At 45.2% G+C, this 483869-nt stretch overlaps 9 protein-coding genes and 2 non-coding genes across 14 annotated transcripts; 7 read left to right on the plus strand and 4 right to left on the minus strand.

Moving 5' to 3' along the window:
* Nucleotides 1-8202: 8202 nt before the first annotated feature.
* LOC119649727 (troponin C) lies at nucleotides 8203-54738 on the plus strand. 2 transcript variants are annotated; one of them, XM_038052008.1, is made up of 6 exons: nucleotides 8203-8433; nucleotides 29334-29405; nucleotides 29481-29511; nucleotides 53816-53959; nucleotides 54027-54278; nucleotides 54540-54738. In XM_038052008.1, exons 1-6 carry the CDS (start codon nucleotides 8422-8424, stop codon nucleotides 54566-54568), a joined length of 540 nt encoding a protein of 179 aa, XP_037907936.1. In that variant the 5' UTR covers nucleotides 8203-8421; the 3' UTR covers nucleotides 54569-54738. The 2 variants fall into 2 exon arrangements, with proteins under 2 accessions (XP_037907936.1, XP_037907937.1); XM_038052009.1 differs by lacking the exon at nucleotides 29334-29405 and having other exon boundaries at nucleotides 8207-8433.
* A 9922-nt stretch (nucleotides 54739-64660) lies between these two features.
* On the minus strand, nucleotides 64661-77838 carry LOC119649409 (mitochondrial sodium/calcium exchanger protein-like). Its single transcript, XM_038051545.1, has 11 exons — nucleotides 77677-77838; nucleotides 77393-77613; nucleotides 76936-77261; nucleotides 76800-76874; nucleotides 76695-76739; nucleotides 76365-76591; nucleotides 65920-66052; nucleotides 65750-65868; nucleotides 65329-65563; nucleotides 65176-65243; nucleotides 64661-64965 (listed from the first exon to the last, which is right to left on the minus strand). Exons 1-11 carry the CDS (start codon nucleotides 77761-77763, stop codon nucleotides 64741-64743), a joined length of 1761 nt encoding a protein of 586 aa, XP_037907473.1. The 5' UTR covers nucleotides 77764-77838; the 3' UTR covers nucleotides 64661-64740.
* Nucleotides 77839-85193: 7355 nt separating this feature from the next.
* On the minus strand, nucleotides 85194-105574 carry LOC119649545 (mitochondrial sodium/calcium exchanger protein-like). Of its 2 annotated transcripts, none has more exons than XM_038051737.1 (10): nucleotides 105449-105574; nucleotides 105180-105397; nucleotides 97351-97676; nucleotides 97164-97292; nucleotides 91419-91642; nucleotides 91100-91232; nucleotides 90943-91046; nucleotides 90652-90886; nucleotides 85540-85607; nucleotides 85194-85437 (listed from the first exon to the last, which is right to left on the minus strand). In XM_038051737.1, the coding sequence occupies exons 1-10, from the start codon at nucleotides 105533-105535 to the stop codon at nucleotides 85210-85212; spliced, it is 1752 nt and encodes a 583-aa protein (XP_037907665.1). In that variant the 5' UTR covers nucleotides 105536-105574; the 3' UTR covers nucleotides 85194-85209. The 2 variants fall into 2 exon arrangements, with proteins under 2 accessions (XP_037907665.1, XP_037907664.1); XM_038051736.1 differs by having other exon boundaries at nucleotides 91100-91235.
* Nucleotides 105575-121865: 16291 nt separating this feature from the next.
* Nucleotides 121866-130023, plus strand: LOC119648622 (mitochondrial sodium/calcium exchanger protein-like). Its single transcript, XM_038050392.1, has 11 exons — nucleotides 121866-121994; nucleotides 122056-122279; nucleotides 122353-122678; nucleotides 122739-122813; nucleotides 122885-122929; nucleotides 123364-123587; nucleotides 128891-129023; nucleotides 129086-129204; nucleotides 129312-129546; nucleotides 129661-129728; nucleotides 129799-130023. The coding sequence occupies exons 1-11, from the start codon at nucleotides 121893-121895 to the stop codon at nucleotides 130021-130023; spliced, it is 1776 nt and encodes a 591-aa protein (XP_037906320.1). The 5' UTR covers nucleotides 121866-121892.
* A 5348-nt stretch (nucleotides 130024-135371) lies between these two features.
* On the plus strand, nucleotides 135372-151197 carry LOC119649374 (mitochondrial sodium/calcium exchanger protein-like). Its single transcript, XM_038051490.1, has 11 exons — nucleotides 135372-135535; nucleotides 135594-135817; nucleotides 135897-136222; nucleotides 136286-136360; nucleotides 136419-136463; nucleotides 142943-143166; nucleotides 149692-149827; nucleotides 149886-150004; nucleotides 150091-150325; nucleotides 150695-150762; nucleotides 150885-151197. Exons 1-11 carry the CDS (start codon nucleotides 135434-135436, stop codon nucleotides 151107-151109), a joined length of 1779 nt encoding a protein of 592 aa, XP_037907418.1. The 5' UTR covers nucleotides 135372-135433; the 3' UTR covers nucleotides 151110-151197.
* Nucleotides 151198-162208: 11011 nt separating this feature from the next.
* Nucleotides 162209-181167, plus strand: LOC119647707 (mitochondrial sodium/calcium exchanger protein-like). The gene is made up of 9 exons (XM_038048794.1): nucleotides 162209-162362; nucleotides 162415-162632; nucleotides 162768-163168; nucleotides 170430-170659; nucleotides 170720-170953; nucleotides 171035-171188; nucleotides 171253-171333; nucleotides 171435-171502; nucleotides 180908-181167. Exons 1-9 carry the CDS (start codon nucleotides 162276-162278, stop codon nucleotides 181139-181141), a joined length of 1707 nt encoding a protein of 568 aa, XP_037904722.1. The 5' UTR covers nucleotides 162209-162275; the 3' UTR covers nucleotides 181142-181167.
* Nucleotides 181168-181201: 34 nt separating this feature from the next.
* LOC119647706 (restin homolog) lies at nucleotides 181202-435055 on the minus strand. Of its 2 annotated transcripts, XM_038048791.1 has the most exons (11): nucleotides 434540-435055; nucleotides 378350-378399; nucleotides 288097-288133; nucleotides 211341-213348; nucleotides 211095-211278; nucleotides 199866-200097; nucleotides 199531-199798; nucleotides 199261-199464; nucleotides 198988-199159; nucleotides 190626-190856; nucleotides 181202-182564 (listed from the first exon to the last, which is right to left on the minus strand). In XM_038048791.1, the coding sequence occupies exons 4-11, from the start codon at nucleotides 213302-213304 to the stop codon at nucleotides 182196-182198; spliced, it is 3624 nt and encodes a 1207-aa protein (XP_037904719.1). In that variant the 5' UTR covers nucleotides 213305-213348; nucleotides 288097-288133; nucleotides 378350-378399; nucleotides 434540-435055; the 3' UTR covers nucleotides 181202-182195. The 2 variants fall into 2 exon arrangements, with proteins under 2 accessions (XP_037904719.1, XP_037904721.1); XM_038048793.1 differs by lacking the exons at nucleotides 181202-182564; nucleotides 190626-190856 and adding an exon at nucleotides 198599-198911 and having other exon boundaries at nucleotides 434540-435052.
* A 7459-nt stretch (nucleotides 435056-442514) lies between these two features.
* LOC119648876 (E3 ubiquitin-protein ligase Bre1) lies at nucleotides 442515-453761 on the plus strand. The gene is made up of 7 exons (XM_038050767.1): nucleotides 442515-442651; nucleotides 443000-443373; nucleotides 443434-444143; nucleotides 451356-451787; nucleotides 451852-452002; nucleotides 452069-452279; nucleotides 452344-453761. Exons 2-7 carry the CDS (start codon nucleotides 443028-443030, stop codon nucleotides 453428-453430), a joined length of 2937 nt encoding a protein of 978 aa, XP_037906695.1. The 5' UTR covers nucleotides 442515-442651; nucleotides 443000-443027; the 3' UTR covers nucleotides 453431-453761.
* Nucleotides 453762-453876: 115 nt separating this feature from the next.
* Nucleotides 453877-468907, plus strand: LOC119648877 (tektin-1). Its single transcript, XM_038050768.1, has 3 exons — nucleotides 453877-454222; nucleotides 454286-454801; nucleotides 468241-468907. Exons 1-3 carry the CDS (start codon nucleotides 454056-454058, stop codon nucleotides 468818-468820), a joined length of 1263 nt encoding a protein of 420 aa, XP_037906696.1. The 5' UTR covers nucleotides 453877-454055; the 3' UTR covers nucleotides 468821-468907.
* LOC119650510 lies at nucleotides 463529-463635 on the minus strand. Its single transcript, XR_005249324.1, has one exon. It is a non-coding gene; the product is annotated as a U6 spliceosomal RNA (small nuclear RNA).
* On the plus strand, nucleotides 463996-464067 carry Trnam-cau. The gene has a single exon. It is a non-coding gene; the product is annotated as a tRNA-Met (tRNA).
* Nucleotides 468908-483869: the final 14962 nt, after the last annotated feature.

Consider the following 483869-nt stretch of genomic DNA (forward strand, 5'->3'; position numbering starts at 1 on the left):
GCCATAGACTATATGAACTGGAAATAAAAATAAATTTCATGAATGATTGACTTCTTAATATACTAAATATATTCCAACGGAAAAAAGCGCGTCAATATTGAGTATTCTACCCTCGAACAATGAAGAGGTGGTACTCAGTGGCCAAAGTTGGAAAATACCGGGTCCAGGACATTCTCAAAGCCGTAATTACCACGTTCCACGTAACCAACAAAAACGATAGAAGACTAGTAGAATTCGAATTGGCCTCTCTGGCCAAAAAAGAATGGTCTCCACCAGGTAATAATTCGGTGAGAAGGGTAGAAGCAGGACTACAATCCAAACCTATTTTGAAGCAAATTTATCATCATCGTCAACGGCGCAACAACCGGTATCCGCTCTAGGCCTGCCTTGATAAGGAACTCCAGACATCCCGGTTTTGCGCCGAGGTCCACCAATTCGATATCCCTAAAAGCTGTCTGGCGTCCATCGCCATCGCTCCATCTTAGGCAGGGTCTGCCCCGTCTTGTTTTTCTACCATAAATATTGCCCTTATAGACTTTCCGAGCTGGATCATCCTCATCCATACGGATTAAGTGATCCACCCACCGTAACCTATTGAGCCGGATTTTATCCACAACCGGACGGTCATGGTATCGCTCATAGATTTCGTCATTGTGTAGGCTACGGAATCGTCCATCCTCATGTAGGTGGCCAAAAATTCTTCGGAGAATTCTTCTCTCGAACGTGGCGAAGAGTTCGCAATTTTTCTTGCAGTTTGTACGTCTCGGGTGGTTCTTCCCATGATGTCGATATCGTCAGCATAGGCCAGTAGTTGGGTGGACTTAAAGAGGATCGTGCCTCTTGCATTTACCTCAGCATCACGGATCACTTTCTCGAGGGCCAGGTTAAAGAAGACGTCTTGTCCTTGTCGTAGACCGCTGTTGATGTCGAATGGTCTTGAGAGTGATCCTGCTGCTTTTATCTGGCCTCGCACATTGGTCAGGGTCAGCCTAGTCAGTCTTATTAATTTCGTCGGGATACCGAATTCTCTCATGGCCGTGTACAGTTTTACCCTGGCCCTCTTTGTCTCGGCAGGGTGAACATCGAGGTGTATAAGGCTCCATTCTGCTGACTTGTTGGTAAAACTTCCGCGCCTGGTGCGGTTGCTCACTGTACTTTTCTAGTTCATAGACTTGTTGGTTCTCCCAGGCTTCCTTTTTCCGTCTGTGAAGTCGCTTCTTCGCTCGACGGAATTCGTGATAAGTCTCTGCGCGAGCCCGCGTTCTTTGAGAATGCAACATTACTCGGTAGGCGGCATTCTTCCGTTCCATTGCTAGCTTACATTCATCGTCAAACCAGCCGTTCCGACTCCTTTTGCGGCCGGGGCCAAGTATGTTTGTGGCCGTATCAATGATAATGTTCTTCAGGTGGTTATGAAGATCATTTGTTGATGCTTTATCTCCAGGTCCTCTGTTGACTGCGGTTATTGCGACATCCATTTCCCTCTTATAGGTGTCGCGGAGGGTTGTGTTGTGGATGGCTTCAGTGTTAACTCTTACCTGATTGTCAGAGAGGATTCTGGGTGGTGTTGTTATTCGAGCTCGGAACACCATACCAACGAGATTGTGATCCAAGTCTATATTGGCCCCCCGAATGTTCTGACATTCATCAAGGCTGAGATGTGGCAGCGTTCAATCAACACGTTGTTAATTTGGTTGAAAGTGGTCCCGTCTGGAGAGACCCACGTATGTTTGTGGACCGCTTTCCGGGCAAACCAACAACCATTTCGTGACCCTGCTAATTGAATAATCCGCAGTCCGTTATTATTTGTATTTTCGTGTAAGCTATGGGAGCCAACGTATCGCCTGAATACGGGCTCCTTCCCTACTTGGCTGTTAAAATCCCCAAGTATGATTTTGATATCATATCTGGGAGAGCCTTCGAGGGTTCATTCTACTGCCTCGTAGAAGATATCCTTCTCCGACTCTGCAGTCTCCTCTGTAGGGGCGTTCAACATTTAGGTTTCACGCCTTTTTATCCCAACAAACAAGTGCTCCTAAGATTCAATTTTCCTTTCCCACCTTGTAGAGTATAGTTTCCCCATCCTTTCCTAATTATATACCACGAAAGCGGAGCCGTTCTGGTGAGTGTGTTGCGTTTTGTTTCAAAAGGGTAAGGTATAAACCTTACTAGGGAAACCTCTCAGATGTCGGTGGAGATATATCCAGGCCCTGTAGAGTGTCTTGCCCTGACCTTCGTTTTGTATGGTGTTTTGAGACTTCTCTTCGTCTCGTAAGGGAGCGTCTGGGATGTGGGCATTCTCATCCCGTTCACTGGTTCCATACAAAGAAGAGTATATTCTCGCGTAATGACCAGCTGGAAATAAAAAATGACAATGCGAAAAGGATTGAAAAATGTCTCCCCAAAGAAAGCTTCTGACTAAAATTAAATTTCGATGCCACTGTGGCGGCAAATCGGAGCAAGAACCATCGACTTGACTTGTGGCGACTCGGGGTGGCTGGAGGTGCTGTTTACCACGGCCGAAAAAGTCTGCTACAGGTACGCGCGCCCCGTGGTCGCGGAAGTGGCTAGAGATACACATCGAGAGGTCAAAAATCTCGAGTCGATGGGACGATACTGCCGGACCCGGTCTCCAAGCTTACGGCAACTGAAAGTACTTTACGTTCAGGACGTATATCTCGATGGCAGTCACGGTCGAGCTTCCCGAAAAAGGCGTTCTGTTAGTCACACGCCGGGACCACTGTGAATTCGGAGCTCATGCGACTTAATGTACCACAGGAATCAGTTTCAATACTACAAAAAGCTAGGCTCTCTGGGTGCCACGGCTACCAGAAGCGCAGTACCACGTCGTCTTATAATTTTTGACCCTCTGAGCGGTCGTTGTTTTCTGGTCGACACGGGCGCGGAGGTATTGGTTCCCCCCGTACTCCGTCCAAACACGCTAATCCCGTAAAACTTGCGACTGGCTGCCGCGAACCCCTCTCCCATCAGCACTTACGGCTAAAGGCTGGTGAATGTGAGTCTCGGATTGCGTCGAACGTTTTCGTGGCGATTCATTTTGCCGGCATTAGGACTCCCATTTTAGGCACATACTTCCGGTGTCACTATCGACTGTTGGTGGACCTTCGAAACAAAGCCATAATAAACCGTGCAACGTCTTTAAAGTCGTCAGGAAAAAAATCCACCTACACAAAAGCAGGTGAAACGATATGATCACCCCTGACGGAATTCAACCAGACCCAGACAAGGTTGAAGAGACCAAAAACTTTCTCTTGCCAACGACGGTGAAGGATCTGCGAAGGTTATTGGGCATGTTGCCCAAGGCCAATCATCACCAAACGATTCTCTTCGCTTGCCTGTCTGGGCCCAAAATGAAAGACTCCCGCGAGGGTGCATGGTCTACTGAGGACGTCTAGGTATTTGAAACTGTCAAACAACAGCTTGTTGATGGGGATCCGTGCGGGGGGGAAGCCATGAGGAATTTAGGTACAATACCTGTAGCTGACAATATCATGAGAACTACAACCACCCGCTCGTAGTTCTGCTTGTTCTCCACGTATTTTCGTTCAATGTTGCTACTATGGAGAATAGCAATATCAATAATATACGCGGAGCGACCCGTCTTGTCAACTAACAGTATTTCAGGTTTGTTTTGTGGAATTTGCCGGTCCCAATACATGCTGTAAGCAGAACTATCAAGTACTGATTGCAGTTCCTACTGGTAAACCGGGCACGTTCCCGTGATCCGCACATGCTTGTATGCAAGGTTTAGATGGATCACCTTACATACATCATTATGCCTGGTGGTGTGTTGCACTGGTGCCATAGCAGTGCAACCAGAAATGGGAACCACACATTCTGCACTGGTTATTCTCCACCCGCTCTTTGATGATGAGCTTTTTATAAGCTCGGATGAAGAAGTCTGTCTCGCTTGGTTGTGGAGGTCACCAACGCTATGTCCAGCATGCGGCTCGTGATGCCCTTTGCGGATGGGAGTATCGTGCGAAGGCAGCGGAAGAAAACAAGCGAGCTTAAACTGGAAAATAAGAAAAAATAACTGCTGGACTGTGCGCATGGATCAATCGATGCTTCGTCTGGCTCAGATATTCGTGAGGCACGGCGTTTGTGGTTCCCACCCTCACTTCGCATACTCAGACTGTGAAAATAGAGGATGACCCTTGTGTTATCGGTAGTTTCGAAGCGCTATAATTCTATAGATCATAAACAATAAATCCAACCTCAAAGAAACAGTGTTAAAAATGAAAAAAATTGAAATAGAATTAAATAAACTTGAAAATGATAAAGAAAAGAAACTGAAATAAAGACAAAAACGCATCAAATCTATTGCTGGAATTGAGAAGACAACCCCGATGATCATAACTAGCATGAGAGAAGCTTTCGAAGAAAGCTGTCCACTTAAGATGCCAAAGAATGGTAAAACACCATGGTGGAACTCGAATTTGGCAAAACAGAGGAGAACGACAAGGATGCTCCTCAATCGTGCTATGAAGTGTGATTCAGGCGCGAGCTGGAATCGCTATAAAGAGGCACAGAAGCCTCTAAAGAAGAGCACAAGATCGGCTAAACGATCATCATGGAGACGCCTTTACGAAGAGACTAACTCTCTTGAGGCAACCTCAAAGCCGAAGCAGATTCTGGTCAAAGAACGTAGCCAGAAACTGGGTTATTTACGTTTACAGAACGGGAGGCACACAGAAAGCGATGAAGAAACGGCAAACCATTTACTTGAAGTGCACTTCCCAGGCAACATCCAAAATCTAATCTCGGGGCCAACATGTACATACAGCCCTCAACCGAGTGACTGGAATCTGGCATGCAAAGTAGTATCACTGGAACGAGTAAAATGGACATTTAACTCCTGTCATAGATACAAGTCTGCAGGTCTGGATCATTCCTGCGCTACTAATTGAGGGAATGGATGGGCATGGATGGGTCTACACATTCGGAATGTGTATCGTGCATGCCTAGCACACGCTTATATTTCAATTAACTTGCGTGATGTGAAGGTGATATTTATTCCCAAACCAGGGAAACCTACCTACAGAGACGCAAAAAGCATCCGACCGATCAGTCTAACGTTCTTTCTACTGATAGGACTAGAAAAACTAGTAGATCGGTTCATAAGGGATACACACAATCTTAAGTGGTCACTTCACTATAGGCAACATACCTACCAGAGAGGCAAATCCATGGAGACTGCAATCCATGGACTCACGGCAAAAATTGAAAAGGCGTTGTCCGAAAAAGAATACGCCTTAGGCGCATTCGTGGACATCGAAGGTGCCTTCAATTATACCTCATTCGCGGCAATTTGTGATGCAGCAAGACAGCACCCTCCACATGCTAGAGTGGAGAAAAATCCACTTATTATTCGGCCAGAAGTCTATTGAGGCAGGATATTATAGGGGTTGCCCACAGGATGAGGTTCTCTATGGATAGCTTCCTCCTCCTAGTAATGGATAGCCTTTTGTGGCTCCTGAAAGACAAAAGAATCTTCGCGCAAGCATTAGCGGGCGATCTAGCCGTAATAATTACCGGCAAGTTTGCAGACACAGTATGTGACCGCTTGAATGCAACCCTGCATAAAATCCACAGTTGATGCCTCCGCAATGGACTCACGGTGAACTCTAGGAAGACGGGACTAGTTATGTTTGCTATGAACGTGAGGTGGGGCAGCGATACACTACCCACCTTAGCAGGGGCGGAAATCCAGCTAGCACAAACAGTCAAATATTTAGGAGTACATTTCGACTCCAAGTTATCGCACCATATCCAGGAACAATATCAGAAATTCAGCAGATTGCTCTGATGCTATAGGAATGCGATTTGTAAGACCTGGAGACTTTCACCAAAACGGTGCATCGTCTGGTGGCCTAGACTGAACTTTGCTAACAACAGGAAGCTGGTGATGCACATTTAGAGGCTCGGTTATCTTAGTATGGACAGTACTACGTCGACAGCGACACTTGAAGCTATCCTAAATCTACCCCCATTCACTTGAAGGTGAAACGGAAAGCAGCCAATGACGCAGATAGACTTGATACCGTTGAAACGTAGAAAGGTGGCCAATCATCTGGTCATGTGTCTATCTGGAAATTCCTTGAAAAACATCCGGTAGCTCTGATGCCAGCCGATCATATGGTTTCCAGATTCGACTTTGAAAAAATATACACTGTCGTAATCACCGAAAGAGAAGAATGGTCGACAAATAGCCATGAGTCTCTTCAGATTACAAACTTAATAATCTTCACCGACGGGTCAGTTATGAAATACGGATCGAGCGCAGGGGTGTTGTCGGGGAATCCAATTGTGGAACTGGTCCGACTCCTCGGAAAAATGACGACCATATTCCAGGCGAATATGTATGCCATTTCATTGGCAGCTGAAGAATGTCTGCGACAAAAATGGAGGGGTCGCACCATTCGAACATGTTCTGAGAGTCGGATAGCATTGTCAGCACTAAACAGCAGCGACATATCACGCCAGTTGGTGTGGAGTTGTCATCAGGTACTGCTGAAACTTGGCCGGCTGAACGAAAGATTCCGCATGTGAGTGCCGAGGCACTCAAAGATCGCTGAAAGACTGGCTCGCCGAGGGTCTGAATCCACAATGGTGGGCCCAGAACCAGTTTTTGGTATCGGCCTATCCACTGTCAAGTCTACCCTGAAGGAGAAATTTGAACTCTTGCTGGCAGGCAAAAAGAACCGGGGTCACCAGAGCGCATTTTTGTTGTCCCTTATGCAGTGGGACATAAGTGCTCAGAGCTGCGGCTCCCCCGAACTATATATAATCAAGGAAAAAATTGGATGAAAAACGTTGGGGATGAGAACCAAGTTTTTCGAGTTTCAAATGGAAGCATGGTTGCGTATCCTTTTGACACTCGGGTTGGCAAAATTTTATTCAATTTTTTTTTCCAAATTAGTCAATCTCCTGTCCGTCAAACCTGAACGTTTATCCGATATTTGGGGATGTTGTTTTCAATTAGAAAAATCATTTCAGAATATTTTACAATAATTGATATTGGATAGAATCTCATCTTCGTAATTTTATTCCTTTTTTTCTGATCTCGGTTTTTTAATTTCTTTTTGTTTAATACAAAATAAAGAAAATACATTTTCTTAGTCAACAAAAGCCAGAACAAGAAAAACTTTTTCAAAAAGATTTCAAATAAAATCCGAGAAAATGATGCATACTCATGAGGTTTTTCAACTTATCTTTTACAACCCCCAAGAAAACATCTATGTTGTGATATTTTTCTGTCAACTTTCATTGGTTTTTCAATTTCACATGGAAATCACATTTCAACGTACGGAAATTTGTTACAATTTTTTATATATACATATATATATATTCCAGTTTTAAACTTTTTCCTCGAAAACAACTAAGAAAATCCATTGAATGTTAAATATAGTCACAAGAAGTACTAAATTCGATAGAGGAAAATGTGCTAAATGAATCTCACTGCGAAGATATGAGGCGAAATCAGCTATACTCATAACATAGAGAAGATTTTTCCATTTTCCTTCACTTGAATTTCCCACTTTGTGAGTCCAGATTGCCGTTTTGATCGTGGGAGCTTGTGTATTTGTTTGGCTCCATTAAAAATTAAATGTACGATTTTGTTGGATGTATGGGTGAAAGATACGAGTATCTTAACTCACAGGAAATTTGATGAATTCCTGAGTGAAAGGATGAAGCAGAAATAGATTGAATTACGGTTATAATAGCTTGTGTTCTAGCTATTTCAAAGTTTCGATGCAGAGGAGACTGACATCTAAATGCATTCCAGGAATGTGCATATGTTTAACAATTTAGATACTTTGAGCTTCGAGACTCTCTAATCTTCCATTTAATTCTGAATCACCCCAAGTAGGAACTAGCCTAAAGGATTTTTTTTGTATCTATTTGGGTCCCTTTTGGTTGTATGCAACAAGAGTGAACTTGAAAGAACGGGCTTTAAGCCTAAAGGATCTTTAGATTCAATCCAAAGATGCAAGTTGACATGAAGATTTCCCAAAATTCAAACCGCACTTTTCCAACTGGGAATGTTTATGTTTCCAAATTGCCACTGTTAACGTCCAAACATACCAAATACCCACACATACAAGCCTATATATTTCGAAAAAAAATCGTTTTCCCCAAGATCAAAAAATTTTCATTTTGATCGCGACTATAATTCCATTGCGCTTTGAATTTTCAAAATTTTTGGATTCAGTTGAGAAGCGATCGTGGTGTGTTCGGTTGGTGATCTACGACCAACTCGTGATAGCTTTGCTGGTGGTGTTGACTTCCAACTCTTCTAAGGATTCGTTCCGGGCCCGGAAATTAAATCGTCCGTTCCTAATATCTTATACTCGCGTATTCGCTAAGGAATTTTTTTTTAAATAAAAATATCCAAAAATGAGTTCAGTTGTAAGTATCTTATTATAATTGTCCAAAAAATTGGCGTCCGTTCTTTATCTGTTCGAACTGAAAGTGTGTATTAACAATGTGTCCTGCTGTTGTACAAGTGATCGTGGTTGCTTTGGAAAGCAGAACGTCCGTTGAAAGGATGCGGATATGCTGGACAATTGAATGATGTGCTGGAAATGCTTTATTGTTGCAAATTGTGACTTTTGGATGTGACTTTGAATTTGGTGATCTATCAAGTGCTTTCATTCATTAACTACTGAACATACATCGATGGGTAAAAACTTGGGATCCATTGGAGAAAAACACTCTGCCTCCTTCCAAGGATTATATATCTCTCATCCCCTATCTCGACCACTTAAATTTATGCCTAACTTCGGAATGCCATCATTAGCATGGAAATCATCATTAGACTAACAAAAATTTATTGAAGTTTTACAAATGCGGACACAACCAACACAATCATTAAAGATACCTCAAAATATCTCATTTTTGAGATAATCTGAAGCTTATCCCTGAAGAAACAGGTCACTTAACTTATTTTTTTGGTTTTGAGAGAATTGAGAAAATTGACAGTAGACATTCAATAAAATTATATCTAACAGCATAAAATATAGTCAAAGATATAAGATATAAGACACTTTTCGTCCTTATTACAATTACTAACCTTCACTACTCATGGACTAAGAAAAGAAATCGAAAAAAAATAAAAAAAAATACAAGCAAAAGATATATACCTAATAATATCTGAATATATACATATAATTCTAGATTATCTTTTTCTCTCCAACCATAAAGTGGTATTTAAATAAAACAGTGGGCGTAAATGCTTTGAAGAAGATTAAAATTTTCGGGAGCAGATATGTCACAAATCTCCCCATTTATTTTATGAGACAGTGACTAGATATTTACTATGAACAAAAAATAGATACTAAATGCTAAAATAATATAATTTTACCCAGTATTTTAATATAAAATGCGATATAGCTGTATTTTATAGATAGAAATTGAAAGAGATACTTTCGAGTTCAACAAAAGTGCAGGCAAAGTAATTCATACAATGTGCTACTATATACAAGGGGTGAAAGCGCTAAGTATCTGCAAACCAACTACTGCTATCAGCTTAAGATACACCAAAACGTAATCAGAGGAGGCCAGCAATGCAAGAGTATTTGAGCCTTTAGAGACAAATACGTCTCGAGAAACTCAAAAATTCTATCTCATCATGGATAACAGTGTACCGATAATGGTATAAGGCTAGCCAAACTTCAGGGAAAAACTAGAAACACTAGTGGATTCGGCAACTCTATTGAACTGCGCTGTCTTTCTAGGTCGACCTACAAGTCGGCCAGCCAGGGGTAGTGGGTTCCACTGAATAGCGTAACCCACAATCGGTGTTCAATCTTTCCCTACCGTAATTGAAATTTTCAGATACCTCAATATCGTATTGAGGTCGATCAGTTCATTCTTTCCAACGAATTTGTTGTTTTCTGACATACGCAATCAAACCAATAAAGACAGGTCCCAAATGTTACTCACCATAGAGGGTAGGTTAGGGGTAGGGTTTTCCTCATCATTTCGCATCAAGTGACCCGCTAATTCCAACCCGTTAAGCCTAATTTCACAGCTGGCTACCGAGTTACGATCGGTATTAAATTTCTCTTTGTTAGATATGCATCGATACCATCTACTCTCACATAAGAGACCAATCATTTCTTGAAGGATTTTCCTCCCTAATGCGATTAATTTTGTATGCCATGACCCAAGTTTTAGAAGGATGCAAGCTCATAGTCTTGAACAATGACACTTTGATTCCACAGCGGCTGACAGACAGAGAGATAGAGAATGAGAGAGAAAAAGAACCATCGTCCTTGCCTAATGTCGGACCTATACACTGCAACTTCCGCCTTCTAGTCAACACATCCGCAGATGTCAACTGAATCATTTCAAAAGTGGCCTATTTTAGGTATTTTTCTGGTCTCTTCTAGCAACTTGGACCGACTTAATTTCACCAATGCGACAACGTACTCGTTTGTTCGCAGACAATGCTCATAGACAACACAGAATTAGAAGTGTTTATTGTCGACATCCAGAAAAGAAGTCACTGACTTTAAGACGATTCATATCAAGCTCAAATTTTTCAACTTATGGCTAGTGAACTGCCACGCAAGGAATATATCGTATATACGACGATTGTACAGTATCCCTGAAGGAACTTCTGATTTACTGCCTTCAAATGACATGAAACTAGTCCCAAAGAATGTTAATGGGGAAGCCGGGCGAAATGAGGTTCATCGAGAAGGAACTGGAAGGCAGAGGTTCTATGAAACCAAGGCAACGTCTTATTAATTTCCGACGGTTAGCTCTAGATGCCGATCGCCGCCTTCTACAATTGGTTTTGACACCATCCTGGAAAATTTCTACATCAAACCTGGCCAGATGCACTAACACCATCACATCAATGGGAACTAATACCAATGATGATGTACAGAACGCAACTGAGATCCTGAGCCACCCACCGGAATTTATATTTCTTGTCCCACAAAACCTCAAGGCTTACCTAGGCAGTTCCATCTCCTGTGTACAGTCTTCTAACAATTAGTCATATGGCCTACAAAATTTTAGAATGTCATCTAACTTTAGCAACTTCAGCGTTTCTTCGGACAATGGATAATGCGAAACACTATCTTGGAGTATGCCTAGAGCACTGCCCTCCTCACGGAATATGTAGATATTCTTCGCAGATTTACCCAGTTTCTCTAAGTGGTAATTTAGCCTACAGTGGCCTTTAGGTACACCAATTTCAAACCTAAGGCTTTTTTGGCTAGGTTTAAACCACCAAGCAAAAGATTTGGTTTGTATGCTCCTATTATGTTAGTAACCTGGATTCTTCAATTTCCAGTAAGCTCGCCCTTGTCCTTCATTCATCCTGAGTGTTATGGTCGTAAAACTTTTCTCAATTCCGCGTACGGAACTAGCCCATAAAACGAGGTTTCTGCCTCTGCCTCCTTTGATAGTTCATTGACTATTTTATTGCTCTCTATTCCAATATGGCCCAGAATCCAAAGTATACAGAAGTTATAGTGTTGCTCAAACCAGTTGAATAACCTGAAAAATGCATTGTCATACCAGTTTAATTTGAGTGGCTTGATGACCGCATATTGCCACTTTCTTTAGTTCCTTTGGAAGGTGAAGTAAACTTACCCATTGGCTTGAATATAATATGATATTTTTCTCATGGATACGAAGCTCCACACCTACTTCCCCTTTTTTTTTTTTTTTGTGCGTACACGGAGGTGGAAAATCTTAGAAAGACACGTCCGCCGCCCGAACGTCGGAACTACAGCGGGCGCGTGTGGGATTCACACCCACTAAAAACCACCCCTCGTCTCTCCAGCCCCAGCCCCGCGGGGCCACCATTGAGGTATTACTTCGCGGGGTAGGTTTGCTCTTAGGCACTCATCCTTCTCCTATTTGCAGCTTTCCTCCTTCTTTGTTCCTTCAGCAACTCCTCCTGCATTTGGATGATTGCGGAGCCAACCTCAAGCCACTTCTCCTCGGACTCCAGCATCTCAGTAACCAAGCTCTCCGGGGTCCCGCTCCTGCCCAGCACCTGGTTTAAGCTCCTTCTCTCCATCGCAAATCGTGGGCAGTGAAACATCACATGCTCTGGATCCTCCGGTATGCCATCGCATCTGGGACAGTTCGGAAAATCATCCAACCCAAAGCGGTGCAGATACTGCCTGTAGCAACCACCGTGTCCCGTGAGGAACTGGGTAATGTGGTAGTTGGTCTCCCCATGTTTTCGCTCAAGCCACACCCTAATGTTGGGAATGAGCCTGTGCGTCCACCGACCTTTCGCAGACTCGTCCCATCTGCGTTGCCAGAGATCAAGCGACTCTGACCTTGCCGCATTTCTACGCTGTGCATGCCCCTCCATATGTCTTGCATTGTACAGGACACTCATTTCTTTGGCCAGAATGTCAACCGGGATCATGCCTGCCACCACCAATACTGCCTCATCTGATGTGGCTCTAAAGCACTGCAAACCCTCAAAGCCATCCGCCGGTAAACCGAGTTCACCTGTTTCCATCTCTGAGAGTTTACAAGCGCCTCTGCCCACACAGGCGACGAGTAGAGCAGGATGGAGCGCACCACTCCGGTTGGGACCAACCTCCGGCAATGTTTCGGCCCACCAATATTTGGCAACATTTTTGCAAGTGCCGTGGTGGCACTGGCTGCCTTTTGGCATGCATACTCTAAATGTTCCCTAAAACTCAATTTGGTGTCAATTATTACCCCCAGGTATTTGATAGCCCGCTTTGATACGACCGTATGTCCACCGACCTCCACTTTTACAGTGTTATTTTTCCTGCGTTTCGTTATTAAGACCGCTTCCGTTTTCGCGTCCGCCAAGGTCAGCCCGGCCTTTTCTAGCCAGGACTTTACCGCTCTCACTGTTTCTGTTGCGTAAACCTCCACATCTTCTGGGTGTTTTGCTGCAACAACCACAGCTAGGTCATCAGCAAAGCCGACAATCGTAGTCCCCTCTGGGACGAGAAGAGCAAGCACCCCATTATACATGATATTCCACAACAGGGGACCAAGTACCGATTCCTGTGGTATCCCGGCTGTGACAATGTACTCTTTGGGGCCCTCATCCGTCCTGTACCAGAGAGTCCTCTCTGAGAGGTAGTTTTCCACCAAATTCGCTAAGTATCCGGGGACACCTATGTCAGCCAACGCCCCTTTAATTCTATTCCAGTTGGCCGAGTTGAATGCGTTTTTGACATCCAACGCCACCACGGCACAGCAGTCGCCAGAAATCAGTGCACCTTTTGCCAGGTTTACGACCGTGCCAATTGCGTCCACCGTAGAGTAGGCGCGTCGGAAACCAAACTGGCGTTCCGACAAACCATTGCTGGCTTCGACGATGGGCAGGAGTCTGTTGTAGATGACTCTCCTCCATCATCTTCCCCATTGTATCCAACAGGCAGATAGGACGGTACGACGCTGGGTTTCCAGGTGGCTTGCCAGGCTTCGGAAGCAACACCAACTTTTGCTTTTTCCACTGGGCAGGGAATATTCCTTCTTTTATGCACGCCTCGAAGGTGTTGGCGAAAAAGTCGGGCCTAGTCTTCACTGCCAGTTTCAAAGCTCGGTTGGGGATGCCATCCAACCCTGGGGCCTTGTTGTCACCGAACCTACCACATATTTCTAGCAGCTCCTCCACAGCTACGGGCCGTATTATGCCGTCATTTAGCTGGACAAAAATTTGCCTTCCCCTATTTTCGTGGTGAGGGAACAGAGTGGTAACAATCTGTTTCAGGAGCCGCGGACAGGTCACCTGGGGTGATTTCCGCAGCCTTTTCATCACCACTCTGGAAGCCTCGCCCCAAGGGTTTATGTCGGCATGGTCGCACAGCTGTTTGAAGCAGTTCTTTTTGCTCCTCCGAATGGCTTCCTTTAGGCGGCCACGCAATTGCTTGTGTGCTTGTGTGGTTTTCCCCTGAGCCTCTGGCAAAGCCTCCTTGCCCGAAAACATGCGGCTCGCAAACTTGCGATTTCATTGTTCCACCAGTAGTTGGGTTGCCTACTGGGGAGCAATCGCCTTCTGGTCATAGTAGCATCGCATGCTTCCGTCACCCATCGAGTGATCTGGGTGGCTTTCTCTCCAGCCAAACCATTCAGGGATATGTCGGATTTGAGCAGCGCGGAAAACGTGTCCCCCTCGAAAGCTTTCACTGTCCAGCCAAGCATACCACCCGGCATTTTGCGAAAACTCTTTTTCGAGCTCGATCCACCCTTGATCTCTATGCAGATTGCCTGGTGGTCGCTGTGAGTATAGTCCTCACTGACATGCCAAGCGATTCTACTGGCTAAAGTGGCACTCACGTATATCAGGTCCACTATAGACCCCAGGCCCCTTCCCCGGAAAGTGTACGAAGACCAACATTCGCCAGTACCACGTCCAGCTCCGCGAATGCTTCGAGGAGAACACGTCCCCTGACATTAGTTACGCGGCTGCCCCATTCAACAGCCCACGCATTGAAATCGCCTCCTATTATGATCGGCCAACGTCCTCTTGCATCCAAAACAAGAGCAGCAAGCATCCGTTCATACTCGACGAGTGTAGCGCTGGGTGGAGCATAGCAGCTGTAGATGTGGATGCCCTTCACCTTCGCTCTGATGAAGCCCTCCTCCGGGTGCTCCATTATTTCCTGGAAGGCTTGTTCTCCACAAGTCCGCAGCGCTGCTTGGCCCGTTTGGTCTTTGACCCAAACGCTACCACCGCGGTTTCGGTATGGTTCACTTAGTATGGCCACATCGATGTTTTTCTCGCGGATGGTTTGCGCGAGTAGATCCTGCGCCGCCTCGTAGTGGTTGAGGTTGATTTGTATCAACCTCATCTGCGATTTGTGCTAAGGGCTCTCCTGTATTCCGGGCACCTGCTGCTGCCCGCAATGTGCCGATGGTCCACACCCTCCTTTTCTTTGCACAGTAGACAATTTGAGTCAGCTTCGCAGTCCTTGCTGATGTGGCCTTCCACTCCGCATCTTCTGCATTGCTTTGACCTGTCGTTTGGGTTAGTGCATGACTTCGCAATGTGACCAAAGCCAAGGCATCTAAAGCACCGTTTTAACACCACCTGTTCCCTAAGGCGACACATAACCCAGCCTATTCCCGCTCTCCCTGCTGCTAACAGTTTGAGTGCGTTCTCCACTGGTAAGCTGATGATGGCGGTTTGTGTTCCCCCATAGGCTTTCCTTAGCGTTTTCACCACTGACTCTTGTATTCCGGCAAGATCGAACTGTTTCTCCAAAGCTTCGCGAACCTCCTCCTTCGTCGTGATTTCATCTATATCTTTGCAGATTATAGTGATCTCCGGCCTGCTAGCTCTTATGTCGGCTTCCTGCCCTAAAGTCTTCCCGATTTGGCTTAAGAATTTGTCCGCGGTTATATCCTTGGATTTCTTAAGTTCCAACATAACATCTCCTTTCTGCGACCGTCTAATACGGCTGACGTTGTCTCCCAAATTGATGAGTTCGGGGTCTGCCTTAACTTTCCTGAGAATGTCGGCGTATGACCCTTCGCCTCGTTTGGAAATGAAAATCACCTCCGGTCTAATCTTCCTCCGATAATTTCTTTTCCGCGATTCTACCTTCCTCCAAGCTTCCGCATCCGCCTTTGTAGGTTCGATCCCATTTCTCAATATTTTCACTGGCAGCTTCAGACGTACTTTTCATGAACTCCGCCTTTTTGGGAGTTGAGTCCTTTTTTCTTTTCGAAGTTTGCTGGCCTGTTGAGTCATTCAGCTTCTCGCGCAGCCTCTTTCCCGGTTTCTCCCCTTTTGTGTTTTGAACTGGCGTTACTTGAGTTGCCTGGTTCACTTTTCCAATCGGCGACTTCCCTACTCGTTCATCCTGGGCCTTGCCGTACGTCAAACTGATGCCTCTTATCATGGCCCTTATATTTTGGTGAATGTTCCTGCGCTCCTTTATAAACTCACACAGCTTCATGATCTTTTTACCGAGGGCAGTAAAGGCAGCTCCAGACTGATCATTGCCCAAAACATCGCTCGGGTGAATCGGCGTCAGTGATTCTTCCTCATCGAAGACTCCCGCTATACGCTTCCCACTGGGGGTAGCGATCGTGGGGGCTTGTGCCCGTGTGGGAGGAGATCTGCGAAAAATCGAGCTCCTTCTGAACGGATCCATCACTGGAGCTAATTCAAGTTCCTCCCGTACGCTTGTAACATTAGATGCCACAGTAGCCAAGGTTCCCACTACTGAGGCACTCCGGTCGTTGGATATCGACGGCCGGGAGCCCGCTTGCTCACTCCCAGAAACCGCCGGCACTGGGTTTCCGAAGCTCTGCACCGTAACTTCATTCTTCTTCTGCTCCTCCATGTTTGGTTTTATTTCTGGGTATCCTTCCCATAGCCAATTTTTATCCACGGGTGGGCGTTTACTTCCCACCTAGCCGGCCTGCGCATAAACTTGCCCATACACGCGCATCTCCGGATGCGTGCATGTGCATGGCCATGACACATTCGCCGAGCATTCCCTTATCCGCACGAAGGGACGCGCCTGATGGGAGATTTGGCAACTCCACACAGGCTTCCCCTGCTGAGAGATATACAATAATCCCCTGTTGAGAGATATACAAGATTAGCCACCTGTTAGTGAGGATAAAGTTTTGATACCAAACTGAATAACTTAGCTTTAGGTTCGAATCACAGTCGTCATGGATGCCTGCGTTTATCTACACGTGATAAGCACGTAGTGAACTGCCATGCAAGGAATGTGTCCAAATAGGACGCTTATACAGTATCCCGAAAGGAATTTCCGAATTACTGCCCTCAAATAACATGAAATTAGTTCAAAGGGATGCCAATGATGAAGCTGGACGAAATAAGGTTAATCAAGGAGGAACTGGAAGGCATAGCTTCTCTGAAACCACCAAGGAAGCGTCCTATTGATTTCTCTCATTAAAGACTGTGTGGATGCCCTATATTCCACAGAATAGCAATAGGTCACGTAGAAAAAAAATGCAAGCGCAGCAATGACATGATTTTAAATCCTACTTGACAGACGGTACCTTGAAAAAATGTTGCACGAAGATAATGGGCGAAGATATCCCCAATGATATCAGAAAAAAGATAAAAGGAGTATTTTAAAAGGTTACTCAATGCAGCGACCGCCTAACAAAACCCAGCTTCGACGTACATGAAATTAGAGGATAGGGATACATCAGCCGAACCTCCTTCAATTGAAGAGGTTAAAGGACTTCTTTGCATGAAAAAACTTAATAAAGCCTTGGGAATAGATAGTATTTCAGCTGAGCTATTGTAAGATAGAGGAAATTGCCTTGGTTATCTCTTTAAAGATCTACATGAACGAACTTTAAAGATCTGCATGAATGGAAAATGCAACCAAGGCTTCGCAGTCACAATAAGGGATCTTTGTCTATAATTCATCATCATCAACGGCGCAACAACCGGTATCCGGTCTAGGCCTGCCTTAATAAGGAACTCCAGACATCCCGGTTTTGCGCTGAGGTCCACCAATTCGATATCCCTAAAAGCTGTCTGGCGTCCTGGCCCACGCCATCGCTCCATCTTAGGCAGGGTCTGCCTCGTCTTCTTTTTCTACCATAGATATTGCCCTTATAGACTTTCCGGGTGGGATCATCCTCATCCATACGGATTAAGTGACCCGCCCACCGTAACCTATTGAGCCAATTTTTATCCACAACCGGACGGTCATGGTATCGCTCATAGATTTCGTCATTGTGTAGGCTACGGAATCGTCCATCCTCATGTAGGGGGTCAAAAATTCTTCTTGTCTATAATTGCAAACCCAATTAATCTGTTAGGTGCAGGTCATGGTTGACGAAGTGTTACCAGGACCTATCGTTGTATGCATATCTTTCTTCAAAATAACAGTGATAGCTATGGAATTCCCATCCTAATTCGCAATGATTATCATCAATAATTCGACGATCGGTGTCATACCTAGACATACCGCAGGCGTAAGTTCCCAATGCTTCAATTTCAAGCGAAGGTCCTCCTGTTTGCTACTCCTAACAAATTTTTGACTTTCCGGCATATACCATTACTCTACTGAAGCTAAGGCCTGGTACATCTTCCTCTACCATAGGTACTATTGATCCTGATTTTATCAGCGGTTTTGCAGGGTCAATATCACTCATAGATTTCATTATTATACAGGGTGCGGCATAGACCCCATAGAAAAAAATCACAAGGGGACAGATCGGGAGAGCGTGCCGGCCATTCCAAATCGCCTCTAATTGAGATAAGGCGCTCTGGAAAGTGTTCCCTCAAAACAGCCATCGATGCTCTTGAAGTGTGTGCTGTTGCACCGTCTTGTTGGAACCAAGTGTTTCCCAAATCCAAATTTTCCAGCCGTGGAAAACAAAAATTCTGTAGCATGTTTACATACCGGTCCGAATTCACTGTCACTCATTTCCTCAAAAAACCAGGGACCAATAATTCCAGCTGAGGAAATTGCACACCACACTGTGACTTTGGGTGAATGCAAAGGCTTTTGATACAATTCTCGAGGGTTGGTGTCATTCCAGTAGCTCATGCTTTGCTTGTTAACTGACCCACACAAATGAAAATGGGCTTCATCGCTAAAAAAAAACAATAGCACCCTCGTCACGTTCTGAAAGTTCCTGCACTATCGCCATTATATAGGGATGAAAATGAAGATCATCACGAAGAATTCTCACAGAATGATCGGATAGTCCAAGGGCAGATGCGTGTTTGCGCGCAGAACGCCGTGGCGATCGCAACATTGACGCTCTCACTGCTTCAATGTTCTCAGGTGATCTAACGGGCCGAGGGACTCCAGTTCTTCCTTTTGTTGCACTTCCAGTTTGTCTGAATGTAGTGACCCATGTAACAATTGATTTGCGGTCTGGGACGGGAGCCAACGGGGCTAAATTAAAGCGATTCCGAAATGCACGCTGTGTTACAATAACCGAACATCCGCTTGAAAAGTAAACCTCAACGGCAAAGGCACGCTCCTCACTATTCCAACACATGATGGCGACTGAACCGTGTCGGGACAAAACTTTACAGTATCCCCTCTTGAACGAGACCACTAGCGCTCCGCTATGACATCAACTAACTGAGTGGCGCGCATTTTAAAAAAGGAAGTTATGCTGCCGCACCCTGTACAAGGGGTGAAAGCGCTGAGTATCTACAAACCAACTACTGCTATCAGCTTAAGATACACCAAAACGTAATCAGAGAAGACCAGCAATGCAAGACTATTTGAGCTTTTAGAGTCGAATATGTATCGAGAAATACAAAAATTCGATCACATTATGGATAACAGTGCACCGATAATGGTATAAGGGTAGTCGAATTTCAGGGAAAAACTAGAAACACTAGTGAAACATCTATGAATTCGGCAACTCTATTCAACTGCGCTGTCTTTCTAGGTCGACATAGCCGTCGGCCAGCCAGGGGTAGTGGTGGATCCTATTGAATGCCATAACCAACAACCGGTATTCAATCTTCGCCTACGTAATCGAAACTTTCAGACACCTCAATATCGTGCCGAGGTTGACCAGTTCATTCTTTCCAACGAATTTCTTTCGTTGTTTTCTGACATACGCAAACAATCCAATAAAGAGAGGTCCTAAACGCTCCTCACCATAGAGGGTGAGTTAAGGGTTGGGTTTTCCTCGTCAGGCCGCATCAAGTGACCCGCTAACTCCAGTCCTTTGGGCACAATTTCATAGTTGACTACATAATTACGATACAGCTGAAATTTTTCTTTGTTATATGTACATCGATACCGTCTACTCGCACACTGGAGACCAACCAAATAACCAACTAACATGAAAGATTCTCCTCTCGAATGCGGTAAAAATTCCTAATTTTGTATGCCATGACCAAAGTTTCACAAATAAGCAAGATCCTAGTCTTAAATAGTTACACTTTAATTCCGTAGGGAGACAGTTTTAGCGGAAGGGGTTGACAGACTAAGAGATGAAGAAAGAGAGGGAGAACCATCGCCCTTGCCAAATGTCTGAACTATCCACTGCGGCTTCCGTCTGCTAGTCAATACATCCACGGATATCAGCTGAACCGTTTGAAGAGAAATAATGAAAGGTGGCGCATGCTGGCCATTTTTCTGTTCTCTGCTAACAACTTGATTTAAACCGACTTAATTTCAACGATGCAAGAGCGACGACATACTCGTATGTTCGCAGGCAGTTAATGGAATGAGGTTGTCCGAGGAGAAACTGCCTCTATGAAACCACCAAGGAAGCATCTTATTGATTTCCGAATTCCTGCATGCTCGGCTCTGAAAGGAAAATTTTGGTGTGTCTAGCTGCGTTCAAGCTATGCCACCTGTCATTGTAGGAAGCTTGTTTACAGTTTTTAACCACAGCCTTAGCCAATGCTATTGATACTCCAATTGCTGGTTCCGGTCCCGGCATCGAGGGGATTGAACCTTCTTTTGTGAAAGCATCAGGGATTTAATTTCCCTCTACACCACAGTGACCAGGTACCTAGAGTAGTTCCACCGTATTGAATCTAGAAACAGAGTTCAATCGGTTTCTACATTCCTGAATGATGTTTGAATTGATCAAAGTACTACGCAACACCCTCAACGCAGTTTGACTGTCGCCACAGATTGCGATGTATGATGTATGAGGGTCTGAAAATTGGAAGGCATTGCAAAAACTAGATTTAGTTCTCCCAATCACTTTTCCAATGCTCTGTGCCCCCCTTGACTATTGCTTTCCCATAGATCTAATCGCATTAGTCTATGAGCTGATCTCACACCAGTGCTCTAAATAAACAAATCCAAGAGCAGCAAATTGAGTAATGCATTCAGAGCTGCGCCGGATGTCACACTGTAGCAAAGATGATCATCATCTCGCCATAATGAAGAGTGATTTTGAATCACGCATTAACGCAACCTGGATGAAATGGGGTTCCACAACTGCTGTTCTTTGTGATCGACGTATCAACGAACGTCTCAAATCTAAAATTTAACACGATGTCGTCCGTCCTGTCGACCTCTATGGTTCTGAGTGTTGGCCGGTAATGGAGACAAAGATGTTGCGTTGGACTAGTGGCGTGACACGGTTTGATCACATCCGAAATGAGAATATTCGCGATCGTTCTGGGGATGCACCGATGGCGGAAAAACTGCGAGAAAGGCGTCTTCGATTACACGATCACGTAATACGTGCTAACGAGAATTCCCTTCCCAAGACTGGTCTGAACATTGAAGTCGATGGTAAACGACCAAAAGGTCGGCCAAAACAACGGTTGTTTGATGCGCTGGATGGGGATTTAAAAACCTTGCGATTGCACCCAGATCAGGCATTTGATAAAACAAAATAGCGATTGTGAACGCGACAAAGATTGAAGAAAAAAGATTCGTCATTTGCGATCGATATGGTGGCGCACCCAATGTACAGAAGTTATATGATCAAATAAGCTGCGTGAACTAACTTATTAGGGTGGGCATGAGGAACGAAGTGACCCAAAGTGGATAAAGAACAATAACTTAATACGCTTAATGATTCGAGAACCTTACAACTCAACCCAGATCAAACTTACGACCAAGAAAATTGGGAAATCCAATCTAAAAGAAGCAACTCTGTTAACAAACACAACAAGGACTAAAAAATAATCACTCGGAATTGTATCACCTTATCTCAATGAGGCTTCAATTTGTTTATCTATTGACCAAACCATTCAACAAATAGATAGAAACTCCATTTACATAAGATCATTCCAAAGGATTGTCATCCCTCTGCATTCCTCCTTAATCTTTGTGATTGCATTTTGTAACATTGCGGACAAATAGATTTGTTGGCTAAGACAATTTCTGCCGAGTTAATCGATTAAACCTAGGAATTGAAGATAACAATAGTTTGAGCAGTTCGCACAATCGACTTCAAAGTTCGTTATTCAGCCTTCTGTCCTTGGCTTATTTCAAGATTTTCAAAGTCTCAAAGCCTTTAGTTTCCTGGCGTCCCTAACTGCCTTCAGCACAACTATGTTATTTCCAGAAAAATGGTAGCCATCCTCACGGATGTCACTGTCGACTTTATCACGGTTTCTTCCTTACCTCTTGTTTGAGTTCCAAGCTATGTAAGATATAGCAGGAATGAACAATATATCTGGTAGATCAGGTAAAATAGATAATAACTACTCTCCTTTTGGCATCCAGTATTTGGTTCTATTCGTACAGTGTGGTTAGACTCTGAATCCGTTCAATTTAACTTTTCTGTCCATGAAGCTAAGGTCTCGATTGTTACATTATTTTATAAATAGAAGCGAGAGAATTCCGCAAATCACGGGGTGGTATGGTGCTATTGTGTGCGCAAGCAATGTGTTCCAACTTTGATCTTCATGGACGTGCACTTTCTGCGCTTGGTAATAAGGGCTACTTCCGTCTTATGTTCTGCGAGTCGTAGACGAGCATTCTACTAGGATTTCATTTCATAGACTGCTTCATTTGCTATAAGCTCGACTTCTCCAAGGAGGCATGCAACAACCATCACACCAATGTCGCCCGCGAAATCAAACCACAAGAGTGGCACTAGAACGGACCTTTGTGGGACTCCGTATGTCGTTTGATATAATTGCATTCCTTCATCTGATTCACAGAAGCTTATCAACTAAGAAGTCGGCAACGATACGTATCAGGTACTTCGCCACACCTAAGTTGATTAGTGACTGAAGTATCTTACTCCATCTAGTGGGATTGAAGGCGTTCTTCACATCGAGTGTGATCACTGCATAACATTTGTCCTCGTCAGATGCAGTCTTAGCTATGTTAGTCACCAGGACAATTGCATCCGCTGTAGACGTCCCCTTTCGAAAACCGAACTGTCTCTATGAGAAATCGTCGCCCTTTTCAGTAATTGAAAGTAACCTGTAATAGATTATTAGTTGGAATAGTTTGCCAGTACTATTTGAAAGGCATATGAGAATATAGGAAGAAGCTTCATCCAAAGGTTCGTTTGTCTTGGGGACTAGCTTCAATTTCTGTTTCTTCCATTGCGTAGTAAATGCTCCTTCTTTAAGGCATGTGGTGCGCCTCGCCAAATATATTTGACGCTATTTTCACTGCTGCCTTGAGAGCTTTATTGACGATGCTATCCAAGCCCGGTGCTTTAGCTTCGGGGACCTCCTTTTCACTTACCATGGGAATTTCGACGTCTATCTCGACAGTGGGAAGGTTAGTGGTACTCACATTCTGTGGGAAAAAATCCGTTACTATTCCATTAAGCAGAGTAGGGCAAGAAATTGGTGGGGAGTGTTTGCCTTCGACTTTTGATACTATTGTCTTATAGTGGCCACCCCAGGGGCCCGTGTCAGCTTCCTCACATAGTCGCTTAAAATGTTCACTCTTACTTTTTATTATGGCCACATGTAATTTCTTCCGCGCCTTCTGCCCGTCTGTCTGTCTCTTTGTCCGTCTGTCTGTCCGTCAGCCACACGCATTTGACGAAAAGGTGAGAACTGTGAGCTACACTACTCTACGTCGAATTTTAGGGGGGGGGGGGGGGGGGGGTTTCCCATATATTCAAAAGGCGGATGTATATTTTTTTCCACCACATGTAGTCATGTAGGGAATCAAATGAACGGTCTCAGTTTGTACTTTCCGAAGCCGGTCTTAGTTTTGACATCTGATAGAAAGGTGGGCAGTGCGAGAGGTCGAAAGTGATCATTTCTTTCACAGACCCATTCTCAGCAACTACCCAACCGAAAAATCTGAAAAAGATCAAGAAGCTGCCACTGAAATCTACCTAGGCTCCGAAATACGTTTATATTACTTATTTTATATTTATATTACTATAATATATATAATTATATAATATAAAATATAAAATATAATAATATAATTACTATAATATATATAATTACTATAATATATATAATTTATTTACTATAATTTTTAGTAATAGACTACAAAACCTCCCTTGAGCTCAACCTAGAATCTGCAGAGCACCAAAATGGCGCACCACAGCGCTAATTGGGCTCCCCGATGTTTGAGACAGTGTCTTATCTCGAAAAGCAAGTGGACTAGGGTTTAATATTCGGATTTTCACAACAGAAGTGTATCCTTGCAGAAACAGGCCTAACAAGAGGAAAAGGGAAGGTGATTTATCCCGATCTCTGAGTTTTTGTGAAAGCATAGATAGAAAAATGGTGGGCTAGCAACCTGCAAATTTTGAAGGTTTATCGCTACCAAAACATGGCTGACCTCACGGCGACAACCTTTGGCTATCAAAAATGGAAGATGATTGGTTTCTGGAATGTGCACACGCTCCTCGATAACTATAGCGAGAGCCCTTAGAATGCCTGTTTTCTCCAGCTGAGCGGGAACTCCAACGATATGAGCTGAACATTCTCGGCTTAAGCAAAGTAATTATGGGAATCTGACGAATACTCCTCTCCCTTTCGCCACAATAATGGCAATGGGCCTATGTACTCTAGAAAGCCAAGTGGTAGCAGACACGAATCCAGAGTCGGGTTGTTTCTGACGGTCAACGCAAGACAGCCTCTCTTGACTTTGGAGCCGGTTTCTGACAGAATTCCAGCTGCAATGGAGATGTCCGATATAGTGGGGAAGGAGCAGTTAAACGAAGTTGAGGTGAGGTTTCCTACAGGTAATGTTGTGATCGTGTTGAATGATCTGAATGTCAAGGTGGGTTCTGACAACACCTTACGCAGACATGTGATGGGGAAACATGGTCTTGGCGACCGTAACGATAATGGTAGGAGGTTGTTGAATTTCTGCTAGTTCTATCACCGTACGCAACGTAGTATAGAACCTATTATAAAATCAGTTTGGTTTCAACTGACCGACACTGTACGGACAATCAGATCAACCACTTTATGATCAGTAGTAGATTTAGGACTTGTCTGCTGTTGGCTTGCTTGACACTATCTCAAACGAAGAACTTGGTTGCTGCTCAAACTTGGCACCCGTACACAATGTGATCGGAAGATGGAAGTGGCAGTGCATAAGTCACACATTAAAAGGGAGCGACAATTGCATTGTTGGCTTGGCTCCCAAAATGGCCGACAGTGAGTTGCCCCAAGAGCACTTATCGCAGAGCAGTAAAGGAGGAGTGCGGGTGTCTCGGGAAGTCGTAGGGAGAATTGAAGGGCATTTCAGGTAACCGTGAACGGTGACGCGTGGGTATGATTGAAGCGCTGTACCCCACCGAGGGATAAATGGCAACCATGTGGATAGGAGAAGTTCCACTTCGAGCCCAGATTTCCTTTCTTCGACACTGGTCATCTTTTTATAAATTCAAAGTAAATAAAATCTCAAACGAACCAAAAAGGCATAAGAAGTTTAGTTTCATAAGTAAATGATATTGTTCTGTCACTGAATTATTTCGAACCATCTAATTTACAGTTAACATTGAAATTGAGTAAGAAATGCAAATATTTATTCAGCAACTTGAAATGAACACTTTCTAATTTTTTAGAGGATATCGTCGCACATAGAGATATTTTGCCGATCTAGCCGGGCAAAATTATTTATTCAGTTTATATTATTTATTATAACTCCTTGATTGATTTTATGTTGAAACTGTTTTTCAATGAACAGGAAAGATGCGGACAAGACGGGGTACTCGGTCTTTTAAGTACTTCTAATCGGATAATCACTTTATAAACAGCTTTGCTATGTTACATTAAAATTTGGTTAAAGAAATTGAATATCATAAAACTATTGTCTAGAAAAGTCACGTTTTAAATGGAATATTTTTAAACAATCTATACCGAGCCAATCAATTGAATTTAATAACGAGTATTAAAACCTTAGGTGGTTACGTGTGTATGCCGCCGCGGTTTGGAACAGAAGAGACCGACTTATTTCCATGCGATCCTTACTGTCCCAAACAACGGCATTTTTCCACCGCTAATTCTCCACTCCCCCGGTGCGTTCAGAAAATGAGTGAGTGGAGAGTTCCGCGCCATCTACCCGTCCGCATCCGCAACATTCGAAATAAATTTCGAATGCTGCAGATCCTGCCGCGCCACATCACTCCGCCCCCAGACGAAACCTAGAGGGTTTCGGCGACGGATCCCTGAACTTCGTTCGCCGTTAATCCACAAAGCGGACACGACGCTGCTTCGGGGCGCACACGGGTTTCAGCCTGGACAAAGAGACCGCCTTTTTGTGACCACCGATCTCGACCTGGAAGAAATGTTCTCCCCTCTCGAGAACGCGGTACGGGCCCTCATATGGAGGCTGCAGCGGCTTCCGGACGGCATCCGTCCTGATCAGCACGTGCGTGCATGTGTCCAGTTCCTTGGGCGAACAAGCAGGTATGGACGAGTGCCGAGTGGGTGGTGGCGCTTTGATGCGTCGGAGATTGTCCCTCAGCAGACGCACCAACCCCGACTCCGTGAGACCCGATCTCTTGTCGAAGACCGGATCGCTTGGGAGTCTTGGGTTCTCCCCGTATACCAGCTCCGCGGGGCTGGCAGCAAATTCCTCTCGGCGGGTTGTACGAAGGCCGAGTAGGACGAGAGGCAAGACTTGAGTCCAGGACGGGTCGTCGCGTGCCATAAAGGCGGCTTTCAGTGTTCGGTGCCAACGTTCCAGCATCCCATTGGATTGCGGGTGGTATGCCGTAGTCCGCTGGCGTTTAAAACCCAGGAGTTTGCCTAACTCCGAGAAAAGAGTGGACTCAAATTGCATTCCCTGGTCAGTGATGACCACTGCAGGGACGCCAAAGCGAGGTATCCACTCTCGGCAGAGGGCTTCGGCACAAGATTGCGCCGTAATGTCTTTCAGAGGTATTGCCTCAGGCCACCGCGTGAACCTGTCGATGATTGTGAGGCAATACTTGTAACCGTGCGAGTCTCGCAAAGGCCCTATTATGTCGAGGTGTATGGTGTGGAAACGCTTGGTAGTGCGGGGGAATGAGCCCACTTCTTTCCTTACATGCCTGGAGACTTTACACTTCTGGCATGCGATGCACTCTCCGGCCCAGGAATTGATATCCTTGTTCATGGAGGGCCAGAAGTATTTGCCGGTGACTAGCCGGTTTGTTGTCCTGATGCCGGGATGCGCCAAGTCGTGAACTGCGTGGAACACTTCCTTGCGAAATGTGGCCGGAATGTATGGCCGAGGTCCCTTTTCCGAGTCTTCGCAGCAGAGCGAGAGGTTTGAGCCGAAGATTGGCAACTCCCGAAATTTGTATTTGGGGTTGGACTTGAGGCTCTGAAGTGCTGCGTCATCCTCCTGCGCCTTGGCAATAGCTGAGAAAATGAGTGAGTGGAGAGTTCCGCGCCATCTACCCGTCCGCATCCGCAACATTCGAAATAAATTTCGAATGCTGCAGATCCTGCCGCACCACAATATTTTGACAAAGTAGGTTTATATTTAAATTAAACCAAAAAGACACTTGCTTGTATGCTTATCGTTAAGTTGCATCAGCTTCTCATATGTACCATATCATCATGCTTTTACTGCTACATATTAGTGCTTGGCAATCAAGCTTATCTATAGGCTTTTATGCAAAATAATCTCGCCTCAGGGCTACATATAGTAAAAATTCGTTTCTTGGCCCAAAAAAATCAAAAATACTTCAATTTGGCTACGTTAAATTGGTACAAGAACCAAAGCCTAAACTTTACCATAATTTGTATATAGTGTCGTTAAGTGTAAATGTATAAAAAGTTGTTGAAAATAGATCCTCTCATTAGTTGTTTTCAAAAGGACAGAATCAACTAAGAAGCTATTTAAATTAAGGCGATCAGATGTATTTTTAGATGTTTTATAAAGTAATCGGGTCAATTTTTTTTTAAACCCTTTGAGATACACAAAAAATCAAAAATAAAGATAAAAAGATAAAATACTGAACTACGGCACCTCTACGCAGTACAAAATCGAGTTAAAAGACTTCTTTAAAAAGTGTGTGAATCCTAAACGAACATTCCATTAACTTTCAATACCAATTCAGCAAATGTTTCTTTTTATTTTGATTCGAATGTTGAGTAAACAACATCCATCAACTTGTTGATACACTTGTAACTTGTTGAAAGTAAAAATAAAGTATCTCCACAAATTACTGTTTATTTAACTAAAAGCTCGCTACTGATTGTGGGATTTCGTGATGTATCTTTTTGAAAATATGGACCTCATGAAGTCACCATCCCTGAATAAACCAAGATAATTCGGGAATTGATTAATGTTTATTGTAGATTTCCTACAAACTTAAGTAAGATTGCTAACGTAACTCATTCCCATGCCTTAACTATTTGTGGTGGAATGCAATCCGGATACGTAGCTTTTATTAGAATCCATCATTCATCATTTATACTATTCGATTCAAAAGAAAATTTTGGACACTACTGATTTGAGGAAACTCAGGTCTCCCTTTGGAATTAAACTTGACGCCTTTCAGCAAATATTTAACAAAATCGAAGGCTCAATAATTACTTAATAAATGTGATATTTAACATTAGATTTTTCTGTGGAATTTGTTTAATAGTTTGCTGCTACGTTCATGCAATTGTTGATTACTTTTATGACAATTTAATTCGTTTCAGCTAAATATTTCGTTTTCCAATGAATTCGCTTTATCTTTTTTTTACATTTTATTAAGGTTCATATTTTGTTTGTTTCGTCTAAGCGCTGAACAATACCGTCGACCAGAAAATGTCCAGAATAGATAAATGATGACTTCGCAACTGTGGAGATTCCCGAAAGCTGAAAATATTATTTTTTTTTTAAATATTCTGCCTTTGAAAAGAATATTTAGTTTCAGAAATCTTAAGATATTTTTTTAATATTTGAGGAAATATAAGTCAGTTCTTGAAATAATAGTAAAACATTTAGGGTTAATTGAGTTCAGAATCGAATCCCTTAGCTCGAATTGGTCTATTTTCAACCGAAATCTGAATACAGTTTGATAGTTGCACTTCAAAATTACGTACAAAAACCACCAAAAAAATTGAAATTATAATTCAAAAATTTCAGGTCCTGTGTGCTTTGCAGCAACACTCCGGACTATCTGGGGTTACTATTTATTTTTATTTTCTTCACTTTTAAAACGCTTGCTATCATTATACTATTTATCTGTCGTCACTAGATTTTAATTCATATAACCAAATTCATGGCGCTCATTATCGTTTTTCTTTTTGCTGAAAACACAAACGCAAGGATTTCCCACTTTTTCTCTCAAGAACTGACCTTGTATCTCCTCTTAACACTTATTCGAGTAGCTAAGACTACATAAGATTTCAGCTTGAGCTGCGCCCTAGCTTTTTTTTTAAAAAAAAAGATTGAATCAAAAGCGTGGTATTCGATTAATGATGGGAAGTTTTTAATTAAAAAAATAATGTTTCTGTTGACATTCTTCAGAGATTTCCACAGAGCAAAGTTGCACAGCTAGGAACTACGAAATATGGAACACTTGGGTTTTTCTGTTCAGCGGTATTGTATCTATATATTGAATCTTGTTAGTGTGTCCTCAGATACAGTATTGATTTTTCATTTTCTCTTCTGCAGGATGAAGACCTAACTCCAGAACAAATTGCAGGTAAGCTTTCCATTCTAGTTAAACATAGTCATCAGTTTAGTCGGAAGCCACGCACCCCCTATATTAGGCTTTCATGTCTGTGTTTTTTTTTGGTTTATAGAGGTGGAAAGCATCGAAAGCCACAATGTGGGGCTTTAAATCACTAAAACCACCTCTCTGACCCACTATGTCCCACGAAACTATCTGGAGACATTACATCGCGAGGCGGGTTAAAGCCCTATCGGCTTACTCCTACGGTAAGCATTGTTCGCTCCCTGCTGCTTTCTCGTAAGCGCTCTAACCTTCAAAGCTCCTCTTGAATACAGTTTATGGTGCCACTAACTGCATTCCACCCTTCTTGATTCGAACATTTGCGGAAGGATCTTTTGTCAAGAGAAGTTGAAGCTGTCCCCTCTCATTGGCAACTCTCCGACATACGAAGGGTATGTGCTCCGGGTCCTCGTATTCATTTATACACTGAGGACAAAAGGGAGTATCGTCATGTCCAGAACGATGCTAATACCGGCGGCATCCAGCATGTCCAGTTAAAAATTAGGTTAAGTGATAGTGGACATCTCCATGGCTACGCCTAATCCAACGCTGGATATTTGGAATCAGCTTGTCATCCACCTTCCTTTATGAGAATTATTCCAACGCTCCTGCCACACCCTGATTGTGCGCCCTCTTTCTTCTCGTCGTCGATCTTCAGCATTATGGTCACTACGTAATTTCCAATTGTATGGTGTCCGTATCTCCTCAGCCAAAATATCAATGGGCACCATTCCCGCGACTACGAAAGCTGTTTCGTCTGATGTTGTTCGGAATGCGCTAGCGACTCAGACGATATACTGAAGATAATTATCTCCTATGCGCCCGAACATTAAGGGCTGGTGTCAAAATGGGTGTATGAACATACTCTGGCTAGCAGCAGCTTCCTCGGTGGTTTGGGTCCTCCAATATTGGGCATCATGCCAGTTAACGTAGCTAGAACTTACGTCGCTTTCTCGCGCGCATAACTCAAGTATTCCTTCAAGGTCAATCGATGATCCAGCATAATGCCAAGGTATTTGATGAAAGGCTTGGACTCTATCACATGCTACCTCACACGAAACCGTACAGCCTCAGTTTTGTGTTCCGCCAAATCCAATCTATGTGATACCATCCAATCCTTGAACAGTCTAACCGATATCTCAGATGCCCAGACAACATCCTCCAGGTGTTGGTCCACTACTACAATTGCGATATCGTCTGCATAGCCGATAAGGGTAGTTTGTCGCGGAAGTTTGATGCGTACCACATGGTCGTACATCACATTCCAGAATAGTGGACCCAACACTGAGCCTTGAGGCACTCCGCCGAGTATTAAACATTCAACAGGGCCTACACGGTGTCATAGAGGACCTTTCTATCCACGAAATAATTCCTGATGATTAGCTGAATATACGAGGGAACATTCAGCTGGTTTAAGGATCTTAATATATACTGCCATTGCGCTGAGTTACAAGCATTCCTCACTTCGAGGGTGACAATGGCACAATATTTTTTGGTACCTATCTGCCACCTTATACCTTCAATTCCTGCCTCTGCCAGATTGACTACTGCGTTGATAGCATCCACCGTTTATCGACGGGCGCGAAAACCATATTGTTGTGCGGACTTGCCTCCTGCTTCCTCTACAATTGGGAGCAGCCTGTTGCATATAACGCACTCCAGCAACTTTCCCATACTGTTTAGCAAACAAATGGTCTCCAGGTGTTTTACCATTCTTCGTTAACAGCACCAGCATTTGCCTTTGCCACTGAGTCGAGAAGGTGCCCTCTTCCAAGCAGATATTAAAAGTGGAAACGAATTATTCCGGTTTTGCTTTTATCGCCACCTTCAAAGCCACGTTCGGTATTCCGTTCAGCCCAGATGCCTTTTTAGCCCCTACCTTTTCTCAGGCAATGGTAAACTCATCCTCTCTTATACTTGGTATATCCGCTGTGGAATGTTCTCTTCGAACCGCGAACTGCTATGGGAATAGAATGGTCACTATTCTTCGAAATAAAACTGGGCACTTTATCTGCAGGTCCCTGCTTTTTTTCAACTTAGCCATTACCGGTCTATAGGCTTCAGGGATTGCCTTTCGCAGCAACCGACATTTTCCGCTTCCTGCGGCGTGGCACTTATCACCAAAGCCTACATGGATTCAGGGTCTTTCTCACAATTTCGTGCCAGGTGTCCTTTTTCGCCACAAAGCCTGCATCGGTCAGACCTATCGTGCTTGCTTGTGCAAAATCTGGCTATGTGGCCGTATTCCAGACATTTAGAACACATAGCACATATAGCACATATTTTCTTCCGAATCCTATAGACAACCCATCCGATCTTCACTTTGCCAGCTTCCAGCAACTTGTTTACCCAAGCAACTGGCAAGCTAATAATTGCCGTTTGTGTGCTACCGTACGCTTTCCGTAAATTCTTTATTACGTCGACATTGCCGTCGGGAATTTGAAATTGCGGCACCAGTTCGTATGTCCTCCTTCTTCGTTATCTCGTCAAGGTCTATAGACTTCACTGCCTTACCGTAACTTTCTCATCGAAGGATCTACCAACCAAGTTCTGGTAGTTCAGCATCTTTCGTCCTGCGTCTTCCGAAGCTCCAGTAGAGTTCTCCGTTCTTCGTTCTTCTGGTTTATGTGACATTGTCTTCCAGGCCGCTTAGCATCGGATCTCCCTTAACCTCCATTGTACTTGACACTCTCATCCAACGGAATATCCCGGATTCGTTAATGAATCGCAGGATTTCTATTGGTGGATGTGATGCTACCCATCGAAAGTGGAGAACATCGGCACTGAATTTCTGACGCCTAGTGCGCCCATAGGCGGGGCATGTCAGAATGCCTACCATACCCCTGCAAGTCCTCCCGCTTTTCAACAGGATAAACTTGGCGGTACCCATTTTCGGTTCTGACAGTAAAATTTTGGTGTGTCTAGCAGCATTTAGGCTCTGCCACCTATCATTCTGGGAAGCTTGTTCCCAGTTTCTGAAGACAGCCTTAGTCAACGCTACTGGTACTCAAATTGCTGGTTCCGGTCCCGGCATGGGGGAGATTGAACCCTCTTTTGCTAAAGCATCAGAGATTTCATTTCCGTCTACGCCACAGTGCCCAGGCACTCAGAGTAGTTCCGTCGTATTGAATGTAGAGATAGACTTCAAACGGTTTCTGCATTCCTGAACGATTTTCAAGTTGACCAAAGGCCAACTCAACGCCCTCAATGCAGCCTGGCTATCACTGCAGATTACGATGCGCCGGCCTTCAACCGCTCGTCAATCACCCAGTTTGCCGCCCTTCGGTTCTCATATTGTCCCAAGTCCCTACAGTTCTCCCTACGTTTCAGGATAACTTGATATATTCTACCAAACAGATGTATGGGGACCCGACAATCAGAAGGCATTGTAAGAACTGGATTCCGTACTCCCAGTAACTCTTCCGATGCTCTGTGCCCCCTATATCCGTTGTTTCCCCATAGATCTAATCAAAACAGTCTATGAGTTGCTCTCATTGCAGTGCTTTGAATAAATGTCTCCAGATGCTGCAAATTGAGCTACGGATATCGCGCATTGAAGTGCGGCTAGTTTGCGGTGAAAACATTTTTGTCGCACCTTTTTTGGGGGAGGGTAGGTGAATGCATTTCCGTATAGAGTGTTGCACTCCCGCTTCGGTCCGTCGTCGGACTACCAAATAACTACCTCCCCCATCGTCAGAAAGCTAGCCTGTAACCGTTTGTCACATTACGTCGGCTAGTCCCTGAATTCTCCCCCCACCCGGAGCCTTCAAATCAGGCAATTCCTTTCACCAACGGGAGGTGAAAGGAGGAAGGCAACTTAAAATTCAAGGAACCCCCTGCCATCCGGCTCCTCCATCAATCGAGCTCTATCTTCTTTGCAACGAGAAGGACCCGAACGTAATGGGCAACATGGCCTCTCCTGTCAGCGCCCCTGTTTAAATCCCATCCCACCTTACACAAAAAAAAAAAAATTGTGATAGGCGTCGTCCACAACTCCATTGCAAAACACACAATCAGGAGATCGTGCCTTTCCAATTTTGTACAGGTAAGACTGAAAACCACCATGCGCACTTAAGAACTAAGTAAGGAAGTAGTCAATCTCACCTTGCTTCCGAATTAGCGATATAGTTTGACGCTCCTTGGCAAGAAGGGCAACGGGGTCTACTCCCGCGATCCCCATCACAGCCGGATCAGAGACAGTGAGGTACGCAGACACCCGCAGATCTGCCCATTTATGTACTTTCGCGGTAACGCGGTAACTTCATCTGCATAATCGACCAGGTGTGACTATTTTGGCATTACGAGTTTAAGTAGACTATCATAGGTAGCGTTCCAGAGGTCCGGCCCTAGGATGGATCCCTGCTCCATCCTCCATCCATCCTCCATCCTCCCCTGACCCCCTAGCGATTCATAGAGCAAGGAGCGGTTCCTCAGATAGTCCCTCAATATCCGCAAGAGATAGTTCGGCACATGGAAAGTATTGTGAAATTCTGTCCACGAGCTCTTCCAGCTTCATCAGCCCGTTTTTCACCCCTTTGTTGACTTTTTCTGGAGGAACGTCGCAGATCGTATGGGCTTCACAACTGCCGAGCATTTCTTAATAAGCCTTTCCCCTTCAGCTTTCGCCAGAGTAGTCGACAGCCCTCCCACTCGGCTTATATTCGAAACCATTTGGTTAGTTTCGGCACTTTCCACTGTGCCTCTTTCCCCAACTAAAGCAATGCATGGTACTGTCTTTGTTCCCGTCTCCGTTGCAGGTACCGCATCACTTTGCGAGTCCTCGCCTCGGTCTGTGCATCCCGTTGTCTCGTCGAAACTGGTATACCCTCGGGGACAAAGCCCCTACCCCAGTTCCCTGGGGCCGTAGCTACGATTGGCTGATCTCGAAACTCACGGTTGGATCAGCGCTCGCTCGGGGCAATGCGGTCTATTAATACCGGTTCAATGCACATTACCGGGGTCCCAAAGAGGTGGGCTCCTAATACACACAACGACTACCACCTTGGTAGGGATAGGCTGACATCACCCCATCGACATTGACAAGGAATTGTAGACGGCTCCGGGAACTACCGAGAAACTTTCTCAAGGCTACCTAGGACGCAGGTATTATGCCAGGTAGGAGGTCAGAACCACTTGCTTGGGCAGCTCGGGGACGCCACTCCCCGTGTCGTAAGCGACTCGTTAAGGATCGTTAACGAATGCCACGTCGCGGCAGTTGTGCTGAATGTAATGTCGCATTACGTAGCGGGGTGGTCCCTTTAGGCCAACATTTTATGAAATATCAGCTTCGGATATCGAAACCATTCCAACTTGTTTCTAATTTAGTTTATCAATCTCTGCAAATATAACAGCAACAAATCACCCACTACCCACCTTCCAGTACGATCAAAGATAGAAAAAAATACCCCAGTTCCCACTTCATCCTACAGGAAGCCGACATTCTGCCACTCCAAAAGGCGACAAAAATAGAACTTCCACAAGCAAATGAAATCGAAAGACCTTAGAATATCGGCCCAGACTTGATGCTCCCCCGAATCATTAGAATTCACTTTTCAGAATCGCTCTCAAGAATTTTTATCGCGGGGAAATTTAAGTAATTCGATCTACAACTTTCGAAATTTCCATCTTTTTTTTTTTGGCTGGTGTATTTTTAAAAAATCTTGTTGTATTCACATGAGTAAATGATTTTGATAAATTCTTGGTTATAAAAATGATTGAATTTGCTTCTCACTTTCATCAACCGACGAGAATTGAATTGAGAAATTTGCTTCTCTGTATTTTCGGGGTTGAATGTTTATTTTGGTAAATGTTTACGTCCGAAATTAGTATGGAAACGAACAGTAAGGCGGCCTGAAAAAAAAAATGGAGGAATATTATTTTTTATGAATGTTCTTCTTTTTAATTTCCATGTAAATTTCTATTATAAAGTCTTTATGAAATTGTTTCTCTTGGTGTTTATATTGAGTTTATTTCTCTTGTATATAAGCTTCTATGCCAGGGTACAACGCACCTTTCGGCTTTATTATATAAACAATTGGAAGATGAATGCAGATTGTCGGGATTTGATTGGTGGGTGGAAATTTATAATACTCTACTGGTGATAAATCCTTGACTTTATCATTCAAAACGTATTGAGGCGTATCGGACGGGGGCATATAAAAACTCACTGAATTTGTTGAATTTCTAGCAAAACACAGTTCAATCCAAATCTAAATACTCAAAAACTCCCTCGAGCATACTATTACGTTCTTGCTTTACGTAGACTCCTATCACTGGATTGCGTAGCACTAAACAAAAACCCGTTCTACAACTTGAATAAAAGCATTTATTTTACACTAAATAAGACAATCGTACTGTACAATTAATTATAGAACACTTCCTTCAACTAGTACAACTAGTACAATTCGACGCGTTTAAGTTTACTTTTGAAACTTGACTGACTCCATGGCAAAACAACAATTTCGCAAAACAACAATTTTTTATTTTCTAGGAGTATTGATATAAACTTATAGCTAACTTAGGCACTACCTTAACAGTTAAACTTAATCTAAGGTATGACATAAAGCTTAAACTAACTTATTACTAACAAGGTTATGTGTACAAGAGCTGTTGACATTTCATTTTGGAGGAAAAGTCGAAAAAAACCTCCACTCGTTGAGCATATATAAAAACGGGATGGGACTAGAAGGGAACAGGACTGGGGTAGGATGGGAGGCGTGCGGGAGGGAGATGGGAATTAAAAGCCGGGAGGGGTGCTAATGATGGGAAGGTTTAAAAAATTGGGAGTCGGAGAAATTGCCTGTGTAGAAGACTACTCTACCTAGGGAATCGAACAGACGGTTCTGGGACTGGAGAGATAGAAGGATCTGAGGGAACAGATGAGTTCGGAGAAGGTTATCTTCAACGATCTCGATCTGCATGGCATTGGCTACAAGAGCATTGGGATGGGCTTGGCACTTGGCTAGGAAATTGAGGGCAAGACGAGCAAGGAAGGCGTCGATGCGTGGGGTTTGGCAGGATTCATAGAGGATCTGATTGGAAATGTACTTGGAGCGGTCCTCGTTCTTAAAGATGTTGGCGCAGTGGCGAAAGATCCTGCGCTCTCTGAGGCGGAGTCGCTCCATCTGGGATAGGGAGCAATCGGACCATAAAATGAAGCCGAAGATGAGGAGTGGGCGGATAAGCTGTTTATAGCAAAACAGCTTAACCTTTCTTGGAGTCGGGATGTTGTATTTAAGGATAGGATACAGGGACCGGAAGGCACCAGTTGCACGGCCTAGTGCCTTTGTTATGTGAGGTACGTGGGAGAGGCGGGAGTTCATTGTCACCCCGAGGTAGGTGACTTCTTTAACCGTGGGAATGGGCTGGTCGTGGAATGTGAGTGATAGTGATCTGGTGTCACTCCACATCTTCGGAGTCATCCTCATGTCTCCATGGAAGACGATGGTCTCACACTTGTCGGGATTTAGGGATAGTTTCCAGCCGGTGAAATAGTGGTAAAGTTCGTCTAAATAAGTATTCAGACACACTTCACCACGGGAGATGTCTTTGGTGGTTGTGTAGATGATTAGGTCATCCGCGTATTGGAGGATCTGGATGGGACACGGGTGTGGAAGTGGTTTTGGGATGTCTGCGGTGAACAGCGAGAAAAGGATTGCAGACAAGACTGAACCCTGGGGAATGCCGGCTGGGCAAGTATATGACGAGGAAAGGTGCTGCTGGATGCTCACTAAGGCTTTCCGCCCATCTAGAAAGCTAAGTATTAGCTTACAGAGGTGCGGATGGAAGTTGAGGATTTCGGAAAGCTTGCACGTGAGTCCGTATTGCCATACGGAGTCGAAAGCTTTCCTTAGGTCAAGGAGACAGGCTATGGTGGGTGTCCTCCGATGGATACCCAGGAGGATATCAGTCTTGAGGGCAAGTAGCGCGTGCTCAACCAAGTGTTTAGTTCGGTTGGCGAATTGGAATTCTGGTAATGTGTTGTTGGAAGTGCAATGCTCGTCTATGAGGGATTTGATCATCCGCTCGAAGATTTTGGTGGAGGAAGAAAGGATAGAGATAGGCCTGTAGCTATCGGGATTGAGTGGATTCAGGTGGGGAAGTGAGCGTTGAGGATACAGTGGTTGATGATCGAGGAGAGGGTGGTGGAAATATTGGGGGTGACTGACTCCATGGGGGAACTTTTGGCCCTTTTATACCCCGCGGAATATTCCAGAATGACATACAAACACTTTACCAGAAAACTACTTTATGCCCTTTGATAAGATCTCCTTCCTGGCGTTAGGGTAATCTGTTAACAATTATGCTAACTAAATGTTCGTCCTCCTATTGTACAATTTTGGTGCCTTGGCTAATTGTCATTAGCCGTCACATATTTGGTGCTCATTGGAAACGACCCGGCTATATCCCTGGCGTAGGTTTCCCTGACTTCGCGTTTGCGGTCCTTTTGCGGATCTACATTGCACGCATGCTCCTATCCAGTCGGCCACGGACTGTCGGCATCCAATCCAATCTAATAAAATCAACGCTTAATTTTCTCGACGGTTTAAGTTATACCCAGATGTCCACCGCTTGTTCTATTGTGGTATTCCTTAATGATTTATTTTCTCCCTTGGAACGATGATCAGCTTTTGTAAGGTTTCTCTAACCTAGTTTTCCCAGACACGATAAAAACGTCCATCTTCCAACTGGAGGCTCTGCCATTGAGCCCAATAACCTTTTTGGGTTGGACTTTCATTTGGAATTTCTTTCCAAATAGGCTTCTGCTAGGCTAGACCAGCATCATCTTTCTAGTCTTTTTGTATCTGCTCTTTAGTCCATTCTTCATCGGATAAAACCTTTAATAGGCGAATGTCGAAGATTCCGGCTTTTCCTTCTGCACTGTTACAGAGCTTACAACCTACATCACACGGTCTTCTTGACAATGCATCTGCGCTCCCGTGCTGCCCTCCTTCTCGATATTCAATATGAAACTCATAAGTTTCGAGTCTCTCAAACAAACGAACCAATTGGCCTTCTGGATTCTTGAACTGTAGAAGCCACCGTAAAGCCGCGTGGTCCGTCCTCAAATGAAATGGTTGTCCAGAGAGTTACTTATGGAAATGCTTCACACCGATTCAACTACTGCCAACAACTCCCGTCGCGTATCACAATAGTTCCTTTCAGGTTTCCCCAGGACTTTGCTAAAATACCTTATAACTTTTACTTGTCCTTCAATAGCCTATGGCAAACCCCCCCCCCCCCCCCCAAAATTCGTAATTGCTTGCATCAGTGTCCAACACGAATTTCCCTCCCGGAATAGCGTAGGCCAAAATCGGTTCACTGCAAAGTCTTTCTTTCAGTTGCAAAAATGATTCCTCTTGCTCCTTACCCCACGAGTATTTACGACCCTTTTCGTAAGCTCATGGAAACAGCTAGCAACATCTGCAAAGGCGGGTACAAATCGGCAATAGTACGTACACAAACCAAGAAAACTTCGCAGCTCTTGTAAGTTATTGGGTCTTGGCCAGCAGCCAGCAATTCTCTCTTCATCGGTACTTACTCCTTCTGCCGTAATTTTGTGGCCCAGATACCTCCCCTCTTTCTGGAACAGCGAACATTTCCTGACACTTAGTGTGAGCCCAACATCTTGAATTCGATGCAACACTTCCCACAAGTTCTTCAGATTGGTCGATGAAGTTTTTTCCCATAACAATAATGTCGTCCAGATGGACTAAGCATGTTTTCCACTGCAAGCTCTTCAATACATGTTCCATTCATCTTTTTCGAAAGCTGCCGGAGTGTTACATAGTCCGCAAGAGAGACATGTCATTAATACTAATTTTTCCTAAGCGTTTGGCTCCACCAATTTCCCCCAATCAATTATCATAAAGCTCGCCTGTTACGCTTCTAACCGATCCTGCAATGGTTCCTGAGCCCGGTCCCTCTGCCCTTCCTAAAGTACTGAACTAGGCCGTCTGTTATATCTTCTTAAGATTTTGTGTAAAACAAAACCTTATTGAAATCGGTTCACTGTTTGTCCGTCTGCCTTTTTTTTTATGGTTGGAAGGTGAAAAGTGTCAAAACCTACTGCTGGCTCCTGCCAAGCAGTTATGTGAGATTCTTACTCACTAAAACCACCTCCTTTTGCTTCCACTCTCCTGATGGGACTGCTATAAAGCATTGCAATGACCAGTTTGTGGCTCGTCCCATTATGGTTGGATAGGTTTTGAGAGCGAGAGCTGTTTTACTATGCAGGAGACAAATTTTGAATCGTCACTCTCTTGCATTTCACCCAACGTCATAAATAACATTTTCGAAAAGTACTAATTGAGCCCTTTCTTTTGATACCCAATATAACTATAATATATTCTGTAAAAAAATGTCCCCCCCCCCTCTCACCGTGCTTCCCTACGAATAGCTCCACTCCCTCTTCCGGGAGAAGAGGAACTAGCTGATACACAGCCTGACGAACGTCGTCCCTAGCGAACGTTCTCAACCCTTCCTGTCAAACAATACGCCCAGGGTCTGGATATACTTCAAGTACTCGCGGCATTTTCCAGTCCAAAGGACTGTGATCACTTTCTATTATGACCACCAAGTCGCCTTGAGTTACACGCTTTCCTGAGTTCTTCCACTTGTGGCATTTTTGCAAGTGACTTGAGTATTCATTTTCAAACTTGGCCCAAAAGTCTCTTTGCAGCTCTTGGATCTTTAGTCAACTTTTGGTTGCTGGTAGATCCTCAAGCATACCGTCGCCCGTCGGAGGCCACAAAAGACTTCTCTGCATTAAAAAATGGGCAGGAGATAATACCTGCAAGTCATGGCTCTTGTCCACCAATGGATACAACGGCCTAGGGTTCAATATCGCCAACCATAGAGAGTTGGAATATAAAAGTCTTCACAGGATAGATTGGATGTTGAACGGATGCGCTTGATGTATCGCTCCAGGCTTCCTACAGAGGCCTCAAATAACCCTCCAAAATGACTGGCTCTAGGAGGATTATGCTTCCATATAATGCCTTTCCAATTCATTGTTTCTTCACTTTCTAACTCCACCTGGCGACACGCTTCCCGAAGCACATTCGTACTGCCTACCAAATCGATGCCGGTGTCAGACCGACTCACGAACCTTTGGAAGGCCGGCAGAAACGCATTCCTTGTCAGGTCCATGCATAATTCTAAATGAACCGCCTTAGTGGCCATACAGAAAAAAATGGCGACATAAGAACGCTTTCATCGTCTTTAGTGTTCGCATGTTTGGTGCTTTCACCTGAAATGGTCCCCACAAATCCGTTCCGACTTCTGCTAGCCTGACACGCTCGGAAGAGAAATCTTCGGGATTATTGCCTTGACTCGTGTCCTAATGCACTTCACCCACTGCCTTGTCCATTTCTGCACTCTTTGCTGCAAAGCGGGAATGTAATATTTTTATCGTATCGGAGCCATTGTGAGTCCAATCCCACAATGCTGGTTCTTTTCGTGAGCCTGTCTAATCACCAGATCTGCTAGGTATGAGTTTGCTAAAATAATGGAGTGCTTCGTTCGGATTAAGCGTTGATAGCCAGTGATGCTTTGGTATCCTGTCTTGTTGCTCCCCGAAGAGTTGATTATCGCGCATTCTGTCCGATTCAGCTCCTGGACCGAATAGGGCCCCGCATCAGTCCTCCTCCATCGGAAACATCTTGCGATAACGTTCTTTAATAGCGACAGGCTTGACATAGTCTGCTGAAGCTATTGAGTCTGTAGTAGGCCATTTTTTCCAGTTCGGGGATCGGGACCATTGTTTGAGAAAGGTCCTCCTATAAAAACGATAGCCCATTGAAATATAGGTCATGTTCTACCAATTTCTGCGGATTGAGACTCCTAGAAGCAAAATCGGCAGGATTCAGCCTGGATTTGACATGATGAATTTCCGCGGGTGACAAATACTTGCAAATATCTGATACCCTTTTCCTTATGCGCTTATTCTTCCTGGCCTTTTGATTGGGTATCCAGCATAAGGCTACCCCGGAATCAGTATATGCCATGAATTTTGTGGGGATGTCACCGTGACTGTTGCGCATAACTTTATAGAGTTCTATCAATCTGAGGACTCTTTACTCCTCCTCCCTTCTCCGAAATTGCCGTAATACCCAATCATATGAAAGAGGCAGGCCCATGCATTTAAGGAAGCTGCTGCCAGGGAATGGTAGGAAAACCACAGAACAGAAGTCACTTCCATTAAAGGCGTTCTATTTCCCGTACCCCTATTTTTTCCAAGATATTTATTTTTTATTATATTACGGAAGTTTTTAAATAATCAAAAATTAATAAAAGGACCTCGAGAAGTACATATGTGTATCACATATGCACATATATTTATTTATTCACTCGAGGCTCGAGGCTCAGTAAGATTCTGTCCAAGGAACATAAGAGCCCATCAATTCTTAAAAAGTCGGAAGGCTCCTGGACGGAATCTTCTAGCGAAACCTTGGAGCTGCTGGTTCAAACGCACTTTCCCTCCAGCGAGGAGGACGCTGAGTCAGAACCTTGCTTGGAGGGTTTGCGGCAACCCCAGCTGTGCGAGACTATCAAACAACTTCTCCGCATACAAGTCTCCAGGCCCAGATGGCATAATGCCAGTCATGCTACAGAAGCAGCAGGAAAGCGTTGTTCCGTGGCTTGTTGAGATTTACCGGAGTCGCATCTCTTTAGGATACGTACCGCAGTCCTGGAGGCGCGCACGAGTGGTTTTCATGCTGAAAGCGGGCAGGCGCGGTCATAAGTCCGCGAAGGACTTTCGACCAATCAGCCTGACCTCTTTCGTTCTGAAGACCCTAGGACGCGTCCTGGGTATTCACTTAAGGACGATTATGGAGAGAACGCCTTTCTCTAAGTCCCAGCATGCCTACTTCAAAGGAAAATCCACTGAAACCGCCCTCCACGAGATAATTGGCACGGTTGAGCGGTCGCTACAGTATAACCAGTATACCCTTGCTGCCTTCTTGGATATGGAGGGAGCTTTTAACAACGTCAGTACCAACGCCATCAAAGAAGCCTTGACCGGTGTTGGATTGGAGGGGTATCTCACGCATTGGATTATATCCACGCTGAGTACCAGGATAACCCAGTCGGATCTGGGAGGCAACCACTTGACCAGAGCTGTGAACAGAGGCACGCCTCAGGGTGCCGCCATCTCACCGGCGCTCTGGTTAATAGTAATGGACAAAATTTTACGTACATTGGACAGCAGCGGGGTGAAGGTGGTGGCGTATGCAGACGACTTGGTGATATTAGTATCAGGGATGTCTCTGTCCATTATGAGCGACATCATGGAAGGAGCGTTGCGAAAGGTGTGCCTGTGGGCCGCAAGATGCGGACTCAGTATAAACCCAACCAAAACGCAACTGATGCTATTCACTACCTCTAATGTAAAGTATCTGGGTGTAATCCTGGATCCTAATCTAAATTGGAGCAGCGTACAGTGCCGTCAGACTACGTGAGTTCGAATGCTGGGCAGCGAAGTTCTACGGCCACAGCAACATCCTAGATAAAATACCTCGGGAAATCTGGCCATCCCCCACAGAATATGTCACACGCAAGCTGAACTTCACGAGAAACTTTGCTGTGGACCTTCCAATCAGGGCAAAGTGGAAGACCGGCGGCGTGTTGCAAGACTATGACAGGGTATTCTTTATGGACGGATCAAAGATGGCCTATGGAATCGGCGCGAGGGTTTTCTCGAATACACACGGTGTATCCAAGTCGTATGATCTCCCAGGTTTCGACAATGTCTTCCAGGCGGAAATACTGGCGATATTGGAAGTCTGTCGATGGCTGGAGCGTGATTCGAGTCCCAAGCGTAACATAGTCATTCTGACCGAGAGCCAAGCGGCCATCAAGGCCTTGTATTCAACGACGATATCTTCCCGGCTGGTGGGGCAGTGGGGCAGCATGCTCAAGATCACTCTCCTCTGGGTTAACGGGCATAGGAACATAAAGGGGAATGAGCGGGCTGACGGATTGGCCAGGCAAGGCAGTCCCTCAGCGAATACAGTCGGTGTTCCGCTGGCGGCTGTCGGGGACCGAGTCTACTCGCACTACCTAGCAGCCACGGGTCAGAAATGGCGAATGCTTACAAGCTGTGCCAAGTCAAGGAGAATTTGGTCCGCTTATAACATAGCTCGATCACGAAAGCTCCTGTGCCAGACGCGTGCAAATGCATTCAAGATTACGGCGGTCTGCACGGGACACTGGCCCATAGAGGACCATGCCGCTAGGCTCGGCATACCCTACAACTCGCATTGCCGAAGCTGCGGAGAAGGAAGGGAAACCCTCATGCACTTTCTCTGCGATTGGCAGCTCCGGCTAGAGTCAGGCTGCGGACACTGGGTAAACCATCCTTTGGGGACCTCAGAGAGATTTCTAGCTGCAGGGTTAGCGGGCTGCTTTCCTTCGTGAATGTTAAGGGGTGGCTCTGAAGATCCGAGCCGGCTCGACTCGACCTCCCTGCTCCCATAATAACAGTCACGGTCATAGGAGTTTGTCGCATCAAAACGGCGCACCAAAGCGCTAATTGGGCTCCTCGGAGCGGCCACTGATACCTACCTACCTACGCTTATTTTCATCTTGGGGGAAACGACCCGAAATGTTCTCCGTTGACCTCTCTCATTCAGAACAAAGTGAAAACATATAAATCACCAGACAATGACAAACTTTCAAAATAAATTTCTCTCAGTCACGACGCAATTGTATTCAATCAATTTTGAAGCGTCCTCCATATGCCAAAATTTCTCCTTGAAAAATATTTACAATCATGCATCTTTCGCTTATTTTCTATTTCATCCAAAATTTCACAAAAATACCAAAAATAGATTGAATTCATTTAAGGAAAAGTCAACAAACAATTCAGCGAATTGAGACCATCAACGGTTATTTCCGTCCCGCGGTTGATATTTCCTATTTTCAATTTCTACTGAAATTTTCCTGATGCCTCCGGAAAACTCTTCGTGGATAAAACATAAGCATTTGTGTACGTCCTCGAGTATGGTCTGCTGCAGAGATACATCGCAATGGTTGACACTTGGCTTGGTGAAAGATTTAATGGCTCTATTCGGTGGCTTGCCAAATCTATTTCTTCAGGGAATATTAATTGCTACAAATGAAGCTGATAAAAGAGGGCATGCAAGAAGTGGTCATTATTTGGTGAGGTGGCGCTTTCCGTTGATATATCAGTTGATGCTGTAAGAACCATTTGTCACGCCGTAGACAACTAGGCAGGTTGTTGGCCAGAGAATTTGGCGCACTTATAAGCATATTTGAAGGAAGAACCGGCTGACGAGCAACTAGATCGGGAATTCCAGATTAGAGCCACCACAAGGGTATATATACAATTTGCAGAAATCTCTCAGTTCAAAACAAGTAATTAAACCAAGTGCATAGGCACGCCTCCCCAAATGAAAGGACTCTTTGAAGTAACCCAGAGAGTCACCTAATAATTTACCTCCTGCTTTGTGCGTTACCCGTAAAACTAACAAATGAATCTAGTCTGTATCTATCTAGACACCACTGAAGTGGCTCATTTCGTCTAGTCCTGCAGCACATCTGCTGGTTACGCTGATTCATTCATCCAGATTTGGACCGGTTCCAATGGAACGTAAATCAAACGAATGTGAAAACTATAGTCTGGCAGGGCACGTGGTGATGTCGTTTGGTACGGTTTTCACACATATGTCTACGCGTGCCTAACTCTGACATGTGTCTATCATTGGAAAATGCAACTAGTTCTCGGAAATACTTGGCGTTTGGAGATCATTAGACCACTTCCTTGGTCACGGGCTGTGATCTCAGAAACGGTTGGGTGCGGTTTGTAATGTAGTCCATTAATGAAGACAGCTTACTGTTAGTTGGGCTAATGAGTAGCTACATGTCAACAAAAGAAAAAATCGGATGGTTGAAATCCTTGCATTTGAGGTAATAAATGGTATTTAATACTACCCCACTTGCGACTGAATTGAATTTGTGGGGTTGCTTTATGCATCACAAAAATAACCGCAGATGTGAACATGAATGATTCTTAAATAATAGTGACATGGCTTCAAAGGAAAGTTCAAATATTTTTCTGGGTGTGGCCAAACCAAAGTAGACTTTGAGGCTCCATTGTTTGACACTTTTTGTTAGAAGTATTCACAATAGACATTGCGAATTCGAGCTCTATTTTTAGTGACTAAAAAATTCATCAGACATTAGTGGATCTTCAACTTCGATGCCATGCATAATGTAATCCTAATCCTGTTGAAAGATGCTGCATATATACCAGCCTTAAAGAGGCTTAATTTGGTAAAGGTTAAATTTTCAACCCCATTCTCGGAGGAACTTAGGAGTTTATAGAGGGAGAGGGAGGAGATCCTTCTCTTCAACTCCAATGAAGCTAATTGACAGGGCAATCATTGAGCTTGCAGAAGAGGGCCAGATCACGTGTTGATTATCACTACTCTCCCCCTACTACCTGGATTTTTGGGCTTTCCCCTTCATGCTCACTTGCGCATCCCGCAATGATTGCCCTATCAATTAGCTTATTAACGACAAGAAAATAGCTCCTTTTCGGGGCGTCGTATCTTTTTAAGGGGTAGTGAACACTTCGGATTTTTAGGGGGGGGGGGGGGGTGCTTCTCCTCTCTTACAAAGCATCTTGATCCGCGCCTTAACCCAGGGTCGCGTTAGCAAATTAAACTTTACCATGATGTTATCAAAATACTGCCCATCTGAAGTGCCAAAACTTTTTAAGGGAGGGTCTTTACTACGATTTTTTAATAAGCTTGGAGAAAAAGGATCTCCCGTGCCTTCCTTCATATCCTTCTTCCTACATGCGGTGATGGCCTTCAAAATTAAATTCTTCTCTTTTGATATAGAAATAGCTCCATTTTGAGGCACCTTAACTCTTTAACGAGTTGACCGCCGCATTTCTTTAACGGGGTTAGAGAGTGCAGGGCTTCCTCCTCTTACGATAGCTTGAAGGCTGTGTTTCAGAGTGAAATTACGTGAAGACCCGCTGATAAGTGCCTGCTTCTAGCTTTTGTGATGGCTGCAGAAAGAGGTTAGTCTTCCTGTGTTAAGTGTCGATTGGCACGTAGACTAGTGGTAATTAAAATTTTTGGATACGCCACTGTGATTTTTTTCAGATTTTTCGGTTCGGTTCTGAGAACGAGATCTGTTACTTTTTCTGAGGGACATATTTTGAACCCTCACTCTCCTATGTTTCATTTGAGGTCAAATGTGGGAACAGTTTCGAAAAGTATTAATTGAGCCCTTTCATTTGATATCCCACATGGCCACATTCTGTGAAAAAAGTATGCACAATCTTTCGCACGTAGCCCGCCTTAAACTTAATACAAAATGGCGTCACTTGATGTATATAAAGGGGTCAACAGACCATGTGCTCCAACCAACTTTTGTGACAATTGGTCTAGCCGTTTCCGAATAAATCGGGCGATAATATGGGTTCCATTAAGCTAGATCAACCCCTGATTCCATCAAAATGGTTACTGGCTTGGCTGACGATGTAATTCACTGAAAGGTAGTACTAGCAAATATTGCGTGGTCGTGATCCCGGACGTGAGAAATGCATTCAATTCGGCCAATTGGAACCTAATACGGTAATCTCTGGCGAAGATTGGTATTTCCGCCTAACTCGCAGCTATCGTCGACAGCTATTTACAAGGACGGAGGCTCCTGTATAGCACCGATGACGGACCCCAGGAATAAGTTGTCTCTGCAGGTGCCCCATAGGGCTTCGTACTGGACCCATTGCTGTGGCTTCGCATTGGGTTCACTGCTGTGGGACATCATGTACAACGATGTTCTTAATTTCCGATTCTGGAGGAAGCCACGGTGTTTGGTTACGCCCACGATATGGTTATACACGTGCGCAGTGATCACTGTTGTTAAGGGTCCACTAGACAGTTCTGGTCTGACGCTTGCGGAGGAGAAACTGGAAGCGGTCCTCATTAGCAAGCGCCGTAAAATAAATTGTGCCCGTATTGAATGTGGGAATCATAACATCACTTCTAAGCTTGCTGGCAAATAATTGGGAGTGATGATAGACGTGAAGCATGTTTGTGACAAAGCATAATAGCGAATGTGGTAGAGCCACGGCGTGCTTCCAGAATATCGATAGGCTCTATGAAGCTTCAAGTTGTTGAATGGTATTGTAGGTCGCATTTCACGCTAAGGAACTGATTGCAGCCTACAGAAAAACAGTCTTAAGGGTGTGATACATTTGATTTGTGGAAGAAAGAAGCAACCTGGAGGAGACTCTAGGAGAGGTGCTTGTATCAGAAAATGTGGTGCGAAGAATACTAGTCCATCGGGAAGAGTGGGATGCAATAATGAGTAAAGCGCGGTTATGTACGCTGTGTTGAGACGAAAGATGACCAAGCCAAAGTGAGCTAACTCCGCCCCGTGATTTAATACCTTATGATGATTTTACGGACGTTGGGGGAATCGAAGGTGGTTTTGCCGTGTACAGGCTAGTGTTTTATGAATATTTTCACTCAGTCAAAAAAAAAGACAGTAAAAATTTTTTTAACAAGGGTAAACCTTAAAAATAGTAAATATTTCAAATACCCTTGGCCTAATGACTCTCCAATAGCTTTAATCCATCGTCGGAAAAGGCTTTGAAAGGGTTTACACCAAATGATTGCTACAGTCTATTGATTCGAAAAAAAAATTTTAGTTTGCGGAGCAGGTGAAAGTCCCTTAAAATCAGATCTAACTTATTATCAGTATTTCATCAATAAACCGTTCCACATTTCATTAAATTTAGGCATTGACAAAACACAAACCAACCGGGAGCGTTTCAGGATGGCCAAATGACCATCTGACATGGCCTAAGACAACTACAACGGTAACCTATCCCAGAAACCTAAAGTAATGGGAAAATGAACCGTGAAGTATCCCGTCGGCACGCGCTTCTTAGCCTTGTACCAGCTAAGCTTCAGTCCGCCTCAATTCATCGTTTTCGAGTGTCCATCAATACGATGCGTTGCACAAGAACCTGAAAAACAGAAAGGGATATCGCGCGAAGCTCAGACACGATGGACAACGCTGAAAATGGACAAATAAAACAATACTGACCGGAGGCGAGAGCCGGGTGCCGCGATCAAGAGATCCCTCTCGATCCCGACGGATCACATCCTCAGTCGATGCCTCCTCTGGCTCAGATTTTCAGGAAGCGCTGTCTATGGGTTCTCACACTTCCTTGTTGCTCTCGGGCTATCAAAATGGATGATGAATTATGAATTATATTAGCAAGTGCTACTGAGCAGTGAGAGTGCGTTAGAAATACAGCTCCCGATGTTCCCTTTTAGCATCAGTCCCTGAAACTGAAATATGATTCATTAATGCAGGCCAGACTTGGTATAGCTTCCTTTTTCCTTCGAACCTAATGCGAGCAGAAATATCTAAGCCACTCTCACTAACGCATTATCGTATACATAATTTGGAGAAATAAATAAATATTATATGTGCGCTTACGCCTAAGTAAAATTGATGCCGCATTCTGCTGCAACTATCCTCTGCGCCAGCTCCGCCGTACCAACGTCGTAGGTAGAGCGTGGTCCTATGAGATTCCTAACCACTAAAAATGGCCTCCGGTCTCTCTAGCCTCAGCCCCGCGAGATTACCATTTAGGTATTACTTCGCGGGGTTGGTTTGCCCTTAGGCACTCGTCCTTGTCCTTCTTTCGGCCTTCCTCCTTCTTTGTGAACCTTGGGCAGTGAAATATCACATGCCCTGGATCCTCCGGTATGCCACCGTATAGGTGAATTATCCAATCCAAAGATATTACCTGTAGCAACCATCGTGTCCCATGCGGAGCTGGGTAATGTGGTAGTTCGTCTCCTGTGTTTCCACTCAGGCCAGACGGTAATGTTGGGAATGAGTCTGTGCGTAGATTCTTCCGATCTGCGTTGCCAGAGATCATGTGACTCTGACCTTGCCGCATTGCTACATTCTGTGTATCCCGTCATACGTCTAGTAAGGCATAATACACTCATTTCCTTCGTCAGCATATCGACAGGGATTATGACCGCCACCCCCCTTAAACCGAGTTCACCTGCGTCCGTCTTCGTATCTTATGTAGGCTAGAAACCATCAACGTTGTCTGAATGGTTAATGACATAAGTAAGTGAAACATTTTTGATTGGTATTCCTCTTCACGGGTGAGGGATTTTAAGTCTTTTTATGACATTTTTATTATTTTTTTCCGACTTGCCAAAATCCCTAAGTGCTAAGCATTTAGGCTCGGATGATCCTACCTACTTAAAAACTAAAAAGGGGCGCTGCTGGTGGTGCCTGGTGGCAGGTTAGTAGGAGAATCCGCCGATAACTTCCCTCAACATCGCCAACGTATGCAGAATGGTGTACTTCTGCATGGTTTGAACCAGACTGTGCGTGAGTCCCAGGACATCAAGCGAAGCTGTGAGGGATTTAGTTACAATACTTGTAGCTCACAATATTGTGGAAACTACAACCACCCACCCAAGTCGTCAAATTTCTTTGATTTCCCGAACCGGTGGCTTCACCTTCTTCTCCACGTATTTCCGGGGATAGCAACACCACATTCTGCACTGATCGTTCTCCACCTGCTTTTTCATTATGAGCTTTTCATAATCTCGGGTGGGGGTCTAAGTAAACAGCTCCGCAGCACACATCCATCTGTTCCGCAAATGCTTACCACGTGTTCTCGGAGCATTGCCTTCAACTTCCATTCATCGATCCGTTCTTGATCCGACTTCACCCCACTCAGAGGATTGTAAGACCGATCCTTCAAGTTCACTGGAGTCAGCCTACAGTTTGCCTTACAGACAGCCGCATGCAAGGAACGGTTGGCCTGGATTCGACATTTATCTAATCCAAATTCCATTGGAATATCACGGCTGAACATGTCAACTATCCGCAACGGACTTCTAAGATGGTCGTCAGTACCAGTATATAACTGTCATCTGAGCATCAAGTGTGTCAGTTTGCACTTAGCACGTAGGCCATACTTTATTGCAAAACCATGCCCTCTAGCTTCATTCAGTAACGATGAAAAGAGGTTCAGTGCCATGCAAAACCAACGAGGACTCAAAGAATCCCCCTAGAAGATGCCCCTCCGTATATGAATAGGCTCTGAGGTATTGGCACCCTCAAATGAAGGCACTGATAAGGTGGTGGGCCACCATTCCATGACTGTCGCCAAAAACTTTATTAGGTTCGGATCAGTGCTATACAGATGTAGGACAGCGACCAGCCAGGTATGCCGGACGCAGTCGAAACCCTTGGCATAAACGATATAGCAACTAAAGAAATTTCTTTGTCCTCTAGTCGCCTGTCCTACCATACAACTACCGAGTCTTGCAACCCCTTGACCCAACTCGGCAGCCCTTCTGCTCCTCGGACGGAAGTTATTGGTCTCGAGGTGCGCATTGACCCTTCCACTAATGATAGAAGTTATGAAGTAAGCAAGTAATCGGTGTTGTGTCTGCGGGATCCTGGACCGTGTCCTTCATAGGGATAAGGTAGGTAATCCCCGCAGCGAGGAAGGGAGGATGGACCATGTATACTGGTGAATTTTTTGTACCAAAAATTCTGCACTCGATTCAGATCTGGGCTCCCCCAGTTCTTCAAACTGTTTATGGTTCGTCGAACTTCCTTTTCAGTAACATTCGCATAATTCATGCCAGGCATATTGACATATGGCGAGTGTCTTCGACGGTGATCCATGCTCAGCATGCTGGGCGGGTAACTCCCAAAGTCCACCCCAGTATTCTTTCGCATCCGTTACCGAAAACTATGCTGTCTGGGTGCTCTGTTGGGATTCGTTCAGAGATCTGAAAAAGGTTCCTCGTCGACCTAAGCGAAACCCTCAGCTGACGGTGGAGAAGAGTGTTTCGGCGAGTACTGAAACCAGTGCAGTGCCGCGTGGTGGTTTTAATGCCGCCTCTGCTCCCATCAGCTCTCGGTCACCCGTTTCCGTGGTGACCTCAAGTCTAATACGCTCCCTGATCATGGCCGGGATTGTGTCGTTGCGAGTTATAAAGCGGTACTTGTCTGCGACTCACTGCACAGTCACGTGAATCTCTGGTGCAACAAGCGGCCGTAAGGTGTTGCACCCGCCCCGCCATTATTTCGTAGTAGGAGCGGATGATGAATAGCTTCAGCTCAGTCCACTTCATTGGCTGTCTACGCAAACCTGCTGAAGTGGTCGCCATAGATTGGACCAAACAACTGCAGCAGACGGAACAATGCTCCTGGTCATCGTGGCGCCTAGACGTCGAACCGCCCCATAACTAGCGGTTTCGACGCCGTTCTGTCCATTAAGGAAGCCCGGCCCGGTGGGTTCGCTCGAATTCTCTTGTTTGTCGAATTTTCAGGCCCTGGTTTGGACCCACGCACCGGTTAAAGGGCATGAAAGTCCTGGGGGTTTAACGTGAGTACCTGCCGTGAAGGCATAATCCCACGGTCCTCTTCGGACACGGATTGATTTTGGGACCACAATCAGAGCCCCGCCATTCAAGCACAGCGGTCCTGGTTTATACTGAGTGCAGGCTCAGCATTCATACCAGTGGATGCGAGGCCTATTTAACACCTCTGCCGCAACTAAGGAGTACGGCACCCGAGTTGTACAGCGGAACTCCACGCTCGAGCTCCGAGGAGCTCTGCCCGCGATGTAGGCATAACCACAACCACCATGAAACTCCCACTAGGGGGTCAACCGCAAATAACCGGGCCGAGAACACATCCTCCAGGAATTCTCCTGGAGCATATGCTCTCAGAGGGCCATCCGAGCCACTTCAGATGAGTCCCTTGCAGACTCGGGTCTGATCGCCCTCCTCGAGTACGTGGGCGGTTAAAGGACATGTGAAATTTTGCCAAATGACACACGAGGAATCGAAGTGTTTAAAGGGCCTCCCCCTGACATCGTGAGCCTGGTTAGCAAAGTGGCCAGCAAAGAGGCAAGCAAGCCTGTTTTCACGGAACACTTCGATGGAGCTTCAGTATTTGGGGGTGAACCTTCAGAGTCAATTTCGCCAACTTTCCCTTGTTTTTAGGTTTTGGAATAGCTCTCCTCTGTTGGTGGTCTCCGCCCACTCAGGATGGTCTTTAAGAAGCAATAGAATGCTACAACCTTTGGGCCTTTTGTGTTTTTTTCCACGTATTTTGTGGTGTATCCATAATGGAGGAAAAAAATGAATCCCTGTGTTCTGAAATGAGCCCGCCCATTTGTGAATTCAGGAGTTGATAATTGATTGCACTTTGGTCTGAGATATGTTTTGTCAATGGACCACTGTAGGGAAGCACCATCATAAGAAAAATTTTAAGTACTCAGCCGGCCAGGTCCAGGGTTACACTAATGACATTGTTTTAATCTTTAGGGACAAATATGAGGATACTCTATGTGACAGAATTCACTAAGAAGCGCAGGTTTCATCACGTGAGAGACATTAGATTACATGACATGGAAGTGAAACGGCAAATATTTGAAATACACACTACAGAGCCCGTTCAATAAGTAGCCTCAACGGAGTCATGGGTGGGGGTAGAGCCCCCCCCCCCCCTTCCCACTCAGGTGCAGTTGACCAATCGCCTGCGGACATGCGTTGAGACAGGAGGTGGATTTTTGTGACACAATAGTGGAATGGTTGAAACAAAGATACAACTCACGCATGGACTTCTGTAGAGTAAGAAGCAAACACTATTTACGACTCACAGAAACTGGTATGATTGACAAAACTGGTCATTGGCATCATAAAATTCCAGCTCAAGATTCAAAAACAATTGACACAGAGCTTCAGCGCTGTCTTCAAAAAGCTCTCGAACATGTCACCCAAAATTTTGGAGGCAAATGAGTCTAGCAAATAAGAGTTTAAGGGGGGGGGATGAATCAAGTTGCAACACTGCATACTGATGGACTCTAAAGTGTTGTTACTCACAGTTGAGCTCACTGACAAAATTATCTCCTTCTAGCTTTATCTTTATCTTTTTATCTTCTATGACGTTTCTAACTCGCAACTTTCAACTTCTCCGACAGAAGTTATTAGTTTCGATATCTTGAGGTACTGACCCTTCTAGTAACAATGAACACTATGAAGTTATGGGTTGACTAGCAAGCTGCCGGTCCATAGTCTTTCAGGGAGTGAGGAAGCATGAAAATTCCTCTGGGTGTTTTGGTAGACCCCCTGATTTCTGTCCAATTTTATATCAAATTCTTTTTTCAAAACGGAGCCTTAAATGACAATACTTACCCAACCTTCATCCTTTCTCTTTTCAGTTCTACAAAAAGCATTCAACAGCTTCGACAGTCAAAAATGTGGAAGTATCTCAACAGAAATGGTTGCCGACATCCTCCGATTGATGGGACAACCCTTCGATAAGAAGATTCTTGAAGAACTGATTGAAGAAGTTGATGAAGACAGTAAGTTCACATAAAATTGATAGTGTTCCTATATCGCCAACTGTACCACTGTCTTGGCTTTCCCCAGAATCCGGACGTCTAGAATTCGGCGAATTCGTGCAGTTAGCTGCGAAATTCATAGTTGAAGAAGATGCGGAATCCATGCAAAAGGAATTACGTGAAGCATTCCGGCTTTACGATAAGCAAGGAAACGGCTATATTCCCACAACGAGTCTTCGGGAAATTCTCCGTGAATTGGACGATCAACTGACAAATGAAGAATTAGACTTTATGATTGAGGAAATCGATACAGATGGTTCAGGAACAGTTGATTTTGATGGTGAGTTGTCTAGATTTACTCGATTTTTTTTCACTATTTGATAGATACAAACAAAAATATAAAAAATAAATAATAATAATAAATAAAAAAATATAAATAAAAAAAACAAAAAAAAAATAAATAAATTAAAATTACCTTCATCGAAAAGATATAAAATTAATCGAATTTGCAAACTTTTAGATTACTTACAAGCACTTCTGATTTCCTCTATTCCTGTCCAGATAAATATTTGAAAATTATAACAATTACCTTTCTTTCCAGAATTTATGGAGATGATGACCGGAGAATAAAGTGGATTTAGAGCGAGGCTATTTTAATTTCTAATTATTTTTTTCGCACGGAACGAAGAATGCATCGTCGCATTTTACTCTCAACTCTCTCAACTCATTTCTATTATTAATCAATAATTACTTTTTAATTATAAAAAAAATAAAAGAATCTGTTTTCTAAAACCCAAAAATTGTATTTTGTTTTTGATGGAGAAGTAGTGAATTCAAGAAAGCACAGCGAGGCTAACATGATTTCTTAAAAAAGATACTATTCTACAATACACTGCTGGCTTCACATTATTATTATTCTGTTAAGGGGAAGTCTCACCGCGTCCTTGAAGAACTATTGTGCCTCTTTTACTGGTTATAGTGTACCTATTGATCATAGTATCTCAAGCAGGCCTATAACCGTTAGGAACTTTAGTATGTTCAATACTTCCAGATCTTTCAGCCTTGCATCTGGTAGTAAGTGTTCTCCCAGATGCCTCGATCTACTTTGCACAAGTGCCGGACACTGTTCCAGGACGTGTATAGAGGTTTCCTCCTACTCCTCACAAAACCTGCAGGCAGTGTCTGTAGATATCCCTAGCTTCCCTAGGTGATGGTTCAGCCGACAATGACCAGTGAGAATTCTCACTATGATTCGGAGGTTCTTTTTGGTGAGGTTTAGGCCATCCTTTGTGCGCATGAGTTATATCCCCCAATAAGCACCCTGGACTGCTTCATCCCTGGTAGGCCCGCCCAATATAGTTCCCTCAACCGTTTCTCTTGAGGTTAGTTACCACCTAACTCAATTCCTAAGCGGACACAGAGAGTACCGTGCATACTTTTTTTGCTTCGGGCGTGACGACTCCCCGTATTGCCTGGCATGCGTGATGATTCCGGAAGATGCGGAGCATGTTGTTTTTAACTGCCCGCGGTTCGCTGCACACAGAGCGAAGACGGAAATTGACGCCGAGGCACGGTTGACACCCGAAAATATCGTGGACCACATGCTAGCCTCTGAAACATCTTGGAGGGTGGTGGAAAAATTAATGAAGGTAATCCACAATCTGCTGAGGAAGGAGGAGCTTCCGACGAAAGTTACAAATAACGACAGAAGCCGCAGTTCATAACTGATCCTGCCCCGCGATGCAATATCGAAATGGCAGTCCCGCGGGATAAGCGAAGGAGAATGAGGTGGTTTTAGTGAGTAAAAGTCTCACATAACCGTATGGCAGGAGCCAGCGGCAGGTTTTGAACCTTTCCACCTTCCAACGTATGAAAAAAAAGACAGACAGACAGACAAACCGACTTGGACGAGATCGCAACGAAGGAAAAAATTTGTCAAGCCCTACGATCCCAGTTGGGAATACAGTCGGTCCAGGAGCGAGATATTCTACGGCTGCGGAAGGCATATAGCGGCACACAAACTGCGTCCATAAGTCTAACACTTGAAGCGGCCAAAAGGGCTATCACTGCCAGTAAAGTTCGGATTGGCTGGGTCGTCTGCCGACTATGAGACCAGATAACTCTGAAAAGATGCTTCTGGTGTTTGGAATTTGAGCACGTGGCGAAAAAATGTGCTAGCGTCCACGATAGGTCCGACCTGTGTCGTAAATGCGGAAATAAAGGCCACATTGCAAAAGCCTGCGAAGAAAAACCCAATTGTCTGTTCTGCAGGCAAGTAAACGACATTGACAGCGCCCATATCACAGGCAGCAGCACATGTCCGGTGTACAGGAAGGCGATCGACACTATGCGCAAATGAAGTTTCTACAGCTAAACCTGAACCATTGCCAAGCGGCTCAGGACCTGCTCTCCAAGACGATATTGGAAAGCAAAATCGACGTTGCTATTATCTTATCTGTCTAAAATCTAGACAGTTTAGTATGGGTCGCGGATAAGAGCGGAAAGGCAGCGATATGGACATGCGGAAATCGACCCATAGAAGAAACCACGAAGATCCTCGAGAATGACTTCACTAGAGCAAAAATAGGTGGAATATCTATTTACAGCTGTTATGCGGCTCCAAGCTTTACGACAGAGGTGTTCCATTCTTTGGTGGAGAAGTTAACAACAGATGCACACAACCATAGCCTTAAGATAGTGGCTGGAGATTTCAAGACATGGGCTGAAGAATGGGGCAGCCGAGAAACGAAGGCAAGAGGACGTGTATTACTCGAAGCTCTTTCTCGTTTGAATCTTGTAGTTGCTAACACTGGATGCGTGAACACTTTCCGTAAGAGAGAAATGGGGTCCGTGATAGATGTCACTTTTGTTAGCGATGTTTTAGCCAAAGATCTGCAGTGGTATGTCAGTGACGAATATACACATAGCGACCACCAAGCCACCATTTTTTAAATCAGGAGTGGTAAACGAATGAAACGGTCTCGGACGAGAGCTGAAAGGTGGGTAGCTAATCCTTTGTGCGTATAGGTTCGTATCCCCCAATAAGCACGCTGGATTGCTCCATCCCCGGTAGGCCCGCCCAGTATAGTTCCCTCAACCGCTCCTCTTCATTTCTTAAATTCTGGCCCGTGTAAAGGCGTCTCAACCCAGCATGGCCTAGAAACCATAGTATCCAGACCTTGTTGGACGAGCCGAGTGTATTCAGTCTCTCAAGGCATTCCCATACCAGTTTAGAGTTCACCTGGTTGGACCTAAGTGTCTTGATCGCTGCTTGGCTATCGGTGAGAATAGCTATGTTCTGCCACCTGTAGTTCCTTTGCAGATTAAAGGAGGCACATTTGTCTATGGCGTATATTTCTGCCTGGAATATGCTAGTGTACCTGCCCATTGGCTCAAAGTACATTTTCCTTGGACCAATGACACCGGCACCCGCTCCCTCTGCTGTGAGGGATCCGTCAGTGTACTAAGTAATCAGTTGCTGGTTTAAGCCGTATGTCGCAGCCACGCTCTCCCAGTTTGCCTTGTTACTCCAACGTGTTTCAAACTTCTTATCGAAGTGAAACCTCGTTGTCATGTTGTCCCTCGGTATCAGTAATTCGGGATACCGCCTAGAAAGGATATCAATCTTCCTTCGATTTAGGCAGTTCCCCGCCTCACTCATACTACCGCCATCCTGAATATTGCCCTCCTTGCCTGGATCTGTATCTGCAGATGGAGAGGGGTTAATCCCAGAAGGACCTCCAGGGATGCCGTTGGGCATGTCCTCATTGCCCCACTGATACACATGCAAGGCAGCCTTTGGAGCCTATGTAATTCCCTGGCTTGTGTGCTGAGTTCGGTTTTTTCTTCCCAGATTACCGCTACATAGGTAATCATTGGCCTAACTATTGTAGTATATATCCAAATTAGTATCTTCGGGCTGCAACCCCATTTTTTCCTGCTATGGATGTGCAAGTCATCAGAGCCCTCGTGGCTTTCCGACAAGTGTTTCCGACTTATGTCTTCTAGAGTAATTTTTGGTCTAGCGTGATTCCCAAATATTTGACCTCTGTTTCTCGTTTCACCTCCATATCATGTAATGTTATGGCTCTCAGGTGACCAAGTTTACGCTTCCTAGTAAATGGTTCCACCTTCCTGCACCAGGCACTAGTAATCCTTAGTCCATCTCTTTCCATATCTTTTTATTTGCCCCTACAGATTAAAACAATGTCGTCCGCGTAACCCTGGACTTGTATTCCAGTATTTGTTAACACGTCCTGGAGTTCATCCACTACCATACTCCACATCAGCGGCGATACTGTGGACAGCCTTGAGTGGTGTTCATGATAATAGAATTTGTACCTGTTTGTACCTCTATTTGTCTGCTTTCTAGCATTTTGCCCATCCAGAGTGCCAGGGTGTTTCCCACTCCTTTGCGGTTCAGGGCATCCTGTATCTCTGTGTGCGATGTGTTGTCGAATGCTCCTTCGATATCCAAAAACGCGCACAGTGCAATTTCTTTTGTTTCTATGGCATCCCGTAGTACCTCTGTCAGCTGATATAGAGCAGTTTCAGTTGACCGTCCTGCCTGGTAAGCGTGCTGACAGTGATGTAGAGGATTACCCTTTAGAACGTTAGTTCTAATATAGTTGTCTATGACCTTTTCCACCGTTTTGAGTACGAACGATGTTAGGCAGATTGGTTTGAAAGATTTAAGGTGAAAAGAATCCTTTTTACCCGCCTTCGGAATAAAGACCACTTTTGCCCGTCTCCATGCCCTTGGTATGTAACCCAGTGCTATGCTCCCCCTTACCACCCTCAAAAGAGACTCTAAGATAATTCCTAGGCATCTCTGGATAAGTGCTGGGAACATGCCATCTACCCCGGGAGATTTCAGTGGTTTAAATGTTCCCACTACCCATCTTAGCCTAGCTTCTGAGCATACCTCCTTTGCTAGTTTACAGCTCTCCTTCCTTCCCCTTCTATTCGTTGTTGACGTGTCAGGCACAATGTTATCGCCATTCACCGTGGGGTAGGACACCGGAAAATGAGTCCTGAGAAGCAGTTGTACCCTGTCTTCCTCATTCTCGGTAAATGGTTCATCTTCCTTTTTCAAGCAGACAAAGGATATTCCCCCGTCTTTGGCTACAGCCTTGTACAGCCTGGTTGCTTCTGTGATCTGTTCGATCCCTTCACAGAATTCCCTGAAGCTGTTCCGTTTCGCTTCTCTGATTACGTTGCTATACGCAGTCAGTGCATTTTTATACCTCTGCCAGTCCCCGGTTTGTTTTGCCCGGTTAAAGAGTTTTCGGGCCTCTGTTCTCATTCTGGCTAGGTTCTTGTTCCACCATGGTACATCGTTTGATGACTTGACTGTCTTAGCCGGACAGCTGGCCTCATATGCGTCAATGACGATTGTGTTGATGTTTTCCACCACCGTTTCTAATTCCAGTTCGCTCCTAATGTCACCACCGCCTTGAAGGTGGGCAATGTTGTTGCTCAAGTGCGCTACGTAGGATTACCAATCCGTTCCCCTGGGATTCCTTATTATTCTTTCTATTTCGGAGTTACCCTCAATGTCGATCTGATCTGATCTGATTATCCTGTGAACAGACATAGAGGGTTCATCCGACAACCTCCAATTCCTGACCATTCCGTTCATTAAGGTATTTCCTAAAGTTATATCTAGTACCTCCTGTCTGATGCTGGTCACAAATGTTGGAGTGTTCCCTACGTTGTATATTTCTAACTTATTGCTAAGAATAAATTCAAGAAGGTACTCACCTCTACAATTGGTGTCGCTGCTTCCCCAGACTTCGTGGTGGGCGTTGACATCGCAGCCGAGAAGAAGTGGTAACGCCCTCTTCTCGCAATACTTCGTCAGTTTTGCGACTTGTTCCGGTGGAGCCCGGATTTCGTCTCCTGGGAAGTATCCCGATGCTACAACTGCCTGTCTGCATGCTTCCTCCTTGCAGACCGCGAATCTGCCCCCGGTACACCCAGGGCTCCTGAGCCAGCACTATTCTAATGTTCTCCTTGGAACTTGCCCTTGCAATCACTGCAGATGCAACTCTCGCATGGTGGAGGTTTATCTGGGCTATCTTAGTGCTGGCCATTGGGTCCGTTATTGTTAGGAGCTCTTCTCCACTGTCGGAGTGTCCTGGCTTCACATAGATTTTTTCGATTTTTTTTTCGACTCCTAATTAACCCGGACAGAGATGCCTTTAAATCCAACATCTTTTTCTTTGTTTTCGCATCGACCATATTCTGTATAAGCCAGGATTACTGGATCTTGTAGAGCTAGACACACATCTCCAGATTCGGCATACCATTTCGAATAACCATAGATCAAGGAAGACGAGGTTGTTTCAAGAACTCAGCAACCCACATCAGTACTACAGGATACTATCCGGCAGCTAATAGCATGGTTGAGGGTTGGACGAAAGCATTGCTTTTCGTACTACTAGGCATTCGCACAGCTTGGAAGGACGACCTAGGCGCATCTGCAGCAGAAATGATGTATGGACAGCCATCACGCCTCCCAAGCGAATTTTTCGAGTCACAGTCCAAAAACGAGCAGTTAAATACGTCTAATTTCGCCAACGATAAAGACAGCTTTTCCAAATGTTGTGTGCAGTAAATGGGAGTCAACATGACAGCAGTCGAATCTTCATATTTAAAGACCTGGCAACAACAAGCCATGTCTTCATCCGTAATAATGGTCCATAGAAAATGCTCCAACATCCGTACCGGGGCCCACATCGGGTGATCAGTATAAGGGACAAGTTCTTTAAAGTTGGAGTTGATGGACGTATCATTACAGAATCCATTGACCGGCTCAACCCTGCTTATGCAATGGGCGACAGTATCGAAAAGAACCCGATCTCGGACCAACAACAGGAACCCTCCGTGTCCCACTCCCGAGAGAGACATCTGAAAAATCGATCAAGTCCCTGTTCAACAACCTGAAGTGGCAACGTCAGCGAAATCTGGCAGACGGATTAGATTTCCTGATTGTTACCAAGCAAGCCTTCAATAATTTAACAATACCAAGACCACAGATTCACAGCTAGCGTCACGACACAGCCAGTTGAACCATCTAGTTTGCCTGGGTGCTGGCGCTGGCGGAGTGTGCCTGGATGTTGGCGCAGGGTTGGTAGCCTCGTTTAGACGACAAAAGCTCTCCACTAAGATAGAAGGGCAGCATTTTTATGACTCTAGTTGCGGTTGGAGAGCCTGGGTGCATCACACATTGTGAGACGGGTGCATCAAACGCCGTTTGCCTGCATATATAGGCTGATATATACGTCGATCCATCCTTTTGCCACAGCGATTGCTTGTTGGACGGGCAAAGGGTTCTAGTTATCTGAAAAACAGAGACAATGCTAGAAACCTCGACATAAAGGAAGTTTGATGAAGTCAATATGTAGATGATCCAACCATCTTTTTGGGCCGCACTAGGAGGAGCGTGTCCATTGGTTGTGACCCTTCTGCATGCCAGACTAAACAAACTTCGACGAGACAAGGGTTTTTGATTGCCTTGTTGAGAAGTTCTGCAAAGGTAGATCGAATTTCATGCGTCCTACACCCAATAGTAAATAGAGCCACCCTTATTCAGGCGGAAACGTCATTGGTGTCGATTTTTAGCTCTTGATGATCTAGGCTCTTGGTGGTCGAGACGGGTAGAAACTCCTAACCTTCGAAATTGGCAAGTGCAATGGAGTTTAGTTTGTGCACAAGGGCGGTGGAGGCTTTAGAGGAATTGGTGAGTATTGAGTTGTAGCCAAACTGTCGGAACTGCCTAGGCAATAGGCCATGCCCAAGCTTTGCCGTTTTACTAAAGCGAAAGGGTTGTTTCCTGTGTAAATTGTGAATGATTTACCTTTGACGATCATTTTATAAGTTTTTTTTGTAGTGTGGATGGCCAGAAGTTAGAGTCGAAGGTGCAGTGCTTCTCGACGTCGGAAGGTTTTCTAAAAAAGAATGCTAACTGGCTCAACATCCCTTCAGGATATTGTTGATTAACAGTCTCGCCGATAGCATAGTTGTGTCGGTATACAGAGCCAATGGAGAATCAGGGCTGAGTTAGATGGTAGCTGATGTTTCGAAGAGAGCGACTTTGCTTGGAAGAGAGGGAGTGTCTACTTCGGGGTTTCGGGTGGTCTCCATCCATTGCCTTCGGTTGTCCAGTAAAGACGGTGTGTACCAGGCTAGTAGATGTCGTGATGCCGAGCTTTGGAATGTTTTCCTCTGGAATGGGAATCTGCTTTCTTGTAATCTAGGTTGATTTGTACAATATGAACCCTTTATGTGACAAGGAAGGGGAACTAGTTACCCTTCTTTTTTGGAAATAACAAATTGATGTAGCCTCAAGCGGCGTAATGTAGTGACGGTAGTGATGACTTCCACCCACAATTGCGCTACGGTGAACGTAGATATCGTTTATAATAGCAAAATCAACCGCTAGACTTGTCTCACCTATGGTTGGCTCTGCGACCTTTAATTGTAGCGATCCTGGGCCTGTTTTTTACCTGCTTGCGAGTGAGAGAGATGGATTAGGCCATGAAGATATGTACATACAGGTGATATGTCCTTGGTCCGAGATCAGATGGTAGCAGGTTGAAGATGATTCCTGACTACCCACACAAGGTTCCGCGGATGGATAGTCATGAACAAGTGGTCAGCAAGTGGAGGAAACCTATCGAGAGGGTATGGTGTGACCATGTACAATGAGCAGTCGAGGGCACGAGGGAGTGGAAACCATCGATCCACTGGAGGAACTGGAGCAATCTGCATAGCGGGTTAGCTTATTGCTAAAACGGACGCAGTATGCCATTAGCGCGAAGTATCCTGGCGGTGATGAAGGTCTTAAAAAAGAATTTAAGCGCGATTGTATCGATACTTTTAAGGTAGATCTGGTGGGCATCTGGTGGGTAGAAGTTTCACAATATTTGAACAAACTAAAGTAGATGCCATTTGTTATGAGGACGACTGCCGAAGGCTTTTAGGTTATTCGCGTTTCAGTGATCGCCCCTTCGGACAGTTTCCGGGAAATAGCTTTGAGGCTACCAGCAGGGTTCCTTTCGGGAGTATGTCATATACGATCGGGGGGAACTACAAGCCACCTTTGGAATATGCACAGTACCCACCGATCTAAAATAATGTCAGCAGTCACAAAAATAATTCTTCCTCTCGACAGAAATCTCCCCGGTCGTCCCAGCAGGGTCGACGTAGCGTAAACTTTGTAGGATTACAAGATGATGAGGGGGCGTCACATGTTAGCGAGCAGGGGTTGCCACAGTATTGTGACTTTTGCGCTACATGGTATCACGACCCTTCGAATTGCTTGCGCAAATACCTGGCGGAACAGAGCCATAAAAACCAGTAGAAACCGTCCTTGGGGTGATGAGACGAAGAGTGAGGCACAGGAAAGGGAATTTTCAGAAGTTGATGTAGGAATTAGAGCAAAACGGTTATTACTTGTAGAGGAAACAGGGGTGGCATGTAACTTAATAAAAACTTCAGTAGTGAGGAAAGAAGTAGTTTTTGATATAACCGAACAAATTAGGATTAGTCGATTGTTTGGGGAAGAAAGGAAAACACTTGGCAGATGTAAAGGTCGGGTGAAACTGGGTTCGGAATGGCACAATTCTGATTCTAATGTGGGTGAGAACTAGGAGTCCCTCTTATATGATGGAATTTTGGAGAGGGACTTCTTGCAGTGGCGCGCCATCATTGATTGTATTTCAGGAATTTTAGCGGTATCAAGGAAGGCTTGCGGACAGATTAATAAGCAGCGTGGAGTACGTGACTCTTCTCAGAGGACGGAGAGAGATACTGCGGAAACCGACGAGGACAAACTGTAAGAGTATTTCGGTATTTCGGTCATTGTTGGATGAAGACTGTGAAAGGTATTTTGCGTCGGTACGAAGGGGCAAAATAAGGAATGAGAACGTTCGAGTAGGCTCGAAACAGTTGCACGGTAGGAGTGCGGAAACTGTGAATGAAGATACAGGAATAACAATGGAGCCCACCCCAATACTGTCTCGCTTCCGTTACCGAAAACTGTACGGTCTGGATGCTCTGTTGGGATTCGTTGAGTGATCTGAAAAAACTCCGCTGTTTCCTCGCCGAAATTGCATTCTGGACATGTCTGGAGTGACTTTCGCCATACCGTCGTAACCGACTGCGTACAACAGCCGAGATGCAATCTCGTCATTTATTTGAGATAGAACTCTCAGAGTTGCTGGAGATGCATAGAGCCTGAGAATACCTGGTCTACGCAAAGGATCCATTTCCGAAAATTCTGTACACGCTCCTTGGAATTCGTCCCGAACCTCAGCGGAAACTTCAGCTGGACCGGGGAGAAGAGTGCTTCGGTGAGTACTGAAACTGTTGCCTGCAGTGCGGGGTGGTGTTGTTGATGCCACCGCCTCTACCCCACAACCACTCTTGGTCACCAGTTTCCGCGATGACCTCAAGTCGAACATGCTCCCTGATGATGGTCGGGATTATGTCGCTGCTACTAATAAAGCGGTGCTGGTCTGCGACTCGCTGCACGTGCGGAAAATAAAAAAAAAACCGCTTGACCTCCTTTCACAACCGGGCTTGGAACCAGCTACGACGGAGTTATTATTCATTATTATTAAGCATAAAGTAAGAATGAAACCCTACGCATCGGGGAGTCTTTTCACTATTCAAATACATTTCTGCATCTTTCATTATTGCTTCATATGTAATAAATTACAATTTTTCACTTGAATAATGTTACAACATCGATAAAGCACTACAGATTGAACATTGAATCTTCTGCATCAAGCTCTTTAGTCCATTTTAACACGAGCATCCCGATGATCTGTTCCGTAGGGGTGGATTATCTCAAACTCACCAAGTACAGCGTATACAAGAAACAATAAGTAAAAAGCCAACATATAAAGTCCAATGGTGCGCCGCGCTTGAAATTTGGAGCAAGCAATGCCAATCGCGGAAAGAAGCACAATCAGTGTCAGGAACAAGTTACATGTTGATCCCATTGATCCTTGCCGCACCTGCAAGAAGAACACAACTGAGCATACTATATTTCAAAGATTGGTAACTCCGGGGTCCTCCCGGGTCATGGGGCGAAGTAATAGACAACTTCCCCCCTTTTTTTAATACAAAGGCTCAAAGTCTATTTTTGAAGGCTTAAAGCAAGGATTTCAGGACTCTTTAAATTTTTCCCTGGATTAGGCACTTTGTAATAATATTGAATACCGTACGTAAGCTAGCTTCTCTGGACTCGTGGCACACTTGTGGATAAAGGTGAGACCAAATCCCAAAATGATTACTGTAAAAATTATTTTAAGGAAAATTTACAAAGGACATGAAGGAGGAGATGTAAATGATTGAAATGAAAGCCTTGAAAAGGATACTAATTAAAGGGCCACCGAAACATGCAGCAAAGCCCATTTTATGGTACCCTTGTTTCGCCAATGTGATGTTGGAAATGAGGTCCCCAACGCTGTTGCCCCAAGCTAGGATAGTGCACCCGAGGAACGACGGAGTCAACTTGGCTGCGATACCGACCGTATCTAGAATCATAACCACTTCGGATGCTATTATTTGTATGACAATGATGCATGCTATCATATTTGCCACTGCATAAGCCTGAAAATAGGAGACGTTTATAATCTTGCTGGTTTGGTTTACAATCAGAGAAAATATGGAATTTGTGCGACGTATCCAGAAGTGAGGTCTACCTTCTTTTTTGTCCTTGGAAGACCTGAACAATTCTTCGCAAAGAAATTCTTTATTTTCTTTGATATAAGGAACAATAAATCTTAGATTTCTTACTATATGATACCGTGGCGGTTGATCTGTCCTGGATGTGCAGAAAACCAGAATCATCAAGGGGATTGTAACTCCGGCCACAATAACGAATACTGATACTCCTTTGACGTCCTTGTTCCACACTATATTTGGCATTAGTAGAGATTATGGAATGCTTTGTTGGTTCCACTTACTCTGATTAATTATTAGCATGAATGCTGGAGTGATGAAAATTTGCAGGACATTGAGCAGCTTCGACCATCCGTGTATCTGTTTTTCGTAATCGACCACTGGCAGTGTCAACAATAGTATGGCAATTGGTGGAGCCTGGTTTGAAGAGAGAAATAACTTCATTAACAAATCATTGGAATACTATAAATGAGCACTATCCAGAGGTCAACTGATGCTATTCACCACCAAGACAAGGATACCAGAATTCCACCTACCACGGCAGAATAAACAAAGATTGGTTCTTTCCTCCAATGTAAAGTATCTGGGTGCAAAGCTAAATTGGAGATTGAACATGGAACTGACGGTTAAGAAGGCCTGTACAGCCTTCTATGCCTGCAACAGCACCTTTGCAAAGAAATGGGGTCTCTGGCTGAGGATGGTTCTCTGGATGTACACCGCTGTAGTGCGCCCGATCTTAACATACGGCTCTACTCTATGGTGGCAGGCTTTGAAGAAAAAATACAATAGGATGAAGCTTGATAGGATTAGAAAAACCGCGTGTGCAGGTGCTACTGGGGCTCTGCAGTCCTGCCTGGCAGATGCCCTCAATGCACTCCTGCATCTCCTTCCCCTAGACCTCCACATTGCAGCGTACAGTGCCGTCAGACTACGTGAGTCCGGATGCTGGGCAGCGAAGTCCTACAACCACAGTAATATTCTAGACGAAGTACCTCGAAAAATCTGGCCCACGGACTATGCCACACGCAAGCTGAACTTCACGAGAAAATTTGCTGGGGACTTTCCAACCAGGGCAAAGTGGAAGACCGGCGGTACGTTGCAAGGTTATGACACAGTACTGTTTACCGACGGATCAAAGATGACCTGCGGAGTCGGTGCGGGGGCTTTCTCGAATACACACGGTGTATCCAAGTTGTATGGTCTTCCAGGTTTCACCAGTGTATTCCAGGCGGGAGTACTGGTGATATTGGAAGTCTGTCGATGGCTGGAAGGAGATTCGAGCCCCAAGCGTAACATAGCAATTCTGACCGACAGCAAAGCGACAACATCTTCCAGGCTGGTTGGGCAGTGCAGAGACGCACTGAACCTTCTGGGCGGCACACTCAAGGTCACTCTCCTCTGGGTTCCCGGGAATAGGAACATAGAAGGGTATGAGCGGGTTCGCCTTCGGCGAATACAGTCGGTGTTCCACTGGCGACTGTCGGGGGCCGAGGCTATTCGCACTACCTACCTAGCCTAAGATGGCGAAGGCTTACGAGCTGCGGCAAGTAACAGAGAATTTGGCCCGCTTATAACATAACCCGATCATGAGAGCTCCTGTGCCAGACGCGTGCAAATGCATTCAAGATTACGGCGGTTTGCACGGGGCACTGGCCCATAGGGGACCATGCCGCTAGACTCGGCATACCCTACAATTCGCATTGCCGAAGCTGCGGAGAAAGAAGGGAAACCCTCATACACTTTCTCTGCGATTGCCCAGCTCTGGCTAGATTCAGGCTGCGGACACTAGGCAAACCATTCTTTGGAGACCTCAGAGAGATTACTAGCTGCAGGGTGGGAGGGCTGCTTTCTTCCGTGAATGCTACGGGCTGGCTCTGAAAATCCTAGCCGCCGGACTCTGTCTCCCTGCTCCCATAACAACAGTCACGGTCTTAGGACCAAAGCGCTAATTGGGCTCCTCGGAGCGGCCGCTGATACCTACCTACCTATCAAGAGGTTTTTAAATATTTATTTATTTATTTAATGAGAACAATACAGAGAAAACAAATTCCTTATTACATATCGTCCTCAGAGAGAGGAGTAGGTGAATGGCTTATTTTACCCTTAAAACTAGAGAAGGAAATAAAGTCAAAGTCAAGCTGCAGGGCGTTGTAGGACCTGGATAACCTCGGGATCAGACAGTGGAAGTAAATCTCGAGTTCCGCAAAGGGTACATTAAAAATGTCCGCACTACGTGTGTTATGAAACTAGGTGATACGGAAAGTAATATCCGAATTGGCGGAGCAGTCCATCAGACAATTGCAGAGTTTGAAAAGAGTACACATATCAAGGAAGATACAGCGTTGCTGCAGAGAGAGGAGATTGAGGAGATTGAGGATAATCAACCCGTGGAAGGTCCTTTTTGTAAAAGAGGGTCCACGTGAATTTGCGTTGTACAGCTTTAAGAGCGCGGCAGTCACGAATGCCGAAAGGGGACCAGACTACACAGCAATATTCAAGGATGTTTTTCACAAGGGAATAGAAGAGTGTCAAAGAGGGGCTGAATTGAGGTAAAGTCGGAGAGGTAACGTAGGATTAAACCAGACTTTTTGGAAGCTCTCTTGATGATGTCAACGAACTGGGAATTGAAACGAAACTTGTCGTCGAATATTACACCCAGGTCTTTGAAGGAGGTCAGTAGTGAAAGGTCACTGAAAGAATAGAAAAAGGATCTTGGGGAGGGTTTAAGCGAATAGCACATCCAGCGGCATTTGTTGACATTCACTGTTAGCTTGTTCACCGAAAACCAACGGACTAAATTATCAAGTTTGGACTGTAAGAGAGCACAGCCCAGCGGAGACGAAACAGAGGCAAATAATTTAAGTTCGTCTGCGTAAATGAAATACGGGCAAGTGACGATGGAAGCGAGGTCATTGATAAAAAACAGGAAGAATAGGGGGGCCAAGTATAGAGCCTTGGCGAATACCAGAGGAAGGAGAGAAGGAACGAGATGAGTAACCATGAAAAGAAACTTTGTAGGAAGGGTAGGAGAGATAGGAGGAAAGCCAAGAGATAATTGAGGGGGGAAGTCTAATAATGAAAGTTTAGAGAGGAGAATGTTATGGTCGACGTATGTACTTCCTGTCGTGAATTAAAGCATTTAGCAACCTAGTTGGTAAAGACCAGAAGGTTTGAAGCCGTAGATATATGTTTCACGAAACCATGCTGTTCTTTGATAATGAGGTGACCGAATTGCGCGGTCAACCCGTCGTTGACGTATCTTTCCAAGATTTTGGAGCAAGAGAAGAGAAGAGAATTGGGGCAGTACTTCACAGCAAGAGAAGGGTCTCCGCTCTTGAGGCTAGGGATGATAAGGGCCTCGCTCCAGAGAAGTACCATTCTTCTAGGATTTTGTTGTAGATTATGCACAGGGGGAGAGAAATGTATTTTCTACAGTTAAGGAGGAAGAGGTTAGGAAGCGCGTCGGGGCCAGGTCCTACATTGGGGTCAACATTACCAATGAGGAACTCAACCAAGGAAGGCGTAAGAAGAGGAATGGCCAGAGATTCGGAGCAGTCTGCAGTTATGAAAGGTGTAGAGAGTGGAGGGCACGAGGGAGAAAACACTGAAGAGAAGTAGGTACAGAGAAGGTCCCAGAATTGTTGTGGGGAGTTGGCAGTGGAGTCAGCAAAACCGATAGAAGAAGGGAGAGATTGAGTGGGATTACGATAATAGCGACTGTGGGACCAAAAAAATTTTAAATTACCACGGGTAAGGGCGGCTTCGGCGCTCAATAAGTACCTTTTACGCGCTTTTCTAACCATTGACTTCACAGTAGACCGTATAGCCTTAAAGTGACCAAGGTCGGCGTCATTCTTAGAAGCCCGAAACTTCTTCCGTAGTGTATGTTTCATGCGAACGTTAATAAGAATTTCCGTTGTGAACCAAGTTGGGTACAAACGCAGGCAGGGAGGGGTAAAAAGATACAACAGGAGAGAAGATCGGACAGGATATTGAAAAAGGTGTTTAGAGCTTAATCACACGATGAGTTGCTTAAAATATGCACCCAGACTGTCAAAATTGGCTTTGGAAGTTGAACTTAGTATATTTACGCTTGGTTTTGGGTTTTGAACGAGGAGCTCAAATTCAACCGCGGGGTGGTGAGCGTCAGTTTTGACATGCGGGGATGTGCAAGGAAATAAAAAGAGGTGGCCCTCGGGTTGGAAAGGAAGAAATCCGAAGTGAGGCCCAAGGAGTTTGTGGTGGTATTGAAATTCAGGGCAGAGCAAGTGTTCATAAAGGAAGAAAATAGAAGGGAAGAATGGGAGAGGTTTTTGGAAGGAATTGGAAGGCTAGGATGATTAGACCAGTGGAGCATGGGGAGGTTAAAATCTCCGCAAAGGAAGAAAGGGAATCTGATAGTAAGGAATTCAGACAACCTGTCAAACAATTCTTCATACAAGTGAGAAGCGCAAGCACAGAGGACATATACACAAGATACAATGAACGACCCCTCAGGGGTCGTTAGCGACTTTTAAACAGGTCGCTTACGATACGGGGTGTGACGTCCCCGAGGTGCCCGAGTAAGTAGTTCTGCCCCCTAGCTGGCAGCATACCTGCGTCCTAGGTAGTAGCCTCGAGAAAGCTTCTCGGTGAAGAGCGAACCGCGAATGACCGGTACACGTCGGGACACACTGAGAGTCTGCGGAGCCGTCGACAACTCTCTGTCGGCGTCGACGGGGTGATGTGAGCGTAGCTCTGCCAAGGTGGTAGTTGCGACGTGTATCAGGAGCCAGCCCCGTCGGGACCCTGGTCGGGAAGTGTGCATTGAACCGGTGTTAGTAGACCGCGTTGCCCCGAGCGAGCGCTGATCCGTCCGTGAATTCCGGGATCGGCTAAGCGTAGGTCAGGCCTCAGGGAACTGGGGTAGGGGCTGTGTCCCCGAGGGTATACCCGTTCTTGACTATTGCGGCCCGCTCCCTTGCACACGATGCGCTGGTACCTTTTTCATGGAGAATATTCTGAAAATTATAAAAAAAAACGACGAAACAACAGACAAGGAGGAAGAGCTGGGTGCGTTTGGGCGGAGCACAAAGATGCGTCGTTCACCGCAGCGACCAGTGAAAGAGGCAACGAGGGCTGATATACCCGATGAGACACCGGGGCGCCCAAATAAAGAGGAAGCCTCATCAAGTGGTGCGACTGACCGTGCGGGGATGGCAACTCCATTACCTTGCAGTGCCCCTGTCCTGGAAGTAAGCTCAGTGAGAAACGCTAGTCCTGAGCAGATGGATTTGGACACAAATCGAGTGGAAATGCATTCGACCGTCCTCGCTAGAGCCGAAGAGGAAAGGCTCATCCGAAAGTGCGCAGCAGTGGTGAAACGTATGCGGTCGGCAACGTTCCTTCAGAGAAACGTCAGCAAAGGCGTCAAAAACGGGCTGATGGAACTGGAGGAACTACTGGACCGCATTTCCTTTTATAGACGCACGTGGAGAGCAGCGGAAGACGATTGTAGAGCAGAAACAGTCGCACTCCCCGCTGAGAATGCTACTTGCGTCAAACGGACCGCAGATAGCCCTCTGCAAAGTGAACAGGGGAAAAAGCGGAAAGAGGACGACGTGCCTGAAGGAGACTTTATCGAAGTAGTCTCCAAGGCCCAAAAAAAGAAGGCGAAAAAGGATAAAAAGAAACAACGGACTCCGGCGCCAGAGACACGCCTGTCCAAAAACAAGGAGGCTGCCAACCCAAAGCCAGTAGCGGAAAAAACGAGGAAACGAAGAAGGACTAGACCGTCGGCTCTGCTCATTAAGCCGACGGAAGGCAAGACATTTGCGGAAGTCCTTAGTGAAATCCGCTACAGGATGAAACCCGAGGAGAACGGAACAGAGGTGTCTTCGATACGGAAAACGAGGAGTGGTGGAGTTCTCGTCGAACTGGGCCCAAAGACGACCAGCAAGAGCACGTTCTGCGAAGCGGCCAAGGGGCTATTGGGGGAGAAGGCTCTTGTTTCCAGCCTAGAACCAATGTGCTCTCTAGAAATACGGGATCTTGACTGCCTCACAGAAAAGGTCAAAGTAGAGGAGGCGCTAAAGCGTGAATGTCCAGAGGTAACCAATGCCCGGGTAGGTATTACCTCTGTAAATGCTCGAGGCCAAAAACTTGCCGTGGTGGATGTCCCCGAGCAATATGCGAGGAAACTCCTTAACAGCGGGAGAATCAAAATCGGATGGGTAGTATGCAGGGTACGAATGCGGATAGTCCCCACCAAGTGCTACAGGTGTCTGGACTATGGACACACGTCAGCAGCTTGCAAGGGTCCGGACAGGAGGACAGCATGCCGGAGATGCGGCCAAGCGGGTCATCAAGCGAAGACTTGCAAGGAAAGCGAGAGTTGTGTTCTCTGCAGGGATCCTGGCGCGTCTGGCGAAAGCGTCGCACACACTGCGGGCTCGGGACGGTGTCCAATCTTCAGGGCGGAATTGGAGAGGGCCAGGGTGCGAACGCCATGATCCGCATTTTGCCAATTAACATGCACCGGAGTGCAACCGCTCACCAGTTGCTAGCACAGTTCGCTGTGGAAGTAAATGCTGATCTAGTGCTGATTAGCGAGCAATACCGAAACAAGGACCCGTCCTCATGGTATCTCGACTTATCGGGCACCGCTGCCATCTGGGTTCGGGACGACGTTCGACTTCGTGTTCTTGCCGAAGGCCGGGGGGACGGATTTGTCTGGATCCGGTGTTTAGGGATAACGTTTTTTAGCGTTTACCTGACGCCGAATGAGGCGATTCCGGACTTTCGGCGCCGGCTTGATGCTCTGGAGGACGCCGTTTCGAGCACGGAGGGACGAATCCTGGTTGGCGGTGATTTTAATGCCAGGGCTCTTGAATGGGGCATGCCTCAATCAGACTCCAGAGGGAAACGGATTCTAGAAATGGCGGCGAGAACCGGGCTCGTAATTTTAAACACGGGATCCACGCCAACGTTTCGGCGCCCAGGTTGTGAAGGAAGCATTCCCGACATCACTTTTGCGTCGGAATCTCTGGCATCATCGGTGGACGGGTGGCGAATCCTAGAAGACTTCTCGGCAAGTGATCATCAGTACATTGCGTTCGAAGTGTTTGACGCTACTTGCCGGCGAGCACCAACACGACGTTCCCCCTGCGTGTGGAATGTCGCGAAGGTGAACATCGGAAGATTCGTCGAAGCTCTTGGAGCAGGTAGGGCCGCGCTAGGGGGCACTCCGGGGGGTGGTGGTGTCGCAGCTGACACCGTCGTAAATTCAATGATGAACCTGATAACGACGGCGTGTGAGGCTTCCATGCCCCGGAGAGGCCCCAGGCGCGACAAGCCTTCTATGTACTGGTGGACGGCGGAAATTGCCGACCTACGGAAGGAGTGTCATAAGCTCCGCCGTTTGGCCCAACGTTTGTACGCCAACGAGGAGGCATGTGCCATAAACGCACAATATAGATCAGCAAAAAGGAGACTCCGCAGCGCTATAAATAAAAGCAAAGCTCGCGGCTGCCAAAAGCTTGTTAATGAGGTGAATGATGACCCGTGGGGACTTGGCTATAAGCTTGTCACTCGGAAAATCGGGGCTCTGCGGAGGCCCTGCATATTGAGCACCGACCAGATGGACCGCATTGTGCGGGCATTGTTCCCCAGACACCCTGTACGGGTTGATGTAAACAGCACGGAAAGCGTCGTGGATTGCCCCCTTTTCACAATGGGAGAACTCGAAAAAGCGGTTCTCACTATGAAAAACAGGAAGGCGCCAGGTCCTGATGGCATCCCGGCGGAAGTTTACAAACTGGTGTTCCGCCAACGGCCAGAATTGCTGCTCGAAGCGTTCAACGCGTGCTTGAAGGAGGGCATTTTTCCTTGTCGCTGGAAAATGGCCAGACTCGCGTTGATCAGTAAGGGTAAAGGAGACGCGGAGCTCCCGTCTGCATACCGACCGCTGTGTATGCTTGACACGGCCGGAAAAGTGCTCGAGAAGCTCATCAGGAGTAGACTCGCTGAAGCGATCCGTGCTGCCGGGGACTTATCCGCAAGGCAATTCGGGTTTAGAACAGGGAAATCTACAGTGGATGCTGTTATGGAGGTCGTAGATGCGTTTAATCGAGCCGGGGCACATAGCCGCCGATCTCGACGGATAGTGCTCTTCATAACGCTTGATGTCAGAAATGCCTTCAATTCCGTAAGATGGACAGATATGCTAGGCACACTAGAGAACTCCTTTCACGTGCCAAGCTATCTCTTGCGGATATTGAGGGATTATCTGAAAGACCCCTCCCTGTTCTATGAGACGCTAGAGGGCCAGAGGAGGATGGAAATCACGTCGGGAGTAGCGCAGGGATCCATCCTAGGGCCGGACCTCTGGAACGCTTCCTACGATAGTCTGCTGAGACTCGATATGCCTGAAGAGTCGCGTCTGGTCGGTTATGCAGACGACATTGCGGCACTTGTTGCCGGACGCACTGTTGAACAGGCGCAAAGCAGACTTGGCATATTGATGCGACGGGTAAGCGGATGGATGACTGCTCGCGGTTTCAACCTTGCGCTGGAAAAAACCGAAGTAGTCATCCTGACCAGAAGGAGAATCCCGACCTTGCGTCCCATATCGATCGGCGAGTTGACTATAGAGTCAAAACCAGTGATTAAATACCTTGGTTTAATGCTCGACTCGAAGATGAGCTTCTTCGAGCAAATCAAAGCAGCAGCGGACAGGGCTGCAGCAGGAGTCGCGGCCTTGAGTCGGCTAATGGCGAATGTCGGCAGCCCTATATCAACTAGGAGACGTCTCCTCATGGGAGCAACGCAGTCCGTCCTTCTCTATGGTGCGGAGGTATGGGCTGATGCCCTTGACAAGGAGGTGCATCGTAAACGCCTCGCTCAAGTGCAGAGGCGGGGAGCTTTGCGAGTGGCGTCTGCTTATCGCACGGTCTCCGAACCGGCTGTGATGGTGATTGCGGGAGTGATCCCCGTTGCCCTCCTTGCCAAGGAGCGCAAAGCTATCTACCGCCGTAAGAGCGAAAACTTAAGAGAAGTGGTTGCCCGTGAAGAACGTCAACGCACCCTCAACGAGTGGCAACTTTCTTGGCAAAATGAGCCAAGGGGCAGGTGGACTGCGCGGCTCATCGACAAATTAGATCCGTGGTTGAACAGAAAGCACGGTGAGATTGATTACTTCCTTACCCAAGTTCTAAGTGGGCATGGATGTTTTCAGTCTTACCTGCACAGGGTTGGGAAGGCGCGATCTCCTGATTGTGTGTTCTGCAATAGAGTGGCGGATGACGCTGAACACACCTTTTTCTCTTGCGAGAGGTGGGACGGCCTCCGCCAGCAGCTTTATGCAGACACAGGGGAGCTCTCTCCAGATAACATTGTGCGAGAGATGCTGAAGAGCGCTGCCAGCTGGAATCGTATTGCGCATTATGTTCGGGCTCTTCTTACTACGAAGAAGATTGAACTCGACCGGCAGAGGGATCGGACGGTAAGGGGTTCCCTGAACTAACAACGCCCTTCCTCCCCTCCCCTCCCGTTGGTGAAGGGAATTCCCTGACTTGAAGGCTCCCAAAGCCGGGAGAGCGGGAGGGCTAGCCCGAAGTAATGTGTCAAACGGTGCCAGGCTAGTTCTCTGATGACAGGGAGGTGTTTAGTTGGTAGTCCGCCAGCGTGCTGTTGCGGGAGTCCAACACTCTGTGCGTAAACGCATTCGCCTACCCTACTCCTAAAAAAAAAAAATGAACGGGTGGAAGTTGGGCGCGGAGACACAAATACCAACACAATTCAAAGGAAAGCCAGAAGAGGAGAAGACGAATACGGCGTGGACTACATCGTTTATTTCAATTAGGACCCCACCGCCGGTGGACTTATGAGATGCATCCCGGTCCCTGCCACAGCGGAAAGTGGAGTAACCTTCAGGGAGCTCGGAGTTTAATATGACATCTCCCAGCCAGCTTTCAGAAATACAGATAGCATGGTGTCACTGAGCCAGCTCGAACAAACTGAGGGCATCCAGCCTGGTTCTTAAACCCCTAACATTTTCAAAGAACAGACGGACAGCAAACGCGGCTCCATTTAAATTGCTCGGCGAGGCAAGCGGGTTGTCCTGAAATTTATCCTCAATTTGATGCACTTGTATGGCTTGATGAACACTCCTTCAGGCTAGAAAGAAGGATTGATGACGTCAAATTCGTGATGATGAGTGACCTTGAAAGGTCGGGCTTGCTGTCTATTGTCAGTCTGACACAGGACGGAGGAGAAAGTAGCTCTTTGGGTGAGGAGGCCACATTTTACCCGGAACCACTGGCACTGGTGGATGAAGTGCCATAGTATAGAGTACCGGTGGGAAGTGGTGCTTCGTTGATGACGGAAACGATGTAAAAAGGTGGGGTGGCTGTGTTCCGATTCGTGATATGTTGGGGAGGCTACGGGCATTGTCCCGATGAAGGTGCGATGCAGGATCGGAGACTCGGCGGGCCGTAAGTTGTCGCATTTGGGCCGCTGAATCAGAGATGCGGAGCCAGTTGAAACAACCTTGATGTTGGAAGACAGTAAAGATGAAACCAGCTCAGATTGAGAAGCTTGTTTCACAGACTCCTGAGAAGACATTATATGGCGTCCACAAAATACTATCTAGATAATCCTATCTACATAGACAATAGGTCTCTAGTGCCGTGGACCAGCAGTCATCAACAGTTTTATTCCTTAAAACTAATTACCAATTTTTGCAACCCACCTTGATTATTATCAAAAACTTTCCAATTATCCCTGCTTCTTCCCATTCCTCCTTATCGATTGGATTCAATGACTCTAGAAACTGCGTGAAGAGTCTTGTGTTTGGTGTTACCCCAATGAAGTCCGCTGATTTCGTGTCATCGATGTCTAGTGATATGTGGGACTTCTTCCCAAGCAATTCCAATACTCCCTGCTCCTTCAATTCTTGCAATTCCTGTTGTAAATCGCCTGCAATGAAGAGCAATATGACTTGGTAAGATACCAGCAGAAGAGTCTTAATTTGTAGAAGATGATTGGAAGTTTTAGGATGTTGCTCGGGAAAGTTACTTACTGTCAGCCATTCCAGCTGCAACCATGTCAAGCTTCCTTTGAACATCTGAAATTAGTTCGTACTTATTATGGAACAAGTGAGCTCCGAATAGTACACATACTATACCTCTTGACATCTGCACTACTATAATTTGATCCAGGATAACTACCAGGATATATATGACGTACAGAACGATTATGACTGAAAATGAATAGATGTCAATCCTCTTTCAAACTTCGTATATAACATACGAAATCCATACATGTACTTTCATAAATATTGACAGTCCCATCGTACATTATATAGTTGATATAGACGCAAATGAAAACAATGAAGGACGCGTCCCTAATATAGGTTGGTGGGAAGATTTTGAAGGGCTGAACCACGATTATGATTCCAGATATTGCGCCTATCACGAACACTGCTGCTCCATATGCCTCAGAAATCATGAGGGTGGTTTCACCTTCCATATCCGCCAGTGATGTAAAAATGTCAGGGGACCCATTCCCGAAGGCTAGAATAGTAACCCCAGCTAGATTTTCGCTCATATGCAGTGCGTTTGAGATGACGGTTAAGGCCGGACAGAGGCTGTGGAGTTAAGTACTATTGTCAGTGGAGATTTTATGGAAAATAGCTCTGGCATCAAAAGGACATTGGCAGCTGAGTTCAGTTATGTAGTACTCAGATTAGCTTTGTTTATTGGAGGAAGAATAACTTACAACATGTCTGCTGTAGATCCTAGTATAGAAAACAAGTAGCAGGCGAATATCAGTAGAAACACCATTATTATCCAATGCGAGTACTCATTCCTTGCGCCAACTGTGCAGTAGACGAATGTGATGTAGTCGATAATATTGACATGGTCAGCGCAGCTATCAGTAGCCTTCACGAAAGCACATCTTTGCGCGTAATCCAGATCCTGAACGATTCCACAGTCGTCCTAAGAATGGTGATCTTTTCATAGTATCTTTATTTTTTATCTAATTCTTGCGTTGTACTTTACCGATTTGACGTACACAACAAATATGTCGTGTCCTTCAGCACGGGGTTGCTTTTCAATGCTGGTGTTGAAGTTCTCGTACAAGTTCATGTTGGCAGAACTGAGGGCCGAGAATGCAATTTTAGGGCTGAAACTGTTAGTGAACTATCAAAATTATTGAATTGCTTGGCAATAGATCCATCACTTCACTAGTGACAGGAGCTGTTTTGACGGTTTTGTCAAGGATGAGGTGAAAATAAAGATATACTGTAATCTTAGTTATTAAATAGGGGATTAGAAGCCTCAAACAAGGGGGGGGGGGGGGGGGGGGGGAGTCCCGAGCGGGATAACAATTTTTTTCTCAAGGTTATTGCGAAATTATATTGTAACCCTCGATTACCAGCAATTTGTTGTTTGTGGTGTTAGGCACCACAACCTCCAGCGAGCTTTCCTCTAATAAGGGTTCTGGTAAGAAGTTACCAACGGTAACCCCTGCAAGTGACCCATTTATTATTTCCGAGTTATCACAATCTCGGCAGATGCCGGATTTTACCTAATACTAGTGCCAAGCATTTAGCCTCGGACGATCCTACCTACTTAAAAACTAAAGGGGCACTGGTGGTGGTGGCCGGTGGTAGGCCAGTGGGAGAATCCGTCGAGTACTCCCCGCAACATCGAGCACGTATGCAGAATGGTGTACTTCTGCATGGTTTGAACCAGACTGTGCGAAAGTCCCAGGACATCAAGGGAAGCCGTCAGGGATTTAGGTACAATACCTGTAGCTGACAATATTATGGGAACTACAACCACCCGCTCGAGACGCCAAATTTCTTTGATTTCCCGAGCCAATCGCTCATAGTTCACCTTCTTCTCCACGTATTTCCGTTCAATGTTGCTATTATGGGGGATAGCAACATCAATAATATACGCGGAGCGACCCGTCTTGTCAACTAACAGTACGTCAGGCTTGTTGTGTGCGGTATGGCGATCAGTCAGAACTTGCCGGTCCCAATACATGCTGCAAGCAGAACTATCAAGTACTGCTTGTGGTTCATATCGGTAAACCGGACATGTTCCCGTGATCAGTCCATGCTTGTATGCAAGGTTTTGATGGATCACCCTACATACAGCATTATGCCTGTTCGTGTATTCCACCGGTGCCATAACAGTACAGCCAGAAATGATATGGCCCAACGTCTCTGACGCTGAACCACACATTCTGCACTGGTCGTTCTCCACCCGTTCTTTCATGATGAGCTTTTTATAAGCTCGGGTGGCGACTACGCCATCTTGAATGGCACACATGAACCCCTCCGTCTCAGCAAAGAGCTCCCCAGCACACAGCCATTTGTTCGACAGATGCAAATCGACAAATGGCTACCAAAGACAATTCACGTGTTTACCGTGCATTGCCTTCGACTTCCATTCATCGATCCGCTCTTGGTCCGACTACACCCCACTCAGAGGATTGAAAGATCGATCCTTCAAGTTAAGCGGAGTCAGTCCACAGTCTGCCTTACAGACAGCCGCATGCAAGGGACTCGCCTGCTCTTTGCTGTAAAAATAAGCGCGCAGCGAGTCGACTTGGCGATGATGTTATGACGCCACGTCAACCACGCCCCTACCTCCAATGTCACAAGGCAACTTCATCCGCTCCACGACAGAGTTTGGGTGATGCATTCGGAATTTGGACATAGTTGTCCGTTTCCGCCGCTGGACGTTTTCCAGATCGGTCTTCGTCCACGGCAATATTCCGAATGCATAAGCCAGTGAAGGGATAGCGAATACACTCAACGCGCTTATTTTATTCTTCCCCGAAGTACGATTTCAGCACCAGCTGTACACGTCGCAGGAATTCGGACAGCGGAGCTTCCTTCAGATCACCAACTCGAGCATGGGTTCCTTGCAGAATTCCTAGGTACTTGTAGAAGTCTGTCTCGGTCATAGCTTCAATGTGGAGGTCACCAATGCTATGTCCGGCATGCGGCTCGTGATGACCTTTGCGGATGGCTTGGATTCGACACTTGTCTAATCCAAACTCCATCCGAATATCACGGCTGAACATGTCTATTATTCGCAACAGACTTCTAAGGTGGTTGTCAGTACCAGCATACAGCTTGATGTCATCTAGGTACATCAAGTGTGTCAGTTCGCACTTAGCACGTAGGCCATACTTTATTGCAAAACCATGCCCTCTAACATCATTCAGTAGCCATGAAAGGGGGTTCAGTGCCATACAAAACCAAAGGCGACTCAACGAATCCCCCTGGAAGATGCCCTTCAGTATACGGATGGGCTCTGAGGTATTAGCACCCTCAGATGTACGCACCGATAAGGTGGTATGCCACCCTTCCATGACTGTCGCCAAAAACTTTATTAGTTTCGGATCAATGCGATACAGATGTAGGATGTCGATTTGCCAGGTATGCGGAACGCTATCAAAAGCCTTGGCATAATCGATATAGCAACTGAAGAGGTTTCTTTGGCCTCTAGTTGCTTGTCCCACAACTACCGAGTCGATAATGAGTTGCTCTTTGCAACCCCTTAACCCAACTCGGCAGCCCTTCTGCTGCTCGGACAGAATGTTGTTGGTCTCGAGGTGCGCATTGATCCTTCCACTAATAATGGACGTGATGAATTTGTAGAGGGTTGGTAAGCAAGTGATCGGTTTTGTGTCTGCGGGGTCCTGCACCGTGTCTTTCTTAGGGATAAGGTAGGTAATCCCCGCAGTGAGGAAAGGTGGAAATTCCCCCGGCCGACTCATGACCTCATTTATACTGCGTGCCAACGGACTGTGTACGCTGGTAAATTTCTTATACCAGAAATTCTGCACCTGATCCAGACCTGGGCCCCTCCAGTTCTTCGAGATGTTTATGGCTCGTCGAAATTCCTTTTCGGTAACATCCACAAAATTCATGCCAGGTGTATTAGCATGGCGGGTGCCTTCGGCGGTAATCCACTCAGCATGCTGGGCAGGTAACCCCCAAAGTCCACCCCAATACTCTTTCGCTTCCGTCACCGAGAACTGTATTGTCTGGGCGCTTTGTTGGTATTCGTTGAGAGATCTGAAAAAGCTCCGCTGGTTCCTCGCGTATGTTGCATTCTGGACACGTCTGGAATAACTTTCGCCATACCGTCGTAACCGACTGCATATGACAGAAAGTTTCTGTTTTAGTGTGTCCAGAATTTCAACTACGGGTGTCTCACAGGGGATGGCATAGTTCCGGTAAACCCTCTGCACTTTATTTCTCACCCGTCGGCTGGCACTGCCAGTGCTGATCTGATTCAGTCTAGCAATGTCCTGCCTTAGTGAGTCCCGCCGACGTTCCAGACGAATTTTCCATGGTGGATCTCTTTTGTCACTCAAACCAATAACACGAAAGCGAATCTTCTGACCGTGCAATCTGATAGCCGCAACTGCACCACTATACACAAGTGATTGTAGTTGCAACAGCGACATATCAGCACACAGTCGAGATGCAATCTCATCATTGATTTGAGATAGAATTCCCGGAGTTGCTGGAGATGCATAGAGCCTGGGAATGCCTGGTCTATGCAAAGGATCCATATCCGAGAATTCTATACACGCTCTTTGGAATTCGTCCCGCCCCACGACTAGCGGTTTCGACGCCGTGCTGTCCATTACGAGAGCCCGACCCAGTCACCAAGTCAGACGACTCCCGCCGGTTATCCGTACCGGACCTTAAATTTCTCCTTCTTCTCATTTTTGGTGGTGCATTTTATCCCTAGCTGCCAGGTGTTGAGATAGCTTCCTTAGTGAGTAATCTGCAAGACTGCAACGTTCCTGCACTTTCTTCACCTACCCCCTGAGACGCTGCGGTGGCGTACAGCCATTCAGACTGAAGCTATCCATCCCTCCTCCTTTCACAACCGGGCCTGGGACCGGCTTCGGCGGTATTATTATTATGTTAAGGGAAATTTCACTGCGTCCTTAAAGAGCTATTGTGCTCCCTTTACTGGTTATAGTGTACCAATTAAGTACAGTATAATTATTCTCCAAGCTGCCTCAACCTACTTTGCACAAGTGCGGGACACTGCCGCATGTATACAGTTTTCATTACACTCCGCACAAAACCTGCAGGCAGTGTTCGTAGGTATCCCTAGCTTCACCAGGTGGTAGTTTAGCCGGCAGTGATTAGTGAGAATGATTCGGAGGTTCTTTCTGGTGAGGTTTAAGCAGTCGTTTGTACGCATGGGTTCGTATCCCCCGATAATCACCGTGGACTGCTTGCTCCATTCCGATCCGCCCAGTATAGGTCCCTCAACTGTTCCTCTTCATTTTTTAACGTCATAGCCATAAACCCGTTTCCAATTCCATAGAAGGGTTCTGGCCCATGTAAAGGTGTCCCTGCTCCCTTCTTGGCTAGTTCGTCCGCTGCCTTATTGCCTTCCAACCCAACATGGCCCGGAACCCGTAGTATCTAGAGATTATTGAGCGGGCCAAGCATATTCAGTCTCTCACACCATTCTCATATTAGTTTAGAGTTCACCTGATTCGATCTAAGCGCCTTGAATTCCTGTAATTCCTTTGGAGATTAAAGGAGGCACATCTGTCTATGGCCTATATTTCCACCTGGAATATGCTAGTGCGCTTACCCATTGGCTCCAAGTATATTTTCCTTAGACCAATGACCCCGGCATCCAGCTGGTTACTCCAACGTCTTTCAAACTTCTTATCGAAGGGAAACCTCGTTGTCATGTCACCTCTTATTATCAATAATTCTAGCTACCGCTTAGAAAGAATATTAATCTTCCTTCGATTTAGGCAGCTCCCCGCCTCACTGATACTCCCGATCATCCTGGAGATAGTCCTCGTTGTCTGCATCTTTATGTGCAGATGTAGAACTGTTAATCCCAGAAAGAGCTGGAGGGATGTCGTTGGGCAAGTCCTCATTGCCCCACACGCAAGCCAGGCTTTGGAGTTCGTGTAACTCCCTGACTTTTGCGTTGAGTTCAGTTCATTTTTCCCAGATTATCGCGCCATAGGTAATCATTGGCCTGAATATTGCAGTGTATATCCAAAGTAGTATCTTCGGGGTGCAATCCAATTTTTGCCTGCTATGGACCTACAAGTCATCAGAGCCCTTTTAGCTTTCCGACAAATGTTTCTGACATGCGATTTCGGGTTACTATACGCAGTCAGTGCATTTTTGTACCTCTGCCAGTCCCCGGGTTGTTTTGCCCGGTTGAAGAGTTTTCGTACGTCTGTTTTCATTCTGGTCGGGTTCCTGTTCCACCAGGGTGTATCCCTTGATGACTTAACTACCTTACCCGGACAGCTAGCCTCATATGCGTCAATGACGACTGTATTGAGGTTTTCCACCACTGTTTCTAGTTCCAGTTCGCTCCTGATGTCGCCGCCCCCTTGGAGGTACACTCAGGGCTCCTGAGCCAGCACTATTCTAATGTTCTCCTTGGAACTTACCCTTGCAATTACCGCAAATGCAGCTTTCTCATAGTGGAGGTTTATCTGAGCTACCTTAGTGCTGGCCATTGCTCCGTTATTGTTTGGAGCTCTTCTTCACTGTCGGACATTGCGCTTTCCTACGCGTCACTGTCCACCTTAAGCCCTAGAAGTTCTAGGTCTCCTTCCTGATGTTTGATATATATATCTCAATCGTGCTTGTTGGTTGTTATCCTCGTAGTATACCAATGTTGACCTTGAATCTACTGCTTGACGTCCCAACTTCTCCCTTCTAAGGTGTAATCACCCGGCTCTCAGTATTTCGGAGGTGTGTCTCCGCCAGGTTAACCAGTTTGTGTGCGGTACGGGGTCCCGCTTATTTGGTTGTAGTTTTTTTTTATTTTCTTTATTTGGTCAACATTACTCCTTTAATTCCCATGAGTATGGAAGTTAGGAAGTCCGCCGGGCCATAGCCTCCCGTAGCACGGTAAGGTCGAACTTACTCACTGAACCGACCAGGTATCAGTAAGCCCCCGTTCGAATACAGTCAGTTACCCCCGACTTCAAATTATCCAGTGGGCACTGTTCGCATGACACACTTAGTTGGGGGAGGTGTTTTTCGACTCCCCAGTCTAGATCCGTAGCGTTTTGTTCATATTAGGATCACCTCATGTGTGGCTATCACCACTCACTAACGGCCTTGAAAGACAAGAGGCTTGGCCCCTGGAAGGAGTAGCAAATAGGTGGCTAAATATACTCTTAAAACTAAGGAAGGGGACAAAAGGACCCAAGCTATAGGGCGTTTTAAGACCGGCATAGTCTCGGTATCGGAGAATAAAAGTGCTACGAGAGGCGCTGCGGGATATAATTTCAAAGTTAGCAAAGTAGTCTATCAAGCAATTACAAAAACATTGGGGATGCGGGCGGTGCAAGATAATCTATATGGGAAAGGTTCTTTTTGAAAAAAGGGCCAGGGTGAATTTGCGTCGTATAGTTCCAAGAACACAACAGCCAGGGTTTCGGAACCGGGACCAGACTACAGAGCAATATTCAAGGATGTTTCTGACAAGGGAGTTGAAAAAAAGAGGGCTAGATTGAGGTAAGTAATCTCAGGAACGTTGAATAAAACCAGACAGTTTAGAAACGCGATTTATGATCTCAGCGAAGTAGGAATTGAATGGACGTCAGTAGTGAAAGGGGTTGGCCACGAAAAGAGTAAGAAACGGATGTTAGGGAGGGTTCAAGCAAATGGTACATTCAGTGGCATTTGCAAGCATTTTGTGTCAGCTTGTTAATTGAACACAAACGGACCAGAGTATCAAGGTTGGACTGCAAGAGACCGCAGTCCAGGGGACAAAACGCAGATGCAAACAATCTAAAGTCATCTATGATAGAAACAGGAATAGTAGGAGTTGAAGTATAGATCCTTGGGATACATTAGACGAAGGAGAGAAGAAACGGGATGAGCAGCAATGAGAAAAGCTCTTCAGGAACGATATGATAGTTGGAGGAAAGCAAAGAAATGACTGAGGAGGGGAAGTTGAGTAGAGAGAGTTTGGAGAGGTGAATATTATGGTTAATGGTATCAAAAACTTTAGAGAAATCGGTGTAAATAGGGTATACCTCTTGGTAAAGATCAGATGCTTTGACGCAGCGGATCGATTTTTGACAAAACCGTCCTAGTCTTTCAGAATGAGATCATCGAAGTGCATGGTCAGTCAGTCGTTGACGTATCTTTCAAGGATTTTGGAGTAAAAAGATAAGAGAGATGCAGTGGTTCACAGCTAGAGAAGGGTCTCCGCTCCTGAAGATAGGGATGCTAATGGCCTCTTTCCAAAGATGAAGAAGAATACACAGAGAGTGGGAAATGTATTGTTTACAGTAAACAGGGAAGAGGTTAGGAAACCCATCGGGACCAGGTCCGACATTGGGGTCAAGATTTGCAATGATGAACTCAACCAAGAAAGGCGTAAGAAGAGGGACGGCCAGGGACCAGTTTGTGGAAAAAACACAATTCAGACTAAACCTGTGAATACGGTTAGACAAAAAATACAATTCATGATTTTCCAATATTTATATTTCCTTACATTTAACATTACAATGTTGACTACTGAAATTTGACCGCACTGTCTTTACGAATCTATCATAATTCGTTGAGTATGATGATCTGTCCCGTAAGCGTGAATGTGTTCAAATTCAATCGATACGTTGAAAATCGTGAATAGTGCGTAGATACATATCAAATAAATCCCAAGGCTTTTTCGAATTTGACCCTTAGCAAGTAGTCCTCCGATTAATATGAACCATGCTGTACTGAACAGAAAAATATAAATATTTGACCCGATCGCTCCTCGGTTCACCTATTACGAGTTAAAATTAGTAATCACAATAAATTTATATAAAGCTTTAAAAAAACTAGTTCAATTCTCCATTATATTATTATAGTATATAACAGCACTTACTTTAGCCACTCTGTTTTCAGCAGCCATACATTTGTATACAAAGTTTACTCCAAATGCCACAGTTATGACTCCATATTTAAGATATTTGTAAGGAAAACATATAGCAAAGTATATTGAATTAGGTGCACGCTTTGAATTTTTACTATCTCCAGGTCAAGAAAACTGTATACAGGAGATTCATCAACCAGCGCGTTCTTCAAAATTGTATGGTGAAGAAAAACCATTGCGCATCTTTGACCGACGACATGGTTGTGAGCATATGGCTGCGGGTATTTAGCATTGCACAGCTGTTTATGGCTTGTCATATGGGATGGGGAAACATACACAAGAAACGATCTAGATGCCATCCACACACCAATCCATTGACCATATGGGTCACGGACCAGTTAGCTACATGGTCCCTACCCAAAAGATACATAATGGCATTCCGTGCCCCTTTGCCGTTGGATTTGCTCCTCCTGTATACAGTCTTCTTGCTTCAGTTGACGAGTTCTCCTTTTACCTTAACTCATTAACAAATCAATCTTTTTCGTGCCCCGTTCGTTCACTGGGCATAAATCTAACGGACTATCTTTAGGTGATCAATTTTCGTCCCATTTACAACAATAAGACGTAGTACCATAAAGTCAGTGACCCCAAGACAGCAGTATTCCTAGCGCAGTTATCACCAGACCCTCATTACGTAAAACGTCGTTAGTAAGCCCTAGAAGTTGTCAAACTTGTTGAGTACTCTAAAGATCTTGAAGATTGGAAGTAAATATCTATTAATTGTTAGTTTGGTCCTAGTGTTATGAAAGGCATGAATTTCAGATATTTACCCCCAATTTCCGATATTTACCAAGGTGGCGAAGCTAAATTAGAGGAGGTCCCAGAATTATGAAATGGACCATATGTCGACCTCCTCCGCTAATCGGAGGAGCAGTTATTGGATATATAGGATACGTTGGGAAGATAGTAAAGCTGAACTTTAGGCGAGAATAAACTCGACGATATTGGAGCTGAAGTCAACTACCCCAAATTGGAGGTTAATTTGCCTCAACATTCTCCACGTCATCAGATCATTTAGTTGCCGAAGTGTAATGTACTGGTCTGGTAAGTTATCAAGTGAGGACTTAGGTAAGACTGTTTGAGCTGAGCCAGTAGGCAAATAAGTTAGCATTAGAGAAATCTTTTCGGCGGTCAAATGGTAACAGGGGCTTAGTACTAACCTAATCTGGGCTAAGACCACAGTCGAACCTCCGAACCGGACACGGGGAAAAGGGATTCTCCGGAAAGTAGAGTTTTATTGGTTGCTCGGAATAGAAATTCCAATGACAAATGGAACAATAGGAAAGTCCGCATAATTTTCTCTCCGAGCCCGATTTCCCTCACTGCCCTCCTCGTCACATCAAATAACGAAAGCAAACTCCGACAGTCTCAAACATTCGAAGAATTTCATAACTCTCTGGGGAACAGATGTCTTACCGCTGAGGAGTTTATCGGTTTGGACTTATTGGGAATGCAAGCTGATCACTCCCAAAGAAAAACAGTTTGGGAACGCATTAGTCAGTCTCATCTGGACAATCTGCTTATTGGCCAGCAGAACGAGCCCGATTTACATTGGTGTTACCAAAGACATGAGGCTTGAGCTGATAGCAAGCTGGCCATGCTATGGACTATTTTCAAAAAACTCACCTGTCATTTTTAAACTGGCGCGCAACTTTAGCAAGGAATAAAAACACGAAATCAACGAACTGGTTGAATTTCCGAAAGTATATAAACGCCCATCAATATTCTCTTCAAAACCAACGAAGAAGTCGACGAGGCTCTGTTAAAATTCAAGGAATTTGTGATCGTAGCTACATAGCTCTCTACCCCACGCCTACGTACTGCCAATCTTCCAAAAATATTACCTACCTCATAGCATACTACAGCTGAGAAGACTATGGTAAGCACACAGATATTCGAACCTAAAAAAAAATTAACCAGGACAATTTGATCGGTCCATGAAGCCTTCTAGAATTGCCATCTTCATCAACTGTCCTTGTTGAAAGCTACTAAAAAGTTGAAAAGACCTGCTCAATGCGAATCACCACTTAAATCAGCAGATGTCAGTTGGGCAAGGAGCAATGCCGACGGATGCAGCAAAAAAAAACCGACGAAAGGTATTCCTCCCCAATTCACCGCAGATGGAGTCAAGACTTCGGACAAATTCTATGGTTACGCCGAAGGGAAACTTCTCATTTCGAGCCAAACAAGTTACCCGAGTCTTTAGAGAGGAAATGGACCCAAATAAAGCTCCAGAACATGACCTCATCACAGGACAAATGTTGAAGGAACCTCCGGGGATCGCAATCAACAACGTGATCCATATATTCAACACAACTCTACACCTCGCCTATTATCCAAAAGCATGGGAGTTTTCAGAAATTACAATGCTTCGTAAATGTGAGAAGGGGCTACACGCACGTTGCATCATATAGGCCCAAAAGTCTGCAACCCATCGTCTCGAGGATATTAAACAAATTAAGGCTTTCACAAATAGCATCACATCTAGCGGAAAACCAAGTGATTCCTCAGCATCAAATTGGCTTTCGAGAGAAGCATGGTCCAACCGAGCTAACTTTCTGTATCGTTTCTGGGATAAGGAGTCCACTGGAGGATAGAAATATTACTCAGGGATCTTCTTGGATGTGGCAGAAGCCTTCTGTAAAGTGTGACACGAAGGTCTGATTTTTAAAGTAAGGAAGTTACTTCCAATAAAGTTGCCCTCCAAAAGGACAAATTCAGAGGGAAATAGAAAGACTTCACGTTTCACGACTACAACATCCAAGCTAGAGTCCCTCAAGACAGTGTCCTTGGACTGAGACCCTACCTCATCTATACTTTGGATCTACCAGTTGATCCTAACCTGATAACCTCAACGTTTGCATTTAAGTATCCGCACCGATCCTCAGGTTACATGAATATTGGCTTACAAAATGGAGAATTCGCGTGATCAGAAGTGCTGCCACGTCAATTTCATCCTGAAACGACAAAACTTGCGGTAAGATCTCAATCGTTGATGTAATGATAACCTAACAGGATACGCTGAAGTAGAGGAAACATGTGGGGACAAAAGCACTGCAAATGAAGCCATAAGCAAGAACTGGAGTACAAACACCTCTATAAACTCATAGCCAATATGGATGGAACACAGCTCTGGGGTTCAGCGTGCACAGCTAATATCGAATTGCTGCAGAGAGCCCAGTCCGGGCTACCGCGGATGAACACCGATGTACTTTGGTATGCAAAAAGTGCAACATCTCTAGACACCCTAAAATTGCGAGAAGGAGGAAGGTTAGTTTCCCATCCTAGTCCATTAGCCGGGAAGCCGATGAGAATTACGTCCGTCCCTATTTCTCGCCTTTGGATTATGCAACCTATAAACATACCATCCACATCCTGCATTTGGGATTATCCTCACAAGACCTGTACTGCGGCTGGAGTCTCTCTAGTGAGTATACCTCTTTCAGCACTTTATTCATAGTGCCTAAAAGATCTACAGGACAAAAAAGGATGAATTGAGGTTTATTTGCTCCGAGTATCAATCTAAGCTTCTTCGACCCCCATAATGCAAGGATGATCTTTTTCCCAGCTTGTGCACTAGTCACCGAAAGAATCTGGCTTTGTCTTTACCGTAAGCCCGAGGACCATATTAAGTTTGCCTTTCCGCCTCTAATCTTTGTTTTCCTAACAAAATTCTCCAAGCTTCCCTTTAATTATTGCTGGTACTACTATTATCACGGAAGTTTTTTTGTGGCAGTCATGATCCCTAGCTTATCCAAAGAATAACCCTTTAGGGATTCTTAGCACAGATTGATTCAGATCAGGGCAATGTGACCTCATCAGAATCTCCCAGAGATCTACCATGAACCTACATCAAATTTCTTGGCCTATTCTGTCCTTCCAAATTAGTCCCACCTGAAAGTAGAAAGAAGAGGTTGCCTCTGTTGGCTAAAATGTTCTTGTCGTTTGGTAACAAACCACCGACGTAGGGAGAAGCGGATACCCGAAATACCGCATTTATTTTAGTAAAAAAAAATTGTAGCCAAAAGAAGGAAATCCCATCTTTTGTCAATAACAATCACATAGGGGAACGACAACAGCTGCCAATACATGCTCGCGAACTCGTCAAACTAAAACTTGAAGGAGCTTAGTACAGATATATGTCGATGTAACAGCTAGGCTGATAAGTTCGTAGACTAACACACAGATGGCGTTACTAGTATTAAAACTACATCATTTTTAGTTAACCCTAACCCTCAAAATACACGTGTACAAATTTGACAGCTGTCGGAATATAAGTTTGTGAGATAGAGCATTTTGAGTGAAGCAACTCTTATTAGTTTGAAGAAAATGGATAAAAAGGAATTTCGTGTGTTAATAAAGCGTTGCTTTTTGGGGGAAAAAAATACTGCTGAAGCCAAGACTCTGGCGAAATAAACGATTACTAGAGGTTGTTACCGATGAAAACATAAACTCCACAAAATAATTTTGGATGACGTTTCCGGATCCATCTTATTCCATTCATCTTATTCCAGCAACTTTTTTCTATTCTCAGACCTTAAAAGAATGCTCGATGGAAAGAAATCTAGCACCGATAAAAAGGTTATCGTCAAAACTGAGGCCTATTTTGAGACCAAAGACAAATCGTACTATAAAAATGGTATCGAAAAATTGTATGACCGCTATAATCGTTGTATCGCCGTCGAAGGCAACTATATTGAATAATAAAATCAAAAATGTTCTTTTCCTGTTAGCCTACCAACTTTTCAGCCCAACTGTTACCTATTATGTGCCATAAGGGTTCGAGGTCATATCGGACTCCTTGGTAATATGGCATTCATCCCCTTTTTTCTACGTCGATTGGACCAATTTGCATCGTTTTGAGCTCTTTGCGAAAGCTGATTCGACTGGTATCCGACGTCAAATTACGATATATGGTAAATCCCACTGCCACCAGTGAGATTTGAACCACGACCTTACGCTCTAACCACTCAGCTATCCGGATATAGTGGAGATGCCAACGTAAAAATGCGGTGCTGAACGACACCGCTAATTAGGGCATTTTTTACTGTTCAAAAAGGATACGGAAAATTGGACCACCAATGCAAGCAGAGAAGCCCATCTTATAATACCCTTGCCTGGCAAGTGTTAAATTTGTAAATAAATCTCCCAAGCTACTGCCCCAAGCAGAAATGGTAACAGCTAAGAACGCTGTACTTGTTTGTGATGCTATCCCCAGGGTATCCAGGATCGAATCGATGTGCTGTACCAGTACTCCAGTAATGAATACAGATGCAAGACTAGAGATAATAGCATAAAGCTGTACGTTAAATACTTTTTAATGATAAAACAAATAAAAGGACAAAACCCACCCACCGGTTGGTAAACAGGCGCAGTGTCCGTCCTGGAAGTCAAAAATATGATAACACTCAAAGGGATCCCGAAGGCCAGAGTGCATAGTAGAAGCGATGTCGTTATTTCTGGGAAAAATATGTTTGATTTTGTGACCCAAAGAATTAAAATTTATACTCACGTCCTAAAAAAAGTGCTATCAATAGCGGGGTGACAACTATTTGTATAACGTTCAACAATTTTGACCAACCGTGAACGGGAGCGTTGTAATCAACAACTGGTATCACTAATAAAAGCACAAATATCGCTGGTGCCTGCTAACATGAAACTTATTTTAGAATATCAAATCCGGGCATGTTGACATGTGATGTGCATACTAATCGCTTCCCTAGTAAGAGGAAGTTTCCAACAAGGACCAGCTAAGTCTGAGTCCATACTTAGATATTAATGTTCGACCTTTCAGAAGAGTACACTACAATCCTAAAAATTTCCAGCCTTACCTGTAGGATTTGGATCAGCTTTCCTTTCCAACCAGCTAACTTCCAGGCCTCAATAGAGATCGGATTCAAAGAATGGATGAATTGTTTAAACAAATTGGAATTTGGCGTTCCTCCTTGGAATTCAGCTGATTTGGTTATGTTGATGTCCATTACACTTCGGCTTTTGTCATAAATTTCAATCGATTTCAATTCGTTCACATTTCTTAAAATTTCTTCCAAAGAAGCTGAATCGGAAAAAAAATAAATAATGTTAAAAGTGTTAATTTATTAGGATATAGTGGCCGCAACTTTGTCACAACATTGATAACATTTTCCTTGCCTTGTCCAAGGATAAGCTGACGGTAGAATGCGTTTAATAAATACGCAATATTCCTTCGTTTTCTCCAAGGCCAAGTTTAGCGGGACCGGCTGATCGATAGACAGCTGATGAGCAGGGAGATAATTTTTGACTGTTGAACAAGAGAGTTGAGATTTTGAAATCTCTGGCAGTGGGTCTGATTGGAAGAGTTGTGCTGTTCGTTGGGTCGACAAAAGGGGGAGAAGGATTGTGACCGCAAAAAATACACACTTCGGAGTGTACGTAATATGTAAATCAGCTATCGCGATTTACACATTCTTTTTTTTTCTAAATTAAGAAGTGAACCAAATCGCGAGTTTCAACCGAGAGTAAGAGGTGAAAGATTGGTCGGATTCAACGAACATTGCCCGGGCAGATCGAAACCGCTAAATTTCTGTAAAAAAAGAAAAGATATTTATTTCAGATCACTAAGGATCAGATGGATTGTTATCCTTTTTGTGAAGTCGAGCTCTCCGATTTCGAGGGGTGTTACAATTGAAGCGGGAAACAAACTCCAAACGTGGCAATGTCAACTAGGCCTAACACGAGTGTTTTACTGTCATTTTTGAAAAGTCGTTCGTCACGCGAACGCATTCACTGTGACCCAAATAGCAAGTCCCACAAAAAAAAACACGGGGTTAAAAGTCAAAGAAAATGTCCAGCAATATATAAGAAGGTGGGAAAAACGAGAAAATGATCGAGGAAGCTATCGAAAGGAAGGAGGAGTTGGTTGGAAATCCGTCGGGATTTTAAAAGGAAGTGTACTATATTCAGTATACTTCCACTCATTTCTTCAACGCTTATCAACCGTTAACTTTTGTTTAGAGCCTGGAAATACCTGGTCTATGCAAAGGTTCCATATCCGAGAATTCTATACACACTCTTTGGAATTCGTCCCAAACTTCAGCAGAAACCTCAGCTGGACGGTGGAGAAGAGTGCTTCAGCGAGTACTGAAACTGTTGCCTACAGTGCGGCGTGGTCTTGTTGATACCGCCGCCTCCGCCCCCATCGACTCTCGACCACCAGTTCCCCCGATGATCTCAAGTGAAACAAGCTCCCTGATGATGGCCGGGATTGTGTCGCTACGAGTAATAAAGCAGTACTGGTCTGCGACTCGCTGCACAGTCACGTGCGCGACGAATTGCGGGAAACGATCGACGAATCTCTGGTGCAACAAGGGGCGGTAAGATGTTGTACCCGCCCCGCCGTTATTTCATAGTATGAGCGGATGATGAAGATGTTCATTTCCTCAGTCCACTTCATCCACTGCCTACGCGAACCTGCTGAAGTGGTCGCCACAGATTGTGGTGAAACAGCTGCAGCAGGTGGAACAATGCTCCTGGTCGTCGCGGCGCCAAGACGTCGAACCGCCCCACGACTAGCCAATCGACCCCACGACTCGCCAAACGACCCAATCACCAAGTCTGACGACTCCTGCCGATTATGCGTACCGGACCTTAAATTTCTTCTTCTTCTGATAGATGGATTTGCATTTTATACCTAACTGGCAAGTGTGGTCATAGCTTCCTCAGTGAGTAATCTGCAAGACTGTAAAGTTCCTGCAAACAGCTGAGACAGAAAAAGCAAGGATCCAGACTGTGATCGGTCGTGGAACTTCTCCCCTCGAACGCGGCACCCGGGTCCGAAAATTTACGGCTCCATGCGTGCGGCCGAGCCGTCGTTGTTTATAGTTTTCAGATTTTAGCTCGCGTTTTGGTTTATCTTCTTAGGCTTACGCGAATCCCTTTTATTGCAAGATCCGATGCGAATCCCCGCATCCTTATAGGCATGTGAATTTTGAGAATAGCTCGTGAGGGATCGAAGCCCTCAAAACCCCCCCCCCCCCCCCCCCCCCTATTCCTGAGCCTGACTAGCACAAGAGCTTGCAAGCACGTAATGACAGAGTGTTTTGATGGAACTTCAGTACTTGCCGACAGACCTTCACGGTCAACTTAGCCGATTCCTTTCCAGTTTTGGGATAGCTCTCCCCTCTAAGTCGTCTTCGGCTACTTAAGATTGTCGTTTAACCATCTCAATCCCCTTTAGTTCATAACAAAGGTACGAGGAAAGGACGGAAATACTTGGACATGGATCAAGAAAACAGGAATCGGATTTGAACAGGCGGCACCATACTTGCCTCCGAGATGCCTTTTCCTCAAGTTGTTTAGATTTCTGAGACATATAGATGGAAGGAAGCGATTGAAGGTGGATTTTGTTGAAATCGTCTGGAGCTACCAGAACACAAAGATCATTACATACCGCCTGGGCCCCTTTAATTTTTCTCTGGGAGTAGGGTAGGTAAATGCTTTCACGCACGCAGTATTGGATCCCCACAACAGTACGCTATCAGACTAGTAACTAAACACCTCCCTGTCATAAGAGAACTAGTTTGGAACCATTTAACACATTACTTCGAGCTAGCCCTCCCGTTCTTTCGGCATAAGGAGCCTTCAGGTCAGGAACTTTCCTTCACCAACTGGAGGACGGAGGAGGAAGGGAGTTGTTAGTTCAGGGAACCTCTTGTCAACCAGCCCTTCCGCCGGTCAAGCTCATTCTTCTTTGCATCAAGAAAAGCCTGAACATAATGCGTCACCCAACTACATCTACTAGCGCTCGTCAACATCTCTCAATGTTGTTTGGAGAGAGCTCCCCTGTGTCTGCATAAAACTGCTGACGAAAACCGTCCTACCTCTCACAAGAGAAAAAAACATGTTCGGCGGTTCCACCAATCCATTGCAGAAAACACATAACTAGGAGATCGTTCCATTTCAATCTTGTGCAGATAAGACTGAAAACCTCAATGTTCACTTAGAGTTTCAACTACGGATCTAAATTGCCGATGAACGAACCCATCTGATTCTTGGCCCATTTTGCCCATCGGTAAGTCCGCGTTGACATTTATCGCAAGCAACCACCCTCTTAAATCTTCGCCCTTGCAACTGTAGATTGCTTTACGTTCCTTAGCAAGGGGAGCATCCCACCCGTGATCACTATTACGGCCGGCTCTGAGACAGTGCGATAAGCAGACGCCACTTACAAAACTTCCCGTCTCTGCACTTGGGTAAGGCGGTTACAATGCATCTCCTTGCCAAAGGCTTCAGCCTATACCTCCGCGTAGTAAAACAGAACGCACTGCGTTGCCTCCATAAGAAGACGTCTCTTGGTAGATATAGGGCCCCAAATCTTCGCCATTAGCTGGCTCAAGGCCAGCGGCAGCCAGCAGCTTTTACTTGGATTAGTCACGTACATTTATCGACTAGACATCACAACCCCAGCAAGAAGTGCTCGTAAATATCATGGACCAAGGAGACGGCAAAACGAAAGCAAAGAAAGTGCCATGAGTCTGCTCTGTGACAACTAGGTCTGTAGATGCATCAGAGCTCCTTACGGGCTCCACTTGGAAAGGCACCAATGGTATGAGAAAATGAATCAGATTCTGAATTAGGATTTGCACTTCCAACACGGACGCATGTTTCTACCCTCTTTGCACCAATTCAACGCCTCTCCAAGATTTACTCGATCAAGCACCCGAAAAAAGGCAAATTCTATCTCCTCCAATCAAGGCTAGATGCATAAAATTTTGAATGAACAACTGCAAACCACTCCACCACTTCGGCTTGGTAGAAGAGAGTTACGAAACATCAAAACAGACAGCGCAATTCTCCCCATGGAGAGCTGACTGAATCCTTGGTGTATCTCACGTCGTCGAGTATCGCACGAGCAACTACATTAAAAGCTCATGACCCACGGTTAGTGGCAAAACGAATCCAAAGATACTTGTTGGGTTTTACAAGATGGAAATTTACAGATGCGTGGATGTAAAGTGGGGGAACTGTGAAACAGCCGAAGATGATACACGGAACCTACCTTTATCCTAATCGGAATGAACTTCTAACGTGTCTTCTGAATCGAAGTCTAGGAATGGTCAACACTGCAATTTGAAGGAAGAGTAAGAGACAATGCAGGCGCCTGGAAGTAAGCCTACTTTCAGAGAGACTACAACCTGCCTGGTATCGGGATTAATCTATAAGATATTCTCCGCTATCTTGCTTGGCCGGATAGCCCCATACGCTCAGAACGTCATTGGCCCATATCAAAGAGGCTTCACTCCAGGCAAATCAGCAACAGATCAGATTTTCTCTCTGCGACAAGCGATGGAAAAACTGTTGGAATATGGACAACAGTTGCACCATCTATTCATCGACTTTAAAGTCGCCTATGATAGCATAGCCAGGGTAAAACTGTACACGGCCATGAGGGAATTCGGTATCCCGTCGAAATTGATAAGACTGACTAGGGTGACCCTGACCAATGTCCGAGGCCAGATAAAAGCAGCACGATCATTCTCAAGACCATTCGACATCAACAACGGTCTACGACAAGGGGATGTGCTATCATGCGTCCTCTTTAACCTGGCCCTCAAGAAAGTGATCCGTGATGCTGAGGTAAATGCAAGAGGTACGATCCTCTTTAGGTCCACCCAACTACTGGCCTATACTGACGATATCGACATCATATGAAGAACCACCCGAGACCTACAAACTGTCTTCATTCAGATCGAGCAGGCGGCAATCAGGGCGAGATCTTGGGCTGCACATCAATGAAGGCAAAACAAAATATATGGTGGCAACGTCAGCACCGAAAACGAACCAGCCAACAACATCAAACCGCACTGGTCAAACAGGAAGAATAAGCATAGGAGAATACAACTTTGAGACCGTTGATAATTTCTCCTATCTGGGGTCGAAAATCACAACCGATAACAGCTAGGATGAGAAAATCCGCGCACGGTTGTTGTCAGCCAACAGAGCCTATTTCAGCTTACAAAGACTGTTCCGCTCGAAACGTCTCACCATAGGGTCAAAGCTCTTACTGTACAAGACTATGATCTTGCCAGTCCTCATGTATTCCTCGGAGACTTGGGTTCTTAGCAAGAAGAATTGCGAACTCTTGGCCGCGTTCGAGAGAAAAATCCTCCGAAGAATTGTTGGCTCCCTACATGAGGATGGACAATTCCGTAGCCTACATAATGACGAAATCTATGAGCGATACCATGACCGCCCGGTTGTAGATAAAATCCGGCTCAGTGGGTTACGGTGGGCGGGTCATTTAATCCGTATGGATGAGGATGATCCAGTCCGGAAAGCCTATAAGGGCAATATCTATGGTTGAAAAAGAAGACGAGGCAGACCCTGCCTAAGATGGAGCGATGGCGTAGGTCAGGACGCCAGACAGCTTTTAGGGATATCGAATTGGTGGACCTCGGCGCAAAACCGGGATGTCTGGAGTTCCTTATTAAGGCAGGGCTAGACTGGATACCGGTTGTTGCGCCGTTGATGATGATGATGATCGGAATTAATCAAATATCAATGTTGATAACTAAAAATTTCGATTAGTGGAAACATACCTCGGCTTTCATTATCGTCAGTTGTCTTAATGGATTCGATTTTTTTCGATACATCTCGAGCCAAATTCAGTAGCTGAACTTGATCAATTATTATAACTACGATATAAATAAAATAGATCAGGATAACACCTGAAAAGTTAAAGACCAATTTAAAAATTCTGCAAAACTCGTAGAACATTAGTATTACATATACTCTCCAATATATTGACTTTTTCATCCATCATTACATAATTCACGAAAGTTGTTGCGAATAACAGGAAGACAAAGTCCCTCACAAAATACGTTGAGTCCACACAAAAGGGTCGAATATAGACAATTATTGCACCAATAATGGCCACAATGAATATACAGCAGCCAAAGTTAGAAGCGAAAACGCCGGTTGTATCACCATACATGTTCCTCCATGAACCGTAAAGATCAAAGGATGCATTTCCGAAAGCTATAAGCGTTACTCCGGCCAGAGCCTCGCCCATATGCAGCAGTTTTGCAAGTGCCGCAAGTCCTGGACAAAAGCTGGAATTGTAAAACATTCATAAGTTGACAATCAGTTGTTGGACAAACTATCAAACAAAAGTTCTGTAACTCATCTCAGCACCTGATACTACTGGAGCTAGTGAGGAGAATGTTCAACCTAGAAAAACTAAAAGGACTCAAGAGAACAAAATAGGGGGGGGGGGGGGGGGGATCAGAATTAATACTAATCGCGCTCCATTGCAGGCCATAACTCCGACAGTGCTGCACAGCATAAAAGTGCGCTGGTTAACGAGAGCTAGGACAAGGCGCGCGTCTCTTACTAAAATTACACAATTACACAAGGAAGCGATCTTCCTGTGATTTTCCCAATCCTCAAGCCCCTACACATTGCTCCTAGCGACCATCATCCTGCTCTTTAGTTGGATGCTTAGATTACCCGACTCTACTTCCCTGTTGAGTGCCAGCCGGGGAAGTTTAACTTTCGTAAAGGGAATTTCGAAGGCCTAAACTAGGCCCTGGCGACAACAGCTTGCCTCCCGTCATCTGCCCACTCACTTGCGACCAAGACTCAGTACCTTCTATACCATTCTTCTATATCTATTTTCTTCCTTGCTATGGCCTTTCCTTCCCTAAGTCCCTGCGCTCTTACGGAGTCTGGTTCACCACTGATATTCAGAAAAACTCCATCAAAAACTTAACGCTAGTAAAAAAATCTTATCCTCTGAAGCCCGTCCTGTTTCCCCTGTTTTCAAAACTATGCGCACCTCGGACAAATCTCTAACACTTAAGTCCAGAAAAATATAGTGTGAAAGCCTCACTGGAGCATGGAAACGTCAAACCATTCTGGTCTCACTTGCGCAATTCCATCAACTGTCTGTCCTCTTCATTAAATTCTCTGACTCCTCAACTAGCTCCCCTCCCTTTCCTCCGCTCCTCCCTCTCCTCAGTCTATTGTCTCTCTCCTCCTTCTTCTTCTGCAGTCTAACCCGTATACCTCACTGCAACTTTGGAGCCAGTGTTAGCCCTGGCTATAATAGCCACCCTAACTTCTTTTTGATTAAAACTAGTCAGACCATTTCCTTTCCTCCTCTCATTCACAAAAGTGGTGATCGCACTGCGGAGAGCTATCAGCCTATTATATTTCGCTGTTCTGCTCCTGTTCCAAAATTACGGAAAAGTATGTCAACGATTGACTGTCTGCACGATGGGGTCAAGCAGTGCACTGCAGATAAACTGATGCGGAACATAGCTCCCTGAGGCCAACCTATCTCTCTCTAAGGATGAGTTGTCTCTCCTCTGGGACGGTCTGTGCCTTTTCAGGGGCCCAGCCTCTCGTCTACCAAGACCGTTAGTGAGTGGTGGTAGCCACACCCTGTACGAGGTGACCCTACTATTAACAAAACGCTACGGATCTAGACTGGGGAGTCGAAAAACACCTCCCCCAATCCAGGGTGTCATGCGAACCGTGCCCATTGGATGGTTTGCAGTCGGGGGTAACCGACTGTATTCGAACGGAGCCTCACTGATACCTGGTCGCCTCAGTGAGGAAGTTAGACCTTACCGTACTACGGGGGGCTATGGCACGGCGGACCTCTTAACCCCCATACTCGTGGGAATCAAATGAATACAAAACTAGAAAAGAAAACAAAAACCAAAAAAGCGGGGCCCCGTACCGCACCAAAACTGGTTAATCAGGTGGAGGCACGTCTCCGAATTACTGAGAGCCAGGTGACTACACCCAAGAAGGGAGAAATTGGGACGTCAAGCAGTGGATCCAAGGTGAGCATTGGTATACTGCGTGGACTACAGCCAACGAACACCACTGCTCAAAGAGCAGGGACCAGCAAAAGCACGTCTGGGATAAATATAACAGACGTCAGGAAGGAGACAGGTCTCAGTGGCGCCGGGGTTAAATGGTACCTGCGCTATCTGAAGGAAGGTCTGAAACCAAAAGAGGCCCTTAAGAAGGCTCAGGAAAGACCTAAGCCATCTCTACCGGACCCGAGAAAGCGGGGAGCAGCAGAGATCAGCCCGCATGAAGGGAATGCTCCCAAAAAATCCAGACCTGAACCCACGGGAGGAGAAAACCCGGGCAGGTCAGGAGTGAAGGCAGGACCCAGGAAGCCCGGCATTAGCTATGCTAGTGCGGTCAAGGGCATTCGACTGGCCATACTGCCAAAAAGGTTTCCCGAGCAAATACTCACTCGGGAGGAACAGGAATTCATTGAGGAACTTGTCGTCAAGCAGATGATCAAGGGTTGGACGTCGAAACTGGTGTTCACCGGGATACGCTTTCGACCAGGCCTTATACTCGTGGACTGCGCGACGGAAGGCACCGCAGAATGGGTTAGAACCATAATTCCTAGATTGCCACACTGGGAAGGGGTAGAACTGTCAACATGTGCTGGAGATGATATACCAGGAGCCCACATGGTGACGGTTTTTCTGCCAAAGGCCGCGGCAATAGAAACAGAAGACCTTATGAGACTCCTAATTGCTCAGAATGAAGATCTCCATACTCGACTATGGAGAGTCGTCAGAAGCAAGGTGGAGCGAAAGGGTAAACTCCTCACGATCGGGGTAGATGACCGATCCCTGGAGGCAATTAAACGTCGGAGTTGTCATATCAACTACCGATTTGACAATATAGCCGTGCATGTGCACAAGGAAAAGCCAAGGAAAGAGATCTCGGAGGAGGCATCGGGTGGAAAACTTACCGAGGTCCCTGAAGAAGTCGCGAAAGCCATAGAGGCGGAAAGAACTGGATCAAGCACGGAAATAGACCTGCTGCCCAGTGAAGAGCAGAAGCTGGACGACCTAGACCTAGGACTCCTAGGGCTCGGGGTGGACAGCGACGCACAGGAAAGCGCCATGTCGGAGGAGGAGGGTGACACTCCGACAGTGGAGAAAAGCTCCAAACAATAACGGAGCCAATGGCCAGCACTACGATAGCCCAGATATACCTCCACCATGCGAGAGCTGCATCTGCAGTGATTGCAAGGAGAACATTGGAATAGTGCTGGCTCAGGAGCCCTGGGTGTACCGGGGGCAGATTCGCGGTCTGCAAGGAGCAGACGTGCAGGTAATTTGGGACTCCTCTTGTGAAAAACCATTAGAGAGGAATTAGAGCTTGCATAATTCTCAAACGTAATTTAAAATACATATGTCTTTCAGAGTTCTTAACCGGGGACCTTGTGGCTATCCAAGTCTCAGTACCTTCTCGAATTTATTCTTAGTAATAAGTTAGAAATATACAACGTAGGGAACACTCCAACATTTGTGACCAGCACCAGACAAGAGGTGCTAGATATAACTCTAGGAAATACCCTAATGAACGGGATGGTCAGGAATTGGAGGGTGTCGGATGAACCCTCAATGTCTGATCACAGGATAATCAGATTCGACATTGAGGGTAACTCCGAAATAAAAAGAACAATAAGGAATCCCAAGAGAACGGATTGGGAATCCTACACAACGCAGCTGAGCAACAACATTGCCCACCTTCAAAGGGGCGGTGACTCAGGAGCGAATTGGAATTAGAAACGGTGGTGGAAGACCTCAACACAATCGTCATTGACGCATATGAGGCCAGCTGTCCGGCCAAGACAGTTAAGTCATCAAGGGATGTACCATGGTGGAACAGGAACCTAGCCAGAATGAGAACGGAGGTACGAAAACTCTTTAACCGAGCAAAACAAACCGGGGACTGGTGGAGGTATAAAAATGCACTGACTGCGTATAGCAACGCCATCAAGGAAGCGAAACGGAACAGCTTTAGGGAATTCTGTGAAGGGATTGAACAGATCACAGAAGCAACCAAGCTGTACAAGGTTGTAGCCAAAGACGGGGGAATATCCTCTGTCTGCTTGAAAAAGGAAAATGGGACATTCACCGAGAATGAGGAGGACAGGGTACACCTGCTTCTCAGAACTCATTTCCCGGGGTCCTACTCTTCGGCGACAGGCGACAACATTCTGCCTGACACCCCAACAACGAATAAAAGGGGAAGGAAAGAGAGCTGGAAGCTAGCAAAAGAGGTATGCTCAGAAGCTAGGCTAAGATGGGCAGTGGGAACTTCTGAACCAATGAAATCTCCCGGAGTAGATGGCATTTTCCCAGCACTTATCCAGAGAGGCCTAGGAATTATCTTAGAGTCTCTTCTGAGGGTGGTAAGGGGGAGCATAGCACTGGGTTTTTTCAGGAGACGGGCAAAAGTGGTCCGAAAGCGGGTAAAAAGGATCCTTTTCACCCTAAATCTTTCAGACCAGTCTGCCTAACATCGTTCCAACTCAAAACGGTGGAGAAGGTCATAGACAACTATATTAGAACTAACGTTCTAAAGCGTAACCCCCTACATCACTGTCAACACGCTTACCGGGTAGGACGGTCAACTGAAACTGCTCTGTATCAGCTGACAGAGGTACTACGGGACGCCATTGAAACAAAAGAAATTGCACTGTGCACATTTTTGGATATCGAAGGAGCATTCGACAACACATCGCACACAGAGATACAGGATGTCCTGAGCCGCAAAGGAGTGGGAAACACCCTGGCACTCTGGATGGGCAAAATGCTAGAAAGCAGACAAATAGAGGTACAAACAGGTACAAATTCTATTATCATGAACACCACTCAAGGCTGTCCACAGGGTGGAGTACTATCGCCGCTGATGTGGAGTATGGTAGTGGATGAACTCCTGGACGTGTTAACAAATACTGGAATACAAGTCCAGGGCTGCGCGGACCACATTGTTTTAATCTGTAGGGACAAATATAAAGATACCCTATGTGGTAAAATCGAAACTGGAATAAGGGTTACTAGTGCCTGGTGCAGGAAGGTGGGACTGCGGATCAACCCAACCAAAACCATCATAGTACCATTCACTAGAAGGCGTAAGTTGGATCACCTGAAAGCCATAACATTACATGATATGGAGGTGAAACGAGAAACAGAGGTCAAATATTTGGGAATCACGCTAGACCAAAAATTACTCTGGAAGACACATGTCGCAAACACTTGTCGAAAAGCCACGAGGGCTCTGATGACTTGCAGATCCATAGCAGGAAAAAAATGGGGTTGCAGCCCGAAGATACTACTTTGGATATATATTGCAATAGTAAGGCCAATGATTACCTATGGAGCGGTAATCTGGGAAGAAAGAACCGAACTCAGCACACAAGCCAGGGAATTACATAAGCTCCAAAGGCTGGCTTGCGTGTGTATCAGTGGGGCAATGAGGACATGCCCAACGGCATCCCTGGAGGTCCTTCTGGGATTAACCCCTCTCCATCTGCACATACAGATGCAGGCAGGGAGATCAATATTCAGGATGGCCAGTAGTACGAGTGAGGCGGGGAGCTGCCTAAATCTAAAGATTAATATCCTTTCTAGGCGATATCTCGAATTACTGATACCGAGGGACAACATGACAACGAGGTTTCACTTCGATAAGAAGTTTGAAACACATTGGAGTAACAAGGCAAACTGGGAGAGCGTGGCTGCGACATACGGCTTAAACACTAGCATATTCCAGGCGGAAATTTACGCCATAGACAAATGTGCCTCCTTTAATCTGCAAAGGAACTACAGGGGGCAGAATATAGCTATTCTCACCGATAGCCAAGCAGCGATCAAGGCACTTAGGTCCAACCAGGTGAACTCTAAACTGGTATGGGAACGCCTTGAGAGACTGAATACACTCGGCTCGTCCAACAAGGTCTGGATACTTTGGGTTCCAGGCCATGCTGGGTTGGAAGGCAATGAGGCAGCGGATGAACTAGCGAAGAAGGGAGCAGGGATGGCTTTACACGGGCCAGAACCCTTCTGTGGAATCGGAAACGGTTTCATGGCTATGAATCTAAGAAACGAAGAGAAACGGTTGAGGGAACTATATTGGGGGGGCCTACCAGGGCTGAAGCAGTCCAGGGTGCTTATTGGGGGATACGAACCCATGCGTACAAAAAATTGCTTGAACCTCACCAAAAAGAACCTCCGAATCATAGTGGGAATTCTCACTGGTCATTGTCTGCTGAACTATCACCTAGGGAAGCTAGGGATATCTACGGACACCGCCTGCAGGTTCTGTGAGGAGGAGGACGAAACCTCTATGCACGTCGTGGGACAGTGTCCGGCACTTGTGCAAAGTAGGTCGATACATCTGGGAGAACACTTAATACCAGATGCAAAGCTGAAACTTCTGGAAGTGGGGAACATACTAAAGTTCCTAACGGTTAGAGGCCTGCTTGAGATACTATGATCAACAGGTACACTATAACCAGTAAAAGGGGCACAATAGTTCTTCAAGGACGCGGTGCGACTTTCCCTTAACAGAATAATAATAATGACTGTCTGCACGATTTGGCCACCTCATAGAGAATGAACAATGCGGCTTTGCTAAAGGCAGGTCCACTACCTCAACTTTGCCAAATTTGTGGCCAAATGTCTAAATTCAAGGCAGGATATTATCTACACTGATTTTCCTAGAACCTTCGGCACTATAAATTATAAGATATTTTGGTCCAAACTAAATAGTAACCCCCGCTGAGTCAACACCATGTGGGGAAATGAGAACATTAACTTGCTGAGTTTAATGCAGTAGGCGAATGCTCTGAAGCTTAGTAGGGCGATAAAACCCGACTCTGCACTGAACTCATCTCAAGTGAGTACGCCACGAAGCCTCACCAGAGGTTATGAGGATGGCAACTGAGATAATCCTCCGAGGGCAAATGTATCAGGAAAATTTCTGGGATATGTTCTCGGTCGGCCTTGGCAGTAGGCCCCCTGATAGGAGTTTCATGGTGATTGTAGTTGTGCTGATATCGCGGGGGAAGTCCCTTGGGAGCTCCAGCCCTTCAGTTGCGGAAGAAGTGTTAAGTACACTTTGCATCCACTGGTATGAATGCGGAATCTGCAATATAAACTACTACCGCAGTGTCAATCGCAACTGGGCTCTGATTGTGGTCTCTAAATCAATCCGTGTCCGAAGAGGGCCGTGGTATTATACCAACACAATGATGATGACAATGTGATGATGAAGTCTGAAGTCAGATGACCGACGTTCCACGATGACCTTTGTCCTTTATCTTATCAAAGGTGGCCAATGGGAACAGTTATTACGCCGATGATTGACGACCGGCCATCTGCAGGTAATCATCGAATGCAGTCAGCAGAGTGCGAACTTTTACGAATTTAGCAATCATTCTGGAAACAACTGGTACCAAAGCTGAAGAAAACAAGGAAACTAAACCGAAAAGTTCCCAGCAAGATGGACAGAATTTCACTGAAGTCGCTTCGAAAAACCTTTGGTTGCCTTGTCCACTTGGCTTATTTGTGTGCGACCATTATTTATGGGTAAGTCGTACTCTGGCTGAGTTGCGGTTGAATATACACCTTGTTATTTCGCTTATTTGTCCCCTACTTCTGGCTCAGCGAGCCAACCCTACACCTCCCAGATTTCTTGACCACGACAGGTTATATGTACTTAAGAAAACTTAAAAATTTAAAGTAACCAAAGCATAAATAATGGAAAAAGATAGCACTTACAATTTGTTAGCGATTTCGGATGCCAAGGAAAATATATAGCACATGAGAGCCATCAAAGTGATTAATACAATACCGTGTCCCAAAGGTGTCGTTCCAGCAATGCAATACATAAAACTCATATAGTACTCCAGGTAGAAAGGATCTCGGCAATTTGGATTTCTTGTAACGAAATCGCATCTAAGCCTGATGTCAATATACTCCACATAGCTGCAATCGTCCTGGAAGGCAACATCTGAGAAAACTGTTTGATTTTTATAGGTTCTACCCACCTGTCCCACAAATTGAATTAATATATCATGTCCTTCGGCTTTTGGTTGCGTTTGGTTCGTTGTATTAAAATGTTCAAATATTACCATGATGTCAACTAAACTATTTTACAACGTCTTTAATTCAGATGTTAACTGACAATCCTTTCAAATTCCGAAATATGAAGGAAGCGTAGGTAACTAAATAGGCAACAGACTCGTAAGGACCCAACGAATCGTCTGGTTCACTTTCTACCTCTGCTACCTATGCTCCTTCAGCAAAGGATTGTACTCATGAAACAGCAATTACCAAAAATATATACAGCCAGTATTACCAAGGTGCGACCAGAACTAAGCCACATTATAAGCCAATCAGTACGACTTCGTTCATTATCAAAATTTTGAAAAAGGTGATTGGGAGCAACTAAAGGTAAAGCTAATCTCTGTGCCAAACCAACATGTTCATTGACACAGGAAAATTCTTTGAGACGGCTCTGTATCAGTTAGTATCGAGTATTGACTGCAGTTAATGTCCCTCCTGTAAAACAACTCTCCTAAAGATTATGCGGACAGTATCGTTGAAAACTTCCTTACAGCCCACCGCACCACTCTCCACATTTCTAGCCCGGACAGACCCGTACGCTAGCACGTGCAAAACTTTACAGTCTCTCATCCTCCCTTTGAACATTTCCCAATCCATCCACCAAACCACACAGCTCAAGTCTGTTTCCCTTTTTGTTTAACTAATACATCTTTACTGCCCATTTTCCCACTCCCTAAAAAAATGTCCATAGCATACCAATCCGGCAGAAACAACAGCCTTCTGCTTCGCTGAGCAGCTACCGTCCATTTCCATTCTTTGAGCATGTCTTCCACGATATAATCCTCTTCCACATTTCCAGTACTATCCCACCATTCCAATTTGCAAAGTAACAGGCTGATAAGACCTTATCCTTAAAACCGAAATGTGCTCCAATCTAAATAACAACATCCCTACCACTGCATGCCTTCTCACTATACAGAAGGGCTTCGACTCTGTCTGGCATGAAGGCCTTATCTATAAGTTCCTTTAAATTGCACTCCTACCTTTATGAATAAATCCTAAGATACATCTTCAACCGAAAATCACATGTTCTTATTTCTGACTCTCTGTCGGACCCATACTCTCCTACAGTAGGAATCTTACAAGGATCAGTCTTGTCAGGCACCCTCTTTTTCCTCTAGCTTCAAATTTTCCAGCTAACAGCCAGCATCCCGGGAAATGGTCATTGGGAGTGCTTAGTTTGTGCAGCAGAATATCCGCAAGGCTACCTGGATATCACCGGACAGGATCAACTCCAACCAAAATTCACGAACCAAATAAAAGCGTAGAAAGGAGCAATATTGACTGGGATTATCATCTTTGTGGCATGAGATCCAAACTAGGGAGGGAAGAAAGAAGGGATTCTCCCCAGGCCCAAATTGGAGAAACTTTAACAAAATTGGATTAATTATGCATGAAGGAGCATCTAATTCGGCACCTTTCAGTAAGTGAGCAAGCAAAGCTTCATCACTTGCTTAATGAGCTGACATTAGACGACAGTACCCTTAGCCAGTTACTTCGAGAAATGAGGCATTTGGGTGCGGATAAGGTTGGCTCAGAGCTGCTGAAGTCCCTCTGGCTGCAACGACTCCCGCCTACGCGAACTCGGGATCGCTGGAGGTGTTGGCCGGCAAGCCACATGAGGTGTACGCGCGCCCCATGGTGGCGGAGGTTTCCCGGAACACAACTCGGGAAGTGGACGAGCTCAAGTCCATAGTGACGACACTAGCTGACGCCGTTACAAAGCTCGCCACGACGGTTGTTACTTTGGGGTCGGGAGGTAGGTAGGTATCAGTGGCCACTCCGAGGAGCCCAATTTGCGCTTTGGTGCGCCGTTTTGATGCCATAAACTCCTAAGACCGTGACTGTTGTTATAGGAACAGGGAAGCGGAGTCCAGCTGGCTCGGATCTTCAGAGCCAGCCCGTAGCATTCACGGAGGAAAGCAGCTCTCCGACCCTGTAACTAGAAATCTCACTGAGGTCCCCAAAGAATGGTTTACCCAGTGTCCGCAGCCTGGCTCGAGCCAGAGCTGGGCAATCGCAGAGAAAGTGCATGAGGGTTTCCCTTCCTTCTCCGCAGCTTCAGCAATGCGAGTTGTAGGGTAAGCCGAGCCTAGCGGCATGGTCCCCTATGGGCCAGTGCCCCGTGCAGACCGCCGTAATCTTGAATGCACTTGCGCGCGTCTGGCACAGGAGCTCTCGTGATCGGGCTATGTTATAAGCGGGCCAAATTCTCCTTGATTTGGCACAGCTTGTAAGCCTTCGCCATCTCAGGCCCGCGGCTGCTAGGTAGTGCGAGTAGACTCGGCCCCCGACAGCCGCCAGCGGAACACCGACTGTGTTCCCCGAGGGACTGCCAAGAGCAGAGCCTTGCCTGGCCAATCCGTCAGCCCGCTCATTCCCCCATGATCTTGAGCGTGCCGCCCAGATGGTTGAGCGTGTCTCTGCACTGCCCCACCAACCGGGAAGATGTCGTCGTTGAGTACAAGGCCTTGATGGCCGCTTGGCTGTCGGTCAGAATGGCTATGTTACGCTTGGGGCTCGAATCACGCTGCAGCCATCGACAGACTTCCAATATCGCCAGTACTTCCGCCTGGAATACACTGGTGAAACCTGGGAGACCATACAACTTGGATACACCGTGTGTATTCGAGAAAACCCCCGCGCCGACTCCATAGGCCATCTTTGATCCGTCCGTAAAGAATACCGTGTCATAGTCTTGCAACACGCCGCCGGTCTTCCACTTTGCCCTGGTTGGAAGGTCCACAGCAAAGTTTCTCGTGAAGTTCAGCTTGCGTGTAACATAGTCCGTGGGGGATGCCCAGATTTCTCGAGGTATTTCATCTAGAATGTTGCTCTGGCCGTAGGACTTCGCTGCCCAGCATCCGGACTCACGTAGTCTGACGGCACTGCACGCTGCAACATATTTGATGTTGAGGTCTAGGGGGGAGGAGATGCAGGAGTACATTGAGAGCATCTGCCGGGCAGGACTGCAGAGCCCCCGTAGCAGCTGCACACGTGGTTCTTTGAATCCTATTAAGCTTCGTTCCATTCTATTTCTTCTTCAAAGCCTGCCACCATACAATAGAGCCGTACGTCAGGATCGGACGCACTACAGCGGTGTACATCCAGAGAACCATCCTCGGCCGGAGACCCCATTTCTTGGCAAAGGTTCTCTTACAGGCATAGAAGGCTATACAGGCCTTCTTAACCCTCAGTTCTATGTTCAATCTCCAATTTAGCTTAGGATCCAGGGTTACACCCAGATACTTCACATTAGAGGAAAGAACCAGTCTTTGTTCATTCAGCCGTGGTAGATGGAATTCAGGTATCCTTGCCTTGGTGGTGAATAGCATCAGTTGCGTTTTGGTTGGGTTTATGCTGAGTCCGCATCTTGCGGCCCACAGGCACACCTTTCGCAACGCTCCGACAGAAACATCCCAGATGCTAGTATCACCAAGTCCTCGGCATACGCCACCACCTTCACCCCGCTGCTGTCCAATGTACGTAAAATTTTGTCCATTACTATTAACCAGAGCACCGGTGAGATAGCACCACCCTGGGGCGTGCCTCTGTTCACAGCTCTGGTCAAGTGGTTGCCTCCCAGATCGGACTGGATTATCCTGGTACTCAGCATGGATATAATCCAATGCGTGAGATACCCTTCCAATCCAATATCGGTCAAGGCTTCCTTGATGGCGTTGGTACTGACGTTGTTGAAAGCTCCTTCTATATCCAAGAAGGCAGCTAGGGTATACTGCTTGTACTGCAGCGACCGCTCAACAGTGCCAATTACCTCGTGGAGGGCGGTTTCTGTGGATTTTCCTTTGAGGTAGGCATGCTGGGACTTAGAGAAAGGCGTTCTCTCCATAATCGTCCTTAAGTGAATGTTCAGGACGCGTTCTAGGGTCTTCAGCACGAAAGTGGTCAGGCTGATTGGCCGAAAGTCCTTCGCGGACTCATGACCTCGCCTGCCCGCTTTCGGTATGAAAACCACCCGTGCGCGCCTCCAGGACTGCGGTACGTATCCTAAAGTGATGCAGCTCCGGTAAATCTCAACAAGCCACGGCACAACCCTTTCCTGCTGCTTCTGTAGCATGACTGGCATTATGCCGTCTGGGCCTGGAGATTTGTATGCGGAGAAGCTGTTTATAGCCCAGCCGATCCTATCCCCGGTAATTACCGATTTGATAGTCTCGCACAGCTGGGGTTGCCGCAAACCCTCCAAGCGAGGTTCTGACTCACAGTCCTCCTCGCTGGAGGGAAAGTGCGTTTGCACCAGCAGCTCCAAGGTTTCACTAGAAGATTCCGTCCAGGAGCCTTCCGACTTTTTAAGGAAGGATGGACTCTTATGTTCCTTGGACAGAATCTTATTGAGCCTCGCGGATTCACTAGTGCTTTCAATGTTCTGACAATAGTCTAGCCAAGACCGCCTCTTGGCGGTCCTGATGGCCGACTTGTACTTCTTTAGGCAGTCCTTGTATGGCTGCCAGTATTTTTGCCTGTAGCAGATGTTGAAGATTTCTCTGGTCAACTTCCTGAGACTAGAGAGATCTTCGTTCCACCACGGTGGCAGGGTCTTTTTGCTGTACTTAGCAGGGCACGAGACTTTGAAGGCGGTATCAAAAGCCTTCTCCAGAGCCCCGACCTTTGACTCCAGTTCGTCTGTCGTGCCAATCCTACCAATTTGCGCACCGAAGCGTTTGTTCTTAATTACCTGACCAAACCTTCTCCAGTCGATCCTCCTGGGGTCTCTAAAGGGCTTGGAGACCTCTGCGGCGAGATCTAGACTGAAGAGTATCCAACTGTGGTCAGAGAAGGATCTCTGGTCAGACACTCTCCAGTCCTCCACCCTAAGAATCCCGTTGTCGGTTATTAGGGTGATATCAAGGACCTCCTCGCAACCGTCACAGTTCTCCGAGCAGGGGAAATGAAAGGTTGGTGTACTGCCCCTGTTACACACCGATAGATTTGAAGTAATAATAAAATCAAAGAATGACTCACCTCTTTCGTTGATTTCAGAGCTGCCCCAAAGCGTATGCCTTGCATTTGCGTCGCAGCCTATCAGCAGGTTGGCTTTCGGGTCGGGAGGTACATCTCGCAATTACGGTCGAGGTCTGCTTTCCGAAAAGGGTATGCGCATAGTCACACGCCGGGACCCTCATCGGCCTGGACGAGTTGCTAGTACCATCGTAAATATGGATAACTCAGTGTGTCCGGATAGCTGAATGATTAGAGCACTAGGCTGTCGTATGGTAGGTTGCGGTTCAAATCTCACTGGTAGCACTGGAATTTGTATCGTGATATGACGCCGGATGCCAGACGACTCAGCTGTGAATGAGTACCTGAGTCAAATCAGTGTAATAACCTCGGGCGAGTGCAATGCTGACCGCATTGCCTTGTGTGGAGTTCTGTAATCCTGTAGTGTACCTTAAGGGTCTTGAATGAAGTGCTCTAACACACTTCAGGGCCCTCATCCAATATGGATTATTGGGCCAGCGATTATTATTATTATTATCGTAAACACGAAGCTTCAGCGACTAAATGTACCACCGGATGCACGTCTAACGCAACAAAAAATTAGGATCGCTGGGTGCCGCGGCGACGACTACCCGAAGCGCAGCACCACGTCGCCTTACAATCTTCGACACTCTAAGCAGTCGTTGCTTCCTGGTCGACACGGGCGCTGAGGTGTCGGTTCTCCCTGTACCCCGTCCGAACACCCTAATCCCACAAAACTTAGACTGGCTGCCGCGAACTCTTCTCCCATCCGCACCTATGGTTATAGGCAGATGGACATAAGTCTCGAACTGCGCCGAACGTTTTCGTGACGTTTCGTTCTGGCGGACATTAGCACCCCCATATTAGGCACAGACTTCCTGTGTCACTATGTTTTGTGCTGTTGGTGCAGAACAAGACCTTGTCAGACACCGCCATCTATCTACACACATCTATCCGGGAAAATTTCTAACTGCCAAGCTGACACTCTTTGGATAATTTTCGAGGACGTGGCCAACCACCGCATTCGCGTACTCCTCAGAAAGTACAGCAACACTATTACGGAAAGTACTTTCTCCCAGCTGGTTAACCACGATCTGCAGCACCATATCAACACTACCGACTCTCCAATCATCTCAAAGGTGCGTCCACTTTCACCCCCAGGCTTGCTGTAGCGAAAAAAGAGTGTTATGACTTAAAGAAACAGGGTATCTGCAGACCTTCTAATAGCTGTTGGTCCTCGAATGACGACCATGCGGGGATTATATGCGTCTGAGTGCTCAGACAGTTCAAGACCGATATCCCATTCTACTCATCCATATCAGTTGGCCATCAGTTGGAACATCTTGAGACTTGTCTTAAACATTGAAAAATGCAGATTCCTCCAGAGGCAGCAAAATTTCACGGTCACCTTATTAGGTATCCCTGAGGGCAGACTATTCACAATCTTCACGGACCACAAGGTCCTCACATTCGCACTTAAAAAAAAGCCCGACATAGCGTCCCCTCGCCAACTTCGGCATTTGATTTATATCAGCCAGTTTACTTCTGATATCCAACACATGTCTGGAAAAGACAATGTTATTATAGACGCTTTGTCTCGAATTTCGGAGATCACAGTCTCCGCCGCGGTCAATTATACGGCAATCACCAAAGCCCTTGCTGGTAGTACTATTCTGTCGTAACCCAAATCGCCTCTGAAATCGGATCCCAGGCCATGAGCGTACCTTGCGGGAATCGTTTGATTAACAAGGGTAGAAAAGCACAGTGACAGATAAGGGAGAGAATTAGCCAAAGTCTCATTATTTGACTTCACTTAGCTCCAGGATGTTAGCCGATAAGGCTCTAATTTCTTCTGGATTTTGGATTTAGTTGTCGCAACGGCAATGTATTCTCTATCCATTGTCTGTGTCATACTAAAGTCTTTTTCCTGTTATCATAGATAACTGTCAACAAGCACGGTTAGATAACTGGGTATACCAAACTTGGCCAAAGACCTCCATTTAAAATTGCAAGTGGTTACGTTGAGTAATTTTTGCATATCAAGGTACTACTGTATTACTCTTTCCATTCATTGCATTTTCAGCTAAGTACAATCGATACAAGATTGTAAAAAGATGGTTTACTAAAAGATTGACAAAAAATGCGCCCAAATATGTTCGGTCTAGAGCTGATAAGGCCCAATGGTTTGTTGTCACCAGGTTTACTGCAATGCTTGTTTCGTCTTTCGTCTTGATTCCATCAGGGAACTTAACCATGCGTCAAAGTAACCAACAATGACTTTGGTCTCCGATCTTTCACGTCCAAGACCAAATTGTTCAATAGCTCGGGAATTCAGCCAATATCAGGTTTGGAAGGGTATACCAGCTGTAGACGTAAATACCGTCCATTTTTGCCCATACCAATCCAGTTGTAGGTTGCCTCATAGATCGGTTACTCACACATTATTGTTAGGATTTTTATAGAGTCTGCTTATTATAGTCATTAGGTCGCGCAACTTGATCTCCTCTGCTAAAGCAGTTCTGTCTTATAAATAACTAGTTCAAGTCTTTGTACTGTATAATGATTTCATGCTTTTGAACACGCTCAGTACCAGCGTCACCAAGTAAACTTCAAAATGGCCCGCATGATTTTCCCTCTAGGCCCGATTTTTCGATTCCTGCACTACTACTTCCTAGCAACTGCGTAGAATAGAGGCTGGCAAGCATAGAGCCTGGGCAAACTCCAGAGGAATAAAAGAAGAAACAGGATGAGCAAGTGTTAAAAGAAACTCTGCCGGAGGAAGAGAGGCAGTTAAGGAACAAGGGTTTGGAAGGAAGTATGTCATGGTTTTTGCGAAAACAAACATTTTTATTCTAACCTATAAAAATACAATGCTAAATTAACCTAACTTAAGTACTACCTTAACAGCCTAGCTTAATCTAAGGTAAAATCTATGGCTTAAACTAACTTATCGCTAAAGAATAATTGAAAAAATATGTGAAATGTTATCTGGAGGAAAAGTCGAAAAAAACCTCCATTAGCTAAATTTTTTATAAAAGCGGGCGGGCGGGGAGGGAACTAGGATGTGGGATGGGATGGGGGGCATGCGGGAGGGGTTTGGGAAAGGGAGCTAGGAGTGGCGCTAAGGATGGGTAGGTTTTGTAAACTGGGATGAGGAGTATTTACCGTTGTAGAGGATTACTCTACCGCCGGGGTCGAAGAGAAGGTTACGGGCTTGGAGAGATGTGAGGATTTGTGGGAACAGATGAGTTCGTAGAAGATTCTCTTCGACGATCTCGATCTGCATGGCCTGGGAGATGAGTGGATTTGGGTGGGATCTGGATTTTTCCAGGAATTTGAGGGCATGACGGGCTAGGACTGCGTCGATGCGGGGCGTTTGAGAGGAGTCGTAGAGGATCTGGTTGGAGATGTATTTGGAGCGGTCTTCGTTCTTGTAGATGTTCGTACAATGGCGGAGGATTCTGCGCTCTTTGAGGCGGATTCGTTCCATTTGGTGAGGGGAAGTGTCGGACCAGAAGATGAAGCCGAAAACGAGGAGGGGACGGATAAGCTGTTTATAGCAAAACAGCTTGACTTTCTGAGGAGTTGGACTGGTGTATTTTAGGATTGGGTAGAGGGATTTGAAGGCACCTGTTGCACGGTTCAGTGCCTTCGTGATATGTGGGACGTGGGATAGGCGGGAGTTGATTGTCACCCCAAGGTAGGTGACTTCCTTGACGGTTGGGATGGTGTCGTTGTGGATTTTCAGGGATAGGGTTGAAATGTCGTTCCTCATTTTCGGCGTCATCTTAGCGGTACCATGGAATACGATGGTTTCGCATTTTTGTGGGTTCAGGGACAGTTTCCAGCGGGTGAAGTACCGGTAGAGCTCGTCCAAATAGGAATTCAGGCGGGCTTCACCGGCAGGGATGTTTCTGGTGGAGGTGTAGAGGATGAGATCATCCGCGTATTGAAGGATTCGGATTGGATTTGGGTGTGGAGTTGGTTTGGGAAGGTCTGCGGTAAACAGGGAAAAGAGGGTAGCGGAGAGGACTGACCCCTGAGGGATGCCAGCCGGGCTAGAATATGGGGAGGAGAGGTGTTCACGGAGTTGGACTTGGGATTTCCGCCCATCAAGAAAGCTAAGAATTAGCTTACAGAGGTGCGGATGGAACTGGAGGACTTCAGAAAGCTTGTATGCGAGACCGCATTGCCATACGGAGTCGAAAGCTTTCTTTATGTCGAGGAGACAGGCTATGGTCGGAGCGTTCCGGTTGAGACCGAGAAGGACGTCCGATTTGAGTACGAGCAGCGCATGCTCGACTGAATGTTTGGGACGGTTAGCGAATTGGAATTGCGGGATGGAATGATTGGAGTCACAGTGCTCGTCGATAAAGACTTTGATGATCCGCTCGAAAATCTTGGCGGAGGAAGAGAGGATTGAGATAGGCCTGTAGCTATCGGGATTTAGTGGATTTTGGTTTTTCTTGGGGATAGGAACAATTCGAGCACTCTTCCAATCTGTTGGGAAGTGGGCGTTGATAAGGCAGTGGTTGATGATGGAGGACATAATGGGGGCGATGCTTGGGGCGCATTTCTTAAGGACGATGGAGGGGATTTTGTCAAGCCCGACTGATTTCTTGTTTTTGGAGGCGGCGATGGCCGCCTTGACCGAGTCTGGACTGACAAAGTGGATGGGGGGGATATTCTCCTGAGGGGAGAACGTCGAATCGAGGCCTCGTAGGATGAGGCTGGTCGTCTTATCCGATGGGAGGGTGTATGTGAACAACTTATTGTTGTTCTCCACGAGCACCCTCTTGGCGGTAGCGTAATCCTCAGTGGTTTTGGTTAGTATCTGGTGTGAACCACCTGATTTCTTTATCAGGTAGTTGTTGGGGAGGGCGCGGGATATATTTGTCTTGACATTTCGGAAGGTAGCCGCGTCTTCGACTACTACTAATGGAGGAATCTTTCGACTTACCTCCTTTTTTCCGGGGGCTGCAGTGGCTGGCCTCGGTTGTTGATGTTGTTGCGGCTTTGGCGCTGGCGGTTTCGGGACGACGGCGGGCTGCCGCTTCCTCGCTTCGCCGAGGGACGGGAACGCTGCCGGGCTTGACCCGGATGGTAGGGCGAGTGGTGCCGGTGTTGGTTCCTCGGTGGTGGTGTCCATCACCTCGGAAGTCGCTGTTGGCGCGGCAGGCGCTGTTGGTGTGATAGGCGCTGTTGGCGCGGCAGGCGCCGGAGGGGCGCCGGAAGTCCCGAAGGTCCGGGTGATTGTGGCCTCCAGCGACTCGATGACGGCCGCCAGATGCCGGTTCTCAGCGCGGGCCTCCTTAAGCTGCTTCAGTAGCAGCTTGTTCTGCTTGCGCAGAGCGACCGACTCGCGGATCTCGGTGACGGATACGGCACTTCGGACCGTCTCGTCTGAGCTAGTCTGCGAGTCGGACTCGCAGTCACTTGAGAGCGTAACTTCCGACGCGGTCTCCGTTCCGTCGTCGGAGTTTAGCGGCTGGTTGTCGCTTGTCGGGCTGTCCGTAGCCTTACGCCTCTTCTTGCGGGTCACCTTAGTGAACCCGTCAGTTTCCGGCGCACTCATTCGTGTGTCCTATCACAGATTCACACAACCGAAACCACTAAAATTGTCTGCTAACAAAAAAAAAATCTCACGTTTCAATTGTTTTCACAAATTTCAGAACTAACCGAGTCGCGCACGCGTGTCGCGGGTCTAGATTCACTGACAACTTTCACTACTGACAATATGACCGTCTTGGTCGAGCGCTGGAAGTGAACTGCCTTGGTCTTGAGTATGTCATGGTTGACAAAACCAACGTCTTTAAAGAAATTGGTGTAAAGGACTTGTATCTCCTGTCATGAATGTCTTAACATTTAGCGAGGAAATTGGCAACTTTTTGTCGGGTGGAAACAGTCAATCCATATTCAGGAAGCTATATTGCCGACGAATTTTAGGAAATTCACAGATAGAGAAGGATCACTTCTTTTGAGAATGCGGGTAATAAGGCCCCCGTTCCAGAGATGTGGAAAGTAGTACCCTTCCAGTATTTTGTTAAAAATGATGCATAGAGTGAAAGAACGACATTTTCGCTGTTAACTAAATAAAATGTTAGGAATCCTATCAGCGTCAGGTCTGTGGTTGTTGTCAATTTTAAGATAGAGGAACTCAACCAAGGAAAGAATAATAGTTGAATGATGTTGAAGTTAGGTTGGGAGTATGGAAATGGGCTGGCGGAAGCTAAACCTAGCTGATTAGCTGCATCAACAAATGATCTTCACAATCACCTGAAGAACGTTATCATAAATATGGCCACAAACATACTTGACCCCAGCCGCAAAAAGAGTCGGAACAGTTGCTTTGACGATGAATGTAACCTAGCAAAAGTACGGAAGAATGCCGCATACCGAGTAATGTTGCATTCTCAAAGAACGCGGGCACGCGCAGAGACTTATCACGAACTCCGACGAGTGGAGAAGCGACTTCACAGACGGAAAAAGGAAGCCTGGGAGAACCAACAAGTCTGTGAACTAGAAAAGTACAGGGAGCAACCGCACCAGGCGCGGAAGTTTTACCAACAAGTCAGCAGGATGAAGCCTTATACACCTCGATGCTCATCCTGCCGAGACAAAGAGGGAAATCTGATTTCCGACAGAATGGGCATATTAGAGCGATGGGTTGAGTACTTTGATGAGCTACTGAACAACCAGAACATCGGCGAGTTGGAGGTCCCGCCAACTGAAGACGACGGACAAATACTGCCACCACCAAGTTTAGGAGAAACAGTCCGTGCAATTCATCGGCTAAAAAATCATAAGTCGCCAGGAGCCGATGGAATTACAGCCGAATTAGTTAAATATGGAGGCGACCAGTTACACCAAGTGGTTCATCAACTTGTGCTCAAGGTATGGGACAGCGAATCAATGCCTGACGATTGGCAATGAGGCATAATCTGTCTCATACATAAAAAGGGAGATATCACACAGTGCAGCAATTATAGAGGTATCACGTTGCTGAGTACCATCTATAAGATATTCTCCACTATCTTGCTAGGCCGGATAGCCCCATACGCCTAGAACATCATTGGCCCATACCAAAGAGGCTTCACTCCAGGCAAATCAACAACAGATCAGATTTTCTCTCTGCGGAACGCGATGGAAAAACTGTTGGAATGTGGACAACAGTTGCACCATCCCTTCATCGACTTTAAAGCCGCCTATGATAGCATAACAAGGGTAAAACTGTACACGGCCATGAGGGAATTCGGTATCCCCACGAAATTGATAAGACCAATGTGCGAGACCAGACAAAAGCGGCAGGATCACTCTCAAAACCATTCGACATCAACAACGGTCTACGACGGACTACGCGTCCTCTTTAACCTGGCCCTCGAGAAAGTGATCCGTGATGATGAGGTAAATACGAGGGGTACGATCCTCTTTAAATCCACCCAACTACTGGTCTATGCTGACGATATCGACATCATGGGAAGAACCACCCGAGACGTACAAACTGCTTTCATCTAGATCGAGCAGGCGGCGCGAGGTCTTGGGGGCTACATCAATGAAGGCAAGACAAAATATATGGTGGCAACGTTAGCACCGAAAACAAACGAACCAACAGCATCAAACCGCACTGGTCAAACAGGACGAATAAAGATAGGAGAATACAACTTTGAGACCGTTGATAATGTTTCCTATCTAGGGTCGAAAATCACAACCGATAACAGCTACGATAATGAAATCCGCGCACGATTGTTAGCAGCCAAAAGAACCTATTTTAATTTATAAAAACTGTTCTACTCGAAACGTCTCACCATAGGGCCCAAGCTCTTACTGTACAAAACAATTATCTTCCCAGTCCTCATGTATTCCTCGGAAACTTGGGTTCTTAGCAAGAAGAATTGCCAACTCTTGGCCGCGTTCGAGAGAAGAATCCTCCGAAGAATTTTTGGCCCCCTACATGAGGATGGACGATTCCGTAGCCTACACAATGACGAAATCTATGAGCGATACGATGACCGTCCGGTTGTGGACAAAATCCGGCTCAATAGGTTACGGTGGGCGGGTCACTTAATCCGTATGGATGAGAATGATCTCACCCGGAAAGTCTATAAGGGCAATATCTATGGTAGAAAAAGAAGACGAGGCAGACCCTGCCTAAGATGGAGCGATGGCGTAGGTCAGGACGCCAGACAGCTTTTAGGGATATCGAATTGGTGGACCTCGGCGCAAAACCGGGTTGTTTGGAGTTCCTTATTTAGGCAGGCCTAGACCGGATACCAGTTGTTGCGCCATTGATGATAATGATGATGATGATGATGATGATGATATAGGGTAGTGTGATAGTCTTTTCGGATTGCAATTGTATTCTAATATCTACGAAATTGGGCGACTATATTGAAGAACTGTCCGGGGTTGAGCTAGGCGGGGCATGTGTGTCAGAATTGATCACAGGTTTGACATTTAGGTAAATGGAAGTAGAGTTGTTCGTAGAGCGATTGGACTTATCCATTTCAACAGAATTGACGGTAGATTGTGGATGTGCAGATGAGGATCTGAGGAGAAAAGGTAATCATTACTCGCTAGCTCAAAGGTCTGAGTAGGGTGGTTTGCCTCCGTTAACTTCAGGAAAGCGTCGTCAATCTCTTCAGAAGATTGGAAGGGGGGGAAAGGTCGATAGCCCAAAGTTTATCTGCCAGGCTGTAGTTAAACAGGTTCCAATTTGTTAATATGAAATTCGGGAGGAGTTTGGGGAGTCGCTCAGAAGTTTTGACATTAAGTACTACACCATCAAGCCAAGACCTGTTGGAAGGTCCTGTAGGGCGTCTGTAATTGGGGATGGGATTAGGGTAACAGATTCTTTCTCACGATTTATGAGTGGATAAACTAATAGGGTAAAACAATGTAAGGTGGTTAGAGATAATGGCTCATAGGTTTAGGTCGAGGAATGTAACTTTTGTAATTAAGAGTTGGCTAGCCTATTACCGTTTGTATTCGTGACGGTGGTATACCACTAACGATGTTTAGCATTTAGGACGACACAAAGTTTAAGAAAGACTCGTTTGTTCCGTGCCACCGAGGGAACTTGAGGTGTTACGCTAGTTTGGTTATGCCTTCAGTATCTAGGAGTTGATTAAGATCGTAAAGGCTACCAAGTAATATAATGGAAGATTCGATGATGATTGAGAAATCTTTCGCTAAAGTAGCGGTTCCTCCGCCTCGTCCGCCCACTTTGTTTGTGCGAAATGTGGTATAGTATGAGATGGAGAAAGCGTACCTGGAATTCAGTTTGATGCTGTCAAGGATAATAATGTTAGGTAGGTTTGTATTAAAGAAGCTGAGTAATCCATGTCTCTTGTGTCTACTTACGACTGAGTTGACGTTAGGCAATTCTACCTTAATAGAGAGGGTCGGCCATTTCTTCATACGTGTAGGCAGAGAACCTTAGATGGGGACGAAGGAATTGATTTAGACAGTTGAATATATTGAACAGAAGTCGTATTCCATTGTCCAGGATAAATGAGTTCTAGGGACCTCTGACGCCCTTGGCTTTGGAGACGTAGTTGTATGGTTGAACTTGGTTCATGGAAGGGAAGGATTATGTAAGTGGGTTTGAATTGAGGGTTAGGTTTGGTAGGTGGGTTGTGGCTGAGTTAGTAGCTTGCGGTACATGTGTTTGATCCGCGTGATCCTAAACACGCTGACTTTGCCGGATGTGTATTGGTGCCGCACTTAACGCAGCTTGCGTTTTCTTCTTACATTTTTGCGGACTGGCGAGCGCTGTAGCGGCATTGCATTTAGCGAGACCCTTAACCGAATCGCAGTCATATTCGACATGCACTATTTATTAACAGTTACGGCACTACTAAGTGTGGAACATCACCCTAGCTTTGGTGAGAGTTGGCTGTTGAAATTTTAGTTGAAAAGAAGAGGAGATGTAGAAGTAGTAAATTACGCCTGGACGTGAGGACGGACATTGATAGCATAGATAACGAATAGGCGATGCAACTTATCAAAAATTATCTGAGAGAATCCTCTCAGGATCAGGATGACTGGCCTCTGGTGTGATGGAAGGTATGTGAAGAAGGAATGATTACCTTCCTTCAGAATGAGTTCGACTGCGTCATATTCCGCCTATATCGTAGCAAGCGCGTGAGTTGAAAGGATACTCCTCCTCTTGAGCAAGATGTTGAATGGGATGCCTGAGTTTTGGTTATAATATTTTTAGTTGTTCAGGGGCAAGCGAGGGTTATAAGGGGCGGAAATTTGTCATGTTGTTATAGTGCTACCAACAACGCAATACTGACTATAGCTGATGATGGTTGACTATAGGACGATTGGTTACTAGCTACATTACAGAATGTCAAGAAGTTGCTGATCTAGCGACATTTACTGTAGCGGTGTTATTCTTCCCGAGTTGAGTTGGATTCTTCCGGGTGACGCTATTGTCAAAATCCACTGATTTTGCCGAAAGTTGTCAAGATTCTACATAATGACCGCAGGCGGGGTGACCCGGTATTGGATGCTGTCTAGCATCTCGCGGTTTTGGAGGCCAAGAAAAGCTATGAGTCATCCATTCTAGCTTATCAGCTTCTTGTAGGCGCTGTGAGTTCTTTTTCAAGCCGAGGTCTGCAGGTCAAACTGGACTGGGCGTCTTTTTTATTTTCCCCAGCAAAATTGGTCCTTCAACTCCTGGAGAGACGGAGATCTGTCGTCCATAATGCCCCTCGACATTGTATCTTCACGCGAATTCACTTTTCACAGTATCATCTACCTTGCAATCACATTTTAAATGCGGAAGCTTGTATTCTGAATGTCTGAACAGGTTGGCTACCTAACACTGACTGAGTTTAATTCCAAAGGCCTGGTGGCTTCTACGTTCATGTTTTGTACCAGCGACGTTACTGTCATTTCAGGGACTTCCAGTAGTCTTTTCCGAGTTTCGCGACGAATCTCGACGGTCGAGAGGTAACATTTTCTCGGTGACTTCTCAAGCTTTTAGCTCTTACGTAAAGAGTCTCATTTCCACTCCCTTAATATCTCTTGTAGCGCTAGATACCACACTGGCCAAGTTTCCCACTACCGAGGCGTTCCAGGCACTTTACATCGTCAGCTTCGGGCCCCCTTGTCGCGCATCCCATAACTCATCCGCCGAACATTCCCTTATCATATTCTCTCCGTTTTATGAAAGACTTGGCATCACAAAGGAGTCAGACCCATCCATGAAGCGCATCAACCAGATATGTGTATATGGTGAAGTAACATTGCCTATTTAACCCCTGAATTAAGAATCCTACAATGTTTCCTAGATTTCAAGTAAGCTTTGATGTTCACACATTCTCCTCTATCAAATATGACAGCCCCCATCAAAAGTTTATTGTTATATCATGAAGGATGGCGAATCCTAGTTTCAATATCTTTGAAAATTTTAATAAATCCAATCAAAGTCAGCCTCATTTTCAGCGCCATGAAATCTTAACGAAGTTTGTACACATTGTAAGTTAGTGGCAAATTCATACGTGATACTTTCACAAATGTAAAGTGATCCTTTTTTCAGGATGGCTGCTCCCTCGTGGATTACATGCCAATCTCAATGCGGTGCCATTTCGTAAAGACGGAACCGGACTGTTTGAAATTTCTCCGCTTCCTCAACTACATGGAGTTCATGTATTGCTACGTGCAGCAGACTGGGTCAAGAATTGTGGACTGGATTTACCTGTCCGTGTTGTTGGTTTACATGTTTTACCTGTTCCAGGTGTTGGGCCAACTCATGGGGAAATTGTGAGTATTGACAAAAGAAGTCGCTATTGATCTCTAATTATCCAACCATTATGATTCGTACAACGAATTTTAGCTTTTGTCCAGGGATAAATTATATTGCCAGGACATTCCGGATGAGTCAAAGTTTTGCTGGTGCTACAATACTCGGAATAGCAAATGGAGTTGCTGGATTGTTCCTGGCGTTTGCAGACCTCAGCGCGGACACCGTAGGGCTTTACACTGGGTCAAATTCATTCGCCCTTTTCTCGCAGACCATTGTAGCTGGCATTGTTCTCCTAATTCGGCCGTTTCACGTGTACAGACCACTCCATGTCAGGGATACCGTGTTTTTGCTCACATTAACGACTTATATTGAATACATTATGAATGATCAGCTAGTGGACCTCTATGAAAGCTTCCGTAAGGACACTTAAGGATGTTATCTGCGTGGCTCTAAAAATTGATCAGATTTCTTTGCAGCTCTATTTTTATTCTACGCCGCTTTTCTAGTAACCGTGGGCATTGACGCTGTTTTGATAAGGAAACTCTCGAAAGGTAGCTGTGTTTTCTCATGATAGATAACTATTTACGAATGAATGAATTGGGTGCATGGCTCTCTCCCTCAGATATTAGAAGAAAACTCAAGCTCTTGGAGGAAGGTGTTGGGGATGGTAATTATGAATTTCATTAAGTAAATATTACAAATTGATCAATTTTTAATGAAAGGGTTTGATTCGTTACATTGCCCTCCTCTCTAAAACTACACAGATTAGGAAACTTTTTCTTTATCGTAGCACTACAGGCCATTTCGGGCTTTGGCTTCCTTATTCCTTTCAAACCACTTCAATTGTTATCTAGCCTATACGCCACCGTATTGGTATCTGGTGACTTGGTCCCGAAACCTGGAACTCTTAGGGTCTTACTTTCAGGCTCTACACAGAATACGACCGCAAAAACCAACCGAAGAATGTTCCCCACAGAGTAACAGGGACATTTAGCAAATTTCAGATATATCAGAACAACAAGATATCCTTGCTGTATCTTCCGCATTCCTAAAAGTTGGAATCAAAATAATATTGCAGGCACTTTATTATTATATTTCCAGAGGAATTACGAATGCAATTAGAAGAGCTACAAAACGAAGGTGTTATGGAGATACTGGTCAAAGATTCAGGATCCGTCCTTGATATAGAAAGAACTAGATCTGCATTTGAGGGAAGGAGTCCTAATGATAACTTATTCAGACAGTTTTTGGAGTCAATTAACCCAATCGATCGAGCCTCCTGGGAAACGTCAGGATCCTGTTACAGATTCATGCAAGCAGTGGTGGTAAGGTTTCGTTTGAGTTGAATTGAATGCCAACCTAGTATCTATTAGATACCTAACCCTAATGTTAAACTTTTTTGTAAGATTCACTCAAATTTCATCCCACAAACATAAACCTAACTACCTTATTCAAATCGGGCCATAATTCAATGTCCGTTTGTCGTCCTGATAACACCATCGCTTGATCTCACGCCCAGTCTATGTTTTTTTTTCTTACATCATTTTCGCCCCGGACCTTATATCGCTCATAAATTGCTTCGTTATATAGGCTACGAAGCCATCTTTCTTCTTCAAGATATTCTTTCCCGAAAGATGCTAAGAGCTCTAATTTTTTCTTGCTAAGGACTCAAGCCCCTATGGTACGTCGTATGTACAGAAGCCGCTGCCCGTCATGGTACCAACCTGAATAACACCAGGACCAGCATCCTCCCCATTCGCGAGGACCAATGTCTGCCCGCCATCAGCGAACTGCAGTCGAACGGGGTTGAGAACAATTGCACCCCCGCTGTCTGCTCCGACCGCTGCTGATGAAAACGAATAGTCTAGATCCCGAAAACGCATCAGATGCTGAATGGTGGGGAGTCTTCGAAACATTGCTCAGTAATGTTGAAGATTTGAAACGATTTAGGGCGCTCTCCAATTCACGTAAAGTCCAGAATTTTTCATTTCAAATTCAGAATTTTTCCAATATTTTTAATGTAGCGTAGGTAGGTATCAGTGACCGCTCCGAGGAGTCCAATTAGGGCTGTGGTGCGCCGTTTTGATACCGCAAACTCCTAAGACTGTGACTGCTGTTATGAGAGCACGGAGGCAGAGTCAAGTAGGCTCAGATCTTCAAAGCCAACCCGTAGTATTTGCGATGGAAAGAAGCTCTCCCACACTACATCTAGAAATCTCTCTGAGCTTGCCAAAGAATGGTTTACCCAGTGTCCGTAGTTTAATTTTAGCTAGAGCTGGGCAATCGCAAAGGAAGTACCTGAGGGTTCCCTCTTTTTTCCGCAGTTTTGGCAATATGAATTGTAGGCTATGCCGAGTTATGAGCCAGTGCCCCGTACAGACCGCCGGAATCTTGTATGCATGTCTGCCACAGGACTTCACCTGATCGGGTTTTGTTATAAATGGGCCAAATCCTCCTTTACTTGGCATAGATAGTGAGCCGTCACCATCTGAGTTCCGCGGCTGCGCGCCAGCGAGACATCGTCTCAACCCGCCGAAGAACTGTCAAGAGCAGAGCCCCGCCGTCAGCTTGCTCATTCGCCTCTATGTTCCTATCACCGGTAACCCAAGGGAGGGTGACCTTGAGCGTGCCGCCCAGACTATCCAGCGCGTTTCTGCACTGCCCTACTAGACTAAAGGATGTCACCGCTGAGTGTAAGGCCTTAATGACCACTTGGCTGCGGTCAGAACAGCTATGTTACGCATGAGGTTCGGATCATTCCCCAGTCATCGACAGGCTTCCAGGATCGCCAGTACTTCCACTTGGAATACACTGGCGAAACCTGGGAGACCTCAAGACTCAGATACATTGTGTGTATTCAGGAAAACCTCGCACCGACTCCACAGACCATCTTTGATTTGTCGGAGAAGAATACTGTGTCATATTCCTTGCAACACGTCGCCGGTTTTCCATTCTGGTTGGAAAGTCCACAGCAAAGTTTCTCGTGAAGTTCAACTTAAGGAGGAAGGAATGCCCAGATTTCCCGAGGTACTTGGTTTAGGATGTTACTATGGCCGTAGGGCTTCGCTGTGCCGTATCCGGACTCACGTTGTCTCACGGCGCTGCACGCTAAAACATATTTAATGTGGAGGTCTAGAGGAGGAGATGCAGGAGTACATTAAGAGCATCTACGGGGCAGGAGTACATTAAGAGCATCTACGGGGCAGGAGTGCAGAACCAATTTGAAATTCAGGTACCCTTGTCTTGTTGGTGAATAGCATCAATTCCGTTTTGGTTGGATTTATTCCCAGTCCGCATCTTGCAACCCACAAGCACACCTTTCAGAACGCTTCTTCCATGATGCCACTCATAATTGTCGGAAGCATCTCTGACAATAATATCACCAAGTCGTCGGCATTCGCCACTAAATTCACCGCGCTTCTGCCCACTATCACCAGAGCACCGGAGACATGGCGCCACCCAGGAGCGTGCCTCTGTTCACAGCTCTGGTCAAGTGATTGCCTCCTAGAACTGACTGGGTTATCCTGGTTCTTAGCATGGATATAATTCAATACGCAAGGTCCAATCCAATACTGATCAAGGTTTACTTAATAGCGTTGGCTCTAGTGTTCTACACCCTTAGAAACCCATTGTCGTAGTAGTAGGGTAATATCAAGGGTCTTCTCCCAGCCATCACAGTTCTACGGGCTGGGGAAATGGAAGGTTGGTGTACTCCCCCTGTTACACCGATAGATTTGTATTATTAATAAAATCAAAGAATGACTCACCTCTCTCGCTGATTTCCGAGCTGGCTCAAAGCATATGCCTTGCATTGGCGTCGCAACCTATCAACAGGTTGGTCTTCTTTGTTGCTGAAGTGAACGTCAAATGTCGTAGTTCTTCCAGCAAAGCTGATCGGTCGTGAGCCATGTAAGCCGAGAAAATATACACGTTCTCTACCCCCGCCTGCTCCAGTTTGACAGAAAAGCGTGCAGACTCTTCTTTGCAGGAATACATGTTTTAGGTCTATCCTGATCAGCATCTCCTGTGCTGTGGAATGAATTAAAATATTTGCTTTGGAGGCTCTAGTGCCATGTCCGCCGAGGCGCACTGCGAGTGCTACAGATTTATCTGCGTTACCTTCGGCATGATCTGATTGCATTGGGGTTTGTTAGTCCCCGTCGGACCGACGATCCTAATCTGCCTCCCATTTTTGCAGAGCGGAAATCTTTTACCTTTGCGTTCCTGACACCGAACTGCACTTTATTATCGAACTTTTCCAGTGTCTCCACGCACTCTCCCTTTATACGGAGTAGGAAAGCTTGACTGTTTGTCAGGGGTCCCTCTTCTTGATAACAACCCAGTCGTCCATGGGATTCCTGGGGTTTAGAAGGCGCAGGGTTTGGATGAGCTTGTCCCTATCCATGCGGTTCTTCAGCAATCAGTTAATTACCCAGACCCAGACCAGACTTTGTGCTTTACGCCCTTCCCCATGGGTCGCTGATATTATGACGAACCGAGAAAGTCCCTGGAGAATTAGTCCTCGCAGGCTATGACATGGAACCTACGGACCACCTGAGAGGAATCAAAATAAGGGGATAAGTCTCGTGTGTTTGCCTTTTGCGTTCAGGAGATTCTCAATGATCATCACCCCCGGCGATAGTTTGCCGCTAATAGAATTGCCATCCGCCTGCGCCACATGTAAAGTTGCTTAGCATCCGAGCTCTTGCCCCCTCTATTCCGCTTGTGGTTTTGTTCGACCTAGTCTTGGGATCGATTGCGTTTGAGAGCGGTGGACTCTGCCTCCTGCTCGTCTGCCAGGCGTTTGCTGTTATATTTGTCAACAATCGCCTGGTATTAGCGAAGTCCTCTTCATCCCGCTTGTCGACAGTACCGGTATCCTTATTCTTAGCAATCTCAGCAAGATTGCATGGCCTTCTGGTACTGGCCCTTTAGCAGGAAACTAGTGGATCTCAAAATATAATGTCCACAGGTAAAACCGAGGGAGGTCCCTCAGGAACTGCCACGGCAGTACAGAAAACGCCGTTTTGGCGAAAGAACCTGGCAACATGGTTGCAGTTACTCGAGGCACAATTTCTTTTAGCCTGCGCTAAAATGGACGTCAAGCGGGGCTAGATGAGGAGATAATTGAGATGGCCATGCCATCCGGGACCCTCGACAAGTGCCAGGGAATGCTAGTACCACCGACGGTTTGTGGAAAGGACACAAAATGGACCAACTACTCCACCTTTTGCCAAAAAACTAGGCTTGCGGGAGGCTGTAGTGACTGCTCCCTAGATGTGGCAGAACACTGCCTAACAATTTCTAGCTCCTTGAGTGTGTATTCAAACCTCTACAAGCGATTTCGAGCTTCTCACTCCCAAAAACCAAGGCCCAAGGCCACCCACCGTTATTTGGTGTTAAACATCTATTTATCTAGACCGAAGACTGAGGACTCACGGACCGGATTACGTGGTCCACAGAGACTACGCAGGCAATTGAGATCACCAAGCAGCAACTGGACATTTCTGCACTCCTAGCCGTATTCGTCGAGGCTTCAAACATTGTCGTAGGTGAACAAAATTTGGCAGCCATTGAGCTTTTTTTAATGTAACTGAACCCTACTCAACGAAACTTCAACACCTACGACGTCCTTGCTTTGAAAAAGAAGCCCAAATAAACGTTCGTTCCCCAACTTCGGCACTTGAGCTTTATCAGCCAACATGTATCCGTCCGTTGATTTTCTGGCAATCACAGAAGGAAGACGTAGTTCTTCAGACCCTCATGGACTAACTCCAAATACCCTTTTGGGGAGTTTCCTATCTTCGACTCAACGTCCAGTATATACTGCAAGACCTCAGGCAAGGGTTCAAGGCCATATACTCCAGCTCTTTTCCGCAAAGAAGTGTTTCACATAGTTCACTATCCACTGCACCCAGGCATCCGGGCAGCGAATTGATTAATCACCGCAAATATTTCTGCCCACCCTAGAACGCATTCCAGATGTGTAAAACGGCAAAATATGTGAAGGAAGGGGTAGGCGTGTTCCCTCGCCCCACCAAGCGCTTCTAAACAATCCATCTCGATTGAGACGTTGCCTTACAATCATCGATAGGTGCACGCGATGGTCTGGGACGATACCTCTGAAAGACATAATTTTGTGCCGAGGTCCTCTGCAGAGGTGTTTGAAATATATGATAAGACCCTGAAAGTTGCTTTTATGACCTAAGACGACCATTTTGGTGGTAAGTCCTGCCACCCCTCTTATTTGGCCTCCAGACAGCCAATCGCAAGGAATTTGTTACGAATGTCGCAGAACTGGCATGTGGGAATGACAGTGTGAAAGCTGGGACCCCCACCACCCGCCAATCACTGAAAACGTTAGCGATGTGAGAGATTTCGGCGCCTGCTTTGACTCCTCCAAACCTTGAGCATGAGTTCATGAGTCAACCTCCAGTCTCCAATCTAATCCAAAGTTCCTTTTGTAGCTTTCGAGCTACCCAACTTTGGGAAGTAGTTTTAGATGTGACAGACTGGCTTTCATCCTCCTCCGTCTGCACTGGTACTTATGATTAAATCCATATTTTTGCAGCATTTTATTCCTAATATAAAAAAGAAGAATTGTATTTTTTTTTCTTTCGTTTTACAGTCACCATTTGTGTTGTTATTCCTTCTACTATGCCCCAGAGTTGACTATAACCTGCCCAATCATGGATGGTCGAAACTTTTAAACATGTTCACCATTTTGAGTGGACCCTTCTTCATAATAACTGTGAGCAGAAGTAAATGGAATTCTTCACACTCAAATAATGATAAATCTAATGTTTCCACTTTCTATCTTTAGTGATCACTTGGAAATTCTTTGGAGTCAGTATATATGTCTATTGGCTTATTCCCGCTATTGTGGTTATCGTCTTGGTGTACTTCTTTTCGAGAACTGACACACCCCCCGTATACCACATTGTAAGTATTCACATATTCTGGACTATTGCTTGAAAATTCCTGCACAATTCTATCCTTATTAGGAGACGAAAACCCTAATTTCTAAATTCTATTTTTTATACCCCCAGGGATTCGCATGCTTCTCCGTTATCGTATCCTTAATCCTGGTTCGAATAGTCGCCTTAGAAGTGTTATATGTTATATACACTGTCGGCACAGCTTCTCAAATGAGTCCAACCCTCATTAACGTCACACTACAGGCATGGGAAGGAGGCATAGGGTCACTAATAGCAAACGTGATACTTGCATATCGGGGATACCCAAGGATGAGTTTCGCAGCATGCTATGGAGGTCCATTATTTAGTATCCTTTTCTAAAATTTAGCGCTGGAGATACAGATGAAATGATTCCCCGTAACCACAACCAGACCTGACGGAAACAAACCAGATTTTCCTTAATCTCAACCGAATCGTTTAGGTATGCCGCTGGTGTTTGGAGTTCGTCTGTCATATAAAGCTATCACCAGTCAAAATAGAATCGCGGTGGTAAGTGAAGTTTGCTCAACTACTCTAAGTGCTAGTAATCAATTGTCTTAAATTATATTTTATATTTCAGGTTCACCAAGGTCCACTTGGCATCACCATTTACTGTCACCTTTTCACACTTCTGCTATTCTCAATGTTTGGTATCCTATTTGCCCGCGATCAAGGTCGGAAGTCTATAGGCGTCTATCGGATACTCATTTATCCATGCTTTTTGCTGATGGCTCTATTGGAAGAGTTCGAAGTCATACACGGTCATAATACCGATCACACGGACCAACGAGTTCAAATGGACTAAGAATTTAATGAATATTGTGCTTCTGGTTTTAGTTGTATATTATCCACATTTCCCAAGTTCTATAATTAAAAAAAAAACATGTCACAGGATATGCATGGTGTTTGAGCTGCCCTTTGCTACTAGCACATATAATCCAGCTTCATAGGCGGTCCCAATCCCGTTTGCGAAAGGAGAAGCAAAGAGTCAAGAGTAGCAGGGGGCCTGAATAGGTTTGGTAAACCCCACCTGGACCAATAGTATTTACTATTAAAATAGGAAGTTGACTTCGGCAACCTTGACTAGGAGGTGCACTGACTTTCTTTCCTACGACCGTTCGTTTACATCAACAGCGATTGGATTCCGGACTGTGCGCATACTTCTCGAGGCCCCAAGAATACCCGCTTGCTCCAACCTCAACATGAATTCTAGTGATATAGTTTGGACATTCTTGACGTAAGCTGGATAGGGAGGTGGGACTTTGAAGAGCACTCATCTCATTTATGCGGCACTGCATTATTCTACTCGGGTAGCTTGGTGTACAGAGGAGTAGTAGGAGGCTTTGTATGAGCAATTCAAAGCGATCAAGGAAAGACTTCTACAGACGACATTGTGATCGTGATGAGGGAACTGAATGCAGTCTCCAGATCTGTAATGACAATGATGAATTATTTTCGACTTTCCGCAGCTTCCACCGCTTCATAAGGTCAGTTGGCTTTTGGTACTAAAAATAAGTGTGTTGCTTACACCGATATTCCCACTGGATAGTCGCGTATTCGTGTGTTTCTTAGTGAACCCGGTCTATATATACCTCAAGCAATGCTATGCCATGCACGACAAGTGGGCCGTCATAAAACTACGTAGCACAGGACAGTGAAAGAAGAATGCAAGCTTCTTGGAAAGCTGTGAGGGAGCTGGGGCACATTTCAGTAACCATGGCAATACGGCATTAAATATGGCGACCATATATAATCTCAAACTCAAAAAAGGTGGCCCTCTTCAGAATGATAATCCCCCCTCCCCTGATCGTAATAAAGTAGTTTTGTAGTTTGTAGTTGGTAGTTTGGAGTTACAAGTAAACAAGTTAAGCAGCGAATACCTTAAGTAGATTCTCCCTCCCTCTCCCTCTCTATTTTGCTGTTGAAATTTCTTAGCATGAATTCTGTGTAATATCTAACACAGAATTTGTAGAACTCCACTGTAGAAACGTGAACGTTTATGATGTAAAAAAGGCTCTAGGATGTGAATCCTAGAGCAATCTACAAATGGAAAATCAACTTCCGCTCCTGTCTGTTCCATTCAAAAGGTTGAATTATTGATTGTCAACTGGAGCCAGCACTCAATCCACCTCGCGGCGAACAATATTGGAGGAACACAATTATTTCTTACGATAAAAATGGGCGGAAAGTAAGCCGACTCGACGAAACTAGAAAAAACAAAACCAGGTACGTCTCTACCGCCGGTGTCACTACATCAGAACATTAGAGGTGCCAGTGGCCACCTAATGTTTTCCGGAATGCTTCAAATTGCTAACACCGGGACTGTTGTGGGAAAAGCAGGGAGCGGAGTCGGAGGATAATAGCTCCGTCATCATACAGGCAAAGATCTTTTTGAGATTCCCAAAGCTCAAGGGACTGCCAATAGCGAAGCCTCGCCTAGCCAGTCCATCGGCCTGCTCATTCCCGCCTATGTTCCTAGGAAAGAGAATCTCGAAAAGGAGCATGTCACTCAAACTGTTCAGCATGTCCTGCGCTGCCCAACCAGCATTGCAGATGTTGCAACCGAAGAAAAGGCCTTAATGATGGCTATAATGCATGCACAATGCAATGCTTGTCATAACCTCGAGATCCATCACTAACCTTTCACTCTGCCCTGGTTGACGGATCCACAAAAAAAATCCCTTGAATATCGGCGTGTGTGTACTGCAGTCCACTATGAGGTACCCAAAGCTCCCCTGGCATTTCGTTTAGGATGCTACTATGACCATCTGGCTTCACTATTCAGCATAAACCCTCAGAGAGTCTGGCAGCAAATACATCTGATTTACTATTTAATTTAACTTTGGATCCAGGATCAAACTCAAATACTTTACATTGGAGGAAAAATTAAATCTTTGTCCATTTGACCGCGGGGGGTGGAATTCATGTACCCTCAAAAAAAACATCCTTCACACCAATATCACCAAATCGACGATATACGCCACCATCTTCACCCAGTTCCCGTCCAGTATCCATAGTATTTCATCCATTACTATCAACCAAGCACCGGAGAGATGGGGGGCCGTCCCTCCGCTAACAGCTCAAGTTATGTCCTGCCTCTCCAACCCTTTTTTTGTTAGAACTCCCTTAATGTCTTCGGTACTAACATTGTTAAATGATCCCCTTATTATTTCGTGACGAGTGACTTCAGTAGATTTGCTTTAAAGCAGGCATGCTGAAATTTAAGGAAGTATGTTCTCTCCAAGATCGTCCTTAAGTGAAAGTCTAGGGTGCGCTTTAGAGTCTTCAACACGAATCAGGTGAAGTCGATTGACCGAAAGTCTTTCGCTGACTCAAGGCTGCATGCGTCGCCAGTAGTGCGTATTCCAAACAAATTCAGTTCCGGTAAATCCCTACAAGTGACCGCACAATTTTTCTTAATATTTCTGGAGCATAACCGGCATTATGATATCTGGGGCTGGAAATTTACATGCGAAGAAGCTGTAATTATCGATTTGAAAATCTGACAACCTGGGGTTGCACGCCCTCCAAGCAAGGCTTTGACTCGCGGCCCTCCTCGTTAGCAGGGAAGCTCGTAGCTACTATCATCTCCAGAGTCTCACCAGAAAATTTCGTCCAGGACCCTTTCGACTTTTTAAGAAAGCATTCCCTGATCAGGATCCTTCTGAGTCTCGCAAACTCGCTAGTGCTTTCAATGCGTTGACAATATTCCAACCAGAACCGTTTACAGGCAATCTTGTATGGCTGTCTGTATTTATGCCTGTAGCAAATTTTGAAGACCTCCCTGGGTCAGTTCCCTATGGTTGAACAGGTCTTCCTTTTACCATGGTGATATTTTTTTTTGCTGTATTTTGCAGGGCACAAGAGTTTAAAAGCGTTTTCGAATACCATTTTTAAAATTCGGCATGTCATTTTGACTTCAGTTCGTCTGCAGGGCCAATTTTCATCTCGGAGAATTTGTTCTTGATGTCTTAACCTAACCTCCTCCAGTCGATCCTTCTAAGATCTCTGGAAAGTTTGGGGACCTCTACAGCAAGATTGATCACCCTCTAGTTCACCAAAGTAAAAATTTCATTATCGGTAATACTAAACATCTTAATTCTCCGAATAGCCTTGGTGCTCTTCGATCAGTCCCATAGCGTATGCCTTGCTTTCGTGGCACAGCCTCTTAACAGGTTAGCCTTCATTGCTTCGATGGTGGTCGTCAAATATTGCAGTGAAGTTAATCGATCGAGAGGCAGGTATGTCCAGGATATATAAACGTCCTTCGCTTTTGTCCCAGTTTGACCTCGTTTTGGTAACTGCAGCGTGTTAGCTCCTGACGGGGGTACATGCTCTAAGTCTGTCCTAATTAGTATTCCTTGCGCTGTGGAATAAATTGTACCATTTATTTTACAGTCCTTTAATAGTTCTGCCTTCTTCAATCCTTGGGTATTGTATTATTCCGACATCGATGTCTCCCTCTCGAAAGAAGACCAGCAGATTAGCTGAGGTACACTTTGACTGCTGCAAATTTATCTGCGCTACCATAGGACGATCTTCGGATCGTGGATTTTCATCTCCCCGAGTTCCGGCCCGTTTCGTGGAGCAGAGCACTTTTGCCTTTGTGTTCCAAACTCTGATCCGCAGGGCCGCCGGGGTGAAAGCTATTCAAAAAAACCGGATCCGAAGTGAAAATTACACAGGTCTCGTGTGTGATACATAACATATCATTGAAAATTAAATTCCCGGTCCCCTAGTAAACTGTGATCTCGAGGAGAATCCCTTTTTCCACCTCCTCTCATCAGGCCTGCCGAACCGCACTACTTAATCCACCTTCTCCAGTGCCTCCTGGCAATCTCTATTTATTCGAAGTAGAAAAAGTTGGCTCTTCATTTGGGGTTCCTCTTCCTTAATTACCACACAGTCGCAGACACAAGGATTGGACGAGCTTGGCCTTTTCTGTGCGGACCTTCGGATACCAGATACCCAGATGCTTGCAACCGGTTGTCTCTGATTTTAGTGACGCATGAACTGAAAAAGTTCCCGGAGAATTGGTCCTCGCATGCCATCACATGGAACTCACCTAGGAGGAATCAAAGCAGGGGATACACTCCGCGTCTCCCTTTGTACTGCAGGAGATGCCCCACGACCATCTCTGATAGCTTAATCTCAATACTGGTCCAATTTGCCGTTGGTGAATGGCAATTGCGAATGTCGCTGAAGGGTTTCGCAGTGCGGAGGTGGCTTCTCGTCCGAGCCCCTGCACAGTCTACTCCTTTTGCTTTGCTATTATTGTTTCATCTTGAGATCGATTGCTATTGGAGGCAGTAGGTTTCGTCTTCTGTTCGTTCGCCCCCTCAATTTCTCCCGTTTATTTTGGTATTCTTTTTCATCCCATCACCCACGGTACGGGCCTCCATATTCTACCCAATTTTGCCCCGAATATGTATGGGCTTCTTGTACTAATTCTTCGGCAGGATTCCAGTGGACCTCCACTTCTTCACTAATATCCGATGACCGGCATTCTCATCGGCCTTTGCTCCTTGGGAGACTCCGCCGTCTACGGACTACTGAGGAGTATTGAAACTGTTACTAACAACGTCCAGTTCGTCGACAGTGGTTTTTAGCTAGGTGTTATTGATGGCAAAGACTGTTCTACCCTCGGCGGCTGCTGTCTCCTGAGAGGATGCCTTCGGTGTATAATATTCCATCTTGGCTTGGAGTCCTGTTACCTTCTTTTCCAGTGCAGTGAGATCGATTTCCAGACCTTTGCTTTAGTTCATCCCCCGCTAGACCCGCTTACTCTGAAAACATGACCAGCAGACGGACAGATCCTCACCAGTGGAATGGACCTACTCCTAACCCGACACTACACATTGTTCGTCCTTTCAAAGATGGCTCCCTGCAGCCGCCATGAGGAAGGTTGAGAGCTTGCCGAGTTATGCAATCTTAACTTAAAACTTAATCAGACCAGGCCGTTCCGAATAAGAGAGTTCTTTGCATTCTCCTCTTTCGTCAAGTATAATATAGGAGTTGTCAGGATATTAGACCTAAACCCTTGACCCAAGCGTCAAAAAATGTCAAAAGAAAAACCTTGCTGAACTAGTGAGTCACCTAATCTATCCTAGTACACGCCCAGGTTATTTCGAACTACCTGTCAACAGTCACTGACATTTTCTTCCTCCCTTTTCAATTCGTACGTTTTTTCAAGTTTCACGAGCTTTAATTGGAAAATGGAAGTAAATAGACCACTAATTTATGGAGCGCTTACGGGCTCCAATGGATCCCGACCTTATTATGAGCCACATGCAATTTTCATTAAATTCGTGAAATATGTAAATAATATCCACTCCTTTTCTGTTCAGGAGGTTTAACCTTTTCATTTTTTCAAAGGATGGATGCAGCGCCACCTACGATCTTCCATACTCCGAAAGATGCCAGCACATTACCAAAGACGGATATTGCCAAGATAGTATGCAATATATTAACTATATAAAAATATTGTACTGTTTTATCGAGAAGGCGGAGTCCCCGGCTGTAGATTGGATTTACATTGGGGTTTTATTCTTTCTCGTTTTCTATCTGTTGCAAGTTATGGGTCTTCTCATCGGCAGTTTGTAAGTTAAACTCAATTAGATCTATCTAAAGTCAGGAGACAGGTGAGGCATTTCAACCCCTTATCAATCTCGCTTACAGCTTCATTTCGGCAATAAATTACTTCGCAAAGAGACTTCGCTTGAGCCAGAGCCTTGCTGGAGCGACGATCCTCGCAGTTGCGAATAGCCTCGCTGGGATATACACATCCCTCCTCCACATAAAGGGCAGCACTACGGACCTTTTTAATGGGTCTCACGCATCAGCCATTTTCACGCACTCACTCGTAGCTGGTGCAGTGCTGGTGATTCGGCCATTCCATATTTATCGTCCTATATATATCCGGGATGCACTTTTTCTGCTGACATTACTGGCTTACATTGAATACATTCTAAAGGACGACAGGATCGAAATGCTTGAATGTATACGTAAGAGTATCTTTTACTTCAACGAACAGCAAGTTACCATTTAATTGGTTTTCCTTTCCACAGCCTTGTTTTTGTTTTATATCGTATTTTTGATAACCGTAACCATCGACACTATCATTATAAAGCGACTATCGAAGGGTAAAGAAATTAACAGCAATATACCCGAAAGTTCCGTTCAAAAATCTTCCTTTTTCAGATGTTAGAAGGAAATTGAAAATGCTGCAAGCTGGGGAAACAAATGGTATGGAAATCGTAAGCAAATAAGTATTTGGTTTCCACCAAACTTACCATTTTTAAAGACTTTTTTAAGATTAGTTCACTGACCCTGTCCATTCTTAGAGTAATTATATTTTAATGACATACATGATACATGATCACCAGCCAATCAAAAGACGAAGAGTCCTCATCCTTAATCAGCACGACATCCCCAATCTGAAGGTCAGGAATACATCATCTGAACATGCCTCCAAGTTGTAGAGTAGGTAGTCAACTGGTCGCCTCGCTAAAGTCGCCAAAGGTTTTATTGTCTAGTTCATCCCGTTGCGTAGTTATTGGCCTGGAAGTAAGGTATGTCTGGATGAACACAGCAAGATAACCAGAATGTCTACATACAATTCTCAGCTGATGTTCCGCTGACTTGGCCACTGCACCCCAAAATCCTCCTTGATGAGAGAGATGAGAGCGCTGCACAGATGAAATGCAAGGAGGCTACTAAGCCTACTTATGCCTGCTAATTCTGACTAGATTCAAGGACAACCAAACCTTGCTAGAAGATCCAGTTTACGACGTCGAAAGCCACGCGTCTGGACGACCACTTCTTTTTCTTCAGCCTTTGTCCCATTCACAAGCGGGATCGGCTTCGCAATTTGGCTCTATCGAATGCTTGATCTGCTTGCAATCTCGAGGCTTTCAAATCGCCGTCTAGCGTATCAAGCCACCGTTGTTTAGGTCTGCCTTTTGCTCGTTTTCCATCGACTTCGATGTTCAGATCAATCTTGGCAAGTGAATACTCGTTGGCACGAATTGCGTGACCATAATATCGAAGACGCCTCTCTCACAACTTTTCCACGATCAGTGCAACCCCATAACGATCGCGGATCATTTCGGATGTGATCTAAACGTGGACGCCACTAGTCCAACGTAGCATCTTCGTCTCCATTACCGCAAGACGCCGTGCATTGTCTTTTATAGTCGACCAACACTCAGAACCATAGAGAGCGCGGTGGACGACCACCACAGCTTGTATATTTGCGTCCAAAAACCATGAAATGCCTTATATAAACATGAAGTGCCATCAAGCGACCAAGAGCCATGCTTCAACATCGAGGAATGCGGGGTTGTTCGAAGTCTTCGATTCCAATGCAAAATGGCGACCATGTTCGCGCTCTGGTATCCGAAAGGGGGCAATTCCACTCCAAAGCCAGCTGCACAGAGAGACTGAATAATACCTCAAACAATTATAGGTAGTTTTGTTTGGGATCAGAAAGCCTGACCACCTCGCTAAGCACCTGTCATTTAGTCGAAGGTGATACCAAGGACGGAAGGTCCCCTCGGAGTAGGAGAGAAACTCGTCAAAGGCTGAATCCTATCGTGAGCTAAGTACCGAAGTAGAGATTGATAGATAGCCAATTCGGTAAACAAGGCATAAACGCCAAAGATTGCCTGCCGACCTAAAATCTAATTAGTCTTCCACTTGCCTAGTCAAAAATACCCTGCCAAAAGGATGCGATCTAAGCCATGAGCAAACTACTGGGTATCGAGGCTAATTAGAAAGTCGTTGACGTAGAACAACAATCTCGTGTGAACCCTTTCTGGCCCCATATTATTATGGGCGCTTTTCTACAATGCGCGGACCGCATTGTGTGGACGTGGAGCCATCCAATAGACAAAAGTCACTAGTTGACAATGTCCAATGTCCATTATACCTCATTCAATGAAATGTCATTGGACGTTGACGTCGAAGCAGTAAGGAAGACTTAAAACTTCTGTTGTACAGCATGGTGTAGGATGTAGTAGCCAGTGAAGTGGGCCGCGAACAGAGTCCCTTGTCAAAGAGAAAATCGAAAAAATTCCTTTCAGTATTATGTAGTCCAAGCCCTTAACAATGCTCAACTGCGGCGGGAGAAACGGGAGTTTCTCCACTGAAGTCTGCTGGAGATGGGACGCGGCTCAACATCATATTATACCGTTTTCCACACTGCCGACCGCCAAATGAAACACTCTCTTAAGGCAAATGGTCCGGTCTAAACGAATTGAAGCAGAGGTTGGAGCCTTGCAGCTCCTCAAACGTCAACGCCACCCACATTGCCTCCAGCCGTTGATAGCGACTTATTTGATGGGGGACCCTAAGAGGAGAGGCATGTGCCAGAGCAATATACCTTAATTTGTACTCGGGTGATGTTACATCAGTTAATGGTCGCTCCATATAGCTCACTAAATTCTGGAGCTTACGGATCTCGGATGGGGATGTGATTCCCCATTTGCACTGCGTTAAGGTCGACAGTTTCCCCCACAATAACTGACACAGCCAATGCACCTCAGTAGTCAAGGTACCTGTACCATGTCAGCCAGGGTCAATAACGTTTTCATCGCCCCGAAGGTAAAGAATCGTGCTAGGTTCACTCCGCCAGTTACCTTGCGCTGTCGTGACGGTCCTTTAACGCCTTGCATTCCTCCTAATATAATATATAATAACACCCGATCTAAAAAGGTAACTCATAAAGGGACATAATCTGGCATGCACCTCCATAAGAAGAAGGCTTGTACCTCAATTTCAGCTCACCTAACACCGCAGCTGGCAGCGCCGTGAGCACGGTAATAAAACGCTGTCAATGGTCGTCCGCGTTGACCAGCGATTCCTCTACTTCGATTCGATCCATCCTGGACAGGTATTGGAGCGGACAGCCGCAGAGACTCCACCTCCGTTTGGTAGTTCACTTGGTAAGGCGCACCGTCAAGCAGCTAAATTTTGTACAGGCACCAACAAACGGATCAATGCAATAGTCGAACTCGCTTAAAATAAACACCAATGATTTCCAGTCTGTAAAGGCGCCAACGACAACCGAAAAATATTCAGTAAAGTGTGGAGACACTGCACAAAAAAAACACCACGCAATCTTCCTCCTCGCCATCTAGCCAGATCAGGTCAATCAAAATCAGTTATACATGTTCCTACCCCTCTTCAGCTGCTCATCATCCTTTGAATATAAGCCTAGCGTTAGCGTTTCTGATGGAAAAAGGAAGCCTGGGAGAACCAACAAGCTGTAAACTCGAAAAGTACAGGGAGCAACCGCACCAGGCTCTCAAGTTTTACCATCAAGTTAGCAGGATCAAGTCTTGCATACCTCGATGTTCATCCTGCAAAGAGGGAAATCTGATTTCCGACAGAGTGGGCATATTAGAGCGATGGGTTGAGTACTTCGATGAGCTACTGAACAACCAGGACATCAGCGAGTTGGAGGTCCCGCCAACTGAAGACGACGGACAAATACTGCCACTACTAGACTGACTAGGCTAACCCTGCCCAATATGTGAGGCCAGATAAAAGCAGCAGGATCACTCTGAAGACCAATCGACATCAAGAACAGTCTACGACAAGGGAATGCCCTATCATGCGTCCTCTTTAACTTGGCCCTCGAGAAAGTGATCCGTTATGCTGAGGTAAATGCAAGAGATACGATCCGCTTTAAGTCCACCCAATCCATCTCCAAGAAGAATTTAGGAACGTTTGCTCCCCACAGAGCACAGCCAACTCCGAACCTTCCAGTGAAACACGAGTTTGACACACCCGTGCGAGCCCCCTTGTAAGCTAGTCGGAACTCGCTTCGAAGCCCCCGAGAAGTAATTTTGCGATTGACAGAAGCAAGACACCATTGGACTATCGTCCAGCTAGTTAGAAAGCGTCAAAATGCTTGCACGACTCATATTATGGAAGACTTATTACAGAAGGTGAAAAGCAAGGTCTGCCTCCGCAGTGACTTCTGTCAGATCTCGTTCGCAGAAAAGAACATTCCAAAGACGGCAATCACAACACAATTCGGCCTCTTTGAAGTCACCCGGTTGCCAATGGGTTCTTGAAACCTAGCTCAGTCGCCTCAACGTAACATGAATCATCTCCTGCGGGACTGTTCGTTCCTCCTCCTCGTTCGTGGTGCTATTTGGACGACATATTCGTAGCCTCGGGCGACCACGATCAACATGCGTAACAACCCGGACAAATGCATCCTGAACAAGAACGAAGAGGAAACAAATCATTTACATCGTCTCTTCTCTTCGCGCAAGGTAAAAGCAATCGAAGACTTTCGAAGGCCAGAGTCAACCGCCGAGCTTCGTTGATTCCTGGGAATACTAAATTTCTATCGTAGCTACATTCCGAGGGCTGCTGCATGTTAGCTCCCCTAAAAGGTGCTTCTCAAGGGGCTTCCCGTCAAGGATAAGAAGGCTGACTTAGTTAGGACGCCTGGAACAGAAGCTGCATTTCAGAGGACCAAAGCAAAACTCACCGACGTGACGACAACCGCATAATTGTCATTGAACCCGGCTTTAACTCTGAAGACGGATGCATCGCATATCACCATCGTCGCCTCCCTTGGATTTCCTCACGATCCCTAGCGCCTTCTGGATTTCTCGGTCCAATAATTTACCATTGGCCTCCTAGTGGGAGTTTCATTCATCAAGCCACTCAAGCGTGGGTTTTCGCTGTACAATTTGGGTGTGATATTTTTTAGTTCGGTAGAGGCTTTAGGTAGGTCTTGCATCCACCAGTGTGAATGCTAAGCCTGTGCTCAGTATAAACTGGTACCTTTAGGCTGGTCATCACGGGACTCTCATTGTGGTCGCAAAATCAATCCGTGTCTTAAGAAGACCCGATACTTATGTATACTCGGTACACTCGGATACTCATGTAAAACCTCCAGGTCATTAAGCATTTTCAACCCTTTCTGGAAGGCCATTTCTTTACAGTTTTTACCGACCAGTAACCAGTGATCTACGCTAAACAGCAACGCGTGGAAAAGGCCCCGCCCAGACAAGCGCGTGGACTGCATACTACAGCACTAGGTAGTTTCTAAAATTATAAAGCGAACGGACATGGAAGTAACAGACGCCCTTTCTTGATGGTGCGTCATAATTATGCCCTCAACATTCAACGTGGAAGCGGTCGCTGAAGCCCAAGTGAGCAGTGAGCAAATACATCACTTACTCAGAAACTCCAGGCAAGCTTTTAACGATTGCACGTCGACGGCCACCGCGATACTGTGCGACACTTCCACCGGAAATGTCAAAATCTATATACCAGCGGCCTTACGCACGAGAGCTCTCGACGTGCATCACAACGTAGCGCATCTCGGCCTTACAGGCTTAGTTTGCCTGTTTCCCAGAAGTACAGCTGGGTGGGGGCATGCGAAAAGATGTCGCTCGATGGGTTCAACAATGTCAGCCTTGTTAACGCTCCAAAGTGTATCGTCACAACCGTAGCGCCTTGGGCTCCTTCAGGTAATCGGTTTGTATTTTCGTTCTATTGATGACCCTTTCCTTCCTTATAAATATATACCCGCAGCTGTCAGATAGCTGTTGCATAATCAGTGCCTAGAGAACTCTATCCATCCTCTATCTATCCATCGACATCATGGAAAGAAACACAAACTGCCTTCATCCAGATCGAACAGGCGGCCATTTCCGCGAGATCTTGGGCTGCACATCAATGAAGGCAAGACAAAGTATATGGTGGCAACGTCAGCTTCGGAAACCAACCAACCAACAGCATCAAACGGCACTGGTCAAACAGGAAAAATAAGGATAGGAGAATACAACTTTGAGACCGTTGACAATTTCTCCTATCTAGGGTCGAAAATCACAACCGATAACAGCTACGACGATGAAATCCGCGCACGGTTGTTGTCAGCCAACAGAGCCTATTTCAGCGTACAAAAACTGTTCCGCTCGAAACGTCTCACCATAGGGTCAAAGCTCTTACTGTACAAGACTATGATCTTGCCAGTCCTCATGTATTCCTCGGAGACTTGAGTTCTTAGCAAGAAGAATTGCGAACTCTTGGCCGCGTTCGAGAGAAGAATCCTCCGAAGAATTTTTGGTCCCCTACATGAGGATGGACAATTGCGTAGCCTACATAACGACGAAATCTATGAGCGATACCATGACCGTCAGGTTGTGGATAAAATCCGGCTCAATAGGTTACGGTGGGCGGGTCACTTAATCCGTATGGATGAGGATGATCCCACCCGGAAAGTCTATAAGGGCAATATCTATGGTAGAAAAAGAAGACGAGGCAGACCCTGCCTAAGATGGAGTGATGGCGTAGGCCAGGACGCCAGACAGCTTTTAGGGATATCGAATTGATGGACCTCGGCGCAAAACCGGGATGTCTGGAGTTCCTTATTAAGGCAGGCTTACACCGAATACCGGTTGTTGCGCCGTTGATGATGATGATGTTAGTGTTCCAGAAAGGATCATCAAAAGGTTTACTACCACCTTAATCTTCTTTTCTTGATACAGTATATGGTAGAAAAATCTTTGCTATTTTTGGGACCTTTTTGGATCTGAACTTCATGCAATCGTCTTCAACTCAACCAACCACTCTCCCTCAAAAACATCCACACTGTCTCTAATATCTATCTGGTAACCAGTTCTACCATTGCTACTTATATTTTCCTTTAAATTCAAAATAATGACTATGTGTAAGCCAATTTTGTTCCATTCCAGAAAAATTAGAGAAAGAATTAGAAGAACTACAAGAAGAAGGCGTCATGGAAATACTAATGAAGGATACAGTCTCAGTACTCGATATTGAAACAACAAGATCTGGATTCGTAGCTGAGCATGCTAATTCCAGACTATTTCAACAATTTCTTTCATCAATCAATCCCGTCCCTAGAGATGATTGGCGAGAGGCATCATGTTTTCAACGATTTTTGTTAGTAATACGGGTAATTTTTTTTATGCGGTTTAAAGTCCAAATTTCAGAATTCTGATCCAGATACAGGTAAGTCACAGATAAGGGAAAGGAAGGTAAGCGTTGGAATACATGTCCTGCAAAACTGAAGCCAGTCCCCGAAAAACCAGAGGTCCTTGGTGAACCCGGGGTCAGTAGACATCCTAGGGTCGCTTAGTTTTCCAGACTATTCGAAACAAATCCTAATATCCTTAGCATGTAATTCGCCAAGAGGCTTACCCCCATACTAACACTTTCATACTGAGTTACTTCAACCGCTCAGCTGACCTAAATATCACAGCATTACATTATTCAAATGACATCACCGATCCCGAAATCACGTGATCAAGACCTCCAATTATAATCACCACCGGTAGCGCTTCATGTGACGTCAATATTGGAATCGCTTTCCATGTAATCCTGGTATCAGTGATCAAACTAATGATAATACTAGCACTTTTTTTATGGATGGAGGTGGAAATCTTAGAAAGACGCTGCTGCGCCAGGTTGCAGCACTAAAACCACCTCCACTCTTTCGCACCTCCCCGCGGCACCACCGTGAAGTATTACTTTGCGGGAGAGGCTCTGGATTGCTATAGCTCGTCCATGTCGCGTCTCCGTTGCGCCGCCTTCCGAGCTCGATCCAACTCCAGGAGTTTCGTCTGCACCACGGCTACTGCCTCATTTACCGCCATCCAATTTTCCTCCGACTTCAGCATCTCGTCCACCAGGTTCGAAGGCTCGATGTCCGCCCCTAAGATGCTGTTCAACCTTCTTTTCTGCTGCAGAAATCTGGGACAATGGAACATAACGTGCTCCGGGTCCTCGGGTGTAGCACCGCATTCAGGACAGTTGGGAGAAGCGATGCAAGTACTTCCTATAGCCACCGTGTCCCGTAAGGAACTGTGTCAGGTGGAAATTCAATTCTCCGTGCTTCGGTTGACCCATTTCTCAATACACGGGATCAATGTATGGGTTCACCGGCCCTTGTCGGAGTTACCCCACCGTTGTTGCCACTTGCCACACAACTCTCTCCTGATGGCTTTTCGGAAATCCGCATTCACCTCGGCTGGATTTGCCTTCCGTTTTTCGTAGAGCCAGTGTGCCTCGCTCGCTAGAAGATCTATAGGGATCATTCCTGCGATGACACACACTGCCTCTGTCGACGGCGTCCTAAATGCGCTGCATACCCTTAGCGCAATTGGCCGGTATGCCGAACTTATCTTCCTCCGGTTGACAGCGTGGTTCACCACTCCCGGGATGACTAGCCTGCAACTATACTTCGGCCCTCCCACGTTAGGCATCATCCTTGCAAGGGATGAGCTGGCATTCGCTGCCTTCTCTCGCGCATAATCCAAGTGTCCCTTGAAACTCAGCTTGGCATCGATCATCAACCCCAGGTATTTGACAACCGATTTTGAGACGACCTCACGATTACCAACCTGGATGGTAACCGTGTTGTTCTTCCTACGGTTGATAATGAGGACCGCCTCCGTCTTTTCGTCCGCCAGTTCCAGCTTGGCCATTCGTAACCATGACTTGATGGTATGAATGACTTCATTTGCATAAAGCTCCACGTCCTCGGGATGCTTTGCAATTGCAACTACCGCCAGTCGTCCGCAAAACCAATCAGCGTTGTCTCCTCCGGCACGCGAAGGCCAAGCACTCCGTCGTACATTATGTTCCACAGCAGCGGTCCCAATACAGAACCTTGAGGCACACCTGCTGTCACAATGTACCCCTTCGGCCCATCGTCCGTCTCGTACCAGAGAAGTCTGTCCGAAAGATAACTCTCGATGAGCCGAGCCAAGTAGCTAGGAACACCCAGTTTGGCCAAAGCGCCCTTAATCCAGCCCCAGTTGGCTGAGTTAAAAACATTTTTGACGTCCAGCATCACCAAAGCACAGCATTTGCATTTCGAGCCAATTCCACGACCTTTGCTACTGCATCGACCGTAGAACGGGCTCGCCGAAACCCATATTGCCGCTCTGACTGAAAGACCACCCGCAAGCTCGATGAACGGGAGCAGCCTGTTGTATATCACCCACTCCAACATCTTCCCCACGGTGTCTAAGAGACAAATAGGGCGATATGAAGAGGGCACGCCGGGTGGTTTTTGGGGCTTCGGTAGCAACACCAGCTTCTGCCTCTTCCACTGGGCGGGAAATATTCCTTCCACCATACACGATTCGAATGTGTTTGCGAACCACCTTGGTCTGACCTTGACCGCCACCTTCAGAGCCTTGTTCGGAATTCCGTCGATTCCCGGAGCCTTGCTATCCTCAGTACGTCTGCAGATTTCCCAAAGTTCCTCTTCGGTAACATCAGGGATCGAGAAGACGTCCTGCTGAGCTGCCAGTTGGGGTTCTCTTTCGTCCTGTTCCTGCTGCGGGAAAAGAGTTGTAATTATTTGCAACAAGAGACGTGGGCATGTCACTTGAGGTGATTTTTGCCCGCGGATCTTCTTCATTATAACTTGGTAGGCTGTACCCCACATTGCAGCATTTAAAATGTTGTAAAGTCACCATAGACCCTGGTACCTCTCCAATAATGTTGTCCGTTCAAATGAACTTTTATGAAATGAAGAAGTGATACCTCATGGCCGCACCACCCATATACCCACCTCCAGTTCGTCTCGCCCTCCACACTGGTGATCACGAATTAAGCTTAAGCTCCGAGATATCGGCCTTTAAAGTTTTTCCAAAGATTTTTCAATTTTTCCCCAAATTTCGCCACCCGCCAAGCCCCAAACCCATATACCCACCTCCAGCTCTTCTCGCCCTCCACACTGGTGGTCACGAATTAAGGTTTGTTTGCTGACTTTCAAATATGTAGATCCACCCTTGAGACTCCTACAGGTAACAAAGAACACTGAGGATAGGGTCTTCATAAATTCAGGCCACTTCTGAGCGCCTCCAACAACTTCCTTTGAGGGAATGGGTTTCATAAATGGGAAATCGTCTTCTAAATATCTCGATAATGTTCATCGAAAGATTCATGGCCCTGTTACACCTGACCTCGAATCCATGCCCAGAGATTCAGATAACACAAATTGGTCCAAATTGGTCCACCTCAAGATGGAACCAAATTCCATTTCTGCGTAACCTACCGTATTTCCAAAACCACCTGATTATGCCTTCCCCCAATAATATGTAATCATCCTCTACCAGAAAATGAAAATTGTCCTGAAGGCTGTATCTAGTCAAAGCCTCTACTCGGTACAGAAATTTAATGATAGAGGGTGATCCCTTTTCGCCCCGAATTGTAATCCCCAAGGATGCAGGGTGATCCCTCTGCGCCCCGAACTGATAATCCCCAAGGATGCAGGGTGACCCCTTTGCGCCCCGAACTGATAATCCACAAGGATGCACGGTGATCCCTGTGCGCCCCAAACTGATAATCCCCAAGGATGCAAGATTGCTACGACTAGATCAGATGTAGGAGAGGATTAATTCCCTATAGCTGCGTTTGGCCTTCACCAAAGGAGTGAGAATACTTTGAGGGCTCTTCCCGTTCCGTTCTCGCATCACTCAACGGGTAAGAGTTCTAAAGTGTACGCTACGCATTAAAAGTATTGACATTCGTCAGAGCTGCTGCTTCCCAACATGGAATGGAAGATATCTCGAGAATCCACACGCAAGGCAGCTTCAAGAGGTTTCCATCCAGGGCGGAGTGGAAGAGCAGTGATATCTTGGCTACGACACGGTGTCCTTTATCGACGGATCAAAGATGGCCTGTGGAGTTTGTGCCGGAGTATTACAAGATATAGGTCGTCTATTCCACGCGGAGATACTTGCAACACAGTAGATCAGTTAAGAGCTTTTGGGCTAGACGAATACGGACAGTGTCCCTGCCCTATAAGGACCCATAGCGCCAAACTCAGCATACAAGAAAGTTCGTATTTTCGAAGTTCGGAAGAAGGGAGAGACAACCTCAGGCACTTACTTTACGATTGCCCAGTTCTAGCTAGAACCAAGGTGTAGTAGGTATATTTTAGGCGTCCTAAAAGAGATCTCTAGTTGTAGCGTGGAGGAGCTTATATCCTTCCAAGAACACTACGATCTAATTTTAAAGATCTGAACCGGCTGCTTCTCTTACCTTTCCCACAGCAGTGAAGGTGTTAGGACGACCCACCATATCGCTAATTTTGTTCATCGGATTGGTCCCTTATACGGATTGGTACCTTATACCAATTCTCATACACCTAATAAGTAATATGTTTCATCATTCCTATCTACTAAGTGCTAAAATAAATGGGCTCTAATACCATTAGGATTATAGAAGAGTTTGGCACGGGCCCAGATATAAGAGAATTAACATTTGGTCTTTCGAATTCCTAGTCAACCCTCTTGATCTACCCAAATCTTCAATAGTTCCAGTCTCCTCACTAAAAGGAATACCGGGCTACCTACCTTGGGAAATATTCTAAAAATGTAGTACTTAGGTACTTTCGGAGCATACTGAATAGAAGCGAGACATTCGCCTCTATAATAGGAATCGGTGCTCCACGCTTCCAATCAACGTTTCGCTTATCAATTCTTCTGCCAAATGAGGATACCATGATGAACTATCCCAAATAGACATCTATCTATCCTTGAGAGTTTTACGTGAGCACCTGTCTGGAAGACTTACTCCCACGGTCTTCTTAGGACACGGATTGATTTTGTGACCACAGTCAGAGCCCCGCTGTGACAAGCAACAACGGTACCAGTCTATACCAAGTGCATGGCTTAGCATTCATACTGGTGGATACAAGACCTGCCTAAATCTCTACCGAACTAAGGAGTACGGCACCCGTGTTGAAACGCAACACCACGTCGAGGCCTGAAGGTCTCTTCTCGCTTGAGCATCACCACAACCCCCATGAAGCTCCCACTAGAGGGCCAACCGCAAACAACCGAGCTGTACTCATATACAACAGGAATTCTCCCGAAGTATATGAGTCCAAGGTCTATCTCGGTTCCCATGGTACCAGTATACCCCTGGTAAGGTTTCGTGGACTCGGGTCTGATCGCCCTATTTAAGCCTTGGAGCATTCGCCTACTGCATCACGGCCGGCAAGCCATTGCGATACAGCGTTTCCCGGTGCCACCACGTGGAGATCTTACTTTTCGACAAAAATTTATCTTTCTGACAAATGTCATAACTGACACTTGTCTTCCAGCCACTACCAGGCCAGCTATCGACTTTGCTGCGGAAATTAATACAGCAGATAACATAGACCCTGCAGTCCTGCCCGGCAGATGCTCTCAATGTACTCCTGCATCTCCTCCCCCTAGACCTCCACATTAAATATGTTGCAGCGTGAGCGTTCCTACGTGAGTCCGGATGCTGGACAGCGAAGTCCTACGGCCACAGCAACATCCTAGATGAAATACCTCGAGAAAATCTGGGCATCCCCCACGGACTATGTCACACGCAAGCTGAACTCCACGAGAAACTTTGCTGTGGACCTTCCAACCAGGGCAAAGTGGAAGACCGGCGACGTGTTGCAAGACTGTGTATGTATTTTTTACGGACGGATCAAAGATGGCCTGTGGAGTCGGCACGGGGGTTTTCTCGAATACACACAGTGCATCCAAGTCGTATGGCCTCCCAGGTTTCGCCAGTGTATTCCAGGCGGAAGTACTGGCGATATTGGAAGTCTATCGATGGCTGGAACGTAATTCGAGCGTAACATAGCCATTCTGAGCGATAGCCAAGCGGCCATCACGGCCTTGTACTCAATCGGGCATAGGAACATAGAGGGGAATGAGTGGGCTGACGGATTAGCCAGGCAAGGCTCTGCTCTTGGCAGTCCCTCGGTGAATACAGTCGGTGTTCTACTGGGGATTGTCGAGGGCCGAGTCTACTCGCATTACCTAGCAGCCGCGGGCCTAAGATGGCGAATGCTTACAAGCTGTGCCAAGTCAAGGAGAATTTGGTCCGCTTATAACATAGCCCGATCATGAGAGCTCCTGTGCCAGACGCGTGCAAATGCATTCAAGATTACAGCGGTCTGCACGGGGCACTGGCCCATAGGGGACCATGCCGCTAGGCTCGGCATATCCTACAACTCGCATTGCCGAAGCTGCGGAGAAGAAAGGGAAACCCTTATGCACTTTCTCTGCGATTGCCCAGCTCTGGCTATAGTCAGTCTGCGGACACTGGGTAAACCATTCTTTGGGGACCTCAGAGAGATTTCTAGCTGCAGGGTGGGAGGGCTGCTTTCTTTCGTGAATGCTACGGGCTGGCTCTGAAGATCCGAGGCGGCTGGACTCTGCCTCCCTGCTCCCATAACAACAGTCACGGTCTTAGGAGTTTGTGACATCAAAACGGCGCACCAAAGTGCTAATTGGGCTCCTCGGAGCGGCCGCTGATACCTACCCACCTACATAGACCCTGACTCTGCTAGACAGTCATTCTTATTTCTTAAGCAACAATAGAACTAATTTTAAAACTTGTGTTATCCCACGTTTCATAATATTCTTCTTATTTTCAAATGATTGCATAACCAACAATATTTTTTCTTTCCAAACAGGCGCCCTTCTTCCTTTTTTTCCTTTTAATATGTCCGCGGGTCGATTACAATTTACCCAACCATGGATGGTCAAAACTATTGAATATGCTCCATGTCATCACTGGACCCTTCTTCTTCATATCTATCCACAAACAAAGTAAAAAAACCAAACCACATTAATTTCTTTAAAACAAAAATGCAACGCTTCCTTTTAGTTGCTGATTGGAGCCTCTTTGGTGTTTCCATCTACTTCTATCTGGTAGCAATCTCAGTTCCGATTATGATCATCGTTTACTTCACCTCCAGAACAGACTCTCCACCAGTCTATCATTTGGTAAGTGTCCCTTTTGAGTGGGCTTAGTTACAAGGTTCCATATTAGTTCTCACTAGAATTTAAGGTATCTTTATTTCTATCTGCAGATCTACGCGGTTCATGCCATTTGGATATGCATGGTTCTGATTAGAATGATGGCATCAGAAACATCATCTCTCACGTACACGATCGGCATGGCTTCACAAATGAGCCCTACTTTCATTATGGTCACATTGACTACATGGGAGGGCGGTATTGGATCACTTATCGCCAATGTAGCGCTGGCCTATCGAGGTTACCAGCGAATGAGTTTCGCGGCATGCTTTGGATCGCCGTTGTTCAGTATCCTTTTCAAATATTCATTGGTATGTTCACGAAGTGAATGGTAAAGTTTGTGGTGCTAACAGTATACCTCAAGCAAGAACTTACTTAAATGACGTAAAAGAAATTTAATAATAAAAAGGCGAAAGTGGCACTGAATAGGTCACAAATTGATTAAAGGCGAGAACTCTTTTGCGGGCTATTCCATGGAACAGTATCCGGTATCCCAGGACGCCTGTCGATTAGGTCACCCTGGAGCGGCTTGGCGCAGAATAGTCGACGATGGAAGCAAGCTTCTCGAAAAGTGATGAGGGTAGTTGAAGAAAAAATTGACAGTTATTAGACTATTCCCTATTCCCTTTTTCCTTAATCAGAAATTTCAACTTAAAGGTATGCCTGTAACCTTTGGTGCTCGTTACCTATACAGAGTACTGACCAGTGAGTCCGGGGTTGCAAAGGTAAGTGGATCATATTCAGCCTTAAAATGAAGCATATTTGATTGGGTCCAATTTTAAACTTCAGATTTTAAAAAAGGCGAAAAGTTATTTTAAAATAATTTTAAACTTCGTTTGGATTTCAGGTTGGTCAAGGACCCCTCGGCAGCACGATTCATGTCATTCTCTTCACTATTATATTCTTCCCACTAATGGGAAACTTAGTTGCCCGGGATAAAGGGCGGAAAAGTCTGGGCGTCTATAGACTACTTTTCTACCCAATCTTCCTACTGTTTGCACTATTAGCCGAATTTGAGATTATCCATGGACATGGGACGGACCATACCGACCAACGCGTTAAGTTGAATTAAATATGGAAGTTGGTAGGATTATGCTTTTAAATTTGAACCAATTTTGTTAAATCTTTTTATTCGAATAATAAATGTTTGCGAAAAAGTATCTACTATCTCGCTCGTTACATTTTAATGTTATCTCCTTTAGCCTTTTCGCGTTCTACATTGAGGTCGACGCATCTAAATCGAGGTCGATATTTTTCTGGACAATAAGCTTGTTCCAGATGGAGAAAGAAGGCTCTTTAATAAGTTCTCACCAGCGCGGACTATATGTCGAAACCAGGGAAAACCCCCCTCTGCATGTCGAACCCATGGAAAACCCCCCTGCTCTCAGCATCTTGCTCTATTTTTCTGATGATAGTCCTGAGAACATTGCCAGAAACCATCCTCATTCCACCTATAAAAGGGTATTTTGTCGCCCCCCCCCTTTCCAACAATCATGGATCATTACAATTACAATGATAAGGGTATATGTATGCGCTTCCGAGGCGTTACAATTTCATCAAAATGAGGACGCAAGGATGGTTGTGATGGATGATTTCATCGAAATTATCAAAGAGGAGTCTGCGTTGCTGACCACTTATGGTCAATATCAGGAGTGCCATGAGAAGAGTCAAGCTACTTGCACGAACAGCAAGAAGGACTACTAACTGTGATCTCTCTCGTAAAAGAGCACTATTCCCGCAGAAACAACTACGTCACTGGCAATTCATGTCCCTGATCAGCAATACTCCATGCAATAGATCAGCGAAATCCTTAAGACGTCATCAAAGTGAAACCAGTCAAAATTATAAGACCGATAAGCTAAAACCTGACGCCACATGCATACGGGCCATTGAGTGCTTCGAAAGGCCAACCAAAATTAAAAATTTCGTCAGTTGGGGAAGGAGGAAAGGAAGCGAATACCCTACCAATTACTGTGCGAATTTGTAGTGGGGGTGTCAACAAAAATGAACCCTTCCCGTATTCCGATCTAACAGCATCCAGTCAGTGAGAACCCCACACCACCATTCACTAGATCATTCGTACCGCTGACGGCGCGATGGTGGAGGAGATAGAGCGTCAGCCTCCCAATTTCGCCGCTCTGGGTTCGAATCGCAGTCGTTATGGGTGTCTGTCTCGCTGCTGTGAGTTTGTCACTTGCACAGTCTTAAGTGTGATGATAGTAAAACTGAAGCACAATTTGACTGTGTGGATGCCATATACTCCCCCAAGGAGTGAACAGGAAACACTATCCCTACCAATGGCCAGCATTAAGAAACAACGTATTACCTCAGTCAGCCAGCAAATTGACAATTTGCCGAGCAAACTTGCAAATTCACACAAACGTTCAGCCCAATAATATCAAATTCCAGGGAAGTGACGAAAATTGGCACGCAGCTCCACTCAGGGGTCCCGTTGACAGACACTTGTATGTTAACGAAGCTCGAAAAGAAAAGAAAGATGGCTCAATATCCAACTGTCAGGATCGAGGTTCATCTAAAAGTGAGCTGGATCATCAGAAATAAACAATTCTAGTTCAACCAAGCTTGGCGACAAACCTAATACTATCGTCGGTAATACATAGTATCGTGGTACGGGTGCTTTCGGAAAAACTACTGATAATATAATCCTCACCTGTAAGGGCAATTATTAGGGCACCCTATTCCATAAAACGCAACTGAGGGTAACTGCTAGTGGCGGAGGATGGCGGGACCACCATAGCACCATTCATTAAAAAAGCTCAACCTGAAAATTTAAGGATAATCATACTGAAAGCCGGCAGGCGCAGCCTTGAATGCGCGAAGGACTTTCGACCAATCAGTCTCACCTCTTTCGTATTGAAAACCCTAAAGCGCGTCCTGGACATTCACTTAAGGGCGATTATAGGGAGAACGCCTTTTTCTAAGTCCCAGCATGCCTACCTCAAGGGCAAATCCACAGAAACCGCTCTTCAACAGGTAATTGGCACGGTTGGGTGGTCACTGCAGTAGAAGCAATATACCCTAGCTGCCTTCATAGATATAGGAGGAGCATTCAACAACGATAGTATCAGCACGGTCAAGGAGGCCTTGACTAGTTTTGGATTCGAGGGGTATCTTACGCATTGGATTATATCCATGCTACTAACCAGGATAATCCAGTCAGGCAACCACTTGACTAAAGCTGTGAACAGAGGCATGCACCAGGTGCTCAGGTTGACGAATATTGACTTGTTGATATTAGTGTCAGGAATGTTTCCCTCCATTATTAGCGACATCATGGAAGGACCGTTGCAAAAGATGTGCCTGTGAGCCGCAAGATGCCGGAAATCTGAGCGTTTGTTACGAACTAGGCCACACGCAAACTGGACTTCAAGAGAAACTTTGCTATCGACTTTTCAACCAGGGCAGAGTGGAGAACGGCGGCATTATGCAGGGCAAAGACACAGTATTCTTCACCGACGGATCAAAGATGGTCTGTGGAGTCGATGCGGGGACTTTCTCGAATACACACAGTGTATCGGAATGATGTGGTCTACCAGGTTCCACTAGTATATTCCAAGCGGAAGTACTGGCGATACTGAAAGTCTGTCGATGGCTGAAGCCTGATTCCAGTCCCAAACGTAACATAGTCATTCTGACTGACAACCAAGCGGCCATTAAAGCACTCTATGCAGCGATGACATCCTCCACGCTGGTGTATCAGTGCAGAAACTCGCTGAAGAGTATGGGCCGGTCATAGGAACATAGAGGGGAATGAGCCGCTGACAGATTGGTCAGGCGGGGTTCTGCTCTTGGCAGCTTTGGGACGGATACAGTCGGTGTCCCGGTGCCGACTGTCGAGGATGGAGGCTACTCTTATTACTTAGCAGCCGCGGACCTCAAATGGCGAAGGTCCACTACCTTTGCCAAGTCAAAGAGGATTTGAGCCGCTTATAATAAAACCCTACCGCGAGAACTCCTGTGCCAGACGCGTGCAAATGCATACAAGATACACGCAATTCTAGGACACTGGGTAAACATTCTTAGGGACCTCAGAGAGATTTCTAGCTACATTAGATTAGAGCCGGCTGGACTCTGCCTTCTTGCTCTCATTAGAGTAGTCACTGTCTGTCTCCTCTCCTGTTTGTGGTATCAAAACGGCCTACAACAGCGCTAATTGTGCTCCTCAGAACGGCCATTGATACGTACCTACCTACCCCCAGACGGAAAACAGGGTCCAGTATTTGGCAATCAACTTTAACCAAAAGGGACTCTGGTAGAAGCAATTTATAAATAAAAGGAATGAAAAGGGAATGCATACAAAAATTGGATGCAGAAATTACTGTCACTGGCATTCTTAGAGGTCCTGTTAGAATTGGCTTCTCTTTCCGTTAACATTCAAATATAAACGAAGAGAACAATCTTCAGATAGAAGAAGAAGATAGAAGTATCAGTGAACGAGTGACATGCCTAGGCCGAAAGAAAATCGGTATTCTTTTTAGGCGGTAAGTTACTGATACCGAGAGACAGGATAACAGCGAAGAACTTTTACCATGAGAAACAAATGTGCACTTGGAGACTAGAGAAGTATGACAAAGACTTTCTACTTAAACCAATAAGCGGAAGCATGGTACCCCGCTGGACTCCCAAAACGGAAGAGCTGGGACAGAACTTTTTGATGTTCTCCGAGCCAATTGGGAACACAAAAACCTATTTTAGACGGAAATATACGCCATAGGCAAATGTGCTTCCTTCCATTTCCAAAGGAACTGTAGGAAGCAGAACATTGCAATTCGAACCCATAGCCGGGCAACAATCAAAGCATCCAAATCGACCCAGATGGATCCAAATTGTCATGAGAATGCCTGGATAAATTGAACATATTCGACCTGTAAAATAAGGTCTGGAAATTGTTGGTTCAAGGCATTACTGAGATAGAGGACAATGTAGAAGAACATCAACTATTAACGAGGATAGGATTGCCAAAGGTTTTAGGAAGATCCAGGGTGCTTATGGAAACATAATCGCTTGTTGAATGGTTTAAACCTTAGCAAACTGAAGATATCCGGAGACATAATCCTCAGATTCTGTAAGGAGAACACTAAAACCTCCTTACTTATCCCAAGAAAATTTACCTGAGAGATTAATTCCAAGCGAAACGCTAAACAAAATATATGGTGGCTACGTCAGCATCAAAAACCAACCAACCAACAACATCAAATCGCACTGGTCAAACCGGATGGATGAAGATTGGAGACTACAGCTTACAAAAACTGTTTCACTCGAAACGTCTCACCAAAGGGTCAAAGCTCTTACTGCACAAGACTATGATCTTGCCAGTCCTCCTCCTCCTTCGAAGACTTGGGTTCAAGAAAAATTATTAACTCTTGGCCGCATTCAAGAGAAGGATCCTCAGAAGAATTTTTGGCCCCCTACATGAGGATGGATGATTCCGTAGCCTACATAACGACGAAATCAATGAGCGATGCCATGACTGTCAGGTCGTGGATAAAATCCGGCTCAACAGGTTACGGTGGGCAGGTCACTTAATCCGTATGGATGAGGATGATCCAGCCCGGAAAGTCTATAAAGGCAATATCTATGGTAGAAAAAGAAAACAAGTCAGACCCTGCCTGAGATGAAACGATGATGTAGGCCGGGAGGTCAAACAGCTTTAAAGGGATACCAAACTGGTGGACCTCGGCGGCACCAGGATGCCTGGAGTTCCATATTAAGGCAGGCTTAAACCAGATTCCGGTTGTCAACCCGTTTATGATGAAAGTGTCATGTGCTGGATCGGAGTTAAATCTCAGAATAATGTAAAGATCAAAGCAGAGTTCGATTTCTCTTTTACTTAGGCACTTCGATAGTAATAATGATCTCTGCTTGCTTTCTCACCAAGTCAAATACCTTGGTCAAATGGTTCCAAACTTGAAGAAGGAAGCGCGCAGAGTGGAACTGAAAATAAATACCTACAAAATTAAGGCTATCAGTGTGACTAGTCATCACACTCTCGTTATTTGCATTAATTGGCAAAATATTTAGGAGCTGATGGCGACACCGAACTCAATACCGCTTGCTGCATCCCCCTTCCTTGTCTTCAACAAAATTTTGAATATAAATATTTCAACACCAATCGAACCTGCCTGCATCGTAACAAGGGAGTACTTTGAACTGAGACAATATCAAACAAAGAAGTTCGTCGTCATACGGGCCAGACACCCATGGACGTGTGATTTGAAGAAAGAAGTGGTAGTGAAAGGTGGATAGGTAACACATCGAGAAAGGCCGAAAACTGTATTGTGAGTTATACCACATAATGGAACGCACTGTCCCAGGATGGCCGATAAGTAAGTTGCCCTAGAGCTGCAAGTTGCGGAGCATTTTAGGAAAAATGCAAGTTTCTCGGAAAGTCATGGGGAATGTTGCCGTAAAGAGGAAAGATCACTGATCAACCAAAGACAACACCCTGTTAATTGACCAATGTTCGTGAGCCAATAGGGTTCAAAATGCGTCAATACCTAGATAGCTGCAGAGAGCTTTATAAAGTGGTACTCCATCCTATTCACTTTCTATAAGACCGTCATGATCCACCCTTTGCCAATATTGTATGGAGTAAAAATCCTTATCTTTTAGTTATTCCTTTTTACAATAGATTAAATAGAGGCGAACTGTACTCAATCATCACGTTGCTGAGTACCATCTATAAAATATTCTCCACTATCTTGCTAGGCCGGATAGCCCCATACGCCCAGAACATCATTGGCAGCAACAGATCAGATTATCTCTCTGCGGCAAGCGTTGGAAAAACTGTTGGAATATGGACAACAGGTGCACCATCTGTTCATCGACTTTAAAACCACCTATGATAGCATAGCCAGAGTAAAACTGTACACGGCCATGAGAGAATTCGGTATCCCGACGAAATTAATAAGACTGACTAGGCTGACCCTGACCAATGTGCGAGGCCAGATAAAAGCAGCAGGATCACTCTCAAGACCTTTCGACATCAACAACGGTCTACGACAAGGGGATGCCCGATCATGCGTCCTCTTTAACCTGGCCCTCGAGAAAGCGATCCGTGATGCTGGGGTAAATGCAAGAGGTACGATCCTCTTCAAGTCCACCCAACTACTGGCCTATGCTGACGATATCGACATCATGGGAAGAACGACCCGAGACGTACAAACTGCCTTCATCCAGATCGAGCAGGCGGTGCGAGATCTTGGGCTGCACATCAATGAAGGCAAGACAAAGTATATGGTGGCAACGTCAGCACCGAAGACGAATCAACCAACAACATCAAACTGCACTGGTCAAACACAAACACGAAGAAGAATAAGGATAGGAGAATAAAACTTTGATACCGTTGACAACTTCTCCTATTTAGGGTCGAAAATCCCCACCGATAACAGCTACGATGATGAAATCCGCGCACGGTTGTTGTCAGCCAACAGAGCCTATTTCAGCTTACAAAAACTGTTCCGCTCGAAACGTTTCACCATAGGGTCAAAGCTCTTACTGTACAAGACTATGATCTTGCCAGTCCTTATGTATTCCTCGGAAACTTGGGTTCTTAGCAAGAAAAATTGCGAACTCTTGGCCACGTTCGAGAGAAGAATCCTCCGAAGAATTTTTGGCCCCCTACATGAGGATGGACGATTCCGTAGCCTAGACCATGACGAAATCTATGAGCGATACCATGACCGTCCGGTTGTGGATAAAATCCGGCTCAATAGGTTGCGGTGGGTGGGTCACTTAATCCGTATGGATGAGGATGATCCCACCCGGAAAGTCTATAAGGGCAATATCTACGGTAGGAAAAGAAGACGAGGCAGACCTTGCCTAAGATGGAGCGATGGCGTAGGCCAGGACGCCAGACAGCTTTTAGGGATATCGAATTGGTGGACCTCGGCGCAAAACCGGGATGTCTGGAATTCCTTATTAAGGCAGGCCTAGACCAGATACCGGTTGTTGCGCCGTTGATGATCACGATGATGATTCCAAACTGTTGATACCGAGAGACAGAAGACAGCGAAGAACGTTTACCTTGAGAAACAAACGTGCAATAGAAGAATAGAGAAGTATGACAAAGACCTACTACTGAAACAAACAAATGAAAGCATGGTATACCGATGGAGAGAGAGGGTACAGAGGAGCTGGTGCAGAACTTTTTGGTCCTAGAAAAAAGAATACTCTGAACCAATTGGCGAAATAACAACATATTTCAGGGGGAAATATATGCCATAGACACATGTGCTTAGTTCCACTCCCAATAGAACTACAGGAAGCAAAACGTTGCAATTCGAAGTCGCAACCAAGCGATCATCAAAGCATGCAAATTCCCCTAGGTGGATCCAAGCTGTCATGGAATGACTGGATAAACTGAGCAATGAAGTGTAAAATGAGGTCTGAAAATTGTTGGTTCCAGGGTTTACTGAGATAGAGGGCAATGAGCTAGAAGATCAACTGTTTACGAGGAGAACAGAAACGCGCCTCTATGAACCAGAACCCTTCGGGAGAAGGGAGAATCGTTATACGACCGTGACTCTCAGGAAGAAGGACGTAAACTGCGTGTGAATTGTAGATAACACGGATAATTCTCCCCATGCAAACCAATTCTCTCAGACCCTTATCCATTATAGTAATGATAACTATTCAAAAGAAAAGGCCGCCACTATCACACCCAATACATTACACAACACACATCATGCGTGCATGAAAATTGCCCAAATCATTTAACATTTCCAGGGATTTAAGATGACGCTCAAAGTATGACCTTCTTTTGTTATAGGTGTCCGGATAGCTGAGTGGTTAGAGCGCAAGGCTATCGTACGGAAGGTCGCGGTTCAAATCTCACTGGTGGCATTGGGATTTGTATCGTGATATGACGTCGGATACCAGTCGACTCAGCTGTGAATGAGTACCTGTGTCAAATCAGGGTAATAATCTCGGGCGAGCGCAATGCTGACCACATTCCCTCCTAGTGTACCGTTACGGTCTTGAATGAAGTGCTCTAACACACTTCAAGGCCCTGATCCAACATGGATTGTTGCGCCAACGATTATTATTATTATTAATGAGGCCAAGCTGTAGTCAGAAACATGGCGGATTTACGTTAGGTCAGTTAGTTATAGTTCGCACGTACCTTGTTTTCTTACGAATGCTAGAAAAAGAGCGTTAACATCTTCGAACGACTTCGGTCCCAGGGCAGAGGTGCGGCAGCATCTGATGAGTTGCTTCTTCCCTGGACGAAATCTTAAGTCGAGATGTCTTCGTCTCTTATTCCCTATTTATCACAAGAAAGGACTAAAAAGAATTGCTGCCGAAACGCCTTCCAAAATTTACGGACTTCAACCCCCAGGCGTCCGAAATTTGGTTCGAAATAGTGGAAGCAAGCTTTGTGAGGTATAACATAGCAGACCGACAACAGCAATATTTGCAAGTCATAGCAGTGCTATCACCGCGGTATGTCACCGAAGTTCGCGACATAAGTTTAGAGTCGTAGTAGTAGTGTATCGACAGTACCGCAGTTCCAGAACCGCTAATTCGTAGTTTATGGGTAAGAAGCCTACCATCTGCAATTCAACCGATTATGGTGAGGATAAATGGTCAACCACTAAAAACTGCAGCTAACAAGATCTACTCCGGGCTTCCTTCGACACCAAGTATCGCGGAAGCAACATCAGACATGCAAACAATATCTGCAACACCAGGAAACCATCGTGGCAATATACGCTCCCAAGGTAGACATCCCGATAACCGGCCAATTCAACAACCTACAGTACCAACGAGTACTTGCCGTGTAGCCATTAACCGCATGGTATTCTTCAAACACGGATTGGTTTGGCGATCACAATTACAGCCGCGCAGTGCCTGGCACAGTTGTACCAGCTGGTATTGACGCAAGCTCAATATTCATACCAGCGGAGGCAAGACCGTAAATAACCATATGGTCTTAGGTCTTAGGTCATCCCAATTCACATGGTACCCCCCATGAGGGTGCATGGCAAAAGCCACTTCAAATGAATCCATTCCAGATTCGGGTTTGATCCGTCCCCACAAGTACGTGGACTGATCACCTCTTGGAATGCATAGGGACAGCACTCCCCAACAAGTTGAACGGAATCAACCCATGTAGGAGAAGAATATTTTCTTTCAACAAATGCTAGCAGTTCAAACATGTAACCTGAACGTTAAGGTGGCTTTTGACAACACCAGGCTCGAAAATCTGATGGGAGGCGGTGACCGTAACCACAGCGGCAACTTTCACCACCTCGTCATCGACGCCAAATTGATCGAGGGGAGGGCCTGGCGCAAAGTTAGTTTCGACTGCCTGGCAAAGGACATCTAATCAGGTTGACCTTGTCGCATTCATCAGTGGATTCAGGAATTATGATCTGAATGTGTGAAAAAAGTCACGCAATGACATCGACCTCGAAAGGTAAAACCATCTGGCGTCTGCTCACACGGGAACAAATCATTGAACTTCCAAGTTCAACACGGGCCATCTTCGTGATCCGGCTGTCGTCCAAGAGGAGCCGGACCTTCCCGGATTATATTCACATTGAGGCCGCTCTCAAAAGTGTCTTTATCTCTGGAACGATGACGAGGAGATGAACTTAAGAAGGTAAGTGCTGTGATGATAGTTGAGGGCGTGGACGAAAATGAGAAGTGGTGAACAAAGCAGGAGCTGCCATAAATAGCAATGATTTCATTACCATATATCTTGTCACAATAAAAGTATCTTAAGGTTTTCAATGGCTTTATGAGGGACGCTAACGATATAATTTTCGACCACAATGATGAGCAGCTTTTGAGATAAAAGGAGTACTTTACCACGATTCTCAATCGAATGATATCCATTGAGTTCCACCACTGTCGCATCCAGGTACAGATTATTCCTTCAAACAGAAGTGAAGTCAGTTTCACGATCGATGCACTCAAATGGAGTAAAACAATCGGGTTCGCCATTGCAATATCTGCCGAACTGCTGCTTTGACTTATCTATCTACACTATGAGTCTGACATATTCCCCAGTAAGTGGAAGCAGAGAATCATCTTCAAAAATCCGAAGAAGGGCTGATGTCTTGAGGGGAGATGTCAAAATGTCATGCACTACATCAGAGAGGCTTTAAAACCAAAGGAGGGTCCAAAAAGCTTTTATACTCCATTTTTCGTTATCAGTGATGTCCTTTACGCTTGCTCCCTGAAAGATATTGAGGGTGGAGGTTCAAAGGACGCTATCATCTTTCCTCGAGTACCTTGACAGTACTGATGACCTCTGCTCGCTTTCTCACCGAGTAATGTACTTTGGTCAAATGGTTTTTCTGAAAGAGGCAAGCGGATTCAAACTGAAAATAAATACCTACAAAACCAAGACTATCAGTGTGACTGGTTATCACAGTCTCCTTACTTACATTAATGGGCAAAATATTTTGGAAAGTTTGTTTGAGCTGACGTCAACACCGCTTGCTACATCCCCCTTCCTGGCCCCAAAAATTTGGAAATGTAACTATAAAAACACCAGTGGGAGCAGCATATAGAAAGTTGACCACCACTACTACTCGAAAGGCACAATCTTTTATCGAATCTGTCTGCATCCTGACAGGGGAGTAATTTGAACTGAGACAACATCAAGCTGAGAAGAACGTCGTCGTACGAACCAGGTACCAACGGGTGAGCTGACCTGAAGAAGGAAGTGACAGTGAAAGGTAATGGAAAGCACTGCCCCAGGATATCCGATAAATAAGCCGCCCTAGAGCTACGGGTTACAGAACATTATAAGCTTCTTAGAATGTCGTGGAGCGATGATAATGCACTTCGCCTCAAGGAGGAGGTCACTGACCCACCAGAGACAACGCCCTGTTCATTGACCAATGTTCGTGAGCCAATAAGATTCCAAATGCGTTTATACCTAGATAGTTGCATGTAACTTTATAAGGTGGTACTCCATCCTATTCACTTTCTGTAAGACCCTGATGATCCACCCTTTGATAATATCTTATGCAGTACAAATCCTTATCTTTTCGTTATTCCTTTTTTTACAATAAATTCTTAAATAGAGGCGAACTGCTCGTGGCTTTCTTTTACATTTTAAAACCACATTTTTAAATTTGTCACCCCCAAAGACAAAGTTACCATATACTTTCCACTAGCATCTATGTAGCCATGAAATGTGCCAAAAGTCAACCTAACTTTCAATCCAAAAGTTTAAAAAGATAAGTCGAGAAATCGCAAAATGTTATTCCTAGCTAGCAACAATACAACCCTTGGCGAGGCACCCCATTATGAAGCGCATAGAAGTTATATCGTCCCAGCGTCTAAGGTGGACCTTCATAATTGACAAAAATAGTCTGTCTAATCTGGTAACCTTTCAGGCATCATGCTCTTACATCATGAAGTTGGAGTGGGACGAGATGTGCATTTTCGTTCGGCAGAACCCTAAATGTCATGAATTTGAATGGCTTATCAACTGGATGTACTTCATGTTCTGTGAAATGGATATGGACACCACAACATTTACGACCATGATAGCTATTATAGTTGGGATTGTGTTACTGATTATTTTGTCCCTAGTCATTATTTCGTTTGTGAGGTAAGCTCCGTGTTGGGCTCAATTTCTGTGGGACCCTTCTTACTTCTTGCTACTTCTAAAAGAATGTTCTCTTCCTGCTTCCAGGATTATGTTCCTATTATCCTCTTCATGAATCTAATTTATTTGAAATTTCAGGATGGCTCCATGTTTCCTCGCAACTGCTCATCTACTTCGGTTCGACGAACACTCAGCGGGATCAGTCTACCTAGTACTACTCACATATGGAGGCGATGTTATTGAAAATGCCCACATTTTTAACGTTGATACATCAACAGCTTTCAATGAAACATTGGGATCAGCTATTTTCACCCTAGCTGTTTTTGGAGGAGCCTTGGCGGTTGTCAACCAATTCGCCCTCACTCCTGCATACTTCGTTCGGGATACAGTGTTCGCACTTTTCGGTTTGATATTCACAACGGTTGTGTATGTTCACGAGGAGATCGATTTACACTATGCTCTGATTTTCATGGGAATCTACTTCCTGTACTTAGTGTACGTGGTAGTGGAGTTTCTTATTCATCAGGCGTTATACAAAGGTAAGTGCGGTATGACTGTTTTCTTATGTTTTTGCAATTGCGTTGTATATCCTGATAACTCAGCTAATCAACTGCCTATCCCACAACAAAAAAACTAATCAATCCCTGTCAATCCTCTATAAACTGCATTTACTTGCCCCTGCCAACATGCTACATTTTTGCCTAGCGGATCAGTTCAGGCAATTGCGGAGCATTTGTTAGCTTAGTTTTGGGTGACTAGCACAATCAGCTAGCCCCAGAGTTAAGTTTTGGAGGTCAAATTGAGTGGATGGTGGTGTGATTCCTGTTCGTAATTTGTTGTTATCTGGTTCGGCACTAAAGCCAATTGAACCTGAAGGGGCAAGTTTTTGGAAGGTTCTCGGGATCAGCGATTTAACCGTTATTCTAGGGTAACCTGACATGTGGTCGCTATCTTGCAAGAAAGAAACAGAAAATGTATGAGAGCTTCCATGAAGAGTTGAGTAAAAACCCATGACAAAGGAAATCAACTTGTTTGGTCTCTGTTCTCTTGTTCAGGAGGATCTGAAGCCTCTATCGTGCTCGTTCAATTTTTGAAAGCTACCATAATGAGGAAAACACATGTGTCAATGTGTTATGAATGTTATAAAAAAAGGAATTTATCGTGAAACAATTCATGTCTGTGTTAAACAACAATTGAAATTGATCTAAGAATTCCGGCGCCTCCATTAACGATAGTAGCGATACTCACCTACGATGGAGGTCACATAAGCAGGGGTATACCACGATTCTAAATACAGTCCTTACAATTCAAATACAAGTACTCACTATACTTTGCATCAATTTCGGGAAGGCTCTCGATGAAGCGCTTTCCTTCTTAGCACATCAGGCCGAGTTCAGAGGCAAAAGGATTAAAAGTAGGACTCTACTTTACCAGGCGTTAACCAGTTACCTAAAGCTATTTTAGCCGGGGTTTGAGAATATATTCAAAGTATTCCCTGTTTGCCATCAAATGTAACTAAAAGGAGTAGAATGTTGTGGACTAGTAACCTCCGAATTTCGCAAATTTAGGAATCGGACCATTACAACCTGGCTTCGGAAATGTGTGCCGACCCCGGGACTACGATATCAAGAACCTGAGATTTTTTTCTAACTCCCAAAATCCCAACGATATAAGCCAAACTTGCGGCACTGTGCTTTTGTACTGTGGAAACCCTTGTGGTATTAGACGTGAATACAATATCGGACTGATGCTGACGGCTACCGTAGAGCACATTCTCAGATCCTGGGAACCGGTTTCTAATACGAAGTTGACTGTGAGATTTGAATCCTGGTTAAGAAACAATTATGCAGAGCTACTTACCAACAAAGATTCCGGATATGGTGGAGATGGATACAGTTCAGGCGAGGCTTCCTAAAGGTGACATTGTGATCGTGATGGGTGATCTGAGTGCCAAAGTGGCCTCTGAAAATATCTTACTCAGATATGGAATGGGGAAACACAGTCTTGGGGACTGGTATAAAGCGAAAAGATTCGCGGAATTCGGTAACTTTTACCGCATCGTCATCATCGCTTAATGGGGGCCTGCTACAAGACCACAAGTTACGTCGGATTTCGACTGGTCAGCAGCGGCCTGTATGGGAACAGAACGTCAACCTGTCAAATTCAATACGACCAGAAAAGCTAACAAGACGCACCGGACTATAGAAGTGCGAAGATTGATGAAGCTGAATCGATGAATATAAGGGGCTGGGAACTTTGATGATAGCTACAAGCGTAGATGAACCCAACACGCTGGAAATCCGCTACCTTAAAAAATATGAGAAGTGCAGCGCGGTATGCCCCATGACAGGCAAAATTGCTACTTCCACTCGTTCGTAAATTCTAGGAAGCGGTGTTTTTCCCAGTGAATGAAAAAAAGTCCTTAAAATCCCGAAGAAGAAGAGCCCAGTTCTTGGATGCAGGAACTGGAGGGATCTACAGAGAGCAAGCTGGTTTCCTTTCTGCATTCTCCTGCATTTTGAAACAATGTGCAAAATTTAGGTCACCATTTCACCTGGATCGACAGTTAGTGCATCTGGAACGCTCTACACCCACTATTATGAAAGCAACATATGACGGGATCGTGGTACTCAAAGGAATTTCCATTGGATTTAAAGAAGAAACGAAGAAGAGTCGGACTAAAGATACACATCAGAAAGACCAAGGTTCTCCGTGTGATTGTTAACCGCACTCTTTATAGTGCAAGTGTGCTCACACTCGTGCAAAAACAATGCCGTAAAGATGTTTCAATTTAGCAGGAGCAAAGCAGAATTTTTCCACCATTTTATAACCAACTCAAAAGGGTAGGTAGGGTAGGTATCAATGGCCGCTCCAAGGAGCCCAATTACGGGGTGGTGTGCCGTTTTGATGCCACAAAGTACTAAGACCGCGACCGCAACTGCTGCTATGAGAATAGGGAGGCAGAGTCCAGCCAGCTCAGATCTTCAGAGCCGACCCGTAGCATTCACGAAGGACAGCACCTCTACCATCATGAACCTAGAAATCTCTCTGAGGTTCCCAAAGGATAGTTTACCCAGTGTCCGTAGCCTGGCTCTAACTAGAGCTAAGCAATCGCAGAGGAAGGGACTAAGGCAATACAAATTGTAAGGTATACCGAGCCTGGCGGCATGATCCCCATGGACCAGTGCCCCGTGCAGACCACCGTAATCTTGAATGCATTTGCTCTCATGATCGGGTTTTGTTATAAGCGAGCCAAATCCCCTTTGACTTGGCACAGGTGATAAGCCTTCGCATTCTAGGTCCGCGGCTGCTAAGTAGTACAAGTAGATTCCGCCCCTGACTGTCACCAGCGGGACACCAACTGTACCCACTGAAGGACTGTCAAGAGCAGAGCCTGTCTGGCCAATACGTCAGCTCACTCTTTCCCCTCCATCTCCCTATGACCAGGAACCCAAAAGAGGATGACCTTGAGCATGCCGCCCAACGTGGCCCGCCCAGTGGTTTGGAAGTGGTTTGGCTTCGGATTTCACCTAGAAAATCATTAATGACGGCCGGTACAATTAGAAGAGGTTACCCATCGATCTCAGGACAGCCGACGGGACTAACCATTCGATAGTAATGGTAGATAGTACGATCACGTTTTGTGATCGGGCTGAATAGATTTCGTGCCTTCTTATCCCGTCGTTAATCCAAAATTAATACCGCACAAGACTAATTTGTACCTTCAATTTCACGGCACACCACCGAGCATGGCTCGATACTGTTACTAACAGTTTTCCGATAGCAAACCGATTAAGCAGAGACACTTCTCACAGGCTATCCTGCCATCGAGAAGCTCCTCTATAAAGAGATCGATCAGATGCTGGCTTTGGCAGTCATCGAGGAATCGCGAAACGCTTGGTCTTCTCCAATCACGCCGGGTAAAGTGTACCTTTGCCTTGATCCGCGTAAGGTAACAGTAACAGTGTCACCGTGAAAGATGCTTATCCTTTACCTCTCATCGAAGGAATTTCAGTTGTCTCCAAAAGACTAGATTTATTACAAGTCTGGATCTGAAAGATGCTTTCTGGCCAATTCTACTGAATGATGCGTGCAAGGATAAGACTGCTTTCACAGTTCCAGGACGAATGCACTCCAGACCAAGCAATGACTGATGGACAAAGTTATCCCTGCTCACTTACGCCATCAAGTCTTTGTATGACTCGACACAGAGACCTCGGACCAGCACTTGCTGTTCTGAAGCGAAGTGAGCATCCGGAAGAGTAATTTAGTTCTGAAAGAGGGTGGATACTTGGAGCACATCAGTGATAATGGGACTATTTATACCGATCTCGACAAGGTATGCCTTATCAAAGATTTTCTCCGTCTTTTTTTTTTTTTTTTGTTCGTACCCGGAGGTGGAAAATCTTAGAAAGACACGTCCGCCGCAGCTCCGCCGCCCGAACGGCGGAACTACAGCGGGCGCGTGTGGGATTCACACCCACTAAAAACCACCCCCGGTCTCTCCAGCCCCAGCCCCGCGGGACCACCATTGAGGTATTACTTCGCGGGGTAGGTTTGCTCTTAGGCACTCATCCTTCTCCTATTTGCAGCTTTCCTCCTTCTTTGTTCCTTCAGCAACTCCTCCTGCATTTGGATGATTGCGGAGCTAACCACAAGCCACTTCTCCTCGGACTCCAGCATCTCAGTAACCAAGCTCTCCGGGGTCCCGCTCCTGCCCAGCACCTGGTTTAAGCTCCTTCTCTCCATCGCAAATCGTGGGCAGTGAAACATCACATGCTCTGGATCCTCCGGTATGCCATCGCATCTGGGACAGTTCGGAAAATCATCCAACCCAAAGCGGTGCAGATACTGCCTGTAGCAACCACCGTGTCCCGTGAGGAACTGGGTAATGTGGTAGTTGTTATCCTCATGTTTTCGCTCAAGCCACACCCCAATGTTGGGAATGAGCCTGTGCGTCCACCGACCTTTCGCAGACTCGTCCCATTTGCGTTGCCAGAGATCAAGCGACTCTGACCTTGCCGCATTTCTACGCTGTGCATGCCCCTCCATATGTCTTGCATTGTACAGGACACTCATTTCTTTGGCCAGAATGTCAACCGGGATCATGCCTGCCACCACCAATACTGCCTCATCTGATGTGGTTCTAAAAGCACTGCAAACCCTCAAAGCCATCCGCCGGTAAACCGAGTTCACCTGCTTCCGTCTCTGAGAGTTTGCAAGCGCCTCTGCCCACACAGGCGACGAGTAGAGCAGGATGGAGCGCACCACTCTGGCTAGCACCAACCTCCGGCAATGTTTCGGCCCACTAATATTTGGCAACATTTTTGCAAGTGCCGTGGTGGCACTGGCTGCCTTTTGGCATGCATACTCTAGGTGCTGCCTAAAACTCAATTTGGTGTCAATTATTACCCCCAGGTATTTGATAGCCGGCTTTGATACGACCGTATGTCACCGACCTCCACTTTTACAGAATTATTTTTCCTGCGTTTCGTTATCAAGACCGCTTCCGTTTTCGCGTCCGCCAAGGTCAGCCCGGCCTTTTCTAGCCAGGACTTTACCACTCTCACTGTTTCCGTTGCGTAAACCTCCACATCTTCTGGGTGTTTTGCTGCAACAACCACAGCTAGGTCATCAGCAAAGCCGACAATCGTAGTCCCCTCTGGGACGGGAAGAGCAAGCACCCCATTATACATGATATTCCACAACAGGGGACCAAGTACCGATCCCTGTGGTACCCCGGCTGTGACAATGTACTCTTTGGGGCCCTCATCCGTCCCGTACCAGAGAGTCCTCTGAGAGGTAGTTTTCCACCAAATTCGCTAAGTATCCGGGGACACCTATGTCAGCCAACGCCCGTTTAATTCTATTCCAGTTGGCCGAGTTGAATGCGTTTTTGACATCCAACGCCACCACGGCACAGCAGCCGCCAGAAATCAGTGCACCTTTTGCCAGGTTTACCACCATGCCAATTGCGTCCACCGTAGAGTGGGCGCGTCGGAAACCAAACTGGCGTTCCGACAAACCATTGCTGGCTTCGACGATGGGCAGGAGTCTGTTGTAGATGACTCCCTCCATCATCTTCCCCATTGTATCCAACAGGCAGATAGGACGATACGACGCTGGGTTTCCAGGTTGCTTGCCAGGCTTCGGAAGCAACACCAACTTTTGCTTTTTCCACTGGACAGGGAATATTCCTTCTTTTAGGCACGCCTCGAAGGTGTTGGCGAAAAGGTCGGGCCTAGTCTTCACTGCCAGTTTCAAAGCTCGGTTGGGGATGCCATCCAAACCTGGGGCCTTGTTGTCACCGAACCTACCACATATTTCTCGCAGCTCCTCCACAGTTACAGGCGGTATTATGCCGTCATTTGGATGGACAAAAACTTGCCTTCCCCTATTTTCGTGGTGAGGGAACAGAGTGGTAAAAATCTGTTTCAGGAGGCGCGGACAGGTCACCTGGGGTGATTTCCGCAGCCTTTTCATCACCACTCTGTAAGCCTCGCCCCAGGGATTTATGTCGGCATGGTCGCAGAGCTGTTTGAAGCAGTTCTTTTTGCTCCTCCGAATGGCTTCCTTTAGGCGGCCACACAATTGCTTGTGTGCCTCCTCTCGACGGTCGCCACCGGGTTTTCCCCTGAGCCTCTGGCAAAGCCTCCTTGCCCGAAAACATGCGGCTCGCAAACTTGCGATTTCTTTGTTCCACCAGTAGTTGGGTTGCCTACTGGGGAGCAATCGCCTTCTGGGCATAGTAGCATCGCATGCTTCCGTCACCCATCGAGTGATCTGGGTGGCTTTCTCTCCAGCCGTACCATTCAGGGATATGTCGGATTTGAGCACCGCGGAAAACGTGTCCCCCTCGAACGCTTTCACTGTCCAGCCAAGCATACCACCCGGCATTTTGCGAAAACTCTTTTTCGAGCTCGATCCGCCCTTGATCTCTATGCAGATTGCCTGGTGATCGCTGTGAGTATAGTCCTCACTGACATGCCAAGCGATTCTACTGGCTAAAGTGGCACTCACGTATGTCAGGTCCACTATAGACCCCAGGCCCCTTCCCCGGAAAGTGTACGAAGACCCAACATTCGTCAGTACCACGTCCAGCTCCGCGAATGCTTTGAGCAGAACACGTCCCCTGACATTAGTTATCCGGCTGCCCCATTCAAGAGCCCACGCATTGAAATCGCCTCCTATTATGATCGGCCAACGTCCTCTTGGATCCAAAACAAGAGCAGCAAGCATCCGCTCATACTCGACGAGTGTAGCGCTGGGTGGAGCATAGCAGCTGTAGATGTGGATGCCCTTCACCTTCGCTCTGATGAAGCCCTCCTCCGGGTGCTCCATTATTTCCTGGAAGGCTTGTTCTCCACAAGTCCACAGCGCTGCTTGGCCCGTTTGGTCTTTGACCCAAACGCTACCACCGCGGTTTCGGTATGGTTCACTTAGTATGGCCACATCGATGTTTTTCTCGCGGATGGTTTGCGCGAGTAGATCCTGCGCCGCCTCGCAGTGGTTGAGGTTGATTTGTATCAACCTCATCTGCGATTTGTGCTAAGGGCTCTCCTGTATTCCGGGCACCTGCTGCTGCCTGCAATGTGCCGATGGTCCACACCCTCCTTTTTTTCTCCGTCTGTAAACCGTACAACAGCTATGGCCTATTCGTAGAACCCAATCCAAACTTCTCAATCAAGTTAAAGGACTAAAGCAAATGTTATTTTATTTCGAAAATTCGATTGATTCATTTGTTATTTTTGCTGTTCCCAAAAAAATATGTAATGGAAATCGTGATCTTTTTCCTATCAGTTGAATCCAAGCACAGTCAAGAGAGGGGGCTCGATTTCTCTATCGACGATATGGCACCTGCGCATCAACCTATCCAATTGAAATTCGAAGTAAATGATTCATTGCAGTACGGAGAATTGGAAGGACCAAACACCTTCCTCTTCAAGCAGTTTTTCACATCTCTAAATCCAATTCGTCTGGATGTGATGAAAGAAATGAACACTTTTTTCAAATGCTGCTTTCTTGTTGGGGTGAGTTATCGCTTCCATCGAAACAGACAGGAAGATGTAACCTGTCTCTCTGACTTCTAGATGCCTCTCCATGTAATCTACATTTTGTGCATTCCTTGCTTCGATTATAAACTTCCCAATCATGGCTGGTCAAAACTGACGATATGTGTGAACTTAGTCGTCGCAGGACCTATATTGGTGTCCTTGTTCACTTTCAGTGGGACGCCGTACATATTCGCATGGATACCAGGCACTCTACTTGCTGTCGCTGTCTTCTTTACTTCACGAACAGATCGGCCACCCAAATACCACATTGTAAGTAGCAACCCCGGAGTTGATATATGGAAGTGAACAATTCCGAGGGTTGATGTCCTGAGACCTACTATTTCTTTGCAGGCATTCGCTTTCCTAGGAGTTATAATGTGCATGGCATTCCACTTTGTCTTGGAGCATGAACTAATGAATCTATTCCACAACCTTGGTCTCTTCATGGGAATCAGGCGCCAAACAATTGGTCTTTCTTTCCTAGCGTGGGCAGATAATATAACATGTGAGTACTAAAGGACTTTCGTTCCCTTTTTCTCTCCATTTTAAGATCACTGTTCCAATTTCAGTGGCAGTATGGATATCAAGACTAGCGGACTGGGGATATTCCAGGACTTCTTTCGCGGCGGTTTATATGGGCGTACTATTGGGTAAACCACATAAAGTTCTCGCCAATTCATTCTTCGAGACACAGACACAAATCCAATTTTCATAAGCATTTTAAATTAAATGAGTGTTCTTCCCTTTGCAGATATGATATACAGCTTAGGACTCATATTCACAATCAAATGCCGGAATTCATGGAAATACTCTGTTCACGTAAGTTTCAGATACTTCAATTATTGTCGTTAAGTTTAAATACGCACTAAAAATTCAGATTCGCGAATAGTCATGCATGAATTGCAAAGGGACCAACTTTTAAAACTTTGTTGATAACGGTAGAGTTTCCACCAAACTTTTCAGAGTAATGGTCCGTTAAATTACGACCTTGGTTAAACTCAGCGTTCAGACAAGTGTAATTGACGCTTTGAAGCGTGAAGGAGTGCCTAAAACTGATAATCCTATCGAAACTCGAAGAAAGGATACCCTTGATCTGGGAAAAATAACTTTGAGCTTCTCCAGCAAGAGCACGGACAACAAAAACGGTGATAACACTCACCACATATTTTCAAGAGGAGCAACAACAAGAGGTACTCCAAGGCCAAGAAAGAGACCCACTCAAAAGAAGCTCATCAACTTTGAGATCTCCACCACTGTCAAAAACGGTAAAGGAAAAGGTACAGGCAAGGTCAACAAACGCCAAAATTGAAGAAGCGTATAAAAGGAGTAACCCCTTCGGGGCTCATAGAGAGCAGAGTCCCGATCCGGAAGAATTACCCTTCACCCAGCTTGGGGCAAAAATAGTTGAGCTGTCCGAGTTAATGAAGGACAAGCACAAAGTGCACCAAGCCAATAAAGAATACAGTAAGGGCTATTAGAGTCCTTTATAATAAATCAAAGATGGAGGAAAAGAATACTAAAGATACGCCAAACCCTGCTGTCCCTACAGTGTCACAAGCGATCCAAGTGACTCCTAACCGTATTGGCATCGAGTTAGGGCGAAATAAATGAGTATGCGAGTAAGACGGGGATCCTCTAAATAATCAAGAGGCGCCTAAGAAAAAAAAGGGGGACAGGAAATTTTGAAAACCAACACTAATAGTTCAGAAGGGAGAAAGCATACAGTAAATGTAGGCACGTCGGCCAACATTGCCCAAAAGTGCAATATGGACCCCAAATGCCTATTGTGCGAAGTAAAAGAGGGACAGGATAGCCGACACATTGCCGGAAGTAGTAAATATCTGTAATTTAAGAAGGTGCTGGCTGCAGTGAGAAAATGAAGTTCATTGAAATAAACCTCAATCATTCCAGGGTCTCCCAAGATTTACTGGAGCATACCACTTACGAATCTGAGATGAAAATTACCATTATAAGTGAACCATACAGAAACCGTCACAGTGGCATTTGGGTCATAGATTCGACTGGTGGTGCGGCAATATTAAATGTAAGACATTGTCTTGGCTAACGAAGGTGATGTTAACACCTTTCAGGAAAGTGGGTTAGGTTCGGTTGTAAACCTGACCTTTGTCAGCTCTACACTGGCGCGTGATATGTCCTGATCCGTTAGCGAACGCTACACCCACAGCGAACCCCAAGCAATCTTTGAGATATGTGTGGAGCCACATGGCAAAGAAACATCATGCCCGAGACCGAGAAAGATTTTAGGTTGGCCTGCAAAAGCTTTGGATGAGCAGGCCTTCATAGAGCTCTGATTAGAACAACCTGATAAAGCAGGCGCCTCTACGGAAAGAGCTGTCCATATGGCCCAGTGTATCACCCTAGCATGTAAAGGGTCTATGCCTAGGAGGCGTTCATTCCCCAGTAGAAGACCAAACTACTAGTGAAATGGTGAACTGGCCTGCCTTCGATCAGCCTGCCACCGAGCCAGAAGAGCGGTTCAGAAGGCGGTAGGTAGAGTCGACTGGGGGCAAAAAGCAGCCCGCAAAACACTCAAGCTCTCCATCCAACGAAGCAAGATGAAATGCTTCAAGAAGCTGTGCTCAGAAATGGACGTAAACCGGTGGAGCAGTGCTTATAGAATCGTGATAATATGATTCAGAGGCCGTTCAACTCTGCAAATCACGGGTCCTATTCTCTACATCTATATTTCTCCAGAAAGTGGAGAACACCAACACATTCCAGGCAACTTTGAATGTGACGGCAATTCCCCGCCTCCTGATACAAGCCCCAACTACCACCTCGGGAGAGCTAGGCTCACATCACCCCAGGGACGTCGCCAAAGAGTTGTCGACGGCTCCGGGGACTCCCAGTGTGTCCCGACATGTACCGGTCATTTGCGATTCGCTCTTCACAGAGAGGCTTCCTCGAGACTACTACCTAGGACACAGGTATACCACCAGTAAGGGGTCAGAACTACTTATGCGGGCACTTCGGAGACGTCACACCCCGTTTCGTAAGCAACCCGTTAAAAGTCGTTGACGACCCCTGAGGGGGACGGAGTACCTAATAAAGCCCTTAAACTTGCCGTGAAATTCACACCGACCATGCTCACTGAGTTGTCCGAGGGAATATTTCCAGCAGTATGGAACCGGCAAAAGTTTATATTTCTGCCTAAGCCTGGTAAATCTCCAGGTAAACCACCCTCATAGAGACCCATACTTCTTCTGGATACTGTGGGGAAAGTGTTAGAGCAGGTAATCTATAATCGATTACTCCCGGCTGTTGAGAGCCAAGGCGGCCTTTCAGATCGGCAGTATGGGTTCCGTAAAGTCAGACCAACCAATTGGTTACTGTCTTGGCCCAAGGAGCAATTCACGGAAATGGTGTTACCAATAAATATTGCATGGTAGTAATCCTGGATGTGAAAAATGCATTCAATTCGGCCAATTGGAACCTAATACGGGAATCTCTGGCGAAGATTGGTATTCCCGCTTATCTTGCAGCTATGGTCAACAGCTATTTACAAGAACGGAGGCTTCGGTATGACACCGATGACGTACCCCAGGAGTACGTTGTCTCCGCGGGTCTCCCACCGGGCTCCGTACTGGGCCCACTCCTGTGGAACATCATGTACAACGATGATCTTAATCTTCCCCTTCCGGAGGAAGCCACGGCGGTGGGCTACGCCGATGATATAGCGCTGGTTGTGGTCGCAAAGCATCCCGAAGATGCTGAGTTATACTCATGCGAAGCGATCAGTGCTGTTAACAGTTGGCTGGAGAGTTCTGGTCTGACACTTGCGGAGGAAAAAACGGAAGCGGTCCTTATCACCAAGCGCCGTAAAAGAAATTTTGCCCGTATTCAAATTGGGAATCGTATCATCACTTTTAAGCCTGCCATCAAATACTTGGGAGTGATGATAGACAGGAAGCTTAGCTATAAGCAACACGTACAGTATGTTTATGACAAAGCATCTACTGCGAGCGTGGCCCTAGCAAGAATGATGCCGAACGTGTGAGAGCTTCCAAGTTGCTTATAGCTAGGGTAATGAGTTCGATCCTGCTCTATGCAGCTCCAGTTTGGGGAAAGGCATTGCAAGTTACATTTAACGTTAACAAACTGAGTTCAGTTTACAGAAGAACAACACTAAGGGTGTGCTCGGCATTCAGGACTGTCTCAGATGAGGCAACATTCGTCATTTCTGGAATGATGCCCATTGACATCTTGGCAGATGAGATGACGTATATAATGCGAAGTCTATCTCTCCTTTACCGTAGATGAAGAACGACGAAAGGGAGAGATCACTAAATAGATGGCAAGAGCATTGGGAACGCTCGGGAAAGGGTCGGTGGACACACACGCTTATCCCTGCCATCAAGGAGTAGTTGGAGGGACGGCACGGTGAGATTAATTATAATCTTACTCAGTTTCTCACGGGGCATGGAGGATATCGCCAGTACGTCTTCAGGTTTAAACTAGATACCTCACCCGATTGTCCAAACTGCGATGGAGTCCCAGAGGACCCAGAGTATGTATTCTTCCACTGTTCAAAGTTTGTGGAGGAGAGGAAGAACCTAGAGGAGACTCTAGGAGAGATGCTCGTACAAGAGAATCTGGTGCGAAGAATGTTAGCATATCAGGAAGACTGGGATGCGATCAACTCCATGGTAAGTTATGGCCAGTGTCCTTTGAAGATTTCCACCTCCTCAAAAAAAAGGGCAGACGGACAGACAGACAGACAACCGGTTTTAATAAGGTTTTGTGTTTACACAAAACCTTAAAAAGAATCGCGATCATTACGTTGGATCGCTGTAAGAATACGCTGAAAACATTCATAGTTTATTAGAAAAAAAAGCTGCCGTTAAGCGAACGATTCGTTTTTAAGACATACCGCGAAACAGCTGATGCGGTTGACAGACCGCGGGAGGGGAGCCCGCGCTCCATACATCGCCGGAATGTCGTGCATGCGGCAGAAATGGACATTTCAACTCGAAGTATGAGCCGTATTTTACGAAAAGATCTCGGTCTCAATGCATATTGACGGTCCGTTACCCATATTTTAACGCCAAAACTACGGCTAAATACGACAAACTCGGTGTGCTGCTCTTCTGCAACGATTTCCCAAAAAAAATGAAACCTGCTGTTATCGGCTTTGAAAACATAAGCGAACGGCTATGCACTCTGCGCTTGCGAGGCAAGTTTAGAAATACAAGCCTCAAAACGTTCATGCCCCTACAGAAGACACTGCAGAGTCGGAGAAGGATACCTTCTACGAGGCAGTAGAACGAACCCTCGAAGCCTGTCCCAGATATGATATCAAAATCATACTTGGGGATTTTAACAGGCAAGTAGGGAAGGAGCCCATATTCAGGCGATACGTTGACTCCCATAGCTTACACCTAAATACAAATGATAACGGACTGCGAATTATTCAATTAGCAGTGTCACATGAAATGACTGTTGAAAGTACCTGGTTTGCGCGGAAAGCGGTCCACAAACAAACGTGGGCCTCTCCAGACGGGACCACTTTCAACCAAATTGACCACGTGTTGATAGAACGCCGGCACCTCTCAGCCTTGATGAATGTCAGAACATATAGGGGGCCAATATAGACTCGGATCACTATCTCGTTGGCATGGTGTTCCGAGCTTGAATAACAACACCACCTACAATCCCCTCTGACAATCAGGTGAGAGTTAACACTGAAGCCATCCACAACACAGCCCTCCGCAACACCTATAAAAGGGAAATGGATGCCGCAATAACCGCAGTCAACAGAGAACCTGAAGATGAAGCATTAACAAATGATCTTCACAATCACCTGAAGAACGTTATCATAAATACGGCCACAAACATACTTTGCCCCAGCCGCAAAAAGAGGCGTTATCTGCCTCATACATAAAAAGGGAGATATCACACAGTGAAGCAATTATAGAGGTATCACGGTGCAGAGTACCATCTATAAGATATTCTTCGCTATCTCGCTAGGCCGGACAGCCCCATACGCCCAGAACATCATTGGCTTCTATCATGCGTCCTCTTTAACCTGGCCCTGGACAAAGTGATCCGTGATGCTGAGGTAAAGGCAAGGGGTACGATCCTCTTTAAGTCCACCCAACAACTGGCCTATGCTGACGATATCAACATCTGCCTTCATGCAGACCGAGCAGGCGGCACAAGATCTTGGGCTGCACATCAATGAAGGCAAGACAAAATATATGGTGGCAACGCCAGCACCAAAAACCAACCAGCCAACCATATCAAACCGCACTAATCCAGCGGAAGGCGCGATCTCCTGATTGTGTGTTCTGCAATAGAGTGGCGGATGACGCTGAACACACCTTTTTCTCTTGCGAGAGGTGGGACGGCCTCCGCCAGCAGCTTTATGCAGACACAGGGGAGCTCTCTCCAGATAACATTGTGCGAGAGATGCTGAAGAGCGCTGGCAGCTGGAATCGTATTGCGCATTATGTTCGGGCTCTTCTTACTACGAAGAAGATTGAACTCGACCGGCAGAGGGATCGGACGGAAAGGGGTTCCCTGAACTAACAACTCCCTTCCTCCCCTCCCCTCCCGTTGGTGAAGGGAATTCCCTGACTTGAAGGCTCCCAAAGCCGGGAGAGCGGGAGGGCTAGCCCGAAGTAATGTGTCAAACGGTTCCAGGCTAGTTCTCTGATGACAGGGAGGTTTTTAGTTGGTAGTCCGCCAGCGTGCTGTTGCGGGAGTCCAACACTCTGTGCGTAAACGCATTCACCTAAAAACAAAAAAAAAATCCAGCACGGAAAGTCTAAAAGGGCAATATTTATGGTAGAAAAAGGAGATGAGGCAGACCCCGCCTGAGATGGAACGATGGCGTAGTGTCTGGAGTTCCTTATTAAGGCAGGCCTAGACCGGATACCGGTTGTTGGGCCATTGATGATGATAATGATGAACGTCCTCTTGCATTCAAAATCAGAGCGGCAAGCATCTGCTAATTTTCAGCAAGTGTAGCACTGGGTGGAGCACAGCAGCTGTAGATGTGGACGCCTTTCACTTTCGCCGTGATGAAGCCCTCCTCCGGATGCTCCACTATTTCCTTGAAAGCTTGTTCTCCGCAAGCCCATAGCGCTGCTTGGCCCGTCTGGTCTTTGACCCAAATACTACCACCGTGGTTTCGATATGGCTCACTAATTGTGGCCACATCGATTTTTTCTCGCGAGTGGTTTACAAGTGTAAATCCAGCGCCGCATTGCAGTGGTTGGGGTTGATTTGTGTCAACCTCATCTGCGATTTGTGTTAATGGCTCTTCTGTATTCCCGGCACCTGGTGCTGCCTGCAATGTGCCGATGGTCGATACCCTCCTTCGCTTTACACAGTAGGCAATTTGGGTCAGCTCCGCAGTCCTTGCTGATATGTCCTTTCACTCCACACCTCATGCATTGCTTCGACCTGTCATTTGGATTAGTGCATGCCTTCGCAATATGACCGAAGCTAAGGCATCTAAAGCAACATCACCTGCTCCCTAAGACGACACATAACCCAGCCTATTCCCACTCTCCCTGCTGCTAACAGTTTGAGTGCTGTCTCTACTGCTAGGCTGGTTATGGTGGTTTGTGTTCCCCCGTAGGCACTTATCAGTGTTTCCACCGCTGACTCTTGTAGTTCGACAAAATCGAATTGCTTCTCGAATGCTTCGCGAACCTCGTCCTTCGTGGTGATTTCGTCTATATCTTTGCAGATTATAGTGATATCTGCTCTTCTAACCCTTATATCGGCTTCCGGTCCTAACCACTTTCCGATTTGGGTTAAGAATTTGTCCGCAGTTACGTCCTTGAATTTCTTGAGCTCCAACATAAGATCACCCTTCTGGGACCGCCTAATTTCCAAGTTGATAAGTTCGGGGTCTGCCTTCACTCTCCTGAAAATGTCAGCATATGACCCTTCACCTCGTTTGAAAATGGTAATCACCTTCGGTTTTATCTTCCATTCCACTTTCCTCCAAGCTTCCGCATCCGCCTTTGAACATCCGGTCCCTTTTCTCGAGGTCGCAGCTGCAACAATTTCGCTGACAGCTTCAGTCGTAGCCCTCGCCTGATCCGCCTTTTTGGGAGTTGAATCTTTTTTCCTGTTCGGGGTTTGCTGGCCTACAAATGGTTTCTCCCCATTTGTATTTTGAACAGGCGTCGTTTGAGTCGCCAGGTTCACTTTTTCGACGGCCCCCCCCTTTTTCGTCCTGGGTTTTGCCGTACGCCAAAAGGATGCCTCTTATAATGGCCCTCATATTCTGGTGAATGTTCCTGCGCTCCTTTATGAACTCACATAGTTCCATGATCTTTTTACTCAGGGCAGTAAAGGCAGCTACAGATTGATTGCCTAAAATCTCACTCGGGTGATTCGGCGCAAAGGATCCTTCCTCATCGAAGACTCCCGCTACACACTTTCCACTGGGGGTAGCGATCGCGAGGGCTTGTGCCCGTGTGGGAGGGAATCTGCGAAGAATCGAGCTCCTTCTGAACGGGTCCGTCAATGGAGCCCGTTCCAGCCCCCCCCACCCTCCCCCCCTGTTCGCTTGTAACATAAGATGCAACAGTAGACCAGGTTCCCACTACTGAAGCACTGCGGTCGTTGGATATCGACAGCCAGGACCCCGCTTGCTCACTCCCAAAAACCGCCAGGACTAGGTTTCCGAAGCACGCACCGTAGCTTCATTCTCCTCCTGTTCCTCCATGTTCGGTTTTATTTCTGGGCATCCTTCCCATAGCCAATTTTTATCCACGTCAGAGTTTTTGTTCCCGCCTACCCGGCCTGCGCATAAGGATGCCCATACAGGTACATCTCCGGATACTTGCATGTGCAAGATCATGACACACTCGCCGAGCATTCCCTTATCCGCACGAAGGGGCGTACCTGATTTGGTAACTCCACACAGGAAGTGGACTAAGCTATAATGCGTTATAGAACAAACACCTCCTCGGAATCAGGAAATGGAAACAAAGCTCGAACATCGTGAAAGGCACTTCGAAAATTTTAGCTTTACGTGTACAAATACCAAGTCATGTGGTAAATGATAAATAGAGACGGCCCGTCGGGCTAGTAAATTTAAGCAAGGCCCCATCCGGGGCAAGTTCTTGTCTAAAAAGAGAGGTTGGGTGCAATTGCGTTGAAGGCAATCACAATTGAGAGAAAGGAACAAAATCACGAGGTAATACTCAAGAACGCATCGAGTGAGGGAGTGAAAAAATGTTAAGGAGGGTTGGGGAGAGTCAAAGTCAGGAGAGGTACTAAATATGAAGCCAGGCGTTCTAGGAATGCGATTGCTGATATCTAGGCAGTGTCCGTCAAAGCGGAGGTGCATCGAAATCTCGGATGGAGCTCCGGAATAAAAAAGGGCGGCCGCTAAGGGCGTAGGAAAATATCTTAGCACAATCCATCTACCTTCCAACCTTTTGTTTCTTCACTCACCATTTTTTAAGGTTTTGTGTAAAACAAAACCTTATTAAAATGGGTTTTGTGTCTGTCTGTCTGTCCGTCACACGCATTTTTCTCGGAGGCGGTTGTAGCGATTGACGCCAAATTTGAAAGAAAGGTGGGAACTGTGAACGCTCACGCATACAGTGAGTTACATCTTTCTACGTCGAATTTAAGAGGGGGGGCATACATGCAAAAAGGGGGTGTACATTTGTTTTTCATCAAATATCGTCTAGTGGGGTATCTAATAAAAGGACTCGGTTAGTACTTTTCGAAGCTGGTCTTATTTTTGACATTTTTCCGAAAGGTGGAAGATGCGTGGGGTCAAAAGTTATCATTTCTTTAACGGACCCATCCTCAGAAAGCGAAAAATCTGAAAAAAAAAATCAGGAAGCTGCCACTATATATTGCATAGGCTCCGAAATACCCTCCGATATCTGTTCAAATAATAGTATATTACTATAATTTGTAGTAGTTGACTGCGGAACCCCACTTAAGTTCATCCTAGCACAGGAAATTTTGCAGAAATGTAAGCTATATCTAGGAAGTGTCCGTCAAAGCGAAGTTACATCGAAATCTCGGATGGAGCTCCGGTATAAAAAAGGTTGGCCGCCAAGAGAGTAGGAAAATATCTTAGCAATATCCATCTACCTTCCAACCCCTTTTTTCTTCACTCACCATTTTTTTTTTTGCTTTCGCCTTAATCATCGACACTTCAATGTAAATTTAATGTGTTTTCTGCAATAATTCCATTACCAATATAATTATTACTTCCAGACACGCCAAGGAGTTTCCGGTCCAACGAGCTCCATTTACGCGATTTTTCTATATGGATTTGTGTTCTTCGGTGTTAGCATATGCAAATTCCAAGTGCGGAAGAGCCTGGGAGTCGCACTCCTGCTATACTACTTCATTTACTTGCTTCATAGTTATCTTGTGGAATTCGAAGTGATCCATGGAATGGGCACGGATCATTCTGGAGTGGTTTACGTAGGAGCAAAATGGGCGTGAAATCAAGCTCCGGACAACAACTGAAGATACACATAACGAATTATTTCAAGGTTTATCATTTATTCATGAATAATGGTTTTAAATAATTCATTTCGCTAATAACTTTATGGACAAATCGTTTACTATCTAATAAATGTACATTTTATTTAATTGCAACCGTTATATTTAAATTGAATTTAATTGATCGTATCTGGATCTGATTTCGCTAGTTTTTGTTAATTTTATTCGTATTTAAACCTAGAAATAATAATTTCCAATGGATAGTTATGTAATAGAAAATATAAATGTGTTATTTGTTAAATAAAGTTCATAAGGCGAAATATTTGTCATTTGTCGAATTGTCCTATGTTCGTTTAATGGACGATTCCATAATTTTCGATCCCTTTTTTTACGATCAATAGAAACATAGGAATTTTTACAATCTAGTCAGGTAAGGAACTAGTCAATTCACATCTCATCGAAGCACTTGCCAAATAAAATATGAGGCACCAAAAGGAAACAGAATATATTCTGCCAGTTTGATGGATGTTGCGTATTTAATTGGAATGGATGGTTTCGATACACTTATGGCTCATTATTTTGCTTTATATATAAATAAGCTTTTGCTAATTGTAAATTCATGCGCAGTAATACAATATTTTAGTATTTTTTCATCCTAAATTAGAAATCCACTGAATAATACATGAAACATGAGCAATTCCAGGAAATCTTTTATTGTAAATTATATGCAGATTTTCAAATCACCAAAAATCTTTTCTATGAAACTATTTTTGTGGCTTAGCGAAAGCCACTTTTGACGAAATTTGAAACCATTTTTACATTACAATCTCAATAAAATTTGGAGACGAAAGATATGAGAAGAATATTTTCACGATAACGTTCATCCCCCGGGAGGAGAGAGCTACTTTAAAATTCCGTTTTTCATTTTATTCCATTATAATCTCTTTCTATTTGTAATCTTCCTTCTCATAAGCCAAAGATACTTCCTTTGACACTCATTATTCTTTAAAATTAAAACATACTATTATCACACATTATTAAAAATTACCAACCCTTAGGCGGGTGAATTGATTTGTGTTTGATTTCCATTTGAACTCAATGTCGGCGACTCGTTGGCATTCACATCCTCCTCGATGTCCTGATCAGGAGATATTCCAGTCAAAACAGTTGTATACATAGGAATCACTCCTGCTGATTTGAAATTTGTCTCCTCTAGGTCCTGTTGGAGTTTTGCCAAAGCGGGACATTGTTCGACCAGGGATTGTAAGCCATTTAGCACCTCCAGAGCACGGTCGATAGCTTCGTATTGTCGCTTTGTTTCACGGATTGCATTTTGTTGCCAAGCAGTTGGTAGTTGATAAAGACAACTGTTTCCTGGGTTCGAATTCGATGCGGATATATGCATTTCACGGATATTTGAAATCTATTGGGAAGGGGTTAATAACATTATAAGTAATTTGAAAAAATATTTTAAATAAATCATTTTAATGATGGCTATGAATACGACACACTCAAACTTCATCAATTCTGTTTTCTTGCCCTCATTAATTCCGTAATACCTGACTTAACAAAAGAGGAAGTTAGCACTGTTATAGAGCTTCAGGTCAGCCATAGCTGTAGAACCCTGGTATAGTCCTGGTACGACTGCAAAGTCTAAGCTGGCCCGTACTAAAGCGACGATTGACATGGCTGGTCATTACCTTGGTCTGACTTTAAATGATCCATTGAGAGGGTTTTTAGCAACCTCGTTGGCGTCTATGAGGAAGGTATAATGATCGATGCAAACCAGTATACATGGCTGTTTCAGGGGCTTCTTCATAAGTCATAAGTCATATGTGGCTAGGTTAATAGGTGGTATGGGCACTGTGCGAATCGCCTTGAATAATCGGCATAAGTTGGCTATGAAGACGTGTGGACTGCTGGTACATGTACTCTGTGGCACGAAGAATTCACCTGGGATGTTCCGTAGACCATCTTGACTGAGAAGTCTTCCTGGGTATGGTGACTCCTTGCGAGGAGAGCAAGCTGAGCAATAAGACCAGATTCAAACTATTTTCCCTAGTCGGATGTGATCTTGAGCGAAAGGCCGAAGATTGAGATTCAGTGATGGAAAGTTGATCTGGTGCCAGTGGGGAACTCGGTGTCCCGCAAAGGTACTGCTTGAGACCAACGATATAGATGTGAACGAAGCAGCCATCTGATGCTTTAAAACTTCAAAATTCAGCAAACTTGTGGCGATTTGACTTTGACTAATATGGTTTGCAGCTACTCACCAAAAATTAAAGTGATATACTCCAATCAACCTTGTTTGTCAAATGTCGGTATGAAAAGTATTTCGGGGCCTAGCCACCATATAGTGGCAAACTCTTGATTTTTTTCAGATTTTCGGTTGGGCAGTTTCTGAGAATGGCTCCTTTAAATAAATGATCACTTTCGATCCTCCGAACTCCCCGCCTTTCCAACAAATATCAAAACAAAAACCCCTTTCCAGCAAATGTCAAACAAAGCTTCGGAAAGTACTAATCGAGACCTTTCATTTGATACCCCACAAGACTATATTTGGTGAAAAAAAAATTACACCCCCCCCCCTTTTGCATGTATGGGGACCTCCCTTAAAATCAATTTAGAATTATTTAACTCAATGTATGCGTGAGCGTTCACAGTTCCAACCTTTCCACCAAATTTGGTATGAATTACTACAACCATCTCTGAGAAAAATGCCTATGACGGACAGACAGGCAGTAAATCGATTTTAATAAGGTTTTGTTTTACACAACACCTTAAAAATTGGAGCCATCAAGAAAGTGCCTGATTCTGGTTCGCGAATTCACAATTCTTTGTTGAACCACGAGCACCCGGGTCGGGATGGCAGACTAACGACACGTTCTTCGAATGGCTGCAGCACTTCAAATATTACGCGATCCAACCCAGCACTGAAAAAACTTTGCTCATTATGGATAATCACGAATCTCACATGACAATTGCTGGAATGGACTTTTGTAAGGATAATAATATTGAAGTGTTAGCTCTACCTTCGCACACCAGCCACCGCATGCAGCCTCTCGATAGAGGAGTATTTGGGCCTCTTAAAACCTATTTTAACCATTCGTGCCATTCGTGCAAGGCGTGGATGTTGAACCGCCCTCGTGTTCCAATTACTATCGACCTCATAGTTGAACTGATCGCTGAGACGTATTAAAAGGTTCTTCTAGCATGAATATTATCGCTGGATTCAGATCAAGTGGTATTTGGCCATTTAATTGTGACATTTTTCGGAAGATGACTTCATGTCGGCATTTGATCTAATCTGATTGAACTGATCGACCGTACGAGGATGAAGCTGAGGATGATCCATCGAATACCCAACAAGAGGCTGATCCATCAATGCCCATCAAGATGCTGGGCCATCGAATGCTCACCAAGAAGCTAGTGCTTCGAATACCCACCAGCAGGCTAGTTCAATGCCCATCAAGAGGCTGATCCATCGTAAGCCGATCAAGAGACAGGTCGATCAAGTCTCGACCAATTGAAGACATTCGGCCATTTCCCAAAGCTCAACTGCGCAAACCATCGAATTGAGGCCGGAAACGTGGTGGTCCTAGAGCTAACCAAAAACACTCCAACGGCGACGAAGACACCGAAAAAGTCATTCGCAAGTACAAAACCAAACCCCAGATTTTTTGCAAAATGGCAAAAAAGTACCTTCGCTTTATTGGATTTAGCTTGCAAAATATTCACTTAGACATAAAGTCAGTATGGCCAAAATATTACCAGATATGTTACCATCCCACGAGCTCTCTAAAAAAAAAACCGACTTATTTGACCCCACTCTACTCTTCATGGCTTTATTCCGGAAATTCCGTCTCAAATGTCGGCCTCGAGCTCGTCCAAAGTCGATGCCTTGTTAGCGTAGACTAAAAACATGACGTAGCCCCAAAGAAGATAATCTAAGGGTATCAAGTCGCATGATCATGGCGGCCAATTGAGGAGAAGTTTGGTGTGTCTAACACCATTGAGGCTCTGCCACGTGCCATTGTGGAAAGCTTGTTCTCAGTTTTTGGAGACAGCCTTAGCCAATGCTACTGGAACCCTCTTTTGCTAAAGCATCTGAGATTTTATTTCCCTCTACACCACAGTGACCAGGTACCCACAGTAGTTCCACCGTATTAAATCTAGAGATAGAGTTCAAACGGTTTTTGCATTCCTGAACGCATTCCTCTGGGACTTCCCAGTTCTCTCTACGTTTCAGAATAACTTGATATCTTCTACCAAACAGATGTATGGGGACCCAAGAATCGGAAGGCTTTATAAGAACTGGATTCAGTACTCCCAGTAATTCTTCCAATGTTCTATGCCCCTACATCCGTTGTTTCCCCATAAATCTAATCGAATTAGCTCCTCTCATTGCAGTGCTTTGAATAAATATATCCAGGGGCTGAAAATTGAGTATGCATTTAGAGCTGCGCCGGATGTCGTGCTCACGGCACCGATAATATCCAGACAGACAGTTCTTTGCAGTGCGACTAGTTTACGGTGAAAACCTTTTTGTCTCACCTTAACCCACCACACTACGGATGCATATACAAACATCGGCCTAATGATGGCAACGTATATCCACATTACCACATGAGGCCTGAGTCCCCATGTCGAGGCAAAGGTCCGTCTGTACAGCCCATAAACTGCGAGAGCTCGTTTCATCTTTACCTCTACAGGTTTGTTCCAAAGAAGTTTTTATCTAGAATGACTCCCAGATATTTCACTTCTTCGAAGAGTTGAAGGGTAGTACCCATCATCTCAGGGAGACAAAGTCCATCCATTTTTCTCCTTTTTGTGAATAATATCTATGTGGTTTTATTTGGATTAACTGACAGACCATGTCTGAGGCACCAGCTGTCTATCAAATCAACGGCACGTTGTATATTCCTACACACCGTTCCAAGATCCCGATCAACAGCAACTACAGCCACGTCATCAGCATAAGCTTGAGCATGTATTAGCAAACTTTGCACTTCGCATAAAAGTGAGTGGATCAGCATACTCCACAGAAGTGGCGACAGCACACCTCCTTGGGGCAGTCTTTCGTCGTGTCCGTGGTTAGGTAGCGATCTACACCCATTTCACCACACAGCAATCTCTGCGTTAGCATTGCTCGGATCCACTTAATTAAAGCATCATCAACACCATGAGCTCTGGCGGCGTCACAAAGTTTTGGAAAGGCGCACAGTCAAACGCCCCTTCAATATCCACGAACCCGCCACTCTTCAGAGTTGCATTCTCTATCTTTGAAACGAAAGAGTGAAGAGCAGACTCACAGGACTTTCCACGCTGGTAAACATGTTCGTTTTCATTAAGTGGGTGTGACCTAAGTGCCTTTCCACGAATGTGATGCTCCACCAGTTTCTCCAATCCTTTCAGCAAGAATGAAGTCAAGCTGATCTGTCTGAATTTCTTTGGATTAGAATAGCCATCTAAAGCAAGACTTGCTAGAAAAATCTTTCTTAGCAATGGCTCTAAGGGCTCCATACCCTCCTTTAGCATTGCTGGATAGATGCCATCCATGCCAGGTGCTTTGAAATGTTCAAACAATAGTATAGGAGCTCTCACCCTTTTATAGGTCACAACCGCTTCCGCAGTGTTCCAGTTCACCTTGCCGCACTTGCGTGTTGAAGAGGTTGCAAAAACCGTCAACTCTCCCCCAACCACTTCTCTCACCCATTCTCTCTGATGTTGTACTTCCAGGAGGGTCTGTACTCCAGTCTGGAGCTCGTGAACGTACCGTCAGATTTTCTAAGAGAGTCCAACTTGGTCGACTCATCCCTTTTAAGGACTCTGCGCAGCCTTGAATTTTCTCTTTCGCCTTTCAGTTCCTCACAGGAGGAGCAATTCCCCATCAGGCCTTGTGTTTCACTTCCTTCGCGGGGGTCCTCGTATACTTGCCTTTCACCCATGCAAACAGTCGCTTGTGGGCACACAAATTTGTACGGAATTATACATTTCTCAAGCTCAATTTCCACGGTGCTGCTTCCCGCCGTACTCGGAGTATTTCACAGTTCAAGTTAGACAACAATTTAAAAATAAGAGGAGTTCGCAGAAGGTCCTCTTGAACCGCCTCGATCAGCGTAGTCTGGGTAAAGAGTGCGTTGGTATAAGACTGGCATTTGGTGAGAAAGTTGAGGGCATGACGGACAAGAGTGCTACAGGATGGCGGAGGACTTTGCACTCTTGGCACCAGAGTCACTTCATTTGGCACGGGGAAGAATCGGGCCAGAAAATAAAGCCGGAAATAAAGAGGATACGGGCAAGCTATTTGTAGCAAGAAAGCTTAACCTTCTGGAGCTTTGAGATATTGTATTTCATGATAGGAACAGGGATCTGAAAGCACCGGTTGCAATATCTTGGGGATATGAGGTACGTGGAAAAAACGAGGGTTCATGATCACCCCGAGATAGGGGACTTCTTTGACGGTTGGGATGGCAGTGTTGCAGCTTTTGAGGGACAGAATGTTTTTGGTGGAGGCATGGAGGATCAGGTCGTCCGCATATTGGAGAACTTGGAAAGGGTTCGGATGTTAAGGTGGTTTTGGGAGATCGGCGATGAACAAAGAAAAGGGGTGGAAGAAAGGACTGATCCTTGTGAGATGCCAGCAGGACCTAGTGATGTGCCGAAAGGTGTGACTGTATGCGGGCTGTATGTAGATGGAAGTTTAGGATCCCGGAAAGCAGTATTGCCGTATTACCATACGGAATCGAAAGCCTTTCTTAGATGCGATTTTCGGGACTTTCAGGTTTAGCCCCAGGACGTCTGATTTCAAAATGAGGGGGGTATGCCTGGGTTGGTTGACGAAATGTGAAGTCAAGGATTGACTTGTTGACATCACAGTGCTCGTCTATGTGAGATTTTATAGTTCGCTCAAAGATTTTGGTGGAGGAAGATAGGATCAAGATAGGCCTGTAACTATCGAGATTAAGAGGATTTTAGTTTTTCTTGGGAATCGGGACAATGCGAGCACTTTTCCAATCAGCAGAAAAGTGGATGTTGTGGGGACATTGGTTAATGATTGAGGATAGGAGGACGAAAATGCCGGAGACACGTTTATTAAGGACGATGGAAGGTTTGTTTTTATTTTTTGATGCTGCTATTGAAGCTGCTACGGTGTTGGGGCTGACGAAATAGGTTGGTGGGATGCTTTCCCGGAGTTGGAGCTCAAGGAGGGGTTGAGAGAAGAACTCGTGCTGACTTGTCGCGGTAAGAAGGATGGGCGTGAGAGGAGGTTGGAGATAGACTCGTTAACCTCGTCTTCAAAACGCTGGTAATGGATATGGAGAGGGGAGATGTTTTGGGGAAAGGATGGCACTCGGATGTTTCGTCAAGCCAGGGACACGTTGTTCTGGGGTTGTGGAAGTGGTTGGTGTAGAGGGTTAGAACTCTCTCGCGAATTCACCTGTCAAATGATCGGATTTCGTTTAGGAGGTATGAGGATTGCGGAGAATGTCTGTTTCTAAATAATCTCCGCCAGAGTCTTCTTATAGTTGATATCTTCCAAAATATCGTTGCTGAATTGCTTCACGACTTATTAGGTCAATGATATCATTGGAGGCTTGCCTGTTGGAGGGGAGTGGGAAAGCTTGAAATTTTTTGTTTAAGGGCTGCATTTTTACGTTTCCAGTTGACTTTTTGGAAGTCAGGGACTGATATTTGGATGGCCTTATGGCCTTTTCGGTGAATTGTATGTTGGGGATTATGGCATCGTGGTCACTGAAATCTCGGACGATTTCGTGCAAAGGGAAAATGTTGGGGTTATGGATGACAGTAATATTACTGCTGATGAGGAAATGGTCGAGGTAGTAATGAGCAAACCTTTTCTTGAAGATGGGACGGGCTGGACTAAAATGGAAGGGGTTGATGCAGCAATACGAGTTGTTAGGTGATTGATAGAGACGAGTCCCATTCAGGTCGGCGCGTAGAAAGATTTAATTTTTTGCAGCTTGCTGTTGTCGAAAGATTCACCGGGGCAATAGAAGGATGGAAGACTGGATTTGGATGAGGATGAGAGTGATTTCAATAAAATTGAAAGAGTGTCGAGTCTGGGAAAGCTGTGAGGGCAGAAATATCTCCTAAAAGAGAATATCCGTGCCAGCGCAGGTGTTGCCTTGGGAGTTGGGTGGACCGACTTCAACCGTCCGGGAAAGGTTGAAATTGGGAAAACAGGGGCTGCATCTGCACCTGGTTTCACACAGGCGAACTATGTTAGGTTTATGTTAACCAAAGAATAGCTCGAACTCATGCGGCCGATAATGGAGTTGATATTAAACTCGATTGTTGGTTTGATACCATCGCATAAAACATCTGGAGGTATTCCTGGGATTTCCTTACGAAATCGCGCTGCCACGCGAGCTATGGAAAGCCGAGCGGGTACGTACGGCATCTACGAAGGACGCAGATCTCGCTCGTGGTGCTCGAGGCTCCTTGAACTTTCAGCTCATGTACAGTGTCCTGAAGGGAGAAACTTGCATCGAGACCCTGGAGTATCAGTCTTGTAGTTTGTTAAAAACGTGAAAAACGCATTTTGGTTCTCCACCAGGAATTTTTGAGGGTCGAGTAGTCTTCCGCGGATTTTGGTCAGTACATGGTGTATATTTCCGGAATTTTTATTATGGTAACTGTTAAGGAGTGCGTGAGCGACTTCGGACTTAACAGTCCTAAAAGTTTCGTTGTATTCTACGACAATGAGTAGACGTACTTTACGATTTACCTCCTTTTGTCTTTGGTGGATCAGGTTGCTTTGGAACCTTTTGCTTAGACGAGTGTTGGGCTATAGTCTTGAATATCGTTGGCTAGGCTAGGTCACCCTCTTGTGAGAGCTCCAGGTTGCTGCTGCGGGTTCCGCGACTGGCTGTTGTTCAATTGCACTTCGAGCAACTTAATAGTTGTTTGGAGCTCTCAGATGAGGTGATCTTGCGATTTATTTTTCAGGGGCGTTTCGTCGAGTTTTTTATTAGACGTATATTCTGCTTTGAGTTCAACCAACTCCTGTATTTCAAATACAGCAATCGGTACGCCCTTAGCCGTCTCGTCAGAGCCGCAGGTGGTGTCCAAATCACTCTCCGAAAACATAAGGGACTCAGAAGTGATGGTCTCGTCGGATTCAGGTTTGTGGCCGATTTGCGACGATACGATACGCGCCGCAGGCAAATGCCCTCCGGCGGTGTGCACTAATTTCTGGCCGATTGCGGTCTTTTTTCCATTTTTACAGCATTTTTAACCCATTAGTTATCAAACCGACTCAAATTTTACAAATACACTCAAAGCCATTCACCTCAGTTTTTCATAATTTAAAGAAGGCATATGGGGGGGACAAATTGATTTATTAACAAAGATAGATGCAAAATAGAATTTCGACCACAGTCTACACAATTTCAGGGCCGCTTAACAACCCACCCAACAATCAAGGACAATTTACAAATTTATTTCAACTCACTATTACCTCATTGCATGCTGCCACAATATGTGCTATAATTTCCGGTTCTGGTAAATGACCACTCTCCTGCCATCTACGTAACGATGTCAGCAACTCATCACGACTTATTGTCTTCACCAACTCGGGCTCATTTTGATTGTAATTATCATATTCTTGTTGTTGCAGGTGTCGCTGTTTCTTTAGCTGCCTGGATTGACTGCATAGCGTACTCAAATTGCAAATATCTTGATTAAGTCTCTGTCAAGTACACACGAACATTACAAATTAACAAAAGTATTACTTGGTGTTCTTCTGTGAGATTTTTTCGTTACCGACACCATTTCTTTAATGTGAAATCAAGCAATTTTCAGGGAAATTTTCTGCGTGATAATGATGATAATCTGTATGCAATGATTTCGGTGTGATGATTACGGGGTGATTGGCAAATTTGCGATTAAAAGAATTTTTTTTAGCTGATGAGGTTGCATGGTAAGAATATGTTTGTACTAAAACGGTACTTCGAGTGGTGGAGAAGCAAATGTTACAGTGCTATGAGCGAACACAGTCATTTAGAAGCATAGTTGCATATTTCGATTTCTGGCCCGGAATCATGGTTGGCGAAGTAGTTATCAACGGTCCAGTAAAACGGCCAACAGCAAAGAGAACTTACCTTACCCCTTGTAAGTGTCCACACAAACACATTAACAGATTTCATTAAATCTATTTGTCTGTTAGCCTTCAATCTTCATCCGCTCAAACGTAAACTACAGAAAACGAAACCGTTGTATGTGTTTCCAATGGCGGCCATCCAAGTAAAGGATGGTTGTCGATAGAGCTAAAAATCTAATAATTTTGAAAGCTTAACTAGGAAAGCGGTAGCCAACTCAAATCCTAATATCAATTTTGCTCTTCAAAGTAGAAATTCAATATAATTACGTCGCCTGTGTGCGATTTTTCATCAATTTCCTACGAGCAAAGAACTACGAGGCTAGACAATTAAGTAATGAGACTGATTTTATTGCCGCCCTTGTGGTAAACCTGCAACCTTCAAATTCCCTTCCTTTTCCCCGGCATCCTTCTCCTCTCCATATATTCACCATCGCTCTAGCTTGTTTACCGCAATGTCGGCCGTGCTGTTGCCCTCTATGGTTCTGAGTGTTGGCCGACTATAAAAGACAGTGAACGGCGTCTTGCTGTAATGGAAACGAACATGTTGCGTTGGACTATTGGCGTGACACGGTTTGATCACATCCGAAATGAGGATATCCGCGATCGTTATGGGGATGCACCGACCGTGGAAAAATTGCGAGAGAGGCGTCTTCGATGGTATGGTCACGCAATTCATGCTAACGAGAATTGACTTTCCAAGATTGGTCTGAACATCGAAGTCGATGGTAAACGACCAAAAGGCAGGCCGAAACAACAGTGGTTTTTTACGCTGGATGGGGATTTAAAAATCTCGAGATTGCTCCCAGATCAGGCATTCGATAGAGCCAAATGGCAAACCGATCACGACGAGCCGACCCCGCTTGTGAACGAGACAAAGGCTGAAGAAAAACCTCTTGCTTACTTAGTTCGCCTGCTGTGTCGTCTTGAGTAGACGTGTGTTGGTGGTGCTCGTCACGAAAATGGAGAAACGAAATCTAGAGCAACGCATCGCGATAAAATTTTGCGCTAGACTGGGCGAAACTGCTTCGGAAACGTACGCTAAAAAGTGCATGATCTTAGTCGTGCCCAGGTGTTTCGATGGCATAACGAGTTTAAGGAGGGTCGTGAAAGCGTAGAAGACGAGGCGCGAAGTGGGAGACCAGTCGAGGTGCGGACTGACGCGAATGCGCAGCGTGTGCGCGCCCTAATCCGTGAAGATTGGCGTTTAGCAGTTGGAATATTGGCGTCGAAACTGGGTATGAACCGTGAAATAGTCAAATAAGTTTGAACTAGCGATTTCGAGATGAAAAAGTTGTGCGCGAAGATGGTTGTAGTGACCGCGGCTGCGCTACGGGAGCAGAATCTCATTCAGCTCTTTCTTAATTAATTTGCTTAAATAATGCATTTAATAATGTGCAATTACCCTAATGTTCGCCGCATATTGCACATTATTGAATGCATTGACAGAGGCGAATGATTTGCCGCATCCGCAGGCGCATGCGCATGCTGGCGCAACATTGACACGAGAGAATTGAGGGGAACGTAACGGAAGGCGAAGTGGTGCGGAGAAAAAACAGGAGGCGAAGGCCGGGAGAGTTTTTGGTGAACAGTTGGCGGAAAAAAGTAGGAGTTTTGGTGAAATGTTGGCGAGAAAAAGTAGAAGTTTTTGGTGAACAGTTGGCGGAAAAAAGTAGAAGTTTTTGGTAAACTGTTGGCGAGAAAAAGTAGGTTTTTGGGCGAACAGTTGGCGGAAAAAAGTAGAGGCTTTTGGGTGAACAGTTGGCGGGAAAAGAGAAGTTTTTGTGAACTGTTGGCGGAAAAAAGAAGTTTTTGTGAACTGTTGGCGGGTGAAGAAGTTTGTTTTTTTGGTGAACTGTTGGCGGGAAAAAGTAGAGGTTTTTGGGTGAACAGTTGACGGGAAAAGAGAAGTTTTTGTGAACTGTGGAGGAATTAAAGGGAATTTCTGAAGGGACGTGAACGGCACGAACCCTTTGTCGTCTCTGTTCCGGACAAAGGAAGCCTCCGAGACTGTTTCGAAGACTAACCGTGACACGGTTTAAATTAATATTAACCATCAAAAATTATAACATTCGTGGAAATAAAGTGTTACATCAGAAAACAGCAGAAGAAAGAAGAAGAGGCGGCTCCAGTGGATGTGAAACTTTCGGGGAGGCTTTGCCGCAACAACATCTTCACCTAGCGGATTTGGAAAGGAAAATAAAAGGAAAGAAAATGGAACCAAAAAGAAAAACCACAAATAAACTACTCAATTAAAATTTATATTTTAGGATTTTCATAATCATATCATATCATACTGTAATGAATTTCATAGTAGCACAGAAGCATCCTTCGAGCTCGGAGGATGAGGATGTCAAGGAAGGGTGGGAGCCTCAGGGGCCGCGCCTCATTCAAGATCGGAGGAAGAGAAGGAGCCAATAATTGGGACTGCGATCTGTCGTGGATCTTCCCCTTCTTGATCGCGGCACTCGGGTCCGGAGACTTACGGCTCCACGCGCGCGGTCGAGCCGTTTTTTTTTTATTTATTTTCGAATTTTAGTTCGCGTTATTCGATAGGCTGTCGAGAATTCCCTAGTATTGTCTATTTTGGAATCCGGTGCGGACCCACGCATCGGAATAGACACGTTGATTTTGTAGTAATGAAGCGTGAGGAATCAAAGCGCTCAAAGGACCCCCCCCCCCCCCACATTCCCGAGCCTGGCTAGCACAGAAGCGTGCAAGAACGTGTCGAGCGAGCACTTTGATAGAGCTTCAATCTTTGCCCGGCGGACCTTCACGGTCAACTTAGCCAATTTTTTTTTAGGTTTCTGGGATAGCTCTGCCCTCTAGGTCGTTGTCGGCCACTTAGGATGATCGCTCTGATCATTCTACCCATTTAAGTTCATTACATGGTTTCAAAGAACCTTTCTGAGGAGCAAAAGCAGCATCGAATCACCGTCGCAGAAGACTGTTTGGAGCAAGTGGAAAACGATCCCACGCTGCTTGATCGAGTTATTACAGGCGATGAGAGCCGGTTTTTCCGATAGGACCCGGAAACCAAACGCCAAAGCTCACAATGGTTGTCTCCGCCCGCCCTCCGCCCCAAAAAAAGCTCGCATGAACAAGTAGAAGGTGAAAACGGTGATTATCACCTTTTTTGATAACCGTGGAATCGTCCAAAAAGAATTTGTTCCACCGGGGCAAACCATAATTCAAGTCTTCTATCGCCAAGTACTTGAAAGATTGCGGAAACGAGTTAACAGGGTGCGCCCAGACATCGTTCGTGCAGAAATGTAACAAAATATTTCTACTAGCGCCACCTATGTCCTAAACTGAATAACATGTATCTGTGTTCAGAATGAAGAAATAAAACAAGTTCAGTTCGCTCACAGCAACAGTGTGTTTAATGACAGGTTATGTGCCTTCACGTTTTCTAAAATGGAAGAGTCTAGAATTTTGTTAGTAAAACATCTAAAAATAACATCAAATATCATTGCAAGTATCCCCAAACTCAAAGGACGAGAAAATTATGAAGAATGGGCGTTCGCGGTCGAAAATTTTCTTATTTTGGAGGAAATGAAGGTATGCATAGCAGAAGAAGGAAAGCCCAATGATGCAAAGGCACGAGCGAAGATTATCCTTACAATTGATCCAGGATTATATGTGCGTATTAAAGAAGAATCGAGTGTCATGGGATTGTGGAATAAGCTCGAAACAATGTATGCAGATACGGGTTTTATCAGACGGATTGGGCTGCAGTGAAATCTTATTTCAATAAGACGCGAAAATTGCGACTCCATGGCTCAATACATAACATCAATCATTGAAACAAGTCAACGATTGAATAATACTAGCTTTAAAATCACAGAGGAATGGGTTGGATCGCTACTTTTGGCGGGATTACCTGAAAAATTCGCGCCAATGATCATGGCCATTGAACATTCGGGTATAACGATAACGACCTAATGGCGTCGGTCAAACAAAACTCATAGACATCAACAAAACTCATAGACATTGATGATCAAAGTGAAATTAGCTCCGGAACACAGCAATTTGCTTCTAAAGGTCGGCAGCACGGAAATTACAGTAAACATGGCGGTGGCAATAGCTCTAATGCCAGTTTGACACAAACGTCAAATACAAGAAAAACAATAAAATGTTACAAGTGCCACAAAACTGGTCATTATAAAAACCAGTGTGATTTACAGAAAAAGAAGCAATCGAATGCATTTAGTGCAATACTTCTCAGTGCAAAGTTCAGTACTACAGATTTCTACATTGACTCCGGTGCCAGTATCCATATAACAGCGAAAAAACAATGGTTGAAACATGTTTTGACGCAATCTGTTGTCGAAGAGATTGTTATTGCGGACAAATCAAGAGTTTCTATGGAATGTTGTGGAGACATCCAGATTACGACTTTAGCGAACAGTACAGAATATGAGATTCCTATCACTGAAGTAATGTACGTGCCCGAACAAAGTCATCTTCAATGATAGTTGCTGTAAGATTTATAACCAGAAGAACGAACTAGTGGCGACGGCAGACTTGGTCGAAGGTGTATATAAACTAAACATCAAGCAGGTGGAGTGTTTGTTTACACCAGTCTCGGAGCGTATTTGGCATCGAAAATTTGCGCATTTAAATAACACTGATCTTGAAAAAATGGCAGAAGGTGCAGTTAAAGTTATGTCATTCACAGAAAGGTCTCCAGTAAACCAAAAAAACTGTGTAGTTTGCTGTGAGGGAAAGCAGTCACGGTTACCTTTTCCGCATTTAGGTAACAGAAGTGCAGAATTGCTTCACACAATACATGCCGACATCTGTGGACCCATGAAAGTCAAATCAATTGGTGGGTCAAAGTACTTCTTGTTGCTGGTGACTGACTATAGTAGGATGGGTTATGTTTATTTCTTAAAAACAAAAGATCAAGCCATAGATTGTTTCAAAACATTCAAGACAATGGCGGAGAATCAAACTGGAAAAAGAATCAAGAAAATTAGAACAGACAATGGTCTAGAATTCTGCAACAAACAGTTTGATAAATACTTAAATCAGTATGGCATTACCCATCAAAAGACGAATACATATACACCGCAACAGAACGGAATGTGTGAAAGGCTCAATCGCACAGTGGTTGAAAAAGCCAAATGTTTGTTGTTCGATGCAGGCCTAACCAAAAAGTTTTGGGCAGAAGCAGTTAATACTGCGGTATATCTGAGGAACAGGTCAGTAGCATCAGGATTGAACAATAGAACTACAAAAGAGGGAGTAAGTTGCTCCCCAAGTGGTTCGGTCCGTCACTAAGTGGGTGCGGACTTAGGACTCCCAGCATCCTCAACAAAAAAAATAGTACGCCGTTTGAAGTCTGGACAGGACAGAAACCTGATGTCAGTCATCTGCGTATATTCGGAAGTAAAGTGATGGTACACATACCGAAAGAAAGAAGGCTCAAGCGGGACAAGAAAGCAAAACAGTGCATCTTGGTCGGCTATCCTGATGATGTGAAGGGTTATAGAGTATACAATCCCAACAGCAATCGTATAACAACAAGTCGCGACGTTATTGTGATTGAGGAGGGGATTGAGAAGGAACAAGATGAAGTGGTTCCAGTACATATAAGCCAGGAAAGCATCAATTTTGAAGTGAAGAAGGAAACGCCAGAAGTGAGTGCAGAGGCATCAGGTGATACCAGATCAAGTGGGAAAAAGTCACTAAAAGAAACAAGTGTGAAACAAGAAGTTGTACCAGAAGAAAGTAAAGAAGATGGAGAACCTTCGTCAAGTGTAACACAGGCTGATGCTCCGGTCAGTAGTCATAATAGTACTGCAAATGAAGAGTTTGTAGATGTTTCGGACACTGAACAACCCGTGGGAGTGCCTGAAGAACAAGAGACTTCACTACCGACCAGAGTTCGAAAGCAGCCGGACAGCTATGGTTTTTCAAGTGTTTGTGCGAACAGTGAAATAGATTGTGGTGAAATCACTTTAGAAGAATGGACCTGAAAGTGTTCAGGCTATGATCGATGAACTTGAACAGAGTGATGCTTGGGAAGTTATGAACTTACCTGTTGATAGTACTATAGTGCCATGCAAATGGGTTTTCAAGCGTAAAGTGGATAATGACAATAACATTACATATCGAGCTAGGTTAGTAACTAAAGGATTTGTCCAAAGACCCAGTATAGATTTCGATGAGACTTTCTTTCCTGTTTTGAGACATTCCTCCTTGAGACTGTTAGAGTATTTAAGCGGGTCATCCCGTGTGAAGACCGTTTTTCTTCGCTTTTTTTTAGAAATTTTTTGTGAAGAACTGAAGAAAGATACAAATACGAATTTTTCAGCATAGAGCTATTAATATCTTGGGCGTACATATTAATTTTTCCAGCCCGGTAGCATAGTTCATTATTGAAATACGGAGCAATTTATACACCCATTTCCAAAAAAAGGTGTTTTTCTGCTGCCACGCTAGAGGGCGCCGCGATCGTCTTAAAGAAAAAAAAAATTAAATGGCATTTTAACGTACAGACTTAACTACAGTCTGCAAACTAGGATTATTAAAAAATATTAAAAACTAAATTTTTGGCGCCTTGTTAAACTTTTTTTTTGAATTTTGGTGTTTTTACTGCTAACTTGCAACTTGTGCAACTTGTTAGCACTGATGAAGGGAACAAGTGGTTCCCGAAATATCGGTATTTGCAAGAATAAATACCCACACCAACGAAAAAGAAACAAGTTTTTATTACTTCAATTAATTAATCGTTGGAAACCGCATAATTTCACTCTGAAGTTCAGTTCGTTCACAGCAACAATGTGTTTAATTACAGTTCATAACTGGATCCTTCATCACGACAACGCGCCTTGCCACACCGCCCTCAGCATGTCCCAGTATTTAGCCTCTAAAGGGATCGCCGTGTTGCAACAGCCGCCTTATTCGCCCGATATGTCACCCTGTGACTTTTTTTGTTGCCTACAACAAAATATGTGGTCAAAGGAACCCATTTTGAGTTAATTACGGATATCCAGGCGGCCGAAACGTTCCAGAAATCTTACGAAGAGTGGAAAACGCACTAGGATCGCTGTTTAGCTGCCCAAGGGGACTACTTTGAAGGGGATGACAGAGTTGTAGAATAATTTTTAAATATACTTTTTTTATGGAATCAATCTCATTACTTAATTGTCTAACCTGGCATTAGCCGATTCAAATAATCAATTTTTCGACCCAACCTTAGCCCATACAAAAGCGACATAGAAATGTGAATGCAAAAGCAGAAAATACAAACACAGATGACACCAATAGCAATACGAAACAATGAGCATGACGAGAATGGGATAATTGAAAATTCACTGTAACGGTTAATGTATAAGTAAAACTTTATTACAAAAATTACTTTTATTCTCTCTTTTTAAAAAAAAAAAAAACACAAATTCGCATTATCAGTAAATCAAAGCAAATCCTCTAACAAATATCTCAATCGATGTGGGTGTTGTGAATCGAAATCAAAAGTTGTATTTCATTAGTTTTCTATGATTTTCTTTCGAGAATTCTAACCTTATGTGTTCGTAGGGTTGTGTATGTGAATCAAAGGTATTTTATGAACATGATCTTTATGAAACGATATGATGATTACTTTCTATATGTTTTATGTTTGTCTTAATTAAAAGTCTACTATAAAATAAATGAAAAACGTGAGTTATAACAAACTGAAATGAATAAATGTGTTCACTCTTTTCTAGAATCTTACATCAATTTCATTTCGATGCCTTTGCAATTCCGTTTTATTTGTAGCTAAGTCATTTCCTTTTAGTATCAATTGCTGCGTTACATCCATCAGTTCGTCAGTCAATTTGTTATTACGATCGTCCAATTCTTTGAGTTTTTCAAGCATCTCTTCTTTGTTAAGTTGCAGTTTGTTTCTGTAACACGAATGTAACGATTACCAGGGTCATTGCTGACAGAGCTCCTTCACTTTCAAATTTAAATCTTGTACACCAACACAGAAAAATAATGTACTCACTTGTCTGTTATTAATTGTTGGATGCAATTATCGTTGTCCATTTGAATCAGTCTTAACACCTTCAGAAGTTTTGTTACCAAATTATCGACTTCGATGACTTGATCGACAAGCGCCTGGGCGGAACAGTATTCGCTTATTGATGGCATTTCAGCGATTGAATCATGACCACTGATATCCTCGGATGTACTGTTCTCTGACTGGTGCCTAGGAGCAAATATCATTGCAATAATTATGAACCTTCCATAAAATTTGAATATTAGAATTCAGTACCTTAACAACGCTGATTTTTGCACAGCTGCCAGCGAGTTGATTTGCAATTCAAGCTGTTGTCTATTGGCAATGGCCTGTGACAAATTATGTAACGACTCATCCCCTTGTGATACTGCATTCAAAGAATTATCAATTTGCGAAATCATTCCAGCCGATGAAACCATATTATGGGAATGAGAATCGTGCATCGGTACGTCCTCCAAAACATTATCCATCATCAAACATGGCTCCGTTTCCGAATCCAACATTTCCGTTGAATCCGATTCTTCTATAAAATACAACATTTCATCTATAAAAACTCTTCCTTTAGATACAATTTCAAGAGAGATAATTACCTCCATTTCGCTCCTCTGTCAACTTTCGAACGCGTGTTAACTTCTTACCAGAGGTTGTTGCACTCCTAATGGCACTTATTACGGCTGCAATAAATGATTGGTTTCTTTGCGGCGACAAAGAGCCATCATTCTGATCACCACCCTTGATAGCAATGGCAGCTGTTTCACACTCGGGACTACCTTCACCGCTACTCGCACTATTTGTATACGCTTCATTATGAAATACTACATCCTAAAATTTAGAAATAATTTCATAATTTTTACAAAATCAACTTTGAAAGGCATCAAAATGGAAAACGAGCAACAATAACTATTCTAGTGAGAAATTTCTAAATATAATCGGATCCGCTCGGAAACTATATCTACTTTTGTTACCCAGAGAAAGTATAGCAGTTCGAAATAAACAATAAATGTTGATCAAACTTTAGTCAAATCATGGAACTATTTGAGCAGATAATTAAGACTAATCAAAAGAAATGAAGTTTACTTATTTGTCTATATTCACAACTAGAATTCTAAGCTTCGGACCGTAAATCACCTCAGATACAGAAAAGTTTCCTCTGAAATTTCCGGCAATAACAATTTCCAGGAATGTCACCTACAATCGATGATAACAATTTACTGATGCAGAGAAAATTTCTTATATCATCCTCAATAAAGTCAGATCGAGTGCAAGGAGGCAATACATGATGGATTGCTGGTGCTATTGAAGAAAATTGTATGATAAGCTTATGCGGAATATAGCTCTCTACAAGCCAACCTATCTCTCTCTCTCTGGTATGTGGCTATCCAGGAGCCAAGTCTCTCGTCTACCAAGTTCGTTATTAGATGGTGGCAGCCACACCTTGTGCAAGGTCACCATACTATTAAACAAAACGATACAATCTGGAGCAAGAAATCAAAAAACACCTCCCCCAATCCATGGTATCATGCGGACCGTGCCTACTGGATAGTTTGCAGTCGGGGTTAACTGACTATATTCGAAGGGAGCCACACTGATACCTGGTCGCGAGTAAGCTTGACCTTACCGCGATACGGGAGGGAGGGGGGTGCTATGGCATAGTGGACTTCATAACCCCTATACTAATCGGATTCAAATGAATGAACAATTTAAAAAAGATAAAAAAAACAATAACAACAAACAAGAAGGACTCCGAACTTCACACAAACTAGTCCATCACACGGAGGCACATCTCCGCAATACTGAGAACCAGGTCACACTCAAGAGAGTCAAGCAGTGGAACCAAGACGATCTTCGGCTTGCTACGCAGACCGGTACCAACCAAGGTCCTTACCTCAGAAAGCAGGGACGAGGAAGGGTAAATCTGGGGTCAGTACATCAAACGTCAGGAAGGAAACATGCCTCATTGCATCTATGCTAACTGAAAGAAATCCTAAGATCAGAAGAGACCCTTAAGAAGGCTCAGGACAGACCTAAGCCTTCTCCTCTGTGATGTGTCAAACTGACAAAAAACAACAACACCGACCGAGTGATTGCATTCTATCCTCACGGATTTGACGTCCTCGACAGCCCTTCTTTCAGGCCTGACGGTATATTCATCAAGCCATACAAGCGCCCCAAATTCGTGGGTAAATTTCAAGACAATCCAGTTATCTCGCCGAGCAATCTAATTGGATCCGTGTTTATTCTCCGTCTGTTTTACCAGAATGTTAGAGGTTTAAGAACCAAGCTAGGGCCCTTCATTCTATCCGCGCTGGCTCAGCGCCCATAGATCATGCCATCTATATTTCCGAAAGCTGACTGGACGATGCCATATTAAAGTCCGAGCTCCCCGAAGTGTACCCCACTTTCCGATGTCACAGGGACCGGGGTGCATCTCGTAAGTCGACCGGGGGTGGGATCCTAATTGCAATAATAGATACACTCCTCGCCGAACTCGTTCTTTTGACTGTGTTGCTCTTCATGTCTTCCCGCCCAACTTCCTCCCGTTCATTGTATCTTGCGTATACGTTCCCTGCTCTTGCTCTTCTCATCTGTATGAAAGATTGTGTGACAGTTTGTCTGAACTCCTAACTGTCAGATTCCTTTCTGCCCTTTCTTCCTTCGCGGAGATTTTTACCTCCCCAAGCTCCACTAGTCCAATCCTCCTAGCCTTCCAATTCCAACAACCTCTCCCATTCTTCTTCTTCCTTCTATTTTCTTCCTTTATAAACACTTGCTACGCCCTGAATTTCAATACCACCAAAAACTCCTTGGGCCGCACTCTCGATCTCTTCCTTTCCAACCTCCCCGAGCGCAACCTTTCTTTATGTTCTTGCACATCCCCGTATGTCAAAACTGAAGCTCACCCCTAACCCATTCCTCCTTAACTGTAGAAAACACATTTCCCTCCCCCTGTGTATAATCTACAACAAAAGTCTAGTTGAATGCTACTTTCCCCGTCTCTAGAAAGAGGCCCTTGTCATTCCTATCCTCAAGAGCGGAGACCCTTTCCTTGCTGTGAACTACCGCCCCATTTCTCTTCTCTTCTCTTGCTCCAAAATCCTAGAAAGATACATCAACGACTGGTTAACCGCGCACCTCACTGTCAAAGAGCAGCGTGGTTTCGTGAAACATAGATCTATGGCTTCAAATCTTCTGGTCTTTTGTTGCTAAATGCTCGAATTCACGACAGGAGGTACATTCTATTTATACCGATTTCTCCAAAGCCTTTGACACCGTTGACCATCACATTCTCCTCTCCAAACTTTCATTACTAGACTCCCCTCCCTCAGTCATCTCATGGCTTTCCTCCTCTCTCATACCGTTCCTGCAAAGTTTCTTTCATGGTCACTCATCTGGTTCCTTCTCTCCTTCCTCTGGTGTTCCCCAAGGCTCTACACTTGGCCCCCTACTCTTCCTGTTTTTTATCAATGATCTCGCCTCCATCCTCACCTGCCCGTATTTGCTTTATGCAGACGACCTTAAATTGTTTGCCTCTGTTTCAACTCCCTTGGACTGTGCTCTCTTACAGTCCAACCTTGATAATTTAGCCCGTTAGTGTTCGGTCAACAAGCTAATACTGAATGTCAACAAATGCCACTGGATGCGCTATCCCCCCCCCCCCCCCCCCCCCCCCCAGCATCCTTTTCCTATTCTCTCAGTGGACAGCCCCTTTCACTACTGACCTCCTTGAAAGACCTGGGTGTAATATTCGACGATAAACTTCGTTTCAATTCCCACTTCGTTGACATCATCGATAGAGCTCCCAAAATGTCTGGTTTTATCCTACGTTTCTCCTCCGACTTTACCTCAATTTAGCACTCCTTAACACTCTTCAATTCCTTTGTCAGAAACATCCTTGAATATTGCTGTGTAGTCTGGTCGCCTTACCGCATCCGTGACTGCCGCGCTCTTGAAGCTGTACAACGCAAATTCACCCGGACCCTCTTTTACAAAAACAACCTTCCACGGGTTGATTATCCCTCACGACTCCGCACCCTCAATCTCCCCTCCCTACAGCAACGCCGTATCTTCCTTGATATGTGTACTCTTTTCAAACTCTGCAATTGTCTGATGGACTGCTCCGCCAACTCGGATATTACTTCCCGTATCGCTTCGTCTAATAACGCACGCGGACAGTTTTGATGTATCCTTCGCGGAGCTCAAGATTTACTTTCACTCTCCGATCCCGAGGTTTTGCCGGTCCTACAATGCCCTACAGCTTGGGTCCTTTGAATCTATGTCTCTCTCTACCTTTAAGCGTAAAATAAGCCATTCACTTGCTCCTCCCTCTGAGGACAATATGTAATACGAAATTTGCTTTCTGTGTATTGTCCTCATTAAATAAATAAATAAATAATGGACCTCATAACCAACATACTAGTGAGATTCAAACAAATGAGCGATTTAAAGAAAAAAATAAAAAAAAAATAAAACAACAACCAACAAAGGGAACTTCGAACCAGACAAAAACTAGTCCAACAGACGGAGACACATCCCCAAAATACTGAGAGCCAGGTGACACCCAAAAAGGAAGAAGCTGAGAAGTCAAACAGTGGAACCAAGACCAACATTCGCTTACTACGCAGCCCGCGACCACCAAAGGTCCCTACCTCAAAGAGCAGGGACGAGAAAGGGTACCTCTGGGCTCATTATATCAGATATCAGGAAGGAAAAATGCCTCATTGGCACAGGTGTTAAATGGTATCGGCACTAATTTAAGAAAGCCTAAAATCAGAAGAGTCCCTCCTTAAAAAGACTCAGGACAAACCAAATCCTTCACCATCGTTGCCAAGAAAGTGAAGAACAGCGGAGATCCCGAAAATTCCAAACCCAAGAAAGGGGAAATCCCGGGTAGGTCAGGAGTGAAAGTCAGAGAAATGATGCCCGCTGGTAGTTGCTGGTAGTGCTAATACGATGAAGAGCACTCGACTGGTGACACTTTGCCGAAAGTATTTCCAGAACAAATACTTGTGACGGCACGTTGAAGGTGCAAACCCTAAACGCCATCGATAATTTGCCTCTGCCGCAACATTGAAGGTTCGTGGGATCAGGTGACGGCCTGACAAGAGGCTGGAGGAAAAACTAGGCTCGCTAGGTGCCTCGGCGACGGCTACCCGGAACGCAATACCACGTCGCCTTACAATTTTCGATTTCCTGAGCAGGCGTTACTTCCTGGTCGACACGGGCGCTGAGGTGTCGGTTCTCCCTGTGCCCCGTCCGAACACTTTAATCCCGCAAAATCGACGACTGGTGGCCGCGAACTCTTCTTCCATTCGCACCTAGCCAGATGGACATGAATCTCGGACTGCGTCGAATATTTTCATGGCGTTTCATTCTGGCGGACATTAATATCCCCATGTTAAGCGCAGACTTCCTGTATTACTATGTACTACTAGTGGACTTGCAGAACAAAGCTTTCATCGACCCCCCAGCCACATTCGCGCACTCCTCAGAAAGTATCCCAACATTACTACGGAAAGTAGTTTTTCCAAGCCAATTAAACACGATGTGTAGCACCACATCAAAACTACGGCTCTTCAATCTTCTCAAAGGTGAGTCCACTTTCACTCCAGAAGCTTGCTGCTACGAAGAAAGAGTTTGAAAACTTAATGAAACAGGACACCTGCAGACCTTCCAATAGGTCTTGGTCCTCTCCATTTCATTTGGTCTCTAAGCCAAACGGCGAATGACAACCATGTGGAGATTATAGGCGTTTGAATCAGACAGTTCCAGAACGATATCCCATTCCACTCATCCATGATTTTGCGCACTCGCTAACGAACTGCCGTGTTTATACGACCTTGGATCTAACTAAGGCATATCACCAAATCCCTGTCGCTCCCAAAGACATTCGAAAAACGGCTATCTGCAAAACTTTCGGACTCTTCGAGTTCGCCAGGATTTTTTTCGGCTTGTGCAAAGCTGCGCATACTTTCCAGAGGTTCATCCACTCCGTCTTGCGAAATTTGAACTTTTGTTTCGTCTACATGAATGATGTTTTGGTCGCTTCCTCTTCAGAATCTGAGCACTTGGAACATCTTGAGTGCATTTTTGAACATCTCCTTAAAGCCGGACTTGTAGGTAAAATTTCTCGACCACTTAATAACTGAAATTGACCCCCCACCAACCACGGTGACGGATCTGCGAAGGTTCTTGGGCATGTTCAATTTCTATCTCTTGTTTCTTACCCAAGGTCGCTCATCACTAAGCGTTTCTTAACGCCTACTTGTCTGGGCCCAAAACTAAAGACTCCCGCGAGGTTGCGTAGTCTGCTGCGTTTCACTACTTTCGTACTTAAACAAAAGCACGACAAAGCGTCCTCTCGCCAACTTCGCCACTTACTACCAGTTTACTTCTGATATCCAACACCTATCTGGAAAAGACAATGTTGCAGACGCTTTGTCTCAAATCTCGGAGGTCACAGTCCCCGCCGCAGTCGCAGAGCATCAGAGCCTGAAAGCAAACTCCAAATACAAGTTCAAGGAGTTTCCTATTTTCGGCTCAAACTCCTATTTTCTCTGCAAAACCTCAGATAAAGGACCTAGGCCATTCATCTCGGCCGATTTTCGCCGGGAAGTATTCCACGCAATACACGATCTTACGCATCCAGGCATCAGGACAACAAAGCGGTTACTTACTGGGAAATACTTCTGGCCGTCCATGAAGGACATAAGCTCGTGGGCCAGACAGTGCATCGCGTACCAGAAGTGGTCAAGGTCAACAAGCACGTACGAAAGGAAGTAGGTGAATTCCCTTGCTCGACTAAGCACTTCCACACCATCCATCTCGACATCATCGACCCTTTGCGATACTCGCACGGATACAAGTATTGCCTCACAATCCTCGACAGGTTTACACGGTGGCATGAGGCAATACCTCTGACGGACATTACAGCATAATCATGTGCCGAGGCCCTATGTCAAGAGTGAATCCCGAGCTTTGGTGTACGAGCCGTAATCATCACGACCAGGGAACGCAATACGATTCTACTCTTTTCGCAGAGTTAGGGAAGCTCCTTGGCTTCAAACGGCATATGGCTACTGCTACTACCTTCCACAGTCTAGCGGTATGCTGGAACGTTGTCATCGGATGCTGAAGGCCGTCTTAATGCCACGCCACGGTCCGTCGTGGTCGCGGTTCTTGCCTTTCGTCCTCCTCGGCCTCCGCACAGCCCACCGAGAGAATTCCACCGCCAGCCCCGCGGAGATGTTGTAGGGAGATAATCTGAGCCCCCCAATGGACCCTGTGCTGGACATCAAAACAGAGCAGCGAGAGTCCTCATAATGCTCGATTTCTCGAGCTTGTGCTGGAATTCGAATAATATAAGCTGGACATTCTGGTCCTAAGGGAAGAGTACTGGAGAGTATTTCTCTCCCACCTGCGGTAATGTACTTTTGTGCTCTGGAAAACCAAGTGGTAGCAAATGCAAATCCGATATCATGTGGCTTCTAGCGGCTACTGCAAGGTGCGCTCTCTTGACCTGGGAGCCAGATTCCGACACACATCTAACTGTAAGATTCCGGTCCAGGTTAAGGAGCATCACAATTGTACATTGCTATGCACCAACGAAGACGATATAGTGGAGAAGGATGCTTTCTAAGAGTAATTACACGCAGTTCAGGGGAGGTTTTCTAAGGTGACATTGTAATCGTGTGCCAAGTTGGGCTCTCACAACACTCTTTTCAAGCACAGAGCCTGCCATAAGGCCAGTTGAGTTCCAACTGACCAACACCGTACGACCAATCAAATCGACCACTTCGCGATCAGCAGTAAATTTAGGAGTTACCTTCTGGATTTGCGCTTTTGCAAAGTAGGGGAAGTGCGATCCCCCGAGTTCAACATCAACCGCCTCTGCGATGTAGCTCTCACTCAACAGTGGGAAAGTTATCTTGCTGATCGGATGGCAGATATACTGAGTAACACGCCTACGTATATCGCCTAGCATTGGGCTGCCATCAAAAATGCTCTTTTTTCGGATGCTACAGAGGTCGTTGACGACGTCCCGAAGCGGCATCAAAAAATCTGGCTGACTGCGGAATCGTGGAAGCGGATCTATGTACAGAAGGACTTGGAGGCTCTATTGATCGCTCCGAGCGAGAGCGACATGGCGCGCTCGAACTCCGATACCGAGCGAAATCTTGAGAAATTCAGCGTAGTGTACGCCGTGACAAGAGAGTTTGCTATTGGGCTGACCAGGGGAGCGGAAGATGCATACTCTCTGTGACAATTGAAGGTGTATCTGCGTCCTCCCTGCCGTTGCAAAGATAATAATAATAATTTCTGGTAAAAGAAATTTACCAGCGTACACAGTCGGTTGGCACACAGTATAAATCAGGTCATGAGTCGGCTAGAGGAATTTCCACCTTTCCTCACTGCGGGGATTACCTACCTTATCCCTAAAAAGACACGGTGCAGGACCCCGATTACTTGCTTACCAACCCTCTATAAATTCATAACATCCACTATTAGTGAAATGGTCAGTTGGACCAAGAACATTCTGTCCGAGGAACAGAAGGGCTGCCGAGTTGAGTCAAGGGGTTGCAAAGAGCAACTCATTATCGACTCGGTAGTTGTAGAACAAGCCACTAGAGGCCAAAGAAACCCCTTTAGTTGCTGTATCAATTATCCCTTCGGAAGGCTTTCGATAGCGTCCCGCATACCTGCCTAATCGATGTCCTGCATTGAGCCGAAATCTGAGGGTGCTAATACTTCAGAGCCCATCCGTATACGGAGGGGCATCTTCCAGGGGGATTCGTTGAGTCCCCTTTGGTTTTGCATGGCACTGAATCGCCTTTCATGGCTACTGAATGATGCTAGAGGGCATGATTTTGCAATTAAATATGGCCTACGTGCTAAGTGCGAACTGACACACTTGATGTACTTAGATGACATCAAGCTGTATGCTAATACGGACGACTATCTTAGAAGTCTGTTGCGAATAATAGACATGCTCAGCCGTGATATTCGGATGGAATTTTGATTAGAGAAGTGTCGAATCCAAGCCATCCGCAAAGGTCATCACGAGCCGCATGCCGGGCATACCATTGGTGAAATACACATCGAAGCTATAACCGAGATAGACTTCTACAAATACTCAGGAATTCTGCAAGGAACCTATGCTCGAGTTGGTGATCTAAAGGATGCTCTGCTGTCCGAATTCCTGCGACGTGTAAATCATGCATCTTTGTAAAATAAGCGCATTGAATGTATTCACTATCCCTTTACTGGCTTATGCATTCGGAATATTGCCGTCGACGAAGATTGATCTGAAAAACGTTCAACGGCGGATATGGACAACTATGTCCAAATTCCGAATGCATCGTCAAAACTCTGCCGTGGAGCGGATGAAACTGCGTGTTGACATCGGAGGGAGAGGCGTGGTTGACATGGCGGCACAACATCATCGCCAAGTCGACTCACTGCGCGCTTATTTTTACAGCAAAGAACAAACGAGTCACTTGCATGCGGCTGTCTGTAAAGCAAACTGTGGACTGACGCCACATACTTGAAGGATCGATCTTTTAATCCTCTGAGTAGGACGAAGTTGGACCAAGAGCGGATCAATGAATGCAAGTCAAAGGCAATGCACGGTAAACACGTGAATTGTCTTTGGCAACCATTTGTCGATTTAAATTTGTAGCTCTTTGCTGAGACAGAGGGGTTCATGTGTGCCATTCGCTTATAAAAAGTTCTTCATAAAGAACGGGTGGAGAACGACCAGTACAGAATGTGTGGTTCGGCATTAAAGACGTTGGACCACCTCATTTCTGGCTGTACTGTTATGGCAGCAATGCAATACATCACCAGGCATAATGCTGTCTAAAGCAGAATCCGCCAGGGTTGCATCTTGCCACCGATATTATTTCTTCTTGTTATCGGTAACGTTCTTCATGGTGCCTTGCCAGGAAACCGTGGAGGAATTCAATGAACTATGGCATCTTTCCTCAGACACCTCGACTACGCTGATGACATGCATGCCCTCTCACCGGGTCATGGACCTTGGTCAAATGTTGAGTTGGACTGAAGATAAGCACCAATAAAGGCAACCATTGTTTTCTCTCTATCCGCATTATTGGGCAGAGGGAGCCATCGATCAATTTGTATATCTAGGAAGCATGGTTTCTGCCGACAGGGGCAACAAACTGGATTTTGCCCCTCTCTAAAATCTGGAAATGCAATTATCTCAACTCCAAGATCAAATTGAAACTATTTTGTGCTAGTGTTCTTTCTGTGTTACAATATGGGAATAGCACGTGGAAAGTGAACTTCACTGTTACTCAAAAGCTCCAAGACTTCGTCAACATCTGTCCACGAGGTATCATCGAAGGACGCTGGCCTGAACGCTGATCGATAGGATAGGTCACATATTAAGGAGCGATGACAATTACATTGCGGACTACGCCATGCAGTGGAATCCACTCTCCCAAGATGGTCGACGGGTGAATTGTCCCAAGGGCACTTGACGCAGAGCTGTAGAGGAGAAGTGCACGCGTCTGGAAAAGTCGTGGGGGGAGCAGAAGCATATTTTAAGTAACCGCGAACAAGGGCGCGTAGACGAAGCGGCTCGCAGATGTTAAATGCTCCTTTATATAATTCGCAGAACACAGTATGACTACGAACTATATTGAGCGGAAATCCGCCTGTACTTTGGATCAAAGTTTGGCCAGAACTAAACATATTTCTTTTAAGGATTGCAGAGTTCTAAGTCAGCATCGACTTGATGTCGGACCGGAGCAAATGGGGAGCCTCCCCTGGTAAGAAACCGTAAAGCCGTCTTCGTCTAATATTTTTTAAAATTAAACGAGGGGTCCGTGGACCAAAAAAAAGAGGAAGTAAGTTGCTCCCTATTTGGTCCGGCCCGACGTGAAGTGGATGTGGACTTAGGACCGCGCAATCATTAAAAAAAAATACGTTTTTTGTACAAAATATACCCCCAAACACAAAACAACGTAAAACTGCTCTAAACTGTTTGGCGGTACAGAAATTATGACTGAATAAACTATTTATGTTTCTATCATTGCTAAACCTTGGATACAATCTGAATTATCTAAATGGAAATTTAATCATACTAAAAGCTATAAAGGAATGATATCACTATAGGCACAAAGCCGGCTAATTTTCAACGCTAGAAATAAATTTTCATTTCTTCTCCTTTCTAAAAATATTAATTATACATTATTCAAAGTTAGACGAAGAAAATACATAAAACATGAACATGAATAAATTTCACTAAATTACTTACTCCGTCGTTAACCACAACTACCACCACTCATCATACATCACAATCAGAATTCTCTTCTTTGAAATCCCGATTAGATAATGGAGCGTAAAACCCATTAAGTCGCACACAGATATGCACAGGGAAATCTTTAGAAGCTCACCAACGAATTACCATTCTTTCTCTTGTCTTGTCGGCATAAGCACGCTAATCCAATTTTCAATGCAGTGCACAAAAACCATTTGACAAGGTCAAGAACTATTGCAAATTTCCTCGTTATCATCTTCAACTATATCTCATTAAGTCTTCAAGTGGTTTCAATTCAATTATTCTGGGCTTTGTGAGATGAGGAAATCTTTTCATTCACCTCTGCCAAGGAAGGCGAAGCTTAACTCGATCGGAAAAGTGGAGAAATGAGAAGAAAAGAAATAAAAGGAAAAAGGCATTCGAAGATGTTTGTAAAGGAGTGGGTTTGTATCACTGGTAGAACTAGGTCATACCGTTGTATGTTCTTGGGAATAGGCTCCACAGTGAAGTGTTTTCTAGATTTTAGGAACGTACGCACCTCTAAATCTTGCTCCGAAATATTATAGGAGGAAATTAGTTGTTCTACAAGATTGTCGAGTCGAGAATTCAGACCGGATAATGCCATTGATGCTCCCGATACAGCTGAATTCTGCTGGACGATAAGCTCCTTACTCCTGCACTCCAAGGCTGTGTATTTGGTTTGCATCCCTTTGTTTTCTTGTCTGAAATAAATAAAAAAATATAAACTCTCCTGTCAGCTAGTCTATAATACAAAAGGACTCACCTCCTCTGCTCGTTAACTCGCACCAAATGTCGACATTCATCGCGTAATCTCATAATTTCCAATGACTTCTCGTCAACGAGTTTTTTCAATTCGGCATTTTCGACTTCCATTTCACGAAGTGAATCGTACATTACTAATTTTTCTGTTTGTAAGAAATCTTGAAGTTCCGATGACTCCTTTTCAATTGTAGCTTTCTGTTGAGCTAATGCCTCCTGAGCAGCCAAAGATCGTTCCATTTCACGCTGTAACGTTCGACAAATTGTCCTTAACTTACTGATCTCCTGTTGCTTCTCTTCAAGCTCATGACCAGACATTTGAATTTGCGATTCCAACATCAGAAGGCTATCGAATCCTTCCTCCTCAGTTGGAGTACCTCTAGTCAATTCCAGCATACCAATAACTCGCTCCGTATTCAAGTGAAGCTCTGCCTGTGCAGCGAGTCTTTCTTTTCGTTCGCGATTCAATTGTTGCTCCATATTCACTACCATTCGCTTGCGTTCGCACAATTTCGTGCGAAGCTCTTTATAGTTTTCGTTTAACGCTCGTAATTGTTCGTTTAGGGATTCTATTTCCTTGTCCCGAATATCGGACTGGGTTTCTTTATTCGAAATTTCAATCGCATCAACTTTGATCGTTTTCGCTGAACCGGCAAATGCTTTTTGTACATCTTCACCGGTTATTGCTGTTTGGACGCTTATCTCGTGGTAGATTTTGGTTCGGGGAACGAGTTTCCGGGTTTTCAGGAAGGGTGGCAGCGATTTTTGGGACGGCGGTGTCGGTGTTTTCTTCGAAGGCGGAGTTACTGAGGAAGCGGATAACTTATTTTCGCGAGACGCTGAACTACTACGTGAACTACGCCCTCCACGAAGATCTTCAAATGATTTTTGTTTTCTACGACGCGGGAGTGTAGCGTATTTGTCAATTGGAGACGAAGATTTATTTTCTATCATATTAACTCTAGATTTTATGGCACTCAAGTCAGGCACAGCGGATCCTGCCCGCTTCTGATTCATCGTCATACCACGCCCACCTACTGATGGCCACCGTCCGTCATCAGTAGGAGTAACAGGTGTCCGAGCCCTCGATAACGATGGAGTACGAGTTAGGCTCGAAAACCTTTGCATACTGGACGAGTTAGACAAAGAAGTTGGCAATGCAGGACGTTTCACTGGTGTAGATCTGTATGGAGGGGTTATACTTTTACTGGATGCTGTCTGCAATCCAGGAGTCTTTTCACGCGATCGGGCACGCTCTTTAGTTTGAAGTATAGGAGCTCCACAACTTTTAGGGGTTACCAAATGCCTAACGCTGGATCCAGCCCGTGACCTACTCTTTCCTAAGCTAGGCGTGGAAACAGACATTATATCCGCTGCTTTGCGCGGTGACAATTCTTTCTTTTTAACTATGCTCGCTTTCCTCACTATCGGCCCGCCTGCAACTGATGAACTCTCGCTTCCATTCTCACTGGTGCATTCTAAATTCGAATTTTGGCTCATAACAGTACTCACAGTTTTATTATTTTCACAAACATCTGAACTATAGCTAATCACACTGGAATCACATGAAAAGTTGCCACCACCCTCTCCATGGTGGGGCTCGTCAATACAACAACAACTACTTGCATATCCTGCACTAGTACTACTTAATGCTCGTTGCAAGCCAAGATTTGAATTGATCGCAATGTCCACACCACTATCACTTCCGTCCCCTCCACCTCCACCGCCAGCCCCACAGGCGCCTTTCACATTGTTCTCACTTATTAAGGCGTCATTGACCTCCAAAGCCGCCATTTTATTATCTAATATTTCGTCACAGACATTTTTGTTGGATTGAATTGAAGGAGAATGCTGGACGGAGGGTAATGAAAATGGTCCATCCAAATGAGACTTTGGTATTTCAGTGTCAAAGTGCTGCGAATTGTTTAGTGGGTGTATATCCAGTGAATTGTTTTCCGGCTGCGACATGGTAATCTGGATTTGTTATTGTGCGTACATTTTTGGGAGTTTGACTGAAAAAGAAAACACAAAAAAATTATTAAAAATGATATACATTAGAAAAAAATATCGGGAAAAATAGTAGAAGGATCGGGCCCTCGCAATAAACTACGTTACATTCTATACTAGTATCTGGCAGAGATTTCTAATTGCGCATTACCCAAAGGTAGAGAGAAACTGCCTAGAAATTTCTAAACTGCTAGAAAAATTTCTAGTAAGGAATCGTGCTGTAAATGTTGTTTCAGATTGCCCCCAATCCGAAACTTAAAAGGTAGAAGGGCGTATCCTGGAAGCACGAAGCATTCCTTACGTTCAGACCTCAGACCAAGAATGTTAGATGGAGGGTATACAGAGGAGATAATGGGACTAGAACCTAGGATAGGCGTTAAGGATGGGAAGGTTTGTAAAACTGGGACTGAGAGAAAACTACTCTGACTTGAGGATCAAAAAGGCGGTTTTGCACTAGGAATAATTGAGGGAAAAGACGAGTTCAGAGAAAGTTCTCCCTCTCTCTCAATCTAGATCTGCAGTTCAGAGAAGATTCTCCCTCTCTCTCAATCTAGATCTGCAGTTCAGAGAAGGTTCTCCCTCTCTCTCAATCTAGATCTGCATGGAGGCGAGGTGGATTGGAATGGGATTGGCACTTGGTTGGAAATTGAGGGTATGACGGACTAGGACGGCATTGATTCGGGAAGTTTGACAAGAGTCATACAGGATCTGGTTAGAAATATATTTGGACCTATCTTCGTTTTTGAAGCTGTTGGAATGAAGCCGAAAATGAGGATGAGTTGGATAAGCTGTTTATAGCAAAACAGCTAAACACCTTCTGGGGAATTGGGATACTGTATTTGATGATAAGGCATAGGGATCTGAAGGCACCGGTTGCACGGTCCAGTGCCTTGATGTTATGAAGTACGTTCAATCATCCCAAAGTGGGCGACTTCTTTGACCCTTAAGATGCGACTGTTGTGTTTTTTGAGGGACAAAGTAGAAATATGTCTCCACATTTTTGATGCCAAGTTTAGGTCGTCTAAATAAAGATTCAGGCAAGCTTCGTTTACCGGGATATTTTTGGTGGAAGAGTAGAAGTGCAGGTCGCCCCGTATCGGCAAACTCGAATAAAGTTTTGATATGGTGGTAGTTTCTGGCGACCGGCGGTGAACACGGAGGAAAGGATGACAGAAAGGACTGAACCTTGTGGGATATCAGCAGGACACTGGTAAAGTACCGAGAGGTAACTGTGACCACGGGATTTTCGCCCATCTAGGAAGCTAAGTATTAACTTGCTAGGGTAGGAAGCGTAGACATAAGAGGAAGTTGGAAATGAACTCGTTGACTTGGTTAGCTGGTCGTGAAAATAGAGGATGGATCACTGCACTTAGAAAAAGTGGGGACCAGGGACCGAATTTCATCTAGGAGGTGTGAGGATTGTGGAGAATATCTAACTCTAAATAGTCTTCCTAATAGTCTTTTTATATTTGATGTCCGCAAGGATATAATTAGAGAGTGAAATTAGGCTGCAGTAATTGGGGGACCGCGTCGAGATCAGTCCGACGCATACTTGCTGAATTGCTTCAGTGCATTGCAAACCATCAGGTCGATGGTATGGTGGGAAACTTCACTGTTGGAGGGAAGTAAGAGAGGTTAAAATTTGGATTTAAGGGCTGTATTCATGCGTTTCTAGTCACACTTTCTGGAAGTCAGGCACTGATGGTGGGATGAATCATATGGCTCTGTCGAAGAGTTGGATGTCAACGATTATGACATCGTGGTCACTGATGCCTGGAACGGTTTCAAGGAAAATGAGGTCGACGAACAGTAGATGGATACTACGCAGATTTCAATAGAATTGAAAGTGTTGGGAGATAGGAAAATTTGTGAGGAGAAGAATATCTCGAATATTAGAGTGCCACCGCAGGTGTTGCGAGCTTGAGTTTTGGGTTGAAGCGGCCCGTATGGAAACTTTTGAAAGTGGGAAACTGGGGTTATATTTACAGTTCAACCTGGCTTCACATAGGAGGACAATATTAGAATAGGAATAGCTCCAACACGCGCCTGCGAACTCGATCATCATAACACCTATTGCTAGATGTCAGGATACCGATCATTGCGTCTAATATCTGAAAGAATTCCTGGGATTTACTACCAATCTCGAAGAAGTCAGAAATGTCGGGCGCGGCTACGAATTACCCAAATAATTGTTTGAATGCCGGGTTTGTTATAGGATAGATCTGGAAGTTTAAAAGGGAGCAGGACTGGAGGGTGGTGTAGGTTTCTGTGCAATCCTCCTCGTCACAATCCAAGCCAAGGCCGCAATGTTGCAGTAGCAAGGAACTTGGCTACTTCGTAGATGCCCACGCTTGCAGGCACAAACCCCCGCGAATGAAAATGCTACTACCAAGGAGGGGAGTGTAACAGGGTACCGGATAACTACTTGAGCGCCTTAAAGTGCAGCAACAAATCGGGAGCCGCCTTCTTCGCACTGGATAATAAAATCCTACAGCTTTGCGAATTTATCAAGGAACGCCGGAATATCCATCAACCTATAAGGGCCATGATTCGAGGCATTAGATTGGCGTACGGCAAGGCTCACGATGAAAAAGGTGTGAAGGCATCGGTTGAAAAAGTAGACCGGACAACAACAACAAGTGACGTCCACAAAAAACTCGGGAGAGGAGAAACCTAGGAAGAGACATCATCAACGGTTGAACGAGTCAACTGGTCGAGTGGAAAGAGAAAAGGCAGACCCCGAACTTACCAATTTGGCAGAAAATGTTAGCCGTATTAGACGGTCTAGGAAAGGAGACAGTATGCTGGAGCTCAAGATGTCCAAGGATATAACGGCGGATAAATTCTTTAGCAGACCGGAGATTTCTACAGTTTGCAAGGATATAGATGAGATCACCAGGAAGAAGGAGATTCATGAGGCTTTGGAAAAAGATTTCGACGTCATTGGACTTCAAGAGTCAGCAGTAAAGACGCTACGAAAAGCCTACGGTGCGAAATAAACGTCATCAGTCTACCAGTAGAGGTAACTATCGAACTGTTGGCAGCAGGGAGAGTAAAAATAGGCTGGATTATGTGTCGCCTTGACTTCGCCCATATTGCGAAAGCATGTTCCAGTGCCGATGACAGGTCAGAGCTATGTGGAGCAGTCCCAAATTGCCTATGCAAAGGTAAGAAGGGGGTGTACCACCGGCACATTGCAAGCAGCAGCAAATTCCCGGAATACAGGAGAGACCTTAACACAAGTCGTAGATTAGGTTGATACGAATCAATCTGAACCACTGCGAGGCGGCGCAGGATCTACTCCCGCAAACCATCCGCGAGAAAAACATCGATGTGAGTCATATCGAAACCACGGTGGTAGCATTTGAATCAAAGACCAAACAGCCCGAGCAGCACTATGGGCATGTGGAGAACAAGCCTTCGAGGAAATAGTGGGGCACCCGTAAGAGGGCTTTATCAGAGCTGCTATGCTCCACCCAGCGCTACACTTGCCGAGTATAAGCAGATGCTTGCCACTTTTTGGATGCAAGAGGATATTGGCCGACCATAATTGCAGGCGATTTTAATGCGTGGGCTCTTGAGTGGGGCAGTAGGACACCTAATGTGAGGGGAGTATTTTCCTCGAAGCATTCACGGAGCGAGACGTGGTACTGATGAATGGGAAAGGGTCTGGGGTCTATAGTAAACCTGACATACGTGAGTGCCAGTTTAGCTAGTAGAGTCGTTTAGCATGTCAGTGAGGATTTTTGTCACAGCAACCACCAGGAAATCCGCATGGAAATCAAGGGCGGATCGAGCTCGAAAAAGAGTTTTCGTAAAATACCGAGTGATATACTCAGCTGGACAACGAAAGCTTTTGGGGAAGTAGGTTTTCCGCGGCGGCAACTGCGTGGCCGCCTAAAAAAAACCATTCGGGGGAGCAAAAAGATCTGCGTCAAATAGCTGGGTGACCATGTCAACATAAACCCTTGGGGCGAGGCCTACAGAGTGGTAATGAAAAAGCTGCGGAGATCACCCCAGGTGACCCGTCCGCGTCTCCTGGAACAGATTCTTACCAACCTGTTACCTCACCATTAAAATAGAGGAAGACAACCGGTGGTCTAGCTAAATGAGAGCATATCTCCAGAAAATGTTGAGGAGCTGTGGGAAATATATAGTAGAATCGTTGATGAAGCCCGGGTTTGGATGGCATCTTCAACCGAGCTTTGCAGCTAGCAGTGAAGACTAGGCCGGAACTTTTCGCCAATACGTTCAAGGCGTGCCTAAAAGAAGGAATATTTCCTGTCCAAAAATTTGGTGTTGCTTCCGAGACCTGGCAAGCCACCTGGAAACCAGAATCCTATCGCCTGTCTGCTGGATACAATGCGGAAGATTATGGAGAAATCATCTACAACATACTCCTACCCATCGTCGAAGCCAACAATGGTTTGTCGGAACGCCAGTTTGGTTTCCGACGTACCCACCCTACGGTTGACGGAATTAGCATGGTAGTAAACATGGCAAAAGGCGCACTGATTTCTGGCGGCTGCTGTGACATGTTGGCGTTGGATGTCAAAAACGCATTCAACTCGGCCAACTGGAACAGAATTAAAGGGTCGTTGGCTGACATAGGTGTCTCCGGGTATTTAGCGAATTAGGTGGAAAACTACCTCTCAGAGAAGACTCTCTGGTACGGGGCAGATGATGATCCCAAAGAGAATATTGTCACAGCCGAGGTATCATAGGGATCGGTACTTGGTCCCCTGTTGTGAAATAGCATGTATCATTATACAGGTGCTTGCTCTTCCCGTCCCAGACTACGACTACGGCTTTGCTGATGACTTAGCTGTGGATGTTGCAGCAAAACACCCAGAAGATGTGGAAGTCTACGCGACGGAAACAGTAAGAGCAGTAAAGTCCTGGCTAGAAAGATCCGGGATGACCTTGGTGGACGCGGAAACGGTCTTAATAACCAACCCCAGAAAAAATAACACTATGAAAGTGGAAGTCGATGGATGTACCGTCGTATCAAACCGGTTATCAAATATTGCAAAAATGTTGCCGAATATTGGTAGGCCGAAACACTGTCGGAGGTTGCTTCTAGCCGAAGTGGTGCATTCCATCCTGCTTTACTCGTCAGCTATGTGGGCAGAGGCGCTACAAACTCCCAGAGACGGAAGCAGGATTTACCGACTGACGGCTTTAAAACCATATGAGAGGAGGCAATATTGGTAGTGGCAGGCATTTATTTATTTATTTATTTAATGAGGACAATACACAGAAAGCAAATTTCTTATTACATATTGTCCTCAGAGGGAGGAGCAAGTAAATGACATATTTTGCGCTTAAAGCTAGAGAGGGACATAGAGTCAAATGAACCAAGCTGTAGGGCATTGTACGACCGGCAAAACCTCGGGATCGGAGAGTGAAAGTAAATCTCGAGCTCGGCGAAGGGTACATCAAAAATGTCGGCATTACGTGTGTAATGAGACGAGGCGATACGGAGAGTAATATCCGAGTTGGCGGAGCAGTCCATCAGACCATTGCAGAGTTTGAAAAGAGTACACATATCCAAGGAAAATACGGCGTTGCTGTAGGGAGGGGAGATTGAGGGTGCGGAGTCGTGACGGATAATCAACCCGTGGAAGGTTCTTTTTGTAAAAGAGGGTCCGGGTGAATTTGTGTTGTACAGCTTCAAGAGCGCGGCCGTCACGGATGCGGTAGGGGGACCAGACTACAGAGCAGTATTCAAGGATGTTTTTGACAAGGGAATTGAAGGGTGTTAAGGAGGGCTGGATTGAGGTGAAGTCGGACGAGGAACGTAGGATAAAACCAGACATTTTGGAAGCTCTATTGATTATGTCAACGAAGTGGGAATTGAAACGAAGTTTATCGTCGAATATTACACCCAGGTCTTTGAAGGAGGTCAGTAGTGAAAGGGGTTGACCACTGAGAGAATAGGAAAAGGATGATGGGGAGGGTTTCAGGGAATAGCGCATCCAGTGGCATTTGTTGACATTCAGTGTTAGCTTGTTAACCGAACACCAACGGGCTAAATTATCAAGGTTGGATTGTAAGAGAGCACAGTCCAATGGAGAGGAAACAGAGGCAAACAATTTAAGGTCGTCTGCGTAAAGCAAATACGGACAGGTGAGGATGGAGGCGAGGTCATTGATAAAAAACAGGAAGAGTAGCGGGCCAAGTATAGAGCCTTGGGGAACACCAGAGGAAGGAGAGAAGGAACGAGATGAGTGACCATGAAAAGAAACTTTGCATGAACGGTATGAGAGATAGGAGGAAAGCCAGGAGACGACTGAGGGAGGGAACTCTAGCGAAGAAAGTTTAGAGAGGAGAATGTTATGGTCAACGGTGTCAAAGGCTTTGGAGAAATCAGTATAAACAGCATGTACCTCCTGTCGTGAATTCAAGCGTTTAGCAACAAAGTTGGTAAAGACCAGAAGATTTGAAGCCGTTAATCTATGTTTCACGAAACCATGCTGCTCTTTGACAATGAGGTGACCGAAGTGCGCGGTCAACCAGTCGTTGACGTATCTTTCTAGGATTTTGGAGCAAGAGGAGAGAAGGGAAATGGGGCGGTAGTTCACAGCAAGGGAAGGGTCTCCGCTCTTGAGGATAGGAATGATAAGGGCCTCTTTCCAGAGACGGGGAAAGTAGCAGACTTTTGTTGTAGATTATACACAGGGGGAGGGAAATGTGTTTTCTACAGTTAAGGAGGTAGAGATTAGGAAGCCCATCGGGGCCAGGTCCGACATTGGGGTCAAGGTTACCAATGAGGAACTCAACCAAGGAAGGCGTAAGGAGAGGAATGGCTAGTGATTCGGAGGAGTCTGTGGTTATGAAAGGTGTAGAGGGTGAAGGGCTCGAGGGAGAAAACACTGAAGAGAAGTAGGTGCAGAGAAGGTCGCAGGATTGTTGTGGGGAGTTGGCAGTGGAGTCAGCGAAGCTGATAGAAGAAGGGACAGAATGAGTTGGATTACGAGAGTTGCGAGCGTGAGACCAAAAGAGTTTTAAGTTACCGCGGGCAAGGGCGGCTTCGACGCTCAATAGGTACCTTTTACGCGCCTTTCTGACCATTGACTTCACAGTGGATCGTATAGCTTTAAAGTGAGCAAGGTCGGCATCATTTTTAGAAGCCCGAAACTTCTTCCTCAGTGTATGTTTCAAGCGCATGTTAATATGAAGTTCCGTTGTGAACCAAGTTGGGAAAGAACGTAGGCAAGGAGGGGAAGAAGGGACATAACAGGAGAGGAGATCAGAGAGGATATTGTAGAAGGTGTTAAGAGCTTGATCACACGATGAATTACTTAATAAATGAACCCAGTTGAAAGACGCTAAAGCTGAGTTCAGACCGTTAAAATTGGCTTTGCGGAAGTTGAACTTAGTGGGTTTACGCTTGGTTTTGGGTTTTGAACGAGGGAGCTCCGCTTCAAATTCAACCGCGGGATGGTGAGCGACGATTTTTACATACGGGGATGTGCCAGGAAATAAAGAGAGGTGGCGCTCGGGGAGGTTGGAAAGGAAGAGATCGAGAGTGCGGCCCACGGAGTTTTTGGTGGTGTTGAAATTCAGGGCAGAGCAAGTATACATAAAGGAAGAAAGTGGGAGGGAAGAATGGGAGAGGTTGTTGGAAGGAATTGGAAGACTAGGATGATTAGACCAGTTGAGCATGGGGAGGTTGAAATCTCCACAAAGGAAGAAAGGGAGGGAAGGGAATCTGACGGTAAGGAGTTCAGACAAACTGTCAAACAATTCTTCATACAGGTGAGAAGGGCTAGCACAGGGGACATAAACACAAGAAACAATGAACGGGAGGAAGTTGGGCGGGGAGACACGAAGAGCAACACAATCAAAAGGAAAGCCAGAGGAGGAGAAGACGAGTTCAGCGGGGAGTGAATCTTTTATAGCAATTAGGACTCCACCGCCAGTGGACTTACGAGAAGCATCCCGGTCCCTGTCACAACGGAAAGTGGAGTACCCTTCGGGGAGCTCGGAGTATAATATGGCATCGTCTAGCCAGGTTTCGGTGATACAGATGGCATGGTGTTGCTGAGCCAGCGCGGATAAATTGAAGGCCCCCAGCTTGGTTCTTAAACCCCTGACGTTCTGATAAAACAGACGGACAGTGAACATGGATCCAGTTATATAGCTCGGCGAGGCAGGCGGGTTGCCCTGAAATTTACCCGCGAATTGGGGCGCTTATACGGCTTTATGAATACACCTTCAGGCCAGAAAGAAAGAGGCATTATCCCTGTCGACATTTTGGCGAAAGAAATAAGTGTGCTGTACCATGCAAGACGTATGGAGGGACACACTGAGCGTAGAAATACGACAAGGTGGACGCACATGCTCATTACCAACATTAGGGTGTGGCTTGAGCGAAAACATTACCCAGTTCCTCACGGGACACGGTGGTTGTTATAGGCAGTATCTGCACCGCTTTGGGTTCGATGATTTTCCGAATTATTCTAGATGCGGGGCATACCGGAGGATCCAGAGCATATGATGTTTCACTGCCTAAGATTTGCAATGAAGAGAAAGAGCCTAAACCAAGTGTTGGGCAGGAGAACTTAGTTGCAGAGATGCTGAGGTCCGAGGAGAACTGGCTTGCGGTTTGCTCCGTAAATACGCAAATACAGGAGGAATTGCTGAAGAAGCAAAGAAGGAGGAAAGCCGAAAGGAGGAGTAGGACAAGTGCCTAACACCAAAGCTACCGCGCGAAGTAATACCTAACTAGGGGTCCCACGGGGCTGGGGCTGGAGAAAGCGCCGCAGCTCCAGCGGAGCTGGGATTAAAGCGTCTTTCTAAGATTTTCCACCTCCGCCTACGAATAAGAAAAACACTCCCAAACCTGGCAAGCATGCAGCCAAGCTAGCACGTGTCAATGGAACAACTTCGCCATCTTTTTAGGTTTTTGGGATAGCCCTTATTTAAGCTGAATTGTGTATTCTACATGATTTCCAAAGCAAGGATACTTGAATATTCTACTGTACTTCAATCTGAAATGCCCTTCTTGCATCCTTGAATTCAGTTAAGCCAAGGATAATGTCATTTCCTTTGATTTCCTTTCACATGCGAAAGTCAGTTCGTAATCAAAAACTGTGATCACAAAAAGCAAAGAATTGTGTCATATACAGATTGCTTCCCATGCTCAATGAGAAGGCACGTACAAAGGAGTATCTAATTACAAACGAACAATCATAACAAAGAGTCATATTCTTCTAGTTCCAAATATCATACATACATCCATAACTACGTTACCTTCATATGAACAACGGAAAAGTACGAGATAAGTGCACTACAAAGTGTGAAAAAACTGGATCAATAGTGGAATAGTGTTGCGACATTATCTAGCTCAAGAAAAAAGCAAACTATTATAATTGAGATATTTTGGGTGAAACAATTTCATTGTTAGCATCTAATTCTCGCTTTCAGTTTCACAACCTTCAGGTCTAATCATCACAGAAAAGATGCTGGAGTTGATTTATGGGTAATTAAATTAATGGAAAAAGTTAAACAATGGTGTGATACCTGCAGTGGCTATTTAGGCTCCGTTGGATTTTAGGTAGAGTCAGCCTAGGTTATTGTTCAACCTCGGCTTTCAGTTTTATAATGGTGTATCTTTAACTTAGTGACACATTTAGATACTTCCTAACTCTTGCAAGTTCCGGAAGTTACCTAAGAGGACGTAATTTTTTAATCACAGATTTCCGGTAGTGTGGCACTGTCCACCTTTCGTTTCGGCTCTCCCTGGAGTCCATTTAATCCTCTCTTTTACGAGCTCAATCCTCAGAATGATTGGGAGTAGCTTCCATCATGTAGCCAATTCTAAACTGATTTCCACAGCGAAACGTCAACATATTCATTTTCAAATACTTTCAGATTGGAAATGCTCCAAACTCTGTGCAGATACTTTGCTTCATTCATACTACACGAATGTAAGCATTCCTCTGTGCACACGAAACTTGAAAATTGAATTTTTCACGTGGGAAATGATCAAAATATTTCTTGGTTGGAATACCTGCAAGCGATGAAACGAAAACGCTACAAAATGAATTTGTAACACAATTTTCTTGGCTGGGAAACTTGCAATTGATTCAGTTTCGTGCTTCAACTTTGATCGAGCAATGAGAAGACATTACGGATTACTGCAATTTCGAGCATGCTCTCATGGGCATGTATCTTATGATCAATCAATTCGTGCATTACGGATTATATTGTTGGAATCGTGTTCAAATTGATTTATTGTCGCGCACGAAACTCGTACTAATTTCATGGATTTTAACATTACGGTAAAGATCCATCTTTATAAATATGCATTTGAATTTAGATTCTAAATTTATAGCGGATAGAAATTGTAGGTCATGGTTCAGATCCCTGAGGGTCGGGATGTAATGCCGGGAAGTAAAAAACAAATCGGGAAATCGGAAGCTCGGCGCTTCAGTTATGAAAGGTTGCATATATTATGTGAGAATATCCACTTTCGCGTGGTAATGCCACTCAAAGTCCTAGAATTGCACAGAAACGGAAACTTTGACCTGTTATAATGTTGTTAGTAATAGTGCGATTTCCACCAAACTTGGCAGGGTCATGCTCTATACTATAGCCTAGGTTTTTTAGATTTTTCGGTTAGGTAGTTTCTGAGAATGGGTCCGTTAAAGAAATGATCAATTTGTCCCCCGCATTCCCCACCTTTCTAGCGAATGTCAAAACTAGACCCGGTTTTGGAAAGTACTAAGCAAGACCTTTCATTTGATACCCCACATGACTATATCTGGTGAAAAAAATGTACACTCTCCTCCCTTAAATTCAACATAGAAGGATGCAACTGTATGCGTGAAGGTTCACAGTTTCCACCTTTCCACCAAATTTGGTGACAATTGCTATACCGGTCTCCCAGAAAAACGCATGTAACGGACAGATAGAGACCTCCTGAATAATAATGCATGATGGAATTTTAAAGTTGCAACTACCCAAAGGAGTGACAATCATTGGCTTCGCAGACGATACCGGAGTAACTATCGTGGCACAAGACATTGATGAGATCGAGGTACTCACAAATAAGGCAATTTTTGAAATCAGGTCTTGGCTAGAGGAAGCTGGTCTGACACTCGCGGAGCATAAAACTAAGGTAGTCTTGATTACCAAGCGAAGGAAGCAAACATCGATAAAGATCATGATTGGTGAACACATCATATAATCGCAGCCAACGCTTAAATACCTAGGAGTCATGGTTGACCAAAGACTGAAATTCAAGTCTCATCTTGAAAATTTAGCAACCAAGGCTGTTGGCAAGAATGTTACCAAATATAGGTGGTCCTAGGCCGTCGGCTCCGGATCTCGAGTGTTGTTAGCTCCATCTTGCTTTAAGCAGCTCCAGCAGAAAAAAAAATCGCAGCCCCATACCGATTGAGTACATTGCGAACGTCATGCGCTTACCGTACAACTTCAGATAAAGCAGCTTGTGTGATAGCAGGCATGATCCCCATCGACATCTTGGCGAGCGAGGATCGACGCCTCTATGACCCATCATATGCAATGGGCGAGTCCTATACCAATCGTCGGCAATTGGCACGAAGTGAATCTATTTTGGAATGACAAAAAAGGTGGGATGATTCACCTAAAGGACGTTGGATACACAGGATTATTCCAGATGTCTCTAAATGGATCAAGCGAAGGCACGGTGAGGTTAGTTACCACCTAACTTAATTCCCAAGCGGACACGGAGGGTACCGTGCATACCTTTATCGCTTCGGACGTGACGACTCCCCGTATTGCCCGACATGCGTGATGATTCCGGAAGATACGAAGCAAGTTGTTTTTAACTGCCCGCGGTTCGCCCCACACAGAGCGAAGGCGGAAATTGACGCCGAGGCACGGCTGACACCCGAGAATATCGTGGACCACATCCTAGCCTCTTAAACATCTTGGAGGGCGATAGAAAAATTAATGAAGGCAATCCACAATCTGCTGAGGAGGGAGGAGCTTCGGAGGAAACTACAAATAACGACAGAAGCGATGTAATACCGAAATGGCAGTCCCGCGGGGTAAGCGAAGGAGAAGGAGGTGATGTTAGTGAGTAAAAGTCTCACATAACCGTATGACAGGAGCCAGCGGTAGGTTTTGAACCTTTCCACCTTCCAACGTATAAAAAAGGCAGACCCCAGCTGCCGGATTGGGGCATACCTATTGATGTGTAAATATGTGTTCATGCACTTTTCTTTTCTGACTGTGCATGGGCTAGTGTTTAATCATCTCTGGTGCGTGGACGAAAATGGCTGGGAAGAATACCCAGAATATAAAACCACCATGGAAGACGAGGGGCTCGGAACCCCAGTACCGGTGGCTTTTGAGGGTGAGCAAGCGGGCTCCCGATTGTCGATATCCCTTGACTGCAGTGCCTCGATGATGGATAACTTGGCCACCTTGGCATATAATGTTACAATTGATTTGCATCTGGAGAAGGAGGTGTTCAAGCGAAGTACAACCTTACCGAGAACACCAGTAACAAGACCAAACAAAGATGAACTGAAGGCAGATTGCTGGACGACAAAAACTGTGATAACATCCACCCCATATGTGCTGCCAACAATGTCGCAAGCGACCCAAGTGACGCCTAACCGTACCACCATCGAATCACGGCGAAATAAACGAGTACTTTGAGGAACAGGGGGATCCTCTAAATAATCAGCAGGCGCCTAAGAGAAAAAAAAAGCAGACGGGACATTCTGAAAACCAGCACCAATAGCTCAGAAGGAGGAAAGCGTACAGCAAATGTAGGGAACTCAACCAACGTTGCGAAGCCCAAGACGAACGAAAACAATGGATGGACCAACGTTGCCAACAAAAAAGCGAAACGAAAAACAAAAGTGTGAACTCGTCCAGATGCGATTGTTATCTCCAGTAAGGGCAATCTGCCCTACGCGGAGATACTCAAAAAGGACAAAGCTGATCCCGACCTAAAAGATCTGAGCGGAAATGTGAACAGAATCCGAAGAACCCAGAAAGGGGATCTCATGTTCGAGCTAAAAAGAGCCAGCGTGGGCAGAACTGATGACTTTCGGACTCAAGTCAAAAACTCACTTGGGGAGAATCCCACAATGCGTGCCCAAAAACATGAGATCTATATACAATGTAAGGATCTAGATGAAGTGACTTCGAAAGGAGAAATTTGTACTGCTCTGAAGGAGCAATTCAAATTGAAAGAACTTACCGAGGCTTACGAAAAGCATATGATGATACTCAAACGGCCACAATACGAGTACCAATGGAGGCAGCGCAGATGTTGTTAGCTGCCGGAAGGGTTCGAATTGGATGGGTTGTCTGCCATTTAAAAGAACAAACTTCAATAAAGAGGTGCTTTAAACGCCTCATGTTTGGGCACTTCGCGGAGGCATGCACTAGCAGCATTGATCGATCCGATCGATACAAGTGTGGGGAAAAACGCCATATTGGCAGAGAGTGCAATAGGGATCCCAAATGCCTATTGTGCGAAGTAAAAGAGGGACAGGATAACCGGCATATTGCCGGAAGTGGTAAATGTCCGGAATTTAGGAAGGCGCTCACGGCAATGAGAAAATGAGGTTTATTCAAATAAGCATGAATCATTGCAGGGTCGCTCAGCACTTACTTGAGCAGACAACGCTCGAATCTGGGATGGAAATTGCCATCATAGGTGAACCGTATAGAAACCGTCACGGTGGCGGTCACAGATTTAACTGGTGGACCAGCGATATGGGCTTGCGGTCGACAGGCCATACAATGTACTGCAAGTCAGGCAGCCAGTGGCTTTGTGTGGCCGAAAATAAGTGGTGTCTGAATTCGAGCAAATGCTTGATAACCTTGTTCTCGAAGCAAGGGGACGAAGTCCAAAGGGTATTGGTGGTGATTTCAATGCTTGGGCCCTAGAGTGGGGTAGCAGAGAATCAAATAATGGGGAGCGCAGTTTATTAAAAGCTTTTGCGCAAATGGACATAGTTTTGGCTAACGAAGGTGCTGTAAGCACCTTTCAGAAAGGGGGGTCAGGTTCGGTTGTATACCTGATCTTTGTCAGCCCTGCGCTGGCGTCAGCGAGCTACACCCACAGTGATCAACAAGCAATCTTCTTTGGACTATGGGTGGAGTCATCGGGCAGAAAACTATCATGCCCGAATCAGAAAAAGATTTCAGGTTGGTCTGCAAAATCTTTGGATGAGCAGACCTTCATAGAGGTGTGGTTAAATCAACCTGATAAAGCAGGTGCCTCTACGGAGAGAGCCGTTCATGTGGCCCAATGCATCGCCAAAGCGTGTGACACGTCCATGCCTAAGAAGTGCTCATTCCCCTCTACTGAGAAGACCACACTACTGATGGAATGATGAACTAACCGGCCTTCGATCAACCTACCACCGAGCCAGAAGACCGGCTCAGAGGGCGGTAGGTAGAGTCGATCAGGGGCAGAAAGAGTGGGCCTATAAGGCAGCCCGCAAAACCCTCAAGCTCGCCATCCATCGAAGCAAGAATAAATGCTTTAAGGAGCTCTGCTCAGAAGCCGACCTAAATCCGTGGGGGAGTGCTTATAAAATCGTGATGGGACGATTCAGAGGCCGTTCATCTCCGGAGATCACGTGTCCCACCCTCTTGCTGAAAATCATCCAGAGATTATTCACCCAGGAAGAGGAGGACACCGACACATTCCAGCCACCTCTGAATGTGACGGAAATTCCGCCAGTCACCAGAGACGAGCTGGTGGAGATCTGCAATAGAATAGGGGACAATAAAGCGGCGGGCCTGGACGGAGCACCGAATAAAGCCCTTAAGCTTGCCGTGAAATCAAGGCCGGACATGCTTGCTGAGTTGTTTGAAGCGTGCATGTCCGAGGGAATATTTCCAGCGGCATGGAAGCGGCAGAATTTAATACTTCTACCTAAGCCTAGAAAAACCTCCAGGTGAACCATCCTCATACCGACCCATATGCCTTTTGGACACTGTGGAGAAAATGTTAGAGCGGATAATCTATATTAGATTACTCTCGGTAGTTGAGAGCCAAGGCGGCCTTTCTGATCGGCAGTATGGGTTCCGTAAAGCCAGATCAACCATTGATGCCATCAAATTGGTTACTGGTTTGGCCGAAGATGCAACCCACGGAAAGGGTAGTACCAGCAAATATTGCGTGGTAGTAACCCTGGACGTGCAAAATGCATTCAATTCGGCCAATTGGAACCTAATACACAAATCCCTAGCGAAGGTTGGTATTCCCAGAAAGATGTCCCATAGTGGGGTGACTACACCTTGTCGGAACATGTCGCAGGACTTAGTGATTGATCCATTTAGGGGAAACTCCACCATCCTGCGATCTCCCCCGAAATCAACGTTGATGAAGGAAGGAAATCAGGGAAGCTCCCGGAAGGCTAATAAATATGGAAGTGCCCAGTGGGAAAACCAAGCAGAGGAGCAGTGTCAGAATATGGACGAATCATCGTTTGCCCTATTCGGAGGAAAAATTGTAGAGTTGTGCGAATCTATAAAGGACAAAAACAATGTACACCAGGCCATCATCAAAAACATGGTCCGCACCATTCGTGTACTGTACAATAGTGCCAAGGACGAACAAAATGCCTCGAAGAAATCAAGCGTCACCCAGGCAACACAAGTGACACCCCCTCAAAATCCAAACGGTGGTAAGCTTGAAAAGAGGAGTAGAGGGGGCGCGAACGATTCTTTCGGATGCTCGCAGAACACGAAAAGACAAAAAGGCCTCCCGCCGCCAAAGGGAAAGACAAACAAAGTTACCAAAATCGTGCAAACTGCGGCGCCGGTTCCAATCGACACGAGGGAGGTAAAGCTTCAAAAAGGAACCAAAGAAGCATAGACCAAGGTTAGCAGAAAGAAAATTACAGGTCGAATTAGTGATCATCTCCAAAAATCCGATCCTGAGCTGATGGACCTTGGAGAAAACGTCAGCGGAATCAAATGCTCCCAAAAAGGAGATTTGATGCTGGAGCTGAAGAAGTCTCCGGGCAAAACGGTTGAAAACTTTCTCGGCAAGGTGGAGAAGCCTTTGAAGAAGAAGCACAAGTACGGGCCAGAAAACAGGAGATTGTTATTCAATGTAAGGACATTGATGAAAGCACGACCAAGCAGGATATCCGCAACGCATTAGAAAAGCAATTTGGACCACTTGGCTTGCAGGATTTCGCAATCAGAGGACTGAAGAAGGCACGCAAACGGCAACTATATGCTTACCAGCTGAAGCAGCATTTAAACTGCTGGCGGCTGGTAAAGTAAAAATAGCTTTGGTTGTTTGCCAACTCAGGGAGCAGGTGTCCCTCAAGCATTGCTTTAGATGTCTGGAATTTGGCCACATAGCGACAAAATGCACCGGTGACTGTGACAGGTCGAAAAGTTGCACAAATTGTGGGAGAGAAGGTCATTTGTTCAGGGAGTGCAAGGCTGAGCCTGAATGTATGTTCTGCACGGGGAAAAAGGGCGTCGACTGTCGGCACGTTGCAGGTAGCAGCAAATGCCCAAAATTTAGGAGAGCCTTGAATGCAGTAAAGAAATAAGGTTGATACAAATCAACCTCAACAACTACGAGGCAGCGAAGAACTTCTCTCCCAGACCATCTATGAGAGGGGAATCTAAGCTGCCATAATCAGCGAGCCTTATTACAATGGTGCTTGTGGTGCTTGGACTGCAGATGTAACTAGCAAAGCGACAATATAGAAGTGTGGAAATCAAGCCATTTAAGAAGTGATGGAGTTTCCAAAAGTTGGATTCGTCAGGGCGAAAATAGTGAGCATATACTCATAGCGACCACCAGGCAATATTCCTCCAAATCGAATATGGGCCATGCGGCGATGTCCGTTCCCGCAGAGCTGAAAACCAGGCTTGATCCGTGAAAAGGGTTGAAGAGGATGCATTTATAGAACTGCTATTGGCAGGCCCCAATCCCGGTGATGGGGCTACAGAAATGGTAGAGCAAATGATAGGACGAATAACGGGAGCATGCGACGCTGCTATGCCGAGCGCTCAAATTATTGGCGGAATGAAGACCGGACTTCGACGATACTCGGCAAGTATATATGAAGTTTCGAGGTAGGCTTAAGAAGACTATACGGGCCAGCAGGCGAGAATGCTTCAAGGAACTTAGCGCAGAGGCAGATGGAATTCCCGGCGGAACAGCGTGGTTATGAATAAGATGAGAGGGCGAGCACCACAAATGACCAACCCGCATCTTCTGCTCGATATCGTAATGGCGCTCTTCCCCCCGGATAAAGGGGAGCGCAAACAACACAAGCAACCATTGGATGTCTACACCATACCCGCGGTAACTGAGGAGAAACTTGCGCAAATTTGCCGGAGATTCGGTGATAACAAAGCACCCGGTCTGGATGCTGTTCCCAATAGAGCTCTTAAACTCGCTGTTAAGACTAGACCCGACTGGTTTATCAACGTATTTGAAACATGCATGGTAGAAGGAGTTTTCCCCGATCGGTTGAAAAGGCAAAAACCAGTTTTGCTTCCGAAGGCGAATAAGCACCCAGGACATCCATCATCATACCACCCAATTTGCCTCATCGACACGGTAGAGAAGATGCTCGAACAGGCTATCTACAATAGACTGCTCCCTATCTTTGAATGCAAAGATAGAATATTCGGAGCGACAATTTGGATTTCGTCAAGCCCACTCAACGATCGAGGCCGTAGACGTTGTTTTGAAGCTGCGTTCAATTCCGTTAGCTGGGACTGGATAAACATGTCACTGACTGAAACGGGTGTCCCTAGTTATTTGACTAAGCTCCTCCAAAGTCATCTCTCGGAGAGGACACTTTAGTACGAATAGGATATCCAAGCCAAGTCACCATCACCACAAGAGTACCACAGGACTCAGTGTTGGGTCCTCTCCTGTGGAATATGATGTACAATGGGTTCCTTGTCCTTCCGGTGCCAAAGGATGATGATCTAGATGTAGTTGTCGTCGCGAAACAACCTGAAGACGTTGAAGTGTACGCTAACGAAACAATTAGCACCATAAAAGCGTGGCTGGAGATGGTTCAGCTTAATCTTGCGGAACAAAAGACGAAGGCGGTCTTGATATTACCAGCCGTAGGAAGAGGAATAAGGTTAATATTCGTGTTAGTGGTCACATCATCACTTCCAAACTGGTTATCAAATACCTGGGGGTGATGATTGACACTAAAATCAATTTCAAGGGACTCCTGAACTATTCCAGTGAGAAAGCGGCAAGTACCAAGGTGTCAGTACCACGAATGATTACTTGTGTTCGGAGTGGTTCGCTCCGCAGCGTGTGTTATTGCGGGAATGATCCCAATAGACATTCTGGCAAGTGAGACACGCTGTCTGTACGAGAAAAGGACAAGACGGCAAGGTGAGAGTGGCAGCAACGTTGGAATGACTCGCAGAGGGGTCACTGGGCCCACACTTTGATTCCCCGTATTGAGGAGGGGATCCAGCGACGACACGACGACATGAACTACCATCTGAGGAGCCGGAATCTATTCGCTCCAAATTTTTAAACTGCGATGGGTACTGTGGTGCGACCTTCCACGCCAAGTGCTTGGGTATTCCCTCTGCGTTAATAGATATTCAGGTTAAATTTTCCCCTAACGTTACGTATCGCTGTAACGCCTGCTGCGGTACCACGCTATCGGATGCAATTCAGCTGCTGCATCAACACACGGCGACTTTGGCATCGATTCAACTTGCAGTTTCAAAATCGCCGACAATTCTGCCCCCGCAAGCTGCTGCTTTATCAAGCACCAGCATAGTCTCAGCTCCTGAGATGCCGCTGACTGGCTCTGTTTATACCTCGCCGGCGACTGCAGCCAACAAAACTGGCGCCATACCTAAGTCGCCCCTAATTCTAATTCTCTGCCTCTATCTGCCTCGCTTAATTCCAGTGTGTCCATAAAAGATGGTATCAACCCGATGACGTCCGCTAGCCTACTGAAAAATCCTCCATCCGAGGGACAAGTTCCCTACGCGACATCGGATGTGCAACGAAGTTCTGGCGTTTATCCTACAGTCGCTACATTAGCACCACCGCACGCTTCCTCCTGTGTATCATCGACGCCCGCCACCGCTGAACCGCAGGTCGCCTCGTCACCGAAACAGCTGTTCGTGTCAAGGCTAGCGTACTCCACTACGCCCGACGAAATTCTGGCCTATATCAGAAGCAAAAGCAACTCAACTTTGTCACCTCTTTCCTGTGTGCAGCTGACGAAGGACGGCTCTCCTTACCGAGTGATAGCTTCCTTCAAAGTGACATATCCCCATGACTTCGATGCTATCGTCCAATCCTCCTTTTGGCCACAGGGGGTCTTCGTTAAGCATTATCAGAGGTCTAAAATTCGTGCAAATTTCCGGCCCGCCCGCCTGCCTCGCTGAACTTGAATGATACCAATAACTATACGCTGTTTTATCAAAATGTAAGGGATCTAAGGACCAAGCTGTCGGATTTCAAACTGTCTGCCTTAGCATTCCAACATCATGTCATCTGCATTTCTGAAACCTGGCTGGATGACAGAATTTTAGATTCTGAGCTCCTCGAAGGTTACTCTGTGTTTCGTTGTGACAGAGACTGCGTTGCGCTTGGCAAGACAACTGGCGGAGGTGCCCTAGTAGCTGTTAAGTCCCCTCTCCGTGCCGAAATCATCTTTTCCTCCTCCTCCTCCTCCTCCTCCTCCTACGATTCTGTTACCATACGTGTCCTTCCGCCAAACGTATGTCCCTTTATCATATCGTGTGTATATTTTCCCTGCCTAAGCCCGCCTTCTCTGTACGAGAATTTCTTCGACAGATTATCAGAGGCGCTAACCGTTTTGTTTCCCTAACTTCCTTTCATCCTCTGTGGTGACTTTAATCTTCCTATGCTCTCCTGGCCCGTTACACCTGGCCTTCCCTCCCTCCCTAATAACTCGACCCACCCTTCCCTTCCTCTATCCACTTTCATGTACACCTGTGGGGCCCTCCAATTTAACCTTTCTAGAAACCAATTAGATCGCACTCTTGACCTTGTCCTCTCTAACCTTCCTGTACGTTATCTTTCCCAATCCCTTCATGCTTCGTCTTACGTTGCCCCTGACGCCCATCATCCTGCTCTCGAGTTCGATGTTCAGATATCCCGACTCCACTCTCCTGTCGCTCGCAAGCCTACCAAGTTCAACTTTCGTAAGGCGAACTTCGAAGGTCTGAACTCAGCCCTGGCGTCAATCAACTGGGTCCCCATGCTCTCTCCATTTACATGTGATCAAGCACTCAACACTTTCTATACCATATTATCTGATCTTCTTCCTTGTTACGTTCCCTCCTCTCCTAAGTGCTTATGCTCTTGCCCCGTCTGGTTCACCACTGAAATTCATAAAAAACTACGTCAAAAACAGACTGCGGAAAAGAAGTTCCTGTCTTCTAGAAATGTTGCTGACTTAGTTTTTTCAAATCCCTTCGTTCCTCGGTCAAATCTTTAATACGTAAGTCCAGACACGAATATTTGTCCAGCGTGGAAGACTCACTAAAGCGCGGAAATCTGAAACCTTTCTGGTCCCACATTCGCAACTCCCGCTCCCCCGCCCAGTTATCCCCTCCGTCCATTAAATTCTCTGGCTTCTCTGCTAACTCCCCCCAACGATCTTGTGATTTACTCTGCCGCTACTTTTCGTCAGTCTATGTTCCTCCTCCTTCCTCCGAATCCCTCCCGATAGTAGATGTAGCCTGCCCCGCATCGCCTACCATTCCCCTTCTTACTCCTATCCTTGTCGAATACCTCATTGGCGAACTTGATGCCAAGGTCGGACCTGGCTACGATGGTCTCCCAAACCTCTTTTTGATCAAAACTGGTAAGTCCATCTCCCTTACCCTATCTCTTATTTTCAACAAAAGCCTTGAAGAGAATCATTTTCCCAGCTTGTGGAAAGAGGCTCTCATTATCCCCATTCACAAAAGTGGCGATCGTTCGCTTGCCGAGAATTACCGTCCCATTTCCCTCCTCTCCTCCTGCTCCAAAATCCTGGAAAGATATGTCAGCGACTGGTTGTCCGCCCACTTTGGCCAACACATAGTGAAAGAACAACACGGCTTCGTTAAACGTAGGTCCACTGCCTCCAACCTGCTTGACTTTACCAACTTTGTCGCCAAATGTCTAAATTCACGGCAAGAAGTGCATACCATTTACACTGACTTCGCGAAAGCCTTCGACACTGTAAATCACAAGATACTTCTATCCAAACTCTCGTCCCTAAACGTTCCCATACCACTTGTTTTATGGCTTGCCTCTTACCTTTCCAACCGATCCTGCCGCGTCTCTTTTGACGGCTGTACTTCCTGCTCCTTCTCCCCCTCTTCTGGCGTCCCACAGGGGTCTATTCTGGGTCCTTTGCTATTTTTATTTTTTATTAACGACCTTCCTCCCCTCCTTACTTGTCCCTGTTTGCTCTATGCAGACGACCTTAAACTGTTTTCCGCTATATCGTCGCCTATGGACTGTGTTTCCCTTCAGAATAACCTGGACACTCTGGTTCGTTGGTGCTCGACTAATGGTTTAGCGCTAAACGTCAGAAAGTGTCACTCTATGTGCTACTCCCTAAAATCCTCACCCACTTCTTTCTCCTACTCGCTTGACGGACATTCCTTATCCTGCTTAAATTCCACTCACGACCTCGGAGTCACTTTCGACAATAAGCTCCGCTTTGACACCCATTGCCTCGATGTCATCAATCGAACAGCAAAATTGTCAGGCTTTATTCTTCACTCCTCTTCTGATTTTGACTCTTCAATTCCCTTGTAAGGAATACCCTCGAGTATTGCTCCGTGATCTGGTCACCCACTCGTAACTGTGATTGTCTTGCCCTTGAAAATGTACACCGTAAATTCACCCGTTCTCTCTTCTTTAAGAAAAGCTTCCCTCGTGTGGATTACCCCTCCCGCCTCCGCTTTCTAAATATTCCTGCAACAGCGTAGATCCTATCTGGATCTATGCACATTCTTTAAACTTTCCTCAGGCCTGATGGACTGCTCCGCCGCTGACGAGATCACCTGCCGTCCTGCGTCTTATAACACACGTAGCGCAGATATTTTCAACGTGCCTTTCGCGGAGCTCGAAGTCTATTTTCATTCCCCGATTCCCAGGCTTTGCCGAAATTATAATGCAAAACAGCTTGGTCCTTTTAACTTCCCTACTTTAAGTGGTTTTAAACGTAGGATAAGTTTTTTGCTTTCTCCTCCTCCTGAGGACAATAATTAATTGGAATTCTTTCTGTTTGTTGTCCGTTAATTAAATAAATAAATAAATAAATCTAACGCAATTCCTGTCAAGTCATCGTGGTTATAGGAAGTATCTGCACCAATTCAGGCTGGATAATTCTCCCTTTTGTCTTAATGTGGTTGCATTCCTGAGGACCCGGAGCATATTATGTGTTACTCAGATTGGAGGAGCCTAAGCCCGCAGAACATCGTCAGGAAAATGCTGAAGTCAGAGGAAAACTGGTGTACGGTGAACTCTGCAATCAAAAGTATACAGGAGGAACTTGGAAAAGCGGAGCGGGCAAGGAGGACGCGAAGAATGGAGAGTTTGGTCGCTTAAAGCGCAGTCCACCCCGCGAAGTAATGGTTTGCAGTGGTTCCGCGGGGAAGGAAGAAGAGGAAAGTGGAGGTGGTTTTAGTGGGTGAGAATCCCACACGTCGCTGCAATCTTAAAAAGTCGTCAAGAGAATGTAAGCCCAAATTACCCACATTTTCCCCCAACTTTCAGTAGTGTCAATACAATTGATTAATCGGTTGCAGCAGAATCGATTACAAACTACCAATCAGTATGGCATGATTTATTGCATCGTGTAATCTCATCAGTTTGCGGTCACCTGTTGCAATTACTAATTCTAACATCAGATCCAATTTTCAATTACAAGAGGTCTGGATTCACCTCAACGACTTCCTCGTTGCCTTTCTCTCCGATATTAGAGTAATTACTTGTAGCATCTATTCTCATTGTTAAATCTGACTCGAACGGTCTATTACTTTCCGATACGTATCTATATTTAGATTGTAATTCAAGCCTGTCGTATCGTCTGCATTTACGCTACAATTCATACATATGCGGAATATTGCACTTGCAATAAAAGTTTAGTGCACTTTTGCAGAGGAGCGAGAGCCGCCATTTGATTGATGCCACCGAAGGCATTCTTTCTGCATCACTGAACCCACTGAATCGATTGGGAACGTAAAACATCACAGGCGACACTAATTGGTCTATAAGGACTATGATTTTATTGTACCCAGTTGGTATGCACATTTCTCATTAGTGATTTTAATGATCCGCGAAGCTATTGTTCACACTCTCGCTGAGGTGGAGCTAATCATGCTCGGGTTGAGGGTCGTTTAAAGACAGTAGGAAAATCGATTCAGAATGTTGGGCTTACAGGTGTGGACACTTAAATACGACAGAATAATACCAGCCCAACTACCTCCAGGGGACTTAGTTCTACTAAACTTCAACTGGCCCCGGAGAGAGTACTCCATCAACAATGATTTTTTTTCCTCTCCCTTGGGGTTCTGCCCATTAAGCCAACCGATACTTTCTGCCCTGCTTTTATTGCAAGTGAAATCAGCAATAAAACGACTGTACATGATTATATATCGCGACTCGTGGTTGCTGTTTGTTAAAGAGCGGCCGTGGAACATATTGTAAGTCAGCTCCAGTAGTACAATACTTCTGCTGCCTGATTGCATTTCCGCCATTTTCATATAACAATAGCCAGCACAAAGTATGCTTTGATGCTAACAGTTTGCGTTTCCTCCATGGGTTTTTGGACAAATGGTTTTTGTAAACATCCATGAGTTGATAACTTGTGAGTTTATTGTATCCCAGAATTTATTGAAATTGCTTCGTAAACTTCATAACAAATATTGCCGGTCGTAAAGCGTCATTCTTCCTTCCTTCCCTTCCTTTTCATGACTTGTACAGAATAATGAAATGATTTAGGCTTTCAGCTATTCAATATTGGATCCCAGAATTGTATTACGTAATTCTAATAGTTTGAGATATTACCTCGCTAAATTCCTCCAATCTTTACCATTCGGTATATTAACCAAAAGTCCATAATTGAAATTGTTCCAAAACAAATCGGAAACCGGAAGCTCATTGCCTGAGGTATGAAAAGGTTCTCAATAATTCTATGAGTACAAAGTTGGTAGTGTATACTCTACAGACTATTCATTCATATGTGATATTGACATCTCCCCCTCGGAAACCACCATGCCATGGTGGGGAAGTAGTTACTACTACGCTAAGGGTGTCATGAGTATGAATGTAAACTCTTTAAATGATAAGAGTCATAGACTTCGAACCAGACTACTACCGAATCCTGCCTGTCAGAACCTTAACCTTCACCTTCACCCTTACCAGGATCCAGGAAGAGCGGAAAAAAGGTAGGGAAGCTGGGGACGTGGGTGTTACTGGTTCAACACCGGTATGTGAAAATAGAGCCAAGCGGCCCTAACACTGTAAACGTAGAAAGGGTCCCAGCCGGCGGTAAAGCAAGGCGCTGCGGAAGAAGGTGCAGCACCTTGAGAATGAGGAATTGGACGTGGCTGCACCACAACGTGTAGTAATGTCCAGAGAAATCAAACGCAAGGGATCGGAAAGTGGGGATAAACTGGTAACCCCGGTGAGACCCACACTGGACGCACTACTTTTTTGTCAGCGGTAATACCCGCAAAAAACATCAGACCAACACATATATGTTGGGCAACGCTTTATTATGCTTCGCACTAGGACCTATATCCACGTGCTCCCAGAGAATAGGGCCGGTGAGCCGGGAGGTGATCAAATGAACGAGAGAGATCTCAACGAAGTTAATTCCTCCCATAGAAATACGGACACGACGACCGGAGAGGAAAGGACGTATGCACAAGCTGCAGCCGGATTTCTGACCGTGCTGTGCAAATTTCCTCGAAGGATGGCAAAATGTCAGAGAGACAATTTACCATCCTCCGTGAGTGCCTGTGGAAAAAAAAATAATGGAGCCTGGGACGAAGCCAAGAATTAACAACCAAGGATGTTGCGAATGGCTCCTTCATTTGGAGTGCACTGATGAGGCTAATTTAAAGTGGCTCCAACAAGTAATCCCAAGTTTGAGTTCTGGCTGCCGGCTCAAATTCACTATTGTAAGCAGCCTGTGCAGGACAGAACATGTTGAATGCTGGATTCCTGGTCCTCGAAGAAAAGCAGGGGACATCATCTGCAGGCCAGATGAACAGAATCCGAGCATTGATTTCGGACCTTGAAGGGCAAGGCGGATGAATGCCAGGAGGGACAAATCTACAAACGTGGAGGATTTCAGCTTGGTGTTCGAATTAGACCACTTCAATCAAATCAGGGGCGTTTATCCACAATGGAAGTGCGCGCGGAAAACAATAGAGTAAATCCTACCTGTTAAGTCCGCCATCCACGTACAATTTGGCCTATTGGTTACGCCGGAAGAGCCCCCAATGAACCCGCCCATCAGTTGAACTGAATGCAGCATCTACGTACCGGCAACCTGCAACATCATTAGTTTAACTCTCGGCATGGAAGGCGCTGAGATGCAAATTACTTTTACTTTTGTGCGTGAACATTTATCAAAAATTATGCCCATGCCCATAGAATTCTCGCTCACAGCCAAAACAAACACGAAATCCTTGCTCACATCCTGAAGAAATATGTCTGGTCGATTGGTTGAATCATTTTTCATTCTACGTATACATAGCAGAGAAATCTCCCCTCATGAATACACTTCTGACGAACGGCAACTGGCAACGGAAATCAAGGAAATAGCTCAGGTTGCACCGCTTCACGTCTCAATGCTCTCCACCCCGTCGTCACGGGCTAACGATACCAACTTAAACCTCTTTCGCGTGACTCTCAATTCTGAGGCAGATGCTACCATAGTCTCTAAACTAAAAACCCTACGTCACCCGTGGATCAGTTGTGAGGAACTTAGGGATGTCACTCAGTGCCAACAGTTTGGCCAGGTTTCTTCAAATTGCGACTGCAACCCCAGATGTGTCAAATGCGCGAGTTCACATGCCTTTAAGGATTGCCCTCGTTTGAATGTCGAGTTGATGGCGGGTCAAATGCGTAAACTGTGGCCAACTGGATCACCCAGTCAATTTCACCAAATGTCCTCCGCAATTGGACCACTCCTCCCCTCACTGAACCCGTCTTACGCCTCAATTGCCTGGGGTCAAATAAGACTTGAAACCCTAAGCTCTTCATTGCCCCTACACTCTCCCATGACCAGGGCTTCTTCATGGAAGCCAGGTCCCTTTTCAACATGTCATTCTCCTCCCTCTGGACCAGAATATCTGACTTTCTCTTTGTTAGCAGTAGTCAGACTATCTGTCAGAGGCGGCGGCGTCCTTCGAGTCTCAATCGGCCCTCTCTACTTCCCGGATGGTACAGATTCGGCACTTCACTCCCATTCTGTCCAAACTCTGGGAAACTGCGGCAAGTTTTGGCGCTTTCCTACTTGGGCGGCTCAGTTAAAAACCAAAACAGCAAATTCCTCCTCGATTGGTTCCAGTCAGACCCATTCCTTAGTGCGGATAAATAGCATGAACACCTAGTTCAGTTAGTTTTGCTTTATAAAAACCGTAGAACTTTCACCATGCAGAGAAGTTCCCGTCCTTGGCTCCCCTACTCAACGAGTGCCCGCGTTTTTCGGGCAGAAATGAATATTTTTTTAAGACCAAAAAACATCCTTAAATACTGTTGTGTAGTCTAGTTCTCCTTCTGCAACCATGATTGACGCGCTCTTGAAGATGTACAACGTAAATTCAGCCGCACTGTCTTTTTCAAAAGGAACCTTTCCCTTCCTTAATGGTCAAGGAATGACCTTCTAGTTTGGAGACCTTGATTAACTGGAAGAGTCTCTTGTGTGTGTTCGGACAATTGAGCCAGACTTTAAGCCTGTCGGCAGGCAGATAAGTAATCTCGAATTTTAGAGTTTTGTCAAGCCGTGCGGAAATATCGGCGACAGCATCCCTAACTACGGACGAGCTTGCTGAATCGGCTGATTTCGAAGTTCCGGAGCGTGCGTCGGTCACTTTGGAGCGGTGTTCCTTGTCTGTGAGGAGATGGTAACGATTTTTGTTTGCTGGAGCTGTCCCAGATGCTAGAAGCCGTCTTTTTTCGCTGGTAGATCGACTTACCTGAGGTAAGTTTGAATTTGCCTTGGAGTCGGTGAATATAATTGATCGGGGAATTTACTTCACCCTTACGAGCGTCCTGCTGGCCCCGACAAACGAACCTCTGGTCGTCGTCGATGATGATGGCTGGACAGTTTTCGCTAATCATGTCTTCGGCCTTCGCGGCTGGATGAAGGTGAACTTCCCATGGACGACAGTGGTGCATGCTGGTTCCGCGTCTTTTACACGCAGGGTTCTAGTGTCCCTCGAGTAAGGGTGGGTTCTTCTTCTTCAACTGAATAGTGATATTTGGAAACTTGGAAACGAAGCAAAAGCACGATCCAATGGCAGGCACGACAAATCGACAGAACGGACAATTCGCTTTGCCGGGGATAAGATAACTCAAAAATCCGTGGAGACTTTTTATATGATCCAATGTGTCATTATCATATATGAGTGAATAGTATATGGAATATACACTATGAGCTTAACATACACAGAATCGTCGAGCATCCAAATTTTTATGTAAAAGATCGACGAAACCTTTCATAGCTGCCCCCTGCCCCCTTACACATCTGTGTTGGGCAACGCACTAGGGGACTAGGACCGATGTGGCGGGAAGTGATCAAATCAGCGAGAGAGATCTCAACGAAGTAGGTCCTTCCTATACAAATACGAACACGACGACCGGAGAGAAGAGGACATATGCGCAAGCTACAGCCTCATTTCTGGCCGTGCCTTGGAACTTTCCTCCAAGGATGGCAAAATGCCAGAGAGACAATTTACCATCCTCCGGCAGTGCCTGTGGAAAAAGATAATGGACCCTGGAACGAAGCCAAGATTTAACAACCAAGGATGTTGCGAAGGGCTCCTTCATTTGGGGTGCACTGATGAGGCTAATTTAAAGTGGCTCCAACAAGTAATCCCAAGTTTGAGTTCTGGCTGCCGGCTCAAATTCACTATTGTAAGCAGCCTGTGCAGGGCAGAACATGTTGAATGCTGGATCCCTGGTCCTCGAAGAAAGTCAGGGGACATCATCCGCATGCCGGATGAACAGAATCCGAGCATTGATTTTGGACATTGGGGGCAAAACTCATGAACGCCAGGAAGGACAAATTTACAAACGTGGGGGATTCAAGCTTGGTGTTCGAATTGGACCGATAGAGTCTGAGGGCGTTAAGGAGCAGTAATGATGTGATATTTCACTTTTTCCTGGATAGTTCGCAATTCAATCAAATCAGGCGCATTTATCCACAATGGAAGTGCGGGCGGAAAACAATAGAGTAAATCCTACCTGTTAAGAGGGTCATCCCGTGTGTCGGATCCGCGGAATCGATTTTTTTTTCTGGCATTAACTAGTGTAGAATATATGGGCAAAGTCATTTTTTGATATTCGTGGTCGTTCGGAAATTATAGTGTTAAATACGTCATAAGCCACATGCCAGATTTATGTCGGTCGCCGTAATAAAGCTCGTATTTATCAGTCCGAATGACGTTTGAATGACTTCACTAAAAGGACAATAATTGAAGCCAAGACTGTACATGTGTTTCTTGAAGAAAATATGGTTTATAGATTAGGTATAGCAGACTAATGGTCAGTTAAGGTTTTATGGCTAATTTACAAAAAAAGCCAAAAAAAAAACGGCCTTCACACGGAATGACTCCCTTAAGAGCACTGATTGCTTCGCAAAAGTATAACTCAACATCCCCTAGATGCTTTGCGACTACAACGAACATTATATCATCGACATAACCCACCACCATAGACTCGCCTTGAACCGGAAGGTTAAGTACATCTTTGTATATGATGTTCCACAATAGTGGACCCAACACGGAGCCCTGTGGGACACCCGCGGAGACAATGTACTCCTTGAATCCATCATCAGTGTCATAGCAGAGCGTCTGTTCTCGCAGGTAGCTATCGACTATAGCTGCTAGATAGGTGGGAACACCAATCGTGCCCAGGCACTTTCATATAAGGTGCCAATTGACTGAATTAAATGCATTCCCTACGTCTAAGATCGCCACTACGCACTCTTGCTGATACTGCCCCTTCCGTGAATTGCATTTTCGGCCAAGGCAGTAACCATTTTTATGGCAATAAAGGCTGATTTGGTTTTACGGAACCCAAACTGCCGATCTGAGAGGCCTCCTTGGCTCTTGAGGATCGGGAGTAATCTGTTATAAATTATCCGCTCCAACATTTCCCCCATAGTGTCTAGATGACGTATTGGTCTATAGGAGAATGGTTCACCTGGAGGTTTACCAGTCTTAGGCGGCAACACCAGCTTCTATCCCTTCGGTGCTGTAGGGAATATCCCCTCAGATTTTCACGCCTCGAACAAGTGCGGTCTGGATTTTACGGCGAGCTTAAGGACTCTGTTCGGTATGCCGTCCCGGCCCGGAGCTTTGTTATCATCTATTCTGCTGTAGATTTCCAACAGCTCGTCCGTGGTTACTGTATGTATTGTTGTCACATTCAGAGATCTCTGAAATGCGTCAGTGCTCCTCTCTTGCTGGGCGAATAACTCCTAGATGATTTTCAATAAGAGAGTAGGGTACGTGATCTATGAGAATAACGGGCCTATCACCAATCCCATCACAATTCTATAGGCGCTCCCCCACGGCTTACATCCGCTTCCGAGTAAAGCTTCTTCAAACATTCTCTCTTGCTCCGCTGAATGGTAAGCTTGATATTTTTGGCTACCTTGTAAGCATACTCCTTTTGTCCCTAATCACTCCTAACTACTCCCCTCTGAGTGATTCGACTGGCTCGGTGGCTTATCGAAAGCCGACCAATTCACTATCCACCAGTAGTTGGGTCTTCTGGATTAAGCACCTCCTAGGCATGGATGCGTCACATGCCTTGGCGATGGATTGTGTGACATAAGGGCTCTCTCCGTGGGACCGCCTGCCTTAGTAGGCTGTTCTAGCCACACTTCCAAGAAGCTGCCCTCGAATATGTGCGCTGCCACTGATGATATTATGCACGACTTTTGTTTCCAAACACTACTTACTGCTTCCTTGATGTGCTGTTTAACAACATCAGGAACTGGATAAAAAAAAAGCTTCAACTGGAAGTCGTAGGTTCGAGTCGATTGCCCACCTTGCGGAATTTACTGAGAAGCGTCAAGGACCCTTTGGCAGCAGAGGAAAAAGGCGGGATCTACCGAATAACGTGCAGCGATTGCAACAAGACTAAATGCCTCATAACGACTAGATTTAATGAACACATCAAGGAAGCGTAAACAAAAGTTGTGCATAAGATCATCAGTGGCAACGCACATAGTCGAGGGCAGCTTCTTTGAACTGTGGCTAAGGTAACCGAGCAGAGTCCTTAAGCTCGTCGTAATCCTTGCACTGTATGTGAATCTCATGTTTTTGGGTCCGAAGTGTAAGATTCTCCCCAAACGAGTTCTTCACTTGGATGCGAAAGCCTACAGTTTCGTCCAAGCTGAATTTGTTTGGCTCAAACATGAGATCGCCTTTCTGGGTTCATCGATTCTTGCTGACATTTCTACCCAGATCTTTTAGGTCAATGTCAGACTTCACCGTAGTCCTGTAAGCCGCGAAAGTAAAGCCCCAGACTTATACGGCTTTCTGAATAAGGGTCTGGTAGTGGCCGTCAAAACAGCGTCAATGTGGTTCGTTGAAACATACACGACGCAAAAGCAAGGCGCGCTCTCTTGACCTGAGAGCCGGTTTCTAACAAACTTCTATCTGCAAAATTCTGATCCAGGTACAATGCTACGCACCAAAGGACACTTTTGATATAGTGAAAAAGAACGCTTCCTACGAACAAGTAAACGCAGTTCAGGAGAGACTTTGTAAAGGTGACATAAAGTCAGTCGGATTTCAACTGACCGACGCGGTACGAGCAATCAGATTGACCGCTTCGTGATCAGCAGTAGATTTAGCAGTTGTCTTGTGGATATACGTAATAAGAGAGCCGCTGACGCTGAGAGCTCCGGATCCTCGTGCATTGACCACATCAACCCTCTACGAATCATTTTCGAACACTGCATGTAGTTTAGATCTTTGCCGCACCTGCTCTTTATCGATTTCGAGAAAGCTTTCGGTAGCGTGAACAGGGATTGTATCTGGAGTACTCTACGCAGAAGGGGCATTCCGTAGAAACTAATAGCTATTATCAGGGCGACATATCCACACTATCATGTGCTGCACCGAGGTAATATCTCATACGATTTTAAAGTCCAAAAGGGAGTCCGCCAAGGTTGTATCTTGTCACTGATATTATTTGTTCTTGGTGATGTTCATCGTGCTGCCTTGTCCAAAGGAAGTGGAGGATTCAATGGACGATCACATCTTTCCTCAAACACCTCAACTACGATAATGATATGTGTTTCCCCTCACCGGGTTATGGACCTTGGCCAAATGGTTCCGGATTTGGAAAGAGAGGCAAGTAGAGCTGAACTGAAGGCAAACACCAACAAAACCAAGGTATTCAGTCTGACGGATCATCGCACTCTCCTTATCTCTATTAATGGGCCGAGCACCGAAACCGTCGATCAATTTGTATATCTAAGAAGCCTGTGATCAGTCGATAGTGACACCGAAGAGGATGTTACCCAATACTGTAATAGATCCACTTCCGCTGCCCTGTCTAAAATCTGAAAATGCAGTTATCTCAAAACAAAGATCAAGTTGAAACTGTTACTTAAAAGCTCCAAGCTTTCGGTGATACCTGTCTGCGTCCTATCATTGAAGTATGCTGGCCTGACACTACCTCAAACGAAGAACTTGGTTGGCACAGGCCTGCTCCTTACACGCAAAGTGATCTGAAGACGGAAGTGACAATGGATAGATCACACTTTAAAGTTGGGTGACAATTGCATTGGAAGATACGCCATGCAGTGGAATCCACTCTCCTAAGATCGCTGACAAATGACTCGACCTAAGGACATTTGGCCTATCTCGGGAAGTCGTAGGGAGAGTTGAAGGGCATTTCAGATAACCCCGACCGATGCCGCATAGGTGTGGTTAAACAGGCAAATGTTGTGACCAAAAAATGAAACTTTTTCGATGACAACATATAGTCGCATTTTTTACACCAAAAGCCAGAAGTCCCTCCCATATAAAAATTTAGAAGCTCCGGTGATCAGGCCATGTTGACGGCTACTCAGAAGCAAGATAGAAGACAGACGACCACCTGAAAATGAGTAGATTCGACTGATCACGCGAATACTGTTTTTTTTTTTCTCGACCAAAAAGAGAGAAGGTAGCGACTTCGGGAGGCTAAGGGTCAACGCGAAACTGTACCAAGTTCTTCCCACTTTTCGGATCAAAAATCTTTTGATGGAGTTAAAAGTTACCTAAATGCCTGCTCCTGAGCAAGTATATCGAATTGAAAGAGATTCTAAAATAGTATTCGAGCAAAGCGTCCAGTTGTGAGTAAATGGATCAGATTCATTGCAGAATAACCCCTTTCTTCTCATCTCGACCATTTAGGTTAGACCTTATGCTTGTCGATCCCTTGATATCAAAGTAAAACTATGTATTGTAATCTCAAGCACTGCAGGTAATACACTGCAAACTTTTCTACCTACACCAGGCCCAATCATCATTGTTTTAACTTCTTGCATTCAATCAATCATTCCCTTAGTGAATCTACCATTTTGCATTTCAATTTAATTCTGTTTCCGGTCATTTCTCTCTGCCGCATTATATCCAACTTGCAGGTCGACATCGGTAAAGTTTATTCATTTCATGAAGAGGGTTTTTCCGGTACAAGCCGACCATAATGATATGCTCTTCAGATACCGCCAGGCACATAGTATTTGTACATATTTGGATCAGCACTGCCCAGGTGTGTCAACTTCACTATGCTTCTGCATCCATCCGCATAAATTATTCTTGTCATTGTCATTAAAAGTTGAATTGATTCTTTCACCATTTTCCCGACGTAATTTGAATAACAAGCGACCATAGAGTCAGGGAAGTCTGAAGCATTTATGTTAACAGTCCAATTTGGTTCGGGAGATATAATCGAATAAAATCTACAATCGATGGTAACGGATATTGCTCTGCAATGAAGCAACAATTTAGTGGAAGAGTTAAGGCCTTTTTTAATGATATATGCCACCCAAATGTTCAGCTTCTTTAGGCAGTTTTATCTGCTTAATCGGAAAATGAGCATGCAAACAACATCAATCTTTCACTCAAAAGTGATAATTATCTAATAAACTCAGATTATACCATGAAAAACTTTAGTTTAATGACCGTCAGCAAATGATGTCTAAATAATAGATACGAGCATACCTGCTGGTCTGTAGGTAAGCCAGCTTGGAAATAATTAAATGCAGAATAACTTTTATAACCAGAAATCTCCTGAGCCTGCTTGAAAACAAGTTTTATTATGTATCATATAAAAAGCATCAATCATTCATGTTGAGCGAATCACCATTACTTAAGGAAATGTAGCTTTAAATTAATGAAAGATACATTACACTCTGCATAAGATGAAAATATTGATTGGCAAATAAAGCGCATGTCATCCGGTTTGCTAACAATTGACCTCAGAGTTTATTTTATAATATTTTGCTCATCTATAACCACGTTCACTATTTTTTGGGATATCATAATGTAAGGGTCATGATAAGAGGCATCAGGCTGGCATACGGTAAGGTCCAGGATGAAAGAAAAATGCCTACCAGCCTGACACCAAAGAGGGTCAAAGTAGGCTAGGTTATGTGTCGACTTAGGGAGAACGTTGTGCTGAAGCGGCGCTGACTGATGAATCGACTTCGGTCACATTGTGAAGGTATGCACCAGTTCAAATGACAGGTCGAAGCAATGCAGGACATCTGGAGCGAAAGGCCATATCAACAAAGATTGTGGACCTGACCTAAATTGCTTATCGCAGGTCCCCGGAATACAGAAGAGCTCTCAACGCAGATCGCAAATGCGGTTGATACAAATTAACCTCAACCACTGCCTAGCGTCGTAGGACGCAGGAATAGAGCTGCTTGGCAAGTCAATGAGGACTATACTCAGTGACCACCAGACAATCCGTATGAAAATCAAGCACTAATTGAGCTCGAAAAAGAATTCGTGCTGGTTGTCCGGGTAGACGACGAAATCTATTGAAGGGAACACGTTTTCCGCGGCACTCAAACCCGATATATCCCTCAATGCAGCCAGAGAAAAAGTGACCCAAATCCTCCAAAGAGCAACAAACGCATACGTTGCTACTACACCCAAAAGGCGACTGCTCCCCAGCGCGCAACCCATTTCTCCAAAGCCTTTGATACAGTTGGGCATAATATTCTCCTCTCTGAACTCTCATTACTCAACTTCTCTCCCTCAGCCATCCTCTGGCTTTTCTCCTATCTCTCATACCGCTCCTACAAAGTGTCTTTTCATGGTTGTTTATCTCGTTCTTTCTCTCCTTTCTCTGGCATTCCCCAAGACTCTATAATTGGCCTCCTACTGTTCCTGTTTTTCATCAATGACCTCACCTTCTTCCTCATATGTCCGTGTTACGACCTTAAATTATTTGCCTGTTTCGTCTCCGCTGGACTATGGTCTCTTGCAATCCAACCTTGATAATTTGGTCCATTGGTGTTCGGTCAACAAGCTAACACTGAATGTCAACAAATGCGATTATATGCGCTTTTCGCTTAAACCCTCCCCATTTCGGATGTGATCTAAACGTGTGACGCCACTAGTCCAACGTAGCATCTTCGTCTCCATTACGGCGTCTTGCGGTAATGGAGACGAAGATGCTACGTTGGACTAGTGGCGTCACACGTTTAGATCACATCCGAAATGAGGATATCCGCGATCGTTATGGGGTTGCACCGATCGTGGAAAAGTTGCGAGAGAGGCGTCTTCGATGGTATGGTCACGCAATTCGTGCAAACGAGAATTCACTTGCCAAGATTGGTCTGAACATCGAAGTCGATGGTAAACGACCAAAAGGCAGACCTAAGCAACGGTGGCTTGATACGCTGGATGGGAATTTGAAAGCCTCGAGATTGCACCCAGATCAGGCATTCGATAGAGCCAAATGGCGAAGCCGATCACGACGAGCCGACCCCGCTTGTGAACGGGACAAAGGCTGAAGAAAAAGAAGAAGAACATCCTTTTCCTATTCTCTTAGTATACAACCCCTTTTCCTGCTGACCTGCTTCCAAGGCCTTTGTTTCAATTCCCACTTCTATGACATCATCAGCAGAGCTTCTAAAATGTCTGAATTTATCCTACGTTCCCCCTCTGACTCTACCTCAATTCAGCCCTCCTTAACACTCTTCAACTCCTTTGTCAGAAACATCCTTGAATGTTGCTGTGTAGTCTGGTCCGCCTTCCTCATCCGTGACTATCGCGCTCTTGAAGTTGTACAACGCAAATTCACCCGGAACCTGTATACTAAACGAACCTTCCACGGGTTGACTATCCGTCACGACTCCTCACTCTCCTCTCCCTGCACCAACGCCATATCTTCCTTGATATGTGTACCCTTTTCAAACTCTGCAATTGCCTGATGAATTGCTCTGCCAACTCGGATATTACTTTCGGCACCGCCTCTCATAATACATAAAGTACGGACATTTTTGAAGTACCCTTCGCGGAACTCAAGCTTTACTTTCACTTCCCGAACCCGAGGCTATGCCGGTCCTACAATGCCCTACAGTTTGGTTCCTCTGACTTTGTCTCCTTCTCTAGTTTTAAGCGTAAGGTAAGCCATTTCCTTGCTCCTCCCTCTGAGGACAATATGTAATAAAGAATTTTTTTTCGGTATATTGTCTTCATTAAATAAATAAATAAACTGTGGACCAACGAAATTGCAACTTTCCGAGCTCCACGTTTCCCATTTCCAGGCAAGATGGCTTTACCAGGGGTTTAGGGCAAAGCCCGGTAATTATGATCAAGAGGAAACAATCAGACAGGTGCGAAGTTGTTTAAAAAAAAGGCCACTCGCTAACAACTTCGAAGCATGTCTAAAAGAAGGAATATTCCACGCTCAGTGGAAAAAGCAAAAATTGAAGTTGCTTCCCAAACCAATAAGCCACCTGGATAGCCAGCATCTTATCATCTGATTTACCTGGAGTAAAGTCAGAGTAAAGAGACACTGCTACCAACCGTCGGCTTGTCGGAATGTCAGTATGGGTTTCACCGTGGCCACTCTACGATGGCTCCAATAAAAGTGATGAACCTGGCAAAAGACGCGCTTAGTTCAGGCGGCTGACCTTGGATGTCAAACATGTATTCAGCTCAGCCAACTTCGACCGAATTAAAAGAGCTTCGGGAATTACCTTCTCTGGTACGGAGTGAAGAGGATCCTAAACGCTACGTCGTAACAGCAGGTCTACCGCAAGGCTCCTCATCGAATTAGGCCCGAAGGCCACTAACAAGAGTACGTTCTGTGAAGCAGTCAAGGGGCTACTGGGGAAAAAGGTTTTCGTTTCTACTCTAAAGTTTACATGCTTTTAGAATTTCAAGATTTTGACTGCCTCACAGAAAAGGTCGAAGTACAGTAAGCCTTAAAATGTAAATATCCAGAGGTAACCAATGCCTGGATAGGTATCACTTTTGTGAATGTGTGAGGCCAAAAATTTACTGTGGTGTAATTTCGGCGTGAGAGCCGAATCCTGGTTGGACGCGATTGCTAGAAGACTTTAAGGCAAGTATCATCAGTAGATCGCATTCGAAATTGTTGACGTTATTCCCGACGCCTAACAACCCGGCTTTAAACTGCGTGTGACTAACGTCAGGAAATTCGTCCAAGCTCTTTGAACAACACTTCGGGGCGTGGCAGCTGACACTACCGTACAATCACTGATGAACCTGATAACAACAGCACATGAGACTTCCATGCCTCGAAGGAGCCCCAGTCCTGACAAGTCCTCTATGTACTGATGAACGGCTCCGCTGTTTGGCACAAAGTTTGTTTCCACGCCAACGAGAAGGCATGCGTCATAGAGGCAGAGTATAGATCGCAGAAATGCGATAAATAAAAGCAAGGCTCGCGGCTGGCAGAACCTTGTCAACGAGGTAAATGAGAACCGATGAAAACTTGAATATAAACTTGTGACCTAGAAAATCGGGACTCTGTGGAAACCCTGTATACTAAGTACCAACCAGATGGACTGTATTAGGGACATTATTCCCCGATATGATCTATGAAGCCAATAATGATCACCCCTTTCGGGAGTTGTAACCTCATAATTCCATCATACATTATTATCCATAGGGCAGGACCGAAGAATGTTGTTCGACACATTTTGGGGTCATCGACCGAATTGTATAACAATGTAACAATCTTGCAGAATTGAAGGTATTCCGCACATCGATAACTACCGCGTAAGATTTATTGGCCGCCGTTGCTTCCTCCGCAATTTTCGTCACGGTACTTATTGCATTGACAGTAGGTCTTACCTTTCGAAATCCAAACTGCCTACCTGGGAGACCACTCGACCTTTCTGTGATCGGTACAAGCCTTTTGACTCGTAAAGTATGCTGATATCATGTAATAGGCATATAGGCCAATGGGACGAAGAATCGCCCAAAGGCTTATTTGACTTCGGGCTTAATAGAAGCTTCGTTTGCATCCGCGAAAAAGACATCGATGTGGCCATAATTAGTGAGGCATATCGAAATCAGGTTGGCGTCACTTGAATGAAAGACGTTTGGTCCAAGCATGGCTATAGATTTATGAAGAACAAACCTTCCCGGAAATATAGAGAGCACCCGGAGGATGGATTTATTAGAGCAAAAGTGAAAGGAATCCACACATAGCTACTATGCCCCACCCAGCGCTACACTCGCCGAGTATGAGCAGATGATGAGCGCTCCATCCAAAATCATAGTAGGGGATTTTAACGCGTTTGTTTTAGAATAGGGCAGCCTAACAATAAATGTGAGGGGATGTGTATGTGTATAGTACTCAAAACATTCACGGAGCCAGACGTAGTACTCGAAAATGTCGGGACTTCACACATTTTCAGAAGAAGGGCCCTGTGGTCTATTTGGACTTGACATTCTTGAGCGCCGCTTTACTCAGTAGAGTTTCTTGGAAAGTCAGTCAGGCAATCTGGATGGAGATCAAGGGTCGAGCTCCAAAAAGAGTCCTCACAAAATGTCGGAAGGGTTGTCGGGGTTGACGCTGAAAGCGTTCGAAGAGGACACGTTCTCCAGTTAGCTATATCCCTGATTGGTATGGTCATAGAAAAGTCGCCCATACCACCCAATGGGTGAAAGCAGCATGCGGATGGGTTTCCGGTTTCCGGGGTTAAAAGAAGCAATTCGCAGCAGCAAAAGGAACTTCAACAGTATTTTCTCCGCGCCCGCTCTAGGGTAGATGAAATAAGCATGATGGTAAAGCTGGCAAATGGCGACCTGAGTTCTGGCGGCTGGTATGCCCTCTTGGCATTGGATGTCTAAAAGGCGTTCAAGTACGCCAACTTGAACCAATTTAAAGGAGTTTTTTTGTGACATAGATGTTCGTGAATATTTGGCGAATCCGGTCAAGAATCACCTCTGAGAAAGGATTTTTTGATAGGGGATGGACGAAGGCCCCAAACAGTACGTCGTCATAGCAGGGGTAGCGCTGGGCTCAGTATTGAATGCCTTGTTGTGAAATTTCATGTGTGCTTGTTTTTTCTGTTCCGAAAGGTATCCCGTTGTCTCGAAGCCGACTATCAAAAGTCTGGGGGATGATTAATGCCAAACTCAGCTTCAAGGAACACCTACAGTATTTATGTATAATTTTGATGGTGTCGCAACACTTTTAAAACCACATCAGTAGTGCTCGTAGTGGCTGCCAAGATCCCAGTTAATATTCTCACGAAAGAAATAAGTGTTCCTTTTCTTACAAGATGTATAGAGGGCACACAGGAAGCAGGAATGCAACAAGGACATAGTCGTATGATCTCTGACTAACCAGATAGGACGAGTGGCTCATTTTCAACATTAGGGTATGAGTTCAGCGAAAATACGAAGAAAGCAACTACATACAATACTAGGCAGTTCCTCACGGGCCACAGTGATTGCTGAAAGGAGAACCTGCACTGCTTTGAGCTAGATATTATCCTGTATGCAATGGCACACCGGAAGATGCAGAACAAGTGTTGTTTCATTGCCCAAGATTCGCGATGGAGAGAAGAAACATGAACCGAGAGAGAGAGAGAGAACCGTTTCCTCCGGAATTATAAAAACACAGAACGCGCTGATGAAAGAAAAGATGGGAAGCCTTAATGCCAAAAGGCAAACCCACCGCGCAAGGTAATACCGAAATGGTGTTCTCGCTTATGGTTTTTAGTGGATGTAAAACCCGCTCTTCCTCCGACGCTCGGCGGTTGGGCTCAATCCAGTCAAGGCCAATTGTACCTTTCACTAGAAAACGCAAGCTTGATCACCTGAGAGCCGTTAGATTACATGGCATAGAGGCTAAAAGAGAAGCAGAGATATAAAATTTGGGAATAACTCTAGATCAAAAAATACTCTGGAAGACACATATTTGGAACATATGTCGGGAAACTAAAAGAGCTCTAATAACTTGCAGGTCCGTATTAGTAAAGAAATGGAGATGCACTCCGAAATACTGCGCTGGACATACACTGCAATAGTAAGCCCAATATTTGCCTATGGGACAGTAATCTGGGCAGATAGAACTTTGCACAGTCCAACAACCAGCAATACAGGACATTCGGAGCGAAAGACCATATAAACAAGGACTGTGGACGTGGCCCGAATTGCTTATCGCAGTTCCCCGAAATACAGGAGAGCTCTCAACGCAGATCGCAGATGAGGTCGAGATGAGATGAGATCGACCTCAGTGACCACCAGACAATCCGTAAGAAAATCAAGCACGAATTGAGCTAAAAAAAGAGCTCTTACATAATGTCGTGTTGGTTGCCCGACTGGATGACGAAATCTTTTGAAGGAAACACGTTTTCCGCGGCACTCAAACTCGAAACATCCCTCGATCGTACAGCCAGATAAAATATCACCCAAATCCCCCAAAGGGCAAGAAAGCATATACTAATATACCTAGAAGGCTACCCCAGCAGGCAACCCAACCAATGAGATTGCAACTTTACGAACTACATGTTTCCGGGCAAGATGGCTTTACCAGGAATTTAGGAAGAACCCCGGTAGCTATGGTCAAGAGGAAACAAACAGACAGCTGCAGGGCTGCGTAAAAAAAGGCCATTCGCTACACCTTCGAAGCGTGTCCAACCCGATAAGCCACCTGAAGATCCAGTATCTTATCATATATGTTTGTTGGATACTTGTTGGAGCGCCAGTATAGGCTTCACCCCGACCACTCTACGGTGAATCCAATAAGGGTGGTAAATCCGACCAAAGACGCGCTTAGTTCAGGCGGCTGGTATACAGTTTTGACCTTGGATGTCAAACATGCATTCAGCTCAGCCAACTTCGACCGAATTAAAACAGCTTCGAGAATTACCTTCTCTGGTACGGAGCGAAGAGGACCCTAAAGGGTACGTCGTGACAGCAGCTATACCGCTAAGGCTCCTCATCGAATTAGACTCGAAGACCACTAACAAGAGTACGTTCTATGAAGCAGTCAAGGGGCTACTGGGGAAAATGGTTTTCGTTTCTACTCTAAAGTCTACGTGCTTTTAGAATTTCAAGATTTTGACTGCCTCACAGAAAAGGTCGAAGTACAGTAAGCCTTAAAATGTGAATGTCCAGAGGTAACCAATGCCCGGATAGGTATCACTTTTGTGAATGCTCGTGGCCAAAAATTTACTGTGGTAGAAGTAAAATAACCCCTGGTGGAATATCCGCCCGTTCTGAAAAATATTGTTGCCATTCTGTTTCCTCACCACCAAAACAGCGGAAGGAAAACGGTGCTTCAGGGCAACGAGTGCGTGGTACCTCCAGTGACCGAGGGAGAGTTGCGAGAAATATGCGGAAGGATCGGAGGCAAACATGTTTAGGATCGGAGGCAAACATGTTTAGATGGCATTCCGAACAGAACTTTGAAACTGGCAATAAAGACTAGGCCCGACTCTTTCAACACCTTCGAGGCGTGCCTAAAAAAAGAAGCAATATCCCTTGCTTATTGAAAAAAGGAAAAGTTGGTGCTGGTTTCCAAATGAAATAAGCTATCTGGAGATCCAGCATCATATCACCCAACCTACCTCGGGAAGATGATGGAGAGAGTCATCTACAAAAAACACATCGTCGAAGGTAACAATGGCTTGTCCGGTCGCTCTACGGCAGATGCAATAAACATGATGGTAAACCTGGCAAACGAGGAGCTGAGTTCTGGCAGCTGCTCTGCCCTGTTGGCATTGGATGTCTAAAATGCGTTCAAGTACGCAAACTTGAACCAATTTAAAGGAGTTCTTTGTGACATATTTGTTCCTGAACCTCTCAGAGAGGATTTTCTAATAGGGGATGGACGAAACCCCCACAGAGTACGTCGCAATAGCAGCAGTACCGTAGTCCTCGGTATTGGGTCCCTTGTTGTGAAATGTTGTGTATAATTGTGTGTTTGTTTTTCCTGTCCCAGAAGAAGCTTCGATTTTCGGCTTTGCCTCGGTGGATACACGGTTGTCTCGAAGCTGACTATCAAATACCTGGGGGATGATTAATGCCAAACTGAGCTTCACGGAACACCTAGAGTATGTATTTCAAAAGACAGCCAATGATACCGCGGTCCTTGCACAAATCTCGTCGAACATTAACGGGCCGAACCAGAGATTTCTTTGAGCCGGAGGGATGCGATCAATTCTGTTTTTCGCGTCAACTATGCGGGCGGAGGCATTTACAAACTCTCACAGAAGAAAGTAGGGGAATTCGGTTTACCAATTGATTACTTTGACGGAGTCCCAGCACTTTTAAAACCACATCAGTAGTACTGGTAGTGGCTGGCAAAATCCCAGTCAATATTCTCGCGAAAGAAGATGTGTAGAGGGGTATACAGGAATCAGGAATGCAGCAAGGACAAGGCTCATTTCCAACATTAGGGTATGACTTGAGCGAAAATACAAAGAAAGCAACTACAATATTACCCAGTTCCTCACGGGCCACAATGGTTGCTGAAAGCAGAACCTACACCGCTTTGGGCTAGATATTATCGTGTATGCAACGGCACATCGGAAAATGTAAACAAGTGTTACTTCACTGCCCAAGGTTCGCGATGGAGAGAAGAAACCTGAATCGAGAAAGAGCTAGCTTACCATTTCCTCCGCAAAATACAGAACGGGCTGATGAAAAATGTAAGAAAGAAAAGATGGGAGGCGTTAGTACCTAAAGGCAAACCCATAGCGCGAAGTAATACCTAAAGTGTGGTTCGGCTGGTGGTTTATAGTGGGTGCGAAATACACACCCGCCCGCTCTACCTCCTACGCTCGGTGGTTGAGCTCAATTCAGTCAAGGCCAATAGGACCTTTCACTAGAAAATGCAAGCTTGATCACCTGAGAGCCGTTAGATTACATGGCATAGAGGCTAAAAGAGAAGCAGAGGTATAACATTTGGGAATAACTCTAGATCAAAAACTACTCTGGAGGACACATATTTGGAACATACGCCGAGAAGCTAAAAGAGCTTTAATAGCTTGCAGGTCCATATTAGTAAAGAAATGAAGTTGCACTCCGAAATACTGCTCTGGACATACACTGCAATAGTAAGCCTAATATTTACCTATGGGACGGTAACTTGAGCAGATAGAACTTTGCACAGTACAACAGCCAGGGAGATGCATAATCTCCAAAGGCTCGTTTGCGTGAGTATCAGTGGAGCCATGAGACATGCCTAACAGCATCCTTGAAGGTCCTTCATCTCCAGATACAAATATAAACAGTGAGGGCGATCCGGAAGTATCAGCGTGGAGAACAGCTGCCTGAATCGAATATTGATATTGTTCCTAGACGGCAGTGAGGTTACATTTGGATAAGAAATTTGAAATATTTTGAAGCAACAGAGCAAACTGGAAGACCGGGGCAGTGTCCTACGGCTTAAACCAACAATTGATTATCGAGTACACTTACGAGTCCCTTGCAGCAGACGAAGAAGTGACCGGGGTCATTGGTCCAAGAAAACGTCCTTTGAACCAATGGGTAAGCACACTAGATAGATGTGCCCCCTTCAACCAAAGGAGCTATAAAAGGGAGAGTATTGCTGCTCTAACCAACAGCCATCCTTTTAGCAAAGCACTTAACGTCTAGACAGCCGAACTCTAAACTAATATGGGAATCCTTAGCAGCCGTTCAATAAAGTTCGGATATTCTGCAATGAGGCAGGTGATGGGCTTCCCAGGAAAAGGTAGGGATGTTGCTACACGGACAAGAGTCCTTCTGTGGAGTCGGAAACAGCTTCATGGCTGTGACGCTGGAAAACGAAGAAGAACAGCTGAGTGAACTGTACTGAGCGAATCCACCAGGAATGAAACAGTCCAAGGCACTCATAGAGGAATAGGAACCCAACGGCTCCAATAATTGTTAAACCTCACCAAGAAGAGTCTTCGAACCTGGGTAAATTATCACCTGCGAAAGCAGGAGATATCTACGGAGAAGGTGGAAGAGGAGAGTGATGAAACCTCCATACATGTATTGGGACAGTGCCCTAAACTTGTAACTTGTACCTTGTTGAGGCTCCTGGGAGGGGATACTTAATACCAGATGCTAGGTTGAAGTACTTGACGTTGGGTCGTGTGCAGGCTCAGGGAGCAAATATCTCTAAAGAGATGCTTCAGATGCCTCGATTTCGGCCATTTTGCGGCGGTATGCACTAGACAGCATGATAGGTCGAGGAGTTGCAGGAAGTGTGGGGAAGAGGGCCACCTTATCAAAGATTGCACCGGAGATCCACGGTGTATGTTATGTAGTGGGAAAGAGGCCGTGGACGGCCGGCATATTGCGGGAAGCAGCAGATGTCCGGTATATAGGAGGGAGCTGAACCGCACAGGCAAATGAGATTGATACAAATCAATCTCAATCACTGTGAGGCAGCTCAGGACCTGCTCTCGCAAACCGTTCGAGAGTCGAATGTCGATGTCGCGGTTATTTGCGAGCCGTACAGAAACTACGGCGGTGCGACTTGGGCGGTGGATGCGTCTGGCAACGCCGCAATCTGGGCGTGCGGAAGACAGGCCATTCAGGAAGTCATGGCCCCCCCGGCAGCCGGTTTTATAAGGACGAAGGTCAACGGTGTCCATATTTACAGCTGCTATGCTCCTCTTAGTGCAACCTTAGCACAATATGAGGAGATGTTAGACAGTCTTGTGTTGGACGCTAGAGACCGCAGCCCTAAAATCATTGCGGGCGATTTCAACGCGTGGGCGCTGGAGTGGGGAAGCCGATCGACGAACACCAGAGGTCAAATTCTGTTGGAGTCATTTGCGGAGCTGGACATCGTGCTGGCCAACATTGGATGCGTGCCCACCTTTCGAGGAAGAGGGTCGGGTTCGATCGTTGACCTGACATTTGTTAGCACTTCACTGGTGAGGGAGATGGCTTGGCAAGTGAGTGAGCACTACACCCACAGTGACCACCAGGCCATCTTCCTCCGCATTGGGAACCGGGGAAGCAGTCAACGACGCTCTGGAGGTGGAAAGGCTAAGGCGGTTGGCTGGTCTATCGGAGCTTTCGGCGAGGATACATTCCTGGCCGCATTAGAGGGAGCCCATGATCCGGATGGAACAGCGGTGGAAAGGGTCACACAGCTGTCTCAGCGTGTAACCGAAGCATGCGACGCTACGATGCCACGATGATGTTTGCACCACGGCAAGAGGCCAAACTACTGGTGGAACACGGAGATCACTGCCTTGAGATCCTCTTGTCTCCGAGCGAGGAGACTTTCCCACAGGACAAGGGGAAGGCCGGAGCACCAGGAGCGTGAGGAGGAATACAGGGATCTGGGAAGCAACCTTAAGAAGGCCATTCGGAGAAGCAAGCGGGAATGCTACCAGAAGCTCTGCATGGAGGCTAATACGAATCCGTGGGGTACAGCCTACCAAGTTGTAATGAAGAGGATCCGCGGGCGAAAATCACCTCAGGTGACATGCCCACGGCTCTTGTTGCAAATAATTACAACTCTTTTCCCGCAGCAGGAGCAGGACGAAAGAGAACCCCAACTGGCAGCTCAGCAGGACGTATTCTCGATCCCTGATGTTACCGAAGAGGAACTTTGGGAAATCTGAAAACGTATTGGGGACAGCAGGGCCCCGGGATTGGACGGAATTCCGAACAGGGCTCTGAAGGTGGCGGTCAAGGCCAGACCAAGGTGGTTCGCAAGCACATTCGAATCGTGCATGGCGGAAGGAGTGTTTCCCGCCCAGTGGAAGAGGCAGAAGCTGGTCTTGCTACCGAAGCCCCGAAAACCACCCTGCGTGCCCTCTTCATATCGCCCTATTTGTCTCTTAGACACCATGGGGAAGATGTTGGAGAGGGTGATATACAACAGGCTGCTCCCGTTCATCGAGCTTGCGGGTGGTCTTTCAGAGCGGCAATATGGGTTTCGGCGAGCCCGTTCTACGGTCGATGCAGTAGCAAAGGTCGTGGAATTGGCTCGAAATGCAATGGCCATGGGCAAATGTTGTGCTCTGGTGACGCTGGACGTGAAAAATGCTTTTAACTCAGCCAACTGGGGCTGGATTAAGGGCGCTTTGGCCAAACTGGGTGTTCCTAGCTACTTGGCTCGGCTCATCGAGAGTTACTTTTCGGACAGACTTCTCTGGTACGAGACGGACGACGGGCCGAAAGAGTACATTGTGACAGCAGGTGTGCCTCAAGGTTCTGTATTGGGACCGCTGCTGTGGAACATAATGTACGACGGAGTGCTTGGCCTTCGCGTGCCGGAAGAGACAACGCTGATTGGTTTTGCGGACGACTTGGCGGTAGTTGCAATTGCAAAGCATCCCGAGGACATGGAGCTTTATGCAAATGAAGCCATTCATACCATCAAGTCATGGTTACGAATGGTCAAGCTGGACCTGGCGGACGAAAAGACGGAGGCGGTCCTCATTACCAACCGTAGGAAGAACAACACGATTACCATCCAGGTTGGTAATCGTGAGGTCGTCTCAAAATCGGTTGTCAAATACCTGGGGGTGATAATCGATGCCAAGCTGAGTTTCAAGGGACACTTGGATTATGCGCGAGAGAAAGCATCAAATGCCAGCTCATTCCTTGCAAGGATGATTCCTAACGTGGGAGGGCCGAAATATAGTCGCAGGCTACTCATCGCGGGAGTGGTGAGGTCGATCCTGCTATACGCGGCCCCTGTCTGGGCGGGAGCGTTGAACTACGCTGTCAACCGGAGGAAGATATGTTCGGCATACCGGCCAATTGCACTAAGGGTGAGCAGCGCATTTAGGACGGCGTCGACGGAGGCAGTGTGTGTTATCGCAGGAATGATCCGTATAGATCTTCTAGCGAGCGAGGCACACTGGCTCTGCGAAAAACGGAAGGCAAATCCGACCGAGGTGAATGCGGATTTCCGAAAAGCCATCAGGAGAGAGTTGTGTGGCAAGTGGCAACAACGGTGGGATAACTCCGACAAGGGCAGGTGGACCCATACATTGATCCCGTGTATCGAGAAATGGGTCAACCGAAAGCACGGAGAATTGAATTACCACCTGACACAGTTCCTTACGGGACACGGTGGCTATAGGAAGTACTTGCATCGCTTCGAGTTGGACGAGTCTCCCAACTGTCCTGAATGCGATGCTACACTCGAGGACCCGGAGCACGTTATGTTCCATTGTTCCAGATTTCTGCAGCAGAAAAGGAAGTAGAACAGCATCTTAGGGGCGGACATCGAGCCCTCCAACCTGATGGAAGAGATGTTGAAGTCGAAGGAAAACTGGATGGCGGTAAATGAGGCAGTAGCCGTGGTGCAAACAAAACTGGAGTTGGATCGAGCTCGGAAGACGGCGCGACGGAGACGCGACATGGACGAGCTGGTATAGCGAACCAGAGCCTCCCCCGCGAAGTAATACTTCACGGTGCTGCAACCTGGCGCAGCAGCGTCTTTCCAAGATTTCCACCTCCATCCATAAAAAAAAAAAGTACTTGACGACATACTATAGTTAATAGGTACACTATAAGGGCAACAAAAGTTCTTTAAGGACGCAGTGCATTTGAAGATAATTCGACAGATTTGATATCCCCTGATTGACTGGCTGAAGGGGACGGAGTTGACAAAAATTGCTTAGGAGACTCTAGGTAATGCCGAGATATGGGTAAGAAAGGGGAACGCAAGCAAAAGATGTTGTCTTGTATGAGTTACCAGTAAGGGACACAAAATTGAAAATGCTTATAGTTTCCTATAATTTTCATATATTACGCTTTTTATTTATAGTTCACAAAAAGAGTCAAGCAATATTTACGTATACCATCCAACAAGCTCATAAAATTCTTGTTGAGGCATTTTGTGTCTTCTTTTTGTTAATAATTTTAGCTGTGGGCAACTGTACTCACTGAAATTCGCGGACGATTAAATTATTATTATTGACCTTGGTCTGTCCAGAGAATATCCAACAATTGTCATTCAGACAAGTATGCGATTGTTTGCAGCTTGCATTATGGGTGACGCCAATGCGTAATAAGGTAATTACTTATGATGGTTAGTCCGAAATTGATGTTGACAAACATCATTTTCAAATGATATAAATAGTATGAAGTGCCAAGAACAATTGAAGTTGATAATAGTTAGGGGAGGATATTTTTTCATTGCGTGGATGTCTTTTCTGGTCGTAAATAGAAACGAATTTGGGTTATGATATGATGCAACTATGTGAGCCCCGTCTATATAAAAATCGGATATCCTCATTTCGGAAGTATTCAAAACGTCCCACGCCACTATTCCAACGCAACATCTTCGTCTTCATTACCGCAAGACGCCGTTCATTGCCTTTTAAAGTCGGCCGACACTCAGAACCATAGATAGCGACAGGACGGACGACATTGCGGTGAATTTCAGACTTGAGACGTTGTGAAACGCCACTCCATCCAGATTGCGTTCCCAATACGATCCCCTATCACCATCAAATATCTTAATTTCAACGAGGATTCATATTCATAGAACACCACCCTCGTCCTTTAATATTTTGACGCTTCCATGACTTTTCGGTAGATACAAATTTGCACTGTTTGTCAGTTCCACTTCTTTACACTATATGTGGCATTCAAACGGAACTCATTTAAATTCTTTTTCTAAATTTTGCCCCCAAATGAGGAACTCTGAAAAACTTCCACAACAAAACGGAAAATTAAGTTTCAACCTATTCTTTTGTTAAGGCACAAGCATTCCACTTAACATACAAGGCGTATCTGCAACAAAAATCTTTCGAGTGCATCATACATTCTCACTATATCTACATATTTATAATTCGTCCTTAATCAACTTGACACATACATTTTTCATATCGCATTTGTAGACTGGAGGACGTCAAAAAATCGATTTGCCAAAGGATGCCGGAACAGCTAGTGCTTAGGTGAAGTGAGACCAATTTTCCATTGTTCGGGGTTCATTTTAACGACTGCAAGTCTTAAAGTATAATAGAATAGACGAGAAGTGATTTGTGCATGGATTGCTTATTTTCTCGGTTTAACGTCATGGATCCTGTCATATATGATGACTCAATGTTTTCCTCACAGACAATTTACTAAAGAAGCGTTCTAGAGGAATAACTTATTTCTCAGTCATACATTTTTAAGAAATATAAGAATAGATAGATACGCACACAATATCGATTTTTATAGAAAAACGTGCAGACATACAGGGCGGCTTATAAATATAGCATCATTCCAATATCTCCCATTTACAGTACGTACAGCAGAAATTTTTGAGAATATACCCGCAAACTGTCTCTTATAGATACCGCTGAGTAAGGTGAGTAAGACCAAGTAAAGGAAATTAGGCATAGCCAAAATAATTTCTTAAACGATTGTCAGCAGCACTTAATTAATATAACCACTGAGGCTATAAACACTGCTACAAAGCACACCGGATTGATTGTAGCTACAGTTACACACCTCTTTTATCCACCTATAGAGTTTTTAAATGGCTTATTAAATATGTGAGAATACTCGATTTAGCAAACAATCCTCACCCTAAAAACTGACCTCTGGTACGCCTCGAAAATAAAACAACCTAACACGCAACCTAGATGAAGTGGCGTTCCACAACTGGTGTTCTTTGTGACCGACGTATCAACGAACGTCTCAAAAACTAAAATTTACCGCAATGTCGTCCGTCCTCTCGCTCTCTATAGTTCTGAGTGTTGGCCGACTATAAAAAAAATGAACGGCGTCTTCCGGTAATGGAGACGAAGATGGACTGGACTGGACTAGTTGCGTGACACGTTTTGATCACATCCGAAATGAGGATATCCACGATCGATATGGAGTTGTACCCATCGTGGAAAAACTGCGAGAGAGGCGTCTTCGATGGTCACGTAATTCGCGCCAAAGAGAAGTCACTTGGCAAAATTGGTCTGAACATCAAAGTCGATGGTAAACGACCAAATGGTCGTCCGAGCAACGATAGCTTGATACGTTGGACGGGGATTTAAAAGCCTCGAGATTGCATCCATATCAGGCATTTGATAGGGCCAAATGGCGAATCCGATCACGACGAGTCGACCCCGCTTGTGAACGGTACAAAGGCTGAAGAAAAGGAAGAAGAAGACCTTTCATTTGATACCCAACATGACTATTCGGTGAAAAAAAATTTGACTCATCGATGACCTTGACCCGGACCCCATGGGCAGAGAGAGTTTACAGGTGTTATTGTTACCACTTGTATTCAACAGGTAAAGATAAGCAGCTTATTTTTGAGCCTCAATGTAGTCTTTCTTATATTAACAGTAAGCTCAAGCCTACAAAGTTCTTTCTTTTGATGGCTTACAAGGTATAGTTCTCTTTCCGCGTTTTCTTCTAACTCAAAAAATTTATTTCATTATGAAATTTAGTGTTTAACAAGATTAGCCGTAATCTATGGGAATTCTTAACCAGCATTATAATGAGAAACTTCAGATCGTACAGAAAATTATGCTGGTCCCTGTCCAATATCAAAATCAACCTAATTGTAATGAAGCCTCTATACCCAGGCCTTTGAGAAAGGTCTGAATCTGGAGGCATCGCCCCTTCGCTGTCATGCGATAGCTGCTTTGCCTGCGTCCGGCTCTTAACAAATGCTTCAACAAACCTGTCTGCGTTGACCTTTCCAATATTTTAGATACACTCCTTACTTTAGAACACTAGAAATAGTTTTCAGTTATTCCGGAAAGCAGTAGTAGTAGCACCGACGTTCATTGGCTATTCTGTTCTGTGCCACCATGAGATTGAGACTAAGAACCCAGATTTCTTATCTCAAGAATGCAAGTGGAGACTTAATATCAGAATTTTACCGACTGACGTGTTCCCTTGAAGAAGCAGGTTTAGCGGGAAAGGGGGAAAGATTACGGGGATTCCCCCTACCGCCGTGTCAGAAGTTTTCGCTGGAGTATGGGAAAGAGACTTTATTGAAATAAATAAATATGTGGGCCAGTATAATTTTCAAGACGAGGCTGAATTTCCTTTTTACTGTCCTGAACAGGTTTCATTAATTCGAATGTCACTTACAAGAGGAAACACGTGCTTTCGTAAATATTAGATTCAGATGCATCTGCACATTCCGCCATTTCGCATCTTTCCCATCCCTGGCTCCGTTAAGATAAACTCCATACTGGCTTGACATTAGTATGGTTTTCCAAAATGAAAATATCTAGTAACCAGAGGTCCTTTTGAGATCACCAAAGAATTGTTTAAGCAAATGTCCGCAGTCTGGTTGCACTTAGAGCTGGGCAATCGCATAGGAAGTGCCTCGGAGTGTCTCCCCCTCTCCGTAAACTTTCGAAATGCGAATTGAAGAGCATAACCAGTCTGGCAGCATGCTCCACTATTCGGCAGTGCTGCCTTTGGTGTTTGGACGGCAAAACTCCCCTAGCATACCGTCATTGCTAACCCGCCTTGCTACTGCTATCCTGAAAAAGTAACCTTTTTGTTTTTCTATCAGCAAATAATAAGATCCCACATCCCCTTCAGGTTAACTTTTTGAAGCGATGCTCAATTCTGCGATTGTGTAAATCCCAGTCAGTATCACCATATCCGCGAACGATAATCCTTCTTCCATACAGACTTATCTCCAAAACCTTAGCCTTAGAAAAATTGAGGACAACTCAATTTCTATGTATTGCAGTGGTAAGAAATCCATATGACCGAAAGAGATTGCTAACTTAATTATCAAAAATTTGACCTGCGCTTTTGCCAAGTTCCTCCGAAGAGCATTCAATAACTTCATTAATTTCGGCATTTCCCACTTTGAAATAATCCATAGCAGCGCGAACCCTTGACTCTAAAAATCATTTAGGGTAAAATCCAGTTTAGTTTCGGTGTGGTGAAGCGTATCCAGGTTTGGTCGCCAGTAACAATTGAATTCAAAAATTCTCCGCCCTGTTCTGCGCAATCCTGAAGGAATTCGCGAACTCCTTGAACGCATGGCCATTTATCCAGATAGCATTTTGGGAAGCTACTTACACTTTATATTATATATGATTCCTGTTCACTCCTTGATAGGGTATAGCGCGTCAACCACATTGTTGCAGGATTTCCTGAGGCGACTGTACTCCTCCTCCACTGTTCTGCGCCAGTATTCTTGGGACAACTCACTAGTCGACCATCTTGGGACAGTGAGTTCCACTGCATGGCGTAGTCGGCAATCGAATTGTCGTCCCTCGGCAATGTAGAGGCTATCCACTGCCATTTTCGACCTCCCAATCACCCATGGATAACTGGCTAGTTCGCCGACTAGACATACAATAACGAAAATTTTCTGACAATATCTTGTCAAACGTAGACATGCTGATATCAGGGATCCGTTCATACAGAAGCTGTATCGCACACTGATCTTCAAGCAATTCATTCTCCACTCTCCCCAATTGTTTTATACGAAACCGAAGGCCAGCCGGAACGCTGATTATCATAGACTTTTATACGCAAGGCCTTGAATTCTCTGGCCCATTTCGGATATTCTTGATGCATATATATTTTGGTCCAAAAACTTTGCATATTTGACAACGAATGCCAATGGACGTACTGCTCTTGAAACCTTAAAACAAGTCGAAAACGAGAAGCTCGGCGCTTCAGGTATAAAAGGTTTTGTTAATTTGTTGTGTAAGAACATTCATTCCTCAGGGTTCAGTCCTGTCTGCAACCCTTTTCTCTCTGTTCACCGCAAACATCCCCAAACCACCTCCACACCCGTGACCCATCCGGATCCTCCAATACGCGGATGACCTAATCCTATATACTGCCACCAAAGACATCTCCCGTGATGAAGCGCGTCTGAATGCTTATTTAGACGAACTTTACCACCATTTCACCCGTTGGAAACTCTCCTTAAATCCCGACAAGTGCGAAACCATTGTCTTCCATGGAAACATGAGAATGACACCGAAAATGTGGAGTAACATTAGATCCTTGTCACTTACAATCCACGATGAGCCCATTCCTACCGTTAAAGAAGTCACTTACCTCGGAGTGACAATGAATTCCCGCCTCGCCCACGTCCCTCATATAACGAAGACTCTAGGCCGTGCAACTGGTGCCCTCAGGTCCTTGTATCCTATCCTTAAATACAATATTCCGACTTCAAAAAAGGTTAAGTTGTTTTGTTATAAGCAGCTTATCCGCCCACTCCTCATTTTCGGCTTTATTTTCTGATCAAAGTGAAATTATGCGGTGTTTCCAACGATTAATTAATTGAAGTAATAAAAACTTGTTGTTTCTTTTTCGTTGGTGTGGGTATTTATTCTTGCAAATACCGATATTTCGGGAACCACTTGTTCCCTTCATCGATGCTGAAACTTGTCAGCGAATCAGTGCTGAAACTTGTCAGCGAAATATCGGTATTTGCAAGAATAAATACCCACACCAACGAAAAAGAAACAACAAGCTTTTATTACTTCAATTTATTTTCTGGTCTGATTGCTCCCCATCCCAAATGGAACGACTCCGCCAACATCTTTAAAAACGAAGACCGCTCCAAGTACATTTCCAACCAGATGCTCTACGAGTCCTGTCAAACCCCACGCATCGATGCCTTCCTTGCCCGTCATGCCCTCAACTTCCTGGTCAAGTGTCAATCCCATCCCAATCCTCTTGTCTCCAAAGCCATGGAGATAGATATCGTTGAGGATAAACTTTTTCGGACTCATCTGTTTCCCCAGATCCTCTTAGCCCTCCAGTCCCAGAACCGTCTTTTCGATCCCCTCCTCCTTAAGGGGGGTTATACATATCATTTGGCTACAAATCCTTTCTTCTGAGAAACTGGCAAATGTTAGTAGACTGAAAGAAAACCCACGCGTGAAAAATTGCTAAATGATTATAAATACGAGAGCATGGGTCCGCAGAAGTTTGCTTCGGATGAAATAATGTAATTTAGAATTGTCAAAATGACAGATGAATATTCCAAGATGCTTCACAATTATGGCTATGCCAACATACTCCAGAATAGCCAACGGTTATGCAAACCGAATTCGCCACTGCAGACACCTCGGAATCACGTACTGTTACTGAGGTAAAAACATTTATTTGAGCAGATATCAGAACAGGAACAGGTTTTGAGGCCTAGGTTTAATATAAGGGCACCACCCTGATTTTTTTTTAGAATTTTGGATCTGGTAGTTTCCGAAAATGAGTCCAGTCTCACTTTAAGTGTGCACATTTTGGCTCCGCGCACTTGACAATTCATGTAAAAACTAATATCAGTTTCGGAAAGTGCTAATTGAGTCCTTTCATTTGATACCTCACATGACTATATTCAACTTCGATTTACAGAAAACCTTAAAAAATGGGGCTGGTCAAACGATAACAATAAAGATAGGACAGGAAAGGGGTATTTTTTCAATCTAGGGTCGAAAATCACAACTGATAAGAGCTACGACGATGAAATTACGATTGTTGGCTTCCAACAGAACCTATTTCAGCTTGCAAAAACTGTTTCACTCGAAACGTCGATACTCTGGAAGACACATGTCGGAAACACTTGTCGGAAAGCCACGAAGGCTCTGATGACTTGCAGATCTATAGCAGGAAAAAAATGGGGTTGCAGCCCGACGATACTACAGGGTGCGGCAGCATAACTTCCTTTTTTAAAATGCGCGCCACTCAGTTAGTTGATGTCATAGCGGAGCGCTAGTGGTCTCGTTCAAGAGGGGATACTGTAAAGTTTTGTCCCGACGCGGTTCAATCGCCATCATGCGTTGGAATAGTGAGGAGCGTGCCTTTGCCGTTGAGATTTACTTTTCAAGCGGATGTTCGGTTATTGCAACACAGCGTGCATTTCGGAATCGCTTTAATTTAGCCCCGTTGGCTCCCGTCCCAGACCGCAAATCAATTGTTACATGGGTCACTACATTCAGACAAACTGCAAGTGCGACAAAAGGAAGAACTGGAGTCCCTCGGCCCGTTAGATCACCTGAGAACATTGAAGCAGTGAGAGCGTCAATGTTGCGATCGCCACGGCGTTCTGCGCGCAAACACGCATCTGCCCTTGGACTATCCGATCATTCTGTGAGAATTCTTCGTGATGATCTTCATTTTCATCCCTATATAATGGCGATAGTGCAGGAACTTTCAGAACGTGACTTCAATTCTCGGATGAACGCGTGTGAGCTTCTTCTTGATGTCGTTCCCGAGGGTGCTATTGTTTTTTTTAGCGATGAAGCCCATTTTCATTTGTGTGGGTCGGTTAACAAACAAAACATCCGCTACTGGGCTGACACCAACCTTCGAGAATTGCATCAAAAGCCTTTGCATTCACCCAAAGTCACAGTGTGGTGTGCAATTTCCTCAGCTGGAATTATGGGTCCCTGGTTTTTTTGAGGAAAATAAGGTTACAGTGACAGTGAATTCGGACCGGTATGTAAACATGCTACAGAATTTTCTTTTCCCACGGCTAGAAAATTTGGATTTGGGGGACACTTGGTTCCAACAAGACGGTGCAACAGCACACACTTCAAGAGCATCGATGGCTGTTTTGAGGGAACACTTTCCAGAGCGCCTTATCTCAATTAGAGGCGATTTGGAATGGCCGGCACGCTCTCCCGATCTGTCTCCTTGTGATTTTTTTCTATGGGGTTTTTTGAAATCCCGTGTTTATGTGAACCGTCCAAGAACCCTACAAGATTTGAAGACCAACATCCAAGAAGAAATTGCCAACATAACACCTGCTATGCTAACAAGAGTCATGACAAAGGCTGGCTTGCGTGTGTATCTGTGGGGCAATAAGGACATGCCCAGCGGCATCCCTGGAGGTCCTTGTGGGATTAACCCCTCTCCATCTGCACATACAGATGCAGGCAAGGAGATCAATATTCAGGATGACCGATAGTATGAGTGAGGCGAGGAGCTGCCTAAATCGAAGGAAGATTTATATCCTTTCTGGGCGGTATCCCGAATTACTGATACCGAGGGAGAACATGACAACGAGGTTTCACTTCGATAAGAAGTTTGAAACACGTTGGAGTAACAAGGCAAATTGGAAGAGCGTGGCTGCGACATACGGCTTAAACCAGCAACTGATTACTTGGTACACTGACGGATCCCTCACAGCAAAGGGAGCGGGTGCCGGTATCATTGGTCCAAGGAAAATGTACTTTGAGCCAATGGGCAGGTACAGTAGCATATTCGAGGCGGAAATATACGCCATAGACAAATGTGCCTCCTTTAATCTGCAAAGGAACTACAGGGGGCAAAACATAGCTATTCTCACCGATAGCCAAGCAGCGATCAAGGCACTTAGGTCCAACCAGGTGAACTCTAAACTGGTATGGGAATGCCTTGAGAGACTGAATAGACTCGGCTTGTCCAACAAGATCTGGATACTTTGGGTTCCAGGCCATGCTGGGTTGGAAGGCAATGAGGAAGCGGATGAACTAGCCAAGAAGGGAGCAGGGATGCCTTTACACGGGCCAGAACCCTTCTGTGGAATCGGAAACGGTTTCATGACTATGACTCTAAGAAATGAAGAGAAACGGTTGAGGGAACTATACTGGGCGGGCATAGCGGGGATGGAGCAGTCCAGGGTGCTTATTGGGGGATACGAACCCATGCGTACAAAGGATTGCTTATACCTCACCAAAAACAACCTCCGAATCATAGTGGGAATTCTCACTGGTCATTGTCGGTTGAGCTATTACCTAGGGAAGCTAGGTATATCTACGGACACTGCCTGCAGGTTTTGTGAGGAGGACGAAACCTCTATACACGTCCTGAGACAGTGTCCGGCACTTGTGCAAAGTAGGACGAGACATCTGGGAGAACACTTAATACCAGATGCAAAGCTGGAACATCTGGAAGTTGGGAACATATTAAAGTTCCTAACGGTTACAGGCCTGCTTGAGATACTATGATCAATAGGTACACTATAACCAGTAAAAGGAGCACAATAGTTCTTCAAGGACGCGGTGCGACTTTCCCTTAACAGAATAATAATAACGTCGATAGAGTCAAAGCTCTTACGCTCGCACTCCTCACGTATTCCTGGAAGACCTGGTTTCTTAGTAAGAAAAATTGAGAACTGTTGTCCGAGTTCGAGACAAGAATCCTCCGAAGGGTGTTTGACCTCCTAGATGAAGATGGACGATGATTGTGGGTAAAATTTGGCTCAATATGTTGCAGTGGGCGGGTCGGTTACTCCGTATGGATGTGGATGATCCAGCCCTGAAAGTCTATTTGTAGTAGAAAAAGAGTACGTGGCAAATCCTGCGCTAAAAGGGTTGATGGTGTTCAGGACGCCAGACAGCTTTTAGGGATATTGAATCGGACAGCCCCGACGATCAAAAGGGATGTCTGGAGTTCCTTACTAAGCCAGGCCTAGACCAAACACCGATTATTGCGCGGTTGATGATGATGATGATGAATTTAGTCAGCGATTGCGGAAAAGTGGAATGGTATGGGTTTCTTCGCTATTTTTTGATCACACAAAAAAAGATACACAACACAAAAATAAATTATTGCACATCTTCATATTACTCAATCAATTGTATGCTATCTCCAAAATTCCTATAAACAATTCAACAAAAAATATTTACTCCCAATAAAAAGTGAAAAATTATATTGATTATGGCTTCGGGCTTATCAATATGTAACAAACGTGTTTATTTAGGCTATCAGCATATTTATCAATCTAATTTATCACACGCGCTCTTAGTATCCAACAATTACAAAGAAATTGAAAAAAAACTCATTCTCATGGTATAATTTCGCTAAATTCTCTAGGACCAAGCGATTCAAAAACAAAATACTGATAACTTTTCTATTGCACCTCATTCACTACCATTCATATAATTTCGGTTATTTTAAGATTTAATAACTTACAAGTGAAAGCGATATCGAAAAAACTTGTCAAACCCATCCATTTCCAAGAAGTACAGAAAGATTCAATATTTTTCTTCTCCTAATATAATATTATCGGCCATGAAATGAAAGTCTTAATTTTCTAAAGCTATATCATCATCAATGGCGTAACAATCAGTATCAGGGCTAGGTCTGTCTTAGTAAGGAACTCCAGACTCGGTTTTGTGCCGAGGTCTGACAATTAGATTACCTAAAAGCTATCTGGCATGCTATCCTACACCATTGTTCCATCTGAAGCAGGGTCTGCAACGTCTTCTTTTTCTACCATAACTATTACCCTTATAGATATTCCGGACTGGACCATCTTCATCCATACCGATTTAATGTCCTACCCATCGCAATCTTTTGAGCCGGATTATATCCACAGACAGACGTTGGTCACATCGTTCAAAAAGTTTGTCGTTATATGGGCTACGGAAAGTATGTACAAAGGACAAGGTTTTACGCAGAGCTCTAATACAATGTACAAACATAGATCCAGGACCTATAGGTTTTGCAAGTCTGATTCAGAATTTTCCAAATCAAATTCCGAATTTTTCGAAAAATTGCAGTTTTTTCCAAGTCAATTTCAGAATTTTCCATTTCAAATTCGGAACTTTCCATTCTAAAATCAGAATTTTCTATTTCAAATTCAGAAAGTTTTCAATGTCCTATTACACTGGATAGGGATGCAGCTTATGCAGTGAGAGAAATCTTAGCTGCTTATCATTGTTTGATTTCATGGTCTGAAAGTCCTGGGGGGTTTAACGTGAGTACCTGCCGTGAAGGCACAATCCCACGGTCCTCTTCGAACACGGATTGATTTTGGGACCACAATCAAAGCCCCGCCATGCGAGCACAGCGGTCCTGGTTTGTACTGAGTGCAGGCTCAGCATTCATACCAGTGGATGCGAGGCCTATCTAATACCTCTGCCGCAACTAAGGAGTACGGCACCCGAGTTGTACAGCGCAACTCCACGCTCGAGCTCCAAGGAGTTCTGCCCGCGATGTAGGCATAACCACAACCACCATGAAACTCCCACTAGGGAGCCAATCGCAAATAACCATCCTCCAGGAATTCTCTTGAAGCATATGCTCTCAGAGGGCCATCCCGGTTCCCATGGTACTAGATAACCTCCGGTGAGGCTTCGTGGCAGAGCCACTTCAGATGAATTCCTTGCAGACTCGGGTCTGATCGCCCTCCTCGAGTGATTTCATGGTCTGGGAAAAAATGTAATTTCCTCAATCTTTGCTATTTTTCATGACTTCTAGATATAAAATCGTATACTTATGACTGCAATTAATTTCGCCGTTTTGTGTAGAGGCTCATTAATATCCACTGATAATCGAGAGGTCTTACCAATTACTAAGAAGTTTAAAATGTGGGGTTGCTAATTACTTTCAAGCAATTACCCGAAGTAAGGGAAAAGTCGGCAACCACCTGAACTGCTTTAATTACTTTATTTTCTACTGAAGTTGTCTTTCTCCAAAAACTACTTAATTACTTAATTGAGGTTTCTGAATTTGAAATGGAAAATTCTGATTTTGAAATGGAAAATTCCGAATTTGAAATGGAAAATTCTCAAATTGACTTGGAAAAATTTGTAATCAGTTTGAAAAAATCTGAAATTGTTTGAAAAATTTGGAATTAGACTTGCTAAATCTATATATAACCAAAAAATCCCAAATATTCCAATATCAGCTTAAATAGAATTGTGGCGGAGCGATAACGGGTGCACTGGAAGAGGGCGCAACTTGCCACGAGGCTAACTCGAAAGAGCGGGGTTACTTCACACAGAGTAATCGATGTCGTGTGAAGTAAACCTTGCCGGTTTAATTGATTTATAAAAAAGTTTTAAAAAAATAATTGGCGGGAGGAAACATCAGCAGGACTAGGACTCGATGGCGAAGTACCTTCGCCGTCGACGTGCTGAGCGAGTGCTCCTACGCCCTACTGAAGAACCACCTCATCAGGCGCTTGTCGATAAGTGAAACAGCTAAACTGAATCACTTGCTGACAGATGATCGCACACCCACCCGTGCGGAGTTCCTAAAGTCCTTGTGGCTTCAGCGACTGCCGGAGAGCACACGGGCCATCCTAGCATATGCAAACGGCAGTTCTCTTGAGGTGTTGGCCGCGACTGCATATAAGATACGCGAGGTGCACACCCCCCATGGTCATGGAGGTGCCTCGTCAACCAGCCGACATGACGGAACTTCCGAGACAATTGCTCACGATTACAAACAATGTGGTCACAGTAACTGCAGCAGTGAATGCTTTGGGTTTCTAGAGAGCGGTCTGGAACTCGTTTAACGGCCGCATCGGGAAAACGGTGTTCGAGTATTCGCGCGCCACAGTCCACATAGAACTCCGTAGGTTTGCGAGTCAAGCCACAAAATGTATCACCCCATGTACTTTTAACGCGACTCGACGCTGGGAGGCGCGGCGATGTCTACCCGAAGTTCAGCAACACGTCGCTGCACCGTATAACGGCGTAATTATTTGGTAGACGCAGGCGCGGAAGTCTTGGTCCTCCCCGTCTCCAAAAACAACAAACTATTTTCCCAGCAGCTAAAATTATCAGGAACAAACTCCACGGCCATCGTAACTTACAGTTACAGGCAAGTAGATGTGAGTCCTGGCTTACATAGGACCTTTTCGTTGCACTTCATTTTGGCTGACATCAGTGTCCCCTAATAGACCCCAAAACCTTCCTTCCGTCGCCAAGGAAAATTTCAACTTGCTCTAACCGCAACACCATTTCAATCATTTTTAAAGATGTTGCCAATCCGCGCACTCCACCAAAAATATCACAACATCACTACCGAAAATAGTCTCTCTCAGCCAGTTAAACATGATATCCAGTATCACATCAACACTAATGATTCCCCAATCTTCTCTAAAGTGCGTCCTTTACCACCTTAGAACCTCGCCGTTGCGTGGAAAGAGTTTGAACAACTACAATACTTAAGCAGGGTTTGCGCAGACCTTTCAACAGCTGGTCATCTCCAATCCATTTGGTCCCCAAGCCCAATAGCGAATGGCGACCTTGTGGAGATTATAGACGCCCGAATGCTCAGAGAATTCCAAACCGATACCTGCCTCCGCTCATCCAAGACTGTGCGCATTACTTGGCAAACTGTCGTATTTCCTCAACCTTGGATCTCGCCAAGACCTATGTACCTCTAAATCCCAATAACTTCCGAAGATATTCCAAAGACAGCAATTTGGACACCTTTTGGACTTTTCGAGTTCACAGGGATGAATTTTGGCCTATACAATGCGGCGCAAACTTTCCAGACATTCATCCACTTTCAAATTTAAGACTTCTGTTTCGTCTGCTTGGATGACGTTCTTGTCGCTTCTTCCACCGAATTTGAGCAATTGGCACATTTTGAGTGCGCCTCCTTGAAAATATTCTAATTCTCAACGTAGGCAAATCCAAATTTCACCAACAGCAAGTGAGATTTCTAAGCTATCCCTCACCCCTGACGGTATTCAACCCGGCCCAGTCAAAGTGCAGGTGATCGCGAGTTTTCCGCTGTCATAGACGATCAAAAACCTTAGGAGGTTGTTGGGCATGATAAACTTCTACCGTCGTTTCCTGCACAAAGCCGCTCACCGCCAGGCATTAGTTAATGCTTTCCTGTCTGGTCCTAAAACCAAGAGTTCGCGAGGGGTTGTATGGTCTCTCGAAACCATCTAACCGTTCGAAACCACCAAGCACCAGCTGATAGACGCTACTCTTTTGGCATTCCCTCAACAAGATGCACCCCTAGCCCTGTTCGTCCATTCCTCAGGCACAGCTGTAGGCACTGCTTTTCATCAAAGAGATAATGGGGTTTCTTCCCAAAGCAGTAGAGTCCCGTTCAACGGAATTACAGCGCCTATGATAGTGAATTATTAGTCGCATATCTGAGTATTGAGCACTTCCGATATTCCCTTGAAGACAGGCCGCTCACCTTGTTCATGAAAGGCAAGCCTCTGCCTTTTGCCTTATGGCAAAAGCCCGACAAAACGTCCCCACGCCAACTTCGGCACTCAGCCTACAATGCAATTTGAATCTACTCTCTCCTCGGAGATAGGAAAGCTCCTAGGATTCAGGCGTCAGCGGACAACTGCCCCTCATCCGCAGTCCACTGGAATACTAAAAAGCCCCGGACTGAAGGCACCCATTATGGCGTGCAACGAACCGTCTTGGTCGCAGGTCTTGCCTTTTGTCCTGCTTGGCTTCCATAGAGCTGTCCGCGAAGAGTTTGCCGCCAGCCTTACTGAGCTGGTGTACGGGGAGAACCTCCGACTCTCTCTGGCAACCTGGTCCTCGAAAAAAAAAAGAAATGGCCTTGGAGAGACCGGATTGTTGTGCCTACTACGAGAGGCCGTGCCCAAATTAAAGCCACCTCCGCCATCTCGTCACACGTAGTCGGCGGTCCATATTCCTAGGGAACGTGAAGTTTGTACCGACGTTCTGGTGAGGACTGATTCGCACCGGAAACCGTTACAGCAACCATATGAGGGCTCCTATAAGGTACTCGAGCATGGGGAGCACTCGTTCAGTCTGGACGTCGGTGGCAAACCCAGAAGGATCGCCTATGGACAGGCTGAAGGCTCTCTTCTAGAAAGCAGATGGCACTGGAAGGAAGCGAAAGCGCCGCGTGAGAATTCGAGGAGTGAAGGACTCCCCTCTTAGGATTCTTTCAATTGAGTTTTGTGGTTGTTAATAAATTAATTAAAAATAACAAAAGTAAAATGTTTTAATTGAATTCCTCCTTGTTAACTTGAAACTTGTCTCAGTTCCAAAAGGTACTAAAGTGCATAATAAGATTGCAATTCAAAATATACTGAACGCAATGCACTTTACATTGTAGGAATGCAGGTCCCTACGTCTATTGCTTTCATTGTTGAGCTTATACTTCTTGAACCAATGTAGGGTGGTTACAAAGCCACTTTCGTGCAATATTTAATTTAAGTGGTCATCGACGCCTAATGACATTGAATGATAATAAATGCAAATCTAATTTTACGACACAGAAACCTTTTACAAAAAAATATGTCAAGCTTTAATATTGTCCATAATAATTTTGCAAATTCAAGCCACCATGCTTCCCTCACACACTGACAATAGCATGATAAAATCGCATTTAAAGACGCCAATGTTTGAATGAAGCAACTTTTCCACTTTCCATTGAAAAAACACGAAAAATGAATTATGTAAGAAAGGAAAGGCAACTGCACTCTACGGGATTTGTTGCATTTGGGTCCCCAACACGCTTCGTAAAATATGAGACTGAAATAAATTTTTGAATGGGCTATGCTAATCGCTAATGGTCTGAAAAACAAGAATGTATCTCGAGTAAAGGTTAATAGTGTGAACGGCCACATTTAGATACAAATTCATTAAGCACTAATGTTATCAGTGGCATTTCAGATGAATTGGAACGGAAAATCGTAGAGGCTTAGGAAAAGTAGTTCGATTTCAAGTTAATATTGTGTCCGACACCTGTTTCGTTGACATTTTAAAATGATGGGCGCAAATAGCGTTTTCAGTTTTCAGTTTTCCATTTACAACTACATTTACAGACTAATCTTTTCCTGTTTGAATGGTAGCATGAATTGGAAAGCAGCAAGATTGGCTTAAAAATATTTTAGCAACGTTTCTCTTAGCACATAGAAAAGGTCAACAATTTTGCAACGAAAATGTTTGCTGGGACTTCAAACTTAAACAAAAAGTCTATCATTAGCAAAAAGATATTGCTTGCTTGACCTGAAGAATAATGAGAAATTGGTAAGCGATAGGCTTATACAGGGTGCGGCAACATAACTTCCTTTTTTAAAATGCGCGCCACTCAGTTAGTTGATGTCATAGCGAAGCGCTAGTGGTCTCCTTCAAGAGGGGATACTGTAAAGTTTTGTCCCGACACGGTTCAGTCGCCATCATGCGTTGAAGTAGTGAGGAGCGTGCCTTTGCCGTTGAGGTTTACTTTTCAAGCGAATGTTCGGTTATTGCAACACAGCGTGCATTTCGGAATCGCTTTAATTTAGCCCCATTGGCTCCCGTCCCAGACCGCAAATCAATTGTTACATGGGTCACTACATTCAGACAAACTGCAAGTGCGACAAAAGGAAGAACTGGAGTCCCTCGGCCCGTTAGATCACCTGAGAACATTGAAGCAGTGAGAGCGTCAATGTTGCGATCGCCACGGCGTTCTGCGCGCAAACACGCATCTGCCCTTGGACTATCCGATCGTTCTGTGAGAAGAATTCTTCGTGATGATCTTCATTTTCATGCCTATAAGATGGCGATAGTGCAGGAACTTTCAGAACGTGACTTCAATTCTCGGATGAACGCGTGTGAGCTTCTTCTTGATGTCGTTCCCGAGGGTGCTATTGTTTTTTTATGGGGTTTTTTGAAATCCCGTGTTTATGTGAACCGTCCAAGAACCCTACAAGATTTGAAGACCAACATCCAAGAAGAAATTGCCAACATAACACCTGCTATGCTAACAAGAGTCATGACAAACGCCAGAAATCGGTTTACGCAATGTATGGAGAATGGGGGACGTCACCTAACTGATTTGATCTTCAAAACAATGTAAATAAAAACTTTAGACATGTACCTACATTCTAAAAAATAAATAAATATTCTCCGATGCATACAATAGTTTTTATTGAGTTTTGAAAAAAGGAAGTTATGCTGCCGCGCCCTGTACTTTAGTTGATTTATTTTAAGGCTTATGTACAGTAATTTCAGTTGACACCTGTGTTACTCCACTACTATGACTTTGAGTGGCATCAAACTATTACCCGGCGATTTTAACGCCAAAGTTGGGAACGAGGAGACACCTTGAGGAACGATCGAAGGTGCAATCTCCTATATCATGGATATAGTTGTGACAACCGCCAGTGCTTCATCGACTTTCCAGTAGCAGAAATTTAGTAGTAAAATTGACGTGCATTCACAAACAGACATGGGCGTCTCCAGGTGGTTTTACCTTCAATCAAATAGGCCACATTCGCAACACCAGAAAATCGGCTTCCAGCGTTTTCAACGTGAGATCATATCGAAGAGCAAACTACGAATGCGACTACAACATAATAACAATTCGGGAAACCGGAAGTTGTCAATACTTTTCGGAAACGGGATATGGGGTCGATGATAGGCCTTACGTTTGTTAGCGACACATTATCCAAGGATCTCCAATGGCAGGTAAGCGAAGAATATACGCACAGCGACCACCAAGCTATCATCTTCCAGATGGATCCTAGGTCAGGAGCAAAACGTGTCAAGAAATCTCCAGTAGCAGTTTGGACATCGCCAAAATTTGACAAGCAAATGTACGAGGAAATACTTCTCCAGGAAGCGATGCCGGTGGGAAACGCAGAAGAAAAGGTGACGCAGGTTTTTCAAAGGCTACAAAAACCGTATAACGCTTCCACCGAATCCAACCTATCCACTGTCCCGATAGATCCCAAAGAAATTCCCGAGGTAACCACCGAAGAAACCCTGAAAGCCGCGAAGGAGATTGCCGAAAATAAAGCCCTAGGTTTACGCGGCATTCTGAATGAAGTACTGACAATTGCGGTCAAAACAGTTCCAAGGTGGTTCGCTAAAACATTTACGACATGCCTCAAAGATGGAATCTTCCCGGAAAAGTAGAGGAAACAGAAGTGTGTGCTAATCCCGAAGCCAAACAAACCTTTGGGTGATCCTTCGCCTTATAGGCCTATATGCCTGTTAAATGGCATTGGAAAACTTTTCAAACGGTTCATCTTCAATAGGCTTGTACCAATCCTAAAAAATAAGATTGCTTTCTCAGACATGCTGTTCTACTGTCAATGCGATCGGCACGGTAACGGAAATTGCGGAAAAGCAATGGAGGCCTATAAGTCTTGCGCGGTAGTTACTCTCGATGTGAAAAATGCCTTCAATACGGCAAAATGCAGCAAAATAATTACGACTTTAACCAAATTGGGCGCTCCTAAATACCTGGTGCGCATAGCCATGAAATTTCTCCGGAAGAGTTACGATTGGCACAAGCCATAAGAAATATGGTGAGAGGAGGAACGAAATTCCAAGGACAAGTCGAAATTTGCTGCCCTAACGATGTCACGGGCGACCCAAGTGACACCTAATCATATTGAAGACAACCTGCCACTAAACAAGAGAGTGCAGGAAAAAGATGTGGATCCTCTGGGAAATCAACAGGCGCCTAAGAGGAAAAAGGCCATACAAATAGTTCCGAAAAACGGAACTAAAAGCACCGAAGAGAGAAACCAGCAAATGCGAGCTTCGGCAATCTAATCAGCAAAATCCAAGGGTAATCAAAAGGATGGATGAGTCAAGGTAGTTAATAAAAAGGCCAAGAAAAAGGCAAAAGTGCGAATTCGCCCAGAATCAATTGTGATCTCCAGCAATGGAAGTTTGTCCTACGCAAAAATATTAAAAAAAAGGTCAAAGCTGGCCCCGACTTAAAAGATCTAGGCGGAAAGGTCAACAAAATTCGAAGGACCCAGGAGGGTGGCATGCACTAGCGGGATTGATCGGTCCGATCGATGCAGAAGGTGTGGGGAGATTGCGTTGACTTCAATGAAAAAATGAGATTTATTCAAATAAACCTCAATAATTGCAGGGTCGCACAAGATTTACTCGAACAGACCAATTACGAATCCGAGCTGGAACTTGCTATCATTAGCGAACCCTATAGAAACCGTCACGGTGGCGTATGGGTTACAGATTCGACTGGTGGAGCGTCGATATGGGCATGCGGTCGACAAGCCATACAATGTACTAGGAGTCAGACAGCCAGCGACTTTGTGTGAGCGAAAATAAACGAGGTATCTGGGTACAACTGTTACGCCCCACCAAGTCTGACACTGTCCGAATTCGAGGAAATGCTTGACCGTCTTGTTCTCAGCGCAAGGAGTCGTAGTCCAATAAAGCAGATGCCTCTACGGAAAGAGCCCAATGCATCGCCAAAGCATGTGATGCGTCCATGCCTAGGAGGTATTCATTCCCCAGTTGAAGACTAAACTACTGGTGGAATACTGAATTGGCCAACCTCTGATTAGCCTGTCATCGAGCCAGAAGAGCGGTTCAGAGAGCGGTAGGCAGAATCGACTAAGGGCAAAAAGGGCGCACCTTTAAGGAAGCCCGCAAAACCTTCAAGCTCGCCATCCAACGGAGCAAGAAAGAATGCTTTAAGGAATTCTTTTCAGAAGCGAACGTGAACCCGTGGAGAAGCGCCTATAGAATCATGATGAGGCGATTCAAATGCCGTTCAACTCCGTAATTAGCGTGCCCTTCACTCTTATTAGAAATTATCCCGGAGTTATTCCCCTAGCAAAAGGCGGGCACTAACTGCTTCCAGCGACCTCCGAATGTGACGGCAATATCGCCGGTCACCAGTAATGAGCTGCTGGAGATCTGCGCTAGAAGCTAACAAAGCTCCGAGTCTAAATGGCGTGCCGAATAGAACCCTTAAGCTTGCCGTAAAATCCAGACCGGACATGTTCGTTCAGTTGCTCGAAACGTGCATGTCCGAGAGGATATCTCCCGCATCATGGAAGCGACAGAAGTTAGTACTACTGTCTAAGGCTAGTAAACCTCCAGGTGAGCCAACCTCCTACAGACCAATTTGTCTTTGGACACTGTGGGAAAAATGCTAGAGCGAGTAATCTACAAATGGTTACTCCCGGTTGTTGAAAGCCAGGGAAGCCTCTCAGATCGGCAGTATGGGTTCCGTAAAGCAAGATCAACCATCAAAATGGTTACTGGCTTGGCCGAAGATGCAATTCACGGAAAGGGTAGTATTAGCAAATATCGCGTGGTGGTGACCCAGGATGTGAGAAATACATTCAATTCGGTCAATTAGTACCTAATACCTAATCTGGTGAAGATTGATATTCCCGCCTATCTTGCAGCTATTGTCATCAGCTATTTACAAGACCGGAGGATTTGGTAAGACACTGATGACGAACCCCAGGAGTATGTTGTCTCTGCACGTGTCCACAGGGCTCCGTACTGGGCCCACTGCTGTGGAACATCATGTACAACGATGTACTTAATCTTCCCCTTTCGGAGGAAGCCACGGTGATGGGTTACGCTGACGATATAGCTCTGTTTGCAGTCGCAAATCGGGAGAATCGGGAAGCTCAGCTATAAGCAACACATTCAGTATTCTTCTGACAAAGCATCCATCGCAAGTGTGGCCTTGGCAAGGATGATGCCGAATGTGGAAGGGTCACGGCATGCTTCCAGGTTGCTTATAGCTAGGGTAGTGAGTTCTATCCTGCGCTATGCAGCTGCAATTTGGAGAAATCCATTGCAGGTTACGTTCCACGCTAACAAACTGAGTTCAGTCAACAGAAGAACAGCCCTAAGTGGTTGGAGAGAGGGCACGGTAAAATTAATTATAATCTTACCCAGTTTCTCACGATATATGGACAATATCGCCCCTACCTGTTCAGGTTTAAACTAGATACCTCACCCGATTGTCCAAACTGCAATGGAGTCCCATGGGACGCAGAGCACGTATTCTTCCACTATCCAATATTTATGGAAGAAAGGAAGAACCTAGAGGAAACTCTAGGAGAGGTGTTCGTACCAGAAACCTGGTGGGAAGAATGCTAGCATGTCATGGAGAGAGCAATTCCAGATAGACATACTATAGCGATCATAAGCGCATCCTTATCCTTTGATGCACAAAGAGTTTGCCTTCTGAACAGCGATGTTCACAGATTTGTTCTGTAATATCGGGAGGAATGGAAAAACAATAGTACAATGCTATCCGCGACGAAATAGTTTGCTATTTTCTCAATTTAAGATCCTGACATTGGAGAAGTTGAAACTTCGAAATAACCTGGAAGGATATGAAACTGCAACTAATGGCTAAAAACAGTGAAAAGTTGGTGTGACGTCAACAGGCAAGTCAAAAAGCTTCAATAGACCGATAGCTGACAGTTAATCAGGAAAATATCAAAGGAGCAAACTTAATTTCGGTAGTGAAATGTCGAGAAGGACGGCAGGTGCCTTTTCGCGCAAATAAGTCCCCGAAATCCCTCCCCCCCAAAAAGGTGGGTATAGTAAGAATCATTTCAATGCGAATTAACATTTTATAACACTCTCGACAGACCGCAGCAGGTTTTGGATGGACAAAATACCAGTGAGGTCTTCCCTTGTCAAGCGATGACGGCTTTACGGTTTCTTACCAGGGCAGAGGCAAATGGTCAGACGCTGCCTCACCTCTGCCCTGGGAGCAGCGTGCCCGTAGCGGCTCGCAGATGTTAAATGCTCGTTTATATAATTCGTAGAACACGACATGACTGCGAGCCGCTACGGTTACGCTGCTCCCAGGGCAGAGATCTGACGATTTGCCTCTGCCCTGGTAAGAAACCGTAAAGCCGTCATCGCTTGACATTTCTGTGAAGTTTGGGTGCAAGCCCTAAGCGAGGGGTCCGTGGACCAGGAAAGAGGGAGTAAGTTGCTCCCCATTTGGTCCGGTCCAGCATTAGGTTGATGCGGACTTAGGACCCCATCATTCTCAAAATATCTTCCCTTGTGTTTTCGTCATCACCTCGATTGCCAAGTGAAATCTTCGGTAGTGATTCGAATATAAAAGTGTACAATCGGCACGAGGTTTTTGAAAGAAAAAGGTTCCGCCCCGGACTCCACCCGGCTCGTTTTCCTAGTAGTTGTGTAGTTTCTTTGCTTCGACGCTGTTCCACCCCAATTCGCTAACACGTAATATGACTCGAAAAGAGAAAACGGCGGGAGGCGTGATCCCCCTGTGACGGCAGCCGCGGTGAGGGTACCTCTTTTTGCCGGCGCAATCCGGCGGCATAGTTCTGCCAATTAGAAGGGCAATTTACGTTTGCGGGCGTTTATCGGCCTTGACGAAGAGACCATCGGGCTAGTCGCGGACGGCTGGAAGACGGCTCCTTTGACCGGCTAAATAAGCAGCTCATACGTCGGCTGTCAATGAAGAAAGCGAAGTTGAATCACATGCAGAACGAGCTGACACTGGGCGACCGAACCTGGCCTGCTTCGAAAAATGAGGCAGGATAAGTCTTTGAAACGTCGGGAAGTCGAGAGCCTTAGGTGAATGGTAAATACACTTGCGGAGCTTACGGCGACTGTAGAAACTTTGCATTCCGGAAAGTAGATCTCACTCGCAGGAACGCTCGAGATCTGCTTGACGCTTCAGGTATGAAAGGTTTTGTATTTCTTTTGGAAGGTATTTTGGAGCCTAGGTTTTGTTTTACACACGTCTTAATAGACCCCGCAACCCGCAGGAAAAATTTACACCTGCACAAACGACAATCTTTCCATTATTTTCAAGGACACTGCTGACCATTGCATTCGCACACTCCTCCGAAAATCTCGCAACATCACTACTGAAAGTAATTTCTTCCAGCCGGTTAAGCATGACGTGCAGCACGACATCCACACTACCAGTTTCCCCATCTTCTCGAAGGTGCGTTCCCTATCACTCCAGAAGTTAGCTGGTGCAAAGAAAAGGTTGAACAATCTCATGAAACAAGGTATTTGTATCATAGATCTTCCAATAGCTGTTGGTCATCTCTGCTCCATATGGGCCCTAAGCCAAACCGCGAATGGAGGCCTTGCAGAGAGTGCAGGCGTCTGAATGCTCAGACGATTCCCGACCGATGCCCTATTCCACTCAACCATGACTTTGCGCATTCATTGACAAATTGCCGTATTTTCACAAGGTTCGATATGACCAAGACGTGTCAGCAAACCCCTGTAGCTCCCGAAGACATACCGAAAAAGGCTACCTGCACAACTTTCGGACTCTTCAAGTTCACGAGGATGACATCTGACTGCTGCTACGTTGCGCAGACATTTCAGAAATTTATCCACTCTGTCCTAAGAAATCAAACTTCTGTTTCGTCTACATGGATCACGTTTTGGTCGCCTATTCTTCCGAATTTGCGCATTTGGACCATCTCGAGGGTATTTTTCAACGCCTCCATTTAATCCGGTCCGAAATCAAGTGGATGCGGATTTAGGGGCCCTCAACCCTCAAACAAAAATTTAGCTCAGGCCAAACTTTAGTGGAGCCCTTATGTTGGTTATAATTCACATCCATGTTGTGTTTTGCGAATGTATAGGAAAGAGTGGTGGTGGTCAAAGGGTAGTATAGGTCCCAGGGCGAAACGCGGATTGGTACCCACGATGGAGCATAAAACCTGGGAAATGCCTGCTAAACCAACACCAACAGCTCTACTACCAAACCCTATCTCCACCTCCACGTGGTGACCGCTGGGAGCTCTTTCTTAACGAAAAGCTGCAGACGGAGAAGGATGAAGAAGATTAGAGGAAGAAAGGCGGAAGTGATCATCAGTACATTTCCTTCGAAGTCACCAACGGCTCTTTCCAATGTTTCGTCCGGCAAACACCTACCGGGTGGAAAATCGGGAAAATAGACAATCCAATTTATCGAAGGAGAAACGTCCCCGAAAATTACCTGTGTGCTGGTGGACGGCTGAAATTGGAAACCTACGAAGTAATTGCCTCAAACTTCGGCGGATTGCTCAGCGCGCTAGAGGCCAAGAGGTGGTGATGCTTAGGAACGCAGGCTTAAGAGTGGGGAAAAAGAACTCCGACACCAAATCAACAGGCGGAAGGCACGCTGCTGGTAGGAGTTAATAAATGACGTAAACAGAGAGCCATGGTCCTCGGGTATAAACTGGTTTCCAGAAAACTCGATTGCCATCGGTCGCCCTGTTCTATGGAAGTTGCGAAGATAGTAGAAATCATGCAGGCCCTTTTTCGTGTCCACTCCTTCCGAACTAGCGCTGTCAATGAAGGAGTAAGTACTGAGGAATGCCCACTCTTCACTGCAAAGGAACTAGAGGAGGCGACCCTGTCCTTGCGAAACGGGTGGTATTCCAAACGAAGTGTTGAAATTCGGATGTAAATACAAGCCGGACTTACAACTCAAAGTATTCAGTTCATGTTTGACAGCGGGTGTTTTTCCTACTCGCTGGAAGGTGGCGAAACTTGTATTGACAAGCAAGGTCAAAGGCGACCCAGAGGCGTCGTCAGCGCTTTGTCCGATCAGTATGTTCACAATCACAATGAGGAAACTGCTTGTAAAGCTCATCAAGCAACAACTGACTGACGCCATATGCGCTACGGGAGACTACTCACCAACACAATATAGTTTTAGAGCGGGGCCATCCACAATTGATGCCATTGAGGAGGTGGTGCAAGCGGTAAAACGCCTTCAATTCTGCCAGGTAGTGCGACATACTTGAGGGACTAGAAAACTGTGTTCAGACTCCAGGCTACCTATTGCGGATGTTGAGGGACTGTTTAAAGGACCGTGCCCTACTCTACGAGACCCGGGAAGGACAGCGCCGAATGAAAATGATATCAAGGGCGGCTCAGGGATCTATCCTTGGTTCGGCTCTACTCGCACGCTTGGTCGGATACTTCCACGATGTTACGGCACCGGGGGAATGGTGATGCGGTAAGTAAGCAGATGAATGGCTGAGCATGGAATCTCCCTAGCTCTGGAGAAAAGTGAACTCATTGTACTGAACAAGGAGAGGGTCCCCACAGTCCTCCCTATTCAGGTTGGTGAAACCATAGTTTTGTCGAAGCCGGGGGTAGAATACCTTGGCATCATGATAGACACGTGGATGAGCTCCTTCGCACAGATTCACAACACCGCAGACAAGGCTGCAGCTGGAATGTTTGCGATTTGCCGGCTGATGTCTAACGTCGGAAGTTGGTTGCATGTTTGGTCAAAAAGGATAGCATTATGCGACCATGTTTTATCATGGTCCAAAATCCCTTTTCGTTTTAGTGTGTTACCAGATAACCCATTAAATGTTGCTCATGTCTTTAAAGCCACAGAATTAACATAATTTGAAAGCCTTCCAAACATATCGTAACCTAATGACATCTGTGGACTACGCAAACAGTTGAATTATATCAAACCAAAATGAACACAACGCAACTTCAATCTGACCCAAACAAATACCAAAGAATTTGAAAGCAGAGTCATTCTTCGAAATGGGAATGGATGAATCTAATGTTTCAGGTCACCATCTATTCGTTATTCCAAGCAATTAAAAACTGCCTTTTTCCCTCCCAATAACCGTTGGAGTAAAATAACAGCCACTTTCAAAACAGAACACATTTCGGAGGAAAACATATGTTAACATGCAACACATCAACGTTATCGCTAATGGAGTAAAGAAGAGGTCTCTCCTCCATCAAGATTCACTGAAAAAAAGAACCATTTTTCAATGGAGCTCCCCAATCCTTCAATTGATAGTGGAATGAGTCTCCATTTGTTTCCTACACTCTCGTTAAGTAATCGTTGGGCTCTAGTTGTTTCAAAAATATATCGTCAATGTGCTGAGATAATTCCAAAAATCCATGTGAACGTTCTGAGCCACATATGATGTAGCACTTAATCGACTCCCATGGGAATCACTAGGTATTCACAGTTGGAATATGAAAATAAACTAGCGTAGTTCGTTTCAAACGAGCAAAGAACTGAGCCAGACCGCCACCGGGTTTGATTACTACACATTTGCACAGAAGTCTTTGATCGCCTGAGGGATTTTGAAATCATGAGTTACGACACCGTTGGGAATTTCGAGATATCAAGACCTGTTGATTCGCAGTGAAATCTGACAGATTTGGTAGTCAAGTTGAAACCATTGCGAATCTGAAAGATTGAATATGTATCTGTACAATTGAGCTCTGAATTTGGTTGGTATCCAGTCCAGGACCAGTGTCGGAATATCTAAAACTGACAGTTTACTATCTCATAAATTTCAAATATGCCCCAAGTCTCTAGCAACCCCAATAAAGATGATACTAAATTATTTTCATGATTGTAACTGAAACTATCTGTTTTCAGTCGTGCTGGAAAGCCGCGGATAGACAAGATGATGAAACGGTTGCAAATTCCTCGAGTTCATGATGAAAACAATATTGGGATCATCAGGTGCAGGGAGTTTGCCTGCAAGGAGTGGTGTTTTTAGATGGGCACCAAAAATAGATTCATTCTAGCAGTGTAACGACTTCTTGACCGTATGCTGGGGACAATTTTAAAGGAAATGCAAAATAAACTTCAGCAAAATCACGTCGGAATTAGGCGTGCTGAGTGAATCAGTTGGAATCCGTGAACCAGGAAATCATTTCAAAATTCCAATCCTGAAATGGGTGACGTTTAATTTGGTCTTCCGCTAGGTTACACCAATCTTTGTCAATTATTTTTAGAAAAGAACTTATTGAAGATTTCCTGCAATAATGCAATAATGACAATCATCAACCGAATGACAGTAGTTTGGTACACCAATCCATGGTATATCCAATTTGAAAAAAACTCCATTCATTCCCTCATTTTGATAGTTTTCCCCGGGATATATTGACTCCAACGGGGCAGAACTGTTTATTTTGACTATAAGGAAATGGGCTTGAGACGCTAAAAATACTATAATTAGTAGCGAACCATGCCATCCCATGTGGAGGACTAGACTCAAGCAATTAAAAATTAGTGATGATAGCAACGACGATGATGGAGAATGATGGTCATAGTGATGCCAGGCCTTATATTTGATTACGAAAGAAATGAAATGAAATCGAGCAGCAATTTAATTGTCATGTCATGGATCATAACATTCTTTACATTTTATGGCTGATTTAGTTTTCCCCTCCATTTTGGAATGTTGTAAATTAGTGGATTTGTTGAGGAAAGCGTTTAAACTTTTCGATATGTTGAAGTTTAGGGAATGCTAGTGGCTTGCATATGGATGGATGACAGATGTTTACCAATGCAGTTTAAATTTCACCCCAAAATTCTAGTGAAATGATGCTGAAGTCATAAATGTGCAGCAATTTTGCTGTCAAAATGAAGCTGATTATTTATGTTGATTTGATTTGCATTTTTAGGGTTATCAAAATGCCTTTCTTAAATCTGTCAAATCAATTTGTAAGGCTTGACATATGGCTATGAACATTGATGAAAAAGAGCTCAATAAATCGAAAGGTTTTCTAAACATTCTTTTTCAAACTCAAAGTAGTTGTAAGGCTTCTGCATAGATTGCATTGCTTTTTGGAAATGACCCTAAAAAATTCCTATTTCCCAAATTCCCTAATCCAACTGATGAGTGATTTTATAGAATAAACTTTATTGATAAGAATTCTTTTAAAAATAAACTTTTCACATACCTTTTTGTAGAATATCGATCTGAGCAAATTCAACCACCTATAAATAAAAAAAGTATTAAAATTAGTCACAAAAACCATTAAAGATCATCCTTAAATTTTAATATCTCTAACGATTAACAACATAACAACATACAACAACATAAATTATTAAAATTGGCATTCACAGATATTCATCAAGATCAACCGAAACGACTAGAGCGCGACTAGCGCGGAATAAGCTCCAGCCGCGCTAACAGCATTTAGGATCCCCAAAAAACTGGCCCGTTCCTTCAAAGGAGATTCAAGATCCACTTATATCATGGCAGGTTATCCGAGACAGACACTTGTCTGACACAACCACAGATCAGGATCTATCTAATGTCAGATATATGTGGATCTGAAATAAAGAGCAATATTCTATCGTGTCGTATAAGTGGGCGTTAGCCTGTCTGTCGTGCCATGGCGTGTCGGTCTCAGTGTGCGTAGCGTTAGGGCAAAGATGCTGCATAGCAGCGATCCTTGTTTATTTTCGAAACATGTCGACTGAGACACTTCCAAGTTGGTCGTCTCGGGTAACCATCAATCAGCCTGATAACATCAGCGGGGTTAACAACGTCACCCCGTGAAACTCGGACTTATGATTTGACAAATGATTTAGAATAGGTTCCATACGAACTAACAGCTGTGGTATCCGGTTAAGAAATTCTACTATAAGTCCCAAAAAGCGGGAAACTAACACCTACTTTTTTTATAGGTGGAGATGGAAATCTCACCCATTAAAACCACTCCCACTTCTCCCCCTATGTCCCGCGGGACTACCGTAAAGTATCACTCCGCGAGGGCGGCTCCGGATCTTACCAGAACAACTAAGTCACGCGTCCGCCGCGCTTTCCGGTCTCGCTCCAGTTCCTGCAACTTTTCCTGTATAAGCTACTTTTGCGTTTATCGCACACTAATTTGCTGCGGACCTCAGCATCTCCTTCACGAAATTATGGAGCCCGATAACTGCGTTGAGGGCATCGTTTAACCTCTTCTTTCATTCGATAATCTCGGTCAGTGGAACATAACATGCTCCAAGTCCTCGGGTGTAGCGTTGCATTCAGGACAGTCTGGGGACTCATCCAATCCAAAGCGATACAAATACTCCCTATATCCACCGCCCAGGGGCCTTTTTCGGAATTATCTCACCGTTGCTGTCATCTCCTGTGCAACTCCTTCCTAGTGGCCTTTCGGAAACCCTCAGTCACTTCGGCCGGATTCGTCCTCCTTCTCCGATAGCGAAAGTGTACCTCATTCGTTAGGAGATCCAGAAGAACCACCCTTGCGAAGACACACACTGCTTCATCAGATACCGTTCAATATGCACTACACCCTCAGCACGATTGGGCGATATGCCGAACTTACCTTACCCTGGTTTTGTGATCCAGTACACCCGCCCATACAGGAGTCGCGTACAGCAGAATGGATTTCACCACTCCTGCGATAAGCAGCCGGCGACTTGATTTTGGCCCTCAAATATTAGGCATCAGCCTTGCTAGAGATGAGCTAGCCTTTGCTGCCTTTCGCGTGCATAGTCCAGGTCCCCTTTGAAAGTCAACTTGGCATCGATCATTACCCTCAGGTATCCAATGATGGGATCTGAAACGACCCCGTGATTACCAACCCGAATTTTGACAGTACTATTTTTCCTACGGTTGGTAATAAGGACCGCCTCCGTTTCACCATTTGGAACCATGCTTTGATAGCATGAATGGTTTCGCTTGCATACAGTGTAACCAGAGTGGCCTTAATTTAATCCCAGTTGGACTAGTTAAAGGCATTCCTGACCTCCAGCGTCACCATTGCGCAGCACTTACCAGCGGTCGATGCCTCCCGGGCCAGCTCTACGACCGTTGCAATAACATTGACTATGAACAGCGCTCTGCGAAACCCGCACTGCCGCTCCGATAGCCCACCAGCTAGTTCGACGAATGGAAGCAGCCTATTTTTTAGGTAGCAGAATCAATTTCAGCCTTTTCAACTGCGCAAGAAACACTCCTTCTACCATGCACGGTTCAAATGTACTTATGAACCATGCGGGCCTAATTTTAACTGCCAATTTCAGGGCTTTGCTCGAAATCCCATCCAATCCAAATTTGTCCACAGATCTCTCGTAGTTCCTCCTCGGTAACCCCTGGAATTGTGAAGACGACCTGTTGCACCGTTGATTGAGGTCCACTTTCTTCCTGTTGTGGGAAAAGAATTGTGATTATTTTAGGCACGTCACTTGGGGTGATTTTTGTCTACGAATCTTATTCATTACAACCTTGTAAGCAGCGCAACACGGATTCGAATTTCCCTCAAGGCACAATTGCTCGTAGCAATTCCGCTCACTTTTTCGTATACAATTCTTATGGCTACTTCGAAAACGCGGTATTCCTTCCCCGACTACCGATGTTCAAGCTTCCCTCTGATCCTTTGGCGAAGCTTCCTCGCAAGCAGACACGATTTCTTGGTTCCTACTGTGGTGAAACTTCCATCGCGGCATTGTAAAGTCACATGTCTCAGTTACCCGTTGACATAACTGGCTCACTTTTCCAGCGCCGTTTCCCTCGGATCGAAACCTCCTTCTAAAGCCGCCAACAATATCCCTTCCTCGAAAGCTCCAATTTACCACACAGCTATCCTAGTTTTTCCACTTCTGTTGCTTACTCGACTGTCGCCCCCTCCGTTCCTGATGTCGAGAGAGATGGCCTGGTGATCACTGTGGGCGTAGTGTTCACTCACCCGCCAGATCAACCCTCTCACCAACGAGTTACTGAGGTAAGTCAGATTGCCGATTCAGCCTAGCCCTCTGCCTCGGAAGGTGGACACGCATCCAACCTTGGCTAGTACGATGTCCAGCTCTGCGAAGATCTCAAGGAAGATTTGGCCCCTGGTGTTTTTTACTCTTCCATTTTCATGATGAAGGCTTCTAACTTCAGGTTCCGTTCTTCCAGCTTGCGGTTGAGCTCCTCTAACTTTTTATTGGTGTCAGGTACTGCCGCCAATTCATTTTCGAAGACAAGTACCCTGTCCTTTAAATCGACTGCACCTTCCATTTCCGAGACGACTTAGGATGCCTCCTCTTCTTGGAGTTCCAACTCTTCAACGTCTTCTTCGATGACTTCCGCTTTTTCTGATGATTGTTCTTCCTGGATTTGATGTAGAATTTTGGGGTCTGGGTTCCTCAGCTTAGGCGATGATCCCCCATCACTTCTGTTAGTCGCTCTCTTCGACATCGTTGCTTCTCACGTTGTAATGCGCCTTTATTCGCACAAGACATTTGAGTGACAGCATGGCTTATCAACTGGTGAGTGATGACATCAGGATCAAAATAGAGCTAGAAGCAGGGGTGGAAAACCCCGGGTAAGACAGTCAAGTCATCAAGGGACTTACCCTGGTGGAACAGGAACCTAACCAAAATGAGTAAGAAAATGCGAAAACTCTTCAACCTAGCGAAACAAACCGGGGTTTGGCAGAAGTACAAAAGAACACTGACTGCGTATAACAACGCGATCAGGGAAGTAAAACGAAACAGTTTCAGGGAATTCTGTGAAGGAATAGAACAAACCACAAAAGCATCTAGACTATATGAAGCTGTAGCCAAAGGCAAGGCAATATCTCCTATCTGTCTGAAGAAGGGGGATTCTACATTCACCGAGAATGAGGAGGGGCAGGGTACATCTGTTGTGTGTGTGGTGGGGAGAAGCTACAGCTTCTGAGCACTCAGGCCGTGGTGGCCCATTGTACTCGCGGTACATCTGTTACTCAGAACTCATTTCTCGGAGTTCTATCCCACGGCGGAAGACAATAGCATTCTGACTGATAGAAGAAAAAACTTGACTGACGGTTTCGTCCAGGCCAGAGACAACTTATCAGCCGGCCTCACCTCTGCATCCTCAACAAAAAAAAATTCACTTCGGCTTGGTCTAGGTTTGAACTTGGGACCGATTTCACTCCAATATAATTCGCACTAATGTCGTGTTTACGATTATATATGAATGGAGCGATTACCACCTGTCGCCACTTTCAGTCATGCTGCTCCCAGGATGGAGGTGAGGGAGCGTCTGGAGAGTTGCCTCTGCCCTGGACGAAACCGTCAGTCAAGATTTTTTCTTCTTTTTGAACTTGGTCCGTCATCAAGCGGATGCGGACTCAAGACTCCCAGCATCCTCAACAAAAAAATTCTGATTAACACCCCCAACAACAAACAGAGAAGGGAAAACGGTGAATTGGAAACTAGCTAACCTCGGACGCTAGAGTAAAATGGAAAATGGATACAATGGCTGAGGGAGGAATGGAACAATCCAGGGCGCTCACAGGGGGATACGAACCGAAGCGCTCGAAAGATTATTCAAACCCCACGAGAAAGAGCCTCCGGATTGTAGTGAGAATAGTCACTGCACGCTAAATTATCACCTGTAGAAGCTAGGGATCTCCACACAGTGTCCGGCACTAATGTAAAGTAGGTTCAAGCACCTAAGAGAATACTTACTACCAAATACCACATTGAAACATTTTGAAGTAGGAAACATAATAGTTCCTGTCGATTATAGGTTTAAACGACATACTATAGTTTATAGGTAAACTATAGCCAGTAAGAGGACACAATAGTTTTTAGAATGCAGTGCAACGTCATCATCATCATCATCAACGGCGCAACAACCGGTATCCGGTCTAGGCCTGCCTTAATAAGTAACTCCAGACATCCCGGTTTTGCGCCGAGGTCCACCAATTCGATATCCCTAAAAGCTGTCTGGCGTCCTGGCCTACGCCATCGCTCCATCTTAGGCAGGGTCTGCCTCGTCTTCTTTTTCTATATTGTCCTAATAGACTTTCCGCACTGGATCATCCTCATCCATACGGATTAAGTGACCCGCCCACTGTAACCTGTTGAGCCGGATTCGCCGGAACATCCCTTAACAATATAATTATTATCAACCAATCCGTTCTAATATTAGTCAATTTATCCTCAGTCCGATTTCACCCCATTCAGTGTGAGAGTGAACTTGAGGAGAGGGGCAAAGCCTCTGAACACTCAGAGCCTAGTGGTCCATTGTACTCGATTCCCCCGTCTAACGAAATATCCCAGATTCGTTTATGTGTCGCAGGATTTCTGTTAGTTTATGTGAAGCTATCCGCTGGAATTGTAACACATCAGCACCAAAAATCTGATGCTGGATGCGACCATAGGCGGGGCACTCATATAGAAAATGCTCCGTTGATTCCGCTTCCTCATTACAGAATGGACACGTATCATCTCGGATAATTCCTATTCTGAACATATGCCCAGCTAATGAATTATGGCCTCTCAGAATACCCACAATACTTCTGCAAGTGTTCCTGCTTTTCGACAGGATAAGCTTTCCAGGATGGCTGTTTGATTCCGACAGGAAAAGTTTAGTGTGTTTAGCACCATTAAGGCTCAGCCACCTGTCAGTTTGTTCCCATTTTTTGATAGCAGCATTAGTCAATGCTACTGACACCCCAGTTGCTAGTTCCGGTCCAGATATGGGGACATTGAATCCCCTTTTGCTAAAGCATCGGAGATATCATTTCCCTCTGCACCACAATGACCGGGTAGAGAGTACAAAGCTACTTCTATACTGATGAAGGGGGTAAGTTGCTACCGAAAAATATATTTACATTGAAAACTAAAAATTGTAGTTTGGAGGAAGCTACCCTTGTCTATCAACTAAAGGATTTTCATCGAAAAAGATCCTTATCCCTTGACTGATCAAATACCACAGATTTTGTTACAATAAACCCATAACTATTGAACCAGAAATATATAGGAACAGTCCTACAACTTTGCCAGTCTTGTTGCCCGTAGATAGGAAGAGGCTTTGGCATGTTGCAGGTTAGGTGTTTGCAGACATAAGTGTAATCTAATATGAAAACCGACGCTAACTGAAAAGTCTGCTGCGTTCAGTGTGGATCTCACCGGGGTTACCAGCTTGTCCTCCCCTCCCACTTTCTTGACTCCAATTCCTGTAAACATCGCCACACTTGGTGGTGTAGCAACGCCCATGTCCTCATTCCCAAGAAACTTCGCATTCTTTCGCAATACCTTCCGTTGCCGTCGGCTAGAAGCCCTCCTAGGTTCACGGAGTCCGGGCTGCATGGACCTCTTTTCACATACCGGCGTTGGACTAGTCGCGTCCATATTACCAGCTTCCTTTTCTTCCGTTTTTCAGGGTACAGGCGGAGGAGAAGGCAAACCTACAGTCCCTTCTCCTTTGCGGATGAAGTTTTCTTCTTCCGAGCCTTCCTCCCCCGTTTTTTGGAAGAGCTGGGCAATAGTGTCACCGACAGGCCGGTCGTAGTCATGTTTCCAGTTCCTCTCATTAAGGGAGTTGCCGTACTATTCTTACCTTACCTACACCGGGTATAGGTTTCCACTGAAGCGGAGAGCCTGTCTTCCACAGATTTCTCCGTGGGGGAACATGAATCTGGTGAGGCCTTCAAAATCTGTGCCTTGGCTACAGCCTGATTTCTCAAAGTCGGAGAGTTAGAATACTTTGTTTCCATCTTCATGTGTTTCGGGGCATCCCTAATGTAGCAGTAAACTACCACAGGCCTCCCAACCACGACAATGATGTCCGAGGGGGTGTGGCGCGGCAGGATTCGCGGCATTCAAAATTTATTTCGAATGTTGCGAAAGATCACAGGCCTAACGTTGGGAGATCGAACTCCCAGCCAATTGCTGCGCGAAATGAAGCAATTGGGTGGGAGTAAGATCGACGACGAGTTGATGAAGTCCCTTTGCCTGCGTCGGCTCCCGGAAGGCACCCCGGCAGTCCTCGCGTGCGTCTCAGGTTCCTTGGAGGCACTGGCAGCTGCGGCCAACAAAGTGCACGAGGTGCACGTACGCCCGACCATAGCGGCCGTTCAACAGCCATCGAACGAGGTGGGCGACTTAAGGCGCGAAATAGCCGCCTTAACAGCCAGTGTGGCCGCGATGCGGGCGACGCTGGACGCTCAGCGTTCGGGCGCCAGTTCCCGAGCTTACTCGCGGTCTGCCACTCGAAAAGGGCGATCAGGTAGCAGGTCGTCAGGACAACCCACGAACCGAGGGATTTACTGGTACCACCGCAGATTCGGCGAAGGCCACTAAATGTACAATCCCTTGTAAATTCACGTCGGCCGCAAAAAACTAGGTCCGCGGGGGGTCCTGGCGACGGCCACTCAGAACGTAGTGCCACGTCGCCTAACAATTTACGACCCTCTCAGCAGGCGCAACTACCTCGTGGATACTGGTGCTGAAGTTTCGGTTCTTCCCGTACCCCAACACCATAAACTATTTCCACAATCCCTGAAACTAGCAGCAACAAATTCCTCCCGTATTAACACCTGCGAGTATAGGCAAGTGGACGTGAGTCTTGGCTTGCGTAGGAGTTTTTCGTGGCGTTTCATCCTGACGGATGTCAGCTTCCCCATATTAGGCGCAGACTTCTTGTGTCACTATGGATTGCTGGTGGACTTGCAAAATAAGTCCCTTATAGACCCCACGACCAACCTTAATTCGTCGGGACAAATGGTATCTCACCCAGGCAATAATCTTTCCGTTCTTTTAGAAGACATTACCGACACTCGTGTTTGGGCACTTCTCCAAAAGTTCAGCCAGATTACTACCGGCTGTAGTCCAAACCAGTGAAGCACAATGTGCAGCACCATATTGACACTACTGGTTCCCCGATCTTCTCGAAGGTACGTTCTCTACCATCCCAGAAACTGGCTATTGCGCGGAAAGAGTTTGAACAACTAGCTCAACGGGGTATCTACAGGCCCTCAAACAGCTATTGGTCTTCCCCATTGCATATGGTCACTAAGCCAAACGGCGAATGGCGCCCATGTGGGGATTACAGAAGGCTAAATGCATAGACTGTTTCTGACCGATATCCAATTCCACTCATCCACGACTTTGCGCATCACCTCGCGAATTGCCGCATCTTTTCGACCTTAGACCTAACCAAAGCTTATCATCACATCCCTGTAGCTCCAGAAGACATTCCAAAGATGGCAATATGCACACCCTTTGGACTCTTCGAGTTCACCCGGATAACTTTCGGATTGTGCAATGCGGCGCAAACTTTTCAAAGGTTCATCCACTCGGTCCTGCGAAACCTCGACTTCTGTTTCGTACATTTGGATGATGCTTCGGACGCTTCTTCCTCAGAGTTTGAGCACTTAGCCCATCTCGAGTGCATTTTTCAACGTCTCCTTGAGGCTGAGTTAGTCCTAAACGTTGAGAAATGTAAGTTCCTTCAAACACTGGCGAGATTCCTCGGCCACTCCATTTCCCCTGAAGGAATACAACCCGACTCAGACAAGGGGCAAGCGATTAAAGGTTCCCGCGTCCTAAAACTGTAAAGGATTTGCGGAGGTTCTTGGGCATGCTAAACTTCTATCGTCGTTTCCTGCCCAAGGCCGCCCAACACCAATCCGTTTTGAACGCGTACTTGTCTGGCCCCAAAACTAAGGACACACGAGAGATCGTGTGGTCTGAAGAGGCTGTCCGCGCGTTCAATAAATCCCGCCAACAACTGGCTGAAACTGCACTCTTGGCATTTCCTCTGCAAGATGCACCCCTAGCCGTTTTTGTTGATGCCTCTGACACCGCAGTAGGTGCCGCTTTTCACAAAAAGGTGAATCATGTCTGGCAGCCGTTGAGCTTCTCTAAGCAGTTGAACCCCGCTCAATGGAACTACAGTACCTACGATCGTGAACTGCTCGCCGCGTACTTGAGCATCAAATACTTCCGCTTCTCCCTTGAAGGCAGGCCGTTCACAGTGTTCACGAGCCATAAACTTCTCACATATGCTTTGAAACAAAAGCCCGACAAAATGTTCCCTCGTCAGCTTCGACATCTGAGCTTTATAAGCCAGTTTACGTTAGACATACAGCACATGTCCGGCAAGGACAACATAGTTGCTGACGCTTTCTCTCGTGTCTCCGAGGTTAACATCCCCACCGTACTCGACTTCTCGGCTATTGCCAAGGCGCAGGAAGATGACGCAGTACTTCAGAGCCTCAAATCCAACCCCAAATAAAAATTTCGGAAGTTGCCTATCTTCGGCTCGAACCTCTCTCTGCTGCGAAGACTCGGAAAAGAGACCTCGTCCATACATTCCGGCCACCTTACGCAAGGAAGTGTTCCACGCGGTTCAGGACTTAGCGCATCCAGGTATCAGGTCAACAAATCGGTTAGTCACCGATAAATACTTCTGGCCGTCCACGAACATGAATGTCGATTCCTGGGCCAGAGAGTGCATCGTATGCCAGAAGTGTAAAATCACCAGGCATGTAAGGAAAGAAGTGGGGGTCATTCCAAGTCTAGCTTCTCGTCCTACTCGGCCTACGTACAACTCGCCGAGAGAAATTTGCTGCCAGCCCCGCGGAGCTGGTATACGGGGAGAACCCGAGACTCCCAAGTAATCTGGTCTTCGACAAGAAATCGGGTCTCACAGAGTCAGGGTTGGTGCGTCTGCTGAGAGACAATCTCCGACGCATCAAGGGCACTCCTCCCACCCAACGTCCGCACCTGTCTGTGCGCCCAAGGAGTCTAGATCCACCTCATTTTTCATTCTAAGACCTCAAAATACCACTCCCCATATTCACATTTTTCCAATTAACTTGCCGCACATCTATCCATAAATCAATTTGCAAATATTCTCCATATGCAGTTCAATAACTTCCTATATACCCATATTCTGTTAATTATATTGAATTTCAGTGTGAAAGCCACTCTATCTTATCGGAATCTTTCTATCTTAACGCACTTTGCGCACACTCATACCCAGCGAACAACAAGATAAAATCATATGTGAGCGCACTACTGACGTTATTGGAAAGGTTGAATTACACAAGACCAATTAAATATGTTAACTGCGTTAACCAGTTCATGTACAAAAAAGCAAATAAACAGAAATAGCCTTATTTATTGACAGAAACAAGTTTATTCATTCGAACGTTGCTGGAGGAAAGTATCACCTTGAGAACGGTCAATCTCAAGCAATACAGCTCATTTCATGGAACTCACCTTGCGGATAGTATCTTCCATTGTGCGTGAAATGTTACGTGCGATTTAATCTTATCAACGAACTTGAATGAACATGGAAGCATAAGGATGGGTACAATGAAGCCGGGGCTACTAATCAATTCATCCACTCGAAGGGAGAATTCCCAGAAGTAGTTGCATCACGATTAGGGCTTTCTATTAGCATCGATTATGAAAGATAAAAGAGGGGAGACAGGAGCACTATCTTATTCCTTTTAGTAATGGAATGTCTAGATATTAGTCATATCTCATGATTATGCCTCATTCGGGAATGATTGTAAGCCGCAAAATTCAGTGATTCACCGAAAACACTCAAACCTCATAATCTTGGTTGCATACATACAACTTGGCGAAAATAATGATAAAATTATCGTTTGAATGATTCTGTCCTTCACTGTATGAGTAAATTGCTTTAATTTTAGGTTAAAAAAAGCAAATATGACAAAGAAAAAAATTAATAAGCTCTTTTTCTGATATCCACGAATAACTTCTTTGAGAGCACCCCAAGCTTTCTTTTCTCTTCCTTCCAAAACTAAGCCGAAAGCGAGATCCTTCACCAGTTGACGAATTTGAGGACTAACAAAGATGCCTTCCTTGATTTTAGCATCAATTAATCTTAAGAACTTTTCCTTGGATTATTTAAAGGTTTGCCCTTCTCGGTTTATAGCTTTAATGAAATCCAGTTTTATATGTAAGGGTGGAAAGAGGATATCCTTTGAATCCACAAGCGGCTTAGCGACGACATTTAGTTTACTTCAATGGTATGGGTATTATTTAACTCTTTATAATAACTTTTCTAACAAATAAAAAGAAATGCCCCCCCCCCTCTTGATGCTAGGTTTCAGCAATAAAACTCAATAGATTTAATCTCACGCGCCGTGCACCATTCTCCTCCGAGACCTCAGCCTCGGGGACAAAAGACTGGACACAGAGAGTCAAACCCCCCTGTGGGGTGTTAGCCGTCATTGCAGAATGACAGGATAGCGGGGGTGATTTTAATTTGGCCGCTGAGGAGTCTCAAATTCTCCCCGTATACTCAGTCGGCGGAGCTGGCGGCAAACTCTTCACGATGGGCTGCATGTAGGCCAAATAGAAAGAAAGGCAGGACTTGCGACCACGAAGAGTCATCGTGTGCCATTATAGCAGAGTCCTATGGTAGCATTCCAGCATCCCATTGGATCAAACGCAGTCGTCCGATGCTATTTCAAGCCTAAGAGTTTGCCTAACTCCGAGAACAGGATAGACTCGAACTGCATTCCCTGGTCAGTAATGACCTCGGTTGGATCTCCAAACCGTGGGATCCCTTTGTCGGGGGCTTCGACGCACGATTGTGCAGAAATGTCGGTCAAACGTATTGTGAGACAATACTTGAGCCATGCGAATCTGGCAAGGGGCCAATAATGTCGATGTGGATCTTTTGAAGACGCTTTGTAGACCGAGAGAAAGAGCCTACTTCTTTCTGTGCGTGCTTCTGGCACGCGATGCATTGTCTAGTTCAGGAGTTAACAGCCTTATTCCGTGAGGGCCAGAAATATTTGCTTGTGACCAGCCGATTCGTTGTCCGAATGCCTGGATGCGCCAGATAATCCTTGCGAAAAGCGCCCAGAATATATGGCCTAGGTCCCTTTTCAAAAGTCTCGCAGAGTGTTTCGGAGGTTTAGCCGAGTAGGGAAAACTCCCGAAATTTGTATTTAGAGTTGTCCCTGAGGCTCTGTGTGATCCTTCTGTACCTCGCTCTGGCAAAAATTTTAACCTCTGAAACGCGTGACAAAGCGTCTGCAACTGCATTGTCTTCGCCGGACACTTCCGAAGTAACGGGCTTATGTTAGTTAGGTGCCAGAGTTAGCAAGGGAACGCTTTGTCGGGCTTCAGCTTAAAAGCGAAGGTAACAGGCTTGTGGTCCGTAAACACTGTCTTCTAGGGTGCATCGGAAGAATTTTATTGCAATTTCTTAGAAAAAAAGCTCAACGGCTGCCAGATTTAATTCACCTTTTGATGAAGGGCAGCACCCACTGTGATGTCTGACGTATCGACGAAAACGGCTAGGGGTGCATCTGATTGACGGAATGCCAGGAGTTTAGCGTCCGCCACCTGTCGTTTGGCTAGCTCAAATGTCTGGACGGCCTCTGTAGACCAGAAGTTAGTTAGTTAGTTAGAAGTTTAACATGCCCAAAAATCTTCGCAAATGCTTGACCGTTTTAGATTGTGGAAAGCCTATGATGGCCTGAACCTTGTCTGGATCCGGTTGATTTCCCTCGAGGGAAATCATGTGGCCTAAAAACCTCACCTGCTGTTGAAAGAATTTGCATTTTTCAACGTTAAGTACCAGACTGGCCTCTAGAAGACCTTAAAAAATGCATTCGAGATGTTTCGAATGCTCAGACTCTCAAAAAGAGGCGACCAAAACATCACCCAAATACACAAAACAAAAGCTAAGGTTTTGCAGGACAAAGTGGATGAACCTCTGAAAAGTTTGAGTTGCATTGCGCAGACCAAAAGGCATCCGTGTGAACTCGAACATTTCGAAGGGCATGCATATTGCCGTTTCGGAATACCTTCTGGAGTTGCAAGGATTTGATGATACGCCTTGTCTAAAGCCTAGGTCGTGAAAACACGGAAGTTAGCGAGCTTGTAGTAGGACAACTGATATTCGCTACAACAAAACGTTATGAGAACGTTCGTCGAAGTCCTAGACTTACGTCTACCTACCTGTAGCCGAAAGTGTGAATGGTTGAGGAATTTGCCGCCGCTAATTTCAGTTGTTGCGAAATCAGTTTGCGATTCCGCGATGCCGGGAGAACTTAGACATCTGCGCCTGTATCGACCAGGTAATGACGCTTGCTCAAGGGATCGTATATTTTTAAGCGGCGTGGAGCTGCGTTCTGGCTCCCAACGAGTTCAGTTTTTTGCACACTTCTTTACTTTGTCGACAAAGATCCAGTGATACCAGCAAATTGCAGGACTCATTCAGGTCTCCGACGCGCAACAACTCCATCGCCCTTTTCGGATGGTGGACCGCGAACGAGTTTGGGACCTACCTCCCGAAAGCCCTGTAGCCGCTAGCTTAGAGACGATAACCGCGAGGGATGCCACCGTCTGATGAAGCCCGAAAATTTAGACCGTGGCCTCCCGTGACACTTCATTGACCTCGTGGATTTTATTCATCGTGTTTGCCATCACCTCCAAAGATTTGGAGTCCACACAGGCCAAGATAGCCTGGGTACTCTCCGGAAGTCGCTGCAATCATAGTAACTCAAGCTCGACCCCAACCTTGAAGTAGAGTTAAAGACCTTCTCACCAAGTGTGAAAATTATCAAAATTTCCAATGGCACACAGCGACTGCCGTACACATACTACACGCCACAGAACAAAACATGAGAATTCTGTTTCTTTCGGTTAATTCATATGAAACTCATCGATTCAGTTTTTCACTTTTCCAATTTCTTTGAGACGGCAAGGCATTGTAAAAATTTCGATGTATTCCGCTCAGCTTCTGCTCACAGTTCGTCGTCATCAACAGTGCTACCTTGTTGACCACGTTGGACAATGTACTACGCTAAAATTGGTTCCTCCGAAATTGGCAAACCATCGTTGCATTGTGTGTTCCTTCCAAGTATCTGGTCTCAGAACGTGATTAATATCTTTCGCCTCTGCAGCTACCCATTTTGTCCTTTTAAGGTTTTGTGTAAACATACATTTGGAGTCTCAAATGAAAGGGCTCGAATAGTATTTTGGGCGTGAGTGATTCACAGAAGAAAGGGGTGAAAGATGATAATTTTCATCCCATTTCTTCCGGAAAAGCTGTGAACCACCAAGATATGCAAAACAAAGTAAGAGAGTTGTTTTCCCCTCCCGGGAAACTCTTATAAGTCAGGGAGTGTAGGTAGAAAAAACAAGTCGGGAAGCTGGACGCTTCAGGAAGGCTTTGCGTATTGCTTTTATAACATATCATTGTGTGCATTTATCGCATTAGTAGGTAACATCTAATATATGCATATATTATGTGAGAAGGGAGTCTTGAATTTGCAAAGCGACAAATTTGATCTATAATAACTTTGTTACTAATAGTGCGATTTCCATCAAACTTAGCAAGATTATAGCCTACATTGCTGCAAAATTCCCTGATGCTAGGATGAACTTAAGGCGGGTTCTGCAGCCAATTACTAAAAATTATAGCAATATATTAATATTAACTTCATTTGAGCAGATATCGGTTTGAAAGCTATTTCAGAGGTTATATAGGGACAGTCTTCCGATTTTTTTCAGATTTTTCGGTTGGGTAATTCCTGAGAATGGTCTTGTTAAATAAATGATCAATTTCAACCCCCCGAACTCCTCGCCTTTCCAACAAATGTCAAAACTAAGACGAGCTTTGGAAAGTACTAACCGGGACCTTTCATTTGACACCCCACATAACTATATTTGGTGAAAAACAAAATTTACAACCCCCTTTTGCATATATGGGGACCTCCCCTTAAATTCGACGTAAAAGGATCTAACTCACTGTATGCGTGACCTCCCCTTAAATTCGACGGAAAAAGATCTAACTCACTGTATGCGTGAGAGTTCACAGTTCCCACCTTTCCACCAAACTTGGTGTCAATCGCTGCTACAGTCTCCGAGAAAAATGCATGTGACGGACAGACAGACGTGAAATCCAGGCCAGACATGTTGGCTGAGTTGCTCGAAGCGTGCATGTCCGAGGGGATATTTCCAGTGGCATACAAGCGGTAAAACTCCAGGTGAACCATCCACATGCAGACCCATATGTCTTTTGGACACTATGGGGAAAATGTTAAAGCGGGTAATCTATAGTAGATTACTTTCAGTTGCTGAAAGTCCTGGGGGTTTAACGTGAGTACCTTCCGTGTAGGCATAACCCCACGATCCTCTTCGGACACGGATTGATTTTGGGACCACAATCAGAGCCCCGCCATGACTAGCACAGCGGTACTGGTTTATACTGAGTGCAGGTTCAGCATTCATACCAGTGGATGCGAGGCCTATCTAACAGCTCTGCCGCAACTAAGGGGTACGGCACCCGAGTTGTACAGCGCAACTCCACGCTTGAGCTCCGAGGAGCTCTGCCCGCGATGTAGGCATAACCACAACCACCATAAAACTCCCTCTAGGGGGCCAACCCCAAATAACCGGCCCGAGAACACATCCTCTCAAAGGGCCATCCCGGTTCCCATGGCACTGGATAACCTCCGGTGAGGCTTCGTGGCAGAGCGACTTCAAATGAGTCCCTTGCAAACTCCGGTCTGATCGCCCTCTTCGAGTACTCCCAGTTGTTGAGAGCCAAGGCGGCCTTTCAGATCGGCAGTATGAGTTCCGTTAAGCCTGATCAACCATTGATGCCATCAAATTGGTTACTGGCTTGGCCGAAGATGCAATCCACGGATGGACGTGAAAAATGCATTCAATTCGGCCAATTGGAATGTAATACGCAAATCCCTAGTGAAGGTTGGTATTCCCACCTATCTCGCAGCTATCGTCGATACTTATTTAACTGAAAGGAGGCTCTGGTACGACACTGATGACGGACCCCATGAGTACGTTGTTTCCGCGGGTGTCCCGCAGGGCTCCGTATTGGGCCCACTACTACGGAACATCATGTACAACGATATACTCAATCTTCCCCTTCCGAAAGAAGCCACAGTGATGGGTTGCACTGACGACAAAGCGCTGGTTGTTGTCGCAAAGCATCTCGAAGATGCTGCGTTATACTCAAGCGAGGCAATCAATGCTGTTAAAAGTTGGCTAGAGAGCTCTGGCCTGACACTTGCGAAGGAAAAAACGGAAGCCGTCCTCATCACTAAGCGCCGGAAGAGAAATTACGCCTGTATTAGAATCGGGAATCATATCATCACTTCCAAGCCGACCATCAAATACTTGGGGGTGGTGATAGACAGGAAGCTCAGCTATAGGCAACACGTACAGTATGTTTGCAATAAATCATCCACTGCCAGTATGGCCCTGGCGAGGATGATGCCGAACGTGGGAGGACCACGGCATACCTCTAGGTTGCTAATAGGGGTGGTAAGCTCAATCATGCTCTATTCGACCCCAGTTTGGAGCGAGACGTTGCGGATGTCAGTTAACACTAACAAACTGAGTGCAGTCTACACGATGACAGCCCTGAGGGTATACCCTGCCTTCAGGACTGCCTCAGATGATGCAGCATTCCGATGCCGATTGACATCTTGGCAAATGAGATAGCAAATATGTACAATGCGAAGCCAATCTCTCCCTTATCGCAGACGAAGAACACTGAGATGGAGAGATCCATAAACAAATGGCAAGAGCGGTGGGAACGCTCGGGGAACGGTCGGTGGACTCACAGGCTCATTCCTGTCATCAAGGAGTGGTTGGAGAGACGACACGGTGAGATTAATTTTAAGTTTCTCATGGGGCACGGAGGATATCGCCAATATCTGTACAGGTTTAAATTGGAGACCTCACCCGATTGTCCAAATTGCGATGGAATCCCAAAGGACTCAGAGCATGTATTCTTCCACTGTCCGAGATTTGTGGAAGAAAGGAGGAATTTAGAGGAGACTCTAGGAGCGGTGCTGGTATCAGAAAATCTGGTGGTGAAAATGGTAACACAGCAAGAAAATAGGGATGTGGTCAACTGCATGATCGCATCTATCCAAAATAAACTGCGAAAGGCAGAGGAGAGGAGAAAAACGCGGTCACGTACACCGTGTATAAAAGAAAGATTAAGCTAGAATGAGCTGACTCCGCCCCGTGATGTAATACCTTAGGGTGGTTCCGCGGGGCAGGGAGGCAGTCGGTGGTGGCTTTAGTAGGTAAAAATCCCACAAAATGGTGTATCCGGACCAGTGTTTTTTGAAGATTTCCAACTCCTCAAAAAAAATGTCACTTGTATCTCTAAAAGTAGAGCTAAGATTGAATTTAGCAGATGAAAATATATAAGAATATGCTATTTCTCAGTTCGAAGCATTTTCATTGCTCTAATCAACAAGCACTTTGATATTTCCATTATTTATCATGAAATTGAATTCAACACAAAACCATATTTCTTGACCATCTAATTTCTAATCTTTATCTCCTCCGCCATTTCTTATCACTCAAAATCCAACGATAAATCCTTTGTTCGAATTGAATGTACCAAAATGGTTTTTCAGATACCACTCTCGGGGAGAATTGATACTCTAGACTAAAACAACAACTCGGAAGGTATTCAAAAAGGTGTTTTCTAAAGCTTAAGACATTGGATAGGAATGCTCATAAATGCACCGTCACACGTCTCTGATGTCGATGGCAATTATCTGCTAAAGAGGGGATGGATGTAGGGTGAATCTTAATTGGATTAAGAGAAAAGTCAAGCTCAAGCGGATTACGTTCAGTTGACATTTCCAGCAAGCGGGAAATTGTCATTAGTGAATCAACGAAATGGAAGAACTTCACTAGGAGTCTAGATATAGCCGTAAGAGCAGAGGGAATGCGAGCTAAGTACGATATAAATTGAAGTGTTTCCATGTGCATGATGAATTTTTCGAGAAGGAGATGCATCCAACTTAGTTTTCTCGTTGAGTTTTATCAAAAGACCAACCCAAGGATGCATTTTTCAGGTAATTTAAGTGACCATATTTACAGGCATCTTGTTCACCTTTTAATAACCTGCCTCCGTCACTATGTCCACTTTACATCATCTTTTATAATCTGAGGTAATTCGATATCTCACTGTACACCTTGCATATACAAACTTTTAATTATACAAATATCTATTACCATATTAGCAAGAAAAAGAAACTTTTCCAACTCCCCAACAACAAACTTGGAAAGAATTAGCAAAGGATTTCCTTCCTTCTATCCTTTTCTGCAGTCCAACAGCGAACAAAGCTTCCTGATAACCAAACAGAGAAGGGTCTGAAAAATGGGTGTTCCGCATAGAGACAGCTTCAACCATTTCATAGTGTTAATTGTTCTCCCGACCAAAGTATCATTCAGAACAACACGTTAAATGGGACAATGTACAATACGTAATGAATACATACCTATGTCCGTATCCTTCTTGAACATGCTTACATATATGCAATACTCGTGAGGTATATACGTACACTCGACAATGGTTAAGAGATCTAGACATGAACATGCCACTTCAGGAAAAAATGTAGGTTACTTTTCGCTCTAAAAATACTTGTTCCACATCAGCTGCTTTCAACGGCATACGAAGGAAGCATAGCAAACATCCTTGCAGCTTCAATGAATATACAGAATCACGTAGGCAGTAAACGCGACGTGTCTGCACGCATTTACCTTATTACCGCCAAACGTTTGTATATATGGAATCTAATTAAGGACGTAATACGTATGCACAGGAAACAAGGTAGAGGAGAATGACTTTTCAGATTTAACGCAAGGAATTTTCTGAGGACACTGGATGAATTTATTAAAAGGACTTTTACCTCCTTTTACCTTCAAGAATCACCTTAAAAAAATCTTCGTTGGAGTTGGTGTCCCACAATACTCCCCTCTAAGTGACATTCGTCCTGCCGAATGATACTGGCGCCCAACGTGGGGCCCAACATTTCCTGGATTAAAGCCTAATTTATTATTTGCAGGTTTCCTGAATCAAGTGGAAGATAGCCTATTCCGGCTCACAACTTCGTTTGGTGGTGTCGGATAGAGAATCAATAGATTCTCAACATTGTTCCTGGCTAGGCTCCACGTACACTTGCCTTCAGATTTCTAGTTTTAGGTTTCACGCCTTTTTCCCGGGAAGCAAGTGTTCCTAAGCCTCAATTTCCTTTCCCACCTTGTAACGTAGTTTCCTGTCCTATCCTTGGTAGTATACCATAAGAGCTAGTCGTTTGTTCTGTTTGTCTTGAGATTTAACGTCTCGTAGGTGATTGCCTTCCAGAAGCCTCTGGATCTACGGGCCTTTGCGGCTATAAGCTGAAAGGTATTGCCGTCCGAGCTTCTGAGGAGTGTCCTTCCCTACCTTTATGTGAAACGGCTATCTCTTCGTTCCAGAATTTGAAGAAAATGAAATATTCTTTCTTCTTCGTAGGAATGAAGTGACGGGTGAGGTGAATCCTTGATGGAATACGGGGGTAGTTGGCTATATGCTGTGCCGTTCCATCCTCAATGATTCATCTTCACTTTGTTCTCTGACTCCAGACGAGGAAGATTGAATTCTCGCGATCCCTTTTTGCTTGTTCTTTTTATTTAATATTCTGCGACGGGGAGCAACTCGATTGTTGTCTCTTCATGAAAAACACTGTGTGTGGAAGTTTTCTGCACACAAATGGAAAAAAAAATTATGAGGTTGGGATGGCTTTGTGGTCATCCGAAAGTTCTGCGGGAATTGAACAGGAGTTGAACATTTAGAGAGGGGGGAGAGTTTGGTTTCTGGAGAAGCGAATGAAGCGGTGCGTAAGGAGGAGGTTTTCTTTTGGGGAACGTTGAAGGAGTGCAGAAGAAAATGAGAGAACAAAGAGGAGGCGAAGCGGCACAGACGACAGAGTGAAGAAAAAGAAAAAAAAGTGACAGCTGGAGGGAAAATAAGTGAAGCGGTGCGTAAGGAGGAGGTTTTTTCTTTTGGGAACGTTGAAGGAGTGCAGAAGAAAATGAGAGAACAAAGAGGAGGCGAAGCGGCACAGACGACAGAGTGAAGAAAAAGAAAAAAAGTGACAGCTGGAGGGAAAATAAGTGAAGATTTTTCGGAGGAAAATAGAGGAACCCGACCCAGAAAACTGACACCGCCCTCGTGTTAAACCATAATTCGAGTGTATTTTAAAGAAATTATTCTGAATAAATTCAGGCAGAAGACAGGAGAGTGCTTTGCTTTGTGTGACGGGATTGGTTGTGATTTTCAAACGTTGTGGAGAAATTCCGGAAAAATTTTCGTTAGTAGAAAAAAGACAGATTTTGAACAGCTAAGAAACGTGCGGATTCTGTAAGAATTTAAGCAATACGCCTGCTGGATGCCAAGTGGTTCATATTTTGTCCAAGAACGAATCATCAAGTTAGAGTAACATAAATTGATAAGGATGAATTAATTTTTTATATAATTGTTCTTTTTATAAAATTTTTTTTAGAATTTATACACCAGCATCAATCCGAGCTTTTTTTTTTATTTTCTTTTCCTTCTTTGAATTTTACCTATTGTTTATTTTTATAATTATTGTTATGAAATTTGCTGGAACGATGAATAATGATGCGTGAGTAGTCTAATCGTAGTTTGAGGACTTCCTCCCTTTCGTATCCTCGTTACTCCCTCGTCCTTCCTAAAAGGGACATCCTCAAAATGAATAATTGGCCTGATGATGTCGAGGAAGGATGGGAACCTCAGAGGCCGCGCCTCATACAAGATCTGAGGCGGAAGAGACAATAATTGGGACGGTGATCCGTCGTGGATCTTCCCCTCCTTGATCGCGGCACTCGGGTCCGGAGACTTACGGCTCCACGCGAGCGGTCGAGCCGTTTTTTTTTCTAATTTCCAATTTTAGTTCGCGTTCTGTTTATCATTCGATAGGCCGTCGCGAAATCCTAATTAACGTCTATTGTAGAATCCGGTGTGGACTCACGCATCGGAATAGACACGTTGTTTTGTAGTAGTGAAGCGTGAGGGATCAAAGCCCTCATAGGACCCCCCCCCCCCCCCCACATTCCCGAGCCTGGCTAGCATAGAGGCGTGCAAGAACGTGTCGACCGAGCACTTTGATGGAGCTTCAATCTTTGTGGGCGGACCTTCACGGTCAAGTAAATTAGTCTTTGTACATGAATGGGACGTCGATGAGATGGTGATTCTGCATTCTCTAAGTTGTTCGACTATAATGTGGGAGTCGGGGATGTCATCCCTGACGAAGAATTCGCCTGGTATGCGATGGGTGATGAACAATTGAGGTCCTCCTTGACTGGTGTGCGAAGGCCAAATAATAACGTGGAGAGTGCTTTTGTCCAATGCTTGTTATTGTGGAACATTAGGGCCGCTTTAAGGGTTCGTGTTCAGTCAGACGTTCTACCATATCATTTCCTCCCGGATGGTAAGCCGTTGTCCTGACGCATCTACAACCGATGAAACGCAGTAAAGATTTTAATAGGCCCGATTCTAGCTCTGAACTACCATCCGTAGTGATGGTGACGGGAGTTCCGAAACGGCTAACCCAGTGTGTATAAAACTCTGCGGCTATCGTTTCAGGGGTTGCATCAACAAATAGGATGACTTCTGGTGAAGGTGTGAAACGGTCAATAATTGTGAACGCGTAGATAAATTCATAAGAAGAAGGGAGTGGCCGCACGATGTCAAGATAAATATGCTGGAAGCGCGTGTCAGGTGTTAACGGCCGTTGAGGGGTGTTTTTAACGTGTCTGCTGACCTTAAACGCATGGCCTGCTATACAAGTTTTTGACAACCTTGCGATGTCTTTCATTCCAGACCACACGTATTTCTGACTGAAGCCGTTTGCTTGCTTGTCTGCACGCTGGTTGAAAGCGAAAGTAAGTGGTGTGTAATCTGGTCGGATCGTAAAAGTCCTGCCCTCCAGCATGTATAACTTAATTTGTGCCGCTTTTTTTCAAAATTTAAACGTTTATTTAAGAAAGACATGTACACTAGTATTAGTTGAAGTATTGAGATCTATGATTTTTTCCCATCTTTCTTGCAATTTGAGGATTCCATGCCAAAAGAACTGCGCCGACTTGGCATTCTGTTCTGATGTGAACCGTATTCCAGTGAGGACGTTCTGCTTCGATTGGAATAAATGGTAGTCGGACGGAACAAAGTCTGGGCTATAAGGCGGGTGAGCCAAAACTTCCTAGCCGCTGTTTTCCAAATAGTGTTTGACCAATGTTGCCACATGAGGCCGAGCGTTGTCATGATGGAAAATTATGGACTCATGTCTGGTCGCATATTCCTGGCGTTTTTCGGCTATTCGTCTCTTCAAATGGATTAATTGTGTTTGGTAGCGTTCTCCGTTGACGGTTTCACCTTGTCTTAGCAGCTCATAATACAGCATATTCCTTCAGATCCCACCAAATACAGAGCATTATCTTCGCGTGATGGATATTCGGCTTTGCCGTTGATTTGGTTGGTTGGCCGGGTTTCACATAAGATTTTTTGCGCTTGGGGTTGTCATAATGAATCCAATTTTTCATCACCAGTAACAATCCGATGCAAAAATGACTTCCTTTTGTGACATTCCAGCAGCATTTCGATCATGCAAAATCGCCTTTCAACGTCTCTTCGCTTCAGTTCATATGGCACTCCATTTCCTTGCTTTTGAATGTATCCGGCTGCTTTTAAACATGACTCCCAAAGATCCTGCGAACTCTTCTTATGTTTTTCAACAAACTTCATCGGGTAATGCTTCCAATTCTTCATGTTCAAACTTTTTTGGGTGCCCAGGACGTTCTTCGTCTTCCAAAGCAAAATTACCACTTTTAAATCGTGCAAACCACTTTCGACACGTTCGCTCAGCTAAAGCATGTTCACCATAAACTTCCACTAAAATACGATGACTTTTGGCAGCAGTTTTCTTCATATTAAAGTAATGAAGAAGAACTCGCCGCAAAGACAATTTTTCAGGCACAAAGACATATTTGAGTGAAAAAAGATTATTGTTGTTCACACTTCAAATAAAAACCCTACTGGAATTGCGCCAGCACTGCTCCTGCCTCTGGATGAATTGATACCTAGTGGTAAGCGCGCTTCACATAAAGTTTACTGAAAACTTGCCCAGCCCCGTCGGGGCGGACGAGATTCCAGCCAAGCTGTTAAAATCCGGTGGAACGGGTCTGCTGAAAATTTGGAAGGACGAGGAGATCCAGGACGACTGACGCAGGAGCATCATCTATCCCATCCAGAAAAAGGGAAATAGATTGCGTTGTGAAAACTACAGAGGCATTTCAACAGTCATCATAAAATACTGACGAAAATTCTGGAGAGTAGAATAAGATCATACAGTGAACGACGGTTTCAGGCACTGTTGCTCTACAACCGACGAGATTTTTATCGTTAAACTAATTCTGCAAAAGTGTTGGGAATATAACATTGACGTGTACCAAATTTTTGTCGACTTCAAGCAGGCATACGACAATATAGATCATGAAGTACTGTACAATATAATGCTGCAATTATACCAGGTAAACTAATACGACTGACGAAGATGGCTATGACCAACTCCATCTCACAGATCAGGATCCAGGACAGGTAGACCAATCGCGTACTAGTTTAAAGCAGGGTGACGGACTGGCGCCGACGATCTTCAACCTAGCACTCAGATACACCATCCGAGCAACACCAACGGGACGCTATTCATTAAGTCGACACAATTGTTAGCGTACGTAGATGACATCAACATCATGTCTCAAAAACTGACCGACGCAGAGGAACTTCTGCATACTCTTGACACTGGTGCGGAAGAAGTTAGACTACACATCAATGAGGACAAAACGAAAATAATGATGCAATCAAGAAGTAGGAGGCCAGCTCATTCGAGCATCAACGTAGAGGACCTCAATATCGAATTCGTAGACAGCTTTATATACCTGGATAGCAGCCTGTCAAAGGACGCCAATGAGAATGACTAGCGACAGATAACAAATGCAGCTAGCGGATACGACTTCTCGCCCCTTCTTTTTGGTCCTTTCCATAATGAAATCGACGTGCGAAACATGGACCCTAATCCAACCCTCCGAAAATTTACTAGCACATTCAAAAGGAAAGTCCTTCGGCGAGTTTTCGGAGCAATTCACGACCATGATGGATGGCGCGTCCGGTACAACCATGAGTTGCATGAACTGTACGATGAACTAGAAGTCTCGAAATTCGGTAAACTACAATACGACAATCGCATGCCTAAAAGGATTCAGTTAACCCGTTGGGGAGTTCCGTCCCCACGTGCTCGAGGAGAGCGATCAGACCCGAGTCTGCAAGGAACTCATCTGAAGTGGCTCTGCGACGAAGCCTCACCGGAGATTATCTGGTACTATGAGAACCGGGATGGCCCTCTGAAAGCATATGCTCCAGGAGAAATCCTGGAGGAGATGCTCTCGGCCCGGTTATTTGCGGTTGGCCCTCTAGTGGGAGTTTCATGGTGGCTGTGGTTATGCCTACATCGCGGGCAGAGCTCCTCGGAGCTCAAGCGTGGAGTTGCGCTGTACAACTCGGGTGCCGTACCCCTTAGTTGCGGCAGAGGTGTTAGATAGGCCTCGGATCCACTGGTATGAATGCTGAGCCTGCACTCAGTATAAACCAGGACCGCTGTGCCTGCATGGCGGAGCTCTGATTGTAGTCCCAAAATCAATCCGTGTCCGAAGAGGACCGTGGAATTAAGCCTTCACGGCAGGTACTCACGTTAAACCCCCAGGACTCTCGCGCCTGCAAGGCTTATGAACGGACGACGCGTCACCGGAGCGAGAATACGAGGGAGACCAAGAGTACGATGGGAGAGCACAATATATACGGACGCCGAGCAACTACTGGGCCTCTAAGATTGAAGGACGTGGTCACGTGAACGAGATAATTGGAAGGCAACGATCCGAGCGGCCAAGGTCCGACTTCGGGATGTAGTACCACGGTGATGATGATGACTTGTTCCCTTCTTCAATGATATACATTCGACGTATATGCAATGCTACTTCGCCCACAATTTCCCTCTTCTCCACGTCAAGCGTTTGCTAGAAAATAGTTTCAATGCTTTCCGATTTTCTAAGATTGATGATTTTCTACAACCTTATTTTCAAACAGAAGTTTGTATTATTCAGTTAACATCACAGTTCAGCAAGCACTCCCAAATTTGAGCAGGCAAAGGTCCAAGAGGCCATAAAATAAAATTCCCTACATTTTAGCTGGGCCTGCAAATCGTTGATCAATAAATTATGTCTCATATCAAAACGACGGCAATATCGATTTCCCGTCCAGAACGTTAGCATTTCCAAATCAGATTGCATAACATCCTTCGAAACGATGCGAACGCAATTGTTTACACATTAAGGTGACGCAATGCAAACACCTTCAACCCATCTACTGGCGCTGGAACAAGCAGGCACTTCACAGTAATCACCTAATTAAAAATTAATTATAGTTAGTTCCGAAAATAGATATGAACTGGAAGGGCAGCAAAGTATCATCTGAAATTGTTTCGTTAGTCTTAGATTGATGGGCCCACTCAGGGTCAGTTATTTTTTGGATTTCCGCCCTTGTTCGTTTCGTTATTTCTCATGTTCTCAATTGGATTACTTTTATAAGGGAAAAAGAGAATTTATCATTTCATTTAGATAAATCGATAATAATTGATCAAATGATAGCGTCATTTATGTTTTCTATTTCATGTTGAACACTTTCACCAATGTATGTTGATTAGTGTGCATAAAAATATCTTTTAATCGGGACGTATCTGATTAAGGTTAGTTTTACTCAATTTTGATGTTATTGTTTAGGATTAAGTATCATAAATAAGAGGAATTAGCTAGAGGTACCATTGATGCAGGCCACCTGTAGTATAAAGCTCACTCACAGCAATATTAGACTTGATCATGTAAACAGGTTGCATCGCCAGGTTGAGGACGAACTATAGGAAACACACCACAGAGTGACACAGCCTTGTTTATTTTGAAGCAAGACTCCAACGACTGGAGGAACTTTGGACGGCATGCCAGGGGCAACATTCGCTAATTCTTGCCGAAACTTTCACCAACTATGGGCAACGCGATTCGTACCTCGATGAGTTCAAACGACATGAGGATTACTATTTGGATCTTCTATCAGCATTCAAAGAAGGTATCAGGCGATATCAAATCGGCACGAACAAAGAAGAAAACCGCAATGAAACGGTCGGATAAGGAGCGAACCGGATTCAGCTTGAGCGATTAGTGATCCCGAGATTTGATGGGAACTATACTCAGTGGAGGATATTCATCGACTTGTTAAAAAATGCTCCGTAAAAGGTTTGACAAGAAACGAGCAATCGCGTGGAATTATCTGCACAAATTCTACAAATTGCCTACTGCCAGGGAAGAACGTGACTCAATCATAAGAGAGTACATGGACGTGACAGTTGAATTTTTAGCAAATATAAGTAGCATCCTGATAAGTACTGAACACTGGGACATACTTATCATATACGCTTTTACTCAGAAATTGGTTCGGAAATCCCAACAACTATGGGAATCATCCGTTGGAGCAGGTTCAGACATAACCAGCTTAGACAATCTCATGGAATTCCTAACAAGCCCCTTCAGGACATTGAAAGCTTTGAACTTATAACAAAAACCACAGAAAGTAGATACACTAACTCTTTAAGACACTAAGGTATGCATCTTCTGCGAAAAGTCCCACTATGTAAATCAATGCGACACATTCAAGGCATTGAACATGGAAAAGCGGAGAGACTCGGTGAAAAAACATAGGCTGTGCTTCACTTGCCTGAAGAAAGGACACATGCTCAGCAAATGACCATCTGCTTCGAGATGTACCTGTAGTAAACCACACCACACGTTACTCCACAATAACAATCCTACTACCCAGGCCAACAAGCTATCAACGGACGCATTACCCTTTGTTCCAACCACCAATTCGTTTATAAGTGAGGGAAATACTTGGTCACGACAAGTGCTATTGGCGACGAATCAATTAAGAGTGAGAAATGCTCCACAGGAACTGGTAACGATGAGAGCTCTTATCGACTCGGGCTCACAACGAAGTTTATTCACCGAATCAGCCGCCCAATTACTTGAAATACACCGCAAGTTTGCTAGATTCGAAATTTGCGGTCTTGGAGCAGTATCGAAAGTTCGAACCAAAGGGATTGTAGTATTAAAGATTCACGCAAGGTCTGGACGTGAAGTGATTAGCGCATCGACATTGGTAGTACCAAATATTACCAATATTTGCCCTTCAATCCACGCTCAAGTGACTCTCCCAAAGAGGTTATCCTACGATGATTTAGCAGACCCATCCTCCGACACACCTCCTAGGAGCAGACATCTATAGTTCGGTGGTATTGCTAGGATTCATCAAGAGATCTCCATGTGCACCCAACACGAAATTTGGTTGGTGCTGCTTGGGTCAACATCCAATACAAACTGTCCAGCAAGGATTGTATCTCTTATTGGCACCGATGAGCAGACGGAACGAATAATACATCGATTCTGGGAACTCACGGAATCATCAATCAGCCATGTTTTAACACCAGAAGAGGCAGCGGCAGAAGAAAGATACAAAAGAACCACGAAGCGCAGAATGTATCTGAGAGATTCGTCGTCCGACTTTCGTTCAAAGAAGACACAGAGCCTGCAAAAGACTTATGCAATTTTCAGCAAAAGGCACACCTTCGGTTTTCTCAGTTAGAGAAAAAATTGGGTAACAACGAAGACTTGAGGCAACAATATACACAGTTCATTGAAGAATACATTTAAGGCCTACAAATAAGTTCTGTCGGTTTTTTGTTTAAATTTGAAACTTTATTATGAAAAATTGGTTATACATTCATTGTTCAAAGTATTGCCCATCGCTAGCCACAACTTTCTTCCATCTTTCAGGCAATTCATAGATACCATCGCGCCAAAAATTGGCCGGCTTGGCCGCTATCCACTCATCGAGCCATTTTTTGAGTTCGTCGTAATTGGAGAAGTGCTAGTCAGCCAGGCCATGCTGCATAGACCGGAACAAATAGTAATCAGAAGGAGCAATGTCGGGAGAGTACGGCGGGTGGGGTAGGAGTTGCCATTTCAACGTTTCTAGATATGTTTTAACGGGCTGTGCAACATGTGGACGAGCATTGTCATGTTGCAAAATAACTTTATCATGCCTTTGCTGGTATTGCGGCCGTTTTTTCTTGAGTTCGCGGTTCAAACGCATCATTTGACGTCGGTAGAGTTTGCCCGTGATCGTTTCGTTCGGTTTTAACAGCTCATAGTATACCACACCCAGCTGGTCCCACCATATACACAGCATGATCTTCTCACCATGAATATTCGCTTAGGCCGTCGATGATGAGGCATGGCCGGGGTATCCCCACGTTACTCAACGCTTGGGATTATCGTAATGGATCCAATTTTCATCGCCAGTAACTATTCGATGCAGAAAACCCTTCCTTTCTTGTCGTTGAAGCAGTTGTTCGCACGTGAAAAAACGACGTTCGACGTCTGTCTCTTGGCTTCAGTTCATACGGAACCCAATTTCCGACCTTTCCGATCATTCCCATTGCTTTTAAACGGTGGGAAATGGCTTGCTGAGTGACTCCAAGTGTTTTTCCAAGTTCTTCTTACGTTTGCGATGGTTCTTGGTCGAGCAATGCCTCTAATTCTTCATCTTCAAAAATTGTTGGTCGTCCGGCGCGCTCTTCGTCTTCCAAGTCAAAATTGCCACTTTTAAACCGTCCAAACCACCTCTGGCACGTTCGCTCAGATAGAGCATGGTCACTATAAACTTCCACCAAAATGCGATGACTTTCGGTTGCTTTTTTCTTCATATTGAAATAATGTAGTAGAACTCCCCGCAAAAATACATTATTTGGTACAAAATTGGTCATTTTCGTTCATGAAAAAAGTATTGTTTTTTACACTTCTATTAAATAATTTATACTGACGTTTGTGCCTATTGACAGTAGCTTTCCGATATATGTTTGGAAATGTGGATCAATTGAATAAAAAACAAGCTACGCCATCTATTGTGAAAACCGACAAAACTTATTTGTAGGCCTAATACAAAATTCAAAACAACATAATCCGTATCCTGAAGAAATGGAGGACATATAGATATGTCATAGCTGCAGACATAGAGAAAATGTACAGACAAGTACTCATGGCCCCACAAGATCAGGATTACCAGCGGATTTTGTGGCGAAATCATCCTTCACAACCGTCACTTAATCCGTATGGATGAGGATGGTCCAGCCCGGAAAGTATATAAGGGAAATATCTATGGTAGAAAAAGAAGACGAGGCAGACCCTGCCTGAAATGGAGCGATAGCGTAGGTCAGGACGCCAGACAGCTTTTAGGGATATCGAATTGGTGGACCTCGGCGCAAAACCGGGATGTTTGGAGTTCCTTAATAAGGCAGGCTTAGACCGGATACCGGTTGTTTCGCGGTTGATGATGATGAACTAATGAAACATGCTCATACCACATACTGCATGTCAAGAAATTACTTTGGAAGAAGTTAATGCGAGCTAACAACTGGCTGTTCTTAGCCTCATCTACACAACCAATCGCCATAATCTGCAATGGTCATCGTCAAGAGCTTGCTATTTAAAGAGTAGCCATCATTGAAATCAATCCCCACTGCATTATCCAAAATCCATCTGCTATCATACGAGCACCTCCATAAACTTCAAGGGACATCGACATTCCATCGACATACATAAAGCCAACTTGGTTGGTTCACGTCAACACCACCAGCTTGAAGTAGCCATTCCTACACATCGCAACGGAAACAGTCCTTAAAGAAGATGATAGTTTGATTCCGGAAGCCATAATGGAAGAAGGTCAGGTACGATCCGAGATGTCGTATACAAAATGGCATCAAATGCGACATCATACCGTCGTCTTAGGCTCAAGCTTCGGACTATCTGTTCTAGCTTCATCGGTTGTTATCATCTACATAATTTGGAAATTGCAAAAGAGACTTAATTAGTTAGTTTAGTTAAATGGGGGGGAGCCGCAGCTCCGAGCACTCAGGCCATTGTTAGGCCCATTGTACTATCCCCGTAAGTTGCCTATTCAATGGCTTCCCGCCTACGGTGTTCGCAGACTTTAGCGAATCTGAGAACATTCTCAAGAGGCAGAGAGTGTGCAGATTCTTCATTGAAGAAAACCTTGCTAAGGTGTCTTCGTCTGAAATCTAAGGATGCCGGGCAGCTGCATAAAAAGTGCAGGGCTGTCTCCTCCTCCTCCTCACATTGGCTGCACATAGCCGAAACCACTACCCCAATCTTTTCCATATGGTAGTTTAAGGGGCAGTGTCCCGTCAAAAGCCCTACTAGGGTTTTCATGTCCCACTTCTTAAGGGACAACAAAAATGCCGCTCTAGTGACCCTAGGCTCCTTCACAAGGATTTTCGCTTGCCGGCAAGAGTCTAAATTTCTCCACTCGGTTGCATGAATCCTTGCAATTTCACCCTTCAGAGTAGACTTGACAGTAGATGGTCGGATTCCAAGAGCTGGTTCTGGCCCCACCATTGTGGATCCAGACCCTCGGCGAGCCAGTCCATCAGCCCCCTCATTACCGGCGATGTTAGAGTGCCCCGGCACCCACATCAGGAATGTTTCGTTCAGTCGGCCAAGTTTCAGCAGCACCTGATGACAACTCCACACCAACTGGCTTGATATGTTGTTGGCATTTAGTGCTGATAATGCCGCCCGACTGTCGGAACAGATTCGAATGGTGCGACTCCTCCATTTTTGTCGCATTCTTCTGCTGCCAATGAAATGGCATATATCTCCGCCTGGAATATTTCATTTTTCGGAAGGGTCGGGCCAGTTCTATAATCGGATTCTCCGAGAACACACCTGCACCCGATCCATCCTCCGTGACTGACCCGTCGGTGAAGATTATTAGGTCTGTAATCTGAAAAGACTCATGGCCACTCGTCGACCATTCTTGTCTTTCGGCGATTACGACAGTGTATGTCTTTTCAAAGACGAATCTGGAAACCATATGATCGGTTGGCATCAGGGCTACCGGATGTTTTTCAAGGAATTTCCAGATAGACGCATGCCCGTTGGATTGGCCGCCTTTCCACGCCCCAATGGTATCGAGCCTATATGCGTCGTTGGCTGCTTTCCGTTTCACCTCCAAATGAATGGGGGGGTAAATTTAGGATAGCTTCAAGTGCCGCAGTCGGCGTAGTACTCATTGCTCCAGTAATACTTAGGCAACCAAGTCTCTGAATTTGCGTTAGCAGCTTCCTGCTGTTAGCAAAGTTCAGTCTTGGCCACCAGACGATGCATGCATACATCAAAATGGGTTTTATTATGGATGTATGCATCCAATATATCCGTTTAGGTGACAATCCCCAGGTCTTACCTATCGCATTCCTACAGCACCAGAGCAATCGGCAGGATTTCTGGTATTGTTCCTGGATATGATGCTTCCACGTTAACTTGGAGTCGAAATGTACTACAAAGTACTTGACTGTTTGTGCCAGCTGGATTTCCGCCCCTGCTAAGGTGGGTAGCGTATAGCTGCCCCACCTGACGTTCCTAGTGAACATAACTAGTCCAGTCTTCCTAGCGTTCACCGTGAGCAAAAGAGACTTACTGGTAACGAAAACGAAAGCAAACCTACAGTTGAATGGTACGAAGGATAATTGGAACAGCAATCTACAAAAGAAGCAACGGTTCTTGGCGGCCAGGAAAAGATGACATTTAATGAAATGATTTGGTAGTCTGAGAGCTATTTCAAGAACTGGGGGACTAGGAAAAATGTAACCACCCCTTGAGCACCCAAATACGATATAAGAAATGGCTTCTGCCTTCGAAAAAAACTTTCAATCGTTAAGGTGCTTTGATTTTGCAAAAGTACATAAAACAAGCACTAAATCTTATTTCCCACTTCTCATTTTCACAAGTCGCATTTTCTCACTTCTGCTCCCACAATAAAGTACATAAGAAATAAACCTTCAACGTTCCCACAATTCCCACAATTTGATGGTATCGAACCCATAATCATTCCAATCAATCCTCAGAAAAATTTTCCCAAGTTACCTAATCGTACTTCATTTCAATGCAACCATTTTCGACAATCTGATAACATTTTACTTTCCTGTTCCGGTAAGGAAAATTGATGACCTTTCAAGGTATCCATTTGCCCGAATACCGGTGGATACTGTTGCGCTTTCATACTGAATTCCGAGCGTATATGTCGACTGGGAAGTTCATCATTGGGATAGGCATCAGAAGAAAAAAAATCGATAACGCGAATTTCTCTCTTTAGATGTTTTATTACTTTTCAATCGCAAATCCAACTATCATTACAAGTACACATATCTGATGGGTACCTAAGCTTACGGATACCATCATTGCATGGAAAGAAAAAATATCTAAAGAATGTGAACGTGTTCGGAAAGATGTTCAGACAGAACATGAAAAATTTGCAATGCTACAACGCAGTCTTCCCTTTACAATCTCTTCCATTTCCAGTTTTTTACAGTTACAGCAAGAAGATATTATTGTAAGATTTAAATTACTCAAGGTAAGGTCATTCCGCCAGACATTCCCAATAAATATATCTTTTCCGGCTTCCAGAGCATGATCGAGACAGGCAAAGATTTAAATGACATTCAACCGGTATTTTCCTCTTTCCTGCTCCGTTATTGGTATCAAGCTACAAATCAAGGATTGGATAAATCTCCGACGGAAAACTCGATGAGAAGAGAGAAATCATGAAATCGCATATAATCTTCAAAAACGGCAAGCGCGGTTGCATTTGCTACTGATAAAGCTGATCGGACCATATTGAACCATATATGTACACTTTGGGGAAATTCCTTTCGATACTGACTGTTCCTCAGCACAGATGCTAACAATGAAGAAAAAGATTGGCACTAAAGATGGGGTCAAGTTGTGGACTGCTAGGTAAACTGATGCGGGAAATACATATGTAGCTTGCTGAAGATCAATATATGTCTGTCTTTGACAGCCAACCCCCTCGTCTACCAAGATTGTTAACGAACCTCGGGAGTCGCCATCGATCCTTAACAGGTCGCTCACGATACGGGGGTGATGTCCACAAGGCGCCCAAGCAATTAGTTCCCCCCCCCCCCCCCAGCTGGCTTTCCACCTGCGTCCTAGGTCGTAGCCTCAAGAAAGTTTCTCGGTGAAAAGCGAACTGCTAATGACCGATACGATAAGCCGGAACACACTGGGAGCCCCCGGAGCCGTCGACAAGGAGGAAGGATCACCCGATAGGGCGATGTGAGCATAGCCAAGGTGGTAGTTGCAGCGTGTGTTAGGAGGCAGCCTCTTCGGGACCCTGGTCTAGTAATGTGCATTGAACCGGTATTAGTAAACCGCGTTGGCTCGACCGAGCGCTGATCAGTCCGTGAGTTCCACTAAACGTAGTTCAGGCCTCAAGGAACTGAGGTAGGGGCTTTGTCCCCGAGGGTATACCCGTTCCTGACTATTGCGGCAAAGCTCCCTTACACACGATCATCATCATCAACGGCACAATAACCGGTATCGGGGCTAGGCCTGGCTTAGTAAGAAACTTCAGAAACCCTGGTTTTACGCCAAGGTCAACCAATTCTCTATCCCTAAAAGCTGCCTGGCGTCCCAACCTACGCCATCGTTCGATCTCAGGCAGGGTCTGCCTTGTCTTCTCTTCGCACACGATGCACTGTTCAAAACTTGAATGGCGAACACAAACAATACGAACGAGGAGATAAGGGGAATGGAGAGTGAGCAGGCTACGTTTATACGCAGCACGAAAATGTGTCGCTCGCCCAGCCAGCGAAGGACGAGCAAGAGCTTAAATACCCGACGAGACATCGAGATGCACAAATAAACTAGAAGACTTGAGGCGGCACCCGCAACGGAGACGGCAATCCAAACAGCACCACGCAGTGCTATAGTTGCGGAAAGAGGCACAGTGGAAACTGCTGAAACTAATCAGTTAGTGGGAGCGCTGCCGGCTACTCTGGCGAAAGCTGAAGAGGAAAGGCTTATTACGAAATGCGCGGCATTTGTGAAACGCATACGATCTGCGTTGAAGGAGCTGGAAGAGCTCCTGGAGAAAATTTCGTATTATAGGTGGACATGGAGAGTAAGAGAAAATCCGCGAGAAGGAAAAACAACCGGATCGTAAACAGCTCGTTACAGAGTAAACTGAGGAAAAACGAGAGGAGGAGAGGGCATCTAAAGGAAACTTCACTCAGGAGCTCAAAAGAAGAAGGCGAAGAGGGACAAGAGACAACACGCCGCGTCATCAGGAACACCCCTGCTTATAATTAAGGCGGACACGAGGGATGGAGCACCAAAATTAAAGGTGGAAAACGAAGGAAGACTAAACCGCTAGCTCTGCTTAGTAAGCTGACAGAAGGCAAGGCCTTGGCGGAAGTTTTCAGTGAAATCCGTTACAATATCAAGCCCGAAAATAGCAAAACAGAAATGTCTTCCATTTGTAAAACGAAGGGTGGTAGAATCCTACGCTACGTTTTGCGAAGGGGCTTCTGGTAGAGAATGCTTTGGCTTCCAGCCTGGAATCCACGTGCTCTCTGGAAATCCGAGACCTTGAGTGCCTCACCAAAAGGAACGAGGTAGACGAGGCCATCAAACGCCGGAAGTAACCAATGTCCGGTTCGGTATCACTTCTGCAAACACCCAAGGCCAAAAACTCGCTTTGGTGGAAGTTGTGGAGCAATACGCAAAGAAGCTTCCAAACAGCGGGAAAATAAGAATTGGTTGGGTAGTGTGTAGGATACAAATCCAGACCGCGCCAACCAAATGTTACAAACGTTTGGATTATGGGCGCACGTCTGCAACCTGTCGGGGACCTGACAGAAGGGCAACATGCCACGAATGCGGTCAGGCAGGCCATAAAGCGAACACCTGCAACAAAAACGAGAGCTGTGTCCTATGCACGGACCGTAGCGCATCTGATGGGAACGTTGTACACTGCGGGCTAGGGACGGGGTCCAGTCTTCAGAGCAGAGCTAGAAAGAGCTAGGACGCGGGCAATATGATTCGCATCCTACAAATCAATATGCACCGGAATGCAATGGCTCACGAGTTGCTAGCGGAGTTCGCTGCGGAGACCAAAACTGATTTAGTGCTCATCAGTGAGCTGTACCGAAATAAGGACCCAGTTTCATGGCAGGCTTCCATCTCCTTAGGGTTCTTACCCAGGGCCGACAGGGCGGCTTTATCTGAATTCAGTGTTTAGGGATAACGTTTTTCAGTGTCTATGATACGACGAATGAGAGGATGCCGGACTTGATGCTCTGGAGGACACACTCATACTTCAAAGGAAAACGTATTCTTGAAATGTCGATGAGAACAGAACTGGTAGTTTTGAATACCGGATCCACCAGCGTTCCGGCGTCCAGACTACGAGGAAAGCTTTTCGCACGTAACATTGGCGTCTGAGTCACTGGCGTCGATGGATAACGAGTTCTAGAAGACTTTTCGGCAAGCGACCATCAATACATTGTCTTCGAAGTGGCTGGCGCATACTCTCGGTTTGCATCACCCCGGCGCTCTTTTTATGCATGGAACGTTGCGAAGATGCTCACCGAGAGGTTTGTCGAAACTCTGGGAACATGCTGGAGGGTACTCCTGGGGGTGGGGTTGCAGCAGCTGACACCGTCGTAAATTCACTTATGACCCGGATAACGACAGCCAGCGGAGCTTTCATGCCCAGGAGGGCATCGCGGCGTGGCAAACCTTCTATGTATATTGTAATGTCACTGACTCCGCAACTTAACACAACGTCTAAACGACCGAAAGGAGGCATGTACCATAATGATAGAGTACAGATCAACCAAAAGCAGCGCAATAAACAAGAGCAAAGCTCGCTGCCGGCAGGATCTGGTCAACAAGGTAAATGGGGATTCGGTTAAAAACTGGTAACCCGAAAAATCGGCACCTTGGGAAAACCTTGTTTAATTGAAATAATAAAAACTTGTTGTTTCTTTTTCGTTGGTGTGGATATTTATTCTTGCAAATACCGATATTTCGGGAACCACTTGTTCATCAGTGCTAACTTGTTAACTAATTAATCGTTGGAAACACCGCATAATTTCACTCAGATTAACCTTGTTTACTTAAGGACGAACAGATGGATCTCATTTTACGGGCACTATTCCCTGCGCACCCTGTACGGGATGATGACATCGGCGCAGAGAGCGCCTGAACGAAGGCATCTTCGGTTCTCGTTGGAAGGTGGCGAGGCTTGCGCTAATCAGCAAAAGGAAAGACGACTCTGAGTTGCTGTCTTCATACCGCCCACCTTATATGATTGACACTGCCGGGAACTTTCTCAGCTCCTCAGAAATACTCCCTGAAGCGATACGCGCTGCGAGAGACTTATCCCCAAGGCAGTTCGGTTTTAGAGCAGGAGATGCTGTCATGCAAATCATGGATGCCTTTCGTCGACCAGAGGCACATAGCCCCCGAGCTCGACGGGCCGTGCTCCTCATAACGCTTGACGTCGGAAACGCTTCTAATTCTGTAAGATGGAAAGGCATTCTAGGTACACTAGGCAATACTTTCCACTTGCCGAACTATCTTTTACGGATTTTCTTCTGCCTTTATCCCGTTCACAAGCGCATCGTTTACCATCGACTTCGATGTTCAGACCAACTTTGGCAAGCGAATTCTCGATAGCGGGAATCACATGGCCATACCATCGAAAATGCCTCTCTCGCAATTTTTTCACGATCGGTGCAACCCCGTATCGATCGTGGATATCCTCATTTCGGATATGTTAAAAATGTGTCACGCCACTAGCCGAACGCTACGCTACATCTCCATCATCGCAAGACGCCGTTCATTGTCTTTTATAGTCGGCCAACATTCAGAATCATACAGAGCGATAGGACGGACGACATTGCGATAAATTTTAGATTTGAGACGCTCGTTGATACGTCGATCACAAAGAATATCAGTTGTGGAATGCCACTTCATCCAAGTTGCGTTAATCCGTGAAGCAATTTCATAACGCAGTTCTCCATTGGCTGATAGCGTTGACCAGAGGTAGTTAAATCGCTCGGTTCTGGGCAGGTCACTGCCGCTGACAGTGATTGTGCCTGTTTGATGGGGAAGAATGTTATCATAAATACGGCCACAAACATATTTGGCCCCAGCCGCAAAAAGAGTCATTGCAGCTGGTTCGACGATGAAAGTAACAGGGCGCGCAAGTTTTACCAACAAGTCAACAGAATGAAGCGTTACATATCTCGATGCTCATCCTGCCGAGACAAAGAGGAAAATCTGATTTCCGACAGAATGGGCATATTGGAACGGTGGGTTAAGTATTTTGGTGAAGTGCTCAGCAACCAAAATATCGGTGAGTTGGAGGTCCCGCCAACTGAAGACGATGTTCAAACACTGCCACCACCAAGCATAGAAGAAACAGCCCATGCAATCCATCGGCTTAAAAACCATAAGTCGTTAGGAGCCGATGGAATTACAGCCGAATTGGTTAAAGATGGAGGCGACCAATTACACCATGTGGTTCATTAGCTGATGCCCAAGGTATGGAACAATGAATCAATGCCTAATGACTGGCAACGAGGCATTATCTGTCCCATACATAAAAAGGGATAAATCACGCAGTACACCAATTATAGAGGTATCATGTTACCGAGTACCATCTATAAGGTATTCCCCGTTGTCTTGCTAGGCCGGATAGCCCCATACGCCCAGAACATCATTGGCCCATACCAAGCAGGCAGATTTTCTCTTTGCCGCAAGCGATGGAAAAACTGTTGGAATATGGACATCAGTTACACCATCTTTTTATCAACTTTAAGGCCGCCTAAGGTAGCAAAGCCAGGGTGAAACTGTACACGGCCATGAGAGAATTCGGTATTTCGGCAATATTGATAAGACTTAGTAGGCTGGCCCTGACCAATATGCGAGGCCAGATAAAAGCAAAAGAATCACTCTCGAGACTTGTCAACATCAACAACAGTCTAAGAAAAGGGGATGCCCTATCATCCGTCTGGCCCTGGAAAAGGTGATCCATGATGCTGAGGTAAATGCTAGGGGCACGATCCTCTTTAAGCCCACCCAACTACTGGCCTATGCTCACGATATCGACATCATAGGAAGAACGACCCGAGACGTACAAACTGCCTTCATCCAGATCGAGCAGGCGACGCGAAATCTTGGACTGCACATCAATGAAAGTAAGACAAAATATATGGTGGCAACGTCAGCACCGAAGACGAATCAACCAACAACATCAAACTGCACTGGTCAAACACGAAGAAGAATAAGGATAGGAGAATACAACTTTGAGACCGTTGACAATTTCTCCTATCTAGGGTCGAAAATCACAACCGATAACAGCTACGATGATGAAATCCGCGCACGGTTGTTGTCAGCCAACAGAGCCTATTTCAGCTTACAAAGACTGTTCCGCTCGAAACGTCTCACCATAGGGTCAAAGCTCTTACTGTACAAGACTATGATCTTGCCAGTCCTCATGTATTCCTCGGAAACTTGGGTTCTTAGCAAGAAAAATTGCGAACTCTTGGCCGCGTTCGAGGGAAGAATTATCCGAAGAAATTTTGGCCCCCTATATGAGGATGGACAATTCCGTAGCCTACACAATGACGAAATCTATGAGCGATAACATGACCGTCCGGTTGTGGATAAAATCCGGCTCAATAGGTTACGGTGGGCGGGCCACTTAATCCGTATGGATGAGGATGATCCCACCCGGAAAGTCTATAAAGGCAATATCTATGGTAGAAAAAGAAGACGAGACAGACCCTGCCTAAGATAAAGCGATGGCGTAGGTCAGGACGCCAGACAGCTTTTAGGGATATCGAATTGGTGGACCTCGGCGCAAAACCGGGATGTCTGGAGTTCCTTATTAAGGCAGGCCTAGACCGGATACCGGTTGTTGCGCCGTTGATGATGATGACTGTTCCTTAACCTAGAAGCTGACAATGAAAAAAAAAGACTGCCACTAAACATGGAGTCAAATAGTGGACTGCTAGGTATACTGATGCCGGATATACATATGTAGCTCTCTGAAGATCAATATATGTGTGGCTTTGAGAACCAACCCTCTCGTCTACCAAGGTAGTTAGCGCAATGATAACCCCACCATGAATAAGGATTTTATTAACAAGATGCTAGGGATCTAAACTGTGGTGTCGAAAATTACTTCCACCAATCCAGGGTGTAAAGTGAACCTTGCCTATTGAACATTTTAGCAACTAATTATTAAAAATTATAGTAATATACTATTATTAACTTTATTTGCACAAATATCCGTATATAGTAGCAGCCTCTTGATTTTTTTTTCAGATTTTTCTGTTGTATAGTTTCTGAGAATGGGTCCGTTGAAGAAATGATGAATTTCGACCAACCTCACTCCCCTCATTTCCAACATGTCTTGGAATAGTACTAAACGAGACCTTTCATTTGATACCCCACATGACTATTTTTGGTGAAAAAAAAATCACACCAACCCTTTGCATGTATGAGGACCCCCCCCCCCTTAAATTCGAAAAAAGGATATAACCCACTGTATGCGTGAGCGTTCACATTTCCCACCTTTCCACCCAATTTAGTGTTAATCGCTATACCCGTCTCCGAGAAAAATGCGTTGCAATCTCCAGCAAAGAAAATCTATCGTATGCGGAGATACCCCGACCTAAAAGACCTAGGCGGAAATGCCAACAAAATCCAAAGGACCCAGAAACGAAACCTCATGTTTGGGCTGAAAAAATCCACCATGGGAGAAAATGAGGACTTTCGTAAGCAAGTTAGAAACTCATTTGGGGACAATGTCGCGGTTTGTTCCCAAAAACATGAGATCTATACACAGTGCAAGGATCAATTCAAGTTGGAGGAATTCAGGGAGGAATCTATCACGAGTCAAAGAAAAACTTATGGCGGTACTCAAACGGCCATAATGCGGCTGCCAGTGGAGGCAGCGCAGAAGTTGTTGGCCGTGGAGAAGGTTCGGATTGGATGGGTTGTATGCGGACTAAGGGGATGTTTGGACACTTCATCAAGGCATGCACTAGCAGCATGGATCGGTCCGATCGATGTTGAAGATGTGAGGAGAAAGGACATATTGTCAAGAAGTGCAATAGGGACCCCAAATACATTTTGTGCGAAAGAAAAGAGAGACCGTATAATCGGCATTTTGCCGGAAGTGGTAAATGCCCGGAATTTAGGAAGGCGTTAACTGCAGTGAAAAAACAAGGTTAATACAAATAAACCTCAATCATCGCAGGGTCGCACAGAATTTGCTTGCGCAGACCACTAACGAATCCGCGATGGTGATTGCTATCATTAGTGAACCGTATAGAAACCTTGACGGTGGTGTATCGGTCGCAGATTCAACTGGTTGAGAGGCGATATGGGCGCGCGATCTTCGAGCCATACAATGTAGCATGAGCCAGGCTGTAAGTGGCTTTGTGTGGAAAAAAATAAGCGGTATACCCAGCCTGCGACGGAGGATACAGCAGAATAGCTCTGTCCCTAACTTGCCAGGCTGAAAGAGTGCAGAACTGTCAACATGCACAAAGGATGATAAACCAGGGCATAGATGATGGCAATCTACCTTCGCAAAGCAATAGGCGAGTTTCTAAATCTCGTAATGAGGGTCTGCACGCACGGTTGCAGAGAGTGCTCAAAGACAACACAGAGACCAAAGGAAAATTGTCCACGATCGCAGTCGATTACCGAAACCTGGAAGTCGTATTGACTACGGATTCGGTAATATCCCGATGCATGTGCAACTTTATGCAGCTGTCTCCGGACATCATTTCCAGAGGCATATTGAGAACTATTGACAATGGAGCCATATTGCGCATTAGTTTAAGTTTTTTCTTCTCGCGCCGAAAATTAAGCTCGACCGGCGAAGAGACCGGATAACAGAGGATCCTTTGAGGTAACAAATTCCTTTCCTACTTCGCCTCCCCTTCTTAAGCGCTGATCAACATATCCATTTTACGTTAAACGCACACGATTTTTATTGAAGGTTCCCGGAGATCTGCCAAGAACGGAAAGGCCGACCCCAAAAGCTATATTTGAAGGCTCGAAATCGCTTGCATTTAGACTGAGTCCGATTGGATGCCTTCAGTGATTGTCCGGTAGCCAGGGAATCTCACCTGCGGTTGTAAGAATTTGCAATTCTCAACATTGAGCCGGCTTAAAGGAGACGTTTAAAAAGACACCTGAGGTTTTCTAAAAGATCAGATTGAGAAGATGGTGCGGCCACATCATCCAAAAGAACAAAACATAAATGAGCATTTCGTAGAATAGAGTAGATGAATTTCTGATAGGTTTACATCGCATTACACAGTCCAAAAGTTGTCCTAGTGAACTTGAAGAATCCGAAAGGGTTACTTATTGCCTTGTTCTAGATGTCTTCGGGAGCTACAGGTATTTGGTGATATACCTACATAAGGCCTCCATTCACCTATAGATTTAGTAGCCGAAGTCCTTGTCATCAGCTCTCTGCAAGTACTTTCTTGGAGGAGTTGTTCGAACTCTTTCGGCATAACTGCGAGCTTCTGCGGTGGTAACAGACACAGAAGAAAAAAATGGAGGAACCATGCCAAGGGAGAGTTGCTAGTTCAATGAGGAATCTATCGTGTAGATCCACTAGCAATCCATAGTGGCGCAGGAAGTGTGCGCCTTAGATGGGCATAATATCCGTTATTACGAAGCACAAAGAAAACATTCGTCGAAGTCATATCTACTTGCCTAGCTATAAGTGCGAATAGACGGACAGTTTTAACGCCTGTGACATTAGACGATTATTCCGGTATGCAGGGAGAACCGTGAATTCAGCGTCTGTCTCTATTAGGTAGTCAATCTGGTTTAAGAAGTGATAAACCGTTAAGGGGCGTGATGCTGCGTTTCGAGTTGCCGTCGTCAGAGTCCCCGGTAGGTCTAATTTTTCTGTGTAGATGAAAAAGTGCAGGGGCTGGTATATTTAGTGGTATTTTTCGCGAGCCTTCAGGCCCATGTAATCAATGCACTCATTTTATATGAAACGCGCTTGACTTGCTTTTTCCTATTCGCTAGTGATATTTGTTATGGTCGCAAATACCGATATTTCGGGAATCACTTATTCCCTTCATCAGTGCTAACAAGTTGCACCCCGAGGACTGACTCTGCTGCTATACCTCATCGCGAATGGACCTCCAATTTCCAAGGGAAAGAAATTCCCCCGACTTTAAGGCCTCCTCAAGAGAGTTGTCGAACTGTTCCAAACTAGTTTTTGATAACAGGAATGTGTTTGGTTGGTAGTCCTATGGCTTACGGTTACGGGAGTTTAACACTCAAGGCACATTCTCTCGGTCTACCAAAAACAACAAAGTCCACAGATGTAATATGTTAACAAAATGCGTATATTGGCGGTTTATATCTGCATATCGTCATTTCAGGCATTCCCAGCTGGAGTTAGTTCGTATGGGTATTTAGTTGCCACTCGTCCTAATATTCGCAATGATCCATCGTTTTCCGTACAGTACATCCAACCCCGACATTGCTGTAACACAAACGCAGTACCACTCGATGGTATGTATTACACATCCTCTATTAACCAAATGATAATAGCTTGTGAATGCCTTCGAATAACGACACAATATTGAAGATTGCACGATCTAATACGAGAATGGTTCCTCTCTTATGCCAAACAGGCAAAGAAGTGACATGGGATCATGGAAGCAGGCCGATTTCATGAGTGATATATCCATACAGTTAGAGGATACCGGATACTGAATTTTGAGTACCAGAGTGCACTCAGGTGTAGTTAGTGTTGTCTCAACATAAGGAGGCTTTGATCTGCGAAAGAAAACTCAAACTGATTATGAAGGAAAAAATAATAATATAACCTTCGTCTGGTTTGCTACCGAATCAAACAAGCAGCCTAGGACTGATCAAGATCACAGAAACCTCAAGCTGGTTATCCAACCGAGCAAAAGATATAGTAAAAGTTCTGCTCAGAGGCAGATGTAATCCTATGGGGAAGCACTTATGGAATTGTGATAGGATGACTCAAATCACGTACTTGTCTCTCTTACTGAAAATTATTCAGGAGTCCAGTTGTCAAAGACCGAAGACGCGTTTCAGATTGACAGTATAGATTCGCCGATAATGCAACACACAAAAATTCTCTTCTCGAATGAATACCTGAAATCTCATGCAGCCAGTATATTTTTCACATGAAGCCAGACAATCCGCTAAAGCAATCAAACGAATGAAACCAGGGAAAGCAACAGGAGTTGATAACATCGCATTTGAGCTCTGGGGAAAGGAGATCTGTGGCTCAATAAATTCTTCAATCGAGTCATTGAGGAGGGTAGATCACCATCTGACTAGCAAAAAAGCACGATCGTTTCAATATGGAAAAGAAAAGACAATCCGGCATATTGTCCCATACTATGAAAATTTTTGAAGGCATCCTTGACATGCGTATTCGCAACATGGTTGGTATAACAGTCAATCAAGCCAAGTTTGTCAAAAATTGCAGGAATACTGACGCAATTCACGTTGGACGTTTACTCATGGAGAAACACCGTGAAGAGCATTGCCCTACCTAGAATTGTGATGTTCCTTGTAATTCACGCATTAGCGAACGTCTCAAATCCAAAATTTACCGCAGTGCCGTCCGCCCTTTCGCTTCTATGCTTCTAAGTGCTGTCCGACTAGAAAAAAATAATGAACAGCGCCTCGCGATAATGGAGACAAAAATATTGGTTTGGAACAGTGGCGTGACCCGTGATAATCACATTCGAAATAAAGACATTCACGATCGATGTGGAGTTGCGTCTTGGATAATATAGTGACCTACATAATTTGAATTCACTTCACCTTTAGGCTAAAAGCCCGGCGGAAACAACAATGACTTGATACGTTTGATGGTTATTTGAGAGCTTTTCGATTCCACCCAGATCAGGCTTATCGCCAAGCAAAATGACACAACCGATCCAAACGATCCGACCCCGTCCCTAAAGGGGACCAAGTCTGAAGAAGCAGAGAATCCGCTAAAATGTTGGCAATTTTTTATTTTATTTTAAGACGAATATGATGAATAAGTTCAATGAACAAAAGTTTAGTGATAACAATGACTCATGAGGGCACTATGTTAGAGAAGAATTCTGAAAAAAGCAAGAACTAGAGGAATTTCTGCACCATTTAATGACGAACTATGAAAAATATATCCTTTTGCTATGCTCAAACATAAAGGGGTAATTTCGTGTCCTGTCAGAAACCAGTCACTCTCTGGGTTTTATTCTGGGGTGCAATTTTAATTCTGAATTAAAAAAATGCAGGAAAAATCCGAGAGACATCCTTGAATGACAATACTTGACCTCATTATAAAAATGTAGCAACAAAAACCTATTTCATCTACAGAAAACCACTTAGATCGTTTCAGTAAATGACCTATTTTGAAGGACATAATAGTGAGTAATAACTACAGAGAAGTAATTTGTCAGGATTTTCAGTGACTCCTTCCTTTCAGGAAACTAAAGAATTCGTTTGAAAACGGTCCTAGTTTGGTGAAAATGTGTCCAAAGTTTCCTCTAATTTTCATGATATCCACAGCATCAATTTCAACAAATTTTCACTTCGTCCCCTAGAGCAAGATGAATTCCTAATATCGAAATGCTATACTTCAATACCTCATTCCATTGGCAAATTCGATCCAGTCTGATGTAATTCAATAGGAGAAGTACATTTTTCTCATTTCACCTTAATTGCGAACAACATCCGAACTTGGTATCTACAACTATCCATGAAAAACTTGTACTGCAGATGTAGATGTCCAGATTGCAGTAAACCGAAGACCAAACATTTGTACTTTACACGCATACTTTCCAGATTCTCTTGATTGAATTGCTTTTCAATTTGAGAATCTTCACAGAAATGGGCACAGACCATGATAAAGCAAAATGCATCATAAAAAAAAGCACATCGACTTATAACAATCTTCTGAAGAATGCTGCTTACTTAGGGAATGCTTTGTAACAAGAAAGTCCCAGTCCAAGTTTCCATGGTTGAAAAGACTTGGTCGTACTATCTGGAAACAAGTGCATGCTTACATCCATATGATGCGTATCGATAGCCAAGGGAAGCACACCAAAGGGCCACTGAAGAACATACAAATCTGAAATTGATGATAAATTAAAATCTGGTTTTAACCTTTTGCCACTTATAGAAAGTTGGATTCTGGGAACCATTTCTTCGTTATTTTTTGTAAGTAGCTATAGTACTTGCGCATCCAGAATAAAACCTCTTGTCGTTCTCCATAAAATATCAGAAAAAAGATCTTAACGGAAAGCAATTTAAATGAACAGATTCGAAACATTTTCATTGGCAAAGAGCCCTTGAGAGTTGAACATGTTCAATTGGTTTCTAAAGGTCATCGCTTTTAATTGATACCCTTTTTCCGATACAGTTATCTCTACACTACGTACTACATATCATCCCATTTCCATGCCACAGATTTTCTTCCGTTAATACACATGAACCTACTTCTATCGGATTTCATTTCTATCTAAAATAGATAATATTACCCCTTCTCCGGATCACATTCAACCATTGTATCAATAGAGAATGAATGGAATATTGACAAATTCGTATCAAGTTCACGGTTCCACCATTAGCTTCGAATTAAATTACTGTTTGATTTCGTTAACTTTTACACACTCACACAGGTTCGTGGCTTTCAGTGAAGAATGGAATGGTTGCCTTGACTGGTACGAAAAAAAAAAAACAAACATTAGCACGATAGTTTGAATAAAGTTCTTCGATCAATATTATATTTAGATAAAGCCCAAACCTTTCTCTATACCCCCAAAGGGAGCCAACTTCGTAATTATGTAGATACATTTCAGTCCTCCTTTGGCCAATCTAATTCCCTTCCAGATTTGTTCATTTAGAATTTCATTTCTTAGATATAAAAATAAACATCAGCATTTGGGGCAATAAGCCCACATAGTCCCTAACTCCATGAAGCGAAAATCCACAAATGTTTACTTTTGGAGTATCTCGCCCAGTGGATTCTATTCCTTTGAACAAATGGGAATATTTCAATTTGGACATGGTTACAAAACCACTAGACCGGGACAGAGGTGACCGCAAAGCTTTGATGAGTTTTGTCTTGATTACTGTAGCAGAACATAATTTTGGCAGAGACATGAAAATATACTGTGCCCAGATCTATATTACGACATAAACTAAACAAGATACGAAGCACGTCCAGAAAGTAAACGTACTCATTTTGGGTAGACTTAAAAAAAATTGCCAGACTCAGGGCTCCCTCAAATCTATAAAATTTTAGATCAGCCTCGGCCGGCTTAGGCTTGAAATTACTAATCGGCAAATGACACCCAATAACCACTTCGGTCACGTTGCCTCCAGGGCAGAGGTAGCACCTGATGAGTTGCCTTTGCCCCGGACGAAACCGCAAATCATCTTTATTTTTTGAATTTGGGTTCTAGCCCATAAAAGAGGGGTCCGTGGACCGTGGCCTCCATGCGACGAGTTACGGTCCACCGAGCCTCCAATCCTGTCTCGCTCCATCGCGCCTACGACGGGACAATATCCGCAGCCTCCTCAGCAAGTTTTGAATCGGAACACAGCCGCCCCACTTTCTGACATCGTTCCTGTCGCCAACGAAGCTCCGCTTCCCGCTACCACCATATATCCTGGCAATTCATACCATCCATCTCCAGGCTAGCGTTCATAACGTCTACGAACGATGTTCTGGAGTATATAAGGAGCAAAGTTGGTTTACTCTCTCCTCTGTCCTGCATTAAACTCACAAAAGACGACAACACCGACCGGGTCATTGCATCTTTCAAGGTTACTTATCTATACGAAGTTGATGTCCTCGGCAACCCTTCTTTCTGGCCTGAAGGTGTATTCATAAAATCGTATAAGCGCCCCAATTCGCGGGTAAATTTCAGGGCAACCCGCCTGCCTCGCCGAGCTATATAACTGGATCCATGTTCACTGTCCATCTGTTTTATCAGAACGTCAGGAGTTTAAGAACCAAGCTAGGGGCCTTCAGTTTATCCGCGCTGGCTCAGCAACACCATGCCATCTGTATCTCCGAAACCTGGCTAGACGATGCCATATTATACTCCGAGCTCCCCGAAGGGTACTCCACTTTCCGTTGTGACAGGGACCGGAATGCTTCTCGTAAGTCCACTGGCGGTGGAGTCCTAATTGCTATAAAAGATTCACTCCCCGCTGAACTCGTCTTCTCCTCCTCTGGCTTTCCTTTTGATTGTGTTGCTCTTCGTGTCTCTCCGCCCAACTTCCTCCCGTTCATTGTTTCTTGTGTATATGTCCCCTGTGCTAGCCCTTCTCATCTGTATGAAGAATTGTTTGACAGTTTGTCTGAACTCCTTATCGTTAGATTCCCTTCCCTCCCTTTCTTCCTTTGTGGAGATTTCAACCTCCCCATGCTCAACTGGCCTAATCATCCTAGTCTTCCAATTCCTTCCAACAACCTCTCCCATTCTTCCCTCCCTCTTTCTTCCTTTATGTACACTTGCTCTGCCCTGAATTTCAATACCACCAAAAACTCCTTGGGCCGCACTCTCGATCTCTTCCTTTCCAACCTCCCCGAGCGCCACCTCTCTTTATTTCCTTGCACATCCCCATATGTAAAAACCGACGCTCACCATCCCGCGGTTGAATTTGAAGCGGAGCTCCCTCGTTCAAAACCCAAAACCAAGCGTAAACTCACTAAGTTCAACTTCCGCGAAGCCAATTTTGACGGTCTGAACTCAGCTTTAGCGTTTTTCAACTGGGTACATATATTAAGTAATTCATCGTGTGATCAAGCTCTTAACACCTTCTACAATATCCTCTCTGATCTCCTCTCCTGTTATGTCCCTTCTTCCCCTCCCTGCCTACGTTCTTACCCAACTTGGTTCACAACGGAACTTCATATTAACATTCGCTTGAAACATACACTGAGGAAGAAGTTTCGGGCTTCTAAAAATTACGCCGATCTTGCTCACTTTAAAGCTATACGATCTACTGTGAAGTCAATGGTCAGAAAAGCGCGTAAAAGGTACCTATTGAGCGTCGAAGCCGCCCTTGCCCGCGGTAACTTAAAACCCTTTTGGTCTCACGCTCGCAACTCTTGTAATCCAACTCAATCTGTCCCTTCTTCTATCAGCTCCGCTGACTCCACTGCCAACTCCCCACAACAATCCTGCGACCTTCTCTGCACCTACTTCTCTTCAGTGTTTTCTCCCTCGAGCCCTTCACCCTCTACACCTTTCATAACCACAGACTCCTCCGAATCACTAGCCATTCCTCTCCTTACGCCTTCCTTGGTTGAGTTCCTCATTGGTAACCTTGACTCCAATGTCGGACCTGGCCCCAATGGACTTCCTAACCTCTTCCTCCTTAACTGTAGAAAACACATTTCCCTCCCCCTGTGTATAATCTACAACAAAAGTCTAGACGAATGCTACTTTCCCCGTCTCTGGAAAGAGACCCTTATCATTCCTATCCTCAAGAGCGGAGACCCTTCCCTTGCTGTGAACTACCGCCCCATTTCCCTTCTCTCCTCTTCCTCCAAAATCCCAGAAAGATACGTCAACGACTGGTTGACCGCGCACTTCGGTCACCTCATTGTCAAAGAGCAGCATGGTTTCGTGAAACATAGATCAACGGCTTCAAATCTTCTGGTCTTTACCAACTTTGTTGCTAAACGCTTGAATTCACGACAGGAGGTACATGCTGTTTATACTGATTTCTCCAAAGCCTTTGACACCGTTGACCATAACTTCCTAGACTTCCCTCCCTCAGTCATCTCCTGGCTTTCCTCCTATCTCTCATACCGTTCCTGCAAAGTTTCTGCTCATGGTCACTCATCTCGTTCCTTCTCTCCTTCCTCTGGTGTTCCCCAAGGCTCTACACTTGGCCCCCTACTCTTCCTGTTTTTTATCAATGACCTCGCCTCCATCCTCACCTGTCCGTATTTGCTTTATGCAGACGACCTTAAATTGTTTACCTCTGTTTCGTCTCCATTGAACTGTGCTCTCTTACAATCCAACCTAAATAATTTAGCCCGTTGGTGTTCGGTCAACAAGCTAACACTGAATGTCAACAAATGCCACTGGATGCGCTATTCCCTGAAACCCTCCCCATCATCCTTTTCCTATTCTCTCAGTGGTCAACCCCTTTCACTACTGACATCCTTCAAAGACCTGGGTGTAATATTCGACGATAAACTTCGTTTCAATTCCCACTTCGTTGACATCATCAATAGAGCTTCCAAAATGTCTGGTTTTATCCTACGCTCCTCGTCCGACTTTACCTCAATCCAGCCCTCCTTAACACTCTTCAATTCCCTTGTCAAAAACATCCTTGAATATTGCTGTGTAGTCTGGTCCCCCTACCGCATCCGTCACGGCCGCGCTCTTGAAGCTGTACAACGCAAATTCACCCAGACCCTCTTTTACAAAAAGAACCTTCCACGGGTTGATTATCCGTCACGACTCCGCACCCTCAATCTCCCTTCCCTACAGCAACGCCGTATCTTCCTTGATATGTGTACTCTTTTCAAACTCTGCAATGGTCTGATGGACTGCTCCGCCAACTCGGATATTACTCTCCGTATCGCCTCGTCTCATAACATACGTAATGCGGACATTTTTAATGTACCCTTCGCCGAGCTCGAGATTTACTTTCACTCTCCGATCCCGAGGTTTTGCCGGTCCTACAATGCCCTTGCCAGCTTGGTTCCTTTGACTCTATGTCCCCCTCTAGCTCCTCCCTCTGAGGACAATATGTAATAAGAAATTTGCTTTCTGTGTATTGTCCTCATTAAATAAATAAATAAATAAATAAAAAACAGAAAAGATAATATCTTTCCAATTGGTCCTATTCGCCATAAAGAACATTGTTTGCGCATATTTGAATTTGAACCAGACTCGCGCTTCCTTGTGGCGCGATGATCGCTAGAAGGCGCCCGCTGCGCCGTGAGTTTACTTAACGCTATGCCAGCTCTCCGAAGCGAAAGTCACTTTTTTTTTTCTTTCTCTCTCCGCCATACCACCGGCCCAAAACATTTTTCCGTAGCTGTTAATTTTGTTTTAATAAACTAAGTTTTTAAGTTTATACCGGTATTTTCCTTGCCTCCAAGCCAACCTACATATAGTCCACTATTCCTACCTAACAAACATCCTCATATCCATAAAAAAAATGTTGATGCCTCCTCGAAAGTGCCTCGCTTTTGCTCACTTCTCCACATCCATCTTAACTTCTTCAATCGTTGAAAACCTTTATCCACCCATATGCAGGGGAGAATGAACAACTGGTAATGTGAATGCCCCAATTCAGGGGAATGAGTGAGGCGGTTTAAAACGCCCTATCAGAACGAGTTCAATAGTTGATTCGTAATATTGCCTGTGTGAGGTCTGGAATTGCCGTACAGCAAATAGACTTCCTTTGTCAGCATGCCACTCCTTTTTCTTTGAATCAGGGTCGCACAGTATCTTTTCCCGTAATAGTTGTGCCCTGAACCAAATTTTCAATCAAAACTATGCCTTTATGATCCCAAAGCTATACCATGATTCTTTGGCTGAAATTATGCTTTTGAATTTTTTTGCGGAGGATGAAAAGTAATCAGGCTGCACGATAATGTTACCACCCGCCCCAGTAAAGATCACCCTCGGTGGCCCAAGTTGACCTCGAGGGCGGGGCTATCCCAAAGACTCAGTCTCATAACATGAAAAATAAAATAAATTTGTAAATTTTAAGGGATCCACATCCACTTGATGTCAGATCGGACCAAATAAGAAGCAACTTACACCCTCTTTTTGATCCTTAGACCCGTTGTTTTGGGCCTAGCATCCAAGCTTCAAAAAATAGACGAAGACGGCCTTACGGTTTCGTACCAGGGCAGAGACAATTTGTCAGACGCTGCTCTACCTTTACCCTGGGAACAGCATGACCAAACCGGGGATCGCAAATGTCAAATGACCCTTCGTATAAATCCGTGGACCAAACAAAAAAGAGGGTAAGTTGCTGCTTCCAAATTGGTCCGGCCCTACACCAGTGGATGTGAACATACGATCCCCCAATCTTTAAACAAAATATTTCAGCTTTGGCCCAAAGTGTAGGCGGATTTACAATTAATATAATTCGCAGTCATGTCGTGTTCTGCAAATGAAAGTGACAAGGTCAACTTCATACAAATTATGAAATGGTCACCACAATCACCAGATCTCCCCCATCGAATTTGTTTGGGATGAACTCGACAGAAGGGTCAAAGCTTCCTCTCGAACACTACCTTGTCGTGGTGGGGGAGACTGTTTTACCTTACTACTACACTAAGGGTGTCCAAACATGAATAAGGAAACTAAGGATTTGAACCATCCAAGTGGTAAGAAGTCACAGACTTCGAAACGCGGCCATGAGCAATCATGTCGCGGGCGATCCGCGACTGGGAAGCTTGCATTTAGTGCCTACGGCGAAATCAGGCAAATAGGAAAGTACGGAAACTCCCAACTTGGGAGAAACTGGAAATCTGACTACTACCAACCCGTCCGCGGTACTAAAGTCCAAATCTAGCCGCAAACGGAAAAGGAAGGCCCGGCAGAAGGCAACTTCACCCACTAAGAAAGGATGACTAGAGGCTACAAGGCTGAATCCTTCGCCCTTACCGCGAGGAGCGGAAGAAAGAAAAGCTGATGAAGTGAACGCTGCTGGTTAAGCTCGTATGTGGGAATGGGCCCAAGCGGCCCGAACACCGTAAACCTGGGAAGGCCCCAAGCCGGCAGCAGAAAAAGGTACGGCGAAGGAAGATGAAGCACCTTAGGAATGAAGACATAGACGTGGCTGTACTACTGGGTGCGGTAATGCTCAGAACAACCGTATGCAAGGAAGTGGAATCTTCGGCGGAAGGTGGGAATAAACTGGTAACCCCGGTAAGACCCACACTGGAAGCACCAGACTCTTCTGTCAGCGGTTATGCGCGCAAGAAGGGTCAAGCCTCAATTTAGTACAGGACAGCTCTGAACATTATTACAAAGCAAATAGGAGAAGTTGGACGAAAATTATTTCCGAAAACTCGTAAACAGGACGCCCAATATTTATGAGGAGGCAATCAAAAATAAAGGTAGTCACATGGTGCTCCGAGCTCGAACAACAAGACCACTTCGAACCCCCCCTGACAATCAGGTGAGAGTAAACGCTCAAGCTATCCGCAACAAACCCCTCTGTGGAAATGGAAGCTCCAATAACTATAGTTACCAGATATCCTGGAGATGAAGGATCGACAAATGAGCTTCACAACCTCCTGAAGAATGATGATGATGATGTAAGCTGGAAAATAAACATCAACATTGGAGGCTATAAGCCCACATAGTCCCTAACTCCATGAAGCGAAAATACACAAATGTTTAATTTTGGGGTTTGTCGCCCAGTGGATTCTATTCCTTTGAACAAATGGGAATATTTCAATTGGGACATGGTTACAAAACCACTAGACCGGCACAGAGATGACCGCAAAGCTTTGATGAGTTTTGTCATGATTACTGTAGCAGAACATAATTTTGGCAGAGACATGAAAATATACTGTGCCCGGATCAATATTACGACATAAGCTAAACAAGATACGAGGCACGTCCAGAAAGTAAACGTACTCAATTTGGGTAGACTTAAAAAAAATTGCCGGACTCAGAGCTCTCTCAAATCCATTTAAATTTTAGATCAGCCTCGACCGCCTTGAAATTACTAATCGGCAAATGACACCCAATAACCACTACGGTCACGCTGCCTCCAGGGCAGAGGTAGTACCTGATGAGTTGCCTCTGCTCTGGACGAAACCACAAATCATCTATATTTTTTTGAATTTGGGTTCTAGTCCATAACAGAGGGATCCATGGACCTGAAACAGAGAAAGAAAGTATATTTCCAATTGGTCCCCCATTCAAGAACTCCCTCACATCAGCCTCCTCGAAAGTCTCTCGTCAGCTTCTTTCCTCACTTCTCCACCTACATCTTAACTTCTTTAGTCGTTGGAAACCTTTTTCGACCCATATGCACCTTCGGGGAAATGAACAGATGGTAATATGAAGGCGCCAAGTCAAGGGAATGAGGGAGATGGTTCAAAACATCAAATCAGAACGAGTGCAGAAGTTGCTTCGTGGAGTTAGCCGATTCCCTTTGTCAGCATGCCACTCCTTTTACCTTGTATCGCCCTTTTAAATTAGGGTCTCACAGTATCTTTTCCGATAATGATCTTCCCCTGAACCAGATATTCAACCAAAGTTATGCTTTTATTGTCCCAAAACCATATGGGAGATCAAACCTACCTTTGTTCCCCCTCCTTCCTCCGAATCCCTCCCGATGGTAGATGTAGCCTGCCCCGCATCGCCTACCATTCCCATTCTTACCCCTATCCTTGTCGAATACCTCATTGGCAAACTTGATGCCAATGTCGGACCTAGCTGCGATGGTCTTCCAAACCTCTTTTTGCTCAAAACTGGTAAGTCCATCTCCCTTCCGCTATCTCTTATTTTCAACAAAAGGCTCGAAAAGAATCATTTTCCCGGCTTGTGGAAAGAGGCTATCATTATCCCCATTCACAAAAGTGGCGATCGTTCGCTTGCCGAGAATTACCGTCCCATTTCTGTTCCAAAATCCTGAAAAGATATGTCAGCGACTGGTTGTCCGCCCACTTTGGCCAACACAGAGAAAGAGCAACACGGCTTCGTTAAACGTAGGTCCACTGCCTCCAACCTGCTTGACTTTACCAACTTTGTCGCCAAATGTCTAAATTCACGGCAAGAAGTGCATACTATTTACACTGACTTCGCTAAAGCCTTCGACACTGTAATTCACTTCTATCCAAATTCTCCTCTTGCCTTTCCAACCGATCCTACTGCGTCTTTTTTGACGGCTGTACTCCCCGCTCCTTCTCCCCCTCTTCTGGTGTCCCCTAGGGATCTTTTATGGGTCCTTTGTTATTTTTATTTTTAATTAACAACCTTCCTCCCCTCCTTACTTGTCTCTGTTTGCTCTATGCAGACGACCTTAAGCTGTTTTCCGCTATATCGTCGCCTTTGGACTGTGTTTGGTCCTTTTAACTTCCCTACTTTAAGTAGTTTTAAACGTAGGACATGTTTTTTCCTTTCTCCTCCTCCTGAGGACAATAATTAATCGGAATTTACTGTTTGGTCTCCGTTTAAATTAAATTAAATAAATTCTGTAAATGTAGAACTGATTTTATCCTCACAAAATTGATTACAACTACGAGATGGTCGAGCTGCTGCCGCGAATGTTACACTCCGCCCCGCTGATGTTTGATGAGTTGGTCGATGCCGGCCATTTTGTGAATCTGGCGATTGAACCAGACGATCTGGCGTAACAGGTACCTGAGCAGAAGGAGTGGCAACAAACCCGGAAGTTGAGCTCACGACGGCCTGGAACAAGAATGCGGTGACAACACGCGATTTTGACATAACACAGCGGGCTGCCTCCTACGAATAGCAGACGTAGATGATAGAAACGGTGTCGTATAATAGCCAAACTCCTTGACCGGAAGGAGCGCTGGTTTCAGCCTTCCAATCGACAAATTCACACGCCTATCGTTCATTTCGACTGCGTAGACTGTAGAAGTTCGCCTTTCGACGAGGCGGTGCGGACCTGTATACGGCTGAGTCAAAGACTTCTTCACAGCATCAACTCGAGCAACCACGTGCAAGCAAGAACCCAAGTCCTTATGTAGAAATGGCGTCCTGCTGCTGCGATAAGCAATTGAACGTGGACGCATCTCTTTCATGTGCTCCCACAAATTGTTGACAAACTCGCAATGGTCGACACTGCGGTTGTCGTCGACGAACCATTCACCGGGCAACCGAAGAGTGGTTCCGAATACTAACTCAGCAGACGACGCCCCGAGGTCCTCTTTAAGACTGTTTCGAAGTCCAGTTACCACCGTAGGCAGCAACTGGACTCAATTCGCTTTGTCTTCATGGGTGGCTTTTAGCTGTCGGTGCCACCTCTCGATCACTCAGTTGGACGCCGAATATTACGGGGTGGTGAGGGTTCATTTACAGCCGGCTAGATTCGCTAGCGACTTGAACGAGGTGGATTCAAACTGTGCGCCCTGATCCGTAGTAACTATGCTCGGTGCACCATAACGTGATATCTAGGTTGTGTAGAATGCTTCGGCCACTGACTCCACCGACTTGTCCTTCAAAGAGCAGACCTCAGGTCAACACGAAAACCTGTCGACCATGGTGAGGCAGTATCGGAAACTACGTGACCGAGTAAATGGTCCGGCGATGTCAATGTGAACCTGCTTGAGCCGCTGGTCGGGTATCGGAAATGGTTGGATGACGTTTTTCGTGTGTTTTCTCCACTTTCGAGTGCTGACACTGCACACGCTACGCATCGAAACCCAAACGCCACCCCTTGAAATTCGTACAAACCGAAAAAGGTGATGACCGCTGTTTTGGGTACGTCGCTGTCCGCAATGGGAATTTAATGAAAAGTCCTTCACAAATTTATTTTGCTAAAAATGCGCTAGTCCTACTAAAACGTCTTCGATATGTTTCATGAGATATTGGTCGGGCCGTGCAATCGCGTTAAGTCGACGATAATCAGCGCAGGGCCACCAGGAACCATCCTTTTTGGGAACAAGGCCACGAGCTGTTCGACGGACGGCGGTGACCCATCTTCAACAAGTAATCGAATTCTAACTTTCCTGCGGTCAATTTCTCGGGAGTAAGACGGCGAGCTTTTTTCGCTACTGATGGGCCGGTTGTTATGATATGATGTTCCACCGATGGCCGTGGGGTTGAAACCAACCGTTGGAAATTTCCTCAGGATTTGGTGGTATCGTGTCTGTCCACCGAAATTAGCGACTGCTAGCGCGCCACTAGCCACATGTAACCTCTTTGTTGACTCACCTGGATAGTCAGTTGATTTCGGATATCTATATATATCCCCGAAATGGCGAATAAAATCGGCGCCTATAATCGCTCAGGACAGATCAATCACACAAAACTTCCAAAGCAGGCTCCGCTGGAAACCTACCTTGAGCGACAGCAACATCAACGATGAGGAACAGGAGATCGGTTGACTCGTCGCGAATGTGGAGACGGCTTGGCTGCTGTACGCTTTAAACTGCAGCTCTTAACAGCGTCGGTACCAGTTTTCTGAGGCACGACTTCCGAACCACGGATGATAAAAGCACACCCTAACGGGAGACGGTGAACTGCGGTTAAAAAGTAAGCTAGAATCGACGCGCTTAAAATTGTTCAAACGTCTTCGGGTAATCGACGTAACCAAAGCGACTTCCGAAACCCTCGAGTCGCTTTTCAGTCGCAATGCCCGCAAAAGCTGCGAAGGACGCTGGTCGTCGAGTTCGAGGCCATTCAGCTCTTGCAACTCCTTCTCCTCCGACACGGCAAAAGCAATTATCAAGCGTCCCTTCAGCGCCTGAAACCTTTCAACGGGGCAAGATACTCCGGGTTGAGCTAGGAAATAACCTTGTCGAACTGACCCGAATCATTCGCGATTCGATGAGTCCGGGATTGCGCCTCGACTCGTGTGAACCAAAGCTTTGGTCTAGGTGACCAAAACGGCGGCAGCTTGAACCCTGCGACGGAGTGGATCGTCGAGTGCAGCCGCTCGCCGCTTTCTTCTACCACTTCTATGAAAACCTCATCATTCGAGGGCATGATCCGGCACGCCCAACTAACCAATTATCGAGAAAGCAGCTACTGACCACTAACGCTGGCGATCGACAACAGCGAGAGAGATGTTGCTGCGCAGAAAGATGACGGCAAAAAAACAAAATTGATTACAGCCACGAGATGGTCCACCGTCCGCTTCATTAGGTAAGGTCGCGACTCGTCGTATCTTCCTTCTCCTGCCTTCAGCACCTCTGTCGGATAACTCCACAACCCCTGCAACCATACCATGATTCTTTCGCTGAAATTATGATTTTCAATGCAATGGCAATGTTTCCACCAGTCCCAGTAAAGACAATCCTGGGTGGTCTGAGCTGACCTAGAGAGCGAAGTTATTCCGAAAATTACGGCCGGTGGGCAGTTAAAATCAAAGTTGCGTTTCGCGCATTTTCATTTATGTTGGCTCTCATTTATGTCATGGTGTTAGTGCACGTGGCTGCATTTGTAATAGAATTTTTCCAACTTGGTGCCAAAATCAATCATAGACCGCGGCGTTCCGAACAATATGGCAACATCACTTTAAAAATTTCCTATTGGTTGTTTGTAGCTGGTTGCCTTCTTCATTTTGTTGTCCAATCAGGTTAAGATTTACCGATCTAGTCAGCGCGGGATATTATACAATAACCATTGTCCATCATTGTCCAAGACTCGCTTACCAACCCAAGACCGCCAGTCCAGCTCATCAGCTGTCTCTCTTAACAACCGGTCCCCGGTTCCACTAATCTCTGCAAAAAAAAATCATCCTCATTTGCTTCGACCAGACCAACCCTTAGGCCTGCATTCCGAAATATGTGAACCGATCAAGTTTAAATGCGAGGTCGATGTTTCCTTTTGACGGATCATGCAATATTCCAACATTATCATTATAAAGAAATTGACAATTTGTAGGTACTCATTGGTACTCGTGGTGGGGAGTTTCCTGGCGTGACGGGAATTCATTTTTATGAAACCGATGTCAAGAACAACTCCGCGGTGTATGAACGATGTTGGAGGCCGTAGTTGAACCTCTGAATAGAAAGTTGTTCGAGGCTATGGCTAAATTTGGTCTCAAGGTAACAACCTCCTTTGAAAGCCAAAGTTTCCAGAATTGATATAGAAATAAAATCCTCCTCAACACAGTTTTGAACCTTAATTTAAAATGGCTGTCATATCCTGGTCAATAATTGGACACGCATAGCAATCAGCATTACAGAGAAGTTTCCAACCATCCTTGGCCACCAGTTTCCCTTCATTCGATATATTTAAACTAATAAAATAAATTCAAATATTATGAAAATAAAAGGGAAATTATGGGAAAAGATATCCTGGAGCATCCCCAGTATATGAAGCCAATTAGCACCTTCATAATGCCAATTTGCTCCCAAAGGTGATCAAACGTACCACCGTACCCGTCGTATATCTTTCATAGCTTAGCCTCTGACAAATTCAAGGCATCTGAGCAGATAGACTCTTCCTGTCCCAGAGGGGACTACGATTGTCGGCTTTGCTGATGACCTAGCTGTGGTTGTTGCAGCAAAACACCCAGAAGATGTGGAGGTTTACGCAACAGAAACAGTGAGAGCGGTAAAGTCCTGGCTAGAAAAGGCCGGGCTGACCTTGGCGGACGCGAAAACGGAAGCGGTCTTAATAACGAAACGCAGGAAAAATAACACTGTAAAAGTGGAGGTCGGTGGACATACGGTCGTATCAAAGCCGGCTATCAAATACCTGGGGGTAATAATTGACACCAAATTGAGTTTTAGGGAACACCTAGAGTATGCATGCCAAAAGGCAGCCAGTGCCACCACGGCACTTGCAAAAATGTTGTCAAATATTGGTGGACCGAAACATTGCCGGAGGTTGGTGCTAGCCGGAGTGGTGCGCTCCATCCTGCTCTGCTCGTCGCCTGTGTGGGCAGAGGCGCTTGCAAACTCTCAGAGACGGAAGCAGGTGAACTCGGTTTACCGGCGGATGGCTTTGAGGGTTTGCAGTGCTTTTAGAACCACATCAGATGAGGCAGTATTGATGGTGGCAGGCATGATCCCGGTTGACATTCTGGCCAAAGAAATGAGTGTCCTGTACAATGCAAAACGTATGGAGGGACATGCACAGCGTAGAAATGCGGCAAGGTCAGAGTCGCTTGATCTCTGGCAACGCAGATGGGACAAGTCTGCGAAAGGTCGGTGGACGCACAGGCTCATTCCCAACATTAGGGTGTGGTTTGAGCGAAAACATGGGGAGACCAACTACCACATTACCCAGTTCCTCACGGGGCACGGTGGTTGCTGCAGGCAGTATCTGCATCGCTTTGGGTTGGATGATTCTCCGAACTGTCCCAGATGCGATGGCATACCGGAGGATCCAGAGCATGTGATGTTTCACTGCCCACGATTTGCGATGGAGAGAAGGAGCTTAAACCAGGTGCTGGGCAGGAGCGGGACCCCGGAGAGCTTGGTTACTGAGATGCTGGAGTCCGAGGAGAAGTGGCTTGCGGTTGGCTCCGCAATCATCCAAATGCAGGAGGAACTGCTGAAGGAACAAAGAAGGAGGAAAGCTGCAAATAGGAGAAGGATGAGTGCCTAAGAACAAACCTACCTCGATGGTGGTCCCGCGGGGCTGGGGCTGGAGAGACCGGGGGTGGTTTTTAGTGGGTGTGAATCCCACACGCGCCCGCTGTAGTTCCGCCGTTCGGGCGGCGGAGCTGCGGCGGACGTGTCTTTCTAAGATTTTCCACCTCCGTGTACGCAAAAAAAAAAAAAAATACTCCACTCTCTCACAATACTCTATACACACCAGACCACGACTAGCACAGTGGGGACATTGGATTCTAAGAAGCTAAATCAATTCAAAAACACTTTCAATTTCACTATAAGGCAACAAATACTATACTTTATGTTGTAATTATCGGACACGGTTCACTATCCCAAAGAAACATAGATAACTTTTTGAAAGCAAAATATCCTCGCCTACTATCGACTTCCTTCCCTTTCAAATCCCCTATAAAATATTGACGAAATAGAACAAGTGATGCAGACCAATTTCTCATCCCCATTTATTTCTTCGCCCTCATCTATTTATGTCCTTGATAAAACCTATCTTCCGCCATATAACATGTTATCTAAACATCAACAATATTAAAGGCAAGGTTCCTCGTTGTCTACTGTCCGTCTCCATCAAAATTGCCCTGTACAGACACACTTTTCGTCCCTATCTTTATATCTGACCATATATATATATATATATGGACGGATAATGACGAAAGCAAAAGAAAATCAATACGAAAACTTGCGAATATTCCACACTAAAAACCATGAACGTTGCACAACATCATGCGAATTGTACGTGTCCAATATCATCCCTACTTTGCCAGTTGTTATGGCAATCTGAAGGGCTAAAATTCCATGTTATTTGTCCGCAGTTTCACAGAGAAGATGGTGAATAATAAACGACCATGATATATCAAGGGTACAATTCGGATTGTATTTTCCTATCCAGGACCTGCCGCCTCTTGATAAACGAAATGGTTGGCATAATAAGATACCCTCGGGACTTGTGGAAATTGGCTTGCAAAGAGGACATATCAGGCCATGTTCGAAATTTGGAAAAATAATTAAGACCTTTCTCTGGAGGGTTACATAATGTAGTAACGAAATCCCATTGCGATTTTGATCAGTTGTTTAATAAACACTTTGCTATGTTGATATGTAACAAAAAGTACCAGAACTCAAATAACATGCCGACCTTGAAAGAGACTGAAGAACAGATTTGAGTATGAAAGTGTTTGATGGAACTATTTTTTCAATAAATCTATTCGGCCTGAGGAACTTTGAATAGTACTTAAAAGTATATCTAATGTAAACACGCAACTTAAATTATCCTGGAGCATCTGAGATAAATTTTCAGTTGTCGATCCTATCAGGCTAACAGTCCAAAACAGGGACCTGATACCACCCATGAAGTGCACCAACAGAACTGGTTTAGGTGCTAGGATACGAAGTGTTGAGATCCGAAAAACAAGACACATTGTAGAATCCAGGGGATACGAGGGATGAGATCCAGAACACCTGGTTGCGATTTCCATTCAAACGACCAAACCGGTCTGGCTGCGACTTCTATGCAAACGGATTCCAGCCCAAAACCAGAAAGCCGGTAGAAACATGACACACAAACACGTAGAGGCCACTCGGTAACCAAAAGACCGCAGAGCCCGGCAGTTGGAGGCGGAGTTCGCGTTCGCATCACTGCTGGTGCCGCAAGATTTAATCACGCGCTCGTCGGCCTGGATTTTAGGTAGGTAGGTATCAGTGGCCGCTCCGAGGAGCCCAATTAGCGCTTTGGTGCGCCGTTTTGATGCCACAAACTCCTAAGACCGTGACTGTTGTTATAGGAACAGGGAAGCAGAGTCCAGCTGGCTCGGATCTTCAGAGCCAGCCCGTAGCATTCACGAAGGAAAGCAGCTCTCCGACCCTCCAGCTAGAAATCTCACTGAGGTCCCCAAAGAATGGTTTACCCAGTGTCCGCAGCCTGACTCGAGCCAGAGCTGGACAATCGCAGAGAAAGTGCATGAGGGTTTCCATTCCTTCTCCGCAGCTTCGGCAATGCGAGTTGTAGGGTAAGCCGAGCCTAGCGGCATGGTGCCCTATGGGCCAGTGCCCCGTGCAGACCGCCGTAATCTTGAATGCATTTGCACGCGTCTGGCACAGGAGCTCTCGTGATCGGGCTATGTTATAAGCAGGCCAAATTCTCCTTGATTTGGCACAGCTTGTAAGCCTTCGCCATCTCAGGCACGCGGCTGCTAGGTAGTGCGAGTAGACTCGGGCCCCCGACAGCCGCCAGCAGAACACCAACTGCATTCCCCGAGGGACTGCCAAGAGCAGAGCCTTGCCTGGCCAATCCGTCAGCCCGCTCATTCCCCTCTATGTTCCTATGCTCGGGAACCCAGAGGAGAGTGATCTTGAGCATGCCGCCCAGATGGTTGAGCGTGTCTCTGCACTGCCCCACCAACCGGGAAGATGTCGTCGTCGAATGGCTATGTTACGCTTGGGGCTCGAATCACGCTCCAGCCATCGACAGACTTCCAATATCGCCAGTACTTCCGCCTGAAATACACTGGTGAAACCTGGGAGACCATACGACTTGGATACACCGTGTGTATTCGAGAAAACCCCCGCGCCGACTCCATAGACCATCTTTGATCCGTCCGTAAAGAATACCGTGTCATAGTCTTGCAACACGCCGCCGGTCTTCCACTTTGCCCTGGTTGGAAGGTCCACAGCAAAGTTTCTCGTGGAGTTCAGCTTGCGTGTGACATAGTCCGTGGGGGATGCCCAGATTTCTCGAGGTATTTCATCTAGAATGTTGCTGTGGCCGTAGGACTTCGCTGCCCAGCATCCGGACTCACGTAGTCTGACGGCACTGCACGCTGTAACACATTTGATGTGGAGGTGTAGGGGGAGGAGATGCAGGAGTACATTGAGAGCATCTGCCGGGCAGGACTGCAGAGCCCCCGTAGCACCTGCACACGCGGTTCTTTGAATCCTATTAAGCTTCGTTCTATTGTATTTCTTCTTCAAAGCCTGCCACCATACAATAGATCCGTACGTCAGGATCGGACGCACTACAGCGGTGTACATCCAGAGAACCATCCTCGGACGGAGACCCCATTTCTTTGCAAAGGTTCTCTTACAGGCATAGAAGGCTATACAGGCCTTCTTAACCCTCAGTTCTATGTTCAACCTCCAATTTAGCTTAGGATCCAGGATTACACCCAGATACTTTACATTAGAGGAAAGAACCAATCTTTGTTCATTCAGCCGTGGTAGATGGAATTCAGGTATCCTTGTCTTGGTGGTAAATAGCATCAGTTGCGTTTTGGTTGGGTTTATGCTGAGTCCGCATCTTGCGGCCCACAGGCACACCTTTCGCAACACTCCTTCCATGATGTCGCTCATAATGGACAGAAACATCCCTAACACTAATATCACCAAGTCGTCGGCATACGCCACCACCTTCACCCCGCTGCTGTCTAATGTACGTAAAATTTTGTCCATTACTATTAACCAGAGCACCGGTGAGATAGCACCACCCTGGGGCGTGCCTCTGTTCACAGCTCTGGTCAAGTGGTTGCCTCCCAGATCGGACTGGATTATCCTGGTACTCAGCATGGATATAATCCAATGCGTGAGATACCCCTCCAATCCAATACCGGTCAAGGTTTCCTTGATGGCGTTGCTACTGACGTCGTTGAAAGCTCCTTCTATATCCAAGAAGGCAGCAAGGGTATACTGCTTGTACTGCAGCGACCGCTCAACCGTGCCAATTACCTCGTGGAGGGCGGTTTCTGTGGATTTTCCTTTGAGGTAGGCATGCTGGGACTTAGAGAAAGGCGTTCTCTCCATAATCGTCCTTAAGTGAATGTCCAGGACGCGTTCTAGGGTCTTCAACACGAAAGAAGTCAGGCTAATTGGCCGAAAGTCCTTCGCGGACTCATGACCTCGCCTGCCCGCTTTCGGTATGAAAACCACCCGTGCGCGCCTCCAGGACTGCGGTACGTATCCTAAAGTGATGCAGCTCCGGTAAATCTCAACAATGGCCTGGATGAGAAGTCGATTGGACTCGTCGTCAACATTCTGGCGGAGTGTTCCTACCCGAAGTTGAAAGGCACCCTCATTAAGTCAGCAAAGCTGAATCACTTGCTGACGGAGCTCACCTTAGGCGACCACTCCCCGGGCCAACCGCTGCGTGAGACGAAACAGTTAGGTGGGGATAGGATTGAGGTTGAACTTCTGAAGTCGTTGTCGTTGCAGCGAATTCCAGAAAACACTCAGGCCATCTTAGTTTGTGCGGAGTCCGGATCGTTGGAGGTGTTAGCAAACACGGATGAGGTGCACCCGCACCCGGTGATCAATGTCGTGGGAAGCCACGTGCCAAATTGTTGAACTGCAGCAGACGATGGCAACCTTCGCGGCTACCGTCTCCAAACTAGCGGCAACAGTTGAAGCTTTGGGTTCGGGTGGTAGGTCCCGAACTCGTTCGCAGTGGGTCAATCGAAACGGGCGATCGGATAGTCGTGTCCTGCAATTTGCTGGTACCACCGTATCTTTGCCTACAAAACAAAACAAGTCGGGAAACCGGAAGCTGGACGCTTCAGGTACGAAAGGTTTTGTGTATTTCTTAGTACGTAGCACGTAATATATCCATATATTATGTGAGAGTATCCACTTTCGGGGGTTATTGACATTCATAGTCTTCAATTTTCAAAGAAGCAACAAATTTGAGGTATTATAACTTTGTTAGTAATAGTGCGATTTCCACCAAACTTGGTAAGATCATGCTCTATATTATAGCCTATATCACTGCAAAATTTCATGGTACTAGGATGAACTTAAGGGGGGTTTTTAACCAATTACAAAAAATTGTAGTAATATACTATTATTAACTTTATTTAAACAGATATCGGCATGGAAGGTATTTCGGAGCCCAGGCACCATATAGTGGCAGCCCCCTGATTTTTTTCAGATTTTTCGGTTGGGTAGTTTCTGAGAATGGCCCCCTTAGAGAAGTGATCACTTTCAACCCCCCGCGCTCCCCACCCTTCCAAGGAATGTCAAAACTAAGATCGGTTTCGAAAAGTACTAATCGAGACCTTTAATTTGATACCCCACATGACTATATTTGATGAAAAAAAATTTTACACCCCCCCTTTTGCATGTATGGGGACCCCCCTTTAAATTCGACGTAAAAGGATGTAATTCGCTGTATGCGTGAGCGTTCACAGTTCCCACCTTTTTACCAAATTTGGTGTCAATCGCTATAATCGTCTCCGAGAAAAATGCGTGTGACGGACAGACAGACAGACAGACAGACAGACGAACAGACAGACAGACAGACAGAGCGAGTACGTGAAAAAGAGGGGGATGCTTTAAGTAATCAGCAGGCGCCTAAGAGAAAAAAAGGCAGACAGGACATCCGGAAAACCAACACCAACAGGTCAGAAGGAGGAAACCGTACAGCGAATCTAGGAAACTCGACCAGCGTTGCGAAGCCTAAGACCAGCGAAAACGATGGATGGACTAAAGTTACCAACAAAAAAGCGGAACGAAAGGCAAAAGTGCGAACTCGTCCAGATGTAATTGTTATCTCCAGTAAGGGCAATCTGTCCTACGCGGAGATACTCAAAAAGGTCAAAGCGAATCCCGGCCTAAAAGATCTGAGCGGAAATGTAAACCGAATCCGAAGAACCCAGAAAGGGGATCTCATGTTCGAGCTGAAAAGATCCAGCGTGGGCAAAACTGATGACTTTCGCACTCAAGTGAAAAACTCACGCAGTGCGTGCCCAAAAACATGAGATCTACCTTCAATGTAAGGATCTTGATGAAGTAACATCGAAGGAAGAAATTTGTATTGCTCTGAAGGAGCAATTCAAGTTGAAAGAACTCACCGAGGAGTCTATTGTGGGCTTACGAAAAGCCTATGGTGGTACTCAAACAGCCACAATACGAGTACCAGCGGAGGCAGCACAGATGTTATTGGCTGCCGGAAGGGTTCGGATTGGATGGGTTGTCTGCCGTTTAAGGGACCAAATTTCACTGAAGAGATGCTTTAAATGCCTCATGTTTGGACACTTCGCGAAGGCATGCACCAGCAGCATTGATCGATCCGATCGATGCAGAAGGTGTGGGGAGAAAGACCATATTGCCAGAGAGTGCAATAGGGACCCCAAGTGCCTATTGTGCGAAGTAAAAGAGGGACAGGATAACCGGCATATTGCCAGGAGTGGTAAATGTCCAGAATTTAGGAAGGCGCTCACTGCAATGAGAAAATGAGGTTTATTCAAATAAACCTGAATCATTGCAGGGTCGCTCAGGATTTACTTGAGCAGGCCACGTTCGAATCTGAGATGGAAATCGCCATCATAAGCGAACCGTATAGACACCGTCACGGTGGCATATGGGTCAAAGATTCGACTGGTGGAGCGGCGATATGGGCTTGCGGTCGACAGGCCATACAATGTACAGCAAGTCAGGCAGGCAGTGGCTTCGTGTGGGCGAAAATAAGTGGTGTATATGTATACAGCTGCTACGCCCCGCCAAGTTTGACACTGTCTGAATTCGAGCAAATGCTTGATAATCTTGTTCTCGACGCGAAGGGACGAAGTCCAAAGGTGATTGCTGGTGATTTCAATGCTTGGGCCCTAGAGTGGGGTAGTAGGGAATCAAATGCTAGGGGGCGCAGTTTATTAGAAGCTTTTGCGCAGATGGACATAGTTTTGGCTAACGAAGGTGCTGTAAACACCTTCCAGAAAGGGGGTCAGGCTCGGTTGTAGACCTGACCTTTGTCAGCCCTTCGCTGGCGCGTGGTATGTCCTGGTGCGTCAGCGAACGCTACACCCACAGCGATCACCAGGCAGTTTTCTTTGAGACATGTGTCAAACCTCAGGGCAAAGAGCTATCATGCCCGAAACCGAAAAAGATTTCAGGCTGGTCTGCAAAATCTTTGGATGAGCAGAGCTTCTTAGAGGTGTGGTTGGATCAACCTGATATAGCAGGCGCCTCTCCGGAAAGAGCTGTCCATCTGGCTCAATGCATCGCCAAAGCATGTGACGCGTCCATGCCTAGGAGGTGCGCTTTCCCCCGTAGAAGACCAAACTACTGGTGGAATGATGAACTGACCGGCCTTCGATCAGCCTGCCACCGACCGAGAAGAGCGGCTCAGAGGGCGGTAGGTAGAGTCGATCAAGGGCAGAAAGAGTGCGCCTACAAGGCAGCCCGCAAAACCCTCAAGCTCGCCATCCAGCGAAGCAAGAGGAAATGCTTTAGGGAGCTCTGCTCAGAAGCGGACGTAAATCCGTGGGGGAGAGCTTATGGAATCGTGATGGGACGATTTAGAGGCCGTTCGTCTCCGCAGATCACGTGCCCCGCCCTCTTGTTGAAAATCATCCAGGGGTTATTCCCCCAGCAAGAGGAGAACACTGACACATTCCAACCACCTCTGAATGTGACGGCAATCCCGCCAGTCACCAGAGACGAGCTCCTGGAGATCTGCGGCAGAATAGGAGACAATAAAGCACCGGGTCTGGACGGAGTACCGAATAAGGCCCTTAAGCTTGCCGTGAAATCCAGGCCGGACATGTTTGCTGAGTTGTTCGAAGCGTGCATGTCCGAGGGAATATTTCCAGCGGCATGGAAACGGCAGAAGTTGGTGCTTCTGCCTAAGCCTGGTAAACCACCAGGTGAACCATCCTCATACCGACCCATATGTCTTTTGGACACGGTGGGGAAAATGCTAGAGCGGGTAATCTATAATAGATTACTCTCAGTAGTTGAGAGACAAGGCGGCCTTTCAGATCGGCAGTATGGATTCCGTAAAGCCAGATCAACCATTGATGCCATCAAATTGGTTACTGGCTTGGCCGAAGATGCAATCCACGGAAAGGGTAGTACCAGCAAATATTGCGTGGTAGTAACCCTGGACGTGAAAAATGCATTCAATTCGGCCAATTGGAATCTAATCCGGAAATCCCTAGCGAAGGTTGGTATTCCCGCCTACCTCGCCGCAATTGTCGATAGTTATTTAACTGAAAGGAGGCTCTGGTACGACACTGATGACGGACCGCAGGAGTACGTCGTTTCCGCGGGTGTCCCGCAGGGCTCCGTATTGGGCCCACTACTGTGGAGCATCATGTACAACGATGTACTTAATCTTCCCCTTCCGGAGGAAGCCACAGTGGTGGGTTACGCTGACGACATTGCACTGGTTGTTGTCGCAAAGCATCTCGAAGATGCTGAGTTAAACTCAAGCGAGGCAATCAGTGCTGTCAAATGCTGGTTGGAGAGCTCTGGTTTGACGCTTGCGGAAAAAAAAACAGAAGCGGTCCTCATCACGAAGCGCCGGAAGAGAAATTACGCCTGTGTTAGAGTCGGGAATCATATCATCACTTCCAAGCCGGCCATCAAATACTTGGGGGTGGTGATAGACAGGAAGCTCAGCTATAAGCAACACGTACAGTATGTTTGTGATAAATCATCCACTGCCAGTATGGCCCTGGCCAGGATGATGCCGAACGTGGGAGGGCCACGGCATAGCTCTAGGTTGCTTATAGCCAGGGTGGTGACCTCAATTATGCTCTATGCGACCCCAGTTTGGAGCGAGGCATTGCGGATGTCAGTTAACACTAGCAAACTGAATGCAGTCTACAGGAGGACAGCTCTGAGGGTATGCTCTGCCTTCAGGACTGTCTCAGATGATGCAGCATTCGTCATATCTGGAATGATGCCCATTGACATCTTGGCAGATGAGATGGCGAATATATACCATGCGAAGCCAATCTCTCCCTTATTGGAGACGAAGAAGGCTGAGAGGGAGAGATCCATAAATAGATGGCAAGAGCGGTGGGAACGCTCGGGAAAGGGCCGGTGGACTCACAGGCTCATTCCTGCCATCAAGGAGTGGTTGGAGAGACGACACGGTGAGGTTAATTATAATCTCACCCAATTTCTCACGGGACATGGAGGATATCTTCAATACCTTCACAGGTTTAAATTGGAGACCTCACCCGACTGTCCAAATTGCGATGGAGTCCCAGAGGACCCAGAGCATGTATTCTTCCACTGTCCGAGATTTGTGGAAGAAAGGAGGAACCTAGAGGAGACTCTAGGAGAGGTGCTGGTACCAGAAAATCTGGTGCCGAAAATGCTAGCACATCAAGAGAATTGGGATGCGGTCAACTCCATGATCGCATCAATTCAAGATGAATTGCGAAAGGCAGAGGAAAGGAGAAAAACGCGGTCACGTGCGCCGCGTATAGAAGAAATGGGATTAAGCTAGAGTGAGCTGACTCCGCCCCGTGATGTAATACCTTATGGTGGTGCCGCGGGGCAGGGAGGGAGTCGGGGGTGGTTTTAGTGGGTAAAAATCCCACACGCTGGTGTGTCCAGACCAGTGTCTTTTGAAGGTTTTGTGTTTACACAAAACCTTAAAAATGTGTCAGCTGCTCGTTCACGGCTTAAAAAAACTAAACTCGTTGGGAACTCCGACGGCGGCTACCCAGAACAATGTTCGATCCTTTGACTAAGCGCCTTTACCTGATCGACACAGGCGCAGACATCTCAGTTCTCAGTTCTCTCCCCCCTCAAAAATACATCAACACAACTATCAAAAGTATCTCGCGCAGCCAGCTAAGCATGATGTACAGCACCACATCCGCATTACTGGCATCCCATATCTTCTCGAAAGTTCGTCCATTGCCACCCCAAAAACTCGCTGTTGCTAAGAAAGAATTTGAAACATTTTTAAAGCAGGGTATTTGCAAACCATTAAATAGCTGCTGGTCTTCTCCCCTACACATGTTCCCAAAGCCCAATGGCGATTGTAGACCATGTAGCGATTACAGACGTCTGAATGCTCAGACAATTCCAGACCGCTATCCTAAACCACTCATCCACGACTTTGCGCACAATCTCGCTAACTGTCGTGTTTTCATGACCTTAGACTTAGCCAATAGCGTACCATCCAATCCCGGTAACTCCAGAAAATATTACGAAAACGACAACATGCACACCCTTCGGACTTTTCGAGTTCATACGGATGCCTTTTGGTCTGTGCAATGCGGCGCAAACTTTTCAGAGGTTCATCCGCTCTGTCTTGCGAAACCTTATCTTTTGTTTCGTGTACTTGGATGATGGTTTGGTCCCCTCTTTTTCAGAGTCTCAGCATTTGAAACATCTCGAATGCATTTTTCAACGTCTTGTACTTGGCTGGTCCTGTACTTAACGTTGAAAAGTGAAAATTCCTTCAAAAGCAGGTGAAGTTTTTAGGCCACATGATTTCCCTTGAGGGAATCCAACCGGATCCAGGCAAGGTTCAGGCCATCATAGACTTCTCACAACCTAAAGCGGTCAAGGATCTACGAAGGTTTTTGGGCATGTTAAACTCCTAACATCGTTTCTTGCCCAAAAACGCTCAACATCAAGCGATTCTCAATGCCTACTTGTCCGGACCCAAGACCGTTCACAGTGTTCACGAACCACAAGCCTCTCATCTTTACCTTTAAACAGAAGTCTGACAAAGCGTCCCCTCGCCAACTCCGGCCCCTGAGCTCCATAAGTCAGTTTACTTCGGACATCCAACAGGTGTCCGGCAAGGATAACGTAGCTGCAGATGCTTTGTCACGCGTTTCAGAGGTTGATATCCCTACTAGGGTCGATTTTTCGGCAATCGCCGAGGCACCGAAAGATGACGCAGTACTTCAGAGCCTCAGGAACAACTCCAAATATAAATTTCTAGAGTTTTCCGTTTTCGGCTCAAGCTCCAAAATAATCTACGAGACTTCTGAAAAGGGACCTATGACATATATTTCAGCCGCTTTTCGCCAGGAAGTATTCCATGCAGTACACGATTTTGCTCACCCAGCCATTCGGACAATGAATCGGCTTGTCACTAGTAGATATTTCTGGCCAGAGAGTGCATCGCGTGTCATAAGTGTAAAGTCACCAAGCACGTACAGAAAGAGATAGACTGATTTCCTGGGCCTCTGGCCGACATTTCCACACAATCGTGCGCCGAGGCCCTTTGTCATAAATGGATCCCATGTTTTGGAGTTCCGGCTGAAGTCATTACTGACCAGGGGATACAGTTCGTGTCTACCCTGTCCTCGGAGTTGGGCAAACTCCTGGGCTTGAAACGCCGTCGGGCGACTGCGCACCACCCGCGATCCAATGGGATGCTGGAACGCAGGCATTGGACACTGAAGCCCGCTATAATGGCACACGATGACTCCTCGTGGTCGCAATTCCTGCCTTTCGTTTTACTTGGCCTATGTACAGCCCATCGTGAAGATTTTGCCGCCAGTTCCACCGAGTTGGTGTTCGGGGAGAATTTAAGACTCCCCAGCGATCCTGTGTACGATACCAGGTCAGTCCTTTCCACCACGGGGTTTTTGCGTTTGCTCCGGGACACCGTTTCAAGATTTAAATCACCCCCGCCATCCCGTCATTCTTCGACGAGGGCTAACACCCTCAAGGACCTGGATGCTTCCTGAAGGCCCTTGCAGCCACCATATGAGAGTCCATAAGAATTGCTGAACACTTCTCTGGGCTGGCTTAAATTCGGCGGCAGGCCTAGAACGTCTCTGTGCCCAGGTTAAAGCCTTTTGTCTCCGGAGCTGAGCTTTTGTTGAAAAAGGGTGCACGGCGCGAGATTTATTCTGTACCTCTAAAGTTGGCGGGCCAGGAGTCGAGTTTGTCGCTGAAGCGCGGTATAAGCTGGGGGTAGTGTAGGGTAAAAGCACAAGCTAATTAGCAAGGATTCATCCGGGATTCGCACGGGAATGATGCAAATTAACGAGGGAGTAAACTCACCCGCCTGAATGGCTCGCCTACCTGTGGATAGCGAAATGAAAGTCACGACGCTGGCGGAGCAATCGAGAATTAGAGAAAAGTCAGTGATTAGTGATAGGTGAACAAGAGTTGAGATAAGTTTTTCTCATTTTGAATAAATATAATGATGTTTTCTTGTGTAAGTAATAAATGATTTCAATTTATTGGACGAAATAGCCATACTTTAATTGTGAACCCCGCACAGTAGTTAGTTCTTCTTTAGAGAAAGGCTGAATAGCTGTCGAATATCTAAGGACATCCAGGAGAGAGGGGAATGAAGGACAATACTGCCTAGCTAAAAGTTCAGGATATCCAAAGTTCAAAGCTTCTTGGGTCCCAGCACTGGGATTTGTCACTAAGGTAGTGCGAAAACCCTTCATGGATTGCCAGAAAACATGTGACATCCTTAGTCGCAGTTAAGTCAGTCCAAATCTCACGCCATCTCACGCTTCCTCTTCGCATCCGCGACGACCAGATTCCATAGAAATTTCATTCCCACAAGTTCTCAACTAATTCCGTCACATGTATGTATATGGACCAATCGCTCTATAAGCATAACCCTTTTTTTTTGGGGTAGGGTAGGTGAATGCATTTACGCACACAGTGTTGGACTCCCGATTCGATACGTTGTCGGACTACCAACTAAACACCTCCCCATCGTCAGAGAGCTAGCCTGGAACCGTTTGTCACATTACTTCGGGCCAGCCCCCGAACTCTCCCGCCTTGCGGAGCCTTCAAATCAGGGAATTCCTTTCACCAACGGGAGGGGAGAGGAGGAAGGGAACTGTCAGTTCAAGGAACCCCTACCATCCGTCTCCTCTACCGGTCGAGTTCTATCTTCTTAGCAACGAGAAGGGCCCGAACGTAATGGGCATCACGATTCCAGCTGTCAACAGTCCTCAGCATCTCTTCCACAATGTTGTCTGGAGAGAGATCCCCTGTGTTTAAATAGAGCTGCTGACGAACCCCATCCCACCTTCCACAAGAAAAAAAGTGTGGTGGGCATCGTCCACAACTCCATTGCAAAACACACAATGCGGAGAATGCGCCTTTCCAATCTTGTGCAGGTAAGACTGAAAATTTCCATGCCCACTTAAAAATTGGGTAAGGAATTAGTCAGTCTCACCATGCTTCCGATTCAGCCACGCACCTAAGTTGCCGATGAGCCACGCAGTCCATCTGCCTCTAGTTTCATTTTGCCAAGAGAGCTGCCACTCGTCTAGAGTGTGTTGCCGTTCTTCGCGAGCAACCACCTCCCTTGGCTCATCTCCCTTGCGCTTGTATATGGCCTGACGCTCCCTAGCAAGAAGGGCAACGAGGATAACTTCCGCGATCACCATCACGGCCGGTTCAGAGACTGTGCGGTACGCAGACGCCACCAGTAAAGCTCCCCGTCTCTGTACTTGCGCCAGGCGTCTACGATATACCTCCTTGTTAAGAGCGCCAGCCCATACCTCTGCACCGTAGAGCAGGGCAGACTGCGTTGAGCTCATCAGGAGACGTCGCCTACTAGACGTAGGACCCCCAATGTTTGCCATTAGCCTACTTAACGCCGAAACTCCAGCCGCAGCCTTGTTTGCTGCTGCTTGGATTTGCTCAGAAAAGCTCATCTTTAAGTCAGGAGTCAACCCGAGGTACTTTACCGCTGATTTTGACTCGATTATCGACTCGCCGAACGATATGGGACGCAGGGTCGGAATTCTCTTCTTAGTCAGGATGACTACTTCGGTTTTTTCCAGTGCAAGGTTGAAACCATGAGTAGTCATCCATCCGCTTACCCGTCGCATCAATATGCCGAGTCTGCTTTGCGCCTCTTCGACAGTGCGTCCAGCAACAAGCGCTGCGACATCATCTGCGTAGCCGACCAGGCGCGACTCTTCTGGCATGTCGAGTTTAAGCAGACTGTCATAGGTAGCGTTCCAGAGATCCGGCCCTAGGATGGATCCCTGTGCTACCCCCGACGTGACCTCCATCCACCTTTGACCCTCTAGTGTTTCATAGAGCAGGGAGCGGTTCCTCAGATAGTCCCTCAAAATCCGTAAGAGGTAGTTCGGCACGTTGAAGGTATTGTCTAGTGTGCCTAGAATGTTTTTCCATCTTACGGAATTGAAGGCGTTTCTGACGTGATGCGTTACGAGGAGCACCACCCGTCGAGTTCGGCGGCTATGTGCCTCTGCTCGTCGAACGGCGTCCACGACCTGCATGACAGCATCACTTGTCGATCTCCCTGCCCTAAAACCAAACTGCCGGGGAGATAAATCTCCCGCAGCGCGTACCGCTTCAGCGAATCAACTTCTGATGAGCTTTTCGAGCAATTTCCCAGCAGTATAGTGGGCGGTATGAAGACGGCAGTTCGGGATCGCCTTTCCCTTTAGGGATCAGCGCAAGCCTCGCAACTTTCCAACGAGCAGGGAAAATGCCCTCTTTCAGACAAGCGTTGAATGCGCCGAGCAGTAGGTCTGGCCGGTGTTGGAATACCAGTTTGTACACCTCTGCTGGAATACCATCGGGTCCTGGCGCCTTCTTGTTTTTCATAGAGAGGACTGCCTGTTCCAACTCTTTTACAGAGAAAAGTGGACAGTCCTCTGCGCTCTCCGCGCCGACGTCACCATCCCATACGGGGTGTGCAGGGAAGAGTGCCCTCACAATGCGGTCCATCTGCTCGGCCTTAAGTGAACAGCATCCGCGACGACCAGATTCCATAGAAATTTCATTCCCACAAGTTCTCAACTAATTCCTTCACATGTATGCATATGGACCAATCGTTCTATAAGAATAACCCTTATCTACTCGCAATAGAGACACTATTTACCGCAATATAGCTCACGATGTATTAAGTAACAATAGTTTGATGTCACCTCAAAACAGCAAGTAACGTTTCAAGAGTAACTTAATACTAAGCTTCAGTACCCTCCATTTTCGAGACAATGGATGGATATAAGATTTCCACTTAACCGATTGCCGCTACTTCTATTCAACTAGCGGGGCCAAAATGCATATCAATTCAGTTCTACATGTCTAGCATATATGTATGTACACACTCTACTTTTTCTCATTCCCAGTCTGAATGTAAACATGTACCTCGGCAGCCATAATAGAACGTTCTTCGACATGTACGTCCTCTTCCACCCTATGACGTCTAGAATCATTGGCTAACATTCCTTGAAAGTGTACCATCGCCGTCTTAACGACCCTAGCCAAGAATCATGCATTTCTTGAACGTCATAAGTTGTTTTTCCAAGTTTTCCGTTTCTTTTTCAAATTCATAAGCACTCAGCGTAAAGGCAATTATACTAAAGACACTCGGAGGAGAAAAGAACTGCGAATTAAATTCATTTAGTCTGTGACCGTGAAATAATTCTTCAATCTTTTGTTGAAATGAAGAGGCAAAATGTGGAAAGGTGTTTCAGAAGTTTCATATTCTGAATTGACGTAATTTATAAATTCTTCAAGAAAATAGGTAGCGGAAAGCAATAGAAAACTCATGCACGCTTGCAATAAATTATTTAGAAAAGAAATATGAAAATAGTCGAGAGTTATTTATTCTATTTAATTGAATTTATATGATAAGTTGAATGACCAACGGTGAAATCTCATTAAAAAAATTGTTGTGATGGAGAGACAGACCTCTTCAGAGATCTGCTTCAATTTTGGTCATCAGTTGATTTCGACAAAGATTATCTCAAACCCTAAAACCCACACCCAAAAAGTTGAACATTTGGAATAATTAAGACTTTCTTTTTAAGGTTTTGGGTAAAACAAAACCCTACTAAAATCGGCTTACTGTCTGTCTGTCTGTCTATCTTATTTTTATGGATGGAGGTGGAAATCTTACAAAGACACTGCTGCAACCTGGTGCGTGTGGGATTCTCACCCACTAAATCCACCCCCACTTGCCCCTTTTTCCTTCCCCGCGGAACCGCCGCAAAGTATTACTTCGCAGGATGGACTGCGCTTCCGTTGTTTGCGTCCTCCTTGCGAACTCCGCTTTTCCAAATTCCTCCTGTGTTCTTTTGATTGCGGAGTTCACTGTACACCAGTTTCCCTCCAACTTCAACATTTCCCCGACAATGTTCTGCGGGCATAGATTGGTTTTCAGGGAGTCTTCCAGACCCTTCCTCTCTGAGCAAAATCATAGACAGTAGAACACGCGGGCCCTCAGATGTGCAACCATTTTCAGGACAAAAGGGAGAATCATCCAGCCTGAATTGGTGCAGATATTTCCTGTAACCACCATGTCCTGACAGGAATTACCCCAGATGATAGTTAATCTCACCGTGCCGTCGCTGGATCCAGCCCTCAATACGGGAATAAAGGTGTGGTTCTAACGACCCCTCTGTGAGTCATCCTACCGTTGCTGCCACTTTTCCAGCAACACTCACCTTGCCGCCTTTCGGTATTCTGCATCCTTTTCAGGTGGATTCATTTTCCTTTTCTCGTACAGCCAGCGTATAACACACGCTGCTTCGCGTGATATCCTACTGAAAGCGCTGCACACCCTTAGCGCAACTGAGCGATAAGTCATATTCACCCTCCTCCGATAACACTCACACGCTAGTGCTTCTTCCCAAACTGGTGCCGCGTATAATAATGTGGAGAGAACCACTCCGGCTATAAGTAAACTGCTATTATTATTATCATTCTGTTAAGGGAAAGATCCGCGTCCTTGAAGAACTATTGTGCACCTTTTACTGGTTATAGTGTACCTATTGATCATAGTATCTCAAGCAGAACTGTAACCGTTAGGAACTTTAGTATGTTCCCCACTTCCAGATGTTTCAGCTTTGCATCTGGTATTAAGTGTTCTCCCAGATGTCTCGACCTACTTTGCACAAGTGCCGGACACTGTCCCAGGACGTGTATAGAGGTTTCGTCCTAGACCCCTGGACTGCTCCATCTCTGGTAGCCCCCCCCCCCCCCCCAATATAGTTCCCTCAACCGTTTCTCTTCGTTTCTTAGATTCATAGCCATGAAACCGTTTCCGATTCCACAGAAGAGTTCTGGCCCGTGTAAAGGCGTCCCTGCTCCCTTCTTGACTAGTTCGTCCGCTGCATCGTTGCCTTCCAACCCAGCATGGCCTGGAACCCAAAGTATCCAGACCTTGTTAGACAAGCCGAGTGTATTTAGTCTCTCAAGGCATTCCCATACCAGTTTAGAGTTCACCTGGTTGGACCTAAGTGCCTTGATCGCTGCTTGGCTATCGGTGAGAATAGCTATGCCCCCTGTAGTTCCTTTGTAGATTAAAGGAGGCACATTTGTCTATGGCGTATATTTCCGCCTGGAATATGCTAACGTACCTGCCCATTGGCTCAAAGTACATTTTCCTTGGACCAATGACACCGGCACCCGCTCCCTCTGCTGTGAGGGATCCGTCAGTGTTCCAAGTAATCAGTTGCTGGTTTAAGCCGTATGTCGCAGCCACGCTCTCCCAGTTTGCCTTGTTACTCCAACGTGTTTCAAACTTCTTATCGAAGTGAAACCTCGTTGTCATGTTATCCCTCGGTATCAGTAATTCAGGATACCACCTAGAAAGAATATCAACCTTCCTTCGATTTAGGCAGCTCCCCGTCTCACTCATACTACCGGCCATCCTGAATATTGATCTCCTTGCCTGCATCTGTATGTGCAGATGGAGAGGGGTTAATCCCAGAAGGACCTACAGGGATGCCGTTGGGCATGTCCTCATTGCCCCACTGATGCACACGCAAGCCAGCCTTTGGAGCTCCAATGTTAGGCATCGTCCATCCTAATGATACGCTGGATTTTGCCGCTTTCTCACAGGCATAGCCCAGGTCTCTCTTGAAATTGATTTTAGCGTCAATCATCACCCCCAGGTATTTAATAACCGGTTTCGAAGTGATGATGTGACCACCAACACGAATATTAACATTATTCCTCTTCCCACGGTTAGTAATCAATATCGCCTACGTCTTTTGTTGCGCAAGATCCAGCCACGCTTCTATTGCGCTAATTGTTTCGTTTCCCTTCTCATAGATGGTCTGCGAGAGAAGGTCGCCTAGCAGTGGTTGAGGTTGATTTGTATCAAACTCATTTCTTTGCTGCATTCAAGGCTCTCCCAAACACTGGACACTGCTTCTGCCTGCAACGTGCTGACAATCAACGTCCTTTTTCCTTTCCAAAGGATACATTCAAGCTCAGTTTGCATTCCCTAAACATATGACCTTCTCCCCCACATTTTCTGCAACTTTTTGATCTGTCACAATCACCGGCATCCAGGCATCTAAAGCAACGCTTGGGGGACATCTGCTCCCTGAGTCGGCAAACGAGCTAACCTATTTTTACTTTACCAGTCGCCAGCAGTTTGAACGCTGCTTCAGCTGGTAACTATATAGTTCCCGTTTGCGTGCTCCATGTGCCTTTCTCAGTCCTATGATTGCGGAATCTTGCAAGCTAAGTGGTCCGAACTGCTTTTCTAAGGCGTCGCGGATATCCTCCTTGGTCGTGATTTCATTAATGTCCTTACATTGTCCTGTTTTCTGGCCCGTATTTGTGCTTCTTCTCCTAAAGACTTCTCCACTTTGCCGAGGAAATTTTCAACCGTTTTGTCCGGAGACTTCTTCAACTCCAATATCAAGTATCCTTTCTAGGAGCCTCCGATTCCGCTGACGTTTTCTCCAAGGTCCATCAACTCAGGGTCGGATTTCATCTTCCTGAGGATATCGCCGTAAGTCATATGACCTTTTTTGGAGATGATAATTAATTGGGGCGTAATCTTCTTTTATGTGTCGCATTTTTTTTCTCGCCAACTTTATCTCCCTTGGGTCGATTGGAGCCGGTGCCACAGTTTTGGTAACTTTGTTTGTCTTCCCCTTTGCTTTTTCGCGCCCTGCGAGGATCCGAAAGAATCGTTCGCATCCTCTCTACTCCTCTTTTCAAGCTTATCGCCCTTTAGATTTTAAGGGGCTGTCGCTTGTGTTGCCTGTGTGATTCCGCTTGATTCCTTCGAGGCACTTTTTTCGTCCTTGGTACTATTGTACAGTACACGAACGGCCATCAAAAACAGATTCGATTATCGTGGCCTCTTTGGCACGGGAATAACAAGGACCCCATTTACATCACTGAAGTCCGCATACATGCAAAAGGGGGGTGTAATTTTTTTTTTATCAAATATAATCATGTGAAGATTCAAATGAGAAGTATCGGTTAGTACTTTCCGAAGCCAGTCTTACATGGAAAGGTGGGGAGTGCGTGGGATTCAAACTGATCATTTCTTTAACGGACCCATTCTCAGAAACTACCAAAACCCCCCTGAAGTTAATCCTAGAATCACGAAGCAACAATGTAGGCTACAGCCTAGAGCATGATCCTACCAAATTTGGTGAAAATCGCCCTATAACTAACAAAGTTATAATAGGTCAAAGCTGTCACTTCTGTGCAAATTCAAGACTTTGAATGTCAATATCACTTCAAAGTGGATATTTTGACATAATATATGTGTATATTACGTGCTAAGTCCTAATAGGACAAATGCACACTCAAATCCCTTTACAAAAGAAATACACAAAACCTTTCATCCCTGAAGCATCTAGCGGTTTCCCGACTTGTTTCTATTCGAGAGTGATATTTATTATGGTTGCAAATACCGATATTTCGGGAACCACGGTGGCGGTAGAAATGTTCCAGAAGAGGGTGCTGACCAGGCTGGTTGCAGTAGAGACAAGTGCGGCAATGATAGCCCTGAAGAGGGAAAACTGGGTGAGTTTTTCCTCTATCTATAAAAAAAATTAAAAAAGAAAAACAAAAATGACAACTGATGAAAAGAATGACACAAGTAGGACTGAAAAATTAAAAAATGTTCCGACCGGGGCCACAAACAGCCCCCGAAATAAAGAAAAGGGAGAAAGGGTGGCCCCCATTAATGTACATGAATTAGCTGGTAGAGATTTAGCCACTCTACTTAATGGGAGCGCGGGGTTCTAGAATTTTATTATCCAAAAGACGGGGACCGAGAGAGTCCAAATCAAATGGAAAAAAATAGCCGATTACAAAAAAGCACGGGAGGCGCTCGAGCAAGTGAAGGCTCCTCACTTCACCTACACCCCAAAGGAAGAGATGGTGCAAACCTTCCTTCTGAAGGACTTGGATGCGAAGGAAAAGCCCGTTGAGGAGTTCAAAATGCTCCGGGAGACGGAAACCGAGGTTAAGTTCCTCTCGGTGTCGCGCTTTAGTACGAGGAGATTCATTTTTGAAAAAGCAATTTGGGCACTCTTCCTCGTGCAAATAAGCCCGGAAAGCCGGGGAAACAATATGATCGGTATCAGGTCACATAGTTACCAGACAATTTGTTTTGAACGCCTGCTGAAGACCGAATTAGCCCAGTACCGAAGATGCCAGTGCTATAGTCACTCAGTAGTGAACTGTCAAATGACCTTGCGATGTGTAAAATGCGGGAAAAGCCATGCCGCAGCCGAATGTTCGCTGACTGAAGCAAAGGGCAAGGAAGGGTGTCAACTGCGGAAGCGGATGGCAGCCGGCTTCCTACCGTGGATCTCCTGCATACCGCAACGTTAAGGTACCAAGGCAGCAGGCGCCAAGATCGGCCCAAAGGAAGAAGGTGTCAGCGGCGTTGAACGATACCGTCCCTTCGGCACCAATTGTTTGTTTGCAGAAGTTGTCCGACAAGGGGAAGCCAAGAAGCTTCGAGATGCAAGTGGCGGGATGAACACCATCCTCAATAATACTAATCATGGGTGAAAAGATGCAGCAGACCCTACACGTACCCAATACAAAAATAAACAGTATAACAGAATGTTTACATAAACAGCATGCCCGCTGCTAGGTCTGCAATCACAGCGGTACCATTGGATGGTCTCCGGATCATCGCGATTAATGTGAATTCCATCGTAGAAATTCTTCGAAGAGCAGAGCTGCTTGATTTCACTGCCAAGTCTGACAGCCTGACGTTGTCTCGATTTCAGAAACCTTCCTCAGTGCAAGGAATTCGATTACATTTAAAGATTTTGATTTTGAGGAACGATAGACAAAATTGAGTTGGGGGAGGTGGTGCCAGAATAGTTGTGGGTCGTCATTATCGTTTCAGGCATATTAATAGGCCTAAATTCGAAACCTTTGAATGTATGGAAGTCTCTTGTATTCTGTTTTCACTACCTTGAGGGGGGAATATATACATTCTGTCAGTCTATGCAGTGGGAAACAATCGAGCCAAGTTCAAGGACAACCTCTTCCTTACGATAGCGACCATAACGCTACTCTTATTGAGGTTCTATTTGATGGACGAAGAGCTCGCCTTCTGCCGATGGACAGGCTGAACTTTAAATAAACAGATTGGAAGCAATTCCAAGAGAGGTTTGTTCGGGGATATCGAGAGGAAAGCCCATCTCTTGATGGGGAAAACGATAGTACAATTAAGGCAGATGACATGAATTTGAGCAACGAGGAAATACTTCAGTATCTTCTCCAGCTGACGAACTTGAACCTGGATACAATTGAACAAGTCGTCCCTAAAATTACACCTCGCAATAATTAATCCATATTTAGAAAAGCAAACAACAATCCGGTTACGGCGGTATGGCGAAAGTTATTCCAGACGTGTCCAGAATGTAACATACGCGAGCAACCAGCGGAGCTATTTCAGATCTCTCAACGAATCCCAACAGAGCGCCCAGACAATACAGTTCTCGGTGACGGAAGCGAAAGAGTATTGGGGTGGACGTTGGGGGTTACCTGCCCAGCATGCTGAGTGGATCACCGCCGAAGGCACCCGCCATGTCAATACACCTGGCATGAATTTCGCGGATGTTATCGAAGAGGAAGTTCGACGAGCCATAAACAGCTCGAAGAACTGGAGGGGCCCAGGTCTGGATCGAGTGCAGAATTTCTGGTATAAGAAATTTACCAGCGTACACAGTCGGTTGGCACGCAGTATAAATGAGGTCATGAGTCGGCTGGAGGAATTTCCACCTTTCCTCACTGCGGGGATTACCTACCTTATCCCTAAGAAGAACACGGTGCAGGACCCCGCAGACACAAGACCGATCACTTGCTTACCAACCCTCTACAAATTCATCACGTCCATTATTAGTGGAAGGATCAATGCGCACCTCGAGACCAACAACATTCTGTCCGAGGAGCAGAAGGGCTGTCGAGTTGGGTCAAGGGGTTGCAAAGAGCAACTCATTATCGACTCGGTAGTTGTAGGACAAGCAACCAAAGAAACCTCTTCAGTTGCTATATCGATTATGCCAAGGCTTTTGATAGCGTTCCGCATACCTGGCTAATCGACATCCTACATCTGTATCGCATTGATCCGAAACTAATAAAGTTTTTGGCGACAGTCATGGAAGGGTGGCATACCACCTTATCAGTCCGTACATCTGAGGGTGCTAATACCTCAGAGCCCATCCGTATACGGAGGGGCATCTTCCAGGGGGATTCATTGAGTCCTCTTTGGTTTTGTATGGCACTGAACCCCCTTTCATGGCTACTGAATGATGCTAGAGGGCATGGTTTTGCCATAAAGTATGGCCTACGTGCTAAGTGCGAACTGACACACTTGATGTACCTAGATAACATCAAGCTGTATGTTGGTACTGACAACCATCTCAGAAGTCTGTTACGAATAATAGACATGTTCAGCCGTGATATTCGGATGGAGTTTGAATTAGACAAATGTCGAATCCAAGCCATCCGCAAAGGTCATCACGAGCCGCATGCCGGACATAGCATTGGTGACCTCCACATCGAAGCTATGACCGAGACAGACTTCTACAAGTACCTAGGAATTCTGCAAGGAACCCATGCTCGAGTTGGTGATCTGAAGGAAGCTCTGCTGTCCGAATTCCTGCGACGTGTAAAGCTGGTGCTGAAATCGCATCTCTCGGGGAAGAATAAAATAAGCGCGTTGAATGTATTCGCTATCCCTTCACTGGCTTATGCATTCGGGATATTGCCGTGGACGAAGACCGACCTGGAAAACGTCCAGCGGCGGATACGGACAACTATGTCCAAATTCCGAATGCATCACCCAAAGTCTGCCGTGGAGCGGATGAACCTGCCTCGTGACATCGGAGGTAGGGGCGTGGTTGACGTGGCGGCACAACATCATCGCAAAGTCGACTCGCTGCGCGCTTATTTTTACAGCAAGGAGCAGGCGAGTCCCTTGCATGCGGCTGTCTGTAAGGCAGACTGTGGACTGACTCCACTTAACTTGAAGGATCGATCTTTTAATCCTCTGAGTGGGGTGAAGTCGGACCAAGAGCGGATCGAGGAATGGAAGTCGAAGGCAATGCACGGTAAACACGTGAATTGTCTTTGGCAGCCATTTGTCGATTTGCATCTGTCCAACAGATGGCTGTGTGCTGGGAAGCTCTTTGCTGAGACGGATCACCAGGCATAATGCTGTATGTAAGGTTATCCATCAAAACCTTGCATACAAGCATGGGCTGATCACGGGGACATGTCCGGTTTACCGATACGAGCCGCAAGCAGTACTTGATAGTTCTGCTTACAGCATGTATTGGGACCGGCAAGTTCTGACTGATCGCCATACCTTACACAACAAGCCTGACGTACTGTTGACAAGACAGGTCGCTCCGCGTATGTTATTGATGTTGCTATCCCCCATAATAGCCATCAAAAACAGATTCGATTATCGTGGCCTCTTTGGCACGGGAATAACAAGGACCCCATTTACATCACTGAAGTCCGCATACATGCAAAAGGGGGGTGTAATTTTTTTTTTATCAAATATAATCATGTGAAGATTCAAATGAGAAGTATCGGTTAGTACTTTCCGAAGCCAGTCTTACATGGAAAGGTGGGGAGTGCGTGGGATTCAAACTGATCATTTCTTTAACGGACCCATTCTCAGAAACTACCAAAACCCCCCTGAAGTTAATCCTAGAATCACGAAGCAACAATGTAGGCTACAGCCTAGAGCATGATCCTACCAAATTTGGTGAAAATCGCCCTATAACTAACAAAGTTATAATAGGTCAAAGCTGTCACTTCTGTGCAAATTCAAGACTTTGAATGTCAATATCACTTCAAAGTGGATATTTTGACATAATATATGTGTATATTACGTGCTAAGTCCTAATAGGACAAATGCACACTCAAATCCCTTTACAAAAGAAATACACAAAACCTTTCATCCCTGAAGCATCTAGCGGTTTCCCGACTTGTTTCTATTCGAGAGTGATATTTATTATGGTTGCAAATACCGATATTTCGGGAACCACGGTGGCGGTAGAAATGTTCCAGAAGAGGGTGCTGACCAGGCTGGTTGCAGTAGAGACAAGTGCGGCAATGATAGCCCTGAAGAGGGAAAACTGGGTGAGTTTTTCCTCTATCTATAAAAAAAATTAAAAAAGAAAAACAAAAATGACAACTGATGAAAAGAATGACACAAGTAGGACTGAAAAATTAAAAAATGTTCCGACCGGGGCCACAAACAGCCCCCGAAATAAAGAAAAGGGAGAAAGGGTGGCCCCCATTAATGTACATGAATTAGCTGGTAGAGATTTAGCCACTCTACTTAATGGGAGCGCGGGGTTCTAGAATTTTATTATCCAAAAGACGGGGACCGAGAGAGTCCAAATCAAATGGAAAAAAATAGCCGATTACAAAAAAGCACGGGAGGCGCTCGAGCAAGTGAAGGCTCCTCACTTCACCTACACCCCAAAGGAAGAGATGGTGCAAACCTTCCTTCTGAAGGACTTGGATGCGAAGGAAAAGCCCGTTGAGGAGTTCAAAATGCTCCGGGAGACGGAAACCGAGGTTAAGTTCCTCTCGGTGTCGCGCTTTAGTACGAGGAGATTCATTTTTGAAAAAGCAATTTGGGCACTCTTCCTCGTGCAAATAAGCCCGGAAAGCCGGGGAAACAATATGATCGGTATCAGGTCACATAGTTACCAGACAATTTGTTTTGAACGCCTGCTGAAGACCGAATTAGCCCAGTACCGAAGATGCCAGTGCTATAGTCACTCAGTAGTGAACTGTCAAATGACCTTGCGATGTGTAAAATGCGGGAAAAGCCATGCCGCAGCCGAATGTTCGCTGACTGAAGCAAAGGGCAAGGAAGGGTGTCAACTGCGGAAGCGGATGGCAGCCGGCTTCCTACCGTGGATCTCCTGCATACCGCAACGTTAAGGTACCAAGGCAGCAGGCGCCAAGATCGGCCCAAAGGAAGAAGGTGTCAGCGGCGTTGAACGATACCGTCCCTTCGGCACCAATTGTTTGTTTGCAGAAGTTGTCCGACAAGGGGAAGCCAAGAAGCTTCGAGATGCAAGTGGCGGGATGAACACCATCCTCAATAATACTAATCATGGGTGAAAAGATGCAGCAGACCCTACACGTACCCAATACAAAAATAAACAGTATAACAGAATGTTTACATAAACAGCATGCCCGCTGCTAGGTCTGCAATCACAGCGGTACCATTGGATGGTCTCCGGATCATCGCGATTAATGTGAATTCCATCGTAGAAATTCTTCGAAGAGCAGAGCTGCTTGATTTCACTGCCAAGTCTGACAGCCTGACGTTGTCTCGATTTCAGAAACCTTCCTCAGTGCAAGGAATTCGATTACATTTAAAGATTTTGATTTTGAGGAACGATAGACAAAATTGAGTTGGGGGAGGTGGTGCCAGAATAGTTGTGGGTCGTCATTATCGTTTCAGGCATATTAATAGGCCTAAATTCGAAACCTTTGAATGTATGGAAGTCTCTTGTATTCTGTTTTCACTACCTTGAGGGGGGAATATATACATTCTGTCAGTCTATGCAGTGGGAAACAATCGAGCCAAGTTCAAGGACAACCTCTTCCTTACGATAGCGACCATAACGCTACTCTTATTGAGGTTCTATTTGATGGACGAAGAGCTCGCCTTCTGCCGATGGACAGGCTGAACTTTAAATAAACAGATTGGAAGCAATTCCAAGAGAGGTTTGTTCGGGGATATCGAGAGGAAAGCCCATCTCTTGATGGGGAAAACGATAGTACAATTAAGGCAGATGACATGAATTTGAGCAACGAGGAAATACTTCAGTATCTTCTCCAGCTGACGAACTTGAACCTGGATACAATTGAACAAGTCGTCCCTAAAATTACACCTCGCAATAATTAATCCATATTTAGAAAAGCAAACAACAATCCGGTTACGGCGGTATGGCGAAAGTTATTCCAGACGTGTCCAGAATGTAACATACGCGAGCAACCAGCGGAGCTATTTCAGATCTCTCAACGAATCCCAACAGAGCGCCCAGACAATACAGTTCTCGGTGACGGAAGCGAAAGAGTATTGGGGTGGACGTTGGGGGTTACCTGCCCAGCATGCTGAGTGGATCACCGCCGAAGGCACCCGCCATGTCAATACACCTGGCATGAATTTCGCGGATGTTATCGAAGAGGAAGTTCGACGAGCCATAAACAGCTCGAAGAACTGGAGGGGCCCAGGTCTGGATCGAGTGCAGAATTTCTGGTATAAGAAATTTACCAGCGTACACAGTCGGTTGGCACGCAGTATAAATGAGGTCATGAGTCGGCTGGAGGAATTTCCACCTTTCCTCACTGCGGGGATTACCTACCTTATCCCTAAGAAGAACACGGTGCAGGACCCCGCAGACACAAGACCGATCACTTGCTTACCAACCCTCTACAAATTCATCACGTCCATTATTAGTGGAAGGATCAATGCGCACCTCGAGACCAACAACATTCTGTCCGAGGAGCAGAAGGGCTGTCGAGTTGGGTCAAGGGGTTGCAAAGAGCAACTCATTATCGACTCGGTAGTTGTAGGACAAGCAACCAAAGAAACCTCTTCAGTTGCTATATCGATTATGCCAAGGCTTTTGATAGCGTTCCGCATACCTGGCTAATCGACATCCTACATCTGTATCGCATTGATCCGAAACTAATAAAGTTTTTGGCGACAGTCATGGAAGGGTGGCATACCACCTTATCAGTCCGTACATCTGAGGGTGCTAATACCTCAGAGCCCATCCGTATACGGAGGGGCATCTTCCAGGGGGATTCATTGAGTCCTCTTTGGTTTTGTATGGCACTGAACCCCCTTTCATGGCTACTGAATGATGCTAGAGGGCATGGTTTTGCCATAAAGTATGGCCTACGTGCTAAGTGCGAACTGACACACTTGATGTACCTAGATAACATCAAGCTGTATGTTGGTACTGACAACCATCTCAGAAGTCTGTTACGAATAATAGACATGTTCAGCCGTGATATTCGGATGGAGTTTGAATTAGACAAATGTCGAATCCAAGCCATCCGCAAAGGTCATCACGAGCCGCATGCCGGACATAGCATTGGTGACCTCCACATCGAAGCTATGACCGAGACAGACTTCTACAAGTACCTAGGAATTCTGCAAGGAACCCATGCTCGAGTTGGTGATCTGAAGGAAGCTCTGCTGTCCGAATTCCTGCGACGTGTAAAGCTGGTGCTGAAATCGCATCTCTCGGGGAAGAATAAAATAAGCGCGTTGAATGTATTCGCTATCCCTTCACTGGCTTATGCATTCGGGATATTGCCGTGGACGAAGACCGACCTGGAAAACGTCCAGCGGCGGATACGGACAACTATGTCCAAATTCCGAATGCATCACCCAAAGTCTGCCGTGGAGCGGATGAACCTGCCTCGTGACATCGGAGGTAGGGGCGTGGTTGACGTGGCGGCACAACATCATCGCAAAGTCGACTCGCTGCGCGCTTATTTTTACAGCAAGGAGCAGGCGAGTCCCTTGCATGCGGCTGTCTGTAAGGCAGACTGTGGACTGACTCCACTTAACTTGAAGGATCGATCTTTTAATCCTCTGAGTGGGGTGAAGTCGGACCAAGAGCGGATCGAGGAATGGAAGTCGAAGGCAATGCACGGTAAACACGTGAATTGTCTTTGGCAGCCATTTGTCGATTTGCATCTGTCCAACAGATGGCTGTGTGCTGGGAAGCTCTTTGCTGAGACGGATCACCAGGCATAATGCTGTATGTAAGGTTATCCATCAAAACCTTGCATACAAGCATGGGCTGATCACGGGGACATGTCCGGTTTACCGATACGAGCCGCAAGCAGTACTTGATAGTTCTGCTTACAGCATGTATTGGGACCGGCAAGTTCTGACTGATCGCCATACCTTACACAACAAGCCTGACGTACTGTTGACAAGACAGGTCGCTCCGCGTATGTTATTGATGTTGCTATCCCCCATAATAGCAACATTGAACGGAAATACGTGGAGAAGAAGGTGAACTATGAGCCATTGGCTCGGGAAATCAAAGAAATTTGGCGTCTCGAGCGGGTGGTTGTAGTTCCCATAATATTGTCAGCTACAGGTATTGTACCTAAATCCCTCACGGCTTCCCTTGATGTCCTGGGACTTTCGCACAGTCTGGTTCAAACCATGCAGAAGTACACCATTCTGCATACGTGCTCGATGTTGCGGGGAGTACTCGACGGATTCTCCCACTGACCTACCACCGACCACCACCACCAGTGCCCCTTTAGTTTTTAAGTAGGTAGGATCGTCCGAGCCTAAATGCTTGGCACTTAGTGCTAGTATTAGGTAAAATCCGGCATCTGCCGAGATTGTGATAACTCGGAGATAATAGAAGGTCATCCGTTATGGATGGCATTCCCAACGTGGTCCTCAGGCATTTACCAGACATTGCCATTCGTAATTATTGCATCTTTTTCAAAAACTTGTTGAACAATTCCTATTTTTCCAGAACGATGGAAGAAAGTCCCAGTGGTCCTGATTTTAAAGAGAGGGAAGGACTCATCCAGTGCTAAGAGCTATTGCCTAATCAGTTTGCTGCCTAACATCAGCAAAATGTTTGAGGTTTTGGTATTAAAAGCCTTGGAAGGGCATATCAAGAGGAAGGAATTATTGTCGAAAGCACAATTCGAATTTCAATCTGGACATTCGACAATACATGCAATAACGAAGGTAACGTCTGATATTTACTGGCGGATTAACAATGGTGACTGCGCAGGAGCTTGCCTTATAGACATGGAGAAGGCCTTTGATACCGTCTGGTTGGATGGTGTGATTTTCAGGCTGCTGAAGAGTGCTTTGCTATCACGGGCGGAACTCTCACTACTAGTAGAGAATTTCATGTTCTGAATGGATTACAGCAAGGAACAGTGACTGCGTCTACAATTTTCGGAATATTTGGCGGCGAATTACTCACCTTGTTCGAGTTTAATAAATCTCCTGAAAGGTCGTTGGTTGCCTTTTACTGACGATCTAATAGCCTACGCAGCCCACAAGAAGGTAACCGAGGTGCAAGTTGAACTTCAGAAGATGTCCAATGACATTAAGTTCTTCACGAGCAGCTGGTGGATGAAAATCAATGCCTAAAAGGCTGAAACGATTCTGTTTTGAAATTCCTTGACGTACGTCAGTAGGAACTTGAAAAGGAATTGGGAGAGATTTCTACATTATCGCGAACGAAGATAGTTCTGACCGCTTACCCCAGAAGAACTGCGTTAGATACCTGGTTGTGGGTCTTGATGAGCGTCTCCAATTTTTAACGGGCACGTAAAAGTCGCGCTAGAAAACTCTCTCAAGGCATTCATGCTCCACATCTTAGCCGGAAGGTTAAGATTATTTGATATCTTATTTTGGTTAAACCGGTGCTCACCTATAGGTGTTCTATCTGGTTTAATTTGAGTACTAGCCAAATGGATAAAATAAGGATCTTTGAAAGGAAATGTATTCGTACTTGCACGGGGCTTAACTGGACTGCTTCGTCAAACTATGAACATTACGTAAATAATGAGGTGATGTATACAGCTACTGCTGCTTTTTTTTTGTTGAGGATGCTGGGAGTCCTGAGTTCACATCTACTTGATGACGGACCGGAACACTTAGGAAGCAACCTACTTCCTTTCTTGTGGTCCACGGACTCTTCTTTTTGGGTTAAACACCCAAGTTCAAAAAGAAGACGAAAAAATCTTGACTGACGATTTCATCCAGGGCAGAGGCAACTCATCAGACGCTGCCTCACCTTTGCTCTGGGAGCAGATTGATCGAAAGTGGCGACAGGTGGTAATCATGACATAAGTGCGAATTATATTGAAGTGAAATCCGTCGCAAGTTCAAACCTAGACCAGGCCGAAGTGAATTTTTTGTTGAGAATGGTGGAAGTCCTGAGTCTACATCCACTTAATGACACTAGGATAAACTTAAGGGGGGTTTTTACTCAATTTCCCAAAAATATAGTAATATACTATTATTGACTTAATTTGAGCAGATATCGATATGAAGAGTACTTTTAGCCCTAGGCACCGTACAGAGGCAGCTTCATAATTTTTTTCAGATTTTTCGGTTGACTAGTTTCTGGGAATAGTTCCGTTAAAGAAATCATCACTTTCGACGCCTCCTACTCCCCACCTTTCCAACAAACGTCAAAAATAAAACCGGCATCGAAAAGTACTAATCAAGAACTTTCGTTTGAAACCCAATATGACTATGTTCGGTGAAATTTTATACCACCCTTTTGCATATATGAAGACCCCCCCCTTAATCTCAATGTAGAAGGATTTCACCCACTATACGTCTGGGCGTTCACAGTTTCCATCTTCTCACCAAATTTCGTGTCAATCGGTGCAGCCGTTTCTGAGATGTGCGTGTGACAGACAGACAGACAGATCGACAGACCTTGAACCAATTTTAAAAACAAAGACAAAACAGAGATAATTGCTAGAAACACCGCGAAATTACACTTGAGTTGAACATACTTTATTCGGAGTAACCCAATAAATGGAGGCTTAAGACAGGCAAAGACCACAGTCAAATTTGCCCTTTCAATTTCACTAAAGAGTACAATCATCAGAAGCAATCAGTTTGAAAGGGAAAGTCCGCAGCTATTCACTTGCATTCTCTTATAATCTTCCAGCAGCAATGCAAAATCTTATTTTAATTCTTCACGAATGCCAACTTCACAATAAAATCTCCATTGAAAAAGATTTAAAAGCCCCAACATAATGACCATAATTCTCTTCTCAAACTTCACCAGGCTAATTACATTTAATACTTTAATTCTCCATCCAACAGCAAGAAATCCCTCTTCTTCCATCCCAGCACAGGCAGGCATGCAAATTGGCTTACCAGAGCCAAATATGCAGCCACAGTCTTCATCTTATCAGGTTGCACATAAAAGTTGGTCAAGCGTGATTTCATTACTCATAGTTGGAACGGGCTCTCGGAAACAATAGTGAAAAATATTTGGAGCTGAAATTGCAATTTCTGTCGAGTCATCTACAAATTAGTTCGGTTCATTGTACCTATGAGGCCGCTAAAAAATAACACCAAAACGATTAGGTTTGAAACTAACGCCGTTATTGAGGTAACATCTAGGAATGCTGTTAAGTGATTAGGCTAAGCTCTAGCCTATTTGTTAAACATTAGATACATTAGACACAATCAGATGTAAAGTTATTAGATAATCGTTCTCCAAGCAAGATGTCGATTGTTCAATACTTACAGGTTCTGGAAGATATGATTTGCGTGAAAATCCCCAATGTGATGAAAGGCCTGAAAAGAAAATTCAAACTGTTATCGGCTTTATTCCCATAAATTTTTAATTTTCACCCAATTTTATAACAATTGATAGTACAGAGCGCAAGTTTCGAATGTAGCTAGTTACAGTAATTGCTAACCTCATTTCTAAGCAGGGGATCTTATTGCCAACAACGAAATTTTTACGCTCAATACCTGGGAAACTTTGTATCCATAAGAGTTCGCAATAAACAATTTTCTAGCAAATCTTTAATTTGATGTATCTCTCTCACACCAAATTATATCCAGCAAACTCTCGTTCTAGAAAAAGTCCACATAGAGATGATACTGTTTATAAAAAAGTAACGACTAACGTTTTCACCCAGGACAGAGGTGTCATTTTAGCTATTCCCTTATATACATTCGCAAACACGATATACAATACCGGAAAAAACGGTCTGAAATTGGTTAGTTTAGTTACGTGGAGCCGCAGCTACAAAAACCCAGGCCATTTATTAGACACATTGCATTCTCCCTTTAAATCGCCTACCCAAAGGCCTTTCGCTCGCGCGCTTTGGCAAACCTAAGTGCATCTTTCACAGGCACAGAATGCGCAGATTTTTCATCGAAGAAAACCTCATCTATGTATTTTCTTCAGAAGACTGAACAAGCCGAACATCTGCATATGAAATGCAGGGCCGCGTCCTCCCCGCATTGGCTACATATAGCCGAGACCATCGCCCCAATTTTTTCCATGTGATTAGTTTAGAGGACAATGCCAAATTAATAGCCCTGCCAGGGTTTTCATATACCAACTGTTAAGGGACAATAAAAATGACGCCCTAGAACCACCGATAGCTTTCACAAGGATTTTCCCCTACGGTAATGGATTCAAATTTCTCTTTTCGGCTCCCCTCAAAAACTACAAAATTATGATATTACCACAAATGCCTTTGAAATCTCTGTACTTACCCCCTGACACACTGACAATTCCTGTCAGAGAATTGTACCTCCACCTTCGGAACCTGTTCCGATGTGAAGCTTCAAACTTGGCTCCCCAAAATTTGGTGGAAAAGGCTCTTACTAATAAAGCGAAAGTCCCGCTCTTGTATGATCTCGTAACCCAGAAGAAAAGTTATCCGGTTGTCTTCTTTGTTGATATGTCCACTCGGTGAAACACTGAATGAGTCTTTCACCTTGATTAAGTGGAACACCAAATCAAGGTCCATTCGGTGAAACACCGAATGAGTCTATCTGTCTTAATTGGGTGAAAACACCGAATCAAGTCGAGTCTGCATCTGTGTTTCCAATAAAGGTAAATTACTACTGTCAGAATACCCCCGTATTGTAGTTCCACAGCCCTTAGCTTAGATTCTTTTTACTTTATTAATAATAATAATATAATAACTCCGCCGAAGCCGGTCCCAAGCCCGGTTGTGAAAGGAGGAGGGATAGATAGCTTCAGTCTGAATGGCTGTACGCCATCGCAGCGTCTCAGGGGTAGGTGAGGAAAGTGCAGGAACTGTGCAGTCTTGCAAATTACTCACTAAGGAAGCTATCTCAACACCTGGCAGCTAGGGATAAAATGCACCACCAACAATGAGAAGAAGGAGAAATTTAAGGTCCGGTACGGATAACCGACGGGAGTCGTCTGACTTGGTGACTGGGTCGGGCTCTCGTAATGGACAGCACGGCGTCGAAACCGCTAGTCGTGGGGCGGTTCGACATCTAGGCGCCACGACGACCAGGAGCACAGCTCCGCCTGCTGCAGCTGTTTCGCCACAATCTGTGGCGACCACTTCAGCATGTTCGCGTAGGAAGCGGATGAAATGGACTGAAGAAATGAACCTCTTCATCATCCGCTCCTACTACGAAATAACAGCGGGGGCAGGTACAACATCTTACCGCCCCTTGTTGCACCAGAGATTCGTCGAGCGTTTCCCGCAATTCGCGCACGTGACTGTGCAGCGAGTCGCAGACCAGTACAATCCCGGCCACCATCAGGGAGCGTGTTCGACTTGAAGTCATCGGGGAAACTGGTGACCAAGAGTCGATGGGGGCAGAGGCGGCGGCATCAACAACACCCCGCCGCACTGCAGGCAACAGGTTCAGTACTCGCCGAAGCACTCTTCTCCACCGTCCAGCTGAGGTTTCCGCTGAGGTTCGGGACGAATTCCAAAGAGCGTGTATAGAATTCTCGGATATGGATCCTTTGCATAGACCAGGTATACCCAGGCTCTATGCATCTCCAGCAACTCCGGGAATTCTATCTCAAATCAATGATGAGATTGCATCTCGACTGTGTGCTGATATGTCGCTGCTGCAACTACAATCACTTGTATATTGTGGTGCAGTTGCGGCTATTAGATTGCACGGTCAGAAGATTCGCTTTCGCGTTATTGGTTTGAGTGACAAAAGAGATCCACCATGGAAAATTCGTCTGGAACGTCGGCGGGACTCACTAAGGCAGGACATTACTAGACTGATTCAGATCAGCACTGGCAGTGCCAGCCGACGAGTGAGAAATAAAGTGCAGAGGGTTTACCGGAACTATGCCATCCCCTGTGAGACATCCGTTGTTGAAATTCTGGACACACTAAAACAGAAACTTTCTGTCATATGCAGTCGGTTACGACGGTATGGCGAAAGTTATTCCAGACGTGTCCAGAATGCAACATACGCGAGGAACCAGCGGAGCTTTTTCAGATCTCTCAACGAATCCCAACAGAGCGCCCAGACAATAGAGTTCTCGGTGACGGAAGCGAAAGAGTATTGGGGTGGACTTTGGGGGTTACCTGCCCAGCATGCTGAGCATGCTGAGTGGATCACCGCCGAAGGCACCCGCCATGCCAATACACCTGGCATGAATTTCGCGGATGTTACCGAAGAGGAAGTTCGACGAGCCATAAACATCTCGAAGAACTGGAGGGGCCCAGGTCTGGATCGGGTGCAGAATTTCTGGTATAAGAAATTTACCAGCGTACACAGTCGGTTGGCACGCAGTATAAATGAGGTCATGAGTCGGCCGGAGGAATTTCCACCTTTCCTCACTGCAGGGATTGCCTACCTTATCCCTAAGAAGGACACGGTGCAGGACCCCGCAGACACAAGACCGATCACTTGCTTACCAACCCTCTACAAATTCATCACGTCCATTATTAGTGGAAGGATCAATGCGCACCTCGAGACCAACAACATTCTGTCCGAGGAGCAGAAGGGCTGCCGAGTTGGGTCAAGGGGTTGCAAAGAGCAACTCATTATCGACTCGGTAGTTGTAGGACAAGCAACTAGAGGCCAGAGAAACCTCTTCAGTTGCTATATCGATTATGCCAAGGCTTTCGACAGCGTTCCGCATACCTGGCTAATCGACATCCTACATCTGTATCGCATTGATCCGATACTAATAAAGTTTTTGGCGACAGTCATGGAAGGGTGGCATACCACCTCAGAGCCCATCCGTATACGGAGGGGCATCTTCCAGGGGGATTCATTGAGTCCCCTTTGGTTTTGTATGGCACTGAACCCCCTTTCATGGCTACTGAATGATGCTAGAGGGCATGGTTTTGCAATAAAGTATGGCCTACGTGCTAAGTGCGAACTGACACACTTGATGTACTTAGATGACATCAAGCTGTATGCTGCGACTGACGACCATCTTAGAAGTCTGTTGCGAATAATAGACATGTTCAGCCGTGATATTCGGATGGAGTTTGGATTAGACAAGTGTCGAATCCAAGCCATCCGCAAAGGTCATCACGAGCCGCATGCCTGACATAGCATTGGTGACCTCCACATCGAAGCTATGACCGAGACAGACTTCTACAAGTACCTAGGAATTCTGCAAGGAACCCATGCTCGAGTTGGTGATCTGAAAGAAGCTCTGCTGTCCGAATTCCTGCGACGTGTAAAGCTGGTGCTGAAATCGCATCTCTCGGGGAAGAATAAAATAAGCGCGTTGAATGTATTCGCCATCCCTTCACTGGTTTATGCATTCGGAATATTGCCGTGGACGAAGACCGATCTGGAAAACGTCCAGCGGCGGATACGGACAACTATGTCCAAATTCCGAATGCATCACCCAAAGTCTGCCGTGGAGCGGATGAACCTGCCTCGTGACATCGGAGGTAGAGGCGTGGTTGACGTGGCGGCACAAAATCATCGCAAAGTCAACTCGCTGCGCGCTTATTTTTACAGCAAAGAGCAGGCGAGTCCCTTGCATGCGGCTGTCTGTAAGGCAGACTGTGGACTGACTCCACTTAACTTGAAGGATCGATCTTTCAATCCTCTGAGTGGGGTGAAGTCGGACCAAGAGCAGATCGATGAATGGAAGTCGAAGGCAATGCACGGTCAACACGTGAATTGTCTTTGGCAGCCATTTGTCGATTTGCATCTGTCGAACAGATGGCTGTGTGTTGGGGAGCTCTTTGCTGAGACGGAGGGGTTTATGTGTGCCATTCAGGATGGCGTGGTCGCCACCCGAGCTTATAAAAAGCTCATTATGAAAGAACGGGTGGAGAACGACCAGTGCACAATGTGTGGTTCGGCGTTAGAGACGTCGGACCATCTCATTTCTGGCTGTACTGTTATGGCACCAGGCATAATGCTGTATGTAAGGTTATCCATCAAAACCTTGCATATAAGCATAGGCTGATGACGGGAACATGTCCGGTTTACGATATGAGCCGCAAGCAGTACTTGATAGTTCTGCTTACAGCATGTATTGGGACCGGCAAGTTCTGACTGATCGCCATACCGCACACAATAAGCCTGACGTACTGTTAGTTGACAAGACGGGTCGCTCCGCGTATATTATTGATGTTGCTATCCCCCATAATAGCAACATTGAACGGAAATACGTGGAGAAGAAGGTGAACTATGAACCATTGGCTCGGGAAATCAAAGAAATTTGGCGTCTCGAGCGGGTGGTTGTAGTTCCCATAATATTGTCAGCTACAGGTATTGTACCTAAATCCCTCACGGCTTCCCTTGATGTCCTGGGACTTTCGCACAGTCTGGTTCAAACCATGCAGAAGTACACCATCCTGCATACGTGCTCGATGTTGCGGGGAGTACTCGATGGATTCTCCCACTGACCTACCACCGGCCACCACCACGAGTGTCCCTTTAGTTTTTAAGTAGGTAGGATCGTCCGAGCCTAAATGCTTGGCACTTAGTGCTAGTATTAAGTAAAATCCGGCATCTGCCGAGATTGTGATAACTCGGAAATAATAATCGTTGGCGCAACAATCCATATTGGATCAGGGCCTTGAAGTGTGTTAGAGCACTTCATTCAAGACCGTAATGTGGTCAGCATTGCGCTCGCCCGAGATTATTACCCTGATTTGACTCAGGTACTCATTCACAGCTGAGTCGACTGGTATCCGACGTCAAATCACGATGCAAATTCCACTGCCACCAGTGAGATTTGAACCGCGACCTTCCGTATGACAGCCTAGTGCTCTAACCACTGAGCTATCCGGACACATTACTTTATTAGTACGACGAAATCGTTGGGAAGATCTAAAGTGCCCGCGGCTGTCTTACCAAAGTCAGCATTCTGCTTTGAAATGCCTTCTAATCCTTGAAGGCGTTGAACTATGTCCTTCTTATACTTGATGTATTTGGGCTGTGTTGAAGAAAAATATTGCTTCTCGAAACATGGGTCATCTGGAAAATACTGTGATAGCTCTTGGAACTCTTCATTTCTCTACGAAAAAGCTATCCAGAAATTCTGTAGATGATCTAATCTCGACGTAAGATATTCTCTTGTCTTCCGAGCTACCAGATCCTTCCCCCTACACGAGAGTTGAGGTCTCCTATTTCAAACTAAGGGCGTCGTAATGCTTTAAGTGTGGTAGACAATGGTCGACAATCACACATCAACAAGTTTTACAAGGCCCGAACCTCCAGATATCTTAATTGTGCTGCAAAAAATTGCTCAGGGACCTGTAAAGTTAAAAAATACCTATTGTGTTGGAAGATATCTCACAGCGCTAGGAATAAGAGATGCCCAAAACGGGTGGAATATATAAAAAAATGTAGAGATTGCGTCGATTAGAAACATAACCTCCACTGTGGCCTTATTTTGGCGTTCCGCAAATCCATTCGTTTCCGTCAAGTCAACTACGTTTCAGATTGTGATATTGTCACGGCTGAAACAATCAACCTCACTTCTAATTCCGTGATCGTGTCACTCTATCTCAATCCCAGTATCTTTAACAGGGAGTTCAACACGGCCTTTGGTAGGCTCCTCACTTTTTGTGAGAAGAAGAAGTATAACAATATACTCATAATCTTAATGATAGATCCAAAAATCTTCAGTAATAGTAAAGGGATGAGATTGGAGGCTGCTGTCCTCAGCTAATTTTCTTAAGATTGGGATGCCCACTTTTTCAACTCTCCGTCTATGCTTAATCAATCGGGCTTGGTTCTAGACAAAACTCTTGCTAATTCTGTTAGTCCATGTTGGTAGTGGAATCCGATTATGGATAAAATATCTAGTAGTCACCACACCCTTATTTGCATCTCTACACAGGTTCTAAATGTTTCTGCTAAATTTAAGATTGATTAAAATAGGTTGAAGGCGCAGATCAGCAACTTAGCGGCGCCTCTAGCAGATATTACTGGTCTTACTACTACTTGAAAAGGGAAATTGCTGATTTCGCCCCTGAGCAGGCCCTCAAAACAATTGCCTGGTAATTAAGCGACCTGATGCCGATCAAATTACTTCCTCGTCTCTTCAGGCTTATCTGCACGAGGAAGTGCCGCGAAATTCCAAAACGATACTAAAACGCAACACAGAGGAACTTGACCTCAGTTCCCGTCTCCCTGAACACTTTGAGCACCACATCGGGCTTTTCCTCCGCATGAAGGCCTTTCAGAAGGAAAGTTTGCACCTTCTCTTCCTTTGGGGGGTAGGCCTTCACTCGCTCGAGGACCTCCCTTGCTTTCTTGTAATCCGCTATTTCTTTACATTTTATTTGAACTCCCTCGGACTCCGTCTTTTTGATAATAAAATCCGAGAGCCCCGTGTTTCCATTAAGTAGAGTGGCTAAATCTCTACCACCTAATTCATATACATTTATGGGGGGTACCCTTTTTCCCTTTTCTTTATTTCAGATGCTACTTGCGCCCCGGTCGAACCATTTTTAAATCGGCTTACTGTCCGTCTGTCTGTCCGTCACACGCATTTTTCTCAGAGATGGTTATAGTGATTCACACCAAATTTGGTGAAAAGGTGGGAACTATGAATGCTCACACATAGAGTGAGTTACATAATTCTACATCGAATAGGTTATAGCGTATCAAGGTATTTTGTCGGAAAAGTTGATCCCGATTGTGGTTGAATGGTATATTGACTGGGAGTTGATGTGATCGTGGGAAATTAGTGGCCGAGGTAGGTCAGTCTGGCACGCACCGACAAATTAGCTCGTTGAGATGGGTTCAGGCTTGGATAGGAATTTTATTAGGGATTTAATTAGGAAGACGTCTATGCGGATGGTTTTCACCGCGTTATAGACATCTTAGTTATTTAAAGAGTGGTCGGGATTCAGGGCTATGCGGAAGAACCTCCTCTCTCTTGTTCCAAAACGTTCCATTTAATGCGATGAAAGGTCGCACCAAGCGACAAAATTATGGTTTTGATCAGAGGTCGAATAACAGAATAATTTGACCTCCGATCGGAGAGAGAGGCTCTTATTGAGAAGGAGCCAGGGATTTTTGAGATCAAGCAGTGTTTTATCTAGAATACGACTCACATGAGGAATCGGGGTAAAGCGGGTATTAAGTTGGACGTCAAGGTACTTGGTGGACGTAACACATGGGATTTGGGTGGTGTCAACATGAAAGTTTAGGTTTCATGCGTCAGTCATTCTCTTCCGTATAAATTTGAAGTTAGCACGAAAGATTATGACTTCGCACTTCACTGGATTCAGAAGGAGTTTCCAGTATTTGAGGTATGAGTGGAATATTTGGAAGGGCAAGTTTAGGCGGCGTTGGCTAGGTCTGTAGGTTAATTAATGATCTATTTCTATGTAGCTGACGACAGAGTGCAGCCTTCTCCTTTATTAAGTTGAGTGTTTCCGTTGGTAGGGTGAGGATGCCATTGTAATTCAATGGTCTGTTGGGAATTGTTTAATTGCAAACTTTTCCTGTAGCATTAGTGTAATCCACTATTGCACGGTCAGTCTGCTCAGGAGAACGGTCGATTGGGAGATATATTTGATCAATTTCGGTCGCGACGCTAAAATTTACGATATTACAGTCTGCTATGGCGAAATTCGGGCGAAATTTTAGTTGGAATCTATGGAGTTTTTCAGATGTACTAAAGGAGAAAACCACACCGTCATGGTCACTTCACCCAGTGATTGTTGGAAGATAGAAGGTGTTACTATGCCGTGGGGGTGCGTCAGTAAATTATTACTAACAAGGAACAGGTCTTTGTAGTGTTTAGCCGGTGGTAGGTTGGTTGACTAGTGGGCAGAAGAGTCAGTTGTAATGGGTTGCGCTGTTGACTATACCAGCTTGCGAGGTTATTTCCATTGGCATTGTGCTTTGGGATATTCCACATCATGGGCTTAGCGTTTAAATCGCCTCCCACCACAACTGACACTCTCCTATTAGAGGTGATTGGATGGGCATTGAAGTAATTTCTTATGGCGAATATGTCTGAAAGGTTCATGTTTTGATTGGGACAATACAGGCTGCTAAATAAAATTATGGAATTACTGGTGTTGAGGGCAACTATGGTTGTTTCTAAAGAAGGCGTTAAGTTCGTAGGGACTAATATTTGTTCAGCGTCCAGTGCCTTCGACACTAAGACTGCTGCGCCTCCTCCAGAGGTCTCAATTCTATTCGTCCGAAAGGTCTTGTAGTCAGAGTAGCTAGGGGTATTTTTAGGTTTAAGCTTGGTGTCGTTTAGGAGAATGTCAGTATTATGGTTGGATAGCTCAAGTGGTTAGACCGCTGGCCTATCGTAGCGGAAGTTTGCGGTCCAAATCTCATTGGTGGTAGAAATTTTTGTTATCGTGACTGGATATCGGATACCGGTCGACTCAGCTGCGAATGAGTACCTGAGTCAAATCAAAGTAATAATCACGGACGAGCACAATGCTGACCACATTGCCTCCTACAGTGTTGTGTAGTGCACCGTTACGGTCTTAATTTAAATGTTCGAACACACGTCAAGGCCCTGATTCAATATGGATTGTTGCGCCAACGATTATTATTATTAAAAAGATAACTAGTTCGTGTTTCCTCGGCGTGGTTACAGCCAAATTGACATTGAGCAACTTTAACTGACATTGTTCGGCGACACTTGACAGAGGAAGGAGAGGAGAGCAACCCTCCTTTCCATCGGTCATGCGAGTGCCTGATAGGTGGAGATATCATTTGACAAATGTGTTGCCAAATTTACTGTTTGCGTGTTAAATAGCTTCAAAATTTCTTGGTCGAGGTTGAATGGCATTTTTCACTATGCTGGCGAATGAAGTGATTCCGGAGGTCATTGAGGATGGGACGGGTAGTGTGGGTAACAAGGATCTACGGTTTGTTATAGATGCGAGTTTGATTTGCTGTTACTGGCTCTGTCTGGCTCCCCCCTGAACGAAGACTGGGCAGTTTCTGTAAACGTGTGAACTTTTCCCGACTCACCCCCTTATCCGTCATTGACTTGGGGATTGAGTTGTCTTCTGGAGTGTTGGTGTTGGTGCTGTCGTCTGCGTTGGTCGCGGTGGTTTTGGGGGTGGTGTTGGGTTCTTGGCGGATGTCGTAGTCATGTCGGTTATCAGACTCATTGTCGTTTATTGTAAAGTTGCCGCGGGTCCTCTTCTTTTATTCAACTCTTCAACATTTTCTTCGATGGTTCCCGCTTTTCCTAATGATTGTTCTTCCCGGATTTTATATAGCATTTTTGAGTCTGGGTCCCTCGGCTCAGAGGATGATACCCCATGGTTTCTGTTCATCAGTCTCTTCAACATCGTGGACTTTCAAACAGAACTGAGTGGCACTGAACACTACTTTAACTGTTGCGAAGCGTCTGTTCACTTCGGCGATCAGCAGTTCACTACACAAAATACCTTAATTACCTCAAGTACTGAGGAATGGCACAACTTTGCCCGGAATACGTATTTGCAAATAAATAACCTACCCCTTTTTACAAAGAAATCAACTGTTTTTTATTCAGATTCTAGTAGAAAGGGTGAACAAAAGCGACAAAGTTGAAATTGACAGTCCGTAGCGTTAACGAAGAATAACTGCTTCCCCACGCTACAATCAGAAATCTGTTTGAGACGCCTAAATAATTGTTTAGGAAGGAAGTGCCTGAGGGTACCTCCCTCCCCTCCCCCCCCCCCAGGGTATGTCGAGGCTGATGGCATGGCCTCCTATAGACCAACACCCCGTGCAGACCATCGTATTCCTCTCGTGATCGAGTTTTTTTGTAGGAGAGCTATTTCCAACTTGACTTTTCATAGGTGTTAAGTCAAGTAGGGCGTGCGAGTAGATTTCAATATCAGCAATCGCCAGTGGGACAAATACTGCATCTACCGAGAGACTGTAAAGAATGGAGCCCCTCATTCCTGTTCATTCCCTATGGTCCTATGACCGGTAAGGCAGAGTAGGGTGTCGTCACTAAGTATAAGAGCCTTAATAGTCGCCTGACTGTCGGTCAGAATGTTTGATACGCTTGGGGCACAGGTCATGCCTCAATATCTCCGATTGAAATAAATTGGTCTATCCTAGAGGTACAGACACGAATTGCAGCACATGACTAGAAAGGGACAATGATCGTTCATTTGAATTTCTAAGTCACAGCAAATTGATAGACCAGTAGCTTACTCCAAACTGAGAGACTGATTCCATTAATTGATAGTACCTGTAGCAAACATAATGAATTTCCCTTGAAACTAAAACCCAACAACATTCACTTTACACTTAAATTTCTTGATTAATATTCACATATCATTAAAGTGCAGTATTTTCCAATTTGTCAACGAAAAGGGGTCGCAAATGCATCATACGTTTAATTTGAAAGAGTTTGTCATTCCTGTGGGCAGCATGCATACATATGTACATCCGTATGTAGGCACCTATGATGTAGTGCTCTGCTTGCTATATAAATGCAGAGAACATCTCATCGTTGACACATTACCAAAAAAAAAATAAATAAATAATATGTGCGATGGTAATTTTAGAGTAGCATAGGGGGTAAGATGTACTCGTACTTCTTCAAAACATGTGTGTTCAACAAACATGGTACCATCGGTATCACAGACGGCTCGTATGAGTATTCGGTTTGAATGTTAAGTAAACCTAAGTTTGCCCACATAGTACGCACCGCACAGACAGTGTGGATAGCACTTTCCTTCTAGCTCTTGTTTGCTTAATTGCATGTACTTTTGGATATGCATGCATGTACGCCGGTATTATATTTGGATAGAAATGGTGTACACAGAACTTTTTTAACTTCCACCAGGTTAGAGATTTGAATCAAAGCAGAAAGTACACTATCGAATTAGAAGAAGAGTAAGGACATAAACTTCATAGATGAATTTTATTATCCTTACAGCCTGTAATATTAAAACTATCTAAACTTTTAAGGAAACCTAAAGACCTTTGCAAGTTCCCTTAAGGGGGTCATCCCGTGTGAAGGCCGTTTTTTTTGCCTCCAGGTGTTTAAATTGCTCAGTGCTGTCAGCTTCAGTAACCTGCCCAGAACTGAGCGCATTAAATATCTCGGGTCAATGCTATCAGCCAATAGAAAACTGCGTAATGAATTTGCTTCACGCATTAATGCGACTTGGATGAAGTAGCATTCCACAACTGGTGTTCTTTATGATCGACGTATCAACAAACATCTCAAATCTAAAATTTACTGCAATGTCGTCCGTCTGCCACTCTCTATAGTTCAGATTGTTGGCCGACTATAAAATACAATGAACGACATCTTGCGATAATGAGACGAAGATGTTGCATTGGACTGGTGGCGTGATACGTTTTGATTACATCTGAAATGAGGATATCCGCGATCGATATGGGTTTGCACCGATCGGGGAAAAACTACGAGAGAGGCGTTTTCGATGGTATGGTCACGTAATTCACGCTAACGCGAATGCACTTACCAATATTAGTCTGAACATCGAAGTCAATGGTAAGCAACCAAAAAACTGGCCGAAACAATGGTGGCTTGATACGCTGGATGGGGATTAAAAGGCCTCACGATTACATCCTAAGCAGGCATTTGATAAAATAAAATGACGAAACCGATCACGACGAGCCGACCCCCGCTTGTGAACGGGACAAAGGTTGAAGTAAAAGAAAAAGATTTAAGGAGCGGCGAGTGCACGACAGCTCCGTGTCACATAGCTAAAAATTTCATTGCCCTCTATTTTTTAGAAAGTGATTTAAATAAATCATTTGATGGAAACCCCTGTATTGATAATAGTGAACCTCATACGCTTCACACTCTGAGTTTAATATTATTGGCCAATGCCAAAAATGTAACCGACATCAAATATAAACAAGTCGGGAAACCGGAAGCTAGACGCTTCAGGTACGAAAGGTTTTGTGTATTTCTTTTATAAAGAGATTTGAGTGTGCATTTGTCCCATTAGCATGTAGCCCGTAAAATATGCATATATTATGTGAAAATATCCACTTTCAAGTGATATTGACATTCATAGTCTTGAATTTGCAGAAGAGCGACAGTTTTGACCTAGTATAACTTTGTCAGTAATAGTGCGATTTTCACCAAATTTCATCATCATGCTCCATACTATAGCCTATACTGCTGCAAAATTTTGTGATTCTAGGGTGAACTTAAGGGGGGTTTTCCTTTCAATTACTAAAAATTATAGTAATGTACTATTATTAACTTTATTTGAACAGGTATCGGTATGTAGGGTATTTCGGAGCCTAGGCACCATATAGTGGCAGCCCCTTGATTTTTTTCAGATTTTTCGGTTGAGTAGTTTCTGAGAATGGGTTCGTTAAAAAAAACGATCACTTTCGGCCCCCCTCACTCCGCACCTTTCCAATAAATGTCAAAACTAAGACCGACTTCAAAAAGTACTAACCGAGACCTTTAATTTGATACCACACATGACTATATTTGATGAAAAAAAAAATGTACACTCCCCTTTTGCATGTATGGAGACCCCCCTTAAATTCTACGTAAAAGGATGTAACTCACTATATGTGAGAGCGTTCACAGTTCCCACCTTTCTACCAAATTTGGTGCGAATCGCTATAACCGTCTCCGAGAAAATTGCGTGTGACGAACAGACGGACAGACAGACAGACAGCAAACCGATTTTAATAAGGTTTTGTGTTTACACAAAACAGATTACAGATAAGCCCTGATTTTTTTTTTAGATTTTTAGGCTGGGTAGTTCCCGAAAATGAGTCCTGTCTCACTTCAAGTGCGTACATTTTGACTCCTTACTCACGCACTTTACAATTCACCCCAAAACTAATGCCAGTTTCGGAAAGTATAAGGCCTACAAATAAGTTCTGTCGGTTTTCACAATAGATGGCGTAGCTTGTTTTTTATTCCATTGATCCATATTTCCGAACATTCATCGGAAAGCTACTGTCAATAGGCACAAACGTCAGTATAAATTATTTAATTGAAGTGTAAACAACAATACTTTTTTCATCAACGAAAATGGCCAATTTTGTACCAAATAATGTGTTTTGCGGGGAATTCTACTTCATTATTTCAATATGAAGAAAAAAGCAACCGAAAGTCATCGCATTTTGGTGGAAGTTTATGGTGACCATGCTCTATCTGAACGAACGTGTCAGAGGTGGTTTGGACGGTTTAAAAGCGGCAATTTTGACTTGGAAGACGAAGAACGCGCCGGACAGCCAACAATTTTTGAAGATGAAAAATTAGAGGCATTGCTCGACCAAGATCCAAATGGAAGAAGAACTTGGAAAAACACTTGGAGTCACTCAGCAAGCCATTTCCAACCGTTTAAAAGCAACGGGAATGATCCGAAAGGTCGGAAATTGGGTTCCGTATGAACTGAAGCCAAGAGACGTCGAACGCCGTTGTTTCACGTGCGAATATCTGCTCCAACGACAAGAAAGGAAGGGTTTTCTGCATCGAATAGTTACTGGCGATGAAAAGTGGATCCATTACGATAATCCCAAACGTCGGGCAACGTGGGGATACCCCGGCCATGCCTCATCATCGACGGCCAAAGCGAATATTCATGGTGAGAAGATCACGCTGTGTATATGGTGGGACCAGCTGGGTGTGGTATACTATCAGCTGCTAAAACCGAACGAAACGGTCACGGGCAAACTCTACCGACGTCAAATGATGCGTTTGAGCCGCGAACTCAAGAAAAAACGGCCGCAATACCAGCAAAGGCATGATCAAGTTATTTTGCAACATGACAATGCTCGTCCACATGTTACACAGCCCGTTAAAACATATCTAGAAACGTTGAAATGGGAAGTCCTACCCCACCCGCTGTACTCTCCAGACATTGCTCCTTCTGATTACCATTTGTTCCGGTCGATGCAGCATGTCTTGGCTGACCAGCACTTCTCCAATTACGACGAACTCAATAAATGGCTCGATGAGTGGATAGCGGCCAAGCAGGCCAATTTTTGGCGCGATGGTATCTATGAATTGTCTGAAAGATGGAAGAAAGTTGTGGCTAGCGATGGGCAATACTTTGAACAATGAATGCATAACTAATTTTTCACAATAAAGCTTCAAATTTAAAGAAAAAACCGACAGAACTTATTTGTAGGCCTTATACAAATCGTGACCTTTCATTTGATACCCTACACGACTATATCCGGTGAAAAATTTTTTGAATCCCCCCTTTGCATGTATGCCCCCCTTTAAACTCCACCTAAATTTATGCCACTCGCTGTATGCGTGAAATTTCATAGTTCCCATCTGTCCACCAAATTTCGTTCGGATCGGTTTAGCCGTTTTGGAGAAAAGTACGTGTGACAGACAGACAGACAGACAGACATTGAATCAATTTTAATAAGGTTTTGTTTTACTTAGTTTTGCTTAGCCTCTATCCACTCCTACCAGGCAGGGAGTTTCAAAAAGGGTGCGGATTTTCGGTCTGTGTGATGAACTCACGATTTGGCAGGGTCTTAAGAATGTAGCCAATGGGGAGGTTTTACCCTGTTGGTAGAGATGCGAATTAATGGATTGGGGTGGTCCTCCGTTTTTTCGAAGAACCTTTCCATTAGTGTGAGAACGTATTATCGAAGTGGTTTGACTTTGGCTCGCCTATACATTTCGGCGTTTTTGCCGATCTTTTTAGTTTTCCAGTTGTATGACAAGCCTGTGCAGTTTCTGAGGATTCGGCGTTCGAATGACTCGCATTTAGCCATGGCTTGGTTGGAGCATGAGATCCAAGTTGGTGCTCCGTAACAGATAACGGGTCTAATCAGGGTCTTATACACTGTCAGTTTGGTTTTGGTGCTGAGACCTACTGTCTTGCGAAGAAGAGAGTAAATGCCACTGACTCCACCGCGTGCCTTGCTGATAACGAGCTGGAGGTGGGGTTTGAACTTGAGGAGTTCATGCAGGGTTACTCCCAAGTATTTTATCGAACTAGATATGCTCACTGTGGTGTTCCCGATTCTCATTTTCAAGCGTTTAGCTTTCCTGTGGATGCCTCTAGAACCTAAGTATCTAGATTTTCTCCTAAAAGTGCAGATTTGCGTTTTTCCCTCATTTATCTTGAATCCCCAACTACGGTAGTACCTGCATAGGACTACAATGTAATTCTCAACCGCTTTGGCCGCCCTGTTGGGGTGGAGGTTCGAAGCGAAGATAAGCGGCGATCGGAACGTCAGCCGTGAAAGATGTTATAGAAAGTGGGCCCAGAAATGGATCCTTGCGATACACCCGACGTTACCGGCAAGAGATCGGAGAATTCATTCCCCACGCTGACATAAACGTGCCTATCTTCGAAAAAACTTAACGCAAGTCTAATTATCGGGACTGGGAATTCATTGTCAAGCCCGTTTACCCACACGGAGTCGAAGGCCTTTTCTAAATCTAGCGCACATGCTACTGTGGGTTTGTTGTTGACGTTAAGTCTTGAGACAACCTTGTCGTGAAGGTAGCTCAGTGCGTGCTGGGTTCCGTGTTTGGAGCGGAATCCGAACTGGTGGTCAGGGATAATTTTGTTGAGATTGCAGTGCTGGACTAGCCCAACTGTCCATGCTTTCTCAAACAGTTTGCCAAGGTTGGATAATAGAGAAATGGGCCTGAAATTGCTTGGCTCGCTGGAAATGCCTTTTTTACGGATCACAATAATTTTTGCAACTTTCCACGTGGATGGAAAGTAGCCATTATTAATGCAGTTGTTGAAAACTGCTAATAAGAATTTCAATGAGGCTCTAGGCAGGTTCTTTATTACAAAGTTCGGGATTTCATCAGGTCCGGCTGACCTTTTACCGTTGAGGTTTTGTGTTAAGTCGGTGAGTTGTGGTAAACTTAGAAAATGTTGCGATTCCGTTGGCTTGACTGAGGTGTTGGTTGTGGTGAATTTAGTGAGCTTCTGGGAGTTCTCAGAGACGAAGGCCTCGATTGTTGAATCAACAATATAGCCGGGTTGTTTTGAGGCAGAGGGGAATTGAGCTGAGTCTCAAAAAATTCCGCGCTTTCCTAGCGTCACTGCAGATGTGCTCCCCGTTCTTGGAGAGAGCGATATTACGGGATTTGTGTCTGCCGGTTAGCCTGTTGATATGCTGAAACATATCTGGGCCGGGCTTAATATCTGCTAGTTTCCTTGTTAGTTCTTTGTTGCGGAAAATCGCCACTCTTTGCCGAATTATTGTACTCAGACAATTAATCCGGGAAAGTAATGCTTTATACTCAGCATTAACTTTATTTCCGTGTTTGTGGAAAATCCGTTTGAGTTTCCTACGCCATATTTGCCTGACTTTCATATGGAGCATGATATCGTGAGGGACTGAGTTATATTGTAACTCGTCGACTTTGATAAGCCTTGTGTTTCTGCGTGTAGCAGTATTAATGGCATCAGTGGCCCAGGTGATGGCTTCGTCGATCTCTATGTCCGATAGATTGCGGTCAGTTGCGAGTTTTTTCAAGTTCAGCCTTAGTGCAAGGTCTGACTTGAATTTGTCCCAGTCATTGTAGGCGAAGGACCTTACGGTGATCATCACTCGCTTTCGCAGTTGGGAGGACGAGGAAAGTTTAAGTAGTACTGCGAGATGGTCAGACATGCCTGGTAGAGTAGTGCAAGATATCACTTGAAAGTTCAGGGCAGTTTCCTCCGAAAAGAGGAAGTAGCCAATGGTTGATTGACTACTGGGTCTTGTCGGAGAATCTGGCCCAAGATCTTAAGATCTTGTCCCAGTTGCTCATTTCGAGAGTTACATTTAATGTAGACGGAAACTACCAAAATCCGTCTACCATCAGTGGTTTTTACTATTGCCGACGCGGCGGAAGAGGTCAGCAGGTTTTCCATGACAACTTCCTCAAATTGATAGCCTTTCCTGACTAAAAGGGCAGCGCCAGTGTTGTTGTCATTCCGGATAATATTACACCCGATGAATTGCACGTTATGCCTGCTGTTTAGTTTCATTTCTGAAACGCAATAGAAGTCTGCTTTCAGACTGTTAATCAACACTTGGGCAGTGGCACGTTGGGCGTGTGAGATTAGGGACGCGGAGTTAAACGTGATGATATTTAACTCCATAAATTCATTATGAGTTTTATTGCGGCAAATTGCCGCTGCTCATTAGTTGAGGCCGACGCGAGAGATTGCACCAATTCGCGGAAGGCGTTTGGTGCGGGGATGGGAGCAGGTTGTGCTGCCACTCTTGGTTGAGTGTTTCTGGCAGCTTGAGCGTACGATACGCTGGGATTGACCAAGCTTTGTGACAGTTGTGTCACTGCACGCTTGGCTAGGGAGCTTTCATTGGCTCGCTTTTGTTTGGTAGCTTCCTTCCTGGCCACCATTTCTTTGTAGGCCGGGCACCCGAGATAGCTCGCTGGGTGGCCAGCTTGGCCGCAGTTGCAGCAAAGAGGCCCTTCGGTTTCTTGTCTTCCGCATTCCCCGCGAGGATGGGATTTTGTGCACCTAACACATCTGTGCACAATTGAACAATTTTGGGCAATGTACCCTAAATTCTGGCAATTAAAACACTGCACTTCCTCGAAACTTTTGACCTTTTCCAAGGTTACCTTTTGATGAAGGATATATTTCACCTTCATTACCTCGCTGAGCTCTTGAGAGGGCTCGAAAGTCGCGATGAACAATCCCGATTGCGATTTCATCGGGAGGGCCGGATTTTCGCTGTGCAGAAACTTGTCCCTGGGCGCAACGAGGTTCGTAACTGTCTTCAGTTGGAAATCAGGGTGTTCTGCTTTTAGTTCTTCCAGGATGTCCACGGGGTTCGTTTCCCTGTGGAGTCCGCGGATAACAACAGACTGGGTGCGAAGGGAGGGAGGCGTCCTAGTAGTGGCATTAAGCCCCTGTTCTTTCAAGAGCGCGAAGACCTTCCCGCGATCTTCCGCCGTTTCAGTAAATATGAGGGTCCTGTCAACGGGGTCACCTTCGTCGTTGACTTCGGGGTTTGTTGGTAGTGGTCCCACGCTAACCATCTCGCATTCTTGGTTGGTTCCTTGATTGATTGATTTTCCATCTTTTTATATTTATACCTGTGTTCGAATTTATAAGGCTCAGGTAAAAAACTAACAGGTAAAAAAAGATTCGATGCTCTTTCTCATCGAGTACTCTAGCCGTGGCTGCAAACTCCTTACCTGTTTAACCCTATAATTTCTGAACGACTCGGAATATCGGAAAATCCCTTTGCCCACCTACTCTCCACTATATAGATACAATTCATGCAAAAAAAATCGATTTCTCCAACCCGACACACGGGATGACCCCCTTAAGGAAACCATTAGACCTTAGCAAGTTCCCTTAAAAGCATTACTTATTCAGTACATTTCGAGCACCAAATAACGGCTCCCCTAAAGCATCATCCCCTTTAAGAAAATTATAGTTTACTTAAAGGAAAAATCGCAAGGATGGAATCATCTTGCACAGCTGCTCCTTCCTGTAATGGAATTTATTACTTCAAGGAGGGCCTGGCATCGTGAAGTAAGATCCTGAAAGGGGCAGATTTTTTTCCGGATAGAATTTCATATCATACACTTGCCACCACATATACTGGAATACAGAGACAAAATGCAATGAAAATATAAGAAATTCTCATGTGTCTCCAATGAATCCCCTTCATGAAATTCCTTTGGTCTACTTAGTATGCTAAATTCACACGCATCGTAATGACAATCTAAAAATATCGCAGTCAAACCAACAATAAATGTCCATTTGCGCACAGCATATCTAAGCACATGCATTTCAACGCAATGCAATCCTTTTTGGTCGTATCCAAATCATACGGTATGCGACATACGACTTGTTGGCAAGTTTAATTTAAGATAAACTGAGCAGAAGGCCTAACGCGGATTCCGTTGCATAAAATCTTCAGTGGATGCACTAAAGGGTAACGGTGAATTAATTGCAGAAGAATGCACTCAGAGTTCAATGAAAATTATTGAACTTTTCTATGCGCACTGCATATGAGCAAGATACATGCGAGTATCTATACACATCTGGGTTTCAAAACATCCTGAAATGTCGAACCAACAAATATATTTATGAAATATCGTTTAGTGCAATTATCTGTGCATAATGCTAGTCCTAGAATGCTAGAATTTTTAGGTCACCATATGATGGCATGTGTAGGAAAAATTTGAGTCTATTTTAAGGGCTCACTGCTGAGAGTGGAACCACATATGATTCTATTTTTTCACGGTGTGACCTAAAATTATAAACATAAGCATAAACAAAGATAGGATAGGTGAATGGCTTCACCGAAATTTGTTTTATTTTTAGTCCCCAGATCCACATCAATTTAGACAGTTTGTGAACAGGAACTCCATTTAAGTTCCTTCGTGGAAAGAAATTGGTTTTGTTTATGAAGGATGAAAGTCCTGGGGGGTTTAACGTGAGCACCTGCCGGGAAGGCATAATCCCACGGTCCTCTTCGGACACGGATTGATTTTAGGACCACAATCAGAGCCCCGCCATGCAAGCACAGCGGTCCTGGTTTATACTGCAGGCTCAGCATTCATACTAGTGGATGCGAGCCTATCTAACACCTCGGCCGCAACTAAGGGGTACGGCACCCGAGTTGTACAGCGCAACTCCACGCTTAAGCTCCGAGGAGCTCTGCCCGCGATGTAGGCATAACCACAAGCACCATGAAACTCCCACTAGGGGGCCAACCGCAAATAACCGGGCCGAGAACACATCCTCCAGGAGTTCTCCTGGAGCTTATGCTCTCAGAGGGCCATCCCGGTTCCCATGGTACCAGATAACCTCCGGTGAGGCTTCGTGACAAAGCCACTTCTGATGAGTCCCTTGCAGACTCGGGTCTGATCGCCCTCCTCGAGGGGGGGATGTTTATGAAAGATAAGGGAATACGATATTTTTCAAAACGCGTTAATACCAGGTAGTTCTGAAAAGTATTGTATCGAAAAGAATCTACTCCCACACATGCCAGAAACGTGGCGTCCACTAGCTCTTGCTTGGTTGACTCAAATGCCTGGATACTACCCCATCAGCCCGGGGTCTTGGTTTCTCAAATGCCTCAAATGCCTGGATACCACTCAATCAGTCCGGGGTCTTTGGTTTTCGGCCCGGACAGATATTTGTTAAGAATGAATTGATGGTGGGCGGCCCTGTCAAGGAAACGATGGTAGAAGTTTAGCATGCCCAAGAACCTTCTCAGATCCTTAACAATTTCCGGAAGCGGGAAGCTCACGATTACTTGCACCTTGTCCTGGTCCAGGTGGCTGCTATCAGGGGTAATACCTGCGGTTGAAGGAATTTGCACTTTTCAATATTGAGAATAAGACCGGTCTCAAGGAGACGTTGAAAGATGATCTCGAAGTGCGCTATATGCTCAAACTCTGAAGAGGAGTTTAGGTTTTGTAGAACAGAGTGGATGAATCTCTGCAATGTTTGCGCCGTATTCTACAGTCCAAAAACTATCCTGGTGAATTCGAAGAGTCCGAAAGGTGAGGTGTGCATATTGCCATTTTCGGAATGTCTTCAGGGGCTACAGGGGTTTGGTGATAGGCCCTGGCTAGGTTCAAGGAAGAAAAATTCGACTACCAGTGAGAGAATGCTCAAATTCATGGATGAGCGGTATGGTGTATCTGCCGGAAATAGTCTGAGCGGTTAGGCGTCTATGTCTCCACAAGGTCTCTATTCGCCATTTGGTTTAAGGACCACGTGGAGTGGCGAAAACAGCTGCCTGTGGGTTTGCATATTCCCTGCTTCAAACTCTTTCCACGCAACAGCGAACTTCTGTGGTGGTAGTGGATGCACCTTAGAAAAGATAGGAGAACCAGTGGTGTTGATGTGGTCCTGAACATAATACTTAACTGGCTCGGAAAGGCTTCGAATAGCTATGTTGCGGTATTTTTAAAAAAGTAAACGAACGCAACGTCTTCGAAAATCATGGATAAAGTATAGGATGGGCAGGTGGAGACCATGCCTGATGACGTAAGGTTAGTTATGGGATCGACGACAGACCGGCGTTGCAAATCCACTAACAAACCATAGTGGCGCAGGAAATCTGCGCCCAAAAAGGGAGTACTAATGTCCGCTTTAATAAAACGCCACAAATACGTTCATCGAAGTCCCAGACTCAGGTCCACTTGCCTGTAACCACAAGTGCGAATCGCGAATAGCTTGAAGCGGGAGAACCGGAACTTCAGCTTCCGTATCAACTAAGTAGTTACATTTGGTCAAGGGCGACGTGATGTTGTGCTTCGGGTAGCTGTCGCCAGCGCTACCCATAGGTTTAGTTTTTTCCGTTGCAAAGGTGCAAGAGTTGGTATATTTTGTGGCCTTTTCCATGAACATTCGGTTGTATCAGCATAGCCCGGTACCTGGCAAGTGTCCTGACGATCCACTACCCGAGCTCTACTTCAAGGAGCGGATCTCAACCAGTTTCGCAAGCTTCGTAACAGGTAGAGAGCACCAATGTTGTCGGCTAGTTTTACCACGGTGGTTGGCAATGCGGCCATTGACTGCTGTAGTTGCGCGAGTTTATCCGACTCGTCGTTTGACACCTGGCCAATCATGGACCGCGTGTGAACCTCATGCATTTTATCGGCGGTTGCCGCTAACATGTCCAACGAACCAGAGTCCGCGCACTCCAAAATAGTACGAATGCCCTCCGAAAGCCGCTGCAACCCCAAAGAACCCATATTAGGTGTTCCTTTAATATTCCGTATGAGCCCTGCTCCAACACGTCGAGCACACACACGAGCCCAGTAAATTCTTCGTTCTTGAAACGCGTGGCATCAGATGTGACGCCGGCCAGCGCAATTTGTGGATCGAGCTTGTGAACCCTGTCACGCCCTTTTGGTCAGTAGACATCGCTGGTGAGGATGAAGTATAGTGGAGCACGTACCAAAAGGAGATTCAAAGCGAATCAAAAGAACAGAAGCGAAAACTGCAACAGCAGAGTACCGGAGCGGTACACACTACTACGGCCGCTGCACCGTGTATGCACTTTTATTTAAATATTTTTAATTGCCAAAATTTGTATTAATTGAATTGCGGTGACGGTCAGAGGATACAAGTCAAGACTAGGAAGGGTGGCTGGCAACCGTCGCCGAGCGGTTTTCACAAGTCTGCCGTTGGTACTCAGTCGTCAAGCTGCGGGACATGGACGCCATGCACTTCCCGCACGCTTTGTTTGTCAAAACGGGTCGACTGTGGATTCGGGGTCGCGATTTCGTTGCAATTCAGGCAAAGTTGCTGTTGTCCTCGCATAGTTGTCTCGCCGAAAAAAAGGTCTTCCTTCACTTGTCTGTCTTTGCTTCGGTGGTCTTGCCGGAACGACGATCGACCTTCTCCTTGGATTTGGAGAATTAGCAAGAAATGTGGGCCAGCAGCTCCGCGGGATTGGCTGTTCCTATTTGGGATCACTTTAGCTTAACTCTTCGGAATTGTCCGCAGCCTTGGCCACCTTGCCACCGCTGGCGTCCTTGAAAACTTTCAACTTTGTCAGTATTTTCTCTCCTCATCGTTGTCGTACGTCCCAAGTTAACGTCTTAAATCGTGAATATCCTGCGTAAATGGCTTCCACGAGAAAATACTCTGACTACGCTACAGAGTTGGAACTGTCGGAACAAGTTGCATATTCAGGATGTGGGAAGTTGGAACAACCAAGACAAGGGAAGGCCATAATGCTCACAATAGTTGCGCCTGGCAGTAAAAGTTGGCGGCCATGAAATTAACAGCCTTGATTACACCGACAGCGGTCTCCACAGATTTTAGATTATCCAAGGTGTTCTGTTCGGAAAATTGCGACAATTATAGGAGTGGGTAATACAACAATGCATAGAATTGAAGAAGAAGAGCTCCGATACCATTCCTAAATGATGAAGATAAGGCAGATACTGTGCAAAGGTGCCAAAATGAGTGGCTCACTGTCACCTGCTTATCACTTGTTAAATGAAGCAGCACAATCGATGACTTTCCCGAGGATGTTCCTTTTGTGGCTAGAACGAAATTTCCAGCCAGTGTCCACATAATGAGTGTGGCGTCCAGTGAGGGTGTCATGCTAAGTATTGGTCCAAGAAATTCTGGCCTCCCAATAGTCCTGATTCAAATCCCTTGGACTTTTACGTTTAGAGCGTAGTTGAAAGAGACACTAATAAGTCTCGGCATCCCAATGTCAACTCGTTGATAGTCGACATTCGCGGAAATTGACAGAGATGCCTTGAAGAGATCATGTGAGCGTTTCAGACCAAGGGTAGGAGCTATCATTGCACGCTGCGAATAAGTTGTCAGTTGACCTGACCGCCTAAGTGCCAACCGTGAAGAAAACACTTTCAAAAAATTACTATTTGTGTTGTTGCAAAAAAAAGAATGTTTGTCTGCTCCAAATTCAGCGAAAAAGGCTGAATATTCTGGGGAAAAAACGAGGCAAGATGCTGGTACTCTGGACAGCGGCATTATGCATGAGCCCAGTTTCGAATTAATGCTAAGCGCATCCGCTAGGCGCACTCGTATGTAGAATGAGTCGGTATCAGGCGAAATATTAACTACGACTTTCCGATCCAGAATGATAAGCTTGAAGAGTGCATACCTCGACGGAGAACTAAATGAAAAGATCGTCATGGAGCAGTCTGGAAGATTTATCACACCAGGGCAAAAAGACAATGTTCTCAAACTACACAAGAGCCTATATTTCAACGGTTGAAATGTAGACAAATGTTTGTTATCAAAGGCAGAAAGAATGCAAGAATGACGTACATTCTACTCTACTTCACGGAAGTTTCCTGGTGGCCGCCTCAACGCCTGAGATTACAAATGCAAAGAACAAACCACTGAACAGTCGCTTCGAATTAACAGAATTGGGAGACACTGGTGATCCAGATCGAACGAGAAGATGACGGTTGATTTTTGCTAAACAAAGGGGGAAAAATTATCAAACTATTGAAAAAGAACCTCGGCGCAAAACCGGGATGTCTGGAGTTCCTTATTAAAGCAGGCCTAGACCGGATACCGGTTGTTGCGCCGTTGATGATGATTGAAAAAGAACGGTTTACTGGACGCGAACCAGTTGCCTCACCAATTGAGACGAGATTCCTTGCAGCTCCCATGAAAGACACTACGGAGTTGGAAAAAAGCAAGCAGTTCAGAAAAATGAGATCACTTTTATCCATACTCGTAGCTCCAGTGTCAAGACCAGATATTATTATACAATTGCAGTTGGTTTACTTTGCCAGAGAGTGAAATATCCAAATCAAACTGGAAGGGAACCAAGCGGGTGATGCGATTTTTATCGTCCACCTCTGAGAGCCAATCAACATGTTCAAAGGACAACGAACAATCAAGGTTGTATAAAACTAATTTGCCTCTGCCTCTGTGGAGTTGCCAAATCTCCCATCAGGCGCGTCCCTTCGTGCAGATAAGGGAATGCTCGGCGAATGTGTCATGGCAGGGGGTAGGTGGGAAGTAAACGCCCACCCGTGGATAAAAATTGGCTATGGGAAGGATACCCAGAAATAAAACCAAACATGGAGGAGCAGAAGAAGAATGAGGTTACGGTGCAGGGCTTCGGAAACCCAGTACCGGCGGTTTTTGGGAGGGAGCAAGCGGGCTCCCGGCCGCCGATATCCAACGACCGCAGTGCCTCAGTAGTGGGAACCTTGGTTACTGTGGCATCTAATGTTACAAGCGAAGGAACTTGAACTGGCTCCAGTGATGGATCCGTTCAGAAGGAGCTCGATTTTTCGCAGATCCCTCCTACACGGGCACAAGCCCCCACGATCGCTACCCCCAGTGGGAAGCGTATAGCGGGAGTCTTCGATGAGGAAGAATCACTAACGCCGATTCACCCGAGCGATGTTTTGGGCAATGATCAGTCTGGAGCTGCCTTTACTGCCCTCGGTAAAAAGATCATGGAGCTGTGTGAGTTTATAAAGGAGCGCAGGAACAGTCACCAAAATATAAGAGCCATGATAAGGGGCATCCGTTTGACGTACGGCAAGGCCCAGGATGAACCAGTAGGGAAGTCGCCGATTGGAAAAGTGAACCAGGCAACTCAAGTAACGTCGGTTCAAAACACAAAAGGGGAAAAACCAGAAAAGAGGCTGCGCGAGAAGCTGAAAGACTCAACAGGCCAGCAAACCCCGAAAAGAAAAAAGGACTCAACTCCCAAAAAGGCAGAGTGAATGAAAAGTACGTCTGAAGCTGCCAGTGAAAATACTGCAGTGGCTACCTCGAGAAAAGGGATCGAACCTTCAAAGGCGGATGCGGAAGCTTGGAGGAAGGTAGAACCGCGGAAAAGAAATTATCGGAGGAAGATTAGACCGGAGTTGATTTTCATTTCCAAACGGGGCGGAGGGTCATACGCCGACATTCTCAGGAAAGTGAAGGCAGACCCCGAACTCACCAATTCGGGAGACAACGTCAGCCGGATTAGACGGTCCTAGAAGGGAGATCTTATGTTGGAACGTAAGAAATCCAAGGACGTAACCGCGGGCAAATTCTTAAGCCAAATCGGGAAGACTTTAGGGCAGGAAGCCGACATAAGAGCTGGCAGGCCGGAGATCACTATAATCTGCAAAGATATAGATGAAATCACGACGAAGGAGGGTCCCAAAGAGTACATTGTCACAGCCGAGGTACCACAGGGATCGGTAGTTGGTCCCCAATTGTGGAATATCATGTATAATGGGGTGCTTGCTCTTCCCGTCCCAGAGGGGACTACGATTGTCGGCTTTGCTGATGACCTAGCTGTGGTTGTTGCAGCAAAACACCCAGAAGATGTGGAGGTTTACGCAACGGAAACAGTGAGAGCGGTAAAGTCCTGGCTAGAAAAGGCCGGGCTGACCTTGGCGGACGCGAAAACGGAAGCCGTCTTAATAACGAAACGCAGGAAAAATAACACTGTAAAAGTGGAGGTCGGTGGACATACGGTCATATCAAAGCCGGCTATCAAATACCTGGGGGTAATAATTGACACCAAATTGAGTTTTAGGGAACACCTACTGTATGCATGCCAAAAAACAGCCAGTGCCACCACAGCACTTGCAAAAATGTTGCTAAATATTGGTGGAGCGAAACATTGCCGGAGGTTAGTGCTAGCCGGAGTGGTGCGCTCCATCCTGCTCTACTCATCGCCTGTGTGGGCAGAGACGCTTGCAAACTCTCAGAGACGGAAGCAGATGAACTCGGTTTACCGGCGGATGGCTTTGAGGGTTTGCAGTGCTTTTAGAACCACATCAGATGAGGCAGTATTGGTGGTGGCAGGCATGATCCAAAGAAATGAGTGTCCTGTACAATGCAAGATATATGGAGGGCCATGCACAGCGTAGAAATACGGCAAGGTCAGAGTCGCTTGATCTCTGGCAACGCAGGTGGGACGAGTCTACGAAAGGTCGGTGGACGCACAAGCTCATTCCCAACATTAGGGTGTAGCTTGAGTGAAAACATCGGGAGACCAACTACCACATTACCCAGTTCCTCACGGGACACGGTAGTTGCTACAGGCAGAATCTGTACCGCTTTGAGTTGGATGATTCTCCGAACTGTCCCAGATGCGATGGCATACCGGAGGATCCAGAGCATGTGATGTTTCACTACCCACGATTTGTGATGGAGAGAAGGAGCTTAAACCAGGTGCTGGGCAGGAACGGGACGCCGGAGAGGTTGGTTACTGAGATGCTGGAGTCCGAGGAGAAGTGGCTTTCGGTTGGCTCCGCAATCATCCAAATGCAGGAGGAGTTGCTGAAGGAACAAAGAAGGAGGAAAGCTGCAAATAGGAGAAGGATGAGTGCCTACGAGCAAACCTACCCCGCGAAGTAATACCTCAATGGGGGTGCCGCGGGGCTGGGGTTGGAGAGACTGGGGGTGGTTTTTAGTGGGTGTGAATCCCACACGTGCCCGCTATAGTTCCGCCGTTCGGGCGGCTGCGTCGGACGTGTCTTTCTAAGATTTTCCACCTCCGTGTACGCACAAAGAAAAAAAAAAGATTTCGGATCAACCAGGACCAGATGAGAGCTGTTGGAAGAGAAGGTCATCGAAGTCCTGGACTATCCAACAAAGGAAATGCTAGCTGACATCCCGAGAAGCCGGCGATCTCCTGCAATGACACCAGGATTCTCCAGATGCGAGTGTTCTAAAGCGATAAAGGATTGTTGCAAATTGGTGCCTCCAAATAATTTGAGTACACGTTCAATAAAGTGCGCGTCGGTCAACGACCTGGCCGCGCCGGTAACCCCGGTCTTCCTTATCGCTGAACGTCCCATCATCGAATCGCTTATAATGACCATATAACCCGCACCGAAAGATATTCTAACTAACCCCATACATAGGGCTAGTTGACACCGTTGGAGACCTCATAGAATTCCAAACCTGAATCTAAACCAACTATCCCCAGTCGCATGACTATTTTCGTTAATAAAAAAACGTGTTTAAGTCGATCACTTATCGAACTAGATGGCAGAGAACCATACTATCTTGAGGCGATCAACTTTCATGTAAAACTACACACGTAGGTGCTGTCCAACATGCTAAGCAGCTTTTGTCCTCAGTAAGTATTTAGTGCAAATTTTCTCGCCAACTTTCCTTTGTCGATTTTTTAACGGCTTTAGATACTCGCTATGTATATCTTCTCGTTCATAATCCCAATCGACAGCCCAAGAACAATCTACAAACACAAATCATGATTCAACGATTTCCCAGATAAAATTTTCTTATTACGAAAGAAATCTGTTGTGTATCTAATTAACATTAACTATTTCCATCTTAATGCAAATAAAATGCATACATCCGTTTAAAAATGCAATAAACAACATAATTGGATAGAGCGCGGTATACTTGCAGCGCAAAAACTTCTTATGGAAGCAAAGTCTGATGTGAAATCCAAAGGCATCGGTCATGATGGGTATGATAACTACATGCACTACATATGCCCCTCGCATCGGCACTTATACTCACCATGTAAGTATATGAGAGATTGCGTGGGCTTTACAGCAAATTAATTCCATAAACTCCGATTCACCATCATTAGGTACTGCTGCATGTGGGTACTATGGGAACTATGCGCGAAGAATTGAAAAAAAGCCTTACAGTCTGGCACAGCATTTGCATTAGAGGACGCTCTCTAGCCCTAGGCAGTCTTTAAACGACCATCTTGGCTTCCGTTACAACTCCAGTCAAGACAAAAATAATTACTTCCTCATTGGAACAAAGTGGTAAGTCGCAGCTTAGACTGTTGCGTAAACTGTCCGTTGCTGGTATCTTGATGTAGGGCCGCGTTTGATTAGAGTGGAAAGTTATTGCACCCGCAATCAAATGGTTAAGTATCACAGTCAATCAGGTCAGTGTAATAGGGCCATTCGGATCTGGGACAACTCACTGGCAACATGAAGTCAACCAGGGAAGAGACGGTACCGGGGGCTGAACATTCCTCCCATTACAGAGGCTATGATTAAGCAGCTTCCTCATTCCTAGGACGTAAGCCCAGAAAAATTTCTGATAACTATTGCCAATAAAATATTTTCAACGAAGCATTCATTCGAAGTAGCAACGTCTTCCCGAAGGGTCGATTTTCCAAATTATGGAAAACTCAACCATTACCGGTGTATCTATTCAAAGCCGGTCATAACTTAATACATCGTGTTAGTTTCCACGGCATTTTCCGCACGTTACCTCACAAAACGCTTCCAAGCCCAACATCTTTCTGGGATCTATTCACTTTCATTATTTTTCCATAGTGCACCAAAGAGCCCCTATGGCCACAGTCTGGGATATTTCGCTTCTTAAATGTCGAATTCGTGCTAGACGTGCACCAAGGCTTCATTACTGTCGTTCATGGCCCAGCCAACGTGTTGACCGAATGCACTCTGGTTATGCAATTCAGAAAACCTTATCGATGGAGTTGTCGTTGTCATGTTTGTCGGTGTCGTTCCAGCTATCCATAAACACACAAAACCCACCGCAAATGGAGCGGAAAAACTCCTGCTTTTATCACCAGAGAGCCATGTGAAGTTTCATTGATTTAAACTCGTTCGGTACACAATGGAATAATTGATTTTTCCAAATAGGTGACGACCTTCAGCCTTTGGTTTGTGCACTGCAGTTTGTCATTTTTTTTTCCTGCTCTAGACGACATTTGCAGGTCAATTAAGTGAGTGCCAGCGAGACGGAAATGAACGTTTCTACTTGTTAGATGCGCTCCCACAGCACCAATCTACAAGTAGATATTTAATTGAACAAGCGTTCAATCAATTTAGACGTTCACTCCGAGCAGACTTGAATTTGTATCTTTGATTTCAGTGATAATTTGGATAGTCGTCATTAGAGTTCGTTTGGAAAAATTCCACTTGAAGTAGCTTTTCCCTAAGGGCAATCGAAATGAGGGGACTTGACTCCGATTAATTTTTACAAGGGCCCGCCTGTATCTTGTAAACAAGGTTTCCAGTTTTACTTAAAATCAAGTCCATCCCGTGCTTATTCCTATAATTGCTGAGTCCTTTTCGAAAGATCCAAGAACGAGCACAAATTCTGTTGGAAATGGACAGAAGAGGATTTACAATTTTCCGGATGGAATGAAAACTTCTTGTCAACTTAAAGGACACACACAAAAAAGGAAGTGCCAAGTTTTTTAGCTAAAAATCATCCATCATCACTTCCCTATGGATTGCGAAGTAATACTTTGTAGACTTGGAGACTATGTATAACGTACGAAATTTTTTCGTCACAGAAACAACGCTGCGAGTCGTCAGGCTAAGGAGCAACAAAATATAAAAGAATATGTTCTTTCACTAAGGATAAATGTCAATGGCGAATCTGATAACATGGCAGATACAGATGTTCGGAAAACTCTTGACTTGTCTTTTAGATTTCTACAAAATAATATTAATAGACCCAATGTCTGCGCCTATTCGGGAACGAAGCATCTAATCAAGCTAGCAGGGTGTCAATTCACAGTTGTTGTAAATTCATCCTTTGCACAGTACAGATAATGAAAATAAAATCAGGCTTCGTTAATAAGAAAAGAAGTCGGAGTACCGGAATGAGAATGACCCTTGTTACAATCTTTGGGGCACACATTTAAAGCCCTCACTCCTCTGTTTCACTAGGTATCAAAAATATCATCATTTTCATAAAGTGCTAATTGAGCCCATTCATTTGATACCCCACAAGACCATATTCTAAGAAAAAAATATATCCACCCCCTTTCACATGTATGGAGAGCCCCCCCTAAAACCCAGTGCAAAATAATGCCACCCATCGTATGTAAAAGGAGACGCAGACGCAGACTACATATTCTCGCCAAATTTCGTAACAATCGGTTTAGCCGTTTCCAAGTAAATTGGGTGTGACAAACAGACAGACCAAAGGAAGAGCTCTACTTCCAGCGTAGCTAATGTAACAGCAGAAGCAACAGGAAAAATTGACACTAAAAAAGAAATAATCCGCCCAACATGCAACATAGCCAATGCCACCGCGAATTCAACCAAAATGGAATATGTCAGCCCAAGTAATAATGTGCACCACGCCATCAAAAATCAGTTGCGAGCCAAACGAGCTTCTTATAACAAAGCCCGTGAGGAACTCGGCAATGGGTGGATCCACCCCCTAAGCAGACGTTGCTTCCTGGTCGACACAGGCGCTGAGGTGTCGGTTCTCTCTACACCCCTTCCGAACACCCTAATACCGCAAAATCTACGACTGGCGACCGCGAACTCTTCTCCCATCCGCACTTATGGCTAAAAGCAGGTGAAAATGAGTCTCCGGCTGTGCCGAACCTTTTCGTGGCGTTTTGTTTCGGCGGACATTAACACCCCCATATTAGGCGCAGACTTCCTGTGCCACTATGGACTGCTAATGAACTTGCAGAACAAGGCTTTGGGAGACCCTGCAACCTCATTACAGACGTCAGGGAAAATTTCTACCTGCCAAAACCATACTCTTTCGATCATTTTCGAGGACGTTGCCGACCACCGCATTCGCGCGCTCCTCAGAAAGTATCGCAACATTACTACGGAAAGTAGTTTCTCCAAACCAGTTAAGCACGCTGAGCAGCACCACATCAACATTACCGACTCTCCAATCTTCTCAAAAGTGGGTTCACTTTTACCCCAGAAGCTTGCTGTTGCGAAGAGAGAGTTTGAAAACTTAATGGAACAGGATATCCGCAGACCTTCCAATAGCTGTTGGTCTTCTCCACTTCATTTGGTCCCTAAGCCAAACGGTGAATGGCAACCATGTGGAGATTAGAGAGTTGCAGCCCGATACCCCATTCTACTCATCCATGATTTTGCGCACTCGCTAACGAACTGCCGTGTTTTTACGACTTTGGATCTAGACGGCTATCTGCACAACTTTCGGACTCTTTGAGTTCACCAGGATGACTTTCGATTTGTGCAACGCTGCGCAGACTTTCCAAAGGTTCAACATTTGTCTTGCGAAAGTTGAAATTTTGTCTCGTCTACATGGATGATGTTTTGGTCGCTTCCTCTTGAGAATCTGAGCACTTGGAACATCCCGAGTGCATTTTAGAACGTCTCCTTAAGGCCGGACTTGCCCTAAACGTTGAAAAATGAAGATTCTTCCAAAGGCAGATAAAATTTCTCGGCCACTTGATATCCCCTGACAGTATCCAACCTAACCCAGACAAGGTTGAGGCGATAAATAGCTTTCCCCTAGCAACCACGGTAAAGGATCTGCGAAGGTTCTTGGGCATGTTAAACTTCTATCGTCGCCTACTTTTCTGGGCTCAAAACCAAAGACCCCCAAGAGGTTGCGTGGTCTGCTGAGGCCATTCATGCATTTGAGTCGGTCAAAAAACAGCTTGTTGGTGCAACACCCCTAGCTCTTCACCGACGGGTGAATCTTTTCTGGTAACCGTTGGGCTTCTTTTCAAAACAGCTGAACCCAGCTCAAAGCAACTACGGCACCTACGATCGTCAGCTACTCGCCGCGTACCTCGCTATAAAATACTTCCGTTTCGCCCTTGAGGGCAGGCCGTTCACCGTGTTCACGGACCACAAACCCCTTACTTTCGCGTTTAGACAAAAGCCCGACAAAGTTTCCCCTCGCCAGCTTCTGCACAGGCAGTTTACTTCTGATATCCAACACGTACCTCGTATCTCGGAGGTCACAACCCCCGACGCAGTCGATTCTACGGCGATCGCCGAAGCACAAAAGGACGAAGCAGAGCTTCAGAGCAGGCAAACTCTAAATACAAATTCAAGAAGTTTCCTATTTTCGGTCCAAACTCTTATTTACTCTGCGAGACCTCAGATAAGGGACCCATTCCATTCATTCCGGCAGATTTTCGCAGGGAAGTGTTTCACGCAATGCACGATCTTGCGCACCCAGGCATCAGGACGACGAACGGATCAGTCACTGAAAAATACTTCTGGCCGTCCATGAACAAGGACATAAACCCTTGGGCCAGACAGTGCATCGCGTGTCAGAAATGCAAGGTCAACAAGTACATTTGAAAGAAAGACGGTGTATTCCCTAGGTCAACTAAGCGTATCCACATCATCCATCTTGACATCACCGGTCCTTTGTGAGACTCGCACGGATTCAAATATTGCCTCACAATCATCGAGAAGTTTACGCGGTGGCCTTAAGCAATGCCTCTGCCTGATATTACCCCACAATCATGTGCCGAGGCCTTCTGTCGGGAGTGGATTCCGCACTTTGGTGTTCCAGCCATAATCATCACGAACCAGGGAATGCACTTTCAATCTACTCTTTTCGCGGGGTTAGGGAAGCTTCTTGGCTTCAAACTACATAAGACTATTGCATACCATCCACAGCCCAATGATATGCTGAAATGTTGGCACCGGACGCTGCAGGCCGCCTTAATGGCTCGCGACGATCCGTCGTGGTAGTGGTCCTTGCCTTTCGTCCTCTTCGGCTTCCGTACAACCCACCGGGAGAAGCTCACGGGCAGCCGCGTGGAGATGGTGTACGGAGGGAATCCACACCTCCCCGCAGACCCTAAACTGCACATCAGAACTGAGTTAAGCGGCTCAGGAATGCTGTGTCTACTCAGACACGCGATTTCGAACATGCGGCCAACTCCACCGTCCCGACACGCGACAGCACCCCAGGGACCTTGAGACATCTACGCAGGGGTGGACGCTCCTCGGAAGCCACTGCAACCACCATACGAGGGCCCCTTTAGAGTGTTGGAACGAGGCGAGCACTCGTCCAAACTCGATGTCCGAGGCAGGCCCAAGTGGGTCTCCTTGTTGAGGCTGAGGGCCCTCGCCGATCCGGCAGCCGCTTCAAAAAAGCGCCCCCGAAGTATCAGATTCGGCCAATAATCCCATGGGCGGCATCACGGCCCCCAAAGTGGGACTCCTGTAAAATCAAGGAAGGACCAGGATGAAGCAGGGAGAATGATTACGAAATGGCAGATCCTACGCTGAAGGAACTTAGTGACAATGTAACTCGAATTAGGCAAACACAAAAAGAAGGATTGCTGTTCAAACTATCGAAGGAAAAGAAGGATCACGACAACCTACAAAAAAATATCGAGACTTCACCCGACGAGCAAGCAACCGTCTGCGGACGTCAACCAATGGTTACTATAGACTATAAAGATCTTGACGAGGCCATTACCAAGGCGAAAATTTGTGAAGCGCTCAAACACCAATTGAAACGGGAGGACGTGCAGGAAACGGACATCAAGAGCCTAAGGAGGGCGTACGCTGGAACGGTGGCAGCGACCCCCAACTTTAGCTACAAAAGCACTCTTTGCGGATAAAGTTCGCATCAGTTGCGTTGTTTGCAAGACATTCCACTAAAAAAAGTGTTTTAAATGTCTTGGATTCAAACATATGGCGGAGGATTGCACTAGCCTCACCGATATATCTAAAATGCGACGAAGATGTGAAGGAGAATCATTTGGCAAAAGACTGCGCACTAAATCATTGATCGCGATTGCAACCACATAACGGATAGCACCAAGTGTCCAGCCTACCCTTCGTAAAGGAGAATCATCTAGCTGAATCTAAACCACGGCCAAGCCGCCCAGGACCTGCTAGCACAGAAAGTGTATGAACAATGGAACAATACAAAAGCCACCATCAAGGCGTTTAGAAAACACACGTAAGTGAAAATCGAGCCTTCCAGGAAGCAATGAAGAATCGCGAACAAAACTTAGTGAGGGTTAAAATTGATGACATCTATATTTACAGCTGTTATGCCGCTCCAAGTATGACAATACCAGAGTATTGCAACATGCTAAATTGTCTAGCGAGAGATGCCAAAAATCGCAACCCAAAAATTGTTGCTGATGACTTTAACGCTTGGGCAATAGAGTGGGTAAGGCGAGAAACAAATGAAAGGCGAATATTCTACTCGAGGTTTTCTCCTGCCTAAACGTCATTCTGACCAATATCAGAAGCGTAAACGCTTTTAGGTGTGGAGAACTAGGCTCTGTCGTGAAGAGATGCCAAAAATCTATTTTCAACAGAGAAAATAGTGCGTCGATCATGGAGACAATCGAGATAATAACATGTTTCGCATCAAAAAGAAAACAGCTGTCATTACCTTACCGACTGACAATCTCACCTTGGTCTTCACTGACACCCTCTCGCTCCTCTTCCTTTACTCCACAGTGGCCTGTTTTGAATCGGGTGCACCCAAGTTTGGTCACAAGTGAAGATTCTATCCAAAAACGCGTCTCACTTTCACTGGAATCGTCCGAACAGCCGCTGAGAAACTTCCAATCGATGCCGCTTGTGGTCTACCGATAGTAAATGTAGCACCCAACAAGCGGACACTTTTCGAAATTATAAGTCATCTGTCACGATTTTTTGGACACTTCCATAGCCTATGTTGACTTCCTCAACGATTTCGAATAGGATAGAGATAGGGATATTCGTTGATTTTACTCTGTAAACCTGTGGACCGCCTCGATGTTTTTCGCGATAACACTCATTCTTGGACGGCGATCGTGGCTTAAATTCCCGACTTTCTCACGTCCTCCAGAGAATTATTTATGTCACGCAAATAATCAGGTATACTTTTTTCTCTCTCTTGGTTTCTGCCGATACTAAGGCGTCCGAGAGAATTTTCAGTAAAGGTACCGGCCACCTGCACATCAATCTGTTTCAGGTATAAGACTCTTTCAGAATCTTAAAAAAAATTCAATCCCATTTATATTTGACACACCCTTTTAGTTAAACTTCTGTTTGAAGGTGCACTCCGTATCCGCATGTTACGGTGGCTTGCCATATCGACAACAAAAAGTGGAACTTCACCCGATGCTATGCTGTGAAATATTCCCTCTACCTTTTAAGTTGCTCGTTTTCGTGGACGAGGAGTAGTCCCTTAACGTCCCTGACTTTACCATCGAAACGCTTGTAATTTCTTCCATGATGCGGTATACGGGCCTGAAATCATTGCTATCCACGAGAGCTTCGGTTTCTCTGCTCAGCACCGTAACGAACTCCTTCGTGCACACTGCCACTCTGATTAGCGAACCATGGCCGGGTCCGTGAGGCCGACCATGTTAATCCTAAAGGGTCGAGGCTCCCCACTCTTCCAAGAAGATGCGAACGTGAAACGCGTTGTTGTTCTCCCTCGATTCAGAAATGAGCGCCTTGTAGTCAATCTGATTAGATGTACCTTTCTGGTTAATTAAGTCCCAACTCACTCCATGACAGGCTCTAATGTTGTAGATCCACTTTACTATGTTATAATTAGTAAGGAACTCATAAGCACTGAATTAATATCCGAAATGCAACAAAAGGAGGGATGTCAGGAACGATAACCCTTATCTGTCACCTTATTTTCTTTTAATTTCTTCTAATTATTTCTAGAATGGGAATAAATAAATAACGAAAACAAATCTGTTCATATAAATAATTTTATTTTTTAAAAACCAACGTTTCACCAGATTTCCCAGCCTCTTCAAAACTGCTGGGCTGAATGACATTCAGGTCCGCAAACTTATATTCCATTCCCATTAGGCAATTTAGCAGATTAAATTAGTCAATCCGGTCCGATAGCTACTTTGTGCGGCACAATCCAATATGCTACATTAGATTTCACAGATGCCTTCCCTATTTTTTGTGCACCATGTTGTTGATAGGTAGGCAGATGTGGAGACCTTCTAGGATCACCCCTTCCTTATACTGACTTTCTCTGGTGAAAATCGTGATGGCATCGAATTAAGGCCAGGCTTGTACCCAGCAATTGTATTTTTAATAGCTTCTTTGTGGTATGGTATCTGACAGACTTCATTTGACTCATTGACGATAGGTGTTGGCTCCTTTAATTTTGAAAACGGTCGTCTTCCCTTTGTGGCGAATTCTTAGATTTATGTTGTTTTCCAGAGGACTTTATACGATCCTTTTTATCCCTTCTGAAACCCATGGAAAAGGGCAAGCAGATTCATGTAGTAAAATTTTCTTAGAGAAGCTTCCATTCTAAAGCGCTCAACTTTCCGTTTCCTAACTGGTTTGAAAAATTCGTACACTTAGCCCCGAATATATAATTCGTCCCCCTATTTTTTTATCGCTATGCCCGTCGCTTTGAAAAGCAATTACTGGTTGTCCAGTTTTTGACTCTTTATTTTGCTCATTATATTTTCCTAATAAGTAATTTCAGTTGACCTTTAATTATACAACACTGCGAGCAACAAAATGTAAAACGACATGTTGCTTGAACAATTCAATTAAGCTCACTAAAGATGAATGTCAATGGGAAATCTGATAACCACCATATGATTTCGCTAAGCCTTCGACACTGTAAATCACTCGATACTTCTATCCAAACTCTCGTCTCTAAGCGTTCCCATACCACTTGTTTTGTGGCTTGCCTCTTACCATTCCACCCGATCCTCCCGCGTCTCTTTTAACAGCTGCACTTTCCGATTCTTCTCCCCCTCCTCTGGCATCCCTCAGGGATCTGTTCTGGGCCCTTTGTTATTTTTATTTTTTATTAACGACCTTCCCCCCATCCCCCGCTCCTTACTTGTCCTTGTTTGCTCTATGCAAACCTTAAGCTGTTTCCTCTATATCCTCGCCTATGGACTGTGCTTCCCTTGAAACTAACCTGGACACTCTGGTTCGTTGGTGCTCGACTAATGGTTTAGCGCTAAATGTCAGAAAGTGTCAATCTATGTGCTACTCCCAAAAATCTTCACCCAATTCTTTCTCCTACTCTCTTAACGGACATTCCTTATCCTGCTTAAATTCCACTCAAGACCTCGGAGTCACTTTCGACAATAAGCTCCGCTTTGACACCCAATGCCTCCAAGTCATCAATCGAGCTGCAAAACTGTCAGGCTTTATACTTCGCTCCTCCTCTGATTTTGACTCCATCCAACCGTCCTTAGCTCTCTTCAATTCCCTCGTGAGGAATACCCTTGAGTACTGCTCCGTGATCTGGTCACCCTCCTGTAACTCCTCCTGTGTGTCTTGCCCTTGAAAATGTGCAACATAAATTCATCCGTTTCCTCTTCTTCAAAAAAAGCTTCCCTCGTGTGGACTACCCCTCCCGCCTCCGCTTTCTGAACCTTCCCTTCCTACAACAGCGTAGATCCTATCTGGATCTATGCACATTTTTTAAACTTTCCTCGGGTCTGCTGGACTGCTCCGCCGCTAACGACATTACCTGCCGTCCTGCGCCTTATAACACACGTAACGCGGATATTTTCAACGTGCCCTTCGCAGAGCTCGAAGTCTACTTTCATTCCCCGATTCCTAGGCTTTGTTGAAATTACAACGCACTACAGCTTGGTCCTTTTAACTTCTCCATTTTAAGTAGTTTTAAGCATAGGATAAGATTTTTGCTTTCTCCTCCTCCTGAGGGCAATAAATAATTGGAATTTACTCCGTTTGTTGTCCGTTAAATTAAATAAATAAATAAATACATAAGTTCGGAAAACGAAGCATCTAATCAAGCTGGCAGGGTGCCAATTCACAGTTGTTGTAGGTTCATCATTTGCACAGTACAGATAATGAAAATAAAATCAACTTTTATTAATACGAAAAGAAGTCGGAGTACCCGAATGAGAATGACCCTTGTTACAATCTTTGGGGCACACATTTTAAGCCCTCACTCCCCTATGTTCAACCAGATATCAAAAATATCATCAATTTCGAAAAATTCTAATTGAGCCCATTCCTTTAATACCCCACAAGACCATATTCTAAGAAAAAAATTTAGACCCCCTTTCACATGTATGGAAAGCCCTCCTTAAACGCAGTGCAAAATAATGCCACCCATTGTATGTAAAGGGAGACACAGATGCAGACTACACATTCTCCCCAAATTTCGTAACACTCGGTTTAGCCGTTTCCCAAGTAAATTGGGTATGGCAGCTTTCAGCGTAGCTAATATATCAGAAGAACTAACAGGAGAAACCGACACCAAGAAAATAAGAAATAGCCCGGCCAACATGCGATAACATACTCAACACCAGCGCGAATTCAACCAAAATGGGTGAGTTCAATATATAATAACAGAGGAGAAAACAGCAGCAATGCCTTATACCCTGCAAAAGGATGAGCAATAGGTATTAACATAGAATCAGATCGTTCATGCAACAATAGACGTACAAGTTATATTTTAGACGACCGAATAAAACCAACACTATCGCCATAGGCCCGCATTTCCCGATTAGAATCTCTTTCGAGCTGACAAACACATCCTAACCAAACCCTAGCACGCCTCGGCGAAGACACCGCAATATTAGCCTGCGACAAATTCCTCAACACCCAGCTTTTCCTTTCACCTAATTCCCTTAAATCTTAGAGGGCAACTATCGCTTCTATCGAAACCACATCCGGCTTCAACTACGTTGTTTCCCTTTATTGTCCTAATCAACCTTTTGACCCCATCGACCTCTCTACCATCAAATCCTTCTGCGAGAACCAATTCCGTTCAGCTGGCAAATGGGGGTCCCTAGTCTTTTTAATGCCAGACATACCGCCTGGCTTGATTCCTATGTAAACAACAATGGTCGCCAGTTGCACCACTGGTTGGCATCAAGCCTCGCTGCACGAAATATCTCAAATTTTAGCCCGGCTCTACCTACTACAGGGTAAGGAACTCCGACTTTCACCTTGACCACTTCCTGATCAGCAGCAACATCACTCGAATACGTCCTTCTTTCTCAAAACTCTGTCTGGCATCAGTAACCAGGGATTTATCCCGGATAGACTCAGACGTCCACCGCCCTTACATTCAAGCTATCCCAAATTCAACTCCCTCGAAATCACCAGGTATCCAATAATGTAATTAATGGCACAATTCATTAATACACTGAAGTAGTTCAAGTAGTATGCAATGAACTTGTGAGAACCCGCACCCTCAACTACCGAAACCTTATCTCTCCCAAATGACATCCTCTAAGGTATACAATGCAAGAAAACCCTACGGCGGATTACAATGTAAGAAAACCCTACGGCATAATTCCCGAACCACCGATCCAATATAGAACTTAGCCCAAATATATACAGGGAACTCCGTAAAGTCTCCCCCGCGACTAAGCAAAGCTGCAAGCCGCAATGATGTTGTACCACAAAATATCTCTCCTTCTAAAAAAGCAAACGCCCACACTTCATATGCTTGACCAAATCTGAAATTAGAGCCTCTATCGCGCTCCTCAAATCCAAAACATCATACACCCTAACAATCAGTCAAACTGGTCTGTTCCAGAACTCACTTCTCCCAACCAGAACCACTAGCGCTATCTCAGCTATATTTGTCAAGCCCAACTAGACCGATATGTCCATAAAGCAGAGTAAAAACAAAGATCGACTGGACAAAATCCCAACCATTGTCCTAAAAAAATGCTCTGCAGCCATTAGCTCTTTTCTGTCCTCTCTAATTAGTCAGGGCCTGCTCAACGAACTCTTTCACTCAAGCTGGAAGTATGCTCAAATCATCCCTATCTTTAAAAAAATCAAAATCATCTCCTTCCTGATAGCTAGAGGTATTTCTCCTTCCTCCATCCAAAATCTTCGAGCGGGTCATCAAAGTCATCATCGATGAGCACTGTGATAACAACAATACTATCCCAGACTTCCAGTTCGCCAATCAATTTGGCTGAACACACCCTGCTAGTCCTTGCTTGGGATTTATCACAAGACACCTAAAATAGCCTGTCTCCTTGACATAAGAAAAACGTTTGACTCCCTACGGCAATGTAGGTTAGCCTATAAGCTCAATAACATCTTAAATTTCCATCCCCACCTCAACAAGCTAATCTTTACTTTTCTAAATAGTCGGTCATGTCCTAGGCACCGGTATCCGCTGAAAGATTAGCTTCTAGATATCGGTTCACAATGAGGAACAGCTCCAAAGCGTAATGTTAAGACACCAGTGGAAACTCCCGATACAGGAGAAACTTCCTAAGGGTCATATTGCACTCGTGATGGGTGATCTGAACGCTTGGGGATACGTAAAGAAGAAATACGTTCTTGGCGACCGTAATGACAATGGTGAGAGGAATCGCAAGTAAAAAGTCAGCATCAACCCTTCTCTCCCTATACCAGCGCTGCTGGTATCCCGCAAGAATCCGTCCTTTCCGCAACCTTTTTCTCGCTCTTTACACCAGACATTCCGAAACTCGCTCCTAACTGTAATCCCATCAAGATGCTCCAATACCTCGATGAGCTCATAGTTTACATCTCCACGAAGAACATAGTATGCGGATAAGCCGATCTAAATTCATATTTGGATAAGCTTTACCGATACTATATAGCCCCCAATTTTCAAAAGTGGAAAAACGAGTATCTTCCGCGGAAATAGATTGAAGAAAACTGAAAATGACTTCCGTCATCAAGAACCTGTCTCTCCTCATCAATGCAATTTCTAACGTCAAACAAGTCAGCACGGTCAACTCCAATTTATCCAACATCCCTCATGTTAACAAAGTACTAAACCGTGACAACGGTGCCCGGAAATTCCTATATTCTATCTTTCGGTTCAATAAGCCCACTCAACAAAAGATCAACAACATCAGCAAACAGTTGATTAGACATTTGATCACTTTCGGGTTCATCTTCTGGACGGATATCTCCCCTAGACAAACGGAGAGGCTATGCCTCAAGAGAAGGTAAGTCCTCCAACACTGATACCGACACAGTGAGGATGAAAAACAACCATGGTTCGAAGTATATATCCAATCAGATCCTCTACGACACTATCCCAACGCCACTTGTCGATGCCGTCATGGCCAGATATGCAGTCAAATTCCTAGAAAAATGTCAGTGACATAACAACCCCACATCCCTTGCCTTCCACCTCTTCTTCTCTTCTCTCCACCTCCATCCCTTTTTCAAACCAGCAACAACAATCTTTGCTTTCGAAAAAAAAGCTGTTGTCAATCCCGGCGACCTTCCATCTGCTCACAGACAATTCTGTCGACGTTTGAACGACTCCAGTGTATTATCACTTTAACTCACTATCAACGGCTACCACCACAGCCCCATACGCCCCATGTAAGGACCCTCTGATCTATTTACTTCAGTGATGTTCAACTGAAAGAGACTTCCCCCACCAAAGCAGACTAGACTTCGCTGCTTCTTTGCAGGATATTTTTGATTACATTAAAAACAAGGTTAGCTCTTCTCTTTAGTTTCTCTCATGCGTGAAACTGATGAAGAAAAACGGCTCCACTTTGTGTACCTTCCTTCAAACTGACGTATACGTATAATCTTGTTGACGTCGCCGAACCTTCGTTTTGGTCGCAAAGTGTTTTCATCAAAGTATACTGAGGAAACATACTGTAAGCAAATGTCATCGCCGCTCACCCACCTCGCTGGCCTACATGAACGAGACTTTTCTTAGCTCGACAAAACCAAAATATTAGAGGCCTTGGAACCAAGCGGTCAAACTTCACTTTATTAGCCCTGAGTTTCCAATACCACACCATCTCATCATATGTATTACTAAATTCTGGCTGGCTGACAAGATTTTGAATTCTGCACTCCTCGAGAGTCTCTATGGACAAGTTGCGCTTACCACAACCTGATCGACCAACCACAACCTGATCGACTAGCTGCAACTTCTCCACAGACCTGCATCTTTCAGCCACTTCTTTATAACAGTGATTGCTTCGAATGAATAGAATTCCACATCTGCCATATCTTTTGCAACAACAATCACCGCTATGTCATCGGCGTAACCCACTATTGTGGCCTCGCTAGCAACCGAGATGTTGAGGTCATCATTATACATGATGTTCCACAATAGTGGTCCCAGCACAGAGCCCTGTGGAACACCTGTTTAGATAATTTATTCTTTGGTTCCATTGTCTGTGTCGTACCAGAGCATTCTATCTGTTAAGTAGCTGTAGACTAGCGGTACACCAATCGCCGCCAATAACCTCCTTATAAGGTTCCAACTGGCAGAGTTAAACGCATTTTACCCGGCAAGGTAATCACACCGCAATACTTGCTAGTGCCACCCCTTCCGCGCAACGCACTTTCAGCTAAGCAGATGACCAGTTTGATGGCGTCGACCGTTGATCTGACCATAGGGAAGCCGAATTGTCGGTCTAATAAGCCTTCCAGACTTTCTACAGCCGAGAGTAATCTTTTGTAGATTATTCGCTCCAGTTTCCTCATAGTGTCCAATAGACATATAGTTCTGTAGGAAGATGGTTCACCAGGATGCTTACCACCTCGACTCAGTGGCTAGCTTAAGGGCTTTGTTTAGTATGCCGTCGAGGCCGGGCGCTTTGTTGTCTCCCAGCTTACCGCAAATCTCTAGTACTCCTTTCGTCGTTACTGAGGGTATTACAGCCACATCTAAAGATGTTTGTAGACTGTAACCCCTTGTGCTCTCCTGAGGGAACAAACCCCGAACCGATTTTCAATAGGAGATCGGGACATGTAATTTGTGGAGTTGCCTGACCTCTAAATCTTCCCATCACAACATTGTAGGCACTTCCCTATGTGTCTATATCTGCCTCTGCGCAGAATTTCTTGAAGCAGCCAGCTTCAGATTTCTTCAAGCTTCCTTGTAATGTCGATATTTCAGTTCCTGGTCAATCCTACCCATTGCTCTCAGAACCGCTCGTCTGGTCCGATGGCACCCTGACCGAAAATCTGACAATTCACTATTCCACCAGTACTAGGGAAAGTATAACGTCTGGGCATCGATAAGTCGCATGTCTTCGCTATACACTCCATGATATGGAGGGTTCTTTCCGAGGGTGTACTTTGTCTAATGTCCTGCTCCAACCACACATCTATGAATGTTTGCTTGTCAATTGCTTTCGTAAACCAACCTGACGTTCTCTTCATTTTTAGACGAGTAGATTTCCAACCGCTTGACTTGCTCTTCAGGTCAAAGACCTGCCTGGTGATCACTATTGGTGTACTGTTCACTAACGTTCCAGGACATATCGCGAGCTAGTGTCCGTCTGTCTGTCTGTCACACGCAATTTTCTCGGTGACGGTTATAACGATTGACACCAAATTTGGTGAAAAGGTGGAAACTATGAACACTCAAGCATACAGTAAGTCACATCATTCTACGTCGAACTTAAGGGAGAGGGGGTCCTCATATATGCAAAAGGGGAGGGTACATTTTTTTTCACCGAATATAGTCATGTGGGGCACCAAATGAAAGGTATCGGTTAGTACTTTTCAGAACCGATCTTATTTTTGACATTTGATGGAAAAATGGGGAGTGCGGGGATCGAAAGTGAGCATTTCTTTCACGAACCCATTCTCAGAAACTACCCAACCTGACAGACAACATTGGAATGATTTGTGATAGGTGTTGGATCTTTCAATAGTCCTTCCTTTCTGGCGAATTCTTAGATTTATGCTATTTTCCAGGGGACTTTATACAATCCTTTTCATTCCTTCTGAAACCCATGGACCAGGTCAAGCAACTTCATGCAGCGAAATTTTCTTAGAGAAGCAAACCCAAAATCTTCCATTCTAAAGAGCTCAACGGGAAGTTGAGTTCCTGAATCGTGTGAAAAATTCGTACTCTTAGCCCCGAGCATATAATTCGTCCCCCTATTTCTTTATCGCTATGCCCATCGCTTTGAAAAGCAATTACTGGTTGTCCAGTTTTTGACTCTATTTTGCTCATTATATTTTCCTAATAAGCAATTCCAGTTGACCTTTAGAAGGCAGCATCCACGATGCCTAAAAACTAACAATAAAAAATGTTATCCAACAATTCCAACAAAAACCTCTAATTCGATACACAACACTCATATGTAGGCATGGACTGTAGAAATTCAATAGTTAAATCTAATTTAAGGTACACCTCATCGATGTCGGACTATTCATTGTTCGGTCTCATTACGTAGATAGATAGACAGATGCAGAGGAGTTTATTTTCTTCCATTTTTTGCTCCGTTTCTTATCCGAGACTCCAACAACTTTGTAATGACCATGCAATTTCTTCCGACATTGGCCAATTTCTCTTGTTAAACCGTGCAGTTCATTACAGCAGGAAAAAAACGATACTTTCCACGAGAATTAATTGACGAGAGAGAAATATTCATGCGGCTCTAAATTGCAATATTTAGTTTGATAGCAAAAATAGATACTTGGGGTTCAGAGAAGGTTGGGCAGTGCCGTCATATCATTTTGTCTGCCTATTTTCCTCAGACGTTAGACATATTGGCATTGGTGGATTCTACATATTTGAAAAAAACCTGAAAGCATCGAGAAAGTAAAAGGTAATCACGGACAAACACTTGGGTAATGTAGGCTTTTGAACATTTTCAGGTACAACGTATTTAAACTCATTATCTTTGTACTATTCACGAGCCAACTTTTGAGAGTAATGCAAGAGACTCACAGCATTTTACCTTTCATCTGGCATTGCATATTCATTGGCCCACACAGTAAAGCATTTTGAAATTTCCATTTATACAAAAATTCAGAAATTACATAATAATTCGAGTAAAAGTTTATACCCTGTTAACTGTTACGTTTTTCTAACCCGGAAAATTGTGTCAGCTTTTAACAATAACAGACAGACTTGCGTTGTTTATGCACAACTCTCGTGGGATACTTCATACTAAACCGACTCCCACTGTTTTCGCACTGAAAAAACAACTTTTTTTTCTTGCAATTGGTCAATTATCGGCAGTGCCCAATACAACGGGAAAGTAGAGAGATACAAACGTCTATGTGACAAGTTCTTCCTTCTAGACTCACCACATTAGATATACTCTAAGGTTCACTAAGGTTTTGGCTCATTAAATGTAACGCAAGGAACCAACAAACCCTCACTTCCCTATGTCTCACCCGGTATCAAAAATATTATCAGTTTCGAAAAGTACTAATCAAGCACTTTCATTTGATACCCCACATAACCATATTCTGTGAAAAAAAATTTACACCCCCGTTTCAGATGTATACGCAAAAGCGCCAGGAAAATAAAATCACCACCAAGAACCGATAGAGAATCAAACCAAAGGAAGAGCTCTACTTGCAGCGTAGCTAATGCGACAGAAGGACCAACAGGCGAAACCGACACCAAGGAAAAAGAAATAACCCGACCAACATACGACGACATAACCAAAACTAGGTCAAAACAGACTGCGAGAAAGAAGTTCCTGTCTTCTAGAAACGTTGCTGACTTAGTTTTTTTCAAATCCCTTCGTTTCTCGGTCAAATCTTTAATACGTAAGTCCAGACACGAATATTTGTCCAGCGTGGAAATTTGAAACCTTTCTAGTCCCACATTCGCAACTCCCACTGCCTTGCCCAGTTATCCCCTCCGTCCATTAAATTTTCTGGCTTCTCAGCTAACTCCCCCCAACGATCTTGTGATTTACTCTGCCGCTACTTTTCGTCAGCCTATGTTCCTCCCCCTTCCTCCGAATCCCTCCCGATAGTAGATGTAGCCTGCCTCGCATTCTACCATTCCCCTTCTTACCCCTATCCTTGTCGAATACCTCATTGGCGAACTTGATGCCAAGGTCGGACCTGGCTACGATGGTCTTCCAAACCTCTTTTTGCTCAAAACTGGTAAGTCCATCTCCCTTCCCCTATCTCTTATTTTCAACAAAAGCCTTGAAGAGAATCATTTTCCCAGCTTGTGGAAAGAGGCTCTTATTATCCCCATTCACAAAAGTGGCGCTCGTTCGCGTGCCGAGAATTACCGTCCCATTTCCCTCCTCTCCTCCTGTTCCAAAATCCTGGAAAGATATGTCAGCGACTGGTTGTCCGCCCACTTTGGCCATCACATAGTGAAAGAACAACACGGCTTCGTTAAACGTAAGTCCACTGCCTCCAACCTGCTTGACTTTACCAACTTTGTCGCCAAATGTCTAAATTCACGGCAAGAAGTGCATACCATTTACACTGACTTCGCGAAAGCCTTCGACACTGTAAATCACAAGATACTTCTATTCAAACTCTCGTCCCTAAACGTTCCCATACCACTTGTTTTATGGCTTGCCTCTTACCTTTCCAACCGATCCTGCCGCGTCTCTTTTGACGGCTGTACTTCCCGCTCCTTCTCCCCCTCTTCTGGCGTCCCACAGGGGTCTATTCTGGGTCCTTTGCTATTTTTATTTTTTATTAACGACCTTCCTCCCCTCCTTACTTGTCCCTGTTTGCTCTATCCAGACGACCTTAAGCTGTTTTCCGCTATATCGTCGCCTATGGACTGTGTTTCCCTTCCTAACCTGGACACTCTGGTTCGTTGGTGCTCGACTAATGGTTTAGCGCTAAACGTCAAAAAGTGTCACTCTATGTGCTACTCCCTAAAATCCTGATCTGATCTGGTCACCCACTCGTAACTGTGATTGTCTTGCCCTTGAAAATGTGCAACGTAAATTCACCCGTTATCTCTTCTTTAAGAAAAGCTTCCCTCGTGTGGATTACCCCTCCCGCCTCCGCTTTCTAAACCTTCCCTTCCTACTACAGCATAGATCCTATCTGGATCTATGCACATTCTTTAAACTTTCCTCGGGCCTGATGGACTGCTCCGCCGCTGACGAGATCACCAGTCGTCCTGCGTCTTATAACACACGTAACGCAGATATTTTCAATGTGCTCTTCGCGGAACTCGAAGTCAATTTTCATTCCCCGATTCCCAGACTTTGCCGAAATTATAATGCAAAACAGCTTGGTCCTTTTAACTTCCCTACTTTAAGTAATTTTAAACGTAGGATAAGTTTTTTGCTTTCTCCTCCTCCTCCTGAGGACAATAATTAATTGGAATTCTCTGTTTGTTGTCCGTTAATTAAATAAATAAATAAATAAATAAGACCAATGCGAATTCAAAAAGAAGACGAGGCAGACCCTGCCTAAGATGGGTCGACGGCGTGGGTCAGGACGCCAGACAGCTTTTAGGGATATCGAATTGGTGGACCTCGGCGCAAAACCGAGATGTCTGGAGTTCCTTATTAAGGCAGGCCTAGACCGGATACCGGTTGTTGCGCCGTTGATGATGATGAATGCGAATTCAACCAAAAGCTTCTTATAACAAAGCCCATGAGGCACTAAGCAATGATTGACTAACACTGCCAAAGGAGGCGACGGCAGATAGAGCAACTCAAACATCCCCAACGACGCTACTCCACAGAAAGGATCTGGCCCAAACCCGGCTTCGGAAGACCGTTCCATAGCCAAGACACGAAACACAACCGTACACCGACAGATACAAAAGAAAAAAAAGAAGGATTCCCCGCCAAAATATTGGTCGATGCTGGAGGAGCCACCAGCTAAAAGGATCCAAGCCCAAGTTGGATTCTGATTAAATTAAGCAAGGAGCGATATGAAACAGAAGGATTACGAAGCGAAATCGCCAAAAAGCGCTGGTAATAACAGCAAAAGAGGATATTTTACGAAGGGCTAAGGCAGATCCTACCCTGACGGAGCTTATCGACAATGTAATGCGAATTAGGCGAACACAAAAAGGATGATCGCTGTTTGAAGTATCGAAGAAAAAAATGGATCGCGACGACCTACACCGATAAAACCAAACTGTGTCGAAGATATGGAGGGGAAAATTATTTGGCAAAGAACTGCACTAAAAACCTTCACTGTCTACTATGCAATGAAATCCAAGATCGCGATTGCAAACACATAGAGAACACGGGTAGAACCCTAGGTAAATGAGAGTCATCCAGCTTAATCTAAATCACTGCCAAGCCGCCCAGGACCTCCTAGACCTCCACAGAAAGTGTATGAAAACGAAATTGTTGTTGCTATTGTCTGCGAACGAAACAAAAGCCACCATTAAGGCGTTTAGGAAACCAACATACGTGTAAAGCCTGCCGTGTAGGCTTGCTGTAATCGAGCCTCGCAGTAAGCGATGAGTATCGCGTGTGTGAGGGTTAAGATCGATGGCCTCTACATTTACAGCTGTTATACCGCTTCAAGTATGACAATACCAGAATATTGCAATATGCTGATAGACTATCGAGAGACGCCAAAAATCGCAACCCCAAAATTATTGCTGGTGGCTTCAACGCTTGGGCAATAGAGTGGGGAAACAAATGAAAGGGGAAGAATCCTACCCCAGGCCAATATCAGACGCATAAACATTTATTTAGGCGTGAAGAACTAGGCTCAGTCGTGAATCTTACTTTCGTAAAATTTTGTTTAACCATTTAAGGATTCCTAAGTCCACTTAATGGCGGACCGGACCAGTTGGAAAGCAACATGCTTTCGCTGTTGTGGTCCACTACTTCGATCAGGGTGCTCCCAGGGCAAAGGTGAGGCAGAGTCTGATGAGTTGCCTCTGCCCTGGACGGAACCAAAAGTCTTAAATTTTGCATCTTGGGTGCTTGCCCAAAGATAAGAATTCCGTAGACCACAACCGCGAAAGCATCTTGCTTTCCAACTGGTCCGGTCCGCCATTAAGTGGATGGCGGACTTAGGAATCCCTCAATTCTTAAACAAAATTTTAATTTAACCTCTGCCGGCTTATGCCTAAACATTTTACAAGGGAGATTTGTGTTCGTTATAATTCATACACTTGACGTGACTTGTAACCACTTCGGTCACGCTGCTCCCAGGGCAGAGGTGAGGCAGCGTCTGATGACTTGCCTCTGCCCTGGACGAATCCACAAATCTTAATTTCGTAAGTAATTTGTTGGTCAAGCATTGATTCTGGCATGTTAGCGAAGAATATACACATAGCGACCATCAATCGATATATATTAATATTGATAAGGGACCCAAAATATTAAATCCTCACCTGAAGAAATGAGAAACCGCTTGATCATCAAGAGCACTTGTTGAGGATAAATTTCTGGAGGTGTTGCAGTGGAACACCGCGTTTACTGGAACGGCCATTGAAAAAGCATCGCACCTGCCCCAACAGATATACCGAACATATGACACTACCATGCCAAGGAAGACCTATCTGTCTTCTGAATACAATAGGCAAGGTCCTCGAGCGAGTAATCTACAATCGGCTATATCTAATATGTAATTGGTAGTGGTGGTTACTTATCAAATAGGCAGTTTGGCTTCCTGAAGGTTCGGTCAGCGGTTAATGTTACCAAACTGGTTTTTGAGCTAGCCAGAAAATCTTACGACGAAATACTGCGCACTGGTAAATCTCGACATCAAGAATGTGCCAGATTTTGCCAGATGGAACCGTATCATCGAAGCGTTCATCGCGGCACAAACTTCAAAATATATATTAAATATAATCTTCGACTACTTCCGACTGCGGAAGCTACTTTATGATTCGGACGAAGCTTTACGTTTTACGGCTCCCAGAAGTTCAGCAAACCATTGTCGGCGGATTCAAAAATGAAGTTGGAGTGGTTATAACATCCAATCACCCCGATGAAGTAGAGATCTAGAAGAAACCTTCAACAATATTAGTGCTAAATTCATCTATTCTAAGAACCAGGGTAATCTAAACAGATCTGCAATTTAGCCGTTGTCATAAGAAAAGGGACCTACCAAGTCGGCACAATCTCTCTAATGTTCTGAATAATAGTCATGGATGTAATCCTAAGGAAATTCGACATGGTAGCGTATGGCGGCAACATGATATTAGCATTGAAAATATTTCCCACCATTATTAGCGAGATTTTGGCAAATGTGCTTTAAAAAGACGAGCCTGTGGGCTGCCAGATGCGGACTTGCCATAAATTGAACCAAAGCTAACAAACTAACCAAGCCAAAGAAACCTGGGTTACACCTCACCCCCTCCCTGATCCTGAATGCGAAGTCAATTTGGAGACTAAACATAGAAATATGGATTAAGGAAGCCGGTAAAGCTTCCAGCACTTGCAAGAAGTCCTTCATAACTGAAAATTGAATACTTCCCCAAAAAATAGTCGTACGGCTGGGTAGAGCATATGTTTTTGTGTAGTAGTCTGCGATGAGCAAGGAAAACATGGAGATGCAAACAACTGCTGGTGTAGAGCATTGCTATGCAGTCCCTCTCAATGTACTGTCATATCAAATATATTATATTATGTGGGGCTGTCAAGCCGCCGAAATCAGAGCGCTGGACAGTAGGGCTCTACAAAACTTGGACCTCTTCAACGAACCACTCTCAAACTATTTTATTGAGTTCGAGCTGGGATTTTTTTGGACACACATATCTTAATCGCACAATCTTTCAGCGTATTCCACCTGGTGAATCAATGAAGGGAAAAACTATGCATTCTAAGCAGTTCATTCTTCTTCGACCCACGTCATAGGAATGCCCCTGGGCGGGCACAGTCTGCTTTCCGCTGGCTATCTGGAGGAATGGAATTTACTCGCACTTCTTATCAGTTACTAACTCCAGATGGCATAGGAACACCATCTGATCTGTATTAGGGAAGATTTGGCGCTCCTGGAACAAAATCCGAACATGGGAACTTATGAGCTACACACGGCATCAACCAATAGGAGATCACGATGCCATACTTAGCATATCTTATAACACACACTGCTGATGTGGAGAGGAAAACGCGATGTTTCTATGTAGAACAACACAAAAGGTATGAGGTAAACTGTTCTTGGACGACCTCAGAGAAACCGCTGGTTGTCCGGGGATAGTGGTTTCTATTGCGTGGTCTAACCAACAATGCAGTTAGCATGAATAGGAAGAGCGCGGTTACCAGCCAGATTAAAAACTTCGACTTTGATGCTGCCTATCTTCAGTCGGCTTCTCCACAATCATTTAACCAAGCTCCATGGCTCAATATGAAACCAAGCAGATGTCCTAATCGTAGTCAAGCCTGATAGTAATCAATCAAAATGGACCAAATCAAAGGACTGACCACGTTTGCAAACAAAACATTATGCTTGGTACTGTCAATATTAAAAAATAAGAATACACCTCGCTCTTTGCAAAAGCAAAGAGGAATGTTGAGAGGCTGGGGATAGAGAAAAAATCCGAGCCCAGAGTGAAACTTATGCGAGCCGGTGGTCAAAATTATGCGGGTCTCTGATGAAAATCATTCTGACACCCTGTTATTCCATTTTAATAGAAGTTTCTATTCCGGGCCCGGGGGAATCCTCCATTTCCACCCTCTCCTGTCAGACCAGCGTCAGACTACCAACAAACCACCTCCCATAACCAGAGAACTAGCCTGAAACTGTTTGACATTTTTTCTTCAGGCTACCCTTCCAATTCTCCCGCCTTAGGAAGCCATGAAATCAGGCAATTCCTTTCACCAAAGGGAGCGGATAGAAGGAAGGGAATTGTTAATTCAAAAACACCTGCCGTCCGATCTTCTTTGCCACATGAAGAACCTGAACCTAGTGGGCAACAGAGCTCCCTTGTATTTACAGAAACTTGCTGACGAATCACATTCCATGTTCCACAAGAGAAAAAGATGTAATCGGCATAATCAGGGAATCGTGCCATCCCAATATTGACCAGCTAACACTGAAAATCTCCATGTTCACTTAGAAGCTGTGTAAGAAAATAATCTCCATCAATATCCATCAATATCCGCAAGACGCAACCCGGCATATGAAATTAATTCTCTAGTAAAAAACAAACTACTTGCGGTTTCGTCCAGGGCAGAGGCAACTCATCAGACACAACCTCACCTCTGCCTCTGACGCAGCATGACCGAAGTGGTTACTAGGTGTTTTTTGTGGCTATTATTATTTTTCATAGAGAGGACTGCCTCCTCTTTCAGCTCTTTCATGGTGAAAAGTTGCCAATCTGCGCCGCATCCTACGGTTTTGCCATCAACCCGAACGAATTCCGTAAGAAATAATGTCCGCGCAATTCGGGGTCGATTGTCGTTACCTCTATTTACTAGTGACATACAACTGGGTAAAGCATCCCAATTGGGCAAACCAAGATCTGGTTCCTCCAAGATAAAGTTGCTTTGACAAATATTCTAAATACGAAAAAAAGATGACCATGAGTCCTCATACCGTTGCGCCCCTTTTAACCAAACCTTTAACCATTAGGAATTTTATTATATTCCCTACTTCCAAATCTTTCAACTTTTCATCTGGTATTAAGTGTTCTCCCAGGTGCCTCGACCTATCCCTGAACGTGTATAGAGGTTTCAACACACCGTAGATATCCCTAGCTTCCCCAGATGATGGCAGTGACCAGTGAGAATTCCTACTATTATTCCGAGGTTCTTCTTGGTGAGGTCAGTCCTTTGTGCGCTTAGGTTCGTATCCCTCAATAAACACCCTCGACTGCTGCATTCCTCCCAGTATAGTTCCCTCAGCGATTCCACAGAAGGCTTCTAGCCCTTGTAAAGGCGTCCTTGTTTCCTTCTTGGCCAGTTTGTCAGCTGCCTCGTTACCTTGCAGCCCAACATGGCCTGGAGCCCAGAGTATCCAGACCTTATTATGCGAGCCGAGCGTATTCAGACTCTCAAGGCATTCCAATACCAGTTTAGAGTTCACCTGGTTAGACCTAAATGCCTTGATCGCTGCTTGGCTATCAGAATGCGCCCTGTAGTTCCTTTGGAGATTAAAGGAGGCACATCTGTCTACGTGCCTAAACCTGGGGCTGTATTCCAGTATTTTTTAGTTGGTCCAAAAGGTCGCCCACTACTATCCCGCACATAAACGGTGATAGTACCCGGCCCAGACAACCTTGAGTAGTACTCATGACAATAGAATATTTGCCTTCTCTCTAACATTTTGCCCATCCAGAATGCCAGGGAATCTTCCACCCCCTTGCGACTCAAGGCATCTTGTATCTCTGTGTGCGATGTGTTGTCGAATGCTCCTTCGATATCTAAAAACGCGCACAGTGCAATTTCTTTTGTTTCTATGGCATCCCGAGGTACCTCTGTCAGCTGATACAGAGCAGTTTCAGTTGACCGTCCTGCCCGGTAAGCGTGCTGACAGTGATGTAGGGTATTACGCTTTAGAACGTTAGTTCTAATATAGTTGTCTATGACCTCCGGCGTTTTGAGTACAAACGATGTTTGGTAAATTGGTCTGAAAGATTCAGGATGAAAAGGATCATTTTTACTTACTTTCGGAATAAGAACCACTTTCGCCCGCCTCCATGCCCTGGTATACACAGTCTGCCTCAAAGTAAACAGAACTTTTTCAAAATAAGAACAACAAATGGTTTTTGTTTTGGCAAAATTGTTCTATTTCATTCAAAATAGTCTCTTTCCGCTTCGATACACTGATTTGCGCGACTTTACAATTTTTCGAATGACAATTTTAGATCGTTTACCTGCATGGCTCGGAGTATGTCGGTATACGCCTTTTGAATTGCCGGAATGCATGACTTTCATCGACAAATTAAGTTTTCCGAATAGATAAAAATCACAGGGAGCTATGCTGCCCCTTACCACCCTCAGAAGAGACTCTAAAATGATTTCTAGGCTTCTCTGGATTAGCGCTGGGAGAATGCCATCTACTCCGGGTGATTTAAGTAGTTTAAAAGATCCCACTGCTCACCTTGCCCTAGCTTCCAAGCATACCATTTTTGCTAGTTTCCAGTGCCCCTTTCTTCCACTTTTATTCGTTCTTGGGATGTCAGACAGAATGTTGTCGTCTTCCACTGTGGGGTAAGACCTCGGAAAATTAGTTATGAGAAGCAAGTATACACTGTCCTCCTCATTCTCGGTAAATGTCCCATTCTCCTTTTCCAGACGGACAAAAGATGTTGACCCATTTTTGACTATAGCTTTGTATAGCCTAGTTTGATATCGTTGTCGAGAAAACCCATTAGCTTCAATGAAAAAATTAGTATTTGACAGTTCTGTGCAGGGCAGAGGTAACTCATCAGACGCTACCTCACCTTTTCCCTGGAAACAACGTGAATGTCATTAGGCGTTGGCCGCGTTTAATATAAATTCACAAACATGATGTGAGTGCGAATTATATTAAGCCTGCTTCAAGCCTAATATTCTCGGGTCAGAAATATTGTTTCTGAGTTAAGGGAGTCTTGAATTCGTTTGCATATAAAGGAGTATCCAATATCTGGTAATCACTTTCGGTTGCGCTGCTTCTTGGGCATTATTGGAGCGGCATCTGATAAAGGATATACCCTAGTGAAATAGGAACCCAACCAGAATGAGAACAGATGTATGAAAACCCTTCAAGCGAGCAAAACAACAACAGAGACTGGCCGAGGTTCAAAAATGCATCCACTGCGTCTAGCAACGAGATCAGGGAAGCAAAATGCCTATATTAAACGCGGCCAACACCTGATCACTTGCATTCACGTTGTTTCCAGGGCAAAGGTGAGGTAGCGTCTGATGAGTTACCTCTGCCCTGCCCAGAACTGTCAAATACTAATTTTTTCGTTGAAGCTAATGAGGTTCCTCGACAACGATATAGAACTCAGCCAATATTATCTATGCTGTGCCGGGATAATGCGGAACAAATCACAAGTTATAGAACTGAATAAACCTGTGAGTCTGCCGTCTCAAAACTAAGAGAAACAGCTGATGGCCGACTACAAATGTTTCTATGACGAAAGGAAGAATTTCGGTGGTAGAAGTTAGAAGGCGACTCCAGACACCGACACCGCTTGCATGTAGGCGTGATTGATCCACGATGATAAGCTGCCAATATTGTGTTATCCGCGGGGAGTATTCATCTGTTAGTTCCCATGATGATATCAAATTGGAAATCGCTAAACCCTGGCATTCTCCCGTATTAGCCCGCACCCTTATCTGCCTGAACTTCTCATCATACAGGAATCGATGCGGTCGAACAACATTTTTTTCCCTCAGCCCTAGAATTTTCCATAAAACGAACACGCGGTCCATGTCCTCCGTACAACTGCCAACCAAAGGACTCTCGGCACAGTTTGATATTCGCTGAGGCAATTATTCATGCGATACGGGAATAGATTCGTCCCGTTGTCCGACTGTTCTTACTTCGTCCGCAGAGTGAGAACCATCATTTTCTCGGGGCCGCCTCCCACAACATTTAAATCACAATTTCCATTTACAGTTAAAATAGCACCAGCCATTTCTCAAAATCCCAGGGATCCTACGCCGGACAGGAATAGATACTTCCAAGTCGCCTCGGTGCCGTCAAACTTTTCCCAGGCGGATCTCCGTCACGGAGCAATCTTAAAGTGGTTTCAAGGCAATGTCCTTTCCTACCCCAATGCCCCACAAATACTTCGACAGGAGATACACGCAAAAATCATGCTCCAGAACAGATCCTGGCCCGCGCCTTCACCCCTGTCGTTGTCGCTATTTACGCAAATGTACTCACAGTTGATTGGATTTCCCACTCCTGGCCCTTGGGTGGTGCCGCAAACCAGCGACTCAGGCGGAATCCTTGCAGTCGTCCAGAGTCACAAATGCACAAAAAAGATCCCTTTTCACTTCTGGCAGATTTTCCTATCCACTCGCTGCCTTCATTCACCTCACAGAAGCGGCACACACACGCGGAGCACCGAAATCACTGGACGAGTCCTTTGGAAGGTCTTCCGGGTCGACCGTATTGTCCCCAACGTCCCGAGTCGAGACACTGCAATTTGTTGCAATTGGACGCAAACGGGCTCACGCAATCCAAGCCCGGAAGATCTCAATTGGACCACTTAACACCTCACACGCTACCCCAAGTCAGCTCCACAACAAAACACAAAACAACGACAAAAAGAAAAAGGAAAAACTGTGGACAGAAAACGGTTCTTGACAGTACAATGGAAAACTCGGGCGGCAGCACACACTCACACTGTACACCCAAATCGGTCGACGCGTTCTGGCGAACTGAACGCGAACGGCGGCCGTGGCCGAAAAGCCGAAAACCGACCACGAGATGCATTCGCCCCCAACGAAATGTGCACGGCAGATTGGAAAGCGGACGCCTATGCACACGAATGCTTTCCCCCAAATTGGCGGGGAAGACCAAGTGATAGCAGCTGGTCGGCAGTCGTCTTCTCCGCCAGCAAGTCAGCTGGAAGTTTTTAGTTGAATTGGAAAAAGTTTGAATGTTACTGAGACAACAGTTTGAGGAGTAATAATGTCGACCGTTGCAGTTCGGTTGGTTTCAATATGAGATTGAAGATATTTTTTTCCTTGACGGGTTTCTTCAGAATTATTCTCAGGAATTTTTGTTATAAAGAGATATTTTCGAATTTAGAGGATCTCTTCCAGCTACCAAACGAAAACAGATTTCGATCACTCAATTCAAATGAAATGACTTCAGTAGAATAAATATTGTTGGTTTAAAAACATTTTACTATGTAAGTCTAGTGGTTACCAACCTTTTCGTCTGTCAAATATAAACATTTAGATAATCTGAGCAAGCGTCCTTACTCGAGAGACACTAAACCACAGCGTGAAAAGGAATGGTGAAGCAAAATCCTCTGTCAATTGCATCCAAGGATTTCAAGACGAATTCAAACTTGCTTCAGGTAAGTCTGTCTTCAAGTGAAGACAAACGGATTCGGACATCTCGGACTCCGAAGCCCCAGCGAGCAAAAACCGCTTTCATTTTCTCTCTGACAACGAACATCGCTCCGAAGGGACGCGCTCACGTCCCGGAACTTCGAAATCTGCCGACACGGCCAACTCGCCAGTAGTTAAAGGTAAGAATAGAATTAGCTTTGTCTCTCCGATTTTTCTGTCTAGCTTGATTGCCAAGGCGCTGGCAACCCACCTACTGGCCGACAGGCTCAAAGTCCGACACAATTACCCCAATTCCGATAAGAAATTCCTCCACTTAATCAGCATCACTGGAAGGTCATTCCTTCACTCAGAAGAAGGAGAGGAAGCCAACCCTCATCCTCAAAGGAACCTCCCCTACCCAATTCCTCCCGACCATTTGACATCAGAAATAAAGCAATTAACACAGGTTTTGTAACCCGCGTATCAAGGTTTCCAATGCGTGATCACGAGCCAACAATACCATATTAAGCCGTGAGACCCTCAATTCCGAGGCAGATACCAACAAAGTCACTAAACAAAATATCCTATTTCATCAGTGGATCAGTTGGGAGAAACCCAGAAAAGGGAATGTCACCCAATGTTTTAACTGCCAACAATTTGGCCACGTTTCCTCAAACTGCGGATATGATCCCAGACGTGTCAAGTGCGCGGTCCCACATGCCCCCCAGGGATTGCCTCCGTTCGACAGTACAAGGCAACGCCGACAAGGAGTCGGCGGCGCCCCTCAAATGCGCAAACTGTGGCCAATTGGGTCACCTAGCCAACTTCTCCAAATGTCCCCGTAGGCTGGAACTAATCCCACACAAAGAGAACTTAAAGCATCCCGCACTCCCGCTCTGTTTCGCCCCCCCCCCCCCTCCCTTTACAGACTCTCCGCTGTTCTTGTCTCTCAACTTAGACCTCTGCCTCAATCCCTCTGCCGCAGTAGCCAAGGGTCGAGTAAGATCCGAAACCCTTAGCTCTTCATCGTCCCCATATTCTTCCATTCCTAGGGACTTCTTCATGGAAGTCAGCTCGCTATTCAACATGTCATTCTCCTCCCTGTGAAACACAATCTTTTACTACAACTACCTCCGCCTCCCCCTGAAGGCAAAACCGAAGCGTACTCACAATTCTTCTTAAAATTGCTACAAAACCAAAATGAAAGTGCTCACATCAACACTTTGCTCATTTCTAGCAACAAACGTTTCTTCCTCGAAGATTCCGATTCTAACCTCGCTCTCCTAATCGAAACCAGATTGAGGGAAGCCCCCAACGCAAAACTATATCCTCCCGGTTACATTACTTTCCGCAATGACGCGGTCAGAGGAACAGCCATCCTAGTCAGATCGAGACTTAGGGCAAATAGCATCCCATCAGCTGGACTGAGCATCAAACTGCTTGTCAGCAGTAGTCAGACTTCCCGTTAAAGATGGAGGCATCCCCCGAGTTCTAATCGGCTCTCTCTACTTCCCGAGCGGCACAGGTCGACAAATCACTCCCATTCGGGCCGAACTCTGGAAAATCGCGGCCAGTTTCGATGCCTTGATCCTCGGCGGTGACCTCAACGCGAAGCACCTATCTTGAGGTGACTCAGTTAACACAGAAAACGGCAAAGTCCTCTTCGATTGGTTCCAGCCAGGCCAATTCTTTACTTCTTCTTCCTTCCCAATTAATGCTGGAGTTCCATCTTTTCTTCGAGGGTCTTCCTTCCTAGACGGCTTGATAATCTTGTCCAATCTCTCAGCATGTGTCACTAGCTGCTCCTTTTTGGCAACCCACTCCAACACCATGCCCTCAGCCTCTCTCTGCAACTACAGCAAATTCTCCCTTCCCTCCACCATCCCATTAATGCAGATCCTTCAATCTTACAAAGTGGGATGATTTCCAACGCTACTTATCCAGTGCACTGGGTCCCCCCTGGACAAATTGCGCATTCACTCTAATGATGAGCTTATACCTGGAGTATCAGGAAATTACAGAGTTTGAAAAGGGTGCACACATAAAGGAACATTCGGCGCTGTTCCAAGGATCGCTTTTAGAGGGTGAAGCTAGAAAAGTAGTCGCACATATCGACCGGGTGATCTGAAGCAGTCATTCAGTCAACACCTAACCTACAATTCGTTAAACTTGTTAAATTCCTTTTCGCTTAAATGAAACCGTTGTTGTTATGATACTTTTTCAAGTACTGGCTTTTTCGCCATTGACGCATGCCGTACCCAAGGACTCGAAAACACATTGGTGACCCCGATAAGGAAACAATTTGCATTTAAGAATGCTGAATAGCATTTGTACGACGCCGACGGAGGCTAGGCCCCCGCGGCCTCAAGCACCATAGCCGCTCTTTTTGAGGTAAATGCAATTATGCCCATGCTACCTACCTTTTAGCAAAGCAAGCCAGATCTGTGATTCTTACGTGTCGAGACGCAATTCCAAAACAACCATATTAAGAGTGACGGAGCGTGATTTGGCAGAGTTGTAGCTAAGTTAGATATATCAATTCTGACCCACTTGGAAGACATTTTAGAGATGCCGCCCGACACTAATAAATATCAGGCGCTTGAGCAAAAGCTTCTCACCGTGTTTGGCTTCACCAAAGACGGGAGGGTGCGCCAACTCCTTTCAGATCTGGAGCTGAACGACCAGCGTCGGTTGCAATTCCTGCGGCGCCTGCAGTACACCACCGGTAGATACGTGCTACAGTCTCTAGTGAAATCACTTTGGTTGCAGCACCTTCCGCCCCACCTCTACGCCATCGTAGTCGTTAACGGCCAAGATGACTCTAAGAAATTGGTTATCGCCGCAGATCGCATCGCCAGCAACCCCGTGCCGAACGCCATATCGAGCATTCAGAACGACACTAGATCGCAGTCCGTTTCAAAAGATCGACTCCTTGGCGAAATAGGTTGAAGGGCTGTGGTTGGAACTAAGCTGCATCAGCGCGCGATCTCGCCCAGGCAGCTCATCAAATTGTATCATGTGAGAGGAGTTCCAGTTCATGAAAAGCAAAGGTTACTGCTACCTTCCAAAAGCCCCTGGGCAAGCCCCTACACCTCGTGCCACAGAAAGACGTGGGTAGATGCAATCCGCAAATTCAAAAAACCGGCTACCGTCACGGACCTCCGATGATTACTTGGGACCATTAACTTTAATCGACGTTTCGTCCCCAAAGCCTTTACGCTGAAAGCCCCACTCAACAAATACTGCACACCGGACTAAGAAGGGAAACAAGAGTATCATCGCATAGACGCCAGAGCCGAGGATACCTTCGAAGGACACAGAAACAGCCTAGCCGACGCCGAACTACTCGTGCATTTGAGGTTTACTATCGACGCCTCCGAAGTCTCAGGCCTGGAGTAACAGTGGCTCCCGTTAGCTTTTTATCAAAAGAAACTCTTCGCCTCGGAAGCGAAATACAGCGCGTTCGACCGCGAGCTGTTGGCAATTTACAGCCCGCGAGGGTTCCGATTTCTTTATGTTAACAATCCAAAAGCCGCTTATATACGCGTTGGCTCAGTCGGCTGACAAAGCTTTGCCACGACAACAGCGACATCTCAGCTACATATCTCAGTTTACAACGGACTTTCCTTTCATTCCTGGCACAAGCAATGAAGTAGCAGATGCACTTTCTCGTATCGAAATCATCGAAATGCCTGTCGTCATTAGCAGAGATGAACTGCCCCACAGGTGGGCACGGAGCTACGAAACCTGCTTCATGACAAGACCATATCCCTGAAGCAGAGAAGTTCGCGTGGGCTGGATTGAAAAGAGACGTCCGTATTTGGGCCCACATTTGTATACCATGCCAGTGCTCGAAGAAGTCGCGCCATCAACAGAATCCGCCCCATACGCTTCCGATACCCAACACGTTCGTCTAGACGTCATAGGTTCCTTGACTGTTTCACAAGGTTTCAGGTATTGTTTGACTGTAATCGACCGGTAATCCATGTGGCCTGAGGCGATTCCAATGGCTGGCCAGACTGCAGACTACGAGACAAAGGCCTTCTACAATAACTAGTTTGCAAGTTACGGAACGCTTCGTACGATTACAACGGACCAGGCTACTCAAAGCAAGTCGGCCTTGTTCAAGTCGCTAGCCAGCTTCATCGGATGCTCCAGGACCAGGTCGTCGCCTTATCACCCGCTTCAAACGGAACGTTTGCATCACACACTTAAGGCCGCAATTGTGTGCCACGAGTAAAAACCCTACTGCCCACCGTCCTATTGGGACTTCGTACTTGCTGGAAGGAGGGCCTGGACGCTTCGTGCGTAGATCCCCTACGGAACTACTCTGTCGCTCCCAGGAGAATTCCTCGTTACCAGCAATGAATCAACGGGCCCCCATGAGTTCCTTACCAATCTGCGCAACATTATGCGTGAAGTCACAACACAACAGAGAACCTTCGTGAATAAAAAGCTTAGCACATGCACTCACGTCTTTCTGTGCGTGGGTGCGCAGGGAGGTCTCTGTCGCCGCCCTACTCTGAACCAAAGAAAGTCCTTCAACATCTGTCTGACATCCTTTACGAAGTCGACATGAGCGGACGCCGAGTTAACGTGTCTACCGAGAGACTCAAGCCAGCGTTCGCGCAAGCCGACCTACAACCCTCATCGGAGAATGTCTCTCAAGTAGTCCTCGAGTGTCCAACTTACTCTACCTGGGGACCATCTACTCGAACTACGTTAATGAGTCGCGTTAGTCCATCGACGCAACGCATTGCCTATGCAAGCACGCGTGCTTCAGCAATAACGGCTAGGCAACATAGTCCTATTAATCCTTCCCCGTCGGCTCAAGGACGTATATATAAAGTTCAACAACAATTTTAACAATTGACGATAGGTTGAAGAAGAACGGGCTACGAATAGCATTTAATACAGTGAAGCAGATGAGGATAGGTTCTAAACTGCGATCTACCCTTTCTATAGATCAGAATGGCAATATCACCAGCGACGCAACTCAAATAAAAGCAATATGAGTTCAGTATTTTCAAGACCTCTAGAACCCAACGACGACACATTTCCTCAAGCGCCCCCCGACTCAGTATGAAGTAAAGGCGACTTTGCTTAAGTTAAAATCACATAAAGCTTTCGGAATCGATGGCATCCCAGCCGAACATGGACGAAGTGGATATCCTTGTCCCAGCAATACTTCGTTCGAAGGAACTATTCGTGCAGTTTGAGGTAGCAGCGAGTGAAGTGGGCTCAGGGTCAATGAATCCAAAACGAAATAAATATATATATATTGGGGAGCAGGGTAGGTGAATGCGTTTACGTTGGACTCCCGCAGCAGTAGGCTGTCGGACTACCAACTAAAAACCTCCCTGTTATCAAAGAACTAGCCTGGAATCGTTTGACACATTACTTCGAGCTAGCCCTCCCACTCTCTCTTTGGAAATCTTCAACTCAAGGAATCCCTTTCACCAGCAGGAGGGGAAGGGGAAGAAGGAAGTTGTTAGTTCAGGCAAACCCTTGCCATTCGGCCTCTCCTCCGGTCGAGTTCAATCTTCTTCGGAATAAGAAGAGCACAAACATAATGCGCAATACGACTCCATCTAGCAGCGCTCCTCAGCATCTCTCTGAAAATGTTGTTTGGAGAGAGCTCCCCTGTGTCTGCATTACGCTGCTGGCGAAAGTAGTCCCTCCTTTCACAAGAGAAAAAAGTATGTTCGTCGTCCCAACGCCCTCACCAAACGCGCCACGATCCCTGGAGAAAACACAATTTTCGCTTTCATTGCAGGTCTTCGCTTGGTGACCTACCTGACGGTATCTGTGGCATGCTGTACTCCTGTCAGGTTGCTTGCAAGTTGCTGACGTGAGTCCATAGTTCAGACATATGGAGCACTTGATAGAGATTATCTTGGACATTCACGCTTTATCGCCTCTTGCACTTCGACGTTTTCCGTGAGACAGTCAAGATGTCGAATTTCAAGAGAATAGCTAGAAACGAGAGACTTCTTTCCCAGTAACCCCTTGATCGCTTCGCGGAACGTACTCCGGCTATTCGTTTTTGGGCCTCTGGTGGAATAGTCTTTTTGTGTTATTATGATTATTCTCCATGGGAATTTAACCAGCGCATTGTATACAAGGGAGCAGTCGGCAATAGTGAGGAACGGGTATACACTCGGGGACACAGCCTCTCTCCAATTTCCCTGAGGCCTGACCTACGCTTTACTGATCCCGGAACTCGTGGACGAATCAGCGCTCGGGACAAAACGGTCTATTAACACAGGTTCAATGCACACTACTCGACCAGGGTCCCGAAGGAGCTGGTTCTTGACACACATCACAACTACCACCTTGGCAGAACTAGGTTCACATCACCCCACCAGTGTGTCGCGGAGTGTATCGGTCATTCGCCGTTCGCTTTTCACCGAGAAACTTTCTCGTGGCCAAAACCTAGGACGTAAGGGTCAGAACTACTTGCTCTGGCACCTCGGAAATGCCACCTCCCGTATCGTAAGCGAACCAATTAAAGTTGGCTGATGATATCCAGTTGGCAACTTTATGTTAGTGAACCAACGCAACCATTTTATAATTTTATATTTAATGAAAGAAAATAACCAACAACGCCTCATGACTCGATACTAAGGGTGAAGAACCTCTACTAATTATTTAGATGCTTTGATAGCTCATTTTCTCAATGTGCCTCATTTTATGACAGAATTTCTGAAACAACCCAATGAACTCATTATCTACAACATCCGCTTCTATTTCAAATATAATCTCCCGCTCACCACATGTTCACATCATCCACACTGCACAATCCACAATCTAGTTAGGATATGCGGGGCCTTTGCTAAGCAACATCATTTCATTTTCCATTTGACAAGTGTTTAGATGCTGTGCCTGGTGGACAAAAAGCCAGGTTTGTTTCGGTGTTTTTGCCACATTTCCCAAAAACTATTAATGAAAACTAGTTTTTCGTATTGGCAAACGATACTTCATTAAGCAGGTAAGACAATATTTATCAGTTTTCCCATAGGAGAGTAGAGCATTCTGGCTATCTGGAGCAGTGAAATTCTTGACATTTGCCAATAACACAAAACTTCAAAGATCGATAAAAATTTCTGAGAAAAACGGGAGAAATATTATTATAAAGTAGCAGAATGTCGGTCGGAACTAAATTTCATTGATAAACTGCCCTTGCGATGGCTAGCGAGGCCGTTTCCGACGCTTGAATACGGTTTAGAACCAAAACCTTTTGTTGACGTAATGAAACCTAATTAGCGTCGATAAAACTCGAATTTCTCAATTCTGCACAGCCAAACTTCCCAACTGATTCGATTTTCACTTTATTCAGCCTCTAAGTTCTCCGATAAAGCGAAAACATGTCGAAGCGAAGTGCTGATGATTCAAGCAGCTCCGGCGCGGCCGGCCAACCTGCGATAAAGAAGGTACACTTCGAACCGCACCTCATAGGCCCCGTCTCCACACTGGAGGAAATGGACATCAAAGTTCTGCAGTTTCAGAACAAAAAGCTAGCACAGCGGATCGAACAGAGAATACGGTCCGAAGCTGAGCTGCGACACCGCATCGAGCAGCTCGAAAAGCGACAGACACAGGACGATGCTGTACTGAACGTGGTGAATCGGTACTGGAACCAGCTCAACGAGGACATCAGAGTCCTCCTGCAGCGGTTCGATGCCGAGACGGCTGACGAATCGGAGAATAAAAGTGAGTACAGCCATGAATTCCTCCTGATTGTATCCCCTAACGCGTTTTCTTTATTTCCAGACGAGAACGAGGTGACAACTTCCTTCTTGACTCAGCTTTCCACTTGGGACAAAGAGGAATTGGACGACAAACTAGCGAATCGTGTCCAGGTCTCAAAGCGAGCAGTGGCGAAAATCGTTCAAGTCATCGATCGGCTGATGCAACGCAATGAAAAGATCACACGAGCCCTCAAAGGTCCCGCGGCCTCTGTGAACGAAGGAAGTGAGAGCGGCGCAACTGAAAACGACGTCGAGATCCCCCCAATCGACGAGACACTTCGCCAATCTCAGATCGAAATCATGGCAGAGAATCGAAACTTGCAGAATCTCAACACGTCGCTCCACGAGAAGTTCCACACGATGTCGCTGAAAATGAAGGAATACCAGGACGCGTTGACGGCCAAGGAAACGGAGGTTTCGGAACTGCGAAATCAAATCGATGAGTTGCAGTATGAACTGGAGAAGGTGCGATGTCGGAATGACAAGTTGGAGAACCATTTGGCGGAGGCTATTGAGAAGTTGAAGGCGTACCATCAGATGCATGGCGACGCGGCCAAGAGCTCGGGCAGTAAGAGCATTTCGACGACTAGCGTGAACAGTCAACATCTGGAGGACTTGCAGAAGGAGCTGGAGGAGTACAGGGAGTTGGCGAACAATAGACTGACGGAACTGGATAAGTTGCACCAAACGCATAGGGAAACGTTGAAGGAAGTGGAGAAACTGAAAATGGAGGTGAGTGAAATTTTTGCGTTCATTGTGCTCGTCGTGGGGGCTAGGTATCAAGGCTTGCGGGGAAGGATCAAAGCTTGTGCAAGATTTGCCTTCTGCTGACAAGACCCTTTTATAGTCTTCACTCCACACCATAGGATCACCCCATAGCCCATTTCTAGTCTCCTCATTGTGCCATGTATGAGGTCTGCTTGCCATAGCCTGGTAAGACCTTCATATTGCGAGTAAGCAGCCCAGCAACCAAGGCACCCGGGGCGAGGATAAGCTTCCAGCCTGTGAGCTTCTTCCTCACAGGTTCCTTTAAGGTCAGATCTAACATTAGATTGCGGATCTCCGTAGGAGTTCATTACAACGAAAGTTGTGGAATCTTGTCAGCTTTCAATCTGTTTGTAGTGCGACCAAATTTCCTGAGAGTGAAGTGCAAGTCCCAGCTTTGCACTCTCTCCGTGTTTATGATCGTATAAGCGAGTCTCTTCTTTCCAAGAAGACTACAGACACGAGATTCGTTTCGCGACGCATTGCTTCAATTTGTATGGTGGAAGAAAAGCATTGCGTATTCGACATTCTTCAATCACTTTCGCGTGAAGAATTTCGCGCAATTTCCTTCTGGTGTTAGTTCCGTGTATGCACTGCAGTGGATTGATGTAAGGCCACATGGTTATGTAGCACTTTTACACTTTGTTTTTAATGTCGGTTAGTGAAAAGCACTTTTTACAAACCGTTTCCGAGGTTTAGCTCGCAAATGTGATATGACTGCTTTTCAAAAATGGATGACAACATTTTGCTCTGCAAATGTCGTGGACTACGTCCGCACTCATCGGCGGTCAGATCAAGAAGGAAGTGGAAGTGTAACGCGCCGGCCTCGTACTAGGTCGCCAGCTGTGTCGGCGGAGGTGTTCTCACCGCCGGCAATGCAGTCGGTAGTTCTTGCATCCGATTTGCCACCACATCACTTCGCCCCCAGCTGAAACCGCGAGAGTTCAGCGGTGGAGCCCGGGACGTAATCCCGCCAATGAGGTTACCGGGTGAACCTGACGCTTCAGTCTCGTCGAGCTTGAAGGCGTGCTCCCGTCGTTCGCAGCGGCCTCCGACGATTGTCCAGTCTAATGAGGGCCTGCGAGCATGTCTCGAAGTCCCTGGGGATGTCGAAATCCGGCGTCGTATGCCCGGAAGATAGAATCAGCTGCAGTTTCGAAACCACGTCTCTGAGCAGACCCAGCATGCTGGAGTCGCTTATCCTTGCTCTGATATCTAGCACGGGGTCGGCAGAGAGTCGTTGACTCGCCCCATACACCATATCCCCGGGATTGGCCGCGAACTCCACTCGATTGGCTATGCGAAGGCCGAGGAGAACGAAAGGCAGAAACTGCGGCCACGACGGATCGTTGCTTGCCATTAGGGCGGCTTTTAGTGTCTGGTGCCAACGTTCCAGAATCCCATTAGACTGCGGATGGTATGCAGAGGTCCTGTGACGTTTAAAACCCAGGAGTTTACCTAACTCCAAGAAAAGAACAGACTCAAACTGCATTCCCTGGTTCGTGATGATTACGGCTGGTACACCAAAGTGCGGGATCCATTCTCGACAGAGAGTCTCGGCATATAATTGTGCCGTAATGTCAGTCAAAAGTATTGCTTCAGGCCACCGCGTAAACCTGTCAATGCGTGTGAGGCAACACTTGAATCCGGGCGAGTCTCGCAAAAGGCCAATGATGTCGAGGTGGATGGTGTGGAAGTGCTTGGTCGACCGACAGAATACGCCTACTTTGTTTTTTACGTGCTTGTTGATTTTACACTTCTGGCACGTGATGCGCTGTCGGACCCAAGAGTTGACATCCCTGTTCATGGGCGGCCAGAAGTATTTTCCGGTAACTAATCGGTTCGTCGGTCCTGTTGCCTGGGTGCGCAAGATCATGTATTGCGTGGAATACTTCCGAAAATCGGCCAGAATAAATGACCTAGGTCCCTTGTCTGAGGTCCCGCAGAGTAAGTAGGAGTTTGGGCCGAAGATAGGAAACTCCTTGAACTTGTATTTGGAGTTTGCCCTCAGGCTCTGAAGCTATGCATCGGCTTTCTGCTCCTTGGCGTTTGCCGTATAATCGACCGCAGCGGGGACTGTGACCTCCAAGATTCCTGGCAAAGGGTCCGCAACGACGTTGTCTTTTCGAGACATGTGTTGGATGTCGGAAGTAAACTGAAGTTCAGTTGCCGAAGTTGGCGAGGAGATGCTTTGTCCGGGTTTTGCTTAAGCGGCTTGTGGTCGGTGAACACAGTGAACGACCTACCCTCAAGGGAGAAGCGAAAGTATTTAATGGAAAGGTACGCGGCGAGTAGCTCACGAGCTTAGATGCTGTAGTTACGTTGAGCTGGGTTGAGCTGTTTTGAAAAGAAGCTCAACGGTTGCCAGAATGGATTCACCCGTCGGTGAAGAGCGGCGCCTACCGCTGTGTCTGAGGCATCGGCAAACACGGTTAAGGGTGCATCTGGCCGAGGAAATGTCAGTAGTATAGCATCAACAAACTGTTGTTTGACCTATTCAAATGCCTGGACGGCCTCAGTAGACCACGCAATCCCGCGAGAGTCCTTGGTTTTGGACTCTCAACGCTTACTTGTCTGCGTTGAGAATCGCTTGGTGATGAGCAGCCTTAGGCAAGAAACGAGGATAGAAGTTTAACATGCCCAAAAACCTTCGCATATCCTTCACCGTGGTTGGCAGAGGAAAGTGTCTGATCACTTCAACTTTGTCTGGGTTTAGTTGAATTTCGTCAAGGATAATCACGTGGCCGAGAAATTTCACCTGCTTTTGTAGGAATTTGCAATTTTCAACGTTTAGAACGAGCCCGGCCTCAAGGAGACGTTGGAAAATCCACATGAGATGGTCCAAATCCTCAGATTCGGAAGGAGAGGCGACCAAAACATCATCCATGTAAACAAAACAGAAGTTTATACCTCGTAGGATTGAGTGGATGAACCTCTGGAATGTCTGCGCAGCCTTGCACAAGCCAAATGTCTTCCTGAAGAGTTCAAAAGTGTGCAGATAGCCGTTTTCGGTATGTCTTCCGGAGCAACATGGATTTGGTGATACGCCTTGGCCAGATCCGAAATCGTGAAAATACGGCATTTTGTTAGTGGATGCGCGGAATGATGGATGAGTGGAATAAGGGAAAAGATACCGGTCAGGAATTGTCTGGGCATTCAGATGCCTATAATCTCCGCAAGGTTTCCATTCGCCGTTTGGCATAAGGATCAAATAGTGTGGAGATGACCAACAGCTCCGCAAATACTGAATTTCATGAGATCGTCAAACTCTTTCCTTGCAACAGCTTCTGAGGTGATAGAGGATGCACCTTTGAGAAGATCGGCGAGCCGGTAGTGTTAATATGGTGCTGCACAATCGTGCTTAACCAGTTGGGAGAAACTACTTTTAGTAGTGATGTTGCGATATTTGAGTGCGGGAATGCGGAGAAAATCGACACCTCAGCGCTCGACTAGGAAGCAACGCCCGCTCAGAGGGTCGAATGCGAATGCGTCCGCAAGTGTGGTCATCATTCACGTCTTCCACTTTCTAACGTATATCTCTAGAGACTTCCGCGACCACGGGGCGTGCGTACACCTCGTGGAATTTTTCAGCTGTGGCGAACAGCACCTCCAGCGACTCCGAGTCCGCGCAGGCGAAAATGGCGCGGTTGCTCTTCGGAAGCCGCTGCAACCAGAGGGACTCCAACAGCTCTGAGCCGACGTTATCCTGGCCCAGCTGCATCAATTCACGAAGCAGTTGGCTGGGGGTCACCCAGCGTCAGTTCGTTTAGGAAGTGATTCAGATTCGCTTCTTCACTCATTGACAGCCGGCGTATGAGCTGCTCGTTTAGCCTGACGTATGAGCAGTCCTCCAACACGTCCGTGACTAGTCCAATGGCTTTCGAGACCGATAATAACGTAGTCAAACCGCACGGGTTCAGCGAAGGAACCCGGGACATGAAATCTATGAGCGATACCATGACCGTTAGGTTGTGTATAAAATCCGTGTTGATGAGGACGATCCAGCCCGGAAAGTCTATAAACGCAATATCAATGGTAGAAAAAGAAGACGAGGCAGACTCTGCCTGAGATAGGACGACGGCGTAGGCCAGGATGCCAGACAACTTTTAAGGATATTGAATTGGGGGACCTCGGCGTAAAACCGGGATCTCTGCAGTATCTTATTAATGCGGGCCTAAACCGAATATCGGTTGTTACGTCGTTGACGATGATGAAAAAGTGTAGCAATTTGCTGGAGTTGCGATCATCGATTTCGCATTCACTAAGCAGATGCCGCATTTCATTCTCTTCTGGAGGCGAAAAGCCGTTGATTAGAAGGTTTTTTATGGCGTCATATTTGCTCCAATATATTGGCAATTTCTATCGATACATTGGCATTCAATTTGCAAATTACACGGTCGAACTTAGCTTCATCCTTCACAATCCGAGATGCGCTTAACTAAGCCCCGACATGAATGAACCATAATGCCGGCCGTTACGCCAAAACGGGGAAGCGTCGGGTTGGTGCTCGCCGGCAAGTAGCGTCAACCACGCGATGTGCTGGCGATCACTTGCCGAGAAGTCTTCCAGGACTCGGCACCCGTCCACCGATGGCGCCAGAGATTCCGACGCAAAAATGATGTCAGGAATGCTTCCTTCACAGCCTGGGCGCCGAAACGTTGGATCCTGTGTTTAAAACTACGAGCCAGATTCTCGCCTCCATTTCCAGAATCCGTTTCCCTCTGGAGTCTGGCTGAGGTATGCCCCACTCAAGGGCCCTAGCATTAAAATCACCGCCTATCAGGATTTGCTCCTCTGTGTTCGAAACGGCAACCTCCAGAGCATCAAGCCGGCGCCGAAAGTCGGCATCGTCTCATTCGTCGTCAGGTAAACGCTAAAATACGTTATCCCTAAACAAAGAATCCAGACAAAGCCATTCCATTCGAATTCGAACGTCGTCCCGAACCCACGATGGCACCGGTGCCCGATAAGTCGAAATGCTATGCAGCCGGGTCCCTGTTTGGGTATAGCTCGCTGATTAGCACTAGATCAGCATCTACCTTCGCAGCGAACTGAGCTAGCAAGTGGTGAGTGGTTGCACTCCGATGCATGTTAATTTGTAAAATGCGGATCATGCCATTCACGCCCTAGTTCTTTCCTTACCTGCCCCTAAAGATTGGATACCGTCCCGAGCCCGCAGTGTGTGCAACGCTCTCATCAGACGCGCCACGATCGCTGCAGAGAACGCAGCTTTCGCTTTCATTACACGTCTTCGTTTGGTGACCTACCTGGCCGCATCTCCGGCCTGCTGTCCTCCTGTCCGGTCCCTTACAAGTTGCTGACGTGTGTCCAGACACCTGCAGCACTTGGTGGGGACTATCTGCATTCGTACCCTGCATACTACCCATCCAATTTTGATTTTCCCGCTGCTAAGGGGTTTCCTCGCATATTGCTCAGAGACTTCCACCACGGCGAGTTTTTGGCTTCGAACATTTACAGAAGTGATACCTATCCAGGTAGTGGTTACCTCTGGACCTCCACGCTTTATCGCCTCTTCCACTTTAACCTATTCTGTGAGGCAGTCAACATCCCGGATTTCTAGAGAGCACATAGGCTCTTGACTAGAAATGAGAGACTTCTCCCACAGTAGCCCTTGACCGCTTCGCAGAACGTACTCTTCTTAGTCGTCTTTGGGCGCAGTTTGGCAAGGACTCCGCCCCTCCTTATTTTCCGTATGGAAGACACCTCTGCTCCGTTGTCTTTGGGTTTCATCCTGTAGTGGATTGATTTCACTAAGAACTTCCACATATGTCCTGCCTTCCGTTGGCTTAATGAGCAGAGTCGACGAACCAGCCCTTCGTTTCCTCGTTTTTTCTCCTACTGGCTTTTCGTTCGCAGCGTCCTTGTCGTTGGACAGACGGGTCTCTGGCGGCGTAGTCAGTTGTTTTCTTTTATCCTTCCTCGCCTTATTTTTTTGGACCCTGGAAACTACTTTAATACTTCAGGCACGTCGTCCTTTTTCCGCGTTTTCCCCAGTTCGCTTTGCAGTGCGCTATTTGCGGTCCATTTGGCGCAAGCAGCGTTCTCAGCCGGGAGTGCAGTTGTTTTTGCTTTCCAATCGTCTTCCGCTGCTCTCCACGTTCGCCTGTAGAAGGAGATGCGATCCAATAATTCCTCCAGTTCCATCAGCCCATTTTTGACGCCCTTACTGTCGTTTGTTCCTCTGGAGGAACGTTGCCGACCGCATACACTTCACCACTGCCGCTCATTTCCTGATGAGCCTTTCCTCTTCGGCTCTAGCTAGGTCGACTGCACTTGCACTCGGTTCGTGTCTGAATCCACCTGCTCATGACTAGCGATTCTGGCTGGGCTTTTTTCGGAACAGGAGTAGTAACAGGAGAGTATTGGAGTTGTCCCCGCATCGTCAGTCGCGCCACTTGGTAAGGCTTCCTCTTTATTTGTACGTCCCATTGTCACACCGAGTATGTCAGTCCTCGCTGCCTCTTTCGCTGATCGTTGCGGTGAATGAGACATTTTTATGCTGCGCCGAAAGACACTCAGCCCTTCCTTCTTCCCTGCTATTTCATCGATTTTTTTTTGAAAAATTTACCAGCGCATCGTGTGCAAAGGAGCGGGTCGTAATAGTCAGGAACGGGTGTGTTCTCGGGGACACGGCCCTGACCCCAATTCCCTGAGGCCTGACCTAAGCTTAACTGATCCCGGAATTCACGGACGAATCAGCGCTCGATTGGGGCAACGCGGTCTACTAACACCGGTTCAATGCACACTACCCGACCACGGTCGCGAAGGGGCTGGCTCCTGATATACGTTACAACTAGCACCTTGGCAAAGCTAGGCTCACATCATTCCATCGACGTCGACAGATAGCTTTTGACGGCTCCGGAGACTCCTAGTGTGTCCCGACGTGTACTGGTCATTCGCGGGACATTCGCGGTTCGCTCTTCATCGAGAATCTTTTTCAAGGCTACTACCTAGGTCGCAGATATTCTGCCAGCTAGAACTACTTACTCGGGCACGTCGGGGACGTCACACCCCCTGAGGAGATATTTCTCTCCTTAGTACTTGCACCTCTGCTCACTCGTTAATCCACTCATTCTGTGTGTATAAATCGCAACACATGTTGCGCTAGTCCATCCGTAGATAATGCAATATTGAATATCTTTTCCCTTCAAATTCCAGATTCGTCAACTTCCTGAATCTGTAATCGTGGAAACCACTGAATACAAATGTCTCCAATCGCAGTTCTCCGTTCTGTACAATGAATCCATGCAGATCAAAACAATGCTGGACGAAACGCGAAATCAATTGCAAACCAGCAAAAATCAACATCTTCGTCAGATAGAAATGATGGAAAGTGAAGAACTGATCGCTCAAAAGAAGGTTCGAAGCGAAATGATTCAAATGGAAGACGTTCTTGGGCAGATTCGTAAAGAGTATGAAATGCTTAGAATCGAATTTGAACAGAACATGGCGGCCAATGAACAAACGGCTCCAATAAATCGGGAAATGCGGCATCTTATTACGTCGCTACAGAATCACAATGGTCAATTGAAGGGAGAGGTTCAGAGGTATAAGAGGAAGTATAAGGATGCATCGGCTGAGAATATTAAGGTGAGTGGGGACCAGAAAACCTGTTGAAGTGCAAACAATAAGAAGCTGATTTGTTTGTTTCTAGTTGAGGAAGGAATTAGAAGATTTGGCTTCTAAAATGGAAGGATCCAATTCACGTGGGGATGACGTCAAGCAGGAGAATGCAATCAAAGAAGAGACCAGCTCGGAGGGATCTGCTAGCATTAAGGAAGAGAATTCTTCGACGCAGATAAAAAGTAAGTCGGATACGTGTGCAAATAGATGTAATTAGAATTGTCTTCAACGGTCTATTGTTGTTTCAGCGGAATCCGATGAGAACGAAGAGGATTGCAAAGACAGCAAAGACGGAATCAAGCAGGAGAAGCAAGGATCCACCACGCCTAATGATAAGAAGGACGGCCAGGCGAATGCTAATACTACCAAAACTGAAAAGGAAGCAAAGGATGCCCAACGCGCCAAAGATATTAAAATTGCAGAGTCGGAAATGGTGCGGGACATGAAAGCTCAATTGAAGTAAGTATTACTGTTGAAGAATTAGAGTTATCGTTTGCTAACTCCATTTTTATAATCCCTGCAGGAAAGCCTTGAATGATCAGAAGGAAATGAAATTACTTCTGGACATGTACAAAGGTGTCTCGAAAGAGCAGCGCGACAAGGTTCAGCTCATGGCGGCGGAGAAGAAGTTGCGAGCGGAAATCGAAGATCTACGTCAACAACTGAAGAAAATGCAAGAAAGTAAACGAGAAGAGCGAAAGAAACTTGCGGATGAAGAAGCGCTCCGCAAAATCAAGCAGTTAGAGGAGCAAAAGTATGAATTACAAAAACAAGTGGCAAATCAAAAAACAGCAGAGGGTCCGTGGGCAGGGGCTCACTACGTTCGACCGTTTGTCGGCTCGCACGAAGAGGAAGCCCTACTCAACGAAATGGAAGTCACCGGCCAAGCGTTTGAAGATATGCAGGAGCAAAATTCGCGACTCATACAGCAACTTCGCGAAAAAGACGATGCCAATTTCAAATTGATGTCGGAACGAATCAAAGCCAACCAAATGCATAAACTTTTACGAGAAGAGAAACAAATCCTGGAGGATCAAATCGCCACGAGAGATACTCAAATCGAAGCAATGCACATTGTCCTGCGAAAGCTTGAAGAAAAAGAGATCCACCTTCAAAATACGGTAGCTACTATTGAGAAGGAATTGGTTCTGAGGCAGCAAGCCATGGAAATGCATAAGCGAAAAGCAATCGAGTCGGCCCAGTCAGCGGCCGATTTGAAGCTTCATCTCGAAAAGTATCACGCCCAAATGAAAGAGGCTCAACAAGTTGTCGCGGAGAAGACCAGTTCGCTGGAAGCAGAGGCGTACAAGACAAAACGCTTACAAGAGGAATTAGCCCAATTCAAACGTAAGGCGGAGCGAATGAAGAAGATCGAAATGACGGGAACAACAATCGATGAAGTTATGATGGAAGAAATTCGCGAGTATAAGGAGACACTTACATGTCCTTCGTGTAAGGTGAAGCGAAAGGATGCCGTACTTTCTAAATGCTTTCACGTCTTCTGCTACGACTGTTTGCGAACTCGATATGAAACTCGACAACGCAAATGTCCCAAATGCAATTGTGCATTCGGTGCCAATGACTACCACCGACTTTATCTATCCACGTAGACTGGTATTTAAGGGCAGTGTCAATGTTGCTTTCCAATTATTTTTAATTATTAATTTTTTTTTCTGTTCGTTGTGTACCTGGAAAAAAAAGGAGTTCAGAAAATTTGGAATTTCTACTTCCAGAGATAATTTTTGATGAACCACATTGGACTATTATATGCAGAGATGTAGTTGTTAAATTCTGTGAAAAGAAGAAGAAACAACCGTTATTCTATTCTAGTTTTATATTTTACATTTCATAATTTTATTAGCAAGTAAGCAGTACTACTGTAGAGCTAAACTATCATGTAATGTATGTCGGAAATAAACAAAGACAATTGATTTCAATGAAGATTGTGGCCATTTCCTTGCCTTTACCCCTTTCCTTGCCTTTACGCCTTCAGGGCCACAAGTTGAATAGCGCTTCCTCGCAAGCAGGTCATGCGGCAACGCCCCCAGTAGCGAAAACAACGACAAACTACTTTGCTACCGGGCAACGATCGATTTAATTTGGAGCAGCCCTGGAGACGATTTTCTGTTAGTTTTCTGATTGATTTTAGAATCCGGAATCGTTGTTTCCCGCATTTTCAAGTTCGTAGTCGTGCAAGTTTATTGTGAAGACCAGTTTATCAGCGAAAACCATAAGATGGACAGTGTTAAGTACCGCATGTTGGGTGCTCACTTAGCCAATGAAAATCTGATTATCACGTCACTGGTACCACCTCGTCATACAATCAATGAGTGGAATGAGAACCTGCGATTCAATACTAACTTATCGGAAGCCCAAGAAAAATTGGGTCATCGAGTTTTATCGTAATGAATTCCTCCACGTTTTTATGGTTTTTTGGTTCTAATTAATCTTCCTTTAAAATTCAGAGAGGCTGATGCCCTAATCGAAGGTTCTCGGATCAAAACCCAACAAAATAAGGAAGAAGTCGATTTTCGGACCAAGCAACGAATCGAAGAAATCAAATTCCTCATCGATGAGTTGAAGAAGCAAAAACAAGTGGCTTTGATTGAGGAAGAATCCTTGAAGGTCTATCGGCAACGCATCATGAACGCAATCGATGCCTTGAAAGTGGATTCCTTGCGTATTTGTAATCAGTGCATCATGTTGAGGGAAAATAGGCTCGGCATTGAGCTCGTTGATGACCAGGTGGACAGGACCCTTCGACATGAGCTGAAAGTAATTCAAGGTTGCCAAGTTCTGATGGATAGAACATTACAAGAAACCACGGAACAGATACGTCGCTTGCGTGCCACCATTTATCTTCTGGACCGGGATCTGAGTAACAAAGATATTTCACTTCAAATCGATGAGTCGAACTTATTGTTGCGAGAGAATCAAATGGAAATGAGTGTTTATCGAGGAAAGATTCCATTGGAAAGATGGTAAGAGACAGATTTTTTAGGAGAATACTCTACCCGCGGTAAAAAATAAATATATCTGTTTCTGCGCCGAAATAGTAGTTTCACCCGCCCAATTATCATATCTGTCGAAAAAAAATCAATTCGGGACGCGCATTTCCTAATTATAATGGTTTAAAAATTGAATTCTCAAAAAGACGCGGTGATTGGCTGTCACTTCATGTGACGTCCCAGCCTGAAAGTAATAGAGACAATGCAGTGAAGGAAGTGTAGTTCATGTGCAAGGGCAATACTTACACCGCTTTGGCGGAAATAATACTCGAATACAGGTGCACAAGAAATTTCCCTCGCATCTTTATCTGAGCGGCAATAAAACGTACATTCATAGGCGCAAAAAAATGGATTTGCACTGAACGGGATTCGAACCTTGGGCCGGTTGAATATTCTGCGAGATCTCTTCTCTTCTAACTTAATTTGAATTAGGCGCATTTTTGAATAACTAATTACGGGTGAGCCGCTATCCTGGCTCGAGTCTATTTACCGTAAAACAAAGAAAACAATAATTTATTTCTAACAAGTCTTGAATGGAATCTACCAGTCCTAAAATGGCGGATGGAACAAGAATTGCGTGCGTGCTCTTCGGTAGTCGAACGCAGACTCGTCCGTGTTGCGTCGATTTCGCTGGGAGTGTTCCGTCACAAGTAGTTGCTTGCGCCGCGACGGTGGCGCATGTGTCGTATCCGGTTCAGACTCCACAAGTGCTGATCGCAGGATACGAGCACAACGTAGCGCGGTTCACTGTAACTTGGTCCGTTGGCGTTGGTTTAGGCGAGGACTGTCGATTGGTTGGAGAGTTCGGAGTCGATGGGCACTTCGATTTGCCAGTCGTAGGCAGATCGGAGGACTCCACGAACCCTGGCTTCAACAAGTCGGTGAAACAGGATCGTGCTTGTCCATTGATGTCGATGATGAAAACTCGATCGCTGATTCGACGCAGTACTTTGTCTGGTCCTGAATACGTTGGCTCCAATGGCTTTTTTACCGTATCGACTCGTTTAAACACGTGGGTGCAGCTCTGCATATCTTCAAATATGAAGGCTTGTGTGGGGCAACGTGTCTGGATGCAGGGAACAGTTTGATGGCCTGAGTGAAGCGTCGCAAACTTTCTACGAACGATGGTGGATTCTGCGCTGCAAAGAAGTCCGCCGGTACTCTGGGTGTGGTACCGAAGAGCATTTCGGCTAAATCCTCTTTGGAGAAGGAGGGCGATTAGCGCCCAGGAGTTTGGCGAGCTCAGTGAACAACGACGATTCAAATTGTACGCCTTTTACTGAAGTAAAAATCCGTGGCGAGACAAAGTAGCAGATCCATTGGGTGTACAGAGCCTCGGCAACCGTTGAAACTTGTTGATTGGGTATCGGGATAGCAGTTGGCCACCTCGAAAATCTATCGATTATAGTGAGGCAATATTGACACCCCTGCACCAATGGAAGTTTAATAAGGTCTATGTGTAGACGGTCGAAGCAAGCGTCTGGCTCGACAAACTTTCCAAGGGCCGAGCGATTAGGTTGATGTACTTTGGCGCGCTGACAGGGCTGGCATTACTGTGATCATCGTGTGGCGTCCTTATTGATCCCCTTCCAGATGATTTTCTGTGTCATAAGGCATACCGTCGAGCATTCTTGAACTTGGCTGGGGCACTTTGGCGCTGGATTTGTCACAATATCTCGCGTTTCCGGCATGGTATCGTGAAAACTTTTGAATTTCCGAAAACTGGGCCGTCACCTCCTTCGATTGAGATTTTGACCGTAGCAATCCGACGATTTTGCATTTTTAGTCATTTTGTTGACCCGGGGTTGTGGAAATTTTCAATTTTCTTTGATTTCGGGGGGCACTCTGACGCCGGCTTTATCTCGCGCTTCCGGCATGGTATCGTGAAAATTCTTGAATTTCCGAAAATTGGGCCGCCTCCCCTTTCGATCATACAGACCGCCGTAATTCTGTATGCATTCGCACACGTCTGACCCAAAACTTCAAGCATTTGAACCTTCGTCCTCTGAAGTCAGCGACTGTTAAGTAGTGCGAGTCCACCCTTTACAGTCGCCAGTGGGGTGCCTATACGTAGTCTATTGGAATGCCTAGATTTCCCGAGGTACTTCGTCTAGAATGTTACTATGGCCATAGGACTCTGCTGTTGCGTAGTCTGACAACACTGCACGCTACAGAGTACTTAATATGGTGTAAGTGTAGAAGAGCAGGACCTCAGAGCCCCAGCAGCACTTGTATTCGCGGCTGTTTGAATCTCAACAAGCTTAATTCTATTGTACTTTTTACTCAGCCCATCACACAATAGAACTGTACGTTAGGATGAGAGGAACCACTGCTATGTACATCCCGAGAACCATCCTCGGCCGATGACTTCATTTCCTTACAAAGTTCCTCTTGCAAGCGTAGGAGGCCATACAAGCCTTCTCAACCATTAGCTCTATGTTTAGTCTCCAAATTAACTTAGGATGCAGAATCACACCACACCACAGATACTCTACACAGAAAGAAATGGCCAATTTTTGTTCATGTAAGCGCCGGAGTTGGAATTCGGATAGCCCTGTCTCGGTGGTGAATAGCATTAGTTTCGTTTTGGTTGACGCAGCTTGGGGTGTCCCTCTGCCCATAGCTTCCCAGTTCAGATTGGATTATTCTGATTTTTGAATTCGAAAAGGCATCTAGGGTATATTGTCTGCAGTTTAGAGGCCGCTTAACCGCGCTAACAGCCTCGTGAAAAGCGGTTTCTGTGGGTTTTTCATTCAAGTCGGTCTGCTGAGACCTGGAGAAGGGCATCCTCTTCCTGATTGTCCTTAAGTGAATATTCAGAACGCCCTCTAGGGTCTTTAATACGAAAGAAGTGGGGCTCATTGGTCGAAAGTCCTTCCCGGGTCCTGCTGCATCTTCCCGCTTTCGGTATGGAAACCTCAAGGGCGGGAAAAGTGCCTCCGATAAATCGCTACAAAAATCGTCTTTTCTAGAACATGACTGGCACTCATATGCAGAGTAGCTGTTTATAGCCCAAATGATTATATCCTCGGTAATTTCCGATTTAATAATCTCAAAGACGGGGTCTTCTACGCAAGGCTTTGACTTACAATCCCCTTTCCTTGACAGCGAATAGAGAAGTGTGTACGGACTAACAAGCCTTACAACTTTTTAAGAAAGGATGGGTTTCTATGCTCTTTGACCAGAATTTTACTAAGTCTCGCAGACTCGTTAGTTTTTTAATATTCTGACAATAGGCCAGCCAGGACCATTTCCTAGCTCGCTGGTCAAATTCCTAAGGTTGAACAGATCTTCATTCTACCACGGTGGCAATATTTTTTTGCTGTATTTTGCAGGGCACGAAATTTTAAAGCTCATCTGTTGCACCAATGTTATTAATTCGACCCCTTTTTCTTGATAATTTGATCAAACCTCTTCCAGAGGATCCTTCAGACTGTGGTCTGAAAAGTATCTCTGGTCAAACACTCTCCAGTTCTGTACCCTGAAATTCCCATTGTCGATTAATAGGGCGATATCAAGGACTTCCCCCCCAATCGTCACTGTTCTTTGAGCTGGGAAATGGAAGGTTGGTATACTGCCCCTGCTGCAAGCCGATAAGGTGAGATTAATGCGACGTGTTCTCCTATGGTAGACCGGTATGATCTATTTGCCTAAAGCCCGCCATCTTCGTACAGTTCGGTCTGTCGGTTACCCCGAAAGAGCCCCCAATGCACCCGCCCAACAGTTGAACTTATACACCTAAGCAATCAATACATCCTAAATAAGCAGGAAATCCTCGCTCACAGTAAACAAACATGCGTGGCCGATTGGCCGAATCATTTTTCATTCGATCACCGGCACGAATTGGCAGGCCAGAGCTTCCCATCCACATTACGGTCGTCAGTCAAATGCAGACAATTCAGGCATAACTGGCAGGCCGAACTGTACGTGGATGGCGGGGCCAAGAGGATCGTCAGTCCGCCGGACCATCGATTTTCATCTCCTCCAGCAGCGTGGACTAGAACCAGGTTGTGTTTGGTTTTCAAGGTGCTAAACACCTTATGACTCCGAACCACACTTTATAGTCGGCCCTTTCCAGGCCTCCAGGCACTTTGCATTACTCGGAGCAGAAAAGGATGGCTGCTCATCTGGCGCCGGATTTGTGGTAATATCTCACATTGCGTATCGTGAAAAATCTTGAATCTCCGAAAACTGGGTCGTCTCCCCTTTCGATCGAGGTATTGACCCTCGGAATCCGACGATTTTGCATTTTTGGTCGATTTGTCGACCCGGGGTTGTGGAAATTTTCAATTTTCTTGGATTTCTCGCGTTCCGGGCATCGTACCTTAAAAATTCTTGAATTTCCGGAAACTGGGCCGCCTCCTCTTCCGATCGAGATATTGCCCGTGGAAATCCGACGATGTTGCATTTTTGGTTATTTTGTCGACCCGGGGTTGTGGAAATTTTCAATTTTCTTGGATTTCGGGGGCCTTTCTGGCGCCGGATTTGTCGCAATATCTCGCGGAATGGAGGCATGGTACGTATTTTTACGGAAAGATAAATTGGGAAATGGGAAATTCGAATAAAAGGATGTGTTGTAATAGTGGGGATATTTCTCCTCCATTTTTCTTTATTCTGCTGGACCAAGAGCATACAGGCTTCTGTACAAGAGACGACACTAAAGAAATGAGCTGAAAAGATAAAACTAAATCCTGAAATCGTCTGGATTCTTTGCTGCAACTACTATCAAAATCAAAGTACGTCATTAAGGAACGACTGTGCGTTTTATCTTTTGACGAGATGAAGATCTAGTCTGTGTACACTGAGGCAACAGCCCACCATTCTGTTCCTGTCGGGAGTCATCGTAAGTCGAATCGATGTGACACAGTATTGCATCGTTGGCTGGCTAGGACCACGCGGAACAAACAAAATCAACAACAACAACTACTACTTTAGCATGATCTACTCTACTCTTTTATTGAAAACATAGAAATTTTCCAGTTATTCCAGTTTCCAGTTTATGACAGTATACGGTGTGTACGCCCTAGAATGCGGTAATGAGCAGTGTATATTTTGAAGGATGGAAATACATGAAGGAATATTTTGAACTTTTAGCTATGTCCGAATGGAAAAACGTGAATTGAATGTTCCTCACATAAGAAGACACGAAACCTTTCATACCTGTATCGAATATCTGGTTTGTTCTTTTTATATGAATTGGGTGCGATTTGCCCTGGACTAAAGTAAAAGTCGGTAGCGAGACAAAGTAACAGATCCATTGGGTGTATAGAGCCTCGGCCACCTCGAAAATCTATCGATTATATTGAGGCAATATTGATACCCCTGCAACAATGGAAGTTTAATGAGGTCTACGTGAAAAAAACCTAATGATTTCCAGGTGCCTGGAGAAAACTCCTGTCCAAGTGCCGCACCGATGGCTGTGTTGGAAGCGTCTGTTCAAAGTCAACAGAGCATCTGGTACCAGGAAAGAGGCCGTAGCGGCTGTAGCTTGCGTTGTTTTGCTTCTATGAAATGCTGTCTCTGCTCGATCCATTTTCAACTTTAAACGAGCCTTCTTGAGCTTGGCTGGAAGTCCTTTTAGCAGGTCATTGAGTGGAGTCGTAATTTCTGCCGCCTTGGGAATGCAGCGACGGTAGAAATTGAACATGCCGATGAAACGCCGAAGCTCGGGGCCTGTCTCACGTTTCGAGAAACTTTCGACAGCCTGGATCTTGTGGGCCGAAGGTTTGATTCCCTCTTCGAAACGGTGTAGCGGAGGCATTCGACCTGGCTCATACCGGAATTGTATGATATATTAGAATACACCTAGTCTGCCAAAAGGGTCCCCTTTAAACTAGCGCCACTTACAGATCGCCATTATCCTGTACGCATTCGCATGCGTCTGGCCCAAAAGCTGCCTCGAAATCCTCCTTGACTTGGCGCAGATGAGGCGCCTTTGCCATGTGAGCGGCTGTTAAGTAGTGCGAGTAGATTCCACCCTTTACCATCGCCAGCGAGGTACCCACGCGTAGTCCATTAGGAATGCCTAGAGTTCTAGAAGTCTTTGTCTAGGATGTTACTGTGCCGTAGGGCTTTGCTGTTCAACATCCGAACGAACCTAGTCTGAGAACACTACACGCTACAGCGTATTTAATGTGGAAGTCCAGGGAGAGGAGGTGGAGGAGTACATTGAAGGCATCTGCCGGGCACGACTGCAGGACCCCAGAAGCACCCATCCACGCTGTTCTTTTAATCATATTAAGTTTCGTTTTTTTGTACTACTTATTGGTCAGCCCCTCCCTCGAAACAATAGAACCGTAAGTTAGGATAGAGTGAATCACTGCTGTGTATATCCAGAGAGCCATCCTAGGCCGAAGATGCCAATTTCTTGAAAAGTTCCTCTTACAGGTGTAGAAGGTTTACAATTTAACTTAGGATCTAGGGTCTTACCCAGGTACTAATATTTGTTCATGTAGCCGCTCGAGGTGGAATTCGGGTACCCTTGTATTGATGGTGAATAGCGTCAGATCCGTTTCGGTTGGATTTATGCCGATTTCGCATGTTGCGACCCACAGACATACCTCAACGTATCCTCCAGTATTTCATTCATAACCGAGGGAAGCATCTCTGACACCAATATCACCATGTCATCGGCATACGCCACCGCCTTCACCACACTCCTGTCCATTATATGTAGAATTTCATACATCACTATCTAACAGAACACCGGAGAGATGACGTAATCCTGGGGTCTCCCTCTGCCTCGCTTTGGTCACAATTCAGGATTGCCTCCCAGTTCAGATTGGATTATCCTGGTTTTTACTTAAAGTCGGCGGCACTGTAACTTATGTTCTTGAAAAGTTCTTCCAACATTATTTGTCGAAATACCAAGGGCGACTTTATGAAATCTTTTACAAAGTCTCACATTGAAATATAAAAGCAAATGATATTGCCCATGGGAATCCGACGATTTTGCATTTTCGGTCATTTTGTCGACCCAGGGGTCGTGGAAATTTTCAATTTTCTTCGATTTCGGAGCCTCCCTGGCGCCGGATTTGTCGCAATATCTTGCGTTTCCGGCATCGTATCGTGAAAATTCTTGAATTTCCGAAAACTGGGCCGCCTCCCCTTTCGATCGAGATATTGCCCGTGGAAATTCGACGATTTTGCATTTTTGGTCATTTTGTCGATCCGGGGTTGTGGAAATTTTCAATTTTAAAACGAAATGGCTAATGATGATGCCAAACGAGCATGAACGACCGGCACTCTCACTCCCTCTCCTTATATTTTTTTTCTGACTCCCGACAACTAACACTATGCGTTCTAAATGGAACGGGACTTTCAAACCTTTCCTTAGATAAAGTAAAATTTTTCTTTCGTGTTTTCCCTAACAGTTTCAGGACATGCCACTCAGTGCGGGTGACGTCAAGACCCTTAACAGAATAGTTTCAAACTTTTCCTTTTGTAAAGCTCTCCTGGCCAAGTTTGACGTAGCTCCCTTGCCAGTTTGTGATAGCTGCAGTGCGGACGAGACGAATGATCACATTATCTTTCAATGCAAAAAGTTCTCCCGGCAGAGGACCAACCTCGTTTGGATTAAGCGTTACAATTCGCTATTTGATCTATTCACGGCACTGATTGGTCGGTCTGGAAAGACTTGACCAGTTTTATAAAAGAGGCTGGAATCAGACTCTAGCTTCGCTTTTCCCTCTCCTGCTCATGTTTTTCCTCCTCATTTCATCATCTATATTTAACCTAACCCCTCCGTTTTTCTTTTTTGCTTTTCTGTTTATACTTGCTTTTGCGTGCTATCTTTAATTTTTTTTTTTTTTTGACTAATATAACCACACACCAGGGTCGCACACTTCGTGCCTTTGTTTAATCTTGCTTTCTTTTGCGTTTCCTGTTCTTTTTTTAACGGCTGTAAAATAAGGAGATCCAAACAATATCCATTCTTCATTGCTACGAAGCACAAACTTATCGAAAACGTTGGCATCAAAGGCAACAGCCTGCCATTTTGTTCCTGTCGGGAGCCATTGTAAGTCGAATCGGTGCAACGCAGCATTGCATCGTTAGCTCCCTCTCAATTCACTGAGGAAGCAGGCAATTGGTCCTCGACATACCGGTATATGAGGGGTAGAGGAGTAAAAAACTCAATATTCGATATTTAAAAGATAAAATTTGTCCATTTTTTTTCATTTTAAAATAAGCCCAAAAAACGAAAAATACAACCGAAGAAAAAAAAGCATTAGCTTTCCGGGACCACGCAGAACAAACAAAATCAACAACAACAACTACTACTTTAGTATGATCTACTCTACTCCTTTATTGAAAACAGAAATTTTGCAGTTATTCTAATTTTTTGACAGTATACGGTATGTACGCCCCAGTATGCGGCAATGAGCAATGTATATCTTGCCGGATGGAAATATATGAAGGAATATTTTGAACTTTTAGCTATGTACAAATGGAAAAACGTGAATTGAATGTTCCTCACATAAGAAGACACGAAACCTTTCATACCTGTATCGAATATCTGGTTTGTTCTTTTTATATGAATTGGGTGCGATTTTAGTTCTTCTTTTCTCACCAATTGTCACACAGAACTCCAAGCATCCATTGAAAGTAAAAAGTAGTTAATAAGCTATTGAAAGTCAGATACATAAAGAAATAGATAAATCACTAAACAAATGAAGCAAAAATAAAGGAAATATTCTGCAAAAAAATGTGGAACGCTTCACGATTTTGCGTGTCATCCTTGCGCAGGGGCCATGCTAATCTTCTCTGTATCGTTCCAATTTTAGTATATGTTCTGCCGAAGCAAGAACAAGTGTCGGGCTCTCGAACTTGGTTTTATGCTAACAAATTGAAAAACTATATCCACGAATTATATTGAACTGAAATTTTATTTTTAATAATTCAAATATTTACTAGAAAGGTTGATGTCTTTACTCAACACATCACCCTCTGTGCGCATCCAAATTCGTCAGCCACTGTCGAGTATTTACAAAAATATTGAATTTTAGGCGAAATCCCTCCTCATGACTCATGGGAAACCGTTTTTGTGTAATTATGAGTGTGGATGAGTTGATTATTAATTAAAAGTTATAAATAATGCATTTTTACCAAGAATTGAAAAAATCAATACTCCATGTTGATGTGAGTCATTTGAAAAACGGTTTATGTGAAGCAGAGTGGCGCAGTGGAAGCGTGCTGGGCCCATAACCCAGAGGTCCGTGGATCGAAACCACGCTCTGCTAGGGTGTTTCAACTCTTTTTGTCCAAAACAGCTCCAATTGCATATAGTTGGGAAGAAAGAGCAGTGTGTGCTTGACGTTAATTTTAACTGCAATTTTTTTACTACTAAATATTTTTTTGACTCCAATTGTACGGGAGTGTCTACTTTGTGCACAGCTGGAAAGCGGAAGCAGTCAATCAAACGGTTTCTAGGAAATGACATTTCAAATGGTTACGTTTGATTTCCGGGGCGAAGACAATAATAGAGTGCTAAGGGTTTTCTGCGGTTTAAATTTATATTTCGTCCACAAAATATATTTTTAATGAGAAAACAAGAATGTTTTATTGATTTTGATTAGTTTTGAATCAAAAAATATTGTTATTATTACAAAAGTGGGACATGAGAAACACTGCATCCCGAAGAAAAGGGAAATCATAAAGACAACATGATTAAGGAAGGAAAACAGTACCAGGAGATGCAGTGTCAGCGAATATGATTGCAAATGCACTCAAATTCGAAAGTAAGCCTGAAACTCGACTAGGAGGCGAACAATGTCTCCTTTGTTAGTGAGGCGATTAACCCGTTGCAGCAAGAGCAGGCCTTTTATGACGGCAATCCAGCTAAAAGGCGAACGTGATGTGACAGCCACGGTTCAAATTGTTCACTGGAGATTAAGACAGAATAAATTGAAAGCTCGAAGTCCGAGAAAAGTCCTTCTGTTCAGTAAAAGGCATGTAGCGGAACGTTTACAGTTCGGCAAAACCCATTCAAGTTGGGAGACCGGGAAAAATGGAGAAACATTTTATAGTCTGATGAGTGCAAGATTGTTTTGTATGGTGGCAAAGTGTTCCGCAGGTACGTAGGACGCCCACTTCATTCCGTCTTTAGCCCCAAATATACTGTAAAGCACAGCGGTTCAAGCATTATGGTGTGACCTTGCTTTTCATTCTATGGTGTAGACCCAATACGTTGGATAAAATCAACGATGGACCAAAATGTTTATGTCTGCCTTAAGCCACTGACGAAATGCTGATAAAATGCGTCTTTAAGGAAGAGAACGACCCAAATCCCACGAGCAAAAAAGCAGAGAAGTGATTCCAGGACAATAGGGTGGAAGTGTTGAAGTGGCTAGCGCAATCACTGGCCTTCAACCCTATTGGGAATTTATGTGCTGATATCAAGAATGCCTTAGTATTGCAAAAACCCACAACAACAATGGGCTTTCGCGGGCGGTACAAGAATCGTGGTGTGCCATCCCCGTGAACCGTTGTCAACGACTTGTTGACTCAATGACCGATCGGTGTAAGGACATTATTAAAAATAAAATCTATAAATATCCTTTCGTACTTGTAATTTGCATGCATCTGAAGGCAACTTTCGTGGTTATCCAATTTTCTAGGCGGAGACTTCAGACTTCACTCTGTTTAGTAAGTTAGTTAGTTAGTTTAGTTTAATGGGAGGTACCGCAGCTCAAAGCACTCAAACCTTTGTTAGGCCCATTGTACTATCCGCCGAGATCGCCTACTCATGGGCCTCTCACCTACGACGTTCGCAGGCTTTCGCGAAACTGACAACATTCTTCAGAGGCAGAGAATGCGCAGACTCTTCGTTGAAGAAAAGCTTACCAAGGTATTTTTGACTGAGGTCTGAGGAGGCCGGACAGCTGCATAGGAAGTGGAGGGCCGTCTCCTCTTTCTCCTCCTCACATCGGCCGCATATGGCCGAGACCATCAATTCGATTTTTTTCATGTGGTAGTTTAGGGAGCAGTGTCCCGTTAAAAGCCCTACTAGGGTTTACATGTCCCACTTCTTAAGGAACAACATAAATGTCTAAGAGATTAGATATTGTCTGCTATTTGTAGTCTAGCTTAAAATTGATAGACCAGTAATCTGCGGTCCAAATGAAAATGCCGTGGGCTGCACGTCTCCTTCGAAAGGTTTAGGAGCCGACACTTGTAATGTGACGGTCCCAGATCCATAGTAGTGCCGATAGGCCGTTTGATCCCGAACGTTCTTAATATCCGGTTCAGGAACGCCGATAGTGAGGAAAGTTCCCGGCCTATCGGGTCTTCCTTCTGCATTGCCGCCTAATAGCATCCAGGTGGAGGTGTTGAGATTATTTAGGACTCCAAGTTGTTTCAGGATTTCAGCACCATCACATTCCTCTTCTAGAAGCCCGAAAAGCTGCAGCAGCTCAGAAACCCTCTTCAGAATAGGCTGCACACCCTCCCACACATCGTTGAAGCCGGAGCAGTACTGTTTGAGCCACTCTCTCGTGCTTTCGACGACAAAGTTCATCCGCAACATTCCAATCCCTTGCGAGGATTCAGTCCTGTAAGGACTGCTAGGAGAAGTTTTCTCCTAAGCTGCTCGTACTGCTCTGTATCGTAACCGGATGGATTGGTGTCGTCATACAAGACCCATCCATCGGCTTCGGTAACATTGGCTGCAAATGAAGACTTGGCTGGCCGTGACTTGCTAGTCGAGCCTTCTTTGCATTTGAACCGAAGAGTTGATATCTTCAGAAGACCGCTGCCACTCTGGTTTGCACTTAGTCGTAGATGCCAAAGACGATCCTTTCCCTTTAACATTGGCACAACCCAGAGAGGGTTTGCCCGAAGGTATTTTGCCCCCTTTTCGAGACAAGACTAGTTAAAACTGGAGGTCGCCTGGTACTCAGAGTTCACAGTTCACTGCCACATTTTAACCCTTGTGACCATTCAGCCCTCAGCACGGTAGTCACACCTTGGTTTGGGGTTTTGATTAGCGCTTAACTTCAGATGCCACATTTGGTTTCCCGGAGGATCCTCGTTACTGAGCTCGCTCACCACGACAAGGTAGGTAATTGGCGGGGGAGTCAGTTAAACAAAATGAAAACACGACTGATTTTTACTGCAGATATATCTGTAAAACCTTAAGCTCTAGTGATCAGCAGTGGGGAGTGGGTCGCGAAGGGATCAAGAAGGAATCTCCGGTGAGTCAAGTGAAGTTATGTCGGAATTGAGAAAAAAAGTGTCGCTAAAAGGTAGAACTATGCTCAAGGAGTGCTCCAAAACTTTGGAACATAGCCCCATTGACAAATAATTGAAGTGTGAAAAAGTTTGCCGTTTTCAAGGGCAGAAGACAAGTTCGTTCGACAAGAGGATGGCTTATTGACGAACAGTTCGAGCCATGATGGCGGAAGAAGTTGGCGACGACGGAACGGCCATATTGTGGGCACCACAGAGAGAGAACTGTTTCGAATTGTGTATGGACAGATTGTGTAGAGTGTCTCAATATTGTGTAACGCATCATTAATAAGAAAGCAAAATTGATTGAAAGTCGCAAAAGTGAAATTTTTTAAAAAATAACTACAAATAAATTACATAAAATTTTGAACACTAAGAAAGTCGTAACAAATAAGCTTTCTAAGAAAAGAAAAAGAGAAAAGACATCATCTGAAAAATGCATTTTGCTCTAACCTTCCCTAGGAAAGCGTCAGTCCTCTCAAGTTCTTCCCCGTCCATCCCGCGCTCGTTAGTTTTTTTTGGGATTTAGTCCCCTCCCTTATCAGGCCGTTTGGCAATTGAGCTCCTTTTACGACGAAATTTTCGATGGTATCAAACCGCCTCGAGACTACACGTCTCTATTAGAGTAGGTGGAATCTCTGTGTCCTGACAAGAAGATAATATTAGAACCAAGAACCCTGGTCCTCATCTCCCCGAATTGCTAGGATTCGGGGTAGTTCCAGGACGTACTGTCCGGTTCCATATATTATCTCACGTAGTCGGTGTTCACGACTGGGGAACCTGTCAGGGGAGTTTGGTTGGTTGAATGCCTTGGTGACCGTGCTGGTGCCAAGGTGATGCAACGCTTGACTCTCATCATAACAGAGCTGGTGCCCAACGTGGGACTACAATTGTTGGGACGTAACTATCCCAGGATGGCCGATGAGCGGGTCGCTCCAGTAGGAGGTGGTGTGAACAGTGGAGGAAGAATGTAAGCTCCTCAGCATATCATCGAATTTAAACACATTGCCAGGGACAGACAAGGATGGGGTATGTGGATGATGCCCAAATAGGGTTTGATTGTAACCATATATATAGTTAACACCAGGGCATAATGTATTGGTGCCCGTTTGTTCTTTTCCAAATTAGCACGCTCGAATATCCTATACGTTTTCAAATCTATTATATTTTACTTCTTATCCTTTCAGTGCCACCAACATCCAAGAATGGGAATACCTAACAAACGAAAACATACAAAACACTGCCAAGGAGTTAAATTCCGCCACTCAGCTCCGCACATATGTTGATATCCTTCTCCAGCAAGTCATCGATGATCTCAAGGAGCAAACCAACAAAACCAACGAAGCTTTCCAATGCCGTATCGACGAAATCAAAAGTGCCAAAAAAGTATTGGAGTCCATCCACTACCAAACAGTCAATGAAGTCAACGAAATTGGTCGCAAGATTACTGACTTAGAAAGGGCTCTGGCCGAGAAAGAAGGATACTTGGCGTTGTGTCAAATGCGGACTGCGAACCGAGCTCAACGTCCGGGAATGGAATCAACATGCGATGCAGTCCAGGATGCCCTACGTGATGAGCTGAATGATCTGAACAAAGATATTGCCAATTTGAATCAAATGATTGCTGAGGCTAAGGCCTCCCAGAGGTATTTGTTGCATTGTCAAGTTCTCCAGGAAGAGGAGATCAATAACAAGACTAACAGCTTGAAAATTGACGAAGTTGACTGTATGACATTGCGGCAGGGATTGCTATACAATTCTTTTTAACGAGGACAATATTGATCGATTTTATTTTTATCTAGTTTTGTTGTAAATGTAAATTCAGAATGTTCAATAAATATTTGAAAACATCAACATTTCCACACCAATGAGCGTCTTAGCACCTTGGGTGCCGTAATTCATTCCTCCCTTCATTGACCGCAAATTAGGTCCATCTAGAATGTCTGATAAATCTGCACAATGAATGTTTTTTATCAATGACCTCGCCTCCATCCTCACCTGTCCGTATTTGCTTTACGCAGACGACCTTAAATTGTTTGCCTCTGTTTCGTCTCCATTGGACTGTGCTCTCTTACAATCCAACCTTGATAATTTAGCCCGTTGGTGTTCGGTCAACAAGCTAACACTGAATGTCAACAAATGCCACTGGAAGCGCTATTCCCTTAAACCCTCCCCATCATCCTTTTTCTATTCTCTCAGTGGTCAACCCCTTTCACTACTGACCTCCTTCAAAGACCTGGGTGTAATATTCGACGATAAACTTCGTTTCAATTCCCACTTCGTTGACATCATCAATAGAGCTTCCAAAATGTCTGGTTTTATCCTACTTTCCTCCTCCGACTTTACCTCTATCCAGCCCTCCCTAACACTCTTCAATTCCCCTGTCAGAAACATCCTTGAATATTGCTGTGTAGTCTGGTCCCCCTACCGCATCCGTGACGGCCGCGCTCTTGAAGCTGTACAACGCAAATTCACCCGGTCCCTCTTTCATAAAAAGAACCTTCCACGGGTTGATTATCCGTTACGACTCCGCACCCTCAATCTCCCCTCCCTACAGCAACGCCGTATCTTCCTTGATATGTGTACTCTTTTCAAACTCTGCAATGGTCTGATGGACTGCTCCGCCAACTCGGATATTACTTTCCGTATCGCCTCGTCTCATAACACACGTAATGCGGACATTTTTGATGTACCCTTTGCCGAGCTCGAGATTTACTTTGCTTTCTGTGTATTGTCCTCATTAAATAAATAAATAAATAAATAAATTGACGAATTTTGTGCAACAAGCTGGGCGCCCCCCGCCTTCCCCGCTTGACCAAGATTCTTTCATTTATATGCTAGGTAACGACAATCTCTGAAGAGATGCTTTGATTTGTACATTGGATCAGCTGGTGATTACGGACCAGATGTTCCGTTGCACCTCACAGACATCCCAGGTCCAGAAGAAACCAAATTTTTTTAGGATATCCAAGGAGAGAAAATAGGCCCGTCATGGGGAGGGTTGAAAGGAAGTGATTTCCCTAGGGCCCGGAGCCTTTTCCAGAAGCCCGGTAATGGGACCTTCAACAAAATTAGTTTGATTGTTCAATTTCGGGGGAGCTCGCATGATTTCCCAACTCTTCAGACATGGATGGCTTATTTGCCCAGATCTGGAAGAGGCAACAGTTACATGAGCAGTAAAATAAATAACTAATAATTCTGGAATTATCGCTACCTTCATGACGAGAAACAGCTACAAGCTCATGGGGCAAACAGTTGCCCATCGGCTCTGTAATAGACTGCTCGCCTTATTTTCACGAACGGAAATCACTTCTATGGTGCAATCTAGCAAAATTCTCAAAGACCATTTTTGAAGAAAAACTGTGTGTTTAAAATTATCAGCATTTGAAATTTCAACCAAATTCAAACACATTTGCAAAGCCCGCGCCATGTTGTGTTACGTCACAACTCGGTAAAAAAACTTCGTAGCTTGGCAACTCGCAGTTACTCATAAAAATATAGAACTGTCAAAATTAATTTCTCCCGTGAAATGCCAAAGAGGACCATGAAATATTGTGTCGTGCCTTGCTGCACAGATAACTCCACAAAAGCCCCGCAGAAAACTTTTTTGGCTATTCCGAAAGGAGATTTTCGGGAGAAATGGATCGCCATCGTTCGACGGAATTCAGTTTCTTTGGAGTCAGGTTTAAAGTGTGAAGATCATTTCAATGTGAATTAACATTTTAACTCCAATCTTAATTGATAATATACAATTGCTTTCGAATTTTGTGTCATCAGAAGTATTATTCAAATTTACATCAAGACACAAGAGAAGAAATTCCGTAGAATATTCAACGTTCCCAAGGTTCGAATCCCGCTCAATGCAAATAAATTTTTTTGCGCCCTGTGAGGCTTTCGTATATTTTATTGCCCTTCAAGTAGAACTGTCAGAATTTGATGTATAGGTTGTTACCATTACTGCCGTAACTTGATGGATTGTCCATTCATGCATCAGTTTCCCACTTTCCTGTTAAAAACTGATTGATTACTTGAAAAGTAACAAATGACAAACACTAAACGGAATTCCTTTGCGTAGATAAGATACAAACTGCTGGCTCGATGACGCTACCGCGTTTTCTTTTCCGCCTTGTGAGAATTCAATTTTTAAACTTTTATAATTAAGGAATGAGCGTTCGGAATTGGTGTTTTTAACGGATATGGTAAATTAGCAGATGAAACTGCTATTTCTAATGCGGGAAGTCTATTGAAAGCAACCACATCCGTAGCGCAACAAATCTAAACAGGTTATTTGCATAAACTGATAAATGATAACAAAAGAGGGCCTATTAGACGATGTTTAAACTTGTAGTAATCGCTCAAATCATAATCCTGGCGAGATGCAATTAATCCATTAATTTATTACTAGGAATACGGAGGCAACCCAGATAATTATTATCAGTATAAAAGAAGATTTCATAGAATGCAGCTCACCAGTGGACAGAAAACCGAAATCCTCCCACCAGTGGACAAAAACAGCCTTGAAATAGATACATAGAAGGAAATCCCAGTGTGGTAGAAGCAGGGTCGACGAGAGAAAATCTGGGCCCCGAGGGAACATTATCTGAGAAAACCAGGCCCGCAGCGAAATAACAACGAATCCCCTTTTATTCCTTTTATCATTAAAATCGTTTTCCTCACCCTTCTCCCTCTCTCGTCGGACCTGAAAGAGAATGCCTAAGTATATCGCCTTCTTAATTTTAACCGTAATTTACCTTACTGCTGCCTAAGATCCATTCCCGCGATTACTAGGGCAGGGATAATATCTTCTGGGCGTCCACATGTGTATCCATAAAACCAGTTAAATTCCCACTCACTCATTCCCTGGCTTTCGGAGCCGTCACTCATAACATGACGACCCTAAGTCCTTGGTACAGCCAGCAGCCCGTTTGTTCCCTAACATTTTTAACTTCCGATTCAGGAATGCTAAAAGCTGTTTCTCTTGCGCTGCTACCTAGCAGTATGCAGGTTGTGGTGCCGAAATTGTTCTGGCCACCAAGCTGCTTTCGAAACTCGACGATTTTACTACCATCTGGGAAGGAGGGAAAGCCCTCGTTCAGCGATTGTAGCTCAGAGACTCTCTTCAGGATTAGTCACACACCTTCTCACACATCGTTGAAAGAGGATTAGGGATAAGAGTATTTACAATAATAATCATTGGTGCAACAATCCATATTGGTTCAGGGTCTTGAAGTGCGTTAGAGCACTTCATTCAAGACCGTTACGGTGCACAACAGTACACTATAGGAGGCAATGTGGTCAGCATTGCGCTCGCCCGAGATTATTACCCTGATTTGGCTCAGTTACTCATTCACAGCTGAGTTGATTGGTATCCGACAGCCAGTGTTTGCCAGAAAGCGGCTTGCTCGAATGTGGTGTGCTGTCCCGTGAATAAGACTTCGGTCTTAGCAGGTGATGCTGATTAGTCAATTCACCGTTTGCGTTCCCACTTTAGCCTCTGTGACCATTCAGCTTCGACACAATTATCATACCTTGGCATGGAGTCCTGTCTACTACTCAATTTCCGGTTTCTCTTCTGGTTCTCTTAAGGATCTTCCTTACTGACCCCCCTCACCATAAGCCCCACAGCTGAATTGGTGGCATTCGAAACCGCCTTTAAAGTCTCACCATACAAGGACTGGCAGAAGAAGCACAGATCGGTCATCAAGACTGCCAAGAGCCGATTCTGGTTGGACCATCGTCAGTACATCAAAAACACAAGCAAATCTGCAAGGCTCATTAAGACTCTGTTCAAGGAGCACAGAAGCCCCCTTTCTAAAAAGGTCGAAAGGCTCTAGGACGGAATCCTCTGCTGAAACCTTGGGGCTACTGGTCCAAACGCACTTCCCCGCCAGTGCCTTGCTTGGAGGATATGCAGCCGCCCCAGCTGTACCAGACTATGAAATCAGTAATTATCAAAGATAGGATCGGCTAGGGTAGCCCTGTAGCTTTTCCGCATATAAAACTTCGGACCATGCCACAGAAGCAGCAAGAAAGGGTTATCTCTTTGAGAAACGTACTATAGTCTTGGAGACGGACACGAATGGAAAGCGGGCAGGCGTGGCCATTAGTCCGCGAAGGACTTTCGACCAATCAGCTTCATTTCTTTCGCATTGAAGACCCTGGACATCCACTTAAGGATGATTATGGAGAGAACGGCTTTCTCTAGGTCCCAGCATGTCTACCTCAAAGGCAGATCCACTGAAATCGCTCTCCACGAAGTAATTTGCACCGTTGAGCGGTTACTGAAGTACAAGCGGTATACTCTAGCTGTTTTCCTGGATATGGAATGAGCATTGGACAACGTTAGTACCGACGCCATCAAGGAAGCCTTGATCAGTATTGGATTGGAGAGGCATCTTATGCATTGGATAATATCCACGTTAAGAACCATAATAAACCAGTCGGACCTGAGAGGTAGCCACTTGATCAGAGCTGTGAACCCCAGACAGGCGTCTTCTCTCCGGTGCTTTGGTTAATAGTAAGGGACAACATTTTACGGATATTGAACAGGAACGGGGTGAAGGTAGTAGCATATGGCGACGGCTTGATGATATTGGTGTCAGGGATGTTTCCCTCAATTATGACGAAACTGATGCTATTCACCACCAATACAAGGGTACTTGAATTCCACCTCTCGAGGCTTAAAGAACAAAGGCTGTTTTTTTTCTTCAATATAAAGTATCTGTGTGTAATCCAGGATCCGAAGTTAAATTGCAGATTGAACATAGAATTGAGGGTTAAGAAGGCCTGCATAGCTTTCTATGCCTGCAAGAGATCCTTTGTAAAGAAATGAGGCTTCTGGCCGAGGATGATTCTCTTGATGTACACAGCAGTGGTACGTTCCATCCTAATGTACGGCTCTGTTGAATAGTGGCAGATTTTCAGCAAGAAGTACAATAGAACGAAGCTTAATGGGAGTCAAAGAACCGCGTGTGCAGGTGCTGCGGAGGCTCTGCAGTCCTGCTCGACAGATGCTCTCAATGTAGTCCTGCACCTTCTCCTAATAGACCTCCACATTAAATACGTTGTAGCGTGCAGTGCTATCACGTGAGTTCAGATGCTGGACAGCCGAACCTCTCGGCCAGTATAAGATCCTAGACGAAATACCTCGGGAAATCTGAGTATTCATTCCTCACGGACTACGCAACACACACGCTGAACTTCACGAGAAACTTTTCTGTGGACTTTCCGACAGGGCAGAGTGGAAGACCAGCGGCATGCTGCAAAGTACAACACAGTATTCTTCACCGACGGATCAAAGATGGTCTACGGAGTGCGCGCGGGAGTTTTCTCAAATAGGCACAGTGTATCCAAGTCGTATGGTCTCCTAGGTTTCGCCAGTGTATTCAAAACGGAAGTACTGGTGACACTGGAAGCCTATCGATGGCAGTGTAGCATAGCCATCCTGACCAACGGCCAAGTGGCCAATAAGGCCTTGTACTCAGCGGCGACATTCTTCAGGCTGGTGGGTCAGTTTAGTAACGTATTGAATAGTCTGCGCGGCACACTTAAGGTTACCCTCTGGGTTTCCGGTCATAGAAACAGAGGGGAATGAGCGGGCTGGCTAGGCGGGGCTCTGTTCTTGGCAGTCCTTCGGCAGGTACAGTTTGTGTCTCGCTGGCGACTGTCAAGGATGTAATCTACTCGCACTACTTGGCAGTCGCACATCTCAGGTGGCCAAGGGTCACCACCTATGCCCATTCAAGGAAGAATTGGCTCGTTTATAACAAAACCTGATCGCTAGAGCTCTTGTGCCAGACTCATGCAAATGCATACGTTCTGCATGGAGCACAGTAATATAGGGAACCATACCGAAAGACTAGGCATACCCTACAATTTTTTAGGCTACGGACACTAGGTAAACCATTCTTTTAGGACCTCTACCTGCAGGGTGGAAGAGTTGCTTTCCATCGTGAATGCTACGCGCTGACACTAAAGATTTAAGCCAGCTGGACTCTGACACCTTCTTTTCAAAAGAACTTTACAGACTAGGCATACCCTATTGCTCTATGTTACTGTAAGGGAGTGTGTTCATCAATATCAATAAGGCAGGCGATGGTGTGGATGTTGTTGTTTAGGTGGGTGAGGATGTCGGGTTTGAGAACTAGTCGGGCGTGGGAGGTGCCGTGGCCTTGCCTGTTGGCAACTGAAATGATGGGATTATGTTGTGGTCGAAGATGTGATCGAGGATAATGTCGTGGATGATGTGCTCCAAAAATTGTCAAGGGGTGTTGAGGAGAGAAATGGGGCGGTATCTGCCCCCTCTCCCCTCCCTTATTGTTTCGGGACAGAATGATGAATTCCACTGTAAGGGGCATGACAGCTTCTATGGGTGAGCAATGGGGGGTTGTAAGCTGTGAGGATCGAGTTGGGAAGTAGGAGAAGATAGTTGAGAAGGAGGTAAGGTTGAGAATGTGTTGGTGCACCATTGCTTCAGTGGGTTTGTCGGACATGTGAGTGGTGTGATGTGCAACAAGCAAATTATTTGCGATGATATTGGCGTGGGGTTTGGATGAAGTATTGTGGGGGAGGATGCTGGCTATGCGAGGTTTCGCTAGGCGCGGGCATATGCCACAGGGTTGCTTGCACGACTGCCAGTTGAGCGAAATACCTGCGTGCTTCACTGCGTAATGGTAAGCGTACAGTATCTGGACTGGATGAGCTGAATTAGGGAAAAGATTCGGGATTTGAGGAAATTGAACTTGGGTGAGTTTCTGTGGCGGTGGAGTTGGCGTCGTAAGGTAGATTTTTTTTATGAGGCCAAAGACATGGAGGTTGATCAGACCCTCATAGTTTAGCGGTCTGATAGGGATGGTTTCGTGGCAGACTCTTTGCGTGATTCCCGTGAAATTTTGCACGGTGGAATCAATTTTGGAAGGGCAAAGGGTGGATGAGACAGCTGATGTTGCTGGGGATTGAGAAAAGGATCTTATCGCCTCCTCAATCATCTTATGGCTTTCTTACTACTATAAAACCGCTCCTGTAGAATTTCTTTACACAGTTACTCATCCCTTGCCTTTTCTCCTTCCTCTGGTGTTTGCGAAGGCTGTAAATTTGACCCTTGCTGTTCCTATTTTTTTATTTTTATTGATGACCTTCCCTTCGTTCTCACCTGTATGTTGTATGTTTTACGTAGATGACCTCAAATTGTTTGTCTATGTTTCGTCTCCACTGGACTTCCAATCCCAACTAAATACTCTGGTCCATTGGTGCTCTGTTAACGAGCTGATACTAAGTGCTAGCAAATACCGCTGAATGTGCTATTCGCTCTAACTCTCTTCAACATCCTTGTCCTACTCTGTGGGTGGATAACCTCCATTTCTATTGAACTCCTTTCAAAGCATGGATGCGATCTTGTATAACAAACTTCGCTTCAATTCTCCCTTCGTTGGCATCATCAATCGCCCTTCTAAAATGTGTGGTCTTATCCTATGTTCATCGAATGGAGGAAGTTATTCAGAACAAACTCTCCGTTACGCAAATTGGCATGTCAGAACATCAAAAGCGAATATGCAACGCTCAGTAAGATTCTGCCAAGGAGCATAGGAACCCATCCTTTCTTAAAAAGTCGGAAGGCTCCTGGAAGGACTCTTCTGGTGAAATATTGGAGCTGCTATGAGACGCACTTCTCCGCTCGCGAGGAGGACTATGTGTAATTGCCGAGGATAAGATCGGCTTCTCCGTCCTGGACATCCACTTAAGGACGATTACGGAGAGAGCGCCTTTCTCTAAGTCTCAGAACGCCTACCTTAAAAGCAAATCCACAGAAACCGCTCAACGAGGCATGGTTGAGCGGTCACTGCAGTACAAGCGATATCTCTAGCTGCCTTCCTGGATATAGAAGTTTGGTTAATCAGCTCTTTATTTCATATTTTGTAACGGATTAATTTGAATTCACAATTATATCAACAATGCCATCAAAACAATAAATAGCAGGACAACTCTCCGTCCTGTCCCGACTCCTATCTCGCACAAAACCTGAAAACCGATTATCGCTGTCAAAAAATTGTTTTTCGATGTCATGGCTACCACGATGCCGGTACCAACGCCATCAAGGAATCCTTGATCAGTATTAGATTGGAGGGGTATCTTACGCATTGGATAATATCTATGCTAACAGCCAGAATAATCCAGTCGGACCTGGGGAGCAACGACTTGACCAGAGCTGTGAACAGAGGCACGTCCCAGAGTGGCATCATCTCTTTGATGCTCTGGTTAATAATGACGGATGAAATTTCACGGATATTGGACAGGAGCGGGGTGAAGGTGGTGGCGTATGCCAACGACTTGGTGATACTTGTGTCAGGGATGTTTCCCTCCATTATGACGAAACTGATGCTATTCACCATCAAGACAAGGGTACGCGAATTCTATCTCCCGTGGGTTAATGAAGAAAGGCTGTCATTTTCTTCAATATGAAGTATCTGGGGGTAATTCAGGATCTGAAGTTAAATTGGAGATTGAACATAGGGTTAAGAAGGTCTGTACAGATTTATATGCCTGCAAAATAATCTTTGCAAAGAAATGGGGTCTCCGGTCGAAGATGGTTCTCTGGATGTAGATAGCTGTGGTGTGTCCTATCCTAAATTACGGTTCTAATCTATGATGCCAGGCTTTGCGCAGAAAGTATGATAGAAGGAAGGTTCATATGATTCAAAGAACCTCTAAGTGAGCTTCATGGGGGTTGTTTGTGATGCTCAAGCGAGAAGAGACCTTCGGGCCTCGGCGTGGTGTTGCGGTGCTGTACTCCTTAGTTCGGTAGAGATTTGGGGATGTCTTGCATCCACCAGTATGAGTGCTAAGCCATGTACTTGGTATAGACTGGTACCGTTGTTGTTTGTCACAGCGGGGCTCTGATTGTGGTCACAAAATCAATCCGTGTCTTAAGAAGAACCGTAGGTTTAAGTCTCACGACAGGTACCTACGTTAAAACCACAAGGACTTAACTGTCAGCGTAACTGAAGTCGAGGAGGCAATAAAACGAATGAATTCGAGGAAAGCCACAGGACCTGACGACATCGCATCTGAGCTCTGGAAAGCGAAGAGCTGGGACCCAACACTGTAGCTCAGTGAATTCTTTAATCGGGTTATTCAGGAAGAAAGACCACCATCTAACTGGCAAGAAAGTACCACTGTTCCAATATGGAAAAAGAAAGGTAGCCCAGCAGAATGTTCAAATTACCATCCGATCCGGTTACTTTCCCATACCGTGAAGATTTTGGAACGCATTCTTGACAACCGTATTCGCGAAATCGTTGAAATAACCGTGAATCAAGCCGGATTTGTCAAGAACTGCGGAACTACTGACGCAATACACGCTGCGCGGTTGCTCATGGAGAAACACCGTGAGAAGCATCGCCCTCCTTACATTGCCTTTCTTGATCTAGAGAAAGCGTTTGACCGTGTACCACACGAACTCATCTGGTATGTTTTACGACAACACTTCGTGCCAGAAGAACTCGTGCGCTGGGTTCAATTGCTCTACCACGATCCGAAAAGTAAAGTTCGAAATATGGCGGGTGTATCACAACCGCTTCGTGTCTCTGTTGGTGTTCATCAAGGAAGCGCCCTCTCAACACTCTTCTTTGTTCTTGTTATGGACACTGTCATACGGGATATCCAATGTCCAGCGGCCTACACACTGCTTTAAGCAGATGATGTTTTCCTAGCATCTGATAGCAAAAATTATCCCGGGCGACTTGTCCAAAAATGGAATGATCACCTCATGCAACACGATCTCAGATTGAATCTAAACAAAACTGAATTTTTGACGACCGATCCCCATGAAACAGACACAATCGCTGTCAGTGGCAGTGATCTGCCCAGAACTGAGCAATTTAAATACCTCGGGTCAACGCTATCAGCCAATGGAGAACTTCGTTATGAAATTGCTTCACGCATTAACGCAACCTGGATGAAGTGGCGTTCCACAACTGGTGTTCTTTGTGATCCACGTATCAACGAACGTCTCAAATCGAAAATTTACCGCAATGTTGTCCGTCCTGTTGCTCTCTATGGTTCGGAGTGTTGGCCAACTATAAAAGACAATGAACGGTGTCTTGCGGTAATGGAGACGAAGATGTTACGTTGGAATAGTGACGTGACACGTTTTGATCACATCCGAAATGAGGATATCCGCAATCGTTATGGGGTTGTACCGATCGTGGAAAAGTTGCGAGAGAGGCATCTTCGATGGTATGGTCACGCAATTCGTGCAAACGAGAATTCACTTGCCAAGATTGGTCTGAACATCGAAGTCGATGGTAAACAACCAAAAGGCAGGCCTAAGCAACGGTGGCTTGATACGCTAGATGAGGATTTAAAAGCCTCGGGATTGCACCCAGATCAGGCATTCGATAGAGCCAAATGGCGAAACCGATCACGACGAGCTGACCCTGCTTGTGAATGGGACAAAGGCTAAAGAAAAAAAAGACTGGAAGGCTATCGATGGCCGGACATGATCCGAGTCTCAAGTTTGGCATAGTCATTCTAACAAACGGCCAAGTGGCCAATAAGGTCTTGTACTCATCGGTGATATCCTCTAGGCTGGTGAGGCAGTGCAGAAACGCGTTGAACAGTCTGGGTAGCACGCTCAAGGTCACCCTCCCCTGGGCCCCCGGTAAAATGGTCATAGGGGCCAGGCGGGGCACTGCTCTTGGCTGTCTTTCGGCGGGAACAGTTCCCCACTGGCGACTGTTAAGGGTGGAATCTAATCCCACTATATAGCATCCGCGGACCTCAGGTGGTGAAGGCTCACCACCTATGCCAAGTCATGGGATTTTGACTCACTTATAACAAAACCCAGTCGCGAAAGTTCTTGCGCCAGACACATTCAAATGCATACAAGATTACGGTGGTCTACACGCGACATTGGCCTATAGGGGACCATGCCGCTTGACTAGGTATACCCTACTGTTCGCAGGCTACGGACACTAGGTGAACCATTCTTTTAGGACCTCAGAGATATCTCTAACTGCAAGTTGGGAGAGCTGCTTTCCTTCGTGAATGCTACGTGCTGGCAGGACTCTATTTCCTTGCTCTTATTATAGCAGTCCCTTGTCTTAGGATTTTATGGCATCAAAACGGCGCACCGTAGCGATAATTGGGCGGCCACTGATACCTACCATACATACCTTTTCCACGTCCCTCCACCGACTTTAGCTTAATCCAGTTCCCTTTGACACTTTTCAACTTAATTGTTAAAAACATTCTTGAATGTTGCTTTGTAGTCTGGTTTCCATTCCGCACCTGTACCTGTCGCATTCTTGTGACTATACAATACGAATTCAGCCGATCCTTCTTTTTCAAAAGAACTTTCATCTTATGGACTATTTCATCCTTCACGACTTCGCATTATCAATCTCTTTTCCGAGAAGCAATGCCGATTCTTCTTTGATATGTGTACCCTTTTCAAACTTGCCTAATGGACTACTCTTTTCACCTCGGATATTATATTTCGCATTATATCGCGTAGTAGGGACATTTCATAGAGCACGATAGTTGCTTTCTCTCCGATCCCGAGATTATGCCGATCCTGCAACACCTTACAGCTTGGATCCTTCGGCTTTGTCGCTTTCCCTAGTTTTAATAGAAGTCAAGCCGCTTACTTGCTCCTTTTTCTCAGGACAATATGCAAATGAAAATTCACTTTTCGTCATAAAATATTTAAATAAAATTCACTTTATTCAACACAACATATACACTAGGCAGAAAAAGTGTGCGTACACTCAGTAGTATGATACTTTTCCTTAGTAAAACAAAAAAATTAAGCTAATTTTTGTAGCGAATTTATTATCCAAACATTACAAATAGTTCGGTAGTTTTAGTGTATTTAATTCACTAAGTTATAAGTCTTACAAAAACCAGGTTATAAAGCCAAAAATTAAAAGAATCGCAATAATTCAGTAGAAAAAGTCACTTATTTTATTCCATTCTTCTTGTAATACATTTTTCAGCATATCCTTTGAAGTTATATCGTATTGGCGAATTCTGCGTTCTAATAAATCCCACAAATGTTCTATGGGATTTAAATCTGGCGCTTGTGGGGATGTAATAGCCACAGCTTATTAACCTCAGTCGTATGCTTAGGGTCGTTGTCATGCATAAAATAAAATTCGTCACCCAGGCGTAAATTTTCAGCACTTTGTTTTAAATTACGTTTTAAAATATTTAGGTAGTCATATTTGTCCATGGTAGACTCTATAAATTGCAGATTTCCTACGCCACCACTTGCCATACACCCCCAAATCATTATTCCGCCACCACCATGCTTTACCGTTGGCATCAAATTTTCTTTATTCAATGCTGTACATGCTTTTCTCCATACTATTTTTCTTCCTTTTATTCCAAAAATGCAGTATTTACTTTCATCTGAGAAAAGCACATTTTCCCAGAATTCATTTGATTGGTTTACGTACTTATTTGCAAATTTTATTCGTTTTCGCCTATTAGTTAATGAAATAAATGGTTTCTTACGTGCAACTCGCCCATGGTAACCAGCTCTCTTGAGTGTTTTCCGTGCAGTATCAGCACAAATTTTTTTGTTGAACTTAAGTTCAATATCTTTCGCGATTTGTGGTGCAGTTATTCGTGGATTCTTTTTCACCGAACCTATAATACTTCGCCTTTCCCTAATCGACAACTTCGATGGGCGACCAGATTGTGGCTTCGATGTTATTATTCCCGTCGATTTAAAGTTGTTAACTACCCTTTGAACAGATGAATGTCGCCTTCCTACTATCCTGGCTATTTCGCGGAAACTTTTTCCTTCTTCCCATAATTTTATTATAACTTTTCTTTCACTTACACAAATCTCTTTTCGCTTCAATTCCATAATAACAATTATACACACAAAATAACGAAAAAACGTCCTTATTTTTCACACTTCAAACACAGCCATAAACCAATAACTCACAATCAATTTACTCCAAATGGCAAGGATTTATATTTCGGGGAATCACCTAATTATGTGGCTGTACGCAGACTTTTTCTATTGAACATTTGTGACTTTTCTTATTTCCCTTTTTTTATTTCAGTTTCCTTGAATTCTAATTTCGTAAAAGTGGCCTTATCAAAGCAACAAGACCACAAGCAATATGCAAACAATAAAATGTTTTTAAAAAACTAATTTATTCGTGTGTTTTACTAACGAATAACCAGGAACTGCTTAGTGTACGCACATTTTTTCTAGCGAGTGTATGTACAGTTACTCAAAAAAGTATCCGGACATGACCGTTGTATAGATATTTTCAAAGAAATATAAACAATTGTGGCACATTTGCTTAATGATTATTTGTTATATTTATCTTTGATTGGTTTATAATAAATTTCCAAAAAAAAAAAATTTCTCAGTTTCCGCTTTAAAAAAAATAGCTCCGCTGTTAAGAACGCTACAAAAAATAAAGTCAAAAAAGTATCCGGACAGAAAGCGTTTGAAGGAAACTTACCCCTTTAATGTAAAATTTAATATCTTGTTGGACCTCCTCGATTTTTTATTACTTCCCTTAGTCGACTAGGCATCGATTTGACAAGTTTCTCACAAAATTGTGGACTGATCGTCGCCCACTCTTCCTTCAAAGCTTTTCTAAGTGTAATTAGACTTGAAATTTCGCAGTTTTGAATTTTTCTTTTCAAATGTTCCCACAAATGCTCTATTGGATTTAGATCCGGACTTTGCGCCGAAGTATCTATCACTTTTGGGCAATTGTACAGCCGCCAAAGTCTACAAACGTAGTAGTTATGTTTGGGATCATTGTCCTCATAATAACAAAAATGCTCCATTTGCATTTTCCTTGCGCTTTGAAGTAAGTTTTCCTTAAGGACTGTGAGATGCTGATATTTGTCATATTTCCCATTTATAAACTTTAAATTGCCAACTCCCGCTGCTGACATACAGCCCCATACCAACTGAGAACCACCGCCATGTTTCACCGTCCACTTTAAATTTTTCAAATTCAGCTTCGTATTTGGCTGCCGCCATACAAAATTACTTCCATCTGATCCAAATATGTTATATTTGCTTTCGTCGGCAAATATAACGGTTTTCCAAAAATCGTAAGACCTATTTATATGTGCAATAGCAAACCGTAGCCTTTTTTGCCGATTTTGCTTACTTATATAGGGCTTTTTTCTGGGAACTCTACCGTGGAAATTATTCTTTCGAAGAATATTTCTAATTGTTTCGACACTTGTAACTTTACCAAACCTCTTTTCCGCCTGAGCTCTCAACTTAACTGCACTTAGTTTGGGGTTTATTTTCATTTTCCGCACGATCCATCTTTCTTCTCGGTCATTAAACTTTCGTGGACGGCCTGATCGCCCTTTCTTATCGATGAAACCCGTTTTTTTAAAGCGTGTAATTATTTCATGAACCGTCGATTTATTCACTTTCACGATTTCCGCGATCGCTCGTATCGGTTTATTGTCCTTGAAAAGATCAATAATAACTTTTCTAACATCACTACTAATCTCTCGCGTTTTCCGACCCATCTTTATTAAACGTGTGTATACACAGAAGAATTAAATGCGCTACTAATCAATGTTTAATCACCATGTTAAATCAAAAGACAACTCAGTTGCAATATTGTGCATTTTCCAAGAATTTATCGCTGTCCGGATACTTTTTTTACTTTCATAACAAGCATGTATACATAAATTCTCAGAAAAACACCTGCACTAAAACGAAATGATGATTTTTTTTCGCTCATTCGAAAGTGTTGCTATAAAATATTATTATCGTGGAAAACGAAATTATGTTACTATTTTACAAATCTATGTT

The sequence above is a fragment of the Hermetia illucens genome, chromosome 2 (assembly GCF_905115235.1).
Source record: "Hermetia illucens chromosome 2, iHerIll2.2.curated.20191125, whole genome shotgun sequence".
NCBI classification, from domain to species: Eukaryota; Metazoa; Arthropoda; class Insecta; order Diptera; family Stratiomyidae; genus Hermetia; species Hermetia illucens.

Bases quoted from the DNA above. Each gene is read 5' to 3' on its own strand.
- LOC119649374 (XM_038051490.1), top strand. From the start codon at position 135,434: ATGGAAGTAAATAGACCACTAATTTATGGAGCGCTTACGGGCTCCAAT. The intron at 136,223-136,285 runs GTAAGAGTATCT...TCCTTTCCACAG, and splicing joins CGAAATGCTTGAATGTATAC to CCTTGTTTTTGTTTTATATC. The intron at 150,763-150,884 runs GTAAGTGGATCA...TTTGGATTTCAG, and splicing joins GTGAGTCCGGGGTTGCAAAG to GTTGGTCAAGGACCCCTCGG.
- LOC119647706 (XM_038048791.1), bottom strand. From the start codon at position 213,304: ATGTCGCAGCCGGAAAACAATTCACTGGATATACACCCACTAAACAAT. The intron at 211,279-211,340 runs GTGAGTCCTTTT...TATTTATTTCAG, and splicing joins CGAGTTAACGAGCAGAGGAG to ACAAGAAAACAAAGGGATGC. The intron at 182,565-190,625 runs GTAATAGTGAGT...CCTTCCCAATAG, and splicing joins TTGTGGCAGCATGCAATGAG to ATTTCAAATATCCGTGAAAT.
- LOC119649409 (XM_038051545.1), bottom strand. From the start codon at position 77,763: ATGAACTTGTACGAGAACTTCAACACCAGCATTGAAAAGCAACCCCGT. The intron at 77,262-77,392 runs GTAAGTTATTCT...TTAACTCCACAG, and splicing joins GGATCTACAGCAGACATGTT to CCTCTGTCCGGCCTTAACCG. The intron at 66,053-76,364 runs GTGGGTTGCAAA...TCTTCAAACCAG, and splicing joins AGTTTTTGATAATAATCAAG to GCTCCACCAATTGCCATACT.
- LOC119648622 (XM_038050392.1), top strand. From the start codon at position 121,893: ATGGCGAATCCTAGTTTCAATATCTTTGAAAATTTTAATAAATCCAAT. The intron at 122,930-123,363 runs GTAATTATGAAT...TTATATTTCCAG, and splicing joins GGAGGAAGGTGTTGGGGATG to AGGAATTACGAATGCAATTA. The intron at 129,205-129,311 runs GTAAGTATTCAC...TTATACCCCCAG, and splicing joins CACCCCCCGTATACCACATT to GGATTCGCATGCTTCTCCGT.
- LOC119649545 (XM_038051736.1), bottom strand. From the start codon at position 105,535: ATGGTAATATTTGAACATTTTAATACAACGAACCAAACGCAACCAAAA. The intron at 90,887-90,942 runs GTGGGTGGGTTT...TTTAACGTACAG, and splicing joins CTGCGCCTGTTTACCAACCG to CTTTATGCTATTATCTCTAG. The intron at 85,438-85,539 runs GTAAGTGCTGTT...AACTCGTAATAG, and splicing joins CTGAAAACAGAGTGGCTAAA to GTGAACCGAGGAGCGATCGG.
- LOC119648876 (XM_038050767.1), top strand. From the start codon at position 443,028: ATGTCGAAGCGAAGTGCTGATGATTCAAGCAGCTCCGGCGCGGCCGGC. The intron at 444,144-451,355 runs GTGAGTGAAATT...TTCAAATTCCAG, and splicing joins TGGAGAAACTGAAAATGGAG to ATTCGTCAACTTCCTGAATC. The intron at 452,280-452,343 runs GTAAGTATTACT...TAATCCCTGCAG, and splicing joins GACATGAAAGCTCAATTGAA to GAAAGCCTTGAATGATCAGA.
- LOC119647707 (XM_038048794.1), top strand. From the start codon at position 162,276: ATGTTATTCCTAGCTAGCAACAATACAACCCTTGGCGAGGCACCCCAT. The intron at 162,363-162,414 runs GTGGACCTTCAT...GTAACCTTTCAG, and splicing joins ATATCGTCCCAGCGTCTAAG to GCATCATGCTCTTACATCAT. The intron at 162,633-162,767 runs GTAAGCTCCGTG...TTGAAATTTCAG, and splicing joins GTCATTATTTCGTTTGTGAG to GATGGCTCCATGTTTCCTCG.
- LOC119648877 (XM_038050768.1), top strand. From the start codon at position 454,056: ATGGACAGTGTTAAGTACCGCATGTTGGGTGCTCACTTAGCCAATGAA. The intron at 454,223-454,285 runs GTAATGAATTCC...TTTAAAATTCAG, and splicing joins TTGGGTCATCGAGTTTTATC to AGAGGCTGATGCCCTAATCG. The intron at 454,802-468,240 runs GTAAGAGACAGA...TTATCCTTTCAG, and splicing joins AAGATTCCATTGGAAAGATG to TGCCACCAACATCCAAGAAT.
- LOC119649727 (XM_038052008.1), top strand. The intron at 29,512-53,815 runs GTAAGCTTTCCA...TTCTCTTTTCAG, and splicing joins AACTCCAGAACAAATTGCAG to TTCTACAAAAAGCATTCAAC. The intron at 54,279-54,539 runs GTGAGTTGTCTA...CTTTCTTTCCAG, and splicing joins AGGAACAGTTGATTTTGATG to AATTTATGGAGATGATGACC.